Source organism: Triturus cristatus, chromosome 7, assembly GCF_964204655.1.
Source record: "Triturus cristatus chromosome 7, aTriCri1.1, whole genome shotgun sequence".
Taxonomy (NCBI): domain Eukaryota; kingdom Metazoa; phylum Chordata; class Amphibia; order Caudata; family Salamandridae; genus Triturus; species Triturus cristatus.
The window spans coordinates 1,854,839,236-1,855,415,951 of record NC_140590.1 but is presented as its reverse complement, the minus strand read 5'-3'; the positions used below and the strand labels follow the sequence as shown (position 1 = coordinate 1,855,415,951).

The 576,716-nt window shown below is 48.8% G+C and overlaps 3 protein-coding genes and 2 long non-coding RNA genes across 10 annotated transcripts in view; 3 read left to right on the top strand and 2 right to left on the bottom strand.

Moving 5' to 3' along the window:
* Positions 1 to 198,909, top strand: part of LOC146813460 (uncharacterized) — a 285,012-nt gene extending 86,103 nt beyond the window's left edge. The window contains 8 exon segments of the mRNA XM_085615431.1: positions 22,944 to 24,437; positions 25,088 to 25,431; positions 165,640 to 165,867; positions 168,895 to 168,937; positions 193,623 to 193,721; positions 195,391 to 195,489; positions 196,285 to 197,269; positions 197,271 to 198,909. Coding sequence (XP_085471557.1) covers positions 22,944 to 24,437; positions 25,088 to 25,431; positions 165,640 to 165,867; positions 168,895 to 168,937; positions 193,623 to 193,721; positions 195,391 to 195,489; positions 196,285 to 197,269; positions 197,271 to 197,412 — 3,434 coding nt within the window. The 3' untranslated portion in view covers positions 197,413 to 198,909.
* LOC146813462 (uncharacterized) lies at positions 28,018 to 42,707 on the bottom strand. The gene is made up of 2 exons (XR_014966983.1): positions 42,187 to 42,707; positions 28,018 to 34,365 (listed from the first exon to the last, which is right to left on the bottom strand). It is a non-coding gene; the product is annotated as an uncharacterized LOC146813462 (long non-coding RNA).
* Positions 42,717 to 137,448, top strand: LOC146813461 (uncharacterized). 2 transcript variants are annotated; one of them, XM_085620219.1, is made up of 7 exons: positions 42,721 to 43,010; positions 45,393 to 45,519; positions 72,217 to 72,327; positions 85,447 to 85,557; positions 101,130 to 101,252; positions 102,375 to 102,473; positions 134,498 to 137,448. In XM_085620219.1, exons 1-7 carry the CDS (start codon positions 42,804 to 42,806, stop codon positions 135,190 to 135,192), a joined length of 1,473 nt encoding a protein of 490 aa, XP_085476345.1. In that variant the 5' UTR covers positions 42,721 to 42,803; the 3' UTR covers positions 135,193 to 137,448. The 2 variants fall into 2 exon arrangements, with proteins under 2 accessions (XP_085476346.1, XP_085476345.1); XM_085620220.1 differs by lacking the exon at positions 85,447 to 85,557 and having other exon boundaries at positions 42,717 to 43,010.
* A 51,052-nt stretch (positions 198,910 to 249,961) lies between the features above and the next one.
* Positions 249,962 to 565,378, bottom strand: LOC146813458 (uncharacterized). Of its 4 annotated transcripts, none has more exons than XM_085620215.1 (15): positions 565,160 to 565,378; positions 517,107 to 517,227; positions 515,613 to 515,726; positions 501,284 to 501,403; positions 500,703 to 500,813; positions 442,254 to 442,361; positions 405,043 to 405,153; positions 404,712 to 404,822; positions 403,889 to 403,990; positions 376,486 to 376,590; positions 325,828 to 325,914; positions 325,501 to 325,599; positions 314,766 to 314,864; positions 296,262 to 296,407; positions 249,962 to 254,716 (listed from the first exon to the last, which is right to left on the bottom strand). In XM_085620215.1, exons 1-15 carry the CDS (start codon positions 565,181 to 565,183, stop codon positions 254,543 to 254,545), a joined length of 1,632 nt encoding a protein of 543 aa, XP_085476341.1. In that variant the 5' UTR covers positions 565,184 to 565,378; the 3' UTR covers positions 249,962 to 254,542. The 4 variants fall into 4 exon arrangements, with proteins under 4 accessions (XP_085476341.1, XP_085476340.1, XP_085476342.1 ...); XM_085620214.1 differs by having other exon boundaries at positions 442,254 to 442,364; positions 565,160 to 565,376; XM_085620216.1 differs by having other exon boundaries at positions 442,254 to 442,364; positions 501,284 to 501,400; positions 565,160 to 565,376.
* On the top strand, positions 353,342 to 354,553 carry LOC146813459 (uncharacterized). Of its 2 annotated transcripts, XR_014966981.1 has the most exons (5): positions 353,342 to 353,449; positions 353,544 to 353,651; positions 353,731 to 353,786; positions 353,889 to 353,970; positions 354,326 to 354,553. It is a non-coding gene; the product is annotated as an uncharacterized LOC146813459 (long non-coding RNA). The 2 variants fall into 2 exon arrangements; XR_014966982.1 differs by lacking the exon at positions 353,889 to 353,970.
* Positions 565,379 to 576,716: the final 11,338 nt, after the last annotated feature.

Sequence of the window (576,716 nt, the reverse complement as noted above, 5' to 3'; positions counted from 1 at the left end):
AGCACATTCAGGGCATGTGTTACTCGTCTCTTGAATACCTCTATTCCGTACCTTTGGCCATAAACTCTATTTCCCCCTATCCCCGCCCCAGAACCCCAACAGACCCCCCCGCCCCGTCCAAACAGTTGAGGTCACCTGCCAGCTGCCACCCTGTGGGTAGTATTGCACTCAGTTCCCACCCGCGCCCCGACACCATGCGGCGTCTCTGATATTCTACATCACCTCTAATCTGGTCGCTCGAGTGCGGATCTCATGCCTCCGCCCCTCCAGCGCTTTCTCCAGGAGCCTCCTCCGCTACGCCCTCCGAGCTGATCCCCTCCGGTCCATTTTCCGCTTCCATACCACTCCTACCAATATATTCTGCATATAGCCCCCAAAAGTTTTTGGGCCGACGGCGCGGCGGCAGCAGCTCACTGAACCTCTCTGTCTGAGTGCAACAGTAGAGTACATCACTTTTCCACAGTGCCACTGTGGGCAAGGGGCCACGCATCCAGCTTAGCGCCACTCGTCGTTTCGCAATGAGCATCCCCATATCTACCAACCGCCGCGCCGCCTTTGGCACCACCCTGGAGTGTCCCAGCAGGGCCACCGCCGGATCGGGAGCCAGCTCCACCTCTGCCACTCTAGCTACCTGCCGATAGACCGCCTCCCAGAATCTGTATATGCCCGAGCAGTGCCACGCAAGGTGTATAAAGTCTGCCATTGGGTGCTTGCATCGTTCACACGCCAAGTCCTCCGGGGTATAATAAATCCTATTTATAAATTTGAAGTGAACTAACCTATGTCTGCCGTGCAGGGAGATGCGTCGTATCCCCGTACAACAGTATGCCCACATGGCGTCGTCGACCGCAATGCCAAGGTCTCTCTGCCAGGCCAGTCGGGCCTTAGTGTACTCCTGCGATCTCCACGACAGCGCCGAGCGATATAACTTAGAGATCAACTTCTGGGGACTCTTGGTTTTGATAATAAAGGACAACTCCGGGACTTCCGGCGGTTCCGCCATGTCGTCCCCCAGCAGCTGTCTCCAAGCGTGTCTAACTCTGTGGTATTGGAAACGTTGCAACTGCGTGACACCCCCCGCCGACACGGCTACCTCCTCCCACGTCTTGACTGCCAATCCTACTTCTTTGGCTGCCGAAACAATACATCATGTCCAAACCCTTTTTAATGACCACCCTGTTTGAAGTCATGCCACTACTATCCGGCTTCCGCGCCAACCACAGCACCAAGACCACCCTGATCAAGGCCACGAACTACATTGGATTCCTCCTTAACTGCGGTGAAAGAGCACCTCTGATCATCCTCAACCTCTCAGCAGTATGCAACACCATATCCCATCACACCCTTATCAACAGACTAAACCAAATCAGCATCCAGGGGAACGCCCTCAAGTGGATTGCCTCATTTTAGAAATGCCTGCCACCATTCACCCCAAAGCCCAAGACCCTCCTATGCGGTGTACCCCAAGGATCATCTCTCAGACACACGATGCTCAACACCTACATGACACCCCTCGCGGACATCGTCAGAACCCATGGGCTCAACATCATATCCTACACAGACAACGCAACTCATCTCTTGCTCACCGAAGACCCCTCCCCTATCAGAACAAAATTCTGCAACGCCATGACCAGTGTCGCTGATTGGACGAGGACCAACTGCCTGAAGCCCAACAAGGACAAGACGGAAGTGCTGATCTTCAGAAAGAACACCTCCCTGTGGGACCACAGCTGATGGTCCTCTGAGCTTGGACCCACCCCCACACCAACGGACCACATCCATAACCTCGGCATCATCCTCCACAGCAAACTCACCATGAAGTGCCAAATCAATGCAGTCGCCTCCTCCTGCTTTCACACCCTCTATATGCTCCGAACAATCTTCAGATGGATCCTCGTCAACACAAGAAAAACCATCACCCATGCCCAACCACATAAACGTGCTCTACTCCGGTATCACCACCCAACTTCCCAAGAGACTCCAGACCATACAGAACGCAGCAGCCAGACTCATCCTCAACCTCCCAAAATGTACCTATATCACTCCCTCCTCAAGAACCTCCACTGGCTCCCCGTCCAGAAGAGATGCCAGTTCATGCTATGACACATGCCTACAGAGCCCTATACGACCAGGGACCAGCATACATCAACCACCGCGTGAACTTCCACCAACCCGCCCTCCACCTCTCTGGCCCTTGCACAAACCCATCGCATGCGCTGCAGCCACATTGGAGGTCGTGCCTTCTCCTACCTTGCCACCAAGGCCCGGGGCAGCCTGCGCTTACACCTACAAACATCGCCCTCCATGGTGGATTTCAGAAGAGGACTCAAGACCTGGGTCCTGGATACCCTCCGGGATAAAGAGCAGCACTTTATACAAACTTGATTAATTGTTCTATATACGGCAGATTGCTGAACATGTCGCGTGTGGCCTGACTTGCGTAACGTAACTTTTTTTATATACTTAATTAATCAGTTGTTCCTTTTTCTTGTTAACAATCCATCACTCTTGTGCACGATTGATATCTATTTTTGTTTGCAACGCTTTAGGAAGCCTTTTATTTAGTATGCTCACTGATCACTCAGTTATAAGGTTATGTTATAAGGGGTTTTGTTAAGCGCTCAGCTACTCAAGCAGAGTGTCCCGGCGCTGTCAGACCCGACACCACAGAACTCTAACAGGGGGAAAGAAACTTATTGGCTAAATAGCCACGTTTTGAGCTCTTTTCTAAAGGACAACAAACTCTCACTCTTTCTTAGAGATAATGGGAGGGCATTCCAAGCCCGGGGCGCGAGGTATTTGAAAGAACGTCCACCTATACGGGCGCGCCTGATAGCTGGAACCGTGGTGAGAGATAGAGATGCAGAACGCAAGGCTCTGGCTGGCCTGTGGAGAGTAATCCTCTTCCTAAGATAGCGAGGGCCCGTGCCTTGAAGGGTCTTAAAAGCCAGTGTGAGCGTCTTGAATTCAATGCGCCTCTGGATAGGCAGCCAGTGAAGAGTTTGCAGCAGGCCGGTCGCATGGGCGCGATGACCAAGACCGAAAATCGCCCGCGCGGCTGAGTTCTGTACAATCTGCAGGCGCAAGAGGAGAAACTTCGGAAGGCCCAGATACAGGACATTGGCGTAATCTAGCCTGGATCCTATCAGGGCCTGCACAGTTGTTTTCCTATGGGCGATGGGTAGAAGGGGGAGAAATTTTCTAAGCGATTTCAAAGCCCCAAAACACTGACCAACCAGACTCATAATTTGTGGTTTAAAAGTGAGAAGGGTGTCCATCTTAACCCCGAGGTTTTTTGCCGCCAGTGCCGCATTAGAAGGGGGAGACATATCCGTCGGCCACCAGGATTTCCAACAAGTATCTGGGGGACAGCCAAAAAAGAGAACCTCGGATTTGTCCGAGTTGCATTTAAGTTGATTCTCTTGAAACCAGTTAAAAACTGCCTCCAGGCAGCCTTTAATGAGATCACCATCAAAGTCCAAATCTTTCCCGCAGGAGAACAGGAGCTGGGTGTCATCAGCATATGAGACAATCTGGGCACCAAAAGACTCAGCAAGTGCCGCCAGAGGGGAGATATAGATATTAAAAAGAGTTGGGCTCAAGATTGACCCCTGAGGAACTCCCACATCCATGGGCGGCACTTCCGCGGAGTGCGGGGGAGCCCAGACTGTTTGTTGGCGGTTGGTCAGAAAAGATGAAAACCAATTGAGCACCGTTCCTCCAATACCGATCTCCTCAAGGCGCGCCAGTAGGCGGCCATGAGGGACGGTGTCAAATGCCGCCGAGAGATCAAGCAGTATCAGCATTGCCTTCCCCCCTGAGTCCAGAACTTCCTTAATGGCCTCAGTCACCTCCAACAGGGCCGTCTCCGTGCTCATATTGGTACGGAAGCCGGACTGAGTGTGGTGCAGAATACCATGGGACTCAACGAAGTGCGAGAGGACAGACTGAACATGCTTTTCTGCCACTTTTGCCAAGGCTGGGAGCAAGGAGATGGGTCGATAGTTGACATGACTAGTGTGATCCAAGGAGGGCTTCTTCAGCAGTGGAATGACCATCGCCCGTTTCCAGATGGACGGTACTATCCCCGTTTCTAAGGAGCGATTTAAGATGGGATTAACCATCGGGTTGATCACATGGGCCACTTTAGCCAAAAATTTAGCAGGGCAGGGGTCCAGAGGAGAGCCCGATCTCATTTTTAAGAGAATTTCCAGAGAGGCATAAGGTTGGATAGGAGGAAAGCTCGTCAAGCTGGGTTGACCCTGCTCAAGCACCTCAAACGGGATTTTAGGACAGAACAGTCCTCCCCGTTCAAGCGAGGGAAAAGTTGCCTGAATACTCCTGATTTTATTGGAGAAGAAGCTGGCTAATTGAGAGACCCACGTCTCCGAGAAGGAACATTTGAGGAGGGAGCTGGCAGCAGGAGAGGTGAATTCTTTCACAATTGCAAAGATTTCTTTGCTAGTATTCGCCGCTTCTTCAATCCTTTGGGTGAAGTAGGCCTTTTTGGCTACATAGATTTCTTTATGATAGGCCTTAATACAGGACCTATAAGCCTCCTTTAATGGATCTAGATAATTTACACGCCAAGCTCTCTCGGCCTTCTTACAGAGCCTCCTGCTGGCATTGAGAGCATGCGTGAACCAAGGGGCAGAAGCACGTAAAGATTTATTGAGGGACCGCTTAGGCGGGGCTAAGTCCTCCAAGCACTGCGCTAGCCATGTTTGAAAACGAGAGAGGTCCAGTTCTAAGTCCCCTGTGAGAGAACAGGGGTGAGACAGCCTGTATTGCTCAATCATTTCTGGTGTAACTAGATGGAAGGGTCGTGACAGCCGGGTCTGACAACCGACAGGTCTACTAGTTACAGCGGTCTTAGACTGAATCTTAAAAGTCAATAGAGAATGGTCCGACCATAACACAGGGAGAGGGGGCGCTACAGAGATGGGAGAGGTAGAAAAAATCTGATCCAACGTGTGCCCTCTATCATGGGTCGGTGATATCACGTAGGGTAAGAGGCCCAGAGGTGCAGTGGTATCTAGTATTTTGATTGTGTCAGCGGCATCCAAATTATCAAAATGCACGTTAAAGTCGCCCAAAAAGATAAAATGTTTAAATTGAATACTCATGGCTGATATTACAGTGTCAAGCTCCTCGCTAAAAGATCCCAACGGGCCTGGGGGTCTATATATCAGCAGACCAGCACAGGATTGAGCAGGTGAAAAAGTAAGGCAAAAACCCAAGGCTTCTACCCCGTGAATATCATTAGTGGGTATAATGGAGCATTCATACCGTCTGTCAATCAGCAGTGCCACTCCCCCACCCCTTCTATCCATCCTGTCTTTTCTTAGTACATAATAATTAGCGGGCAAAGCATTAGCAATATCAGGCCCGGATGTTTCATCAAGCCATGTTTCAGTAAGAAAGAGACAGGCTGGCTTGAAATCAGTAAGGAAGCTAAACAAATCCTGCACATGTTTACTTGCCGAACGAGTGTTCAGAAGAGCACAACTGAAAGAGCAGTCATCAATGTTATGCATCGTCGAAGTGGTTATATGCCGGCCAAGCTTGGAGGCCATTAACTCCATCCGGTCCCCTCTCAAAGACCAACCACATCCCGCGCAACGAAAGTTCTCCTCGGCACCTGGGTCACACATACCACAGCTGCTATGCTGGCCAGTTCTTAATGCAAGCAGCTGAGGGCCTGTGTACTCCACAAATCTGCATCCGTCCGCATCCGGGACGCTGACTGGCGCAGACGGGCTTTCCTTAGGCGCGGGAAAGGCGCCTCCGCAATGCGCGTCCGCTGCGCGGAGCCATCACCGTCTGATTTTATACTTCCCGCCCGTGAGGCAGCAAGCCTAGTCCGCCGACCAGCGAGCCAGCCTCACTCAAGATGGCCGCCGTCCCAGTGCGACTATCCCGCTGTACGACTGACCAGCGAGAGGGTCGCCCGGATAGCACAACAGGAAGGAGGAAAGCGTGGAGCTGCGAGGCCCCGACACTGGAGCAAGTGACTCTGCTCCGGTGCCCCAAGGTAAGAAGCGAGTCCCCAGCCCCAAACACAGAGAAAGTAGAGGAGAGATCTCCCGGCTTTGCGCCTCAGGAGAGAATAGCAGCAGCAAAAGATAAGAACAGTGCAATACGCTTTACACATAAAAACAACACAGATTTTAAAATGTTAGACAACAGTTTTAAAAACAGCGCATTGAATAGTGCAAAGTAGGCAGTGGCAACACGCCGCCAGAGAGAGCTCACACCAAAGGCAGCCGCCCTGGTAGAGTCAGTGGCAAAAGTCTAATCCGAACAGGGCAGGGAAGCTGATTTTATACTTCCTGCCCGTGAGGCAGCAAGCCTAGTCCGCCGACCAGCGAGCCAGCCTCACTCAAGATGGCCGCCGTCCCAGTGCGACTATCCCGCTGTACGACTGACCAGCGAGAGGGTCGCCCGGATAGCACAACAGGAAGGAGGAAAGCGTGGAGCTGCGAGGCCCCGACACTGGAGCAAGTGACTCTGCTCCGGTGCCCCAAGGTAAGAAGCGAGTCCCCAGCCCCAAACACAGAGAAAGTAGAGGAGAGATCTCCCGGCTTGGCGCCTCAGGAGAGAATAGCAGCAGCAAAAGATAAGAACAGTGCAATACGCTTTACACATAAAAACAACACAGATTTTAAAATGTTAGACAACAGTTTTAAAAACAGCGCATTGAATAGTGCAAAGTAGGCAGTGGCAACACGCCGCCAGAGAGAGCTCACACCAAAGGCAGCCGCCCTGGTAGAGTCAGTGGCAAAAGTCACCATCCATTTGCCTTTTTGCAGCGCTTGCTGTGGCTAGGACATGTGACTATTTACTGTGTCAATTCTGCTTCACTGGTCATTGCACTCTATTAATACCAGGGCTGTGTATTAGTTAACAATTCTCATATATGACTATACCTAGAATCATTTCAAGAATGGAAGCACCATTAAGCACAAAGCAGTGCTTTACCAATATGACAATCTTTTTTTCTCCTAAAGTTTCGAGACATTTATTTTGCAGAGTTCTCTATTAAGGCACTTGGCCCTATTTATGTCATAAATCTAATTTCAAATATTGAAAAGACATACCAGATAATCTATTTACATATCTTGCTGCATGTGTAATTCTTCAAACATCTGGGGTTTACCTTTTCCATGTTTTACTGTTTTTAGTCCAGCCTTGTTTATATTTTTGCTAATTAATTTGTCATAAAACCCTTAGATTACTTCTTTTACATCATGAGACTGTATCTGATGCTGTGTGAAGTGCTTGAAACTAGTCTCAAATATTTTGACTTTGTAATAAAGTTTCTGATTAAGTTTTATTGCAGCAGAGGGATGACGTGAAACAGCCGTCCAAAAGATATCCGGTTCTGAAAGAATCATGGGCGGCAGTATTCATTGAGGAGATGGCGTGTCAGGTCTGTTTTGAAGCCGGGGTAGGAGGGGTTGCAACAAAGGTTCCTCGAAAGGCCATCCCAGATGCTAGGCGCATTTCCTGAGAGGGAGCGAGTCTGGGTAGATTTATTTTTTAGTAACGGGGGAACGAGGAGAAGAGCCTTAGAGCTTCTCATCGGTCTGGCACTTCCCGCTCGCGTGAGTTTATTTGTTAAGTGGTCCAGGGATTGAGAGTGAAGTGCTTTGTGGGTTGATGCAGGCGGTCTTGTAGATGAATCTTCCTTCGATGGGGAGCCAGTTAAGGGACTTGAGGGCAGGCGTGATGTGATCAGACCGTCTGCAGTCTGTTATAAGCCGGGCAGCAATATTGAGCATGGAACTGAGGGGGGCGAGGTGAGCTTTAGGGGCTCCAGTGAGTATAGCGTTATCATAGTCCAGTTTAGAGAGGACTAGCGATTGAACCACCTATTTGAAGTAGTCTTGAGTGATGAAGAGTTTGATTTTTTTTTAGGTGTTTAAATGTGTAAAGGGCTTTGAGATTGATGATCCAGCCTTGGCTAGGGAGGTGGTTACTTTTGGGGGAGAGTAGAATGATTTGCGTTTTGTTGGGGTTCAAGCTTAGATGGTTGGAGTAAAACCAGGATTGAATCTTGCTCAGTGTTGTTTAGATGAAGAACGTTCCTGTGTGATTTGATTTTGTAGTAAAGTTGTGTGCTGTCAGCGTAAAGGCGATAATTGATCCCGGCTGGTTTCAAAATGATAGTAAGAGGTCCCATGAAGAGGTCAAAGAGAGGGGGGGTGAGAATTGAGCCCTGGGGGACACCCAGAGAGACAGGAGTAGAAGTGGAGAGGCAGAAATTGATTTTAATTTGTTGTGTTCGGTGTTGGAGGTAGGAAGTACACCAGGTTAGGACAGTGCCATTGAGGCCAGAACGAGTCTTGAGAGATTCCAGTAAGGATGAATGATTGACTGTATCGAAAGCAGCTGAGAGGTCCAGTAGGATAAGAAGGCAGGCCTCTCCATTCTATAAGGAACGATGAATGTCGTCAGCAATGTTAAGCATGGCGGTTTCAGTACTATAGCCTTTCCTGAAACCGGATTGGATGGAGTAAAGTAAGTTGTATTTGCCTATGTGTCTGTCGCGTTGTTGTAAGACACATTTCTCCAGGGTTTTAGCTACGAGTTGGAGGTTAGAGATGGAACAGAGGTTGTTGGAATCCTTAGGGTCTGCCTTGTGTTTTGGGAATAATTTACCAAAGTTGAAGGGAATCAGGGACGCAACCAGAGGCGAAGGAGGTGTTAATAATTGTTGTCCAACATGGGGCGATGATGTTGTTTAGGTTGTGTACTAGATTAGCCGGGAGTGGGTCTTTGGTATGAGAGGTCGGCTTTAATTTCTCAATGATATTATAGACTTCAAGCTCAGACATGGGTTTGATCTTAGTCTAAGTGGCGTCGTTTTTGAATTGTGTGTTGGAAAGGATGTCTCGAGAACCAATTGGAGTAGCTTGATTGAAGAAAGGATCAGGAGACCGGGTTGATGTGGGGAAAGGGGAGATGTAAAGAGAGATTTGGCGATCAGTAAAGACCATGATTTGAGGGAAGGATTGATCAATTTTGTCCGTGAAGAAGCTGGCAATGCCCTCACATCTTTCGTTGGAGGCTGTCAGATCGGGGGGGACAGAAGAGGTTTGTCTTCTGGGCCTATTTTTAGCACGATCAAGTTGGGAACGGAAGAAAGATGCTTTTTCACTGAAAATGTGCTTCTTATAGGTTGACCTTGCAGATCTATGGAGAGCTAAATGTGATGGCGAGGGGTGTTGTCTCCAAGTTCTTTGCGCTAGTTTAAGTTGTCTTCTTTCATTATTGAGCTCAGGATTGAACCAAGATTTAGATTGGATTGCTCTTTGTTGTTTAAGTTTAAGCGGTGCAGCTTGGTCAAGGACATCAGAAATAGCCTTGTTGAAGTGGTCAGTAAGCTCGTTTGTGTTTTGGGAGTGCAGGAGAAGTTGCAGTTGAGCTTGAATTTTTTTTATCGAGTTCAGTAGGAGGGACTTGTTTGAGGTTTCTGGTCCACATCTTAGGTTTGTTATTTAAGAGTGGGGGAGGAAAGACGCTGGTCTAGATGTTGAACAGAATGAGATGGTGGTCAGACCAGTCGATAGGGACGATGTCAGAAAGGGAGATCAGATCGGTGCTAGAGATGATGGCGTCAAGTGTAGCACCTTTGATATGGGTAGGTTTGTTGCAGAATTGCTTTAGGTCATTCATCTCAAGAAGGTTAGCGGGCGCCTGACAGTGGGATCCTCAGCATTATTCCAATGAATGTTATAATCTCCTAAAAACACATTCTTCGAGTCAGGAAGGGGGAAATGAGTAAGAAGGTCGGATAGCTCTTTGGCGAAGGGTAGGAGCTAACCAGGAGGGTGGTAGATATTATGCAGTCTGAGAGGTGGGAAGCCTTTGACATTGAGTTCCACGCCAAGTTTTTCAAAGGTCGAGTATTCAGCATTCTTAAGAAGGGAGAGTTGAATTCCAGTTTGGTGGATTATGGCTAGACCTCGACCTGTTCTGTCAGGTCTGTCCTGTCTAATGATAGAGTAGCCGGGAGGAGTGAGTAGGTCAAGGATGGTCATCGAGTGGTCATTGAGCCAGGTTTCAGTGAGGAAAGCAACGTTGATAGCCTCACTGAGGATGGTTTCAGCAATCTCCGTAGCATGTAGTGCTGTAGATCTGCAGTTAATGAATGTGCAGGAAAGAGGGTTAGGATTATCCTTCGCTGCTTGAGGGTGTGGATGGTGGTGTGTTGCGCAGGAGGTCTGGGTTAGTTGTGAGTTTTAGGGACCTTGTTTACGCCCACTATTACTGGGATATTGGAGGGGGGAGATGGTGAATGGCCTGGAACTTGGGGAGATAGGGATTTGCTAAGGGCGTTTAGTTCGAAAGTGGAAAGTGCAATGAGTGCGGTAAAGCCTGAGTCCCCGCCTGCAAAGGGGGATGGTCGGCCAAGGGGAGCATTGAGAGAAGTTGGGAGAACTAGTGGAAGAAGTATCATAAGTGTAGGGGCCGGCCCTGGTGTTCTGGTTAGAGAAATCCCCTCTAAGATATGTTAATTCTGTAGCCAGAGTTGAGTTTATGTTCCATTCTGTTCAGAATCTGTGCAAGAGATTTTGAGGGGAATCCCACAGCGAAGATGGAGGGAGACTCAGGAGGATCAGTGTAGACTGGGGAGGGAAACACCATGTTAGGAAGGTGGCCAATGACATTAGGACTAGGATTTAATAAGCTCTGGGTAATATGCTCAGGGTCTGCCATTGGATTGGGGTAAGAGTTGGAAGAGTAATAGTAAGAGGGTGTTCTCAGGGAATAAACCTCATCGTACCGATTGGAATGAACTTCGTTAGTTGCCGTGTCACTGAACATTGAGGAAAGAGCAGTAGGAGACCAAAAAGAAGGCAATTGTATAGGATGCGTGTTCGGAGGTTAAACTGGGAAGTTGGTTGGGACAGGTGGTGATCGAGCGTTGGTGAGAGTAGGTGAGTAAGCAGTCAATCTTGGGACAAGGGGGTCAGTGGGTTCTACGCTGTGAGATGAGTCCATGTCTGAGGTTGGCCCTCAACAAGGGTGGAGAAGGACTGCACTAGGAGGAGAGGCATCAACTTTAGGATTCACAGAAGTGGGTCTATGGGATGGGCCCGCGAACCTAGGCGAGGCGCGCAAGTTATCAAGGATAGCTCTAAGCTCTTTGCTTTAATGTACAATAAAACCATTTTATATTATTTGCAAGGCTACGGATTAATTACAATTTTTGATTTTCCTAATAAAGTTTAGATATTTGAGGTCTCAATAAGCTTCACATTACAACCAACTATTTGTAATTTTAGGTCTAGCCTAGGAGACGGCGCAAGCTGTTGGGTTGTGAAAGACCTAATGTGGGAGCACCAAGGACTTACAGTGGGCTTAGTGCCACCCATTGCTTACCATTGGTTGCCTTTGCTGTCACTCAATTTGCTTGCTTCGTATTTGTCATCTGACGTTGGCCTGCTTTCCTCTTGTGTTTGCCTCTTCCCTGGAGCATAGCTTCTGTACTATCCTTTTGATTGTGTCCTTCCACTGCTCACTTTTAGGCAACTACTTTTTTTTCTTTTTGGTTATACACTCCATGAGAGTGCATGTGTTTTCCAGCTCCCTTTCCTGTGTGTTTATCCTCCGCACCCATATGGTGTTGCTCTCCTCATGATATGCTTTGCCCGTCGCTCCCTCGAGTGCTTCACCTCCCCCACCCTTTAAGCAGCTGTCTCTTTCATGTGCTGCTTTTTGACTCCCCCACATGGCTTTACTTTTGTTTTATCCCTCTCCCACCTGCTCCTCCATTGCCTCCACCTGCCTCGCGGTCCTTTTTTGTTAATATTTTATTTATTTGTCGGGGGGGGGAGGTCAGACTCTCCCTTGTGTGCTTCACCACCACCCTCTATGTAGCTATCTCTTTCATGTTTTGCTTCCCCCTCTCAGCTTTATTTTTGTTTAATCCCCCTCCCACCTGATCCTTTATTGCCTCCACCTGCGGTCCTTTAAAAAAATATATATATTATTTATCTATTTCTTTTGGGAGGGCCAAGCAGCAAATTGCTGCCATCACCTCTGACTAGAAAAGTGTTTTTTGTGCTACTTCAAACAGCTATTTCTTCTTTTTTTGTCTTGGTTCATTGGATCTGTTCCAAATAAATAAATAAACTTAAAAATCGAAGAATGAAACTTGGATTATATTACTACAAAATACTATAATTGAATTATTGGGCACACCTTCCTCCAGCTATACCTACTAAATCTGATTGGAATCGCAATGGAGATGGCGAAACGTGACATTACCCAAAAGGGGAGGTCAGATGCCCAGCCCAGCCCACCCTCGGGGATGGTGCAGGGGAGTCCACTGGTTTGCACAATTGGAAAAACCCATCTAGGCAGCCTGGGGTTGTCTGTAGAAACACTCCCCAGAACGGGGGTAATGGTTCGGGTTTTATGCTTTAGAAGCTTGATCTGTCCAATGCTTATTTTTGCTGTATGACGGAAGGTCGCGTGGGGGAACTGGTGTACTCGTTTGCGTTATTGTTGTGTTTTGTTGATTGCAATCTAAAAGTCAATAAAAATTGCTTATAATAAAAAAGCCCCATAAAGGTTCAAAGGACTAAGCCTCTTTCTCAATATTTTCTGGTAGGGTCAATCTTATCTGTCCCGCCGTTGGCTTGACAATGAGCCCAGGGCCCACTGACAAGTGACTCTTCCTGGAATCAAAGAAACCTTTAATGCGCATAGAGGATACCCAGCTGGTCAGTGTGTTAGCTATCCGGAATAGCACTAATAAACATCTCCAGTCTGGGGGTTGCAGTGCTCACCTCTCCAGTCCCTGTGTTTTCAACATTGTCCTCTCATCCTCCATGTTATGTACCATACACCGGCACACACATGCAACCCAGCATGCACACACAAGTATCACATGTTGTCTGGCACTTCACATAAACTATGTAGGCCAAGGGTGTTACATAATGTAAAAATGTACTGTAATGATCCATTTATAGAGCGCAAGCTGTCACTCCGAGGAGCATCATGGCGCTAAACGTAAACCAGGGATAGGGACTTCGAAACCTGGTTGACTGCTGATGGTTTTGATAGGGACCTCAGATCAGAGTGAATCAGATGCGCTGAAAATCCAGGTTTTCAGAACTTTCCTGAACTGGGACTCGGAAGTAAACTGGCGAAGCTGTGGAGGGAGTTTGTTCCATGCCTTTGAGCCCAGCACTATGAGTGACTTTCGTCCCTTCGTTGCCAGTCTAAAAGCCGGTATTTTTTAGCAGATTGGCCTTTGATGATCTTAAACTTTGGGAAGGAACTTATCGTTTAAAACGTGTGTGAAGGTATTGAGGGTCCGAGGAGTGGAAGGCCCTAAAGGTGATGAGGAGGACCTTGAAAAGAATGTGTTTGTGAATTGGCAGCCAATGAAGTGTGTTTGGAGCCGCGGATGCAGATGATTTCCTGGGCCACCTCATTAATAGTCGCGCTGCAGCATGCGGGACGATTTGTAGCCTATGCAGGACTGACTTATTGGTACCTGCATAGAGGCTATTACAGTAATCTAGCCTCGATGTAATAAGGGCTACGGCCACTGTTTGCCTTGCTGAAAAGGGGATCAGATCAAAGAATCTCTTTAGAGTTTTAATAATATGGAAGCAAGCTCCAGCGACAGCTGTTTAAATGACAGAGTAGTGTCAAATTTGATTCCCAAATTCCTAACCACATTTACTGTATGTGGAGGAGGGGTGGTATTTGCTGGCCACCAACATTTGGGTGAGAAAAGGTGGTCTTGGCCTAGAGGTAGAATATCAGTTTTCTCAGAATTGCACGTAAGATGGTTTGCATTCATCCAACTGAAAGTTGCAGTGAGACATTGGCGGAGATTATCTTCTGCCTGTGTGGTGGTATTCTCTAATACCAGGATAAGCTGCGTATCATCTGATATGAGATAGTATCAATATTGAAGGACGATATCAGCTTAATCAATGGAGTCATATAGGCATTAAAGAGTCGTACTGAGGCTCGATCCTGGCGGGACCCCTGAGAGAGGGCCTTCGTTATTTATATTGGCCAAGTGTGATCACTTGCTTGCGATCCTGCAGGAGGTTTTTATCCATGCCAGGACGGTACCCGTGAGGCCAAAAGAAGCAAGGCGGTCTAAGAGGATGGCATGTGAGACCGTGTCGAAGGCTGCCGACAGGTCTAACAATACCAATACTGCTCTTTTGCGTTGATCTATAGCGGCTTTGAGATTTTCAGCCGGATCCAATAAAGCAGATTCTGTTGAGTGTTGGGCACTGAAGGCACATTGATTGGGATGGAGCAAATTTGATTTCTCCAGGTGAGTTGTGTGTTGCTTGTTTACAAATTTTTCTGTCAGCTTACATAGACTTGGTAAGAGAGAGATGGGGCACAAGTTTGATAGGGTAGTAGGGTCCGGAATTTGTTTCTTTTGGAGGGGCTTTACCGCTGCAAGTTTCCAATCAGCTGGGATCTTAGCAGTGGAAAGAGAGGAATTTATTATGTTGTTTATATTAAGGTTCACAGTATCAATTAAAGTGTGTAATAATACTGGAGGGCAAGGGTCACTGCTACAGATCTTTACCGAGTGGGTCAGTAGGCCCCGCATCAGTGACACAGGGGAAAAAGGCCTGTTCACACTACAGATTCTACTTAACACAAAAACGGGTGCGCTGCCACCACCATGCTCTTGTCACTTAACTCTAGGGAAGGGCTTGGTGTGGCTGTCACAGTCTAAGCAAAAGGCATTACTGTCTACCTCGCCTAGGTCATGCAGTACACGCATAATTTGGGTTCGCCCATTGCCAAAACTCAGTACCAGGGATCCAGATATCCACGCGGCTGGGGACTCAGGGCAGGGCTCCACACCCGTCACCATGGAGGGGACCTTGCTGTCCCAAAACCCTCCAATGACGAACTGACAACCAGCATTAGGAAGTCAAGCACTAGGAATCTTAATAAATCTGCAAAATGTGTCGTTTGGATGTCAAGCTCAAGTATAGAGTCAATTTCTGCCAATACACAGGGCCTTTGGCACTCTATTTGTTTTTAAACAGTTCTTTATTGAGTTTAATACATATTACCTCACCAAGTTATGGAGAGTGTGGTACACAGACATATCTTGATAAACGACAGTCTCACCGCCCAAGAGGAGGGAGCAGCAATTCTAGCCGAATTTAACGAGAAACGTATGTAAGAGCAATAAAGAGAAGAAATGGGTAAGATAAAGAAATACCCTAAAGAACCAAACGAATGAACAACCCTAGCACAGTATCCATGTCAAGCCCATGCGGCTCACTTCATACAGGGCCCCAACGGAGAGTGTGTCTCCACTTACAGGCTGTGGTCAGACCAATCAGTTCTGTTTAGGGCCCTTCACTGTCAGGGCCGCACAACAACTCTCCCACCCTACGGTAGTCTGCGTCAGCCCCTCTACGCGGACTCCATGGTGTGGATTGCTGAACTTCTGACCCAGAGATATAGACAGAACCCTCCCTTCAGCCCAGACGTCTATGCCGTGTATCTAGGGTCGGCTGTCATGCTTTAGTGACAGTTGCCATAGGCCTGTGTCCCCCGTATTAAGAGCGGAGACCCTCCCAGGCCTTCTTCTAAGGATCATAATTAGGCTTTCCTATTGTCAGTTCCTATTTTTGGTAAATTCAGTTTTTTTTTTTTTGTGATTTCAATATCTTAAAAAAACAGTGGTTATCTGCGGTTACACATTTCCTCACCATTAAAAATAACAGAAACAGTGTCTTTCCGGTGTTTATGGAACGTTTTGCTTTTATTATAGCTTTCTTTCTGCACTCAGCATGGTATATAAACAGGGTACGTACAGTTTATATGAGGCCCAAATACATTTTTACAAATCAAACTTTTTTTTCTACACCATACAATACTTTTTCAGTGAGTCTTCGGTCATGCGTGATTGCTCTTTCCTTCCCATGCAAACTTTTAACTGTGAAAAGGCCCTCTCACCATTTGTGCTTGAGACGGGCAACGCTAAAACAGCCAGTACACAATTTGCTAACTCTGGCCACCTACATAGCTTTCCATGCCCATACTGGTACACCTGAAGATTGTGAATCTCTGGGACAGGTTCTGCAACATATGCATTGAACTGGGCCCATATGCCCTCAGTTATTGAAGAGGTCAAAAATGAAGCAGTACTTTTAAAAGTCTGGAGAACATTTCCCTACACAGAATCGATCTAGAACTTGTGCAGAGTACCTCAGGGAGGCTTCATTGACCTCACATGCCATGGTTGGTGAAGGGACATTTCTATGCATCATTGCAAGCCATTTCTCATGCACTGTAAAATAAAATGTCCTAAATTGCTCCTCAACATTTCTTTGCTCACCAAGGGGCAAGCCCTCCAACATGTAACATGTTGCAGTGCCAAAATCACTAAAAGTGTCCCCCAGCCTACTCTCAAGGAGATATTTCACAACTACACCAATTACGTTGAACACTTGGTAGGCAAGGCTGTTTTTCAGACTCTAGTTTTTGTATTATGTCCACTACAGCAGTCATGTTTTCCTGTAAAAATTAAAGGATGCAGTAGAGTACTTTTTAACACATCACTATCAATATGTGATCGCAGATCCTCACATTTCTTGCCTTTGGCATCATCACTCAGCAACAATTCTGTAAACGCATTCAAGGTCTCTAGGACTAAGAACCATCCGCTAACTGACAGGGTTGGGATGACTCTTTCTTTGATGCCACACAAAGCACAAAATTAGAAATTTGCATTTTAGTTCCCGCAAATAACGAAATAGTGCACCAGAATGGACTACAAAGTAAGTAGCATGCTTCATAAACTCTGAAGATTGTAAATATGTGTTCAGCATACCATATAGTAAGTGGCAAGGATCTCCTACAGGGAAGCACTTCAGCTCAGGTATTGATTTGGACAGGTGATCACACAATTATATATATATATCCACCACAATCGTTCGGCTGTACCCAAGCCTCTTCTTACAGCGGTCAACACGGCAGGGTAGCCACCCCTAAACATCCACACAAATCCAGTGAAATAGATCCTTTTGGCAAGAAAAGCACCAGAGCCGTGGCCTCTATGAACAAAACGTGTTTATTGCAACACTAAGTCCCGACGCGTTTCAAAGTTGCGTCACTCCTTTCTCACGGGCAAGGTTTAGTGCATTTTTACTTTCTTTTAAAGAAACAAGTGCAGATTTCATGTGCATAATAGACATGGAAAACATACTTCGACTGGTCGCCATCGCGTGTGTCAATAATTATATAATACATACACACATTACGGGAAATGCATTTCATGAAGCATGATGAGTGTTATCTTAAATTATACAGAATAAAATAAAATAACGCCAACCTCTTATGTGTAATTTCGCTCAAGCGAGCCAACTTAAGTCACTCATGGCGCACTATTACCTCTTTGTAAACATGGGTAAAAAACAACTGATCCTTTGAGACGATCACAACCTCGTGAAGTGTACAACTCATAGTTTATACCACAGTGATAATGAATCAATGATCTGAAAAACAATGTATTCTTCATCATAAAGAATTAAATTCAATTCAGCCCAAGTGGGCAACTGTTAACGTGATCACCACAAGTAACAGATCAAAAAAAAAAACTTATCTGCCTGAACATGACTTTATCATTGGGAATTACTTAAATACAACACGTCCTGTTCCAGTGAGCAAGAATTACCCAGCACCAAAAGTGACAGAAATTCATCAGCTGATATGTTGATAGATATTGAAGCTCTTCTGCATCACCACATTGATATCTGCAATACACCAGCCATAATCACATTAAAAACGTTGAAAGACATGCACAAAATGCTGAAATATAAAATAGAAACAAAAAACCTTAAAAACATCTGACTAGAAGATAAGAACAGTAGTGACCGCAATTTCTATCCTAAGTGGACGGATATTTCTTCGTCCATATTTAGACCCATTGGAGACAAAGTCTTGTATTTGATAATCATTCTTGATTCAAGTTTTCTTAGTTCTGGAGTCCTATTGCCTCCTCTTTCTCTAGGGGGTATACAATCAAGGACAACGAATTTCAGTAGATTTACATTCTGATTATGACATACACTGAAATGACGAGCCAAGGGGTATTGCTTGTCATTTTTCTTTATGGCCCGAAAATGTTCAAGTACCCTATTTTTGGCCTTGTGGATTGTACTCCCTATATAAAATCTATCACAAGGGCATTTCAATGCATATACAACAAACTCTGTATTACATGACAAATGTTTCATGATTTTGAACGGTGGCATCTCCTTGCAAAGTTTTATTGATTTGCAACTGGTACTGAATTTACAAGCTTTACACTGATTACAAGTGAAAAAGCCCTAGATATCAGTACGTTGTTTGACTTGATTAACCATACTTTTACTCAGTGAATCACGTAGGGATTTGGCTTTCCTGAATGTAAGAGAAGGATATTCTCCTACATGTTCTCCAAGATCCTCATCACTTCTCAAGACATCACAAAACGTTTTTCGTTACCTCCCAAACTTGACTATTGTAGTTGGTGATAAATCTAATGAACTCTTTTTCATTGTTCTTTTTACTTTTGGGAATGAGAAGATCATTTTGTTTGAGATTTTCAACCTTAGAAGTGGCCTGATTGATGATGGTTTTGCCGTAACCTCTTGCTAGAAATCTCTGCGTCATGGTGTCTTTTTCTTTTAGATAACTCTCTTCTGTACTGCAATTCCTTTTGGCCCTGAGTAGTTCACCAAAAGGTATTCTGCGAATCAAACTCTTGGGGTGGCAACTGTTTGCATGTAACAAGCTGTTGCCAGTCGTACTTTTCCTAAATAGCTTACTTGTTATTTGGGAATTCTCATTCCCAAAAATAAAAAGAACAATGAAAAAGAGCTCATTAGATTTATCACCAACTACAATAGTCAATCTTGGGAGGTAAGGAAAAGCTTGAAAACATTTTGGGGTGTCTTGAGAAGTGATGGGGATCTTAGAGAACATGTAGGAGAATATCCTTCTCTTACATTCAGGAAGCCAAATCCCTACGTGACTCACTGAGTAAAAGTATGGTTAATCAAGTCAAAAACCGTACTGATATCCAGGACTTTTTCACTTGTAATCAGTGTAAAACTTGTAAATGCAGTAACAGTTGCAAATCAATAAAACTTTGCAAGGCGATGCCGTTCAAAATCATGAAACATTTGTCAAGTAATACAGTTTGTTGTATATGCATTGAAATGCCCTTGTGATGTTATATGGGGAGTACAATCCACAAGGGCAAAAAGAGGGTACTTGAACATTTTCGGGCCGATTTTAGTGTATGCCATAATCAGAATGTAAATTACTGAAATTCGTTGTCCTTAATTGTATACCCCCTAAAGAAAGAGGAGGCAATAGGACTGCAGAACTATGAAAACTTGAATGAAGAATAATTATCAAATACAAGACTTTGTCTCCAACGGGTCTAAATCTGGACGAAGAAATATCCGTCCACTTAGCATAGAAATTGCGGTCACTGCTGTTCTCATGTTCTAGTCAGATGTTTTTAAGGTTTTTTTTCTGTTTTAGGTTTGGGCATTTTGTGCGCGTTTTTCAATGTTTTTAATGTGATTATGGCTGGTGTATTGCAGATATCAATGTGGTGATGCAGAAGAGCTTCAATATCTATCAACATATCAGTTAATGATTTTCTGTCACTTTTGGTGCTGGGTAATTCTTGCTCACTGGAGCAGGACGTGTTGTATTTAAGTAATTCCCTATGATAAAGTCATGTTCAGGCAGATATGGTTTTTTGATCTGTTACTTGAGATGATCACGTTAACAGTTGCCCACTTGGGCTGAATTTAATTTAATTCTTTATGATGAAGAATACGTTGTATTTCTGATCATTGATTCATTAACACTGTGGTATAAACTGAGTTGTACACTTCACGAGGCTGTGATCGTCTCGAAGGATCAGTTGTTTTTTACCCATGTTTACAAAGAGGTAATAGCGCACCACGAGTGGCGTAAGTTGGCTCACTTGAGCGAAATTACGCATATGATGTTGGCGTTATTTCATTTAATACTGTATAATTTAAGATAACAATCATCATGCTGCATGATATGCATTTCCCGCAATTCAAACAATATCACTCCAATCTTTGTTGAACTCTGCAGGAACATTTTGCAGCAGCATTCCAAGTGACACTGTGTTCCATGTTTTCCAGAAGTCTGGTGCCATGTTTTCACCACTATGTCAGATGCTTAGTGACAGCACTCTTTCACATATACCTTTCACTGCACCTTGCATTGAATATATTAAGCCTGGGGTGTTTGGAAATTCACCCACTATCAATACTGGCCTGCAAGAAAAGGGGGCTGATGTATCAAAGGGTTTCACCAATTCTCTGTCAACGGAATCAATATGATGGTACATATTGGGAATATTTTTATGGAACAAGTCATTTTATCTATCAGTGAAAGACTCAAATGTAGCCAAAATATTGAATATGATTTTGATATTCCCTGATTCTCTACAGTTTATAAAACCATCAACTATGATGGAAAACATGCTTCTAAACCCTGCAACATTAGACCAAAGACCACAAAACTGAAAAAACCTAGACGGTGGGGCGGGGGAGAGCTAAAAAAGAATAGTGCACTTACCTGGCTACCGCCTCCCCTTTGTTCTTCTTCCGGTGATGATGCAGGAACAGGAAGCATTCAGGCTCACAGTCTCTCCCAGCCAATCACGCTGTTGCTGATAGCAGCATTGTGATTGGTCTGAGCACTGCGGTAAACAAAACTGGGCCAGTACCTTACAAATAACATGATAATAACGCTGTCATTTTATTTTATTGTGTGGGGCGATGCTGCTCAACCTTAGCGAAGGAGCTGCTGCTGGTCACTCACTGAGAAAACACACCAGACTCCAGGATTGCTTTTTTTTGTTTCACTGGAGTGATTTGTGCTCAATAAAACAAAATTCTAAAGGACCTACTGACATTGTTACCTTGGTTAGCATAACGTAATGTAGTAGAGGAGAGACTGCATAAGGTAAACAAGCATTAGCAAAGCCAACAAGTCTCACCTTTGGGAAATATTGGCTTTGTCAATGGCTTTTAGCTATGCTGATGCAGTGCAGCATGGCAAAAAGACAAACAAAAGCAAAAAGAAAAGGTGCAATGACACAGCTGAGGCGATGTCTTGAATACATGTGCATGCGTGATTAGCTGTGTATGCCTGCATGATGCCAGATCCTGGCATTATCTTTGCATGGAAAGGCTGTTTCCATGTCCCAACTCCAAGTACTGATTACTAGCCTCCAATTTGTAATCTGACAGCAGCCAATTGACAGAGTTTTCTAGGAACATACTTAGGTCCATGTTTGAGCTCCGGAAGAAGCAATTCCCCGCTAGATTCTTTCAAGCATTCAAAGGTGCTGATGTGTCCCGTGGCTCCAAGACCCAACAGAGGATTTTACTGGTTCACTGCACCAATAAAGAGCCAAGGACCTCCTGAGTGCAGGGCATTGGCTGTAGGATCTCCCGAGGGCAGGGCCCCGGCTGTAGGACCTCCAGAGTGCAGGCGGGCACTGGCTGTAGGACCTCCAGAGTGCAGGCGGGCACTGGCTGTAGGACCTCGCGCGTACAGGGCTGTGGTACTCTTAGTATTAGTGTGTTCTTAGTGAGCCTAGAATATAGAACTTAGAATATGGTAAGGTTGCCTAGAGATGTTTAGAACACTGAATGATGTGCAGAGGATATTCAAATAGGAGAGAAGCTGTTACTCTTGATGCTGTTGGGTGAGGTTTCTTCATTTGCTTGTACCTAATAAAACCTCAATGAACTACTTCTGATCTTCGTGTACTTGATGAAGAGGCCACACCTCCACATTTTGGCGACGATTACCTACACAAATCAAGAAGAAATCTCAACAGAGCACATCTTGAAAGCTTTGACGCTTCTGAAATGTTCCTGTAACAAGAGAGCTGGATGCTACAAACAACGGTAGGATCTTCCATGTTACCTTTTAAGACCGTCAGCTGCTAGCGTCATAGGTAATTCAAGGCCTCTATTTAATGAGACTCTGCATACGCGTCTTGCCTGACCTTAAAGGCCTGTGCCTGACGCCTTTGGCCTAGTTACTACCACGCACAAGGAAAAGGCCTGAAACCATTATGATGTAATCACGTTCCAGGAAGAGTTCACTCACCATTATGATGTAATTATATTCCTGGAAGAGTTGTCTCACATGCATTGCCTGATCTGTGGGGCTTTTGCCTGAAGCTTTGGGCCTACATAATTATTCTCGCTACTTTTTGTTAGAGATAAGTTTAACCTCATCGCGCAACAAAATTTACATTGACAAGGAAACTCTGCGTTATAACAATAGTGACTGTGGATATATATATATATTTATTTATTCATGTATTTTGAGAAATTCATCAACACAATATAAAATTTATCTAAATTACAGAATTTTGTATTTAAGATATAGAAGACCACAAGATTATTTAAAAAATATATAATCTTTAAATCCTTCGCATCCAATATGCAAAACGTCACAACTCCTCCATTTTTCTTGACGTCACCAGAAGATCCTCCAATTCCATGGCAGAAGTGGAAGAAGGTTTTCAGTCACTATGCTAGAGTTTGTGGCACTTCCTTAAGAGCAGACAGGAAAACTTCCTTACTCATGCATTGTCTAGGTTCGGAAGGACAGGAGGTTTTCGAACATCTTCCAGAACTGTCAGATCAAGAAAGTAATTCTTTAAATGAATATGAGATATGTATAAAGAAATTAGATCTTCACTATCTTCCTAAAATAAGCACTGTACTGGAGAGATACCATTTTGGTAGGCGCATGCAAAGAGTCGGTACAACAATACATTACTGTTCTTCGGAAACTAGCATCAACATGCAATTTCGGTAACACACTGGATGAACGTCTAAGGGATCAATTCATGTTAGGTTGTGTACAAGAAAAAACAAGAGATGCGTTGTGGCAAAAAGACAATCCTTCCTTGGATGAAGTCATTGTCATTGCAAAGAGCAATGAACACAGTAAAGCTTGTGTTGACGTTCTTAAAAAAAATGACTCAGGTGAAAAATCAAACTGTACTGAGGTAAAGATCGTAAAACATGATGAGAAAGTAGTCAAATCCAAAACTTCTCAAACATCTGTACCCCAAAAATCGGTCAATGAGAAAAAATTTGAAGGAAAATGTTATAGATGCGGCGACAACGGACATTTGGCTAATTATAAGGATTGTCCGGGTTGGAAAACAATTTGTAAAGTTTGTGGGAAAAGAGGACATCTTTCTAAATGCTGTAAAACCAGCAAACCTAAAAAGAAAATAAGAGAAGTAGAGGTAGATCTATTTGAAGATGATCTAGATGAACTTGTTGTTTCACAAGTACATGAAAATCACTCTGAGGGGCCGTGTGAAGAAGTTTTAGTAAATGATGCCCCAGTAAAGATGCTATTTGATTCAGGAGCGAAAATTACACTGATTCCAAAGTCCTTTTATGAAAACAAACTCAAAGATAAAGTCACTCTGTATAAACCGGATGCGAGACCCAAAGGGTATGGCGGGACTACCATTGATCTTCTAGGATATTTCGTAGGGACCATAGACTTGAAAGGAAGAATTATTCCTGGGAAGATTTATGTTTCTATGAAAGGAGACTCTCTTATCAGCTGGATACATCAAAAGGAATTAAATGTTTTTCTTGATCCAAATGAAAATCCCTCTGTGTGTTTGAAAGAATTTCCTCAGGTATCCTTAGTTAAAAACAAATCAAGTGAATGGATCAAAAAATTCCCTATTCTTTTTGGAAATGATTTAGGTTGTTTAAAAATATATGTTCATCAAATTGTTCTGAAAAAGAATGCTATTCCGAAAATAGCAAAAGTCAGAAATGTTCCTTTGCTCGTTAGAGAACAAATGAAAAATGAACTAGACAAACTGATTGTGAAGGGAATCATACAGGAGGTAGAAGCAACTGAATGGGTTTCTCTGGTGGTGATGGCCCGCAAGGCCAATGGAGAGGCCCGTCTCTGCATTGATCTAAGAGAACTAAACAACGCTGTTGTTGTCGATCACTATCCCTTACCCAATATTAGTGAAATGCTGTGTTCTCTCAATGAAGCTAAGCATTTTACTTCGCTGGACCTAACGTCTGCAAATCACCAAGTCAAACTCCATAAACTTTCTCAAGATCTTACAGCGTTTGTCACACCCTTTGGCACATTCAAGTTTGTAAGGATGCCCTTTGGATTGATATCTGCAGCTTCTGTGTTCCAAAGGGTGATGGAAAGTGTTTTGCATAATGTCAAAGGTGTTAAAATATATCAAGATGACATATTAATATATGGTAAAGATGTCTTGGAACATGATACTAGGGTAACAGATGTTTTACAGAAATTGCAATCAGCTGGTTTAACACTTCGTGGAGACAAATGTAACTTTAATGTAAAAGAAATAGAATATCTAGGACATTTGGTCTCACATGATGGTATCAAACCAAAACCTTCTCTAGTGAACTCCATCTTAAATCTAAGATCCCCTTCTAACAAAGACGAGCTGGTAAAATTCTTTGGCATGGCTGAATTTTACCATAAATTTGAACAAATTTTGCTGAAAAAACTGTCTCACTCCGTACCCTTATGAAGAAAGGTAATGAATTCTTATGGTGTAAAACATGTGAAGAAGAATTCAATTGTATAAAAAATGATTTACATAATTCTCATAGTTTAGACAGTTTTGATCCTTCTAAAATGTCGTTTCTCTTAACTGATGCCAGTGCAACCGGCATTGGAGCTGTATTGAAACAAAAGGTAGATGGAAAAGATAACACTATACTTTTCATTTCCAGACCATTAAGAGGGGCAGAATTACAGTACTCTGTAATTGAGAAAGAGGCTTTAGCAGTTTTTTGGGCTATACGGAAATTAAGGAAATGTTTGTGGGGGAAGGAGTTTAAGGTTTTCACAGATCATAAACCCCTTAAGGAAGTTTACTCCAATAAGGGTATAGATTTTGTTTCACACACAATTAGAAAATGGGTTGTGGCTCTACAAGAGTTTGAGTTTGAAATTTTCCATGTTCCAGGCTCAAACAATATCCTTGCAGACTGCCTTTCGAGACTGGGAGATAAGAACGATGAAGAGGTCAATGATACTGACCTATTTGGTGGAGAGAGTTTTGATGAAGAAATCAATGTATGTTTAGTTAGTGAGGGAATGATCACAGAAGATGAATGGAGAGAAAATCTTACTAAAGATTCCATTTTACAAAAAGTAATTCATATGGTCAACAATGGTTGGTGTCACAAAAATGTGTGTGATGAAACCGTGAGAGGTTTCTTTCATGTAAAAGATGAAATGGCTGTTTTGGATAACCTTCTCTTACGTGGCAGTAAACTAGTACCTCCTAACCCTTTAAGAGATAAACTGGTGAGTAACGCACACTCTTCACACATGGGAATTGCAAAAACAAAGGAAAGGCTAAGAGAAGCATACTGGTGGCCTGCTATGGACACGCATGTAGAAAGGGCGGTACGTGATTGTGTTGATTGTTGCAACTCTGACAAATCATTAAAATGCAGGACTCAACCTATGGTTATTAGGCAGCAGGCTGCTGGACCTTGGTCTGACATCTCCATTGATATCTTAGGACCAATAAAATTAAAAGCACAAGATCAATACATTATAGTATGCATTGACTTGTATTCTAGATGGCCAGAATTCAAAATTGTTAATTCTATTGAATCTGGTATTGTAATTAAATTTTTAAGTGAACTATTTGAACATGAAGGGTATCCAAAGACAATCCTGTCAGATAATGGAGTACAATTCATATCTAATAGCATGCAATCTTTCCTAAAAGAGAGGGGAATTACACACAAGAGAGCTGCGCTCTATCATCCACAATGTAATAGTGTTGTGGAGAGGTTCATAAAAGTAATTAAAGAAACAATTCAGCAAGCTCTGTCTTGTGGTGACTCTTGGGAACTTGCAATAAAAAAAAAAGTAAGGGAATATAGGTTTTCACCTCACTCTTCCAAAGGTGTCAGTCCCTTTCGTTTGTTTAAAGGGAGAATAGAAAATGTTTCTTTGCTTCCGTGTTGGGTTAGTGACAAAAGATTTTTGGCAGGTAACAACACTGATCCCATACCTGACTGGAAAGAAAAGGAAAAGAAGAAAATGCTTGAACGTAAATCTCACTATGATGTGAGAAAAGCGATTAAGAAAACGATTGTACATGTAGGTGATTGGGTAAAGATAAAATCTCCAAGGAAATCTAGTTGTAATTCTAAATTTAGTAAACCTTTTCAAATTATTAAATTATTTGATAACGCCGTTAAAACCAGTGATCACAAAATCTGGAATCTTAGCAGGATTGCTGTTTTGCCTTCCAACATCTCTAAAGAAGGACATATCACAAGTAAATTTGATGAAGAAATTGTGTCTAACTCTGTTTTACCGAAAGATGTTGTTTGTGATAGACCTAAATGTGTAAAAAAGATTCCTCTTCGTCTACATGATTGTGTACCTTAGTTTTTCTGTATCTTTTATTACTTTGTATTCTTTAATGTGTTTATTCGGGGGGAGGTGATGTGGTATTCTTAGTATTAGTGTGTTCTTAGTAAGCCTAGAATATAGAACTTAGAATAGGGTAAGGTTGCCTAGAGATGTTTAGAACACTGAATGATGTGCAGAGGATATTCAAATAGGAGAGAAGCTGTTACTCTTGATGCTGTTGGATGAGGTTTCTTCATTTGCTTGTACCTAATAAAACCTCAATGAACTACTTCTGATCTTCGTGTACTTGATGAAGAGGCCACACCTCCACAAGGGCACTGGCAGTAGGAGCTACTGAGTTCGCTGCACTGGCTTTAGAACCTCATGAGTGCAGGGCATTGGGTGTAGGACCTCATGAGTGGAGGGCACTGGCTGTAGGATCTCTCAAGTGCAGGGCTCTGGCTGTCAGACCTCCCAAGTGCAAGATGCTAGCTGTAGGACCTCCAGAGTGCAGGCACTCACTGGCTGTAAAACCTCCAGAGTGCTGGGCACTGGCTGTAGAACCTCATGAGTGCAGGGCACTGGCTGTAGAACCTCATGAGTGCAGGGCACTGGCTGTAGGACCTCCTGAGTGCAGGGCACTGGCTGTAGGATCTCCATAGTGCAGTGCACTGGCTGTAGGATCTCCAGAGTGCAGTGCACTGGCTGTAGGATCTCCAGAGTGCAGTGCACTGGCTGTAGGATCTGCTGAGTGCAGTGCACTGGCTGTAGGATCTCCAGAGTGCAGGGCACTGGCTGTAGGATCTCCAGAGTGCAGGGCACTGGCTGTAGGATCTCCAGAGTGCAGGGCACTGGCTGTAGGATCTCCAGAGTGCAGGGCACTGGCTGTAGGATCTCCAGAGTGCAGGGCACTGGCTGTAGGATCTCCAGAGTGCCGGCACTGGCTTTAGGACCTCCTGAGTGCAGGACACTGGCTGTAGAACCTCCTGAGTGCAGGACACTGGCTGTAGAACCTCCTGAGTGCAGGACACTGGCTGTAGGACCTCCTGAGTGCAGGACACTGGCTGTAGGACCTCCTGAGTGCAGGACACTGGCTGTAGGACCTCCTGAGTGCAGGACACTGGCTGTAGGACCTCCTGAGTGCAGGACACTGGCTGTCGGACATGCACATGAGTACAAGGCAAACAAAGTAACAGACCAATATTACCGATGTCATTTTAGTCCCTTACAGCTTAGGCCTGGTCACGTTTTGAACAGTGCACTGCACAACTAATAGCAAATGTTAACCAGGGAAACTGCAAATTCGTTTTTTATCCATGTATCAACTGCTGCAAAAGGAGATTTTAAATCCATACATATGTCTTACAGCTTCGCAGCCACTTTCGTACAGTTTCAATCTTTACATTGTTTTCAGAGAGTAGTCCCCAGCAGTGGCCATTTTTTTTTTAGCACTGTCGTCTAACAAGTTACAACAATTTCTACTTGTTTCAACCCTGGAAACCAATTACATTCTAAAGGTTTTTGAAAAAAAAATCTTTATTAATACAGAAACACATTCTACATTAATTTGCTTCTCGGTTGTTGATATATGGATTGCATCGTTTTTAAAGAGAGAAGCAGTTTATCTGATGAATGCCTAATAAATGACGTATTTGATATAAATCCCCATTGAAAAGGAAAATACTTTTGTGCATATAGAATCTAAAGGGTGCACACGGAGGAGAGGAGGTGAGGTTAAGGGAAGCAAAGATGTTATTTGGTAATATTACCTGCCCCCTGAGATCTAGAGGGCCAGCTCATCTCCTTTAGACAGTGAGTTCAATGCTCAAAGCCATGCTAAGAAGGTCACAATTCCATGGAGGCCAACAGAGCTTTCCACCCATCTGAGGTCGATAATTGGAATAATATTAAATTGGCTTATTTTAAATTGTGCTTGACACTCCTTAGAAACAAGATGTGTCCAAGGTGCTATGTAAAAACAAATGATTGTTGTTCAGAATGCAGGCATTTTTCCTTCTCTCTCAAAGCCTGGCATCATTTTGAAATCATGCTGAAATAATACGCAATACAGTTTAGACGCTGCATGGTTCCCTAGATACACTCCAGAGATTGTCTAAAGGGTAAGACATCGGTTGACCTAGTGTGTGCGCTGCTCAGTAACCAACCTCCATACCGTCTTCCTAGTAGGCCAGTCGAGTGATCTAAGGCCAGTTGAGTGATCTAACCTGCCGGTGGTTACACGTGCTAGCTACTTCAGAGGTCCTTCGACGCAAAGAGGGGGGCATGGAGAGAAAACGGTGGTTAAACTGTAAACTAGTCAACAAAAGACAGAACAGGTAACATTCACCACACCCAGGCAGCCGCAGTCCATGAGAAATAGAAGCAATGCTGTAAATTTAGTCAATATTTAAGTTGCCAATTTGATATGGCTTGGAATATCCCAGACCCGAGATCTGGCCGGTAGGGTGCTCTCAGGACCTCACACCCAACTCCTCCCCATGAGTGAGCCAACTCACTCACTGGGGTATCCTGTCTAGGTCGAACATTATTAGGAAAGGGCATCTAGAAGCTCCCCAACACCCTCTGCCTAGCCATCGACTCTCACCATACCCTCCTTGGTATACAGTACTCTTAAACCCTCAACTCTCTGGGCATATATCTGGCTTAGAGATAGTGTTGACCCATGGTACAGGACCTATGAACTGCACTCAGGACATACTACTTACTAGGAGTACCAAAATACTGGGCCCACGGTCAGCTTTACTGCTGGGGGTGCCAGGTGTGAGCTTGGCCACACGCCGGCTTGGAGATCGCTTCGCGACCCAAACCATTGACTCCTTGACGACCCCTCTCTGACCCAAAATTCAGAAGCCTTTTCCATTTAAGGCCCTTTTCCCCAGCCGGCCAGGTGTCATTTCACCACCCATCGCCTTAACACAGGTTCGAACACCATACAAGGGACAACCAAGTCTCTTAACAAGGACACCTCTTGGAAGACGCACACATCGCATTCCATATTCAGTTTTGCTTACAGAGATCCGTCGTTTGTTACACTAGCTGTAGTAACTGCTGGGGTGAAATTTGTTCCGCATTGACCTCAAAAGGCCATAAATTACAAGGCCAAAACGCATCGCCCCTTATTTCCCAGAACCCACGCCATACAAGAATATATTCTAAATAATTCAAACTTTGTTGTAAACCATTGTTAAAACTACAAGTGTATGCAACTGACTTGTGCACTATATAAGCTGGCTTACTTCCACAGCCTTATCCGGAGACAGCACTCTCTTGTCACCTGCAATAATAGTGTACTGTCTCTCTTTATGGTGCTAATGTTTACCTGCACAGAAACGTTGATTGTTAATATTTTACCTAATGTATGATGTTTACAAATTTCGTATTCTGTTTGTGAAATATGTATGTCATGTGGAACAAGTAAACATTGTGATGTAAACTGTATTTTGGTATCAGTGTTCTTCTTGTTTGTAGCACAACAAAGCCACTAATAATGATCGTATCTTTGCTCTACTGAATATACACTATTTAATCCTAATGGGTGATCTCAATCTCAGGGAGGTGACAAATAACAAGTCCTCTTCCTCGTCAAATTTTACTGCATTCATTCTGCTAGAGTTATTTTCTCTTGTTTCTTTTCTATAAAGTGTAGCCCAAGCTCTAGAGGGCTATAGGGGCTCCCCCTCCTTTTTGCTCTATGGTCGTGCTTGGAGCGACAATCTTTTTGGCGACAGCCCCCTCTAATGAACTCCTGTTTGGATTCTCTCGCTACCACCCAGAGAAAGTGCCCGCTATATCTCCATAGCCCCTCTCTCACATAACGCTGGTAAAGGCTGGATTTACTAATCCACTCAGCTATCCACGTAAAATAAAGATCTGATCTTTGCAGCAGTCCTATTAACCCACTGCGCTACTTTATGGAGAGTCAAAACTGCCACTAGACAAAACTACGATCTCTCTGCAGCAGGAACATTGATCACAAGAGTTAGCTTGACATTTTTATTGCTACCTGAAAGCTGTGCACAAGGAACTCTGCAGCAGGTGATTTTAAATCGTATCTTATTGCCAAACATTGCACCGCCTCTGAGATCAGTGACCCCCCCCAGGTCATCACCCCATGCGACTGCACCGGTCGCACCGCCCTAATGCTGGTCTAGCCCCGTGTGTAACCTAACACATTGTGCACAACAGGGCCCAGGTATGCACACTCCCTTCATTCGATCTAAGACCCTGTGTCCCTTCTTCTTTGAGGTGACATCTCTAAGCTCTGGTCACACAATCCGCAAGTCTTAACTCCTTCTGGAATGTTCCAGAATCCTTCCTTCTTACTGCTTCAAACATTTTCCATATCCATGCAGAAACAGAGAAAAGCACTGTAAAGGAAATAAACCGGCGTCTCCTCCTTAGCCGGGAGGTGCAGCTGTGCCATAGATGGAAAGAATCACAGGCGGGCAAGTAAAAGGCGAATCCAGCCTTACACAATCATTCAGCAACAGAGAAAAAAATAACATCTAACACACATATCAGTATTTAACGTAACCTCTACCCACTGCTATAAAATCTACAACTGTAGTATAATGGGTGATCTAGCTGCTTGCCAGAAATAGTCATTTGATTATCAACACAGTTGCTTTACAATACAACATTTAGAGTTAGCTCCAGGCAAATACAGAATGCAAATAACCACGTATTGACACAAATTATGCAATGCAGGACTGCATGTGCTATGTACACGCAAAGGAGTTTTTCCATAGGTGCAAATGTGCAGGCAATGTCTTGTTCCAAGGTTATCTTGAGCAACTGATTTCTATCGAACTCGCGACACTGCTGTAACTGGGTTAAAATGCGTGACAAGAAGAATCGAGGAAGACACACTTCAAGCGAGTGAAACACCTTAAAAGGCTTAAACATATCCATGTTGATCCTCACATCGATGGCAGATTGAAGGCGAGATGTAAACAGAAGCGGGGTTTATTCAAGGTGTGCTGTCTTCCTTGACATGAGTATTTAGACTGGCGAGTCACCCATGACAAGCTGCCAGGTTGCTCAGTTCTTTTTTCCTACTTGGATTGAAAGGTCCGTGCCCTGGCCATGGCTTTATATTTGCAGCTCCTTACATCTATGATCTCTTTAGGGTACCTTTATCTATATTCCTTATTAAGTCTGATACTTTGATAAGGTCCAGAAATATTGAATCAAGCTATATTTTGTATTTCATTACTACACGTACTAAAAGTGGTTAAATCCGGTGGCTTGTTGTGTATAGCATTTTCTTTTTCAGACTTTGATGGGGACCCCTAGGGCCCACGACACACCCCTGGAGAGCCGCTGTAATGAGTAGTTTGATAGCATCTTCCGCTTTGGTGATATTCACAAGTAACTGCACTGGTAAAAACACCTGGTGTACAGGTGCCATGCTAATAACATTATTTTGCGCATTTAACTGCATTTTTAATTAATTCAATGGGAATCCGTAAACCATCTGATTTGTACAAGATGGCTCAGTGAGGTAACGGTCACTGGTGAACGCTGTTGTGCTCTGTAGGTCATAAGCTCCTACTCTAACAAGGCCAGCTCAGCCTTCTTCGTTCTCAGTCTCTACACAGCAGAATCAGACAGGCTTGATCGGTTTCAGCTGTGTAGGTACTGAAACTGTATCATTCATGTGGCATGCTGTAGGCTGCATGTCCCTTCTCAAACTAGAGTTGTTCACTGGCTCTCAGATACACTTAAAAACAAAGACTCTGATTATGATCTCAGCGGACGGATTACTCCGTCACAACGGTGACGGATACCCAATCTGACAATATATAAATCCCATATTATCCTATGGGATTTATATTTCATCGGACGGGATATCGTTCACCGTTGTGACAGAATAACTTGTCTGCTGAGTTCTAAATCAGTGCTGCTTCCAGTATCCTTAAATACATAAATAAATTAGCCCAAATCCAAATACTAATAAAACGGTTCCTTTACCTGGAAATCCATCTATTGAACGAGTATGTTTTTCCCCTTTTCCTCCTTGTCTTGTCTATCACAAAATAAACCACATCCTTTTCTGAAATACCCCCACACATATTGTAGTCCCACTACCTTCCCGATCGGCTAGCACTCAATCCCAGCCCTTATGAACATACTCTGATGATCAAAGTTATAGTGCCATTAAAGGTCCTGGAGGGGATATGCCCTCCATCTTTTAAGGGAAATGGTTGGCACTCACCAAGAAACTATCTGAAATTAACTATAATTTTCACCCTTTTAAAAAAAATGTAAATGTTCTCAGTATCCCTATCTTTGCCTAAATGTAGAGTTGCTATGTAAAAGTGCTCAAATGCCCACGGCGGGCTAATCTGTCCTACAAAGTAAACATTAACTGTATATATATATAAAAAGAATTCCTCTCATGTTTTGGATCACGTGGATGTTTTAGTTCATCTGAACCCTCACCTATGGAGTGCTAAATGGGGGCAAGTAGGGAGGGAAGGCGAGGGGGAGGTGTGTGTGTGTGTGTGTGTGTGCGTGTGTGTGTGTGTGTGTGTATGAATGTGTCTCTCTCTCAGGGGTAGGGTTTTTTTTTAGTAGATCACTTATCTCCAAATGCATTTGTGATCTGAAAGTTACTGGCATTTCTATTGTGCAGGGTGAAGTACTCATTGGGGACTGACACTTCTAACAGCCTGGCTATTATCATATGCTTTTTTCGAGTTTTCTCTCCTGTGTGTTTTTTCTCTTCAATGAGATGATGTATGTTTTGAGTGAAGCTTTTCTCACACTCTGCACATTGATGTGGTTGCACTCCTTTCCAGAATCTGTGATTTCTCATGTGATTGTTGATTTGTCTCATGGTTTTCTTACAATGAGTGCAACAATCCTCTCTTTCTTGATTTGGTGCTTTCAGGAGCTCACTGAAATTACTTTGCACATGGACGCCATTCTTATGTTTGTCACAGTGATACAGGCTTCCCCTCATGGTCAATGCACTTTTTTGTTTGTATTTTCTCTGCTGACTAACAAAATAGCTCTTTTTGGTAAAACTATGCCCAAATTTAGAATATCTAAACTGCCTCCCTCGCAAACCTTTTCTTTTTGTTTTAGTACTCTTTTCTGCGTGCAGTCGCTGATGGCGAATAAGATATTCCTTACGAGTGTACGTTTTCCCACACTTATTGCAACGATATGGCCTCTCTCCGGAATGTACCCTCAGATGTCGGTTAAGATGCACTTTCTGAATAAAGCTTCTGTCGCATTCTGTGCACTGAAAAGGCCTTTCCCCGGAATGCATTCGCCAGTGCACCGTAAGATGTCCTCTTCGGTGGAACCGTTTCTCACATTCAGTACACTGAAAAGGCTCCTGAACCAAATGTGTTCTCAAATGTTCAAGAAGTTCTTTCTTTAAATTGAAGGTTTTTTCGCATTCAGTGCACGGGTGTGGTTTCAAACCCAAGTGTTTTCTTAGATGCTTTCTAAGGTTTGCCCTCAAAAGGAAGGATCTCTTGCACTCAGAGCAGGCATATTCCGTTCTATTTTGATGTGTGCTTTGATGATATTTTATGAGTTTTACACCCCTCAGCTCGAATTCTTTGCTCATTTTCAATTTAGAGGTTATTCACCACAACTGCTCTCAGCAAATCTTCATTTATATGAGTGTGCTAAATGACTGAAACAACTTTGACATTTAAAAGTGTCATTTGCTCCCGTTTCCCATTCACGTTTTGAAATCCATCTTCTAGAATCTGCCCTCATGTCATGACAATCGAGGGTGTCTGCTATTACCTTTCATGACTGACTTTCAAATAGTGCAATTTTCAAAATATCCATCTTTGGTGTCTCTGTCCGTTGTTGAACCATCTGTGGAATCGAAACAAGAATTCAGGTATTACTTTACAATTCTTTGTGCAGAATATGCATTTTTACATTTTCACACGGTACTCAGAGCCACTGTAATTATGTGATTCAGCTGCTGCTGCGTTTTCCGCACAACCATGTATCTGCCACAAAGTCTGCAGATTTAACATACAATCGCACAAACGAATCAAAAGTTACTAAAAACACAGCTGCATGTCTTGCCTCACAATGGAAGGCCCTTCTCAAAGGTTCATTGGTTACCTTTCAGTTGCTTATTGCTGTATTTTGAGTTTATTCTTGTAGTAACAATATGTAAACTCTGCCACGACAGTGTTACCTTGTAAAAATAATGAATAGTATCACAGAATGTGTTGCATAATTCGCCTTTACTTGCCAAATTAGTCACCACTGGGCCACATAAAGTGGTGCTCCCCAGCCGCATAACTCCAGTGGCCTTGAATATACTTTACATTTAGGGCCAGCCTAAAAAACAAGCTAAGTGGTCTGAATAACATTTACATTTACTGAAGGGGGTGTGGGTGTGTGTGTGTGAGAGATACATGCAGCAATAGCACTTGTGTAGTTATGGTTAGGTCTGAATTTCCACAGAAAAGGAAAAAGGCATATTTTTTTCTTCTGAATAACTTTGGCACAGGTAAGGAAAATCGGGATAAAACATTGCAAGTAAATGTACATCCACATGACAAGATTTGTGCATATCCGTTAGGCCAAGGGGCATGCAGGGTCTATTGGGCCCAACCATGGTGGTTGAGGCCTTTTACTTCTGATGTCTTTGGGCACAACCTACTATAGATCCTGAGCAGCTGGGCCAAGTCCCCCCTCTGCACTTGACTCTCAGTCATAGCTGTGGACGAGCAGTCAAAGGCTCCCTTGGGGTGGGGCGTGGGAAGTGTAGATACAGGCAAGTTAACAATACTCATTCCCAAAGTGCACACAGTACGAACAATAAATCAATGCCCAGTTCAATAAGAAAAATAAGTATTTTATTGCTAACTACACATCCAAAGGAATAATGACATTCATTAGCAATAACACAATCCCCTTGAAGTTGGGGCTCTAGTAGTTGTCAGGCACATCCCTGTCCCTCCCTCTTCCTTGTAACGTGCTCAGGGATATTCCCCACTCACTGGTGACTGCATCCAGGGAATGCTCAAAGTTAAGCCTTACTTAAGTGCTCCACTTTGACTCTTCAGGAATCAATCAAAAGTGTCTATGGTGCTGTATTATGATTTGTTTATAACTTTAGCATTCTTTAAATCATTTTGATAAAAATCATGTAGATGATTAAAATGTTTAGGTTACTCTTCATATTTCAAAATGTGTGCAGATGTCAAGGTGGGGAGGGACATATTTAATGGTAGGGTTAAAAAAAAGCGTTCGAGCTAATAACCGTGGCGTCATTTGAAAACTCTGGATGAAATTTGGCATTTAGGATGTTTAATCTCCTGTGAGGGGTACAGCACTTTTGTGCAGATCAATTGGGGGGCAAAGCTAAAATGGGGCAAACATTATTAAATTGTGTGCTAATAACTTTGGTTCTCTTTAATGAAGATGTATTTAATGTGGCAGTCTCTTAAATCCAGGGTAGAAATGTTTGGTTTCATGCAGGTCGGAAAAGTAGCGTCACAGTTAAGTCTCAAAAGGTCTAAATAATTTGCTAATGACCGGGGCTGTTTTAGAGATCTGCACCCCACTAGGTCGATATTTACCATGTCCAGCTTATTCTTGATATTGTGGATTTCATTTAAATCATAAAAGAGAGGTCACAATGGGTAGGTTAAACAAGCTTCATTTCCCATTCTAACTCCCATAGGAATCTTAGCTCCTGCTAAAGATAGAAAACCTGAGCTAACCCATCGGAAACCTAAGATTTCTGCACTGAGCCTAACTAGCAGCCTATCAAATAGCATGCTGATTCGTTAACCACTGCCAAGGTTATTAGCACATGCCAGGAAGCACCAATGATATGTACGGCTGAAATATGTGCAGCAGATGATGACAGACTGTGGCAAGTTGGCCACAAAGCCTGGCCTGAGGCTATGCCTTGCCGCAAAAACCTGTGTGCACACACATCCTTCCGTCCCACAGGCATTCTAACCCACACCTACTGCATACAGCCTTCGCCCCACAGGCGTCCCAAAGGGCCTGGCTGATCCCAGCTATCAACAGCCCCATCACCTTTGCCTGTCCTTTTAAATTTGTCCCCCTTATCAGTTCTTGTTGAAATCTAATATCCCTGCACCAGGCTTAACTTGCTTACATCCATTCAAATACCACGCGGCTTCATTAACAAGTGCATAAGTTATTAGCAAATTAACAATTTATGCCCCACCACGTAAACTGTGTCCCCCCTTGACTGTTTTGCATGCGACTCCAAATACTAAGAGTGAGCTAAACATGCCAAGTGCCTGCCAAATTTCACACATGTCCATGATACAGCACCAAAGATATTGGCAATCGAATATGTTTTTTACCCTCTTTTAAATTTGCTATCTTGGTCAGATCTGGCTGGAACCTCAGGCTGCTTCACCGTGCTCAACTTGCTAACAGCCTATCTAATATCATGTCTATTTGTTAACCAGTGCCAAAATTATTTGCAAATGAACACCTTTTTTAACCCGCTCATTTAACTCTGCCCCTCCTAAATGGATTTGCATGAACTTCAATATATCAAGAGTCAGCTAAACATAAGGATCTGTCAATGCAGACCTGTAAAGGGGAACCAAGGTTATTAGCATACCAAATATTTCTTGACTCCATCTTTTTAATTTGCTTCCGCTTGATTGAGTTGCAAAACACTTGGCATACCAACAGAAATCTTAACATGCTAAATAGTTGCCAAATGTCATGAGGATTTGTGAAACTGTATCACGATAATTAGTAAAATAATACTTTTTGACACCACCCCTGCTAACTGTGTCCTGTTGATGTATTACGTACGTGAAACTACTGAGCGAGCTGAAGATGATAAATATCTGCCAAATTTCGTGCATATTCATCCAACGGGTCTAAAGTAATAAGCAAATCAATATATATTACAAATGTGGCGATCCCCTAGTATAATTATAGCTAGTGAAGTTTCCAATGGAAAGGTATGTTTGTTTTTCTTAATAACTCTTGAAATATTCGACTAATCTTTTGTTTGACGACAAAGTTATGCCCATGTTGGGTTCCTAGTAGCACGTTTTATGCAGAGCTGCCAGGCATGGGCCAAAAAACAGAGCTCGGATCAAAAGCAGCATTTCCTATTATAATCCCCATAATAGCCTTTTCTCTTGTTAAAGATAAATGGAACTACATCAAATCTGGCATGCAGTTCGGTTGTGGGAGATGGGGGAGATCCGGTGGGGGATGACGGGGCCCCGGTTCCTTAAGCGCCCTCTGCAGGGCTTCCCCCCTCTGCTCTTGAGGTACTCTCTGTTGGGATTCCCGAGAGGCGGACTCGACGGGTGATGACTGCGATTTTGATGTACATGTACTTCTGATAGGTACTGGCGACATGCTTGGGTGGGTGGGTAGGGAGGAGGGGCTCGTTGGGGGGGATGTTGGGGGATGGGGTGGGGGGTATTTTGGCTATCTCGCACACTCATGGTGGATTACTCCTGTGGATGCACTACCTAGTAGAACGGACATTATTGGGGTGAATGCTGTACAGATGTAGCTTATGTGCTGGGATGGTTATTGCAAGATGTCCTGATTTGGCTGGGGGGCGGACTATGGGAGACGGGGATTGATTGCATTTTGTTCAATGAACTAATAAAATTTGTTTAAAAAAAAAAAAAAAAAAATCAAATCTGGCATGCAGGTAGATTTAATCAAGGACGTGCTTTTGTTTGGTTTAGTGTAAATTCCTAAAGCAACTTAAGAAATTAGCATTTAAAAAGTGTTTTATTCTGAGCAGAGATGGGTTAAATTCTAGAGATATCTGGAATGTTAATCAGGAAATATCAGTGAACCGAGGTTTATTTCCCTTCTAGGAGCCCAACATTTTGAAAAACCTGACTGGACAAATGAGCCTTTTCTCCCGATAGTCATTTGGGTTCTGTATCCTCCACAGCAAGCTTCTGATTTGAAGTTCTTTGACTGGCTGGATGAGCAACAAAACATCTGTTGCTGATGCAATACAAGACTCTGTACTTTGCCCCAGAGTCTGAACATAACAGAAAAGAGCCAAGAGGGAGAATCCTCTGTCCTCCTGGCACAAGTTGAAGGGTACCAAAATGATCCCCTAAAAAACAACATTAAAGAAAAATAGTCTGTGCCACCCACAAAGGGTTGGATAGAGGGCCTGGCTGACCTCACTGTGCCAACCTCCACTGCAACTCTGATGTGAATGGCCTACGGTCAGGCACGGTGGGGTTCGGCTGCAAATAATAGGTTAGTGCACGGAACCACTGGAGAAGGCATAGAATTAAAATACCCAAGATGCAAAATCACAGGTTAAAAAGAGGTTGGTTTGTCCTCAACGTATGTTTTAAAAAAAACTTAGAAATTTATTGTAACAACCACAGTTATAGAAAAAGGAAAAAGAAAACCTGAAATTCGCCAGTTGTGGCTGGGCAAGATAACCAATAATGTGTGTCCTTGTCCTGCATTGCTCATGACATCACATATGATATCATTCATGGCATGTTAAATGACATAATTGCTGACATCACTGATAAGACCACCTTTAACAACATCCAGTTGTGCCAAAACTTTGCACAGTTCCTTTTGTGGATTTTTTAGGTGGATTAATATTGTTTTTACTTTGTATTCATTATTAATTATTACAAATTCATAAAAAAACAGGTGGGAAAGATGTTATAGATGGATACTAAGAACACAAACTAACTCTTTTTTTTAAAATGCCATACAAAACAACAGATGACGGCATGTTGTGGTTGTGATTCATAGCCTATAACATTGACTTCACTAAAAAAGATATGCAGCCATAATGCTACCTGTGTACCTTTCACAATGTCTCAGATGATATCACAAATAGCATGCCTACATCATAAATCTCAATGATGAAGCGTGACAAATTAAATAATTTTGTCATGAAAGACCAGCACTATAACTGATAGCCAATAAGTGTCCTCGCAGACATTCTATAGCAGAACTTCTTAACCTGTGGTCCAGGAATCTCTGAGGGTCCATGAGGCCTACTTAGGTGGTCCACGACTGCTTAGAAAACTAAATAACATTAACAGATTAATAAAGTGGACATAAAAAAAGATAAGTATTTATGCGCCCTCCAAGCATCGTGGAACAAACAAACAGGCCAGCTGGTACACAAAAGACCTCTGCGACACCAAATGACACTGTAAACAGCTAGAAAGGAAATGGAGACGGCCACGTCACCACGGACAGAACTACCTACAATACTGCACTCAGACGCTATCACTAGCAAATAAGAGACACCAAGAAAAGAGTACTAGTGGATCGCATTGAGGAAAGCTCCAACAGCTGCAAGGAGATCTTCTTGATCGTTAAGAATGTCACCTCGCCCTCAGACACTGTCACTAACATCACTGCCTCCCAGCAACTCTGCAACAACCTATCCAACTTCTTCCACAACAAAATCACACACATCTACAGTTACTTCGCATACCAATCCACCCCCAGAGAACTCGTCGCAAACCTACCCACCAAGACAGCTACCTGACCGAATGGCATCTTTCGCCAGAAACGACACAGCATCAATCATGCTGACCATCCACCATGGGGCCTTAATGGACCCATGCCCTCACTACATCTACAACCTGAGAACATCACCAATCAGCCTAATCCTGACCCACATCATTACCACCTAGACCACTTTCCTTTGTCACTTTCCTGGATGAATGGAAACTTGCAAAAATCAATGCCCTCTTCAAGAAGCCCACAGACGACCCGAGTCAACTGAGCAACTTCAAACCCATCTCCCTGCTCCCCTATTCACAATCCACCTCTAATTTCACCACCTTCTAGACAACACTCAATCAGGAATAAGTAAGAACCACAGCATTAAAACAGCACTCCTCACAGCCACTGACAACATTTGAATCATCCTGATCAAAGAGAAACAGCAAAGCTCATCCTGCCCAACCTCATCAGGAAACTCCAGGAGATTGGTATAAAAGGATCCGGTCTCAAATGCATCTCTTCCTTCCTCAAAGGAAGAACCAAAGGGTCAGGCTGCCATACTTCACATCAGAAACCAAGAAACTGATATGCAGAGTCCCACTGGTTGTATCCCTCAGCCCCACCCTTTTTAACATATACATGACACTGCTTGCCAACATCATCCAATCCCAAGACATCACCGTTATCTCCTACACCGATGAAATCAAACACGTTCTCTTTCTGAGTGACAAGAAAATCAACACCAGAACTAACTTGATCAACTGTATGACCATGGCAGACTGGGTGCAAACCAACTGCCTGAAACTCAACTCCAACAAGATTGAAGCACTGATCTTTGGCTACAAACCCTCCCCACAGGACTCCACCTGATGATGTCGGAGCTAGGAGCAACACTCACACCCACAGACTACGCAAGAAATCTAGCTCAACACGATGGCTCACGTCAGCGCAATGTGCACATCTTGCTTCCACATCCTATGAATGCTGTGACAGATCCTCAAATAGTTGCCTGAGGACACCAGACGGACTATCACACAAGCACTCATCACCAGCTTGGTGGAGTACAGCAACACTCTCTATGTCAGTATCTCAAAAGAACTCCTACACAGACTACAGACCATCCAGGACACCTCAGCAAGACTCATACTAAACGTCCTATGCCACACTCGCATCAGGAAGCTTAACTGTCTCCCCATTCACAAGTGCAGGCAATTCAAACTTCTTACGCACATATACAAAGCCCTGCCCAACACAGGACTAGAATACCTGAAGAGCTGCATACATTTCCACCAACCCACCATACACCTACGCTCTGCCTCGCCCTCATTCGCACACACTCCCCGCATCCGCAAAATCTAAACTTGAGGTTGCGCATTCTCTTACATTGCACCCAAGCATGGAATGACCACGCTCAACACATCAGAGCCTCCGCCTCATTTCTGGAGTTCTGTAAGAAGCTGAAGACCTGGCTATTTCTATGAGCACCTTGGGGGCAACACACCTATGCAAGCACCTCTATACCTTCTCGGGTGATCAGTGCACTATAAAGATCAACATAACATCCAACAGAATGGAGTGCTACACCCACAATGCTCTTCCTTAGGGTATAAAGAACTATATAAATAAAATAACCATAATCACTTTCAAATGATACCATGCTGTGGGGTGAGTTTCAGCAGGACCAGGGTTACAGCTCATATGTATACATGGCCACCTGAAGTGCCAGCGTTCATTACCAAGCATTATTACCCATGGCGACTTGTTGGGCAATAGGTACGCCCCTCAGAAGCTAGAAGACCACTGCCTTCGAAGCGCTACTCACCCTTTCTCCCATGACTGCCTGTTACATACTCATTGAAGATCAGACATGCGGGTGTAAGAATGTTGGTTGTCGGGCCTTCTGGACCTTAATCAAGAGAGATTGCACTCAACGGTCCCTCTGGTCAGTGAATCTGGGACATACATGGAGTGATTACACTTCACTTGTTCATTCCTTACAATACTGCATGGTCATTGTTAACATATTGGCGACGAGGATCGGATCGCTCGCTTAAGACGAGGATTCGCCCGTGCTGGGAGGAGTAAAAGATGGGAGAGGCTGGAAGGGTTCGGGCGGAGTCACTGTCAACGCCTGGGGCTGAGAAGCGCGGAGAGAAGACCTGAAATACTACAAGGAAAAGGAAACCTGTCACCCACCGCATATCAAGCCCGCAGGGTCCGCTGACACCGAGGGGTCCGGGCCTTCCCGCCACGGCTCTGACCCCGTCCGAGCCTTCCCTCCCGGACTCGGTTCGGGCCTTCCCTCACGGATTCGGGCCTTCCCTCCCGGACTCGGGCCCTCCCTCTCGGATTCGGGCCTTCCCTCACGGACTCGGTTCGGGCCCTCCCTCTCGGATTCGGGCCTTCCCTCCCGGACTCGGTTCGGGCTTTCCCTCTCGGACGCGGTTCGGGCTTTCCCTCTCGGATTCGGTTCGGGCCTTCCCTCGCGGATTAGGGCCTTCCCTCCGGACTTGTTGCGCCCTGGAAACCACGCAATCTCAGCCGGGACCAAAGGAAGCGTTCCTGTTCATACTGCGCATGCGCAGAGCAGTCAACCTCTACAGCATTGGTGCGACCACATTAGACATACTGAGCATGTGTGCACCACAATGTCTTTAAACTGCGCATGTCACTGGGCAGTGTCTTAACAGAGCGCATGTCACTACGGTAGATACACGGACTATGTGCGCGAGAAGTGTCTCACCAGTGCGCATGCTCTTAGAGATAGGTTCAAAAGTGCTGCCCCGAAGCCTCTGTTCGAACAAAAAAAGCCTATGAGTTCTCTCTGCGCATGCCCGAGTGGAGGTGTCTGTCCTCTCGCATGCGCAGTAGAAGAGCCCAGGCTCCTGCACAGTTCACGGGGAAACAGTCCATTCCTTGCTCGCCCCTGCTTCCTCTCCTCCATCTCTTTTTTGTGCGACACGTGGAGGGTCCTCAGCACCGTCAGACGCAGAGGGATGTCTTTCAAGGCTTCTGACGAGGTACAGCCGGCGCTGGGTGTGCTTGAAGCCAGCTCTTGTTAAGAATTCTTCTGCTGGAGGTGGGCTCCCCCAGCAGGAGTGCCATGGGGTCTGCATGGCTGCCCCCACCTCTAGCACCTCTGCCCAGGCCCCTCCGTAGAGCAGCAGGTGAAGAGTGACACTGGAGCTGACCCTGCTGCATCTCCTGAGAGCTGCAATGTAGGGACGCCCAGATGCACCTTCCTGCAAATTATTCCCTTGATACTGTATTTAGCAATGCTTGCTTGTTCACTGGCACAAGACACACAATTGATGGACGGAATTCAGAACCAATCAAAACATTCACCCCCAGTCAAGAGATCTGGGTTAAATCCATCATTCTTTTGCTCACCATGCCACCCCAGTTTTGACCTGGACGTATGCAAATCAGTCTTAGACCCTGTGCCTCATGGGAACAGTCCAGCCCGAACTGCCAAGCCAGGTCCTCCCTGGACCGGAAACAAGCATCCTAGGACCGGTTTCGGGGTTTCACCCCTCCTCAGCCAGGATAGCTTGATTCCAGTGGCACAGTGATCCCAGGACCCACGTCTGGGCATACCCGGCGCACTTAGAGCGAGAAAGCAAAAGACACACAATTGATGGACAAAATGCAGAACAAATCAAAACATCTGGGTATGCCCAGACATGGGTCCCTTGCTCACTGTGCCGCTGGATTCAAGCTAGCCTAATGGGTATGTTCACTGGCACAGCCTCTCCCTCTCACAGAAAAGTGGTCAAAGTGTTGCACGTAACACTTTCAACCTGTCCTGGACTCTTAGAAAATTGTAGCAGGACCAAGTCTGATTTGCATATGGCTAGGATCTGGTACAGTGGGCAAAAAATGATGAACTGCAATTAGGGGTGCCACTTTTAGAAAAAAAATGCCGGCCATTTGTTTATGTTTTGGTATTGTGAAACAGCCGAGAATTGGTAGGTGAAAAACAATTTGTGAAAAATTGGCAACCAAACAGTGCCTACAATAAGAGAGACGATGAAATATATTTTGTCTTGAAAAAGATGGATAATTAATTGAAACCATCGAAACGCGTCGACGCAGCACTACAACACAATCTGTGGGAACAGCTTTTCTTGTAAACACTATATTTTCAGATTGTGTGTATGAAAAGCCTTTTGAAAATTATTAACGGATGTGTTACCCTAATGACAAATTATACTGTCTGTCTCTCTGTTATAAATCTGTAGGATTGTTAATTGTTAGACGTAGCGATTGTGTTCTGTAGGGTACGAAAACTGCACTTTAACAAGGGGTAATAGTTGTGCCCCTGAATTTAGAGGAACTTGTTTTAAGTATATATGACATGTGTATGTCTTAGATGCATTTGTGACAGGATCATAAATTGCTTTTGTCTGTTTTTAACTGGGTTTTAATAAAATATTTTGTTTTTACTGAATTGTATAATGGTATGATTTGCATGAATTAGTCATATCCTAGCACATGGGCTAAATACTGTGTATTTGGATACAATAATTGGGTTTGCCAACAATACTGATTTTTAGATGAAGTTGTACCACGGGAATCTCATTTCTACCAGATAGTAGTACCCTATTCCCCTGGCTGGTCAAAGGGGTCTCTCTCACTTCTATTATAACAAGATGCTTTTAAAACATAGCAATTATTTCTCTGTTTTCTAGAATAATAATTCTGAATCGATTTAGCTATCTCACTTTTTAACTAATTTCTTTATGAGTTTGCTATTTTAGGTTTATGTTTCAGGAGGGAAAAATACCAGATTTCACAGCCAATATTTTTACCAGCCAAGTCGGGGTGGCAACCCTAATTAAAAGGCAGCCCCAAATATTACTCGTGGTTGACATTAATTCTAGATTTCCACCCATCACTTTTATGATTGTTTAGTTTGTTAGGTAAACTCACGTTGGATTCTGGAACTTGTAATGTAATAAGTATGGCCCTTAATGTACACGCATGCAAAGTGCTGATGGCTAAAATGAGAATTTTCTGAAAGTGTAATACGTCATATGGTAAATTGGCAATAAAGCATGGAGCTTCTCGCCGTGATACACTGAAAGTCAAGATATATTCACAAATAGTGATTTCTGAAAAACGCACAACTTAGAGCACAATGCCATATATGTTTTAATTGATTTAATTACTTTAGCAATACAATCCAAACATTGTTTCCAGTTCCAGACATTTGAGAGGTAATACACTATGTAGTATTTAGAGCTGCTATGATATACAAACTCATGCTCTCGGGATAGTCCTACACAACCCCAAAACGCGTTTAGGTGTAAAATTGTATTTTACATGTTTTTATGATCTACATTTGTAATATTTCTCTGACTTCAGTTGCTGAGTACACCTTTATGTATTTTTTTCTAAAGGCAAAGGCTATATTTGAAGATGTTGCTACCTGTTTCTCAGAAGAGGAGTGGAAGCTTTTACAAGAATGGCAGAAGGAACTTTACAAGAATGTGATGAATGAAATTCACCAGGCTCTTGTCTCATTAGGTAATGTTACATTATTTTTCAGTTGATACAGATGTCAAATTCATCTTGTTTCACGATTCAGGAAGGAGATTTATTTTCTGTTTATGTATTGTCATGTAGTTCCTACCAATCCGTAGGACCTGCGCATTGATTGGACAACATAAACAAAGTGCTTGGTGTCAAGACTGATTCCAGACACTCCGCAGGATATGTTGGCCTATAGACCAGCTAGCTCACTGTGCCACCGTGAGCCCCCGTAACCTACCAGAGAGCAAATGGTTTCTGGCAACCACTGAACATGACAACCCTGACCCCTCAGGAATCATGGAAACATGTCAGGACCTTTCATTCAGTCGTTCATGCTTACTTATTCTCAAAGAAATATACAGAGAATACACAGTGGAACGTTCTCAATAATATTTATTGAACCAGTGTTATTCTTGCATAAAATACATGTGGTGCAATGATTAGTAGGCAGAAGCAGATAAACGTGATTACGAGCACCAAAAGCGTAAATAGTAGATATAGTTCCACCATGGTGCTAAACAATTGTTATATGCGGGCATTTAAACAAGGCAGTAATCTAGCGTACTCCTACTATGTGAACCCTACTCAAAGTGTACCTAGAGTGTGTGTAGGTGTAGAGCCAAGAATCCCTCCAAGGGACGATCAAACCCCATTACTTGATAAGCTAGAGTGAAGGATCCCGTCTTGGTCACAAACTTCTCACAAGATGTCAGAGTGCTGCATGGTGATTTCTCAGCATGCAAGGACCCTCAGTGTCCGCGTAAGTACCTCTACTAATTTATCGGGATGCTTATCGTTTATAATAGAAAGCAGCCTTGCAATGTACACCTAGATTAGTGATATGGATATGTAGTTAGCCCTGTCGACCCGTGGATGAAGATAGTGATGACATTTGTACGTATTAACCCCTTGAATGCCCCGCCCTTTCCACGCCCTGTGCCGGGCGTTTCATTAGCGGGCGGGGTTCATGACGAGATAGTCTCGTCATGGGCACAGCGCAACCGCCCTCCATGACGAGACTATCTCGTCATGGGCACTGAAGGGGTTAAGGAACACGACCATATACATGATGTTCAGGGCGTTGTGATAATGTTGTGCGAAGCTAGATGTAAAACAAGTTTAGTTTCAGAGAAACTAATCCAACATTTTCATGCATGCAAATATATGCAAAAGTCGCAGCTTGGAAGTGTTATTTGTGAGGACAATGTAAGAAATAAGCCGCTTCGCTACATGGGCCTAACCCAGGAATATAACAGTATTGTCATAATGAACTATAAAATTGGATAACCGTCTGTGATAGTTTCCCTACAGTCCCTCTATAATATTCTGACTTGTCGTGGACAGTTTTGTTTGAATTCAATGCTTTTTTTGTCAGATTAAAGGCATTTGAGTGAGCAAATTAGTGTAACTATGAGCAATCGATGTGCTTCATTTGGAATGTTATTGTCCCAAAGTAGGGGCCACCCAGATTGGCATTTCATATGAGACTGCTTCTCCTAGTTCTAATGTGGCAGTTTATAATTATGTGCTCTTGGATTTGGGGGCTTGCCAAAATAAATAAGAAGTATGATGTATATTTTTAAAAATGTGAGTGATAGTAAAGAGAGTCCCCTCTTAATCTGAGTGACCAAGTGCCTGTATTGGCTGGACTGTTCTTGGGTTCATCATATTTAGGTGTTGGTCACAGTGTCCTGATAGATTTTACTAAATGAAATACTTCCAGGTTGTAAGGAGAGGGGCCGGATGATTAGCAGGATATGCACCTTTCTGTGCTTGTTATGGTTGCTGTAATTACCACCGCAGCACCTTTTACATGTCAGGTACTTGTTCAAGGTTTGGCTCATATTACCGAAACTTCGAACCTCAACCTACTACCACCAATATCCTCAGTCATCTCAAGCCCAGAAATGAAAAACCTGACCACCTGCTCACCATCTGGGACCAGATCACCACACAAGATACCACAGCCATCCTGAACTCTGTCCACTTAGGAGCGCCCACGGACCCCCTCTCCCCACCACATTTTCAACCTTAAGAGCTAGACGATCAGCAAACAAGCTCATCGCCATTTTCAACGCATCCATTACCACAGCTACCTTCCCCGAAAAATGGAAACATGCAGAAGTCAAGAAACCATTGCTGACCCCATCAAACTCAAGAACTACCTCCCAGGTACTCTGCATGTGGCGGGCGGTTCTGGTCCCGCTAAGCAGGGAGGCAGGGAGGGGGGTATGTTTTCATGGGTTGGGGTAAGTTTTGTTTTTCTTTGTTGGGGGTGTTCGCCATGCAGCCTTATTTTCTTGATTGCGTATTTCCTATGTGGCATTAGCATGATGGTCAGTGGTTTTACTTCAAATTGGGTGTGGAGTTGAGGAGCGTTTTGAACTGCCCCTGGAGGATTGGGTATGTTCACTGTGCAGCCTCATTTTCCCGATTGCAAATATCCTAGGTAGCACTAATATGATCGTCAGTGATACTTTATCTCGAATTGTGTGCAGAGTTGGGGAGCATCTTGGGCTGCCCCTGGAGGAAGATGGCAGCGTTTGGGGGGGCAGTCTCCCGACTTATCTGGTTAATAGGGTTTTTTTTGTGTCTTGATGGCTCACAGACAAGGACTTAGAGTGTCTACCTGGAATGTGAACGGCCTGGGGAACAAAATTAAACAAGGTATAGTCATGCAATATAGTCACCGTCAGGCCGTTGACGTAGTACTGATGCAGGAGACCCACTTGATAGGCAATACGTGCATGGCGCTAAACAAGAAGGGTTATCGTATGATTGTTCATTCCGGGTTCACAACAGGTTCCAGTGGAGTGGGTATACTCCTTCGCAAGAGTTGTCCATACATTATACAACGCACCTGGACGGATGTGCAGGGCAGGTACGCAGCAGCTTCGGGACTCTGGGAAGGGAGAGTAGTCAATGTTGTCTCAGTCTATGCCCCACCCAGATTGCAGCGCCTAACCCTGCAGGAGATTAGAACTTTAGTTCTGGCCCTGCCGGAGGGCTTCTTGGTATTGGGGGGAGGGGGATTTCAACTTAACTATGGATGGCCTCCGAGATAGACTTCCTACTAGACCGGATCCGCCACAGGGCTCCTAACTCCATAGATTCGCTGACGCTCTTGGGATAGTAGATGTGTGGAGATGGTTGAACCCTCAACACGCACTATACACTCCAGTCGGGAGTGCATGGCCGTCAATCCCGGCTCGACTACTTGTTCACACATGCACAAGACATACACAATTTTGTGGAGCCTACAACTCTGGCACGTGGTATATCTGACCACTCTCCAGTGATGTCAGTCTTTGGGGCACAGCAGATCAGGCGCCCTGGTACATTTAGAATACAGCCGTGGGCATTGAAGGTTCCCCACATTAGGGAGGGTCTTCGCCAGGACACAGACTTTTACTTCACAGAAAATGTGGGGTCGGCCGAGTCGGCGGTTACACTTTGGGGGGCATATGGTGCGATAATTAAAGGGAAAGCATTGATGGTGGGCCACAAGAATGAGCGCAACAAGAGGGTGGTCGAGTTGGAAACTGACATTTTACATTTGAAGAGGGCCCTAGCCAGGGACCCGACTCCTGAGACGCAGCATAATATTGGCCTTAAGAGACTAGACTATAAACAACTTCTGATGGAGGATGCTGCTCTGCGCTCCCTGGCCACGCGACACCGTATATATGAGCAAGGTGAGCGCACGGGTAAGCTTCTCGCGTGGCTGGAGCACAAGGAACAGGCGTTGAGGTCGATTAAAGTGGTAACGGGCGCCGATGGCACGTTGATAACGGACCCCCAGAGGATTGCTGACGGGTTTGCTGCTCATTTTGAAGAGGTCTACTGGGTCCCACAGCACTCACAGGCCCAGTGGGCTCCAGACCTTCTGGCCACTATTAATGTAGCGTGTATATCGCCGCAAGATAGGGAGTCACTCGAAGCTGACCTCTCAGTGGTAAAAGTCCAAAAAGCAATTTCGGACGTCCGGTCGGGCAAAGCGATGGGTCCAAATGGTCTGCCCATTGAACGCCATGAAGTTGGCGCCCCACTTGCTGAACTTATTTACCCTGCCACTGGGTGGTTACCATTAGAGCTCAGCTGTTTAACTATATCTGCTGTCAAGATTGCTTGGTATCGTGCAAAATAATGGGGCGTACGGTGCCCTCTGTCCAGTATATCTTACCGCACTCCGCCAGTAAGTGACAGCCAATTTCAATAAGTGGGGCGTCGATGTCAACGGGGGGGCCTGTGGTAGTAAGAGTCTGTGTATGATCTCCTTATCCCTATCTCGCGCTGACATATCTAGCTCATGTAGGTTGCGACCTGCAAGCCAATATGCAAGCCATTTCAATTGGCTGGCGTAGCAATACGCCCGTAGATCCAGTACCCTCATGCCGCCCAGTCTCGTAGTAAGTTGCAGTTTCGCCATGCTAAAACGTCTACGTCCTGTGCCCCAGATGAGTTCCGTCACCAGGGAGTTCAAAACTTTAAAGGACCTCATAGGGACAAGCAGTGGCAGATTCGTGAAAAAGTAAAGGAGCCGTGGCAATAGTACAATTTTTGTGATAGCAACTCTGCCCGCCACCGACAGGGGCACTGAGACCCAGAATTGAATCTGGGATTTGAGAGCAGCAATCGCACGCCCCAGGTTGCCATCCAGGAGGTCCGAGGTAGTGCGATAGATTTATATTCCGAGATATTTAAATGTGTCGGGTACTATATGTAAGGTCCAGAGACCGAACCGAAAAATCCCATTCCCCTCCTCCCCCCCCCCCCCCCCCCAGCGCTGTCAAAGAAATACGCATATGACTTAGTAGCATTAATGGCCAGACCAGAGAGACCCTGGAACGATTCAAAAATGGAGGGCATAGGATGAGGGTCTACCCTCATATCATTGATATAAAGGATAAGGTCATCCGCATATGCCGCGACAGTGTGGGATGTACGACCACGCGTTATACCCTGACTGTGAGAAGTTGGCCTGATATTTAGTGCTCACTATTCTAGTGATCACTGTGTATCATTCCAAACAACCCTTATTGATGATTGGTTGTAAGTCAACCTTATAGACCAGCTATCCTAGTAGCGTGGATACGAGCAGTCTTAGGCTAAACTCTAGAGGGCGTGTTAAACCAGCTGTTTACCATCACATATACCCCTTGAACACCAAGTGAAAGGACACCACACAAGTTGTTATGAAAATAAAGGATATTTATTTATAACAAGACTACCCTGGCTCTTTATGAGTCAGGGAGCTAAGCACAATACAAAACTCTTAGGAAAATACTTCTGGTTGCACAATTTACACAAATGCCCGAGGGCACGAAACCATTACACTGCAAGTGGAAGGGGAGAGTTAGAACGTCTAAAGTTACTGATTCCGGAGTGATCCGATCAGTGGGACTAAACGAAAAAGGAGCTGGACACTTGTAAAGCGAACCTGCGATGGGGCACCGAAATGCTCGAGTTACCTAGCCCAGAGGCTGCGGCGGTGTAAGGTTCGGCAAGATGTCGGAAGTCCTCGTTGTAGTCTCAGGAGCCTGAAAGAAGAGTTGCTGGCAGGCGACCAGTGTCGATGTTCAGCGAGATCCAAGCCTGGATCGGTGTTGAAGGAAACCTGAAAGCAGAGGGGACTCAGTTCTCAACCGCTAGCCAGCGATCGTGTGGGCACCAGGAGGGTACCGGCTGAAGTCACCTCGACCAGGTGAGTGGATGACGTCGGACTCGGCTGTTCCTCGGACCAGGAGGCGCGGCGGCGACCAGGATGGAGGGCGAGCTGTCCCACGAAGGTATCTGCTGTCGATGATGCTGGGCCCAGGAATGGGGCAGCGGATCTTGGCAGTGGCAAACCCACGCGGTGGAGTCAAGATGGCGTCTGGAGTGGACCAGGAGGGTCCGTGGTACTCCTCTGTTGAAGGGGAGCAAGAGCCAGTCTGGAGCAACCAGACTAGTGATGAAACAATCGTGGTGCGTCGTGATGAGGGACACACGCCGGTCGGCAAGTGGTCGAACAACGCGGTGAACAGCAAGGAGCGGAAGGGCCCCCACGCAGATCTCGTGGATGCTGGGGAGGCAGACTTCGGTGCTGGAGCTGCTCAAGGTTAGGGCTTCTCAAACCCTAGGTGCACTCACTCGAGGGTCCCTCGGTGGGCGTGCTAGATAAGCGTCGTGCAGGTTCTGAAGATGACCGGTCCCGCAAGTCTCGTCACACCTACGATTCTCAGCTGGGCTGATGATGGAGGTAAAAGGTCAGAGATGGCAGGGAACTCGGGTCTCGTCGAGCTGGGCAGTCTTGATCCGTAGGAGAGACTTACAGCAAACCGCAAGCGCTTAGGTGGTGCCTGCTGGTGCAGGGTGGCTACTCCTTAGCCACAAGGGAGAGTCTTCAGAAATAGTCAAGAGTTCCTTTCGTGGAAAGTAGTTCAAGATTCAGAATTATCCAATTTGGGAAGGGGACTCGCTCCTACCTTTATTCTAAGAAAAGGGGCTGGCCCGTGACTAGGTTCTACCTATGGGTGGAGCCAGGAGGGGGGTGGTTACACCCCTCTCCTTTGTCCGGCTTCGCCCCAGCTCAGGGGCTGGTGTGCCCCCGAAACTGGTTTGAGCCGGGCTATGCACAGTGAGCACCGGGGTGCCACTGGCAATCACCTTCCTTTCAGCCCTGCCTACCTGGGATACACAAACCCTGTCTGGGATGGTGCTAACACCGCCCTCGACAGGAAACCCTTTGTCCAAGCTCCCCTCGCTGGAAGGTCTCCCAGCAGCAGGAGGTCAGACTTGTGTCTGGTGGCAGCATCCATTTTGTGATGCTGAGGCTTGAGTCAACTTTAACCGGGGTTCAAGGTTACTTCCATGTCGTGCCCCTCTAAAAGGGGGGAACGCTAACCCCGTCGCCAGAACTGGCGAGGGGTTCGTATTCCAATTCGTATGACACCTTACTCGACATGTGTAGGTGATGCGATGCCAAAGTTAGCAAATAACCGCAAGGATTATAATGCATTTAAAAGTAGTTGGCCCGCGTCACCATGGAACGGCTATTAGGACTTGGTTCCACAAGCCGTCGACGGGCTCAGCTCGCGCCAGAGCACCGTCCCACATGATTCCCTGCACTCTGCCTTCAGGATTGATAAGGCCTGCCATAGGAGTGACTGATAGGAATCCATGTGTCCATTTTAGGGTTTAGGTGTAGGAATACTACACCTACAGCAACGGGTGATTACACCACGTTGCCCCAGCTGTCGTGCAGCCAGTTGTGTCAGATTTGGGCGGCCATTCCAGGGGTGGCATAATACATGCTGCAGCCCCTGGTAGGCCCTGGGTACACCGATGCCCTGGATACCTGTGGTATGCTGAGACAGGGACTGACAAGGCGGCCCAGTTCCAATTGGTGGATGCACCTAATGTACATGTGTGTTAATTTCGAGAGAGAACAGCGAGGCTGTGGGTCTGATTGGCAGGCCCACAGCCGGGGAAAGTCGTAAACCAATGAAGCAAAAGCAAAAAATCTGGGTGATCATAGGATTGCAGACCCTACTCTCCTACATGACCCCCCCCCAAACTTTGGGACAATAAGCTAACCTTGACCAGGTGAGTCTTCTTGCTCTAAGTGGAAATACCTGGAGAGCCCATCTGCATTGCCATGATCAGTGCCAGGTCTATGCTCCACTGTGAAGTCCATCCCCTGTAGGGAAATGGACCACCTAAGTAGTTTGGGGTTTTCACCCTTCATTTGATTTAGCCACAAGAGGGGCTTATGGTCGGTCTGAATCTTGAAGTGAGTGCCAAACAAGTATGGCCTCAACTTCTTCAGGGCCCAAACCACAGCAAAGGCCTCCCTCTCAATAGCTGACCAATTCTTCTCTCTGGGGGTCAGCCTCCTGCTAATAAAAGCTATGGGCTGGTCATGACCATCAAAATTCAGTTGAGATAGAACAGCTCCCACACCCAGCTCCGAAGCGTCTGTTTGGACAATGAATGGTCTGGAGTAGTCTGGACTCTTTAGGATAGGCGCTGTGCACATGGCCTGCTTTAGGTCATCGAATGCCTTCTGACAGCTTGCTGTCCACTGAACTTTTTTTGGCAACTTTTTACTTGTCAGGTCGTTTAGCGGGGTCACAATGGATCCGTAATTTCTGACAAATTTCCGGTAATAACCAGTCAGGCCCAAGAAAGCTCGAACCTGAGTCTGGGTGGTTGGAGGAGCCCAGTCCTGGATGGCCTGTATTTTGCTCTCCAATGGTTGAACCTGGCCTCCACCTACAAGGTGGCCCAGGTATACAACCTGTGTCTGCCCTATCTGGCACTTAGTGGCCTTGATAGTGAGGCCTGCCTTTTGCAGGGCCTCCAACACTTTCCTCAGGTGGACCAGGTGATCCTCCCAGGTGGGGCTAAAGACAGCGATATCGTCCAGATACGCCGCACAGAAGTCGTCCAACCCAGTGAGAACTCGATTCACCAGCCTTTGGAAGGTGGCAGGTGCATTTTTCAAACCAAAGGGCATTACCACGAACTGATAATGCCCACCCGGGGTAGAAAATGCTGTTTTGGGCTTGGCCTCCTCAGCTAACCTGATTTGCCAATACCCAGCTGTCAGGTCAAACGTACTTAAGTAGCTGGCCGAAGCCAACCGGTCGATAAGTTCGTCTGCTCTTGGTATTGGGTGGGCGTCAGTCTTAGTGACTGCATTGAGACCTCTGTAGTCCACGCAAAACCTCATCTCTTTCTTACTGCCCTGGGTGTGAGGTTTCGGCACGAGAACTACGGGACTAGCCCAGGGGCTGTCCGAGGGTTCAATGACTCCCAGCTCCAACATTTTCTGCACCTCCGTCTTGATGCAGTCTCTGACATGATCAGGTTGCCGATAGATTTTACTCTTTACGGGCAGACTGTCCCCAGTGTCGACCTCATGGGTACACCAATTGGTCTGACTGGGCGTCAGAGAGAACATATGTCGAAAGGATTGAAGAACCTGTTTACAATCCTTTTGTTGATGTCCAGAGAGGCTGCCACAAAAGACAACACCATCTACTGACCCATCGTCAGGGTTCTGAGAGAGCAGGTCCGGGAGAGGATCACTCTCCTCCTCCTGTCCCTCATCTGTGGCCATGAGCAAGCCCATGCCCTCCCTGTCGACATATGCCTTGAGCCTGTTTACATGGAGCACCCTGTGGGGGCTCCGGGGAGTTCCCAGGTCTACCAAGTAGGTGACCTCTCCCTTTTGCTCAATGATCGTGTGGGGCCCAGACCATTTGTCTTTGAGTGCTGCTGGGGCCACTGGCTCCAGCACCCACACCTTCTGTCCAGGCTGGTACACAGTCAGGACAGCCTTTTGGTCGTGCCAAGCTGTCTGTAATTCTTGGCTCGCCTCAAGGTTTTTAGACGCCTTTTCCATGTACTCCGCCATCCGCGAGCGGAGACCGAGTACATAGTCCACAATGTTCGATGCCGGCTTTCTGAGAGGTCTCTCCCATCCTTCCTTTACCAAACAAAGGGGTCCCCTTACAGGATGTCCGAACAGAAGCTCAAAAGGGCTGTAGCCAACCCCCTTCTGCGGGACCTCTCTGTAGGCGAACAAGAGGCAGGGTATCAGGACATCCCATCTCCGCCGAAGCTTTTCAGGTAGTCCGTGAATCATCCCTTTTAGGGTCCTGTTGAATCTCTCAACAAGCCCATTGCATTGTGGGTGATAGGGTGTGGTGAACTTGTAGTTGACACCACACTCCTTCCACATTGCAGTCAGATATCCCAACATGAAGTTTGCACCTCTGTCTGAGACGACCTCCTTAGGGAAGCCCACTCTGGAGAACACTCCAAGTAGGGCCCGTGCCACCACAGGGGCTGTAGTGGGCCTAAGTGGAATAGCTTCAGGATACCTAGTGGCGTGGTCCACCACCACCAGTATAAACTTGTGCCCTGATGCTGTCTGGGGTTCCATTGGTCCGACAATGTCGATCCCCACTCGTTCAAAGGGTACCCCCACCACCGGTAGTGGTATGAGGGGGGCCTTTGTCGTGCCACCTGACTTACCACTGGCTTGGCAAGTGACACAGGAGCGGCAAAACTCCTTCGTATCTTCGGACATGTGGGGCCAGTGAAAGTGTGGAACAATTCTGTCCCAAGTCTTATTCTGGCCTAAGTGACCTGCAAGGGGAATCTCGTGGGCCAAGGTAAGAAGGAAACCTCTCAGAGACAAGGGGATGACCAGCCTCCTGGTCGCGCCAGGTTTGGGGTCTCTTGCCTCGGAGTACAGGAGTCCATCGTCCCAGTACACTTTGTGGGTACCTGTGGCGATCCCTGCAGCCTCAGCAGCAGCCTGCTGTCTGAGGGGTTCAAGTGAGGGGCAGTCTAACTGCGCCTTCCCCAGGTCTTCCCTGGAGGGTCCCCCTGAGCCCAGAAACTCAACCTGACCAGGTTCAAGCTCTTGCGGCTCAGTTTCCCTCAGTTCTTTAAGGTCAGCCTCCTCAGAGACTTGATCCACGACCTGGGGCAAGGGGGAAGGCGAAGCCTTACCCTTACTGCTCCTTTTCTTGGAAGGTGTCTGGTCCGTTCTTCCAGGATCCAGCACCTGTTCAGTGGGGCATCTTTTGGCCTGTGACCTGGTCACAGCAAGGACATGTGCTGGCAAGCCTAACATTTCCATGTGAGTCCTCTGCTCCACTTCTGACCATTGTGACGTTTCCAAATCATTGCCCAACAGACATTCTACGGGGAGGTCTGAACTAACCACAACCTTTTTCGGGCCACTTACCCCTCCCCAGGAGAAATCAACAACTGCCATACTGTGATTGGTAGTGACGTTGCTGGCATTGGTCACTAGGTAATCGGTACCTAGCATGATCTGTCCAGGGTCCACAAAGTTAGGCGTCACCATGGTGACACTGGCACAAGTGTCCCTGTAGGCCTGAGCCACTTTTCCATTGATCAAAGGGGTCTGTCTGTATTTGCCCAAAGTATTGGGACTGGCATCAGGGGACATATCGATATCCCCTGTACAGACAAGGACGGCCTGAGTGAGCATGCCAACTAAGTCGTCACTCCCCTCGGTTCCCAAGGTTAACCCAACTAATGCCTTGGGAGGCGCACTACCACTGCTGACTGTACTAGGGGGTGCAGGTGCCTTAGGGGCTGCAGCGGCAGGAGTTTGCCCTCCTTTCTTGGTGCACTCACTAAACCAGTGAGTCTTACTTTTACAGTATTGGCACCACCTTTTTGACTGGCCTTCTTGAGTCTTCTTCTTCTGTGAAGCCTGACCCCCACCCTCTTTGGTTTGTTGGGGACCTGTCGAAGACTTCTGGTCATTTTGTTCGTTCTTGTTACTACCCTTTTGGTCTGCTTTCTTCTGACCACCCTGGTTCTGGTTCTGGTTCTGCTTGACCCTTGTTCTGACCCATCGGTCTGCCTTCTTTCCCAATTCTTGGGGAGAGGTCAGATCCGAGTCGACAAGGTGCTGATGCAACAATTGGTTCTGACAGTTGTTTAAAATCTGTTCTCGCATGATAAGATTGTACAATCCTGTGTAATCAGTAACTTTGCTACCCAGCAACCAACCTTCCAAAGCCTTAGTGGCACAATCGACGAAGTCAGTCCAATCCTGAGACTGAATTTTCTGGGTGTCCCGGAACAGTACCCGGTACTGTTCCGTGGTTAAGCCGAACCCATCAATCAGTGTGTTCTTCAGGACTTGGTAGTTGTTAGCATCCTCAGCTCTAGTAGTGAGGAGCTTGTCCCTTCCTTTACCTTCGAAGGAAAGCCACAGTATAGCTGCCCACTGACTTGGGGGGACGCACTGGACAGTGCAGGCCCTCTCCAAGGCAGTTATCCACTTGTGGATGTCGTCCCCTTGTTTAAAGGGGGGCACTATTTTACTCAGGTGTCTAGTGTCTATACCCCTGTCTTTCTCTCTATTGAGAATGCTGCCACCAGTGGGATCTAACCCACTTAATTTCTGCTCTCGGGCCAGGGCAAGTCTTTCTTTGGCGAGGGCAAGTTCTTCCCGCTCGATCCTCAGATTGACTTCCCTCATCTTCGCTTCATGCTCCCTTCTCTGAGGGGACGTCATTCCTCTCTGAGAAGATGCCTGAGAGACATGTGTATGAACCGATCTGCCAGAGCCTCTGGAGAGAGACCTAGCTCGTCCGTTCCCAAGGTTAGGCCTGCTTGAGCGTGGGCCCGGGGCTCCCCCAGTTCCACTCTCATGCCTGCTTAAGTTGGTCCTTGTAAGCCTGCCGACTACCACTGGACCTTTGTCCGCCTCGTCTCCTGATAACTCCTCCTCGTCCTCCTCCTCTGTGTGGAGGTCGAGGTCTGGGTCACCGAGGGTTCCCTCTAAGGGAGGCATGTTCCCATCAGCATCGGGGGGACCTGTGTTAGAGGACCTCCTGGCATCGTACGTCTCTAAGAGACCTATCAGAAATGCGATGGTAGGGTTAGAACCCTGGTTTAGCTTCCTGGAGGCACACAGTTGTCTCATCTCCTTGAAGCTAAGAGCTGCATATCGTGACACGACCTGTGGAGGGTCACTGACCACTAAGGGAGTCTGCGAAGACTCTCCGTGGACCGACATGCTTTTCTAGTGAGGTGTAGGTGATGCACCTACCTACACTATGTGTTTACCTACTGATCCCTTGCTAAGAGTTGTAGTCAGGGTGTGCTAAGCCCTGTTACACTACAACAGCCGGTTCAGTAGAACTCGGAGTATTCTAAGTTAAGTTATATGTACCTGGGTACTTATGTGATCTTTCACTGCGATATTCTTAGGATACGTGTGTGGTAAAACAACAGCAAGCTCAAATCCCAACCGCTGCTCACCAATGTGAGAAGTTGGCCTGATATGTAGTGCTCACTATTCTAGTGATCACTGTGTATCATTCCAAACAACCCTTATTGATGATTGGTTGTAAGTCAACCTTATAGACCAGCTATCCTAGTAGCGTGGATACGAGCAGTCTTAGGCTAAACTCTAGAGGGCGTGTTAAGCCAGCTGTTTACCATCACATATACCCCTTGAACACCAAGTGAAAGGACACCACACAAGTTGTTATGAAAATAAAGGATATTTATTTATAACAAGACTACCCTGGCTCTTTATGAGTCAGGGAGCTAAGCACAATACAAAACTCTTAGGAAAATACTTCTGGTTGCACAATTTACACAAATGCCCGAGGGCACGAAACCATTACACTGCAAGTGGAAGGGGAGAGTTAGAACGTCTAAAGTTACTGATTCCGGAGTGATCCGATCAGTGGGACTAAACGAAAAAGGAGCTGGACACTTGTAAAGCGAACCTGCGATGGGGCACCGAAATGCTCGAGTTACCTAGCCCAGAGGCTGCGGCGGTGGAAGGTTCGGCAAGATGTCGGAAGTCCTCGTTGTAGTCTCAGGAGCCTGAAAGAAGAGTTGCTGGCAGGCGACCAGTGTCGATGTTCAGCGAGATCCAAGCCTGGATCGGTGTTGAAGGAAACCTGAAAGCAGAGGGGACTCAGTTCTCAACCGCTAGCCAGCGATCGTGTGGGCACCAGGAGGGTACCGGCTGAAGTCACCTCGACCAGGTGAGTGGATGACGTCGGACTCGGCTGTTCCTCGGACCAGGAGGCGCGGCGGTGACCAGGATGGAGGGCGAGCTGTCCCACGAAGGTATCTGCTGTCGATGATGCTGGGCCCAGGAATGGGGCAGCGGATCTTGGCAGTGGCAAACCCACGCGGTGGAGTCAAGATGGCGTCTGGAGTGGACCAGGAGGGTCCGTGGTACTCCTCTGTTGAAGGGAAGCAAGAGCCAGTCTGGAGCAACCAGACTAGTGATGAAACAATCGTGGTGCGCCGTGAAGAGGGCCACACGCCGGTCGGCAAGTGATCGAACAACGCGGTGAACAGCAAGGAGCGGAAGGGCCCCCACGCAGATCTCGTGGATGCTGGGGAGGCAGACTTCGGTGCTGGAGCTGCTCAAGGTTAGGGCTTCTCAAACCCTAGGTGCACTCACTCGAGGGTCCCTCGGTGGGCGTGCTAGATAAGCGTCGTGCAGGTTCTGAAGATGACCGGTCCCGCAAGTCTCGTCACACCTACGATTCTCAGCTGGGCTGATGAGGGAGGTAAAAGGTCAGAGATGGCAGGGAACTCGGGTCTCGTCGAGCTGGGCAGTCTTGATCCGTAGGAGAGACTTACAGCAAACCGCAAGCGCTTAGGTGGTGCCTGCTGGTGCAGGGTGGCTACTCCTTAGCCACAAGGGAGAGTCTTCAGAAATAGTCAAGAGTTCCTTTCGTGGAAAGTAGTTCAAGATTCAGAATTATCCAATTTGGGAAGGGGACTCGCTCCTACCTTTATTCTAAGAAAAGGGGCTGGCCCGTGACTAGGTTCTACCTATGGGTGGAGCCAGGAGGGGGGTGGTTACACCCCTCTCCTTTGTCCGGCTTCGCCCCAGCTCAGGGGCTGGTGTGCCCCCGAAACTGGTTTGAGCCGGGCTATGCACAGTGAGCACCGGGGTGCCACTGGCAATCACCTTCCTTTCAGCCCTGCCTACCTGGGATACACAAACCCTGTCTGGGATGGTGCTAACACCGCCCTCGACAGGAAACCCTTTGTCCAAGCTCCCCTCGCTGGAAGGTCTCCCAGCAGCAGGAGGTCAGACTTGTGTCTGGTGGCAGCATCCATTTTGTGATGCTGAGGCTTGAGTCAACTTTAACCGGGGTTCAAGGTTACTTCCATGTCGTGCCCCTCTAAAAGGGGGGGAACGCTAACCCCGTCGCCAGAACTGGCGAGGGGTTCGTATTCCAATTCGTATGACACCTTACTCGACATGTGTAGGTGATGCGATGCCAAAGTTAGCAAATAACCGCAAGGATTATAATGCATTTAAAAGTAGTTGGCCCGCGTCACCATGGAACGGCTATTAGGACTTGGTTCCACAAGCCGTCGACGGGCTCAGCTCGCGCCAGAGCACCGTCCCACATGATTCCCTGCACTCTGCCTTCAGGATTGATAAGGCCTGCCATAGGAGTGACTGATAGGAATCCATGTGTCCATTTTAGGGTTTAGGTGTAGGAATACTACACCTACAGCAACGGGTGATTACACCACGTTGCCCCAGCTGTCGTGCAGCCAGTTGTGTCAGATTTGGGCGGCCATTCCAGGGGTGGCATAATACATGCTGCAGCCCCTGGTAGGCCCTGGGTACACCGATGCCCTGGATACCTGTGGTATGCTGAGACAGGGACTGACAAGGCGGCCCAGTTTCAATTGGTGGATGCACCTAATGTACATGTGTGTTAATTTCGAGAGAGAACAGCGAGGCTGTGGGTCTGATTGGCAGGCCCACAGCCGGGGAAAGTCGTAAACCAATGAAGCAAAAGCAAAAAATCTGGGTGATCATAGGATTGCAGACCCTACTCTCCTACACTGACAGCCTGCAAAAGTACAAAGTCTGTGTAGAAGTGGCTCCAAGGCTAAGATAAACAACAACGGTGACAGGGGGCAACCCTGTCTTGTCCCCCGGGCCACCACGTATTGTCCTGAGACGTGCCGTCCCGTTCGTGCCCGCGCCATGGGATTCGTGTACAGTAGGCGTACCCATGCTATGTATGCATTGGGAATGCCAAAGCGTGCAAGGGCATAGAACATATAATCCCATCGTAGGGAGTCAAACGCTTGCCTCAGGTCGAGTGATATGCAGCCTTCTGCGGTTCCAGTACCATGTGTACCTAACCTAACTTGGTGTAACCGTCAGATGTTGAGTGCTGTGCTCCGACCAGGGACAAACCCACATTGATCGGTGTGTATCAACGCGGGTATAAACTGATTAAGGCTGGTGGCCAATAACTTACTCAGAATTTTATAGTCCGTGTTGAGGAGTAATAATGGTCTATAGCTTGAAATAAGCAAAGCACCTCTCCCGGGCTTAAAAAGAGAAACCACCAACGCATGTAATGTAGTCTCGGGGAGCCCATTTCCTTCTAAAGAGTCATGGTAGAGAGATTGTAAGTGAGGGGTCAGCAAGTCGGCATACATTGCGTAAGTCTTGTTATGTGGCAATGCTTTAATTGCCTGCCATATTTCCGCGTTTGTTATGGGACGTATTAGGTCGTCGCGTTGATTTTGTGTAAGCTGGGGGACGCAAATACCATCAAAGAACAGTTCAAAGTCAGCGTCAATAAGGCTGGCCAATGGACCGTACAGGAGTTCATAATAATCCTTAAACACGGTATTGATGTCAAGCTGTGTGTTCACTACCACACCGATGTTGTTTCGGATTTCTAGTATGGGTGTGGGCAAGGGGGCGTTCCGGACCAGTCGCGCCAGCAGTGGCCCGGATCTGTCAGCTTGTGTTTGCTGTTTTTGTGTGTACAATCTGTGATCCACCACACGCAGCTCTTCAAGCAGCTCCGCGTATTGAATGTTAGCCTCCCGTAATTGTGTCAATTGGTCGTTAGTCCCTGCAGCCTCCCCCTCCAGTGCGGCCACTCTACCCTCTGTTTCCGTGAGCCGTTCTATAAGAGCGTGTGTCACTCCGGACTAATCGCCACCCCTCTGATGACCGTCTCAAAGGCATCCCATTCTATCCGGCGGGAGCTAGCAGTCCCCGCATTTTCAGAAAAGTAATTAGTTATCGCCTCTGAGAGGGTAGTGCGAAAGACCTGGTCTTCCAGCATCTCAGGTTGTAGTTTCCAAGTCGGTATCGGAGTCGGGACCCTACCCCACTGCATAGTTAATTCCACAGGATTATTATCTGACAGGGTTTTCCCCAAATGTAGCACCGAAATAGTGGACTCCAACAGAACTCCGGAGCAAAGGAATCGATCTATCCGAGTGTGCAGTCCGTGTGGTGGTGAATAAAAAGATTATTCCCTGTGTCCAGCATGTTTTGCTCGCCAAGCGTCTTTTAGTTCCCATCCCTCCGCCCAGCACCTGAGTGCCTCCGTTTGTTTTTTGCTTTCAGTAGCGTGTAGTGGGGGGTGAGACCTTTTCAAATTAATATCTAACACAGCATTGAAGTCGCCCCCAATCACCCCGGGATATGCCGCCCATTCCGTCAAGGCTGTACTCAGTACCGTCAGGTATTTGTCCTGTTCAACATTCGGTGCATATATACAGCCCATGACCACATGCGTCCCATCTAGTAAGCCATGTAGCAACACATATCTGCCATTGACATCTATTTTCTGCTCCAAGAGCTTGAAAGGGACAGTATTCCGCAGCCACACCACTGCACCCCTGGAGAAAGATGAATATGTTGTAGCGAACAACTGACCCCTCCATCTTCTCTGCAATTTGGCTGCCTCCCCATTATTAAGATGGGTTTCCTGTAAATAGGCTATGGCCACCTTCCTTCTGTTATGTTGTGCCAGAACCCGATCTCTTTTATAAACTGAGCCTAGCCCCCTCACATTCCATGTGCAATAGGTGTACGTGTTATGTAAAGCCATTGTGGTGTCGAAAGTGAATGTGCAATGTGGTCTGTGGAAATCAAAACCCTGTGATGATGAACTGCTGAAAAGCCGAGCACGTCGCTACCCAGAAACTCCCCAATACTAGGTTCCCCCATAAAACTTCAGAGGACCAAACAGTGAACACAAGTCCAAAATGGACTGCAAACAAGAGGTGCAGTATCGCATTTGCCAGGGGGGTGGCAGCCAAAACCGCATCAGTACGTGAAAACAGCATGATGTGCATCCAGGTATGATCTGACACTACTGACGCAGTTGTGTTCCGGACCCACTAAACAGGCCTCAATAGCAATATATACAGTACATGCGCAACATATACATTACCACTCCCGGATATCTCAAGGCGGAACATCACATGTCCCTGGCGGTCTGGGCAGTAATTGAAGGAAACAGTGTCATGCTAGCGTCAGATTCAGAGCGCACCGTGTCAGCATCAGACGAGTGTTCCGGGGATATCATCACTTGGGCGTCATGAACCGCCAGGGCGGCCGCTGTAAGGAGTGCGTCTCTCTGGCTGGTCGAGATCTGCTCCGAGGTGGGGCCAGAGTCCACAGCACTCGTAGCACTGCCGTGGCCCGATCAGGGGTAGTCCAGTCGTTCGTATCGGGGAGGCACGACGTAGTTGATCCAATGGCAATGATGTCTGTGAGTTCTCGGGTGTAAAATTTATCTCTAGCCAGTCCGCCACTTCATCAGGATTTTCAAAAAAGTACTATTTCTGGCCGTGTACAACCTTCAGTCTAGCCGGGAAGAGCAGTGCGTATTTCAAATTGCGGTCGCGCAGAGTTTTCTTCACCCCTAGGAATGTGACCCTAGCTTTCTGGACTGCAGGGGTAAAATCCGGGTAAAGGGATATTGTCTTGTTCTCAAAGCGCACGGGGGCTCCCTCTCTGGCAGCCCGCAGGATGGTGTCGCGGTCCTTGTAGTGTCGAATGCGTGCTATCATCGGGCGACATGGTGGCCCGGTCGAGGAGGTCTGGAAGGTACCCGGTGTGCCCTTTCCACACTCTACAGAGACATGAGGCCCTCTGTCGCCACGTGGTTTCTCAGCCAGTCCTCCACAAACTGTGTGGGGTTGGATCCCTCGCTGCGTTAGCTTTTTGTGGTCTGCCTGTAGTAGGTTGAGACTGGTGGACATCGAGTCTATGCGTATCTCCAACGCTGTGCGTGAATCGCGGCTCTCCTTCAGGATCAAGTCCAACTTGGCCTCATGGGGGCCTTGACCAGTAGGAGGTATCACTTCATTGTCAGAGGGGTTAGAGGGATCACTACCAAACGTGATCCGCAGTGCATCATCTGCGGGAGAGTCTGTCTGCTTGTTTCTGGTGCGACCCATCGCGTCACGGCTGCCCTCCTCCCGTCTCCATCCTAGAATGGTTTCCTGTGCTGGTCTCATGGGATCAACACCGCACCAACTACACACTCAATGGGACACAGGTCTATGGCGTGCCTCAAGTACTCGTGGCGGCGGAGGGATCATAGGTCGTGCATCCAACTTCATTCAGTTCACACTGCACAGTCCCTGCGTATTTTATCCAGGATAGTAGGCGTCGCAACCACAGTGCGCAACAGGATGGTCGCAGCGGTGCAGGATACGCGTTGTCAGCAGTGCAGGCGCGGGCTCCTCCCTATAGTCAGAGCAAACCGCAGGCGAAGAGCGCCACAACCTCCAGGTGTTGTGTGTATGGGACCGGGTGGGCTGGGGTGTAAGCGCTCGCAGAGGCCCAGTGTAATAAAGCGGCCCTCAACACTTCAGGGGTGCAGTAGATATCTCGTGCCAGCGTATGGAAGGCGCCAACAGAGGGTGTCACGCCATCACGTGAGGTAGGGAGCAGAGACGATCATCACAGCGCCGGGAGCGGCCCTCTGCAGGTCACCATAGCACTCCTCGCAGCTCCCCAGGAGGCAGCAGCTGGCCACGCTGCAGGCGGGGGAGGGGGGGGAGAGAGAGTGGGCGAGATGCCCGTAGACTCCATTCACCGCAGTAGTCAGAGTGTCAGCACACACTTGGGAAGCGCCAACAGCCTCAGCGCTCACCCACGTCAGTTCTCGGCCGGGCTGATCGCAGCAGCCATTTTGCTTGCTGGGGGTTGCTGCTGTGGCGTAGTTAGCCCGAAAGTAGCGCCCGCTTCCAGGGATCCTCCGCTCACCCAACCTGGAGCCGCCAGCACGCCCGCACCGCGGCTCCCTATATCGGCAGCAGGAACACCGTGCAGTCCGCCAGGTCTGGTGGGCAGTCGCGCAACATGCGGGTCTGCTCCTCCTCGGCCCTCGCCGTCAGGCCCTCAGGAGTAGCGCAAATATTAGCGATGTGCTGCAGGCCCCGGGGGGTTCACAGACAGGCCGGCAGGTTCCAGAGGGGATCCGCCACCCCAGGATGCTCGACCCAGCTCTGCAGGTCCGGTATTAGGCAGGATAATCAGCTACGTGTCAGGGTAGGAGACGGAGCTCTTTCAGCTCACGTCCTCCATGCCCGGCGGTTGGCCACGCCCCCTCAAGTTGCTGCTTATTATCAATAAAATGTTATTTAAAAAAAAAAAAACTACCTCCCATCTCTCTGCTGCCCTTTCCCGCCAAAATCCTTGAAAAGGCCAGCAACCACTAACTAACTCACAGAACACTTGGAGAACAATAATCTTCTGGACAACTGTCAATCTGGATTCCCCACCAACCACAGCACCAAAACCGCCCTGATCGTTGCCACAGACGACACCAGATCACTACTTTACCAGGGAACATCAGCAGCCGTGATCCTCTTTGACCTCTCAGCAGCGTTCAGCGTATCACACCACCTCCTCATCAAAAGACTTCACCACATCGATATCCAAGCAGACGCACTCAAATGGATCGCCTCCTTCAACACCGGAAGAACCCAGAGAATCCGCCCACCTCCCTTCACCTCGTAACCCAAGAACACCATCGGCGACATCCCTCAAGGTTCGGTCCTCAGCCCTCTGTTCAACACCTACATGACTCCCTTCGTTGGCGTCATTAGAGCACATGGACTAAACATCAAATCCTACGTCAACAGCACCCGGCTCACCCTTTCGCTGACCAACTTCCGTAGGTGTAAGATGAACTTCGCCAACTGGATGAATGAGAACTGCCTAAAGCTCAACACAGACAAGACAGAAGTACTGCTCTTGGGAAACAACACCCCTGTGGAACGCCTCCTGGTGACCTCCCAAACTAGGAAGACCGACCATGCCCGCAGCCTCAGCATCAACCTGGACAATAACTCACCATGAAAAGACAGATCAACGAAGCCTCATCCTCCTGCTTCTTCACCCTTTGTCGGAAGCTGGCTCTTTATTTTATATATCGGTAAGGCGATATGCAATCTAAAGAGTCCAGGGATTCCCTTATGAGTGGAACGGGGCTTGCTATGCAATCTCAATTAAGGGGAAGTGTGGTCGAGCAGCCTTAGGCTTAACACAGATGAGTGCAAGACATTTGCAAAATACACACAATGATTAATAACGGACAACACGACTCAAGAAGGAGATCCACACCAATTTATAAAAATAGCAAGTACCTTTATATATGATTTGGCATCAGAGAAAAAGCTCTCAGGTGAGTAAGTTATTTAATATATATTCCTTTCACATAAATAATTGGACGCAGTGCAATTTCTGAGATCTGCAATGTTATCCTATGGGAGGAAGAACAAGTTCTGCAAACAGGTACCGTACATCGACTTACAGGACCAGTCTCCAGGAGTTAAGGTGAGTGGTGGGCAAGGTCCATGACAGCACCAACAGTACACCACCAGCGGCACGAGGGCGGCCTGGTTCAGGGTGCAAATCAGTGCCGGGAGTCCAATGTGTTTCAGTGGGTATTGCTGCAGGATTTGTCTAGAAAGCCAATCGGGCTGAACTAGCAAGTGGGCTCAGCCTTTGCGATGCTCTGGGACCAGGCACAAGATTGATCAGGAAGAGTTTTTTTGTTCAGACTCTTGTTTCAAAGATTGTAGGGCAAAAGGTAAAAATATACATGCCAGTTAAAGGAGAGACAGTTTTAGGTTGGTCATTCACAAGAAGTTAGGAATGATGTTCCATCCAAGAGCAGGCTCTCCAATCTATGTGAATAGTGGGGAAGATGGTGTGCATGCAAGTGAGTATTGCAATTTGGAGAAGAGTGAGTTGGGAACATTTAGGGAGTTCATAGATGAAGCTGTTATCAAACGAGGCGCAATTCCAGCTAAGCAAAGTTTGAGAAATGTACAGTTTACTTACAAAATGAAAAGATAAATTGAAGTAGATTTTAAAGGTCTTAATTGCAAAAGACATAGTTGAGCCCATTCAGAGGTTGAACTGGTTGTCTTCGGTAGTTATTTCATTAAAAAAGCTCAGGTGAGCTAAGGATTCGTGTCAGTCTATGATAAGGCTATATGAATAGACAGTTTTCCATTTCAGAGCTTGCAGGAGATAATGAATCAGTTTATGTAGCTGTAGCCTTTTCCACCATTGCCATGGCTAATGCTTACCAACATATTGTACTGGAGGAAGGTCTGAGACATATTACAGAATTTATTACTCTAGGAGGTGTGTTTCTAAAGCTAAGTTGGCCTTCTCGTCTGGCAAGTGCTGCCCCTATTTTTTTTTTTTTAGAGATTAATAAAAGAGATCTTGGAATGATTACAGGAAGTATTTGGTTCAGGATGAGTTATTGGTCTTTGGGGGGAAAAAAATGAAGAACATGAAAGTATTGGCATCTCTGTAGAAAGCTTTCACAATTAAGTGCAACTAATGCAGGTTTGGGCAAGGCAAGATGGAGTACTCTGGGCACCAAATATCTGAAGACTGTGAAACCGAGGGATGAGCACATGAAAGCGGCAGTTAAAGCATGAGTGCCCACATACAAGGACCATGGACGATGTTTTCTAGGACTCCCACAATCACGCAATTTAGTACAAATGTGTAGATTAATGACAAACAATAAAACATTTTTTATGGGGGCTGCAACAAGACAATTGTTTTGAAAACACCATGCAGGAAATAGTTTGCGGTCCTAGTTAAAGCCATTATACCAGGAAAGGAATGTGTGGTGGCCGTGGATGCTTGTTGGTAGGAGATAGATGTGGCGTTAGTGCTGAAGGATGATGTCGATGAATAGTTTGAACGTCCTGTTTGAAGCCATTATCCCAGGAAATAAATTTGTGGTGGCCGTGGATGCTTCTTGGTTAGAGATAGGTGTGGCGTTAGTGCTGAAGGATGATGTTGATGAATGGGTTGTGGCTTTATGGTTCTTATGTTTTACATCTGGCAGAGAAAAATATTCTGTCAGATAGTAAAAACATTTAGGTTGCACGTGGGCTGCGGAGCATTTTCGAATGTTTATTTTGGGGACTAAGTCCCTGGTTTGGACTGAACACGAGCACTTGCTGAATATTTTAGCACTTGTTAGTGGAAAATGTTGGACGCCATTTTGCAAGATTGACACCTATGTTGCAAGTGTCTTACTACATCATGGAGTATGCACCTGGAAGATTAGATGGACAGTCAGGTAGATCAACCCAGATTACCTTTGCACTGTCAGGGCTATCCTGGAAGAGGAGAGCAGTGTGATGTAATAGTCACTAGTTTGAGTATATTGTACAAAGATTGGAACTGCCAGCAGGCAGAGGGATACAAGAGGTGTAGAGGGATACATTTTTAACAGACTTTAGTGAAGGAATACTTAACGAAAGGAAGGCCTGTAGAAGGATATGCATGTGGAGATTGCAGAGCATATCGTAAAATTAAAAAATAATTCATGTTGGACAATGGTATAGTTGTCAGAAGAGATCAGATGATATGACCGGTAGGTTTATACAAGGACATTGTTAGGCTTTGGCATGACATTGAGTTTACCTATAAACTATATACCTGGACACATTTGTGAGCTCTACCCCAAAAACGTTGTACATTATTTTTTTATTTTAATGTATTTTGCATGCTTAATGTAAGATCATTATTTAATGTGTTGATCAACCAGTTGTTTTCCTTGTTGCGTTACTGCTTTTAAAATCCACAATTTTTGTCCTTCTTGAAAAGCCATGCTGATAATTTGTGCTGCCTATCCTTGTTGAGATCTCAAATCACCCGAGTTCTAGACCCCTGTTTCATATGGAATCACACCATCAGACAGGACAATAACGTATGTCAGACAAGGCGCCCCTTTGGGATGGTTATTCCCAGCAAAGGTCTGAATCTGTGCACATTTTCCTGTCGTTTCACTCTGTGTCCCAACTATCTCAATATTGTTCTTTGCTGCTAATTGTATACTGAAAGAGGAAACGGAAAGACACAAAGAAACATTGAGGGACACAGTAAACAGTAAGAGACACATGAAGAAATGCCTTCACGCACAAGCAAGCGCTCAGAGATAAATGCTAATTGTATACTGAAAGAGGAAACAGAAAGACACAAAGAAACATTGAGGGACACAGTAAACAGTAAGAGACACATGAAGAAATGCCTTCACGCACAAGCAAGCGCTCAGAGATAAATGCTAATTGTATACTGAAAGAGGAAACAGAAAGACACAAAGAAACATTGAGGGACACAGTAAACAGTAAGAGACACATGAAGAAATGCCTTCACGCACAAGCAAGCGCTCAGAGATGTATGCTAATTGTATACTGAAAGAGGAAACCGAAAGGCACAAAGAAACATTGAGGGACACAGTAAACAGTAAGAGACACATGAAGAAATGCCTTCATGCACAAGCAAGCGCTCAGAGATAAATGCTAATTGTATACTGAAAGAGGAAACAGAAAGACACAAAGAAACATTGAGGGACACAGTAAACAGTAAGAGACACATGAAGAAATGCCTTCACGCACAAGCAAGCGCTCAGAGATATATGGAGGTAAAGGGAAATACTTGGAGATGAAACAAGCCCAGGGACAGTGTTGGAGGCTTGAGAAAATGCTGACAGCACACCGGGAGGCCAACACCCTTATTGTAGATTTGGGAGAGCAAAATTCCACCAATTTTGCTTCTGGAAATCAGTTTTGAATTCTGGAAAATATTGACCCTCCTATGACCTTGCTTTACAAAGATGACTGCAGGGCCGTATCCTAATAAAGACCTCGCTGATCGAAACAAGTGAATAGCACTTCTTATTTTACGCTATTTAATAATCGCTATTAAATCTTAATATGCCAACTTTCATTGGCGTATAATACAATGGGGCGACTTGAAAGCCATGATATGTCTGCTATAGCTTTCATGTGTGCTTTCTTTTTCTGTTCTGACATTTTAATCAAAAAATATTCTCCCAAATGGAATGATATATGCAAAACATAAATAGATTGGGCCATGGAATGGCCAGTGTGCAGGAAATGTATCGCTTTGACATTCAGCACCTCTTTAAATACAATCCCAACAGCATGCAGGTACAGGTTGCAATCTTCTGATGACAGAACATTAAACATAGTTTTTGGCTGAACCTGGTTGGTATGAGACAAACACTCAAAATAAAGCAACAGTTACTGAGCTTGTCTGTGTCTGGAAAATGCACATAATTTATACTTGTTGATTTTTGTTTGAATATGCTTGTGCCTCAAGGCTGAGGTCAGACGGCTAAAAATGACTGTACACCAAAATATTAGGGGGCAGATTTATGTGTGGTTATAATATCTTCAAAGATTTATTACAGAAGTGGTAAATTGGTACCGCTGCATTACCTCCTCGTGGCAGCTGGAACTCTAGTTGATCGACTTTCTGCGGCTTCTTCTGTTTATTCTGTTTTTCAGTCTTTGCCAAATGAACCAACTGCCTTTTCTCAGTCACCCCCTTATGTTTAATCCAGGTATGCTCCCTTCAAGGCCTTCTAGAGGCCGCCATTTGCCGTGTTTAGGGCGGCCAGTTATCTTTGTAGGAGCCCTCTGCTGTCCGATTCCTATCACACCTGAATGGATTGGGTGGAGCCTTTTCCTGTTGCAGACGACGACGCAGCACATATTAGTGATTTGCTTCGCGTTGGGTTCTGCGGCTTGGGCTGGACCCTGGCTCCATTGATTCACAAGAGCAGCCGGCTCTCTCTGTCAATGACTGTCCCAGTTTGCCATTTTTTCTAGAGAATGGTTGAGTGTTTTTAACAGTTCTTTTTGGCACAGCTTTGTGACTTCCGAGAATTCTAAAGAAACAGATAATATTGTTACATATGTCAAAATACTCATTTGACCGACCTTAGAAAAATTAAAAACAGTGTCCGCTCCACTGGAATTCTGAACTTTGATCTACGGATTGCACACAAATTCTTGCATAGGTGCGATAACCATTTTACCCATCTTTGTCACATTTTTCTAACTCTTCATCTGCTTTCATTGGTTACTTTTAGTTTATTTGTAAATTATTGAATCTGTATCTTTCTTAAATTCCATGGCAAGGTTCTTGTTTATACTGATACTTTTGAAGGCATCTCTCCTTCTTTATTTTTATCTTTTTTTCTAGATTTTTTATTGAAAATAAAACTTACGTTGTCTACAGATCATAATAGTATACATTGTATCGTGTAAAAGAAAAAAGATGCAGTATATTAAGCAACTATACGATCAGAATTACATTCTCGTGATTTTCTTCGTGACATTTCAAGTTCTACAGTCGGTGAAATGCAGTGTCCCCCGATAGACATTCCAGTACCTTTATATACTTCTTTGTCGGCAACCATGCATTTGTCCATTTCCGCCACCCACCCAATCACCAGCGGCGTGTCAGCAGCCCCCCATTTCATAGCAATGGCTCTCGTAACCAGGGTGTATCCCAGGGTGGTGAATTGTTGTTCTATGTCTGTAAGATCATTTGCTACCCAAACATTCAGGATTCCCAGTGGGGGTGTCAGCACTAGTGATTTTCCCAGCGCTTCCTGCATCTTATTCGTGGCTCGTACCCAAATGCGTCGTATATAGGGGCAGTCCCATAATATGTGATAGAATGTAGCAATTTGGTTGCAGCTACGGTGAGATATGTCCTATGCAGGACCTTCAGTTGAATCAGTCTGAAGCGTTGATTAATCGCAGCTTCCCTAGGGGACATCAGGGCCGTTTGCCAGTCCTCATCGTCAAGCTGTCCTAAATCTGATTGCCATCTGTCTCTAAGAGCAAGGAAGGTATCTGGGAGATTGTTACACAGCTTACGGTACGTACGGGATTTTTTATCTTTTTCCAAGTGATAACATTCTTCTTTGCCTTTAATTTCAAGTTCACGTCATTGCCTATCTTTTCTGCGTGTAATGAATTCATTGCTGTTTTACTATTTTCCTACATTAACAGGTCCCATCATTGCCACCACGGTTCATTCATTGAGAGCTAAAGACCAAGTAAAACTGAGCCCAGTGGACACCCAGGACTCTAGCAAAAAATACAGGATACATCGTTCTCCCGGTAAGTATTCAATCCTACCTGTGAAGCAATCAAGGACTGCACTTTGTGTGTCAGTGGCCGATTTGTGCTCATGTACATGATTGACTGTATGAAATCTCTTCATGCTTGAGCCAGGAGTCAGGGGGATGAATTTGGAGCGTCTGAAACCCCACACAATAAACAGACTGGGAACTCTATAAGGACACAAATCTTTTGATCTATCATGGTTACACCAGTAGCATGTTAAAATACTTTTTGAATGAGTGTTAAGCAATCATGGAAAGGCAAAACATTTATATATCCACAAATATTTAGGGATGAAAAAAATAGGTAAAGTCACTCTTTTTTGTTGTTCTGTTTATTAAAGGTTTTAGTTCTTTTGTATACACGTAAACAAACACTATAACAACGTTGATAGCATTGTACAGAGCCAGTAGGTAACCATAAAGTCAGGATAAGAAATCAATAGTATAGCAGCATGATCACATTAATGAACATAAACAACAACAATACTAGCTGTCAACAGATCCCGTCAGCCATAGCATCTGCACCTTCCATCAATCAAGCTGCACTAACGCATCATGGTGCATCATAACTGCAATTATGCGCCATGCAACTAAGTACATAATCACATTTTGTGTGGCTTCACTCCACCACATCACGTGAATTTGAGTGTAAAAAAGGGAAAAATCAAACATTTTAATGAAAACACAAAACGAGGGAAAATCATTCGGGGAAAGGAGTGGAAAGGAAAGCAGGAGCCATGGCAAGGGATAGAAGGAAACCAAAGTCCCTGGCGCCTGAAGACGAAGTCCTATCAACTTCCCCATGGGTGCACAATCAGACTACTGAGAGAAATGACCATCCAGTAGAGGGGACAGGGGTCTCAATCCACATATTAATGCATCGTTCAGAACAGGGGCCTGCTCAGATCAGCCTCGCTAATCACCAGAAAGGGAAATATCCAGTGGAACATCCAGCTCCAACAGTCCCTGTAGCGCACGCAGCATAGCACTCCATTCAGTGGAGATAGGGAATTTACGTAAGCCCAGCATATCTTCTCTTATCAGGGAGTTCGCTTCAGCCTTCACCCAATTCAACATGGAGAGGAACCAGGCTTTCGTCGGAGGGGAATCCACCGACTTCCACCTGCGAGTAATTAAGCGCTTGGCCACGATAAAGCCCAGATCAAGAAACCTGGTGGATGCTTTATGCGTTTTTTTACTAGGGAACACGCCAATGATACACGTTTCCCACGTCCTGAGTACCTCCCTGCCTGTACAGGTGGCCAACGCTTCCAGCACCCCCTCCCAATAAGTCTGCAGGGCGGGACAGGACCAGAGCATGTGTAAAATGTCTGCATTCACCAACTTGCAGGGCGGACAACACTCATCCTGTATATGGAAGTAGCGATTGATTTTGTCCGGGGAGAGATAAGCCGTATGCACAATATAAAATTGGATTAATCTAAAACGGGCGTTTCTGGAACTTGTTTGGGGCTTTCAAGGACCATGGACCATTCTTTCTCTGAGTAGGACCTCCCTCGGTCTGCCTCCCACTTACCACGTAAGGACGTTAAATCAGCTAGGGTATGTTCCCTAATCGATTCCGCAAACCACTTCACCAAGTGGCTGCCTGTGCCCAGAACATGCACGTATTGCACTAGGAGATGCGTCGGAGGCTCCTGCGTTACATCTCCCCACCAATGTCTCATCGCAGCTGTCCAGGAAGCATGACTCAAAAATTGGCCCGGGGGCACTCCACCTTCGTTTGTGATATCGAGAAACGGCTGCAGTGTTCCCTCTCCATATAAGTCTCCAAGGGTGGTTACACCCGCTTCCACCCAAGGAGCAAGGTCCATGCGTCGAACCTGTCCTCTCGCAGTCGGCATACCTAGTAATGGCACACCGGGTGCGTATTGTATGACTCGTCTGGTAAGACGAAGTGCCCTGCGCAAACATTGCAATGCGATCGATATCAGTAAAGGGAGAGTTTCATTCAGTTTATTACAGGGATAGAATAGACAGAGGATCTTGTCTGTAGAAAACAGAGGGTCATGCTCTGCCGAGTCCGATATATGCAATTCTTCCACCCATTTCGCCACCCATAGGATTTGAGACGCCAGATAATAATGTTCCAAATTAGGAAGAGCCAGCCCCCCTCTAGAGCAAGGGAGGTACAATTTAGACCGTGTCAATCGGCACCGCAAGTTGTTCCAAATAAATTCACGAATAACCCTTTCCAAGGATCGAAAAAAAGACACAGGTAGGTAAAGCGGTAACGTAGCAAAATAATAAAGGCGGCGTGGCAGCATAACCATTTTGATTAACTCCACCCTACCTATGACTGAAAGGTTCAACGATTTCCAGAATTCAATTTGAGACTTAAGCGATGTAACCACCCTCGTGATATTGCCATCCATAAGATGTTATGGTAGATACGGACACCTAGATATCTGAACGCCATTGGTTGCCACTGCACAACTGTCCCGTTCACTGTCCAACCTGGGTCCCCCATAGTCGGGTTAAAAGGGTGTACCTGATGAAGCAAAAGATATCCAAGCTTCAAAAAGATATCAAGAAGTTTTCTGCTGAAAAGGTTTACCCCTATCTCCGAGCAGATTATACCTCAACTGTTACAGGGTATTCGTCAGATGAAGGTTCAGGACCCTCTAGACGGAATTCCTCAACAAACAGTGACTCTAGTACAGGGAGTTGGAACGGTAACAATAGGAAAGCTAGATCATTCCAGGCACCAAGATTTCCAGCATTTAACATACCCCCATACCAGGTACCACCTATGTGGCAATATCCCATGTACCATCAAGGCCCTCCACCACCATTTTTTCCACCTGGCATGCAACAACCTTTTCCTTCTGGTATGCAACAACCTTTTTTAGACAGAGGTTGGGGCAGAGGAAGAGGGCGCAGAAGAGGGCGACAACAACAAAAAAGAGTCCAGTGGCAGGAACTCCCTCCCAGGACAATGGAAACCAGGAGTCAAACCAGGGACATGAGAGATTGATTGTCAATCTCTCACCCCGTATAATTACTCCTGTGGAAGAATTAGTACTCCAAAAAGGTCTGGGCTATGTTCCTACACCTAAAATTGATAGGTTTCGAGATACTTGCGAGGTTCAGAACCTTTTCCGCAAAGTGAGACTTCAAGCGTTCTTCCGGGATAGCCCCCCACCAACCAATGATGATTCAGGGCTCCATAGACCATCGACATTCACACCCACTCGCAGCATGGTCCCTCCTGAAGTACTAACTTTTGAACAGGCTGTCCTCAAGGACTTGAACACTGATACCAAGTGCGTCCCCTTTAACAACTTGTCCAATACTGAGTCAGTGGCCATTAAAACCTTGGCCAACGATAAATCTATCGTTATCAAACAAGCGGACAAAGGGGGAGCCACTGTTATTTGGTCCTCAGATGAATATGACATTGAATGCCGGAGGCAACTCAACAATACTAGATACTATGTCCCTATCAAAGACGATCCTACACCCAGGTTGACAAGGACCATTTGTACTATGGTCTCGACTGCTGAACTAGAAGGGTGGATTTCGAAAAAGGAGGCCATATTTCTGACAGCAAAAGAACCAGTAACCCCCTTCTTCTACTGTCTCCCCAAAATACACAAAGGGACTACACCGGTGCCCGGCCGACCCATTGTGTCAGGCATTGGGTCCATCCTGGAACCGCTGTCACAATTTGTTGATCATTTCATTCAACCCTTAGTGACCAGGACACCTTCCTACATTCGCGACACGACCGATGTCTTGCGCCTTCTTGAAGGGTTTCAGAACCCACAGGAAATAGACCTTTTGGTGACGCTTGACGTTGAGTCGCTTTACACAAATATTCCTCAACAAGCGACTCTTGAGGTCATTGAGGATGCCCTGATGAACAGCGATCATTCATTTCACACTCCTGTGCCATTCATTATGGAGTGTGCCAGCCTTGCCCTCACTCAAAATTTCTTTGAATATAATACCCAGTTATATCATCAAATCCAGGGGACTTCCATGGGCAGTACATTCGCGCCGAGCCTAGCATGTATGTACATGTCGGCCTTCGAAGCTAGGGACATACACCACTCCTCCAACCCCTTCGCCGCGAATGTACTGCTCTGGAAAAGGTTCATTGATGATGTCCTTATCCTTTGGAAAGGAGAATACACCGAGTGCATAGCATTTTGCACCTGGATGAACACATTGAACCCTTATTTGCGATTCTCACATACCATTTCTGACTCAGAAGTTCCCTTCTTGGACCTTTGTATCCGCCTCAATGACAACAAGGTCACCACGAGTCTTTACCGTAAACCCACCGACAGGAATAGCTTACTCCTCTTTAGTAGCTTTCATCCAAAAGCATTGAGGGAAAATCTGCCATTTGGGCAATTCTTGCGCATTAGGAGAAATTGCAGTTCTGTGTTGGATTACCAGAGAGAATCAGGTATGCTCATGGAAGATCTACTTAAACGAGACTATCCACGCCATGTAGTGGCAAAGGCTCGCAAACGAGCCAGAAACAACAACAGGGAGAGCTTGTTGGAAATCAACGTCAAGGCTCCTGATAAGTGCATCACATGTGTCACGACCTTCACCCCGGACTCCAATAGGATAAAATCCATCATCAAAAAACATTGGGGTATCCTCAACACCGGCGATTTGGATTTACAGACACCCAGATTTGCATTTAAGCGCACGAGCAACCTTAAGGATCTATTGATCCACACTAGACCTAAGAAACCTATCCACAGCTCGCATCTATTGATCCACACTAGACCTAAGAAACCTATCCACAGCTCGCAAAGAATGCTATGGGATCTTCCCCCAGTCAAAGGGCACTATCCCTGTGGGTCGTGCTCCATGTGTGCCCAAACTCTCACCAGCAAGGAAGTGACATTGCCCAACGGTCTTACATGGAACATATCTAAACACACAAACTGTAACTCTTCGAACTGTGTTTACATGATGCAATGCCCATGTGGCCTTCCCTATATAGGCATGACGACTCGCCCAGTGAAGACTCGTATGTTAGAACATAAGAGTAGCTTCCGATGCGCAAAAACAAACACTAAAATGACTACCCATTATCATCTTGAACGTCATCCTCCAAATTCTTTTAAATGGATTGTCCTTGAATCACACCCTCAAATGTCAAAGAGAAGCCTCTTCAGACTTGAACAACGTTGGGTCCTGAGGTTATCCGCTGACACTACGGGCCTTAATGAGGACATTCCGTGGAGTATGCTGACCTGATTTCACCAGTTTCCTTTCCTTGAGTTACTACTTCCTCTTGGCTGTCACTCTTATATAAAAAAATAAAAAAGACCTTTTATTTTTACCAGTACTTAAGAGTTTCCTGGTGTTTGCTGGGGCACTGTTATTATGAACCCTCATAATATAAAACCCTCATTTTTGCCAGTGAATATGAGTATCCTGGTGTTTTGATGGGGTACTGCTAATATGAACTCCTCAGCTGCTTTACTCAATTCCCCAGCGGGCCTCTTTGACCCCTATGGAGTTCGTTTCGTAACTTGAGTGCCTCCTACACTTTGCCACGTCAGCCGATGTTGATATGCACCGTCTATTATCGACGGTCGTTTGCCGTCGTGCGTCGTCATATCGCCATGACAACGAGCAGGACGCACAGCCCCGTACGTTTTGCTTCTGTTAGCGGTCTAGCTAACCCGGCGTCAGCACGCTCCCATCTGACTCGTGCTTCTCGCGTGAGCGTGCCGGTGGGGGTCTTTATACGGACAAGGCGCGTTCAGACGCCACCAGTCTACTGCGGCTGGCGCGTCACTAGGTGGACGGCGGTTAACGAGTAAACAGAACTGTGAGTACTTAACCATTGACCTTGAGAGCGTCGTCTTGCACGGCCACGCTTCCACTTTTTCTTCCTATTTTGGATGGTTTCTGCGAGCGGATATACTTTACAATTAGCGCACAACGCTGTAATCCATGATCAGACCCACGTCCTCGTGTTCCCTCGGTCACTGGCTTTCTCATTCATTATAGCACGCACAAGGTTGGGAACTGACTTGTTTAATGAGAGGTTTTACTATTCCTCCTCGCTTCACACTCGTCAATTTGGCAGCCTCATCTTTATAGCTCCCCCTGATGGTGTCATAGCGGTCACCACGAAGTCAATTGCCATGTGTTATTCGAGTAGTCAAGCTTGGAGTGGCACTGGGATTTCTGCCTCACGGACTACTCCCAATGATGTTGGATACAATTGCTCTAACACCTGTAATTGTTTCTTTTGATTTTGTCTGTTTTCCCTCACCCTAGGACACTATAATTTAGTGTGTACTCCTCCCAGCCTCATATACAGCACAACCAAGGAGGGTGAGTTCCTTTGGATGAAGTATCTATCATAATCTGATTTATTTAATTTAAATATATGATGGGTTCTGGCATCAGTGATTGGATATTGTGCCTCCTTCATATACTTGCTTATAAGTCCTCCATACATTGCTCACCATCTTTGCATGCCACGGTTGGCTTGACACCACCATTTGTCTTGAGTAACCGCAGCTGCAATGCATATGTTGTTTTAACATTATTTGTTGTTTATGCTTGTTTTGTTGTTATTTTCTCTCCCTGCAGGTGTGCTTTTTAACTACGGTACCACACTTTTTTAGGGTGCTGTATGCGTGCTCACTACTCAGTCTCTTATAGACATTGGGCACCACCAAAGAGGTGTAGGTAGCCGCATTTATTCCCTGGTCCTGATGAATTGCCATTTATTATATACAAAGGCAAGAAACATGTTGACCTCTTGATTACGTCAGCACATACACTCACTTAACTATTGGTGTCACATGTGCAGACTGTATATATCTTTTAACCAGGATGGTGACCACACTGCATTAAAATTATTTAGTGGATCACCTACCCCTGTTTTAATCACTTTAACTCCATTTGCACCTACACTCACATATGTCTTAATACTGTTTCTTCAACCCCACACACACATCACTCACCGGCGTTGGAATAAAAGATCTCCGCTAGGAAGGCCCTATTAGGTGCCTGATCGGGCATTGCACTTGCCGGCCCGATAAGGAGCAAAGACCCGGTGATGAAGCAAGACACCCGCTTGTTGGGTGTGTGAGGGTCTTCTTTTCCAAATAAGGAGTAACCTTTACTCCTGCTTCTCACTATAGTTTTCTGTCACCACTGTGCGATTCACTTGTTATTCTGTCACACCTTGCGTTTATGCTAGGAACTGCATACCTTCTGTTTCCATTAAAAGGGTATAGACAAGATTTACCCCAGTGCACCCTGAGACCGGATAACGAAGCAAACTGTTGCAATGAAATGGGGATGATTTGCGGGATAGCCAGAATATTCTGCACATACAGCAAGATGTCATCAGCATAAAGCGAAATGGCATGTATGCCATCTCCTAGGCGTTCCCCCAGTCCAATGCCGAGGTGCGGAGAGACATTGCAAGTGGCTCAATCACCAAGGCAAAGATCAAGGGTGAAAGGGGACACCCTTGGCGGGTCCCCCGTTCTATCAAAATAAGCTCAGCGAAAAGAGACCCCAACCATAGCCGAACCGTAGGAGCCCCATATGACAGCGTAATAAGACTTAAAATATAGGGTCCAAATCCGTAATGATGGAGCACAGCAAACATGAAGGACCATACAACCGTGTTGAAAGCCTTCTCCAAGTCCAGCACGATACAGCCAGCCGTCTGCCAGGCCGTGGTAGCACAGCTCATTACCCTGCACAGCTGCCGTATGTTAAGCGATGTGCTACGAGCCGGCACAAAACCATTCTGGTCTTGATGGACCGTCGCCGGGATCCTCTACCACCTGCCTCTCCAGACCACATCGCAGTAGTGCTCGTAGGTCTTGGGCCAGAATACTGACCCGATGTTTTCAGCCAGCCCCAGACATCCTGAGGCGTGTCAAAAACCTGGACTTCCCATCATAGACTAGACGGAGCCTGGCCAGGAACATTAACGTATAGGAGAGATTAAGCTGCTGTCGCTGACGCTTAACCGGTAGAAAAGACCCCCGCTGGCTCGGGACTTTCATTGTGTAGTCCGGAAAGAACAATACCTTGGCGTTCTCATATTGAATGTCATCTATTTTCCTCATCTCCCATAGGATCACATCCCGATCCCGGAAGTGTAGTAGTTTAATGATGAGGGGCCGAGCCCTGGCACCGGGGACTGGTTTCCTACCCTGGACGTGATGCGCCCGTTCTATGGTAAAGAATGGGGGGAACTCGGTGTGAGGTAAAATGATTTTAAACCAGCGTTCCAGGAAGCCAATCGCATCACAGCCCGCCGCTCCTTCCGGCAGTCCAATCACCCAGATATTGTTCCGCCGTGAGTAACCCTCTGCATCCTCAATGCGATCTTCAAGATAAAGGATCCGAAACTCATGGGCATTCTGCTGTTTTTCCTGGAACTCCGTGGCTGGCTTCAATTCAACAACTTCTTGTTCTACAGCCGCAACCCGATCCTTCAAGTTCTGATGGTCAGCATGTAGCAGGTTGAGGTCCATAGCCACCTTGTCCAACTTGGCATCCATGGATTCGCTAAAGCGCTCAATGGCCTGCAGGGTGGTATCTAGGCGATCATCAGGAGCCGTCCACTCCCCGTCTGCTGTGGAGGATCAGTGTCGCCAGCACCTTCCACCTACGAGGAGGTCCTCGACCCAGTGCCCCTCGTGCGTCCCATTCTCCTGTACAAGGCCAGGCACATCTGCTGTATCTGTCCCACTGAGTCTTCCTGCAGCACCTCTCGGCTCAACAACAGCCCTCTCCTCCTTAGATCACGACCGCAGGACTTGCGCCACTTCCACGTCGCTCTCTACTAAAGCGGAACCAGGGGGTCCCCTCCTCACACTCCACCGTTACCAAAGCACCGGGGCTCAGCGCCACCACTGCGATCCGTGATGCGGCACCTCTGCCCTCCTATGCCATATGCTCGTGACCAAGTGGACCCCTCTGTCATACGTGTGCTCCTTCCTACAGCACACAAGCAATGTCACCGCTGCTCAAGATATTCCTGCCAGCTCAGCCAGTCAGGATGACCCACACCTGTGCTTCTTTACACACACTGGCTGTCCAATCGGGGGCCACTAACCCAAACTAGCTCCAACCATGCACCTTTGTCCATCTTGTGGCTCACTTCAGGCCTGCCAGGCCTTCCCACCACTGTGTCTTCCTCCAAGCAGCTCCTGAGATCACTTTACTGCCTTACTTTCTGGGGCCTCCTTTCGCCAGAGCTGGCTCCAGATTGCTTGTGGGCACCTCTAACCTTCCCCCCCCCCCCCCCCCATCAGCTACAAAAGAAGAAGCGTATCACCCAACACAGCCACAATCGAGGTGCGCCTCATACTCCCTGGTTTGTCTACAGGCCGGCCGCTGACTATCTGCTGCTACTTGGGAGCAGACCACCCAGCGCGCCACCTCACACCACCGTCCTGCGGGGGCACGACATGTGTGATGATCTGGCCCGGGAAGCGGGTCCCAAACACCAGCACTCCGCCCGGCTGATCGAAGCCGCAGTTCTGCCGCCACTCACTAGTGCTGCAGTAAACGCAGCGGGTGCGCTACTCCCGATCCTGGAGTAAATTCCACCTTTTCGGCGTCCCGCACTATCGTCTCGTGGGGGCACGGTGTGGAGCGTTGCCCGGGTCCGGACGATGAGACCCAGCTGATCAGCAACGCGGCCCTTCAGCCGCGCGTCAGCGCTCCACTGGACATCACGGGCTACTCGCCCTCCGGGTCCCGCGGCAATCACTGCTGGCCCCCGGGGGGTGCACCAGGGCAACGCCTGCGTCGCGATGACATTAGATGCCAGCAATACAGGAGAAATGTGCCCGATAAGGGGGATATACGACGGAGCGTTCTCAGAACGCGTCCGCCATGGTGCCCCTGCAGACCACGCCCCCCAAAGTCATTGAGAACTCTTATTGTTTTCAATGCACACCCTCAACATTTTCAACAAGCCACTTAACCACGCCTTTCCATCAGGCCATGGAGTAGCCAGTCGTTCCTGGGCACCATCACCTGTGGTAGTGCCAAGTATCTCCGGCCTCTCAGGGTACTGCCCTCATCCAAGTGCTCGGATGAGTACTTTTGTATGCTCAACTCTCCTACTCGCAGTTGGGTGAGCAGCAAGAGCATAGAAAAGGGTGCGGTAAAAGGTTAGAACTTGCATTAAGTCTGACACAGTAACCAATAAACATCAACGTTCTGTCAGAGGAATAGTTGTAGATATATTTATAAATATTTCTGTTATTTACAGAAGATAAATGAAAGGTAGTTTGAATAGTGAAATAGTGTAGAGTACTGATGTCCAAGGAAACCAGAAAGCGTTTATCACTGTCTGACGTTTAGGAACAACCCCAAATGTCTGTACACTGCTTAGATACAAAGAGTTTGTGGCAAAAGCTATTCAGTGACCTGATGCTCAGAAGACTTTGGAAACCTGTGGTAATCTCAGGCATGTGGATTGTTCTTTCTTCCAAAGGGAACTCCAGCCAAAGAATGCACTCCTGCAACCTATCTCTGCCTTGGTGATCTCGCCCCTAATTCACAACTGGCACGGGTATCCCTGCAAAAACCTCTGCAGATCCTGTGGACTTCTCGAATAACTAAATCCAAAAACCCATCACTCCATGGTTAAAGGATGCTGGTGGGTGGTTTTAGACAGGGATTGTCAATTAAACCTCTAGGTATTAGTTGAGCATCCATGCTGACCACAATCAATTTTCAGGGTTTTTAAAGTGTTGGGAAATGGGATAGCACCAGCAGCTGGCACTGAAGGCAGGTTGTTAATTTCAAGGGTCTGAATCTTGTTGGTCGTGGTCAAGATTGTCAGTTTTTACGGTTCATCCTTGAATCTAAAAGAACCAACGGAACAAGTTGGTACCCACTTCTGACAAGAGTTTCCTGCCTAGCGTGAATGTAACTCCAGAAACCTCTAACTGCAGTTACTTATTAATGATACGTTGCAGAGCCATGGTTCAGGCGGTCATGAGCTCAGCTTGCCCAGACCTACATGTTGGAAGGGTCGGCAGGGATCTTGGGTGCAAAGGCAGAACAGTAATGGTCCACTTGAGCTCAGAATTAGTAACTTAGTCCTAGCCACAGGCAAATGCCATGTGAGATAGGGCGAATTTGCCAGGGGAGCCCAGTGGTGTGCCAGTTCTTCAGTCAGCCCTCCACTCAGGATGCCGCTCAGCTGAGCCCTGGCTGACACTCTGGATGTCAGTACTAGCTCTCTCCATTCACAGTGGTCCATCCCTCCTTCCCGCATGTAGGCAAATCAGGGCAGCTTTGGTTCTTATGGGAGTGGTCCCAGCCTATTGCCGACAAGCAACAGAGTCCTGTTCCTGGCCTATTGTCCCTTCTGAACAAGTGTTAGAGAAATCGTTCTCCAAGTCACAGGGCACTAGTACTTATTTAATTAAAAACAGTGTCAGCTCCACTGGAATTCTGAACTTTGATCTACGAGTTGCACACAGATCCTTGCATCGGTGCGATAACCATTTTACCCATCTTTGTCGCATTTTCTACCTCTTCATGTGTTTCTATTAGTTACTTTTAGTTTACTTGTACATTATTGTATGTGTTGCTTTCTTAAATTACATAGCGAGGTTCCTGTTTATACTGATACTTCTGAAGGCATCTCTCCTTTTTAATTTTTATCTTTTTCCCAGTCATAACATTCTTGTTTGCCTTTAATTTCAAGTTTTCGTCATTGCCTGTCTTTTTCTGTGTGTAATGCGTTGCTGTTTTACTATTCAAACTGGGGTCCCTGGCGGAAAGCCAGAGGCCAACTGGACCAGGGAAGAGGGAGAATAAAAGCGGTCCAGTGGGATGTGGGTTAGATTTCCTTCGCAGGGTTGTGCTATTGCCAGGCAGCACAGGCGTCTGACATGCCCACAGCACAAGGGTGTTCCTCAGGTGCTGTTGCTGCCCTGGTTGTAGTGGATTGAATTTTGAAGCCTAGAACCTCTGAGGTCCTGGCAGGCTCTGGGGAGGAACCAAGGATGAGCGATGCTCCATCGTGTGCTTCACTCACTGTATCGTCCCAGTGGAGACCATTGACACAGCACATGTACTCTAGAATCTCTGCTCATAGGGTGAGCGGGAAGTGACCACACGGAGTGGAGAATTAAAAGATGTTCACCAATGTTATCAGGAGATCCTTTCCCAGTGGCACGAGGGAAAAGACCACCATAAGCAACCGTTGCCTTTAAACTTCAGTCCCCCCCCCCCTCGCCTGACAAGGGTGCAATGCAGCCCTTCTCTGTGCACATTTAGGTTGCATGCGAAGAGATCTGTTTTTATTGGTGGTCGAACAGTAAAAATGTAGAGCACCTCAAGTGATTTTGATGATGTCATTGGCGCTGGGTAAAAAAATGTAGAGGGCCAGAGATTTGAAAAAGGGTCGGAGTTAGAGAGATTCATGGGAAACTTCATTGTTTTAAGGACATTTGCCACAGCAGATTGAGTCACAAGCTGCAAACCGTTTGCCTCCTCTTCCACTTTCACAGGCACGTGATTCTGTGTAAGGATTTACCTAAGCATGTGCTATGAATTGTAGGCTGTCTGCTACTGCACATGTTAATATATCCCTGTTTCCAGCTTAATTCATGTGTAAGACTCTTTTTGTGTCAAACATAGTACGGTGCAGCTTTCTGTCTCTTTGTTGTTCTAAAAGCCTTATGACACTGGAGCAATGCCAAACATATATGATTAGCTAAGACAACATACTAACTGTAGAAAGATGAACACCTGTGTCACCCCACCAGCATTTGTAAGGTTTGAGCTGCAGGCTGCCTACCAATCGTTCCTTAGATAGAACACCCCGTTCAGCTTGTATTCCCTCATTTCATATCTGCTTCTGTTTTCATTGCTTACTTTTGATCAGGTCTGGTCCTGTTGTATTGGTTATTACTGTCATGAATACTATCTTCCGTGGTAATATTTCAGAACTTTTGGTTTGATCTCTGAATAATTTATTTCAGGATCTCCCAATTCACAAATTTGTGCTAGTAGCTGTTAATAACAGGGTTGTGTTAGAGTTCAGTTCTTTTATCCCAAATCAGTCCTTTGTTTTGAATCTATTGTGTTTTTGTAATAATAGGCCCCCTTATTGCCACCACTGTCCATTCATTGAGAGCTCAAGAACCAGAAGGGTTGTGTCCAGTGAAAACCCGGGAGTCTGAGGAAAAATGCAGAATAAAGCGTTCCCCATGTAAGTGAGAGGCTAGTTACTTACTTATGACGTTAATACCTTTGTCTTTCTCCCCAAAGCCATCACATATTCACACAAGTGTACTGTATGTATGATCTTAACTGCAAAGGAATCAAGCTGCGCACAGAGGGTCGCCGTGGGCAATAGACTTTGTTGTACATGAGTGAGATCAATATACAGCTTCCAAATACTCATCCGATCTGAAGCTCCTCCGATTGCCACCACCACCCAACGTCTGAGGAATGTCTTTAACTTTGTCCACATTCCAATATTTGCCAGGTCTCCCTCTGCAGTTATAATGATGCCCGCTTTTCAGGGGTGCTTTTTGTGATCATCTAAGGTTGACCACATTTCTCCTTCTTTTAATTTAATTGAAGAATGCGCTGTGCAAACATGCATTCATGTCCTCACCCAGTAATACATTACACAAAACCTTTTGAGTACCTTCCTCTACTGAAATTCCTGAGGCAATGTCCATACGTTGAACTCCAGTTCTGCCTTCTGTGCGGACTATTGCATTTTGTTTAGTTCAACATCACATTTCCCTGTACTTGTCCTTTGGGTAAGAGCAGCAGTTGTAGGTGAGAAATGGAAACACTTTTAACCAATAAAGGAAGGCCTGCTCCCACTGCCAGTGACCAGAGTGATGACAGGAAACATTGACAATAGGGCACAGTGAGGTAATCATGAGAGAAGGAAAGTTGGGAGATAAGTATATAAAGAAAAGAAAGACACTGGGGACATCAGGAAGAGAAATTTACAAGGTGAAAGACAGCGGTGTGAGAGAGACATCTACGTGCAAAAGCAAAAAGATTTCAGAGATAACAGAAAGTGAAAGACATAGCTTCGTGAGAAAAACCCTTCTAAGGTGGAGAGCAGGAAGAGAGACTTCAAAGGTGAAATGAAGGCGAGGAGACCACTGCTCAAGAGAGAATCCTCAGAGGGGAAAAATAAAAAAAAAGGATTTTGTTAAAAGCAAGTGAAAGACAAAGCTACAAGAGAGACAACCATTTCAAGGAAAAATAGTAAGAGATACCTGAGATGTGAAAGGAAGTGAGAGAATTTTACATTCTTGCAGAAGGTGATGGGGAGACAGTGGGGCAACTCAGCAACACCTATGTGTAACTGGAAGTCAGAAACACACATCTGGGTGCAACTGGTGAGATAGAAGAAGGGGATAAAAAAGGGCAGGAGATTATCAGGCATAGAATACACATTTACTGAGCTGGGATAAGTGAACACAATAATAGAAAGGTTTGCATGAATAAAGTGATGGCTAGGTTTGCTTGAATCAGTCTTAACCACTCTGAATTCCTCCGGAGCAGTATCCTATTCCTTTCTTTTATTTAGCTTGCCTATGTCATTTCAACCAACCGTACACAAATCAGTCATGGCCTTCCCAAAGAGAAGCAGTCCATCCAAACTTCTGGTTACATTCTCTGTGAATGGTAAAACAAGCACCCCCATTTGTATTTCTCCATTTTTGGTTTGAAGAGTGGCAAAACTAAGTTCAAACTATAACTTTTCTGTTGTCTGAATAAGTGTCCCCAAGTTGGTGGAGTACGCCCAGATGTGAGTCCGAAATTGTGGTTCCAAAAGGGCACACGCTACACCTCACTGAAGCCAAACATGGTTGAAAAGAAAGAAGTCTTGTATCTGATCAGTCTGGAGTCTGGCAAAGAAATGTTCAATCACCTCTGGTAATGTTCATTAAACTGACTCCTACACTTTATAATCACAGTCTTGCATCATGGGGTTGAATTATGTTTGATAAACAGACTAGTCTTCAAAACTAATTAATGTTTTAAGTCGCTTCCCCGTACCATTACGGTACACATTCTTGAAATTCACTCTCAAGTCCTCTTCGTAATACCCAAACATTTACATGGTTGAAAGAAGGAGGGGGATTGTCACTCTAACACAGTGGCACTCAAATTATGATGCATAGCACATGACCAATGTGGGGGTACTGGTTTGAAAATACCACAAAATTAAATGGCTGCGCTATAAACCATCAAGCTTCTGCCCACTAAACACTGTCAATGTAAACCCATATATTTTTTAGCATTAAATCATCCATACTTACAAGGGCCGTGTTAAACAGTAGGTGAATACACACTGACCAGAACAAAAGTTCCAAACAACAAATGCTGGCAAACAAATATACAGCCATAATATTTTTAGCCCCTGGGAGTGATGATACTTAAACTATGAGCAGAACAGTTTACCTTTCATCGAAAGGCATGCCCACCAAAAACTGTGTGATACAGAGCTAGCCATTGAAAAATAACGTCGAATGACTGAGCCCATTTTGATAAAAAGAAGATACAGCCCATGGCAACCAAAACTACAAACTGAGAGAATCTATACAACATAACAATGTGTTAAATAACAATTAAATCCATTACAATTCTGTCAGGATACCAACTTGCTGTACTCCTCTTCCCAGAACCTCTTTTTTGGTGTTGTTTTTAAGTAAACTTTTTTATGTTTTTCTGTTTTTGTTTGTGTTTTTATAGTGAACATTTTTTGTTTCTATATGAAAGTTTTTTATGTAAATGTTTTTCTTAAAACATGTTTTTCTACTGCGTGGCGGTGTTGGTCTTTTGACCACCTGGGACCACCTCAAATGCCAGGTTTCAGGGATCCCTGGCAGTGGCGCAATGGTCTTGAGGCCGTAATGTGCTTGGCGGGACTGCTTTAGGGGGATGCACAGCTGCGGGACGAGTCAGGTTGTGGCAATTGCCGGGACAGGAGCAGGCTGGCAGGGTTTGGCGGCAAAGTCCACCGGTAGTCCACAGTTCTCGCATCTTTGGCTCCTCTTCTGCTTTTGTCAGGGGAATCGGAGCTCCTGGTGTCAAGGATCCTCCTAAATACTGAATTTAGCGGCGTTAAGGGGAGTGAAGGGTAGGAGCCAATGGGCTGCTTACCCTTGGGGTCACTACGTCCCCTATATATCCACTTCCTGTGGGTAGTGGGCATAACTCTGTCCCAGAGTTCCTAATTCTACCAAAATCAAGATGGTGGAATCCTTCTTTCGTGGGGCACATCAGGCAGCCCACCTTAGGGGTGTGATTAGCCTGGTAGTGCACCACGCCTCTTTGCATAGCTAATTTCCCTCTGGTCCTGGTGCCAAATGGGCTTCTGGGCAAGGGGTGGCATCTCCCAGGTCTGGAGGAATCCAGGGTCGCATATCAAAGGCAGCAGGGGCTTTGAAGTCCCTGGCCTTGGTATGCGGATTCACTGTTTCTGGCCTTGGAGAGCGCGGGCTCTCACCTGCAGGGGGTCAGAAACATGTCTGTGGTGGCAGGCTGGACGAAACCAGCCAGCCAGCACACTAAGAGGCTGGTAGGTTTTCAGAGGGCATGGGTGCATGTTTTAATAAATCCACTACTTATGTCAGTATCAATTTATTAAGAAAAGTTGTTCAATACCAAACACTGTAGGTTTCAGTGAAGCCATCCTGTAGCTGGGGAACTCGTAATGACCAGTGCCCAGTACATATACTTAAGATGGCTTCCCTGTTCACTTGTTCTATCTAGTAATCAAACTAGACAGTACAAGGGCTTAGCTGCTCATACAGATATACCCTCACATGTAGTATGGTGCACCCTGCCCTAGTGCTCTAAGGCCTGCTGTAGGGGTGACTTACATATATTGCATGCAGTGTCTGTGGGCATGGCACAGAGGGCGTGTGCCATGTCGTGTTTTCATATTTGTTTGCAGCATTTCACGCAGCCTGCAGTGGTAGTCTGCATGTGTGCGGTGAGGGGTCCCGTAGGGTGGCACGATACATGCCGCAGTCGCAGGGCCCCTCTTTAGTACCCCAGGCTCCTAGGTACCAGGGGTACCATTCACTAACTAGGGACTTACTGGGGGTGCTAAAGATATTCCCAACAGGGGAACAATTGCACAATTTTGGGAAAGAGATCTGGCACTGGGGACCTGGTTAGCAGGAACCCAGTGCATTTCCAGTTGAAATCACATCAAATACCAGGCAAAAAGTGGGGGGTGACTGTCCTGCATCCTCTTCCGGGCTTCTTGGGGAAACCAGGGAGCAGTACCCACCCAGGCTTCCACGCTCCCTGCAGTCAATCACAAAACTGCAATGCAACGTTGTGATTGGTCTGAGCGCTGTGACACAGCGCTCAGCAATGGCTTGAGGGGTGGGCATGTTTTGAAATAAAATGAAATGAAATGAGGAATTTATATAGCGCTACAAATACCCGGAGGTGTCTAGGCTCTAAATAGACAAGCAAGCAGAGGTCGAACTGAGGAGGTATGCTAGTGTAGCAAGGTTTTTAAGCGCTTCCTGAATTGAAAGAAGTTGGGTTCTTTTTTTAATCGAAATCAGCAGGGAGTTCCAGAGTTTGGCAGTGGCGTAGGTAAAGCTTTATCCTCCCCATTTTACTTTGTGTACCTTGGGGATGGTCAGGTTGTCACTGTCTGATGATCTCCGTGATCTGGCCGGGATATATGGTTTGAAAAATTGTGACAGTTGCCAAGGCCCCAGACCATATGTAGTCTTGAACACAATACATAAAGCTTTGAACTGAATGCGTTTGCTGATGGGCAACCAGTGTAGCTCTGCGAGAGCCTTGAAGGCCAAATCATAGTGAATGAGCCCAAGCAGGACTCTAGATGCGGCGTTTTGAGTCATCTGGAGTTTATGTACACTGTTCTTGCTCGCACTAGTGAGAAGGGCGTTGCAATAGTCCAACCTAGAGACAATTAAAGCTGTGACTACTGTTTTCCTTAACTCAAATGGAATAAACCAAAGTACTTTATTCAGGATTTTAAGAATGAAAGAGCAAGCCGCTGTGGTGTGATTAATCTGGGATTCAAAGGAAAGCTTGCTGTCGAAGAGAACTCCAAGGTTCTTTACCTTGCTAGCTGGTGTTGGGAGAGAGCCCATGTGATTCGGCCACCAGCTGTCTGACCAGATGACTGGCGTGTTGCCAAAAGCATAACTTCAGTTTTTGATTTATTGAGTTTTAAACAGTTAACCTGCATCCACTTCCCTATGTGGCTCATGCAGTCTTTAAATCGAGAAGCAGTATTTGTGGATGAACTGTTAATGGACACATTTATCTGCACGTCATCCGCATAAGACATCTGCGTAAAACCGAAGCTTCTTATCGGCTTGGCCAGGGGGGTAACATACAAGTTAAAAAGGTTGGGACTCAACGATGAGCTCTGTGGGACTCCACAAGGTAGTGAGAAAGCTGGGGAAACAAATGCATCATGTGCCACTGATTGTGTCCTATTGGACAGAAAGGATCTAAGTAGAAGGAGCGCTTTATCCCTGATTCCTGGCGAGGCGCCCAACCAACACATCGTGGTTGACCGTGTCAAATGCCGCTGAGAGATCTAACAGGATAAGGGTAGCACTCTCCCCTCTGTTGAGAGTTTGCCTAAGTTCTTCCACGGAGACGATAGCGAGCAATACAACACGCTGGAAATCGTTACACTTGGAGATAAACAATCGTTAAAGAACAAATAAAGACACCGATCGTCCCGTGCTCGCCCAATCAAAAACGCCACGATTCAAGCGTACAGAATCCTCCACTTCCCGCCCGCAGCTGGGTCCATACACTACCAAGATACCACAAGTCCATATCAGAATTGATTCTGCTTCTGATTTTGACTGCAGCAGTGCAGTCACACATTGGTCCTGATGAGGATCTCTACATGAAAGGGGATCTGAAACGCGTCGACCTTTAGTCTAAGGCCAATCCTCAAGCCAAACTAAAATAGAGTTCTTTGTGAATGTTATTTACGTTGTGCTGATGGCCTCTACAATGTATTATGAAATATTGTGGTTTGTCCAGATATGATTGGTATGAATGGGTATGACTGACGTATTTAATGTGTTTTTTGTACAAAAAGTTTTTTGTTGTGTCTTTTCCAAAAAAAGTGAATTTTGTATACAAAAAATTATGTACATCACTTTAAGATGAGTCTTTTGGTTGGGGTACAATGTAGTGTTATGTGTTTTTTATAATTCAAGTCATTTAAGATTAAATCTTACAGAAAAAGAAGTCATCAGTGTGATTTTTCAATGATCACACTTTGAATGAGAATATGTGACAAATAATGGGCAGCATTGGCAGCTCTCTTGTTTTGTTGATAAGTTCTTCCATGGCCGTGATTAGCACCAATTCAGTGCTGTGATGGGCCCGGAAACCATATTGCGAGTGGTCCAAGATGTCACCTTCCACTAGAAAGGTCGGACAGTTCTTCATTTAGGAATCTTTCTATGACCTTGGATGGAAACAGCAGCCTGGCTATAGGTCTGTAGCTGGATGGGTCCTCAGGATCCAGATTTGGTTTCTTCTGGAGTGGCAAAATGGAGGCTTTTTTCCAATCTGTGGGAAATACCCCGAATAAATCATGAGATTAAAAATGGGCCAAAGTGCAGATGCAATGGTCTCGGGGACCTGGTGAAGAATTTGTGGTGGGCATGGGTCGAAAGGAGATCCAGACTTAACTAAGGAAATTAGTTTGGTAGTCCAGTCAAGCGTGATTGGCGGAAAGATAGAGAGTGTGGTGATGGAGGAGCTATCTGCTTTAGCGTGATGACCTGGACTAGCGCTCAAGTGCTTGTGGGGGAGTGCAGATAGGTTTGAATGCGGTACAAAAGCATCGAAGACTTAGTTGACTTTTTGTTGAAAGGCATCTGCTGACTTATTGCAAATTGCTGGCTACATTCTTGATCTTGTATTTCTGGAAGCTTGGAAAGTTTTTTAACCGTGTTGAATAGCCTTTCAGTGCAGCCATTGGCTGCTTCTATTTTTTGTCTTTGAAGTAGTCTGATTTTGCCTTCAGAATAATAATTTTGTATGTTTGGATGGCTAGTCTGTAGTCTGATTTAGTCTGGACATCGTTTGCTAGCCTCCATTTCCTTTCAAGTCTTCTACAAAATTTGTTTTTGTGCCTTCAATGACTCATTGAACCATGGTTCAGAGTGAGACTGCCTGACTGAACTCCACATGGTTGGGGGAGCCAACTGCTGCCCAGCGAGGACAATCCAGGAGTGATAACTTCTCACAGCCTCGTCCAAATCTGCAGGGGTAGGTTGATGAGAACATGTGAGTGTCTCGTTTAGCTCTTCTCCCTTAACCTTGTTCCAAGGTTGAAAGCTAAAAACGTTCTTAGATACATTAAAAGGCCTTTAAGATGGCAAGGTGATTTCAAACATTATTGTCTTATGGTCAGACCAGATAAGTGGCAGAACTCTGTTCCACAATAGATGAGGATGGTTAGAGAAGATCCCGTCCAAACAATGCCTGGCCGACTGTGTGGCCTCCTTGACCAGCTGATTGAGTCCTATACTAGCCATGTGGTCTATAGGAGCTTCAGTGTCTATGTCCGCAGTATTTTCAAGGTGAAATTTGAAATCACCTAAAATAGTGAAGTTGGACTGTTTTGCCTTAAGCTCCAGGAGCTGACCTATAGAATTTAAAAAGTTGGATTTGGCTGTTGGTGGATGATAGATAAGTGTGACATTGAAGGCATTCTGGCTATCGAGCCTAATTTTAAAGGTAGCTACCTCGCTGTCTGTGTAATCTGAAATTTGTTTAAACCATATATTAAAGCCATTTCTGGCTATAAGCGCTCTGCCTCCTCCCCTTTTGCCAACTCTGTATTTCCTGTAAATGTTGAAGCCCTCAAGAAGAGCCCCTAGGAGGTCTGGTTCGGAGGAGGAGTCAGCCCAGGTTTCTGTGACAAAGGCTATGTCGGTTGCATGCTCCTCCAGGCGGTCGTGAAATGGTAAGGCATTCTTCATAAGAAATCTAGTGTTAAGGAGTACGCAGCGAGTTAGAATCTGTCTTTGATCTGGGATTCTTTGCTTGAGATTCCAGCATCTCGCTGGGGGGAGGGGAAGACTGTAAGCCACAGTGGTACAGTAGGGGCAGCGTTTTTTCCTAAGATCGAGTGAGGATCAAAGGGAGCGCCCGGGCAAAGGTTGCCTGTGGGTCTGAGACGCAATAAGGTTTCCCTGGAATACTGACATAAAAAAACTATCAGAGTTTTCCACGCAGGCTGTAATAAAGCCTGCATGGAGAACACGCTATGGCCCTGATTCTGATGTCGAACGAACCGGAGTCCGCCCAACATCAGTCTGGAACTGTAACCGAACGACCTCCTGTCATTGGTTACAGCCCAGGAATTAGGATGCAACCGAACCCTGTTCGGTCACATGCCTATTCTTTACAATGGGTGCATGCATTCCGAACAGATAGCATGCTCTCATTGCAAAGAGCAGAGGTGCAGGTCATCCCTGCACCCCGTAGCAGGCATCTCAAGGTGCCTGCCACCGGGTGCAGGGATCAACGGGGGGCACCATAGGTGCCCCCTAGGCCGCCATCTGTCGGCCTTGCACCGATGGGGGCCCCAAAAGTCAGTGTCCCAATGCCTTTGGGTCGGAAAGGCTGGCACAGAAAGTTCTGTGGGAATCTGCATTTGTAATCCCACGGCCGGAAAGAGCCGGCCGAGTCATTGCTGAAGACCTTCCGAATGGCGGACGGGCTCGTAAGCCAATTGGAACTCCTATTTGTAATATTTTCCAACCGACTCCATCAAAATGGGTCGGTCCGAAATTAACCTAAACAAGAGATTACGATCCGGTAAGAATGGCTCCGACCGACGGTCGAAACCATTTCTTACCGCATCGTAGTCAGGCCCTATGTGCGCATGACTGTTTGGCTAGCCTGAGAAGACCGGCCAATCACTCATGCTCACTTAGGGAGTGTAAAACACTCTTTCCCCTGCTCTGAAAGCTGGCCCCTCCCCCACAAAGACGCCATAACGCGTAAAAATAAAATGATAATGACCTCGAGTTATTATAGTTTTATTTTTCCTTTTGGTACACTGCATAAAGCAGTGGGGCGACGCTTCTCCGCTTTAATGAGGAGCCGCCACTGACATTTATCCACCCCCAAATAATTTGAATATCTGTTATAAATCCAGAAATGATACAAGAAAATGGTACAGCGTGTTAGCTCAGTAAAATATATGTGTATTAAAAAATACATAAAATATATTTAATTTATAAATAATCTTTGCTAAGGAATAATTTTTTAAAATCCTATTCGTTGTAACATTTTTTAAAATATGTATTACGTTTTATTTAACATAATGTGCAGCAATAATTTAAATTATTTTTCTTCTTTTTAATTAAAGTTTTAATGTCTAATTTTATTTTTAAATGAAGTTTATTATTACATTTAAAGTAAATAATAATATGCTATTTTTTATCATGGGGCGGCAGTACAGTTACTACTGTTTTGTCACTTTATAGCTGTAGTAGTTTTAGAAGGGTACTTTGTGAATAGGAATGGGCTTACCCATTTGTGGGTGGCTGTTTGAGGCAGCCTGTCCCTCCCTGACCCTCTCTTCATTTTCCCCTTCAATTTGTAGTAAGTACTTCCCATTTTCCAGCCACTCTTCCTTGTCCCTCCCACGTTTCCTGCTAAAGCGTTGGCTTACGAGTGCAGAGATCTTCACATAAAAGCTAGAAGAGACATAAGCGAGGACCTCCACGTGTAGGGTAGTAAAAGGCATCCTGTGGTACTTGAATAGTGCGACTGTCGAACGCTTCACAATGTTTGGAAGTAAGCCTATTATATCTCAAAATCTACTGCCCAAAGGTGCACTAAACCATCGCTAAACCAACAAAAGCGCACGGTCTGATCATAGTTCTACTTTCATGACAAATTTCGTGTAAATCCATTTAGCAGTTTGTACTGTTGGCATGAGCAAAATTCCCTAGAGGAGCTTCAATGGAAGAACACATCTTCCCCCACTGGCCTGCTGGACCTCAGCGGACATTTCAAGCGTCTGTCATATTCAGTTCAGAGCCATCCCTGAGGTAAAAGTTATAGTCACATCAAAAAATGCGTTTAGCAACTGCCACTGTTTGATATTTAGATGATCTACATGCATGAAACATGTAAGATAAAAATAAATAAAAGGGGCTGCCTGTCCGCCTGCGCGTAGGCTGTGTGTGTGTGTGTACCCCGCGCACAACGTACCGGCAACAGGCTTGACAGGATGCGGCGGGTTGGCTGCCCGTACTTGGACAGTCAGGCCCTGCAGAAGTAGGACGTTGTATATCATTAAAAAACAGAAATTCACTAACACAATTACAGTTAAAGTGAAGTACGGATTGGATAGAACAGAACTTCTGAAATTCACTTAAAAAATGCTTAGTTGAAGTACGGATGTGGTCACAAATTTAAACTCAATACACTCTGAAATGTGCTTGTATTTGCAAGCTCTTCAATCCATATTTCCAAAACAGCCTTGTAATCGTGACTTGCTGTGGTATTTACGCCACAATAACTGTGCAAGCCGTGATGACCAATGATTTTTACAAGTTTATAAACACGAGGAAACAGCTCCACTGGATTTCACATCAAGCAGAACCTGAAAAGAGCAAATGCAAATTTTTTTTTTGAAGTGCAATGTATGCCTGTGTCTTATGCGAATGTTCACAACTACTTTATTCCAAACATGGAAACAAACACTTTCCATTTAGTATATGAATACTTGTGCATTGCCCTGCTCTGCAGTCACAGCTTTCGCAGCGCGCAAGGCATCTCATACTTCTTCTACTGGAGACAGTAAAGAACGTCTGAATCTTTTAACATACATTTAAAATTCTGTGTCTTGCTCTGGCTATCTGCAGATGAATTGGCTGGGAGTCTCTGTCATGTCTGCTCAAGAAGGTCAATGCCTTAGACATCGAAACAGGGGCCTTTGCTAAGGTAAACCATAATACCCATACATGCGAACCATGCCTCGGCGCGTCCACTGAAATCTTTCAAGAAAACTACTTTGGCCAAAGTCTAGTAAAAAGAGGCTGCATAATAAACCTGGAATGGCTGGGTGGAAGCCAATGTTGAGACAGGAGTGACCACATCAGAGTTGAAACAACAGAACGCTGTGGGTTTGACATTTTAACATACAATGAGAATTTCTTCCCCCTTTGTAGAAAAATCTGCATTTGACTTTAAAATGTAAATACGATCGAGTGAAGTGTTCATTCGTGGGTTGGTTCAGGTTCCTGTAGCCAACATGGCCACCTCTTGGCAGCACCTGCAGCTTTTCTTCAGATCTCTGTGCCAGTTATGTCTCTTCGAAGCTTCTAACTTTACAAAGCAGTTGTAATACACACATCGACATAGCAATATGTGAGGGCGCCGAACAGGAGCACACGTGTTTAACAGTAGTATTTTATAAAATAAATGCCACCACTGGCTCAAACTGCTGTAAATAGCAGGTCTATTTATGCCAATCGAAGCTGGCAGACTCAGGCAATCAACAATGTTGGTTGTTGTCAATACAACCCACAACCCCACACAGACCAGTGCTGTTGCCCAACCAGCTGATCCTGTGACTCGTTCCTGCAAGTCAGAGTATGACAAAAATAATGCAAAACAGTATGGAGAGAAAAGAACCTGTCGTTGGTCATTCAGGTTATACCTAGGGCCACTGGAATTTTATGGCAAGGGAACACCAAATTATGCCACAGAGTTGACTGAATAATGCTTCAAGAGAAGGGAAAATGTGGCACAAGGCGGCACATTTTTCTATAGTATTACTTCATTGTTTTGTAATTTTTACTCATGGTAACAGCGTCTGTGCAAAGATTTCACCCCATTAGCATCAGTTTAACAACTACATACATAAATAAAGAACTGAAAGATGACCAGTTAACCTTTGCAAAGGATCTTCCAACACGTGCAAACACATATTGCCATGTTTTTAGTAACTATTGATCCTTTAAAGCTAGAAATAATTTTTGGGGGTTCAAATCGACCGATTGTGCAGGAAGGAGATGATGGACTATGTGTCAAATCCTTAGCTATGCGTTAAAGTCTGCCACCATAGAATCACATAATTTCCGTCGCCCTGGATATACCTCACCCCAGTAAAATCAGGGTTGAAGAACAATTTACAATACAAATCGTAATCTTCTTCTCGGACAATACCCCTAACACAAGAAACAAGGCGCTGCTCCTACCTGAATGGTCTCATCTTCTTCTGCAAACCACCCAGGTGCCTCCACTGCGCAGGACTCATACTTGCACGCATCCCAGCATTCACAGAGCCAGATTAGAAGGATGTGCGTTCTTCAACAACACTCCTAAAGTATGGAACACTTCTCGCTGAAGGTCTTGCTTTTTAATTAACCAAACTGTGCTCGCCACAAACACCTGCTCAGCACCAGGATCCCCTCAAGTGAGAGTGTGCTTTGCAAATACACATAATATATTACTGAACATTAATAAAAGATTCTCGAACAGGGTTCTGAAACTACACGGCTGGTTAAGACACCCATTTGCATTAAAACTAAAATACAAATTCCTGGTCATGTATACTGTGAGAAGTTGCCCTGGTATATGCTGCCCACTAGTTCTAGTGGGCACCTTGCACCAGTCCAAACAACCCTTATTGATGATAGGTTAAAGACAAGCTTTATTGAAAGCTATCCTAGTAGTAGCTATGGAGAGCAGCCTCCAGGCTAAGTTTTGAAGGAGTGTAAAGCAGCTTGGTTTACCAGATTATAACCTCATGAAAGACTAAATGAAAGGAGAACCACACAAGGTATATATACAAAATATATGTATTTATTTCTAAACACTCTCTACTAACCTCTTTATGAGATTAGAGAGCAAGGCACACAATAATACAGTTATTAAACGACAGTAAATAGCACTATATACAATGGGCCCCAGGGGGAGACCAAACCATATATTAAGAAAGTGGTATAAGAACCACGACTTGACTAGACACACTGCCTAGAGCACGTACAATCGCTGGGACCCCAAGAAACCACCCAAGACAGTGACACATTAGACCTACGGGGGACGTGTGCAGTGTGAGAACACAGCCGTGAGCCCTGTACAATTCAATAGGAAAGTCGCGGTTGGAATTTTAAAGAATAAGGACACTTAGGAGAGGACTTTGAGCAAACCCGTTTAGACTTAGGGGGTTCTAGGGCTAGCACCCACGGGAGCACTGTAGTACTCAAGATACCTCGCCCAGGGAAGCCGGGTGCATAGGTGTCAAATGGTGTCGGGAATCGTTGTTGATTTCAATGGTGATGTGCTGCAAAGTGCTGCTGCCGTGGAAAGGAGAAGTGTCCGGTGTGATCCAAGCCTGGCTCGAAGATGTGAAGAACCTGAAAGCAGAGGGGACAGAGTCTGGGTCACTTGCCAGTGACCAGGGGCACGAATGCCCACCGATGTTGGGTGTTTCAGGTGCGAAGAGGTGAAGCTTGACTCCAGTGCCACGAGGACCAGGAGGCGTCGACGACGACCACAGTCCGCAGGCGAGCTGTCCCACAAAGGATGTCGAGTGCTGGGGGGGGGGTCGGTGTCCGGATTGGAGACCAACAAGCCTTGGCAACAGCAAGCCACACGGTGAGAGAAAAAGGCTTCGGTGTGGACCAGCAAAGTCCTGTGGACTCCCCCAAGCGATGGAAAGTCAGGGAACGTCTGGAGCAACCAGGAAAGCCCATTGAAAGTTAAAGTATCCTTCTCAGGGACCCACAAGTCGATGGACAAGGAATCGCGAAGGGACCTCGAGAGGAATCACTCAATACCAACCCATGGGCCACTCGAGGAGTGTAGGCCAGTAATCTTCGGTGGAATCACTGCTCGGGGTCTGGACTATAAGTAGCCCAAAGCACAGCCTTAGGGGTCGCCAGAAAGGATATGCTGCTTCAAATGGTCGCGGTGTCCAGTGTTCCGGGTTGCACAGTCCCCACGAGGGCTTTGGATCTCAGGTTTGCTGAGAGCACGGATCTGCCTCGGGGAAGCTTGGAAACCCACCTTCTGCATTGCAAAAACTTCATAGTCCTTCAGGAGCTGCGTAGTTGCCAACCGGACAGTTGCATTTTTGGTGCCTGCCTTGCAGGGGAGTAACTCCTTTCTCCAAGGGAGATTCTTCGGTCATCCAATGTCGTGTAGATAGTAGAAGTTCTGGGATTCAGTAGCATAGTTTCGTCCAGGTAAATCTAAAGTCCTGTAGTCAGGGGTTCCTATTTTATACCCAAGGAAGGGGTGGGACAAACTCTGGGGACCCACCTATGGGAGGGTCTGGTCAGAGGGGTGGCTACACCCATATCATTTGTCCAGTTTCACGCCAGAGCAGGGGCTGGTAGCTCCTGCAACCGGTTTGAACTGGACTATGCACAGGGACACCAACTGTACCCCCAGTGCAGACTTCAAAGCACTCTTGGAGTGCACCCACCCAGCCCCAATGCACTAAAGCCTGTCTGGGAGGTGGTCACACCTCCCTGTGACAAGAAACCTATTGTCCAGGCCTCCCCTGCCGGAGTTTCGTCCAGCAGTAGGAGGGCAGACTCGTGTCTGTGCCTGTTAGAATCCATTTTGTGATGCCAGGGCTTGCAAAGCTGGTACCGGGTATACCGGGTGCTGTCATATTTCTCCCTCTAGTAGGGTGGAATCATACCTCCCACACCAGTTACTGGTATGGAGGTATGATTCCAAGGTGTTTGACACCAAACACGACATGTTTCTGTGCAGCCATTCCACAGTTAGCATTTACCGCGAGGTTATAATGCACTTAAGAGTATATGGTGTGGCTGCATCACAAACAACCCAGGAATAAAGGTTCCGAAGGCTGCAGAGGGGCTCTGCTCATGCATGGGCACCCTCTCACATAAAACCCAGAACCCTGCCTTCAGGATTGATAAGGCCTGTCATAGGGGTGACTGATAGGTTTATATGTGCAGTGATATGGAGAGATATAGGGAACCTATATCTCAGTTAGGGGTGCATACACAACCTTACACAGGCTGCTGTAGCAGACCTGTTGTGTCATTTTAAATGGCTTCCCAGGGGTGGCACAATACATGCTGCAGACCCAGGTAGGCCTCTGGGGTACCTATGACCTGGGTACATAGTATACCATATACTAGGGACTTATAAGGGTACCCCAGAATCCAATCTGGTGTGTATCTAAAGTACATGCAATCCTTTTAGAGAGGAAGCAGCTAGGCTGGGGCCCTGGTTAGCAGGGGCCCGGCCAGACTAAAGTCGAAAAACAGTGAAACATCAGCAAAAAAGTGGGGGTAACTATAAGTAGCAGATCCTTCTCTCCTACATATACCGTAAAAAGGAAGGCTTTCAGCTCCCTTAAAGTGTACCCTCGCCACCCCCCATTGATTCAAAGTTAGCTATAATTTACTATAATGACTGTGAGAAAGATGAGATATGAAGTGGCGATTATTGTCTGAGCACCTGTGAGCAGTAAAGGTCTTGATGTATGTTCCAATAGGATTAAGTGTACTTTACAAGCACCTATCTTATCGCATCTCAAAGAGCACAGCGTTTCCTATAGAAGAAATGCCATATTCCATTGTTCTTCAAAAGGAACTTGAATTGAAGTCGATAACTTCAGTACCATTGCTGCTTAGTACAAATACTTCAGACAGTAAATGCAATGTCTCGTTAATACTGTTTGCTTCACATTAATCCATAGCAGTGTGTAAAGCTCACACATATTCCCTTTTTTACCAACTTTCCACATTTCAGCTCGTTCTGCAGGATTTCCGTTTCTCAATACCGCTACTCATTTGACGGAAGACGATCCAGGTTCAGTTTTCACTGATCAACTTGGTGCCGGAGCCAGTGAAGGCGAAATTGAGCGCCGCCCAAGTAAGCTACTAACACATCTGATTTGTCCACTTGTGTGATTGTTCAGTAAGGGATGCCTTCCCAGCAAGTTGCAAGCCACATCTTGACCTGGACTAACTGACCACAATCCCTTCTGATAATAACTGTTCCCTTTATGTCAAGGGGATTTCCTGATTGCGATTTTCTGCGAATCGTAATTCGAAAATTGATATTCCTAATGTATGAAGTTTTAAATTAAAATTAGCAATTCCCGGTAGGTCATAAACCGACCTGCCTCATGAATATTAATGACGTACTTTGCAGTTTGCAATCTTTCCGAAATGAGAGCCATCACCGGGATGGTTGCCTGCTGGGGTCAGCGACCACCATGTCTGTGATTGTTTGTACGTAAAGCAATCTTTTTTTGTTTGAAATGCAGCCCGTTTTCATTAAAAGAATAAAGGGAATGCTTTAAAAAAAACAAAAAACAATTAAACATTTGCAGTTCATTTTTTAAGAGTAGGCAGTGGTCCCAAGGACTGCTACCGTCTCTTAAAAATATTTGTTTTTACATCTCAAAGGGGTAGAGGCCCCTTTTGCACATGATTACCATTACCTTTCCGTGGTCAGTAAAAGAATAATGTTTTTTTTACTGTCATTCAGTCACAAAACATTTATATACATTACTGGGTATCGGTATTTGAAAAGGATGCCCTAAACACACCCCTTCCAAATACCTATTCAAAAACCCAAACTGCGATTCTGTTGAATAGCAGTTTGCTGTTTGTACATACCAAAAAGCATTTTTGCGTTCACAAACGACCTGATTCTGTTAATCGGCCTGTTTGTTACCTCAAAATTACTTCATACAACTGACCCCAGATCTCTTACATAAACTAGCTGACAGCCTAGAGATGTGCAAAGAGTTAATTACTTTGCGCACTTCTTAATTTCTTCATGCTCCCACTCATACCTTAAAATGGCCCTTTTGTGGCCTCGGATCATACTGTTCCAAAATCCCGCTCTTAAAATTGTAAAGACAATTACTTGTCCCTTCAGTCTCCCAATCCACAGAGAACCCCTCCATTTTCATAAGATTGTACAGTAGATTTTGAATTTCTGTTCCAGGTAATAGGATACGTAACCGTTGGTTTTATTTTGCAGAATGTGAATTTGTTTCATTCCGTATAAAAGATGAGATGGAGACCTTTGGCTCGGACCCACCAGACGAAACGCATCTAGAACGTCTCAGCAGACCTAGAGGTGAGTCTAATATTTAGCTGTATAGAATTAAAAGTCATACTGTTCATATCTTTGGAGAAGCGTCATTATGTCCTTTCTGGCACTAGTCATTTCTATTGTCTGCTCCCAGCCGTGCCATCTTTTCCGTTTTAAATCCAGTGATGGGTTGCGAGAGGCCATCCCCCCCCCCCTCACATTCTTCAAACATCAGTCTCTTCGTTCCGTGTGGTACCTTTCCACCTATAAATGCAGGGCGCACATTTTGTTTGTATCAATTCTTTTCCCCTTATTCACTAGATCAGGGTTTTCCCATCTGCAGCTTTCCTCTTGCTTCGAGTAGCATCCGCACACTGTATAGGTTACCAGAACGCGAGTAATGCTGAAGCTTCTCTTTGCCTTTTTCTTCAGCTAACCTTTCCAGTCTTCTTTTTAAATCCTTGGCTCTCAATATTTCCATCTTGCTTGCTCTGTGATTCTCTGTCAGTTAAAATGTTGAAAGTTGAAGATTCTCAAATGATGCAGGGGTTAACTGCTTTCAAGATCTTTCTCACACCTGATAGCTCCTTACAAAAGTCGCTTTCTGATAATTGTGATGTTCCGATCCCATTGAGGTGATGCAGCACGCCTATACTACTCCGTAATACTGGAGATCTCCTTATGTACATTTCATCTGAATTTGAATGCCCCGAGATACCCCTCCTGGGGTGATTTGCGCACGTTATGAGTTGAATTAACCTAGCATAACAATGTGCACTTTGCTTCCCTGGCTTGGTTAATCATTAATGATAGCCTTTAATAGTTTTTTTTAATAAACCTTATTGGTTTACAGGGATATCCAATAGACAGTACACTACAAGAATCTCACCTTAAACATCATGTCATTTTGTCTCTCTCAGTTGTCTGGGGGCCTAGGTAGACCCACCATAGTCGTACGTACAGAAATCGATATTTGTACAAGCATCGCTAGGAGACAGTGATGTTAAGAGAAACCTTATTGCCATGGATGCCTGAATCCAATATACAACAAAATGAATCGCCCCACCTACTCCCATCTGCTCTGGTACTAAGCCACTATAATGCATTTAACATAGGATCAGAACAAACAGGCTTCTTCTATCCACAGCATAATGATCCGCATCTCGGCCTTCCCCGATCCGCGTCTCTCCGCACTCCAGTACATAGGCACCATGCTACCCAGCCTCGGTACCAGATACTGCCAACCCCTGTGGCTCTCTCAAGTCAGTCAGTATAGCAGATCAAGCACGTACATCATCCTCAAGTTTATCATCTCTACAGACATGTCTCATCCATACCTCTTCTGCAACCTCCCATTCAGAAACATCTTTCAACCATGCCTCATATGTGGGAGTTGTTGGATTAAGCCATTCCATTGCTATGCTTCTCTTCGCCAGTACCAGCCCAAGAAGAACAAATCTCCTGCTTGGTTTCTTCTTTGGAGGGGAGGGGAGAAGGCCCAACAATATTTGACTGACCTCCATCTACATGTCTCATCTCAAGGTCTAATTAGGTTTTGTAGCAGTTCATACCAGTACGAGGACAGGAACTGGCAGGACCCCACCGTATAGGTCAAGTCGGCTAGTGGAACCCCACAGAGCGGACAAGAGACATATATACTAAGGAGAACTTGTGTAATAAGGTATGTATGGTGTATAAAGTGTTAGTGTATGGCTTTAGGCTCCTGCGCTCATTCCGTGTGATCTGTGGTTGCGAGGTCTACATTGACCATACATCGTTTGAGGAGTTGTCCGTTTTGTGTACGCCTGTTTGAAATCCTAAGGGCTGAGGACAACGCATGATTTATTGGACTAAGGTCCCTCTGTGTACCTTGAGGACCGTGAGATACCAATTGGGGAAAGTCAAATAGGGAGCATAAGAGAACTCCGTCTATAAAACAAAGAGATAGATCCACATACGCTATATTACAGCCCTGAAGAAGTCCTTCAAAAGGACGAAATGCGTTGGCTACTGCGGATTGTAACAAGAAAATAAAGATTGAAGAAATACAGATCAGTGTGAATCATCATTGAATGAACGGACTGTCTTTTTTTGTGTGTGCGGACCACATATATCTTTACAATTGCCTGTTGTGGAAGGTTCTTTCACAACAAAGAGAATCAAAAGGGTCTGGCTCTCTGTTGGTCGACGCACCAAATGTAGATCTATTTCCCAGTAGTCCGATAAGTGCGGTACTTTTTCCTAGATCCTTTTGTGTTAATCCCAGGTTTGAACCGTGCGTTGGAGCTTATTGTCTGCCCCCCGTCATGGAGCTTCAACCAGCATTAGATGACAATGGTTTCCCTACAATGCCTTCCCATTTGGTCTGAACTGGTAACACCTCCAATGGTAGGTCATCGCGGAGAGCTCTAAGTAAGTGGGAAATCAATCAACGCCCCTGGTCAATCTCAAGAAGTGTGGTCAATGTACTGGACCGAGGCGGTTCATCGGGAAGGACGGCCATGTCTATTAGAAGTATTGATCCAAGTCCGGAGAGAAGGAGTCTACAGCCTCCTCCCTCGTGATAAAGCTCCCTCCGGGGTAAAGATCACCTTTCACAGCCTCCCTCTCTCCACTTTCACACTGACATAGAGTCTGCAATCTGCAAGAAAGGTTTCATTGCCCACAACGGAATGTCTGGGGCATAAGGCGCCTGCCAGAAAACCCTGCGGACTGCTCCCTCCCACACACCAGCTACCAACCAAATAACCTATAGAAAGGAGGATGGTAAACCAGTGGGCTGCATGCTGTAGCTGGGCCACCATATAATAAAACTCCATATATAGACCCTCAAGTTCGCTAGCATCCCGCTAAGAATTGTCATGTCAGTATTCAGGAGCAATCTTGGTCTACACGCAGAGGCAAGCTCTGGATACCTACCTGCATTAGGAGCATGACGACCAACATGGAGGCCGGCAGAACACTGGAGCGCAAGGCCTCCCCTACACCGTCCGAAGCCGATCGGCCACCATGGCAGTAAATTTATGGTAAAAGTCCATCGGCAGCAAATCGCTGCCTTGGGTTTTTGCTGTTTTAAGATGCCTAATGGCGGCAAGGATCCCCTCCTTGGTGAGTGGGCCATCTAGGGTCTCTCTAACCTGTGGTTCAAGGCACAAAGGCGAGACATCCATCAAAAACCTCCACAAGTCATCTGGGGTGGGGGGGGGGGGAGGAGGTGCAGCTGCTCTGTATATGTGATCCCAAGGTGGGCACCAAGTACCCGATTTATCACCTGTTGTGTACAAACTAAAGCCCACTTCTCAGTGCGTAACGTTAATATGCTGGAATCTGTAGACTCCCTCTGGAAAAGTCGGGCTAGCATCGCTCCCGTCTTATCTCCCTCCATGTGCAGCCGCTGCCTATAGACCGTATACATATGCTTTTCGAGCCTGCGCCAACCCTCCAAAAGTTCTGTCTTGACTGTGCGCCAGTCCGTCAACTTGTGGGGCCTAGTAGGAAGCACAGACTTTATTTTCCACAGTTTCAATTCATGTTGATGGATATCGCGCTCCAACTGTCGACGGACCCCATTGGACATCTTAATGCAGGCTCCTCGTAAAATAACCTTCATTGCTTCCCAATCTAGGGCCCTGCTACTTGCATAACCCCAATTGTTGGCAAAGAAGTGCGTCAGTGTGTCGGCAGTTGTCGCCGCAAATGGAGGATTTGTCAGCGCCTCTGCTCGAAGGCGCCAGAGAGGGATCGCCGGGTGTCCAGATCCACCTCTGAAGCACACCAAGAGTGGAGAGTGGTCCGAGAGGTAACGGGCCAGGTGAGTGATGTCTGTAACCATAGGTGCTAGCTCATAAGAACGGAAACAGTAATCCAATCGACTAAATGTACCAGTCGCATGGGTGAAATAGGAAAATAGTCTTTTCATTGGGTGCCTTTCCCGCCAGACATCACATAGGGTAAAGCCACGTAATACATTCCAAAGCGACTTGGTGAGGTGGGGTTTAGTGTGGTCCCTCGGAGGTTCCCGTTCAAGCCTGCCATTCAAAACACAGTTACAGTCCCTGGTGAGTATCAGAGCTGCACCCAGATAGGGCGACACCGTCTTCAGGACCTCAGGGAAGAATTCCGGGGAGTCGACACTGGCGGAATACACGTTAATTAAGAGAATCTCCTGACCATCTAGGGTCCCATGCAGAAGGGTGTAGCTTTCCTTGGGGTCGACAATATTGTGCCCATGGCTAAATGGTACTCCCAGGGCCACCCAGGTGAGCACCTCATGAGCATAGCCAGAGTATGAAGTAGCATATACGTGCTCCCTCAAAGGCTTCCATAGACAAGGAATTCAGGCCCTCTCACACATGGGTTTCTTGAAGGAAGGGTATGGAAACCTTATAACATTTCAGGTAGGCAAACATTCGTCTGAGTTTCTGAAAGTGGTCTAACCCTCTGACATTCCATGTGCGAAATGTAATCACATGAGCAGCCATAACACACGGATCTCGCTCACACACGACTCCACAGCCACCTATTGCCAACGTTGTAGCTGGTACAGTTCAACCGGAAGGAACCCATCCGCAGGGCCCAATTGCACAAGAGTAGAATGAACTTCAACAAGTTAAACATTAAGACACTCCACCAACTCCCCTCTCCCCTGGCCATTATCTTCAACATCCCCCCGCCCCCCCGTCGAGACATAGGAAAGTGGAAAGTCAGCGAGCTCCACCCCATACTGCAACTTTTAAGTTAACCACAAAAAGACATAAGAAAAACAACACTCCTGTCCTCCTTCCCTAAGAGGGTGTGAGGTCAAAGCACTCATACGCCCCTCCCCCATGGCTACGGCCTCGAGGGTGTAGGCGCTCCCGCCAACCTAATTGAAAACCCAAAGTAAAGTATAAACATCAGATATCAACATGGACATCTCTGGAAACCAGATATCAGGTAGTGTATCTTAATGCTACTTTCTTATCATTAGTATCTCTATGTGAGAAAGTGCCCTCTTTCTGCATGGTTGCCCCTACTTTTTGCTGAATTGCTGATGTACTTTGACTGAGTGTGCCCTGGGCTACTGCCAATCAGGTACCCAGGGCCTATGTTCTTTCCCTAAAACTGCATTAAAGCCTAAACCCAATTGGCATCTCTGGCCACAGGTCAGTCCCTGGTAAATGGTACCACAGGTACCCAGGGCACTATGACCAGAGAAGGCCTCTAAGGGCTGCAGCACTTATTGTGCCACCCTTAGAGGCCCTGTACCCTGACACTCACACACTGCCTTTGCAGGCTGCGTGTTTTGGTGCAGAACAAAGTGAAGAGTCGACATGGCACACATCTCTGTGCGCCATACCTACAACCCACTGCCCTGGCATAGGTCAGTCACCCCTCTAGCTGGGTGCACTATACCAGTGGTGAGGATACAGGTGAATTAGCCCTGTACCCCTACAGTGTCTAAGTCCATTCTTAGACATTGTAAGTGCAGTGCTGCCATTAAGAATATATGGTGCTGGGAGTTTGTCATTACGAACTCCACAGCACCATAATGGCTACACTGAAAACTGAAAAGTATGGTATCCAACTTCTCAGCACATTAAACCCACACTGATGCCAGTGTGGGATTTAATGAAAAATGAACAGAGAGGGCATCTTAGAGATGCCCCCTGAAAACGAACCCACCTCTAGTGTCCAGGCTGAGTGGCTACCTAGGCTGCCACCACCAGACATGTTTCTGGACCCCTGAGTTGAGAGCCTGCTGCTCTCTGGGGCCTGAAACAATGTACATCCTGGGACGAGGTGCCAAGCCTCCTCCCCCAGGATGGGCAGGGTTCACAAAGGGGAAGCTTCAAAGGCTTGCCGCCTCTGTGAGCATCCCCAGGCCACTTGCTGCTTTCAGCAACTGCTCCCCACTGGTTCTGACCTCCACGTTGGGCGGGAGAACCGGCAGTAAAAACAAGTGAGGAAGAGAGGTGTGCTCACCTCTGCCAACTCCACCTCTCAGGTAGGGGAGGCGAGGTGAAGCACAACTCTCAGTCCACGCCATCTTAAAGATCAGGGGACTCAGCCAACCAGGGATAGGCTCATACCTGCCTCCCACTGGAGGGTGGCATAATAGGGGGTATACCCTCCCCAGGGAAGTTGGTCCCTGCCTTTTAACTACTTGTAACGCCCCTAAATCTGGTATTTAGGGGCACCTCTGAACCTTGCTTCCTTAGACAAGAACCTGCAACAAGAAAAGAAGAAGGACCGAGCAGCCGTGCCGAAGCTAACCAAGGGAAGACGTCCACTGACTTGGCCCCAGCCCTACTGGCCTGTCTCCACCTCGAACCTACCCCTGCGAAATCCCAGTATGCCCTGCAGGCAGCAACCGCTAAAACCCCGTAGGACCTGCCTACCTTCAAGCACAAAGACTTTGTCTCCCGTGAACACCGGATTTGTTCATCTGCAACCTCTGGCTCCAGCCGGACACCGTAAATCTGCCCCACTCTGCACCCGCCGTCCACGGCCCGAGCTAGAGTTGGCATACACCACGAGGAGGTCACCCTGGTGATCCTGACCCGAGATCCGGCGACCCCTGACCTGCCTCAAGCCTCCAGCCGACGCGACCAGGAGCTGTTATGAAGATCTGACCCCTAAAGGCACCCCTGCACCCGACACCCCACGGCCTTGTGTGCTCAAACCGACGGTGCCTAACCAACCCCTGATTTTCCAACTTGCCTGCAGTGTCTTTCCCAACCGGAGGTTCTCCATTGAAAACAACAGGGCATCCGACTTCGAAACAGCACTCTGCACCCGGCCGCCCTAGTGCCGCTGAGGGTGCACCTTTGGTGCTAATTTGTTTCCCCATTTGCCCTGAGCTAAAGTCCAGGAGCTTTGCTCCCACAGCCAAGTGGCCTGCTAGTCCGCAGCCACCAACCAGAGGCCCCCTATCCCCCATTGGATAACATTGGGCCTCAGCACTCTGCACCCAGCCGCCCTAGTGCCTCTGAGGGTGTAACTAGAGTGCATCTTTGACCCTGGGGGACCCCTGAGGCTACCCCCAGAACCTAAACTCCCACTACCAAATAATTACCTCAAAACCGATAACACTATTTTCCTCCATAGGTTAACATTGACTGTTTTTCTGCGAAAAGTTTTTAATTGTGGAGTTTGAGAAACAAAATAAATTTTTTAAGTTGCATAATCTAACAAAAATGATTTAACTTGTCTGTTTTCAGGAAATGTCCCAGAGTAGTATCTAGGTATACTACTCTGTGTAAGCCTAGTAATCGCAAAAAGTTACTTGCCTGCTATTCTACTAAAAAGCCTATTCAAGTCTATGTACTGCATTTACTAAGTATTGCATTTCTCTGTATCCATACTGTAAATCAAACCAAAGTGCATATGCAATTATCATTCAAACTGTATTCCAATTGCATTACTTCTGTAAAGTATTTATTGCTTACCTGTGCCAGACTTGCTTGGTTCTAGAAAATAAAATAACTAAAAGAATATTTTTTATACAAAGACAATTGGTCTTTGAGTGTGTGAATTCATTTGCTGCCTGAGTGTGTACAACAAATGCTAAACACTGTCCTCTGATATTGCCTTACTGCTCAGCCACACTACCACAAATGGAGAGTGAGGTACTATCTAACTTTACCGCTGCTTCCTTTGGGGATCCCCTGGACTCTGTGCGCACTATACCTCATTTTGGTATAGTATATACAGAGCCAGCTTCCTACATTATAGAAACAGAGTGACCTTCTGATAGCAAGGGGTCTCGAATGGGAGTGGTTTGCAGGATAGCGTCTCTGTCGCACAAATTGAATAGCTTGGCAATAATTGCTCTGGGTGGGGCCAGAGGCCTGTGGGCTCTTTCTGTTGTGAAGAACTTGGAGATCCTTTTTGGTATGAGGACCATAATGATCAATTCCTTTAGGAAAAGTTTGCCAAATTGCCCCTCCATCCTCTCCGGGAACCCCACAAATCATAGATTATTCCCAGAGAGGACCTTCCTTCCACGTCTTCCATCCAATCATCCTATTGAACCACTTGTGTCTGCATGTTGATGACTGTGTCCCAAAGAGTGCGAACCTCGTGCTGTTGAGTACTCCCATTCTGTTCTGTAGTGGTCACCCGCTCCGTCACCTTGCATAGGTCAACTAGCAGCTGGTTTATATCTAAAGCCACAGAGTCCATTTTGTGGACCATCTCAGCCTGGGAGTTTTGGATTGCCGCTAGCAAGTCTGCAGGGTTAAGGCTGTTTCCTCAGCCTGTCCAATTTCTCTTCGGTGTTAACTTCACCCCTTGTGGTGGTGGAATGTTCGAGGGAACAGTCTGTGTATGGTTACTGATTTTGTTCCCTTGGGTTGACTTGGTACCTGTATCCTTCACCATCGAGAGAGCTGAGCGCACAACAGCCAGTCAGGCCACAGTGCAGATAGAGCGTCAAAGAGCTCCGGGGTAAATTACTTAAGCGATCAGCACGCTCTGGGGCACCAGCAGCAACCACCCCACAATCAGCCTGTGGGACCCCCGGGTGTCAGAACCTAGGCATCGACTCCTGACTCCCGGGTAGGACAAATGACCCCCGGATGAAGGCCGGAACTCACTGCAGCCCTTCAATCTAGAGGATCCCCAAATCCTCATAGGGATCGCCACCAGGCACTTATACCGGGTCTGGGTCATCTGCAGCTGAGTCCGTGCATGTGAGTACATATGACGCAAGAAGTTACCAGGCCTTATCGTAGTCACGATATAAGGGCTACCCTGGCTCAAACAGTGTGCAAGGCCGATCACACGTGCCTGTGGTGGGGGCCCCACAGCCCAGTTCCAACATTGGGGGCCAGCAGCTAGATCTGGATCTCAACTGCTCTTGTCGGGCAACCGCAGTCATCTCAGTTGTTACAGCACACAGAGAAGGCCAGAGGCAGAAGCAGCGTAGAGCTGTGGGACCTCAGTACCTTCCTGTAGAGGGGCAACAACACCCCCGGCGGCACCGGTTTTCTCATCCACGGCCTGCTGCCACAGGAGCAGCACCGCCTCCAGACTTAAGGCACTCTCCAGGCCTCTGAGAGGGCGCACGGCCCACAGTGCAGGATCTTGGACCCCTGAATCGAACCACTCGGGGACCGTCAGTTGGGGTCTTCGCAGGGTTATGGGTCCTCACCCCCCTCCCACGCTGCCAGTGTGTGCATCAACGGTGTGAGAAGTTGGCCTGATGTATGATGTCACTAGTTCTAGTGTACACCTTATATCAGTCCAAATACCCTTATGGTGATTGGTTGTAAAGTCAACCTTATAGACCAGCTATCCTAGTGGTAGCATGGACAAGAGCAGTCTTAGGCTAAACTCTGTGAAGCCAGCTGTGATACCATATATAATCCCTTGAATACCAAATGAAAGGACACCACAACAGATATATATATAAAATAAAGTGTATTTATTCTAGTCAAACCCTCAGCACTCTTTATGAGATTAGAGGTAAGTACAACACAGTCTTATTTAAGCATACATTAAGTCACACAGGTAAGTAATACAGTTAGGCCCTAGGGGCCACGCAAACCATATACTAAGTAAGTGGTATAAGGACCACTGTCACGGAAATAGAATAGGCCTAGGCCTAGGGAATCGCTGGGGCTACACTACACTAGCGTTAGTTAGGAAGTGGGAGGCCCACGGGATTCGTGTGCAGAGTGGAAACACTCACGCGTAATGCGTAAAAGTCAATAGCAATAGTACAGTTTAGAAAACGGTAGATTTAGGACACTTCCGGAGTAGCTAGGAAGTTGAGACTTGAAAACTAGACACTAGGATAGTCACTATCCTGATGAGCACCGGAGTACCCAAGTTACCTAGCCCACAGGCTGCGGGTGCATAGGGGTGAAGATGCGTCGGTTTTCGTCGTCGACTCCTATGGATGCCTGAAGAAAGATGCTGACAGGCAGTCAGTGAAGAGTGTCCGGTGGATCCCAAGGCTGGGATCAAGAAGAGAGGAAACCTGCAAGCAGAAGGGACAGAGTCAAGGTCACTAGCCAGTGACCACGTGGAACCAGGAAGGAACCAGGCGATGTTGTGAAGATTGCAGGCGAAGGTGAAGCTTGTCGCTGCAGCCAGGAGGACCAGGAAGCGTCGAGGACGACCAGGACCAGGAGGCGAGCTGTCCCACGAAGGCTCTTGCTGTCGGCGGCGTCGAAGTTGGACTAGGACTCACCCAGCCTTGGCAAGCGGAACCCACGAAGAACGAAGGACTTGCTTCTGGTGCAGACCAGGAAGGTCTGGGGTGCTTCTTCTTTGCAGAGAAGCGGGAGCCAGTCTGGAGGAGCCAAACCAGCGCAGAAGATTTCAGGGTGCGTCGTCACAAAGGCCACTAGCCAGCGGGCAAGCAACCGGACAGACGCGGCAAGCAGGAAAATGCAGAAGGGCCCCACGCAGGACTCGTGGAGTGTGGGGGGCTGATCTTCGGTGCAGATGGTGCTTGGGGTTGGAGCTTCTCAATCCCCGGTGCACCACTTCGAGGGTACCTCAGAAGCTGCGCTTTAAGTTACTAGCCACTTTTCCCAGGTAGCCGGTCCCACGTCGCTCGTCGCCTCCACGGATCTCAGCTTTGCTGTCGATGTGGATCAGGGTCGGAGAAGTCTGGAAGTCAAGGCTCTGGTCGGGCTCTGCAGTCGGTTCCTCGTAGAACGTGGGCAAAGCAAAGGGTAGTCTCTTGATGGTGCCTGTTTGCACAGGGTAGCCACTCCTTGGCTACAAGGGAGATTCTTCAGTCTTCTTCTTTCGTCGAATGTCGAAGGTCCAGAGTTTCTGTTCAAGTTTGCAGGTTCAGGATAATCTAAAGTCTTGAGGCCCAACTCCCACTCTTATACTAATCTGGGGGGCTGGGATACCTGCTAGGTCACGCCTTATGGGTGGGACCTGGGAGGGGGTGGTTACACCCACTTCCCTTTGTCCAGTTTCGCGCCAGAGCTGGGGCTGGAGTGCCCCAGCGCCGGTTTGAACTGGACTATGCAAGGAACACCTTGTGTGCCCCAGGCATGTCTCATTCCTTTCAGCCCACCCTGCCCCAATACACTAAAGGCTGTCTGGGGAGGTGCTAGCACCTCCCCAAGCAGGAAACCTATTGTCCAGGCCTCCCTGGCTGGGATCACTCCCAGCTGCAGGAGGTCAGACTTGTGTCGTGGCAGCAGCATCCATTTTGTGATGCTGAGGCTTTGGTCAGAGGCTAACAGTTGAAGTATGATTTTAACATGTCTTTCCCTCTAGAAGGGGGGAATAATTTCCTCATGTCCAGAAATGGCATGGGGGTATTATTCCACAGTGTTAGACACCTTACACGACATGTTTCGATAAAGCCAATCCATAGTTACCATAACCGTCTAAGATTATAAGGCACTTTAAGAGTATATGGTAGGCTATATCATAGAACAGCTATAAGGACAAGGTTCCGAAAGCTGCAGACAGGCTCAGCTCATGCTAGAGCACCATCTCACATGTTACCAAGCACTCTGCCTCCAGGATTGTTAAGGCCTGCCATAGGAGTGACTGATAGGTACACATGTGTCTATATGTAAGTTAGGTATAGGAATACTACACCTAAGCAAGGGGTGATTACACGACCTTGCCCCAGCTGAGTGATCAGCCAGTTGTGTCAAAATGGAAGGCCAGGCCAGGGGTGGCATAATACATGCTGCAGCCCCTGGTAGGCCCAGGGTACACCTATGCCCTGGGTACCTAGGGTACACTGTACAGGGGCCAATAAGGTGATCCTATCCAAATGGGTTATGCACCTAAAGTACATAGTATTAATTTAGAGAGAGAACAGCAGGGCTGTGGGTCTGATTAGCAGGCCCACAGCCACATCTAAGTCGAAAACCAGTAAAGCAAAAGCAAAAAGTGGGGGTGAACATAGAAAGCAGACCCTACTCTCCTACAAACGGGATTCCCAATCTTCTGCAGCGTCAGTCCCCAAGGCCACCTAGTGGGTTGGCCTGCGCCATCATTAACCACTGGTACAGCCCATGGCCACGCAGCTCAAACCACGGGCCGTCTGATTGGCCTGGGCAGTCCAGTAACGTCAAGGGCCACCCACTACCTGGAGCCACAGAACCCACTGCTCCAGATGTTTACGATTCCACTCATCCGCCAAAGACAAGATGGCGCCAGCCTGACTCCCTGAGGCCGCTCCTGATCTCCGCTTGGAAAACTGCTCCGGCAGTAGATCTGTGGTGGGTTGCATCACAATCGTCAAGCATTGGGGGGCATTTTGGGGAGGATGTCCAGTATTTTTTATGGAGGATATTGCCAGGATTGTAATGATGCCGGCGGGAGTGCAGAGAGAAGCGGCTAACCGGTCATCTTGCTTGACCACGCTCCTCATCATTATTGATAGTTGATTAATAGTTAAAAAATAGGTAACATTTCTTCTTATATAAAAACTTTGACAGTTGCTTAGTTCTTTGATGTTTCCTAAGGTGTGCCTGGTTATTATGTTCGTGGCATGTGTAGCTGTAGATACACGTACTGTGCATACTTCTATCATCTAGTGCTGGGCTCGACATGTGCAACTTGTTTTTCTTCAAAGAAGACTTTGAGTCACAAGGTATTGTGACTCCATCCATTATTGGTAATGCGCTTTGGGCATCTGCTCGATTGTTAGATTGTTTTTTTTCTTCTGCTGTTGCGTTCAGCCGTGTTTGAACAGCCCTCTGGATCGGCACTTCTCTGTGTTCATCTCGCTGGCCTTCGAACTTCTCCATACCTGTTGGATCAAAAAGGTACAGCTGTTTCAGCTTCTTCTGTGTCTTCACGACCTCGGCGACCAGACACTTCTTGACACCCCTTCGGGGACTACGCTAAATACGCCACCAGTTCCGGCGGGCCAGAAATCATCTTCAGCACCAAAGAGGCCGACGCCCAAAGCTGCATCCTCTGTGGCTTCTCACTTGGAGGGGTAGTCCTTCCTTCCTTTAAATCCTCATGAGACCGCTTTTTACACATGAGCCTCAGGATGACCCCATGGAATGATTATAATGTTGATCCACCTGGGGACAATGACGTGGACTGCTATCCTGCCAAACCACCCTCTCCGGACAATGCTACTTCATACCACAAGGTCCTTCATTGAGCTACAGCCTTCCACAAAGTGGACATGCACAAGGATTTCCTGGTGGAAACGCACTCCTCCAAACAGCGCTTTCTCCAATGTTTACTCATGCTTAAGGGCATGTTGAACTCCTCCTGAAACACTCAAGGAGCCGGTCAGAGCCAGGGTGGCGACTTACATGGTGGACAAGAAACATAAAGCTTCCCCCTCATATTCTCCTTACATCAGAGGTGAATTCCCCCAGACTCTCTGGTAGTGCACACAGCCTTTAAGCATGCCAGCCCCCCTCCCCACCCCTGTACTAGGAGAGCAGGAAAATTGACACGACTGGTAAACTTGTTGCAGCACAATCAGCCACCCATTGGCATATCGACAATTTAATCGGTCTTCTCTCCATGTACGGCCATGGCCCACTAGTATGAAATGGAGGAGCTCCTCCTGCACACCGTCCCGGAACAGAACCGGAAAGAGGCAATGACATTATAACCGAGGGGAAGATCATACCCAGCACAACTATTCGGTGTGCCCTAAACGCCACGGACACTGCGTGCTTTGAATCAAATCAAGCGTACTCATCCAACACCACGCCTGGTTGCGTCTCTCTGGCTTCAAGCCAAATGTGCAACAGCACCTGCTCAACCTGCCCTTGGATGGGGAGTACTTCTTCGGACTGTAGGTTGACAAGTAACTAAAAAAAAAAATAAAGAAAGACTGGGAGATAACTACGAGTACGCTCAAGATGCCTTCTCTCCATGGTTCCTTTAGCAGGTCCCAGTACCATGGAAGTGCTAAGTGTATGTCCCGCAAAGCCTCTACCTTCTTCCAGAGGTAGCAGGTCCAGCAAACCCCTTCACAGGGCTATGCCGGGGGAGTTACAGGGGTAACAACTCCTAGGATAGAGGCTAAAGCATTCACCCTGCAAAACACTGACACACTCACAGTTCCCTCCCAATCACACTACACCTGTCGGGGAAGCCTACATGGTGGGCAGAATTCAGCGCAGATCAGTGGATACTCGCCCTCGTAGGGCAGGGTTACTGCTTAGGGATCACCACAACTCCACCAAACATCCCACCACGCAAACACACCCTCTGTCCGGAACACCAGTGGATCCTCCAAAAGGAAGTAGAGGCAGTCATTCAAAAGGGGGCATAGAGTCTGTACCACCACTCCAGCGTGTTAAGGGAGTGTCCTCCCCTACTTTCTCATCCCCAAGAAGGACAGGATTCTTAGGCCCATACTCTGTCTCAGGCCCCCCAGGAAGTGCATCCTGCCAAAGCGCTTCCACATAGTGAAGCTCCAAGATGTCTTCCCTCTGCCACAGCAAGGCGACTTCATGACTGCCCTTGTCTTGAAGGCCTGCTTTCACATCACGATCCACTCTGCAAATCGCCGTGACCTCTGGTTTGTGGTAAGTGGCCAGTGTTTTCAGTTCAAAGCACTGCCCTTCGCGGTCGCCACAGCACCCAAAGTGTTCACAAAGGGTCTTGCCATGGTAGCCGCTTATTTCAGGAGACCGGCACCCACGTGTTTCCTTATTTGGACGACTGACTGATCACGATCGCAACCGAATGCAATGCTTAACCGATACCCAGACCACCATAGACCCACTACACGGTCTACGGTTCCCCATCAGTACCACAAAATCCTACCTCCAGCCCCTTCATATAGGGCACTCCTCAGGGGCAGATCTCAACTCAGTAACTGGGAAAGCCTATCCCAGCCCTGCCTGGGTCCATGCTTTCCAGTCGCTGCTCCCCCCTTTATCAGCCAGATCACCACATAACGGTCGGAACTGTCATGCTCCTCCTCGGGATGATGGCCTCTTGCATTGCCATAGTTCCCTATGCTAGGTCACATATGCACCTGTCACAAGAGTGCCGAGCAGTACAGTGGTCTTGAACGAGGGTCACTGGGAAGATCTAGAGTTGAGCTAGGGCCACACCCATCGCTTGCTGCAGGGGTGGAACAGCAACAATCTGTTGCATGGCCGGCCTTTTGTCAACCCAGTTCCCCAGGTGATCATCGCAACAGACACTTCCCTCATAGGGTGGCCGGCACATTTGCAGGGGTTGACTGTTCAGGCTAAGTAGCTATCCCATATAGAGCGACTCCACATCAACTAATTGGAGCAGAAGGACTTTTGTTGACATTCAAAGCATTGGTTAGTCACATTCAACACACACTGGTCCTCATTCGCATGGACAATTGGACCGCCATGTTCTACCTATAGGAGCAGGGTGTCAGCATTAGCACAAGGCATTTGGTGGTGGGCACTCCATCACAGAGTCCATCTTCTCATGCAAAACTTACCAGGCATGGACAACGTTATTGCAGACCTTCTGAACAGGTTGCAGCAACAAGCCCACAAGTTCGACTCCCGTACTTCCGTCATTGGGGTTTTCCAGACGTAGATCTCTTTGCACCTGCAGGAAAAAGCCAAATGCTTTGGCTGCGCCTCCATGTACCCACAGTCCATGGGCAATGCAGTATGGATGAACTGGTCAGGGATATTTGCCTATGCTCTTCTGCCGCTCCCACGTCTTCCGTTTGTGGTTAGGAAGGTTCAGCAAACATCTCTCACCCCCATTCTGGTGGCTTCCACATGGGCCAGACAGCCCTGGTCCACCACCCTCCTCGGCTCTCCCGACTGCCCCACAAGAGGCTATCAGACCTTCTCACACAGAGCCAAGGCACTGTCAGACACCAGAACCCCAGACAACTCAATCTTGCGATTTGGCTCCTGGTGTCCTAGAATGTGGGTACCTGAACCTCCCTCCAGAGTGCAGGATCATCTTTAAGGAGCCACACAGACCTACAACTCAAGACTGCTATGCAGCCAAATTGAAGAGGTTTGTTCACTACGGTCGTCCTAGACACAGTTACTAACTCAAGGCAGCAGGCCAGAACATTGTTATCGGCGTCACTTGCAAAATGTGGGCCTTGCTTATGCATCCAACGTTTTTATTTTAGACTCAATTGCTGCTTACCTTCAAAAAAGAGAACACACTTCACTGTTCAGGGTTCTTGTCATTAAGCAGGGGCGTAACACAGGCCCCCACAGCCCCTGCGATGTGAGGGGGCCCCCGAGCTGCAGGGGTCCCCTCTGCGCAGTATTCAGGCCCAATAGCGCCGGAATAAATCCGGAGCGGGGGCCCCTCCGTGTACGTGGCAGGGGGGCCCCCTCAACTTTCATTACGCCACTGTCATTAAGGCCTTCATTCAAGGCCTTAAAAGAGTCATCCACCCAGGGTACCACCTGTTCCCGTGTGGTACCTCAACATTTCTCTCACTAGACTTATGGGCCATTCCTGTCCTGGAAGGTAGCCTTCTTAGTCGCCGTCACGTCCTTCAGGCCGGTGAGAGCTGGAGGCTCTAACCTTGGAGGAACCTTTCTTCCAGGTTCACCAAGATAGGGTTGTCCTTATGCAAACCCCAAATTCCTCCCTAAGGTGGTCACTACGTTCCACCTCAATCCAACCATGAGCTCCTGGTGTTCTTCCCACATCCAGATCCAATGGCAGACAGAGCTCACACTGGATGTCAAGAGAGCCCTTACATTGATAGCACACAACCCTTTTGTAAAACGCAGCAGCCCTTTGTCTCCTTTCCAAAACCACACAAAGGCCGTGCCCTCTCCAAAGCAGGAATTGCACAATGGATGGTCTGATGCATGAGTACTCACAGACATTTTCCCAGGGGCCACAAAGTACGGTCTGCCGTGTGACCGAGGGCCACACTGGTTCCAGCAGGGTGGCGGCAGTGGGTCTGGGTGGGTCAGGGATTGTGTAAGAAGGTCCACAAAATGTGAAATAAACGGGCAAGCATTTATTTAACATTTCTTTTCGAATATTAGTGCTTAGCAACTGGGCAGCAGCTGGTGCTGCTGTTCACCAGAGGGGCCTCGTGTAAAGGTCAAGATGGCCGCCAGCGGCCCCCGGGCCGTGCTTTGAGTATCACTGGTCTAATGCATACAGCCCTGTTACGCAGAAGCCAGGAGACCTTTGCCTGTTCATCCCAGACCCCACTCTACCCACAAGAAAGGGGCCTCTGTAGCTTTATAAGGTAAAATCCCTATAACTGAGAATGTCCTGGTCCACTCCACACACTTTCACCAAGCACTACTGAGTGGCTGCTCTAGCACACCCACAAGCTACCGGCGCCCAGGCGTACACTGTACACGTTTCCAGAACGACATGCCACGAACAGATGCCAACAGGGTAAGTAAGAGTTTCCTTTCATCAGTTTCACAGACCCACTGAATAACTGGACAATTGATAATAAACCGAAATTGATTAGAGCAACAGCATGTTGCCCCCTCCCTTTTGGAAAGGCATGAGTACACTGTCTGATGAGTGCCAAAAAGCATGAAATGAGAAAAAGAAGATTTATAAATACCGACTGAGCAATACTCGAGTGCTGGAGCTAGCTGCAAACTACCAGGTTATATTTGGACTCTAGAACCCACATGACAGTGTTCCAAATATAAACCCGTATTTTGTGTGTGAAGTGAATGTCTGCATCTCTCCGGGTCATTGTTGTTTGTTTGATTAATATGCTTTTGGATTATTTTAACCAGATTGAAAGTGCTCAGTTGATTTTCCACCAGGAACTGGACAAACAAAATTACTTGATGCACATGGAATGAGGGTAGAGGCCATAGAGACCGCACTTGTCAAATGAACAGTGTTTTCTTTCAATAAAGCTCTTACAGTGCAAAGAACCAAGGAACACTGCCCTCTATGTTCCTTATCAGGACAAAAGCCCTGTTACAACATTTCATTCAAAAAGGTTCAGCACCGTTCTAAAATAGTCAATAAATGTTCAATGAAATGTTCAAGACGTCAGTCATTTTCTTGAGAAGATTCTCTTTTTTTATTATTTTGCAGTCACATGGAAATGAAGAGTCACATTCACATTAGACATGAAGGATCTTAGCCGACGCGTTTCGTCTCTTACAAGGAGACTTCTTCAGGGCTTTCTTATAACATTAGTCTGGTTCAGACTGCAAATTATTTGTGAATAGAGCCTGTAATCCAGATTTTCATGCAATTCATGGAAAATCCAACAATTCAGTATCTCTTTGGTATTTGACCAGTCAGCATTTGGAAAATAATGTTGTAAAACGAATGGCATCCCGAAGTGCACAATGCGCCTGGACCAATTTGGGTGATCTAAAAATAAAGACTGTATCCCTCGAGACAGGATAACGTTTCACGGCATAATAACCGGCAGGTTATTATGCCGTGAAACGTTATCCTGTCTCGAGGGAGACAGTCTTTATTTTAAGATCACCCAAATTGCTGACTGGTCAAATACCAAAGAGATACTGAATTGTTGGATTTTCCATGAATTGCATGAAAATCTGGATTACAGGCTCTATTCACAAATAATTTGCAGTCTGAACCAGACTAATGTTATAAGAAAGCCCTGAAGAAGTCTCCTTGTAAGAGACGAAACGCGTCGGCTAAGATCCTTCATGTCTAATGTGAATGTGACTCTTCATTTCCATGTGACTGCAAAATAATAAAAAAAGAGAATCTTCTCAAGAAAATGACTGACGTCTTGAACATTTCATTGAACATTTATTGACTATTTTAGAACGGTGCTGAACCTTTTTGAATGAAACAAAATTACTTCTTGAAGGTTCCGATATATTATCATATTTTTATAGAGATTTTGGTTTATAGGCGCATGGCATTCATCAGAACGTGTAACTTAGAGCACTCGGAACAGACTTCATTAATTTAATTCATTTTATACAGATTAGCCCAGAGTGAACTCGGAACTATACCCTCCCTTGATCTTTCACCTGAACTAAAACCTGAGAGTGAACCCACCACTCTACCACCCAAACTCAGTGCCTTTAAGTGGGCACAGCACTAGTTTCCTGCCATGGATGGGGCCAGCTCAGCCAAACAGGACTGTGTGCCCGCAGCCCGCATCTCCATTATTTACATTGTTTGCAGTGTACATTTATTTGTGCTTAACGTAATGTTGTCTTTGTCCCCAGGGAGGGTAGAGGGGTTGTGTGCCTCGCACTTCATTCTGCCCTCGGTCTTCAATGGGCCTCCACACCTGGCCATTCTTAGTCAATATTTAGCCCACAATAGGGTGCTCGTAACTGGTTTCCGCAGTGGTTCTTTCTTTTCTATTTCTTGTGGGAAGTGCATCTCCCTGTCTTCTTTGTCACTGCATCTCCTTCCTGTGCATGCATAGTTCTTCATCCACGTCTGTCGAGTCAGGTCCTCTAAACCTATTCCTGGCATTCCTGTGCAATGAGCTGGGCTGCTCAGTCTGGCCTCTTGGGCACATCCATCGCTGAGTCCAGTGTGCTGTTCTTAAGGCGTTGTGACTAGGGCGGTTGAAGAATCCTGTTTGTGTGCGACTTGCTTCAACCTACAGCAGGGTCCTTCCGCAGTCCAGATCCAACCCTCCCCTGGGGTTTCAAAGAAGTGAGTTCTGGCCTAGAATGAATGAATGAATGAAAAAGGTATTTGATAGAGCGCACTGCGGCCAAGCGGCTTCCTGGCGCTAAAACCTGATCAAGACTCACATAAATCAGACCGAAGAGTTAGGGAGAGAAAGCCTGAGAGAAGAGGAAGGTTTTTAAAGCTTTACGAAAATGGGAATAAATGGGGATAGAACAAATAGAAAGAGGGAGACTGTTCCAGAGCTGAGGGGCCAAAACCGAAAGGCGAGTGCCCCCGGTTCTGGATTTACGAAAACGGGGGATGTGCAAGAGAGACAGAGAAGAAGAGCGAAGGGTGCGACAAGGGGCATAAGAAGAGATGAGAGAGGTGATGAAAAGAGGAGCAGAACGGGAATGAGCCTGAAAGGCTAAACAGGCCAGTTTAAAGAAAGATCGAAAGTGGACGGGGAGCCAGTGAAGGGATTTGAGTGCAGGAGTGATGTGAGAAGATTTAGGAAGGGAAAGAATGAGGCGGGCAGCTTGGTTTTGAATGGCCTGAAGTCGGCGAGATTGAAAAGCAGGAATGCCTACATACAGGCCATTTCCATAGTCGATGCGGGAGATGACAAGAGCCAAGACTATGGTTTTAAGGGCGTCAGTGGAAAAGAACCGTGAGATCTTCCGGATGAGACGAAGGGACAAAAAACAAGAAGATACGACGGAGCTGATCTGACTATGCATCGAAAGGTCATGGCTGACTTTGATGCCAAGAGTGCGGACAGAGGGGACAGGTGAGGGTGGGGGGCCGAAAGAGAGGGGCCAATGTGCAGGGGACCAAGGATTAGAGGGGCCACCCGTGAGGACAAGTTCCGTCTTGTCAGGATTGAGTTTCAGATGGTTGGCACTCATCCACTCAGAGATAAAGACTAAAGTGGAACAAAATTTGGGAAGGGAATCAGGAGAAGAGGATAAGTCAAAGATGAGCTGAAGGTCGTCGGCATAGTTATATACAGAGACCCCCAGCTCAAGAAGGGAAGTAATGAGGGGTTGGATGTAAAGATTGAAAAGTAGGGGGGAAAGAGAGGAGCCCTGGGGGACGCCACAGGTAACCGGGCGGGAGGGGGCCGAAAAGCCAGAGAGATGGACCGCCTGGGACCTATCCCGAAGAAAAGACGCTATCCAGGAAAAGGCCACACCCCGAATACCAGCTGATCTGACACGGTCGAGAAGGATGGAGTGGTCGACCGTGTCAAATGCAGCGGACAAATCGAGGAGGACCAGGGCTTGGGGAAGATTGAGATCAGCTTTCCCTTTGAGCTCATCCAGAACCGCAAGGACTACCACCTCCGTGGAATGACCCGGGCGGAATCCGGCCTGGTGAGATGCCAATAAGCCATTCTGCTCGACATAGGAGGAGAGGCAAGAGGTGACATGTGCTTCAAGAATTTTACCAAGATATGGGAGAAGGGAAATGGGACGAAAGTTGGAAAGAAGAGAGGAATCCAGGCCAGTTTTTTTTTAAGATGGGAAGGACGATAGCAGATTTGAAGGAGGAAGGGACAGAGCCCAAAGCCAAAGAAGAGTTGAGAAGAGCAAGAGGGGGAGCAGAGCAGCTGGTGAATAGGATTTTGAGAATACAAGCTGGCGCACAATCGGCAGGAGAGCCTGACCTGACTTTGTCCAGGAGTTTAGAAAATAATTCAAAAGAAATTGGAGGAAAGGAGACAAAAGAAGAAAGAGGAGGAGGGGGGGGGAAACAAGGCAGGGTTGGGACACTGGGGGAATGTTGGCTTTGATCTTCAAGATTTTGTCAATGAAAAAATCATTGAGTGAGGAGCAGAGGGTATGTGAAGGAACGGGACCGGGGGTGGAGCGATCGGAAGTGGCTAGGGCGTGAACCAGGGAAAATATTTCCCGAGGCTTATTGGCAGCTAAAGCCACTTTCTCAGTAAAGTAAGAGGTTTTAGCTGCAATGATCGCTTTTTTGTATTCCGTGAGAAGTGATTTGTATTTGACGCGCCGAGAAGGACTGTAGTTGCGTCTCCAAAGGCGTTCCGACCGCCTAAGATCGAGTTTGAGCACTTTAAGCTCTGGAGAGAACCACTTGTGAGCGTCATGGGGACGAACCGTTTTGTATAGTACTCTCCTCTTGGCTATATACAACAGCATGTATTAAAGTCCCAGCCCTCTTCATTGCTGTTTTATCTGGTTGTATGTTTTCCTTTACCCCAGAACCCCTCTTTTGGTATGTTACCATTACTTCAAGAATTTTACTTTGGTTTAAATTCACTTCAGTGTTTTTACATAGGAGTAAGTGTTGCTTCGGAACCTGTCACATTGCATGGTGTTTCTTAGGGAGTTGTTACTTCGCATACAGGTAGGTGTATAGTTGTGCATAGGGGTAGCTTGGATTTTTAGAGCTCAGATATTGGTTATGCATGTGGTTGCAAGGAGTTTTTTGGGCTCATTGGTGGGTAATGCGTTGGGGGTAGCTGCTTTTCGTAGGGCTCAGTGATGGGATATGCATAGGGGTTGCGAGGAGTTTTTAGGTTTCAAGAATGGGTTATGCATAAGGATTGCAAGGAGTTTTTAGGGCTCATTGGTGGGTAATGCATTGGGGTAGCTGGGTTTCCTAGGGCTCAGTGATGGGTTATGCATAGGGGTTGCAAGGAGTTTTTTGGGCTCATTGGTGAGTAATGCGTTGGGGATAGCTGGGTTTCGTAGGGCTCAGTGATGGGTTATGCATAGGGGTTGCAAGGAGTTTTTTGGGCTCATTGGTGGGTAATGCATTGGGGTAGCTGGGTTTCATAGGGCTCAGTGATGGGTTATGCATAGGGGTTGCAAGGAGTTTTTTGGGCTCATTGGTGAGTAATGCGTTGGGGATAGCTGGGTTTCGTAGGGCTCAGTGATGGGTTATGCATAGGGGTTGCAAGGAGTTTTTAGGGCTCATTGGTGGGTAATGCATTGGGGTAGCTGGGTTTCGTAGGGCTCAGTGATGGGTTATGCATAGGGGTTGCAAGGAGTTTTTTGGGCTCATTGGTGGGTAATGCGTTGGGGATAGCTGGGTTTCGTAGGGCTCAGTGACGGGTTATGCATAGGGGTTGCAAGGAGTTTTTTGGGCTCATTGGTGGGTAATGCGTTGCAGGTAGCTGGGTTTCATAGGGCTCAGTGATGGGTTATGCATAGGGGTTGCAAGGAGTTTTTTGGGCTCATTGGTGGGTAATGCATTGGGGTAGCTGGGTTTCGTAGGGCTCAGTGATGGGTTATGCATAGGGGTTGCAAGGAGTTTTTTGGGCTCATTGGTGGGTAATGCGTTGCAGGTAGCTGGGTTTCATAGGGCTCAGTGATGGGTTATGCATAGGGGTTGCAAGGAGTTTTTTGGGCTCATTTGTGGGTAATGCATTGGGGTAGCTGGGTTTCGTAGGGCTCAGTGATGGGTTATGCATAGGGGTTGCAAGGAGTTTTTTGGGCTCATTGGTGGGTAATGCGTTGGGGATAGCTGGGTTTCGTAGGGCTCAGTGATGGGTTATGCATAGGGGTTGCAAGGAGTTTTTTGGGCTCATTGGTGGGTAATGCGTTGCAGGTAGCTGGGTTTCATAGGGCTCAGTGATGGGTTATGCATAGGGTTTGCAAGGAGTTTTTAGGGCTCATTGGTGGGTAATGCATTGGGGTAGCTGGGTTTCATAGGGCTCAGTGATGGGTTATGCATAGGGGTTGCAAGGAGTTTTTTGGGCTCATTGGTGAGTAATGTGTTGGGGATAGCTGGGTTTCGTAGGGCTCAGTGATGGGTTATGCATAGGGGTTGCAAGGAGTTTTTTGGGCTCATTGGTGGGTAATGCGTTGCAGGTAGCTGGGTTTCGTAGGGCTCAGTGATGGGTTATGCATAGGGGTTGCAAGGAGTTTTTTGGGCTCATTTGTGGGTAATGCGTTGCAGGTAGCTGGGTTTCGTAGGGCTCAGTGATGGGTTATGCATAGGGGTTGCAAGGAGTTTTTTGGGCTCATTGGTGGGTAATGCGTTGCAGGTAGCTGGGTTTCATAGGGCTCAGTGATGGGTTATGCATAGGGGTTGCAAGGAGTTTTTTGGGCTCATTTGTGGGTAATGCGTTGCAGGTAGCTGGGTTTCGTAGGGCTCAGTGATGGGTTATGCATAGGAGTTGCAATGAGTTTTTAGGTTATGCATAAGGGTTGCAAGGAGTTTTTAGGGCTCATTGGTGGGTAATGCGTTGCAGGTAGCTGGGTTTCGTAGGGCTCAGTGATGGGTTATGCATAGGGGTTGCGAGGAGTTTTATGGGCTCTGGGATCAGTTATGCATATGAGTAGGAAGGCGTTTTTAGAGCTCAGGGATAGTTTATGCATACAGGTAGCATGTAGGTTTTAGGCTTCACAGATTAGTTATGTGTAGGGGTAATAAGGAGTTTATAGGGCTCTAGGATGGGTTATGCACAGGAGTTGTAAGGAGTTTTTAGGCTAAAGGGATGGGTTATGCATAGGGGTATCAAGGCGTTTTTAGTGCACAAAGATAGGTTGCACAAATGGGGTTGCACAAATGGGGTTGCAAGGAGATTTTAGGGTGTTGGGATGGGTTATGCATAGGAGTTGTAAGGAGTTTTAGAGCATTGGGCTGTGTTATGCATTGAGGTAGCAAGGGGTTGTTAGTGCACAAACATAGGTTGCACATATGGGATTACAAGGAGTTTTAGTGCTTTAGCATGAATTGTACATTATATTAGCAGGAGTTTTTAGGGTTCAGGGATGGGTTTCACACAGGGGGTGGCATGGGGTTTTATGGCACAGGAATAGTTTGTGCATTAGGTCTGTGTGTTAAATATTAGGACAGTTTTTTTTTGGTACAGTGTGTAAATTGTAAAATAAAATTAACATTTAATTTTAGGGACGTGTTGCAAAGGACGCTGGGGTTATGACAGGGAACAGTTTTAAGGATTTTTTTCAAGGTGTTAGTTAAATTCATATACTCTACACATTTCAAGTTGGCCCTTTCCCTGTAGTAAGCATACCCCCTATGGCAGTATATTATTTCTTTTGAATAGTGTATAATTTACTGGAGCCATATTTTCCATTTTATGAACGTACTCCATTTACTATGAGAATAAATACATCGAAAATTAAATACTGACTCTACAAGGCTGTGTTCTTTTGAGCAGGTTGCATATGTTTGTGTTTTATTACAATTTACATTGATTAAGTTGTACTTTCTTTGTAAGATTTTTGGCCTTCTCTTTTAATTGAGATGTTCTCTCTGACAGCCAACTGGTGTGTGTGTATTTTTCCATTTTGGTTATCAAGACTTTCCTATGGGACAGGAAATTAGGTTAAAATGATGCAGAAAAATGAATAAATATTTTCTGTTTTGTTAAAAAAAACTTTGGAAAACCTGGTTTGATTAAAACTATTACTAGTATTAATCTGTTTATCAATGAAAGAAAAATAGGTTATTACGCCAAAGAACCTCCTGTGAAGTGCAAGTAATTTTTATCAGGTAACTGTAATCATTTTAAATGTTTGAGTTTTAGATTCCCACCTCAGTATATAGTTTTCTTTTTTTAATACAATATATTTGTTGGAACTGTTAACTCGATGGTTCCTTGAGATAATCTTCTTCTCTGTTTGTGCGTTAATACCTGTGATACGGGGGCGAAGGCTCGTGAGGGTCGCGCACCGCTGATAATGCTGCTAATGCTGTATTTGCACATAATTGCACGAATTCTTGTCATTTAATTGTTTTAGAATGGTTTTTAACTTTGGTAAAATGAATTTTTAACTGCCTTCAACTTACTGACTGGCCGTAGACCTCGCGGAGCCGCCTGTTAGAGCGAGCCCGCCATCTTGGACAGTCAGCGGTCCAGTTGTTTTTTCCCTGATCCATAAATTGCACACTGGCTTGACCGCGCAGCGGGCGCGCCGATGGCACGCCGAAGGCAAGCCCGTCTGCGCCCGTCGGCACCCGGAGCACGTCCAGCGCCAGAACCCCTGGCCAAAAGTCTGCCCATAAATATAGTCAACAACAACCGTACGAAATGCAGACCGAGAAGTGCCTCGCGTGTAACTGATGGCAGGGGGGATGGTGCCTGAAACATACAAATGTACAAGCTGTAGTTTTCAGTTCACCCCACTATTGGGAAGTGAGGGGCATGACTCGGCTGTATTGTCTACAGGGAACAAGTATACCATAATAGGTGACAAATGGAAAGTTTCAGGGAAAACTCCCCCCTGCAAGTTAGATGGAAATAGTGGCCAGGTTAGGGGACATGCAACAAAAATACAAGTTCAAACCCTAACATGTATTTTACTTAAAATTAGATCTCTCGCAGAACACAAATATGAACTTGAATGCCTCCTGCAAATAGACAAACCAGACATCGTGTTTTTAACGGAGACGTGGACTGATGCTAGCTCAGATCCTGACTGGAATATAGCTCTTCCACCAGGATATGCAGTGGTGCATCAGGATAGAACAGAGGGAAGAGGAGGGGGCATAGCGTTGCTCTACCGAGATGATCTAAAATTGCATCATGAGGTGTCGACGTTACTTCCAGCCAAGGCGCTACAGTTCCTCATTCAGATTAAATGATTATTTCACATTTCAAGGTCTACTCGTCTATAGGCCCCCTGGACCTAGAACTGATTTCTCACAGGCCATATTGAATTTTTTAGAAGTCAGCTCGGAGTCAGATTTCTTTACCATCTTAGGAGATTTTAACTACCACCTTGAACTTGAGAATAACCTAGACACAATAAGGTTAGTAGATAACCTAGCAGCCTATGGGCTCTCTCAGGTGGTTCAGGAACCCACCCATCGGATAGGTCACACCCTGGATGGTATTTTCACAAATCAACCAGACATAACGGTTATAAAGACAGCAGCACTACCTTGGACTGACCACAGAGCCATTTATTTTGAGGTGTCACATACAAAACCCAGTTTATCTCTTCCAATGTGTAATATAAAAGAGAGGTTTCGTAAATGGAATCAGATAAAAAGCTAGATCTGGAACAAGCTTTAGAACCTGGGCCGCCGCTCCTACACAAGGACAATGACATAGCAGTCAATCAGTTTCATAACTGGGTGAGAGTAGCTGTGGACAGTATTGCCCCAGAAACAACCAAAATAGTTAAACAAGCATCAACAACTGCGCCTTGGTACAGTCGGGATCTAAAACATCTTAAAAATGGAATGTAGAACGTGGAGGTCAGACTACAGCACTGAACATAAGCGAGCTTATAATTGTAGCTTGGACGTCTATAAAAAAGCCATCATTGAAGCTAATCGTGTTTACTTCACGACTAAAATTGGGGAGGCGGAACACTCCTCTAAGGAACTCTTTAGAACAGTATACACCCTAGCTAAACCTCAGCATACGGACCAGTTTAAACCAGATCAAACCCTATGTCATGAAATGGCCAAATTCTTTCAGATCAAAGTTCAGTTGATGTATAATGATCTGTTAAATACAGCCATTACTATCCCAGTAAATACTACCGAAAATGTAAAAGAGTGTGCAACATCCAGGAGGCTGTCACATTTTACAATTTTGACAATGGAGGAGGTTCATAACCTCCTGTCATCCATAAAATCAGGCTCGCCATCTGACCCATGCCCACCAGGTACATTCCAGCTAGTAGCTAATATCATCAGCACACATCTTACCCCTCTTCTGAATCAAGTTATGGGCACAGGTAGATATCCCAGCGTATGGAAAACAGCCTGTATAAGGCCCATCCTAAAAAAGCCAACTCTGGACCCCCTAGAGCCGAAATATTATTTGCCAATGTCTAGGCTACCCCAGGCAGCCAAAATATTGGAAAAAGCAATGAACAAAGAGCTGATCCATTACTTAAACGCAAATGTATTGCTGGACCCCACTCAACACGGGTTCAGACCGTGTCACTCTACGGAGACAGCCCTGGTGCTAGCTACAGAGGGGATTCGGAGGATAGTAGATGGAGGGGGCGGAGCGATCCTGATCCTATTGGATCTCTCGGAGGCTTTTGATACCGTGAACCATACAGTGCTGGTACAGCGGCTGAGAGACGTAGGGGTGGAGGATACTGCTCTTGCCCTCCACTCCTACTTCCCAGAAAATAGGGAACAAAGCATTCACTGGGAGAATCTCCAGTCTGACACCTTTCAGCTTCCATGTGGTGAGCCGCAAGGATCTGCCTTGTCACCCACTCTTTTCAACACCTATGTGTCCTCATTGGCTACATTAATCAGAAAACATGGCTTTTCTTTGATTATGTATGCTGACAACTCGCAGCTTACAATCTCGGTTTCCCAACCAGCCGAAGTAGTGGCCAACAGCTTCCATGTATGTCTGAAGGACATAATGAGTTGGATGAGCTCAAATTTCCTAAAAATAACTACAGATAAAACGGAGGTACTTGAATTTGGTAAAGGACCCCCAGTATGGAACAATAACTGGTGGCCTACGGAGGCGGGAACCTGTCCTAGTTCAGGTACCAAAGTAAAGAGCTTGGGGGTGATTCTAGATGAGCAGCTAAATCTGTCAGCCCAAGTTAATCAATTAACTTCCTCCTGTTTCTTTCTCCTAAAATCATTGAGAAAAATCTTCCCTTTTATCTCACACAAACTTCAGATAACCGTAGTGGTAGCACTTTTTTTTATCTAAAATTGACTACTGCAACACGCTCTTTGTGGGCATTGATAAAGCCCAGGTAAGGAAGCTGCAATCACTTCAAAATGCTGCTGCCAGACTACTCATGAACATCCCTAAGGGACGTCTGACATCAGAGGCAATCACAGCCCTACACTGTCTGCCTGTCCAGCAAAGAGCAAATTTTAAGGCTTTGTGTATGGTACATAAGGCCTTCTATGAAGGAATATCTGGGGAGATGCGTAAGCTTTTCACAAGGTACTCCCCGGCTAGACCTCTCAGACCCTCAATGATGGGCTTTGCATGTATCCCAAAAATACGTAAGGTAAGATGGGGTGGCCGCATGCTGTCATTCTGTGCGCCCAAACTCTGGAATCAGATGCCACCTACTTTGCGACTCCAACCAAACCGGAGGATGTTTAGGAAGGAGTTGAAAACTTGGTTGTTCTCTCAAACCTGAGGCATCACAATCCTCATTCTAGTAACTCATGTATCACAGTCAGCGCCAAGACGCCACGGCATTCGTGCGCTTAACAAGTAATATTTCAAATTAGACAGAAAGGTAGTAGTGTTCCCAAACTGGGAATGGACCGCACATCAATTAGATATCAAAAAACAAAGTAAAGACGAGTATACATATATAATTAAAGATGTCAAAGGGTGCTTAGTAAACCAAAAAGCACTTACTACCTAGAAGTGCTATAGGCAAAGTGAAAACACAAATGCCGGAAAATTGTCTAAAAAACTGGCTTGGGCAGCACTCCCATATGTAATAAGCTAGGTCGTTTGCATTACATATACGTTACAGACCAGTAGCAGTATTCTAGCTGTTTTATCAAACACTAAATAATCCAGAGTTCTTGTGTAGCTTGCAGGATATTCACAGAATTTCAGAGATGATGAAATGACGATCCGACTAAGGTTCCAGTATAGTTGATGATTTTTAATGTTCTTCAATGCATGTGGTATAAGAAAGAGTAGCCAACACGTGTTTCGTCTGTACAGAGTAAGTACGACTTTTTCAAGGCAATGTACGAAGTATATATTTGGTAGTCACTAGTTGATGCTATTGAGTATAAATTCATGGAATGATGTTCTTTCTATGAGTCCTCCGTCTGAACAGAACGTGCAAGTTATGGGTCCGTAAGGCTTGTAGTATAGCCAAAACGCGATATTAAAAGCTGAATAGCAAGATACGTCCGTTTAAATGCACAAAAGTTATTCACGATTCCCCCTGGAGTAAGGATAAAACTCAATAGATCGTACATTGCTACTGGTCTGTAACGTATATGTAATGCAAACGACCTAGCTTATTACATATGGGAGTGCTGCCCAAGCCAGTTTTTAAGTAATATTTCAAATCAAATACCTTGCCTTCCTTGAAAAGATTGGCAGGGTGCTGAAATTTTACAATTATTTAAAAAATGGTCAAATATAATATCTTTCGGGCAAATCTAAGAATGTGTTGTAAACACTTTCAAACATGAATTACTGGAATTACTGATTTTTTATGTGCAGATGGTACAGTTCATTAAGAGTAGCTTTGTTTGTGGGACCCGTCTGTACAGTATAAAAGGCTCCACACGAGTGATGAAAAAAATGACGCACGCTGACATATATGTTTTTGGGAATCTTTCTGAGGTTTTTTTTACAAAAAGGATAGTTGTGATTAGTGTTTAAATGTGACTGTACATTATGTTTTTTGTACTGATACAAACATTTTTTTTAAACCATAAATACATCAGTGCCTTGAGACCCTTGCGGGTATGTAGTGCGCTTTACAAATGATTGATTGATTGATCTGGTACATGGAAGCCCCCCATTTGAGTTGAGGACAGTGTCTGCTAACTCTTCTTGTATCTATTTCCATGAAGGTATCAGTATGTTTTTGAATAGCTTCTAACTTTGCTATAGTGTATAATACATTTTTGAAACATTTATTTTAGCATTTAATAATTGTGAAAATTGAGAAGTAAATAATTGCAGTGTGGTGTAAAGGTTCTCAATGTACACATAACCTACGCAGATGTTAGTTACCTTCTGATGTAAAGACTTATCTGGTAGCAAACATGTAAGAAATAGGATTATTAATTGGGGTGGGTCACTACACACCTCAATAAAATATAGAAACCCTTGTCAGGGTGAACCCTTAAAGTCACTAAATTAATCTGAGCTCAACCCCCTGTTAGCTATGGCAATGAATTTAACTTAGGACAAATTGTTACGTATTTAAGCAGTACCAAAACAGTAATAACGTTGAAATGCAACACAATAAATATCTTAAACTGAATAAGTAAATTAGATTAAAATTTATTAAAGAAGATGACACAAAAATAACTGAAATCCAACAACTGAAACCATAGATATAAATTGTTATGGTGTCCAACAAGAATAGCACCACGGGGCATAATGTTCCAATGATAGTCAATGTTTGTAGTAGGCTGGGACCTAGACGCAATTCGTTGCTGACCATGATGGATCGCTGGCTTGGAACTCCAGCCAGGTTCATCCTAGTCAAATATTTTACCTTCTGACTTTAGTCCTTTGCCCCCGGTCCACCTTGGAAGCAAACTTCTAAAGCTCCCTCAGGACCACAGCAGAGGCACTTAGGACTCACAGGGTACCAGACAGAGGCCAAACACCAAGGTCCAGTCCAGGTCCAGTTGCGACTGGTCAGCTGAGTAGTTACAGAAAGAGGCCTCATGAAGATTGTTGTGTCCCTATAGCTTTTACTGGTCAGTCTTATGGCCCTTGGAGTCCACTTCTTTGTCCTGGGTGCAAGAGGGAGACTTGCACCCAGGAGCCAGAATCCTCCAGAGCTTCTCTCATGTCGCAGACAGCAGGTCCAGTCCATTTCTGTTCTTCCGCAGGTGCAGGAGTGGGGGTCTGGAGATGCCACATTTATGCCTGGCACAACCTAGTGGGTGGAAGTGACTCCTAGCCACACCCTACCTTCTGAGGCAAAGGTTTGTGGGGTCAACTCTATTCCCTTTGGGTATTTTCAAGATGATGGAAGTCTTCAAAAATACTAAACTTGGGCTCTGAGGGCTTTGGGTGTGAGTGGGGAGTGTACTATAGTAATCCTAGTATCCTCCCATATCTAACAATAAATTTCAGTTTGGGCAGTCACTTCACACCCTTAAACACAGAGGCAGATGTCTGGTAGAACAAATCATTATTTCCCAGCAACCAGACAGTGTATACACAAATATTACCTTGCATTCTGTTCTAGCCTGTTAAAGTTTGCACCACGTGTTATATTTAAAACCCGGCAGACCTGTAATTGGAGCCTCTCGGCTAGGCAGACAAAGGAAGGGCCCTGCCCAGGGGTCAGCTAACATTTGCCTGTGACAGGAGAGCTATCTTTGTAGTACGTCCCAAGTGTTCCATTTAAAACGCATGCAAACAGAGTTTGACACAGTATTGTGAGAAGGATGCTCACAGTCCCTTCATATTTTGTCAGGTTCAGAGGGGTCGTTTCAGCCCATTCAGATCAACCTATAATTTGCTTCTAGGAGACAGTTCACACCCATTCACTCCTGTTCAGATGCTAGTTACTGGCTGGCAGAGGAAGAGCAAATGCAAATGGGTCTTCAGAGGCTTTAGTCAGGGAATGGTTAACTTTCTCAAATTACCTTTTCCTTAATGTTTATTAAAAATTTTACATTAATTGGGTTTTTAATAACTATTAAAAATTGTTGTTTAATTATTTCTCTAATTGGTATCATAAAAATCTAGCGTGGATTGAACCCTCTTGGATTTATGTGCGATGACTCGGATTGAAACCAGACTGTTAATTTCTGCTGAACAGAAATTAAAAAACTGCTGCCCTGTATGTGATGACAAAAATCTCCTGCAGTACACTTTAGTGTTGTAGTATTTGTAAAATATGTTAAATATCCAAATTCACATGCGACTACTTTAATAAATTAATCTTTTTTTAATTAAACAGATAATAGAAGCATGAATTCTTCAGCGATTAATGATAAAACATCGTCATGCAAAGCCCTACAAGTTGAAACACACCAGAACACTGAGGAAGAAACTACTTCTAAAAGCAGAACTTGGTTGCAACGTAACCCTGATCATTGCAAAAGTGTTTTCAGTTATTCTACGCACACAAAATTACATCAGGCAACATCTCTTACCGACAGACCACCTACATACCTTGGATATGATAGCGCTGTGAAGAATGTCGCATATTTTGCTTGTCTGGGTAAACGAAAACACTGGAACCAATTTGCATATACTGAAAGTGAACTAAGTATTTATCAGAAAGACTTTCCTGCAGCACCCCTGATTCCAGACAATGACACACCGCCACACAAATTTACTGAGCATGAGCAAAGCTTTTTTTTAAAGAAAGATCTTTTCATACCGCAGAAAACGTATTCGGGAGAGACACAACACCAGTGTGTAGAATGTGGGAAAACATTCAATAAAAACACTTGTCTTGTTAGGCACAAAAGAATACACACGGGAGAGAGGCCTTTTCAATGTTCTGAATGTGGGAAACGTTTCAATAGAAAGGAAGTTCTCAGTAGACACAAGATGATACATACAGGGGAGAAGCCCTATCAGTGTGCTAAATGCGGGAAAACTTTTATTCAAAAGACAGATCTTGTAAGACACCAGAAGGTACATTAAAAGCTCCAAATGGAAGACCAGGAACAGAGGAGAAAGGGAGGCTGAAAAAGAACACAGACTCATGTGTGGGGTCAAAGCAAAGCTGTTTCTTAAGCTGAGACTCCTTGCTTACAGTGGTTCGTTTGTTGTGGAAAGACAACATTAAGAAAATTCTCAAGGTTAAAAAGTTGGCTGCAAACGTCTAGTTATGGGTCCATCTAGCAGACTGTAAACTCCCCTCTGTGGTGTTGATTTCACTTCAGTAATCAAAGAAAAGAAGCAAGTCCTATGGTTCCTAATACCAAGCGGTTGAATGTGTATATGAGTATGTGCTGTGCTCCTGCCACGGCAGCTCAGCATTGAAGCAATGGTTCATATCTGTCATTGGGTTCATGGCAGCGGAGCAAACCCAATCTGGAAGACCTTCTCCATACGAAAAGACAATCCAAATGAAGACATAATTGTTCCTGAGGCTGCAAAGCAATAGATTAGCTCCCAAGACACAAAATAGATCTGTTCTACACCTGGATCTTTTCTACACATGGCATCCAGAGTGTGTGTTTATGGAAACAAACAGAAACTGGTCTTCTACATTTGAAATGTTGTAAATTAGGTCTACCACATGGACACAACTTTCACTGGCACTGTGATACAAATAATATGTCACCAATACTGGCAGAAACACTGGTTTGTTGTAACAAACATAGGAGTGAAAAAACACAACACAAACCAGTAAGTGTTTATTGAAGTACCTTCTCTCCTATAAAGACTTCTTTCACAACAGACCCGAATCACAATTGGTGATGAAGAAAGTACCATAAAAATGTGAAACCGGAGCAGACACTTTTGCTAACTGACTTCCTCCTAATTCCATCCCATGATGGCCACTATTTTCTAATTATAATACTTGAAATGCAGCTGAATAGGTCATAAATGGCGCGATTGCATAAATTGATGCTGTATCAGTTCTATAATTTGACTTTCCATTTGTTTGTATTTGTTTTGCTCAGAAACTTCCACTGTTGCTGTTTATATTTTCAGTGTAACTTGTCATTTTGTTCGTGGTCTCCACAAGGTTTTTGGGTCTCTGCTTTCGTACCACGAGGCATGCAGAGCATTAAAAAATGCAATGGTTCACTACTGACTCATTTGATATACATATCTCTGTTTGTTGGTCACATTATTTACCACAGTCACATTCACTGTGTTGCAACAATAGAGCCCAGGCACCATACGCTGCACAAAAGTAGGTTTTATTTTCTTGAATATAGTGCATCTCCAATAATACAGTCATGAAATAACATCGAAGGGAACCCTGTATATACACAAAATACCAAGGAATCAATTAAGAGAGGTTTTGAACGTTTCAGAATATGAATAATAAATATCTAGAGAAAGTGTTGAAGGCGTTTCTACCTTATGTGGTAGTTTATAAGTTCATCATCAGGACATAGCACATTGCAAGCACAACAAAAACTGCATTTGATGTCAGAGAAAATATCCATTAATAAAAGGTGGTGGTGGGAGGTTAGGGCCACTCCTATGGACTTATATGGACACTCATGTAGATGGCATATAGAGTTACTGCGGGTTGAAGGTGTGACCTGAATAACAATCTCTGAAATTAGACGGAATAAATGATAGGAAGCTGTGGCAATCACTATAAGTTGAATTTATGTACCAATTGTCAGTGTCTTTTCCTGTGTCACTTTCCTCTTCTTAGTTCTGACTTTACTTTAAGATGATTTCACTTGCTGGTACCCTAGTTACACTTCTCTCAATTTTTGCTTGTTTATAAAATTCTTTCAGTACCTCCTTGTCTTCTTCTCCACTGACTTTATGGTTCATTCTATCATGCTGTGGTTCGCTCAAAAAGGAGCAAATTTATTGGAACATTGCGAATGGAGCAGCGTGATTCCTTAGAATTCGATCCAGAGCTACAGCGCCAGGCACCAGCGTCCGTGTTTACGTTGGATAACTGAGCGGATAGAGGGAGAGGAGAATAGGGTGACGACAGCTGGCTGATAATATCATCCGCAATACTTGAAATGCAATAATTGATGTGTTATGGATATTGAGTGTCAATGCTGCATGAATGTTTACAGCGACATATTGACAATGTTAATGCATTTTCTGTTTTTGCTGCATTGCTTTCTCTCACCCGGCACCACATTGTTTTGATTAGTTCTCAGATGTATGTCTTAATGCAAATTGTATTCCCTTTTACCATTAAACAGTATGCTGTTTATTTTACAATTAAATCAACCTGAAACAACAGAGTGGCTAGCTGGTCTTTTATTGTAGGAACTGGAACGTTGTATAAACAAGGCCAACATCCTAGCACATTGATGAAAGTCATTTTCAAGGACACTGTATCTGTGGGAACGTTCTTTTCAAATTGCCATGTCTGGTAGGAGACACAAAATAAATGTATTGTGACAGTTTTATCTCTTTACATGATAGTTATATCGCCTTGCATGCCATTTTTGACCTCCAAGTTTCCATTCAAAACTTTAAAGTTGTATATCCTAAAAAGAATCCTGTTCCTTTCGTCTAGCATGTTTACCCCCACTTGGGAGCAGAGCTGGAAAGGCTTTCTTTTCTTTTGTGGTTCTGGCCTGGTCCTAGCGGCACATAAAGTTGTGTTATCTACTGGTGATTCCAGACAACTTGGTGATTGGGATTTAACTGCAGGAATGTTTTTGGGGATCTCCACGTCTTCGCTTCACAGATAAAATGCTTTTGAGTTAAAAACACTTCCGGCAATTTCTCAAACGTGACAGGTAGGAGGAAGAAAGATACATGGATATATTCTACAGGTATAAGTCTCCGCATAGAAATAATAATAACCCGGTTATACGGTGCATGGTAGATATGTAGAAGAAGGCTAAACCTGTTGTAAGGTAAATCCACTGCTCTGTTTCTCAAAACCGGTGTGGAACAATGCAGGGCTTTATTGTAAAAAGTGGAGACAAGTGGGAATTGACAGGTTGGATCACCTCTTTGATAATGACCGAGTGAAGGCTTTGGACTCCTTGAGTAGGGAATATGGTCTGCCACAGTCACAGCAGTGGAAATATACACAATTAGCACATTGCCTGTGTATTCTGTTTAGTCTCACTCCTGTGCACAGCCCCCAGCCCCCTTTTGGACTTTACCTGGAAAACTTAAGTATGCGCAAAGGGTTAGTATCATACCTGTATGGCATGATTATAAACTGTGTTTACTTTGCCCCCTTGGACCTAGCTTCATGTGTACTTTGGTAAAATGCATTGCACCAAAAATACACCACGGAGCCTTAGTCTGACTTATTACTATTACATGATAAAGTCCTGCGTGAGGCTAGGATAAAACGTTCTTATTTTAAATTATTCCATAATTGGTATTATACCATGGAACAGCTGAATAAGATGGGTCTAGTTGGCTATTTGGATTGTTGGTGATGCTCTCAACAGAAATGTTATCTGCTGTATATATTGTGTGGATGTTCGAATGTGAGACCATATTGGACTGCCATCTGGAATATGTTGCCCACCATTGAACATATTACACTTACTCCCTCTATATATTTGGCCATCCTTATAATTTGGATGACTGTGTTGTGCAGGACAAAAATAGGTACAAACGACTTGCCACCTTGCTAGCCACCGGTGGTGCCCTAGAGTACCTACATTTGATGAAGACTGACACAGGGCCAGGATTGTAGCTCGTCAACGGGTGCTATACAAAATGAATGACCAACTGACCTACTTCGAGCTCACCTGGGAACCAATCCTACAACCCTCTGCACCTCACAAATAATATGTTGGGACTGAAGTGGCTACCCATATAGAGAATTGGCAGGGAATAAAAATATTGAGAATGCCACATTTAGTTGAAAATGTTACTTCACACAACCAGATAGCAGAGGTAAACTATTTATAAAACAGTACTGAGTAGGTTCCCTGTGGATATTTTGACAAAATATCCCCCCGAAAATATTGTGAAACAAAAATATTGTGTCAACTATATCGTATTATCAGCAGTATTGTGGACAGAAATAGCGAAGGTAAGAATATTGTTTTGAGTGTTGTTTTTAATATCGTAAAAAAATATAGTTTTATAATGTATTGTAGATTATACATTTCTATGGTTCTTTTATTATGTTTTTTGTTGTATTTAATTAGTATTGTAAGATAATTTTTGTTTCTAATTTACTTTATGTAACTTGTACATATTACGATTGTTTTTTGAAAGTATTAATTAGAGTAATTTTTATTATGTTGTAGGAGTGGGATGTTAGGTTTATGGATGTGTATAAATACATTTGTATTAATTTTTAAGTAAAATGTCTTGCTAGAGTAATATGATTTTTTTCTATTTAATTTGTAATTTTATTTTTATGAGAAATTATTTGCTGAAATGTTTAGAAAAGAAATTCTTTTTTTGTTTTGTAATAATGATCCTTTTTTATTTTTAATATATATGTAATGTTTGAATAAATTATATATATATAATTTATCACCAAATATTTTAAATATGTATTTTTTACAATTGATGTTGACAAAATTTTAAATGCTTGATTTTAATTAACATTTTTATAATGCTTTTATTGAGATTTTAAATGTATTTTGGTTGAATTTCTTTATGATTTATTTTGTTATGTAATTACTTAATTTAAAATGTTAATAGTTTTGAATTTTGTAAAAAGTTAATTATCAAGTACATTATGGTTTAGAGTTATATATCTATTGGTTGTAGAAAGATTCCACATTTGTATATTATAATAATTAGTTCATGATTTTTCATTTTCTTTTTCTGATCTGGGATGCGTGTAAGATGATAAATGTGAGATTCTGGTTTTGCTATTACTTTCGTATTCACCATTATACATTAAAGTTCATAGTATTGTTTGCTTATTGGTGTTTACATACCGATGATATGGATGTGTTTTCTTGCAAATGTTATTTGTCTTTGGCATACCTCACAAGTAATGACGGGTGAAGATGAGGTACGGAGAGGTAATGGTCCGATTACTCACTGGTAATATTCATTATGCTTAATTACCCTTTCCCAGTCCTTGCAGCCTATCGACTCCTCCTCTCTGGTCTTTTGAAAGTGGTTGAAAAATAGTAAGCCGAGTGTGCGTACGGCTTGGCTTTAGCACAGTTGTTTATTTCCAGTCGCTAGAGGGGGATTTACCTCACAGGTAATAAGTGGGACAAGGATACATAGGACTAAGGGAATGAAAGTGACCTTTAAGTGATCTGCCCTTTATTTCATGTGTGTGGCAGGTTGTTGGTATCTGTTCTTTGAGGTCTTGCACTAATGCATTGCATCATTCTCTTTCTGTGCTCTGCTGAGTTGACGCTTGTTCCAGGGTTTTCTGGTCTGTGTTTAGTAATCATTTGCTCCTTGACAAAATCCTTTAATAGACTAGCAAAGAAATCTCTCTGAAAAGGCTGCGGTGCAGAATGTCCCTTCTGCAGGCCTAGCATAGATCCAGCTATGAAAGTTCGAACACTTTTTTTATTGCTGTAACTGAAAACCAGTACAGTGCATAAGGATGGTGGCCAACATTTCATTATCAGTTTGCAGGACACTTTCTGCATCTGGGGATACTGTGTGCCTGCACACACATCAGAAGATGTTTGTTGTGGTGCGTGAGTGCGTGTGTGTGTATGGGGGAGGAGGTGGGGGGAATATAAGTCGCTAAGCATGTTTTTTGAGGCTCATGTAATAAACTTCTTCTCTGAATCAGGCCATCTTAGAATATATAACTCGGACCAATATTAAGCTTGTACAGTGTGATTCCTGTCTAAGTTCCTATCTATTTACCACCTCTTGGGTAAGCCCTTACTGTTCATTATTGTCCCATTTGAGAAACAAGTTTGCAAAATGAATAATTATGTTATACAAATAGAATGAAATTGTCTTGAACTTTGAAGCGCTAATGACAAATATAAGAATGCACCCCGGATACTGCCCAGTAACCACCTACGGCCACAGGACTCAGTGAAATAGTTTTACAACATACTATGTCTTTTTTCTCGTTCTCTGCAAACAGTTGTGAAAGTTAAATACAGAGTCAAAACAAGCACTGAGTGCTATAAAAAAATAACCTTGCCAAGACTCCTAAAAAAGTGGGCAAGTCAGTAGAGTGGGGAGGGGGGTGGAAGCAAATCTAAATGTGTATCTGTTAGCCATGAAAATAGGAGACTTGGCATGGAATCTCAGCTTTAGCACTCACTTAAAGATGCGGAAAGTAATGTATTCTAAATCTGGGCATGCCCAGCAAGACAGTGACGTTTCCCTGGAATACCCTGTTGTCGTCTAGAGTGTTTCTTGGAAAATGTGGAACCATGAGACATGGTTTTTAATCCTCTCTTCTCCTCCCTGTTTCGTCAAATTTTGTGCTTTTGGGCAATCACCCTTTGAGCTTATTTCTTTTCTATGTTTCCTGTTTTTGACAATATTGAGAGTATTTAGAATTGACCCAAAAGCTATTTTAGGGGTTTAGTTAAAACACAATGAACTAGATATTACCTGGGAGAGGGGGCAGTGGTGCCCACTCTCAGGGCATATGCACCAAAGTGCAACCTGATGGTTAATGTATAGCCTTTAGAGCAAGCAGTAATGTGTGTTACAGTCTCAGGACTCCTATTTTAACAAACCAGTTGATCTTGAGCAAATCCTACTCTCTGTGTGCCTCAGTTCAGTAATATGACAATATATTATCACTTTGAAAGAGGCATAACAGAAGAAATAAACACGAAAGTCGTATTTCGCAGCACAGGACACCAGTGTGGTTTTCATTCACACCCTCTGCAGTGTTGCGATCACATTCTGTAATTTGGATTTCTAAAGCGGAACTGTTCCTGGAGATCCTGTTGTGTCCTGGGTACCTCCCACCCACTGGCACCTCTTTTACAGCTCAAATAAGTGGAAGGGGTCTGGAAGGCTGCCCTATCAGGCCTCTGGAGATGTGCGCATGCCAGCAGCCCTCCACCTCTTCCTCATCTTGTGGGTGTTAAAAAGCGAGACGTGCTATTTTGCAGCAGCTCATTAATGGCAATGTGACTAGCACACATAAAACAGGACCATTTGCTACCTAGTTTAACAAGCTTTTTAGGTCTCTAGCTACTGTCTGGTTTGCTAATGACATCTTGTGGACAATTGGAAAGCATCCCGGGGAATGCATTCTGCCTGTTGCTTACCATTGGCTTTGTGGTTTGTTACTCACATTTTCCTGCTTTCTGTTTGCTGCCTTTATTTGTTTTAGGCTGCCCAGTTTGAGTTCGGCCCTTCCCTTGCCCAAACCTTATTTACTGTCTTCTTCCACCAGAAATGGATTTCTGTACACATGCCTTTAAATCTTGTTCTTATCTTGTCACATTTGCTGTTCAGTCAAAGACAGAGGTCAAATGTCAGGCTCTGTTTTCCAGGGAGCTTGGTGTTTACTTTTCTTTCTCTGACTACAAAGTGAGAGGATTGATGTGACTATTATGCTGGCGGCTGAGAGTGTGCTTGTCAGAAGGCTGTACAATATATTTTTTCTAGCACATAACAAAATGTAAATGTTTGTAAATGAACTATGCAGATATTTCAGAATATCATAATTATGCAAGCACAAATGAAGCACGTTTTTCGGAAATTCTAAAGTGTGGTGGAAACAAATATTTCAACACAACAAAACAAATCAATACACTTTTTGATGTCATTCCCTCACATTATCGTTTGTGCGCTATATACTTTAATCAGTAAAATTGTATTTCTGTGCCAATGTAATGGTCATTTCAATTGAAGATGTGTTGTCTGTAATGGCTGTACACTACCCCACCATGCATACTACACTTTACTCGACTGTACTCCACTCCACTCTACTCCACTCCACTCCACTCTACTTCACACCACTCCTCACCACTGCACTCTACTCTGCACCACTCCACAATATGCCGGTCCACACTTTGTCATTGCACTTTAGTCTGCTCCACTCCCCTCTAAGCCTCTCTACTCTACACCACTCGAGTCTGTGTCAATGCACTCTACCGAACAATACTCTATTATGCACTGCACTTTTTGCCACTGTACTCTCCACCACTCTCTGTGCAACTCCACTCTACGCCACTCCACTCTGCGTCACTGTACTGTGCAACACTGCACTCTAGGCCAATGCACTCTACTCTGTATCACTTCACTCTACGCCAGTCCACTCTATGCCAATCCACTCTATGCCACCCTAGTCTACTCAGAACATCTGCTCTCTTACACCACTCTACTCTATGCCACTGTTCTCTACTATGCACCACTCCACTCTTATCTGAAACAATCTACTCTATGCCACTGCCCTCGGCGTCACTGCACTGTGCGCTATGGCACTCTACTCTGCATCACTCTACTCTACGCTGCAACACTCTACGCCACTGCACTATAATCTAACTGCCTTCCAGGCCACTGCTCTATACGCGACTCTGCACCATTCTATTCCACTGCACTCCATGCCAATGTGCTCTACGCCACTCTAATAATACACCACTGAACTCCATGACAGTCTTCTCCCTAACACTGCACTCTACCACTGAACTCTACTCTTCCCCACACTATGCCAGTGCATTCTATGCCACTGTACTCTGCCACTCTACTCTGCATCACTCCACACCACTGCAATCTACCCTGCATCACTCAGTGCCACTCTACTTTGCAACACTGCACTCTGACTGCACTCTACGATGCTCTACTCTATGCCACTTCACTCTATGCACTCCACTGTATGCCTTTGCAATCTATCCTGCCCCACTCCACTCTAGTCTATGCCGCTGAACTCTGTCACTGCCCTATACGCCAATGCACTCCACCAATATACTAAAAACCAATGCACTCTCTACGCCAATGTACTCTGCATCACCTCACTGAACACCAGTATACTCTACACTGCAAACTCTATGCCTCTACTTTATGCCTCTGCACTTTACCCCACACCACTCAGCTCTACGCCACTTAACTCTACTCTGAAACAATCTACTATATGCTATTGCACTCTATGCCACTCTGAGCCACGCCACTCAATGACACTGCACTCTGCGCTGCACCACTGTACACCACTCTACTAGGCACCTGAATTTTTGCCGTGATAAACTGTGATCAATAAATCCTGTTTGATTGATTGACTCTGCACCACCATACGCTACGTCACTGCATTCTACGCCAATGGAGTCTACACCACTTTACTCAAAACCAATGTTCTCTATACCACTGCACTCCATGCCAATCTACCCTGCACCACTGTACTTTACGCCACTTCACCCGAGGGCATTCTATGACACTACACTCTGACGCTCTACTCTGCTCTGTGCAACTCCACTCTACAACACACCACTCCAGGGCTTTAAATGGGCCGGTACTCACAGGTACTGAGTACCGGCACTTCTTATTTTTTTCACTCTGAGTACCGGCACTTCTCTACTGCCGTGGAGAGTACTGGTACTCATGAAGGGGGAGGTGCATTTGCCTCTAGTGGTGGTAGCCTGTCTCTACAAAGGAGTCTGTCTTTCGCTGTCAGATGCCTTCTCTGACAGACAGCCAAAGCACTTTTGTAGCCCTGAGCTGAGCCCCCGCTGAACTATTCAGTGTGGGCTCATTTGCATGTTCTCCGGCTGTTCGCTGTCATGCTGTGTTGCAAGGAATCGAGGCAGCCCAGTGATAGCACAATGAGGAAAGCCATGGGAGGTAAGTAGGTTGAAAGGGCTGTAATCTGACCCGATTCTTTTTGGGTGTGTCTGCTTATATTTGTCTGTCTGCTTGTGTGTGCGTGTTTTTGTGGGAGAAAAACTAGAGAAATATTACAAAATAAGGAAATGTTAAAATATCACTGTTTGACTTTCGTTTTGTATAACGAATTAACCTGTTTTGTTTACAGAAACACATTTCTTGTGTTTTTGTATGTGCTGCAACTAGTATATAAGTCAATAAGCTTCGCATGTCTTGCCTTTAGCCCTGCCCACTCGCCACATTTAAATGAGTACCTGCACTAATTATTTCCCATTTAAAGCTCTGCTCCACTCTATATCACTCTACGACACTTCTCCACTCTACGACGCTCTGCACAAATTCCTCTATGCCACTTTACTTCATTCTATTCTGTTCTATGACACACTACTTAATTCGGTTCCACTCTATGCCACCCGACTCCACAACACTTTATGTGGCTCAAATCTACGGCACTCCATGCCGCTTTATTGCTCTCTACACCACTCCATACCACTACACTCTACAAGACTTTACGCCACTCCTCTGCAGGCCACTTCTATTTACCCCAATAACTTTTAGTCCTGCTGAACAGCGCATGCTGATGTACAACATGGCTAAAACTTTTTGGCAAAGCCAATAGTTCTTAAATATGTGAGATATATTGGCTTTGCCAATGCTTGTTTAATAACCTCACCAATACACTCAGCCCGGTTTCGAGTTATAGACTGGCGTGTCGTACGAGGACCACGTCTCAGACTCTGAGCATGCGCATTACAATGCACGTCTGACGCGGCGCTTCTGCGCATGCCCGAGGTACTGCTAGTGGTTTGAGGGGTGTACACATGCGGAAGATTGTGTCTCGAGTTCTACGCATGCGCGGTAGAGTGGCAGCGCTGCTGAGCTGTGTTGTGTACGGCTCCGGTCTATTGTCTGCCCTGAGGTCTCGCCCCCCGTCCCAGGGTCTCTCCCCGAGCAGAGTGCACCCGGGACCCGCGGAGAGGGAGGGGCCTCCCCTGCAGCAGGTGAGTCCTGTGGTGCTGGGACTGGGATGGGGGTGGCAGCACAGTGACACTGGGGCTGATTGTGCACCCCCCCTCCCCCCCCCCCCCGGCACAGCTTCCTCGGAGCCACCTGCTGATGCGCCCAGAGGGGCGCCTCGGGGGCCCAGCAGCGCCTTTTCGTGTGTGACTTTGGGCCGATGCTGGCGCTTCCCTCGGCATCACTGTGTGTGCTAGGGCTGAACCGTAACTACAAGTCCCAGAATGCATTCGATGGCCAGGGCAGGATGGCAGAAGTCCCTTGGTCCCTTGGCAGCTAAGTTGAAATGTTGAGCTGGGGTGCACGAGCAGACTGAGGGGATCGGTGTATTCAGACTGCACTGGGGCGACCCTTGTAGCATTCCGAATTATACTTGAGATGTATCAGTGCACACTTTCTGACAGCTCCCTGTACATCTGTGTTTATATCAAGCATTTAAAACTACAAGACAGGGTACAGGCAAAAGAATCGCACCAGAACCCTATGTGCTAGGCCCATGAGAAACCCAGAACAGTAAGGAGAAAGGATATGGGGACTCTGGGAGCTCATCGCCTTGGGACGAGGGGGATGGGAGGGCTGGGGGCAAGTGATGTGATCATAAAGTTAAAAGCAGTGATAACACCTCAGGGTAAGAGGAAAATGAGAGGCTACCGAGGTGAATCTACCCCACTAGCCCATGATGCTACCACAGCTTTCTTGCAGGCACAGCCAACGCTGCTCTCATATTTTATTGCTACGTTACTAATACTACTCAGCAGAGCTGCTCTCCTTACAATAATGAGTGGCAGCACTTCTTAGAATGAGAGCTGTGCAATAAAAGAACTGAGCCAGCACTTCTTAGAAGAAGAGCTGTGCAATAAAAGAGCTGAGCCATTACTTCTTAGAAGGAGAGCTGTGCAATAAAATAACTGAGCCAGCACTTCACAGAAGGAGAGCTGTTTAATAAAATAACTGAGCCAGCACTTCACAGAAGAGCTCTGCAACTGAGCCAGCACTTCACAGAAGGAGAGCTGTGCAATAAAATAACTGAGCCAGCACTTCACAGAAGAGCTCTGCAACTGAGCCAGCACTTCACAGAAGGAGAGCTGTGCAATAAAAGAACTGAGCCAGCACTTCACAGAAGGAGAGCTGTGCAATAAAATAACTTAGCCAGCACTTCACAGAAGGAGAGCTGTGCAATAAAAGAACTGAGCCAGCACTTCTCAGAAGCGCTCTGCGACTGAGCCAGCACTTCACAGAAGGAGAGCTGTACTATTAAACTGAGCCAGCACTTCTTAGAAGAAGAGCTGTGCAATAAAAGAGCTGAGCCATTACTTCTTAGAAGGAGAGCTGTGCAATAAAAGAACTGAGCCAGCACTTCACAGAAGGAGAGCTGTTTAATAAAATAACTGAGCCAGCACTTCACAGAAGAGCTCTGCAACTGAGCCAGCATTTCACAGAAGGAGAGCTGTGCAATAAAATAACTGAGCCAGCACTTCACAGAAGAGCTCTGCAACTGAGCCAGCACTTCTCAGAAGGAGAGCTGTGCAATAAAATAACTGAGCCAGCACTTCACAGAAGGAGAGCTGTGCAATAAAATAACTTAGCCAGCACTTCACAGAAGGAGAGCTGTGCAATAAAAGAACTGAGCCAGCACTTCACAGAAGGAGAGCTGTACTATTAAACTGAGCCAGCACTTCTCAGAAGAGCTCTGCGACTGAGCCAGCACTTCACAGAAGGAGAGCCGTGCTATTAATAAACTGAGCCAGCACTTCTCAGTAGAGATGTACAGATAATGAACTGAGGCACCACTTCTCAGAAGGAGAACTGGACAATTAATGTACTGAGCCAACACTCTCAGAAGGAGAGCTGTGCAATAAAAGAACTGAGCCAGCACTTCTCAGAAGAGCTCTGCAACTGAGCCAGCACTTCACAGAAGGAGAGCTGTGCTATTAATAAACTGAGCCAGCACTTCTCAGTAGAGATGTACAGACAATGAACTGAGGCACCACTTCTCAGAAGGAGAACTGTGCAATGAATGAACCGAGCCAGCACTTTTCAGAAGGAGAGCTGTGCAGTTAATGAACTGGGCCAGCACTCTCAGAAGGAGAACTGTGCAGTTAATGAACCGAGACAGCACTTTTCAGAAGGAGAGCTGTGCAATTAATGTACTGAGCCAGCACTCTCAGAAGGAGAGCTGTGTAATTTATGTACTGCGGAAGCACTTCTTAGAAGGAGATGATGTGCAATTAATTAACTGAGCCAGCACTTCTCAGAAGGAGAGCTGTGCAATTAATAAACTCAGCCAGCACTTCTCAGGAGAGCTGTGCAATTAATGTACTGAGCCAGCACTTCTCAGGAGAGCTGTGTAATTAATGAACTGAGCCAGCACTTCTCAGAAGGAGAGCTGTGCAATTAATGTACTGAGCCAGAACTTCTCAGAAGGAGAGCTGTGTAATTAATGTACTGAGCCAACACTCTCAGAAGGAGAGCAGTGCAATTAATGAATTGAGACAGCATTTTTCAGCGGGGCTCCTATACGTATAACAATCATGCTTGCATGTCGTCACTTCTGCAGTTTGCCCATGGAGAAGGGCGTAAAACCAAAAACGCGTCGGCAGAGAACTGATGGACTGTTGTTCTCGAAGCAGCTCTGTGTTTTGCAATAAAAACCTACCTGTGAGAACATCTCGCCTAGTAGGCACCTCTTTTATTTTATTTATTTATATATATATATATATATATATATATCACACATGCACACTCACACACACTCCCCCACCACATCATAAGAATCCAGTACTCGCTTTTCAGCCAGCATAATTATGCATTGTGGGACTTGTAGTTTTGTTTTTTCTTTCTAAGCGTGAGGATGTGGGATTAGAAATCATTGTTTTCACTGTTCTTTTTGGAAATAGCGTGCGCTACAAAAATGACAAATAATAATGTTAAAAATCCTCAGCTGGCTGGAGATGTCACAAACAAGATGAATACTCCCATGCGGCTGTGCACACCAGTCCTTCGCTGTTGCCCATGCTCCACACAGTTAGTTTGGCAGGTGTACTATTGCGGATATCAATCGCCTGTTTTGTGAGAGAGGCTTAGATAGCCAAGGGTGGGCTGGGAAGCCTCAGCGTTTCTAATGTACTTTTGGCTTATTGTCCCTTGAGTAGCCCTATACACTGAACAATTGTGCTCAGCTGCTGGCCACATTATCTCTGTTATGTGAGGGCTTACACTGTTACTCGCTTCCCTTGCTACATCTATTTTAAGTGCAGCTGTTGCTTATGCCGTCCTCTTTTGTGAGGAAACTTGTCCTCCTCCTTTGTCCTGTTCTGCGTCTCCTTTGTGATGGACAGTTCCCCTGCTCCTGCATCCCGTGCTGTGTCTCCTTTGTGATGGGCGGGTCCCCTGCTCCTGCATCCCATGCTGTGTCTCCTTTGTGATGGGCGAGTCCCCTGCTCCTGTGTCCCATGCTGCGTTTCCTTTGTGATGGACGGTTCCCCTGCTCCTGCATCCCGTGCTGTGTCTCCTTTGTGATGGGCGGGTCCCCTGCTCCTGTGTCCCATGCTGAGTTTCCTTTGTGATGGGCGGTTCCGCTGCTCCTGATTCCCGTGCTGCATCTCCTTTGTGATGGGCGGTTCCCCTGCTCCTGCATCCAGTGCTGTGTCTCCTTTGTGATGGGCGGGTCCCCTGCTCCTGCATCCCATGCTGTGTCTCCTTTGTGATGGGTGAGTCCCCTGCTCCTGTGTCCCGTGCAGCGTTTCCTTTGTGATAGGCGGTTCTGCTGCTCCTGATTCCCGTGCTGTGTCTCCTTTGTGATGGGCGGTTCCGCTGCTTCTGATTCCCGTGCTGCATCTCCTTTGTGATGGGCGGTTCCGCTGCTGCTGTGTCCCGTGCTGTGTCTCCTTTGTGATGGGTGGTTCCACTGCTCCTGCGTCCCGTGCTGTGTCTCCTTTGTGATGGGCGTTTCCGCTGCTCCTGCGTCCCTTGCTACGTCTCCTCTGTGATGGGCGGTTCCCCTGTGTCCCATGCTGCGTCTCCTTTGTGATGGGCGGTTCCGCTGCTCCTGCGTCCCTTGCTACGTCTCCTCTGTGATGGGCGGTTCCCCTGTGTCCCATGCTGCGTCTCCTTTGTGATGGGCGGTTCCCCTGTGTCCTGTGCTGTGTTTCCTTTGTGATTGGCGGGTCCCCTGTGTCCTGTGCTGTGTCTCCTTTGTGATGGGCGGTTCCCCTGCGTCCGTTGCTACGTCTCCTCTGTGATGGGCGGTTCCCCTGTGTCCCATGCTGCGTCTCCTTTGTGATGGGCGGTTCCCCTGTGTCCTGTGTTTCCTTTGTGATGGGTGGTTCCCCTGTGTCCTGTGCTCTCTCCTTTGTGATGGGCGGTTCCCCTGTGTCCTGTGCTGTGTCTCCTTTGTGATGGGCGGTTCCCCTGCTCCTGCATCCAGTGCTGTGTCTCCTTTGTGATGGGCGGGTCCCCTGCTCCTGCATCCCATGCTGTGTCTCCTTTGTGATGGGCGAGTCCCCTGCTCCTGTGTCCCGTGCAGAGTTTCCTTTGTGATGGGCGGTTCTGCTGCTCCTGATTCCCGTGCTGTGTCTCCTTTGTGATGGGCGGTTCCGCTGCTTCTGATTCCCGTGCTGCATCTCCTTTGTGATCGGCGGTTCCGCTGCTCCTGTGTCCCGTGATGTGTCTCCTTTGTGATGGGTGGTTCCACTGCTCCTGCGTCCCGTGCTGTGTCTCCTTTGTGATGGCCGGTTCCCCTGTGTCCTGTGCTGTGTTTCCTTTGTGATTGGCGGGTCCCCTGTGTCCTGTGCTGTGTCTCCTTTGTGATGGGCGGTTCCCCTGCGTCCGTTGCTACGTCTCCTCTGTGATGGGCGGTTCCCCTGTGTCCCATGCTGCGTCTCCTTTGTTATGGGCGGTTCCCCTGTGTCCTGTGTTTCCTTTGTGATGGGTGGTTCCCCTGTGTCCTGTGCTCTCTCCTTTGTGATGGGCGGTTCCCCTGTGTCCTGTGCTGTGTCTCCTTTGTGATGGGCGGTTCCCCTGCTCCTGCATCCAGTGCTGTGTCTCCTTTGTGATGGGCGGGTCTCCTGCTCCTGCATCCCATGCTGTGTCTCCTTTGTGATGGGCGAGTCCCCTGCTCCTGTGTCCCGTGCAGAGTTTCCTTTGTGATGGGCGGTTCTGCTGCTCCTGATTCCCGTGCTGTGTCTCCTTTGTGATGGGCGGTTCCGCTGCTTCTGATTCCCGTGCTGCATCTCCTTTGTGATGGGCGGTTCCGCTGCTCCTGTGTCCCGTGATGTGTCTCCTTTGTGATGGGTGGTTCCACTGCTCCTGCGTCCCGTGCTGTGTCTCCTTTGTGATGGGCGGTTCCCCTGTGTCCCATGCTGCATCTCCTTTGTGATGGGCGGTTCCCCTGTGTCCTGTGCTGTTTCCTTTGTGATTGGCGGGTCCCCTGTGTCCTGTGCTGTGTCTCCTTTGTGATGGGCGGTTCCCTTGTGTCCCATGCTGCATCTCCTTTGTGATGGGTGGTTCCGCTGCTCCTGTGTCCCATGCTGTGTGTCCTTTGTGATGGGTGGTTCCCCTGCTCCTGTGTCCTGTGCTGTGTCTCCTTTGTGATGGGCGGTTCCGCTGCTCCTGCGTCCCGTGCTGTGTCTCCTTTGTGATGGCCGGTTCCCCTGTGTCCCATGCTGCATCTCCTTTGTGATGGGCGGTTCCGCTGCTCCTGTGTCCCTTGCTACGTCTCCTTTGTGATGGGCGGTTCCCCTGTGTCCCATGCTGTGTCTCCTTTGTGATGGGCGGTTCCCCTGTGTCCTGTGCTGTTTCCTTTGTGATTGGCGGGTCCCCTGTGTCCTGTGCTGTGTCTCCTTTGTGATGGGCGGTTCCCTTGTGTCCCATGCTGCATCTCCTTTGTGATGGGTGGTTCCGCTGCTCCTGTGTCCCATGCTGTGTGTCCTTTGTGATGGGTGGTTCCCCTGCTCCTGCGTCCTGTGCTGTGTCTCCTTTGTGATGGGCGGTTCCCCTGTGTCCTGTGCTGTGTCTCCTTTGTGATGGGCGGTTCCCCTGCTCCTTGCTTGCCGTGTTGCATCTATTTTGTGACAGAGGCTTGCACTGCTCCTTCCACCCTTGGCTGTATTTTTCTGTGTTTGTGGGGAAGGCGCTTGCATGGCTCCTTTCTTCTTGTGCTCCATCTGTTTTGTAATGGAGACTTATAATTCTCTTTGCTTCCTGCACAATGTCTGTTGTGTGAGGAGGGCTTGTACAGAACAGTTATGGTCATTTACAGTGTGGCATGCTTTCTGTTTCTCCTTCTTGCATTTCTCAGTTTTCAGCCTCTTGATGTCCTGACTTCTCAGTGGGACTCTGTGCGGGGGGAGGGGGGGGCTTCTTGAAGATGATGTGGTCTTGGACGAGGGAATCATCATGGTGATCTTTGAAAGTGGTGGGGTGTAATACATGCCCTTGAACTCCAGTGAGCGAAGCAAGCTGGCCCAACTCCTCCTAGAGGGCTCAAAGTGGGGTTCTCCTACCGGGAAACATTGGAAAACAAGCATTGGCATAGCCAATAGGTCTCGCTTTTGGGACCTTATAAGTGACTAGCCATGCAACACTTGATGTTGTTTAATGAAGGATATTGTGCTGGATAACTAAACACTTATAATGTCCCAAAGGCGAGACCTATTGGCTATGCATTGGGGGGGCCTTATAAGTGTTTAGGTAGAGCTATTGACTTTGCCAGTGTTTCTAACCTGTGCTGTAGAGAAGTGTGTCTGCTGTGCAGCATGCTGAGAAGTTGTAATTAAAAAGTGTAAGAAGCACTGAGTGATGCTGTGGTGTCGTTGAGTGATGCTGTGCTGGCCCTGAGTTATGCAGCAGTGGCGTTGAGTGATGCTGTGCTGGCCCTGAGTGATGCTGTGGTGGCCCTGAGTGATGCTGTGGTGGCTCTGAGTGATGCTGTGGTGGTGCTGACTGATGCTGTGATGATGCTGATTGATGATGTGGTGCTGCAGAGTGATGCTGTGGTAGCGCATAGTGATGCTGTGGTGGTACTGAGTGATGCTGTGGTGTTCCTGAGTAATGCTGTGGTGGTGCTGAGTGATGCTGTGGTGAAGGTGAGTGATCCTGTGGTGGCCCTGATTGATGGTGCAGAGTGATGATGTGGTGGTGCTGACTGATGTTGTGCTGGCGCTGAGTGATGCTGTGGTGGTGCTGATTGATGCTGTGTTGGCCCCGAGTGATGCTGTGGTGGTGTTGAGTGATGCAGTGTTGTCCCTGAGTGATGATGTGGTGTCACGGAGTGAAGCTATGGTGGTGCAGTGTGATGCTGTGGTGGTGTTGAGTGATGCTGTGGTGGTGTGGTGATGTTGAGTGAAGCTGTGGTGGCACTGAGTGATGTTGTGGTGGTGCTGAGTGATGCTGTGGTAGCGCATAGTAATGCTGTGGTGGTACTGAGTGATGCTGTGGTGCCTTTGGGCCTCGGCATCCTCAGGTATTGAAGCAGGGCCTATAAAGCAGTGCTAAAGCCAACTAAAATAATTCATGTGACCATTTCTTAAAGGAAAGACTAGGGATGAACAAGAGCTGTCCCCTGTGTCAACCCTAAGATATGTGAAAAGCAAGTGTCAGCAGCTTTGGCTGAACATAACATTACCAGTCACAATTCAGCAGTTCTGTGGGAAAGCTCTTGTACAGTGGAAGTAAAAAGGGGGGCTGGGGAATTACATCCCTACGATCAAGGGCCAAATGAAGTGCAACATTCAAGGACATTGACAAGTTCAGGCTGCACCATAAATGGAAAGCGATTAAAACATGTGCCTGGCAACTGATACAGTAAAGTAACATCACACACATTTCAGAAAACAAACACCAACAGTGATTTTGTGATTAAAAACAAATCTCTCTCAGGGCTAATGAAAAGACAACAGGTGACAGGCGGCAAAATGACTGGACTTTAACAAGTACTGAGCTTTCCAAAATATGGAAGATATTATATTGCAAGTGGCCCGACTACCTACTACAGTCAGTCCCCAGGCTCAAAAGCCAAGGCGGTGCACGGACTGCGCTGCTTTATGTCTGAATCTAAAAACCGTGGACGTATACACTCAAAAAGCACAAACAAATGAGGGAGATTTCACTAAACTCTTTCTGCATTCTCTTTCAACAGGACTACATAAAACCCAGGCTGCAGTGCGTGGCAACATCTCACCAACAACAGTGACTTAGTTCAAACAGCATCACCAGCTCAGTTTAAGATCACATGCTTTCAAGCATGAGAAAAACATTAAGTGGGATGTACGTTATTAGAATCCAATTAAACCAGAAAGCAGTTAGCTTAGGATAATCGCCAAGGTACAGTTTGTAGGACTAGACTACACCCATTCAGGTACACCCATCCAAGCATTAAAAAAAAGATATCCCCTACTATTCACAAAAGCTGAATGTACAGACAGGATTTTCACGTGGGTTGATCTTTCTGTTTCAACAAATAAACGTCCTCAAAGAGAAAAGTCCTAAAAAGTCAGTAGTGTCTGCATAATGACACTGCAACTACTTGACTGCAGAAGGCCATGTTTTAGAAGAAAAAAAATAGATTCATAGGGTACATGTTTTCAGACGGCTTTTTTGAACAAAAGCGAAATCGTACAAAGGGTACTCTGTTTTACCAGGAATACGGTTAAAACAACTGGTAAAAAGGCACCACACAGTCGATTAACATCATCAGAAAACAGAAAAACGGGTTGAGGGTGCACTCCCTGTAGAACTCGACCAAATGTTTCTATTAGCATTCTGGTCGTAGTGGTTACCTCTATTATCAAAATCAATAATTAAAAACGCAAACTCATGGCCGGTCTGCGGGAGAGGTGAAGCGCCTGTTAAAAAATACAAAATCGGTGAAGTTCAATGCGAACAGGTTGCAGAAAAAGCTGCACTTTTCAAAGCTCTGCAACACCAAAGATTTCGACACAGAGCGATATGGGCGCACGTGATGAATGGTTTCATGTGGAACCGGCACAAGAAATTATGTGGGAGCTGGTGATGATGGGGTACTCTGCTCCTTCATGTCTGCACCGAGGCGCTATGCAGCTTTCAGGAGCACACCACCGCGTGCAAAACTAAAGAAAGGTGGCACCTCTTTCATGTCCAGGTAATACCGCCACGCATAAGCCACACCTAAGAGCCATCTCTATCACGGGCATGGAGCACGCCACGGCGTGCATAAGAAAAGAAAGGCGGCGCATGCTTTATGCCTGGTGATACCGCAAGCCCGGGAGTTGTGCGTGCGTGCGTGCAAAAAGGAAATTAAAAGCACGCGAGTGGTGCACGCTCGGCAGCGGCAAAAGTGAAAGTGATCGCGCTCCAGATGGCGCCTCGGGCGCTGAGAGCTGCCGGCTGCGCGCGTGCACGCGCGCTTAACCGCAAGCGCTAGGCCAGCAAACGCGTGTGGTAGCGCTTTTAAAAGCCCACTTACTAAATGTCTCGCAGAGCAGCGCATGCACTGGCTCAGGCGAGACCTCAAAAGCAGTTACAGTGAAAACCTGAGGTTTGTCAGTGTGTGGCCAAAGCCAATACTCTTGCCTACTACAATAATATTTGAGTTTAAAGGTAATAAAAACCATTCTGTCGCACAAGACACAATGTGTTATGACCAACTGTTACCGGTTTACTGGCTCTAACAAATGCTTTTCACAATAAATAAGCTAGACCAACTAACTTTGTCTCAGCGTTTCATAATAAGCACCCCAGACCTATGGCACTGGACATAACATTTTCCAGTGCACCAATAAAGCCTATAGTTTGTCACCATAACCAACACAGGCCTAACGTGTTGAGCCTAAAGTTTCCCACAAAGCAACCCATCAGGCACACAGTCATTCAAATGTGAAAGGAATTCAAAGGTACAGTTGGCTTAGCATAGTACTATCTCCCCTAAGAGGGCATAAGAAGGATTCTGACAAAATAACCTTCCATAGCCTTGGTGTGTCAAACAGAGTAACCAACATCAAAACCCTTGCCTACTACAGTAACGTGTGAGATTCCATGTAACAAAATACCTACCTGTAGACTATGTAGAGTGTCAAATCAAGCGGCATTTGAATTCATAGAATATACTTCTCACAGAAACTATTCCAGGACTTGTGCCCTTATCATAGCAGTTCATAATAAATAGACCAAGCCTATAGTCAAGATCCCTGGTTTGCCACCATAACCAACTCAGTCCTATGGTATCCAGTATAAACTTTGCCAAAAACCAAAAAGTGCATTACAAGCAGTCTTTAGCAGAAAAACACAAAGTCAGCCTAATCAAATCCTGTTTTAAGAGAAACCTACACGTTGGTGGAGCCTGAGCATCCATGTCTAAGTAGTACTCTGAAAGCCCTGTTTGGTGGGAAAGACAATGGTGTGACCATGTATTATATGGGATAAAGTGCCCCCTGGCCCCCATAAGGATATTACAAGTCAACTTGGAGTTCCAAACTCCTCATTATTTGCAATATTCTTTTGATGCTTGTCAGGAGGTAATGCCATGTGTCTGCCCATGAAAGCTGTGTGGAGGGGGAAGTACTTTTTCTGCGGAAGTACAACTTCTACCCAATCAAAACATGTACTCCTTCCTACAAACACGTGGGTGGAGCTAAAGCTCCCCTTTAGTGCAAGCTGTCAAAAATTATGTCTGTCGATAGCTGCACTGTGAAGCCACATCTGAAAAGGGAAAGATGCTTTAATACTTGTTCTTCGGGGCTGGTATGTATCTGGGACGCCTGGATCTTGTTATATAAACTTTGGACAGGTACAAAATAACAAGACAAAAACCTGTTTTCACTACTTTGCTGTTCACATATTGGGGAATGGAGCAAACAAATGTTGCCCAAAGCAGTTCTACAGTATAGTAAAATGAAAACATGTTTTATAACCATTCAGATAACAAACCTCGTTTGTGTTAAATTCGTTTTGTATCAGAACCTACTCCATGAACACTTAAAACAAGCGGATTCTTCTGTTTTTACTACTAATGCAATAAAAATAAAATAATCAAACTGCCAGCGACTTCAAATATAGAACAGAGTTTTACTGAAAAGTTGAGAAATGCATTTCCTCCCCTTCCCACGTAAAAGAGCAAAAACAAAGTGAAATGTTATCATGTTTGCCCTGATGCACATACAGTTTGCTCCATCCCTTAACCAGTAGAGTAGCTTAGATGCCTGGGGCAAGCAGGGAAATGCCCCCTTCGCCGTTGCAGTAGTAAAATACCGTAGTCAATCAGGAGGGTTCAATGGGCCCCTCATGGCTCTGGGCCCCGGTGCATTGCGCCAAATGTAGCTACGCCCCTGTGAACTTAACACAAAAGCCGCCAAATTAATTTTACACCAATACAAAGTTTCTGTAACTAAACCACTTTCGCCTCCGCGAATCAAAAATGATAAAAACAATGGATTGCCTAGTAACAACATTCAAAGGTATGTTCAAACACAACCCTCAATGCAGCTAAAGGTCTGTTCTACCGCTAATTCAGGTGAGAAGTCTTTCCTTTCTTTCCTACACGACACCCAGTCGACGCTGGGAAAGTCTAGCGCTGTCTACCACAGCTCGCATTCGCTGGCTAGGAGACATTCTTCCAGCGGCAAGGAACAGCCATTTTGTCATACTCTAACCTGGATGAAAATTAATAGGAACAAACAGAAGGGCAATACATACCTCAATACAACAAGACTAACGATATTGGTAACATTTTTCGCTAGGTTTCTGCTACTAAGTATAACTAGCAAAGGCAACACTGAAGAGGTGTGATTGTATGGGGGCACTTGTAGCCTCACATAAGCTGTGAGAAAGAGTAGGCCGATACGCAAAGAGAGTCAAAGGGTCGGAGCTGGAAATCTAGGGACGCATAATTAGTTCAGACCATGTGCTGGCAGTTATTTCCACTCTGTTCCACACACGCTAGGCTTGTCGGTCGGTGGCGCTTCCGAACATGTATGACGCACCTGCACTTTGACAGTTCATTATTCCTTCAAAACCGTACGCCGGCCCCTCGTGGAGGAGAAAACGATACAGACACCACCCACCTCACCTGATAAGAAAAGAGTTGCAAGTTTAGTTATCCTCTGCTGTTCTTTCTGGTCTTTTTGCGGCTCATAGTGTGCCCTGATTCGGCACTTTCGCTGTGCCCGCCGCATTTTCCATTGCTTCAAAGAGGCCGTCGGACGGGGAGCAGAGGTGAACACTCTCACTCTCCTTCCCACCGACAGAAACGAGAAGCTCTCTTCTCAGGTGACAAAGGCCGGACTTTCAAACGTACCCGTGGAAAGCAGGGCAGGAAGCGATACTTGGAGGTGAGGCACGTTCTACCGTGCAATCTGATGCAACGGGCTACCCGGCTTTTACCGCACACCGGCCCGCTGTACAATGTGTATTGTTTATTCGTCAACACAATGGCTGTTGGAGGTTGGACCCCGCCTGTCTTCACATACTCAGCAGATAAATCACCAAGCCGAATGATTAACAAGCATTGGCCCCGCGGCCGTTAAAGTGACTCGGCGCGCGGCCACGAAACTGAAAGTGATTGCGGAGTTGGTGGCGATCTTTTGAATGAAGTCGTTGAGTCCCATCCTTCTCTGTTTCATGAAAGCTGCAGGACAAAGGCGAAAAAAAGAGACAGGGTGTAAGCGAGGAGCCGCGATCCCAGGAAGTTCCAGTAGAACAGAAACAAACAACGCCAACACAATTCGAATGAAAGTAAAAGTGTTCGCGATCTGGCTCGTGGGCTGTAAGGGAGCCTGCGAGCCATGACGAGACAGGAAAGCCAGATGGCAGCTGCGCGCGTGCACGTGCGCGTAACCGCAAGCTTGAGGCCAGCAAAAGCATGTGGTAGCACTTTTAAAAGCCTACTTACTAAATGACTCGTAGAGCAGCACATACGCTGGCTCAGGCGAGACCTAAAAAATGGGGTCATATAGTTTATTTTAAAGACCCTTATAAATGTCCTCACACACCATGAGTTGTGAAACAGCAGTCATTAAATGTTGAAGTACTTTCATGGTGTGTCAAGTCAATAAAGCCCGAAGCTCCTGATGAGCTGATTCCATGTTTTTTCAAAACGTGCAGTGAGTGCCCACTTCTGTCAAAACGTATCCACGTTTTCACCGGGCAGGATTTTATCATGGATGCCCCACATATGCCACAGGTGCCCCTGTATGCGAAACAATGCATACAGTAGGCTGATCTCCAATTGACTAAATCCATATATGATGGGTGAGAAATTTGATGAAAAATTACCTCGGGTATGTCAGGCCCTGCCAGCACTTTGTCATGGATGATTCCATATGCCATGGGCAACCGTCATGCCAAGAATTACACACAAAATGCCAGTGTCAGAATGTTGCCGTTGACTTCATCCAATACCACCAGTGACCTATATGTTGAAAGTTAGCACTAATATATTAGGATAAGCATTTTAACTGGGTTTTCTGCCTCCCCATATGTCATGAAAGATCGTGGTTCTGACAATTGGGCTGTGGTTCTGAAATGTTTAGAAACCACTGATTTAGCTACTTTCAACATGTCTTTATCAGAAAACTGCATCGATCCTTCATGGATGCAACAGCCTCTGCCTGTCGCGGTGCAAAGGTTGGGAATAAAACGTACCTTTTCGTTCTATGCATGTCCCTTGCTTGGTGTGGACGGTGAGTGAGGTCTGCATAATCAAGCCAAAGGTGTGCAGTTCCTCAGGGAAGGGGAAGGAAGGGAAAGGGGAGAGACAAGGCTCTTATAGAATGCCCTCACATACCTAGCAAGATGTCATGCTTCTTCATAGGGGGTGCTCCTCGTCGGGCTGGCGCTGCAATACCCGATGGGCTCCCGCGTAGGGGCTCTTTTTCGGAGATCTTTTAAGAGACAGCCGTATGGGTGCGTGGGGATAAGTGCAACAAGTGTAGTGAGTAAAGGTGTGGTGAATTAAAATAGGTTTGGTATTACCAACAAGGAGCAATTTTATTCTGGTGGTATACCAGCCTAATTAAAATAAGTGGACCCTGTCAGGATAATAATGATCCACAGGGATGTATCAAAAGGTCGACATGTTTCTTGCCAAATGCCCATACGAGTCGGTTACAATTCTTCGACCGTTGTGAGTAGGTGCTCAAAATAATCTCTACTACAGTGAAAGGTGAAAGTAACAATTGTACGTCACCAGAGGGGGTCCATGGGGTCACAAGGGACTGGTGGACCCACAGTTGCGAGACCTAAAGGAAGAAAACACAGAACACAATACACGGAACAAAACAAGGGCATATCATTAGGGCGTAATTGATGGCAAAGGTGAAAGCCAATCCAGAGGTGTAGTGCATGCAAGAATAGCTATGCGTCAAGTGTGCATCTCTGGTGAGGTTCACAGTAAGAGGTAAAACAAACTACAAAACCGTATCGTGCCCTAAGCTGAAAGGAACTTTTTAGTAGATCCAGGAGATGTGACAAAAGGGAGACTACGGCACGTGGGATAAGTGCTTAAGTGGTAAAGGGAGCAAGCATAATATGTGTGAAGACTGCCGCCCCCAGTCATAGGGTCGTGGGAAGCCCTGGTTGCCGTTGTGAGGAATTACAGACATCAGCGTGCAGAATTCAAAAGTGCCAACGGCTACGTGTGTAAAGAGAGGGGTCAACTCACCCCCTGGGCTGGAATCATTGCTATATGGGTAAGCCTTATAAGCAGAATTATGCTCGCCCTGGCAAGAAAAATGCGAATATTAATATCCCTACAATCGCCATTATTGACATTTTACCGAGGGAACCACAGGTTGTGTACTCACGAGTGGTGGGCGTGCGATTAGACGTGCTCCTACCGTTGCTCTGGCTCCCGTAGGATGACGGCGCCAGCGTGGAGTTAATATACGGAAGTGCTGCCCAGGCAGGTAGAAAGGCTAGAACGGCAAAGGTGTCGGCCATCTTGGGAATACTATCCCCCTGAGGTCGAGACCTAGAATACAACTTTATTGAGGTCAACACGGAGTGATACAAACGATAAACCCGCAGTGGCGGCGAGAGCGTAAAAGTGCTGTAATTCCAAAAAGTGACTAGGGATGATTAAATTAGACGGGAGTAATCACTCAATTACTTATGGGCCAACCAAGGCGTTTTGTTAACATAAGATCTAAATGGTTGGACTTTAATGGAGATGTTACTGAATGCGGAATGCATGTAATTATGTGAGCTGGAGGACCAACCGTGTGAGGCCATCTGAGTTGAGGATTAATTAAAATAAAAAGCGTTGCCGTAAGAGAACATTCAGAAAGTAGAATCCATCTAATAGTGTGAGATGGACGAAGGACCAACAGCGTGAGGCCAAATGCACTTAGACCACCAATGTATCGAGCATTGTCACAAAAAGAGTTCAGAGCGAAAGCTAAAAAGGGGGGATTACGTATTGTTAAGTGTGGCCCAAGGTATATCATCGTTCAAGCCATTAATATGGCTCGAGATTTTGAAAATCCATTGTTGTTCTTTTCTGAAGAGGGCATCTTTGCTGATCAGAGAAAAGGATTGCAGTATTGTCCAACTCATATCGTTGGCCGTGTGCTTCTTATCAAGGAAATGCGTGCACATTTTTGTATTCACCTTTCTGCACCTGATGTTGCTGAGGTGTTCAGAGATTCGGATCTTGACCGGACGCGTTGTCATACCAACGTACATGAGGTTGCATGGGCATAGAGTTAGATAAATGCAATTACGTGTGTTGCAATGCGTATGGTTTTTTTTGTTCCCAAGTAAAAAATTCAGACAGTTTGATGTTTTTACTTGCTTTTGTAAGCGGACAGATGATGCATTGCCCAAATGGATAGTGGACTGTGACTGGCGGCAAGCCCCAAAGACGCTGATTGGTAGGAGGTTGATGTCTCGGTCTCGTTCTGATTAAAAAGTTTTTCAGGTTATTGGTCCTTTTAAAGGCAAATCTGGGGTGTGGTATCTGACAGTCTCCTACGGACAGCAGGTTCCAGTGTTTTTTTATGATTTTTTTAATAGAGTTAGACTCTGGCGTGAAGGTGGTCACGCAAGTTATCGGGTCGGTTTTCGTTTTCTCTTTAGATGTGAGAAGAGCCTCCCTGGTGGTGTTCCGGGCCCTTTTGCAGGCTGCTTTTGTGGCTGCCATGGGGTATTCCCTCCTTATCAAGTGGCCCGTGAGTTCCTGTGCCTGTGTTTTGAAATCCTCCACCGTGCTGCAATTGCGTCTAAGTCTTAGATATTGTCCGTATGGCAAATTATGGCGCAATGCTTTAAGATGGAAACTACTAAAAAGCAGTGGGCTGGGGCTATCAGTCGGTTTTTTGTAAGTTTTTGTGTTTAGACCAGTAGGAGCATTGAGGATGAGAAGATCCAAAAAGGGAGTTCATGGACTGGCTCCGAGAAAGCAACCCTGCTTTTAGACCTCCATTGGCACAGCTCCTAAGTGATAGCGTAGACGCACCCCTGATTTGAATCTGGACCGGTGTCCTTTCATAGAGTTGACCAATGGAGCGTAGCAATACACGGTTAATATCCCACCCAGTTTTGCCCAAAGTATGGCCCTGTCCATGCAGTTGACGGTAGAGTCTTTGCGGCCAGAGCTTTATCATTGGTAGGGATACAATCAATCTTTACAAATTGATGGACTTGGGGGCAGACTGGCATTTTGCCCAAATATGTAATTGCACCGCCAGTTGCTTTTTCAAGTAGACCCCTATTTTGTCCATTGTCCCCCATTTTGTTCTTTATTGTGGTTGTGTTGTTGTTTTTACAGTTTTTTATTATGTCCAGCAGGTATTGACCCTCTGCATGCAGCTGGACTTTCACTGTATGCCCAGATATATTCACCAACTAAGATTTGTCGTTGGATGTTACAATTGCTTTTTCTCTTTCTATCCCCCGCAGCTAGGTTCATACACCGATTGCTTCAATTTATGCAATATACTTTAATGAGCTGGGGCCAGGTACGGCTTTAGGAACTATATGTACCTCTGACTGACTGCCCCATGAGTAGTTTAGCTTTCACTTTTCGCGGCCCTGAAGAATTCCCACTATCATCTCTGGCACATGCATGGCACGAAACATGTTGACCTTCGCTCGCACTTGGAGCCAGCGTGGATCCTTACAGCCACTCTTCGGCCTGTGCCTGCTTTTAGTGTAACCGAGGGATCCATACATTCAGTTATCGTTTTGGATACCTTGGCGTTATTTTTAGATTCACAATACACCACTCTACTCACTCGCAACACTTCTACAGAGCACCTCACACTTCACCACGGCAGCAAAGCGCCCACCTGCGCGGCCCGTTGGGCATCGCGGCGCCGGCCCAACGAGGAGCGGCCCGATAATGAAGCGTGACAGCCCTCGGGTGTGTGAGGGCCATTGCTCCTGATGGGTCAGAACCCCTGGCTTAATCCATCAGGCTCCCCACCCTTGTGTCCTCTTTATCCTTATTATTTCTTTATCTTCATTTCTCTTCCAAAAGGAACTGCACAGCTCTGCTTGTACCTGCATCCCTGGGGGGGGGGGGGTGTGCTGCACCTTTATCTGCCCTTTGACCCTCCTTTTGTAGATTGATTATCGCATTAACAACATCTCTTACTCAGTCTGTCTCGTCTCCTGCATCCCGTACTCAGTCTCTCTAGTCTCCTGCATCCCATACTCAGTCTCTCTAGTCTCCTGCATCCCATACTCAGTCTCTCTCATCTCCTGCATCCCATACTCAGTCTCTCTCTTCTCCTGCCTCCCACACTGACAGTATCTCATCTCCTGCATCCTATACTCAGTCTCTCTCATCTCCTGCATCCTATACTCAGTCTCTCTCATCTCCTGCATTCCATACTCGGCCTGTCTCTTCTTCTGCATCCAAGACTGACACTATCTCATCTCCTGCAGCCTATGCTCAGTCTCTCTCATCTCCTGTGCCCCAGACTGACATCTCTTCTCCTGCATCCTATACACAGTCTCTCTCATCTCCTGCATCCTATGCTCAGTCTGTCTCGTTTCCTGCGCCCCACACTGACAGCATTTCATTTCCTGCTTCCGCTGGTCATGTCTGCCAATAGGTTTCGTGCTAAGGCCAGTTCTGGGCACACAGTGGCCACAGGTGTTAGGATGATATTAGAAAAGACACTAATGCCCCAATCTCAGGCCGCATGGATGTTATTAGTTTCTCCTCCCGGAATGGGAAGTAGCTATGCAGACCCATTTTTACTGTGCCAAAATCTGCAAAACCTTTCTCTATTCTGGTCAGGGCAGGTTGAAAGTGGGAGCGGGAGGGCCGACGGTGGTCAGGAGGCCTCAAGGCCGCAGTAGGGCACACGAGGCGTGAGCTGATCTGGAGGGGGCATCCCCTGCTCTTCCCTTGCAAGGGGAGGGGATGGGTGGGGGCCCCTTCTGTCCTGCGCTTCACGCCCTGGCCCGGGGCTTCTACCGTGGCCAAGTGCCGACCAGCAATCTCCCTTTCTGCTTGAGATGGGGACAGGGAGCCTCTTCACGGGGGTACATTGACAGCCCCTTCCTTGGTATGGTCCTGGCGGCTGAGAGCCTCCTCAGCCCCAGACTCTACCCATGGCCGTGGGCTGTTCCTGCTGAGGGCAGGTGGATCTGGTGCCGCTGGAGTGATAGATCTGTGCTTGAAGTGACCCACGGAACCATCTTCTTATGTTTTGAAAGATGAAACCCGCACAGATTGTAAATAAGAAAGGCAGCGGTATCCTTGACAGAGGAGGTCAGATTTTGAAAGCCTTCATCCAGTTGAAAGCTGTCTCTACCTCTTGAGCTCCAGAGGAACCATGATGAAGCCTTTGTGAATCTATTGGAAGAGGAGTTTGATTTCGGTTACAAAGAGGGTCTTTCCCGAAGGGATGAGCGCGGGTTGCTGCGTTCTGTTTCCTTCCAGAGATTTGTAAACAAAAGTCTCTACCACAGAAGAGTCCAGCTGTAGCTGGCACTTGACATTATCAAACCATCTTGCCCCATCCTTTGATAGCAGAACACTGAAGCATCCCTGCAGACACTCCTGTGTTCGTCACCAGGAATGTAGGAACGTGAATTTGCATTACTCTGAACAAATGTAGCCTAGTATGTGCACACATATACCCATATAATGACCCCAGGTATGTTCACACATACCCATACAATGAGCCTTGTATGTTCACACCCATATACCCATATAATGAGCCTAGTATGAACACATATACCCATATAATGAACCTTGTATGTGCACACATATACCCATACAATGAGCCTAGTATGTGCACACAAATACCCATATAATGCGCCTAGTATTATGTGCACACAAATACCCATATAATGCGCCTAGTATTATGTGCACACAAATACCGATATAATGCGCCTAGTATTATGTGCACACAAATACCCATATAATGCGCCTAGTATGTGCACACAAATACCCATATAATGCGCCTAGTATTATGTGCACACAAATACCCATATAATGCGCCTAGTATGTGCACACAAATACCCATATAATGCGCCTAGTATTATGTGCACACAAATACCCATATAATGCGCCTAGTATGTGCACACACATACCCATATAATGCGACTAGTATGTGCACACAAATACCCATATAATGCGCCTAGTATGTGCACACAAATACCCATATAATGCGCCTAGTATGTTGTGACGGGGCAGGGGACATGACTGAGGAGGACTCACCTGTTTGGCCATATTGGTCACATGACCCCTCTATATCACTTTATGTTCATACACAGGCTGGCGAGGAACGAGAGCAACCGCAGGACTGGATTTACAGCCCTCAGCCAGACTGGACTCAGAAAGAGGTACCGGGTGCCTTTAAGACGGAGATCCCATGCGACGAGACTCCTCCCCTGGATGACGCGTCCTGTAGCGGGACTTCAAAGGAGAACAGGAACAGGAAGTTGACGGACGGCGTTTCCCCGGAGTTGGAGAGTGAGCTGGAGTGGAGGAGAAGAGCGACGGTGAGCGGAGAGGAGTACGGGACATCGGAGGAGAACGAGTTGGAGTGGCGGAAGAGGAGCAGACTGGAGCGGACGGCGGAGCCGAGAGCCGAGACCGAAGAGCCTACGGGAGCCGAGAACGACAAGCCAGGAGGCCACCGATTCCGCGAGGCGCCCTGCCACGTTCCCAGGGGAGGAGCGTGGCTGGAGCAGGTACGGGGGAAAGTCGCAGGCTGGGTGGGGAAGGGAAAATCCTCTTAAAGCACTGATAACCTCGAAAAACCCGCCATCACCCCCTATTCCCAAATCCCCTCCCCTGAGCACTTAGACACCAACTAGACTCTCGCTGCACGGTGTCCCTCACTCCTGGACCCTTCATTGCTTCGCTGGGCGACATCGCCTAACACGTGATTTCCTTTTGTTTTCTTTTGGGTTATACCGGGGAAGAGAAACCTGTCCAGAACGACTAACGGGGAGAAAGGGACGACGGGAACACCTGCAGTGATTCGACCTACCCTGAACACGTCAGAGCAGCCCCGGTTCACTGGATGAGAAAGACTGTTACACTTGGCAATAAAAACCTACTTTGAAACCCCTTTACCTTCTTGTGCAGCGTGTCTGTCACCCCGAACCCACTACATATGTGCACACACATACCCATATAATGCGACTAGTATTATGTGCACACAAATACCCATATAATGCGACTAGTATTATGTGCACACATATACCCATATAATGCGCCTAGTATTATGTGCACACAAATACCCATATAACGCGCCTAGTATGTTATGTTATGTTAGTCGAACTTGTATAGCGCGCAGCTACCCTAGGGTGTCCCGGCGCTTGCTGTAGCTCTCCCAACACTCAGCAACAGGAGAATCAAAACAACCAAGTTTTGAGCGCTTTCCTAAAGGAAAGAAGATCCTTTGAGTTCCTCAAGACAAAAGGCAGTTCATTCCAGGCCCTAGCTGCACCCGCAACAAAACTTCTCCCACCCCATTTGGCTTTCCTTATACTAGGGAGGATGATGAGTTTTGCTCCCAAGGAGCGCAGAGTTCTTGCCGGAACATACCAGCGAAATTGTTGTCTCATATAGAGAGAGCCTGTGTTCTGCAAAGCGCGGAACACTAAACATAAGGCCTTGAAAAGGATTCGCTTTTTTACCGGCAGCCAGTGGAATTTTCTTATTGCGCCGGAAATCGGGGTAGATCTCGATGTGCCCGTAAGCAACCTGGCTGCTGAGTTCTGAAGCATCTGGAGTTTATGTAGATTACCCTCCTGCATGTTCAAATAAAGACCATTGCAGTAGTCCAGACGAGACATAATCAGAGCTGTAACCACTGTAAATTTACAATCCGCAGGCAGGAGCGGGAGCACTTTCCTCAAGCTCCTGAGAATGTAAGAGGTGGTAGAGACAACCGCATTCACCTGAGCTTGCATGGAGAGGCAATCATCCAACACTACCCCCAGATTTTTTACTTTCTGGGAGGGGACTGGGAGAGTGCCCATGGCCTCAGGCCACCAACTAGGAGTCCACATATTGGCATTATTGCCAAATAACATTACCTCAGTTTTACTTACATAAAGTTTAAGGCAGTTATGAGACATCCAATCTCCTAATGCCCCCATGCAATTATGTAGTCTCTCCCCTGACACCCTCTCCTGACCTGGTAACATAGATATTACTATCTGAGTATCATCGGCATAAGATGTAAGACAGAAGCCAAACGATTCAATCAACGGGGCCAGAGGGGAAACATACACGTTAAAGAGCGTGGGGCTGAGGGAAGAGCCTTGTGGGACCCCACAGAGAAGAGAGGATGAGTTTGAGACGAAGTCACCCAAAGCCACTGACTGTCGTCTGTCAGAAAGGACGGACTTTAGAAGAGACCAGGCTTTATTACGTATGCCACAAGCCGATAACCGGTCCATTAGAACACCATGATGGATCGTGTCGAAGGCCGCGGAGAGGTCCAGCAGGATCAACACTGCCTTACCACCTTGGTCCAGCCCTCTCCTAATCTCATCCGTAGATTTGAGGAGAGCGGCCTCGGTACTGTGTCCTTCTCTGAAACCAAACTGGGTGGGATCCAGGGCGTTGGTGTCACGCAAGAAGATACTTAACTTAGTGTTCAAATATCTTTCCACCAGTTTTGCCGGTAGGTGAAGGCGCGAAATAGGCCGGAAATTATTGGGATCATTCATGTCCAAGTTAGGTTTTTTCAACAAAGGGAGTACCGAAGCTACCTTCCAACATTTTGGGAACTGCCCAAGAGAGAACATAGCATTATAAAGCACCGTCAGTGTCGAAGCTATGGGTTCAGGTGCCAATTTTGCTACTGCCACAGGGCAAGGATCAACAGGTGATCCAGTATGTGCACACAAATACCCATATAATGCGCCTAGAATGTGCACACAAATACCCATATAATGCGCCTAGTATTATGTGCACACATATACCCATATAATGCGCCTAGTATTATGTGCACACAAATACCCATATAATGCGCCTAGTATTATGTGCACACAAATACCCATATAATGCGCCTAGTATGTGCACACAAATACCCATATAATGCGCCTAGTATTATGTGCACACAAATACCCATATAATGCGCCTAGTATTATGTGCACACAAATACCCATATAATGAGTCTAGTATGTGCACACTCACACCCGTATAATGAGCCCAGTATTTGTAGAGCGCGCGGCTACTCCAGGGAGTGTCCTTGTGCACTTCCTGCTACGGGTCTGTTTGCATAGTTTGTTCTCAGTGTCTTCTGTAGGGTTTGTTGTTTATGTCAAAGGCTGTATTTGTATTGCATTGGCCTGTTGTGTGATTCTGATACCCACAAACATGTTGTATGAAGGTTGTCCCTGTCACACACGTGTGTGTGGTGCACAGTGAAGGTTGTGAACATTGTAGTCCTCACACAGAGACCAGTGAGAGAGTCATGAAGGTCTGTTTTATGTTCTTCACAGGTCCTGTTGTTACCAATGCCTGTTTATTAACATCTGAAGAGACGCAAGGGCCGCCCTCTGTAGATCACCCGCAAACTGATACCGCACGACATGGATCCTTCCGAGGGTGAGTAAAGAGTGCATGTCTGCCCACAGGCAGTGCACTTTGTGCATTGGCACACACATGCACACACATAGGCAGATATAGTACCAGAGACACAGACTGACCCAGGCCCATATGAACACATGCACACATGACAGAGCACACACGCTCCTTTTTAGTGCATATCAACACTCCTACACTTGTGCATATGAATTTATGGCCAGCCTTTCTGGGTTTACGCACCAGCCAGTGCTTAATTTGTAAATAAATAAGTGTCGGGCCCTTGTCGGGAGGCCACTGCAGCTAACACCGTCCATTGCGCCTGCCAGGGCTGCTAGCGTGAATATCACAAATGAACATGTACCTCCCACTCGGCCAACTCTATCTATCCATTGGCTATGATGAGCTCTACTGGGCTATCCCTATGCCTGAATGAATCAAAACAATCAACAAAAAAAAGACATCAATTCACATTCTATTTATTATTTTCTCTTATCAATTATTTCTGTCATTTAAAAAAATATATAAATACTTTTTTTTATAAATGGTAATAAAAATCACCATAATGTTTCTCTGTGTTCATATATACAATACAAAGCATAAATAATGCAACATTGATACAATACTATTAAATGTACAAATTTGGCATAGCTTGTGCAAGCACGTGCATACTAAATAACAATAATAAATGTGTCCCCATACCATTATCACATAGATACAAACCTAACATCATATACCAAACATTCTCATACACGCCCCTAAAGTTATAAGAATGTCTTGAGTGGCAGCTATTAGTCATTGTTATTGTATATTTAATTAATAAATGTTGTGATCGTCCCTAATTAGGCAGACAGCGCCGCCATGTGGTAGACTGTCATAAGAGCTAGTGCTGACATTTAACTACTGGTGCCGACCCCCGGACACCACCGGCTCAAATTAAGCCCTGCGGCCCCAGGCAAGTGCATCCAGATGTAATTTCAGTGTCTGGTTCTTGAGGCCTTTCTATTTATCAATATTCAGATCATCTAGGTTTCATCGTCCTCCTCCTGCTTTGCATTATATTTGTACGCTACCTAGAACAATTCTCATTTTGCCTAATTCAGTTTGTCAAACCCTAGTACAGACCTTTCTCCTTTCCCAGCTTGATGGCTGCAAAACTCTTTACACGGGCATCCAAGATTACATTTGTTTGTAACATTGTTTATTAACGTACATGTTACATGTATATGATGGATACATACAAGAAGGCTCATTGTACATTGTAATGTTCCAACGAGAGTCACGACCTCAAACCTTGCCCGTAGTCTGTGCCATTATATGGTTGAAACGAGAACTCTTTAGTTAACCGCACAACACCACCCCAAGTAAATCCCCTCCCCCGCCCCCAGTGCCAAATGTCATCGCAGCTGGATGGTGTTTCCACCCCTTACAAATATAGAAATCGATGGTGGACCCGCCGGGCCTCAGGCTCCGCGCAGCCCTTGGAGAAGACCTGATCTATTGAATACCTGTGCCGACAAGGGCCCGTGGGCACACCCAAGCCACCCCGTACCCCAGAGGCCTGTGGGCACACCCGAACCACCCCGTGCCCCAGAGGCCCGTGGGCACACCCAAGCCAGCCCGTGCCCCAGAGGCCCATGGGCACATCCGAGCCACCCCGTGCCTAGAGACCTTGGGCACACCCAAGCCAACCCGTGACCCAGAGGCCCATGGGCACACCCGAGCCACCCCGTGCCCAGAGGCCCGTGGGCACACCTGAGCCACCCCATGCCCCAGAGGCCACCCCATGCCCCAGAGGCCCGTGGGCACACCTGAGCCGCCCCGTGCCCCAGAGGCCCATGGGCACACCCGAGCCACCCCGTGCCCAGAAGCAGTCTGCGGGGCCTTTAGGGCGGGTGGGTATCGTCTTTGGTAATGTTTTTGAATCGATCAAGGACCATGTCCCAGAACTCCCAGGCCTGTAAACCTGCTCCCCCCTCACGCCCCCTGTGCAGCAATGTACTCTCCGCCCGGCCCCTGTAATTTACATACGAAGCACCTGTAGTAGCCTTGAACGGTTCAACACACGGTGACGTCCCCTTTATTGTATCGTATTGTAATTGCATTTATACAGCGCTTACTACCCCTGACGAGGCGTCGGAGCGCTTTTTCGCTGAGTGGCAAGCTACTCTGGAACCCATAAAGGATTTGTGGTGAATTAGTATAGTGAAATATGAAAGTAATTTGAGTGGTATATATTAGTCAGGTATTTGGATTCAGAAGGATACCGGAGGGATAGAAGAGGGAAAAAAGGTTTGCATTTATATAGCGCTTGTTACTCCTGATGGGGTGTTGAAGTGCTTTTTTCGGCGAGTAGCACGCTACTCCGGAACCCATAAGGAATTAGTGGCCAATTAGTATAGTGAAATATGAAAGTAATTTGAGATGTGGATATGTTATTCAGTTATTTGGATAGAGAAGGGTAGCGGAGAGATAGAAGAGGAAAACAAGGTTTGCATTTATATAGTGCTTGCTACCCCTGATGAGTTTTTGAAGCTCTTTTTTCGGAGAGTAGCACGCTACTCTGGAACCCATAAAGAATTAGTGGTGAATTAGTATAGTGAATTATGAAATTTGAGAAGTGGACATGTTAATTTGGTATTTTGATTGAAAACGATAGTGGAGGGATAGAAGAGTGAAGGATTTTGATTTTTTTGGGGGGGGCGTCATAGCAGTAGGAGGAGGCTTGGGATGAGTAAAAAGGGGTGTGGAGGTGAGGAGTCAGAGGAAAGAGTTTAGAAAGGCTCATTTTGGGGGATTGGTATAGTAAAAGAGGTGTCAGATGGTGCAAGGAGGGGTAGAGTAGGGGAGAATCTAGAAAGGGCTGTTTTGGGGGTCACAGTAGTGGTATGGGGTTTGAAATGAATGAGAGAGTGGATGTAGAGGATATATTGAGAGAGGTATCGGGTCAAAAATAGGGTGGTGCATTGGATAGGCTGAATTAGAAGAAAGTAATACATATATAGATCCATAAGTACATGGAAAGTATATAGATGCATAAAGGAAATAAGTATATGTAGATTACAGATATTAATAGAGGTATAGGGTAGTACATTGAATACGCTTTTTTTTTTAGAAAAGTAATAAATATATAGATCTAAGTACATGGAAGGTATATAGCTGCATAAAGGAAGGAAGTATATGTAGATTAAAGATGTATTAGATAAACTCTGGTTTTTAAGGGTTGTACATAAAAATGTTTTTTTTTAACATAATGATTCTACATGTTTATACAAAAAAATACACATATATAGGTACATATCTAAAGTACAAATAAATGCTTATATACAGAGGGATATGCTGTATATTTCTGTTTGCGTTTGGTGCATATGTGGAACTACTAAGATCCACCAGATAGGTGACCTCCCCTTTTCTTTCAAGGACAGCGTAGGGCCCACCCCACTTGTCATGTAGGGCCCTAAGGGCTACAGGCTCCAATACCCATACCTTCTGCCCTGGTTACTCCTCATCCATGGCAGCCTTCTGGTAATACTGCTGTTTTTGAATCTCTTGGCTGGCCAGGAGGTTTTGCCTTGTTTTTCCAAGTACTCAGTCGTCCGGGAACGAAGGCCAAGCACATAATCCACTATGTCTTGTTTTGGTTCTTTATGGGGCTGTTCCCATCCTTCCTTTACAAGACTCAGAGGACCCCAAACAGGATGCCCAAACAGAATTTCAAAGGGGGACAAACCCACTCTCTTCTGTGGCACTTCCCTGTAGGCGAAAAGCAGGCATGGAAGTAAGACATCCCATCTCCTCCTGAGTTTTTTAGGGAGCCCACCAAACATGCCTTTCAGTGTTTTGTTAAACCCTTTAACCAGGCCTCTGATTTGTGGGTGGTAGGGGGTAGTGAACTTATAAGTCACTTTATACTCCTCCCACATGTGTTTTAAAATATGCAGACATGAAGTTTGTACTCTGTCTGATACAACCTCCTTAGGGAAACCAACCCTGGTAAAGATACCAAGGAGGGCCTTCGCTGCTGCTGAGGCAGTAGTTGTTCTAATTGGAATAGCTTCAGGATACCTAGTGGCATGATCCCCTACCACTAGAATATATCTGTTCCCTGAGGCTGTTTGAGGGTGTACGGGGGAAGCAATGTTGATCCCTACCCTTTCAAAGGGTACTTCAACCACTAGAAGTGAAATTAAGGGGGCCTTTAGGCCGCCTCCTGCCTTACCACTGGGCTTGGCAGGAGACACAGGACTGACACAAGTCATTCACCTTCTGAGACATCCCTGGCCAGTAGAAGTGATTGACTAATCTACTCCAAGTTTTATCCTGACCAAGGTGCCCAGCTAAGGGGATATCATGGGCCAAAGTGAGGAGGAACTCTCTAAAACTCTGAGGTACTACAAGCCTCCTGGTTGCACCAAGCTTGGGGTCTCTTTCCTCTGTGTATAAGAGTTCATCCTCCCAACAGACCCTGTGGGTGTCACTGATATTGCCCTTTTCATGTGCAGCAGCTTGCTGCCTCAGGCTCTCTAGTGGGACAGGTTTCTTGCCCTGGGCACAGATCCATCCCAGAGAATCCCCCTGGGACCAAGAGCTCTTCAGTGTTAACCCCAAGCTATTCAGGCTCGGATCCCTCTGAGGATAACAAGTCCTCATCTTGAGAAGAGGGGCCCTGACTTGGAATCTGTTTAGAAGTTGGTCCCCCAGTCTTCTTGCCTTTTCTCTTGGAGGGCTGGTCCACTCTTTCGGGATCCAGCACCTCTTTTTCACTTTGAGCTCTGCTCTGTGCTTTGGCTTTCACAAAACCCCATTCTCAGAGACCAAACATGCTTGCATGGGTCCTCAGGTCGACCTCAGCCCAAGGGGAAGTCTCCAAATCATTTCGAAAGCAGACAGTCTACAGGGATGGTTGGGGACACAACCACTTGCTTCTTTCCAACTGCTCTCCCCGGTAAAAGATACCATAGCCATGGGATGGATCTTTGTGACATTGTCAGGATTGGTGACTGGATAGGTACTTCCAATCAGGTACTAATCTGAGTGAACCAGTTGCTGGGTCGCCATGGTGACAATAGCACCAGTATCACTGTATCCATTCTAGTCCTATTAATCAAGGGGTACTGCCTGTATTTGTGCATATTAGTGGGCCAGGCAGGACAGGATAAGTCTACCCCTCTCTCAAAGACTAATGTTGCCTCAGTGAGGTCACTGACATGGTCGGCCACACCTGGGATCCCGTCTGTACATTAGCAACTGCAGCTACTGCAGGTTGCCTAGAGCATCTCTCTTGTTTTTACAGCCAGGGTCTCCAGTTCGGAGTCCAAATGCTTTACAGTTGTGACACCAAACTTTGTTGGGATCCCAGTTCTTCCCCTGGCATCCGCCCTTTGGCTGTTAAGAGTGTCTGGACCCTCCCTCCTGAGCAGATATTTGGGGGCCTGAACAAGACTGTTTTTAGGATTGCCATTGTTCCCTTGGCAGGAAGGGGGGCACTGGAGCCTTCTTCCCCAACTCTTGAGGTGAAAGTGGACCTAGGTCTACCAGGAATTGATGTACTTTCTCTTGGTGACAATTACTCAAAAGGTGCTCCTTGATGATCAAATTATAAAACCCTTCAAAGTCATGTACGTTGTTACCATCTAGCCAACCTCTTAGTGTTTTCACTGAGTAGAGTAAAATGTCTACCCAGGTCTGGCTCTTGGTTTTTCGAGCCTCTCTGGATATGATACTGAAGAGTATCGGATTAGATTCAAAGCCCTCAATCAAGGTACCCTTCATTGCTCTCATTGAGTCTCATGAGTCTATCCCTGCACTTCCCTGAGACTATTTCCCACAGGATAACTCTCTACAGCTTCCTGTCGACCTGTCTCCCAAGACAGACTCTCTCAAATGCAATGGAACACTTAGCGATATTATCATCCTCGAAGAATTTAGGGACAATCCCTTTTAATTATTTTACTACCACCAGAGATGGGTTCTAGGCCCATCTCAGCTCTTTCTTTTTCTATGGCCAAGAGTTTAGGCTCTAAGGCTATCCTCTTGGCCAGTTTCTGAAGACCTGCATATTCAGCAGCTACCTTATCTGGGAAACTACAGGGGTTACTCTCAGGGGGGTTGCTACATGAGGGGGTAGTGATGGAGTCAGTGTTCTCCTCTTGCACTACATGGGAATCATTGCAATTTTCCATGCGCTGCACAGGTCTTTGAGTTGGGTCACTCTCGGATGTGCATAGGGGGCCTGGTTGAGCTCCTGGCTGGACTCTGGAGTTTCAGTCATGGTTTTTAAAGGAGGTGGTGTCATGTGAGAGACTTAAAAAAATGCTAAGGACTACTAAGGCCTAATAACTTTACAGATTTAAAATTCTTAAACAGTGGGGGACTTAACCAAGGCCCTAACAGTAGTGAAAATAAATTAGAAAAAAATCGAAAATTGGAAGGATTATGTTACTTACCCAGTAAACATCTGTTCTTGGCACGTAGAGCTGTGGATCTACTTTAGCTAATATAAGGGCCAAATCAAGAGATGTCATTGGGGGTCTCGAACGGGATGTGTGAGGGAAGAGCCTGACGAGCGCCTTGCAGGCGTGTTGGGTACAGAGAGGCCTGTCCTGCTCGTTTGTAAAACCCTGGCCGAGTGTCGCTGGAGAGGGACTGGCCACAGCAGATGGGTGAGGGCCCCTCGGGTGAGGCACAAGGACGCCCGAGGCCACGCTCGGAAACATCCCACCGATTCTGGGTGGCGTGAAGGGAGCTCTGTTAAGGATGTTAAATAGAATATATTGGAAGTGGGCTCCACGGGCACCCTGTGAGGGTAGCCGGGTATCTTCTGCCTGTCTGAGATGGGTATCCTTTGAGCTGGGTCCTTCTCCTAGGCCACTCACAGCTGGCCCGGGTCTGGGCTATCTGCTGCAGGAAGGCTCTGTAGAGCCACCTCAAAAGCGTGCCCCGGTACCAGCCGTGTGCAGTGTTTGATAGACTCTGTGTGTTGGTGGCAATACGTTCTGTATGAGAATTGTTTTATTATAGAGATCACTTAATGCATACTTTAGGAATTGTCCGCACAGGAGATCGCAATTACCATTAAAGTAGGGAAGTGGATCCGCTCCCCGTCTTAGGCAAAGATCTCCCACCATGTATGCCAGCGCATGCCAGGCACACAGATGTCCCAATCTCTGACGGCCTGTTGATGTCGGTGGGCCTACTAGAGGAATCGCCAGGTGAAAGAAGTTTGCTTTGCCGCTCTCTTGCCCTGTCTAGCTAGACAAGCTGAAGCCATGCGGAACAAAACTGTGGGTGTGTTGTGTGGAGGAGTGCAGTGTGTAATGTAACAGCACATCCCAAAATTCACTCCTAGGGCCTGATTTAGATATGGGCAGACGGATTACTCCATCACAAGGGTGATGGAGTAACCCGTCCTCCAACATCTAAATCGGGCCCTTAGTCGGCTTTGTTCCATGAAGAGAGCCGCCAGAGAGCCAACGAGCAACCCATTGAACTGAGCCACTAAGCAATAGAATTCAAAGTTCAGGAGAGCCAGTCCCTCTGCCTCTACTGGAAGATTCAATGTGGCACGAGCTAGTCGACGGCATCCACCACCCCAGAGCAGAGTCACCCATAAGAATCAAGATGTTTAAAGAAGGAGCTGGGGATCAAAAGGGCGGGATTGACAAAGTTGTAGAGGAGGCGCGGGAGCAGCACCATCTTCACCAAGGCCACCCTCCCGATCACTGATGGAGGCAAGGACACCCAGACGAACATCTGGGAACAAAGAGCTCTCAAGGCTTTACCCAAATTACCGTCGAGAAGATCCACAGGAAAGTGGTATATAGATCATAGAGTACCGAATTGTAGTGACTTCAAATGACAATCAAGGGTTAATCCGTGTCTAAAGACGACAGTGATGTTTGTTGCAGAGCAAGAATACAGGACTTAGCTCAGTTGACCTGGAGACAGGAGACAGACGCAAGGTTCAGAGATGATCTGGGCCGTAGAGGATAAATCCATCTACTCATCTCAGACATTGAACAGAAGATTGTCGACATACAGCAAAATGATGTGTCCAGCCATGTACTGGTATCCCCCACGCGGTTCCGCATAAGCGCATGCATGCATCCAGCGGCTCATAGCCATGGCAAACAGAAGCGGAGACAGGGGTCCAGCCCTGAATATTGGCCATGAAGACGAGATACACTTACCTGTTTCCACTCGGGCAGTGTGGCTGAGTACAATATTCTAATCCATTCACGCCATCGAGGCCCAATTCCAAACTGCCGCTGCACGTTGTGCATGTGGTCCCAGCGAAGAAAGTCAAATGCTTTGAGGCAGACTCCCCCATGATATGCCACAGGCGACGGAGACTGTGCAATGTATAATGACCTGATCGTCATGTATAAAGTCAGGCAATAGAAGGGGTAACCGAGTACCTAGAATCTGGGTGAGAATTTTATAATCTGTGTTTAGAATGGAGAGTAAACAAAAGGACCCAAGACCCTTTGGATCATCATGAGGCTTCAACAGAGTGGAGAGAAGCGCGATGGTTGAGGATGGGGGAAGACTGCTCGACTCATAGATGGCCTTAAAAAGTAACTGTCAACTTAAGTGCCAAAGTTCGGGCAAATTGGGGGTAAAGTCCAGCTGGCAATCCATTGGTAACTGGAATCTTCGGATGAGACAAGATCTTTTGGTGGGAGCCAATATCCCGATCTATGATTGGCTCCTCCAAAACTACACGAGCGTTGGGAAGACGTGGGGCATAGGAACCTCAGACAGGAAGTACAGAATGGCGGTATGAGAAAATGGTGGTGGGGGAGCATAGAGTGATCCATAGTAATCATGGAAAGCTGTGTTACTAATGAGCTGAGTATGGGCAGTATATCCCCAGACGGGAGGTGAGTACGTAACAAAGTAGAATTATGATAGTGAGGTGCGATCAACCGCACTAGTAAGCGACTAGATTTGTCACCTTCATTATGAGTTCTCACAGTACCGGCAGAATAGTCATGACAGCGATGCAGTTCTAGTCCATCATGGAGGTTAGTGACCACTGCCTGCTCGGCCCTTGCAAAGATCCGCCTCCTGAAAATCTCTCGCCAGGACCCTGCGGAATCCATTTATAGTTTTAATGCCAAGTCCTCTTGTAACTACTTCAAAATCCTCCCTTTCAATCAGCGGAGAAGAGGAAGATCCGGCATTGTTATGAAAGAAGGAATCTATATGCTTGAGTAGTATCTGGTAAAAGACTGCGTCCTACGGCATCGAGTCTGAGAGTCGCCTCGTAGGAATTGGAGAGGGGGGGAACCTCCCCATGCCAACTCCATAACTAAGGAGGTTTGATCCGAATGTATTTGAAGCTGGTGATATATGGCTGATGCATCAGTATGTATGGGGGCAGACCAGACAAATCGGTCAAATCAAGAATGCAATTTATGGACCGGGGAATAGAATGAAAAGTCACGGTGCCAGGTATTTAACCCAGCAGGTATCATCAAGGGATCAGTGGGTAAGCCATTGACGGAAATAAGTAGCATTCGACAATATAGGGCAGTGGTTCTAAACCTTTTAACTTCTGTGGATCCCACATAATCATTACTGAAACCCAGGGACCCCCAGTGAATCATTATTGGAATACGGGGACCCCCATTGAGTGATTAATTAAAGCCGGAGACTCCGGCATAAGCGTTGTCAATGATTTGAAACGTAGAACAATATACAGAAAATATAAAAACAGGTGTTCATCGAACAAATTCACAAATGATTAAATGATTTATTTAATCCACCAATAAATTTGCACAGAGAATCAAAATTTTAATTTTATATTACCAACGTTGTTTTTATTGAAAGATGAGGTTAGCCAATGTACACAGCTGTGCGCCTACAACCATCCTGGCCGGCAGCGAATAGAATCAAATCCCATCAAACAGAGGCAGTAAAGCATAGCAAAACTCATGCATCTCCCCTCCAGTTCCCTGCTGTCAACGCGTCGCATCCAACGTGCCCACCACCCCACATCCTGTCTAAAGCCATGTTCGCACCAGCAGGGGGGTCAGATAGGGCAGATGCAGCTGGTGGTGTAATCTAATCTCCAACGGGGTTCCCGCGGTAGGAGGCCAACAGAACCCAAGTCCGGGGCTAGTGAGTGTCATAACCCTGCCCGGGACAGGTAGGTGCTACTCTCCACGCCTGGTCTATGCTAAGTTCGTATGCAATGCTCCGGGCAGCTCATGTAATGTTGTGCAGTGTCCCCAGATAAACTTGTAGTGTTTGAAGGGACTGGACGGAGTGGCTTAGCGCCACCTTGCTGAGTCGCCAAGGCACTATCACCTCGCTTAACCTCTATACATCCTGAAAACAGGACAAACTAAACCAACAAGGAGCGGGGGGATGTGGCGGGGGAGGGCGGCGGGGGAGGGGAAGCAGAGCGCCAAGTGCCGCAGTGGGGGAGAGTGGGGAATCCAATGAATGCAACTAGTCTCGCTTAAGCTGGGCCGGCGGCCCCCCAGCGCCCCTAATACCCCTGTGGGGATGTATGCCTGCGCAGTGGGAAGATCCGACCCCGGCGCACTCACCTGGAGCTAGGGACCCTCCAACGAAGAGGGTGTCAGCTCCACAGGCCGCGTGAGAATCTCGGAGCGCGTCAGAATAATCTCGTCGTCGAACAGTTTTAGGGCCCGCAGTCTCGGCGGTTGCAATCGTGCATGTTCTATCCTGCCCAAGTGTTCCACCAAGGGAGTCCAGAGGGTCTTGAACCTAGTTTCCCTGAACTGGAGGCGGGCTGTAAGCAGCTCCATCGCCAAGACCTGCCAGAGGCGGGCGAACCACACGTTGATGGATGGCGGCTCCGCCTTCTTCCAGTACACCGCCACTGTTTGTTTTGCTGCGCCTAGCATGTGAAGGCTCAGGTGCCAGTCTCGACCTGTCATTGCCCGCCGCGACGATGGTCGGAGGCCCAAAATAATCGTGAGGGGGTCCTCCGGCAGGGGGTAGCCTAGTACCCTTTTGGTGTGGCTGAGGACTTCCTTCCAATAGGTAGTCAAACTCGGGCATGTCCACCAAATATGGATAAAGTCCCCTGGCGCCTGGGCACAACGCCAGCACAACGAGGACACCTTAGGGAACATCTTCTGCAGTCGGACCGGGGTGTAGTACCACTGGGTCATCACCTTGTAGGCCGATTCCTGTTGGGGGATGCTACGGAAGGTTTTAGGGATATCGCTCCAGAGCCTTGCCCACTGCGCGGAGGTGATTCCGGAGCCCGAGAGGTTCTGCCACTGCACTTGGTACGGGTGTAGTCCTGGACGCTGGGAGTGCTGGAGCACTTTATAGACGCGAGAGACGAGGCCCTTATACGTGCCAAACTTGCGCGCTAAGTGCTCAAACGGGGTGAGAGGCCTCATGGCCGCCTGCACCAGCGAAGAGCCCTGCACCCAGTGTCGAAGCTGTACGTATTGGAACTTGTCCCTGTCCGTCAGCCCAAAGTCCCGTTGGCATTGCTGGAAGGATTTGAAGGTCCCTCCCACAAAAAGATCTCGGATCGTCCGACAGCCACTTTCCGTCCAGTTCTCAAAGTATGGCGAGCGGCAGGCCCGCGGAAACTGGGGGTTGCGAGCTAGAGGGGTGTGTGGCGAGGGGAAAGTGGTGAGGCCCCTGCGGACCGCCACCCCATCCCAGATCTCCAAGACCGTCCTAGTGGGGACTGCCATGTACGCGCTACGGTGGTGCGCCGCCCGGGCCAGCCAAGCGTGATCCCAGATCGGGCGACAGGTAACTGCCCTGTCCATGTGGAACCAAATTTTTTCGCTTTCCCACGCCCCCCACTCCAGAACATATCGGAGGTGCGACACCCAGTAGTAGTCCATTAGATTGGGACAAGCAAGGCCACCTCTATCCCGAGGGAGCTTTAATATTTTGTTAGAGAATCGCGGTTTCTTGCCCCCCCAAATAAAGGAGATCAAGTCCCGTTGCAACCCTTGGATGTAATGTTCCGGTATGGGAGTCGGCAGAGTCTGAAACAGGTAGAGGATCTTTGGCAGCACGGACATCTTGATTGCATTGAGGCGACCAAGCCAGGAAAGCGGCAGTGCCTTCCAGGTGCGCAAGTCAGCTAGGACCGAGCGCCTGCACTCCGGCCAATTGGCCTGCGTCCAGGTAGCTAGATCCGGTGTCAAGTTAAGGCCGAGGTATCTCACGGAGTCGCTCGCCCATTGATATGGGGTGCATGTCCGCAGCGCCGCCACCTCCGCCTCCGGAATCGTGAGATTAAGCACCCAAGACTTAGTGTGATTAATTTTTAGCCCGGAGGCACGCTCATAGGTGTGGAGCAACGATTGTGCGGCTGGGAGCGAGGTTGAGGGCGCAGACAGCGTGAGGAGGAGATCGTCTGCAAAGAGCGCAACCTTGTGGTCACGTCCCCGAAGAGAAATGCCCTTGACATCCGGCGACTGGCGAATGAGAATAGCCAGGGGTTCTGCCACCAGGGCAAAGAGCAGGGGCGATAGGGGACAACCCTGCCGCGTGCCCCTGCAGATGGGGAATGGTTGTGTAAGCTGGCCATTTACTCGCACCCGGGCTGCAGGAGCAGCGTATGGGGCCATGATGCGCGCTTCCATTTTGGGCCCAACACCTATTTTCCGTAAAACCGCTCGGAGGAACGCCCAATCTACCCGGTCGAACGCTTTTTCAGCGTCTAGGGATAGTAGGCAAGCCGGGATACCCCAGTGCCTGGCCTTACCCACAATGTGGGCGATGCGACGGACATTGTCCGCACCCTGGCGTTGGTGAATGAACCCCACCTGATCCGGGTCCACGAGGTGAGGGAGGTGTGTACTGAGCCGTTTGGCAAGAATTTTGGTATACAGTTTAAGATCTGTATTCAACAGGGCTATGGGCCGGTATGATGAGCAGAGGGTGTGGTCCTTCCCCGGCTTTGGGATGAGGGCGATCTCAGCCATCGCCATGTCCGGAGAGGGCCCACCCGAATCCGCGAATGAGTTAAAGAGCCAAAGGAGGTAGGGCTGCAGCTGCGGCAGAAAGGCACGAAAGAACGCCACCGGTAGCCCATCTGGCCCAGGTGTCTTGCCTAGCGGGAGATCTCCCAGGGCTCCCGCTATTTCCTCCAGTGTAATGGGCTCCTCTAAGAGCTCAGAGTGATGTTTACTCAACGGCTCCCATTCACACTCTCCCAGGGTCTCCGCGATCAATGCAGGGTCCGGCGGGTCTCTCTTGTATAGGGAGGAATAGTAATCATGAAACTCCTGGAGCTTCGCAGCTTCAGTGGTCGCCCAAGTGCCCCCCGCCCCCTGCAGCTTCGCGATATGGGCCCTGGCCGCCCTCGTACGCAACCGCCGCGCTAGTACTACTCCCACCTTATCCCCTTCGATGTAAAAGCACTGCCGGAGCGCAAGGAGCGCCCGTTCCGCCTTATTCGTCCTATGCGCCCGTAGCTGTCCCCGAAGGACCGCCAGACGCCGCTTATGGGTCGCCGACGGGCGGGCCTGGTCCATCTTCTCCACCGTCTTGAGTTCGCGGGTGAGTCTGGTTTCGTACAGTTGGGCTTCCCGCGTCCGGGCGGCAGCTATAGCCGTGAGGGTGCCCCGTATCGTGGCTTTGAAGGCATCCCATAAGAGGGGAAGGGGAGTCTCCGGCAACTCGTTATGTTCGAAGTATTCCAGTATAGCCGCTTTTATTTCCTCCCTGTCTACCGGGTCCCGTAGGGCGTGATCCGGGAACCGCCAGCGGCGTGGACCGAAGGTACGTGTGGGGCGCTCTTGGAGTAACACCTCCACGTGGGCATGGTCAGAGACCGAAATGCTCGAGTGTGTAGCCGACATAGTGTCTGTGAGCAGGGAGTGGGAGACAAAGAGCATGTCGATGCGAGAGTAAGAGCGGTGTGCATGTGAGTAAAAGGTGAAGTCTTTCAGCCCCGGGGAGTGGTAACGCCACACATCTACCAAGTTCAAAGCAGTAAGGGATTTTTTCACAGTGGCCGACAGGGCCCCCACGCCATGAAAGCCTCCTCCACAGCGGTCCAGCTCCGCGTCCCAAACCAGGTTAAAGTCCCCCCCCGCTATAAGGTCCGAGCTCACCGGCAAAATTTTAATTTTAATGTGAAGATTGGAGATTCTTCTAAATTCATTCAGGCCACTTATCGTCCATGTTTGATGCACTGCGCCCACGATTCAATCTCAGGATACTAAGTTCATTTTCAGCCTCTAATTTCAAATTCCTTCACGCTTACAGAACGTTTTAAAATTTACAAGATTACATTTTGCTTCTTTATTTTTATACACTAATAATTTGTTAATATTATTTAATCTTCTTAGCAGTGGCGGACTCCCTGAGTATGCTTCGTAGACCACAGGTTAAGAACCTCTGATATAGGGGATTGAGAGGGCAGTGTCATCGAATGATCAAGGGAGGCATCAAGGACCGTATTGAAATCCACCCGATGATCCTAGGTACATCCGGCCAATCAGGCATGAGAAGGTTACGCAGGACCAAAAGGACAAATGGTCCATGGTCCAACTGTGGTGCATAAACAACTCCTAGATTTGACAGATGTCCATTAACACCCCCCCCCCCCCCAAAACACAAGCCGGCCATCTGCATCAACATGTGTTCTATCCTCCCGGAGTGGTGTCTCCGCCCTGGTCCGTACCGCCACCCCTCGGGCATAGGCCAAATAGTCTGTGCCAAATACCTGACCTTTCTATCTGGACTGTAGCTTGGACACCCCGTAGCCACCAAGTGCATCTCCTGAAGGAAGGCAAAATGTACCTTCCATCGGAGCAAGGTAGCATCTTCTTTATAACGTTTATGCATGGAGGCCATACCCCGGATATTCCATATAAAGAAACTATAGGCGTAAACAGACATGGTGTAGTAAGGGATAGAGATATGCCTGCGCCTGCCAGGAGACAGACACTAGTGAGGTGCAGAAGTCCCCTGCCGTAAAGGGAACCGGCGGGTGGGGGAGTAAATGTTCAAGAAGGCGCCAACTTAACCCCAAATGGATGCAATAGGCATCCATAGGACAGCTAACTTTGCAACCGTCCACTAAGATGAGACAACACAAAGAAAGAAAGACAAACCAAAACATTTGAACAGTGAATGGGGCATCCAAGGTCAGAAGGTATCTAGGATGCAGACTCCAGAACGAGGCTCTATGTCTAAGGAACATTTCTTCATTCATATTTTCCAAGAAGAAAAAGAAGAGGATGCACTCCTTGTTATAATCGAATAGCACAGAGTAAACCAAATTCTGTGAATACCTGTAGGATAACCTGCCTACTCAGGTTTCAAGCTACCATAAAACCCACCCTGATGCCTCCTCATCGAAAGTGTACTGCGCAAGCGGAGCAATCTCCGTTTAGGAAACAGAAAAAGAATGTAAAAAAATCACAAAAAGTGAGAAAGGACAGAAGATTGTGTGAAAAGGGAGAACAAAACATATTTCTACAGTATCCCCAAAACTCTGCCACTCACAGACTGTACATGCCAAAAGGGTGGGCCCCAAACCTGTTACAAAACAAACCAAAGACGTAATGAGCCAATGTACTACATTACATCCCTCTTCACTGGGCAGTACCTATAACAGAGGGGTCCCAGATGGTTTTGAAGGTGTGCTTCTGTTCTAGTAGGTGATACAAACTCTTTTCATGGGATGCCATATTTGCCACATCATGTAACCGGTCCTCGCGGGTCCTAGGGGGACACTGTTTCCAGCGCTTAATCTGATAAACCACGTGTATACGCATTTTAAAGCACACGTGCTAAGGTGTGCTAAATATGCTTTGTGGACTGACCGTAATTTGGGTCCACTACTGTGTGTGTACCTGTAAAAGAAAGCAAGACAAAACAATACAGTACAACATGTAACACATAAATTATGCAACCTGGAATACATTGTATGCCACATCCTTAACTCACATGCATGTGACTCCACTTACTGCTTTTGAATGCATGACATGAGTATGATTGGCGATACACGTTTAATTGACACTGAGTGCTTCAGCAACCACAACTATGATATATAAAGGCACAGGGTCAAGACTGATTTGCATATGGCCAGGTCTAAACTGGGGTGGCATGGTGAGCAAAAGAATGATGTATTTAACACAGATCTCTTGACTGGGGGTGAATGTTTTGATTTGTTCTGCATTCCGCCCATGTATTGTGTGTCTTTTGCTTTCTCGTCCTAAGTTCGTCAGGTATGCCCAGACGTGGGTCCTGGGCTCACTGTGCCACTGGAATCAAGCTATCCTGGCTGAAGAAGGGTGAAACCCCGAAACCGGTCCTAGGATGCTTGTTTCTGGTCCAGGGAGGACCTGGCTTGTCAGTTGGGGCTGGACTGATCCCATGAGGCACAGGGACATGATTGATTTGCATATGACCAGGTCTAAACTGGGGTGGCATGGTGAGCAAAAGAATGATGGATTTAACCCAGATCTTTTGACTGGGGGTGAATGTTTTGGTTTGTTCTGCATTCCATCCATCAATTGTGTGTCTTTTGCTTTCTCACCCTAAGTGTGCCATGTATGCCCAGACGTGGGTCCTGGGCTCACTGTGCCACTGGAATCAAGCTTTCCTGGCTGAAGAGGGGTGAAACCCCGAAACCGGTCCTAGGATGCTTGTTTCCGGTCCAGGGAGGACCTGGCTTGGCAGTTCAGGCTGCACTGTTCTCATGAGGCACAGTGTCAAGACTGATTTGCATATGGCCAGGTCTAAACTGGGGTGGCATGGTGAGCAAAAGAATAATGGATTTAACCCAGATCTCTTGACTGGGGGTGAATGTTTTGATTTGTTCTGCGTTCCGTCCATGTATTGTATGTCTTTTGCTTTCTCGCCCTAAGTGCGTCAGGTATGCCCAGACGTGGGTCCTGGGCTCACTGTGCCACTGGAATCAAGCTATCCTGGCTGCAGAAGGGTGAAACCCCAAAACCGGTCCTAGGATGCTTGTTTCCGGTCCAGGGAGGACCTGGCTTGGCAGTTCGGGCTGGACTGTTCCCATGAGGCACAGGGACATGACTGATTTGCATATGGCCAGGTCTAAACTGGGGTGGCATGGTGAGCAAAAGAATGATGGATTTAACCCAGATCTCTTGACGGGGGGGGGTGAATGTTTTGATTTGTTCTGCATTCCGTCCATCAATTGTGTGTCTTTTGCTTTCTCACCCTTAGTGCACCAGGTATGCCCAGACGTGGGTCCTGGGCTCACTGTGCCACTGGAATCAAGCTTTCCTGGCTGAAGAGGGGTGAAACCCCGAAACCGGTCCTAGGATGCTTGTTTCCGGTCCAGGGAGGACCTGGCTTGGCAGTTCGGGCTGGACTGTTCCCATGAGGCACTGGGTCAAGGTTGATTTGCATATGATACCCACAATAAAGAAAAGGGGGGAGAAGGAAAAAGCCCTACCTCAACCTCCTAGTAATACGTAAACACACACAAGCAGGTAGAGCAACCAAAAAGTCGGCCTATGTAAGTTTGCAAATGTAATAGATTCAAGAGAGCACACACACTTTGTAAAAACTGCCCTCACCCACAGCAAGTTGTGGCATGCTTCATCATAGGGCTGCTACTAACGCCTCTGCGCAAACCCAACGCTAGAGGTGGAGCAATAGGGAGGGGTAAACAATACAACAGTGATAAAGACAAACGAAAAAGACAGGATCCTAAAGTGCAGATAAATCGTGAGTTTTAAAACTGGCTCAGGGATATCTCTATAATAATTTTATTCATGGATTCCCTAGTCAGGATTAAAAAGGTATATAAAGGAATATATACCTAATGGATAGTGGTGGAGTGAGTAAATTAAGTGCTCACCACCCCTCCATTCTGCATAGCGGTCAACATGTTTCTGCCGGTTCAAAGCTTATTCTCCGGCATTCATCAGGACAAGTTGGATCCCTATGCTACTTTTCCAAAACCCCTCTCACTGCCCACTATAATGGGCTATACTCCACCTGTGAGTCTGGAGTATTTTTGTAACTTTACTCTTCCAATAAAAACTGAAAGATAAAAGACAAAACAATAACAACAATTATTTCCACAACCAATATAAAATACAAAGGAAAATTAATAAATGTGTGCTTTTAAACAATCCCAAACATTCGCAAACCACCCAATTGGTGTGACCAAGATCTTTCGTACACGGTGCAGAATCCACCATTATAAATTTACGGGCAATCAATGGCCCTCCTAATGGTCTATATATATCACATAATCTGTGATTCATATCCATATAAATTGATAACATACTTTACAAAAAGAAGCAACGTGCTGAAGAGAGACAGTGAAGACACTGCACAAAATCCAACATAATGTAAAAGATATAGAGGCATCATGCCCCGTATCGTAAACATAGATTTTAGTTCAGGTGCAATAAATCTGGGTCTCATAATGTCCAACACTTCACACTTCTTACCAGAGTTTATTGAGTAGAAAGCTAGAAATGGCACTGGAGCAGAGGGCGACCCTCTGTAGTCACACACTGTGGGAAGGAAATCACAAGATATTCACTTCTTTGTTCGATTCCCACTCCAAAGAATATCCACCCAACTGAAAAGACGTTCTCCCTTAATATTATCGCAAAAGTTCATCAGGAAGGCACTGCACATGTTATATAGTGCCATCATCCAAGAACACAGTCTACTATCCCCATGTCCACCATCCGTTAAAATGAGGGGAACTCTATGGGGTATTACCGTAAATCAAGCAGGATACCTAGATCGCTCCCAAAAGGAACTAATTGCTTCAATCATTGGCCTTTTCTTACAATCGAAAACAACCGTGATGTAAGTATATTCTCCCCCAAGTATATGTCCACATACACCTTACTTCGTCAAGAGTGGTATGCCGCCTACGAAATCCATCTCTCCTGGTGCCGTGTAGGTACCACAGGTTTCCGTCTCACTCATCATATCTCTTCCGCTTTTCATCACGTGGTGCGCGCGTATGACGAAGCACGCACCACGTGAGAAACTAGACCGCTAACCCCACACCCCATCGAGGCTATGCGCCTACTCTCGCGGGAAACGACAACCTAGTACGCAGTTCGTCCAGATTAGAAGTACTACAAACCACTATACGATCTCTCATTTGAGCCAAAAAATTGGGGTGTATTAGTCTAAAAGATGCCAATGTTAACAAATATTCACAAGTTGATAATTTATATGTGAGATGTCAAACATATAAAATAACAACGGTAGCACCCCCAAAAAAAAACCTATATATCAGAGGGTAGTTCTTGGCTGTCTTACCGATTTTCTTGGTGCTATGTAGCTACTCAGAGGTCAAATAGAGTACTCTAATCTAAATATTCCTCAACTCTCTCATACAGTAAAAATTGGAAAGTTTAGAGCGAGACCTACGGGTTCAAATTCATTTTCTACCCAGTGCTGACCACGGTATTTCATCTTTGAGTCCATAGACATGACTCTTCGTGCGGTATACCAACTTCTGCTCCCGCACGAACAGGGCTTGTGAAAGGTCTCTCGTAGATGATGTAAAGGCAGGTTTATCCAAAACAGTCCAGTATATATAATGTATTGTGTGCCCTTTCTCAGCAAAATGTAATGTGAGGCGTGTGTTGGTCCTAGAACATCTGATATTGCTCCTATGCTCCATTATCCTCACTTTCACCTTTCTACAGGTCATCCCGACATAGATCAAATTACACGGGCACTTGATCATGTAGATCACATTGGACGAGTTACAGTTTGTATGTACTCGCTGTTGCCAAAGATATTTCAGACCCACATTTACCTCTTTTGTGTTCTTCGTCAGAGATCAAACATCACATGACCCACACCGTGTATGCCCAGTGACAGGTGTCAGGTGTCCAGCCACCCAAGGAGCCCCTTGGGCGCTGTTCTGTGGGTCCTGGGCTCACTGTGCCACTGGAATCAAGCTATCCGGGCTGAAGAGGGGTGAAACCCCGAAACCTGTCCTAGGATGCTTGTTTTCGGTCCAGGGAGGACCTGGCATGGCAGTTCGGGCTGGACTGTTTCCATGAGGCACTGGGTCAAGGCTGATTTGCATATGGCCAGGTCTAAACTGGGGTGGCATGGTGAGCAAAAGAATGATGGATTTAACCCAGATCTCTTGACTGGGGGTGAATGTTTTGATTTGTTCTGCATTCCGTCCATCCGTTGTGTGTCTTTTGCCACTGTAATCAGGTGTCGCAGCACAGCTGAGTAGCATTTGGCTACTCAGCTGGGAACCCGATGATGAAGCATGACACCAACTAGGTTGGTGTGTGAGGGTTCTTTTAACAAACCCTAGTGGTGCCAGGCACTGCAGTGTCAGACAACCTGCTAGACTGGTCCGTCCAAGTCTTTTATCCATAAGACAGGGCTGAGATTTGAAAGTGTCCAAAACATTCTGTATGCTTTTTATTTCTTTAACAATATCGGCTGTCGCTTGTCCCACGGTCGTGATAAAGAAGTTTAATGGGCGTTTGTTGAGCTAAGATGAAGTCAAGGGTGGAAGAAGCCAAGTTACTGTGACAGGTTGTGGTCTGTGATGATGTCAGGGTGTGGCTTAAAGCTGAGTGTACGTTGATGAGCATTAGTTAAAGGCAGTGTGATGTGGTTGGTGTGTGTATTCTTGTGAGAGGCGTGTGGGTGAGGTTGTTGGGGTTTCGATGTGCAAGTATAGTGAGTATGTTTGCAGGGTCTTCCATGGTGTGTGTAGTGGTGTTTGACAGAGACATGGCAGGAGGCTTACAGGGGCAGCTGGGGTTCTGACCCTAGTTCCTTCAGGTACAAACATGCAATGTGCTTATCTTGGCCACCCTGGGTTTAGGACAACAGGCCAACAGATTCCCTGGGAGGGCAGGTCTGTGAAAGATTAGGAAGGAGGGAAAATGCTGTGATGCCACTTCCCGTACGCATGGATGATGGGAAATCCCGTGTTATAACTACCTGTGGAGATGGATGCTGGGAAGACAAAGATGTCGTCTTGTTGGGGTTGATGCTGGGAAATTCATTCTGCTCACCTGTTTTTTTTCCTTTTAATGTTGGTTTTGAAAGCAGTAATGTCACTTCCTGTACAAATGGGCGCTGGCAAATGCAGTGACATCACTTACTGCTGAGATGGAGGCTGCAGAATCTAGAGATGTCTTCTTGTTGAGATTCATGGTGGGATAAAATGTGAAGTTGGCAGTTATGATTAACATGGTGGTTGAAATGAGTGATGACCCCTATTATACACCAATGTGTATAGTATTCCGTGTACAAGGAGACCTGTTATTGGACGATTTGTGCAATACCTTGCCCAATAGGCCTACGTCTAGAATGATGTGCCAGTTGAAAACATAGAATTTCGACAGTGTTTCGAAAGCACGTGCTCTGTAGGTTTTAGGGTTTATCTGAACAGTACCTAAGCATGGAAAAACCATTCTGGATAAGAGCCTTTCTGGATTGCACTGTAGAGGTACCTGCCAGTCCCCCATCAATCCTGAACATCGAACAGGTGTCAACACTGTGAGTTGTGTTTTGGTGTGGTCTGTGTCTGCCTTGTCAAATGTTCTTTATGTGATGTGATGCTGTGGAATATTTTTACCGAATGGCATTTTGTGCGGATTTATGGACATTTTGTTTCTGAAATACGCATGTTGTTGATTTTGGGTCCCCCATGTATGGAAAGGACCTTTCCAGACCCGAGAGCTCATGCACCGAGCCATAAATGTGTTTGTTCTCTATTGGTCAACAAAGTTATGACCAACGGCAACATACAGCATGAGCAAATATGACTTGGTTAAGGAGATTCTGTGCTGGTGCTCGAAGGCTTACCAAGCTTATCAGAAAGGAGACAGGCATGGACACCAAGGAACCACGCATGGACACCCAGGAACCATGCAGGGACACCCGGGAGCTACGCATGGACACCTGGGGACCACGCAGGGACACCCGGGGACCACGCAGGGACACCCGGGAGCCACGCTTGGACACCCGGGAGCCACGCATGGACACCTGGGAGCCACGCATGGACACCCGGGAGCCACGCATGGACACCCGGGAGCCACGCATGGACACCCAGGAGCCACGCATGGACACCCGTGGACCACACAGGGACACCCGGGAGCCATGCATGGACACCCGTGGACCACACAGGGACACCCGGGAGCCATGCATGGACACCCGGGGACCACGCAGAGGCCACTGTGGCATCACCAGTGGTCTCTATGTTGAGACCTAACTCAAGTGTTTTTAGTGAAGAGCTCATCATTTGCCACTAATTCTGTTGGATTAGCATTTTATTTTTAATACTTATGACAAGTGTCTCTGAAGTGGCCTCAAATGAATCAAATCACACCTGTGAAGTGTGACAACACTGCCATGTGCGGCTTACCTTAGGCTTACCCGGGCTATCGATCCACGCTTGTAATTATTATTACTCTATGCAATTGTAAATCTTTTGATTCCCCCCCCCCCATTATTGTGAGTCTGTTTCTGGATACTCGCGACAATATTACCTTGCTGCCCAGAAAAAGATGCGTAATTGGAAAGAAGTACACTGGCTGATCTATTGAGGTAATTCAAGACTCTTTTATGCACAGAAATTTGAGAATGATCACACATTTGGAAAAAGAAGCCTTGATTCAAGAAATTGGATTCAAGGAGTATTTTACTTTTATATCTGACTTTATTGACAATGTAGCGTGAATGGAGTGCACCCCCGTCTTCAGTTTTTAAATGTGAATTCTATACTGGTTCAGGATAGAGGAACCTTGGTTGTGTTCCCGGAGACGTGTTTGACCGTCGTGTCTATATATATTTACATTGGAAATGTGCTCAGGTGTGCCATGGCTTAAGCCAGCGCGGCTTCTAAATTGATTATTGTGGAACTGTTAAAGAAATAACATGAATTAACCCTTTCTGCAGGATTTCCCTCTCCAGTAATGCTCTTGATGTGAAGACCCAGGACATGCCAGAACCATCTGTCAGGGGGGGCCACATGTACTAACATATCCGTTTGAGATTTCTTAATTGCAAATATTTGCGAGTTATGTACAACATTGTTGCACTGTTTGCGATTCCCAGTGGATCACAGTTGACCTGCCTCATTAATATTTTTGAGGTAGGTCTCAATTTGCCACCCATTGGGAATCGGTGAAAACACAGGGATGGTGGCCTGCTGGGGTCAGCAGACCACCATGGCTGTGTTTGCTTTTAAATAAAGCAAACATTTTTTTTAAAGCAGCTCATTTTCCTTAAAGAAAAATTAAATGTGTTTCAAAAAGAAAAATGAAAAGTTTTCTTTTAATTTTGTAAGAGTAGGCAGTGGTCTGTGCAACCACTGACTGCTGTTTAAAAACACGTTTTTGCATACATTCACAAAGGGGAAAGCGCCCCTTGGGGACTCCTTTCTGTTTGGAAATGGGTTACCTCCAAATTAAATTTGGTGGTAAAAAGCAAATGTTTTGCGACCGCATTTTGGTCACAAAACATTCATACATAGCCGCAGTTAGGAAGGGACGCCCTTAACACGCCCCTTCCTTATACCAACTCGGTAACCTATTTTGTCATTCGATAATAGGTCACAGATTCGCAGAATAGGGTTTGGCAAATAGAAAAGGGCTTAATACCGATAGCGAATGGCTTGTTTCTGCGAATCGTGCCGTTTGCGAATTCGAAAAAGTTACGTACAAGTAGCCCTAAGTCTTTTCATTTATTTTAAGTGACTTAGCCATGGTGGTGGTGTGCAATTCCTTCTCAAGCGGTAACACTTGCTTACTCCTAAATTGGGATTTGAAGCCAGCCCAAAATATGCTCAAATGCAGGAGTTGGCCCCCAGTTCGCACACCCCGCACCGAGTGAGTTCAGTTACAATTTGCTTGCAGTTCTCCTTTTTGAGGTGTGGGACTCAAGATAATCAGCAGTTTCTGGGTTTGCGCCTTAAAATTGCAGCCACTTGTTATGAGTGCCTTTCACTGGGTTTTCCCTATAACTGTGTTACTTTGATTCTAGATAGATTGTGAATATCTCCTATTTAATTTAATTTAATTGTGGGTTTATATAGCGCTGGAATCAACTCCCGGAGGAGTATCTCCGCGCTTCGACCGCTGGGGAACCCGTCCTGGCTCACCCTGAGAGATGGTCCCTAATGGGTATCTCTAAGGTGCGACCAAGCATCCCCGGCGGTCTGGGGGGGCCATTGTGAAGATGAGGCAAGCTAATGCCCAGAGTTGCCGAGTGTGGTCCCTGACTGGAGTGGGCACCGAGGCGAGAATTATCGAGCCCGCTGACCCTCGTCCACGACCCTGCCGCGTCGGGAATCGAACCCTGGTCCCAGGCCGTCCTCTGCTTACGGGTCTGCCACCTCTAACCAGTGAGCCACACCTCTCCACCTATTCAGGGCATTCCCGCTGCATCCCGGTCTGAGGGAGAGGTGGTTCCCAAATGACATGAGGTCATGACGAGCCCTCCGTGGAGACTCTGCTGTGGCACATTTTTGTTTCAAAATCACCACATTTACTTTTACAAATCTTTTGGGAGGAATTACGCAATGGAGAAAGTGGGGAGCCTCTTCCCGACCCTAACCCTTGCTTTTAGACTGACCCTTTGCATAGCCGTAGACTTTTCTTCTAACTTTTGTAACTCAGACGCGACACCTGCTATCCTTCCCATGACCTCAGGTGTAACACTAACTCTGCCCTTCTGTTGGACGATGCATTCCTGTAGGTTGTAATTTTATACCTCATTTGTCTTTATACACCAGGGTGTGAAATTATTGCCATTACTATAAAGGAGGAGGAAGAGACGCATTCCATCAGCCATGATGACATTAGGACAGACGAGTGCACCAGTGGATCCTTGGGTAAGTAAACGTTGATTGCAGTCAGGAGAAGTGCACAGTGACATAATCCCATGACCCACCCCTGACAAGCGTGTGTAATATGTCATATTTAGTCAAGCTGGACTTTTCTTCTGTTTGCCATCCCATGTCTCTTTCGATAATCTTCGTTTCCACTTCAGGGTTTTCTACAGCTGGGAAAACTCCTTTCTTAGTGTAGATGGCCATTGCTTTTGCCCTCCAGGGTACACTTGAATATGTGCATAAAAGTGTGTTCCTCTTTACATAAAGAAGGAAAATCAAGCCCCTCCTCCCCAGCGCCGAAGTGCGACAGAAAATAGGCCTCGGCACCAAAATAAAAGTGGCCCCCATTAGTGAATTAGATTCCTTAACAAGTGGGCTATGTTTGCAAATTAGGGCAGTGTTGAACTTCTAAAGACATGTTGTATAAGTGTTTTGCAAGGTATGGGAGATTGAATAACAGTAAACACCAGCCCAGCAGACCCTAAAACAGGCCCCCAAACAGCCCAAAACAGCCTACCACTGACCTGTCAGCCCAGTCCGCCAGGCCCTGCATGATGGCCCGATACACCAGCCCTACTCTCCTATAAAGTCAAGGAGGGACGCGCATCCTGGTGCTCATGGTCTGCAGTGCCTGATGACGTAGTAAGAGCCATAAGTTTTGCTAAGCAAAGCACTTCAGTCTGTTTGCATAATGCTCCCTTGTCCCTGAAGCTAGGCAGACTGTTTACTTGGATTGGTGTTAGAAAGGATATGTGATGAAGCAGCTGTCAGGCTGAGTAAGAGACCGTCAGTCACTATGTGCACTGTCTGCAGCTTCTACAGTACTGTGTAGTGAGGTGTGAACACATACTTTACATTAGAAAGTTCTGTGGTGCTGTTCTGTCACTCTGTAATGGCAGTGAGCTGGCTGGCTCCACATTAATCTCACCTCAGCCTTGGGGTCATCCATACAATGAGTGAGTTTGCTGCGCCATTAGCTGGCCGAGGTGTCGGTGGCCATAGGTACTCACTTAGCAGGTGAAGTTGTAATTGTTCATGGGTGGGACGCTTGGGAAGATCATGTGTCCCGCACAGGCCAGGTTCCAGTCCACATATGGATTTACCAGTCTCTGTTGTTCTATGTTCCAGCAGTGCCAGAGGCCACTCCTGCTCTGCCAGCGAGCCCCGCCCCCTAAACTACAAATGCACAGTAAAATGAAAAAGTAAAAATATAAAGTGAAAAATCCCCACCAACCTGTTGGGGATCTCGTGAAATGGTGCGCACGCTATGACTGGGGCAGCCTGCCTGCCCAATATAAAATAGGATCCTATGGTGTAAAGGGATTTAGTGAACATGTTCCCACTGAATATTCAACAGACAACTGCACCACCGACCTCCCACCCTCCAGTAAGAAGATGCAGATGTCTACAGGGCCACTCAGTAGTAAGGCGCCGCCATCTGCCAGTCAGGCCTTCCGCTAGAATTAGAAGCTTTTCCCTCATTGCCCCTCACCCCATTATATAACATTATATATATATATATATATATATATATATATATATATATATATATATATATATATATATATATATATATATATATATAGTGAAGAATATGTTTGATGCCGTTGGAATTGACACTCCTAATGTCTTCAGTTTGTAACATTAAACATATGTTTCTTTGTGGCAGGGCATGAGATTATTTCATTTCGTTTCAAAGAGGAGGAAGACGTGGATGGCTTCGGCTATCACCAGACGAACGGATTCGAGAGTGCCGGCGGGGGCAAAGGTGAATAAATGGCACTTATCAGCTTGGGATCCAAGGAGATCTATGGTGGCAAGGGAGCCCCTGCGCCTGCTAATGAACATGTTCTGTGTCCTTTCTGACCTCTGTATGCATGCACACGTTACCATTTCTTAAGTGCGTTCACGGCTCATGTGTTGAAGGCGCAGCTACTGATACAGAAGGAGGTGGGCGGATTGGCAAGAGGAGGAGTTGTGCCAGCTTCCAGCCAGATGGCAGACACTGCCTTGCTGTGATGGGGGTATTATGGGGTAAGGGTGTTAATGTTTTCAGAGTTATTGGGACACCTGATGCCATGGGAGGTGGGCATGAAAGGATTGGGGTTAACATTGATCTTTCTACTACTGTGGTACTGGGTACAGCGTAACATTCTGCAAGCTATTGCGTAGAGAAAGTAAATTGGCTGAATTATACATTTCAAATCTCCTTCATCCCATCGTGTTTGGGATTGGTGCAAGGTTCAGTAAAACATTGTAAAAATAATACGTTTGGAGAAGCCATTCATGCAGACTTTCTTGGCTGCCCCTTTGGAGAAGTCCTTCACCACATTCCGAGAGCTCATTTGTGCTGGATTACCGAGGTCAAGACTGCAGGACTTTTCTGCAACAGGAAAGCCTTATTTTTTATCTGTCGCAGTACTACCTAAAGCTTGTCTGTCACTCAATTTCTTAGCGTCTGCTAATCAATAGAAACTTGATATTTGTTGTTCACTAATGTACTGTTTGCATCGCATGTGACAAATCTTCATGTATGACATTTCAACTTTCTTTCATTTTGCAGGAGACGCTGAAGATAACCCAGAGACATTAAATAAGATTAGGAAAGACTCCCGGGCATGCACTCAGTGGACGAGGCTCAGTCTTAAAGAACACCAAAAATGCAATGAAAAACAGAGACTCTTTCCCTGCAGTCAGTGTGACAAGAGCTTTTTTCAAAAGAAACATCTCAAGTGTCACCAGAGGATTCACACCGGGGAGAGGCCCTTTTCCTGCACTGAATGTGACAAGAGTTTTACTCAAAAGACGCATCTTAAGAATCACCAGATGACTCACACAGGGGAGAAGCCATTTTCTTGCACCGAATGTAACAAGAGTTTTACTCAAAATATAACGCTTCAGCAGCATTTGAGAGTCCATGGCGGAGTGCATCCCTTTGCCTGTACTGAGTGTGGGAAGAGCTTTGTTCTAAAGAGCCAGCTTCAACGGCACAACCAAGTCCACTCAGGAATCAGACCCTTTTCCTGCAGCGAGTGTGGGAAAAGCTTCCCTCGAAAGTATTATCTTGAACATCACCAGAGAAGTCACAGGGGTGAGAAGCCGTTTTCTTGCACCAAGTGCGGGAAGCGTTTTACTTTGAAATCTGCTCTTCTGATTCATGAGAATATCCACAAAGGTGAAAAGCCATTTTCCTGCCCTGAGTGTGAGAAGAGCTTTACTCAAAAGGCAACTCTTCGGCAGCATTTGAGAGTTCACGGGCAAATGCATCCTTTCGGCTGTACTGAGTGCGAGAAGAGCTTCACTCTAAAGAGCCAGCTAGCGCGTCACCTTGTTGTCCACTCAGAAGTGAGGCCCTTTGTCTGCAAAGAGTGTGGGAAAAGCTTCACTCGAAAGTTTCATTTTGAACGCCATCAGAGGTGTCACACAGGTGAGAAGCCATTTTCTTGTAGCAAGTGTGGGAAGCATTACTCTCGGAAATCTGTTCTTCAGCTTCACCAAAAAATCCACACAGATAAGAAGCTCTTCGTCTGCACAAAGTGTGAAAAAAGTGAGGAAACAACTTAATTGTCACCACAAAATCCACACTCAAGGGAATCCTTTTCCCTGCAATGAATGTGATAAAAGCTTAATTTGAAAGATGGAGCTTGAAAATCATGGGAGACTGCACGTGGTTGAGAAGGTCTTTCCCTGAGATGTGTGTAGCTGGAGCTGTACGTGAAGACAGATATTTTGAAGCATCTGAAAGTCCACAAGGATTGAGCAGATTCTCCTTTCAGGGGCCAGGCAGTAGGTTCAAAGCAACCTGGTCCTCAGGCCTGTTCATGGTCAGCAGGGGATCATCACGCTCTGGATACACTCACGTCACGTATGAACACATGCCCACAATTGTAATTTTTGGCATGCAATGCGGTACCCATGTCCTCTCCTCCTAGCCTCGTGCTGAGCACCTGCGCAAGCACTAGCTTCTTAGGCTCTGAACAACAACCTCGAGCCGGTGAAAACTCTCCCGATTCCCTCTGAATTGTGCAGGTGACTTCCTTGGTCCTGCTGCGAGCCTATTTACCCAGCTCACTGTCAGTAGTGTGCTTTGAGTCAAAGCTTAGACCATGGTGATTTTGTAGACCCGCTGTTTGTGTGTTCTCCTGTGAGTTCTGCCAGGTTCAGTCAGAGCCACAGGGTAGTAATGGGTGTAAAACGTACAGGCACCAATAACATTTGCTTTGAGCTTTTGCACCTGTTTATTACACTTGCGCAGCAAATGAGAGGAACTATGGCAAAAAGTTGTTTTACCTCTTGTTTTTATCTCAGAATTGACCCTAAGCAAGCGCCGGGAAACCCACTGCGGGTAGCTGTGCGCTATATAAGCTCACCTACATTTACATTTAGACAGTCAGTTCCGCTGGTGCTTAGTTTCCACTGCTCTCCTACTCAAGCTTAAAGTTGAAACTGGACTCAGAATGCATTTGCACATTTTACAACTATGATTTGGGTTTAGACTAGCCTATTTCTTGGTGGGCGATGGCATTTGTTAGAGCAGGATCACATGTGTTTGTGGGAGCGGTCAGGGACACCTAGGACCAAGTAGCCCTCTATGGTTTTGCTGCCCCTGCTGGTATTTGCTTCTGTGGCTGTCTGGTCATTTATCAAGTTCTCGGTCACACAGAATAGTAAGAACCCTGATAACAGCACTTTTTATTTGGCACTTCAAACCATTGTTTTTTGCTGTCATAAAGTGCTGAAAATTACTGGTGGTACTATTACCCAATTTAATGGTAGTTGGTTTACCAATCGTGGATGGATTGATGGTTTAGTAGGCTTGTGAAAGATTGAAAGTCATGACACCCAAGCCACAGCCCAGGCCAATGGCCAGTGTTTAATTCACTCAGTCCACTTGTATACAGAAGGTGATGACAAACTGGAGGGGTCGGCCGCAAGAATATAGCACTTACTGGGAGGCACTGCCCTGGGCATGAGAGTCCAGACTCTCTCAAGGGCACATCTTACAAGAGAGAAAATGTACAGTTAATAAATTGTTCAAGCACTGATCATGTGCAAGTACTAAGATGGGGGAAGTTACTTGCAGATCTACAAGAGACTGCTGTTGGCCTGCAACGTCTTAAAGAAGGGCTCAGGTTGTCTGCTGTTCTCCCCCAATTCTCTCTGAGATAAATAAAATTTTGGAAAAACATGTCAACTTAATTTTGTTGGAATTGTTAGAGGAACATGATATCCTGCACTCTACCCAGACTGGATTTCCACCCTATCACGCCACAGAGACCGCTCTTCTGGTGGTGGTTGCAGAAGCCAAAAGGCTGCTAGATCGGGGAGGCTCTGTAGCGATTACCCTCCGGGATATCAGCTCAGCATTTGACACGGTAAGTCATAACATTCTCACTGTGAGATTACAGAGTTCTGGAATCTATGGAACATCCCTTTCCTGGCTTAAGTCCTTCCTTGAAGAAAAGGACTTTTCAGGTCTTTGACGATGGCTGTACGCCAGATACCCTCCCCCCTAAAATGCAGCCACTTGCAGACATCCCGATAATCTCTTACGCAGATGATACACAATTAGTCTTCTCTCTTACTCAGAAGCAAGACACCCTGTCCCCCTCATTAGACCCATGTTTAGAGAAAGTTGCCAGCTAGATGAATATCTCCTATCTTAAATTTAATGAAGACAAAACAGAGCTTATGATCCTTGGCAACAATCCTAACTCTTCCATGAGTTTAGACTGGCTGAGCTGTCTCGTTCTCAGATCTGCCCCCAAAACAGCCATAAATTCTGCCGCTTGGCCAGTGTACAACACCCCCAGAATTCAATCCACCCAACAAGCCCTGAACTCTCTTCATTAGCTCCTGGTGGCCAGGAGGATTACATTTAAATCACTTTGTGTTGCCCAGAGGGTGCTCCTTGACAAAGGGCCTCTGATTTCCCGCTCATCGTCATCTTCCTATCTCCCTGGGAAAACTTTGTGATCCTCCAAAGCACATTTGGCCTAAGTACCTATGGCACAAGGGCAAAATATGCAGGGCATTCCTTTGTATACAATGTGGCTAAATTGTGGAATACCCACCCCCATTCTCTGCGATCTGCCAAAATGGAACTTCTTTTACAGAAACTATTAAAGATTTGGCTCTTGTAGAATCGGTCCCTTTAAACCTCCTTAATGAGTCTATGCCGCACTATCAGCGATGGGATGCCTACGGGTAGCTACGCGCTCTATAAGTGCTTTATAGAATACAACACTTGAGCAGACCCCAAGAATGCTGCCATTAACAGATAGTTGTCTCACTCAAGTTTTCAAATCAGTCTTCAAAACACGTTAACTTCTGCAAAGCAAAATCCAGCCAAACTCCACCAGGTAGAGCATGAGTGAGACGGAAGGATGATTCTGTGTAGCACAATGTGAAGTGAGCCTTATTAATGCATGACTTGAGCAGGAAGTGTGCCATCAAACAGGAAGCGTGTCCTCATAGCAGTGGCTCAATAAAGGACGTGTTGGGCACTCTCTTTTAAGGAGCTATTATGCACGGTCTCTTCTGGGACCTTCCACTACGCACCGGCTCAAAGTCCATTTTGTAACTCCAGACTTGTCTTTTGTCTGTCAGATTACTGCACAGGAGCACACTGTGAGCAGCTGTTGCATCCTCCTCACCATACTATCATCATGGTATTGGCACCTGCAGATGCGTGCATTTATTTCCTCATTTGCACTGTCTTGCGTCCACCTTGCCGCCCCACCTTGTTAACAGTAGATGGCTATTCCTCTAGTGGTAAAGTCAGCCTTGTTTACGAGATCTTGGATTCCAGACCCTGAATTCCTTGGTTTTATGAATGGATAAATGAACGAATATTAGAATTTATAGAGCGCACAGCTACGGCTAGAGTGCTCCGGCGCTAGGCCTACCGCAGAAGGGAGGGGAACATAGCTTAGTCTTTGAATAGGTGAGTTTTTTCAGTTGTTTACGAAAGGTCTTAAAGTTAGGGATGCATCTGAGAGCCACTGGAAGTTCATTCCAATATTTGGCTGCTAGTACTGAGCAGGCCGAATCGCCCCATTTCTTTCATCTGGAAAAAGGAATACATAGCAGATGAGCTGCCTGAGACCTCAAGAATGTTTTAGGACAGTATGGGGTCAGTCTATCCTGTAAGTATTTAGGTAAGAACTACACAGTCGTTCTCTGTGTATATATGAGGTCTAAGGCTCTCACCTGAGACTATATACTCTGTCACTGGATAATACCCTAATTAGGGGTTGTTCTGACTTCATGCGTATCTGGTGGCGGGTGCCATTCTCTAGTCACACTTGTGCCAAGGTACTGGCACCGCCCGTATACCTACGGATTTCATGCTGCTCAGATCGACGCTACAGAGAATGAGTGGGTAGTTTTTACGCAGGGATATGCATCTAGCCTTGAAGAAGGCCCCAGATTCGTTAGGACTCATTGCATGAGCTGAAACATGTTGGCACCCTAAAAACCGAGGTTAATTGAGCTGTAGAATCTCAACTAGAACCTTGTACTATATTTTTAACCATACCCTCAGTACCCCACCATTAAAGAATTTTACTTGGGGTACACTGCAAGGTATTTTTCAAAACCCCTCACAAACACTTTCCTTCTGGATCCCTGCATCACCCAGCTCTGTTTTATCTAAGAACTCCCAGCAAATTATTTTTTGATTGAGTCCACCCTGGTGGTACCACCCTGCCAGGGTGTGGATAGGCACTGATGATGAAGTATGTCACGATAAGTGAGTGAGGTGTCTACTCCAAAACCTTTGGATACCCTGGGAAGATAGTAGAGTAGTGGCCTGTCTTGGGACTTCCCGTCCCTCCCTCCCTTCTGTCTAGTTGCCCTTATGTGAGCAGGTTATGGACCATGTGAGCAAGCCTTGGACCATCTGCCAGAGGTGGACAACCACTTCGCAGACCTGCTCGAAGGGGCCCATCAACAAGTCCAGGAGTGGAAGAGGAATACCCAAGTGTTTCAAGATACGTTTGCCAGTGGAGTACTTCCACAGTTGGTCTGTTTGCAAAATGTCCTCTCCCGGTACCCAGACCCACAGTTAAGGAACAGTGCACTAAGAATGAACTAGTCAGGGAAATTTGCCCACTCCTTTCTACCTTTCTGAGGCAGGTCTCCGTGTCCCTCATTCTAGCAGCGCCAACTTGGGCAAGGCAGTTTAGTACTCTATGCTATTGGAAATGTTGGTACACATCCTCACAAAACGTTTCCCCTGAGGCCAAGTATACTGACTCAGCATCACAGCCAGCTTAGACATCAATGCCTCTCTCTAGGCTTCTGTGCAAGATATTAGCTGTTCTCGTTCACATCTGCAAAAAACAGGATTAAAATGCATGACCATGTTTACATTTAGCTGCAGTAGCAGCCTACACGCACAACATTCGTCTTTTTTTAAATACCTGTAGACAAGGCCTTCAGAGGGCGACTCTTGTAAGAACTCCTCCAGCACCAATGAGGCACTTGAACATAGCAGTAACAAGATTATTAGGTCTTCCTTTCGAGCCACTACATTCTTGTGATGAGCTATTGTCATACTTGGAGGCAGCCTGCCTTGTTGCTATCACCTCTCTCAGGATAATCGGTGAGTTTCAAGCATTAACAGTGGAGGAACCTTATATTCAATTACATAACGGTTGCGTGATCTTGAGAACAAACCCAAAATTTCATCCAAAAGTCGTGTCATGGAAAGCAGACAATTGAGTTGCGTATTTTCTTCCTGCACCAAGAAACTGTGGCTTTGCCCTCTCTTGATGTCAAAAGAGCACTAATCTACTACATTGTTATGTTATTAAAATTTCTAAAGCGCGACTGTTACCCTAAGGTGTCCTGGTGCTAAGTACTGCCTAATTGGTTGCCGCGAAGTGGGGCAGCTATAATGTAAATAGCCAAGTTTTCAGCTCCCGTCTGAAGGAGAGGAGCTCGGTTAAATTTCTGAGGTGAAAAGGTAAGCTGTTCCAAGCCTTTGCGGAGGAGGTAGTGAAACTCCTGCCACCCCAGGAAGCTTTTCTAACTGAAGGAACGATCACTTATTTTGCTGTTCGAGAGTGTAAAGTTCTTTTAGGGACATACCATTGAAACTGTTGTTTCAAATAGTCAAGACCATTTCCATTTAGTGCCTTGAAAACTGTGCAAAGGGCTTTAAACTGAGCCCACTGTTTCACCGGGAGCCAATGAAGCTGTCTTAGTTCCCTCTTGACTGAGGCAAACCTAGGTCTGCCCGTCAATAGCCTGGCAGCTGCGTTCTGCACTACGTGGAGTTTGTTCATGAGTCTCTTTTGGATATTCAGGTAGAGACCATTACAATAATCCAAGCGTGCCATGATAGGTGCTATAACTACAGTCCTCAGGCTGTCATCGGAAAGAAGAAACTTTATTTTCCTCAGATCTCTGAGGACAAAGAAACATGAAGAGGCAACCCCATTAATCTGATCTCCAAAAGTGAGTTTCTTGTCCACAATCACCCCTAAGTTCTTCACCTTTTCTGCTGGTTCTGGAGGCGTTCCCAGTTCTTTTGGCCACCATTCCGGTGTCCAGATATTCATATTATTCCCAAAAATGATAACTTCCGTTTTTCCAAAATTCAGTCTGAGGTCTTTGGACGCCATCCAACCCGATATGGCTTTCATGCAGTTGGACATTTCCTTCCGGTTTCAGATTCATGGCTGCGCTGAACAGACAGTACTATTTGCGTGTCATACGCATAAGACATCAGTTGGAATCCGAATGTCCTTATCAGGGCTCCCAGGCGGTGACACGTATACATTAAAAAGTGTGGGACTCGGGGACGACCCCTGAGGCACCCCACATGGCAGAGAGAAGGGCTTAGACCTAGCCTTGTCCAGGTCCACGGATTGCCATCTGTCAGTGAGAAATGATTTAAGGAGAGGTTGGCCGAACTAAATCTACATGGAGGGCCTCCCACAGGCATTCCTTTCTCCAAGAGTGGGCTCGTCGTATGGATTGCTGCGTGTATACAAATGTGCTCTTTTGAGGCTAAGCATACATGTAATACCTTCAGAACATTCCACACGAAAGAGGGCAGATCCTATGGCCATTTCATCTCCATGATAGACGTATGTAAAGCTGCTACCTGGTTAACACCACACACATTTATCAAACACTACTGTGTGGATATTTAAGCACCTCAAATGTCTTTATTGGCCAAACAGTCTTCAGAGAAATCTATTTCAAGCATGCACCGTCCGCTCGCTAGTCACCGCTGCACCCGGAAGCGAGCAGTGATCCAACATGTTTTCCACTTTCTGTCCCTTCGCAATGCACAGCACATATATTCACCGCAGTCTGCTGACATTGCTCACCAGCTGCAGCAAAGCAATGTAGGGCAGTGCATTGTGGACTAGAAGAGGATCCACAAGGTATCTTGTGACTCAAAACTTCTTTAAAAAAAAGTGCAAACGCCATGTCCACCACTAGATGGCAGGGGTATGCAGAGCATGCGAATCTTCTGCTATGAAGAGTTGGTTACAGGTTAAAGAAGATGATATTAGCACCAGTGGCTATAGAGAGATATGCTCTGCATACTTGTGACATCCGCAGTTGGGCTCAGACGTTTGCATGTCATATTCTTTTCAAAGAATCTTTGGAGTTATGAGATGTGCTATGACTCCCCCCTTAGTATGCTATGTGCCTTGAAACTGCCTCCATGTTAGATTTTTATGGTCTTGCTTGACACTGCATCTGTCGCCAGACAATCATGTGAGCTTCACTGGAGAGGGCCTTTAGCTCCGCCCACATGTCGGGAGCCAGGAGTTTTGTTTTGATTGGGCAAACGTTGTGTGCTTCCACAGCAAGAGCTGATTGCCATCCATGCAGCTGTCAACATTTTGTTTATTTATTCAGCTGCCTAAGCTTGAACTTTCAGGTGCACACACATGACATTGGAATGTTATTGAAGTGACTTAGATAACTAGATCACGTGTGTTGTTTTTCTCTGGCAGCAGCACAGATGGGAAGAAGGAGTCATCAACCTACATGGATATTTAGATGTGGCTTGATGGTGCAAATGTCACCTGACCTTTTAATCTACACCAATATTATTCTACAGTTCTTTGCTTCCACATAAATACATATCTATGCACATGCTATTTACTTGTAATTCTGTACATTACCATACAACATTCCTTTAAAGCCAGAGCTATTGACATTGCCAATTTTTTTTACACTGTTGGATTCAGCACTAGCCAGAGAAAGTTCTGAGACTATTGTGTTTTTCTCACATTTTTCAGGCCACATGGTTCTAAATTAACACAGATTAAAAGGCAAAGTCTGCGCTTTGGCAACTCTACTCAACTCCATTACTCCACTGGATGCCTTTGGAAGAATGCCGACTACCATCCGATGCCCCAGAGACCAGGGATCTCCTTACGCTCTACAGGGTTCACAAGTTCTTCCTCGATGACCGACACCGGAGAATGCAAATTGTATGGAGTAATAGAACAGACACCCTTCCAACATTATATAACTCACACTATGAGGACCCAGAAAATGGGAAGGAAATAGGGTCAGTCTCCAACTAAACTGAGACCTCTTGGTCCCAAGTATATACAGGAAAAAAAAGAAGAAAGGGAAGGAAGGAAGTGCACAGTATAAAGAACAAAACAGAAGGACGGAACCTATTGGGAAACCCAAAAGGTTCTAATTAATGCCCTCACCCACTAATTAGTGACATGCTTCATCATAGGGCTGCTACGGCACCCCGGCGCAGACCAACGTGCAAGGTGGAGCTCAAAAGAAAAACTTTTTTAGTAAAGAAAAAAGGAAGTGTTACAGAAGTAGGTATCCCTGTTGCAGACAAGAGAAAATATGAAACTGTCTAAGTAGGAACCCAACTCCTATATTGTGGGTCCTACTTGGCAGGATTAAAACGTTTTTTTTGGGGGGGGTTATGAGAGAAGCAACGTTTCCATTACCCTTTCTGCTGTATCAACATGTTTCTGCCCTGTTTGCCGCCTGGTAGGGTTGCTGGCATTCATCAGGATACAGATCCCTTAAAACATCTTCTTAGTGGCTCCTCATTGCCTTATCACTATCTGGTAGGGAACCTATCAGTGGCAATACTGTCCTTAGTAGACACACATCATCTGCATACCCGAGTTACACCAATTATGCTCCAAACTCGGGGTTAGAGTGGGCACACCGTCCTATATCACAATTTCTTCAAGGTACGGGTGTCTCCAATTTGACCACTTTAATCCCTTCTAAGGTTGCCAGAGGTCCAACTCAACATCTTTGCATCATCACAATGTCTACAATCTCTGCCTCTTCTTCAATAATAACTCTTGCGAGTTCGCCGCACTTTCTGCTCCAAGAAGACTTTGGGGTACTGCCTGCAAGCAGAGGAGCTGGGCACATAGCAAAATGCACTAACAACTGTCCTCTGAAACGTCAGATATATACGGACAAGCGTATTCTTCTGGCACCAAAGAAGGGAAAGAAGCAGCTCCATTAGGATGCTGGGCGGCCCAGCTGAGACCCAGTCTAAACACTATCACAGAGCAAGATCGAGCATGAGGAAGACAAGGACATCGAGCAGGCGCAAGGATCCGCTGGCCCTCGAATTAAGAAGACGTCTAAGCTTGTAAGTACCGAGCCTATCTCTGAGTGCCATGGAACTAAACAAGATATCTCACCGCGAGACCCAAAGGGGTCCGGCATCGAGCCTTGAGCATGGACAAAAGTAACAGCCTCCTTCAGGGTCTCTGCTGCTATCGGGCTTTGAACTCCTATAAGCCGCCACTGAAGGGTGTTAATACTTGCCGGCTGTCAAGCCCCTCACGATCCAAGTATGAGCACCCGAAATAGACGCTGAAGGCACCTTTGGAGTCCGCGCCAAAATTTCTGGTGATGCCGAAAGCTTTGTCAATAGCTGGATCCAAAGTCAAAGAAATGTGCCACCAGGCAGATGTGTCTTTTCACGCATCCCATCACCAGAAAGACCTCTGTGAAACCAACTCAGCTAGAGCCCTTCGAGACACTTTCTTGAAAGAGAAGGTTTGCCTATGGAGAAGAGCTCTCCTCGTAGACCATTGGTGACACGGTGCTGAAAAAGCACAGAGACAGGGGCACAAGCCTGCTGTCACACCTCCACCACTGCCTCCTCTTCCACCTCCTCCACAGCCACCATCACCTCTATCACCAGGCTCATACACACCACCTCCTCCACAGCCACCATCACCTCTATCACCAGGCTCATACACACCACCTCCTCTGCCTGCACAAGTGACCTGAGAGGTCCGCGCATACATACCCTCATCCTGGCAGCCCATATGACCCCACTCATCCATATGACCAGTCCTCAGGCCCACGGCCAGGTGATGACCCCATGGAGGACTACAATGATTACTCCCCAGGGGATCCTGAGTTAGAGCTCTATAAACTCAAGACACCCATACCAGATAACATCTTGGGATCACCATGAAACCATCCAGAGGGCAGGTACACACACCAAGGTTGAGTCGCATGTGCTACAAGTGGAAGAGTACTTCCGCGTATAGACTCTCTCAAAGTCAAAACGATCAATGCATTTTTTGCCCATGTAGAAGTGCATGCTCAAGTCCGTCCCAAATAATTATGGCGAGCCCGTAAATGCTAAGGCGGTGACACCAAGGCACGCTAGTGGTTCACACTACATGCCAAAGGGCTACGCTCAAGCCTCAGGCGATGGGCCTCCGCCTGATAAAGAGAACAAAATAGTAGATGCTGCGGGCAAAGAGCACCAGTAGGGACAGCTACAGCCCGGCGGCACACAGCCAAATCTGTTGGATCCTCTCCAGGTACGACAGAGACAGTGGCAGGAGATACAGGAACTCATCAAACACCTCCCAGACAAGCAAAGAACAAGTGTGTATGAGATGGTGTCTGATGGTAAAATCATCTTTGAACGCAAACATACATTGCCATCTCAGTGACGCAGGCACAGCCTCCAGTGACGTTAACACTAGCGTCCTCCTCGGAAGACATGCCCGGCTTCACATTTGTGTTCAGTATCTCCTCAGGATCCTGTTGGATGACTCCCCCCTACCCCCCAGCGCCTTGAGACACTCACGGGTGAGTAGCGCGTTTACAATCCCCCGATTGATTGATTGATGTGAAGCATTTTGTAAGTCCTCAGGTTAACAAGATGCTGGAAATTATAAAAAAATAACAGCGATCGCTTTGTGAAAAATAGCACAAGGGAGGAGTAAGGACACAATCCCAGACCAGCTGCAGTCTTTACAGCATAACTCCCACCAACAGGAGGGCAGGGAATACACCAGGGATGTATACAGGGGAAACAACAGATGAAAGGGCAGAGGTGGCTCCAGTAAAGGAGCTTCCAACTCCAAACAGTGACTCGGCCGTTCCTTCCCTCCGGTCACACACCTGTGGGGGGCGGGGGGGGGGGGGGGGGGAATATAAGATTTCTTCTCTCGCTTGGAGGAAATGACATCTATCCAATGGGTTTTAGCAGTGGTCTGCCACGACTGCTGCCTGAGCTCACAACCCCTCTCAAAACGTGTCCCTGAAGACTCATCCTGAGGCAAGATCACCATAGGCTCCTCGATGAAGGCATACAGGGTTCCTCGAAAAGTGACAATACAGAGAGTGCCTCAACGCCAACAGGAATGGAGTGAACATTCTTTACTTCCTCATCCCCAAAAAGGACAGCTCCCTCAGACCCATCTTAGACCTCAGACCCCTCAACAAATTCATCCTGTCTGAACACCTCCATAAGACAACCCTGCTGTATATCATCCCTCTGCTCCGAGAAAGCAACTACATGACGACGCTCCATCGCAAAGATGCCTTTTTCCATGTACTCATCCACCGCTGCTATCTTAGCTTTCTGGTACGTGGACATTGCTGCCAATTCAGAGTACTCCCTTTTGGGGTCAGCATGGCTCCAAGGATGTTCATAAAGTGCCTAGCAGTAATGGCTGCTCATCTGCAAAGGGGGGCCACTAGCGTCTTTCCCTGTGTTAACGATTGGCTGATGAGGAGCGGCAGCCGGCAGCAATGCCCCCCAGGCACTCAAGAGTGATCTCCCTGCTCCACAGCTTGGGAGTCACCATAAATGCTACCAAGTCCCTCCTCCAACCTCAACAGACCCAACCAATCCTGGGATGCATATTGACTGCAGTTACGGGGAAAGCCTACCCCAGCTAACGGGGTGGTAGTTTTACAGAAGCTGCTGCCTCTTTTTCAACCCAATCGTTGTCTCCTGTTGAAAACTCTAATGCGGCTTTTAAGAATGATGGCTTCTTTCATTTCCTCCCTACCACACGCCAGGGTCCACACCCATCCCCTACAGGAGTGCCTACCGAGACAGTGGTCACAAGCAAATGGTCACTAGAAAGATTCAGGGTTGGTGAAGGCCAGTACTCATCCCTCACTGCAATAATCGAACAGAAATAACTTGATGGAGGACAGGCCTTTCTCACTTTCGCAGTTGACCATCACCACTGACCCCTCTCTCACCGGGAGCACATCTTGACGTCATGACTGTACAGGGAGTGTGTGGGGCCTCAACACTTGGGCCCCCGTTCAGTTGTTCTGGCCATACACTTAGCCCCAAAGCCTTCTCTCAAGTCATTTGGGGGTAACTAGTCCTCATCAAGACGTACAATATGACCGCGTGTTACGTGCAGAAATAGGGGGCACACTCTCCTCCTAGCTCTCAGCACTATCCCCAAAGAGTTGGCATTGAGGGCTCAATGGAGCATCTTCTGAAGGTGGACAGCGACTTTGCAGACCTGCTCAGCAGCGTGCATCAACAATTCCACAAGTGCTCAATCGGCATGCAGATCCCTACACAAGTACTTCCCATGTGGGGTACCCCACAAGTATACCTTCCCACCAGCCATCAAAATGCAAAACGCCCAAATTTCACCTCCAGATACCTCACACCCACAGTCCAGAGGCAATGCACAGTGGATGACCTGGCCAGTGATCTTTGCCTATGCTTTACCTCTTCTCCCATGTCTGGCAAGAAATATGTGACAAATGTCTATGGCTCGCATCCTGGTGATCCCGACCCTGGTCCAGACAGCCATGGTACTCCATACTTCCATCAGTCCACACAAAAAGCTTCTGCTCACCCAGTGACAAGGCAGATCAGACACCCAGCCAACTCATCCTGGCACATTAGGGCCTAGAGTTTGGGTACCTGACCCCTCTCAGGAATGTATGACCATTTTGCGAGAGGCGTGCAGGCCAACCACACTGGCCTGTTAAGGGACAAAGTGGAAAAGGTTTGTGCATTGCTGCCTTTCGGAAATCCAGACCCCCGAAGATGAAGGTCAAGAACATCATCTGCTGTCTGTACATCGACAGAGATCAGGCCTTGTGTACACGTCAACACGCCCATACCATGCCGCTACGTCAACACGCCCATACCTCGCCGCTGTAGAAGTTTATATGCAGAACATTGAATATTCACCCCTCTTTGTAATGCTGATAAGCTGGGCTTCCTTAAATGGAGGGTGTTAAAGTACTTTCTGCCACTCCCATGTGGAACCTTAATGTTGTCCTCACAAGGCTTATGGGGCCACCTTTTGAACCTTTACACTCAGCCCCTACAGTTCATTTCCTGGAACGAGCCCTTCTTAATTGGCCTAACATCACTCGGGCGCATTAGCGAGCTGCGTACACTCACCACAAAAGGGTCATCCATTCAGGTCCACAAACATAGGGCTGGTCTCAGAAACAATCCCAAGTTCCTCTGAACTGTGGTTTCACCTTTTCACCTGAGTCAAACTATATAACTCTCAGGGACATATTATCAAGAACGGCGTTAAAATTATCGCCGCTTTAGCGGCAGGAAACTGCCGCTAAAGCGGCGATAATAGGCTTCTATTGGAATTCTCTAGGGCATATTATCAAGCCCATTATCGCCGCTTTAGTGGCAGTTTCCTGCCGCCAAAGCTGCGATAATTTTAACACCGTTCTTGATAATATGCCCCTCAGTCTTCTTTCAGCAACTGGATTCAGCAGCAGAAAAAATGTGCACACATTAGTTGACTAAAGAGTTCTTATGCACTACATTGAGAGAACCCTAGTCTGACCAACTCTTTGTAACGTGTGAAACCTTACAAAGCTCATTCCATATCGAAGAAAGGTCGATGATCGTGCATACCCAAACTTGCTACCAGAAAGCTAATATAGTACCCCCAGGTCTCAGTCTATTCACGAGAAGGGGGCAGCCGTGGCTTTCTTAAGATGTATTCAGCTAGCCGACACCGTGTCAACACCACACACCCTTGCCAAGCACCATTGTGTGGACACTTTAACTCGCCAGCAGGCTGTCGTTGGTTGGATAGTTCAGCAGACTATTTTCAAGCTATCTGCATCATCTACTTGCATCTTGAGGGTACTGCTTTACAGTCTATGTAGAGCATGTGTATCTACTGCCACACATTACATGCAGAACATGTTAATTACCCTGTACGCATCCGTTTGTAGCGTGTGCTGTTGTAGAGTCACACCATCCCACAATCCAGCCTGGAAGCTTGTGATGGTAGCTGATTTTTTCATTTTTACTACACAGTGCAAACTGTACAACACGCATGGTGAAGCACACAAGGCCGCTCGACACTCCATGTGTACATCCTCATCTGCAGCACAACAAGCATCCAAGGTGGAGCCGGTGCCCCCGCGCGGATTGTGGGGTAAGGGAGGCGTCGCAGCACATGGCATGACTCGTGAGCTTCTTCAAAGAGAACCGACTTGCAAAGGACCAAGCCCAACACTAGGTGGCAGGAGTGTGCAGAGCGCGTGACTCTGCAGCCCCACGCGCAGCATCGGCCGCACGGCACGTGCACAGGGCAAGCAACATGGGACTTTCTTAAGGCTGATCCTACAGTTAACTTTTCATTTCCATCACAACAACATGACGCTTGCACCCCACAGTGATTGCATCGCTGAAGCCATAAAATGATATAGCCGGCCCTTAACACGAATCAATTACCCATTAATATTGCAATATGTCAAAGTACATCATGCCTTTGTTTGCATATAACAGCGATTAATACAACTTATAATCGCCTCATTTGATTATATTTTATTTTGCTCTGGGGGTTTCACACATTTCTGGCACTGTTTTCTCATTCCAGTGCCTCCGCGGCGCTTTACAAGCAAACCATGAGGCTGGGTTTTGCTGTCGGTGTTGTGTGTTAGGAGCCGTGCGGATCAGCTAGTTCCCTCCATGTCCTCACTAGGAGACCCAGACGCCCTTTAGAGGTTTCCTTCAAGCACTTCCCCCTCTGCGTCAGGGACATGTTTGCGTCACTGATTACGCCTGTGGTTGCATTATGTGCCGGTGACTTCCTGTCAGTTGAGTGCGCACTGGAACCTGAGAACTGTCCTCCAAATTCCAGTTGTACTCCGTCCATGACTCATGGGGCTGTTGCATTTGGGTGTAATATTCATGTAAAACATGTTTTTTTACAAAGTGCCTAGATGTATTCATCCGCACCTGTGTGTATATAAAACATAATAAAAAAGGTAATCGTAGCTTGTTCTGCGTTCATGTCGTCCTTCGTTATGAATTTGGCGCTGGGGGGTAACTTTGGATGGGGCCTGCTCGAGAACACATGGATTGAACCCAACGTGGCAAGTTCTTCAGTGCGATCATTGGAGGCTGTGGAGACTTGCGCTGTACACATTCCTGCTGTGGCAATGCTTGTTTTCTTCATGCTATGATGCCACTCTGAAGGGCTCTGCTCCTGTTTTGTCTGTGGATGGAAGTGCCAGAAAGCCATGTTCTCTGATATGCAGGGGTTCAGGAGCAGGGCTGGCTTTACAGCTGGTGGCACCCAGTGCGACAGTCTTTTTGGCGCCTCCAACCCCCACGGCCTCCTTCTACAGTAATTCCGTCAACGCCACTCTCCAGCAGTGCCCCTCATCTCTGAAGAGCCCCTTCATCTCTGCAGTGCCCCCTCATCTCTGAAGAGCCCCTTCATCTCTGCAGTGCCCCCTCATCTCTGAAGAGCCCCTTCATCTCTGCAGAGCCCTTCATCTCTGCAGAGCCCCTTCATCTCTGCAGAGCCCCTCATCTCTGCAGTGCCCTTCATCTCTGCAGTGCCCCTCATCTCTGAAGAGCCCCTTCATCTCTGCAGTGCCCCCTCATCTCTGAAGAGCCCCTTCATCTCTGCAGTGCCCCCTCATCTCTGAAGAGCCCCTTCATCTCTGCAGTGCCCCCTCATCTCTGAAGAGCCCCTTCATCTCTGCAGTGCCCCTCATCTCTGAAGAGCCCCTTCATCTCTGCAATGCCCCCTCATCTCTGAAGAGCCCCTTCATCTCTGCAGTGCCCCCTCATCTCTGAAGAGCCCCTTCATCTCTGCAGTGCCCCCTGATCTCTGAAGAGCCCCTTCATCTCTGCAGAGCCCTTCATCTCTGCAGAGCCCCTTCATCTCTGCAGAGCCCCTCATCTCTGCAGAGCCCCTTCATCTCTGCAGAGCCCCTTCATCTCTGCAGTGCCCCTCATCTCTGAAGAGCCCCTTCATCTCTGCAGAGCCCCTTCATCTCTGAAGAGCCCCTTCATCTCTGCAGTGCCCCTCATCTCTGAAGAGCCCCTTCATCTCTGCAGAGCCCCTTCATCTCTGAAGAGCCCCTTCATCTCTGCAGTGCCCCTCATCTCTGAAGAGCCCCTTCATCTCTGAAGAGCCCCTTCATCTCTGAAGAGCCCCTTCATCTCTGCAGTGCCCCTCATCTCTGCAGAGCCCCTTCATCTCTGCAGAGTCCTTCATCTCTGCAGTCCCCCTCATCACTGCGGTGCCCCTCATCTCTGAAGAGCCCCCTCATCTCTGAAGAGCCCCCTCATCTCTGCAGAGCCCCTCAACTCTGCAGAGCCCCTCAACTCTGCAGAGCCCCTCTCTGGCATACATTTGATTGTTTTTATGGTGCTACTCATAGTTTACTCACACTCAGTAAGTACTGTGATCTGCATGGTAAACATTCTTTGCAGCAGGCACATTAACCCTCTGTGCTACTTTATGATGAGTCAAAACTGCCAGTAGATACAATTTCCATCTTTCAACAGCAGCAGCATTAATCACCAGCATGTTGTGTAGTTGCCTGAAAACTGCTGGACGTACCAGGAAGTTCACCTACTTCTAAACCCATAAGTTATTTTTCAACACAGCACCCCCCACCAAAGTCAGTCCCCGATGCAGCTACACCGGTTGACCCGCCCTAAAGCTGGCCCTGTTCAGCAGCTCATTTAGAGATTGTCAGGTGCCCTGACCACCAAACGCACAGTTATCCCGCTAATTTAGAGATAAATACAAATTTAGATGTCTGCCGGCTTTGCGCACCCCGGGTACTTTGGTGTTACAGAAAGTGCTGCAGATGCTTGTGCTGCCCTTTCTGTCATACAGATATCGTTGGCGCACCTATAGCGCCAGCTCTATCATCAGAGGGCGTTCCTTCATTTGCATGGGGGCCTGTGTAGGAAACTGGCTCTATATATACTGCACCAAAGTGAGGTACAGTGTGTATAGAGTCCAAGAGTCCCCAGAGGTTTGGCAGAGGTTAAAGTTAGATAGAACCTTACTCTCTAAAGCGGTAGCCTGGTCGAGCAGTAAGGCAGTATCAGAGGACAGTGTAAAGCACTTGATGTACACACTCAAGCAACAAATGGTCTCACACACTCAAGAACTGAACTCTAGGCCAATTGTTTTGTATACAAAAATATACTGTTGTTTTATTTCTAGAACCAAGCAAGCCTGGTACCGGTAAGCATATAAATACTCTTCAGTAATAAGTTACTGTATATAGAACAGTTTGAAAAAGCAATAGAAATTGTACTTTCTTTGATTTACCGGGGAGCAGTAGTATGCAACTCTTAGCAAATGCAGTCCATTGGAATGAATAGGCTTTTTCAGTAAATTACAGGTAAGTTACTTTTCACATTACTTTTCTAACTCAGTGCTGGATACCGTGATTCAAGACTGGGACATTTCCTGCAAACAGGTAAGTAAACACGTTTTGGTTATTTGTGCGATTACTTTTAGATTTCAAAACTCCACACTTGTAAACTTTTTGGAAGAGAATTGTCAATGTTATCCTTTGGAGGAAAAACAGTTTATCGGTTCACAGGTAAATAATCAACTGTGGGAGTTAAAGTTCTGGGGTTAGACTCAGGGGCCCCCCAGGGTCAGTGATGCACTGTTGTTGCACCCTCAGTGGCACTAGGGCGGTCGGGTGCAGACTGCTGTTTCGACGTCGGGCGCCCTGTTGTTTTCTATGGAGAACCTCCGGTTTGCAAAAGCACTGCAGGCAGGGAGACGACCCATATCACTTCACAAACCTCCTGTAGTACCCAGTCAAGCCAGGGAATGCCCAGACTTGGGTCTGGGTTGTTGGAGCTGCCCAGTCCAGGATGGCCTGGATCTTGGGCTGTAAGGGTTGTACCTGGCCTCCACCAACAAGGTGGCCCGAGAACACCACAGTGCCCTGCCCTATCTGGCATTTGGATGCCTTGATAGTTACGCCTGCAGTTTGCAGGGTTTTAAAACCTTCCCAAGGTGGATCAGGTGGAACTAAAGACAGCAATATCATCAAGATAAGCTGGACTAAAGGACTCCAACCCAGCAATGACTTGATTCACCAACCTCTGGAAGGTGGCAGGGGCATTCTTTAAACCAAAGGGCATCACAGTGAACTGATAATGCCCATCAGGGGTGTAGAATGCTGTTTTCTCTTTTGCTCCTGGGGCCATGCCAATCTGCCAGTACCCTGCAGTTAAGTAAAAGGTACTTAGAAATTAGGCTGCCCCCAATTTGTCTATCAACTCATCTGTTCTTGGAATAGGGTGAGCATCTGTCTTGGTGGCAGAGTTGAGCCCTCTATAGTCTACACAGAACCTCATTTCTCTCTTTCCACCCTGTGGATGAGGTTTGGGGACTAGAACCACTGGGCTGGCCCAGGGGCTCTCAGAGGGTTCAATAACCCCTAACTCCAGCATCTTGCTGACTTCAGCTTTGATGCTTTCTTTGACTTGGTCTGTCGATAGATCTTGTTCTTGACAGGTGCACCGTCACCAGTGTCCACATCATGGGTACACCAGTTTGTCAGACCAGGGGTCAGGGAAAAGAGGCTAGCATACTGTTGCAAGACTTGCTTGCAGTCAGTCTGCTGTTGGACAGAGAGGGTGTCTGAAAAGACAACTCCATCCACTGACCCATCTTTTGCGCTGTAGGAGAGGAGGTCAGGGAGAGGTTCACTTTCTGCTTCCTGTTCCTCATCAGTCACCATCAGCATGGGGATGTCAGCCCTGTCATTGGAGAGCTTGAGGCGGTTCACATGGATAACCCTTTTGGGTGCCCAGGTCAACTAAGTAGGTGACCTCACTCTTTTTCTCTAGGATAGGGTAAGGGCTACTCCATCTATCCTGGAGTGCCCTTTGTGCCACTGGCTCCAAAACCCACACCTTTTGCCCAGGTTGAAATTCAACCAGTGCAGCTTTTTGGTCATACCAGTGCTTCTGGAGCTCCTGGCTGGCCTCAAGATGTTTGGATGCCTTTTCCATGTATTCAGCCATTCTGGACCTTAGGCCAAGCACATAGTCCACAATATCTTGTTTGGGTTCTTGAAGAGGCCTCTCCCAACCCTCTTTTACAAGACAGAGTGGTCCCCTCACAGGATGGCCAAACAGAAGTTAAAAGGGGGAAAACCCTACTCCCTTCTGTGGCACTTCTCTGTAAGCGAAAATCAGGCATAGTAAGAGGACATCCCATCACCTTTTGAGTTTCTCAGGGACCTCCATAATCATACCTTTCAATGTCTTGTTGAACCTCTCAACAAGGCCATTGGTTTGTGGGTGATAGGGTGTAATAAACTTGCCCTGCACTGCACACTCCTTCCACATGTGTTTGAGGTAAGCAGACATGAAGTTGGAACCTCTGTCTGAAACCACCTCCTTAGGAAACCCTACCCTGGTGAAGATACCCAGGAGGGCCTTGGCTACTGCAGGAGATGTAGTAGTCCTAAGTGGAATTGCTTCAAGGTACCTAGTGGCATGATCCAATACCACTAGAATGAATTTGTTCCCTGAGGCTGTGGAAGGTTCAAGTGGACCCACTATGTCCACACCTACCCTTTCAAAGGGGACCCCCACCACTGGTAGTGGGATGAGGGGGGCCTTTGGGTGGCCACCTGTCTTGCCACTGGCCTGACAGGTAACACAGGAGCTGACAAACTCCTTCAACGTTTGGTGCATCTGGGGCCAGTAAAAGTGTCTAACTAGCCTCGCACAAGTCTTGGTTTGGCCCAGATGTCCAGCTAGGGGGATGTCTTGAGCTAAAGTTAGGAGGAACTCCCTGTACTTCTGTGTCACTACCACTCTCCTGGTGGCTCCAGGATTGGGGTCTCTTGCCTCAGTGTACAGTAATCCCTCTTCCCAGTGAACTCTGTGGGTACCACTGACATCTCCCCTTGCTTCTGAAACAGCTTGCTGCCTCAGGCTTTCAAGAGTGGGACAGTCCTGCTGCCCCTGGCACAGCCCTTCCCTAGAGGGTCCCCCTGGGCCTAAGAGTTAACCCTGGTAATAGTCCAGAGGCTCAGTTCCCTCTGGGGTGTCCAAGTCCTCTCCCTGAGGAGAGGGGTCCTGATCTTGTTGCAGAACAGAAGCTGGTTTCCCAGTCTTCTTACCTTTTCTCTTGGTAGGTTGGGCCATTCTTTCAGGCTCCAACACTTTTTCACCCTGCTTTTTGCTCTGTGCTCTTGTTTTTACACACACCAATTCAGGGATATCCAGCATTGCTGCATGGGTTTTTAGTTCAACCTCATCCCAGGCTGAGGTTTCCAGGTCATTGCCAAGCAGACATGCAGCTGGTAGCTTTGGAGAGACCACTACCTGTTTCAGGCCAGTAACCCCCCGCCCCCAGTCTAATGTCACCATAGCCATTGCATGATTAGTGGTAACACTGTCAGCATTGGTGACTGAGTAAGTACGCCCAATCAAATATTGCTCAGGGGAAACCAGTGTATCTTTCACCATAGTGACACTGGCACCTATATCCCCCAGAGCCTCTATCCTAGTTCCATGAATCCAAGGGTACTGCAAGTATTTCTTTAAGTTGGGTGGCCACACAGCTACAGTGGCAAACTCAACTTCCCCCTCTGAAACTAGAACTACTTCAGTTTGCAACCTGACTTGTTCTGGGCACACTATTGATCCCATATGGAGACTGGCTACACCAAGAGTAGCTGTAGATGTAGGACTAGGGGCCTTCTTGCTAGGGCGAGCCTTGTCTCCAGTTAAGTGTCTCAACTTCTTACAGATGTTACAACAGGCCTTTGAAGGATCAAAGTTCTTCCCCCTATAGGGCTGTGGAGTATAGGGAGTAGTTTGGGTCCCACCCCCTGTGCAGGTTTTTGGGGCCCTTTAGAAGACTCAGACTTTTTATCTTGGGGATTCTCACCACCTTTCCCCTGGGGAGGTTTTGTAACCCCTTTCTTTTGGTCACCCCCAGTGGTAGTCTTGACCCAGTGGTCTGCCTTCTTTCCCAATTCTTGGGGAGAAATTAGACCTAGGTCTACCAAATGCTGATGTAACTTTTCAATCGTGCACTTACTTAAAATATGTTCCTTCATAAACAAATTGTAAAGTCCAGTAAAGTCAGGCACATTGTGTCCACTTAACCAACCATCTAGTGTCTTTACTGAGTAGTCTACAAAATCAATCCAGGACTGGGTCTGGGTTTTGTGAGCCCCCCTGAATCTAATTCTATACTCCTCAGTGGGGAGTCCAAATCCCTCAATCAGAGTCTTCTTCATGAGGTCATAAGACCCAGCATCTGGCCCAGAGAGGGTCAGGAGTCTGTCTCTGCATTTACCAGAGAACAGTTCCCACAGCAGTGCCCCCCAGAGAGGTTTCTTCACCTTTCTCATGTCACAAGCCCTCTCAAAGGCTGTGAACCATTTAGTGATGTCATCACCATCCTCAAATTTAGGGACAATCCCTTTGGGGATTTTAAGATCATAAGATTGCTCTTTATCCTTGTTATTTTGATTGCTGCCACCATTGATGGGTGCTAAACCCATCTCATTTCTTTCTTTTTCTAGAGCCAGGAGTCTGTACTCTAGATCCAATCTTTTGGCCAGCTTTGCTAGAAAGCTGTCCTCCTCATTGAAGCTGCCCTCAATGTCCTCACCAGGACCTGAACCACCTGTGTGGCCTCTAGGTCCCCAGAGGTTAACTCTCGGAAGTAAGGGTACAGGGACCCTTTCATCCCTAATAAGTGATGAAGGTGGGTACCTATCTCCATCCTCCTCACCTGCTTCCTCTTCTGCTTGGTCATCACCATTCTCAGAAGGGTGAGCCTTAGCATACTCAGCCAACAGCACCTGGAGCTTTAGTTTGGTTGGATGTGGGCCCATGGCTATGTTTTTTAATTCTGCATAGGGACCTCACTTCCTGAAAGGTGAAGGTAAGGGGTGAGGTCAAGCTCCTCAACCATGTCCTCTATGCTATTATGGTTATCTTCACTAATAGCTGGGTTCTGTTTTTTGAGACATTCCAACAAAAAAGTTCTAACCCCTCTACCCTTGACTATAGTGACTTTTTATTTGCTAAAATTCTAAAGGGACTTTAGAAAGGCCCTAACAAGACTTTTAGTAGTTTGGTAAAAATTCCAATTTGAAAAAATCTAAGCAATTTAAGAGTTCTGTCGTGTGATCAGATGGTAACCAAGTAGTCCAACAAATGCAAGTTGTGTATCCCACCGCTGATCCACCAATGTAAGAAACTGGCTCTATATATACTACACCAAAATGAGGTATAGTGTGTATAGAGTCCAAGTGTCCCTAGAGGAAAGCAGAGGTAAAAGCTAGATAGAACCTTACTCTCTAATTGTGGTAGAGTGGTCGAGCAGTAAGGCAGTATCAGAGGAGAGTGTTAAGCATTTGATGTACACACACACCCAGCAAATGAATTCACACACTCAAGAACTGAACTTTAGGCCAATTGTTTTAGTATAAAAATATACTGTTGTTTATTTTTAGACTCAAGCAAGCCTGGCACAGGTAAGCAAAAAAAATACTTTACAGGAATAAGTTACTGGATATAGAACAGTTTGAAAAAGCAATAGAAATTGTACTTTGTTTGCTTTACAGGGGAGCAGTAGTACGCAACTCTCAGCAAATACAGTGCATTGAAATGAACAGGCTTTTTCAGTAAATTACAGGTAAGTTACTTTTTACGTTACTTTTCTAACGAGGATACCTAGATTCAGCACTGGGACATTTCCTGTAAACCCGTTTGGTTATTTGTACGATTTTTAAAGAATATTTTTAGATTACAAGACTCCACACTTAGGAACTTTTTGGAGAAAAAGTGTCAATGTTATCCTATGGAGGGAAAACATGTTAACGGCTCTCAGGTAAGTAATCAACTGTGGGAGTTAAGGTTCTGGGATTAGACTCAGGGGCCCCCCAGGGTCAGTGATGCACTGTTGTTGCACCCTCGGCGGCACGAGGGCGGCCGGGTGCAGAGTGTTGAGGCCCAATGTTATCCAATGGGGGATAGGGGGCCTCCGGTTGGTGGCTGCTGGCAAGTAGGCCACTGGGTTGTGGGAGCAAAGCTCCTAGGGTTAAGGTCAGGGCAAATGGGGAAACAAAGTAGCACCAAAGGTGCACCCTCAGCGGCACTGGGGCGGCCGGGTGCTGAGTGCCGTTTCGACGTTGGGTGCCCAGTTGTTTTCTACGGAGAATCTCCGGTTTGCAAAAGCACTGCAGGCAGGGAGATGAAGGACTTCTGGGTGCGACCACCACTTGGAGAGGTAAGTTGGGAAGTTAAGGATTGGTTAGGCACCATCGGTTTGGGCACAGAAGGCCGTGTGGCGTCGGGTGCAGGGGTGCCTATTGGGGTCGGATCTTCTTACCAGCTCCTGGTCGCGGTTAGGGGGGCCTTCTGGATTTAGGCTGCAGGCGTCGTCTGGAGGCTTGAGGCAGGTCAGGGGACGCTGGATCTCGGGTCAGGATCGCCGGGCTGACCTCCTTGTGGTGTTTTTCCACTCGAGCTCAGGCCAGGTTCGGCGGGTGCAGAGTGGGCTGGATTTGCGGTCTCTGGCTGGCACCAGAAGCTACAGTTTGAACAAATCTGGTGTTCACGGGAGAGGCAGTCTTTGGAAGTGAAGGCAGGCAGATCCTCAGGGTTTCTTGAGGTTGCTTGCTGCAGGACACACCGGGATTTCGCAGGAGCAGGTTCGACGGGGAGACAGGCCGGTAGGGCTGGGAACAAGTCAGTGGGCGTCATCCTCTTGTTAGCCCTGCACTGCTCTTCAGTCCTTCTTCTTTTTTTTTTTTTTTTTTTTTTTTAAAAACCTTTATTCGTGCATATTAAAAGAACAAATACGGGCCTACAACCTTCAGGCCGGCCACGATACGGTTAAGCACTGATACAAACATTACGGCCCCTGTGCTTCAACGGTCAAGGTTAGCAACGATTTATGAAACATACACTGGAGAGATCCTTGACCCCAGGGAAAGGAGAAGTGAAGGTTAATTTTAAAGTTTTCAAAATAAGTTTATCGGGGAAATAGTCAGTGAAGAATAAGAACCAAGGAGATTCGAGTCCGCACGATATCTTCACCACACGGGAGAGCAGCAGCATCATTAAAACAGCAATGGAAGTAAAATCGCAGGCAGTGAGGCAATGCAGTTATATAACAGGATAGTCACATGAGCAATTACGCACCCCTCCAGTGCCGCCCCCACTCAGTCAACCCCCCACCCGGACCCAGAATCGAAACAAGTATAGCGCAGAAACATAAAGAGAAAAAAGGCCCATAGAACTAATTAGAAACAGTAAGTTACCCCCCCACCCTACACCAATGCGGAGGCTACGGCCTTCCCCCCCCCAGCATAGTGCCTGTCGCCCAATAAACCCGAAATATAGACAAGAAAGAGAGTAAGAATAAAGTAAAGAAAGATAAGAAAACAAGACACCTATGTTAAAGGGGGTGAGAAAAGAATAGGACTATTCTAATCTAAACTCCCAAAAAGAAGAAAGTGGGGAGGAGCCTACGTATCATCAGAGCGCCCTAAACCATCGGCCATCTTTGGCTTCCACACACTGAGAACCCACTACCCCAAAAGCGGTCGTGTGAAAATGAATTGTCACAACAATTTAGATGAAGGAAGACAAATCGCGACGAATGCGCACAAAGTACACATACAGTTCCAGTCCCAGTCCAGCCCCTCCGTGAAACCATGGCGATATTAATCAGTCTAGCCCTGGCCCGATCGCGGGCTTGAGATTAAGCCAGCCCCTACATGAAGGCCCCGCATCCCGTGCAGACAAAGACAATATGGCCGTTTGGGAGAAGATGGTGAAGTAGAATCCCAAAATGGCCACCGACCATCTGTAGAGGTCCCTTTGTGCACCACATAAAGTCCAGACATGGCATGTAGAGTACAGGAGTTCCACAGAAAAGAAGCAGTAGGCCACCGTGAACGATTCCTCGAGGATGTTAGGTGTTGCTCAGCTGGATACTCTTGCAGACGCGGTGAGGCAGGCAACAATGAAGCAGGCAGCAATGAACGGGGAAACAAAGTATCCGCTGTTAAGCTGGAGAGCAATTGATCCTGGGAGCCGGGAAAGCCAGATGCAGGCACCAGTGTAGCACGATCACACACAGCCGTTGCGTCCCCGCAAGAGGACAAAAGCACTGGCAGACCCACGCCGTGTTGATGACAGACGGAGCGCTCACGGCCCGCAGCCGACAACAGGGAGTCAAACTGCTCACTTAGCGCCTGAAAGCGAGCAAACATTTGTAAACGAAAGTCCCGCAGGACGGCCAGTACGGAGCCGCATGTCAGCGGAAGCTGCACCCCCACATCGGCAGCAATCCGGGACGGCACCGTGGAGCTGGTGTCTGGTGGAGGGAGGGCGAAGCGGGCAGCGGGCAAGACCGGAGTATCACCCCCCAGCCGCGAGCAAGCAAACAACGCCATGTTTTACCGCCGGACGGTACAATGGCCAGGGGGGGGGGTCGTAGCAAGGAGTCAGTTCCCCTCAGGTCTGCGCCGCAACCGGGAAAGCCAACAGTCGCCTCCCTTCCCTCGGGTTCTCTTTGCAGCCGACTAGGCAATAGAAGAAGGGGGTCGGCAGCCTCCCACAGCGCGGTCCACAGATCGGGCAGGAGACCCGCCTCACCGGGGCTTACCTTACAGCCCCAGCCCTTCAGGCGCAGGGTGCAGGAGGTGTCTGGCCGTCCCTCCCCAGGCTCATCTGGCAACAGTCCGTGATGTTAGGTGAGGTCGGGACCGCGGGGCTCGGATTTGCGCTAGCGGGTCTGCGGAGCTTCCTGGGGGCCGGCAAAGGCCACAATGGAGCAGGGGTCCAGGGCGGAGAACAAAAGCACCAAAAACTCCGGCATCCGGGCGGGCTGAGACTTCGGGGAAGTGGCGGCGTGGACAGCGCGTCGTCGTACACGTTTCACCTCGAGAATCGGCAAGGATAGGAATCAGGATAATAGTCCGGGGCCAAGGGCCGACGGAGCCGGGCGCTCAAGCGTCTGCTCCGGTCGCCATCTTGGCTCCTCCCTCAGTCCTTCTTCTTGTCTTCTTTTTTGTCCGGATCTGAGGAAGCAAGGTTCAGGGTGCCCCCTAAATACCAATACAGGTAGGTAAAGGGCAGGGACCAATGGGTCCTTTCCCTGGGGTGGGTACACCCCCTATTCTGCCACTCTCCAGTGGGAGGGGGGCAGGAGCATGATGGCAGTAACAGGAAGCGGACCCCTGCTTTGGTGATGTGTCCACAGCAGAGAGCGGAGAGGATGTGTCCCTGGCTCAGACCCATGTCCCTGATGGCAGTAACAGGAAGCGGACCCCTGCTTTGGTGATGTGTCCACAGCAGAGAGCGGAGAGGATGTGTCCCTGGCTCAGACCCATGTCCCTGATGGCAGTAACAGGAAGCGGACCCCTGCTTTGGTGATGTGTCACACCAGCGAGCGGAGAGGATGTGTCCCTGGCTCAGACCTATGTCCCTGATGGCAGTAACAGGAAGCGGACCCCTGCTTTGGTGATGTGTCCACAGCAGAGAGCGGAGAGGATGTGTCCCTGGCTCAGACCCATGTCCCTGATGGCAGTAACAGGAAGCGGACCCCTGCTTTGGTGATGTGTCCACAGCAGAGAGCGGAGAGGATGTGTCCATGGCTCATACCCATGTCCCTGATGGCAGTAACAGGAAGTGGACCCCTGATTTGGTGATGTGTCACACCAGCGAGCGGAGAGGATGTGTCCCTGGCTCAGACCTATGTCCCTGATGGCAGTAACAGGAAGCGGACCCCTGCTTTGGTGATGTGTCCACAGCAGAGAGCGGAGAAGATGTGTCCGTGACTCAGACCCATGTCCCTGATGGCAGTAACAGGAAGCGGACCCCTGCTTTGGTGATGTGTCCACAGCAGAGAGCGGAGAGGATGTGTCCCTGGCTCAGACCCATGTCCCTGATGGCAGTAACAGGAAGCGGACCCCTGCTTTGGTGATGTGTCCACAGCAGAGAGCGGAGAGGATGTGTCCCTGGCTCATACCCATGTCCCTGATGGCAGTAACAGGAAGCGGACCCCTGCTTTGGTGATGTGTCACACCAGCGAGCAGAGCGGATGTGTCCCTGGCTCAGACCTATGTCCCTGATGGCAGTAACAGGAAGCGGACCCCTGCTTTGGTGATGTGTCCACAGCAGAGAGCGGAGAGGATGTGTTCGTGGCTCAGACCCATGTCCCTGATGGCAGTAACAGGAAGCGGACCCCTGCTTTGGCGATGTGTCCACAGCAGAGAGCGGAAAGGATGTGTCCCTGGCTCAGACCCATGTCCCTGATGGCAGTAACAGGAAGCGGACCCCTGCTTTGGTGATGTGTCCACAGCAGAGAGCGGAGAGGATGTGTCCCTGGCTCAGACCCATGTCTCTGATGGCAGCAACAGGAAGTGGACCCCTGCTTTGGTGATGTGTCCACAGCAGAGAGCGGAGAGGATGTGTCCCTGGCTCAGACCCATGTCCCTGATGGAAGTAACAGGAAGCGGACCCCTGCTTTGGTGATGTGTCCATAGCAGAGAGCGGAGAGGATGTGTCCATGGCTCATACCCATGTCCCTGATGGCAGTAACAGCAAGTGGACCCCTGCTTTGGTGATGTGTCACACCAGCGAGCGGAGAGGATGTGTCCCTGGCTCAGACCTATGTCCCTGATGGCAGTAACAGGAAGCGGACCCCTGCTTTGGTGATGTGTCCACAGCAGAGAGCGGAGAGGATGTGTCCCTGGCTCAGACCCATGTCCCTGATGGCAGTAACAGGAAGCGGACCCCTGCTTTGGTGATGTGTCCACAGCAGAGAGCGGAGAGGATGTGTCCATGGCTCATACCCATGTCCCTGATGGCAGTAACAGGAAGTGGACCCCTGATTTGGTGATGTGTCACACCAGCGAGCGGAGAGGATGTGTCCCTGGCTCAGACCTATTTCCCTGATGGCAGTAACAGGAAGCGGACCCCTGCTTTGGTGATGTGTCCACAGCAGAGAGCGGAGAGGATGTGTCCCTGGCTCAGACCCATGTCCCTGATGGCAGTAACAGGAAGCGGACCCTTGCTTTGGTGATGTGTCACACCAGCGAGCGGAGCGGATGTGTCCCTGGCTCAGACCTATGTCCCTGATGGCAGTAACAGGAAGCGGACCCCTGCTTTGGTGATGTGTCCACAGCAGAGAGCGGAAAGGATGTGTCCCTGGCTCAGACCCATGTCCCTGATGGCAGTAACAGGAGACTGACCACTGCGCATACCGCCGTGGAGACCCTTGTGGTCCTGATGAAAGCTTAGCCAACTGGGCATTATAAGCAGAAACATGTCATGTCAACCTTATCACTAATTGGTTAAGCTCTGGTTAACCTAACAAACCAGAACTTGTCCAATTCACGTTTTTATTTGGTTTTTGGTTTGCCGATATTAAATTAGTTGATGGTTAAAACCATTTACCTTTTAACTCCACTCCCTTTCACATTCAAAAACCAGCTCCGCTGTAATTCAGGCGTTGTAGCACACCAGAGGCACTCGGCCTCTCTGGTGGGAACCCGATGATGAAGCATGTCACCAACTAGGTTGGTGAGTGAGGGTTCTTTTAACAAATCTTTTTGGTTTTTGCCCGTGCTTTTTTGCTCCTTTTTCCCTTGTCACTCTTTTGTTGTTTAATTGATTTAACCTTGGGGGAACAAGAGTGATAGTCCCTCACCCTCTCTGTGTTTTTTGAGATATTTGGCAGCGCACAGCTGCGAGGGTATTTGCCCCTTCTTTAGCGACTCTCTCTACACAGCAGCATGGATAATCTTGGTCTCTCTTACTCTAACGAGGAGGTGGAAGCCTTGCTGGCAGACCCCTCACTCTTTTCCGACCCCTCGATTGCTCAAACCATTTCACAAACTACAGAATGGGATAAATTGAGTGAACAAAAAAGAGGGCGGATACGCACCATTCTCCATGGCACAATCCTCACTGAATACCTCAGAAATAATATAGCACCCAAGGGTCTACTCGTTACAAATGCCCCCCGTATTTTTCTAGATGATGCACAATTTAGAAAGGAATGGGCGCAAATCGCCTGGCACTGTACCAGAGACTGGTTGGTACTTATTATAAAGACGGCGCTGAGGCTCTCGGAGGCTATTATGGTTGAGATCCAGTTAACGGAAACTCACTTCAGGACAACTCTAACTGGCTACAAGAAACGGGTTGATGAACTTAATAAGGAAATGAATGAGTATAAAGATTCCCTCACTCAGTCTAAAGCCCAGAAATTCCAAAAGGACCTGTCAAAATGGTCTTACATAAGAGCATATCCTTATGCTAGCCCCGACTACACCCCGCCTGCAAGGAATGATTACAGTACGGATAGCTCCTTTGATGGTTCCACTGCTAGTGATTCCAGTGGTGACAGCTACAAAGCACGCCAACGGGGAAGAGGACGGAACAGACGACGATACAACAACCAGACCTGGCACCCTTTCCAACAATCACCTTTCCAACCCCCACCATTCCATCCTATGATGGGTTGGAACCCTGGCTTTTTACCACATTCCCAGTACCAACAGAACCAATACGGCCCCCCTTTTTTAGAGAGGGGCAGGAGAGGCCGTGGACGAAGAAGAGGATCCACCCAAGTCCACTGGCAACAGGACGAAACAGTGGGGGACAACACGCGGAGCAAGACACAACGACCAGGCCCCAGCAACCAACGAGTTTGATCACGAACCTTTCTTCAGTAACACTCACAGCTGACGAGACCTCAGTCCTGGAAAAGGGGTTAGGTTTTATACCTACAGCTCGTTTTGATCGCTTTAAACTTAGATGTGAACTCTCCAATTTCTTTAGGAAACTTAAGCTCAAGAGTTTCTTTGAAAAACGTCCTCCAGACAGTACTCAGCCACAATTGAGTGATACAGGGTTTAAAGTGAAGTCTACCTTCACCCCCCCTCCTCATACTATTCCACCTGAGATTACAGCGTTTGAACAGGCAGTTTCAAATGATATTGAATCTTTCATGGAACCTGACCATTTTAGAACATGAAGGCCAGTGAGTTCCAAGCTTTACACTCCCTACAAGCCAAAACGGACATCGTAATAAAATCAGCAGACAAAGGTGGCGGAGTAGTAATTCAAGACACCACGGCCTATGATAGGGAATGTAGACGCCTCCTGGACGATCCTATTAGCTACACTCCATTAGTTGCGGATCCCACCCAAGAACTCCGTAGTACCATTCATGATTTGGTCGAGAACGCTGAACTCCAGGGTTTCATCACTAAACAGGAAGCGTCCTTCCTCGCAACCAGTGAGGCTACCATCCCTTATTTCTATACACTCCCAAAAACTCATAAGAACAAGATACCTCCTCCTGGACGCCCCATAGTTTCCGGGATCGGCTCACTGCTGGAACCTTTGTCACGTTACTGTGACTTTTTCTTGAAACCACTCATCCAATCAACCAGTACCTATCTTAAGGATACGAAAAGTCTATTAGCTCTCCTCCAGGATATTACACTCCCTGATGGAAGTTTGTTCCTGGTGACCATGGACATTGAGAGCCTCTATACCTGTATTCCCCAAGATTACACCATTGATGTAATTAGGAGCACTCTAGAGGCTAACACTTGGAACTATACAACTCCACGTGAATTTGTGATTGCCTGTGCTGCCCTTGCATTAAAAAGAAACTTCTTTGAATACAAGGGAGACCTGTTTTTACAGTCAACTGGTACATCGATGGGCAGCACCTTTGCGCCTTCGGTAGCCGGGTTGTATGTGTTCGATTTCGAATGCAAATTCATCCTAGCCTCACAAAATCCTTTTTTGTCCAATATATTCTTTTGGAAAAGATATATTGATGATGTCTTGATCATCTGGCAGGGTACAGAGCAACTCCTACTGGATTTCTTCAACTGGGTGAACACATGCGACCCTCACCTAAAGTTCACACATACTCATGATAAAAATGAGATGATTTTCCTGGATGTGGTCATCACCAGGACAGGCGAGACCCTACAAACTAAAACTCACCACAAACCAACGGCTAAAAACAATCTGCTACATTTCACCAGTTATCACCCACGCCCACTGAGGGAAAACCTCCCTTTTGGCCAATATCTTCGCCTCCGTCGTAATTGCAGCGAGGTTTCCATATACAAGCAACAGGCCAGTGATCTTACAAGGAAACTGAAAGACCGTGGCTACCCTGACAAAATACTTGCAAGGAGCAACAAACGCGCACGCAACCAAAACAGGGAAGCACTCTTTGAAGTTCACGAAAAAGACGACCATGACTCAATACCTCTCACTTGCGTCACAACTTACAACGCAGCATCCAATGCAGTATGCAAGTCCATCAAGAAACATTGGAATATCCTGACAAGCAACCAACATGACTGGGAGAAACCCTTATCTTCCTACAAAAGAGCAAGGAGTCTTAAAGATTCCCTGGTACATACCCGTCCGAAAATTCAGGATAAGAACCAGGACCAGTCCATCGTCAGTGCATGGGGCCTTCCTCCCATTGTTGGCCATTACCCCTGCGGCTCATGCAGTGTCTGCCATCTGACATCCCCTTCTAAGTATTTGATACTTGAACAAGGTAAACAATGGATGCAGAAAATGCATACTAATTGCAATTCCACTGATGTGGTATACTTAATTACTTGTTCATGCGGACTGAAGTATGTTGGCATGACAAGTAGAAAAATTAAGCAACGCATCTGCGAACATCGCAGTACCATTCGATGTCGCAAGTTGAGTACAAAACTGACTGAACATTTCTTGCTGTTAAACCACACACCAAACGACATGAAGTGGACAATTATTGAGAAACTGAAGCCTGGACCAAATACCCAACAGTTATTATTCGAAAAAGAACAACGTTGGATCTATCGTTTATCGACTCATCTTCAGGGTTTGAACGATAACATCCCTTGGAGCTCCATATTAAAACACTGAATTGCAGACCCAAGCCAGCCATTCTGGTGGCATAACCTTAATAGCCTCCGTGTAGCTCTTATTCCATGAAATGCCTTTGATTTGTCACTTTTTCCTGTCACGTAATTTCCCCAACATCATGGTGACAAGACCTGTCCTGAGACAGTTATAACTTAGAAAACTTTCATTTCCCCCCCAAAAAACGGCGTATTTTCACTTTAATAACCTCAGAAAGTAATTCTGTAGAAAAAAGAACGCCAGTTTTAAAATCTCCATAACAGAGGGAAACTAATGCATGCATTCACCAACTTTCTATACATACATGACCTTGAATTTATGGGTTCCCTTCTAATCGGTGTAAATTTCACGTTTATTTTGAGCATTTTTAGCCTGGCGAATAAAGCACGCTGGTTCAATTTATCCTCCACAAAGGATGAACCAATACGAGCGCGTTTACAAATGTCTTCGCACACACCTCCGTCTTTGGAATGCATCAAGCGCACCCATACGCCAAAACAAACCACGTGACGGGAATTACGGAGTATTTACTTCCGCATTCCCCACTAACTCACTAATATCCGGGCCGAGGAGGACAAATCGAGGCTGACTACGGGAGTGTGCGAGCATGGAAGTAAGTTGGGGAACCACTTCTTGGCTAAAACCAGTTTCGTTTCAACATATCTCTCCTAACAGAACGAAACGTTTTAATTCTTTATCTTTCATTTTGGCAGAAACTATAGCTCACTACCCCCCTCCCGGACCCATGATGCTAGTAATATCGAGTATTTAAGTAAGATGTTCAACCCTTTTTATCCATGCAGCTGTTTTTTTCACTATTAATTTTAAACGCTAGACATGCTCTGGAGCAAACGGCGCCTGGCAAACACCTCAGACGCTTGTTTTTTAGCATGCCTATCACTTCACGAGTTCGCTATTCCTACGGCATACACAGTGGCAAAATAGCCACCACGATTGCACTTTGTCTGTTACCCTGACACCACATAATGTAATCGTATGCAGGCACAATTAGTGCACAGGGTCTTATGGAGACACCTCTATGAGTCCCTTCTTTGCAACGAGTAATTACTCGTGTTTGGGTGTTTTGAGCTACAATTGCTATTGGGACACCCACTCCCGCTCCACAGCACGGGATTATCATATAGTTTATTCACCAAAACGAGTAAAGACGAATCAATGTAAATCGACAAAATCATGTCTGTTTATGTCTTTGTATATGTTACGTCTGTCTTCTTTCTTTTGCAGACATTCTTAGCCCCGGAATATTAGGATGGCTTTTGGTAAAACCGTGAGTTTTACCATTTTGATCTCCACAGGTTAGGGTGTGCCTTAGCGTGCGCATACCGCCGTGGAGACCCTTGTGGTCATGATGAAAGCTTAGCCAACTGGGCATTATAAGCAGAAACATGTCATGTCGACCTTATCACTAATTGGTTAAGCTCTGGTTAACCTAACAAACCAGAACTTGTCCAATTCACGTTTTTATTTGGTTTTTGGTTTGCCGATATTAAATTATTTGATGGTTAAAACCATTTACCTTTTAACTCCACTCCCTTTCACATTCAAAAACCAGCTCCGCTGTAATTCAGGCGTTGTAGCACACCAGAGAGGCACTCGGCCTCTCTGGTGGGAACCCGACGATGAAGCATGTCACCAACTAGGTTGGTGAGTGAGGGTTCTTTTAACAAATCTTTTTGGTTTTTGCCCGTGCTTTTTTGCTCCTTTTTCCCTTGTCACTCTTTTGTTGTTTAATTGATTTAACCTTGGGGGAACAAGAGTGATAGTCCCTCACCCTCTCTGTGTTTTTTGAGACTGACCACTGCAGCCATCAATTCTAGGGGCCCCGGGAAGTAAGCAGCATCATTAAGATGCGGTCCCTGGTGGCTCTCCTGCCGATTGCACTGTGGGGCTGTATGTAGCAAGTGCCAGAGATTCAGAAGCACTACGGACAGAAAATGTACTATATGCTCGTACGTCTGTAGCCCACATCAGACATGGAGGGTTGAAGAGGCATAGAGGTGCCTCAGCTTGCAAGAGCCCAACTGGAACCGGAGCTTGTTGCACCAGAGGTGTTAAGCGCTCATTTGACCCCTGCGTATGCGCTTGTAGATCTGTTTGTCCCTCCCTCCCTCCCTACCTTCTGACTCTGGGGGAGACAGGATCTACCCAGTCTACATGACGAGGGCACCTTGAAAATCATCAAGACTGTAAACCCAGAGTCAATCAGCCTGGAACATCCATATTATCATTGACGAGGACATTCTGCAAGTGGCGGGGATGCATTCACGCTTCAGAACTCAGCATCACCCCACTGTGGCTTTACCTTTTGACCTGCCTGAACATGAAGATAACCCCAAGGACACTATCTCATTAGAAGCCTCCTGGACATCACTGTTGCAGGCAGGTTAGCACTGACCATGTGAGTGCTAGGGAACTCCAGGGCCTCTGAGTGCTGCAATACAAACAGTCCAGCTTGACATTGAAAGCTAAGCGCATGTCTAAGGTGGGTGACCCTAAACAGCAAGCGGAATGTCAGGATGCGCAGAGCTCACAGACATCAGAAGAAGTGCCAGATGGTGCAACAAACCTACCCTGTATGACCATCAAATTGATGCCCTTATAAACCGGATGGAACTTGAGTCCACAAAACGGGACAAACCACGCATCTCTGATGCGGAGGATGGCATGCACGAGAAGAAGAAAAACTATTCATTAAGGAAAAGGTTCTGTTCGCCATTAAGGCCTGGAACGAGGACATAGAGACAAGGTCCTGGCAAAACAATCTACTGATCCTTGGTGTGCGAGAGTCAGTGAACAAAGGCAAACTTGAGGACTGTATTGAGTCCATGCTGGTATCTTGGTTTAGGACAGAAAGGCTCTCCTGATTGTTCATGATAGAGCAAGACACATCGAACAGAAAGTCTTGGACTACAATGGTGTACCACCTACATTTTTCCTGGATTCAACTCTTGCTGTAGAGGTCGCCAGCTGGGATTACCGGCCACTCAAGAACCTCCAATACAGGTGGGTATTAAATATGCTATTTTATATCCAGCAAGACTTACACTTTCCCTGAAGGGGAAACATGTCCTCACCAATCTTCAGAGGATCTCTGCCTTCCTGAACAAAGAGGGCATCCTGGGTCACTGGCATCTGACTGGTTATCCGGCCGCATCAATTTCCAACCTTATAGCGATTTGGATTTACAATCTAATTCTACCACCATAGCGTACTCCCTTCTAGGACAATAATAATATGTTTCTTTAATGGGTTATAGCTGGGCCAGCTCTGAAATTGCGTCCTAATGGGTCCGCATAGCACACGATTTTCAGGCAATATGGTTAATCCACATAGTGTTGAAAGCCTCTCTGGAAATTTGAACATAATTCTCAGTCCTGGATATACACCATAAACTGGCCTCTATCTGCCCCTGTTCTTCGTGGTGGGGGCGGTGGTCCGCTGCGTTCATCAAAGCCTCCAGTGGGTACTGAGTTTTGGTTCTGAGTTCAGTACATGTCCAGTTTTGTGTTCCCTATTGTTCTTTTTCTGTATGGAGACCTAGTTGTATTGTGGCTTGGATTTTGCCAGTGGCATGATTGGGATGCTGATGTGGGTGGAAGGTGTGGTCAGCAGTGTAGGTTTTTCGGTTATTTTATGGCAGCTTATAAGGCATATACACATTCAAGCACAGGGAGTGAGATACAGCTTAAGATCCATATATTTGGGGAAAACAACTTGGATTGCATTATTCAGGTTCTTTTCCCCAGCCATGATGTTACCCAACAAACATCAGTATTAGAACAGTCCCCTTCCTGACTTGGAACTTCAGGGGCTTTATTAATCCTATAAAAGACCCACCAAAGGCTGGTATAACGCAGAGGTCGCCTTTCCCGGTGATGTTGATTCTCATCAGAAGGGGAGTCCCCTTCAAACAGCTGCACACGTGTACAGACGATCGAGGTTGATTTGTGATAGTCCAGGGTACACTTTATGGTACCCATGTAACACTTGTAAACACGATTATTTTTTTGCAATCCTTTGTTAAAGTTAGACTCTTTCTGCATGTTTCTACACATTCCAAGCTAGGGCGCTTTTTTTTTAGAAAATATACTTGGATTAAACTGATCCCAAACATCTTTTTATAACAAATACCTAACAGCTTTTTGATGTGTTTTACTTCACACTTGATAACTTATTTTTATTCTTGTTTGCAAACATACTCACTCTTTCATATGAAAGAGCTACACACCAAGTGGCATATTTCTGATTGGGGTTGCGTCACGCTTGCACCACGCAATGTGGTAGACCTGGGAATGCGCCAAAAAGATACCGCTTCTCAAGTGAGGCGTAACGAGGAGAAATATCATTATTTCTCCGTGTTACTTCCTCTTTCTATGTGTGCTGCATTCTGTATGTGTGTATATATATATATATATATATATATATATACATGAAGCGATACCAAAGGGGATGATGGAAGGAGCGTTTGAGCAAATCAAACACTCACCCCCAGTCAACTGATCTGGGTTTAATCCATCATCATTCTTTAGCTCACTCCACCACCCCAGTTCAGACATGGCCATATGCAAATCAGTCTGACCCTGTGCCTCATGGGAACAGTCCAGTCCGAACTGCCAAGCCATGTCTTCCCTGGACCGGAAACAAGCATCCTGGGACCGGTTTCGGGTTCATAACCCTCGTCAGCCAGGCTATCTTGAATCCAGTGGTAAAGTGAGCAAGGGACCCACGTCTGGGCAACAATACGGAAAAAATGTCTGAACAGAATAAACTCAAAGTTGGCAGAGGGCTAGATCTTTACTCAGAAAGTGTCCTTTTTGTGATTTGGTACAAATCTGGCAAGATGTTTTTGGTAAATTAAGGTCCAAAATATAGCAATATCTAGTGCTGCAGGACTCTTGTCAGAGTCATGTGGTATATATAAATCAAAAAAGAGGGGGGGACCAAGGAGCTAATTAAGGTCCAGTGTCCACGCTCCTTATACTACTATTGTAATCAACAGGAGGACAAAGTTCCTATGTCAGGGTGCAAAAAGTCACCCATGCATCAGGGTGCAAAAAGTCACCCGTGTAATAAAACGAGAAGGAGAGAGGAAAAGAGACGAAAAAAAGGAAAGAAGAGATCCTAGGTATGGAAGACCCAAATGTGAGAGGGAAAATGATTCTACATCCTCTGCTGCCCTCACACACCCCAAGGGGTGTCATGCTTCATCATCGGGCGTTTGCTCCTCGTAGGGCCGGCGCTGCAATTCCCTACGGGTCCCCCGAAGGGTCACTTTATCGGAGATCTTTTGGAGGATAGCCGGATGGTGCATGAGGGTGTGTGGGGAGTGGGTCATGGAGAGGGTAATGAAAATACGTGCAGTGTAAAAGTATAGGTGAAATGTAATCAAGGGTAAACATGCAGCGATATAATTAGTTAGTATACCCTTGGCAGTCCACAAAACTGCTAAAAAAAGTTATTGACCCAAAAAGGCCTATTTGCCAAGTTGTCAATATACAAGGCCAACATGTTTCGCGCCTCTATCGCCCGTAGGTCGTTAGCGCTTCTTCAGGACCAACATGATGAAAAGGTGAAGTGCACGTGAAAGGTTTGAATATAGAAATAAAAATTAATTAATTGACCCTCTTATCTCAGCCAGGGCGGGGCAGAAACCTGTATACCCTCATTGTGGTTACAGCTGCTAATTGGAGGCCGCTCCTGGATGTTGCCTAGGAAAAAGAACAAACAGATAGACCACAAATGAGCACCAGTAACGACTTGATGCTTCGCAGTGTGCCACTTCTGTGTGCACAACAATTACATAAGAAAAGAAAGAAATAAACAAGCACACAAGACAGGTCAAATGCAACTAATCTGAAAAGCCCCAGCCATGAGTGACGGCTAAATAGGCGTCATAGGAACCATTCTACTGGCATAGGACATGAAGCCCAATACATACAACACAAGGAGAATCATCCTGTCGTCGTAAATGCAACAAATAGGATTGTCAATTATAAAAAAGCATGCTCACCAAGAACTGCTTATAGAGTATCTCCAATGGTCAGAGGGATGGACGCCCGTATTTAACCGGGCTGTGGAAACAGTAAAACAGAACAGGAACAGAGAGGCACTATATCAGAACATCAATAATGCTGATCAAAATGCCCACAGTAATACAATTCCTGCCTCTATTGAATACTTACAAAAATATGCGGGTGCTGCCTCCTATACACCTACCCCTGTCCAAGCGTCTGCCGAGAGAAAATAATTCACGGCAAATCGCGGGGTTAAATGGAGTGACCGGGTCAGGTGATTGGTGGGATCCTTGACAGGAAGGTTCTGACGGGACGGAACATAGTGCGCATGTGCGAGAAAGGAGAGTGAATGCGCATGTGCATTCGTCGGGCACACTACTCGCCCGCTCCTGCGCACCGGCTTGGTAAAGGAGAGAGAAGGGATAGTCAACGGTAATGCCCTAATAGAGGCTGGCGGTTATAATGCCTAGAACTCGTGCTCAATACCCTTCACATAAAGATAAAGTCGATGAGTAGAAATACTCCTAATGTCACACCTAGACCACACCTCGCACTAAAAGAAGTATAACTCTGTATTACTGGTGCCAAATTGGGAAAAACTCCTCCTAAATGATAATTACATAAGAAACTTGTGGGGGTCTGAAAAATAATCTAAAAGGTGGTAGCCCAAAAATATGCCACTGCATACATTATTCAAATCTTAACATTAGAAGAGTAAAGCAGTGAATAAGGGCACCGCCCTGGCAAAGGAGTCCAGGCGTAATATGGAACCAGCTCACACTCATACTATGATCCGGTCTCGTGTGCTTGACAGAAAACAGAAATAGAAATAGACAGGTCCCTCGGCTGAACCGCCGTACATCATCTATAAATCAAAAAAGAGGGGGGGACCAAGGAGCTAATTAAGGTCCAGTGTCCACGCTCCTTATACTACTATTGTAATCAACAGGAGGACAAAGTTCCTATGTCAGGGTGCAAAAAGTCACCCATGCATCAGGGTGCAAAAAGTCACCCGTGTAATAAAACGAGAAGGAGAGAGGAAAAGAGACGAAAAAAAGGAAAGAAGAGATCCTAGGTATGGAAGACCCAAATGTGAGAGGGAAAATGATTCTACATCCTCTGCTGCCCTCACACACCCCAAGGGGTGTCATGCTTCATCATCGGGCGTTTGCTCCTCGTAGGGCCGGCGCTGCAATTCCCTACGGGTCCCCCGAAGGGTCACTTTATCGGAGAGTCATGTGGTGCCAGAATTCATAATAAAGCATTCTGATTGGCTGGTACAGCAGGATCCAGAGAACTAATCGGCTGGCTGCAACATGAAGAGAAATGTTGCAGCCAACAACACAGGGCTCGGTCCCTTAATTATGAAAAATAATTTACAAAACAGTACAGGAAGCAGGGTACGCATATCCTGACCCACTAGACCGAATTTTTTTTAGGTCATCGTGGGATATTGGTCTGCGGGATGTTGTCCACAGGCGGGTACTGGCTGCCCGCTGGGTGTTTTGCCTGTGGCCAATCCCACGCACTGCCAAAGGCCGTGCATAGGTGCACGGCAGGGAGGGGAGGATTGGCTGCCCGAGGGGTGTTGGGCGCAGGGCCTGCAGCCAAACCGCGCCGTGAAAACAATGATAATATAAAAGATGTTTTTGAAAAAGCAATTTTAGTAAAAGATGTTGAAAATTAATTTATTATATGCACCTTCTCTGTAAAGTTGGATTTGGAGGAATGCACAAATTACAGACGTTTGAGGCAGAATCCAGAAAGACTGTTTCTATACTGTCAGAGACCTACTTGAACCCTGTCCTGTGTACAAAGGTGATCTTTATCGTGAAACGGGATCACCAGGACTGAAAAAAAACACAAGTCCCAGGGGTCCTAGCGGCATCACGTCGACGTCAGCGGGAGAGTGGAAATTGGATAAAATCCCTTCTGTTCCCCACGACGTGGCCGATTATTCAGTGTGATCTCGTTGGAGCTGGCGGAGTTGCTGAGTCAAACTGGTTTGGGTCCAGTAAGGGTGTGGTTGCACCACCTGTTGTTCTTGTGCCGGATTGACAATATTCGTTCCGACATCAAGGAAATTTAGTTTTGCGGTTTCTCTCTCCGTTGCAGAGGCGACTTTCTAGGCATACTGCACAAGTTGGAGTTACTGTTGTTTTGGGGCATAACTCTCACCTGCAGAGCGCTGTGGCGTTCCTCCCTGTTGGCGAGACACACGTTTGTAGTCTCATGCAGGTGGTAGGAATACCGGCACCATTTGGGGACATTGCTGTTGTGGTGATATTTCTCCCTCTGGCGATTTATACTTCTCCGTGAACTTTTGCAGATGAAGTACAGACGTTGTCATTACTGTATCACTTCTCCCGTTGGCAACCTTATCTTTCCTTGAGCTCTTGCGGGAGAAGTACAGGAGTATTCTCGAATGAAAGGTCATCCTTTATCTCGCTGGCAATTATATGACGCGTATGAGATTATGTTTCATTGTTGATAACCCTCATGGTCCTATGAGTATGAGCGGTTGGCTGGTTCTCCTTGATATTAAAGGAGGAAGTGTTATGGTATGAATAACACACACATACATAGGGCTTTAATCTAATTTGTTTCTTTGTTTTCTTACCTTTTACCCTAACAGGGGTTTGTGGTAAAGCAGTTCTCGTCAGTCACTTACATTCCCTGTGATACGAGGCTCAAGGTTTTCTTGGGTAGGTAGCTATTCTACTCTGTAGTATATTTGAAATAAGATTATAGACCCCCTATAGCCCTTATCTGACTGGGGATATTTGAATAGACCACCTAAACACATTGTGTATAGCTCCTTCCCCTCTCCTTGACGTTTGTCATTCTTGTCTTTACAGCGCATCTATTTATTTAATGATACCATGGGGCAAAAGATTTACTGGTACCTCAATCCAGAAGGTTTTAAGGCGCTCCTGGTATACACAGCTCAGATGTTATTTTCCTTTACAGCTATCTTATTTCTCAAAAAGGTTAATACTAGAAAAGTATTAAAGTATTGTATGGTTTTCTCATTGCCTTTTTTCTCTTTAGGTCTCCTACCGCGCTGTCCCCACCGTTTCCTTCCCTCGCTTGATCGCTTCAATGATCTGTACAAATATAGCAAACAGACTTGATGCTATCAAGAGGTGGACCATTTTTGAGCATCGTTCCGACCCCGAGGAGTGGTAACCTTGACTTATACTCAACCTCTGCTCAAATCAATCTTCTAAGACCTGATATTTAGGATGCCAAGTCTCTGCAATGGTGGATTTAAAAATGACGCTCCTAGGTATTCTTGGTAGCTAACCAGCATTGAAAATTGTCTTCCGTGGTTGTATCACAGCTTCCACATGCACCACATTTTGGTTCTGAACTAGAGTTGCAACCTGGCTGGTTTTATACCGGCTGACAGTTATAATAATGTTCCTGCCAGTACAAGAATTAGCAGTTTTTTCCTCCTTATTAGTACATACTTTAAACAGTAAATGTAAGAAGAAAACACTTTGAAATGTGTTCTGCAGCTGCCATAATAACCACTGATAGATAATTAAAGTAAACAAAGAGAGGTAGGCCAAGTTAAAAAAAGAATACAGACAATTTTCCGAAAAAGTTGTTGTCTGGGCATATGCAGAATATTAAAACCTGAACAGCAGGCTGCCATTTTTTCTCTGGGAGAGATAGCAACCGAATGGTGAAAAAAGAGAATAATTGGTTATCGCTTCTGCGTAGACCTGTGTTATAGGCTTTGGGAAGCAAGAGTAAAAGTCATTCTGCGCATGTCTAAATCCAAATCAACGGCTTTGAAGAACAAGCATTGGAAATGCAATAGGTCTCACATTTGTTTACGTTAGAGTCTTTGGTTTTGTTCTTTGTATTGTATTTTAGTAATTTTTGAGTGTATGTTTGTGATGTGCAGTGTCTTTTTTGGGTATTATTGTGATAGTTAGTTGTGTATTAGTATGATGTATAGAGTTAGAAGGAGAAGAATGTGTGAACATTTGGGTAGGAGAGTGCAGAGAAGAACAGCTTGAGAGATAATGTATGAAAGTAAGTAAAAGTGTAGAATGAGGTAGAAGAAAGGAGAGTTTGGAGAGGAGTATGTTGTACATGGAAAAGAGTGAGGAGAATAGCAGTGTGAGGTTGAAGGAATGAGCGTGAGGAGGGGAGTATGCTGCATAAGGAGAGAGGACGAGATGAGTAGCATGAGGGATATGAAAGGACAGTGAGTATGGGAAGAGTAGTGTTAGAGAGAAGGAAGGGGGTTAGGCACTTGTATGGAGCATGGTGTAATAGAGTAGTATTAGGGACACTGAAGGAGAGAGTAGAAGAAGAGTAGCGCGAGTGAGAAGGATGGAGAGTATGAAGGGTAATAGCATGTGAGGAAGAAGGGTGGCGTATATGCATGCATATTTATATATGCATTTAGATATATGTGTGCATACATATGCTTATATTTGTATGCAATTGGAAATACCTTGCAGCTGTCTCTGTGGACAAGTGTAGGACGGTTCTAGTTTGCAAATTGGAGATATTATATGGCAGACGGGCGGACCTTGCCAATGGGGGGAGGGGGTGCTTTCGGCCGGGAATGGAAGTTCTTGCTCCTTTACACATTCATTATTTCTTAGCCACAGGGAGATTAAGTGATTTGCCCAGAATCACAGGTTCTTGAGCGTTATTGCCGAGACTTCAATCCGGTTCCCCAAGTTTTGTGCTAATCAATAAAGTCAATCCCCCAATGTTAAATGCGACATTTGCATCCCGCTAACTGCAATGCTTTGACACTGTTGTGGCCCCAACAAAACACACATAACATATGGACAAAGAAGGAAATACGCCAAACGATGCACAGTTACAAAGTAATAAATAAAAACCATCCCCAAGTGTAAAAGGCAAGATTTGCATTGAAATAACTGTAATACGTTATGTTAAATAAGCCACGGATAATTAGCGTAATGCGGGGAGATTATGGGATTTGCCCAGAATCACAGGTTCTTGAGCGTTATTGCTGAGACTTCAACCCGGTTCCCCAAGTTTTGTGCTAATCAATAAAGTCAATCCCTCAATGCAAAATGCGGCATTTGCATCCCGCTAACTACAAAGCTTTGACACTGTTGTGGCCCCAACAAATCACACATAACATATGGACAAAGAAGGAAATACGCCTAACACTGCACAGTTACAAAGTAATAAATAAAGAGAATCCCCAAGTGTAAAAGCCAAGATTTGCAATGAACTAACTGAAATGCGGTATGTTAGATAATCACCAGATATACAGCGTAATAATAAACAAAAACAATACCCCATTGTAAAAGCCGAGATTTGCCTTCTAATACCTACAATGCGGTATGTGAAACGAGCCACGGACATACAGAGTAATAATAAACAAATACAATCCGGCAGTGTAAAAGCCGACATTTTAAATCCTAATACCTGCAACGGAGCATGGTGATCTCTTGGCTTTATGGGGCCATGTGTTTAAACACATGGCCCCATAAAGAAAAGAAAGTGCTTTACGACGAACGGAAAGCAGGCGAGCCAGTCCAAGCGGGCCGTCCGAAAAAGCCAAAGGGAGGCAACATACAAAGCTCTTTTCCAATAGCTGGCCACTGTTTAACATAAACGGTGACACCAGCCATTGGAAATAAAGGGCGGGGCTTAAAGCCCCTTTCTAGAACTCCTCATCTGCATTAAATCTCGCCGAGCAAGCTGCACATGTGCGCAGCAACGCTAGGCTTGACCTAAAAACAAGATTCTGTGTTCCGAACCCAACATTAGATGGAAGGGTAGTGCACAGCATGTGATCTACAACAGATTCTGCAAACCTCCTGGTGCAGGTTGAACCAGGGTTTCAACAGAGCTTGTAATCAGGTGTTAGTTCATGCAGGGTCAAAAGACGAAACAGAGGGGGCGTGGCTAGCGGCCAATGAGAAAGGCGGCTAGTTAGTGAGGCTCCCACATCCCCGCCATAAATCCTACATTATCCTGTGTCGCAATCAGCTGGAAACGCACCTTGAGAATGGTCAGCGGCCCGGCGATCCGCTGCCGCTTTGTGCGAAACGAGTGGACTCCTCTGCGACGTGCCGACGATGAAGCTCGGCCGGACTGTGGAGCGGGACCTAACATGGTGGCTTGGGGACACTCGATCAAAGAGTAGCGATCGGCATAGCGCCAGAGCATCACGGGCACAGCATGCGACAAAGCAGCAGCGCTGGGTGCATACCTCCGTGGCTCCGATCGCGGTGTTGGAGGCAGCGAGAAGCTGAGGGCGCCAGACCGGAGAGGTACAGGAGCAACTACTGTGGGGCAGAGCTCGTAAATAGAGACCCCGGCTTTTGCGGCCTACTGGGCCTGGGCCTTATTGTTGGAGAATACCCTGCCGCCAGCGCTGCTGAGGCCAGCCGCGAACCGCTGCCACGGGGGCGGATTAGATACGGGCCTCGGACGGCGGCGCTGCTCGGTGGCGCCCCCCCGCCCTTGTGCAGCAGGGGGCGAGAACTTGTTTCTGGTGGGTGGTGGCGGACTGAGTGGAGCTCCAGAAAACTGAGGTGGGTTGGTGGTGCCCCCTTGCCCCCCCCCCCCGTCCCTCGGCTGTACATCCAGGTGCAGTCAGTCACGGCCTGGGTCGGGAGAGTGGACCTACCGGTGGGACCAGTGCTGGGGGTTTCTGGCTGGAGGACGCGCCTTGCCCGGGGGACAGGTGATACTGACGGCGCAAGCCAACCTCCCCACTGGGGAAATAGTACAGGCCTACACCCTGAAAGGGAGGGGAGGGCCCCTGCTGACAGATTGGGTCCATCTACAAAGCTCAGCTCAACTCGGCAGTAACACAGGTGCGAAGTGAGAGAGCCCTGGACCATATCAAGGCCTACGGTTGGATAGCTCTCCTGGGTGCGGTTGGCGGTGGGCCCTGGGGAAACCTGACAGGCCGACAGCGAGAGTAAGTTGCTTGCTGGGTAGGCGGCAGGGATTACCGGGGTTGCTCTTGCTCCAGGGCCCATTCCGCACTACGGCGCAAATATGGCAACGGGCAGAGGTCCGAAGACAAATGCGCAGACCAAGCTGGGCAAGTATACCTGGGGCTAGTCTGGGGAGGAACGTGAGACACAGCCCTCGGAGACGCCAGGAACGCAGGGCGATCCCAAGCAGGGGCCGTAGCCCACACTCCATGACGTCATGGAAGCTATAAGCGGTCTCCGCACATCCCTTGACTCAGTTACTGTCGAAGTGTCCCTCATAAGGGCGGATTTTCGTAAAATGGATGAAAGGGTGAAGAAACTTAAAATTGTCACTACGTCGCTCCAAACTGACACGTCCCAACTTCAGGCACAGGTGACTGAGTTACAGAACAGGCAAGAGAGGATGGCGCAACAGCTGGACGAATACGAAGGGCGGGCCCGACGCAACAACATACGGATTCTGGGAGTTCCGGAACGGGCGGAGGGGCCAGCGGCTGATCTCTATGTTGAGGACTTAATAACAAAGCACTTGCAACCCAAGAGTTTGTCGCGATACTTTTCGATAGAACGAGCGCATCGGGTGCCAGGGGGTAAACCGAAGCCCGGGATCCCCCCCCCCCAGGCCCATCATAGCCCGGATCTTTAACTATAGAGACAGAGACATCATATTACAGACAGCAAGATCTAGTCCTCCACTTAAGGTTGAAAATAGCAACGTCACTTTCTTCCCAGACTTCACGGCCAAAGTCCAGGCTCAACGGCGGAGTTTTCAGGCGGTTAAAAAAGAACTCCGAGACTGTGAATTGAAATATGCCATGCTCTTTCCGGCGAGGCTTAGAGTGGAATCGGAGGGCAAGGCGTGGTTCTTTGCGTCGCCGGAGGAGGCGTGGGACTGGTTGGAGGGATGGCGTAGGGTGGGGAGCCAGTGTCGCCACAACAATGGTGGAACCCGACCACGCAGAGAAAACATCGGGACTCTGCTTGCCACGGATCGTGGTGCCTCGATAGTGAAAGAGTCCTCGCACAAGTAGTGCATGAACCAGAGATCAAAACGCATGCTGTGTGAAGATAATGCAAGTACTGTCGTGATGGTTAGATGGTTCCAATGAACTGCTTTAAACTGTGGGTTGCCCGAGTCTTGCTTGTCTTAATGTCGGACATGAACAATCTTGAAGGGAGGTGTACATTCTAGCCACCTTATTAGCCAATTGGCCTGGGAATGGTAAAATGTTTGTGATAGACAAGACGTACAATGTAGTTAGCGGGGATGGGCACGTGCTAAGCCCGCGCCTTTCAGTATTTGTGGGAGGGAGAGAGGCACTCTGTCAGTTGGGGAGTGGGTAGTTCTAAATCCACGGGTGAGAGGGCAGGGAGGGGGCGGGAGCTGGGGGGAGGGATGGGGGTTCGTTTTTGCAAAGTGTGGTTGACTTTTGCAGTATTAATAGAGTATTGTCATGTACCAACTTTATTGCTGAATTAGGGTATGGGGGAGATGTGAAGAGCAATATAGCGTTCGGACAGCTCGTATCAAGTGTGTCTTACACACCGCTGTTGAACTGTCAGGTCATGCCTCTCTGTGTGTCAGATGATGGGGGGTGACAGAGATGTGTCGCTCTCTATCCTTACTTGGAATGTGAATGGGATAGGAGATAAAATCAAGTGGTGGATTTTTCAGCAGTACTTGAAACGCCAGTCTCCAGATGGGTGGTGCTGCTACAGGAGACGCATCTAGTGGGAAACAAGAGTAAAGCCCTCACACGGTGGGGATATAGCCTCCTAGTACATGCAGACTACACCACAGGTTCGCGGGGAACAGGTATATTAGTTAAAAAAAACTTGGCCCTGACTGCGCACCGTACATGGGCAGATCCCAGGGGACGCTTTGCTGTCCTGGAGGCCCAGTGGGAAGGAAGAGCGCTCAACATAATTTCACTATACCTGCCACCGGCACTCGGTAAAGAAGCCCTAACAGACCTTGGTAAAATACTTACTGACCTTCCCGTGGGCACACTCATCATGGGGGGTGACTATAACCTAACCATAGATGACACAATCGATAGACACCCCCAACGACTAGGGGCAAGACCAAACGTGCTAATGGCGGAATTTATAAGGGCTATGGGCCTGATAGATATAGGACGCACACTTCACCTAAACACGCCGCAATTCACATATTTCTCTAACGCGCATAAGAGTTCATCCCGTATTGATTATTTGCTGACACACACAAAATCGATAGGTCATTTTAGACACCCACGGGTTCTGCCAAGAGGGATCTCGGATCACTCCCCGGTTCATATCGAATTCACACACTGGGAACACCAGCCACGTACCACTATTGTGTTAAACCCATGGTTGCTAAAAATCCCTGATATCAAGGAGGAACTGTGCACGCAAACTGGGAACTACTTTGAAGACAATTTGGGGTCGGTTAGTTCGGCACTTACTATCTGGGAAGCATTTAAAGTGGTTTTGAAGGGGCAGGCTCTGTCTCTAAAAACTGCCTACATGCAGAACAAACGACGCATACTACTCCAGCTGGAAGACAAGCTCCAGCGGCTTGAATTAGATCACACAAATGGGCCAACAGACGACACGCAACACCGTCTCCTAATCAAACAGGAAGAATATAAACTCAAAGCTAGGGAACATATGATGGCCAAGCATCTCCATACTCAGCATAGACTATATGAATTGGGTGATAGGGCTGGGAAAACATTGGCATGGTTAGAGAAAAGGGAACAAGGGGACCGTTGGGTGCCGAAGCTCACATTACCTGGTTGCGTGACAATTACACATCCCAGAGATATAGCGGAGGCATTCGCAGATCACTTTGAGGAAATGTATTCTCCCTCCACCACCTACACTGCAGAAGACTCCCGCCAATTTCTCTCTGACAGTGTCCTACCTATACTCTCCGAATCAGAGAGAGACATTCTTGATGGTGAATTCTCTGATGATGAAATTCAGAAAGGCATTGCTCAAATTCGGTCCGGGAAGGCGATGGGGCCTAATGGCACTCCCATTGAGTTCTTGAAGGTGGTGGCCCCGCATTTACGAGCTATGTATAACGAGAGTTATGAGACCGGAAAATTGCCAAAAGACCAGCGTCTTGTCACCATAGTAGTTATCCGTAAGCCAGGGAAGCCCGCGGATAAATGTGGTTCATATAGACCGATCTCATTGATTAACGTGGAGGCTAAGATATTGGCAAAGGTGCTTGCCACTAGATTAGTCGCAGTCATCTCCTCCTTAGTGCACCCAGACCAATCGGGCTTTATGCCCGGTAGAAATACGGCACTTAACATCCGTCGTTTCCATACCATGCTCGCACGTAGAGACTATATCGAGGAGGATGCCGTGGTCCTTTCGTTGGATGCGTCCATGGCATTTAATTCTATTGAATGGCCATACCTATTCGCGGTCCTGGAGAGGTTGGGATTTGGTCAGAAATTTCTAGGCTGGGTGCGGTTGCTTTATACCACTATACAGGGTCAAATACGAGTCAATAACTATACATCCCGTGCCTTTACGTTGCGAAGGGGCACCCGACAGGGTTGCCCGCTGTCGCCACTGTTATTTTCCCTCGTGCTGGAGCCACTCGCAGCGTCGATCCGGCGGGATGCAATGGTAAGAGGGCTTAAGTGGACAATGGACCATGAAGACAGAATATCGCTATACGCTGATGATATACTGCTATATCTTGCTTCCCCCTATTCATCCATCCATGCTGTCCTGAACACATTTACAAACTTTGGGAAATACTCCGGCTATGCCATTAACTGGAGCAAATCTGTACTGTTTATGCTTCGGGGGCAGGTTCCCCGTCTTCCGGCGAATTGCACGATAGAGGTGGCTAGAGATGGTTTCCGGTACCTAGGGATCTATGTCACGACGGATCCGGCCCTGTTTCATAGTCATAACCTGGCCCCTCCGCTGGCATGGTTGCGAGCGGATGTAAAGCACTGGAGGTCCCTGCCGCTGTCCCTAGTGGGACGTGCAGCTCTCTTTAAGATGTTGGCTCTCCCACGTTTTTTATATATTCTTCAGAACTGCCCGTAGCGTGTTCCAGATGCATACTTCGCAGCGGTGGAGAGTGAGGTCCGTACACTGCTGTGGGACGGTGGGACCCCACGTGTGTCACTGAAAAAGTTAACCAGGGGGTGGTATGATGGTGGCATAGCCCTTCCAGACCTTAAACTATATTACTGGGCTTCGCAACTGGTGGTGGTGAATCACTGGAAATACCACTCTCCCAACGACCCGGCATATGTGCTGGACAGCTACCAAACTGGGCGCGCCGGCTACCTGGGTGCACTGTACTCCAAAGTCAAGAAGCAGAGGTTTATTGGGCCCACTTCTCACACGATAGATATCTGGCACCAGGCGAACTCCCGTTTGGGTTGGGCAAATACACTTACAAAAGCGACACCATTGTGGCAAGCCCAGAGACTGGGTACCCTGTGTCACCAACCGGGGTTCGACAAGTGGGACACCATCGGAATCTCAGTAGTGGGGGATTTGATCAAAAAGGGTTCCATCCTTAGCTTTGAGGAGCTTAAGGGGAGTTGCCACATGGCACAAGGGGAACTGTTCTGCTATTTGCAGATCAGACACGCCCTCCTGACGGCTTCCTCAGACCTCGAAGACATACCAGAATCGTCACCCTTAAAGGACCGGTTGTTAGATGGGCCACTGCACTCGAAGGCCATATCCCTAACATATAAAAAATTATGTAATAACTTGCCCGATACTTTTGAGAAACTTAGAGACAAGTGGCAAAGCGACTTGGGGCCCATTGAGGAGGAGGAATGGCAGGAGGCATTGATGTCCCCTAGAGAAGCGGCTATCACCCTCCGCTTCCGACTGATTCAACTCAGGATCTTACATAGGTCCTATATGACGGAGTCGTCCTGGCCAAAATAGGCGCTAGGGCGGACGCGCTCTGTCTTAGGGTGTGCAAACAAACGGCCACCTTTTTCCACATGATCTGGGAATGCACTGCTGTGAAGCCGCTATGGGAGGGAGCCACAACCAGAATTCAGACTGCATTGGGGAAAAAGTTACTCCTCACACCTCAGCTGGGTTTACTTAATATGTGGGCGGCTACGGACCTCACGGAAACTGAGCAACAGATGACAACACTAGGATATACCCTGGTTAAGCGTGAGATAGCACGAAATTGGGGGGCTGCAGACATACCATCCGTTCTGGTATGGGTGAGGGAACTTGACAGGTGTATGGTGGCGGAAAAGGAAGTATTCACAACATGTGGCTGCCCCAAAAAGCGGGATAAGAAATGGAAGGCGTGGAATAGCTACCGGGGAAATATATGCATACCGCCAGTAGTGGAATTAAAAATGCGAAGAAAAGAACTCAGGGATGTGCTGCAATTGTAACTGTAATTCATTATCCCCTACCTATATGTATTATGGTCAGCAACTGTGTTGACAAGGTATGATGTACACGACTGTTACCAAGTTCAATAGAAAGAATTCAAAACAAAAAAAAAAGACGAAACGGAAGAGGGTGCCATGGTCTTTGGAGCAAAGATGGCGGTGTACTATTAGTTCAGGCCATACAGGCCGGCTATGCAAGGCGTGTACCCACAGGAGCCAAGTGAAATGGTGTGATATGACCAAAATTCATGAAGCGCAACAAAGGCCAGTGGGCGTCTAGGTGCTGAGAGTACAGACTCTCTCAGGCTACAAGATACAGGGGGACACAAGTGGCGCCATTAGTCACCGAATCCTATTGGTTGGTTTGCTCCTTATCCCACTCTAGGCCCCTGAGGGGGGAGTGAAAAGCACAAGTGGCTTTAAGAGCTATGTGCACTTTGTGTGCCTGTCTTTTTCTCCATGATCCCTAATACGAGGGGTAGCAAGGGCAGTGCGAAGGGTGCTAGGGACACGCCAGGGGCAGCAGCTGCGACCCCTGCCTACCCCTTAAAGACACCAGTGCTCCATCATTCAAGGCTCCTATTTGCTAATCAAAAGGTCAGCAAGTGGTAACTTCCTGAGATCAGAGGGCATGGACGTGCGGTTTAACGCCCCGTGACCTCAGTAAAAGGGAGCTGTTCCTTCGCAGAGAGGGGCTGTGCAAGAGGTGCCGCTGGATTATCGTCATCCTTTGCATTATCACGAGCACCTTTGTTTCATTCTCCTAAGTGGACAGTTATGGTTTACAATTTGTGAGTAGAGGGTAAGCAGTGTGAACAGTGCCTGAGAAGAGCATCTGCACCCCACAAACCTTTGCACACCTCAACCACTGCCAATCTCAAAGGGATTGTAGGAACAAAGGGACTCATAGCTTGGGAAATCTGTGCCACCCTGCTCTGTTTGCAGTTTCTGGTCTGCCTCGTGATGTTACCTCGGTGTACCCGGCAAATTGTGCGTCCCCTCAAAAGATATTAGAAGGCAGAGCCCAGGTCATGCTTTTTTGAGGTGGCACCCACAGTGTATCTCAGGTCCATACTTGGCTGCAAAGTTGCTGGTGGGGCAGATGGAAGACTGTCGAGTCAAGGTGCTGGCGTTCTTGCTAAGATGTGAATTCTGGGTGTGTCTTTCGGCAAGTGAATGTGTGACATAGGGCCACATGTATGAAGCTTTTTTGCAGTCGCAAACGTGCAGTTCTGTGAATCGTACCATTGCGACCTGAAAAAACTACGCTTTGGTAGTATGTTACCGGACCTGATTTGCGACCAAATACCAATTCGGTGTTTGGACAGAGCATCCCTTCCAAACACTGAATCAGAATGGTATGTTTTAATGTTTTGACACCGAATTCCAGTCACAAAACATTAATTTACCAACTACAGAAGTGTAGTGGTAATACATTCGCAGCTGGGTAAGGGGTTCCCTTGGGATTTCTTTCCATATGTCAATGTAAAAAAAAAAGTTTGTTTAAGAGAAAGCAGTGGTTCATAGCACCACTGTGTCTTCTTAAACAAACAAAAGAAGAAAAAAAAATATTTTTAAATGCATCCCATTTTCCTTTAAGGAAAACGGGTTACATTTAAAAAAAACTGCTTAATGTAAACGCAATCACAGACATGGTGGTCTGCTGACCTGAACAGGCCACCTTCCCTGTGAAGACGTCCATCCCTAATGGGTCGCAAATTGCAACCTACCTTATTAATATTCATGAGCTAGGTTATTGTGCGACCCACTAGGAGTCGCTGAAAGAAAGTCCATGTGTGTGATTCGTAGAAAATCGCAATTCGGTAATCGCTACTCTTAATATTGGTACATCTGACCCTTAGTGAATTACGATTTGGTCATGTCTCGTAGTCAGTGAGAGTCAGTGAGTTATTAAGTGAGAAAGTCAGCCACTGCGGGAGCCAGTGACAACGAGTCACCGCGGCTGAACTGGTTTCAAGAGCCTAGCAGCAGCGAGTCAGTCTACATGTGAGCATCAGACCAATTCACAAAACCATTTCAAAGAAAAAGCCTAGAATGTGCTAAGTTAATTCCTAAGATTTTGGAAATCTTAAAGAATTCAAAGATTAGTCAAAGAAATCTATTTCACCTGCATGTTTCCTTGCGATCGCAAATACATAAGGTTTTCTGCTTGCGAAGCTGGAGCGGCGTGCAATTCTGCATGCTTAAATTCAACAGGAGTGCATTTCCGAATTTTACTTTATTCCCCATGGAATAACCCCTTCACTTTTGGGGGTGTTCCCTTCCCTGCTTTAGAGAAGCCGGCTATGTGGCTTTTTTGTGTGAAACCCGAGTAAAAACACTCCACAAAAGCGTAATTTAGCACATTTCTTTACTCTTTTTAGATCTGCTCTCACAGTTTTATGTCTTATGTACAAAACCTGTAATAGACGCTAGTACGGAGTTCAGGATTCCATAAACATTCCTAGACTCACTCCATGCGTTGATTTCACATCATTTTCCATATACTTTCTCTTTCTTTTAGCTTACCCTCAGTTCTCGTGTCTCCTTACATCCGCCGTCCCTCCTGTTCTACAGAGACCTTCCCTCACCCTCTCCACACTGCACCAATGATCCCTTCACACTCATCACCTCTAGAAATCATCCGTTCCTAGTTAGTTTCTGACACTTGAATCCACCACCCTGCAGATGGGCCACAAAAGCCACCCAAAGACGACACGAAAAGCTTTAGGGAATCAATTTACATTTTAAAAATAGCAACATCGCAGTTTACATTCGAACTGGATTTGGCACTATTTAAATTTTAAACTTTACTTCCGTATGCGTTTCATTTTGTATTGGCGCGCCCATTCACGTGAATATTTGCCAAATATGACGTTTGCTGAGCACCTTTCCATAAATTAGTTCCTCCCCTAGAGGACGCGTAGTTCATCGGTTGGATGGAGTCTCCCTTCCAATCCAGTCTTAGAACGTCCTCTCGGTAGAGACTCTGCAGAGATATCCAAGAGCAGTGACCTCCTCTCTCTGAGGCATCCTCCCCAATCTCTCCAATCAATAATTCATTCCTCATTGGATGGGGCTTCTTCATCAATCATGATCCAGACACAAGCTGTCGCTGAGTAGGTACCTGGAATCCCACTGGGTCCTTGACACAGGACTTGCAGTCCAGTATGCTCTGAGCACATTCGACAACCCGGTGAAGACCACAAGGCTGCTCACAACTGTCCGCCTTAGGGCTCGTAAAGGTCTACCGTTCCACAGCGGGAGAGCTGTGTCTCTGATTGCACATTCTTTGAGGCTCCAAGGTTTCACTTGGGATTTGTAGTGTTCTTAACACATGGAAATAATTGCATCACATTGTTTTACTTGTGCTTCCTCATACCTAGTGCTGGTGGAAAGCGGTCCTTCTTGCTGAGGTCTTTGAGCCTCTCCGTCTATTGGCTTTATATTGTTTCTAAGAATCTTCTCGCCATCCCGGCTCCTTGGACCCTCCACTGGTATGTAAATAATATTAAAGTTTACCCTCAGTTTGTCAAGGGAGAGAAGCTTTCTCTCCTCACTAGTGTGCGCTGGACTCATTCTTCATTTACAGTCCACGATACTCTAAGTGGAGCTTCTGAAATGACTAGAGTTGTGGCTTCCTTCAAAAGCATCGTCCCACGCACAAAGATGAGGGAGCGCAACACGTCTTGGGAAACTTGTACATATCTCTTAAAGTGTTACCATACACAGTTCATGTTGTTTTAAATCACTTTTTGAACAAGACAAGTTCTTTCAATCATTGATTTAAATTTTACATGTAAATATATTTGTTCATTTTTATAATTCTTTCACTAATAGAAGGCCACATCTGTGCGCATCAGCGTTACTTCGGGTTTCCGGACTCAATTTCTTTTCAGTTTAATTTCATAGCCTTTTGTTATCACCCAATAGACTCCTATTTTCCGGATTAGCATTTGATGTGAAATTTTGTCAATGGGGCAGAATTCCCCTGTGGTGGGTGTTTACACTGACCCTAGCAACAACCCAAGCCCCCATGTCCGGACTCCAACCGGAGTGCCTTATTCGCACTACTCTGTACTCCTCGAAGCGATAAAAGTTCACTTTGTCAAACAAATCCAAGCTGTATAGCTGATCACGTCAAACAATAAAAATATAAACGATAATTAAGTACACTATGAACACTCAAAAACAAAATTTCTGCTGCTACGTTACTTCGTTTTACCCATAGTTATTTAAATTTAATATCTGTAAGGCTTTCATATAAGATGAACTTGTTTTAAATAGTGCCTAATACCACACTGCTTCTAGGTGCTGTGCCAGGGATTACCACTGCCCACTTTAATGTTACTCAGTATTGCAGTTATTCAATTGAACGAGCTCAGAAGGACTGATAGCGGCTTAGATTTCTTTAAATATCGCCTTGTTACCAGTAGATCTCAGAGGCAAGCCTTTATCTTGCTGACCCATTGTGTCTGCGTTCATGCAGCAATGATTCAGGTTTCTTTTTGGTTTTCCACAAAGCTCTTGGGGATTTTTTTGGTCTCCCCTGAATAGTTTGTGGTGTTATTTCCCACAGCTTTGGTGAGGGCAGAATTATTGACACTCAGTTCCCAAGTCTGACATTAAGATACAAATCTTGATTTTTAAATTCTTGACTATCTTTGACACTAACTTCTGTAGAGCTCTCTAAAATATATTAACCTAACTCTAGCATTGTCCTCATGACATTAGTATTCAGTAATAAAGCGAGAAGTAAAGGAGTACAAACAGGCAGCAAAATTCTTCTTCTAAGCTGCAGCCTGTAAATATTGTAGATTCACTTGCAAGGTGGGATTCTGCCTCTACCTGGCTGGGCTTCGAACAGCACTGTGTTTTCCTTCACAGCATGTAAAGTAGTGTTGCCCTGAACTGTGTCACTACCACTTCTCTGTGATGTTGCCTCAAAGGCCGCAAAGGTCTGCATCGCAAGGATGTAACATCCTGATGCCGCTAACTCTCTGTGCAGGGGTAGCCATCTCTCCACAGCCTCTTTGAAGTATGCTCCTCCATCCGATGCACTCGCTTTTGTGAAGCGGCCAAAGAGGTCTCTTTTGGTCACTGTCGTGTTCATTCGGAAACTACAGCGCAGGGGTGGTGAGTTTTTGCTCCGTGATGGCTTGATTGGGAGTGTAGACCGCCACACTGGAGGGAGGGCGGTCACTGTCATGTTCATTCGGAAACTACAGCGCAGGGGTGGTGAGTTTTTGCTCCGTGATGGCTTGATTGGGAGTGTAGACCGCCACACTGGAGGGAGGGCGGTCACTGTCATGTTCATTCGGAAACTACAGCGCAGGGGTGGTGAGTTTTTGCTCCGTGATGGCTTGATTGGGAGTGTAGACCGCCACACTGGAGGGAGGGCGTTCACTATCTTGGCCCTTGCTTTTAACACACACTCGTTTCACTTTCCGCCACTTCTGAGAATGATTATTTGATAATCACCTTCCATAATACAGGTTTTTAAGAGGTTACTTTGAAAAATGATAAATAATATTTAGGAACTTTTTTGTTCTGCTTTTATACTTTGAAGTATTTTTTGTGTGTCTGGGATTCACTTTTTTTTTTATATCTGTCTGGGATTTTCTGTTTTGTTTATGACATTGTCAATAGGTAAACACTTCAACATGGACGAGGCTACTCTTAAACCACAGAGATAAGTACCTTTGTGACATCCAACAGAAGGGGGTGCTGACAACCAAAGCAAGGAAAGGTGACACCAAATTCAAAGAGAGAGGCTTAAGTATGCCAGGAAGGTGTTGCTTCTAATGCACACTAACTGCCTGTTTCAAAAGCAAAATACAATGAAACGCCTGGCCACACAAAAATAAAACAATAAAACAGCCATGCCTTCACATCCCAGAGGATGACAGAAATGAAACAGTTGCCATGGATTCATCTTTTACCTCTCACAGTTTGAAAAAAAAACCTTTACGCGGAGCAGACTGATGACTTAAACTGCACCTGGTTACAGGCGAATGATCCCTATACCTGATTGTGCCATCTCGCTTCTCACCAATAATCGTGCCACAAGGCCACTTTTGGGGGCTACCAACCTGCATTAGATGTCTTTTTTTCCCAGCTGGATTTCAGAAGGCTTATGTTTATAAAGATCAACGAAGAGATTATATATTTCACTTACAGACGTATCTGTGAATCCATACAGCAAACCCTGAACCCGGAGTGGACTTGTCCCCAACCCTGACCAACGATATTTCCTCGTGGTCGTCAAACGTTTCATAAAAAACTCACTCACCAAATGGATACAACAGGAAGCGAGAAGAGGGCTGACCCATCAAGTCCTGGTGAATCAGATTCAGATTGTTTTCCCAGTTCTCTCTTTGCATTTCTAGCTTTTCTAATATTCTTTTTTACATTGTTCCCTCAAATATTAGCCACTTTTAATCTCAGCTGATGTCTGCTTTGCATTTCCGCTGTACCTTTTCTTTCCCTTCAGAAATAAATGGCAATTTCTTGCAAAAACATTTGTGATTCTATCGTCTCCTATTTCACATAGATTACGAAATCTCATCTGTCCCATCTTTAAAAGTACAAAAATAAACCTCCTTCACACATTTCTAAAATATAGTTTTCCACGTCTTAAAAACACAGCAAAAATAATTAGAACAGTTGTGTTGCATTTGTCATAAACTCGGTTATCTAATATTTGTTAATAAAGAAAAATGGTCTTTCTGCAGCCGTACAGGAAGTGACATCATTCTGGTGGAAAGTGACATCACTGGCCAAAAGACCAGCTGACGCAAGTGATTGTCATTCAAGTAGGTTGCATTTGAGGTAGCTGCATTGAACGATCATCTGCCAAGTAAATGCGAACTCAGGATTTCTTGGGCACATGTGTTGACCGATGCTCATCAGCACGCATCCAGCATGGTAGAGGCGATCAGGGCACAAAATGGCTGCCGTAGACGCCAGCCATGCCCTCCCTGCTGGAGTCAACCGTTGGTGAAGTAGGCGTGGTGGAACTGGCCTGCTGGCTCTGAGGGGTCTGAGGCTGCGACGGGCCCTTGCTCGTTCTCTTCTGTTTTGCTCGTCGGTTTTGGAACCAGATTTTTATCTGCGGAATGGAAAAATCACAATTTGGATAGTGAGGTAAAAGAGCAAATAAAAGAGATGTGAAGAAAGGAACACAATCACTGCTAATTGAACCAGTGGGTGGAGGGGAGGGATGGTGAAAGGAACACAACAAATGAAGACTTTTAGGGGCATATTTACAACTAAAGTGGCAGAGCGCGGCGTTAACCCAAGAAGCCTAACCCCACGTTCCGCCACGTATGAAATGCAGGGCTGCACCATATTTACAACAATACGGTGCAGCCCTGCGTTTCCCCCTGCGCTGGAGCTAATTTCAGCTGCCTAGCGTCATCACAGGCACCCTTGCACCATAGTGCAAGGGTGCCTGGGTTGTAGAAAGGATAATGTTATTTACCCAGTAAGCATCTGTTCTTGGCATGTAGAGCTGTAGATTCACATGCTTTGCATACTCCTGCCATCACGTGTTGGGGCCGAATGTTTGCAAGTTGTTTTTCTTCGAAGAAGTCTCTTCAGTCATGAGGTAGGTGACTCCTCCTTTTGGTGAGAGTGTGCAGGGGCATCGACTCCATTGTTAGATTGTTTTCCCGCAAGAGGGTGAGAATGGAGAAGGTGAATGTAGTGCAGATATGTCCATGTGTATGCAATGTAAATAATGAGAACTACAACAACTACAGGAGCCCGGGGAGGTGGGAGGGCGCATGTGAATCTACAGCTCTACATGCCAAGAACAGATGTTTACTGGGTAAGTAACATAATCCGTTCGAGGCATGTGTGCTGTAGATACACATGCTTTGCATAGACTGTATAGCAGTATTCTCCCAAAGCGGTGGCTAACCGGTAGGTGTTGCAGTTGTTTGAAAAAGTGTTTTTAGCACTGCCTGCCCTACTTTAGCTTGTTCACGTGCTAACATATCCACACAATAGTTAAACCCAATTGGTCGCACACTGCTACACCTACCAGTCGTGTTCCCCCAATGAAAATGGTCCCTGAAGGTCAGCGTCGGCGGATACACCTATGCTCGAGTGTGAATGCAAGTATGCGTGGCGTGTGCCATCCCTGGACACGTGTTTCGAGGTAGTTGCCTCTCGTCAGCAGGGAGTAGGAAAATGAGTGTGGGGTTGCTGTGTAAGCTGCTAAAATCGTTATCAGGTCTAGTACCTCTCGTAGCGCGCAGGTGCGTAACCAGAGTCCGTCGACTCCACACGTGTCCAGGGATGGCTAACGCTATTCACACTTGCAATCACGACACGAGCATAGGTGTATCCGCCGACGCTAACTACAGGGACCACAGTTCTTTGGGGTAACACGCAGGTAGGTCAGCAGTGTGCGACCATTTTGTTGTAACTATTTAGTGGCTCTCTGAGCCGGGGAGTCGACGGACTCAGGTTACGCACCTGCGTTGCTACGAGAGGTACTAGACCTGATAATGATTTTAGCAGCTTACATTGCAACCCTACACTCTTTCCTACTCCCTGCTGACGAGAGGCAACTACCTCGAAACACGTGTCCAGGGATGGCTAACGCTATTCACACTTGCAATCACGACACGAGCATAGGTGTATCCGCCGACGCTAACTACAGGGACCACAGTTCTTTGGGGTAACACGCAGGTAGGTCAGCAGTGTGCGACCATTTTGTTGTAACTATTTAGTGGCTCTCTGAGCCGGGGAGTCGACGGACTCAGGTTACGCACCTGCGTTGCTACGAGAGGTACTAGACCTGATAATGATTTTAGCAGCTTACATTGCAACCCTACACTCTTTCCTACTCCCTGCTGACGAGAGGCAACTACCTCGAAACACGTGTCCAGGGATGGCTAACGCTATTCACACTTGCAATCACGACACGAGCATAGGTGTATCCGCCGACGCTAACTACAGGGACCACAGTTCTTTGGGGTAACACGCAGGTAGGTCAGCAGTGTGCGACCATTTTGTTGTAACTATTTAGTGGCTCTCTGAGCCGGGGAGTCGACGGACTCAGGTTACGCACCTGCGTTGCTACGAGAGGTACTAGACCTGATAATGATTTTAGCAGCTTACATTGCAACCCTACACTCTTTCCTACTCCCTGCTGACGAGAGGCAACTACCTCGAAACACGTGTCCAGGGATGGCTAACGCTATTCACACTTGCAATCACGACACGAGCATAGGTGTATCCGCCGACGCTAACTACAGGGACCACAGTTCTTTGGGGTAACACGCAGGTAGGTCAGCAGTGTGCGACCATTTTGTTGTAACTATTTAGTGGCTCTCTGAGCCGGGGAGTCGACGGACTCAGGTTACGCACCTGCGTTGCTACGAGAGGTACTAGACCTGATAATGATTTTAGCAGCTTACATTGCAACCCTACACTCTTTCCTACTCCCTGCTGACGAGAGGCAACTACCTCGAAACACGTGTCCAGGGATGGCTAACGCTATTCACACTTGCAATCACGACACGAGCATAGGTGTATCCGCCGACGCTAACTACAGGGACCACAGTTCTTTGGGGTAACACGCAGGTAGGTCAGCAGTGTGCGACCATTTTGTTGTAACTATTTAGTGGCTCTCTGAGCCGGGGAGTCGACGGACTCAGGTTACGCACCTGCGTTGCTACGAGAGGTACTAGACCTGATAATGATTTTAGCAGCTTACATTGCAACCCTACACTCTTTCCTACTCCCTGCTGACGAGAGGCAACTACCTCGAAACACGTGTCCAGGGATGGCTAACGCTATTCACACTTGCAATCACGACACGAGCATAGGTGTATCCGCCGACGCTAACAACAGGGACCACAGTTCTTTGGGGTAACACGCAGGTAGGTCAGCAGTGTGTGACCATTTTGTTGTAACTATTTAGTGGCTCTCTGAGCCGGGGAGTCGACGGACTCAGGTTACGCACCTGCGTTGCTACGAGAGGTACTAGACCTGATAATGATTTTAGCAGCTTACATTGCAACCCTACACTCTTTCCTACTCCCTGCTGACGAGAGGCAACTACCTCGAAACACGTGTCCAGGGATGGCTAACGCTATTCACACTTGCAATCACGACACGAGCATAGGTGTATCCGCCGACGCTAACTACAGGGACCACAGTTCTTTGGGGTAACACGCAGGTAGGTCAGCAGTGTGCGACCATTTTGTTGTAACTATTTAGTGGCTCTCTGAGCCGGGGAGTCGACGGACTCAGGTTACGCACCTGCGTTGCTACGAGAGGTACTAGACCTGATAATGATTTTAGCAGCTTACATTGCAACCCTACACTCTTTCCTACTCCCTGCTGACGAGAGGCAACTACCTCGAAACACGTGTCCAGGGATGGCTAACGCTATTCACACTTGCAATCACGACACGAGCATAGGTGTATCCGCCGACGCTAACTACAGGGACCACAGTTCTTTGGGGTAACACGCAGGTAGGTCAGCAGTGTGCGACCATTTTGTTGTAACTATTTAGTGGCTCTCTGAGCCGGGGAGTCGACGGACTCAGGTTACGCACCTGCGTTGCTACGAGAGGTACTAGACCTGATAATGATTTTAGCAGCTTACATTGCAACCCTACACTCTTTCCTACTCCCTGCTGACGAGAGGCAACTACCTCGAAACACGTGTCCAGGGATGGCTAACGCTATTCACACTTGCAATCACGACACGAGCATAGGTGTATCCGCCGACGCTAACTACAGGGACCACAGTTCTTTGGGGTAACACGCAGGTAGGTCAGCAGTGTGCGACCATTTTGTTGTAACTATTTAGTGGCTCTCTGAGCCGGGGAGTCGACGGACTCAGGTTACGCACCTGCGTTGCTACGAGAGGTACTAGACCTGATAATGATTTTAGCAGCTTACATTGCAACCCTACACTCTTTCCTACTCCCTGCTGACGAGAGGCAACTACCTCGAAACACGTGTCCAGGGATGGCTAACGCTATTCACACTTGCAATCACGACACGAGCATAGGTGTATCCGCCGACGCTAACTACAGGGACCACAGTTCTTTGGGGTAACACGCAGGTAGGTCAGCAGTGTGCGACCATTTTGTTGTAACTATTTAGTGGCTCTCTGAGCCGGGGAGTCGACGGACTCAGGTTACGCACCTGCGTTGCTACGAGAGGTACTAGACCTGATAATGATTTTAGCAGCTTACATTGCAACCCTACACTCTTTCCTACTCCCTGCTGACGAGAGGCAACTACCTCGAAACACGTGTCCAGGGATGGCTAACGCTATTCACACTTGCAATCACGACACGAGCATAGGTGTATCCGCCGACGCTAACTACAGGGACCACAGTTCTTTGGGGTAACACGCAGGTAGGTCAGCAGTGTGCGACCATTTTGTTGTAAATATCCACACAATAGTGTTTGGTGAATGTGTGTGGTGTGGACCATGTTGCTGCTTTACAAATGTCAGCTATAGGGAAGTTACCTAAAAAGGCCCCAGACACTCCTATTTTACCTATGGAATGTGCTCTAGGAGGTATAGATAACGTTTGTTTAGCTTTAGCACAGCAAGTTTAAATGCATTTAACAATCCACCTTGAAATACCAGATTTAGAGATAGGGCTGCCTTTGTGAGATGTAGAAAATGCAACTAACAGTTTTGTTTCACGAAAAACCTTTTGTCCTTTCAATATAGTATAACAACGCTCTTTTGACATCAACTGTGTGAAGAGCTCTTTCTGCTACTGAATCAGGTTTGCAGAAGAACACAGGTAACTCAACTGATTGGTTAATATGAAAAGCTGAAACCACTTTTGGAAGGGATTCTGGGTTGGTGCGAAGAACTATTCTATCCTTATGAAGCTGAAAGAAGGGTTCTGTTAAGGTTAATGCTTGTATCTCACCAACTCTCCTTAATGAAGTGAATGAAATGAGGAAGGCAACCTTCCATGAAAGAAACTGTAACAGACTATTGGGTAATGGCTCAAAAGGTGGAACCATGAGCCTAGTAAGCACAATGTTGAGATTCCAAACTGGTGCAGGAGGTACCCCGGGTGGTATTACTCTTTTAAGGACCTCCCTAAATGCCTTAATTATTGGAACCTTAAACAAAGATAAATGTTGTCTGTTTGGCAAATATGCGGCTACTGCCACAAGGTGCATTTGAATGAATGTGTAAGCCAGACTGGCTCGCTGCAGATGCAAAAGGTAACAAATAATATTTTGGCTAGAGGCATCTAGTGGATCAATATTTGTTACAATATACAACAAATCTTTTCCATTTTGCCACATAACAAGCTCTGGTGGTAGGCTTTCTTGCTTCCTTAAGAATAGTCATACTATCTGGTGGCAAATCTAAGTATCCAAACTCTATGACTAAATCGCTAGATTGAGCACCTTCGGGTTTGGGTGTCTGATCTCTCCATGGTTCTGAGTGAAAAGTATGGAATTGGGATGCAGCTTTTGATGTGGAACCACTGATAGTTCCAAGAGTGTGGTGAACCACGGTTGACGGGCCCATGTGGGAGCCACTAAAATCAGTGTGAGGAATGTTTGCCTGAGCTTCCAAACCAGAAATGTAAGGAGGGAGAGAGGCGGAAAAGCGTAGGCAAATTGTAGTGGAGACGGGGTTCTATGTGCACACATTGCTATGTTAGCATAAGCGCTTTAGATATACAACGCCATCTTGCCACTTTGCTGCTTTTGCACACGAAACTGCAGGTAGCTGTTATTACAAGAAAAACTGCTTGCTTGCTTTTTCATCACATGCTTTTGAATTCAGGTTGGTCGGCCCACGCTCTAGCCATAACACACACACAGCTGAAATTATCTGAAACTCGGGTGCCTTTAATATTGCATTTGCATGCATGATACAGACACTTGGAGAAAAACTTTCCAGACACAGAGAGCAAAGCTGATCCTGTGATGTGATTCACCTAAGCTGATATTTACGGTATGGGTTTCCCCATTCAAGCCTAGAGACCTTCTATTAGTTTCATAACATTAGTTTACTAGTGAAGGGAGGGTGGTTGTTTTCCACTATTATTTGTAATATGATTTCTCCTTTCATTTTCTATGTTATTGTAACAATGCTGATAGTTTTGTTTTTAATCATTTGTCTGCTTATGTTAGCCAAAGTACTGCACCTTAGAGCACGTAGTTAAAAATAAACATTTTGAACTTTACCGTGTCTCTGATTACTCTTGTTGTGGACTGTTATGAGAATAATAACAAAAAGGTGTTTCTGATTCCCACCATTCCTGAGAGTACTCTAAGTCGCTTGTTCTGGGTTGTCTAACCATTGGTAGCTTCGAGATGATACGGAGAACAAATGAGACACTGATGCTAGTTGGATAGGGGTTCTGGGTACTGAGGGGAGTTTTTGGTACACCGCAATTCACTGAGGTCCTGGTTTCCTGCGAATTGTTCTGTGCATGATGTATGAAAGTGCCATCTTTCTTGCATGGTATGCCCCCACTTTTTGCTGAATTGTTGAATGTACTTTGACTGAGTGTGCACTGGACTCCTGCCAATCAGGTGCCCAGGGCCTATGTTCCTTCCCTAAAACACAAAACCCAAATTGGCAATCCCTGGCCACATGTCAGCCCCTGGTAAATGGTACCCTAGGTACCCAGGGCCCTGTGACCAGGGAAGGCCTCTAAGGGCTGCAGCACTCATTGTGCCACCCTTAGAGGCCCTGTACCCTAACACACACACACTGCCCTTGCAGGCTGAGTGTCCTGGTACAGAACTAAACACAGAGTCGACATGGCACACATCCCTGTGTGCCATGCCCACAAACACACTGCCCTGGCATACATCAGCCACCCCTCTAGCTGGGTGCCCTATGCCAGTGGTGAGGACACAGGTGCATGAGCCCTGTGCCCCTACAGTACCCAGGGCCATACCTGTGCACTGTAAGTGCAGTGATGCCATTAAGAGTATATACTGCTGGGAGGATATCATTACGAACTCCACAGCACCATAATGGCTGCACTGAAGACTGACAAGTTTGATATCAAACTTCTCAGCACATTAAGCCCACACTGATGCCATGGGATTTAATGTAAAAAGCACTACAGAGGGCATCTTAGAGATGCCCCCTGAAACCTAACCTACAATCCACGTCTTGTCTGAGAGGCTGCCACACAGCAGACATGTTGCTGTACCCCTGAGTGAAGAGCCCCCGCTCTCCTGGCCCTGCAATAATGCACATCCTGGCCAAGGTGCTAGGTCTCCTCCCCCAGGATGGGCAGGGGGAAGCTTCAAAGGCATGCTGGCCTTTGTGAGCTTCTCCAGGCCACTTGCTGTACTCAGCAACTGGCCCCCACCGGTTCTGACCTCCACTCTGGCAGGAAGACTGGCGGGAAACCCTACGTGAGGAAAGGGCGTGTGCCAGCCTATGCCAACTCCACCCCTCAGGTGGGAGAAGCGAGGTGAAGCACAACTCCGAGCTCCGGCCATCTTGAGGATGGGGAGCCCTGCCCAGTCACAGCTAGGCTCCTGCCCCCCTCCCACCGGAGAGGAGCAGGATAGGAGGTGTATTCACCCCAGGACAGGGACCCATTGCTCCCTGCCCTCACCCTACCTGTAACGCCCCTAAATTTAGTATTTAGGGGCACCCTGAACCTTCGTTCCTCAGATCCTGATTCGAAAACAAGCAAGAAGATCAAGAAACCAGAAGACCCGCCGCGCAGCTGCTAACAAGAGGACGACACCAACTGACTTGGCCCCAGCCTTACCGGCCTGTTGATCATTGAACCTGCTCCTGTGGAACTCCGGCGCCTTCAGTGGTCAGCAACCTCAAAAACCCCGGAGGACCTGACCACCTTGAGACTCTACCAAGACTGGGACTCCCATGAGCAGTGGTTCTGCTCAAACAGCAAAACCCCTGGTGCCAGCCAGGAACCGCGAAACCAGCACACTCTGCACCCGCCGAGCCTGAGCCCAAGTGGACAAAGACCCTGAGCACGTCCCCCCGGCGATTCTGACCTGGAATCCAGTGCCCAAGGACCCTCCTCGACATCCCAGACGATGCCTGCAGCCTCAGAACCAGGGACCCTTCCAACCGCGACCAGTAGGGGGTAAGATTTTCCGACGTCAAAAGACACCCCTGCACCCGGCGCCCCACGGCCCCCTGTGCCGAACTCCTGGGTGCCTACCTATCCTCCAAGATCCCAACTTACCTCTCGAAGTGTTGGTCGCTCCTGAAGATCCTCCGTCCCTGAGCCTGCAGCCTTTGTTCACTTCCCAAGATCTCCATTGAATAACATTGAGCGCCAGACGGCTCAAAAGCACCCTGCACCCAGCCGCCCGAGTGCCCCTGGCAGTGCAACCTATGTCCTAATCTACTTCCCCATTTGCCCTGAGCAAGTGACCAGGAGCCCAGCTCCCACAGCCACGTGGCCTGCTCGCCAGCAGCGCAGCCCCAACCGAAGGCCCCCTGCCTCTCATTGGATAACATTGGGCCTAACTACCTCTGCACCCGGCTGCCCCTGTGCCGCTGAGGGTGTACCAACTGTACCTACCTGACCCTGGGAGACCCCTGAGTCTATGCCCAGAACCTTAACTCTGCCAGTCGAGTACTTATCTAAAAGCCGATAACCCACTTTCCTTCCAAAGGCTAATATTGACTGGTTTCACTAGGATGTTCTTCTAAGTGTGGAGTTTTGGAACTTTAAAATATTCATCTAAAATCAGCCGAACAACGAATTCCGTTTTACTCACTTGTTATCAGGAGAGACCTCAGTGCTGCATCTTGTAGCGCAGTACTGAGCCTGAAAAGTAATTTTAACCGTACTTACCAGTAACTTGAATTTTCTTCCATAGGAAACCATTGACTGTTTTGCTGTGAAATTTCTTCTAGTGTCGATTTTTGCAAACTACAAATATTCTTAAAAATCGTACCAGCTATGAAAACGTAATTACTTACCTGTTTTAGATAGATGTCCCAGTACTGAGCCTAGGAGCCCAGCACTGGATTACAAAAGTAACGAGAACATACTTTACCCGTAATTTGAATTTTCTTCCATAGAAAACCATTGACTGTTTTTCTGTGAAATTTCTTTTAAGTGTCGATTTTGCAAACTTATAAATATTCATTAAAAATCGCCTGTATAACTTAAACGCAGTTTCTCAACTGCTTACAGGTGGTACACTAGTGCCGGATGCAGGATCCAACACTGACCTAGAAAAAGTAACCATAACCCCACTTACCTGCTAAGTGAATTTCCTTCCATAGGATAACCTTGGTAAAGTTTCTAAGTGTCAACTTTTAAAATAGCAAAATATTGCTTAAAAATCACAACAGTAACTAAAACGTATTTACTCACTTCTTTCCAAGAACTGTCCCAGGACTGAATCTAGGATCCAGTCCTGGAGTTAGAAAAGTAATCCTGAAAGTAATCAATTGCCTATAACTTACAATTCCCATTGAGCTCAATGTATTATTGTGTTTGAAATTGTGTTGCCTATTGCAACAAACTGTAACTATTACCCACAAAAGTCAATTGCATATTGCAAAGTATTTAACTAAAGCATCTCATTCTGAGAATGTATATTTTAATACCTATTGTTGGTTCTAAAATAAAACAACTCTATATTTTTATACAAACCATTGGCCTAGAGTTCAGTTCTTGAGTGTGTGAGACCATTTGCTGACTGAGTATGTACAACAAATGCTTTACACTGTCTTCTGATACTGCCTTACTACTCGACCAAGCTACCACTTTAGAGAGTAAGGTTATATCTAACTTTAGCCTCTGCCAAACCTCTGGGGACTGTGGACTCTATACACACTGTACCTATTTGGGAACAGTATATATAGAGCCACTTTCTCACAGTGCCGAAGTTTTCAGCGCCAAACCGGACTTGTCCTTTGAAGCAGAAAATTTCGGCTCCGAACCAGACTTGTCTTTTGAAGCGGAATGTTTCGGATCCGGAGATGATCTGTCTCGACTCGATCCCAAGCCAGGCTTGACCATTTGTTTCAGTGCTGGGCGCGAGGGCGGGGCGTCGGAAACATTGTCTCTGTGCAGACCAAGGCCCGAAGGCAAAGGTGGTGCTGAAGCCTTATGTTTAGTGGTAGATAGTTTATGGATTATGGGGGTTTTAGTATTTACAGCACCCTGTCCTGCTGGAATGTCTTTGGACTGCAATTGGATCTCTAGATTCTGCGACCGAGAAGGCCTTCTCTTCTTCCACAGCTGTCGGTTCGGATTCTTCTACGAAGATATCCGGAGTATGTTGAGTGCTTTGGTGCCTCATTTCTCATCGTTGAACCCGACGATCTCGAAGCGTCTTTCTCGATCGGAACGGCTGACAGGCCTTGCAATTTTCTTCCTTGTACTCCAGTGAGGCACAAGTTGCAGACTTGGTGTAGATCGGTATGAGGGAACTTGGAGCGGCACCGAGGACAAAATTGAAACGGGGTCCGTTCCATCGGAAGAAGGCTGGATCGACGCAGCAAGTCCTGAAGGCAGCCCACAATGTTTTTGAAAGAAGATGAGAGCCTTTCCCGATCGAATGGATACGTGGAGAGAGAGAAACGTATACAATAACAATACCGTTGAGGGTACAGTGGATTGCACACTGAGCGGAACCCGAAGGACGGTTTCGATCCGGAGCGCAGCAATACACCTCCAAACCCGATGGCGGAAAGAAAACAATCTAACAATGGAGTCGATGCCCATGCGCACTATCACCGAAAGGAGGAGTCACCTTACATCGTTACTAGGAAATACTTCTTCGAAGAAAAACAACTTGCAAACATTCCAGACCCAACACTAGATGGCAGGAGTATGCAAAGCATGTGTATCTACAGCACACATGCCCCAAACATAATGTTTATGTGCAGGAAGGTGTGCCTTCCTGCACATAAACAATCAGTAATGGCGATTTGTAACTTCTATGTGTGCTGCTTGTGCAGCACACATAGAAGTTGCAACTCGTCATTTTTAAAATGATTGTTTATGTGCAGGAAGGGACACCTTCCTGTACATAAACGATCATTCATGGCGTTTTGACAGCGTTTTGATTAGCGATCTGCTTCCCCTCAGCAAAGATCTCGTAACCTCGTTTCCTGTGCTCCTCTGGAAGATGTTGGATGAGCTCCTCCATCCCATCCCAGTGGGCACAGTCATACTTAGAGAGGAAGCCGACAGAATTGGCAATCTGCCAGTGGGTAGCCGACTGTGCAGCCCCCCTTTTTTCCCTGCCTCGATGCAATTACTCTCCTTGTCTGGTGGGAGAGCATCACCAGTAGTTTGGGAGTTAGCCCTTTTTACCGGCAGTAGTAACAACCAGGGAGTTGGGCGGGAGTTGCCCCCGTATGTACAATGGATTGGTATGGGATGCCTTATATTTCTTGTCCACCCAGGGTGCAATGACCTGGTGTGGACATGGTCCTAAAAAATATCAGGGGTGTGATGAACGATGCCCCTGAGCATGGGGAGGTACTGGGTTGAGCGGTGAGAGGAGGAAAGGGTTTCAACGGCTCAGTATGAAGATCTACCTTATGGTAGGAGGCAGCCCTACCAATCAGCTTGGTATGAGGTGGAATCATCTGGGATAGAAGGACATGCAGGGTACAAATCTGGATCACTGTTCTCTGGTGGGTCACCATTGTAGGAGCCCCAAGGACCCCCCTTTGGAGGTGTATCGTAGGTATCCCCCCGCCTGTGCCTGTGAATGAGGAAATTCCTGAGGTGTGTAAGGATGGGGGTCGCCGGGGAGGTAGGTGGGAAATGTGAAGGCTGCGGAGAATGGCGAGGTGGAAGAAACAAAAGGGCAAAGGGCTTGTAGGCTTGTTTGCCTTTTTGCGCTGATTGGGATGAGGCGGTAGGTCCAAAGCTTCCTTGAAGGATAGCTGATACTTGTAGGTTGAGCGCCACACCCCAGAGGGTGGGGTAGGATGCGGCCGTATGCCGTCTATCTTCTCTTATGGAGAATCGGTTCAACATCGCCTGAGCTGAGACCGGTCTTTAAAGTTGGAACCAAGGTTCTCAGTTCCGAGGTCAAGTTTGACACCCAAGGTGTTGGCTCAGATGGTCAGGTCGGAGCCGAGGTGGATGTGCTCGGCAAAGAGTGTGGTGGACTCTGTGCTTTCTTTGGTGCCGAGTCGAAGCTGAGTGTTATGTCTGAAGTTGGTATTGGTAGTGATCAGTGCCAAGCATGGCCTGAAGGCAGTGGTGGCCAGGCAGCCAGTCTCAGAGGCTCCAGAGAGAGGTCCTCTGGGTTGAAGAGGTCCAGTATGTCATCTCTGTTCCTATGTGACATCTCGAGACGAGGAGCCTGAAGGTCACAGAGGGCCTTCTTTGAGTGACAAGCCTTGCAGGCAACCTTGTGATCGGGAGACAGACATACATTATAGACCTGATGGAGGTCGGTATAAGAATATTTTGTGTGGCAGTAAGGACAGTAAGGAAATGGTGTCCTATTCATCACCGTTGATGCATGGTGGAGAGGTGCGGTAGGGAGACGGAAGGAGGCCCCGAGGGGCGAAGGCCCACGTGAGCTGATTTCAACTCAAGAGTCACCCGAAGACGCTTGAGTTGGAGACAAGAGCAAAAAGGAAGATTGCGTTTGATAACAATACCGATGGAGGGGAGGAACTGTGGAGACCAAACAGAGCACCATGATGGTGTCGAACCAGAGCACAAGAGCATATGTCTGAACCCAACGCCGGAAAGAAAATTATCTAAGAATGGAGTTGATGACCATGTGCATCACCAGCAAGAGGAGTAGTCACACTACCTTGTAGAACAACAATTTCTTCTAAGAAAAAGAACTTGCACACATACAGGCCCAACACTAGGTGTCTGGAGTATGCACAGCATGTGCATCTACAGCCACACATGCCTCGAACAGGATATTTCCTGTAGTGGACCCATGCACAATCTAGCATAGTGGAATTAGAGCTAAGCAAGAACCCATCATTCCTAGGAGATGCATGACTGTTCTGACTTGAAGATGACGACTTGACTAAAATAGAGGCAGTAGCTGGGACTGGGGTAAGCATTGCCAGTGACGATGTATAGAATTAACCTCAGGAAAGGTTGAATTTGCAGACGTTGGAGGTGGGACTAGGTGGTGTTTATTGTGAATCCCAATCTGTGAGGAGGTGGAAGGGCGCTTGAGTGTATGCTAAGAATTGCTGTCTGTCCGCGCTCTTGGTCAGACAGTTGTCTAGGAAGGGGAAGACGTGTGTGCCTACCCTCCTGAGGCGGGCGTCTACCACCAGTAAAAACTTTGTGAACAACCTTGCAGCTGTGGTGATCCCAAAGGGCAGTACCTTGAACTGGCAGTGTTGTCCACTTTCCAGAAAGTGAAGGTAGCGCCAATGAGCCATTTGGATGGGTATGTGCAAATATGTGTCCTTCAGATCGAGAGCAGTCATGAAGTCACCTCGCAGCACGGATTGGTGCGGTGCGATCAGGGGGTGGGGAAATGTGTGCCAAGTAAGTGTTTTGTGGCATAGGCTTCGCTCTAGGAACCACGTGAGTACCCTCTGCCTGGCTGCTGGTGACAGGATTGCTGCTGGCGTTGGTATGACCGGGGATGTTCCAGGTAAGTGGTTTTTGCTGCAGCCATGAATTGTTGCCGCCTCTGAAAAGAGCCCCTGTAGAATGGTGTCTGTAGAGCCCCCATTCTCTTAGCTATTTCTGGATATTAATTTCAATCTTTGTTAACATTTCTTCTAATCATGGACCAAAAAGGTGCTCCCTATGAAAAAGCTGGCAATGTGCATGGACATCGACTCGGTGTTAGATTGTTTTCTGCACAGCGGTGCGAGCAGTATGGAGTGTTGAGTAAACCCTTCATGATGCACGTGTACAGCACAAACAGCATAATGACTTAAAAAGAAAATAAATCTGGGATCAGAGGAACACACATCCAGGGAGGAAGGTAGGTGCATGTAAATATACAGCATTACACTGTACGAACAGATGCTAACAGGGTAAATAACATTCTACGCTTGTAGCATGTGTCGCTGTAGACACACCTGTCTGCATAGACGGTAAAGCTGCACCGTCAGTGAGCGGTGCCTGGCGAGTAGATGACGCAGATGCCTGGAGTAAAGTTTCTAGAACCATGGATTGCCAGTGATGCTTAGTAAACGTGTGTGTGGTTGACCATCTAGCCGCCCTGCATATGTCGGCTAGGTGAATGTTCCCTACGAAGGCCATGGTCGCTGCCTTCTTTCTGGTGGAGCGAGCCCCACGAGTAATGGAGAGGGCTTTCTTAGCCTCGAGATAGCAAGTCTGGATAAACTTAATTATCCATCTAGCAGTCCCTGCTTTGGAAACAGGCTGCCCCTTGTGAGGCTTTGAAAAGGCCACGAACAATTGGTCTGCCTTGCGGGAAGGTTTGTTCTAAGTAACACATGAGAATACGCTTTACATCTAGGGTATGAAGCCCTCTCTCTACTACAGAGTCCTGTTGGGGAAAGATGACAGGGAGCTCGATAGCCTGGTAGGTTGGAATAGGGAAAGCACCTCAGGGAGGAACGTAGGGTTCGTTCTAAGCACTACCCTGTTCTTGTGAACGTGTATGAAGGGTTTTTGCAGTGTGAGGAACTTCAGCTCACTACTGTGGTGTAAAGCGGTTATTGCAACCAGGAAGGCTGCCTTCCAAGATAGGTACTGAAGCAGGAGGGAATGTAAGGGTTCAAATGTGGGACCCATCAGCCTGGTAAGTATAATAGTAAAGGTTCCACACTAACACCAGGGAATCCCTAGGAGGCATAACTCTTTTAAGGTCTTCCATTAATGCTTTGATTACAGGGATGCGGAAGAGGAAGGAATGCTGCCTGTTTTGCATGTATTTAACCCATAGGTGGAGGCATACTGAAATGTAGGCTGGGCCTGGCTTCTGTAGGTGTGGCAGGTAGCGGATGGTATCTTGGATCGCAGGTCTTAGCTGGTCTAGCTACTTGGCAATGCAGTAGCAGACACATCTTTTCCACTTTGTGGCATAGCATGCCCGTGTGGTAGATCTACTGGACTCACGCAGGAGTCAATGCATTCTTGGGGCTCATCCAACACACTCTAGGACCTCAGGTGCCAGAGCTCTAGATTGAGTTGCTGGGTATAATAATAATAATCCACATTTGTAAAGCGCGAACAATCACCCGTAAGGGCCTCTAGACGCTGGGGGCCGTCGGGAAGATTAAGCAAGCTATTGCCCAGAGTCACATGGGGCTTGGCTAATCTGCTGCCGGCGTCGGGGATCGAACCGTGATCCCCAGATTCCGGAGTCAGTCACCCTAATCGCGGCGCCACACCTCTTCCTATCTGATCAGGCCTTGGTAAATGGTGGGAAGGTCCAACCTGTTAGGAGGCCTCTTGTTCGCACTGATCGACATTTCTAGTAGGGCTGAATGCTAGGTCTGCCTGGCCCAGTTGAGGACCACCAAAACAAGGTCTGCGATATTGGCTGCATCTTCTGTACCAACAGTGAAAGTAGCGGGAGAGATAGAAAAGCCTAGGCAAACATCCCGGACCAGTTGATCCGTAGTGCACTGCCCGCGGATCAAGGGAGTGGGTAACTTGAGTCGAAGTTAGGACATTTTGCTTTCTCTGGAGTGGCTAACAAGTCTGCATCAGGAGTCTCCCAGCGCTGAAGGTAGTGGTGCAGGGTGGAGTTTCCACTTGTGGTCTTGTTGATGCATCCTGCTTAACAGGTCCGCTAGGTCGCTCTCCACCCCGATGATATTCTGCCTTCAGATGAAAGCAGTGCTGAAGGGAAAAATGCCACATTGTCTAAGCCAGAAGGGAGAAGGGTAGGGAGTGATTCCCCGCTGCTGGCAACGCCCCCGCCCCCTTCCTTTCGCTTCTGAAGGTAATACATGGCGGTCATAGTGCCTGTCCTAAAAAGGACAAATTTGCCTTGAATGTTATGTTACAGGTTTTTATCGCTACCCGGAGGCTTCCCAGCGCTGAGAGCGAGATGCGGTGCCTAGAGAAGTGGGATGACTGCGATCGTTTGGTGGCACTGGTAAAAGATCCGCGTCTTCAGTTTTTTTCTGAAGTTTGATTCCACTTCCAGGTATCTTAGTTCGCGAGGTACGGAGTTCCATAGCTTAGGAGCTAGATGCGCAAAAGACCTACCTCCCCTTCTAGCTCTTGATTCTGGTGGTTCTTAACAGGCGCTCAGAGTCAGAACTTAGATGTCTATTGGGAACATATAACACTACCAATTCTCTGATATTCTGGGGACCTCTATTTTAAATGGCTTTATGTGTCAGGCAAACTGCTTTGAATTTAATTCTAGCCTCAATCGGTAACGAATGGAGAGCTTTGAGATGTTTTCCGACTGGTTCCTGGATTGGCACCTTACACAGCAGTCTAGCTGCGTCATTCTGCACAATTTGAAGTAATTTAGTCACATATTTTGGGCCCCTAAGTAAAGGGAGTTTCCACAATCAAGACGTGAGGTTACCAGTGCATGTATTACTGTTTTCCTTAGCTGGATGGGAATCAGCTCCAAAACCTTCCGGAGCATTCTAAGTAGGCCAAAGCATGACCCTGCTAACTTCTTTACTTCAATCTCCATTGTTAATTCCTGTTCTATCCAAAATCCAAGGTTTTTGATCAAGGAACTCGGAACTTGCGACTTGCCCAAGCAGCCTGGCCAGCTAGACAGAGATCTAGGGACCGATTTGTTTCCCAGGACCATCAGCTCTGTCTTGTCTCCGTTCAGTTTAAGACGACTGTTTGTCACCCACTCTGCCAATCTTTCCAGGCACAGTGCTAGTTGGTCAGATTCAGTCTTCGTTTCAGAATCAAATGAGTCCACCAGCTGTGTGTCATCGGCATATGCAACCACGGGAATGCCAAATTCCTGTACTAAGCCAGCCAACAGCAGCATAAAGACTTCAAATAAAGTCGGGCTGAGCGAGAAGCCCTGTGGCATTTTGCTTGATAGGATGCTAGATTCCATGACCTGAAATCATCTGTCCTTCAAGAAGAACATCAGCCAATCCAAGGCTTTCTCCTGTACAGCGCTTAGTTTGAGACTGTTTTGTAAGATACAGTGATCACCCAAATAATGGTGTCCGTCACTCACAGTATTAGGGACTCCGCCATTAATTTTAATAATTGTATGCAGGCAGTCTCTCGCTGGATGGTGGAAAACTTCATGAAACTGAACGGGTAAAAGACAGAGATCTTGATTTTTGGTAACCAGCTGGGCATTTGGTACAACGAGTGGTGGCCGGATACGCTTGGCAGTTGCCCCTGCCCTGTATCCCATGGGAAAAATCTAGGAGTCACAGTGATGAATTCTCTTTCTTTGAGCCTGCAGGTTAGTAGGACAGTGTCCACCTGTTTTGAGATAATCAGGAAAATCTCCCAGTTCCTTTAGTTTGCCTCACGCAAACAGGCTGTTATTGCCCTAGTAATGTCCAGATTAGATTACTGTAATGCCCTCTATTTGGGCATTATTAAAGGCCTGGTGCGACATTTGCAGCTGGTGCAGAAGGCTGCTGCCAGGCTGGTGATGGATCTTCCGAAATACCACTCTGTCTCGCCTTCCCTCATCACGCTGCACTGGCTTCCCCTGGACCGCAGAATTCTTTTAAAAACCCTTTGCCTGATTCATAATGCCTTCTATGGCCTAGGCCATGACGGCATTAAAGCACTATTTCAGCGTTATGTCCCTACTAGGCAGCTCAGGTCCTCAAATAAGAATCTATTAACAGTGCCAAGGTTTAAAAAGGCAAAATGGGGAGGCACAGCTTTCTCTACTGCTGCCGTTAAGCTGTGGAACTCCCTCCCTGAAGATCTCTCTGGTCAGGGCTAACACTCTCTCTTCCATAAGGCCTTGAAGACCTGGCTTTTCACACAGACTTTAGTCTGAACTGGTCATTTTATGTCTGTACTCTGGTCCTGCTATAGCGCCTTGACACCCTTGGGCTAAGTTAGCGCTTTATAAGTTTAGTATTCATTCATTCATTCATCTATGGTGTTGAATGCCACGCTTAGATCTTAAAGTAGTATGGCGCTGAGTTCCCTTGATCTTCTGAGGCTACTAAAAAGAGCAAATTCCGTGCTGTGCTGCGGAAGCAAGCCCATCTGTGTGGGATGGAGGTAGATGTTGTTTTCCAAGTATTTAGACAATGGTCCATTTACATGTTTTTCTATCAGCTTCCCAATGAAGAGGTAGGAATGCTTTGAGGGTGAGGCAGACCACCAGAAGCTTGAGGTAATCAATGTGGGGGCTATACTGTTGTGAAACCCACACGTCCGGCACTGTTGTGGTCGAGGTGAGCTCACCACTCGGCTCGGCAACAAGTTGTTGCTATTCCACAATGGTCAAGAGGGATGGGCGCTGGCCCTCACCAACACTAGATCTTCCATCAGACTCTCTGCTAGTGAACATTGCACTGAGGGGCACTGTTGCAAGAGAGATGTGTAGTCAGGCTTGGGGTTACAATAGCGATGCACAAGGCCTTCATGCGCAGCAGGCGTATTACAGTTCTGACTGTGAGGTGGCGTTGTGGCTGAAAAAGAAGTACAAGCTGGCCAAAGGCTGCAACCCTGTAAGGTCTTGGTTTGGCTTTGCCGGTGACCAAATTCAGAAACGCTGCCTTGAAGGGTTGGATCTGGAGGGGTTAGAGGTGGGACTTGGCCATGGAAGACTTTGCGAGCAAGGCTAAACACCAGAAGCTTTTGAAGGAGTGCTTGGACCTCTTCCTCTAACATGTTGATTTTTGCTGCTGAGAGGGTGTTTGCGGTTAGGGAATGTTGAGTGGTATTGTGAGAAGTTCCAGATAACACCCGTGCTGAACTATGCCTGGTCTCATGTGATTTCGTGCCAGCAGGGAAGAAATCCTGCAGCTTTTCCGCAACAGGTGTGTGGTTGGGAGGAAGAGGGAGTTAATGTTTGGCCACAGAGGACGCTTTTCTAGAGCCTCCTTTGCTCCTACTTGTTTTTGTTATTTCTGTATGCCACGCAGGAGTATCCCGTTGGAGTCTGCTGGTGGTAGGCCTGCTGCTAGTTCTGATACGAACAAGGGGTATCTAGTGAGGTAGTCTTAGTGCCTGCCCTATACTGCTGCCTCTGAAAGGATTCTCTTGGAGTGGATGAGCCACAGTGTTGAAGGCATCTGTGGCACAGCGAATTGTGGCGCTAGAAGGAATATGCTACTTACCAGTATGCATCTATTCTTGCCATGTAGAGCTGCAGAGCTACACACTGTGCATAGATCGCCATCTGGTGTTGGGCCCGGATGTTTGCAGTTATTTTTCCTCTTGGAAAGTCTTTGGAAGTTACGAGGTATGTGACTCCTCCTTTGGATCATACTGCGCATGGGCTTCGGCTCCATCCTCAGATTGATTTTTCGCCAGCGGGGAAATGATGGAGCGTAGTAATAAGCAGTGAAGATGCCCATGTGTGCTGTATCTAAATAAGATGAACTGGAACAGATAAAGGTAGCCGGGGAGGCGGGTGGGCGTGTGTAGATCTGCAGCTCTACATGCCAAGAACAGATGCATACTGGTAAGTAGCATATTCAGTTTGAGGCATATGAGCTGCAGATTACACACTGTGCATAGATTATACAGCAGCACTCGCTCCTAGCGGCGACCACCAGTATCTGTTGCAGTTGTTTGTAACAGTGTTTTAAGGACAGCCTGGCCCACACTAGCTTGTTGTTTAGTTTGCACACCTACACAATAGTGTTTAGTGAAAGTGTGCTGTGTACCATGTAGCTGCTTTGCAGATATCATCTAAGGGGATGTTCCCTAAGAATGCCATGGAAGCCCCTATTTTACGTGTAGAGTGGGCTTTAGGGGGAACAGATAGTGTGCGTTTTGCTTTGTGGTAGCAACTCTGTATGCATTTAACAATCCACCTAGCTATCCCAGATTTGGAGATGGGGTTGCCTTAGTGTGGTGGTGAGAAAGACACGAACAGTTGTTTGGTTTTACGAAAGGGTTGTGTTCTCTCGATGTCGTAGAGTAAGGCTCTTTTGACATCTAATGTGTGTAGAGCTCTTTCTGCGATGGTCTGTGGCTGCAAGAAGAATACGGGCAGTTCCACAGATTGGTTTAGGTGAAAGGGAGAAATGACTTTAGGGAGGAATTTTGGATGAGTGCGGAGAACAACCTTGTTATGGTGCATTTGCAGAAAAGGTTCTTGAATGGCGAGTGCTTGTATCTCACTGACCCTTCTGAGGGAAGTAATGGCTACAAGAAGGAATATGCTACTTACCAGTATGCATCTGTTCTTGGCATGTAGAGCTGCAGATCTACACACTTTTGCATAGATCGCCATCTGGTGTTGGGCCCGGATGTTTGCAGTTTGTTTTTCCTCTTGGAAAGTCTTTGGAAGACACGAGGTCGGCGACTCCTCCTTTGGATCGTATTGCACATGGGCTTCGTCTCCATCCTCAGATTGTTTTTCGCCAGCAGGGAAAGATGGAGCGTAGTAACAACAGTGAAGAAACCCATGTGTGTTGTATCTAAATAAGATAGACTGGAACAGATACAGGTAGCCGGGGAGGCGGATGGGCGTGTGTAGATCTGCAGCTCTACATGCCAAGAACAGATGCATACTGGTAAGTAGCATATTCCGTTCGAGGCATATGAGCTGCAGATTACACACTTTTTCATAGACTATATAGCAGTTCCCAACCTTAGCGGCGACCACCGGTATCTGTTGAAGTGGTTTGAAATAGTGTTTTTAGTACAGCCTGGCCCACACTAGCTTGTTGCTTGGTTTGCACATCTACACAATAATGTTTAGTGAAAGTGTGCGGTGTTGACCATGTAGCTGCTTTGTAGATATCATCTAATGGGATGTTCCCTAGAAAAGCCATGGAAGCCCCTATTTTCCGTGTAGAATGGGCTTTAGGGGGAACGGAAAGCGTTTGTTTTGCTTTGTGGTAGCAAATCTGGATGCATTTTACAATCCACCTAGCTATCCCTGATTTTGAGATGGGGTTGCCCTTGTGTGGTGGGGAGAAAGAGACAAACAGTGGTTTGGTCTTTCTGAAAGGTTGTGTTCTTTGAATATAGTAAAGTAAGGCTTGTTTGACATCTAGCGTGTGCAGAGCCCTTTCTGCAACGGTCTGAGGTTGCGAGAAAAATACTGGTAATTCCACAGATTGGTTTAGGTGAAAAAGGGAAATGACTTTAGGTAAGAATTTTGGGTTGGTACGGAGAACAACCTTGTTCTGGTGCATTTGAAGAAAAGGTTCTTGTATGGTAAGTGCTTGTATCTCACTGACCCTTCTAAGGGAAGTGATGGCTACAAGGAAAGCTGTTTTCCATGTGAGGAATTGTAGTTCGCATTTATGCAAAGGTCCGAAGGGAGGCCCCATCAGCCTTTTGAGAACGATATTTAAGTTCCACACAGGTGAGGGTGGTACTCTGGGGGGAATTATTCTTTTGAGGCCTTCCATGAAGGCTTTAATGGCAGGTACTCTGAAAAGTGATAGGTGCTGCCTGTTTTGTAAGTAAGCTGCAATTGCTGCGAGGTGTAGCCGAATGGAGGTATAGGCTAGATTACACCTTTGTAGGTGGAGTAAGTAGCATATGATGTGTTGTATAGACACGTCTAGAGGATTGATTGTGTTGTTATGGCAATAAACAACAAATCTTTTCCACTTGGCAGCGTAGCAGGCTCTAGTGGTAGGGCGTCTAGCTTCTCTGATGACGTTCATACAGTCAGGGGGAAGGTTTAGGTACCCGAATTCTAGGATTTCAGGAGCCAGATTGCAAGGTTGAGCTGAGCTGGGTCCGGGTGCCTGATCTCTCCATGGTTCTGGGTTAGGAGGCATGGTGAGAGGTGTAGCTTTTGGTGTGGTACTACAGAGAGTTCCAGCAGCGTGGTGTACCACGGTTGTCTGGCCCACGTTGGAGCTACTAGGATCAGTGTGAGGGAGTGCTGTTGTAGCTTTCGCACCACTAATGGAATGAGTGGGAGAGGCGGAAAAGCGTACGCAAATTTGCCTGACCAGTTCATCCATATCGCATTTCCTTTGGACAATGGGTGTGGGTATCTGGCGGCGAAGCTTGGGCATTTTGTGTTTTCATGGGTGGCGAAGAGGTCTATCTGTGGATGCCCCTACATTTGAAAGAACGGATGAAGAACCTGTGGGTGAGGTTCCCACTCGTGGATCTGTTGTGTCTGTCTGCTGAGCAGATCTGCCATGGTGTTTTGGACTCCTGGGACATGTTGAGCTAGGAGAAAGATTCTGTGGGGAATTGCCCATCTCCATATGCTCTGTGCTAATTGAGAGAGCTGTGGATAGTGTGTGCCGCCTTGTTTTTGAATATAATACATGGCCGTCATGTTGTCTGTGCGAATGAGGACTGCCTTGCCTGAAATCCGTGGTTGAAAGGATTTCAAGGCTAGAAAGATTGCTAGTAACTCCAGATGGTTGATATGGAGTAACTTTTGTTGCGGCGTCCATGTGTCCTGCACTGTGAGGTGTAATAGATGAGCTCCCCAGCCGGAGAGCGATGCGTCCGTTGTTAGTATTATTTGGGGAACCGGGTCCAGGAACGGTCGACCTTTGGAAAGGTTTATGGTGTTCCACCACTGCAGAGAGCGATGGGTGCGACCGTCTACCAACACCAGATCTGTTAGTTGCCCCTGGGCCTGGTTCCATTGGCGTGCTAAGCACTCTTGGAGTGGACGCATCTGGAGTCTTGCGTGAGGCACTATGAAAATGCGAGAGGCCATCATCTCTATCATTTGCATAAACACTTGTGCTGGAAGGGAGTGTTGAAGTACGAATTTTTGTCGTAAAGCCTGAATGCTTGCAATCCTGGCCGGATTGGGGTAAGCTATTGATTTTGAGGTGTCTATGGTGGCACCGAGGTATTGTTTTATGTGGGATGGTGTTAGCTGAGACTTTTGGTGGTTCACCGTGAAGCCTAGTTGGTGAAGTAGTTGGATTGTGGTAGCGGTGTGGTGTACACATTGGTTGTATGAAGCGGCTTTTATCACCCAATCGTCCAAGTATGGGAAGACGTGAATGTGCTGTCTTCTGAGGTGTGCCGCCACCACCGCTAGGCACTTGGTGAATACCCGTGGTGCTGTTGTGACTCCGAACGGGAGCACTTTGAATTGGTAGTGTTGTCCGTCCACTACAAATCTGAGGTACTTTCTGTGAGCATGGTGTACTGGAATGTGGAAGTATGCGTCTTTAAAGTCCAGTGTGGTGAGAAAGTCGTTCTGGGAGAGGAGCAGAAGTACCTGCTGAAGCGTTACCATGTGAAAATGGTCTGAGTGTATGTATGTGTTTAGGGGCTGGAGATGTAGAATAGGTCGTAGAGTCTCGTCCCTTTTTGGTATTAGAAAATATAGGGAGTAAACCCCCAAATTTTGTTGATTGACAGGAACGTGTTCTATTGCCTGTTCTTGTAGGAGGGAGATTACCTCCTGCTTTAGCAATGTGGAATGTTCTTGTGACATTGGGCGTTGCCTGGGTGGAATGTTTGGGGGGGTAGATGTTAATTCCAGGCAGTATCCTGACCAAATTATTTGGGTCACCCATTTGTCTGAGGTGATGGTCTCCCAGACATGAAGGAAATTTGTGAGTCTGCCCCCGAATGGAGTGGAATGGTCTGGGGGGAGCGGGGGGAAGTCATTGGGTAGTAGGTGTGGCAGAACGGGCGTTGTTTGTTTTGCCTCTGCCCTTGTTGTTGTTACCCCTGTAGCCGACTCTTTGGTAACCTTTTGTAAAGGTGGTCTGAGTAGGCGACTTGTACGATGCGGACGCTGTGTCTGAGGAGTAGCCTCTGGATGCACTCCGAAAGGATGAGCGGCGAAAGGAGCGTCTGGGCGGGTGAGACTGTAAGGCTCCCATGGATTTTGCTGTATCCGTGTCCTTTTTCATCTTTTCTAAGGCCTCATCCACCTTTGGCCCGAAGAGATGTTCCTGGTCAAAGGGGTGGTTAAGAATGGAGGCTTGTACTTCTGGTTTAAACCCAGATACCCTTAACCAAGCATGACGACGGAGAAGGACGCTGGTGTTAATGGCCCTGGAGGCTGTGTCTGCTGCGTCTAGGGCACAACGTATAGAGGTGTTTGTGATTGTTTTACCCTCTTGAATCAACTCGTTGGCTTTACTTTTATATTTTTCAGGGAGATGTTGCATTATGCTCTCTAATTCGTCATAATGAGCCCTGTCATATCTGGCCAGCAGTGCCTGAGTGTTTGCTATACGCCATATGTTGGCGGCCTGGGATGCTGTGCGTTTGCCTGAAGCATCTAGCAGTTTTGACTCCTTGTCAGGTGGTGGTGCATCACCTGATGCTTGTGAGTTTACCCTTTTACGTGCCGTAGAGACCACTAAGGAATCTAGTGGCGCTGGTCCTCTGATGTAAGAGGGTTCTGAGGGAGCAAATTTGTACTTCTTTTCGATACGTGGGTTAAGGACCCTGGCTCTAACTGGGTCTTTAAAAACTTCTGCCGCATGCTTTACCACCCCTTTGAGCATGGGCAGTATGGAGGTGGACCTCTGTGTAGTATCGAATGTGTCTAGGAGGAAATCTTCCTCCACAGGATCATTATGCATGTCCACCCCATGATAATGTGCTGCTCTTTGCAGAAGATGGTTAAACCCTAGTGAATCTTCTGGTGGAGATGGTCTAGAAGGGTAAATATCATCTTGTGGGATGTTGGGGATATCTGGTATATGGTAATCGTCCCATGGATCTGGAGATCCTGTAGGGGTGGGGTCTTGTGGCACATCCCCTGTATCATAATATGGGTCCCCCTGATCATCATCGTCTGGAGATGGAGTAGGAGAACGATGAGGTGGGGGTGGAGGGGGTGGAGGTGGGGAAGGAGGAGGAGGTGGAGGAGGAGGAGGAGGGGAAGGTATTCTGAATGGAGAGGTAGCAGAGTCCTTCCTCTTTGGAGGTGGAGGCGGAGCAGGCTTCTCCAAATGTCTCTTCTTAGTAGAGAGCGTCAAATGTCCAGTTATTGGATCCTTGGTAAGAGTTTTCTGCAAGGGATCCGGTGTAAATAGCTCTGGTGAGGTAATTTGGTCCGTCAGCGCCGAAGGCGTCGGGCCGATGATTTTCGAGTTTTTTCCGTGCCAGTTTGATGTTTAGAACCCGGCTTGGGACCCTCCGGTCTCTTGGTCGGCGCCGAGATGGGCTTCGGCTTGGAAGTGTCGGTGCTGGTGGCCTTGTGTGGTTTGGTCGGCACCGAAGATGGCGTCGGTGCCGAAGGGCTGGGTTTCGGCCCCGAGGGCTTCGGTGCGGAGCTCGGTGTCGAGGTGGAAGCCGTCTTCTTTTTCGGTTCCGAAGTGTGTCTCTCGGCACCGCTGGCAGGCTGGCTCGAGCCCAAGCCGCCGGAAGGCTTACTTGGCTTCTTCACCGGGCCCGAAGGTGGGGTGTGTGAAGCAGTGTCTCTGGTCTTGCCTAGGCCCGGAGGCGAAGGCGTGACCGAAGCCTTTTTGGGTGTCGGCACGGGTGTGGGAGGGGGTAGATTGGTACTCACGACCCTCTGCGCTGGGGTGATGTCCTCCACATCTGACTCGTCGGCCTCGGAAGCGCGGACGAGGTCCTCTTTGGTCCGATGATGTTCCGGATCGTCGATGTCGTCTCCGACTATGTCGACTGGAATGGACGTCGAGGAGTGTGCCATGTTCCTTCTAGCTCTTCGGTCCCGAATAGTCTTTTTGGATCGGAAAGACTTACAGGCCGGACAGTCTCGAGCCTCGTGTTCTGGGGAGAGGCAAAGGTTGCATACCTCATGAAGATCGGTGCGGGGAAATTTGGACCCAAATCGAGGGCACTTTTTAAATGGAGTTCTTTCCATGAGCCTGGACCGGAGCCAGGGTAGGCCCGAAGGCCGCCGTCGACGACTGGAACCGAAGGCTTGTGTCGATGAGAAGGCTCGTTGATTGAAGAGATCGTGATCGAAACAATACAGCGATTGGGGTAAGAATTGCGCATCGATCGTCGAACTGGAAGCTGTTCGGGACCGGAGCGCGAAGATCACATCCGAGCCCGATGGCGGAAAAAAACAATCTGAGGATGGAGCCGAAGCCCATGCGCAATACGATCCAAAGGAAACATGCGGCGCCCAACACCAGATGGCGATCTTTGCAAAAGTGTGTAATCTGCAGCTCATAGGCCTCGAACATGCAGTTTTCCATGTGAGGAATTGAAGTTCACATTTGTGTAGAGGTTCAAAGGGAGGCCCCATTAGTCTTGTGAGAACGATGTTTAGGTTCCACACAGGTGAGGGTGGCACTCTGGGGGGAATGATTCGTTTGAGGCCTTCCATGAAGGCTTTTATGGCAGGTACTCGAAAGAGTGAGAGATGTTGCCTGTTTTGCAGATAAGCTGCTATGGCTGCAAGGTGCAGTCTAATAGAGGTGTAGGCTAGGTTGCATCTTTGTAGGTGTAATAAATAGCCTATGATGTGTTGAATGGACACATCTAGGGGATTGAAGTTATTGTTGTGACAATAGATCACAAAACGTTTCCACTTGGCTGCGTAGCAAGCTCTAGTGGTAGGTCGTCTAGCTTCTCTAATGACGTTCATACAGTCAGGGGGAAGATTTAGATAACCAAATTCTAGGATTTCAGGAGCCAGATCGCATGGTTGAGCTGAGCTGGGTCCGGGTGCCTGATCTCTCCATGGTTGTGGGTTAAGAGGCGTGGAGAGAGGTGTAACTTTTGGTGCGGTACTACAGATAGTTCCAGCAGTGTGGTGTACCACGGTTGTCTGGCCCAAGATGGCACTATTAGGATGAGAGTGAGGGAGTGTTGCTGTAGTTTGCGCACCACTAATGAAATGAGTGGGAGAGGCAGAAAAGCATACGCAAATCTGCCTGACCAGTTCATCCATATTGCATTGCCTTTGGACAATGGGTGTGGATACCTGGCGGCGAAGCTTGGGCATTTGGCGTTTTCGTGTGTGGCGAAGAGGTCTATCTGTGGATGGCCCCATATTTGAAAGTACGAGTGAAGAACTTGTGGATGGAGTTCCCACTTGTGGATTTGTTGTGTTTGTCTGCTGAGCAGATCGGCCATAGTGTTCTGGACTCCTGGGACATGTTGGGCTAGGAGAAAGATTTTTTGGGGTATGGCCCATCTCCATATGCTCTGTGCTAACTGACAGAGCTGTGGAGAGTATGTGCCGCCTTGTTTTTGTATATAGTACATGGCTGTCATGTTGTCCGTGCGGATTAGGACGGCCTTGTTTGAGACATGGGTTTGAAAGGCCTTTAGGGCTAAGAATATGGCTAGTAACTCTAGATGGTTGATGTGGAGTAAGTTTTGTTGAGGTGTCCACCTGCCCTGCATGGTGTGATGTAGTAGGGGAATTCCCCAGCCAGAGAGCGATGTGTCCGCTGTCAGTACTATCTGGAAAACCGGGTCCAGGAACGGTTGCCCTTTGGAAAGGTTTTTGGTGGTCCACCACTGCAGAGAGCGATGGGCACGGCCGTCTACCGTGAGCCTTGTGAACAGGAATGTGGAAATAGGCGTCCTTGAGGTCTAGGGTGGCAAGGAAGTTACCTCCTGCTTTAGAAGTGACAAATGTTCCTGTGACATTGGGCGTTGTTTGGGTGGAATGTTTGGGGGGGTAGATGTTAGTTCGAGGCAGTAGCCTGACAGAATAATCTGTGTTACCCATTTGTCTGAGGTGATAGTAGTCCAGACATGAAGGAAATTGTGGAGTCTGCCCCCGACTGGAGTGGGATGGTCTGGGGGGAGTGGAGGGAAGTCATTGGGCAGGGGTGGAGGCAGAGAGGGAGGTGTTAGTTTTGCCTCTGCTTTGTTGTTACCCCTGTAGCCGCCTCTCTGGTAACCCCTAGTGAAGGTGGATTGGGTAGGGGCTTTATAGGAAGTCGAGGCGCTGTCGAAGGAGTAGCCTCTGGAGGTGCTTCGAAAGGAAGAGCGGCGAAAGGAGCGCCTGGGAGGCTGCGACTGTAAGGCTCCCATAGACTTTGCCGTATTGGTGTCCTTTTTCATTTTTTCCAGGGCAACGTCAACGTTTGGGCCAAACAGATGTTCCTGGTCAAAGGGGTGGTTGAGGATGGAAGCCTGCACCTCGGGTTTGAAACCCGAAATTCGTATCCAGGCATGCCTACGGAGGAGAACGCTGGTGTTAATTGCCCTAGAGGCAGTGTCAGCTACATCGAGGGCGCAGCGAATGGAGGTGTTGGTGATGGTTTTACCCTCCTGGATTAGCTCGTTGGCTCTATTCTTGTATTTGTCAGGGAGGTGTTGCATTATGGCTTCTAATTCGTCATAATGTGCCCTGTCATATCTTGCCAAAAGCGCTTGGGTGTTTGCAATGCGCCATATGTTGGCCGCCTGGGATGCAGTTCGCTTGTCAGAGGTGTCTAGGAGTTTGGACTCCTTATCAGGTGGTGGTGCCTCGCCTGATGCCTGGGAGTTTGCACGCTTACTTGCAGTGGAGACTACTAGGGAGTCTAGTGGTGCGGGCCCTCTGATGTAGGTGGGGTCTGTAGGGGCGGCCTTATACTTCTTCTCGATGCGAGGGTTGATGACCCTGGCCCTGACCGGGTCTTTAAAGACCTCTGGCGCATTCTTGATAACCCCTTTAAGCATGGGCAGAATGGAAGTGGCCCTGTGTGTATGTCAAAGGTCTCTAGGAGGAAGTCCTCCTCCACGGGGTCTGTGTGGAGATCAACTCCGTGGTAGTGTGCAGCTCTATGAAGCAGTTGGTTAAACCCCATAGTGTCTTCTGGGGGGGGGACGGTCTTGAAGGGTAAAGGTCGTCCTGCGGGACGTTAGGGACGTCTGGGATGTTTAGTCATCCCATGGGTCTGGGCAGCCTGTAGGAGTGGGGTCCCCTGTGGGTTGGTCATGGGTTCCGTCCCCTGTGTCGTCGTAGACAACGTCATCATCCTCATCCGGAGAGGGTGTGGGGGAATGATGAGGTGGGGGAGGAGGAGGAGGTGGGGGAGGAGGAGGGGGCGAGGGTATTCTCAAAGGGAAGGTCGCAAAGTCTCTTCTCTTTGGAGGTGGAGCTGGGGCAGGCTTGTCCAGCGGTCTCTTTTTGGTGCTGAGCATCAAATGTCCAGTTTTAGGGTCTTTGACAAGTGTTTTTGTAGTGGATCGGGCCAAAATAGTTCCTCTGTGAGGGGCCGATCCGTCGGCGCCGAAGGTTTTTTAGTCTTGGAGTCGGCATCGATTCATTGTTTTGAACTGTGTGGCTTAGAAATGTCCGGTTGTTTCCTCGGTTCCGAGATGACTTTCGGCTTCGAGGAGTGGGTGTCGAGGGCTTTGGATTTTTTGCTCGGTTCCAGGGATGGTGTCGGTACCAAGGAGCTTGTCTTCGGCGCCGAGTGCTTCGGTGTGGAGCTCGGCGTGGAGGAGGAGGAGGCCATCCTCTTTTTCGGTGCGGAGGAGTGTTTCTCGGCACCGACGGCAGGCTAGCATGAGCCCGAGCTGCCAGAAGGCTTGATGGGCTTCTTTACCGGGCCCGAAAGCGAGGTATGGGAAGCAGTGTCTTTGGTCGTGCCTAGGCCCGACGGCGAAGGCGTGACCGAAGCCTTTTTCGATGCCGTCGAGGGTGGGGGTGGGGATCGATGTTCGTACTCGCGCTCCTCTGTGCCGGAGTGATGTCCTCGACATCTGAGTCGTCGGCTTCGGAGGCGCTGACAAGGCATTCTTCGGTGTGCTGGTCTTCGGGAACATCGACGCCTTCTCCGAAGATGTCGTCGGGTGTGCCATGGTTCTCCTCGCCCTTCGGTCCCGAATAGTCTTTTTCGGCCAGAAGGATTTGCAAGCCGGACAGTCTCGTGCCTCGTGTTCTGGGGAGAGGCAGAAGTTGCACACCTCATGGAGATCGGTGTGGGGAAACTTTGACCCACATCGAGGACACTTCTTAAATGGAGTCCTTTCCATCAGCCAGGACCGGAGCACAGGTAGGCCCGAAGGCCTTCATCAACGACCGGAATCGAAGACTTCGAACGATGAGAGTCACGTCGAGTGTGGAGATCACGATCGAAACAATACCGCGGAAAGGGAAGGATTGCGCACCGATTTGAAGAACTGAAAACGGTTCGGAACCGGAGCGCGAAGAACACATCCGAGCCTGATGGTGGAAAAAAACAATCTGAGGATGGAGCTGAAGCCCATGCGCAGTATGATCCAAAGGAGGAGTCACATACCTCGTGACTTCCAAAGACTGCAAACATCCGGACCCAACACCAGATGGCGATCTATGCACAGTGTGTAATCTGCAGCTCATATGCCTCAAACATATTTTTACCCTCTGCCACAAACTCTTCACCCCTCTCCTCAGGGAGATGCTTGAGAAGATCCTGCATTTATTCCCAAATTATGAACTGTGCTCTGTGCTGGGCTTTGGATAGCATTTCTACCAGGACGTCGCCATCTTCCTGGAGGACATGCATATCCACTTTGTTAGGTAGCTGCCCTCTGAATGACCTTGTGGTAGGAGGCAGTGTCATTTGAGGTGGTGCCTAGCTGGATACAGATCTGGATCTGTGTCCCCTGGGGATCGACATTATAATCGTCCCAGGGGTCTTCCGCAATCACTGGGTCATAGGGTGTATAACAGGGGCTGGCAAGGTGCATTGGGCTGCCTTTCCCATATGATGAATGAGGTGACTTCTTTGCTGAGTGGGAAAGAGCAGAGTGTGGAGGAGGAGGTGATGGTGGTGAAGGAGATAAGGAGGAGGTGGTGGAGGTGGACGATGGAGAAGGTTTGTGTCCTTGTCTTTGTGCTTTTTGAAATTGGGATGTGGGGGAGGTTCACAAAGCAATTTCTTCCTCAAAAGGAAATCTTCCTCTTCCATGGCAAAATCTCTGTCAACTGCAACTGAGGCTTTCTAGTGATCTTGCGTGTTTAAGGGTGTACAAACAATGTTTCTGTTGAGCATCCAACTTTTTCTGCAGGCCCTGAAAGATGAGTTGCTCTGAGTCATCTAAATAGACTTTCGAGGGTGTTTTTAGTGCAGAGTTGGTTTTCAAAGTTGCCGACAGTTTGTACATCGACATGGGTTATGATGTTGATGTGGGTTTCAGTGCCGAGGCAGGTTTAAGTGCCAGGGCTGAAGATCCTTTTGGTTTCGAGGGTCTGTGCAAGATCTTTGGACTCAAACAATGAGTTTGTTCCGTGCATTAGGGAAGGAGCATTGTCAGCTCTGAAGTCTTCGGTCCTGCTGACCGTAGCCTGAAGGTCTGACTTCTACCTCCTCTGCTTTGACGCTATGCTACCCAAAGATGTTGGGGTATCTTCCAACTCCAGCCTCTACATTCCCTGATGTGACCTCTGCATGCGTCAGTACCAATGTGTCTTTTTGGACTGGAATGTGAAGCAATCGAATGTATTAAAATGGGGTTGAAGAAAACTCATGCATGTTTGAAATGTGACCAAAATGTTGAGTTAGTCCAACTCTGACTTTGGGGTTCCCCATAATATCATGTGATTCAGAAGCCATTTTCCAAAACTGGTTGTTTCTGGCAGACTGGCTTACATTTGGAAGTCAAAAATGTAGAAATTCAATTGATAAAATGATAAAAGCTCTACTGTTCTCTGTTCACACACTTCTAATAAAAATGGTACTCTACTTGTGTAGATGGTCCTATTGCCACTGCTACAGGAAAGACCCCAAACATCAAGATTTCGACTTTCAAACTGCCCCCCTCTGGTGATGTGGGTCGCTGTGGCATTCAGTGCTGGCCGAGCACGGTACCAAATAAGTTTAGGAGTTTCCAAAATGAGTTTAGGAACAATGCCCTAACAAATCGAGATTGTTGGGACCTGAATGTGCCCTGCATGGTGTGCAGATGTGTTCCATCGCCTTGAGTGGATGACTGAGTATCTGTGCTCCGGGGTTTTGATTTTGACCTCATTCGCGCGCTAATAAAGTGTCTGTCGATGGAGGTCTCGGCCTGTCCCTTGACACAAGTGAGGTCCAGGCCCTGTTCTGACACCTGGAGGGGCGCACCAAGCATGCCATTATGTGACTGAAAGTATACTACCATTCCTATCATGGGTTTAGCATGTAGAGCGGTGGTGGCAGCTTAGTGTCCTGTGAATCAGTAGTTGTGAATCAGTAGTTGTGTCTCTTAGCCCTTTGGGGCAGGTCTGCCACACCCTGTTTGTATATTCATAATACTTGCTTTACAGTGTTTCAGAGACAATCAGCGCCACTGATTTCTAGGGTACAATTATCTCCAGGTCCAGGAGTTATTCCCTTGGGAGGGTTAAGACTAGCTGAGACCCTGAACTTGCAGTTGGCTCTCCAGAAAGCTAAGCCTAAGGGAGAGCAGGAGGCCTGGAGCGTGAGAGGGAGGAGCCGAGATTAGCCACCAGGAACAAGGAAAAGGGAGGTGGGAGAGACAGGAAGAATGGCCCATGAGCAGAGAAGTAGGGAGCATGAGGAACTGGAATGGTAGAAAAAGGAGAGACAGCTGGAGTGAGAGCGGATAGCTTCAGAGAAAGAAGTTCAGGATAGCAGCAGAAAGCTATGTTTCAGAAGAAGATTCCACTTCCCATTCCACAGGAGCTGCAGCCAAGGCTCCAAAAAAGCATGTGCAAACAAACGCCTGTGGAGGGACAGGAAGCTTTGGAATGGTTTGCGAGAGGTGAGATCGCTGGGACAGCTCCAGCTTTGAATGAATGAGGAGTCTAAGGCTGCTACTCTCAAGAGTCCCCTGCCCACTGCAGCTGCGACAGACATCAGACCTTTGCCTGTGGCTGACAAATGAATCATGAGCGGGAGAAGGAAGCTCGAATTAGACGGTTTGGGCTGAAGCCAGCTCATGCTTTGCAAAGGTTCAAGGAAAGACGACAACTGAGGGAGTTCCATCTGAGAGCTCAGTTCACAGTGAGTTGCATGAGTGGAATGAATGAATGAATGGGTGCGAGAGATGGACGCCAAAGATGTTCCCTCCCTTAACCTGTTCATGGCAGGAGTGCTCTACCCGGCTCAGGCGACACATGTCAGATCCGGCAGAGAGTGACCCAGGGCAGCTCGCAGTTCTGGCTGATCTATGGTCGGTTGGAAAGTTTAAGAAAGGGCAGGAGCAGCCTGGCTCTAAGCACAGAAGGGAGAGAGGACCAATGAACAGTCTGTTTCCAAACCGGAGGAAGGGGTCAGGTAACTCCCAGGCTACAGATGAAGAGAGGGGACTCAGCTCCAAGTCAGCAACAGCACCAGGAGAAGGGAGGACGCAAAGGTTCTTTTGAGCCTGCGGTGATTACATTTACATTTTAAGTGTCACAAGGAGCGGCATTACAAAAGAGGCTCTACCAGCTACACCCGTGGCAGTGACTGTTGACTGTGGGAAAGGGGTCCGAGGGGCCCTACTGCAGTCAAGATAGGGGCCATGGGTATTTGGGAAAGGGACCCAGAGACCTTGAAGCAGCACTTTAACCTCAACCCCATGGGGTTTGTGTTAGAAGCTAGTATCAGTGAAAGGAAGCTTCCTACCCGGAGAGATACAGGGACTTCCAGAACTATGGCTGAGAGGAAGTATTTCAAAGCAGAGGAGATTCACCCTGGCGCTCATGGCAGAAGCTTAGTAGCCAGTGGAGAGGACATGGCATATCTGATTACCCGAACTGAAGTGGAAATCAAAGGCAAGGCGGCCAAGGTTGATGTAGGAGGAGGAGAGAAGCATGTACTGTGTGTCTGTAGGGAAATGATTTGATTGCCAGGGTTTGGTACCCAAGCCTACTTGGCTTGAACGATGGCAGCTGTGCTCACCAACACACGGGCTGCCTATGAATTTGAGGAGGAGACTGAGACCGTTCCAGACGCACCTAGACCAGAGCAAGGCACTAAGCGGATCAGGCCAGACTCTGAGCAGGCACGGGTCCTGGTATCCATCGCCCCTGCCCCAGATGGAGAGGGCAGGGAGATCCCTACTGGTCCTGGTATCCATTGCCCCTGCCCCAGATGGAGAGGGCAGGGAGATCTCTACTGGTCCTGGTATCCATCGCCCCTGCCCCAGATGGAGAGGGCAGGGAGATCCCTACTGGTCCTGGTATCCATCGCCCCTGCCCCAGATGGAGAGGGCAGGGAGATCCCTACTGGTCCTGGTATCCATCGCCCCTGCCCCAGATGGAGAGGGCAGGGAGATCCCTAATGGTCCGGGTATCCATCGCCCCTGCCCCAGATGGAGAGGGCAGGGAGAGCCCTACTGGTCCTGGTATCCATCGCCCCTGCCCCAGATGGAGAGGGCAGGGAGATCCCTACTGGTCCTGGTATCCATCGCCCCTGCCCCAGATGGAGAGGGCAGGGAGATCCCTACTGGTCCTGGTATCCATCGCCCCTGCCCCAGATGGAGAGGGCAGGGAGAGCCCTACTGGTCCTGGTATCCATCGCCCCTGCCCCAGATGGAGAGGGCAGGGAGATCCCTACTGGTCCTGGTATCCATCGCCCCTGCCCCAGATGGAGAGGGCAGGGAGATCTCTACTGGTCCTGGTATCCATCGCCCCTGCCCCAGATGGAGAGGGCAGGGAGATCCCTACAGGTCCTGGTATCCATCGCCCTTGCCCCAGATGGAGAGGGCAGGGAGATCCCTACTGGTCCTGGTATCCATCGCCCCTGCCCCAGATGGAGAGGGCAGGGAGATCCCTACTGGTCCTGGTATCCATCGCCCCTGCCCCAGATGGAGAGGGCAGGGAGATCCCTAATGGTCCGGGTATCCATCGCCCCTGCCCCAGATGGAGAGGGCAGGGAGAGCCCTACTGGTCCTGGTATCCATCGCCCCTGCCCCAGATGGAGAGGGCAGGGAGATCCCTACTGGTCCTGGTATCCATCGCCCCTGCCCCAGATGGAGAGGGCAGGGAGATCCCTACTGGTCCTGGTATCCATTGCCCCTGCCCCAGATGGAGAGGGCAGGGAGATTCCTACTGGTCCTGGGATCCATTGCCCCTGGCCCATATGGAGAGGGCAGGGAGATCCCTGAAATAGACCAGAGCAAGGCCCTAAGCGGATCAGATCCCTGAAATAGATGAGGTTTTGGCACCTGAGTCACTGTCAGAGCTGAAGGGGTCGGCAGCTGCTGGGGGACCGACCCAGGAGAAATTCCACAAGACACAAGCAGTTTGCCCTTTGCTTGTGGAACTTGATAAGGATGAAAAGAAGCAGGTGAGCAAAGGAATGGTGGGGAGACATGTTGGCTGGGAAGAAGCATTGCTGTATTGTGAGCCGCTGAAACATGATCCAGGTACTAGCAGGAGGCTATTAGTTGCACTAGTGCTGTGTCATTCCCTGTTGAGCTCCTAAGGCTGTGACAGACGCTTGCTCTGGAGCCGGGTCTGGTGGCTTAGTGGACTAATACGTTCACTGTAGAGGCCTGTGTTTGATGTCATGGTCACAGGTTCAAATACCAGCGGGTTCACTCAGCCTTTCATCCTTCTGAGGTCTATAAGGAATATGCTACTTACCAGTATGCATCTGTTCTTGGCATGTAGAGCTGCAGATCTATACACTGTGCATAGCTCGCCATCTGGTGTTGGGCCCGGATGTTTGCAGTTTGTTTTTCCTCTTGGAAGGTCTTTGGAAGTCACGAGTTCGGTGACTCCTCTCTTGGTTCGTATTGCGCATGGGCTTCGGCTCCATCCTCGGATTGTTTTTTGCCAGCAGGGAAAGATGGAGTGTAGTGGTAACAGTAAAGAAACCCATGTGTGTTGTATCTAAATATGATAAGACTGGAACGGATACAGGTAGCCGGGGAGGCGGATGGGCGTGTATAGATCTGCAGCTCTACATGCCAAGAACAGATGCATACTGGTAAGTAGCATATTCCGTTCGAGGCATATGAGCTGCAGATTATACACTGTGCATAGATTATATAGCAGTACCCAACCCTAGCGGCGACCACCGGTATCCATTGCAGTAGTTTGGAACAGTGTTTTGAGTACAGCCTGGCCCACAGTAGCTTGTTGCTTGGTTTGCACATCTACACAGTAATGTTTTGTGAAAGTGTGCGGTGTTGACCATGTGGCTGCTTTGCATATGTCATCTAGTGGTAGGTTTCCTAGAAAAGCCATAGAAGCCCCTATCTTTCTTGTAGAGTGGGCTTTAGGGGGAACCGATAGCGTTCGTTTTGCTTTGTGGTAGCAAATCTGTATGCATTTTACAATCCACCTAGCTATCCCTGATTTAGAAATAGGGTTGCCTTTATGTGGTGGAGAGAAGGAGACAAATAGCTGTTTAGTTTTCCTGAAAGGTTGTGTGCGTTGGATGTAGTAAAGTAAAGCCCTTTTTACATCCAGTGTGTGTAACGCTCTTTCCGCAACAGTTTGAGGTTGTGAGAAAAAGACTGGTAATTCTACCGACTGGTTTAAATGGAATGGAGAAATGACTTTAGGTAGAAACTTTGGGTTGGTGCGGAGTACAACCTTGTTCTGATGCATTTGGAGAAAAGATTCCTGTATAGTGAGTGCTTGTATTTCACTAACCCTTCTGAGGGAAGTGATGGCCACTAGAAAAGCTGTTTTCCATGTGAGAAATTGGAGCTCACATTTATGTAATGGTCCAAAAGGCGGTCCCATTAACCGTGTGAGAACTATATTCAAATTCCAGACCGGTGAGGGTGGTACTCTGGGTGGAATTACTCTTTTGAGGCCTTCCATGAAGGCCTTGATGGCAGGCACTCTGAAGAGTGATAGATGCTGCCTGTTCTGTAAGTAAGCAGCGATGGCAGCGAGGTGTAAACTAATGGAAGTATATGCTAGGTTACACCTTTGTAGGTGGAGTAAATAAAATATGATGTGCTGTATGGACACATTTAAAGGATTGATTGTGTTGTTGTGGCAGCAAACAACAAATCTTTTCCACTTTGCAGCATAGCATGCCCTAGTAGTAGGGCGTCTAGCTTCCCTGATAATGTTCATGCAATCAGGGGGAAGGTTAAGGTATCCAAATTCTAGGACCTCAGGAGCCAGATCGCAAGGTTGAGCTGAGCTGGGTCCGGATGCCTGATCTCTCCATGGTTCTGGGTTAGGAGGCATGGTGAGAGGTGTAACTTTTGGTGTGGTACTACCGAGAGTTCCAGCAGTATGGTGTACCACGGTTGTCTGGCCCATGTTGGAGCTACTAGGATCAGTGTTAGGGAATGCTGTTGTAGCTTTCGCACCACTAATGGAATTAGTGGGAGAGGTGGAAAAGCGTATGCAAATTTGTTTGACCAGTTCATCCATATCGCATTGCCTTTGGACAATGGGTGTGGATATCTGGCGGCGAAGCTTGGGCATTTTTTGTTTTTGTGGGTGGCGAATAGGTCTATGTGTGGATGTCCCCACTTCTGAAAGAACGAGTGAAGAACTTGTGGGTGAAGTTCCCACTCGTGGATCTGCTGTGTCTGTCTGCTGAGCAGATCTGCCACGGTGTTTTGGACTCCTGTGACGTGTTGGGCCAGGAGAAAGATTTTTTGTGGAATTGCCCATCTCCACATGCTCTGTGCTAGCTGAGAGAGCTGTGGAGAGTGTGTGCCCCCCTGCTTTTGAATGTAGTACATGGCAGTCATGTTGTCTGTGCGAATGAGGACTGCCTTGCCTGAAATCTGCGTCTGGAAGGATTTTAGGGCGAGGAAGATTGCCAGTAACTCCAGATGGTTGATGTGGAGTAACTTCTGTTGCGGCGTCCACGTGCCCTGTGCTGTGAGATGTAACAGATGAGCTCCCCAGCCGGAGAGCGATGCGTCTGTTGTGAGGATTATCTGTGGGACCGAGTCCACGAACGGTCGACCTCTGGAAAGGTTTGTGGTGTTCCACCACTGCAGAGAGCGATGGGTGCGACCGTCTACCAACACCAGATCTGCCAGTTGTCCCTGGGCCTGGTTCCACTGGCGCGCTAAGCACTCTTGGAGTGGACGCATCTGGAGTCTTGCATGGGGCACTATGAAGATGCAAGAGGCCATCATCCCTATCAGTTGCATAAACACTCTTGCTGGGAGAGAGTGTTGAGATATGAATTTTTGACGCAGAGCCTGTATCTTTGCAATCCTGGCAGGATTGGGATAGGCTAGGGCTTTTGAGGTGTCTATAGTGGCACCGAGGTATTGTTTTGTGTGTGATGGTACCAGGTGGTATTTTTGATGGTTCACCGTGAACCCTAGCTGGTGGAGTAGTTGGACTGTAGCGGCGGTATGTTGCACACATTGTTCGTAGGACGTGGCTTTTATTAGCCAATCGTCCAGATACGGGAAGACGTGAATGTGCTGTCTTCTGAGGTGTGAAGCCACTACTGCTAGGCACTTGGTGAATACCCTTGGTGCTGTTGTTACCCCGAATGGGAGCACCTTGAACTGGTAGTGTTGCCCGTCCACCACAAATCTGAGGTACTTTCTGTGAGACTGGTGTACTGGAATATGAAAGTATGCGTCTTTCAAGTCCAGAGTGGTGAGAAAATCGTTCTGGGATAGAAGTGGGAGAACCTGTTGAAGGGTTACCATGTGAAAATGGTCTGAATGTATGTAAGTGTTTAGCGGTCTGAGATCTAGGATAGGTCGTAGAGTCTCGTCTGTCTTTGGAATCAGAAAGTACAGGGAGTAGACCCCTAAATTTTGCTGATTTATGGGGACCTGCTCTATGGCTCCTTTTTGCAGGAGGGAAGTCACCTCCTGTTTTAGCAGTGCAGTATGTTCTTGAGACATAGGGCGGTGCCTGGGTGGAATGTTTGGGCAGGCAGATGTTAGTTCTAAGCAATACCCTGACTGAATAATTTGTGTCACCCATCTGTCTGAGGTGATTGTCTCCCAGACGTGAAGGAAATGTTGTATTCTGCCCCCGACCGGAGTGGAATGATCTGGAGGGAGCGCTGGAAAGTCATTGGGTAGCAGGTGTGGCAGAGCGGGCGGTATTTGTTTTGCCTCTGCCCTTATTATTATTGCCTCTGTATCCGCCTCTTTGATAACCCTTTGTGAAGGTAGATTGAGGAGGGGATTTGTAGGACGTGGATGCACTATCCGAGGAGTAGCCTCTGCCCGTGCCTCGAAAGGAAGAGCGGTGAAAGGAGCGCCTAGGAGTGTGTGACTGTAGGGCTCCCATGGATTTCGCCGTGTCAGTATCTTTTTTCATCTTTTCGAGGGCTTCATCAACTTTTGGGTCAAATAGATGATCTTGGTCGAATGGGTGATTTAGTATAGAGGCTTGTACCTCAGGTTTAAAACCTGAAACTCTGAGCCAGGCATGACGACGTAGAAGGACACTGGTGTTTATGGCCCTGGAGGCTGTATCTGCTGCATCTAGGGCACAGCGAATAGAGGTATTAGTTATAAGTTTTCCCTCTTGGATCAATTCATTGGCCCTGTTCTTATATTTTTCAGGGAGATGGTGCATGATGGTCTCTAACTCACCGTAATGTGCCATCGTATCTGGCCAATAGCGCTTGCGTGTTGGCGATACGCCATATGTTGGTGGCTTGTGACGCAGTGCGCTTCCCTGACGCGTCTAGGAGCTTGGACTCTTTGTCAGGTGGTGGTGCTTCGCCTGACGCCTGAGAATTGGAGCGTTTCCTAGCTGTAGATACCACTAGGGAATCTAATGGTGCAGGGCCTTTAATATATGAAGGGTCTGTGGGGGCGGCTTTGTATTTCTTCTCTATACGGGGGTTTAGGACCCTGGCCCTGACTGGGTCTTTAAAGACCTCCGGTGCATGTTTAATCACCCCTTTTAACATAGGTAGGATGGCAGTAGACCTATGTGCGTCGTCAAAGGTGTCTAGGAGAAAATCCTCCTCCACCGGGTCAGTGTGTAACTCCACCCCGTGGTAGTGTGCCGCCCTTTGTAATAGGTGGTGAAAACCCAAGGAATCTTCAGGTGGGGATGGCCTAGATGGGTAAAGGTCATCCTGTGGGACATCCGGGATGTCCGGATTATTATAGTCGTCCCATGGGTCTGGAGATCCAGTAGGGGTGGGATCCTGTGGCACATCTGCTGGATCATAAAATGGGTCTCCTAAGTCGTCTGGGACAGGAGACAAGGTTGGGGAACGATGAAGCGGGGGTGGAGAGGGGAGGAGGGTGGAGGAGGTGGAGGAGGAGGGGAAGGCACTCTGAAAGGGGAGGTAGCAGTGTCTTTCCTCTTTGGAGGTGGAGGTGGAGCTGGTTTGTCCAAGTGTCTCTTTTTTGTATACAATGTCAAATGTCCAGTTTTTGGATCCTTGGTGAGTGTCTTTTGGAAAGGATCCGGTGTAAAAAGTTCTTGCCACACGGGTTGTTCGGTCGGCGCCGAAGTTTTCGGCCCGACGGCTTTTTAGGCTTGTCCAAGCCGTGCTTCTTTGGGACCTCCGATTTTTTGGTCGGCGCCGAAGAAGGCTTCGGCACGGGAGTGTCGGTGCCGAGGGCCTTTGATGTTTGGTCGGCACCGGCAGGGCAGGCTTCGACACCGAAGGCTTTGGTACTGGGTTCGGTGTGGAGATGGAGGCCGATCTTTTCTTCGGTGCCGAAGGGTGTTTTTCGGTACCGATGGTAGGCTGGCTCGAGCCCGAGCTGCCGGAAGGCTTAATAGGCTTCTTTACCGGACCCGAAGGTGGGGTGTGAGAAGCAGTATCCTTGGTCTTGCCTAGGCCCGAAGGCGTAGGTGTGACCGAAGCCTTTTTGGGTGTCGGCATGGGTGTGGGAGGAGGTATTGTACTCACGACCCTCTGCGCCGGGGTGATATCCTCCACATCTGAGTCGTCGGCCTCGGAAGCTCTGACGAGGTCGTCGTCCTCCTCTTCGATGTTCTGCTGTCCCGGAGCTTCGACGTCGTCCCCAAAGATGTCGACTGGAGCGGAGGTACAGGAGTGCGCCATGTTGCGTCTAGCCCGTCGATCTCGAATAGTCTTTTTGGAGCGAAAAGACTTGCAGGCGGGACAGTCTCGAGCCTCGTGTTCAGGGGAGAGGCAGAGGTTGCACACCTCGTGGAGATCGGTGTGGGGAAACTTGGACCCACATCGAGGGCACTTCTTGAAAGGAGTTCTTTCCATTAGCCGAGACTGGAGCCAGAATAGGCCCGAAGGCCGCCGTCGATGACCGGAATCGAAGAAGTGCCGAAGAGAAGGTGATTAAGATGATTGAATATCTGAAGGATCTCCATGAGCAAGGATTTTGCGTCGATCGGTGAACTGGAAAGTTCGGAACCGGAGCGCGAAGTATTACATCCGAGCCCGATGGTGGAAAAAAACAATCTGAGGATGGAGCCGAAGCCCATGCGCAATACGAACCAAGGGAGGAGTCACCGAACTCGTGAGTTCCAAAGACTTTCCAAGAGGAAAAACAAACTGCAAACATCCGGGCCCAACACCAGATGACGAGCTATGCACAGTGTATAATCGGTAGCTCATATGCCTCGAACAATAAGTACCATTGATTTGGGTAACAATAAACATTTGTTATCCAGTGGCAAGATACCCTTCTGGGTGAACCTGCGGTTTGCATATATACATGTTATGGAGTGATCCCATTTCAAATCCTGCGTTGTCAACATAGCAGCAGGCGTTAATGTACAGCGCTGAGTGTCCAGATCTGCACACCGATTGTAAGGAGGCAGCAGCAGGGTGGTTATGCCACAAGTGAACCCAGCTGCTGTGGAAGGGGATGGGACACTTGATGCCAAAGACTACATTTGTTTTGCAAGTACCCAGAGAGCTTTGTAAGTTGTGCGGTGGGGGTACCTGGAGACTCTAAGAAGGTTACAGATCCCCTTGCTTTACTGACCTGTCGTGATGTGAGGCCCAGAGTGTTGACCAACTCTTCCTTCCGCTGGGCTGTGATGTAATGATTGTAATAGAATTCCTTCTCCAGTTCCTCGAGCTGATGACTCGTATATGGCATGCGATATCTCTGATGTGTTCTCGTCTTACCTAAAAATATAGGGAGAAAAAAAAGGTAATCACTGACAGCAAAGGAGAGGTGTCTATTTCAATAGGAGGAGAGGACACGACGCCCCTGCCATAGTGTTGGCTTATTGCTTGAACATATCTGAACGACAGTGGAAAGAGAGCATCTTCCAGTGCAGTGTGATGCTACGGTAGTGCAAGGCAAGTGCACGGATTAATGCAGTACAATTGTGTTCTGCATGATTGGACTCCTACATCTTCTAGGATGGTGAAGAACTAAGGTATCAATTGTGCATGTGAAGGTAAAATTGTTCAAGTTAGGAAGGGAAAATGCTACTTTCCCCTCTAAGCCCCTGTTCATAGCTCGTAATGCTGTAGATTCACATCGTTAGCATAGTCCTGCCATCTAATGTTAGGCTTGGACGTTTGCAAGTTGGTTTTCTTCAAAGAATCCTCTCGGGTCACCAGATGTGGTGGGGCTCCTCCTCTTATTGTACATCACACACAGGCGTGTTAGATTGTTTTTGAAGAGCTAGTGAGAGTATATATGGAATTTAAACGTACGTATGGTGTGTCAAGCGTAATGTGCAGTGACATTTAGTATGTTAACGATCTACAAAAGACACATGTCTGGGGAGGATGGCAAACACGCGAATCTACAGCACTACATGCTACAAACAGATGCTTACAGGGCAAGTAGCATTTTCAGTCTGTGTATGTGCAGTATGTGTGTCTGTAGATACACATGTTTAACATAGACGGTAAAGCAGTGTCCTCTGGGAACGGGGGACCGGAAGACATACATACATACATCACCAGTCGCCACTGCTACTGTTGTCATGCCACTTTGGTGTGTATGTTGTAGTGATGTTGAATGACATTTTCTGTTTTGCGTTTTTGTATGGGATGAAGAGATCAGTCTGGTTCGTTGGTCGGCTGGCTGTTCTTGTTTTGATGTTTGTTTGAAATGTGTTCTGGTAGGGATTATAGGGCCCACAGATATAGACTCAAGATCTTCATGTTAAAAAAGACACTTTGCAAAGGTTCTTCCTTTAGATATTGTTGTGTAATCCCCGAACCCACAAAGAGGGATAGAGTCATCCTAGGAGTAAAATATGCTTTTGCATCCAAAGAGGATTATGTTACTTACCCTGTATGCATCTGTTCTTGGCATGTAGAGCTGTAGATTCCCATGCTTTGCATACTCCTGCCATCTATTATTGGGTCTGGATGTTTGCAAGTTGTTTTTCTTCGAATAAGTCTTTCCCAGTTACGAGGTAAGGTGACTCCTCCTTTCGGTGAGAGTGCGCAGGGGCATCGACTCCATTGTTAAGATTGTTTTTCCGCAAGAGGGTAAGGAAGTGTAGTACAGAGATGTCCATGCGTATGTAATGTGAATAATAAGAACTGCAACAACCACAGGTGTCTGGGAAGGAGGGAGGGCGCATGTGAATCTACAGCTCTACATGCCAAGAACAGATGCTCACAGGGTACATAACATAATCCGTTCGAGGTATGTGTGTGAGAAAGTGCCATCTTTCTTGCATGGTATGCCCCCACTTTTTGCTAAATTACTGAATGTACTTTGATTAAGTGTACCCTGGACTCCTGCCAATCAGGTGCCCAGGGCCTATGTTCCTTCCTTAAAACACACAAACTCCAAATTGGCAAACCCTAGCCACATGTCAGCCCCTGGTAAATGGTACCCTAGGTACCCAGGGCCTTGTGGCCAGGGAAGGCCTCTAGGGGCTGCAGCACTCGTTGTGCCACCCTTAGAGGCCCTGTATCCTTACACACACACACACTGCCTTTGCAGGCTGAGTGTCTGGGTGCAGGACAAAACAAAGAGTCGACATGGCACCCATCTCTGTGTGCCATGCCCATCACCTACACTGCCAAGGCGTATATCAGTCACCCCTCTAGCTGGGTGCCTTACGCCTATGGTGTGGGCACAGGAGCAGGAGCCCTGTGCCCCTACAGTACCCGGGTCCATTCCTGGGCACTGTAAGTGCAGTGCTGCCATTTAAGAGTACATGGTGCTGAGGGCTCGTCAAACACGAGCTCCACAGCACCATAATGGCAACACTGAAGACTGGGAAGTTTGGTATCAAACTTCTCAGCACATTAAACCCACACTGATGCCAGTGTGGGATTTAATGTACTAAGCACCCCAGAGGGCATCTTAGAGATGCCCCCTTACAGCTGACCTACAATCCACGTCTGCTCTGAGGCTGCCCAGGCTGCCACACAGCAGACACGTTGCTGGACCCCTGGGTGGGAGAGCCCCTGCTCTCCCGGGCCTGCAACAATGCACATCCTGGGTGAGGTGAGAAATCTCCTCCCCCAGGATGAGCAAAGGGAAGCTTCAAAGGCATGCCGCCATTTGGAGTTTCCCCAGGCCACTGCAACCCCCCACTCTGGCGGGAAGCTTGGCCGGAAACCCCATACAAGGACAGGGGATGTGCCAGCCTGCCCACCCCACCCCTCAGGTGGGGGAGGCGAGGTGAAACACATCTCCGGGCTCTCGCCATCTTGAAGATGGGAGGCCCTACCCTATCAGAATTAGGCTACTGCCCCCCTCCCACAGGAGAGAGGCAGGATAGGGGGTGTACCCACCCCAGGACAAGGACCTATTGGTCCCTGGCCTTCACCTACCTATAACGCCCCTAAATCTAGTATTTAGGGGCACCCTGAACCTTCCTTCCCCAGATTCCAGATTCGAAAAACTACAAGAAGAGCAAGAAGAACAAAGACCTGCCCTGCAGCTGCTAAAAAGGGAAGAAGACACCAACTGCTTTGTCCCCAGCCCTACAGGCCTGTCGACTCCCGGACCTGCACCAGCGCGGCATCTCTCGTGGCCAGCAACCTCACCAAACCCCGGAGGACCTGGCTACCTTTTGGCTCTAAGCCCCTGGGACTCCTATGAGTAGAGGCTCTACTAAGAAACCTATTTCTAACCCCTGGCAGCAGCCCGGAACCGCGAACCCAACACACTCTGCACCAGCCAAGCCTGGCCAGTGTCGGAGTGGACAAAGACCCTGAGGACGACCCCACGGCGACTGTGACCCCGAGTCCGGCACCCAAGGACCCCCCTCGACATTCCGGAAAAAGCCTGCAGCCTCAGAACAGAGTGCCACCCCAACCGCGATCAACAAGAGGGTAAGATTTCCGACATCAAAAGGCACCCCTGCACCCGGCGCCCTGCGGCCCCCTGTGCCCAATCCCGGGGTATCCACCTAACCTACAACTACCCAACTTACCTCTCGAAGTGGTGGTGGCACCTGAAGCATCCTCGTCCCCGAGCTTGCAGCCTTTTTCCTAACCGGAACATTCCCATTGATTTCCATTGAGCGCCCGACGGCTCAAAAGCACCCTGCACCCAGCCGCCCGAGTGGCCCTGGCAGTGCAATCTCTACACTAGCCTACTTCCCCACTTGCCCTGAGTGAGTGACCAGGAGCCCAGCTCCCACAGCCGCGTGGCCTGCTAGTCAGCAGCCACCAAACCAGGCCCCCCTATTCCTCATAGGCTAACATTGGGCCTAACTCTCTCTGCACCCGGCCGTCCTGAAACCGCTGAGGGTGAACTGACTGTACCTACCTGACACTGGGAGACCCCTGAGTCTATGCCCAGAACTTCAACTCTGCCAGTCGAGAACTTACCCTTAAACCGCAATCTTCATTTTCCTCATAGGGTAACATTGGCTGGCTTTTTCTTGGAAATTCTTCGAAGTGTGAACTTTTCAAAACTCAAAATATTCACCAAAAATCAGCCGAGTACCAAAAACGAATTTACTCACCTGCTCTTAGGTGAGCTCCCAGTGCTGGATCTTGGTGCCCAGCACTGACTCTGAAAAGTACCCACAACTACCCTTACCTTTAACTCCTTTTTCTTCCATAGGAAACCATTGACTGCTTTTCTGTGAAATTTCTTCTAAGTGTTGATTTCTGCAATCTTGAAATATTCTTTTAAAATCGTACAATTTCTGCAAACGTAATTACTTACCTGTTTCTGATAAAGACCCCAGTGCTGAGTCTAGGTACCCAGACCTGGATTACAAAAGTAACGATAAAGTACTCTACCTGCAACGTGAATTTCTTGCCATAGAGATCCATTGAATGTTTTCTTTGAAATATTTCTAAGTGTCAACTTTTGAAATAGCTAAATATTATTTAAAAATCAGTACAGTAATTAAGTCGACTTTCACCACTTGATTCTGAATATTGTCCCAGGGCTGGATCTAGGATCCCGACCTGGAATTCCAAAAGTAATCTGAAAAGTAATTTATTACAAATAACCTGAATTTACCATTGAGCTCAATGCATTGTTATGTTTAGGAAATAGGATTGTTTATTGCAACCAACTGTGACTATTTACAAAAATCCATTGCTTATTACAAAAGTATTTATAGTCAACCTCTCATTCTGAGAAAGTATATTTTTATTCCCTTTGTGGTTCTAAAAATAAAACAAGCATATATTTTATATATATAAACCATTGGCCTAGAGTTCAGTTATTGAGTGTGTGAGACCATTTGCTGACTGAGTGTGTACCTAACTTTAACCTCTATCAGCCCCTGGGGGACTGTGGGCTCTGTACACCCTGTACCTATTAGGGAACAGTATATACAGAGCCACTTTCTCACAATGTGTGAAGTACACATGCTTTGCATAGATCGTATAGCAGTATTCTCCCAAGCGGTAGCTAACCAGTGGGTGTTGCAGTTGTTTGAAAACATGTTTTTAGCACTGCTTGTTCTACATTAGCTTGCTGACGTGCTAATATATCCACACAATAATGTTTGGTAAATGTGTGTGGTGTGGACCATGTAGCTGCCTACATATGTCTGCTAGGGAATGTTACCTAAAAAGGCCGTAGACGCTCCTATTTTGCGAGTAGAATGTGCTGTAGGAGGTATAGTAAAGTTCTTTCAGCTTTAACATAGCAAGTTTGAATAAATTGGACAAACCATCTAGAAATGCCGGATTTAGAGATAGGATTTCCTTTATGAGGTGGAGCAAATGCAACAAAAAGTTGTTTTGTGAAAATATTTTGTCCTATCAATATAGTATAATAGTGCGCTTTTGACATCAAATGTGTGTAGAGCCCTTTCTGCTACCGAATCAGGTTGAGGGAAGAATGCAGGTAACTCATCTCATCGGTTAATATGAAAAACAGAAACTACTTTTCAAGGGAATTTTGGGTTTATACGAAGAATATATGGTTGCAATTGTGAGGAATGAAGATGGGACTTTTGTGCATTGACTGTAAATCTCAATTGATGGGGAAGGTATACGGTAGCTTGAGTGAGTTGTAAACACTTTTGCTGTGTGTTGGCTTTGATGAGCCAATCGTCCAGATATGGGAACACATGAATTTGTTGTCTTCTTAGATGAGCTGCTACTACTGCTACGCATTTTGTGAATACCCTGGGTGCAGTAGTAACCCTGAATGGGAGCACTTTGAATTGATAGTGATTTCCTGCTATCACAAATCTTAGATATTTGCAATGTGCTGGGTAAACAGGAATGTGGAAGTATGCATCCTTCAAGTCCAGTGTTGACATAAAGTCACCTTGTTGTAAAAGCGGAAGTACTTGCTGAAGCGTGACCATATGGAAGTGTTCTGATAGTATGTATAGGTTTAGCGTTCTGAGATCTAATTTAGGTCGTAGAGAACCAACCTTTTTGGGAATTAGGAAGTAAAGTAAGTGAAGTAAGTGAACTCCTGCTCCTTGTTGTTGTATTGGAACTGGTTCTATAGCTCCTTTTGTTAGAAGAGCTTGTACTTCTTATTTGAGGACTGTTGGTGTTGTAATGAAAGTTTGTGATTGCGAGGTGGAATACTGGAAGGATTGCTGGTGAGTTCCAGGCAAAAACCATGTTGAATAATGTCTAATATCCATTTGTCTGATGTTATTGATTGCCAAATGGGAAGACATTGTTGTAGCCTTCCCCCGACTGGTGTAAGGTGGTAGGAGGGAATTACAGGGAAGTCACTGTTTATTGGGAGATGGAGAGGTACGTGTTGGTGTGCCTTTACCTCAGTCTTGAAAAATCATTCCCTCTGTAACCTCCTTTATAGAAACCCCTAGATGGGGAGGGTTGTGTGTTTGATCTATTTGAGGATACATTTGGATCTCAGGGAATACTTGTCGATCCTCCTCAATAAAATGAGCGGCGAAAGGAGCCTCTATTAGATGGTGAAAGTAGCGCTTTCATTGATTTTGCCACCTCTGTGTCTTTCCTCATTTGATCAAGTGACTCATCTACTAGAGGTCCAAAAAGGTGTTGTTTGTCAAAGGAAGCATTGAGAATAGTTTGTTGAACCTCTGGTTTAAACCCATGCATGCCTTCTAAGGGAATGCTGGTGTTAATTCCGCTTGTGCAGTATCAGCAGCGTCCAGTGCACATCTAATGGAGGAATTCAATATTCATTTTGCCTCTTGCACTAATCCTTGTCCTCTTTTCTTATGCTCCGCTGGGAGGTGTTGGAGTAGCTCCTCCATTTCATCCCAGGGGGCCCCATCATATCTGGCTAATAGGCATTGTGTGTTGGCAATGCGCCAATGGTTGGCGGACTGTGCAGCCACTCTTTCGATTGACCCGACAGGAGGCAGTGCATCTGCTGAAGTCTGAGCACTGTTTACCACTAAGGAATCGAAATGCAACTAAATCAAAATTGGGTCAGATGGTGGGGGTTTGTATATTCTGTCAACCCTAGGGCCCGTACGGGGTCTTTAAAAAAGTAATCGGCATGTTGCCTTTTAACATAGATAAACTTTGAGTTGTTCTATGTGTAGAACCTAGTTTTTCAAATAAAAAATCCCATTCTAAAGATTCCTTGTGTGGTGTAACTCCACGGTATGATGCGGCCCTTGAAATTAACTCCTGGTATGCTGTGTTCAGGAGATGATGGTTATGCAGGGTATAAACCAGGATCATTATCCATTGGTGGATCAATATTATAGTCATTCCATGGATCTATTGGTGGTGGACTAATGTCATCCCCATCGCCTATATCAGGCTGTTTGTGCGGAGAACCCTGTGGTGTGATGTCTCAAGGGTTTAAGCATGATAGTGGTGAAGATGATGGAGGAGATTGAGGGTTAGCATAGAAAGAACTTGTAGCCATGTCCTTTTTCTTCTTTAGAGGAATTTTGTAGCTTGTATCTTTTTAAAGAATCTTCCTTTTGGAAGGTGTTACATCCTGTGCCAATATATGGCCAGTGAATGGATTAATGTAAATTTTCTTTTGCTTAGGATCCAGTTTCTCCTTCAAAATTTCCAGGATAGGTTACGGAGGTTTTTGAAAGGCATCCTTTAGTTTCGGTGCCGAGCTGGACCTGTCTTTTTTTATCCTTTGGAGTCAAAGGTTTTGGTTCCGAGGGTGTCTTTTCTCTGCTCGAGCCCGAGACGGAAAACTTGGTGTGTTGTTTCGGTGCCGAGCCTGAAGGCGGGGCAATAGAAGCAATCTCTCGGTGCCGACCATGGCTCTGAAGGCAGTGGTGGCCCAGAAGCCTTTTGTTTGGTGGGCAAAGGGGCTTTGAAAGTTGTGGCACCCTGTCCAGCTGGAAGTTATCCGGACTCTAGGTCCATCTCCAGTTCTGAGTTCAACTCCTGGATAGAGAAGGACTTCTCCTCCTCTTCTGCTGCTGACACTTCTATTTCCTCCTGCACGGTATCTCCTCCGAAGATATCCGGGATGTTTTCGATGTTCTGCCGCTGCATGTCACTTCGTCAAGCCCGACGGTCCCGCAAAGTCTTTTTTGATCGGAACGATTGTCAAGCGTCGCAATCTTCTTCTTCGTGCTCTGGTGAGAGACACAAGTTACAGACTTTATGCAGGTCGGTGCGCGGATACTTGGAGTGGCACCGTGGACAGAACTGAAACAGAGTCCGTTCCATCAGCAGAAGACTCAATGATATGTAACGGAGTGGAAGTCAACCGACACGGCTAGGCCCTGAGGCCACCAACAAAGTCTTCTCGATTAAAGATGGGGAGTTTTGTATTTTTTCGACAAGTGGAGAATGATGAAATGAGTACGAAACAATACCGACAAGGGTACAGTGGATTGCGCACGGAGGGGATCCCGAAGAACAGTTTCGAACCGGAGCGCGGCAAACCACGTTCAAACCAGAGGTCGAACAAAAAAACAATCTAACAATGGAGTCGATGCCCCTGCGCACTCTCACCAAAAGGAGGAGTTACCTTACCTCGTGACTGGGAAAGACTTCTTCGAAGAAAAACAACTTGCAAACATCCAGACCCAACACTAGATGGCAGAAGTATGCAAAGCATGTGTATCTACAGCACACATGCTTCTGGTTGGCACAGGTAGGTATTTGTACCAAGCAGGAGACCTTTCCTCCAGTCAGGGTAAGGGGTTACACTCTATCAATAACCCCTGCTCACCCTCTAGGTAGCTTGGCACGAGCAGACAAGGCGTTATCTCAGGCGTAATGGTTAAGCATTTGTGACTACATACAACAATTCAATGACACCCCCACAAATGAACTCCACACTGGGTTAACAAAAATATACCTCTTTATGTAAGCAGACTTATCACAAGACCCAATAACGTGTAAAACGGGCCCACAATACTATTTAGATAAAGCGTTCTTGGTTAAAGGTTGGTTCAGGAGGTCTGAGCGCTTCGTGCGCGTCGGCCAGTTCGTGTGGTGATAAGAGGCTGCGAGCGGGGCTCACAAGCGTCGGCAGACACTCCGGGTGACGCGTGCACCTTACGGTGTGAAGGGGGCACAGTACCTTGGTCTTTGTAGAAGTTCGTCAGGGACGGCGCAGTAAATCCTCAGCGCGCGTGTACGGCGCGATATCCTTTCAATCGCGGGGCAAGCTCCGGCTCGAAGGGGGCCTCAGTCGCGGTGCTCAGGGGGACGGTGCAGACGTACGGTGCGCTGGCTCTTAGTTGCGGCGTTCGAGCCGGACCTTTGAGGACGGCGCCTTTGTTCTCGGCGTGATGCAAAGCCAGTAACATGCTCCGGTGGGGAGACACAAACCAACCACTCTATGAGCCACAGCCTGCCCTCAGCAAGGGTAGGGGGCCCGCAAAGTGGCACGATGCAGAGAGGCAAATCAGGTGTCACAAAGTCCTTCATTTGCGTTGCGAGCTACGGCTCAGGTGCCTTAGTCACGGTGCTTGGGAAGGGCAGGGGGCACAGGCTTGCGAAAGTACGCGCCGGGTTGGGAGGCGAACACTTCTCTCGGTGTCAGCTTCACGGGGAGAACGGCGGTTCTCAAAGGAGGTGAAGTCCACTGGTCCTGGGACTTCGTTCAGGGGGCAAGCTCAGCACAAGCCCTTGGAGACCTTAAACAGCACAAGTTGAAGCAAAGTTTATCAGCAATCTTTCTCCTCTCCTTCAGCAGCAAGGCAACCACTGCAGGCCAATTCCCCAGGTCAGGGACAGTACTCCTCCTACAGCTTTCCCGGTTCCTTCTCCTCAGGCAGAGGTTCGTCTTGTAGCAGGATCTGATTTCTTAGGAGCAGGGCTCCTTCATTTATACCACATTTCTTTTGTTCTCCCAGGCCAGGGGGGCCCTTGCCTAATTCAGTCCAGTTCTGGAGCACTTTGTTTACGCGATGCAGGCTTCTTCATTCAAGGTGCAGGGCAGAGTCATCGGACGCTCCACAGGGGGCGGAGCCGGCATTGTGGTGGCAGAGCACAGTCCTATTCAGAGTTCAGGTGCACTCCTCCCACCCATCTACCTGTCAATCGTCCTATTCACCACCAGGCTACCTAGCCCTGCCCATCTGGGTTTCCCCAGCCCTGTCACTCACGCAAGCCAGACAGCAGATACACATCACGCAGAGGCGGGCTGAAATGGTTTAGGCAAGCAAAGGCCAGCTTTCTAAAAGCGCCATTTGCAAACGCGGAATATTAAAAGAAACCTTACTAAAAGGTGTACCTTATTATTCTGAGTTCAGGCATACTAAACTCGATCTTCTACCATGTTCCCTGTGCCTGTTAGGATCATAGGATGTAACAATCTTAACAGCCCATTCTGGCCTATGAGAACAGGGTAGCCTTACAATAGTGAAAAACTAAAATGGCTGTAATTCACTATTAGGACATGCCACACACATCAGGGCTTGTCCTACCTTATGCTTACAATGCACCCTGCCCTGGGGCCTACCATAGGGGTGACTAATATGAAGTTAAGGGAAGGTTTTAGGGACTGGCAAGTGTGTGCACTTGCGCAGTCTGCGCAACAGTACCAGACTGCACGCAGGTTCTGCAATGGCAGACCTTAGCTACATTTTACAAGCCCGCTTCTGTGGGTGGCACAACCAGTGCTGCGGGCCCACCAGCGGTATTTGCATTTACACGCCCTGGCACTCCTGGTGCACTTTACTGGGGTCTGATAGTAAACCAAATAAGCCAATCATGGGATCCAACCAACATATACATTTTACATAGGGAGCACTTGCACTGCGGCACTGGTTGGCAGTGACACGGTGCTCTGAGCGGCCAACACCATAAAAACACATGAGGCACAGCGACAAAAAGTGGAAGGGAGAGGTGCCAGGTCTAACACGTGTCCCCTCCAGCTGAAAAGTGGGGAGAACTACCCTACCCCAGGGAGTTCCTCATCACTAAGGCGGAAAAATCTGGACAGACCGTCTGCATTGGCGTGATCTGTACCAGGGCGATGTTCCACCGTGAAATCCATACCCTGTAGGGAAATGGACCACCTCAACAGCTTTGGATTCTCACCCCTCATATGCATCAACCATCTGAGGGGCCTGTGGTCTGTCTGAACCCAGAAGTGAGACCCAAACAGGTATGGTCTTAGCTTCTTCAGCGCCCAGACCACAGCAAATGCCTCGCGCTCAATAGCACTCCATCCCTGTTCCCGTGGAAGTAACCTCCTCCTAAGAAAGGCTACAGGTTGATCTAGGCCCTCTTCATTAATCTGTGAAAGAACAGCCCCCACACCATGCTCTGAAGCGTCTGTCTGAACGATAAACTCTTTGGAGAAGTTGGGAGCCAAGAGCACGGGCGCCGTGCACATAGCAGCTTTCAGGGCCTCAAAAGCTTTCTGACAGGTGTCAGTCCAAATCACTTTCCTGGGCTGCTTCCTAGAAGTCAGCGCTGTCAAGGGGGCAACAATGTTGCCATACCCCTTGATAAACCTCCTGTAGTACCCGGTGAGACCTAGGAAGGCTCTCACGTCTGTCTGGGTTGAAGGGGCGCCACCTGGCCGCTCCCAACCTGGTGCCCCAAGTACACCACGGAATCCTGCCCGATCTGGCACTTACTCGCCTTGATCGTGAGGCCTGCCTTGCGCAGCGCCATCAACGCTTCCCAGAGGTGGCGCAGGTGTTCTTCCCAAGTGGAGCTGAACAGTGCGATGTCATCCAGGTAGGCTGCGCTGAACGAATCCAGTCCAACCAGAGGGCCATGGACAGGGTCAGGAGCTGCACCAGGGAGAGACACTGCAGCCACCACCACCATCTAGATGCCAATTTGGATCAAAATAATCTTTGGAATCTCCCATTGCAGGACGATAAATGGGAAGGGGGCGAGAGGTAGCCTAGGCTGAGGGATGTCAGCAGAAGCAGGTGAGGTAATAACAGTGGCAGCTGTGTCATGCCTGGGTCACTAACAGACACCTTTTTGTGTGGCGGCAATTACTCCTTGCTCACTAGGAGGAAACTGACAGGATCTCAGGATACAGTCATAGAGTACATCAAAGCACTTTCACCACCATGTGGAGGAGCCTGAAGTCCACTCACTTCCAAGGTGGGCTCCTACAACTGATGTAAGTACCCACCCCTGACGCCTATAATGCCCTATGCGCACGCCCCCCATCTGAGCCAGCAGTATCATGGCAGACAGGGGGAGCCTGGGACGATGAATGGCAAGTGATAGTTGAAAAGCTCGTAAATGGGAATTGAATATGCTACTTACCAGTATGCATCTGTTCTTGGCATGTAGGGCTGCTGACATTCATATCTGTGCATAGATCGCCGCCTAGTGTTGGGTCCGGATGTTTGCACGTTGTTGTCCTGGAAGAGTCTTCAAAGTATCCTGGGATAGGTGACTCCTCCCCTGAACTACAGTGCGCATGGGCATCCTCTCCATCCTCAGATTGTTTTTCGCCATTGTGGCAGTGATGGAGTAGATATAGAAAGTGATGACCATGCTTACAGTCATTCTGAGAGCTGCAGCTGCTACAGGCGCCGGGGAGGTGGGAGGGCGATATGAATGTCAGCAGCCCTACATGCCAAGAACAGATGCATACTGGTAAGTAGCATATTCAGTTCGAGGCATGTGGGCTGCTGAATTCATATCTGTGCATAGAATATATAGCAGTGCCCTCTTATTAGCGGCGGCTACCAGTGCCCGCTGCAGCGGTCTGAAAAAGAGTTTTGAGAACAGCCTGTCCTACAGCTGCCTGCTGTTTTGATTGCACATCTACACAATAGTGTTTGGTAAATGTATGTGTAGTGGACCAGGTGGCTGCTCTACATATGTCATGCAGGGGAATGTTTCCTAGGAAAGCCATTGAGGCCCCTAACTTACGTGTTGAGTGGGCTCGTGGGGGAATCGTTAAAGTGCGTTTAGCCTTTTGATAGCAAATTTGAATACATTTAACGATCCATCTGGCTATTCCTGCTTTGGAGATAGTGTTACCTTTGTGGTGTGGGGCAAAGGCAACGAAAAGTTGTTGTGTTTTCCTAAAGGGTTTGGTCCTGTCGATATAATACATGAGGGCCCTTTTGACATCTAGTGTATGGAGTGCCCTTTCTGCGACAGTTTGTGGGTTTTGGAAGAAAACGGGCAGTTCAATGGTTTGATTCATGTGGAACTGCGATACCACCTTTGGCATGAATTTGGGGTTGGTACGTAGTACGACCCTGTTGGCGTGAACCTGTATAAATGGCTCTTGAACGGTTAGTGCCTGGAGTTCACTAACTCTTCTCAAAGAAGTGATCGCTACTAGGAAAGCTACTTTCCAGGTAAGGAATTGAATCTCGCATGAGTGTAGAGGTTCAAAGGGTGGACCCATCAGGCGTGTGAGGACCAAGTTGAGGTTCCACATCGGAGCCGGTGGGTGGCTTGGTGGAATGACTCGTTTGAGTCCTTCCAAGAATGCTTTGATGGCAGGCACTCTGAATAGAGAGAGGTGCTGCCTGGTTTGTAGATAGGCTGATATCGCGGTCAAATGGACACGTATAGAGGTGTACGCCAGATTGCATCGGTATAGGTGTAATAGGTAACAAATAATGTTTTGGATGGATGCGTCTAGCGGGTTAATGTCATTATTATTACAATAAATGACTAACCTTTTCCATTTTGCTGCATAGCAAGCTCTGGTAGTGGGTCTCCTGGCCTCCTTAATGATGTCCATACAGTCAGGTGGCAGGTTTAGGTAGCCAAACTCTAGGACTTCAGGAGCCAGATTGCCAGGTTCAGCTGTTGCGGATCTGGGTGCTGAATCTCTCCATGGTTCTGCGTCAAATGCTCGGGTTTGACCCGCAGCCTTTGATGCGGCACCACGGAAAGTTCGAGAAAGGTGGTGTACCATGGCTGGCGTGCCCACGTTGGAGCAACCAGGACGAGCGTCAGTGAGTGTTGACGCAGTTTGCGTGCCACCAGCGGTATCAGTGGTGCTGGGGGAAAAGCGTACGCAAATCTGCCGGACCAGTTCATCCATATCGCATTGCCCTGCGACTGTGGAGGTGGGAACCTGGCGGCAAAGCTTTGGCATTTTGCGTTTTCGCTTGTCGCGAATAGGTCTATCTCTGGATGACCCCACTGCTGGAAGTACGGTTGGAGTACTGATGGGTGTAACTCCCACTCGTGCATCTGGTGGCTGTGTCTGCTGAGCAGATCCGCCATCTGGTTGTCCTTGCCGGGGAGGTGTTCTGCCATGAGGAACATGTTCCTTTGAATGGCCCACTTCCACATGCTCTGAGCCAGATGAGACAACTGTGGAGAGTGTGTTCCTCCCTGCTTCTGTATGTAGTACATGGCAGTCATGTTGTCCGTCCGGATCAACACGACTTTGTTGCACAAGTGTACTTTGAATGCTTTCATAGCGAGGAAGATTGCCATCAGCTCTAGAAGGTTGATGTGCATGTTCTTTTGTTGTTGTGTCCATAGTCCCTGCACTGTGTAATGGAGTACATGAGCTCCCCATCCCTGGAGAGACGCGTCCGCCGTCAGTATTATCTGTGGGACAGGCTCTTGGAACGGTCGGCCCTTGCAAAGGTTTTGTGGATTCCACCAATGCAGAGAGTTGTATGCCCGACCGCTCACCAACACTAGGTCTTTCAACTGTCCTTGAGCCTGATTCCACTGACGTGCTAAGCACTCCTGAAGCGGGCGCATATGTAGTCTCGCGTGGGGGACTATGAAGATGCAGGAGGCTATCATGCCTATCAACTGCATGAACACTCGCGCGGGAAGGGAGTGTTGTGGTTTGAACTTGGAAATCAGCATTTGCATGCTGTTGATTCTCACCAAATTTGGCTGAGCTGTGGCCGCCAGAGTGTCTATAGTCGCACCTAGGTACTGTTGTACGTGTGCGGGCTGTAGATGGGATTTTGGGTAATTCAGTGAGAACCCCAGACTGTGAAGGAGGTGAATGGTGCGGGACATGTGGCTGGCACATTGCTGGGCTGACTTCGCTTGAACGAGCCAGTCGTCCAGGTAAGGGTAGACGTGTATGTGCTGCCTCCGTAGATGTGCCGCCACAGTAGCTAGGCACTTTGTAAACACCCTTGGTGCCGTTGTCACGCCGAAGGGAAGGACTTTGAATTGGTAGTGCTGCCCTTGAACAGTGAACCTGAGGTATTTTTTGTGTGAGGGGTGAATGGGTATGTGGAAATACGCATCCTTGAGGTCCAGTGTGGCTAGAAAGTCTCCCTGCTTGAGCAGCGGGAGGACTTGCTGTAGAGTGAGCATGTGAAAATGCTCGGAAAGAATGTATCTGTTTAGGGGTCTCAGGTCTAATATAGGTCTGAGTGACCCGTCCTTCTTCGGTATTAAAAAGTACAGGGAGTACACCCCCGTACCTTGCTCGTGGACGGGTACGACCTCTATTGCGCCTTTTAGAAGCATACTTTGCACCTCCTGCTGTAAGAGCGTTGAGTGCTCTGAGGACATAGGACGGTTTTTTGGAGGTATTGTGGGTGGAGTGGAGGTTAGTTCTAGACAGTAACCGTATTTGACAATATCTTTGACCCACCTGTCCGTGGTGATGGAGTTCCACGTGGACAGGAACCTTTGTAGCCTTCCCCGACAGGTGTTATGTGGTCGGGAGGAAGGGAGAGGGCGTCACTGCTTGTTCTTGGGGGAGGACCTGGTGTTGCCGTAGCCGCGTCCTCTGCCCTTTGTACTGGAGCCACGATATCCACCCCGGGTGTTTTTATCGTAGGTGGTTTGTGTATTGCCCTTGTTGTATGTTTGCTGTGACCCCTGTCCTCTACCTGCTCCTCTATTTCCGGGGCGACGAAAGGAGCCGCTCCGAAAGGACTGAGTCTGGAGAGCCCCCATGGACTTTGCAGTGTCCGTGTCCTTTTTTATTTTCTCTAGGGTGGTGTCAACCTCCGGGCCGAATAAATAGTCGGGGTTGACAGGCTGGTTGAGTATGTTGTTTTGCACCTCAGGTTTGAATCCGGAGATTCGTAACCAGGCATGTCGTCGCAGCATGACGCTAGTGTTTATGGCCCTGGCAGCTGTGTCTGCGGCATCCAGCGCACACTTGATGGATGCGTTTGTGAGGAGCTGTCCCTCCCTGAAGAGGATCTCTGCACCTTCTCTGTATTGGTCAGGGAGATGTTGGAGTAGTTGCTCTAATGTGTCGTAGTGCGCTCTATCGTAGCGAGCGAGGAGTGCTTGAGTATTGGCAATGCGCCATATGTTGGCTGCCTGGGCGGCAACCCGTTTGCCAGAGGTCTCTAACACCTTGGACTCTTTGTCCGGGGGAGGAGCGTCACCTGTTGTTTGCGAGTGTGCCCTCTTGCGAGCATTCGCAACGACAATAGAATCCAGAGGTAATTGGCCTCTGATGTAAGTAGGGTCCCCAGGCGCTGATCTGTATTTCTTGTCGATCCTGGGGTTTATCACTCTTGCCCTGGTGGGTTCCTTGAAGATGTCCTTTGCTGGTTTGAGGACACCCTTCAACATGGGTAGAGTTTTTATATTCCTTTCTGAGGATGCAAAAGTATCCATAAGAAAGTCGTCCTCGACGGTGTCCGAGTGAAGTTGCACCCCATGATTGGCCGCAGCACGTTCAATTAGAGCGTTGAACGCTGCAGTGTCCTCTGTGGGAGATGTTTTTGCTCCATAGAGTTGTGGGTCTTGTGCATCCATAGGTGCACCTGGGTCCACAGGGTCATCCCAAGTTTGATCAGGGTCCTGTTGGCCGTCAGGGTCCATGTCTCCGGGGTAGGGGACTTGGTCACCCATGTAGTCCACCAACGCATCCGTGTCGGAGTGTGTGGGAGAGAAGGATTGTGGATCCTGGTAGGGTGAGTGGAAAGGTTCGTAAAGAACTGGTTCTGAAGCCACAGGCAGCTTTCTTTTAAGTGGAATCCTGAAGGAGTCCAAAGCCGGCTCCAAAGTTATTTTCCTTTTGTGGATAATCATCCTGCCGGTGTCGGCGTCGATTAGATGCGATGGAGACGTCTCCGCAGAGCGTTCGGCAGGCGTGATCGTGGTATGGGTCACCCGTGTCCTGATTTGGAACAGTTTCGGGGCCGTGGATGGTGGCAGGCCAAAAGTAATGTTGGCTGGTGCCGAAGAGGCTGCTGGAGCTTTAATTGGTTCGGAGCCCGACGTGTCCTGGAGAACCATTTTCTTTTTGGTGCTTTGCGCAGCAATGGGTCGCGTCTGGAGCGCTCTCGATTCTTTTGCACCGACCGGTTCTGTCGAGGCGGTCGTGGATTTTTTCGGCGCCGGTGGGTCATCGAGTCGAGGGGCGGGAATGGCCGTCGACTTCTTCGATGAGTGTGGCTTTGGTGTTGCCGTGGAAGCGGTGTGAGACGCAGCAGGCTGTTTGACCTTTGGGGTCGGAGTCGATTGCGTCGGTGCCGGTAGCCGAGCAGGTTTGGTGGTACCGAAGGCCTTCTTCTTTATGTCGACTCCGACGTCGGCCGCTTCGAGTTCGGCACCGAAGTCTCGTTTGGTGCGCTCGGTGCCGATGTGTTTTGCTGGCGTCGAAGGTGTGGAGGGCCTCGATCCGACCAGCGCCACTTTCGGTTTCGGTTTCAATTGAACCAATACAGCTTTCGGTTTCGAAGAAGGGAAACCAGCCGTTTTGGGCATTAATGGCTGCCGCTGAATGTCCGAGGCCGGGCCCGAGGGCGGGGCCGAAGAACTGCGGGATAGGTCTTGGGTAAGGCCCGAAGGCGATCCCTCGACCGGAGCCATAGACTGTTGCACTGGGCTTTCTTCAGTCTGAACGGGTAGGCCTTGCTCGTCACCGGAGCTACTCTCTTCGGCCCCTAAGGCCTCATTGTAGTCTCCTACCTCGGTGTCGTCTTCATCTCTATGAAAGAGTGTTTCGTCGACGTCTTCCGATCCGGAGTCATGTTCGGAAACGGGACTGGAGGGTAGGTTCTCCACTTCTTCGACATCTTCGGTCTCGGCGTTGAAGATGTCGGCCGGGGCCGGTGCCGCTTGCTGCGCCTCGAGTCTCGCCGCTCGTCGATTCCGTAGAGTCTTCTTGGATCGAAATCTGGCACAGGCCATGCATGTAGATTCGTCGTGATCCGGTGAAAGGCATTTGTTGCACACCGGATGGACGTCGACGTGGGGATATTTCGCATTGCATACCGGACACCTCTTGAATGGTGTCCTCGATTCCATCGTTGATGTCGAATCGACGGTCGGGTAAGATGCGAAAGTTTGTTCTGGAAGTTAGTAAACTAACAAAGATACTATCGATACCGATCGAGAACAGTACCGACGCGAACTAAAGGCCTTTTGGCCTGAAAAAAGATTTTCCTAACTTGAGTCAAGATAGCACATCCGAACCCAATGGCGGAAAAAAACAATCTGAGGATGGAGAGGATGCCCATGTGCACTGTAGTCCAGGGAAGGAGTCACCTATCCCAGGATACTTCGAAGACTCTTCCAGGACAACAACGTGCAAACATCCGGACCCAACACTAGGCGGCGATCTATGCACAGATATGAATTCAGCAGCCCACATGCCTCGAACACTGTATTAAGAGCGGCCTGTGCACAGGTTTAGGGAATGCAAAGATCCTTGGAGAATCTGGGCCCCGTCTACGCAAACTTAAGATCCGGATGCAAGAGAACTTTTACCACTATCTGAATTTAACAGTGTAGCGCCTGCAGACATCTGCGATGCAGCTTGAAGGCAATCGCAGTACTCTTAACTTACCCCCTGTGCCGTCGCCTCTTTCTGCATCAGGATGATCACTGAAGCTAGCATTTGAATTCTCATGATCGAAAATGACGTCGTCATCAGGAGACGGGGATCCTGTAAACACAACATACATTTTTATTTATTTAAATCCATATTGTTGCACAAACCACTATTATTTCTACACAGTGACAATTGTGCGACACTTTCTGCAGATCGTATTGCTCCCTCCAAACTATCAACCTAAGAAAGTGTCTCTTTTTTTATATTTCTTGATTTTCTACACATTAATGCTGATTAATTCATCTATCCAACATTTATTACACCGATAGAGGAATTCTTGCTACTTTGTTTGTAATGTTTAACTGAAATAGCCTGCTTTACACCCACAGATTCTCATCTCTGCTCAAGTTGTGCTTGACAAGCCACTAAGTCAAGTATTGCATTATTGATAGACTGAGGGTCAGGTTTAGGTTTGGTGGACGAAATTCCATCCATCAGGGCGGCAGAGACATTACTTCCGCCACCCTTACAGACAAACTATACATCACATTTAGAGACTACAGCTGGCTCAGCCGTCTTCTCTGTACCTTGAAAGGAAGGTACAAAAAGTATCCTTCAAATTACAAAACGTTTGGTGGATGGCTGCCGTCGGTATTGACGGTATCCAGTAAACCTATGAACATTTTTTGTTTTTCAGAGATACATTTCCAATGTGAGAGTTTGCTTCTAAAAAAACAAGAAAACTAATGACCACCACACCCTGGGAGGTCGTTTTTGATTCGTCTGACCCTCACCACCAGGTTTTACCTGGAGGGACAAAAAAATTGACATTACACCATCCAACCCCAAATAAAGCAGGTGGTGTCATTACTATTCCCACTCCAGTGAGAGCAACAGTATAGAAAGTGTTGGATAGCGGAGGGGTAAAAATTACTATTCCAACTCCAGTGAGTGCAACACTAGGGAAAGTGTTGGCTAGCGGAGGGGCAAAAATTACTATTCCCACTCCAGTGAGTGCAACAGTAGGGAAAGTGTTGGATAGCTGAGGGGTAAACAAATGTATTCCCACTACGATGACTGCAACAGTAGGGAAAGTGTTGGATAGCAGAGGGGTAAAAATTACTATTCTAACTCCAGTGAGTGCAACAGTAGGGAAAGTGTTGGATAGCGGAGGGGTAAAAATTACTATTCCAACTCCAGTGAGAGCAACAGTAGGGAAAGTGTTGGATAGCGGAGGGGTAAAAATTACTATTCAAACTCCAGTGAGAGCAACAGTAGGGAAAGTGTTGGCTAGCGGAGGGGTAAAAAAATGTATTCTCACTACGATGACTGAAACAGTAGGGAAAGTGTTAGATATCGGATGGGTAAAAATTACTATTCCCACTACAGTGAGTGCAACAGTAGAGAAATGTTGGATAGCGGAGGGATACAAAATACTATTCCAAATCCAGTGAGTGCAACAGTAGGGAAAGTGTTGGATAGTGGAGGGGTAAAATTTACTATTCCCCTCCGGTGAGTGCAACAGTAGGTAAAGTGTTGCTAGCGGAGGGGCAAAAATTACTATTACCACTCCAGTGAGTGCAACAGTAGGGAAAGTGTTGAATAGCGGAGGGATAAAATGTACTATTCCCACTCCAGTAAGTGCAACAGTAGGGGAAGTGTTGGATACCTGAGGGCCAAAATATACTATTCCTACTCCAACAGTTAAAAACTATATATACATCTTAACTTTTTTTTAAAATAAATACATATTTTAAAATTTGAAAACAATATAGATAAAAATGAAACATCTTATAATATTAATTACATATAACAAATACATGCACATATTATATAAAATTAAATAATAAATACATTAAAAAAATCATTTTAAACTAGAAAATATTAACAAACAAAAACATTAATTAATACATAAATGTATTTATTTTACTTCCTACCCTATAACACCACATCAATAAGACACTTTAACTTTTTTAATGAACTTTCCTTCCTTAATTAACATAATTAATAATCAATTCAAAAAATATAATTAAAACAAATTAATAATAAACATGAATTAACTACAAACACTTTAACACTATAATGTCTGCAACACACACCTAAATTAAACTATAAAATAAGAAAACACTATTAAAACTTAAATTAAAAACTATTACTATTAACAACTAATTATAAAGTATTTACAATTTATGTATTACCTCTTTAAAAGTAAAAAATCACAAAAAATAAACAATTACCCAAAATAAATATCAAATAATTAACATTAACAATAAACACAAATTACTTCCCATACTTGACCCCTATAAACACCACAATACACACCTAAAATGAATTACACAACTGCCATAATGAATGCTTAATTAATTTAATTAATATCAATTAACAAATAATTATTAATACAAATTATATAAACTACTTAACACCCTTTACCTCTATAAGCCCCAAAACACACACCTAAAATAAATTACGCAATTACCATAATTAATTACTGTAGGAAAGTTGGTTTCTGTTGCAGTAACCCCCCCACTTTTTGCCACACTACTGATGCACTTTTTCTAGGTGTGCCCTGGGTCCCTGCCAATCAGTTTCCCAGGGACTGTGTTCTTTCACCAAAACTAACCCAATTGGCATCTCTGGCCACAGCTCAGCCCCGGTAAATGGTACCACAGATACCCAGGGCCTTGTGACCAGGGAAGACCTCTAAGGGCTGCAGCACTTATTGTGCCACCCTTAGAGGCCCTGTACCTTTACACACGCATACTGCCTTTGCAGGCTGCGTGTTTTGGTGCAGAACAAAGTAAAGAGTCGACATGGCTGGCACACATCCCTGTGTGCCATGCGTACAACGTACTGCCCTGGCATAGATCAGTCACTCCTCTAGCTGGGTGGCCTATGCCAGTGGTGAGGGTACAGGTGCATGAGCCCTGTACTCCTACAGTGTCTAAGCCCATTCTTAGGCATTGTAAGTGCAGTGCTGTCATAAAGAGTATATGGTGCTGGGAGCTTGTCATTACGAACACCACAGCACCATAATGGCTACACTGAAAACTGAGAAGTTTGGTATCAAACCTCTCAGCCCAATAAACCCACACAGATGCCAGTGTGGAATTTAATGAAAAATGCACACAGAGGGCATCTCAGAGATGCCCCCTGAAAAATGACCAGCCTCTGGTGGGTTCCCTGACTGGTACTCATCAGCCTGCCACAACGAGACATGTTTCTGGACCCCTAGGGTGGGAGTCTACGCTCCCTGAGCCCAGAAACAAAGCCTTTCCTGGGCGGTGGTGTTCACACCTCCCCCAGGCCAGGAAGAGCCATCTGTGGCAGGGGAGCTTCAAAGGCCTGGCAGCCTTTGTAATGCGACCCCCAGCCTCTCCTGCTATCAAGAGCAGGCCCCCTTCCTGTCTCCCCTCCCTTTCGGCGGGAAGACGGGTGGGAAAAACTAGCCAGCCCAGGAGGTGTGCCCACCTATGGCCACCCCACCCCTCAGGTGGGGGAGGCGAGGTGAAGCCCACTCTCCATTGCTCACCATCTTGCAGATGGCAGGCACTCCCCAATCAGGACTAGGGATTGTGCCCACTCCCCCACGTGGGGTGAGCACACCAAGGGTGTAGTCACCCTAAGGTCAGTAGCCCATTGGCTACTGACCTCAAGACCCTAAAACGCCCCCTAAATACAGTATTTAGGGGGCAGCCCTGAACCAAGAAGGCAGATTCCCGCAACCTAAGAAGAAAAAGGACGAATGAAGACGCCCAGCAGAGGAGACTGCAGAAAACAACTGACTTGGCCCCAGCCCTAACGGCCCGTCTGCAGTTTCCAGAGATCCTGCGCCAAAAATCATCTTGTCCTGCAGCTAGCGACCTCCAGAACCCCTGGGAGGACTGACTGCCTTCAATAAAGACCGGATCTCCTGTGAACAGCAGCCCTGTTCAAAAGAAACTCCGAAAACAGACTCTGAGCCTGCTGAGGACAAAGAAACCCGACGCCTGGAACTACCATTGCACCTGTCACCTACGGCCCGAGTTCGAGTGGCCCACCGGTTCCAGCGAGGTCCCCCAGCGCTCCAGAGTCCACGTTCACCGTGGGTTGACCCCTCCAGGACTCCCCGACGTCACCTGCAGCCTCTGCACAGAGACCCCCCCTAACCACGAGTGGCCCGGTAAGGTGAAATACGACCTCAAAAGACACCTCTGCATCCAGCCGCCCTGCGCCCTGGAGAAAAGAACCCGAGGTGCACCTACGTCCCTGAGCCCTCCAACTTATCTGCCCAGCTGTTGGTTCCTCCCGGAAGTTTTCCTGGACCGAGCCTGTAGCTGAAAACCAAAATCCCCATTGAAAACAACAGGTCACCCGACCTCAAAACAGCACCCTGCACCCAGCCGCCCTAGTGCCGCTGAGGGTGCCCCTTTGGTGCTAACTTGGTCCCCAACTCGCCTTGAGCTTAACCCTAGGAGCTTTGCTCCCACAAACCCCGTGGCCTGCTTACCAGCAGCCACCAACCAGAGGCCCCCTTTCCTCCATAAGATAACATTGGGCCTCAACACTCTGCACCCGGCCGCCCTAGTGCCACTGGGGGTGCAACAACAGTGCATCACTGACCCTGGGATACCCCTGAGTCTTGCCCCAGAACCCTAACTTCAAAGACCGAATACTTACCTCGAAAACAATAACCTGTTTTTCCTCATAGGATAACATCGACACCTTTTCTCCCAAAACGTTTCTAAGTGTCGACTTTTGAAAACTAAGAATATTCTTTAAGAACCTCTTGTATCCTCTTTTCACCCCTTTCATTCCTGTTTCTCTCTTTCTATCATCCTTTGCCTAATTTCCCAGCATGTCAATGTAGATGGGATTAGCTACACATATATCTCAAAGTACCTGTAATTACTGCTACACAAACTAAGTTTGGCTAACCTCGTAATAGAAATGCTAATGTACTTGTTTATAAAAATTAATAAAATACTTTGAAATCAAAAAATATATAATAATAAAAATAAAAATCGCACTAATAACCTAACCAAATTTTCTCAACTGTTTGCAGGAAAGGTCCCAGGGCAGAACCCAGGTGTCCAGCACTGAGTAAGAAAAGTAACTAAAAAGTAACTTACCTGTGAATTGAATTTCCTTCCGTAGGATAACATTGGGGGTTCTTTGTGAAAAAGTTTCTGTCAACTTTTGAAATACAAGAATATTCTTTAAAAATCGTACAAACTGCAAAAACGTAATTAGTAACCTGTTTTAAGTAAATGTCCCAGTGCTGAATCTAGGAGTCCAGCACTGGATTACAAAGTAATGCAAAAGTAACGTAGCTGCTAAGTGAATTTCCTCCCGTAGGATAACATTGGTGATTCTATGTGAAAAAGTTTCGAAGTGTTTTGAAATGCAATAATATTCTTTAAAAATCGAACCTCTAACTAAAACAAATTTACTCACCTGTTTTCAGGAAATGTCCCAGGGCTGAATCTAGGATCCAACCCTGTGTTAGCAAAAGTAATCTGAAAAGTAATTATCTGCCTTTTACTTAATTTGCTGACTGAGTGTGTACATCAAATGCTTTACACTGTCCTCTGATACTCCCTTACTGCTCGACCAAGCTACCGCTTTAAAGAGTAAGGTTCTATCTAACTTTTAACCTCTGCCAAACCCCTGGAGACCCTTGGACTCTATACACACTGTACCTCACTTTGGTGCAGTATATATAGAGCCAGTTTCTTACAATTACCAATTAATTATTATAATTAACAACCAACTATTAATTCATCAACTAAAAATAAAGTATTCCCAACTTTTACTCCTATAAACACCAAAACACACACCTAAAATTAATTACACAATTACCATAATTAATTACCAATTAATTCAAATTAATTAACAAGCAATTAATAATTCATCAATAAAAAATAAATCAGTTCCCACCCTTTACACAAATCAAATCAATCCAGCTTTATTCGATTTTTTGTACAATTAATCCCCACCCTATTCCCCTATAAACCCACAACCCACTACGGAACTAAAAATACAAAATTCAAATACATTTTTTTTTCTAACTACAAAAAATTGAACACATATATTAAAAATACAAACAATTCTTGTACAAACAAAACATACACTTAAAACGGGTACTAAAATACATAACACTAATTTAAAAAAAATCGATATTTTTAACAACTATATTTTTGCAAACGATATTAAACACTTCGATATTTTTAAAATCGATATTACTTACCTTGGGTCGATATTCTTGACCACGATATTCTTGCTGTCGATATTTCTGAACCACAATATTTGTGCAACTCAATATTTTAAACTCAATATACTGTCCAGTACGGGTGACAGCGCTGCTGCCCTGTAGTCAGTACGGGTGATAGCACTGCTGCTCTGTACCCAGTATGGGTGACACTGCTGCCGCCCTGTAGTCACTACGGGTAATAGCGCTGCTGCTCCATAATCAGTATGGGTGATAGCGCTGCTGCTCTGAAGTCAGTATGGATGATAGCGCTGCTGCTCTGTACCCAGTATGGGTGACACTGCTGCCGCCCTGTAGTCAGTACGGGTGTTATAGTCAATATGGGTGATGGTGCTGCCACTCTGTAGTCAGTACAGGTGATAGCGCTGCCGCTCTGCCATCAGTACAGGTGATAACACTGCCACTCTGCCATCAATACAGGTGAAAGCACTGCCACTCTGCCATCAGTACAGGTGATAGCGCTGCCGCTCTGCCATCAGTACAGGTGATGGCGCTACTGCTCTGTTGCCAGTACGGGTGATAGTTGTAGTCAGTACGGGTGCTGCTCTTAGTCGTACAGGTGACAGCGCTGCTGCTCTGTAGTCAGTACGGGTGATAGCGCTGCTGCTCTGTAGTCAGTACGGGAGACGGAGATGCTGCTCTGTAGTCAGTACGGGTGATTGCACTGCTGCTCTGTAGTCAGTACAGGTGATGGCGCTGAAGCTCTGTAGTCAGTACAAGTGACAGCGCTGACGCTCTGTAGTCAGTAGGCGAGTGCACTGCCGCTCTCCCATCAGTACAGGTGACAGCACTGTCGCTCTGCCGTCAGTACAGGTGATAGCACTGCCGCTCTGCCGTAAGTACAGGTGACAGCACTGCCGCTCTGCCGTAAGTACAGGTGACAGCACTGCCGCTCTGCCGTCAGTATAGGTGATAGTAATGCCGCTCTGTCACCAGTACGGTGATAGCGCTACCGCTCTGTAGTCAGCATGGGTGATAGCGCTGCTGCTCTGTAGTCAGTATGGGTGACAGCGCTAGTGCTCTGTAGTCAGTATAGGTGATAGCGCTGCCGCTCTGTAGTCAGTATGGGTGAAAGCGCTGCTGCTCTTAGTCGTACAGGTGACAGCGCTGCTGCTCTGTAGTCAGTATAGGTGATAGCACTGCTGCTCTGTAGTCAGTATGGGTGAAAGCACTGCTGCTCTTAGTCGTACAGGTGACAGCGCTGCTGCTCTGTAGTCAGTATAGGTGATAGCACTGCTGCTCTGTAGTCAGTATGGGTGAAAGCACTGCTGCTCTTAGTCGTACAGGTGACAGCGCTGCTGCTCTGTAGTCAGTATAGGTGATAGCGCTGCTGCTCTTAGTTGTACGGGTGATGGCGCTGCTGCTCTGTAGTCAGTATAGGTGATAGCGCTGCTGCTCTTAGTTGTATGGGTGATAGCGCTGCTGCTCTGTAGTCAGCATGGGTGATAGCGCTGCTGCTCTGTAGTCAGTGCGGGTGATAGCGCTGCTGCTCTTAGTTGTACGGGTGATGGCGCTGCTGCTCTTAGTTGTACGGGTGATAGCGCTGCTGATCTTAGTTGTACGGGTGATAGCGCTGCCGCTCTGTAGTCAGTATAGTTGATAGCACTGCCACTCTGCCGTAAGTACAGGTGACAGCACTGCCGCTCTGCCGTCAGTATAGGTGATAGTAATGCCGCTCTGTCACCAGTACGGTGATAGCGCTACCGCTCTGTAGTCAGTTTGGGTGATAGCGCTGCCGCTCTGTAGTCAGCATGGGTGATAGCGCTGCTGCTCTGTAGTCAGCATGGGTGATAGCGCTGCCGCTCTGTAGTCAGTATGGGTGATAGCGCTGCTGTTCTGTAGTCAGCATGGGTGATAGCGCTGCTGCTCTGTAGTCAGTGCGGGTGATAGCGCTGCTGCTCTTAGTTGTACGGGTGATGGCGCTGCTGCTCTTAGTTGTACGGGTGATAGCGCTGCTGATCTTAGTTGTACGGGTGATAGCGCTGCCGCTCTGTAGTCAGTATAGGTGATAGCACTGCCGCTCTGTAGTCAGTATGGGTGATAGCGCTGCCGCTCTGTAGTCAGTATGGGTGATAGCGCTGCCGCTCTGTAGTCAGTACGGGTGACAGCGCTGCCGCTCTCTAGTCAGTATGGGTGATTGCACTGCCGCTTTGTAGTCAGCATGGGTGATAGCGCTGCCGCTCTTAGTTGTACGGGTGATAGCGCTGCTGATCTTAGTTGTACGGGTGATAGCGCTGCCGCTCTGTAGTCAGTATGGGTGATAGCGCTGCCGCTCTGTAGTTAGTATGAGTGATAGCGCTGCCGCTCTGTAGTCAGTACGGGTGACAGCGCTGCCGCTCTCTAGTCAGTATGGGGTATTGCACTGCCGCTTTGTAGTCAGTATGGGTGATAGCGCTGCTGCTCTTAGTTGTGCGGGTGATAGCGCTGCTGCTCTTAGTTGTACGGGTGATAGCGCTGCCGCTCTGTAGTCAGTATAGGTGATAGCGCTGCCGCTCTGTAGTCAGTACGGGTGACAGCGCTGCCGCTCTCTAGTCAGTATGGGTGATTGCACTGCCGCTCTGTAGTCAGTATGGGTGACGGGCTAGTGCTCTGTAGTCAGTATGGGTGATAGCGCTGCTGCTCTGTAGTCAGCATAGGTGATAGCGCTGCCGCTCTGTAGTCAGTGCGGGTGATAGCGCTGCTGCTCTTAGTTGTACGGGTGATGGCGCTGCTGCTCTTAGTTGTACGGGTGATAGCGCTGCTGATCTTAGTTGTACGGGGGATAGCGCTGCCGCTCTGTAGTCAGTATAGGTGATAGCGCTGCCACTCTGTAGTCAGTACGGGTGACAGCGCTGCCGCCCTCTAGTCAGTATGGGTGATAGCGCTGCCGCTCTGTAGTCAGTATGGGTGATAGCGCTGCCACTCTGTAGTCAGTACGGGTGACAGCGCTGCCGCTCTCTAGTCAGTATGGGTGATTGCACTGCCGCTTTGTACTCAGCATGGGTGATAGTGCTGCTGCTCTTAGTTGTGCGGGTGATAGCGCAGCTGCTCTTAGTTGTACGGGTGATAGCGCTGCTGATCTTAGTTGTACGGGTGATAGCGCTGCCGCTCTGTAGTCAGTATAGGTGATAGCACTGCCGCTCTGTAGTCAGTATGGGTGATAGCGCTGCCGCTCTGTAGTCAGTATGGGTGATAGCGCTGCCGCTCTCTAGTCAGTATGGGTGATTGCACTGCCGCTCTGTAGTCAGTATGGGTGACGGGCTAGTGCTCTGTAGTCAGTACAGGTGACTGTGCTGCTGCTCTTAGTCGTACGGGTGACAGCGCTGCCGCTCTGTAGTCGTATGGGTGATAGCGCAAACACTCCATAGTCAGTTTGGATTACAGCTCTGTTGCCATTCGGACTAAGTAAAAAAAAACATTACAAAAAGTTTGCAATTTCACTGTTAATGTATCATTTGTGCAAAGAGTGAAGAATTCAGTCCTATTTTTCCAAAATATTTAGGATTTTTTTTCTAGGAGCAAAGGTTCAGTTTAAATCTGGGCAGAGATGACAGACCACCCAGCCCTAATCCTTGGCACCCACTTCAGGCTCCACCATGTCCACCAGCTGTGCTCTCCTTCAGTTAAAGGTGGAGTTGGCCAAGATGGGAAACCGGAGGGCGGTGAGCATGAAAGAAAGAACCCATCAGTGAAGGCTTGGCACTGGTGATCCAGGGAGCTCCCCCAGCCCCTCCACACATGCCAGACAAGCCGTATCAGCAAGCACATACGAGATATTCAACTTTTACCAGAAGGGTGTTTAGGCATTGAAGGGAAGCTAATCCTAGTGATTAATATATTCCTCATTGTCCATAGGTGATGGGAACTGTCTACCCACTCCGGGGGGCCTGAGGTCCCCCCAGGGTACTCACCTCAAGCATACAGAAGACTGGGGGAAATCTCCATGGACTCTCCGAGCTCAGGAAATAGTGGAGGCTACCGCCATCTCAGAGCTGTCAGGCCCAATTCCACAATCCCCTCGCCTGACCTCCGCAACCCTTACTCGGCCCACCATGTTAAAATCAGGCTGAGTTCCACCACCTCAGTTTCACATAAAAGGTGTGTAGAGGACAAATGGAGGAGCCACTTGACTAGAGGTGTCCTCATCTAAGACCACGTCCTACCAACTCAGACCTGTAAGGCCCACTCCAACACTCCCCCTCGCCTGACCTCCACACTCCCTTCCTCACCCGCCATGTTAAAATCAGGCAGAGAGTTCCACCACCCCAGTTTACCTCAGCAGGTGTGGAGAGGACAACAGGAGGAGCCCATTGACTAGAGGTATCCTCATCTAAGACCACTCCTGGAATCAGTGATTTGGAAATGGTGGCAAGACCAAAGCAAAGGTCCTGCCTCCTTCCACCAAAGTCTTAACCGAGGTCCGAGCGCATCTTATTCCTTGTAGTTCAGAGGCCAATCTTAATTTAGGACAAATACACAACAAATGAAGCTCCTAGTCCACAGTGTGTGCAAGCACTCACTCACTTGGCGAATGATCGACGTCTCTTTCCAGGAGGTCCTTGCGGTGCAGCCCTTCCGGTTCCTTTACTCTTAAAGTATAAACAGACGTGATGATCGGCTCTTCTGTGTTTTTTAAAAGAACATATATCAGTTACACATAGTACTACAGTACTGGGAGTTTGATCAAAGTACATTAAATAACGTAACTCTTACAATCTCTTGAAGAAAGTTCTAGATTTGCAAACCCAGCCCAAGAGGGTGGTCTCTCAAGATGCTGGGCTGTGTATTGGCTGTCATAAATCTTGCAAAACTTACAAATGTTGCTCTGCCAGCTCCATGCATGACGCTTACCCGTTTCATCTCCACTATTTGCGTCACTGTAACTATGAACACCTCTGTGTTTTAATAATACATCTGGATTCACAGGTGGGCCGCGGTCTGTAAAGAGAATTGGTGGTGTTACACAGGGCGAATGTAGATTCACTGCATATAGAGAACAATTTGAGAATTTAGGCATAAAAAACAAAATCACATTGTTATACTACATACAGCATATAAATGAAGCTGAAGTAATCGTAAATGTCAAGATTGATACCAGCTGATTGGACATGCATATCTCATGTTAATGCGTTCAAATACCAATATGTAACAACTGTAATAATTAATGCCAATAAAAAGAGTTTAAAAAAAAAAAAAATCACATAAAAGGTAAACCTCCTTGCCTCCTTATGGTGGTAGGTGGCAATCTGAGGAGCAAAGGCAAAGTCTTGCCATAAATATCTCTTCAGTAGCCTTATCACCAGCACAGCAACAAGTCCTCAATAAAGGCACTTCTTTTGTACCAGTTCACCACACCAATCCCCTTGAGCTGGAAATCTCAGTGTTTAAATTCATGAGAAACATTTTTTTTCCAATGTCATGCCTACCCAAGAATCTACTGTTTTTCAAATGGATGATACTCAGTTAGAAATGCGAGCATTCAAACCTAAAAGCACATTCATGCCCTCGGTTTCTCATAAAATTCTTGACTCTTTTGAAACATTGATTCGTAACGATCTGACTAAATTGAAATTTCACACGTCTTCTAAAACCAACTTGAAGAAACACGAAGTGGCCATTATCAATCAATTAGCCAAGGATGACAGACTTACTTTCCAACTCGCAGACAAGGGAGGAGCTCTTGTCATCATGGATCGAGCTTTTTACGAACATAAAGTATCTCTGCACCTTCGAGATGCAACTACCTACATTAAACTTGATCAAGATCCGACTTCAATGATTCAAGAGACTCTCTCACAAATATTAGATCACGCGGAAGAGATGTCATTGATTACCCCCAAAATTCTGAGATTTCTGTTTGTGTCTTATCCCAGAAGACCCAAACTTTATATGCTCCCTAAAATCCATAAATGTTTACATGATCCTCCATTCAGACCCATAGTGTTCGGGTGTGATTCCATTTTCATGCCAGCCGGTCAATTTGTTAATCCTTATCTCCAAAAATTTGTACAAACGTGGAAGAGCTTTGTCAAGGACACCACTCATTTTCTTAATCTTCTCAATGATGCCAACAAACAATTCTCAGAATCATGGTTAGTCTGCACCATTGACGTGACATCTTTGTTCACATCAATTCCATTAACAGAAGGTATTGAGGCCAGTGAATGGGCCTTACTTCAATTACCAGAAATTGGTGTTAATAAAGTTTTTGTGCTGGAACTTCTTACATTTTGCCTACAACACAGTTACCTCCAACGGAAAGATGACTTTTATCTCCAAACCAGTGGAACTTCGAAGGGCTTTTCTGGTGCTCCTGCCTATGCCAATACATTCATGGCAAAGTTCGAACAAGACTATATTTTTTCAAACTACTCATGGAGCTCTAATCTGGCATTCTATGTCAGATTCATTGACGATATTTTTTTAATCTGGAAAAGCTCCAAGAACTTATTGGAAAGACAAATTGAGGAATTAAATCTGAAAAATGCCCGCATCAAGTTCACACACATCAGTGCAGATAATCTATCGTTCTTGGATGTGCTCATCACTAAAAACAACAATATTTTATCCACTTCAGTGTATTCTAAACCCACTGATAGGAACAATTTGTTGCTGTTCTCTAGTTTTCATTCTCCGTCTTTGATTCGCAACCTGCCCTACTCACAATTGATTAGGATTAAAAGAATTGTATCAGATAGTAACCAGTTAGAAACAGCCTTGCGAGTTCAATGTGACAAATTTAAACAATGTGGATATCCTGACAACTTGCTGGAATCAGCTATCACAAAAACGCGTGCCAAGGAACGCACAGAGTTGCTATCCGCTACACCTAAAAGTAGCCAAAACCATCATGTCTTTATATCTACATACTCGACCAATTCAAAAAATTATCAAAGCCAGATGGGAATAATTGAAGCATGAATCTGATTTCAATTACCTGTTCGTTAATGAACCTTTATTTGCGTATACAAGCAGCAGAAACATCAAAGACATGTTGTCACACAGTAGCATAGCGAATAAGGAACAGTTCAAGGGTATGCATAAATGCTACAATTGTGTAAATTGTCACAATGTCATAATTGGCAACACCATCCACCAAATAATAACAACAAAGGACCTGCTCATGAATGTATCGAGTGAAAAGCTTTCATCAGTACCCCTTCCAAATTCAAAACAACTTTGTTTCAAATAATCATGAGGCGGCCATCTTTTATGCCGTCCATAAATAGGTTCCGGGATCACTCAAATCTTTATAAAACAATTTGTGTCTGTATTTGTGTCTGTATGAAGTGCCTCCCCCACTTTCTCTCTACCTATTGTGTATGAGAAAGAAAGACCGTGTGCAAACAATATGTAATGAAAAAGGATGGCAGTGCCTCACGGGAGTAACACCATGGAGGTTCAGCAGACAGGTACTCGCCTGCTACCTCAAGTTCTCATCATTAGCAACTGCCACCCGGAAAACAATGTCAAAAAATACGTAAAGTAGGAACAACGTGTAGTGCTATGTGTGAACACTAAGCTACGGTGTGTATATCCGAGCTCAAAACAATGTCAACCCTCAAAGGAGAGAAGGGGTCTGATCAGAACCCTCGCCAATCCACGTTAAAACCGAGCTAAACAACACTAGCTATCTAATATTTATTTCATGCTGTGTGTTTGCTCACTTAAAAACCAACATGTGGGGCGTGGTCTCGCCGGGCAATGGCGTGAGACGTGCGCTGCTTCTGCTCCGGGCCGCCGCTGGGGTCATTTGCATTCTTTAAGCGGTTCCCCTGCAGCGATCAGGTCCGAACTAACGCCTAAGTGCGGCTGCCCCTGCAGCGATCAGGTCCGAACTAACGCCTAAGTGCGGCTGAAGGCGAGGGGCTTCTAACGAGGGGCTTGGACGCGACCCGAGACGGCGGAGAGCTCGAGGCGCTGAGACGGCGGGGTGCTGGAGATCGCAGTCCCGCCCGCCCGCCATCTTGCATTTCACCTGCTGCCCGCTCCCGGCAACCAGCGCCGGCTATCTGCGGCGGGGGAGAGAGTGGAGGCCCAGCGGACCCGGCGGAGTTCGTCGGGGTTGACCCCCGTTGCTCCGGAGCTGCCCTGAGGGGTCGTGGGCCCTGGACTGGCTGGGACATCGGTCCTGGGGTTCCTGCGGACGGCGTTGAGGAGTAGCGGCCGCCATCTTCCCCCGGCCTGGCCTTCCCGCCGGCCGGCCTGCTGAGGGCGCGGAGTGGAGAGGCGGCGGATGGTGACGCGCCAGCTGGGCCCGCGACGACAACGGCGACTACAGAGGTGAGGTGAGGCGGGACCCGAGGCCCGTGAGGAGACCCGGGCTGTGAGACACGGCGCTGCTTCACCGGAGCAACGGGGCGCTGCGAGGGAGAACCTGCCCGCCATTTACTGTGTCAGGAGCGGCCGAGGCTGGGCGGCAGGGTAGGCCCCTGCGGAGACCTCGGCGGAGGGGCGGGCCTGGATCGCTGGGGGCCCCCGCAGGACTACCGGTGGTGGTGGGGGCCTCTGGGGCCTTACCCGGAGGTCGGTTGCCTTGCTTGCCTTGCCCCTGGTGATTGGCGGTGTGGGGCAGGACGGAGCGGAGTGAAAAACCCAGGGAGCCGCGGCGCCCCTGGCCCCCCTGAGACGGCCGAGTTGGTTGAGACCAGTGCCCTGGAGCTCCGACCTGCGGCTCCTGCGGTTGAACACGGGGCGGCCCCGGGGGTCACTGGAGGCCTGCTACGCTTTTGCTGGGACCATTGGTTGACACCGGAGATCGGAGGAGCGCCCTGCGGCCGACTACTCTACTACGCTGGCCCTCGTGGACTGCACCGCGACGGGGACCCGCAGTGACACCAGCTTGTGCGCAGTGAGTTGTTCCTTGGGGGGGTTGCGGGCCCTCATCCTTTTGCTCACCTTGCTTACACTGGGGCCTTGCGCAGGGGCTTTGAGCCCGCAGGCGAGAAGACTGGGGACTGTGGAACACTGTGGGGCCCTGGACTGGACTGAACTGGGAGTAGGGGCATAGGTTGGTCCTGTGACTGCTCAGACGCGGGGTACTGTGGAGACCCTGCCGACTCAAGGGCGCACGGTGGTGGTCCGTGGAAGGGTCCCTGAAGGAGAGAAGTCGCCGGGCCAGTGCGTCTAGACCTCGGCCTCCTCGAAAACGACTGGCAGACCTGCAGCATGACGCGCACGAAGGCCGGGAAGGAGCCCCCGGCGACCTCCAAGGATGCCTCGGTTGCTGACCTGTGGGGAAAGTCCGGAGCGGCCTCGTCGGGAGGGGGTGCTGCCGCGGAGCCGGTCACCCAGTCATTCATGGCGCTCTTCATGCAAGAACTCAAGTCGGAGATTGGGTCCCTTCGCACTGAAGTCCAGGCCTGCGTCAAGGACCTCCGGAAAGAAGTGGGAGACCTGGGAGACCGCGTGGACGACATGGAGAAGACCCTGGACGCCCGCACGGAGGACCAGGAGCACCTCTGGCAGCGACTGGCGACCCTGGAGGAACAGCACGTTGAGCTCCAGATCAAACAGGAGGATTTGGAAAATAGAGGGCGCCGCAACAACATTCGCATCAGGGGTGTCCCGATTGGGGCTGAGGGGGACGATATAATGACATTTGTGGCGGACATGCTCCAGGAGATCCGCGGGGATGATGACGTTTCGCCGCCAGCCTTGGATCGGGCGCCTAGGGTCTCGGGGCCGCCTGGGAGACCCGGACTCATCCCTGACATCCTGACGAGGGTCCACTTCTTTGTAGAGAAGGAAGCGATCCTCAAAGCTGCCAGAGACAAACCTGACATCCTGTATAAAGGCATGCATGTTCAGCTGTTTCAGGACCTGGCCTCCACAACCCTCCGGCGCCGCAGGGACTTTCGGCCCGTCACGGACAAACTGCGGGAGCTCCACATCCGCTACCAGTGGGGCCACCCCTTCGCTCTCATCTTCCAGTGGGAGTCCAAACGCCGAGTGCTCCGATCCTACCGGGAGGCGGCCCAGCTGCTCCAGATCCCGGACTCCCCATCAGCTAGTCCGACGCGGCGCTCTGCGAAGGCTCGTGGGGCTCCTTTGAAACCGCAGTGGTCCATGGTGCGCCATTCACGACATCCTTCTTCCCCGGATGGCAGCAGATCGTCACGAGATAAGCAAGACATTATCAAACATATTAAATCTCTAGAGGGCGGCTCGCCGCTGGTGGGCTCTCAGGTCCCGCCCCATGAGTGAGACCCCCTGGGGTGGCCGCCACACCGGGCTGCAGGCGCTCTTCCTGGGAGTGCTCACGATCTTCTGGGCCAGTGGCTGCTTTGGTGGATACACTTTACCTGCTTCTGGCGCCCCGCCGGGGCGATGCGATTGGACCTGCCTCTTGCTATGCCTTGCATACCTACCGGAGAGGCGGTGGCCCGGAGCGGGCTCTTGATGCTGTGATTTTGTGGCTGAGCGATGACAAACCCCCACGCCTATCCATGGGAGAGTGACATCTCTGGGACAGCCTGTGCCACGCGGCCTGGCTACTCCCTAGACTGGAATAGGACATGTTGGCCATGTTGGCCGGTTCAGGACACATGTGGTTTTCCTTTGTTTTTCCCTTTTCTTCTCCTTCCCCACCTTTGGCATCCTTCTGATGGGGGGGGGAGTACTGGCATGTGTGGGTGTGGGAGGGTCAATGCACGCGGAGGGGATCTGGGACTATGGCTAGTGAGCCGTGCTGGAAGGTCCTTTCCCTTAATGTGAAGGGGCTCAACTCGCCCAACAAGCGTCGCCAAGTGTGGCGGTACCTCCTGCTTCAAGACCCTGACATAATTTTCCTCCAGGAGACCCACCTTCTCAAGGTTGATGTCACCCGCATGGCACACCCTCGATATCCTAGGCAGTTCTGGGCCTCGGCGACCACTAAAACGGCGGGGGTGGCTATACTCTGCCGGGCAGGAATTGAACCGGGGGCGTCCAAGGTGCTTAGAGACAGCGAGGGTAGGTTCTTGAGGGTTGAGGTCAAGAGGGGTCATCGCATGCTCACCTTATGTAATCTCTACGCTCCCAATCAGGGTCAGGACCTTTTTCTACGCCGGCTGATCAGGGACCATCTAGACCAGGTCACTACGGACCTCATAGTTGGGGGTGATTTCAACCTGGTGTGGGACGCGGAGCTAGATCGCTGTGGGGGGGCCTTCCACGGGGTGGGGGCCATGTCTGCGGCAGTGAAGAGCTCCCTTAGCGCCCTCAACTTAGTAGACGTCTGGCGCTACCACTCCCCAGGCCTGCGCGATTACACATACTATTCACATGCGCACCGTTCTTACTCCCGGATAGACCTGATACTTGTCTCTCACTCCCTGCTCAAAGACACTATTTCGGCGACGCACTCTAGCATCTCCATTTCGGATCACGCCCATGTGGAGCTGCGTTTTCACAAACGTGGTACTGGCTCCCCGCATTCGTGTCGCTGGAGGTTCCCGGAACACATACTCAGGGACCCGGTGGACAGGGAGGAGATACAGGAGGCTATTTTAGCCTACTTTGCTTCCAATGATCTCCCGGGGACCCCCCTCCCCCTCCTGTGGGACGCCTTCAAGGCTACTATTCGGGGTACCCTCACTGCTATTGCAGCCGCGAGAGCACGAGAGGCTCGCCTCTACGAGCACAAACTCGACCGGGAGGTCAGACTGCTCGAGAGAATGGACCACGAACGTCCGTTGATGGTACACAAGCGCAGGTTGGCTATCCTTCGAGGCCAGCTGCGAGCCCACAGAACGAACAAGGCGGAGCGGGCCTTACTGGCACTTAAGCAGCGGTACTATACAGGGGGAGACAAGGTGGGTGCCGTGCTGGCGCGACGCCTGCGCACGCGGGCGGCCAAGGCCCACATCGCGAAACTGCAAAGGGCGGATGGATCCTGGGTCACTTCGGAGTCGTCTAAGCTCCAGATGTTTCACGACTTCTACCCTACTCTCTATGCTGCTGACCCCCCCGCGTCGGACTTGATTGCCTCCACCATGAAGGCCTGTGCCTGGGAACCGCTAAGTGAGCGCCAGTCGGGACTTCTTGAGGCCCCCATCACTTCAGAGGAAATGGTGAGCGTTCTGCGTGATCTCCCACTGGGGAAAGCGCCCGGACCAGATGGGCTACCGGTATCCTTCTATCGGGCCTTCTGGCCACAACTGCAACCATACCTTCTGCGTCTCTTCAACTCGTTCGACGAGTTGACGGGCCGTCGACCGATATGGCAATGGCGGAAATCGCTCTTATCCCGAAACCTGGGAAGGATCATACCCTTTGCTCCTCTTACCGGCCCATCGCGTTGCTAAACACAGATCTTAAGCTGTATACTAAACTTCTGGCTAAACGGCTTAGTGTCCACATGCCCAACCTTATCGAGCCGGACCAGGTGGGGTTCATCCAGCATCGTCAAGGGGCAGACAACGTGCGCCGAATAGCACACATCGTCGGGAAAGCCAAACACTGGGGGATACCGGCGTGCCTGCTCTCGCTCGACGCGGAGAAAGCGTTCGACCGGGTGGACTGGCGGTTCCTCCGCGCGGTGCTCCAGAAGGTGGGTCTTGGCCCGAAGATGGTGGCGCGCATTATGGCTCCCTATCTTTCGCCGGTAGCTAGGGTGCGCGTGAACGGTCAGCTCACGCCGGCCTTCTCCATCTGTAGAGGTACCCGACAGGGCTGCCCCCTATCCCCACTATTGTTCGCTCTTGTGGTGGAGCCCCTCGCCATCATGGTACGCCGGTCCCCCGACATAAGGGGCATCTCCCTCCGGGGGGTGGAGCATAAAATCGCCCTTTTCGCGGACGACCTCCTCCTTACCCTATCGGACCCGCTGCACTCCCTGCCGGCGACCCGCTCGCTGCTCCAGGACTTTGAACAGGCGTCCGGGCTCAAAATCAACCATGCGAAATCATGGGCCCTCAACATCTCGATCCCGGATGGAGATCTGCTGGCGCTTCAGACCTCCACTCCCTATCAGTGGGCGGCCCACTCGGTGCGTTACCTCGGCCTCAACCTGACTCCAGACCTGGCCACCTGGACGCAGGCCAATTGGCAAGAGTATAAGTGCTCGGTCCAGACGGACCTGCGCGCGTGGAGAGCCTTGCCGCTCTCTTGGCTCGGCAGACTCAACACGGTGAAAATGTCTATCTTGCCAAAGATCCTGTACCTCTTCCAAACCCTGCCGACGCCGATCCCAGAACACCAGATCCAGGGACTCCAACGGGAGCTAGGGGCGTTTATCTGGGGTGGGAAGAAACCGCGCTTCTCCAACACGATCTTGATGCTCCCCCGGAACAGGGGTGGCCTAGCGTGCCCGAATCTCCTTGAGTATTACTGGGCGTCTGTTAGACCTGTCAGCCCTTTGGCAGTTCCCTCCTCATTTTATTATTTTTGTCCCTTTCCCCCCTTCTCATTTTTTTTTCCTGTCTACCTAACTTTTTGGTGCTGATGTAGAGGTTCTGGGTGTCTTTTCCACTCACATGAGGGAAAGACACAAGGTGCTCCTCTGAGGAGAATAGATGAGGAAGGTGAGATGCGCAAAATGGTGGTTCCAACTGTCACTTTGACACCTGGGCCATGACTTGCCATGAGAGGTTCCAGAACCTTCTGGGCCCTTCTGGCAAGTCGGGCCCAAGGTGATAAATAGAGGTGGCAGGAGGGCAGCCATTTTAGATTGGAGAGAACTGTATGGCATCAGGAGTAAGGCGCCTGTGTGAGGAGGTGGTCGTGCCTAAAAGGGAAGAGACAGGTTCTAGGGCCTGCACAAACTTCTAAACCAGGTGACGTCACCCCTAACCTTGTGACCGGGCCCTGAGCGCAGTCGAAGATCTGGTGGACAGCGCTATCTTGGAATTTACCTGTGGCCACTTCCAGGAGCAAGGAAGCTTGGGGATTCCAACCCAGCCGCACCAAAGAATTACTGGCACCCTTGATTTGGCCCCCCACTGCCCCTAGCCCCCCCCCAAAGACCATACCAGAACTGGACACCGTCATCCTTCAGAGATCGTGAGGGACTTCTGGTGACCTCCGGAGGCGGTTCCTGGCTTGTGGGAGCTTGTGGTGGGGTTTCCTGTGAGGAACGGGTGCGCAGCTGCCCAGGTGAGGAGAATTGCCTGAGGGAGGAGCGAGACGCGACCGGCTTCGAGGCCGGCACCCTCATGTCACGTGAGAGGGGCCGTAGCGCCGCCCCTCTCTGCTGCCAGTAACCCCGGAAGGCCGCGCCCCATCTGAGACGCTGTCGCTTGAAGTATCCGAGCGGACCGGAACGGAGTCTGCACCGACCCTCCAGGTAGCGTGGCCCTAGCGGACGGTAGCATAGAGGGAAGGCCAGCGTCAACGGAGCACACCCTCGCTACCAGTCAGAATTGGGTAAGGCATTTCGGTGAGGTGCCTAGTGGGACGCCCTCCGACTCTTCGGTCAGAAACCCGGAAACAAGGTCCCTCAGTTCCGGGGTGAGCTGTGCGCAGGACGACCAGTACGAACACAGTAAGCGGGGCCCTAGCAGGAGAAAGGGGAGGAGTGACAAGGGAGTCCCCAGAGGGCCCGGGGGAATACATCGTAGTGATCAGGAAGTGTCCTGGTATCCCTTGAGGTCCGTTACGGAGAAACACCAGTCCTTGGCGAGTAGAAAAGGGAGAGTGACTGGATTAGACACGAGACTGACTAGTGGGGAATACAGTCCTGACGCTCAGTGTGGGAAAAGACAATCTCCCAGTCAGTGACAGCTGGAGATCGGAATCCTTGTTAATAAAAATGTGATCGGTTGTTTGCCAAGAAATAAGCAGAGCTTGGCAGACTGATTAGAATGGTTCACTGAGTTGCCAGCCAGTAAAGGTCCAACGTAGCGCCTAGAAGGCGGAGTCCCGGAGTATAGCTGGAAGGGGGGAACCCTCAGTTCGAATATTCAGGAGGGGCTCAATGTTCTTTTGAAATGTGATTTGAAGCTCTGAGGGTATTTCTGTAATCACTTTTATAAGGTGTAACGTTGAAAAGTATTGTCATTTTAAATGCAAATGTAATGATTTACCCTGTCATGGGAAACTAAATACCACTGTAAAAAAAAGAAGAGATTATCTAGTACAGAAAAGTCCAGGTTTGGCCTTAGACTATAGAGAGAAGTCCCAATGCAAATGAAAAGAACTGGTTCCGATTGTAATGTTAAACTAAGAGCCGGATTTTTATCAGAAGAGAAATGATATAAAGTTTACAGTAACTCTTTACAAAGAAAATCGGTGTAGTGTTCTTTTTGAGTGATGTGGCGCAGGATTGCGAGCTGAGTGAGATGCAGGCCTGAAAAGCCAAACGGAGTGGTGAGCCAAGCGACCTGAGCCAAGCTACCCCCTTAGACGTAGGTCTAACAAATTGGTGCTCAGCGGTGGGATTAGTTATTCAGGGCTTGCATCCGCTTGGTAGCAGTTTTGCGCGCATCACCACCTACACTGGATTGTTTTGACTGGAGTTTTCTCCAGATTATTTTCTTATTGGAGGATTTTTTTTTTAAATTGTCCTGTGTATATTCCCTTTCTTGAGAAAAGTTCTTGCTAACTGTGTGGGGGTCCCATCTGGCAGGATGGAATTCGAATTGGGTAGGCTGGAGGAATACACAGCGGCCCAATTGAAGGAGTTCTGCCAGGAACGGGGGGTATTCTTTAAGCAAGGGGTGAAGAAGACAGAGCTCCAGGCAAGCTTAAGAGCCTGGGTTATGGCCCACCCTAGCGGGAAACAGGAAGAAGAACCAGAACTAGATCTCCTAGAAGAACCGGAAGTCCTTCTACCCCCTGGGAGCGGTAATATGGACGTGGGGTCCAGGGCCCCATCAAGAGTGGGAAGTAGCGCCTCGGGGGGAGCCTGTCCTCTGCTGACCTAGTTGATCGGAGGGAAGAGAGACAGCTTAGAATGGATCTGGCCCGGTTGGAAAAGGAGAGGGAGGAGAGGAAGTTCCTCCACGAGCTTCAGTTAAAAGAGTTAGAGCTCAAAGTCCTTCAACTTGGAACCCCCAGTAGTCCTAATGGTGGCAGCATACCGAGAGAAGTCTCGAGAGAGTCCAGGCCCTACCTGCCCAAAGACGTGGTTGCTAGCTATGGCGTAGGGGATGATATTGTAAAATGGCTGGCTGCCTATGAGGTTTCTCTAAGAGCCCATGGGGTCCCTGAAGCCCAGTGGGGGGGTGGCCTGTATAGGTATATGCCTCCGGTGGGGAGGGATGCCTTGTTAGCGCTAGAACAGCCAGACCAGACCAGGTACCCCGTCATGAAGGTAGCCCTAGTAAGAAAATTCGGACTGACCCCTGAAAAATTCAGGCAGAGGTTCCGGGGTAGTCAGAAGTTGTCCACTCAGAATTGGGTGGACTTCTTGGACTATGCCCGGAAAGCCTTAGAGGGCTGGGTGCAAGGTAGTGAAGTCAAGGACTATGAGGGACTGTACAATTTAATCTTAAAGGAGCATCTCCTCGAGAAAAGTTTTCCAGAGCTGCGTCAGCACCTAGTAGACAGCAAGCTCACTAATCCCAGGAAGCTTGCAGAGGAGGCGGATATCTGGGCGAGTACCCGGGTATCTTCAAAAGGGACTGGAGGGAATTTCCAAGGGGCTGGACAGGGCGCCCCCCAGAAGAAAGGGGGGGAAGACAAAAAGAGGGAGTTCTCTAAAGGCCCCCAAAAGAGTTCACCAGGGAAGGGAGTAGGATTCCCTCCTAAGGTTGTTCCCCACAAACCCCCTTATCCTGACCGTGGTCAGCAGCCTAGGGTTGTCCGATGTTACGAGTGTGGTGAGGTTGGGCACTATAAGGGGGATGCCAAGTGTCCCAAGAGACCACACCCTCCCATTGGAGGAAAGACCCCTGGGGTGGCGAGTGTAGTGCTCGGGGAGGAGTTGCCCCTAGATAAGGGAGGTGAGTGGGCAGGGCTAACCTTAGTGTCCTTAGGGGATTGTGAGATGGTTCCTAAGACCCAGATGCCTTCGAATACTACTAAGTACAGGCAATGGGTCACCATCAATGCCCAGAGGGTGGAGGCTCTGAGGGACACAGGAACCAGCATGACTATGGTAAGGAGTCAGCTGGTGTCCCCAGAGCAGGTGGTCCCCAATGTAGTCCACCCGGTTGTGATGGCTGACAACCGAGAGGGTCACTATCCGGTGGCCCAGGTTCCCTTTGAGTGGGGAGGGGTGGCGGGTCCTCTACGAGTTGCGATCAGCCCTGCCATGCCGGTCGACTGCCTGTTGGGAAACGACCTTGAACACTCGGCGTGGAAGGAGGTTGAGTTCAGGGCCCACATGGAAATGTTGGGGACCCCTGAGTGGACGTGTGCCCACACTCGGTCCGTGACCACCCGAAAAGGGGACACACTGAGGTTGGAGCCTGGGACAAAGGCCCAACCAGCTGCCGGAAAGGGTAGACGGGGACGGGGAAAGCCTGCCCCGGCATCTGACCCTCCAAAGGTGGATGGGGCAACTAAGGTGGTCCCGGAGTCTACGGAGGGGGATGTAACGTCCCTGGAGGGCTTGCCTACCCCTGCAGACTGGCAGGTGGAGGGAGGACCTACTAGGGAAGAGTTTTGTCGGGCCCAGAAGGAGTGCCCTACCCTTGAGGGTTTACGGCGGCAGGCCGAAGCCCAGGCAGCGGGTAACGATTCGGGGAACTTCCACATATATTGGGAAGATGGACTCCTGTATAGCGAACCCAAGGCTCCGGTGCATGGTTCATCCCGGGCCTTGGTAGTTCCCCAGCGTTACCGGGCCTTCCTATTAGGACTGGCTCACGAAATACCCTTGGCAGGACACTTGGGACAAGACAAGACCTTTGCTCGACTTGTCCCTCATTTTTACTGGCCTCAGATGAGGATTACGTCCGATACTTTTTGTAGGACGTGTGTAACCTGCCAAGCTAGTGGGAAGACAGGGGTGAAGCTGAAAGCTCCCCTGGAACCACTGCCTGTCGTTGGTACCCCCTTTGAAAGGGTGGGCATCGACATTGTCGGGCCATTGGATCCACCAACATCGGCCGGTCACAGGTTTATCCTGGTCCTGGTGGATCATGCCACACGGTACCCAGAGGCTATCCCTCTGAGGACCATTACTGCACCTGCGGTGGCACGGGCCCTTATGGGAATTTTTACCCGGATGGGATTCCCCAAAGAAGTGGTGTCGGACAGAGGTACCAACTTCATGTCGGCATACATGCGGGCTATGTGGAAAGAGTGTGGAGTTACCTACCGGTTCTCCACTCCTTATCACCCCCAGACTAATGGTCTGGTGGAAAGGTTTAACAAAACCTTGAAGGGCATGATCCGGAGTCTGCCCGAGAGCCTGCGGAGGAGATGGGACGTCCTCCTACCTTGTTTGCTGTTTTCGTACAGGGAGGTACCACAGAAGGGAGTGGGCTTCAGCCCCTTCGAATTGTTGTACGGGCACCCTGTGCGTGGACCCCTCAGCCTGGTGAAGGAAGGATGGGAAAAGTCTCCCAGAAAACTTCCCACGGATGTGGTGAGCTACATGCTGGCCTTTCGTAGCCAAATGGCTAGGTTGTGGAAGCAAGCTTCTGAAAACCTAGAAGCCAGCCAAACGGTCATGAAGGAATGGTATGACCGAAACGCTCACCCGGTGGAGCTGGAGCCTGGCCAGAAGGTGTGGGTGATGGAACCTGGAGAGCTTAGTGCCCTCCAGGATCGCTGGTCAGGTCCCTTTGAGGTGGTTGAGAAAAAGGGCAAGGTCACCTACGTGGTAGATCTTAAGACCCCCAGGCAGCCCCATCGGGTGCTCCATGTCAACCGCCTCAAGCCTCACCAAGAGAGACCTGAGGTCACGTTAATGATGGTGACTGATGGGTCAGAGGAAGAGGACAGTGAACCTCTTCCCGATCTGTTTGCATCCCGAGAGAAGGATGGATCGGTGGAGGGAGTGATCCTTTCACCGTCACTTACTCCTGAACAACGGAAGGACTGTCGCCAGGTACTGGAGCAGTTTGCTTCCTTGTTCTCCCTTATTCCGGGAAGGACTCATCTGTGTACCCATGATGTGGACACAGGGGACAGCCCACCTGTGAAGTCCAAGTCCTACCGACTGTCGGATAAGGTGAAGGCTAGCATCCATGAGGAAGTTACCAAGATGCTAGAGCTAGGAGTAATTGAGCCTTCAGGAAGTCCTTGGTCCAGTCCGGTGGTACTGGTACCCAAAGCTGCCCCCCCGGGCACTACCCCAGAACTCCGGTTCTGTGTGGATTACAGAGGACTGAATTCAGTGACAAAGACAGATGCTCATCCTATCCCGAGAGCGGATGAGCTCATTGACCGGTTGGGAGCTGCCCAATATCTCAGTACCTTCGACCTCACATCTGGGTACTGGCAGATTTCCCTAACGGATGGAGCCAAGGAAAGGTCAGCCTTCTCCACCCCCGAGGGTCACTACCAGTTCTGTGTGATGCCCTTCGGGCTCAAGAACGCCCCTGCTACGTTCCAGCGATTGGTGAACCAGGTCCTCTCTGGTATGGAAACCTTTTCAGTGGCGTACCTGGATGACATCGCTGTCTTCAGCCGCAGCTGGGAGGACCATCTGAGTCACCTTCAGGCCGTTCTTCAGGCTTTGCAGCAGGCAGGTCTGACGATCAAGGCCAGTAAGTGCCAGATCGGGCAGGGGTCGGTAGTGTACCTCGGTCACTTGGTGGGTCGGGGCAAGGTGCAACCCCTCCAGGCCAAGATCGAAACCATCATGGCCTGGGAACCCCCCAAGACACAGACAGAGGTTCGGGCCTTCTTGGGCCTCACTGGTTACTACCGACGCTTTGTCAAGGGATACGGAACCATCGTGGCCCCCTTGACTGAGCTCACTTCCAAAAAGCACCCCCGACGGGTGATCTGGACCGAGGGATGTCAACAAGCTTTTGACACCTTGAAAAAGGCCATGTGTGCGGCACCTGTTCTCAGGGCCCCTGACTTCGCTAAGGAGTTCATTGTCCAGACGGACGCGTCGGAGCACGGTATTGGAGCAGTGCTGTCGCAACTTAATGATGAGGGTCTAGACCAACCGGTGGTTTTCCTATCTAGGAGACTACTCCCCCGGGAACAGAGGTGGAGTGCAATTGAGAGGGAAGCTTTTGCGGTGGTGTGGGCTCTGAAGAAGCTGCGGCCATACCTGTTTGGCTCGCACTTCCTGGTTCAGACCGACCACCGGCCCCTCAGGTGGCTGATGCAAATGAGGGGCGAAAATCCCAAGCTGTTGAGGTGGTCCATTTCCCTACAGGGGATGGACTTTAGGGTGGAACATCGCCCAGGAGTGGACCACGCCAATGCTGACGGTCTCTCCAGGTATTTCCGCCTTAGTGAAGAGGACTCCCAAGGGGTTGGGTAGCTCTCCCCACTTTCAGCTGGGGGGGACGCGTGTTAGACCTGTCAGCCCTTTGGCAGTTCCCTCCTCATTTTATTATTTTTGTCCCTTTCCCCCCTTCTCATTTTTTTTCCTGTCTACCTAACTTTTTGGTGCTGATGTAGAGGTTCTGGGTGTCTTTTCCACTCACATGAGGGAAAGACACAAGGTGCTCCTCTGAGGAGAATAGATGAGGAAGGTGAGATGCGCAAAATGGTGGTTCCAACTGTCACTTTGACACCTGGGCCATGACTTGCCATGAGAGGTTCCAGAACCTTCTGGGCCCTTCTGGCAAGTCGGGCCCAAGGTGATAAATAGAGGTGGCAGGAGGGCAGCCATTTTAGATTGGAGAGAACTGTATGGCATCAGGAGTAAGGCGCCTGTGTGAGGAGGTGGTCGTGCCTAAAAGGGAAGAGACAGGTTCTAGGGCCTGCACAAACTTCTAAACCAGGTGACGTCACCCCTAACCTTGTGACCGGGCCCTGAGCGCAGTCGAAGATCTGGTGGACAGCGCTATCTTGGAATTTACCTGTGGCCACTTCCAGGAGCAAGGAAGCTTGGGGATTCCAACCCAGCCGCACCAAAGAATTACTGGCACCCTTGATTTGGCCCCCCACTGCCCCTAGCCCCCCCCCAAAGACCATACCAGAACTGGACACCGTCATCCTTCAGAGATCGTGAGGGACTTCTGGTGACCTCCGGAGGCGGTTCCTGGCTTGTGGGAGCTTGTGGTGGGGTTTCCTGTGAGGAACGGGTGCGCAGCTGCCCAGGTGAGGAGAATTGCCTGAGGGAGGAGCGAGACGCGACCGGCTTCGAGGCCGGCACCCTCATGTCACGTGAGAGGGGCCGTAGCGCCGCCCCTCTCTGCTGCCAGTAACCCCGGAAGGCCGCGCCCCATCTGAGACGCTGTCGCTTGAAGTATCCGAGCGGACCGGAACGGAGTCTGCACCGACCCTCCAGGTAGCGTGGCCCTAGCGGACGGTAGCATAGAGGGAAGGCCAGCGTCAACGGAGCACACCCTCGCTACCAGTCAGAATTGGGTAAGGCATTTCGGTGAGGTGCCTAGTGGGACGCCCTCCGACTCTTCGGTCAGAAACCCGGAAACAAGGTCCCTCAGTTCCGGGGTGAGCTGTGCGCAGGACGACCAGTACGAACACAGTAAGCGGGGCCCTAGCAGGAGAAAGGGGAGGAGTGACAAGGGAGTCCCCAGAGGGCCCGGGGGAATACATCGTAGTGATCAGGAAGTGTCCTGGTATCCCTTGAGGTCCGTTACGGAGAAACACCAGTCCTTGGCGAGTAGAAAAGGGAGAGTGACTGGATTAGACACGAGACTGACTAGTGGGGAATACAGTCCTGACGCTCAGTGTGGGAAAAGACAATCTCCCAGTCAGTGACAGCTGGAGATCGGAATCCTTGTTAATAAAAATGTGATCGGTTGTTTGCCAAGAAATAAGCAGAGCTTGGCAGACTGATTAGAATGGTTCACTGAGTTGCCAGCCAGTAAAGGTCCAACGTAGCGCCTAGAAGGCGGAGTCCCGGAGTATAGCTGGAAGGGGGGAACCCTCAGTTCGAATATTCAGGAGGGGCTCAATGTTCTTTTGAAATGTGATTTGAAGCTCTGAGGGTATTTCTGTAATCACTTTTATAAGGTGTAACGTTGAAAAGTATTGTCATTTTAAATGCAAATGTAATGATTTACCCTGTCATGGGAAACTAAATACCACTGTAAAAAAAAGAAGAGATTATCTAGTACAGAAAAGTCCAGGTTTGGCCTTAGACTATAGAGAGAAGTCCCAATGCAAATGAAAAGAACTGGTTCCGATTGTAATGTTAAACTAAGAGCCGGATTTTTATCAGAAGAGAAATGATATAAAGTTTACAGTAACTCTTTACAAAGAAAATCGGTGTAGTGTTCTTTTTGAGTGATGTGGCGCAGGATTGCGAGCTGAGTGAGATGCAGGCCTGAAAAGCCAAACGGAGTGGTGAGCCAAGCGACCTGAGCCAAGCTACCCCCTTAGACGTAGGTCTAACAAATTGGTGCTCAGCGGTGGGATTAGTTATTCAGGGCTTGCATCCGCTTGGTAGCAGTTTTGCGCGCATCACCACCTACACTGGATTGTTTTGACTGGAGTTTTCTCCAGATTATTTTCTTATTGGAGGATTTTTTTTTTAAATTGTCCTGTGTATATTCCCTTTCTTGAGAAAAGTTCTTGCTAACTGTGTGGGGGTCCCATCTGGCAGGATGGAATTCGAATTGGGTAGGCTGGAGGAATACACAGCGGCCCAATTGAAGGAGTTCTGCCAGGAACGGGGGGTATTCTTTAAGCAAGGGGTGAAGAAGACAGAGCTCCAGGCAAGCTTAAGAGCCTGGGTTATGGCCCACCCTAGCGGGAAACAGGAAGAAGAACCAGAACTAGATCTCCTAGAAGAACCGGAAGTCCTTCTACCCCCTGGGAGCGGTAATATGGACGTGGGGTCCAGGGCCCCATCAAGAGTGGGAAGTAGCGCCTCGGGGGGAGCCTGTCCTCTGCTGACCTAGTTGATCGGAGGGAAGAGAGACAGCTTAGAATGGATCTGGCCCGGTTGGAAAAGGAGAGGGAGGAGAGGAAGTTCCTCCACGAGCTTCAGTTAAAAGAGTTAGAGCTCAAAGTCCTTCAACTTGGAACCCCCAGTAGTCCTAATGGTGGCAGCATACCGAGAGAAGTCTCGAGAGAGTCCAGGCCCTACCTGCCCAAAGACGTGGTTGCTAGCTATGGCGTAGGGGATGATATTGTAAAATGGCTGGCTGCCTATGAGGTTTCTCTAAGAGCCCATGGGGTCCCTGAAGCCCAGTGGGGGGGTGGCCTGTATAGGTATATGCCTCCGGTGGGGAGGGATGCCTTGTTAGCGCTAGAACAGCCAGACCAGACCAGGTACCCCGTCATGAAGGTAGCCCTAGTAAGAAAATTCGGACTGACCCCTGAAAAATTCAGGCAGAGGTTCCGGGGTAGTCAGAAGTTGTCCACTCAGAATTGGGTGGACTTCTTGGACTATGCCCGGAAAGCCTTAGAGGGCTGGGTGCAAGGTAGTGAAGTCAAGGACTATGAGGGACTGTACAATTTAATCTTAAAGGAGCATCTCCTCGAGAAAAGTTTTCCAGAGCTGCGTCAGCACCTAGTAGACAGCAAGCTCACTAATCCCAGGAAGCTTGCAGAGGAGGCGGATATCTGGGCGAGTACCCGGGTATCTTCAAAAGGGACTGGAGGGAATTTCCAAGGGGCTGGACAGGGCGCCCCCCAGAAGAAAGGGGGGGAAGACAAAAAGAGGGAGTTCTCTAAAGGCCCCCAAAAGAGTTCACCAGGGAAGGGAGTAGGATTCCCTCCTAAGGTTGTTCCCCACAAACCCCCTTATCCTGACCGTGGTCAGCAGCCTAGGGTTGTCCGATGTTACGAGTGTGGTGAGGTTGGGCACTATAAGGGGGATGCCAAGTGTCCCAAGAGACCACACCCTCCCATTGGAGGAAAGACCCCTGGGGTGGCGAGTGTAGTGCTCGGGGAGGAGTTGCCCCTAGATAAGGGAGGTGAGTGGGCAGGGCTAACCTTAGTGTCCTTAGGGGATTGTGAGATGGTTCCTAAGACCCAGATGCCTTCGAATACTACTAAGTACAGGCAATGGGTCACCATCAATGCCCAGAGGGTGGAGGCTCTGAGGGACACAGGAACCAGCATGACTATGGTAAGGAGTCAGCTGGTGTCCCCAGAGCAGGTGGTCCCCAATGTAGTCCACCCGGTTGTGATGGCTGACAACCGAGAGGGTCACTATCCGGTGGCCCAGGTTCCCTTTGAGTGGGGAGGGGTGGCGGGTCCTCTACGAGTTGCGATCAGCCCTGCCATGCCGGTCGACTGCCTGTTGGGAAACGACCTTGAACACTCGGCGTGGAAGGAGGTTGAGTTCAGGGCCCACATGGAAATGTTGGGGACCCCTGAGTGGACGTGTGCCCACACTCGGTCCGTGACCACCCGAAAAGGGGACACACTGAGGTTGGAGCCTGGGACAAAGGCCCAACCAGCTGCCGGAAAGGGTAGACGGGGACGGGGAAAGCCTGCCCCGGCATCTGACCCTCCAAAGGTGGATGGGGCAACTAAGGTGGTCCCGGAGTCTACGGAGGGGGATGTAACGTCCCTGGAGGGCTTGCCTACCCCTGCAGACTGGCAGGTGGAGGGAGGACCTACTAGGGAAGAGTTTTGTCGGGCCCAGAAGGAGTGCCCTACCCTTGAGGGTTTACGGCGGCAGGCCGAAGCCCAGGCAGCGGGTAACGATTCGGGGAACTTCCACATATATTGGGAAGATGGACTCCTGTATAGCGAACCCAAGGCTCCGGTGCATGGTTCATCCCGGGCCTTGGTAGTTCCCCAGCGTTACCGGGCCTTCCTATTAGGACTGGCTCACGAAATACCCTTGGCAGGACACTTGGGACAAGACAAGACCTTTGCTCGACTTGTCCCTCATTTTTACTGGCCTCAGATGAGGATTACGTCCGATACTTTTTGTAGGACGTGTGTAACCTGCCAAGCTAGTGGGAAGACAGGGGTGAAGCTGAAAGCTCCCCTGGAACCACTGCCTGTCGTTGGTACCCCCTTTGAAAGGGTGGGCATCGACATTGTCGGGCCATTGGATCCACCAACATCGGCCGGTCACAGGTTTATCCTGGTCCTGGTGGATCATGCCACACGGTACCCAGAGGCTATCCCTCTGAGGACCATTACTGCACCTGCGGTGGCACGGGCCCTTATGGGAATTTTTACCCGGATGGGATTCCCCAAAGAAGTGGTGTCGGACAGAGGTACCAACTTCATGTCGGCATACATGCGGGCTATGTGGAAAGAGTGTGGAGTTACCTACCGGTTCTCCACTCCTTATCACCCCCAGACTAATGGTCTGGTGGAAAGGTTTAACAAAACCTTGAAGGGCATGATCCGGAGTCTGCCCGAGAGCCTGCGGAGGAGATGGGACGTCCTCCTACCTTGTTTGCTGTTTTCGTACAGGGAGGTACCACAGAAGGGAGTGGGCTTCAGCCCCTTCGAATTGTTGTACGGGCACCCTGTGCGTGGACCCCTCAGCCTGGTGAAGGAAGGATGGGAAAAGTCTCCCAGAAAACTTCCCACGGATGTGGTGAGCTACATGCTGGCCTTTCGTAGCCAAATGGCTAGGTTGTGGAAGCAAGCTTCTGAAAACCTAGAAGCCAGCCAAACGGTCATGAAGGAATGGTATGACCGAAACGCTCACCCGGTGGAGCTGGAGCCTGGCCAGAAGGTGTGGGTGATGGAACCTGGAGAGCTTAGTGCCCTCCAGGATCGCTGGTCAGGTCCCTTTGAGGTGGTTGAGAAAAAGGGCAAGGTCACCTACGTGGTAGATCTTAAGACCCCCAGGCAGCCCCATCGGGTGCTCCATGTCAACCGCCTCAAGCCTCACCAAGAGAGACCTGAGGTCACGTTAATGATGGTGACTGATGGGTCAGAGGAAGAGGACAGTGAACCTCTTCCCGATCTGTTTGCATCCCGAGAGAAGGATGGATCGGTGGAGGGAGTGATCCTTTCACCGTCACTTACTCCTGAACAACGGAAGGACTGTCGCCAGGTACTGGAGCAGTTTGCTTCCTTGTTCTCCCTTATTCCGGGAAGGACTCATCTGTGTACCCATGATGTGGACACAGGGGACAGCCCACCTGTGAAGTCCAAGTCCTACCGACTGTCGGATAAGGTGAAGGCTAGCATCCATGAGGAAGTTACCAAGATGCTAGAGCTAGGAGTAATTGAGCCTTCAGGAAGTCCTTGGTCCAGTCCGGTGGTACTGGTACCCAAAGCTGCCCCCCCGGGCACTACCCCAGAACTCCGGTTCTGTGTGGATTACAGAGGACTGAATTCAGTGACAAAGACAGATGCTCATCCTATCCCGAGAGCGGATGAGCTCATTGACCGGTTGGGAGCTGCCCAATATCTCAGTACCTTCGACCTCACATCTGGGTACTGGCAGATTTCCCTAACGGATGGAGCCAAGGAAAGGTCAGCCTTCTCCACCCCCGAGGGTCACTACCAGTTCTGTGTGATGCCCTTCGGGCTCAAGAACGCCCCTGCTACGTTCCAGCGATTGGTGAACCAGGTCCTCTCTGGTATGGAAACCTTTTCAGTGGCGTACCTGGATGACATCGCTGTCTTCAGCCGCAGCTGGGAGGACCATCTGAGTCACCTTCAGGCCGTTCTTCAGGCTTTGCAGCAGGCAGGTCTGACGATCAAGGCCAGTAAGTGCCAGATCGGGCAGGGGTCGGTAGTGTACCTCGGTCACTTGGTGGGTCGGGGCAAGGTGCAACCCCTCCAGGCCAAGATCGAAACCATCATGGCCTGGGAACCCCCCAAGACACAGACAGAGGTTCGGGCCTTCTTGGGCCTCACTGGTTACTACCGACGCTTTGTCAAGGGATACGGAACCATCGTGGCCCCCTTGACTGAGCTCACTTCCAAAAAGCACCCCCGACGGGTGATCTGGACCGAGGGATGTCAACAAGCTTTTGACACCTTGAAAAAGGCCATGTGTGCGGCACCTGTTCTCAGGGCCCCTGACTTCGCTAAGGAGTTCATTGTCCAGACGGACGCGTCGGAGCACGGTATTGGAGCAGTGCTGTCGCAACTTAATGATGAGGGTCTAGACCAACCGGTGGTTTTCCTATCTAGGAGACTACTCCCCCGGGAACAGAGGTGGAGTGCAATTGAGAGGGAAGCTTTTGCGGTGGTGTGGGCTCTGAAGAAGCTGCGGCCATACCTGTTTGGCTCGCACTTCCTGGTTCAGACCGACCACCGGCCCCTCAGGTGGCTGATGCAAATGAGGGGCGAAAATCCCAAGCTGTTGAGGTGGTCCATTTCCCTACAGGGGATGGACTTTAGGGTGGAACATCGCCCAGGAGTGGACCACGCCAATGCTGACGGTCTCTCCAGGTATTTCCGCCTTAGTGAAGAGGACTCCCAAGGGGTTGGGTAGCTCTCCCCACTTTCAGCTGGGGGGGACGCGTGTTAGACCTGTCAGCCCTTTGGCAGTTCCCTCCTCATTTTATTATTTTTGTCCCTTTCCCCCCTTCTCATTTTTTTTCCTGTCTACCTAACTTTTTGGTGCTGATGTAGAGGTTCTGGGTGTCTTTTCCACTCACATGAGGGAAAGACACAAGGTGCTCCTCTGAGGAGAATAGATGAGGAAGGTGAGATGCGCAAAATGGTGGTTCCAACTGTCACTTTGACACCTGGGCCATGACTTGCCATGAGAGGTTCCAGAACCTTCTGGGCCCTTCTGGCAAGTCGGGCCCAAGGTGATAAATAGAGGTGGCAGGAGGGCAGCCATTTTAGATTGGAGAGAACTGTATGGCATCAGGAGTAAGGCGCCTGTGTGAGGAGGTGGTCGTGCCTAAAAGGGAAGAGACAGGTTCTAGGGCCTGCACAAACTTCTAAACCAGGTGACGTCACCCCTAACCTTGTGACCGGGCCCTGAGCGCAGTCGAAGATCTGGTGGACAGCGCTATCTTGGAATTTACCTGTGGCCACTTCCAGGAGCAAGGAAGCTTGGGGATTCCAACCCAGCCGCACCAAAGAATTACTGGCACCCTTGATTTGGCCCCCCACTGCCCCTAGCCCCCCCCCAAAGACCATACCAGAACTGGACACCGTCATCCTTCAGAGATCGTGAGGGACTTCTGGTGACCTCCGGAGGCGGTTCCTGGCTTGTGGGAGCTTGTGGTGGGGTTTCCTGTGAGGAACGGGTGCGCAGCTGCCCAGGTGAGGAGAATTGCCTGAGGGAGGAGCGAGACGCGACCGGCTTCGAGGCCGGCACCCTCATGTCACGTGAGAGGGGCCGTAGCGCCGCCCCTCTCTGCTGCCAGTAACCCCGGAAGGCCGCGCCCCATCTGAGACGCTGTCGCTTGAAGTATCCGAGCGGACCGGAACGGAGTCTGCACCGACCCTCCAGGTAGCGTGGCCCTAGCGGACGGTAGCATAGAGGGAAGGCCAGCGTCAACGGAGCACACCCTCGCTACCAGTCAGAATTGGGTAAGGCATTTCGGTGAGGTGCCTAGTGGGACGCCCTCCGACTCTTCGGTCAGAAACCCGGAAACAAGGTCCCTCAGTTCCGGGGTGAGCTGTGCGCAGGACGACCAGTACGAACACAGTAAGCGGGGCCCTAGCAGGAGAAAGGGGAGGAGTGACAAGGGAGTCCCCAGAGGGCCCGGGGGAATACATCGTAGTGATCAGGAAGTGTCCTGGTATCCCTTGAGGTCCGTTACGGAGAAACACCAGTCCTTGGCGAGTAGAAAAGGGAGAGTGACTGGATTAGACACGAGACTGACTAGTGGGGAATACAGTCCTGACGCTCAGTGTGGGAAAAGACAATCTCCCAGTCAGTGACAGCTGGAGATCGGAATCCTTGTTAATAAAAATGTGATCGGTTGTTTGCCAAGAAATAAGCAGAGCTTGGCAGACTGATTAGAATGGTTCACTGAGTTGCCAGCCAGTAAAGGTCCAACGTAGCGCCTAGAAGGCGGAGTCCCGGAGTATAGCTGGAAGGGGGGAACCCTCAGTTCGAATATTCAGGAGGGGCTCAATGTTCTTTTGAAATGTGATTTGAAGCTCTGAGGGTATTTCTGTAATCACTTTTATAAGGTGTAACGTTGAAAAGTATTGTCATTTTAAATGCAAATGTAATGATTTACCCTGTCATGGGAAACTAAATACCACTGTAAAAAAAAGAAGAGATTATCTAGTACAGAAAAGTCCAGGTTTGGCCTTAGACTATAGAGAGAAGTCCCAATGCAAATGAAAAGAACTGGTTCCGATTGTAATGTTAAACTAAGAGCCGGATTTTTATCAGAAGAGAAATGATATAAAGTTTACAGTAACTCTTTACAAAGAAAATCGGTGTAGTGTTCTTTTTGAGTGATGTGGCGCAGGATTGCGAGCTGAGTGAGATGCAGGCCTGAAAAGCCAAACGGAGTGGTGAGCCAAGCGACCTGAGCCAAGCTACCCCCTTAGAACAGGGGTGGCCTAGCGTGCCCGAATCTCCTTGAGTATTACTGGGCGTCCCACCTGCGTTTTGTCTTGGAGTGGGGGGCGTGGGAGAGTGAGAAGGTGTGGTTCCACATGGATCGGGCTGTCACCTGCCGCCCTCTGTGGGATCATGCTTGGCTGCCTCGAGGGGCGCGCCATCGCAGCGCGTATATGGCTGTCCCCACCAGAACAGTCCTTGAGATTTGGGACAAGGTGGCGGTTCGGAGAGGTCTCACTTCCTTCCCGTCCCTGCATACCCCCATCACGCACAATCCGCTGTTTCCGCCAGCCAGTCATCCACCCTTCTTTGCCAATTGGACGGAGACTGGCTGCAGAACGATAGGGAACCTCTTCACGGGGGGTAGTTTTAAATCCTTTGTGCAATGCCAGCAAGAATTTGGGATCTCAGAGAATGACAAACTCCAATACATCCAGCTTCGCCACTGGATCCAGGGCTCCTCCCTGACACAGGCAGCCGTGCGTCCTTTCACACCGTTCGAACAGCTAGCGCGCACATTCGGCGCATACAAGGGACTGATCTCACGTATATACGGGGTGTTGCAGCACGCGCAGCGGCCTGTCCCACATCTATACCAATCGAAATGGCAATCCGTCTCTAGCTCGGGGGTCGCCCCTTCTCAATGGGCGAGGCTGTGGAGAGATATCCCTAAAATTCTGCGTAGCATTCCGCAACAAGAGTCAGCCTATAAGGTGATGACTCAATGGTATTACACCCCGGTTCGGCTTCAGAGGATGTTCCCTGAGACGTCTCCCCTTTGCTGGCGCTGTACTCAGGCGCCGGGAGACTTCATTCACATTTGGTGGACCTGCCCCCTGATCTCTACTTTCTGGAAAGAGATCCTAAGCCATATCAAACGGGTCCTGGGGTACCCCCTGCCTGCGGATCCGCTGGTTGCGGTCCTGGGCCTCCGGCCGGAGAATACGAGAGCCATGACGGGGCGTGACCGACACCTTAGCCTACACATGCTATGCGCCGCCAAACAGACGGTGGCACTATATTGGAAAAAGGCGGAGACGCCCTCCATCAACGTATGGTTTACTCGCCTGTGGCATGTGGTGGCGATGGAGCTGCTCACGGCCCGGCTTCAGTTCCGGGATACTCAATTTAGGAAACTCTGGGCGCCCCTGGTGGACCACCTGGGGCGGTTGGAGCATGCCCGAATGAAGCCGCCACGGCTGTGGGCCCTGAGGTTCTTCGAAGATGTTATATGCCCGGCGGATCCGGGAGATCATTGGGGGCTGTCGGGTGGTGGACGGGGAGAGCCGGCCACCGCCCTTCCACCCACTGGCGAGGAGACTTCGCCTCTACTAAGCCGGGACGCCGCGGTTCCCGCTGTCTAGGGGGTAGGGCAGCGGATGCTTTTGGCTTTCCCCGCGCCTAGGACGCTTTCCCCCCCCCTCCCCTCACCCTCCCTGGCACCCTCCCTGTTTCCCCATTTTGTCCCAGGTTCTCCCCCGGTTAGTTGATTGTATTGTGGGTTCTCCTGATCTTAGGGACGGCCCCGGGGGCCTGGCGCACCACTCTAGCGCGGTCAAATCTGAACTGCCTTATGGCCGGCTTCTTGCGGGTGGGCCTCGTCTAATGGCAGCTGTGCCGCCCCTCACCGGATAGGGCCCACTTGACAGATACGGTGCTCCTATCGCCCTAGGCCCCCCGCTACTGCATGCTGGAGGTGTGACCATGAGCGGCTGGAAGGGAAGTGGGAAGGGTGGGACCCCCGTCTGGTGACCACTTGTTCCTCTCTTCCGGGGCGGGGGTGGCAGCGCACTTACAGTAATTACCTGCCAGGCACAGGAGGCACTGAGGGGTTTGCACTCTCGGTATCCTGCAACAGGCCGATCCTACCACGGGGCATGTAGTCATTTTCTGAGCCTGCTGCTGACCTACGGCAACCCTGCGATTGTTCGTCTCTGCTGGTATACCCTGGAGAGGCCCCTGGGTAGGGGGATTTGGGGCCAAGGGACCTTGAGCATGATAGACCTGTACCTCCAGCTGTACCTGGGTCGTGGCATATCCTTTTGATTGGTCGGGCCCTCGCCCATTGTTGCTTGAATGTGGTAGCTGCCGGCCCCTGTGGTTGTAGGCGAATCAGCTGTGTAATGCTACAGGAGTGTTCCTTTAAATTCAATAAAAAGTTGTATGTAAAAAAAAAACCAACATGTTTCATTGCCTCAGAGAACTTGCAGCAATTTCATCAGGGCTAGGGTCGATTGGCCACACTGCACCTTTTATTAAGCCAGTTTGCTTTGTATTAGCACCACGTGGTCGCTCTCCTTTTGCGTACCTTTACCCCTCTAACTGGTGGATATCTGTTGTGTCAGAGTGTACCCGTCCACTCTGTCACTTGCCGCCCGGTAGCTGCGAGTGTATAGATCTCGTCAGCCTGTAACTGTGGTTTTCATTCAGCCTCGAGCCATTCGATAAATTAGAAATGCAATGCTTTTTGTAATTTTCTAATAGATTGTGAAATGGCTTCTTCCCTAGCAATCGTCTCACTACTTTTATTTTTCTTGTCAAGTTGCAAATCTCTCACTTTAAACGCCACAAATTCACTCATTCACTAGCACCATTTCTGTTTTCAATCTTTTTTGTTCCTTGTTTTCGGCACATACTTCCCTGCATTTTCACTTTACAGGTTTATTTTTTCATCATAGCCACACCACACTTTTTCACTTCGTCAACTATTATTGTCCACCTGTTGCTGCAGTCCAGTTTTATCACATCTTTTTCAGACAATTTTCACACTCTTGATATTCGGTTTTCCAGTTTTTCTCGAATTTGAATACATCTCTTACATGGATATTCTGTCATTTGGTGTTTCTTGGCCATATTATTTAGTGGGCACAGCGTTTTGGCTTTGGACACTTCCCCTTCCTAAGATGGCGCTCCCATCAGATCACGCACAGTCCGTTTTCTAACGTCTCTGCTCGTCCCACGTGATATCACGTTACTCACGTGATCACGCTCCTATTTCTTGCCCTGCACTGCTACAAGCTTTTCCTCATTTCTTCAACACGCGTGCATTGAACACGGGTGAATGGTTCTCCTTGTCAGCTACCGGTAAGCGGATCCCGCATTTACAGTTTGCATTACCTTGCGATTATTCGCTAACTATTCCGGCAACATATGTTTTCCCTTTTTTTCTTTTGGGCAGAAGTTTGTGCCGTGTCTATCCACACGCCACCCGTTCCGACTACGACTACATTCAGGGTTAATTTGCATTTCCAGTCGCATTCACACCACCGTGTCTAAAACTTTAAAGGTACTTTTTGTCCCCTGGCTTCTCAGCACCATTTCGTTGAATTTGGGGTTTCACTTACACATTTCCTTTTTCCCTGCAGCGCTTTCATATTGCTCCTGGTTACGGTGTGTTCTTTCTTCAGCCCATTCTCCTGCAGTAAGTGTTTCTCACAACAGATATATCTATCACGCTCATGTTCATCTTTTTTGTCTTTCACACATCAATCCCCTACATATCATCCACCTCTTCATTTTCCAGAGATCGCGCCTGCGTTCACGTTTTCCCAGTTAAATATAAAGTCCGCCAGCTAGCAGGATCTTTACAAAGCGTCCTTCCATTAGTAAGCATCCTTTGCTAGTTACTATCGCTTTCCATTTCCACAGTGTCTTACACTGAGCACCTTCTTAAGCATGAAGTCTATTTATTACACACACTGGGTATTTCGTATCACGTAGTTTTCATTACAATCCTTAACCTCTGTTTTGAGTTGGTCACTAGTTTTCTTCTTTTCTATTATCACGGCTACCTTCATCCACTTTTCGTTGATCATTGCTATGGGTTTGAAGATCACAGGAATTCCCGCACTTTTGGCTCTGGCCCTTGCATCTTGTACATTGTTCCTGTACATTTGCTTTGATGAAATGTATCAATGATGATTTGCTCCTAAAGTGTATTTTTTCAATTATCTTTTACAGCGACCCCTGAAGAAGGGATGATTTCAAATTCCGCAATGCATTGGGCATATGTTCACCAATTGACGTATATTTTTGCTGATAGCTTCAATGTTGGATGCGTTGATGGACTCTAATTTACAATCATGACAGATTTCTTCTTGTTTTCTTTGTACTATGTTTGTACAATTTGAACTCCGTTGCTGATTAATGATCATAAAAGATTTTTTGCTCAGTTTTTGGGCCAATCATTGGGAGATTAATGTTGTGTTAATCACTAATTGCTTCACTTTTTACTCTTGTGAAAAATTGGTTACAAATTGTTTTCATTTTTTTCCATTTCATTTAGCTGTGCACTCAGTATACTGGTGGCAGTCCACCCGATGTTCAGTTGGTAGGTGGCAATGGACATAATTAACAATACTGTTCAGATGAATATTTTCTACACCAACAGGAAACGCTGTGCTACCTTGTCTGTAGTTTTCCCCTTCTATTTTTAGGTCTGGGTTAACGTCAAAACTTTAAATAGACCTTTTGCTACTAATATACCAGGATATGGCTTTGGGTCAGCCCCTTTCGACAACTATTCTATTGTACGAGAACTTGTATAGCGCCTAGCTACTTGCAGGCATCCCAGCACTATAAGTGCCGCACACAAAGGAAGTAAAGAGACATATGCTAGTTTTTAGAGATCTGTGGTTATAACGACTTCTTTTTATTAGACTTGTCATCTGGACCTCTCCTGTGTGCCCCCCTTCCCCAGCTGCCACCATCACATTCCTCCCTCCCGCCCCACGCCTCTTTCCTCTGACTGTCACTCCCTCCTACATCCCCGAGCTGCCACCATCTCATACCTCTCTCCCCTCACTACTGCCCCACGCCTCTCTCCTCTGACTGTCACTCCCTCCTACTTTCCACAGCTGCCACCATCCCATATCTCCCTCCTGCCCCTCACTACTGCCCCACGCCTCTTTCCTCTGACTGTCACTCCAGCCTACTCTTTCCCACAGCTGCCACCATCTCATATCTCCCCTGCCCCTCACTACTGCCCCACGTCTCCTTCCTCTGTCACTCCCTCCTACATCCGCAGCTGCAACCATCTCATACCTCCGTCCCTTCACTATTCAATCAATCAGGGGTTTATAAAGCGTGCTACTCACTCGCGAGGGTCTCAAGGGCTGGGGGGGTGCAGCTCCAGGTCAGTCGAAGAGCCAGGTCTTGAGGCTCTTCCTGAAGCTGTGCAAAGTGGGGGACCGTCTGATGGTGACTGGGAGCTCGTTCCAGGTCTTGGCTGCGATGTAGGAGAAGGCCCTTCCGCCTGCTCTGTTTCTGCAGATGCGTGGGGTCTCTGCCAAGCCGAGGTCGGCGGAGCGGAGGTTCCTTTTGGGTATGTGGAAGGAGACTCTTTCGTTGAGGTATTTGGGTCCGATGTTGTGGAGGGATTTGTAGGCGTGGGTGAGTAGTTTGAAGGTCACTCTCTTCTCGACGGGGAGCCAATGGAGGTCTGGCAGGTGTTGGGTCATGTGTTCGTGACGAGGGGTTCCGAGGACGAGTCTGGCAGCGGTGTTCTTGATGGTTTGGAGCTTGTGTAGGAGACTTCTGTTGATTCCGGCGTAGAGGGCGTTGCCGTAGTCCAGTCTGCTGGTTATGAGTGCGTGGGTGAGGTCTTTCTGCATTCGGGGGATCAATTTGAAGGTCTTGCGGAGGATGTGGATGCAGTTGAGGTTGGTGGAGGCGACGGAGTCGAGCTGGCGGGTCATGGTGAGGGAGGAGTCAAGCATGATGCCGAGGTTCCGTACGTGGTATGATGGGGTGGGTGGGCTCACGAGGGTGGGGGGCCCCCAGTGTGAGAAAGTGGCTCTGTATATACTGTTCCCTAATAGGTACAGGGTGTACAGAGTCCACAGTCCCCCAGAGGCTGATAGAGGTCAAAGTTAGGTATGACCTTACTCTCAAAAGTGGTAGCTTGGTCGAGCAGTAAGGCAGTACCAGAGGACAGTGTAAAGCATTTATTGTACACACTCAGTCAGCAAATGGTTCCACACACTCAATAACTGAACTCTAGGCCAATGATTTGTATATATAAAATATATGCTTGTTTTATTTTTAGAACCACAAGGGGGTAAAAATATACTTTCTCAGAATGAGAGGTTGAATATAAATACTTTTGTTTCAAGCAATAAATTTGTGTAAACAGTCACAGTTGGTTGCAATAAACAATCCTATTTCCTAAACATAACAATGCATTGAGCTCAATGGTAAATTCAGGTTATTTGTAATAAATTACTTTTCAGATTACTTTTGGAATTCCAGGTCTGGATCCTAGAACCAGCCTGGGGTCAGTATTCAGAATCAAGTGAAGAAAGTCGACTTAATAACTGTAATGATTTTTAGATAATATTTAGCTATTTCAAAAGTTAGCACTTAGAAAATATTTCACAGAAAACATTCAATGGATCTCTATGGCAAGAAATTCAAATTGCAGGTAGAGTACTTTATCGTTACTTTAGTAATCCAGGACTGGGTGCCTAGACCCAGGACTGGGGTCCTTATCAAAAGCAGGTAAGTAATTTCGTTTGCAGAAATGGTACGATTTTAAAAGAATATTTCAAATTTGCAAAAGTAGACACTTAGAAGAAATTTCACAGAAAAGCAGGCAATGGTTTCCTATGGGAGAAAAATGAGTTAGAAGTAAGTATAGTTGTGAACACTTTTCAGAGTCAGGGCTGGGCACCAAGATCCAGCACTGGGAGCTCACCTAGGAGCAGGTGAGTAAATTCGTTTTTGTCACTTGGCTGATTTTTGGTGAATTTTTGCAGTTTTGAAAAGTTCACACTTAGAAGATTTTTGAAGAAAAAGCCAGTCAATGTTACCCTATGAGGAAAATGAAGTTAGCGGTTTAAGGGTAAGTACTCGACTGGTAGTGTTGAAATTCCGGGCATGGACTCAGGGGTCCCCCAGTGTCAGGTAGGTACAGTTGGTTCACCCTCAGCGGTTTCAGGACGGCCGGGTGCAGAGAGAGTTGGGCCCAATGTTATCCTATGAGGGATAGGGGGGCCTTGGTTGGTGGCTGCTGTCTGGCAAGCCACGCGGCTGTGGGAGCTGGGCTCCTGGTCACTTACTCAGGGCAAGTGGGGAAGTAGGTTAGAGTAGAGAGGGCACTGCCAGGGCCACTCGGGCGGCTGGGTGCAGGGTGCTTTTGAGCCTTAGGGCGCTCAATGGAAATCAATGGGAATGTTCCGGTTTGGAAAGAGGCTGCAGGCTCGGGGACGAGGAGGTTTCAGGTGCCACCACCACTTCGAGAGGTAAGTTGGGTAGTTGTAGGTTAGGTGGGTACCCCAGGATTGGGCACAGGGGGTCGCAGGGCGCCGGGTGCAGGGGTGCCTTTTGACGTCGGGAATCTTACCCTCTGGTTGATCGCGGCTGGGGTGGCACTTGGTTCTGAGGCTGCAGGCTTCTTCCGGGATGTCGAGGGGGGTCCTTGGGTGCCGGACTCTGGGTCACAGTCGCCGTGGGGTCGTCCTCTGGGTCTTTGTCCACTCCGGCACTGGCCAGGCTTGGCTGGTGCAGAGTGTGTTGGGTCCGCGGTCCCGGGCTGGTGCCAGGGATAGCAAGTAGGTTTCTTGAGTAGAGCCTCTACTCGTGGGAGTCCCAGGGGCTTAGAGCTAAAAGGTAGCCAGGTCCTCCGGGGTTGGTGAGGTTGCTGGCCACGTGGGAGGCCGCGCTGGTGCAGGTTCGAGAGTCGACAGGCCGGTAGGGCTGGGGCCAAAGCAGTTGGTGTCTTCTTCTCTTTTTAGCAGCTGCAGGGCAGGTCTTTGTTCTTCTTGCTCTTCTTGTCGTTTTTCTATCTGGAATCTGAGGAAGGAAGGTTCAGGGGGCCCCTAAATACTAGATTTAGGGGCGTTACAGGTAGGTGAAGGCCAGGGACCAATGGGTCCTTGTCCTGGGGTGGGTACACCCCCTATCCTGCCTCTCTCCTGTGGGAGGGGGGCAGTAGCCTAATCCTGATAGGGTAGGGCCTCCCATCTTCAAGATGGCGAGAGCCCGGAGATGTGCTTCACCTCGCCTCCCCCACCTGAGGGGTGGGGTGGGCAGGCTGGCACATCCCCTGTCCTTGTATGGGGTTTCCGGCCAAGCTTCCCGCCAGAGTGGGGGGTTGCAGTGGCCTGGGGAAACTCCAACTGGCGGCATGCCTTTGAAGCTTCCCTTTGCTCATCCTGGGGGAGGAGATTTCTCACCTCACCCAGGATGTGCATTGTTGCAGGCCCGGGAGAGCAGGGGCTCTCCCACCCAGGGGTCCAGCAACGTGTCTGCTGTGTGGCAGCCTGGGCAGCCTCAGAGCAGACGTGGATTGCAAGTTAGCTGAAAGGGGGCATCTTCTAAGATGCCCTCTGGGGTGCTTAGTACATTAAATCCTACACTGGCATCAGTGTGGGTTCAATGTGCTGAGAAGTTTGATACCAAACTTCCCAGGCTTCAGTGTTGCCAATATGGTGCTGTGGAGCTCGTGTTTGACAAGCTCTCAGCACCATGTATTCTTAAATGACAGCACTGCACTTACAGTGCCCAGGAATGGACCCGGGTACTGTAGGGGCACAGGGCTCCTGCTCCTGTGCCCACACCATAGGCGTAATGCACCCAGCTAGAGGGGTGGCTGACATATGCCTTGGCAGTGTAGGTGATGGGCATGGTACACAGTGATGTGTGCCATGTCGACTCTTTGTTTTGTCCTGCACCCAGACACTCAGCCTGCAAGGGCAGTGTGTGTGTGTAAGGGTACAGGGCCTCTGAGGGTGGCACAATGAGTGCTGCAGCCCTTAGAGGCCTTCCCTGGTCACAAGGCCCTGGGTACCTAGGGTACCATTTACTAGGGGCTGACATGTGGCTAGGGTTTGCCAATTTGGAGTTTGTGTGGTTTAAGGAAGGAACATAGGCCCTGGGCACCTGATTGGCAGGAACCCAGGGTACACTCAATCGAAGTACATTCAGCAATTTAGCAAAAAGTGGGGGCATACCATGCAAGAAAGATGGCACTTTCTCACACAACCCCCCCCCAAACGAAAGGTGATGAGACTAACCTTGTCCTATGGAGTCTTCATTGTCTAAGTGGAAGAACCTGGAAAGTCCATCTGCATTGGCATGGGCAGTCCCTGGTCTGTGTTCCACTTCAAAGTCCATTCCCTGTAGGGAGATGGACCACCTCAGTAGTTTTGGATTTTCCCCTTTCATCTGCATTAGCCATCTGAGAGGTCTGTGGTCAGTTTGAACTAGGAAGTGAGTGCCAAACAAGTATGGCCTCAGCTTCTTCAGGGACCAAACCACAGCAAAGGCCTCCCTCTCAATGGCACTCCAACGCTGCTCTCTAGGGAGTAGTCTTCTGCTTATAAAAGCAACAGGTTGGTCTTGGCCTTCATCATTGGTCTGGGATAGGACCGCTCCTATCCCTAGCTCAGAGGCATCCGTCTGCACTATGAACTGCTTGGCATAATCTGGAGCTTTTAGAATTGGTGCTGAGCACATTGCTTCTTTTAGGGTGTCAAAAGCCTTTTGACAACTAACTGTCCAGTTAACTTTCTTGGGCATTTTCTTGGAGGTGAGTTCTGTGAGGGGGGTCACAATGGACCCATACCCCTTCACAAACCTCCTGTAGTACCCAGTCAAGCCAAGGAATGCCCTGACTTGGGTCTGGGTTGTTGGAGCTATCCAGTCCATGATGGCCTGGATTTTGGGTTGTAAGGGCTGTACCTGGCCTCCACCTACAAGGTGGCCCAAGTACACCACAGTGCCCTGCCCTATCTGGCATTTGGATGCTTTGATAGTGAGACCTGCACTCTGCAGAGCCTCTAAAACCTTCCCAAGGTGGATCAGGTGATCCTGCCAGGTGGAGCTAAAGACAGCAATATCATCAAGATAAGCTGCACTAAAGGACTCCAACCCAGCCAGGACATGGTTCACCAACCTCTGGAAGGTGGCAGGGGCATTCTTTAACCCAAAGGGCATCACAGTAAACTGATAATGCCCATCAGGGGTGGAGAATGCTGTCTTTTCTTTTGCTCCTGGGGCCATGCCAATCTGCCAGTACCCTGCAGTTAAGTCAAAGGTACTGAGAAATTTGGCAGCCCCCAATTTGTCTATCAGTTCATCTGCTCTTGGGATAGGGTGAGCATCTGTCTTGGTGACAGAGTTGAGCCCTCTATAGTCCACACAGAACCTCATCTCTCTCTTTTCACCCTGTTGATGAGGTTTGGGGACCAGAACTACTGGGCTAGCCCAGGGGCTCTCTGAAGGCTCAATGACCCCTAACTCCAGCATCTTGCTGACCTCAGCTTTGATGCTTTCCTTGACTTGATCTGACTGTCGATAGATTTTGTTCTTGACAGGTGCACTGTCACCAGTGTCCACATCATGGGTACACCAGCTTGTCAGACCAGGGGTCAGGGAAAAGAGGCTAGCATATTGTTGCAAGACTTGCTTGCAGTCAGTCTGTTGTTGGGCAGAGAGGGTGTCTGAGAAAATCACACCATCTACTGACCCATCTTTTGGGCTGTAGGATAGGAGGTCAGGGAGTGGCTCACTCTCTGCTTCCTGTTCTTCATCAGTCACCATCAGCATGGTGATGTCAGCCCTATCATTGTAGAGTTTAAGGCGGTTCACATGGATGACCCTTTTGGGTGTCCTGCTAGTGCCCAGGTCAACTAGATAGGTGACCTCACTCTTTCTCTCTAGGATAGGGTAAGGGCCACTCCATTTGTCTTGGAGAGCCCTTGGTGCCACTGGCTCCAAAACCCACACCTGTTGCCCTGGTTGAAATTCAACCAGTGCAGCTTTTTGGTCATACCAGTGCTTCTGGAGCTCCTGGCTGGCCTCAAGGTTCTTGGATGCTTTTTCCATATACTCAGCCATTCTGGACCTTAGGCCAAGCACATAGTCCACTATGTCCTGTTTGGGTTCTTGAAGAGGCCTCTCCCAGCCCTCCTTTACAAGACACAGTGGTCCCCTTACAGGATGACCAAACAGAAGTTCAAAGGGTGAGAAACCTACTCCCTTCTGTGGCACTTCCCTGTAGGCGAAAAGCAAGCATGGTAATAGGACATCCCACCTCCTCTTGAGTTTCTCAGGGAGTCCCATGATCATACCTTTCAATGTCTTGTTGAACCTCTCAACAAGGCCATTGGTTTGTGGGTGGTAGGGTGTAGTAAACTTGTACTGCACTCCACACTCTTTCCACATGTGTGTTAGGTAAGCAGACATGAAGTTGGAACCTCTGTCTGAAACCACCTCCTTAGGAAAACCCACCCTGGTGAAGACACCCAGGAGGGCCTTGGCTACTGCAGGAGCTGTAGTAGTCCTAAGTGGAATTGCTTCAGGGTACCTAGTAGCATGATCCACTACTACTAGAATGAATTTGTTCCCTGAGGCTGTGGGAGGTTCGAGTGGACCCACAATGTCCACACCTACCCTTTCAAAGGGGACCCCCACCACTGGTAGTGGAATGAGGGGGGCCTTTGGGTGGCCACCTGTCTTGCCACTGGCCTGACAGGTAACACAGGAGCTGACAAACTCCTTCACCTTTTGGTGCATCTGGGGCCAGTAAAAGTGACTCACTAACCTTTCCCAAGTTTTGGATTGCCCCAGATGTCCAGCTAGGGGGATGTCATGAGCCAAAGTTAGGAGGAACTCCCTGTACTTCTGTGGCACTACCACCCTCCTGGTGGCTCCAGGAGTGGGGTCTCTTGCCTCAGCATACAGTAATCCCTCTTCCCAATAAGCTCTATGGGTACCACTGACATCTCCCCTGGCTTCTGAAGCAGCTTGTTGTCTCAGGCTTTCAAGAGTGGGACAGTCTTGCTGACCCTGGCACAGCTCTTCCCTAGAGGGTCCCCCTGGGCCCAAGAGTTCAACCTGGTAAGGGTCAAGCTCCATGGACTCAGTTCCCTCAGAGGTATCTACATCCTCTCCAGGGGGAGAGGGGTTCTGAGTGTTTGGCTGTACAGAAGCTGGTCCCCCAGTCTTCTTGCCCTTCCTCTTGGTTGGTTGGGCCATTATTCCAGGCTCCAAACCTACTTTTTCACCCTTCCTCTTGCTCTGTGCTCTGGTTTGCACACACACCAATTCAGGGATGCCCAGCATGGCTGCATGGGCCTTTAACTCAACCTCAGCCCAGGCTGAGGTTTCCAGATCATTTCCAAGCAGACATGCAGCTGGCAACTTTGGAGAGACCACTACCTGTTTCAGGCCAGTAACCCCCCCCCAGCCTAATGTTACCATGGCCATGGGATGACTAGTGGTGACACTGTCAGCGTTGGTGACTGGGTAAGACTTCCCAATCAAGTATTGCTCAGGGGAAACCAGTGTGTCTTTCACCATAGTGACACTGGCACCTGTATCCCTCAGAGCTTCTACCCTAGTTCCATTCACCCAGGGGTACTGTAAGTATTTCTTCAAGTTGGGGGGCCACACAGCCACAGTGGCAAACTCCACTTCTCCCAAGGAGACTAAACTTGCTTCAGTGTGTTCCCAGATTTGCTCAGGGTACACCTCTGATCCCATTTGTATACTTGCTGTCCCAGGAGTGGCTGTACTGGGTGCCTTAGGGGCTTTGTTTTGGGGGCAAGATACAGTTAGGTGTCCCTGCTTCTTACAGGTATTACAAAAGGCCTTTAAGGGATCAAAGTTCTTCCCCCTATATGGTTGGGGCACATAGGGAGTAGTTTGGGTCCCACCCACCTGAACAGGTTTTTGGGGCCCTTTGGAAGACTCAGACTTTTTATCTTGGGGATTCTCACCACCTTTCCCCTGGGGAGGTTTTGTGACCACCTTCTTTTGGTCACCCCCAGTGGTTGTCTTGGTCACCCTAGTCTTGACCCAGTGGTCCGCCTTCTTTCCCAATTCTTGGGGAGAAATTAGACCTAGGTCTACCAAATGCTGATGCAACTTTTCATTTGTGCAGTTACTCAAAATATGTTCCTTCATGAATAAATTGTACAATCCAGTAAAATCCTGCACACCATGTCCAGCTAACCAACCATCCAGTGTCTTCACTGAGAAATCTACAAAATCAATCCAGGACTGGGTCTGGGTTTTGTGAGCCCCCCTGAATCTAATTCTATACTCCTCAGTGGTGAATCCAAATCCCTCAATCAGAGCTTTCTTCATGAGGTCATAGGATCCTGCTTCTGGCCCAGAGAGAGTCAGAAGCCTGTCCCTGCAGTTACCAGAGAACAGTTCCCACAGGAGTGCCCCCCAGAGAGGTTTCTTTACTTTCCTGATATCACAAGCCCTCTCAAAGGCTGTGAACCATTTGGTGATATCATCACCTTCCTCAAATTTAGGGACAATCCCTTTGGGGATTTTAAGGTCAGAAGTTTCCTCCCTATCCTTGTTTTTATTATTGCTGCCACCATTGATGGGTGCTAAACCCATCTCTCTCCTTTCCTTTTCTAGAGCCAGGAGCCTGGACTCTAGATCTATTCTTTTGGCCAGCCTCACAAGGCTGTCCTCTTCACTGGGGGGTCCCCCAGTGTTGTCTCTGGGACCAGAGCCACCTGTGTGGTCTCTAGGTGCCCAGATGCTATGTCTTGAGTTGGAGGGTATGGGTGCCATCTCCTCCCTAGGGAATAGTATGGGGAGGTTGCTGTCCTCCTCCCCTGTTTCCCTTTCCTCATCTGACTGGCCATCACCATGTTCAGATGGGTGGTCTTTAGCATACTCAGCCAGGAGCTCCTGGAGCCCTTGTTTGGATGGATGCTGACCCATTTGTAAATTTTTGAGTTTACATAAGGACCTCAATTCCTTGAAAGACAAGTGTAAGTAAGGTGTGAGGTCGAGCTCCTCCACCAGGTCCATGTTATTATTATCACTAATAGCTGGGTTTGTTTGAGACATTCTAACCTGACAGTTCTAACCCTCTACCCTGACTATAGTGACTTTTATTTTTCTAAAATTCTAATGGGACTTAAGCAAGGCCCTAGCAAGACTTTTAGTAATTTTGGAAAAACCAATCAGAATTCTAAAGGCAATTTTTAAGAGTTCTGTCGTGTGATCAGATGGTAACCAAGTAGTCCAACAAATGCAAGTTTGTATCCCACCGCTGATCCACCAATGTGAGAAAGTGGCTCTGTATATACTGTTCCCTAATAGGTACAGGGTGTACAGAGTCCACAGTCCCCCAGAGGCTGATAGAGGTCAAAGTTAGGTATGACCTTACTCTCAAAAGTGGTAGCTTGGTCGAGCAGTAAGGCAGTACCAGAGGACAGTGTAAAGCATTTATTGTACACACTCAGTCAGCAAATGGTTTCACACACTCAATAACTGAACTCTAGGCCAATGATTTGTATATATAAAATATATGCTTGTTTTATTTTTAGAACCACAAGGGGGTAAAAATATACTTTCTCAGAATGAGAGGTTGAATATAAATACTTTTGTTTCAAGCAATAAATTTGTGTAAACAGTCACAGTTGGTTGCAATAAACAATCCTATTTCCTAAACATAACAATGCATTGAGCTCAATGGTAAATTCAGGTTATTTGTAATAAATTACTTTTCAGATTACTTTTGGAATTCCAGGTCTGGATCCTAGAACCAGCCTGGGGTCAGTATTCAGAATCAAGTGAAGAAAGTCGACTTAATAACTGTAATGATTTTTAGATAATATTTAGCTATTTCAAAAGTTAGCACTTAGAAAATATTTCACAGAAAACATTCAATGGATCTCTATGGCAAGAAATTCAAATTGCAGGTAGAGTACTTTATCGTTACTTTAGTAATCCAGGACTGGGTGCCTAGACCCAGGACTGGGGTCCTTATCAAAAGCAGGTAAGTAATTTCGTTTGCAGAAATGGTACGATTTTAAAAGAATATTTCAAATTTGCAAAAGTAGACACTTAGAAGAAATTTCACAGAAAAGCAGGCAATGGTTTCCTATGGGAGAAAAATGAGTTAGAAGTAAGTATAGTTGTGAACACTTTTCAGAGTCAGGGCTGGGCACCAAGATCCAGCACTGGGAGCTCACCTAGGAGCAGGTGAGTAAATTCGTTTTTGTCACTTGGCTGATTTTTGGTGAATTTTTGCAGTTTTGAAAAGTTCACACTTAGAAGATTTTTGAAGAAAAAGCCAGTCAATGTTACCCTATGAGGAAAATGAAGTTAGCGGTTTAAGGGTAAGTACTCGACTGGTAGTGTTGAAATTCCGGGCATGGACTCAGGGGTCCCCCAGTGTCAGGTAGGTACAGTTGGTTCACCCTCAGCGGTTTCAGGACGGCCGGGTGCAGAGAGAGTTGGGCCCAATGTTATCCTATGAGGGATAGGGGGGCCTTGGTTGGTGGCTGCTGTCTGGCAAGCCACGCGGCTGTGGGAGCTGGGCTCCTGGTCACTTACTCAGGGCAAGTGGGGAAGTAGGTTAGAGTAGAGAGGGCACTGCCAGGGCCACTCGGGCGGCTGGGTGCAGGGTGCTTTTGAGCCTTAGGGCGCTCAATGGAAATCAATGGGAATGTTCCGGTTTGGAAAGAGGCTGCAGGCTCGGGGACGAGGAGGTTTCAGGTGCCACCACCACTTCGAGAGGTAAGTTGGGTAGTTGTAGGTTAGGTGGGTACCCCAGGATTGGGCACAGGGGGTCGCAGGGCGCCGGGTGCAGGGGTGCCTTTTGACGTCGGGAATCTTACCCTCTGGTTGATCGCGGCTGGGGTGGCACTTGGTTCTGAGGCTGCAGGCTTCTTCCGGGATGTCGAGGGGGGTCCTTGGGTGCCGGACTCTGGGTCACAGTCGCCGTGGGGTCGTCCTCTGGGTCTTTGTCCACTCCGGCACTGGCCAGGCTTGGCTGGTGCAGAGTGTGTTGGGTCCGCGGTCCCGGGCTGGTGCCAGGGATAGCAAGTAGGTTTCTTGAGTAGAGCCTCTACTCGTGGGAGTCCCAGGGGCTTAGAGCTAAAAGGTAGCCAGGTCCTCCGGGGTTGGTGAGGTTGCTGGCCACGTGGGAGGCCGCGCTGGTGCAGGTTCGAGAGTCGACAGGCCGGTAGGGCTGGGGCCAAAGCAGTTGGTGTCTTCTTCTCTTTTTAGCAGCTGCAGGGCAGGTCTTTGTTCTTCTTGCTCTTCTTGTCGTTTTTCTATCTGGAATCTGAGGAAGGAAGGTTCAGGGGGCCCCTAAATACTAGATTTAGGGGCGTTACAGGTAGGTGAAGGCCAGGGACCAATGGGTCCTTGTCCTGGGGTGGGTACACCCCCTATCCTGCCTCTCTCCTGTGGGAGGGGGGCAGTAGCCTAATCCTGATAGGGTAGGGCCTCCCATCTTCAAGATGGCGAGAGCCCGGAGATGTGCTTCACCTCGCCTCCCCCACCTGAGGGGTGGGGTGGGCAGGCTGGCACATCCCCTGTCCTTGTATGGGGTTTCCGGCCAAGCTTCCCGCCAGAGTGGGGGGTTGCAGTGGCCTGGGGAAACTCCAACTGGCGGCATGCCTTTGAAGCTTCCCTTTGCTCATCCTGGGGGAGGAGATTTCTCACCTCACCCAGGATGTGCATTGTTGCAGGCCCGGGAGAGCAGGGGCTCTCCCACCCAGGGGTCCAGCAACGTGTCTGCTGTGTGGCAGCCTGGGCAGCCTCAGAGCAGACGTGGATTGCAAGTTAGCTGAAAGGGGGCATCTTCTAAGATGCCCTCTGGGGTGCTTAGTACATTAAATCCTACACTGGCATCAGTGTGGGTTCAATGTGCTGAGAAGTTTGATACCAAACTTCCCAGGCTTCAGTGTTGCCAATATGGTGCTGTGGAGCTCGTGTTTGACAAGCTCTCAGCACCATGTATTCTTAAATGACAGCACTGCACTTACAGTGCCCAGGAATGGACCCGGGTACTGTAGGGGCACAGGGCTCCTGCTCCTGTGCCCACACCATAGGCGTAATGCACCCAGCTAGAGGGGTGGCTGACATATGCCTTGGCAGTGTAGGTGATGGGCATGGTACACAGTGATGTGTGCCATGTCGACTCTTTGTTTTGTCCTGCACCCAGACACTCAGCCTGCAAGGGCAGTGTGTGTGTGTAAGGGTACAGGGCCTCTGAGGGTGGCACAATGAGTGCTGCAGCCCTTAGAGGCCTTCCCTGGTCACAAGGCCCTGGGTACCTAGGGTACCATTTACTAGGGGCTGACATGTGGCTAGGGTTTGCCAATTTGGAGTTTGTGTGGTTTAAGGAAGGAACATAGGCCCTGGGCACCTGATTGGCAGGAACCCAGGGTACACTCAATCGAAGTACATTCAGCAATTTAGCAAAAAGTGGGGGCATACCATGCAAGAAAGATGGCACTTTCTCACACCCAGGTTTTGTCTCAAACGGTGGTGGAGGGTCCGAGGAAGAGGACGTCTGCCTCACACCTCTTTCCTCTGACTGCCGCTCTCTCCTACTCTTCCTTGCCCCAGCAGCCACCATCTCATACCTCCCTCCCCTCACTACATCCCCATGCCTCTTTCCTCTCACTGTCACTCTCGCCTACATCCCCCAGCTGCCATCATCTCATATCTCCCTCCTCTCACTACTGCCCCATCCCTCTCACTGTCACTCTCTCCTACATCCCCCAGCTGCCACCATCCCATATCTCCCTCCCGCCCCTCACTTTTGTCCCACGCCTCTTTCTTCTGTCACTCCAGCCTACCCTTCCCCCAGCTGCCACCATCTCATACCACCTGCCCTTCACCACTGCCCGACGACTCTTTCCTCTGACTGTCCCTCTTTCCTACTCTTTCCCCAGCTGCCACCATCTCATACCTCCCTCCCCCTCACCACTGCCCCACGCCTCTTTCCTCTGACTGTCCCTCTTTCCTACATCCCCCAGCTGCCACCATCTCATACCTCCCGCTCTTCACCACTGCCCCACGCCTCTTTCCTCTGACTGTCCCTCTCTCCTACATCCCCCAGCTGCCACCATCTCATACCTCCCTCCCCTCACTACTCCCACACGCCTCGCTCCACTGCCTGTCCCTTCCTCCTACATCCCCCAGCTGCCACCACCTCATACCTCTCTCCCATCACACCTCTTTCCTCTGACTGCCGCTCTCTCCTACTCTTCCTTTCCCCAGCTGCCACCATCTCATATCTCCCTTTCTCCCCTCACTACTGCCCCACGCCTCGCTCCACTGCCTGTCCCTCCCTCCTACTCCTCCCCCCAGCTGCCACCACCTCATACCTCCCTCCCCTCACTACTGCCCCACGCCTCTTTCCTCTGGCTGTCCCTCTCTCCTACTCCTCCTTGCCCTGTGCGCTCCGTGTTCTACCCCTACAACTGCCCCTGCTGGCGGCTTCCCATAATTGCTCCTGGGCCGGGTAGTTCAGGCCCCTTTCTTGGCAATGAAGGCCGGCTGCACATATGTTTCTATGCCATATGAACTAATAGGGAGTGTAATGAAAGCTCCTCGCCATCCAATCCTCACCTCACATAGAAACAAAGATGGGACTGTAATGAAGGCAAGCGAGGATTCAATGCACACCGCCTGCCTGTTTGGGCTTATGCTGCATATGTAGCATGTTAAAACCATATTTGTTGTCTTTGCCACTGGAGGCTCCTCCAGTGAGAGTGAAAGTGATGCAAGTCCCTGGAGGTGCTCCATCCAGGGAGTCACCATGCGGGCAGGTGATGCTTATCCCGACTGAAGGAGACCAAGGCCCATCAACCCACCCTAAACCCAGGGGCTCAGTGACAGGTGGAGATGGCGGGTGATTGACAGTCTATTGACACAGGCTTTTTTACCAGCACTCCCAGTACTCCTGGGGAGGCGGGGGAGCGGGTGGAGTCTGGATTATCTCCAGCCTACGTTTTCCCCCAGTGTAAAGTCAGGCTGGTCCCATCCTTGGCGCCTCTTGCCTTCCTCAGGGGTGGGTTACATCTGGAGGGAGGGTCTGCGTCATCTGTTCTGGTTTACTGGCACCAGGTGAAAGGCGGGGTCCATTTGGACGCCATGTTCATTATGCACAGGATAGGGGTCGCCGCTTACACGGGCCCAGGACATGAGGACAAGAAAGGAAAGATGCCTTCTCCAGGATTGGAGGGTTGTCTGAACTTAAGAAAAAGGGTGCATGGTGCTTTCTGCATTGGTCCCCAGAGTGGACAATTGTGGCTCCAGAACATGTACACATTTGGGCACCTCAAAACCTCTGCACGAGTGTGCGAGTTGTCTTACTAACTGGAGTGCAACCACTGTATCCAGAAGTGACCACGTTTGGCATTCTGTGCCAAGCCTTCCTGGTTTGCCCTGCAGTGAGACGGAGTGTGCACCAATGACCACAGCTGAATGACCTCATTTTCCTGTATGAGAATCCTGGACCCCGTCCACTCTTTGTTTAGATACCGGCTGATCGTGTTGGTAGTCTAAGACTTCAGTTAAAGAGGAACTGCTGACTCCAATTTGTAATACTTCTTCTCCAAGGGGGGACCTCTAGGTAGCTCTCCAGTCATCCAGAGATGCATCTGTCTCCAGTGTCTTGGAAGAACCAGCAGGTGACCTGCACTCTGGTCAGAAGACACTTCTTTCAGAACCACCACTGGACTGTATGACCTTGGAAGATATTCAAAACTTTTCAACTCAATTCCCTGAGGCAACTGGCCAATAAGGCACTTTTGCAGAGCTCGTGTGTGAAGCTTGCATCCCAGACCAGAGCGACGCTGGACGCGCGGACACTCAGGAGGGAAGACACTATTCTGAGTGCAGCAGGCTGAGCAAGATGAATTTGAAGAGATTTCTGATGAGTGGAACAAACCATCTCTTGCAGCAGAGACAATACCCCTCTTTCTGCAGTCAACTTTGCCCGCAGAATTGAACACACTGGATGGGGGTGGAATTGGTTTCTTGGGGTGATGAGCAGCTCACCAAGGGGGTCTATTATCAACTGAAGTTCTTCAGGACGCCTTCCGCAACTTGCAGCCTTGATCAGTCAATCATCTCAACACGGGTGTGTGAACATTCCTTCCCTGTGAAACTGCTATCATTGTCAGAGGTACACAGGACTAACCGGCTCTGCCCAGTTACAGCACCAGGGAAGAGTATGGAATCAGAAAACAGATTCTGTGGGTCTCACTAGACACATTATTTCCTGTGTGAGTAAGCTCCAGAAACAATGGGAGTAGATACAATCTACCTGGACACAGAATTATCACAGTCTTTCTGATTACAAACATTTAAGTAGTCTTCAGTGGTACTGTGCTGTACAATAGCACAGACAGCGCAGCGCTCGGAAGTGCAAAATGAAATCAGTGATATTATGAAGCACATAACTGCAATGTATCTTGAAAGGATGCCCCAAAGTTAGGTAGTTCCCAGTCCAATGTAATCTTGAATCCTTGTGCCAAAAATTAAATCTAGTGTGGACACCACCTTCTCTGGTGTCGACGTTTCGATCCACTCCGTAATTTATGTGGGTCTGCTCAGGACAGCCAGAGCCGTCTCCCACAACACCTTCTTGCCGTGTTACTCAAAATGTCCTGGGGTACGCAGGTAGTGTTGTCACATCAATGGCTCTTGCCTGTGTAAACCAATAAATGGACACAAATTACAGCCCCTTAGCCCTGGCTCACACAGTCTTGCCAGATCCTAATGTTGAGTGGTGCAACCCATCCTGCCCCTCTTGCATCCCGTCTCAGGAATCATTCATTCGTCAATCATCATCACCAATAGAGATTCTTGGCAGGATGGAATCCAGCGCCACAGGAGACAAGGTCCTTCAGTCCATCTAAGAATCCGAATAGTCTCCATACATCAGTCACAGCAAGAATGTGTGTGTTGAAACCTCACTTGACATCTTGCAGGGTCTTACTTGGGGACTCGTGTGTTTAACAATCTCAGGAGAAAATTGCTTCTGTGGAGTTGAGACCTTCAGCGTTGGTACCTATAGATGACCAGCAAGCTGTGAAAGTGATGAGTGACTCGAATCTCAGCTGGGACTTCAGAAGGAGGTTATGTGGAGTTTGGACAGATGCGGACGTGGAGGATGAAATAGTCTTCGTCCCAGACTTGCGAGACGTGGGCAGTGCCCTTCTAGTCGAGAAGGGAGAACTCGTGAAGGACAGGGAGCCCCTGGTACAGAACACATTTCCTCTGTGGAAGCCTTCTTTTTGACATCTTTGTGCAAATGTAGCAGTGCTTGATGGAGTGAGGTAAAGATGGTGGACCACACGTCACGGCCATCTGTCCTTGATGTTTGGCAACCACTGGCCCTGTGAATAAAACTGACATGAATGAGTTTGAGCCGGGCGTTTTTAGACACTGTGTAGGGTGTGCAAGGGCCTTGTTCTGTTGAGCTTCATGGAACTCCCTGTGGGAGTCCGATTCCACCTGGTGCCCAGCGCTTCTAGGGGAGTCCAGAGTTGTTAGTGCCCTATCAATCAATCAGGGAATTGTAAGTGTGCTACTCACCCGTGAGGGTCACAAGGCGCTGTGGGGGTCTCAAGGTGCCCTTGGGATCCATCAGAGCACGTGTTGCCCTCTGCCAACGGTGTGCAGGCATTGCAGCATTTCGTGCAGAGAGGGTGCATCTGTCGTTATTTGCCACTTGCTTAGAAGTGCATGTGTCCATGTGTTTTAAGTCAGAAAGTGCTCCCGGGGAAGCTCATGTGACTCAATATGGGTCTCAAAGGAAAGTAATGACCCATTGTGCCAGTAGTCGCCCTGGGTCTCCAACCCCGGCGTGCGCCACTGTGGAAGAAGAGCCAATGCTTGCGTGTGGTGAACCTGGAACAAGCCTTGCAACAGGAGAGCACGGGCAGAGCGGATAACCTTCACTGTGATGCACAAGGCTCTAGGAAAACACGGGTGAGCTACTCATGAAAGTCGCGAGGAGGGATGCGTCCCTCGTTCTATTGGGTTATACGTTTCATCGCCACCCATGGCATGCCAAGCATAGCGGTATCCTCTAGCCAGAGGCCTCAAACCAATGGCTGAGCCCTTACCAGCCAGTGGGAGGATGTAGGAGTGTTCAAAGTTAGGGGCTCGTAGGTCTCCCGGATCGGTTCGGCACCGTGGTTTCGCTAGTGCTACCCACCTCCAGCTTTGGTTCCAAATCAGTTCGATGAGTAGACGTTCACGGTGGCGGAAGAAGTGCGCGGGTACATAAAGTGGCATGTTAGTGAAGTAATAGAGGAACCGGAGAAGTATTACCATTCTAGCGAGGGCCATACTGCCCATGCCCGTCAATCGCAAGAGGCTCCGAAGGCATCTGCCCCTACAATCCTGTGACAGCGCACTCAACATTCCCATCCAAAAGGTCTTGTTCTGACTGGTATACACGTGTGCCCAGGTATCGGAGTTTACGGCGTTGCCAGCACAGTGCAGCTCTTCCCATAGTCAGGCGTGATTCCGGAGCTGATGGACTTAAGAGCGACTTGAAACACCATCCAGATATCGCGCAAACATTCTGGAGGGCAGTCTGGCTGTCTCAGATGCCGCCTTCAAAGCCACGGAGGAACTAAAGCGTAACATCCGCATATAGTGAGATGGGTGTTCAGACTTTCACCCACGTTAATTCTGCAGAGGGTCATTTCACCGTCTGCACTTCAGTGTTTAATTAAACAGCGCTGCAGTTGTAGGTGACGAAGTGCATGTGGGCAGAGTGGGCAGGGCACCCGTGGGAGAAAGTGGCTTTCTGTTGCAGTAAACCCCCCCCCCCCTCCTTTTTTCTCTTTCTGTTGCCAAACTACTGATGCTCTTTGGCTTGGTGTGCCCTGGGCTCCTGCCAATCAGGTGCCCAGGGCCTGTGTTTCTTCCCTAAAACTGCCTAACAGCCTAAACCCAATTGGCATCTCTGGCCACAGGTTAGCCCCTGGTAAATGGTATGATAGGTACCCAGGGCACCGTGACCAGAGAAGGCCCCTAAGGGCTGCAGCACTTATTGTGCCACCCTTAGGGGCCCTGTACCCTGACACACACACATTGCCTTTTCAGGCTGAGTGTCTTCGTGCAGAACAAAACAGAGAGTCGACATGGCACACGTCCCTGAGTGCCATGCCCACAACACACACTGCCCTGGCATACCTCAGTCACCCCACTAGCTGGGTGCCCTATGCCAGTGGTGTGGGCACAGGTGCATGAGCCCTGTGCCCCTACAGTACCCACGTCCATTCCTGGGCACTGTAATTGCAGTGCTGCTATTAAGAGTATATGATGCTGGGAGATCGTCAACATGAACTCCACAGCACCATGATGGCAACACTGATGATTGAGAAGTTTGGTATCAAACTTCTCAGCACATTAGACGCGGACTGATGCCAGTGTGGGATTTATTGTACAATGCACGACAGAGGGCATCTTAGAGTTGCCCCCTGAACCTAACCGACAATCCACGTCTTGTCTGAGGGGCTGCCTAGGCTGCCACACAGCAGACATGTTGCTGGACCCCTGGGTAGAGAGCCATCTGCTCTCCTGGGCCTGCAACAATGCACATCCTGGGCGAGGTGCTAGGTCTCCTCCCCCAGAATGGGCAGGGGAAGCTTCAAAGGCATGCTGCCTTTGTGAGCTTCTCCAGGCCACTTGCTGTACTCAGCAACTGGCCCCCACTGGTTCTGACCCCCACCCTGGCGGGAAGACTGGCGGGAAACCCCAAGGAAGGAAAGGGGATGTGCCAACCTCTGCCAACCCCACCCTTCAGGTGGGGGAGGCGAGGTGAAGCACATCTCCAGGCTCTCGCCATCTTGAAGATGGGAAGCCCTGCCCAATCAGGACTAGGCTCCTGCCCCCCTCCCACTGGAGAGGGGCAGGCTAGGGGGTGTATCCACCCCAGGGAAGGGACCCATTGGTCCCTGCCCTTTACCTACCTGTAACACCCCTAAATTTAGTATTTAGGGGCACCCGGAACCTTCCTTCCTCAGATCCAGATTCCGAAACAAGAAAGAAGATCAAGAAACAAGAAGACCTGCTGTGCAGCTGCTAACAAGAGGAAGACACCAACTGATTTGGCACCAGCCCTACAGGCCTGTCGACCCTCGAACATGCTCCTGCTAAACCCCGGCATCTACAGTGGTCAGCAACCTCAAAAACCCCGGAGGACCTGACTGCCTTGTGACTCTATCTAACTGGGACTCCCACGAGCAGTGGTACTGCTCAATGCAAGTAACAAGCCCTTGGCATTAGCCAGGAACCGCGAATCCTGCACACACTGCACCCACCAAGCCGGCCTGTGCTGGAGTGGACAAAGACCACGAGGACGTCCCCCCAGCGACTGTGACCCCGAATCCAGCACCCAAGGACCCACCTCAATGCTCCTGACGACCCCTGCAGCCTCAGAACCAGGGACCCCTCCAACCGCGACCAGCCGAGGGTAAGATTTCCCGATGCCAAAAGGCACCCCTGCACCCGGCGCCCTGCGGCCCCCTGTGTCCAACTCCTGGGTGCCTACCTATCTTCCAACTGCCCAACTTACCTCTCAAAGTGGTGGTCGCACCTGAAGAATCTTCGTCCCCGAGCTTCCAGCCTCTTTGTTCATCCATGAGCTTCTCCATTGAAATCCATTGAGCGCCCGACGGCTCAAAAGCACCCTGCACCCAGCAGCCCGAGTGCCCCTGGGAGTGCAACCTCTGTCCTAATCTACTTCCCCATTTGCCCTGATCAAGTGACCAGGAGCCCAGCTCCCACAGCAGCCAGCAGCCACCAACCAAGGCCCCCCTGCCTCCCATAGGATAACATTGGGCCAAACTCTCTCTGCACCCGGATGCCCCTGTGCCGCTGAGGGTGTAACAACTGTACCTACCTGACCCTGGGAGACCCCTGAGTCTATGCCCAGAACCTTAACTCTGCCAGTCGAGTACTTACCCAAAAGCCGATAACTCACTTTTCTTCCATAGGGTAACATTGACTGGTTTCACTTGGAAATTCTTCTGTCGAGTTTTGAAACTTTAAAATATTCATCTAAAATCAGCCGGATAACGAAAACGAATGTACTCACCTGCTATCAGGAGAGATCCCAGTGCTGGATCTTGGTGCCCAGCACTGACCCTGCAAAGTAATTACAACCGTACTTACCGCTAACTTGATTTTCCTCCATAGGATAACATTGCCTGGTTTTTGCCAGAAATTCTTCTAAGTGTCGATTTTGCAAACTTACAAATATTCGTTAAAAATCGCCTGTATAACAAAAACGCATTCTTTCAACTGTTTACAGGAGATGCACCAGTGCTGGATCCAGGATCCAACACTGAGTAAGAAAAAGTAACGATAACACTACTTACCTGCTAAGTGAATTTCCTCCCATAGGATAACATTGGTGATTCTATGTGAAAATGTTTCTAAGTGTCAACTTTTAAAATACATTAATATTCCTTAAAAATCACAACTGTAACCAAAACGTTTTTACTCAACTGTTTACAGGAGATGTCCCAGGACTGAATATAGGATCCAGTCCTGTGGTAAGGAAAGTAATCCAAAAAGTAATCAATTGCATTTAACTAGAAATTCCCATTGAGCTCAATGTATAATTGTGTTTGAAATTGTGTTGCCTATTGCAACCACTGTAACTATTATATTCAAAAGCCTATTGCCTGTTGAAAAGTATTTATCTAAAGCATCTCATTCTGAGAAAGTATATTTTGATACCTATTGTTGGTTTTAAAATAAAACAACTATATCTTTTGATACAAAACCATTGGCCTAGAGTTCAGTTCTTGGGTGTATGAGACCATTTGCTGACTGAGTGTGTACAACAAACGCTTTACACTGTCCTCTGATACTGCCTTACTGCTCGACCAAGCTACCACTTTAGAGAGTAAGGTTATATCTAACTTTAGCGTCTGCCAAACCTCTGGTGACTGTGGACTCTGTGCACACTGTACCTATTTAGGAACAGTATATACAGAGCCACTTTCTTACAACCCGTAAAAAATAAAAGGCAATCGCAGCAGGGTTAAACACCATTGGTGTTTGTCCCGCTGTGAAATGTCCACAAATCACTGAGACGGCGTGCATACTATGGTGAGAGCTCTACTACTCAGTCAAGTGACATGAACGACATCCTGACCAGTCTTCAGTGCTGTGTCAAGGTATTGTTCATAAAGACAGACTGAAAAGGTCTGTCCTTCTTTTCTGAGTGCATGGGCCTCATTACCAAGCTTTTTGTCTCTAAGTAGGTCTTGCTTCATGCGATTCACGATTAAGTCAGGCGTAAGACATAACTCCAAACACACAAAGCTTTGAATCGTGGCCTTATTCCACAAGTCATCACTTACTTGGCGAGCAAACCATAGGTTCTCTTCTCTCCGGCTCCAGGCGGGTCTTACGGTGAAGCGCTTCATTATCGCTTATCGTATAGACAGATGTGATGATAGGATCTTCTGTTTAAAAAAAACATATTGTTAAACTAGAATTCTGTGACATTTATCAATGTGGTTTCCAGCCACAATCATCTAAACACAAGCATTGGCAGTGCCAATAGATCTGGCTTATGAATGAAAGGGCCTTTTGTGCCATGAATGGGTTTAGGCACTCAATAAGTCATCATACATGCACTCCGTCACTCATCTTTGCGCTCATGCATCCATCACCTGTCCACTGACTCGCATTCACGCGCTGACACAATCACAATAAAACACACAAAACTCAACAACATATGCAAGATAAATTAAAAGAACGCACGCAGAACAAAGAAAACCTGCTGCAATCTAAACAGAGTGTGGTGGATGCTTAAAATAACAAACCTAAACATAGCAGTGGGTGTCTGTCTTGCAGTGGTGTTGTCCAAAGTTTATCAAGGTGTTAAGGTTCCAACATGGCCGCCACATTTACAATCGGTGCTTTGGCCATCTTCCAATTGCACTTTTTCTTTTGCTTCTTTACTGTGAGTTTTTTTTATCAATGTATGTAATGATTTTAAAACAATCACACATTAAATGTATTCATTCATTCACTCTTCCGATGGTAAAACAATGATGCAATGTGGTCAGCAGCATTTCTTCGGGTCACCTCATTTTGAGGAAGTGACTATGAGGGATGTGGCACACTGCAATAGAACATAAACCAGCGGCCTGTTGGCACTGCCTGGGGAACTGTGGTACTCTCTTAAGGAAAATAAAAATAAAAAGAGGAAAAGCAAGGAAACAAAAGGGGAATCATAAAAGGAGAATACTGAAACAGCAGCCAACCAGCCCCGACACTGAAGCACACTCATTTCCCTGCGGATGTGCACGTGTCATCAAAAAAAGCCATAATTCACAGGGCAACAGAGACAATGACTGGTGTGAACTGAACCCCTCCCCGAACAGTAAGCTGTCACGGATGGGAGCAGTGTGTAAACGACACTCAGGCAGACCAATGGCAGAAGAGAGCTGACCCAAAGACACCGCCAGTATCAATATGTATATATATTTATACAATTGGTGCAAAGCGTTATTTAATATTGTTTATTACAAGATCCTGGCAGACAGTTGAGCCTGTCAAGCCTTCTGAAAAGATTCTAGCAAGAATTACTACAGTGCAAGTCTTCCACCCCTAGGGTTTATCCAAGAGGGTAAGCAAAACCAAATACCTCCTGTTGGAAACCGGGCAACCGGGTTAGCGGTCACCAGGTTCCCAGCACAATGGTAGCTTGGCTCGAGCGGTTAGGGATCAGGCACCGTGTTAAGCGTACGTCACACCCTCACAATAACCATGCGTTCATCCGTTCCAAAAACGACACTACACCGTAAAAATTATGGGAGACAAGTTGAAAATATATATGTCTTTATCTTATTTTCTCTTAGTTGCAGGTTTCATAACATAAATACAATACAATAGGGTTTTCCTTAAAAAGAGCAGGTCAAATAAATAATGCTACTTTGGAATTTCAATAAATAGGTTCAGGTCCTCATTAAGCAAAGAATAAATAGATGTGCAATAAATACAGACGGCAAATAAATACAGTCAGACAATAAATACAGTGCAAGAATAAATTAGTGGAAGACAATAAATAAAGCACCCTCAATAAATAAAGTAAAGCAATCAATGACAGTTACAGATCAGATCACTTTCATGAGGTAACTTGGTCTTACTTTGCCCATACACAGCTCGTGGTCATTTGGATGGCATGGGGGTGTCCCACCTAGATTGGTCAAGGCTGGGGCCTAAGCTGAGGCAGAACAAGGGTAACCTAAAGATCTGGCCCTCCAAACTACACAGCCCCTCACAGATGTCACTGCACCAGTCTTAGTTCACCCCTGGCACTCCCAGGCTGGTTCTAACACCCCTCTAGCCCCTAGAATGGTCTTTTAGGGCTCCACGGGGCCTCAGACGCCCCCTCTACCACTTACTGCCCTTTTCACGATGATCGGCTCCGCTCGGCACCGTGTTGACGCCGTGAGGCGGCTCCGGATCGATGTCGCTGGGCGGCCTCGACTCGATGTCACCTTCCGGCGTCGCAGGGACACGGTCTCCCCGCTTCCGGGTGTCTCCGGAGTGCAATCTCCACTCCCGACCTCCGGCGCGCTTCACCTCAGTTTCCGGCGACTCCGGTGGGCGGACTTCACTCCCCCGTCGACGCCTCACCTCGACCTCGGGTGAATCTCCACTCGACCTCCGGCGCCTCTCCACGACCTCCGTCGGCGTCCTCACCTCGACCTCTGGTGAATCTCCACTCGACCTCCGGCGCCTCTCCACGACCTCCGTCGGCGCCCTCACCTCGACCTCGGGTGAATCTCCACTCGACCTCCGGCGCCTCTCCACGACCTCCGTCGGCGCCCTCACTCGACCTCTGGCGGCTCCGGGTACGACGTCTGCTTTCTGTCAGCGCCGCTTCTCTACCTCAGACCCCAGGTCTCCAGGCTTCTCGACGTCAGGACTCCAGGAGGACACCACTGAACAGGTCAGGAACTTGCTGTTCTTCCTCTTTAAGGCCTGTTTCAAATGTTCAGTTCCTAAAGATGGTTCTTCTGGTCTTGGTCCCACACAGGGCTTTAGGCTGGGCTTGGTCAGTAGGGACTAGCATCCAGGGTGGGTTTCTGGACCCCACTCCAAGCACTGGTTTCCACCCCTGCTGCCTTACTCCGACCTCCTTCTATCTCTGTCCTCTCTCCTCTCTAGTCAGATGCCAACTGCCTCTAAGATGGCCTCCCAACATTCTAAAACTGCCTCCCACTATCCCAGGATTCTAGAATGTTGCAGAAGGTTCTAGAAACCTCCAGTGAGTTCTGGTTATGTCACAGGTGACAATGGGTGGCCACCATTTTGTGTCTCAGGTCCTCAGACAGAAGTTCCAGGGGTAGGGAAAATGGCTCCCCGACCCTGCATCAACACTAACAAGTCTGGTGGTTCCCAAAAAGGAAAAATTATAACAGGGCTTGAGGCAGAAGTGGGACAAAATAAATAATGATGAGGAGGGACCACCCAAAGGGCTGACAGGTCTAACACGCGTCCCCCCCAGCTGAAAGTGGGGAGAGCTACCCAACCCCTTGGGAGTTCTCATCACTAAGGCGGAAATACCTTGAGAGACCGTCTGCATTGGCGTGGTCCACTCCAGGCCGATGTTCCACCTGAAAGTCCATTCCCTGTAGGGAGATAGACCACCTTAGCAACTTGGGATTCTCCCCCTTCATCTGCATCACCCACCGAAGGGGTCTGTGGTCGGTCTGAACTAGGAAGTGCGAGCCAAACAGGTATGGCCGCAACTTCTTCAGAGCCCATACCACTGCAAAGGCTTCACGCTCTATTGCACTCCACTTCTGTTCCCTGGGAAGTAGTCTCCGGGATAGGAAGACCACGGGTTGATCCAGACCCTCTTCATTGAGCTGCGATAACACTGCCCCAATGCCATGTTCCGATGCATCCGTCCGGACAATGAACTCCTTGGAAAAGTCTGGGGCCCTTAAGACCGGGGCCTCGCACATGGCTTGCTTCAGTCTCACAAAGGCCTGCTGACAAGCCTCCGTCCAGACTACCCGTCGAGGTTGCTTCTTGGACGTAAGCTCCATGAGGGGGGGCCACAATGGTACCATACCCCTTCACGAAGCGGCGGTAATATCCGGTGAGGCCCAGAAAAGCTCGGACCTCAGTCTGAGTCTTGGGGGGTTCCCAGGCCATGATGGCCTCGATTTTCGCCTGGAGGGGTTGCACCGCTCCCCTACCCACCAAGTGTCCAAGGTACACTACCGACCCCTGCCCGATCTGGCACTTACTTGCCTTAATCGTTAATCCAGCTTGCTTCAGGGCCTGGAGAACAGCTTGCAGGTGACGCAAGTGATCCTCCCAGCTGTTACTGAAGACGGCAATGTCGTCCAGATAAGCAGCAGAGAAACTCTCCATTCCAGTGAGGATCTGGTTCACCAGACGCTGAAACGTGGCAGGTGCGTTCTTGAGCCCAAAGGGCATCACACAGAACTGGTAGTGGCCCTTGGGCGTGGAGAAGGCTGACCTTTCCTTAGCTCCATCAGTCAGAGAGATTTGCCAGTACCCGGAAGTAAGGTCAAAGGTACTCAGATATTGGGCAGCTCCCAGCCGGTCAATCAGTTCATCCGCCCTCGGAATCGGATGAGCATCAGTCTTAGTTACTGAGTTCAGTCCCCGGTAGTCCACACAGAACCTCAGTTCCGGTTGGGCACCCGGTGGTGCAGATTTTGGTACTAATACCACCGGACTGGACCAGGGGCTGCTGGAAGGTTCAATCACTCCTAGCTCCAACATCTTAGTGACTTCACTGTGAATGCTGGCCTTCACCTTGTCTGACATCCGGTAGATCTTTGACTTCACAGGTGGGCTGTCTCCTGTATCCACGTCATGGATGCACAGGTGAGTCCTACCCGGAACAAGGGAGAACAACGAAGAGTACTGCCCCAGGACCTGGCGGCAGTCCTCCTGCTGTTCAGGAGTTAGGGATGGGGAGAGAATCACTCCCTCCACCGACCCATCCTTCTCTTGAGACGCAAATAAGTCGGGGAGAGGCTCGCTTTCCACGTCCTCTGCTCCATCAGTCACCATCATCAATATGACTTCGGGCCTCTCATGGTGGGGTTTGAGGCGGTTGGCATGCAGCACCCGTAGGGGCTGGCGAGGGGTCTTAAGATCCACCAAATAGGTAGCCTTACCCTTCTTCTCCAACACCTCAAAGGGTCCTGACCAGCGATCCTGGAGGGCGCTAAGCTCTCCTGGTTCGATCACCCACACCTTCTGGCCAGGCTCCAACTCCACCGGGTGAGCATTGTGGTCATACCACGCCTTCATCACTGCTTGGCTGGCTTCCAAGTTGTCAGAAGCTTGCTTCCACAACTTAGCCATTTGGCTCCGGAAGGCCAGCATGTAGCTCACCACGTCCTGGGGAAGCTTTCTGGGAGTTCTTTCCCATCCGTCTCTCACCAGGCTGAGAGGTCCACGCACAGGGTGCCCATACAAAAGCTCGAAGGGGCTGAAGCCCACTCCCTTCTGTGGCACTTCCCTGTAAGAAAACAATAGACAGGGTAGGAGGACGTCCCATTTCCTCCGCAGACTTCTGATCATGCCTTTCAAGGTTTTATTGAACCTCTCCACCAGACCATTGGTCTGGGGGTGGTAAGGAGTGGTGAACCGGTAGGTCACTCCACACTCCTTCCACATGGCCCGCATGTATGCTGACATGAAGTTGGTCCCCCTGTCAGACACAACTTCCTTGGGAAAACCCACTCGGGTAAAGATTCCCATCAGGGCCCTAGCCACAACAGGTGCAGTAATGGTCCTCAGAGGTATAGCCTCTGGGTACCGTGTGGCATGATCCACCAAAACCAGGATAAACCTGTGACCAGCTGTAGTAGGCGGATCTAACGGACCCACAATGTCGATGCCCACCCTTTCAAAATGGGTGCTAACGACAGGAAGTGGTTCCAGGGGAGCTTTCAGCTTCACCCCTGTTTTCCCCCTGGCTTGACAAGACACGCACGTCCGGCAGTAGGTGTCGGACGACACTTTCATTTGAGGCCAATAAAAGTGTGGGACAAGCCGGGCAAAGGTCTTGTCTTGCCCCAGGTGTCCTGCCAAGGGGATCTCATGAGCCAATTCCAGGAGAAAGGCTCGATAACGTTGAGGGACAACCAAGGCCCGTGACGATCCGTGCATGGGTGCCTTGGGTTCACTGTAGAGGAGGCCATCCTCCCAGTAAATGTGGTAGTTCCCCTCAACGTTCCCTGCTGCCTGGGCTTCGGCCTGTCGCCTCAGTCCCTCAAGGGTAGGACACTCCTTCTGGCCCTTGCAGAATTCCTCCCTGGTCGGCCCTCCCTCCACGTGCCACTCGGCCGGGATGGGTAGGTTCTCCAGTTCGGTAACATCCCCCTCCGTGGACTCCTGGTCCACCACCTCTGGTGGCCTATCCGTCACACGGGGCGCAGATGCCGAGGCAGGCTCCTCCTGTCCTCGGTTCTTCCCTTGATCGGCAGCCGGCTGTGCCTTTGTTCCAGGCTCCAGCCTAAATGAACTCCCTCTCCGGGTAGTCGCAGACCCTGTGCTGACACAGGCCCAGTCAGGTGTACCCAGCATCTCAGCATGAGTCCGGTATTCCACCTCCTTCCAAGCATTATGCTCCATGTCATTCCCCAGCAGACAATCGACTGGCACGGCAGGGCTTACGGCAACTCGAAGCAAACCTGCAACCCCTTCCCATTCAAATGGAACCTCGGCCACCGGATAGTGGCCCATTCTGCCGTCAGCCATCGCGGCAGGGTGGAGCACATCGGGAATCACCTGCTCTGGAGACACCAGTTGGCTACGTACCATAGTCATACTGGCTCCTGTGTCTCTCAGAGCCTCCCCTCTTTGGCCGTTGATGGTGACCCACTGCCCATACTTTGTGGTATTTGCGGGCACCTGGATCTTAGGAACCATCTCCCGTTCTCCCAGGGACACTAAAGTGACACCCGCCCACTCCCTTCCCTTATCTAAAGGCATCTCCTACCCGAGCACTACACTAGCTACTCCGGGGGCCTTTCCTCCGATGGGAGGGGGTGGTCTTTTCTGGCACTTCACATCTCCCTTATAGTGTCCGACACCACCGCACTCGTAGCAATGGACAACCCTTGGCTGCTGACTCTGGCCAGGATTAGGGTTTCTGGGTGGGTTAGCCCTAGGGGTGAATCCCGTTCCCTTCCCTTGGAAACTATTTTGGGGGCCTTTAGAGAACTCCGTTTTCTTTTCCCCTCCCTCTTTCTTCTGGGGGGCGCCCTGTCCGGTCCTTTGAGAGTCCCCTCCAGTCCCCCTTGTGGACACCCGGGTACTAGCCCAAATGTCCGCCTCCTCAGCAAGCTTCCGGGGTTTGGTCAGCTTGCTATCCACCAGGTGTTGACGCAGTTCGGGGAAACATTTTTCGAGCAGGTGTTCCTTCAACATCAAATCAAACAATCCCTCGTAGTCCCTCACCTCGCTGCCCTGTATCCAACCCTCTAATGCCTTCTTTGCATAGTCCAGGAAATCCACCCAATTCTGTGTGCCCAGTTTGTGGCTACCCCGGAACTTCTGTCTGTACTTCTCGGGTGTTAGTCCAAACTTCCTCACGAGCGCCACTTTCATGGTGGGGTAGTGGGTCTGCTCATCCTGCTCCAGGGCCAATAATGTATCCCTGCCAGCTGGAGGCATGTATTTATACAATCCCCCTCCCCAATATTTCTCTGGAACCCCATGGGCTCTTAAAGAGACCTCATAGGCCGCTAGCCACTTGGCGATGTCATCTCCCGCACTATAGCTGGCTACTATGTCTTTTGGCAGATAGGGTTTGGGTTCCCTGGTGATTTCTCGGTCTTCGCTGCCACCATTAGGAACAGTGTGTGCCCCGACCCGTAGGATCTGGAGATCTATCTCCTTGAGCCTCAACTCGTGAGCCATCCTCTGTCCCTCCTTTTCTTTCTCCAGCTTCGCCAACTCCCATGTGAGCTGTCTTTTCTCCCTCCGGTCAGTTAATTCTGCTTCTGATAAGCCGCCACTAGAGACACTGCTGCCCTTCCTTGAAAGTGTTCTGGGCCCCGCTAATAGGTTCCCCACCTCAGGTTGGTACAAACCAGCCCCCTCGCGGTCAGTCTCTCCATCCCTGTCCTCCTGTTCAGCCTTACTTTCTCGTCGTGCCTCCCCCCAAGCCCTCAAGCTGGTTTGGAGCTCACCCTTTGCACCTGGGGGACAATACACCCCCTCTCGCTGACAAAACTCTCTGAGTTGGGCCACAGTGTAAGTTTCCACATCCTCCAACACAAACTCCATTTTGCCCACTCAGGATAGAAGACAGTTGCTTACAGAAGCTATGCAGGAGGGTACCTTTTGTAATACCTCCTCCCACCACCAGAAGTAAATTTGGAAAAAACAAAACTCAAAATTAGGAAGTCCGCTTGGAGAAAACTCCCGGTGTAGGCCTATGGACTACCCAAAGTTATTGTCGAGTAGACGTAAGCACAGCTCTATCCCACCGCTGAACACCAATTTTATGTTGGAAACCGGGCAACCGGGTTAGCGGTCACCAGGTTCCCAGCACAATGGTAGCTTGGCTCGAGCGGTTAGGGATCAGGCACCGTGTTAAGCGTACGTCACACCCTCACAATAACCATGCGTTCATCCGTTCCAAAAACGACACTACACCGTAAAAATTATGGGAGACAAGTTGAAAATATATATGTCTTTATCTTATTTTCTCTTAGTTGCAGGTTTCATAACATAAATACAATACAATAGGGTTTTCCTTAAAAAGAGCAGGTCAAATAAATAATGCTACTTTGGAATTTCAATAAATAGGTTCAGGTCCTCATTAAGCAAAGAATAAATAGATGTGCAATAAATACAGACGGCAAATAAATACAGTCAGACAAATACAGTGCAAGAATAAATTAGTGGAAGACAATAAATAAAGCACCCTCAATAAATAAAGTAAAGCAATCAATGACAGTTACAGATCAGATCACTTTCATGAGGTAACTTGGTCTTACTTTGCCCATACACAGCTCGTGGTCATTTGGATGGCATGGGGGTGTCCCACCTAGATTGGTCAAGGCTGGGGCCTAAGCTGAGGCAGAACAAGGGTAACCTAAAGATCTGGCCCTCCAAACTACACAGCCCCTCACAGATGTCACTGCACCAGTCTTAGTTCACCCCTGGCACTCCCAGGCTGGTTCTAACACCCCTCTAGCCCCTAGAATGGTCTTTTAGGGCTCCACGGGGCCTCAGACGCCCCCTCTACCACTTACTGCCCTTTTCACGATGATCGGCTCCGCTCGGCACCGTGTCGACGCCGTGAGGCGGCTCCGGATCGATGTCGCTGGGCGGCCTCGACTCGCTGTCGCTGGGCGGTCTCGACTCGATGTCTCCTTCCGGCGTCGCAGGGACACGGTCTCCCCGCTTCCGGGTGTCTCCGGAGTGCAATCTCCACTCCCGACCTCCGGCGCGCTTCACCTCAGTTTCCGGCGACTCCGGTGGGCGGACTTCACTCCCCCGTCGACGCCTCACCTCGACCTCGGGTGAATCTCCACTCGACCTCCGGCGCCTCTCCACGACCTCCGTCGGCGTCCTCACCTCGACCTCGGGTGAATCTCCACTCGACCTCCGGCGCCTCTCCACGACCTCCGTCGGCGCCCTCACCTCGACCTCGGGTGAATCTCCACTCGACCTCCGGCGCCTCTCCACGACCTCCGTCGGCGCCCTCACTCGACCTCTGGCGGCTCCGGGTACGACGTCTGCTTTCTGTCAGCGCCACTTCTCTACCTCAGGCCCCAGGTCTCCAGGCTTCTCGACGTCAGGACTCCAGGAGGACACCACTGAACAGGTCAGGAACTTGCTGTTCTTCCTCTTTAAGGCCTGTTTCAAATGTTCAGTTCCTAAAGATGGTTCTTCTGGTCTTGGTCCCACACAGGGCTTTAGGCTGGGCTTGGTCAGTAGGGACTAGCATCAAGGGTGGGTTTCTGGACCCCACTCCAAGCACTGGTTTCCACCCCTGCTGCCTTACTCCGACCTCCTTCTATCTCTGTCCTCTCTCCTCTCTAGTCAGATGCCAACTGCCTCTAAGATGGCCTCCCAACATTCTAAAACTGCCTCCCACTATCCCAGGATTCTAGAATGTTGCAGAAGGTTCTAGAAACCTCCAGTGAGTTCTGGTTATGTCACAGGTGACAATGGGTGGCCACCATTTTGTGTCTCAGGCCCTCAGACAGAAGTTCCAGGGGTAGGGAAAATGGCTCCCCGACCCTGCATCAACACTAACAAGTCTGGTGGTTCCCAAAAAGGAAAAATTATAACAGGGCTTGAGGCAGAAGTGGGACAAAATAAATAATGATGAGGAGGGACCACCCAAAGGGCTGACAGGTCTAACACGCGTCCCCCCCAGCTGAAAGTGGGGAGAGCTACCCAACCCCTTGGGAGTTCTCATCACTAAGGCGGAAATACCTTTAGAGACCGTCTGCATTGGCGTGGTCCACTCCAGGCCGATGTTCCACCTGAAAGTCCATTCCCTGTAGGGAGATAGACCACCTTAGCAACTTGGGATTCTCCCCCTTCATCTGCATCAGCCACCGAAGGGGTCTGTGGTCGGTCTGAACTAGGAAGTGCGAGCCAAACAGGTATGGCCGCAACTTCTTCAGAGCCCATACCACTGCAAAGGCTTCACGCTCTATTGCACTCGCTGACCTGATAGGACCCTGAGGCGGAAGCCGGGGTTTTCTTCTGTCTAAACTGCTTTTATTCCTTGTGACTGCACACTCGTTTTCTGTGTTTTTTTTTTTAAACTGCACATTGTTTAGAGAGCGAGCGCCTGAAAGGGAAGATCAATATCCCTTTTCAGCGTTCAGCTCCCACGTGACTTGGGGCCACGCCCATCGCTTTTAGCCTCGCCCACCCAGGAAGTACAAATTGCCGGGCTGAGCAAGCAGCCGGTGCTGACCTGATAGGACCTTGAGGCGGAAGCCGGGGTTTTCTTCTGTCTAAACTGCTTTTATTCCTTGTGACTGCACACTCGTTTTCTGTGTTTTTTTTTTTAAACTGCACATTGTTTAGAGAGCGAGCGCCTGAAAGGGAAGATCAATATCCCTTTTCAGCGTCCAGCTCCCACGTGACTTGGGGCCACGCCCATCGCTTTTAGCCACGCCCACTCCTCCTCCACCTCATTACCATGCACACAACTCGACAGCGCAGCGGTCGAGTGCAGCGGGCACACCTTCAGCACGCCGAAGACACGCCAAAGACTAGCCCGTCTGTGCCCGTCCGGGCCCAGACGGGCTTAGGGCATACCACTCTGCTTAACTCTTCTAGCCCTCGGACCCCCTTTCACAGGTATTCGCGGGACACACTGCTTGCTCTACGCACGGCCAGACACCCCAGCTGTTGCTATTATTGGATTGAGGGTTCCGCATTTAAACATTGTCTTGCCTGTCGCCCGCATAACACTTGCAAGGACCCTGACTCACTGACTATGGCTCTGCTTAATTGCAGATCACTGCCTTGTCATGCCACGGAGGTTCACTCCATCCTTTTGGACCATAGTCTGGATGTCTTATTCCTGACGGAAACGTGGCTGACTACAGGTTCCGACCCCGACATTGTCAACGCTCTCCCCCCGGGATACCTCATGTTCCATCTTGATAGGCCGGATGGGAGAGGGGGTGGAGTGGCCATTGTCTACAGAGACACATTCTTATGCAAAGCAGTAGACTGCGGCATCAACAACGCCGAAAGTTGTCAGTTTACCCTTCGCGTCTCCTCTACTGTCTCTATTGCTGGCCTCCTTGTGTATCGGCCTCCCGCTACGCTAGGGAACTTTGTGGATTCTTTCATGGAGGCTGTTATCCCACTGGCTGCTGCCTCGTCCAACTTTGTCATTCTTGGGGACTTCAACTTTCATTTTGACGACCCCAATGACGTAGTAGCAAGGGATTTTCTAAGTTCGCTCGGGGCACTGGACCTACATCTCGTTAATATGGGAGCTACTCATATTAGAGGTCATCAGCTTGATGCGGTTTTTGCTAATTCTGCGAACCTACAGGCTCTCCAGATGTTGGCTCTCCCCTGGACCGATCACCATCTCATTCCGTTTAGCTGGTTGCTGGGGAACCGGACAGACCCCGCACCAAGACAACATATTGTGGAACGACTCTGGTCGAAGCTCCCGGTGGACAGTTGGGCGGAAGAACTAGCTAGAACCTGTCCTCACCCCGTAGATGACCCCAACACCGCTGATCAGCTCTTGGGCGAATGGCTGACTAACTCTCTGGACTTACTGATCCCGAATAAAAGGAGGCTTGTCAGGGAGAGAAGAATTGGCTCTGCCCCCTGGTATACCCCCGAACTTAGGTGTATCAGAACCTCTTGTAAAAGGCTTGAACGTGCTTGGAGGAGAGAGCAGACGGAAGAAAGCCGGGCCAATTACAAAAGGGAGTTGAGGAAATATAAAAGCGCACTGAAGGACGCTAAAAAGATTTTCTTTAGCGACAGGATTGAGAGAGCAAGCAATTCTTCTGGAGAATCGTTTAAAATCTTCAAGGAACTTCTGAAAGCCCCGGTCCCTCCAGTGTTGCATGATAATCCCAAAGAAAAATGTGAGGAACTGGCCAGCTTCTTCCATTCAAAAATAGAGAAAATCTTATCCTCCTTACCCACTATTCCTCAAAGCCATGAACCGGTTACTAGCCTCACAAGTCGCTCGATTGAGCTAGCATCTTTAGGCCCCTTCTCGGAAGAGGAGGTGATAAAAGTCCTGTTGGAGATGAAGAGTGGCTCCCCGAGTGACCCAGTTCCCATAAAACATCTTAAGCTCGTGGCTAAGACCTTGTCAACTCCTCTGACTGATCTCTTGAACCTTTCACTCGCTCAGGGCACAGTGCCCCAGAGATGGAAAAAGGCTGTGGTGAAAGCCCTATTGAAAAAACCAGGACTGGATTCATCCAATTTGACCAACTTCAGGCCAATTTCACTTCTGCCTGGATTTTCTAAAATTGCAGAGAAGTTGGTCAACCGTCAGCTCTCTCACCATCTTGAGTCTAACCACCTGCTAGGAGATTCCTAGACTGGTTTCCGCACCGGCCATGGAACAGACACTGCCTTGCTGGCAGTAGTGGAGGAGGCAAGGAGCACTCTAGATACAGGAGGGTCAGTGGCAGTGATCCTCCTGGACTTGAGTGCTGCCTTTGACACCGTGAGTCATCAGGTGCTCCTCCAACGTCTGTCAGAGGTAGGTGTCTCAGGGACGGCCCTGAAATGGTTGGGATCTTTTCTTTCTGACCGTTTCTACCAAGTCTGGGAAGGGTCAGAGCATTCTGCCCTAATCCCTCTTCAATGTGGAGTCCCGCAGGGCTCATCGCTGAGCCCTACCCTATTTAATATATATATGACTCCACTTGAAAGAGTGGTCGCCCCTTCGGGGGTGAAGATCGTCAGTTACGCTGATGATACTCAGCTGGTGGTGGGCCTCACTCAGCTGGCGGAACAACCTGAGGTGTTACACGACTGCCTTGCCAATGTTTATCGTTGGATGTCTATCTCCGCCCTAAAGCTTAATGGAGGTAAAACCGAGCTGATGCTCCTGGGCAATTCCAGCCCCTCCATTATTGCGAGCTGCTGGCCCCGGTCTCTTGGTGACCCACCATCCCCCAAGAAGGAGATCAAGTCCTTGGGAGTATGGTTGGAAGAAGACCTGTCCTTCAGGACTCATGCCAGGAAGACCGCAGGGGTTTGCTTTGGTTTACTGAGATCAGCCTGAAAGGTGCTACCTCTGCTTCCTGATCCAGCAAGGAAGCTGTTGATACGTGGCCTGATTCTATCGAGGCTCGATTATGGGAATGCGCTGTTTCTCGGTGCTCCTGAAGCGACCTTCAAAACCCTCCAACAGGTGCAAAACGCAGCTGCGAGAGTCCTTATGGATGTTCCCAGAAGGCAGTCTGCTGCTCCGGCCCTCAAAGCGCTTCACTGGCTCCCCGTGAAGGAGCGGGTGAAATTTAAAGCGCTATGTACAGCCCACAAAATTTTACGTGGCAAAGGCCCCCCCATCCTTGTTAACATGGCCCGTCCTTACAAACCCCCACGTCTGCTGCGCTCGGACCAAAAACACCTTTTGCAGTTAGCGAGAGTAAGAAGAGCTCGTTCTGGGGGCAGGCGTTTCTCTGTGCAAGTGGCCTCTCTTTGGAACTCTCTGCCCCTCAAGATTCGCTCAGAGCCCAAGATCCTACCATTCAGGAAACTTCTTAAGACTCACTTGTTTCCATAGTAGTGATTAGCTGAGTCTCTCCTTCTGGTCTGTTGCGCCGGGATGCCCCCGGGTAAGCTGAGCGCATTATAAATTTCATATTATTATTATTATTCACTCCACTTCTGTTCCCTGGGAAGTAGTCTCCGGGATAGGAGACCACGGGTTGATCCAGACCCTCTTCATTGAGTTGCGATAACACTGCCCCAATGCCATGTTCCGATGCATCTGTCCGGACAATGAACTCCTTGGAAAAGTCTGGGGCCCTTAAGACCGGGGCCTCGCACATGGCTTGCTTCAGTCTCACAAAGGCCTGCTGACAAGCCTCCGTCCAGACTACCCGTCGAGGTTGCTTCTTGGACGTAAGCTCCGTGAGGGGGGCCACAATGGTACCATACCCCTTCACGAAGCGGCGGTAATATCCGGTGAGGCCCAGAAAAGCTCGGACCTCAGTCTGAGTCTTGGGGGGTTCCCAGGCCATGATGGCCTCGATTTTCGCCTGGAGGGGTTGCACCGCTCCCCTACCCACCAAGTGTCCAAGGTACACTACCGACCCCTGCCCGATCTGGCACTTACTGGCCTTAATCGTTAATCCAGCTTGCTTCAGGGCCTGGAGAACAGCTTGCAGGTGACGCAAGTGATCCTCCCAGCTGTTACTGAAGACGGCAATGTCGTCCAGATAAGCAGCAGAGAAACTCTCCATTCCAGTGAGGATCTGGTTCACCAGACGCTGAAACGTGGCAGGTGCGTTCTTGAGCCCAAAGGGCATCACACAGAACTGGTAGTGGTCCTTGGGCGTGGAGAAGGCTGACCTTTCCTTAGCTCCATCAGTCAGAGAGATTTGCCAGTACCCGGAAGTAAGGTCAAAGGTACTCAGATATTGGGCAGCTCCCAGCCGGTCAATCAGTTCATCCGCCCTCGGAATCGGATGAGCATCAGTCTTAGTTACTGAGTTCAGTCCCCGGTAGTCCACACAGAACCTCAGTTCCGGTTGGGCACCCGGTGGTGCAGCTTTTGGTACTAATACCACCGGACTGGACCAGGGGCTGCTGGAAGGTTCAATCACTCCTAGCTCCAACATCTTAGTGACTTCAGTGTGAATGCTGGCCTTCACCTTGTCTGACATCCGGTAGATCTTTGACTTCACAGGTGGGCTGTCTCCTGTATCCACGTCATGGATGCACAGGTGAGTCCTACCCGGAACAAGGGAGAACAACGAAGAGTACTGCCCCAGGATCTGGCGGCAGTCCTCCTGCTGTTCAGGAGTTAGGGATGGGGAGAGAATCACTCCCTCCACCGACCCATCCTTCTCTTGAGACGCAAATAAGTCGGGGAGAGGCTCGCTTTCCACGTCCTCTGCTCCATCAGTCACCATCATCAATATGACTTCGGGCCTCTCATGGTGGGGTTTGAGGCGGTTGGCATGCAGCACCCGTAGGGGCTGGCGAGGGGTCTTAAGATCCACCAAATAGGTAGCCTTACCCTTCTTCTCCAACACCTCAAAGGGTCCTGACCAGCGATCCTGGAGGGCGCTAAGCTCTCCTGGTTCGATCACCCACACCTTCTGGCCAGGCTCCAACTCCACCGGGTGAGCATTGTGGTCATACCACGCCTTCATCACTGCTTGGCTGGCTTCCAAGTTGTCAGAAGCTTGCTTCCACAACTTAGCCATTTGGCTCCGGAAGGCCAGCATGTAGCTCACCACGTCCTGGGGAAGCTTTCTGGGAGTTCTTTCCCATCCGTCTCTCACCAGGCTGAGAGGTCCACGCACAGGGTGCCCATACAAAAGCTCGAAGGGGCTGAAGCCCACTCCCTTCTGTGGCACTTCCCTGTAAGAAAACAATAGACAGGGTAGGAGGACGTCCCATTTCCTCCGCAGGCTTTCAGGCAGACTTCTGATCATGCCTTTCAAGGTTTTATTGAACCTCTCCACCAGACCATTGGTCTGGGGGTGGTAAGGAGTGGTGAACCGGTAGGTCACTCCACACTCCTTCCACATGGCCCGCATGTATGCTGACATGAAGTTGGTCCCCCTGTCAGACACAACTTCCTTGGGAAAACCCACTCGGGTAAAGATTCCCATCAGGGCCCTAGCCACAACAGGTGCAGTAATGGTCCTCAGAGGTATAGCCTCTGGGTACCGTGTGGCATGATCCACCAAAACCAGGATAAACCTGTGACCAGCTGTAGTAGGCGGATCTAACGGACCCACAATGTCGATGCCCACCCTTTCAAAGGGGGTGCTAACGACAGGAAGTGGTTCCAGGGGAGCTTTCAGCTTCACCCCTGTTTTCCCCCTGGCTTGACAAGACACGCATGTCCGGCAGTAGGTGTCGGACGACACTTTGATTTGAGGCCAATAAAAGTGTGGGACAAGCCGGACAAAGGTCTTGTCTTGCCCCAGGTGTCCTGCCAAGGGGATCTCATGAGCCAATTCCAGGAGAAAGGCTCGATAACGTTGAGGGACAACCAAGGCCCGTGACGATCTGTGCATGGGTGCCTTGGGTTCACTGTAGAGGAGGCCATCCTCCCAGTAAATGTGGTAGTTCCCCTCAACGTTCCCTGCTGCCTGGGCTTCGGCCTGTCGCCTCAGTCCCTCAAGGGTAGGACACTCCTTCTGGCCCTTGCAGAATTCCTCCCTGGTCGGCCCTCCCTCCACGTGCCACTCGGCCGGGATGGGTAGGTTCTCCAGTTCGGTAACATCCCCCTCCGTGGACTCCTGGTCCACCACCTCCGGTGGCCTATCTGTCACACGGGGGCAGATGCCGAGGCAGGCTCCTCCTGTCCTCGGTTCTTCCCTTGATCGGCAGCCGGCTGTGCCTTTGTTCCAGGCTCCAGCCTAAATGAACTCCCTCTCCGGGTAGTCGCAGACCCTGTGCTGACACAGGCCCAGTCAGGTGTACCCAGCATCTCAGCATGAGTCCGGTATTCCACCTCCTTCCAAGCATTATGCTCCATGTCATTCCCCAGCAGACAATCGACTGGCACGGCAGGGCTTACGGCAACTCGAAGCAAACCTGCAACCCCTTCCCATTCAAATGGAACCTCGGCCACCGGATAGTGGCCCATTCTGCCGTCAGCCATCGCGGCTGGGTGGAGTACATCGGGAAGGACTTGCTCTGGAGACACCAGTTGGCTACGTACCATAGTCATACTGGCTCCTGTGTCTCTCAGAGCTTCCCCTCTTTGGCCGTTGATGGTGATCCACTGCCCATACTTTGCAGTATTTGCGGGCACCTGGATCTTAGGAACCATCTCCCGTTCTCCCAGGGACACTAAAGTGACACCCGCCCACTCCCTTCCCTTATCTAAAGGCATCTCCTCCCCGAGCACTACACTAGCTACTCCGGGGGCCTTTCCTCCGATGGGAGGGGGTGGTCTTTTCTGGCACTTCACATCTCCCTTATAGTGTCCGACACCACCGCACTCGTAGCAATGGACAACCCTTGGCTGCTGACTCTGGCCAGGATTAGGGTTTCTGGGTGGGTTAGCCCTAGGGGTGAATCCCGTTCCCTTCCCTTGGAAACTATTTTGGGGGCCTTTAGAGAACTCCGTTTTCTTTTCCCCTCCCTCTTTCTTCTGGGGGGCGCCCTGTCCGGTCCTTTGAGAGTCCCCTCCAGTCCCCCTTGTGGACACCCGGGTACTAGCCCAAATGTCCGCCTCCTCAGCAAGCTTCCGGGGTTTGGTCAGCTTGCTATCCACCAGGTGTTGACGCAGTTCGGGGAAACATTTTTCGAGCAGGTGTTCCTTCAACATCAAATCAAACAATCCCTCGTAGTCCCTCACCTCGCTGCCCTGTATCCAACCCTCTAATGCCTTCTTTGCATAGTCCAGGAAATCCACCCAATTCTGTGTGCCCAGTTTGTGGCTACCCCGGAACTTCTGTCTGTACTTCTCGGGTGTTAGTCCAAACTTCCTCACGAGCGCCACTTTCATGGTGAGGTAGTGGGTCTGCTCATCCTGCTCCAGGGCCAATAATGTATCCCTGCCAGCTGGAGGCATGTATTTATACAATCCCCCTCCCCAATATTTCTCTGGAACCCCATGGGCTCTTAAAGAGACCTCATAGGCCGCTAGCCACTTGGCGATGTCATCTCCCGCACTATAGCTGGCTACTATGTCTTTTGGCAGATAGGGTTTGGGTTCCCTGGTAATTTCTCGGTCTTCGCTGCCACCATTAGGAACAGTGTGTGCCCCGACCCGTAGGATCTGGAGATCTATCTCCTTGAGCCTCAACTCGTGAGCCATCCTCTGTCCCTCCTTTTCTTTCTCCAGCTTCGCCAACTCCCATGTGAGCTGTCTTTTCTCCCTCCGGTCAGTTAATTCTGCTTCTGATAAGCCGCCACTAGAGACACTGCTGCCCTTCCTTGAAAGTGTTCTGGGCCCCGCTAATAGGTTCCCCACCTCAGGTTGGTACAAACCAGCCCCCTCGCGGTCAGTCTCTCCATCCCTGTCCTCCTGTTCAGCCTTACTTTCTCGTCGTGCCTCCCCCCAAGCCCTCAAGCTGGTTTGGAGCTCACCCTTTGCACCTGGGGGACAATACACCCCCTCTCGCTGACAAAACTCTCTGAGTTGGGCCACAGTGTAAGTTTCCACATCCTCCAACACAAACTCCATTTTGCCCACTCAGGATAGAAGACAGTTGCTTACAGAAGCTATGCAGGAGGGTACCTTTTGTAATACCTCCTCCCACCACCAGAAGTAAATTTGGAAAAAACAAAACTCAAAATTAGGAAGTCCGCTTGGAGAAAACTCCCGGTGTAGGCCTATGGACTACCCAAAGTTATTGTCGAGTAGACGTAAGCACAGCTCTATCCCACCGCTGAACACCAATTTTATGTTGGAAACCGGGCAACCGGGTTAGCGGTCACCAGGTTCCCAGCACAATGGTAGCTTGGCTCGAGCGGTTGGGGGTCAGGCACCGTGTTAAGCGTACGTCACACCCTCACAATAACCATGCGTTCATCCGTTCCAAAAACGACACTACACCATAAAAATTATGGGAGACAAGTTGAAAATATATATGTCTTTATCTTATTTTCTCTTAGTTGCAGGTTTCATAACATAAATACAATACAATAGGGTTTTCCTTAAAAAGAGCAGGTCAAATAAATAATGCTACTTTGGAATTTCAATAAATAGGTTCAGGTCCTCATTAAGCAAAGAATAAATAGATGTGCAATAAATACAGACGGCAAATAAATACAGTCAGACAATAAATACAGTGCAAGAATAAATTAGTGGAAGACAATAAATAAAGCACCCTCAATAAATAAAGTAAAGCAATCAATGACAGTTACAGATCAGATCACTTTCATGAGGTAACTTGGTCTTACTTTGCCCATACACAGCTCGTGGTCATTTGGATGGCATGGGGGTGTCCCACCTAGATTGGTCAAGGCTGGGGCCTAAGCTGAGGCAGAACAAGGGTAACCTAAAGATCTGGCCCTCCAAACTACACAGCCCCTCACAGATGTCACTGCACCAGTCTTAGTTCACCCCTGGCACTCCCAGGCTGGTTCTAACACCCCTCTAGCCCCTAGAATGGTCTTTTAGGGCTCCACGGGGCCTCAGACGCCCCCTCTACCACTTACTGCCCTTTTCACGATGATCGGCTCCGCTCGGCACCGTGTCAACGCCGTGAGGCGGCTCCGGATCGATGTCGCTGGGCGGCCTCGACTCGATGTCGCTGGGCGGTCTCGACTCGATGTCGCCTTCCGGCGTCGCAGGGACACGGTCTCCCCGCTTCCGGGTGTCTCCGGAGTGCGATCTCCACTCCCGACCTCCGGCGCGCTTCACCTCAGTTTCCGGCGACTCCGGTGGGCGGACTTCACTCCCCCGTCGACGCCTCACCTCGACCTCGGGTGAATCTCCACTCGACCTCCGGCGCCTCTCCACGACCTCCGTCGGCGCCCTCACCTCGACCTCGGGTGAATCTCCACTCGACCTCCGGCGCCTCTCCACGACCTCCGTCGGCGCCCTCACCTCGACCTCGGGTGAATCTCCACTCTACCTCCGGCGCCTCTCCACGACCTCCGTCGGCGCCCTCACTCGACCTCTGGCGGCTCCGGGTACGACGTCTGCTTTCTGTCAGCGCCACTTCTCTACCTCAGGCCCCAGGTCTCCAGGCTTCTCGACGTCAGGACTCCAGGAGGACACCACTGAACAGGTCAGGAACTTGCTGTTCTTCCTCTTTAAGGCCTGTTTCAAATGTTCAGTTCCTAAAGATGGTTCTTCTGGTCTTGGTCCCACACAGGGCTTTAGGCTGGGCTTGGTCAGTAGGGACTAGCATCAAGGGTGGGTTTCTGGACCCCACTCCAAGCACTGGTTTCCACCCCTGCTGCCTTACTCCGACCTCCTTCTATCGCTGTCCTCTCTCCTCTCTAGTCAGATGCCAACTGCCTCTAAGATGGCCTCCCAACATTCTAAAACTGCCTCCCACTATCCCAGGATTCTAGAATGTTGCAGAAGGTTCTAGAAACCTCCAGTGAGTTCTGGTTATGTCACAGGTGACAATGGGTGGCCTCCATTTTGTGTCTCAGGCCCTCAGACAGAAGTTCCAGGGGTAGGGAAAATGGCTCCCCGACCCTGCATCAACACTAACAAGTCTGGTGGTTCCCAAAAAGGAAAAATTATAACAGGGCTTGAGGCAGAAGTGGGACAAAATAAATAATGATGAGGAGGGACCACCCAAAGGGCTGACAGGTCTAACACCTGCCTATTAAGGTATTCTGGAAGATTTCATGTTACAGGATATCTGACTGCAGGCTTTAACACCTCCTCTAACGGCCTATCAGCTTTAAGATATGTGGGGCATAGCAATAAAACCGCCTACTGCCTCTGTTGTAGCTTTTCATGTTAAACAGATCAGACCATGGCATCTGAAAGCCCTTTTCCTAGTGAAACAATCAGGCCTACACCTGGCATCATTAGGTTGTCACCATAAAAACGTCAAACCTGCGGTGCGGAGCTTAAGCTTTCCTACAAAAGCAACAACCAGGCACACAGTCATAAAATTACAAAAGTGTACAAAATTATAGTTGGAAAAAAATATTATCTCTCCTTAGTGGGTCTTCAAGGATTCTTACAGTGGAAATCTTCTTTACTCACGGTTTGTAACAAGCACCAAAACCCTTGTCTATTACGGTAATCTGTGAGTATACATTTAACAAAATGCTCATCGGTAGGGTGTAATAACAATCCACCCGTAAATGCCTGTCAGTAGGGTGTAATGGCAATCCACCCGTAAATGCCTGTCGGTAGGCTGTAATAACAATCCACCCGTAAATGCCTATCGGTAGGGTGTAATAACAATCCACCTGTAAATGCCTATCGGTAGGGTGTAATAACAATCCACCAGTAAATGCCTGTCGGTAGGGTGTAATAACAATCCCCTCGTAAATGCCTGTCGGTAGAGTGTAATAACAATCCACCCGTAAATGCCTATCGGTTGGGAGTAATAACAATCCACCTGTAAAAGCCTATCAGTAGGGTGTAATAACAATCCACCCGTAAATGCCGGTCAGTAGGGTGAAATAACAATCCACCCGTAAATGCCCGTCAGTAGGGTGAAATAACAATCCACCCCTAAATGCCTGTCAGTAGGGTGTAATAACAATCCACCCGTAAATGCCTACTGGCTCCTACATATGCTTTTCACAACGAATATGTCAGGCCTACTACCTTTATCATAACTTTTCAGAATAAACTATCAGGCCTATGAACTTTACCCCCGTCAGCAACTCGGACCTACTATGTTAGGAATAAGCTTTGCACCAAGGTAACCATCAGCTACACCCTAATAAAATTACAAATATGTTCAACATAACAGTTGTCCAAACAACGTAAACCCCCGCCTCGTAGATCCTTATAAGGATTATCACAGTGCGAATCTTCTATCCCGATGGTTTGTTCGGGGGACTCACCAGCACCAAAGCCATTCCCGACTACGGTAATCTGCAAGTGACAAAACACCTGCAGATTTCCTTACTTCAGGCAATTCTTCAGAGCATCCCACAGCCCAGGCGTTTCCAGCCAAAAGCCGACAAGGGTCTCTCCTATTTGGACCTGTTATGGTTACGAATGGCTTTGGCCCACAATTCCTGATCAACTGCAATCTCAGAAAGCACCTAAAATCTAAGACTTTCTATTCTTGGTCCAGCACCCATCATTACCTTTCCTTACAATGACAACTAAACATTCAAGCACTCAGACAACATTCTCACAACACAGAGATCCAATCTAATATCCAACATGATACACATCCCCCACACCTTCAAAACTAGAGAACACACCCTCGGACCCGAGCTCATCAATGCATGCTCTGCAGGGCTTCACAAATTAGAGACCTCATCACCATACACAGCCCTGATATGATGTTCATCACAGTAGCACTGCTCACTTTCACATCCTCACACATCCTAGTTCTTCCTGCTGATAGCCAGTGTGTGGACCAGACTCGTAAGAAAAGAAGCCCTGAAATATATTTTCCTGATCCCACACCCTAGGCAAGCAAGTAACATTAAACTCAATAGAATTCCTGATGTGCCAAGCAGAACCCTCCGATGACCATGTGCGAATAATTTCCGAGAGACAACATGCAAACAACTCACCACATCTGACTAAACAAGTGGCTATACATCCCACAATGGCCATCCTTGTACCCCATTTCACTCACAGATATGCCAAACTCCTCAGCTCCCTCAAAGCTATTTGTAATGTAGAGGATGTCTCACCCTTCGTCAAAGAGCTCTACCGTGAAGCTTTCTTACCCCTACTTACCACTGTCAACACCTCCTTCACATAAAGCATCTGCCCAGAATCTGTGAAAAACAAGGCCAGACCCTCCCACTCCTAAAGAACCCCATACTAGACCCTTGATGACCTCACCAACTACCAGCCCATAACTCACCCTCACGTAAGATCTTTGAAAACGCTGTCTACACAGAACTTCAAGATAACATCTGTGCCAAGCTTCTCCGGCATGACCATCAATCCAGATTGAGAACACACAGCAGGCTGGAGACATGTACCTTACAAATTATAGACAACAGAAGCAGATGACCCCTGCCTTCTATTACAGATGAACCTATCTGCTCCTTCAATCTAGTCGACTCTCCCTGACAAAGCCAGACCCTGAGGTCTCCAATGGAATTCTCTAGTGATGTCTTCCTACACCTCCAGCTGCAGACACTTCATCACATAGGCTACTCCAGGCCCCAGAAGCTCCCCATCACTTGCGGAGACCTCACATGCATCCATCTCGTCCCCCAGTCAACTTCAAACTCTACATGGCACTTCTTGGAACACGGCTCACCAATAACACCATCGAAACCTTTCAATATGCTGATGGCACACAACTATACATGAATGTTTCTTCAGCTCCAGATATCCTGTGCCTCAAGCACCTATCTGAAAAAGAGCTCCATCAAAACCCAATTCCTCCGATTCACAACGAACAACAAGCAATACATAGTTCAAACCTGGATCCGGACAAATTCAAATCCCAACTTTCAACCAAGGCCAAGTCACTCGGATTTACCTTTGACACCATCCTCACTGTAAGGAACGCATCACCAAGAAAACAAAGACAGCTTGACTCCTGCTCTCTCTAACAATGGAAGTCCAAGCCATGAAATGGACTACCTCATGTTTTGCCATGTTGAGTAATCTTCGAACAATTCTGGATCTATTTTCCCCACAATCTAGGAGAATTCTGGTTCAGGCACTCATTCTTTCTCGCCTAGACTAAGGAAGCTCTTTGTATTTGGGATCTCCTAAATCGGTCATCAGGAGACTACAGGGGGCTCAAAATGCAGCGGCTAGGACTATTTACAAGCTACCATACTATGTAAAAACTTCTTTGTCCTCCCTGCACTGGCTTCCAGTGGAGTAAAGGACAAAGTTTAACGCCCTCTGTTTGAACCAACAGGAGTATGAACGGAGGGGGCCTCCCTTGATTAGGGACCTTTTATCAGCGTATACCCCCAATAGAATCTACGATCTTCTAATGTAGGGCTCCTGAAAGTTCCAAGTGCTCGTAGATCCAGATGGGGAGGGAGATTATTCTCTTATCTGTCCTCCAAACTATGGAACTCTATGACAAAAGAATTAAGATTAGAACCCAATGAGATAAAATTCAGAAAAATTCTCAAAACTTGGCTCTACCCTTATTAATAAGGCGTCAGCTCTTGTTTATTAAGGATGCCCTTTTTGATTCACTCAGCCCTGTATAGCACAGCACAGCGTTGGTCTCTTACTAAAGAAAGATAAATGATTCCTTCCAGAATGCAACTTTATAAATGCATTTCAAACTCTACTACTCATGCATCTGGATGGTGGCAACCCTGCTGCGTGACCTCCCAGACTCTACACTGTCCCTTCTTAAGGGTATTCATTATAACCCATCACATCACATTAAGTGCCAGAGAACTATGGTCACATCACTCCCACCGTCATGCAGCTCCACAGACTCCCTTTGTCTGTCTGTACAATGTTCAAGGTCAGCTGTATCATCCAGAAGGCTGTCACGTCTGCTACCCGTGCCTACCTAGCTAACAAACGCACCTTCTCCTCTCCTCCAAGGACAGCATCAGACTGGAGATAAAGAAGTGCAAGAAAGAAAAAAGTAGGCATTTGGCTTCCTTGTCATCCCACCCTGTGTAGGAAGCTGGCTCTGTATGTGATACATTAAGAATCTGATGTAAGGATGTAAAGAGTCCAGGGATTCACTTATGAGTGGACAGCGGCTTGCTAAGCAATCCCAAAGTGCTCTATTAGGGGGTAGTGTGGTCGAGCAGCCTTAGGCTTAACACAGAGGAGTGTAAGACACTTGCAAATACACACAATGATAAAAATGGCAACACGACTCAAGAAGGAGATCCACACCAATTTATAAAAATACCAAATACCTTTATATATGTTTAGGCAGCAGAGAATTTTTTTTCAGGTAAGTGAGTTTTTAAAAATACATTCTTTTCACTTTAAAAAGTAGACAGTACAATTTTTTAGTTCTGCAATGTTATCTTAAGGACGGAAGAACAAGTTCTGCAAACAGATACAGTACAGTGACTTACAAGACCAATCTCCAGGAGTTAAGGTGAGTGGTGGACAAGATCTTATGCAGCACCAGCTGTACGTACACCACCAGCAGCATGAGGGTGGCCGACTGCAGAGTGCAAAACATTGTCGGGAGCCCAATGTATTTCAATGGAGATCGGTCGCTGCAGAAAAAGGCTGCAGACTCTGGTTAGGAGGCCAGTTAGGCTGAACCAGCAAGTGGACTCAGGCCTTGCGATGCTCAGGCTGGGGGACACCTTTTGGTCCTCTTCACCAAGAACCAGGGGGAACAGGTGCAAGGGTGTCCTTAAGCATTGGGGTTTTCCTTACCAGAGCAGTCACAGTTGGGGGGGGGGGGGTCCAGGGGGGGCGAAAACACAATGAACTCACTCTCTGGAGTGCTGGGGGACCTTGTTGACACCAGTGGCCCACTTCCACTCGGGCTGGAGGCGATGGGTGCAGTGGTGACTTTGGGTATCAGGTTTTGACAGTTCCAGCGACCTCAGAGTCTTCTCTTTTGGAGTTTCTTCAGAAAAGGTCTGCTGCTCAAGGGAGGTCTTAAGTCTTTATCGAAGGCAGGCTGTCCTCTCAACAGCTGCAGAACAAGTGTACTTTGGCGCAGTTTTTGAGAGATGCAGACAGGCCAGCAGGGTTGGTAGCAGGACAGCTGCTTCTACTCTCTGCTTTCTTGTCTCTTCAGTGTCCTCTCTCTTCTTAGGTCGTAAGGATCTGCTTCTCTGATGCCAGGGGCTCCCCTAAATGCAGAAGTTATGTGCATTAGGGGAGTGTATGGTAGTAGCCAATGGGTTACTGACCCTTGAGGTACTACACACCCTATATGACCACTTCCTATGGGAAGTGGGCATAACCCTGTCTCAGAATTCCTATGTATGCCATCACAAAGATGGCTACTTTTGAAAAATGGTGACCAGCTCACAGTAGCCCACCTTAGGGGTGATACTACCCTGGGGGTGGCACGCCTACCTGACTAGCAAATACTCCCACCTGTCCAGGTGCTAAGGGGTCCCTGGACAATGTGGGGCGGCTTCCTCTCTTGTGAGAGGGGGCTAGATTTGCATTTCAAAGGCGGCAGCCCTTTGAAGTTTGCCTGTCTAGGAAGGCTAATCAGCAGTTCATCCTGTGGGAGGGGGTGCGACGCCCTCTTCTCCAACAGACTTTTGGTCTGGGTCTCCTGAAAGCAGAGGCTCTCACTCTAGGAGGTCAGAACAGTGTCTTGGGTAGCATGCTGGCAGAAACCAGTCCGGGAGCACACCAGAGGCTGGTAGGTTTTGAGGGGGCACCTCTAAGGTGCCCTCTGGGAGCATGTATTGGTAAATCAATCTCTTGAATCAGTGTGGGTATATCTATACAAGATGTCTGCTACCAAACATCCCTACTGTCAGTGAAGCCATCATGTGGTTGGGGAACTTGTTTTCACAAGTGCCCAGTAAATGTCTTAAATTGGCTTCCCTGGTCACTTGCACTGGCAGTAATAGGACTGACCAGCACAGGGGCATATCTGCTCATGCGGGTATGCCCTCACACGTAATATTCAGCACCCTGCCTTAGGGCTGTCAGGCCTGCTGTATGCATGACTTACAAATACGACATGCTGTGTTAGGGCGCATGGCACACAGGGATGTGTGACATGCCATGTTTTCAATTTTGCCTGCACCAGGACTCGCAGCCTGCAATGGTAGTCTTATATGTGCTTCTTTAGTGACTCAGGCCCTAGTACCAGGGGTACAATTTACTAGGTTGCTAAAGGCTTTGCTAATGGGGGAATAATTGTACAGTTTTGGGAAAGAGCTCTGATACTGGGGCCCTAGTTAGCAGGAACTGAGTGCACTTTCAATCAAAGTTGCATCACATACCAGGCAGAAACTCCAGCAAGATCCCAGTTTCCTAGCACAAGGATCTGGAACAACATGAGTGTATCCATCAGGATCACCCTATCCTTTTTCAATGAAGGAAACAGCAGGAGACAAACCTTTCGAAAGAACACTACATCCCAACTAAGGGCCTGATTTAGATCTTGGCGGACAGGTTATCCTGTCCGCCAAAACATCAATCCCAGGTGGACGGGTATCCGTCACCATTGTGACGGAGTAACCAGTCTGCCAAGATCTAAATAAGGCCCTAAGTAAATGCTCCACCTGCCCTCTCGGACCTCCGCAGCGAGACCCAGCTTGTCTCTCTTTGCCACTGGCACTGTACAGTGGGTCACTGCCTTTCAGCTAGGGTAGGAGTTTACAAATACTGCACACACACATACACACTTAGAAAGTGCATGATGACAGAACTAAGTCCATTACAAACAACCCCCTGAAGAAGGATTCTGATTTACAACCAACACCGAAACATCAGACTGTGTAGTGTGCTGTTGTTAAAAAAGTCTGCTATGTTTTCTAAAACAGCTCCGAATTTGGGTACCACGCGAACCTTACCTGTGCTTGGACTCTTGCCCGTTTCTGGTTCGGCTCTGCTTATTATTCTACCAGAACGATCATCTTTTAATAATACTCCTGGATTTCCAGCCGGGCCTTGCTCTGCAGAGAGAAGTATGCAGTGGGACACAGGATGAATGTTGATTCAAGGTTAATGGCGTAATACAAGAGACAAGTGACAGTATTTAGACGAAAATAACAGATTAAGTCCTGACCTTGTGACACAATGAAGGCTGGGTCCTTTGGCCTGAAATCAACATTGTTCCGTATTACAAAATGCCCGCGGGGCTCTGAATATTGTGGAATATGGTTGAGACAAAACTGCTCTGCAAGGCTTGGAAACATTGCAGCTTCCTGGCCTGACCATCTTTTTATTTAGCCCTGTGTTTCAACTCCAGTGCACTTGACAATCATGCAGGTCTGCGGAATTGTCCCATCCATTTCTGTATTGTCATCAACGGTGTGTTCTGATGGCTTGACCCTTTCTGAGTGAGGGAAGATACTGCCCCTTCAATCCTGCACATGCAGTGACAGTAGAGGTTACAGGGGATCATGTGCAGTGACACTAGATAAACACTAGTGATAGTAAGGTCGCTCTGTCATCAGTACAGGTTATATCACCAGAACAGGTGATAGTACCGTTGCTCTGAAGTTAGCACAGTTTTTCTCAATACTTAGAATCGGATTCACAAAGCTTTTTAGCTGTAACTGGGTCTTACTCTGTGACATTCATGAGTAAGTCACTCCCAAGGCAGGGGTAACGCCAAACTACTCAGAGATGTCTTGTGACTGAGGCCCTTGGCTCTGCCTGACATTCACTCACTTGGGGAACAATGCACATCGTCTCTTCTCGCAGGCTCCTGGCGGGCACTCCGTTGCAGTGCGGGCTGGTCTTTATCTCGTATTGTGTAGACAGATGTGATGATTGGGTCTTCTGTTTGAAAAGAAAACAAATATGAGATCACAACCCTAAAGTGCTATTAGTTTAAAGTGCATGGGCAAGGAGCTGAACTCCCTTTAACCCCTGGAAGAAATCCTGGGTTTGGAAACCCAAGTCAGGGCTATGACGCCTCGGATAGTGGACAGCTTATGGGGGGATGGGAGCAACTTTACGCTACAAACTCTGCATCCTCGTGAAGAACCTCAACGCTCACCTGTGCTTGGTGTCTTACAGGTCTCTGCTCTGCCTGCGCTGTTTGTTGTGCTGTAGGGACGGTCGTCCTTCTGTTTTAATAGTACATTTGGGCTCGCAGCTGGGCCACGCTCTGTAGAAAGAAGCAGAAGGTAGAACACATGATGACTCAAGATGCATTAATGAACACAAGAGAGAAACGAGCTCTGATCTGGGCGATCGTAGCCTTGGCAGCCACATCCTTTGAGCTGGATATCACATGAAAGGTGGCCCTGAGTGGTGCCCACCTGAAAGGTGACCCAGAGTGGTGCCCACATGAAAGGTGGCCCAGAGTGGTGCCCACATGAAAGGTGGCCCAGACTGGTGCCCACATGAAAGGTGACCCAGACTGGTGCCCACATGAAAGGTGGCCCGAGTGATGCCCACCTGAAAGGTGGCCCTAAGTGGTGACCACCTGAAAGGTGACCCAGAGTGGTGCCCACATGAAAGGTGGCCCTGAGTGGTGCCCACATGAAAGGTGGCCCTGAGTGGTGCCCACATGAAAGGTGACCCAAAGTGTTGCCCACATTAAAGGTGACCCAAAGTGGTGCCCACATGAAAGGTGGCCCTGAGTGGTGCCCACATGAAAGGTGGCCCAGAGTGGTGCCTAATCTGAAAGGTGACCCTGAGTGGTGTCCACATGAAAGGTGGCTCAAAATTGTGCCCACATGAAAGGTGGCCCAGTCTCGTGCCATACGGCCACGGGTCTGTAGCCCTATGTACGGGGATCACATGACCCCATCTACAGGGCACGGGACCAGGGACTGTAGGACGTACTGATTAAAGTGTACTAGGGGGACAGGCATCTCCCTGAAGTAGTGCAGAGAACTGCCTTTGCCGGGTGGGAAACATTCTGCATCTCAAAGAAAGGGTTTTTGGGCTGGGGTCAAGCTAGGCCCTAATGGGTGTGGGAAACCCTTCCCCTTCTAAGAGGAGAGGGTATTTGTTCAATAACTGGATTCATGGACACGTCTGACTGGCTGTGCAGTCGTGTGATTCTGGCCTTTGAGCAGTGACCCAACAGGGAGGGCACGGTGGCATATCACTTACGGCAATTCTGCTGGTGTTGAGTGCGCCATGTGGACAAGAAATGAGGAAAATGCTACTTACCCCGTATGCATCTGTTCTTGGCATATAGAGCTGTAGAGTCATATGCTTAAGCATAGATCGCCATCTGGCGGTGGGTCTGGATGTTTGCACTTTGTTTTTGGTCGAAGAAGTCTTGTAGTCACGAGGTAGGTGACTCCTCCTTTCGTTGATAGTGCACAAGGGCATCAACTCCATCCTTAGATTGTTTTGCCATGAAGGGTGATGATGGAGTTAGTAAAGTAATTAAGGGAGATGTCCATGTAAATTGTATCTAAGTAAGATATCACTGCAACAGGTAAAGGTACCCGGGGAGGCGGGTAGGTGCATATGACTCTACAGCTCTATATGCCAAGAACAGATGCATACTGGGTAAGTAGCATTTTCTGTTCGAGGCATACGAGCTGTAGATCATATGCTTTAGCATATACTGTTTTTTTTTTTGGTTTTTTTTTAAAACTTTTATTACAGAATTCAAAAGATATACAAAGATGGGCCTACAACCTTCGGGCCGGCCGCTAGCAAACAGTATGAGCATAGAATACAGTCAGTAAACAATTTCTGCAGCGTGAGAGAGGTCACAGGAGTTGAAAGAAGCGTTGGCGGCCACACCGTCCGGACCCTCCACATGGCGGTTCCATTTTTATATAAGAAACGACAAACAAATCCACAAGGCAGCCAAAATTCAAAGCAACAGTATGAGCTCCCCTGGGGAGGACCCTACCGATCCACAGGAATAGCGGGGGGGATAGGAGACAAAGTGGACTCAAAGCACAGATAGCATATACTGTTAAGCAGTTATTTCTGAAGCGGTGGCTAATCTGTAGCTGTTGCAGTAGTTTGAAGGAATATGCTACTTACCAGTATGCATCTGTTCTTGGCATGTAGAGCTGCAGATCTACACACTATGCATAGATCGCCATCTGGTGTTGGGCCCGGATGTTTGCACTTGTTTTTGTATTGGAAAGTCTTTGGAAGTCACGAGGTATGTGACTCCTCCTTTGGATCATAGTGCGCATGGGCATCGGCTCCATCCTCAGATTGTTTTTCGCCAGCAGGGAAATGATGGAGCTTTGTAAGAAACAGGAAGGATGCCCATGTGTGGTGTATCTAAGTAAGATAATACTAGAACAGATGAAGGTAGCCGGGGAGGTGGGTGGGCGTGTGTAGATCTGCAGCTCTACATGCCAAGAACAGATGCATACTGGTAAGTAGCATAGTCCGTTCGTGGCACATGAGCTGCAGATTACACACTATGCATAGATTGTATAGCAGTATCCCCTCCTAGCGGCGACCACCAGTATCTGCTGCAGTGGTTTGAAATAGTGTTTTGAGTACAGCCTGGCCCACACTAGCTTGTTGTTTAGTTTGCACATCAACACAATAGTGTTTTGTGAATGTGTGCGGTGTAGACCATGTAGCTGCTCTGCAGATATCGTCTAAGGGAATGTTCCCTAAAAATGCCATTGAAGCCCCTATCTTTGACAATCCACCTAGCTATCCCAGATTTGGAGATGGGGTTGCCTTTGTGTGGTGGTGAGAAAGACACAAATAGTTGTTTGGTCTTACGAAAAGGTTGTGTTCTCTCTATGTAGTACAGCAGTGCTCTTTTGACATCTAAGGTGTGAAGAGCTCTTTCTGCGTCTGTTTGTGGCTGCGAGAAGAATACAGGCAGCTCCACAAATTGATTGAGGTGGAAGGGAGAAATTACTTTAGGGAGGAATTTAGGATTAGTCCGGAGAACAACTTTATTAAGATGCATTTGCAGAAAGGGTTCTTGAATCGTTAGTGCTTGTAGTTCGCTAACTCTTCGTAGAGAAGGGATGGCTACTAGGAAAGCTGTTTTCCATGTTAAGAATTGTAGCTCACATTTATGTAGAGGTTCAAATGGAGGCCCCATTAGTCTTGTGAGAACGATGTTTAAATTCCACACAGGTGAAGGCGGTACTCTGGGGGGAATTATTCTTTTGAGTCCTTCCATAAAGGCCTTTATGGCAGGTACTCTGAAAAGTGATAGATGTTGTCTATTTTGTAGATATGCTGCAATGGCAGCAAGATGCAGTCTAATAGAGGTATAGGCTAGGTTGCATCTTTGGAGGTGTAGTAAGTAGCCTATGATGTGTTGGATAGACACATTTAGGGGATCAGTGTTGTTGTTATGACAGTATACTACAAATCGATTCCACTTGGCTGCATAGCAAGCTCTAGTGGTAGGCCGTCTAGCTTCTTTGATGACGTTCATACAGTCAAGAGGAAGGTTGAGGTAACCGAATTCTAGGACTTCAGGAGCCAGATCGCCAGGTTGAGCTGAGCTGGGTCCGGGTGTTGGATCTCTCCATGGTTCTGGGTTAAGAGGCGTGGAGAGAGTTGTAATATTTGGTGCAGAACTACGGAGAGTTCCAGCAGTGTGGTGTACCATGGTTGTCTGGCCCAAGCTGGAGCAACTAGGATGAGCGTTAAGGAGTGTTGCTGTGGTTTGCGCACCACTAGTGGAATGAGTGGGAGAGGCGGAAAAGCGTACGCAAATCTGTCTGACCAGTTCATCCATATCGCATTGCCTTTGGACAATGGGTGAGGATATCTGGCGGTGAAGTTTGGGCATTTGGCGTTTTCGTGGGTGGCGAAGAGGTCTATTGTGGTTGCCCCCACATCTGAAAAAACGGTTGAAGAACTTGTGGATGAAGTTCCCACTCGTGGATCTGTTGTGCTTGACGGCTCAACAAATCGGCTATTGTGTTTTGGACTCCTGGGACATGTTGGGCTAGGAGAAAAATGTTCTGAGGTAAAGCCCACCTCCATATGCTCTGTGCGAGCTGAGAGAGCTGCAGAGAGTGTGTCCCGCCTTGTTTTTGGATATAATACATGGCTGTCATGTTGTCGGTGCGGACTAAGACGGCTTTGCCTGAAATGTGTTTTTGGAATGCTTTCAGGGCTAGGAATATGGCTAGAAGCTTCAGGTGGTTGATGTGGAGTAACTTTTGCTGAGGCGTCCACCTGCCCTGCATGGTGTGATGTAGTAGGTGAGCTCCCCAGCTGGAGAGCGATGCGTCCGCTGTCATGACTATTTGAGGAACCTGCTCGAGGAACGGTCACCCTTTGGAAAGGTTCTTGGTGTTCCACCACTGCAGAGAGCGATGGGTACAACCGTCTACCAACACCAGATCTGTTAGCTTACCTTGAGCCTGGTTCCATTGGCATGCTAAGCACTCTTGGAGAGGACGCATCTGGAGTCTTGCATGAGGCACTATGACTATGCAAGAGGCCATCATCCCTATGAGTTGCATGAACACTCGAGCTGGAAGAGAGTGTTGCGGTTGGAATTTGGTGAGAAGAGCCTGCATGCTTGCTATCCTGGCGGGACTGGGATAGGCTAGTGCCCTTGAGGTGTCTATTGTGGCACCGAGGTATTGTTGCATGTGGGACGGTTGCAGGTGGGACTTGGCGTGGTTTATTGTGAACACCAGGTCATGAAGTTGTTGAATAGTGGCGCCAGTGTGTTGTACACACTGATTGTATGGACTGGCTTTTATGAGCCAGTCGTCTAGGTATGGGAAGACGTGGATGTGCTGTCTTCTTAGGTGTGCTGCCACCACCGCTAGGCACTCTTGGTGCTGTGGTGACCCCGAATGGGAGTACTTTGAATTGATAGTGCTGACCGTCCACTACGAATCTGAGATATTTTCTGTGAGTGCTGTGAATGGGAATGTGGAAATAGGCGTCCTTGAGGTCTAGAGTAGCAAGGAAGTCGCCCTGGGAAAGCAGAGGGAGGACCTGCTGAAGTGTGACCATGTGGAAGTGGTCTCAGTGTATGTATAGGTTTAGGGGTCTGAGGTCTAAAATAGGCCTTAGAGAGCCGGCCTTCTTTGGTATGAGAAAATAGAGGGAGTAAACTCCCTTGTTTTGTTGGTGATGGGGAACTGGTTCTATTGCACTTTTTTCTTGTGACATTGGACGGTGTTTGGGTGGTATGGTTGGGGGGGTAGATGTTAGTTCGAGACAGTAGCCTGATTGAATTATTTGGTGCACCCACCTGTCTGAAGTGATGTTTGCCCAGGCAGGGAGAAATTGGTGGAGTCTTCCCCCGACTGGAGTGGAATGGTCTGGGGGAAGTGGAGGGAAGTCATGGGGTGGGGGTGGAGGCAGAGCGGGATTTGTTGCCTCTGACTTTGCTGTTGTTCCCCCTGTAACCACCCCTTTGGTAACCTCTAGTAAAGGTGGATTGGGTGGGAGCCTTGTAAGAGGTGGAGGGGCTATCAGAGGAGTAGCCTCTATGGGTGCTTCTGAAGGATGAGCGACGAAAGGACCGTCTGGGAGCTTGCAACTGCAAGGCTCCCATAGAGTTGGCCGTGTCTGTATCCTTTTTCATTTTCTCAAGGGATACGTCCACATTGGGGCCAAATAGGTGGTGCTCATCAAAAGGCTGATTGAGTATAGAACTCTGGACTTCGGGTTTAAAACCTGATATGCGTAACCAGGCATGTCTGCGCAAAAGGACACTGGTGTTTATTGCCCTTGAGGCGGTATCTGCTTCATCTAGGGCACAACGGATGGAGGTGTTGGTGATGGTTTTACCCTCTTGGATGAGTTCATGGGCCCTGTTTTTATATCTGTCAGGAAGGTGCTGCATTATGGACTCAAGTTCATCATAATGTGCCCTGTCATACCTGGCTAACAGCGCTTGTGTATTGGCAATGCGCAAAATGTTTGCTGCCTGTGACGCTGTGCGTTTGCCAGAGGCGTCTAGGAGTTTTGATTCCTTATCTGGTGGTGGTGCGTCACCTGATGTTTGGGCATTTGCTCTCTTCCTTGCATTAGAGACTACTAAGGAGTCTAGTGGTGCGGGGCCTTTAATGCATACTGGGTCAGTAGGAGCAGCTTTATACTTCTTTTCTATTCTCGGGTTGATTACTCGAGCTCTAACTGGGTCTTTAAAGATCTCTGGTTCGTGCTTAATGACCCCTTTAAGCATGGGCAGAGTTGAGGTGGACCTTTGTGTGGTATCAAAGGTGTCCATAAGAAAATCCTCCTCTACTGGGTCTATATGAAGGGCAACCCCGTGGTATTGGGCAGCTCTGTGAAGGAGCTGGTTGAAGCCGATATTGTCCTCTGGAGGGGAAGGCCTGGAGGGATAAATATCATCCTGTGGGGTGTAAGGGACGTCTGGGACACTGTAATCATCCCAGGGGAGCCAGTAGGGGTAGGGTCCCCAAGGGGTTGATCGTCCGCACCTCCCCCTGCATCATCTGAGGTTTTGTCATCATCATCTACTGGGGTAGCTGATGGTGTAGGAGAGCGGTGTGGTGGGGAGGAGGAGAAGGAGGAGGAAGAGTAGATGGGATACTTAATGAAGAGGTAGCAAAGTCTCTCTTCTTTGGTGGTGGTGCGGGCGTAGGCGTTTCCAGGGGTCTTTTCTTGATGCTAAGCATTAAATGACCAGTCTTAGGATCCTTCACAAGAGTCTTTTGGGTAGGATCTGGACGACACAGTTCATCTGTGGGAGACAGATCCTTCGGAGTCGAGAGCTTCGGTGCCGTAAGTTTTTTCGGCGTCGACTCGGTAGTGGTTCTAGGTTTAGAACTGTGTAGTTTTGAAGTGTTTATTAGATGGAACCGGTTGCTGTTTTCTCGGTTCTGAGGTCTTTGACTTCGAAGAATCGGGGCCTGTTGGTGGGTGTTTTTTAGTTGGCTCCGAGGGTGTTGTCGGTGCCGAGGAACCAGTGCTAGCCTTCGACGCCGAGTGCTTTGATGTCGAAGCAGCAGTCGGCGTGGATGAGGACGTCTTCTTCTTCGGTGCCAGAATTTGCTTGTCGGCACCGAGGATAGGCTGACTCGAGCCCGAGTCGCCTAAAGGCTTAATAGGCTTCTTTACTGGGCCCGAAGGCGGGGCATAGGAAGCAGTGTCTCGGTGTGCACCTGGGCCCGAACGTGAAGGTGGTACCGAAGCCTTTTTTGATAGTGTCGAGGGGGTTGTGGGTCGGGGTCGACATCTGTACTCACGGCCCTTTGAGCTGGAGTGATGTCTTCGATGTCGGAATCATCTGCTTCGGAGGCGCTGATGATGGCTTCTTCGACCCGACCCAGCTCCGGAAAATCGACGCCCTCTTGAAAGATGTCATCGGGGATCGAAGATGACGAGCGAGCCATTGTTCTTTGCTCTCGTCAGTCCCGGATCGTCTTCTTGGAGTGGAAAGAGGCGCAAGCTGGACAGTCTCTGGCCTCGTGCTCCGGTGAGAGGCAGAGGTTGCACACCTCATGTAGCTCGGTGTGGGGAAACTTCGACCCACATCGAGGACACTTTTTGAATGGCGTCCTTTCCATGAGCCAGAGATGAAGCTCAGGTAGGCCCGAAGGCCTTTGTTGACGACCGGAATCGAAGACTTCGAAGGTGAAGGGTCGCGTGTCATTGGAAAACGCGATTGAAACGATACCGTCGAGAAGGGAAGGATTGCGCGGCGAAAGCGAAAACCGTTAACGGTTCCGAACTGGAACGCGAGAACACATCCGAGCCCGATGGCAGAAAAAAACAATCTGAGGATGGAGCCGATGCTCATGCGTACTATGATCCAAAGGAGGAGTCACATACCTCGTGACTTCCAAAGACTTTCCAAGACAAAAACAAGTGCAAACATCCGGGCCCAACACCAGATGGCGATCTATGCATAGTGTGTAATCTGCAGCTCATATGCCTCGAACATAGTGTTCGTATAACTGCCTGGCCCACACTAGCTTGTTGTTTTGCTCAACACATCCACACAATAATGTTTTGTGAATGTGTGTGGTGTAGACCATGTTGCAGCTTTGCAGATGTCATCTATGCGTATGTTTCCTAAGAATGCCATAGAAGCTCCTAGTTTGCGTGTAGTGTGTGCTCTAGGGGGAAATGTTAATGGGTGTTTAGCTTTGATGTAGCATATTTGAATGCACTTAACTATCCACCTTGCAATGCCTGATTTTATGTTTAAAACGTTTTTATTGAGACAAAACAAACCATGGGGGAGGGGGACAGGAGGCAGGATACGTGGAATACAGTCAAAGAAGAAGGGATGCATCTCCAGAGGGTTGGCAATAGGTGAAGCGTTGGCTCAGAGGGAAGAACACAGTAAATGAACGCTAGAATTACAAGCTGTGGAATCCCACGCGCGTATCCGACACCCAAAAGCAGAGCAATAAAACCCCCCCCCAATCAACCCCTCAACAGAACACAGTCCCCCCCCTCCCATCCCCCATCCTCCCAGTACAAAAACAACAACACTCCCCCCTCCCCCCGTCCTATGGTCCCGCAGCAAAGTAGCCCTAACCAGGAAGCCCCGCACAGCCCCCCCCCCCCCCGCCGGGGGTCCCCATCTCACATGTAAGCTAGTCCGCCGGGGTCACCGGCGGCCGCAGCCTGAGAAGCCTAAGATACCTCGGGCAGGTGAGCTCCCGGAATTCAGTGGACAGCAGCGCTAGAAAGGGTTGCCATAGCTCCTCAAATTGGTCTATCTCCCCCGCAACCGTAAGCGACAGCTTCTCCATCCCCAGCACATGCCAGAGTCTGTGCAACCAACCGGTGATGGAGGGGGCGGTGGATGTGCGCCAGTGGATCAGAATGTTCTGAACCGCAGACCCCAGCGCTATCGCAATCTGCCTACCCCTGCGGGACTTCAGTGGGTACATTAGGTCATTGGGGAGGCCCAGCAGGACATACGCCGGGAGGCGCGGCAGCTCTATGCCAAAGTGCTCATCCACCTCGTCCAGAACTTCCTTCCAGTAGGCGGTCAGCACTGGGCAATCCCATAGGATGTGTGTAAGGGTACCTTCCTGCCCGCAGCTCCGCCAGCACCCCTTGTCAGTGTGTCTATGCATTTCATACAGTCTCTCCGGGGTGTAGTACCAGTATGTGGACACTTTAGTGAAGGTTTCCGTAAGGCCCGTGTGGTATGCAGAGTGCCGCGCCCGATACGCAATTTTGTCCCATTCCTTGTGGCTGAGTGTCCTACCCAATTCCCTGTGCCAACGCTCCCTCCCCGGATTGTAGTAGTGAAACGGCGGGGGTTGTAGGTGTTTGTACAGATCAGTGATCAGTTTAGCGTCGGAGGTCCGAGTAGCCAACCACCGCTCATACGGTGTAATTGGACGGGCAGCGGCGGCACGCACCTGAGGCTGGAGGGCCCAATGCCGAACTTGCATGTAGCGCAATCTGTCCAGCTCCGTCAGGCCGAACTCCTGGCGGAGTTGCTGAAAAGGAACCACTCCTTCCGGGCCATAGATCTGGAAGAGTGCCCTGCAGCCCGCCTGCACCCAGTGGGAGAAAACCCCCGGCTCCATCCCAGGGGAGAAGTCCGGGTTGCCCGCAATGGGCGTGAGCGGCGAAGGGAAGGTGGTAAGGCCCCGGGCCTCACAGACCGCGTCCCACACACGCAGGGGGACCCGCGTAACAAAGGAAGCGTAAAGATTAGCGGGGCGGTGCGCGCGGTGCAGGAATGGAACCTCTTGTAAGGTGCGGCCCGCCACTGCCTGGTCTTGGAAGAGCCAATGTTTGTCGGACTCCCACCTGCTCCACTCCACCAGATAGCGGAGCTGTGCCGCCTGAAAGTACTTACGGAGGTCCGGAATGCCGAGACCCCCCGCTTCCGGAGCAAGCGTGGAGAGGACCCTCTTCATGCGTGGCCTGCGGCCCTGCCAGACAAAGCGGGAGATGTCAGCCTGCATTTGTCGTATCCAGCCCACCGGGGGTTGGAGTGGAAGGGCCCGGAAAAGATATAGTATCTGGGGCAGCACCGTCATTTTGACCGCCGCGATTCGCCCCAGCCAGGACAGCAGGCCCTTGTTCCAGCGGCCAAGCTCGTCCTTGATCTTCCTGCTGAGGGAGGCATAATTGGCCGTAACCATCTCCGACAGTGTAGGCGCCAGCAGAATCCCCAGATACGGCACCGTGGACGAGGACCACTGCATGGGGAAGAGCCGTTGAAGATCCCTCCTGGTTTCCGCAGCCAGGGACACGTCCAGTGCCATCGACTTGCTCATATTCATTTTGAAGCCGGCCACCCCCGCGAAGGCGTCCAACTCTCGGAGGCAAGTAGGCAGCGACCTCCTAGGGTCGTCCAAAGTCAGCAGGACATCGTCCGCATAGAGACTGACGGTGTGGACGTACTGGCCCATCCGGACCCCGACAGCATCCGGATTGTCACGAATCCTCTGAGCAAACGGCTCCATGTAGAGGGCAAACAGGAGCGGCGAGAGAGGGCAGCCCTGCCGCGTGCCGCGCTCGATGGCAAAGCTACCAGAGCTACACCCGTTTACCCGCACCGACGCTGAAGGATGCTTATAGCAATTAAATACCATGGTGCGGAACTTATCGCCGATTCCCAGTTTCTTAAGGACCCGCTCAAGATACGGCCAGTGAACTCTGTCGAAGGCCTTCTCTGCATCAACGGACAACAACATCCGCTCCCCCGAGATCCTTGAGGCCTTCTCCAGAACATGTGTCACCCTCTTGGTGTTGTCAACCGTCTGTCTACCGGGCACAAAACCAGCCTGGTCCGCCTCCACCAGGTCGGGGAGGTGTGGACCCAGCCTGGCTGCGAGAATCCCCGTGTACAACTTGAGGTCGACATTTAGGAGAGAGATGGGCCGGTATGAGCCGCAAAGGGCCCGGTCCTTCCCAGGCTTCGGGATTACCGCGACCGTCGCCCTCAGGAGATCCGGAGGGATGGCTCCCGGTGCGGAGAAAGAGTTAAACAGCCGCGTAAGGACAGGGGCCACGGCCGTGCAAAAAGTCTTGTAGAATAGCGACGTGAACCCGTCCGGGCCCGGGGCCTTGCCATGTTTCAGCCGCGCAATAGCTGAAATCACTTCCTCCACATGGATGTCCCGCTCCAGGTGGTCAGCCTGAGCCGGGTCCAGTACCGGGAGGGTCACCGACTCCAAATAGCTATCGGTCTCCCGTGGCGGGGAGGGCTCCTCAGCATACAGCGCCTCGTAGAAGCCGCGGAAAGACTCCGCTACTTCCGCGTCCCCGGAGACAACCCCCCCGTCCGCGCCCACCAATTCTTTCACGACGCTGCGCTGTTGCGCGACCCGGAGCCGGTGTGCTAGGAGCTTGCCACATCTGTCCCCCCCAGTGTAGTAGGCATGTTTCAAACGTAAGGCGGCGTACTCCGCCCTATCAAGATCCAGAGCCGAGAGGAGCTTCCTCGCTGCCTTCAACTGCCTCCAGACCCTCGGCGCTCCCGTACGGCGGTGGACCTGCTCAAGCTCCCGAACTTGAGCCGTCAACTCATCCCTCTTCAGTTGTCGCTCCTTATTCTCGGCTGCAGAGATAGAGATGAATTCCCCCCGTAGGACGGCCTTCAATGCCGCCCACTGTGTCGCCTGCGAGGTGTCAGTGTTGCTATTGTGAGTGAGATAGTCCTGTATGACCTCCCCGATGCGTTGCACCACCGATTTTTTTGTGTAGAAGTGTGTCCCGGAGGCGCCACACCCCCCGAGAGGGGGAGGCCGCCGGCCACTGGAAAACGCCGATAACTGGAGAGTGGTCAGACAGGGTCAGGACCCCGATGTCCGCCGCCGTGGCAGCGGCACGCATCGGTCCACTCACCAGGAGGTAGTCCAGCCGTGAGTAAGTGCGGTGTGCGTGCGAGAAGAAAGAGTAGTCCCTATCCGTGGGGTGCAGGGAGCGCCAGAGATCATGCAAGTCCATGTCCGCAATTCGGGCCTTCCCAGCCTGGGACAGTTCCCCCGTCTGCGGGAAGCGCTGCGCCGATCTGTCCATCCCAGAGTCAAAGACAATGTTGAGGTCTCCGCCCAAGATAACGTGTCGGTCCGGGGAAGCAGTGACATCCACCAGCGCGGAGTCTAGGAAGCGCTCCTGGTGCTCGTTTGGGCTATAAACGGAGCCAACCGTAAATGCTATGCCTCCCAGGCTCATGCGATACGCAAGGAGCCTCCCCTTCTGTTCAGCACACTTATGCAACACCTCCCCCCGAAAGGAGCTCGCTAGGAGAATGGCTACCCCTGCCGTCTTGTTCGCTGCCGAGGAAAAGAACTGGGTGGGGAACTTAGCAGAGCGCATCCTGTGGCAGTCTCGGGGCAATAAGTGTGTCTCCTGCAAAAGGCAAATGTCCGCCTGCGTCCCCTCCAGCAACGACAGGATCGCCCTGCGCTTCACCGGGTTATTCAGACCCTGAACATTAAGGGTCACTACCTTTAGGCCCGGCATTCCTCGCAGGGATCGGGAGCGCCATGCAATGGGTAGGGAATCAGCGGGTGGGGCGCGCGGGGCCGCAGCGCGGGACAAGCCAAGACAAAGCGGGCAAAGACAACATCGGACGGGACCTTCCCAACCCCAAAACAACCCCCTCCCCCACCCAAAACACAACCTTGGCAACTAGCCATCCCCAAACTCAAACACCCCATAGTCTCAGTCAAGCCCCAAAACGGGCAAGTCCGTAGAAAATAGCAAAGTGGACGTCCAGCCACTCACCTCCGCCCGCTCCCCCCCAACCCCCCCGCCCCGTGCCAAGCATGTTAAGAAGCTAAAGACATCTCCCCCCGGAGTGTATGTTAGGCCGTCAAGGCCACGCTAGAGGAGCCGATCGAGTCCCCGGCCGCCGCCCTCAGGGCGTCTGCCATGTCCGCCCTAATGGTAGGGGAGTCCGGGCGCCCCGCACTGGTCGCTGAGCGCCGCCTCGATGACCTCCGCCGATTCCGTCCCTCCGAGGACCTCCACAACGGCGTAGCTCCCTCTTCCTCCGCTGCCGTGAGCCCCAGGACACCACAAATGTCTTGCAAGGAGCGTAGCTGATGCAATACCCCGTTCCACCGGAAAATCAAGCGGAAGGGGTGACCCCAAGAGTACAGCGTCTCATGCTCGCGCAAAAAGTCAGTGGCAATCCTAAAGGACCTGCGTTTCTGTAGAGTGATGGCAGAGAGGTCCTGGTACAGCGCCACCGGCCGATCCCGAAAGGTCAGGGGCTGTTTCCTGCGGGCTTCAGCCATGATACGCTCCTTTAGTGGAAAGTCGGGCAGGAAGGCCAGAATGTCCGGTGGGGGTGCCAATGGCTGGCGCTGGCGGCCAACCCTATGCGCCCTGTCGATGCTGATGGGAAAGTCCGCGGCCTCCCCCAGGATTTCTCGGAACAGGGCCCGCAGATAGCCCCCCAGATCGGACCCCTCATCCGCAGTCGGCACGCCACGCACTCGGATGTTGTTCCTCCGAGATCTGTTCTCGAGGTCCTCAGAGTGGGCCTGGAGCTCCACACACTGTTCCCGGAGGCGAAGAACGTCCTGCTGGAGGTGGACTATCTCCTCCGCTCGCTGTTGGCCCTCCGTCTCCACCGCCTCCACACGCTCACCTAGGCCCTCCACCTCTCTGCGCACTTCTCGGACCTCGCTGGCCACCTCCCGCTTCAGTGTCTGGAAGTCCTCCCTGAGGGAGCTAAACAGTTCCTCCATGAAGGCCCTCGTGACGGGTGGCTCCCCTCCAGTCACATCCGCCGGAGCCCGGGAGGGCCCCGGCGAGGGCTGAGTCCTGTCCCGCAAGTGCTGGGCCCTGCCAAGCATGTCCGGCAGAGTACGGTCCCCTTTCTTCGGGCCTCCTTTCCCAGCCATCGTCAGCTCCGCAGTCGGGCCCCGATCCAGGCGCCTCAGAGATGCTCAGCCGCCGGCAAGCACTCGGGCCGGGGGATCCCCCACAAGTGAGGTCGCTGCGTCACAGGTGACAAAATGGCGGCCGAGCCCGGTCACCGTCAGCCGCAAGAGCTAGCGTGAGACAACCAAGGGGGCCGCAGCGAGGGGGTCCCAACAGCTCATCCCTCCGGTAGTCAAGACAGCAATATCGGGAGGTCGTGTGCAGCCAGCATCCAGGGCTCAGCGGAGGTCGCCACCACTGCTCCTTCGGGGACAAAATGGCGGCCGGGCGGAGCAAGCCACACCGACTAGGCCCGGCGACACCCCCGGGGCCTCCGAGGTGCCCCGCCGTGAAATAAGTTCCACCACCGGCCCCCGTTAGTCACGCACAGGGGGCCAGATGATCCGGCCCCAACAAGGAGTCCGCCGTACCTCGGCTAGGGGTCAGGGCCTCCGCAGTGCCAGGTGTCGCCGTCACCAGTCCGAGTGCCGGGGCACCCGTCCCAAGCCCTCCACACCGTCGGGCCCCTTCCCGCCAGGCTCCTTCAGTCACCGTCGAGCGGCGGGCCAGATCCCCTCCAGACCGCAGCTTTCAGCACCAGGCCCAACCGAGGCGCCCGGACAGCTCTCCAATACGCTCCGCCCCTCGGGCTCACCGCCGTCGTCCCTTGATCTCAGACGAACTTTTGGGGGGGTTCCCCCGGGGCGATCCGGACCAAAACAGCACCAATGTGTGCCCCTGATGTTCCGCCACGCTCCTCTCCCGCGCTGAGCCTCAGCGGGGGGAGAAAAGCATAACAAAAAGGCTTTAGCTTGGCCGGGCCGGAGGAGCTACGGGAGGAAGCGTCCGCTCACCCCGCCATCTTGGCCACGCCCCGCAATGCCTGATTTTGATATGGGATTGCCTATATGTGGTGGAGCAAAAGCAACAAAGAGTTGTTTGGTTTTCCTAAAAGCTTTTGTTCTTTCTATGTAGTAAAGTAACGCTCTCTTAACATCTAAAGTATGAAGGGCACATTTTGCCACTGAATCTGGTTGAGGTAAGAACACCGGAAACTCAACAGATTGGTTGATATGAAAGGCAGAGATGACTTTAGGTAAGAATTTGGGGTTAGTCCTAAGAACCACTTTGCTTTGATGTACTTGCAGAAATGGTTCCTCTATGGTTAGTTCCTAAAGCTCACAGATTCTTCTTAGAGAAGGGATGGCTATAAGGAAGGCTACCTTCCAGGTGAGAAATTGTATCTCACATTTGTGCAATGGCTCAAATGGTGGACCCATGAGTCTTCTAAGGACTATGTTGAGATTCCACACTGGAGAAGGTGGAAGTCTAAGAGGAATGACTCTTTTAAGTCCATTCATAAAAGCTTTAATAGCAGGCACTCTAAAAAGAGACAAGTGCTGTCTATTTTGCAGATACGCAGCTATTGCAGCGAGATGCAAGCGTATGGATGCGTACACTAACTTAGAACGTTGTAGGTATAATAGATAACAAATGATGTCTTGTATTGAAGCATCTAGTGGATCGATCTGATTGTTGTTACAATAAGCGGCTAACCTTTTCCACTTTGCTGCATAGCATGCTCTTGTGGTAGGGTGTCTAGCCTCTTGGATAACATTCATACAGTTCGGCGGAAGGTTAAGGTAAAATCCAAAGGAAATGATGGACGGAGTGTTGAACATTGCAAGCACTCACCCCCAGTCAACTGATCTGGGTTTAATCCATCACTGTTCTTTAGCCCACCCTGCCACCCCAGTTCAGACATGGCCATATGCAAATCAGTCTGACCCTGTGCCTCATGGGAACAGTCCAGCCCGAACTGCCAAGCCACGTCTTCCCTGGACCGGAAACAAGCTTCCTAGGACCGGTTTCTGGCATTTCAGCCGTCTTCAGCCAGGCTTGCTTGAATCCAGTGGCAAAGTGAGCAAGGGACTCCCGTCTGAGCATACCCTGCCAACTTATGGCGAACAAAGCAAAAAATGCCAGAAACTGGTCCTAGGAAGCTTGTTTCCGGTCCAGGGAAGACATGGCTTGGCAGTTCGGGCTGGACTGTTCCCATGAGGCACAGGGTCAGACTGATTTGCATATGGCCATGTCTGAACTGGGGTGGCAGAGTGGGCTAAAGAACGGTGATGGATTTAACCCAGATCAGTTCACTGGGGGTGAGTGCTTGCAATGTTCAACACTCCGTCCATCATTTCCTTTGGTTTTTGGAAGGTTAAGGTAGCCAAACTCTAGGATTTTAGGTGCCAAATTGCAAGGTTGAGCTGATTGGGATCTGGATGTCTTATCTCTCTATGGTTCTGAGTAAGACACTTGTGGGAGAGGTGTAGTTTTTGGTGGGGAACTACTGAAAGCTCCAACAGAATTGTGAACCATAGTGCATTGCATTTGGACAATGGGTGTGGATGCCTGGACGTGAAGTTTCGGCATTTGGCGTTTAGGTGGGTGGCGAATAGATCTATCTCTGGAAAGCCCCACATTTGGAAGAATGGGAGGAGAACTTGAGGGTGAAGTTCCCATTTGTGGATCTGCTGTTGTTGACGACTGAGCAGATCTGCAACTTGGTTGTGTACTCCTGGAAGATGTTATACAAGGAGATATATTTTTTGAGGTATGGCCCATCTCTAGATGCTCTGTGCTAGCTGTGATAGCTGGAGAGAGTGCGTCCCCCCTTGCTTTTGTATGTAGTACATTGCTGTCATGTTGTCTGTGCGAACCAGGACAGCTTTGCCTACTAGATGAAGTTGGAAAGCTTTCAATGCCAGAAAAATTGCTAGCAGTTCGAGATGGTTTATGTGGAATTGATTTTGTTGCAGAGTCCACATGCCCTGAATGGTATGTTTTCCCAGATGTGCTCCTCAACCAGTGAGGGATGCATCTGCTGTTAGCACTATCTGTGGAACTGGATTGAGAAATGGGCGCCCCTTGGAAAGGTTTTGTATGTTCCACCACAGCAGAGAGCGATGAGTATGACCATCTATCAACACCAGATCTGATAACTGACCTTGAGCCTGGTTCCACTGTCGTGCTAAGCATTTCTGTAGGGGACGCATTTGAAGTCTTGCATAGGGAACGATTAAAATGCAAGAAGCCATCATTCCGATCAATTGCATGAACACTTGGGCTGGTAATGAGTGTTGAGGCTGAAACTGTGATATTAGAGCTTGCTTGTTGCGAATCCTGACTGGGCTGGGGTACGCTAGAGCTTTGCGAGTGTCTATTGTGGCTCCCAGATACACTTGTGTGTTGGATGGTTGGAGGTGAGACTTGGTGAGGTTTACAGTAAACCCCAAGTCGTGAAGCAGTTGGACTGTCCTTTGAGTGTGATGTAGGCAGCTTTGTTCTGATCTGGCTTTTATCAGCCAGTCGTCTAGGTAAGGAAAGACGTGAACGTGCTGTATTCTTAGATGAGCTGCGACTACTGCCAGGCACTTAGTGAAAACTCTGGGTGCTGTAGTTACTCCGAATGGGAGAACTCTGAACTGGTAATGTTGTCGTCCACCACAAACCTGAGATATTTTCTGTGAGCAGGGTGAATGGGAATATGGAAATAGGGGTCCTTTAAGTCTAGAGTGGATAGAAAGTTGCCTTGCTGAAGTAGTGGGAGCACCTGTTGGAGTGTGACCACATGTAAGTGGTCCGACGGTATGTACGGTTTGAGCTGTCTGAGGCCTGAGAGTATAGGCCTGAGAGAGTCGTCCTTTTTGGGAATTAATAATGAATATGCTACTTACCAGTATGCATCTGTTCTTGGCATGTAGGTCTGCTGACATTCATATCTGTGCATAGATCGCCGCCTAGTGTTGGGTCCGGATGATTGCACATTGTTGTCCTGGAAGAGTCTTCGAAGTATCCTGAGATGGGTGACTCCTCCCCTGGACCACAGTGCGCATGGGCATCCTCTCCATCCCCAGATTGTTTTTCGCCATTGTGGCAGTGATGGAGTAGATACAGAAAGTGATGACCATGCTATACAGTAATTCTGAGAGCTGCAGCTGCGACAGGCGCCGGGGAGGAGGGTGGGCGATATGAATGTCAGCAGCCCTACATGCCAAGAACAGATGCATACTGGTAAGTAGCATATTCAGTTCGAGGCATGTGGGCTGCTGAATTCATATCTGTGCATAGAATACACAGCAGTACCTCCTATTAGCGGCGGCTACCCGTGCCAGCTGCAGCAGTCTGAAAAAGAGTTTTGAGAACAGCCTGTCCTACAGCTGCCTGCTGTTTTGAGTGTACATCTACACAGTAGTGTTTTGTAAATGTATGTATAGTGGACCATGTGGCTGCTCTACATATTTCTTGTAAAGGAATGTTTCCCAGGAAAGCCATGGAGGCCCCTAACTTCCGTGTTGAGTGGGCTTGTGGTGGAATCGTTAATGTGCGTTTAGCTTTTTGATAACAAATTTGGATACATTTAACGATCCATCTGGCTATACCTGCTTTGGAAATGGCGTTGCCTTTGTGTTGTGGAGAGAAGGCAACAAAGAGTTGTTTAGTCTTCCTAAAGTTTTTAGTTCTGTCAATATAGTATATGAGTGCCCTCTTTACATCTAGTGTGTGGAGCATCCTCTCAGTGACATTTTGTGGGTTTTGAAAGAAAACAGGCAGTTCGATGGTTTGGTTCATGTGGAACTGCGATATTACTTTAGGCATGAATTTGGGGTTGGTACGCAGTACGACCCGGTTTGCGTGAACTTGTATAAATGGCTCTTGAATGGTTAGTGCCTGGAGTTCGCTAACTCTTCTTAAGGAAGTGATGGCAACCAGGAAAGCCACTTTCCAGGTAAGGAATTGAATCTCACAAGAATGGAGAGGTTCAAAGGGTGGACCCATTAGTCTGGTGAGGACCAAGTTGAGGTTCCACACTGGGGGGTGCCTTGGGGGAATCACCCGTTTAAGTCCTTCCAAGAAGGCTGTGATGGCAGGCACTCTGAATAAAGAGAGGTGCTGCCTGTTTTGGAGATAGGCTGCTATTGCGGTTAAATGGACGCGTATTGAGGTGTATGCTAGATTGCATCGGTATAGGTGTAAGAGATAGCAGATTATGTTCTGAATAGATGCGTCTAGCGGGTTAATGTCATTGTTGTTGCAATAAATGACAAACCTCTTCCATTTGGCTGCATAGCAAGCTCTGGTAGTGGGTCTCCTAGCTTCCTTAATGATTTCCATACAGTCAGGTGGCAGGTTTAGGTAGCCAAACTCTAAGACTTCAGGAGCCAGATTGCCAGGTTCAGCTGTTGCGGATCTGGGTGTTGAATTTCTCCATGGTTCTGCGTCAAAAGCGCGGGTTTGATCCGCAGCCTTTGATGTGGCACCACGGAAAGTTCCAGAAAGGTGGTGTACCATGGCTGGCGTGCCCATGTTGGAGCAACCAGGATGAGTGTCAGTGAGTGCTGTCGCAGTTTGCGTGCCACCAGCGGTATCAACGGCGCTGGGGGAAAAGCGTACGCAAATCTGCCGGACCAGTTCATCCATATCGCATTGCCCTGTGACTGTGGATGTGGGAACCTGGCGGCAAAGCTTTGGCATTTTGCGTTTTCCCTTGTGGCGAATAGGTCTATCTCTGGATGACCCCACTGCTGGAAGTACGGTTGGAGTACTGATGGGTGTAACTCCCACTCGTGCATCTGGTGGCTGTGTCTGCTGAGCAGATCCGCCATCTGGTTGTCCTTGCCGGGGAGGTGTTCCGCCATGAGGAATATGTTCCTCTGAATGGCCCACTTCCACATGCTCTGAGCCAGATGAGACAACTGTGGAGAGTGTGTTCCTCCCTGCTTCTGTATGTAGTACATGGCAGTCATGTTGTCCGTCCGGATCAACACGACCTTGTTGCACAGGTGTACTTTGAATGCTTTCATTGCCAGGAAGATTGCCATCAGTTCCAGAAGGTTGATGTGCATCTTCTTTTGTTGTGTAGTCCATAGTCCCTGCACTGTGTAATTGAGTACATGAGCTCCCCATCCCTGGAGAGACGCGTCCGCTGTCAGTATTATTTGTGGGACAGGCTCTTGGAACGGTCGGCCCTTGCAAAGGTTTTGTGGATTCCACCAATGCAGAGAGTTGTATGCCCGACCGCTCACCAACACTAGGTCTTTCAACTGTCCTTGAGCCTGATTCCACTGACGTGCTAAGCACTCCTGAAGCGGGCGCATATGTAGTCTCGCGTGTGGGACTATGAAGATGCAGGAGGCCATCATGCCTATCAACTGCATGAACACTCGCGCCGGAAGGGAGTGTTGAGGCTTGAATTTTGAGATCAGCAGTTGCATGCTGTTGATTCTCACTAAAGTTGGCTGAGCTGTGGCAGCCAGAGTGTTGATTGTCGCGCCTAGGTACTGTTGTACGTGCGCAGGTTGGAGACTTGATTTTGGGTAATTTAGTGAGAATCCCAGATCGTGAAGAAGGTGAATGGTGTGGGACATGTGGGTGGCACATTGTTGTGCTGATTTGGCCTGAACTAGCCAGTCGTCCAAATAAGGGAAGACGTGAATATTTTGTCTTCGTAGATGCGCGGCCACTGTTGCCAGGCACTTGGTAAAGACCCTGGGTGCTGTTGTCACTCCGAAGGGGAGAACTTTGAACTGATAGTGATTCCCCTGAATGGTGAATCTGAGGTATTTCCTGTGTGAAGGGTGTATTGGTATGTGGAAGTATGCATCCTTCAGGTCTAGTGTAGCTAGGAAATCCCCCTGAGTGAGTAGTGGGAGAACCTGTTGGAGGGTGAGCATATGGAAATGCTCCGACAGTATATATAGGTTTAGGGGTCGCAGGTCTAGGATAGGTCGGAGCGAGCCGTCCTTTTTTGGGATCAAGAAGTACAGAGAGTACACTCCTGTGCCCTGCTGGGTGGTGGGCACTACTTCTATGGCCCCTTTTGCGAGCATAGCAAGCACTTCTTGCTGGAGTAAATCTAAGTGTTCGGCTGACATAGGACGGTGCTTTGGTGGTATATTGGGTGGAGTGGAAGTTAGTTCCAGACAGTACCCATGTTGAATGATGTCCCTGACCCACCTGTCCGTGGTGATGTTCTTCCATGCGGGCAGGAACAGCTGGAGTCGTCCCCCGACAGGTGTTAAGTGGTCGGGGGGTAGGGAGAGGGCGTCACTGTTTGTTTTTTGGGGAGGACCTGGTGTTGCCATATCCACGTCCCCTGCCCTTGGCGCTGGATCCACGATATCCACCCCTGTTGTTTTTGACGTAGGTGGTTTGTGTGCCACCTTTGGCATACTGTTGTTGTGACCCCTGGCCCCTTGACGTTCCCCTATTTCCAGTGCGACGAAAGGAGCCACTACGAAATTGTTGGGTTTTTAGCGCCCCCATAGATTTGGCAGTATCTGTGTCTTTCTTTATTTTCTCTAGGGTAGTGTCAACGTCTGGGCCAAATAAAAATTCCGTGTTAACCGGTAAGTTGAGGATATTGTTTTGGATCTCGGGTTTGAAGCCTGAGATGCGTAACCAGGCATGGCGTCATAACATGACACTAGTGTTTATTGCCCTGGCCGCTGTGTCAGCTGCGTCTAGGGCGCATTTTATGGACGCATTAGTGAGGAGTTGTCCTTCTCTAATGAGGAGCTCTGCTGACTCTTTATACTACTCTGGTAGGTATTGGAGCAGTGACTCTAGCGTGTCATAATGTGACCTGTCATAACGTGCCAGGAGTGCTTGTGTATTGGCAATGCGCAGGATATTGGCTGCTTGCGCTGCCACACGTTTGCCAGATGTTTCAAGGACCTTTGACTCTTTGTCTGGGGGAGGAGCATCACCAGTTGTCTGTGAGTGGGCTCTTTTGCGAGCGTTGGCAACCACCATAGAGTCTAATGGCAACTGACCCCTAATGTATTTAGGGTCACCAGGTGCAGGCTTATATTTCTTTTCAATCCTGGGGTTTAACACTCGGGCTCTTGTGGTGTCCTTGAAAATGTCTTTGGCAGGGTTCAGAACCCCTTTAAGCATGGGCAGAGTCTTGACAGTTCTTTCCGAAGATGCGAAAAGTGTCAAGCAGGAAGTCCTCCTCAATGGCGTCAGAGTGCATTTCCACCCCATGATGAGCAGCAGCCCGTTCGATAAGGGCATTAAATGCGGCTGTGTCCTCTGTAGGAGAAGTTTTAATACTGTAGAGTTGCGCATCCTGAGCACGTGGCGTGACACTTGGGTCTGTGGGGTCATCCCATGCCTGATCAGGATCCTGTGTTTCATCGGGATCTGCGTCCCCGGGGTAGATGGTATCGTCCCCACCATATTCCTGCATTGGGTCCGATTCAGAAGGGGTAGGAGAAAAGGACTGCAGAGCTAGTTGGAGGGGATGGAAGTGTTCTTGTAGCACTGGTTCCTGCTCCGCCGGTAGCTTGCGTTTAAGAGGAATTTTGTATGGCAACTCTTCCCTGACTGGCGTGATCTTGCGCTTGTGGAGCATGAGCCTGCCAGTGTCGGCGTCGATAAACTGTGGCCCTGAAGGGTCGTGTTCGGTTAGGCCAGAGGTGGTGGACTGTGTGTGGAGGACACGTGTCCGAATTTGAAAGAGTTTCAGTGCCGATGTCGGTGGCAGCCCAAAGGTAATGTTGGTGGGCTCCGAGTGCACTGTACCGGGTGAGGTAGTGTGGGGACCCGAGGTAGAGTGGAGGGCTACCAGGTCCCGGATACGTTTGAGAGATGCAGAGACCTGCTGCACAGCAAACTGAGATGGTGGTTTGGTGGGCATCTTGGTAATAGGTGTGGAGGCCGACCCCGACTTTTTTGTCGGAAGGGGGTCACTGGCTTGAAGGGATGCATCGATAGTCGACGTAGTCGAGGACTTCTTCGGCATCGGTGCTTTAGGCGTTGACGTTGCCGAGGCGGCCATTTTGACTGCGGAGGCGACGGGCTTCGGTGTAGGCGCCGAAGGTGTCGGTGCCTTGTGGTGCACGAGGGCGCGCTTCTTCTGTGCGTCGACCGCGTCTGCTGCGGTGAGCTCGGCGCCGAAATCTTTCTGTACGCATTCGGAGCCGACGACTTTTTTCGGCGTCGGCGCCGGGGCAGTGGACTGTTTCGACGCCTTTGATCCGACCACCACCAGTTTCGCTTTCGATTTTGAAGGGACTGGAGCGATGGATGTTTTTGGGTTTAACAACCCGGTCGTCTTGGGTAATATTGGCTCTTGCATAGTGTTCAGTGCCGGGCCAGAAGGCGGGGCCGAGGAACCATGGATTAGGTCTTGGGTAAGGCCCGAAGGCGATCCCTCGACCGGAGCCTGACGACTAATTTTGGCCTCCGTTTCGACGGATTGGCCTAACTCCTCGGGAGAGCTGTCTTCTTCAGCCCCATAGGCTTCGTCGATGTCCCCTACCTCGTTGACGGCTTCTTCACGTCGAAAGAGCTGTTCGTCATCGTCGTCCGATCGGGAATCATGCTCCGAAGCGGGGCTAGATAGTATTTCTTCCACGCTCTCGGCGTCCTCGGTGCTGAATATGTTGGTGGGTGCGGGCGCTGCCTGCTGCGCCTCGAGCCTCACTGCCCGTCGGTTCCGTAGAGTTTTCTTGGATCGGAACCGCGCGCAGGCCATGCATTTCGATTCGTCGTGATCCGGCGAGAGACATTTGTTACAGACCGGGTGGACGTCGATGTGAGGGTACTTGGCGTGGCACAACGGACACCTCTTGAACGGAGTTCTCGATTCCATCGTGGATGGAGCGTCGAAGTTTGGACCAATTCGATTCGAAATTCTGAAAAGGGTGTGGAGCACTAGAACTAGTAGTCGACACCGAACGGTAACTGTACCGACGAAAACTATAGGCCTTTTGGCCTAAAACTAAGTATTCCGAAGTTGAGCTAAGATAGTTGCATCCAAACCCAATGGCGGAAAAAAACAATCTGGGGATGGAGAGGATGCCCATGCGCACTGTGGTCCAGGGGACGAGTCACCCATCTCAGGATACTTCGAAGACTCTTCCAGGACAACAATGTGCAATCATCCGGACCCAACACTAGGCGGCGATCTATGCACAGATATGAATTCAGCAGCCCACATGCCTCGAACATACAGGGAGTGCACCCCGATCCCTTGATATATTAATGTGACTGGCTCTAGAAGCCTGATTTTCTAACGGAGATAGAACCTCTTGCTTTAAGAGGGTGAGATGTTCCGGCGACATTGCATGTGCTCTCGGAAGAAGATTGGAGGGAGTGCTTGTAAGCTCCAGGCAGTAACCATATTGGATAATTTGTAGCACCCACTTGTCTGTAGTGATTGAATTCCAGACGTCCCCCGACAGAAGTGGAATGCTCGGGGGTAGCGGAGGGAAGTCACTGTTTGTTTGCGGGGGAAGTGCATGTGGAATTACCTCTACCTCTTCCCCTACCATTGTTTCCTCTAAAACCTCCTCTAGAATAGCCTCTGGACAAGGGGGATTGGTTGTTGCCCTTGTAAGAGGAGGAGGCATTGTCATTGGACACAGTTTTTGAGCCACCCCTGTAAAATGAGCGGGGAAAAGAACCTTTAATGGCAGGTAACTGTAAAGCCCCCATGGACTTTGCGACCTCAGTGTCTTTTTTCATCTTTTCCAGCAAGGTATCAACAGCTGGTGACGAAAAGATGCTCTTTGTCAAAGGGTTGGTTAAGTATGGAGGTTTGCACCTCTGGCTTAAATCCAGAAATTCTGAGCCAGGCGTGTCTGCGTAATAGAATACTGGCCCACTGGGCTAAGTTGCGCGGTATAAGTCTGTATTCATTCATTCATTCATGGTGCTAATTGCACGAGATGCTGTGTCTGCTGCGGATAGTGCACATTTAATGGAGGTGTTGGTAATGAGTTTACCTTCCTGAATAAGGTCATTAGCCGTAGATTTGTATTGGCCAGGCAAGTGTTGCATGAGTTTTTCTAGCTCATCGTAATGAGCCTTGTCGTAACGAGCTAGCAGCCTGGGCGTTAGCAATGCGCCCGCTGTTTGCTGCCTGCGAAGCGACTCTTTTGCCTGAGGCATCAATAAGCTTGGACTCCTTGTCAGAAGGAGGAGTCTCTCCTGTTGCTTGCGAGTTAGCTCTCTTGCGTGCGTTGGAGACTACAAGAGAGTCTGAGGCCAGCTATCCTTTAATATAAATAGGATCGGTAGGAGCTGCTTTGTATTTTTTATCCACTCTAGGTGTGATTATACCTCGTCTGTGTGTTTTAACATGCCTTTTAGCATTGGCAAGGTATGAGTAGCTCTTTGCGAGGAAGTAAGTGTCTCAAAGAGGAAGTCCTCTTCTCATTCTCATGCCCTTCATCCTGTGGGTCAGGTGTAATAGACCTTGGTGGTGAATTTACTGGTGTAAAAGCAAGCTAGGATTAGGAGGAGGAGAAGAAGGTGGAATATAAGGAGGAGAAGGGTTAGTGCCCACATTCTTCTTCTTAAGAGGGATACGATAGTCCTCTGGCAATTCAGCTTTCCGTTTTTTTGGGAATGGTTGCCTGGATATGTCCTGTCTTAGGTTTTATAACCAGCTTTTTCTATTTCGGGTCGAAAGTTGGTTCATGAGATGGAGGCTCTTGGGGAGGTGGGAGGGATAAGAGGCGGGGGGTTTAGTTTTGTTTTCTTCTGTCTGATGGCTATGGTATTGCTCTCATGCCTTTCATTGATCATTGATTAGTGCTGCAATGCTTCTTCCTCATTCATCTGATTATCGCATGGTGCTCTTCCCTTGGGGATTGCCACATAAACCTGTCAGCTGTGAATATGTCATTTGCATTTGGATGTGATCAGAGACTGTTATCGCCCAATGGGCTCCTGTTCAGTGCCATAACGAAAGTTCAAGGGGGCCCCCTGCAATATGCACGCAGGGGCCCCCGCTCCGGATTTATTCCTGAGTGCACAGGCATAAGTACTGTGCCGAGGGGGACCCCTGCAGCTCGGGGGCCCCCCCGCACCGCGGGGGATGCGGGGTCCTGTGTTACGCCTCTGCTCCTGTTAGCCTTTGTATCCTGTCCACGTTTGGATGCGTTTGTTTGGAAACTAATGAAATATATTTAAAAAAATAAATAAATAGATGGAGGCTCTTTGGGGATAGTGTCTTTCTCTTTCCGTGGAGATTTCGGCTCCAAGCCTTTGGGCATGTATGGTTTTGGCTCCCAGTGTTTGGACTTGGAGGGTTTCGGCTCTGAGTCTTTGGCCTTTGAGGATTTTGGCTCTGAGGCTTTGGCCTTGGAGGATTTCAGCTCCGAGACTTTGGTCTTGGAGGATTTCAGCTCCGAGGCTTTGGTCTTGCAAAGTTTCGGCTCCGAATCTTTGGGCTTGGAGGGTTTCGGCTCCGAATCTTTGGGCTTGGAGGGTTTCGGCTCCGAGCCTTTTGGCTTCGAAGGTGGAATCTTCGGTCCCAAAGTTATGTTGACCGATAGATGCTTGCTGTTGGAAAACCACACTCCCACTCCGCAGGGTGGGGGTGGACTCCCCGAACACACTGTGGTAGCTTGGCTCGAGTGGTCAGGAAACGGGCGCAGTGCTAAGCATACAATATACCCATACAAGAACCATGCGTGCATCCGTTCCAAAAACGACTCTACACCGTAAAAATTATGAAAATATTCTCTCTTTATCTTTTTCTCTTAGTTGCTGATTGGAAAAATAAATAAGACAATCACAATATACAAGTTTCAATTAGTGCAGGTCAAATAAATATTGGCTGTTTGATGAAATAAATAGGGGTGATCATAAATAACAGGGCATAAATACAAGTGCAATATATACAGACAATTAAATACTTTGAGGCAATAAATACTGTACCCATAAATATTGTACACCAACAAGTCCTGTGGACCTATAAATATAGTGCAGCAATAAATAGATAAAAATTCAATAAATACAGTATCCCCAATAAATAATTAAAAGTATACAGCAACCCTCATATAATCAGATGACACTTCAATTCTTAAGGGCTGATTTGGCCCAGGCACAGCTTGTAGGGTTGTGGAAGGCTTGAGGGGGGGCTACTCCCTGGCTGGGACAAGGCTGAGGCCTAAGCTGAGGTAGATCAAAGGGGGGAATACCAATGCCCTGGCTTTCCTCTCCACACAACCTCTCTAGGTTAGTCCCAGTTCACCCCAGGCACAGTCAGGTGGGTTTCAGCACCTCCCTAGCCCCTTAGAGCAGTCTCTCAGGTCTCCACAGGGCCTTAGGCGCCCTCTACTCCACTTACTGCCCTTTTTCTGATGTTCCGACGCCGCTGGAGTCGTGTCGACGCCGGGAGGCGGTTCCGGTTCGGTCTCGGCGGCCTCGGCACAATGTCAGTTCTTTGACGACGCCGGCAGGCGGTTCCGGTCCGATGTCGGTGGCCTCGGTTCGATCTCGACCTCCGATTCGACGGCGTCGGGCAGTCTCTTCACGATGTCGACTTCGGGCGGCTCCGGTCCGATGGCGCTCTCGGCTCCGATGACGTCGGCCGGCCTGGCCTCGATGTCGACTTCCGGCGACTCCGGGGTGCGATCCTCACCCCCGACCTCCGGTGCTCCTCCTCACAGGCTCCGGGCGACTCCGGAGTGCGATCCTCACTCCCGACCTCCGGTGCTCCTCTACCTCGGTCTCCGACGACTCCGGAGGGCGGACTTCACTCCTCCGATGACGCCGCTCGCTCGACCTCGGTTCACTTCCTCCTCGACCTCTGGTATTCCTCACGACCTCCGTCGGCGCCCTCTCACGACCTCAGGCGGCTCCGGGTACGACGTCTGCTACTTCAGTCAGCGCCGCTTCTCCACCTCGGGCTCCAGGTCTTCAGGCTACTCGACGCCGGACTCCAGGGAAACCAGTTTCCAGGTCAGGATCTTGCTGCTTTCTGCTTCTAAGGCCTGTTCCTGCTGTTCAGGTCCTTAGGATGAGTTTTTCTGTCTTCTTCCCACACAGGGCTATAGGCTGGGATCCATCAGTAGGGACAAGTATCAAGGGTGGGTTTATGGACCCCACTCCAGGCACAAGTTTCCACCCCTGCTGCTTCACTCCTTCCTCCTTCACTGTTGTGCTCCTCTCCCTTCACCAGTCAGGTGCCAACTGCCAGCTCCAACTGCCAACTGCCTCTCTTATCCTCCCAACATTCTAAACGGTCTCCAACTGTCACAGAGTTCTGGAATCTCCTGGAATGTTCTGGAAGGTGCTGGTAGGTTCCAGTGGATGCTGGTGATGTCACAGGTGGCCACCATTTTGTGCTCCAGGCCCTCAGACAGAAGTTTCAGGGGTAGCTAAAATGGCTCCCTGAATCTGCAGCAACACGAAAAAGTCTGGTGGTTCCCAAAAAGGAAAAATTCAAACAGGGTTTGAGGCAAAAGTGGGACAAAATAAATAATGATGAGGAGGGACCACCCAAAGGGCTGACAGGTCTAACACTTGCTCTTATGTTTTGTTGCAGAAAGTGTTGGTTCGGCATCAGAGCGGGGCTGGCTCGAGCCCAAGCCAGAAGGCTTCTCTTTTTGTTTTGGAGCCGGCCGGAGGGCGGGGCATCGGAAATGTTTTGTCAGTGCCGACCTGAACCTGAGGGCGAAGGAGGGACCGGAGCCTTTGTCTTATGTGGAATGAACACAGGAAGATCTTTACTCACGGTACGCTGACCCGCAGTGATGCCTTCCTCTTTTTCCATGTCAGAGTTGGCCTCGGACACGGAGATCTGCTCTTCTTCCTCTGGCTCTTGAGCTGGATGCCAGAATCTTCTCCGAAGATGTCCGGAGTAGAGTCACTCTAATTTTGCATTTCATGGCGCCGAGCCCAACAATCACGAAGTGTCTTTTTCGATCGGAACGATTGTAGGAAACTGGCTCTATATACACTACACCAAAATGAGGTATAGTGTGTATAGCGTCCAGGTGACCCCAGAGGTAGGCAGAGATTAAAGTTAGATAGAACCTTACTCTCTATTTGTGGTAGAGTGGTCGAGCAGTAAGGCAGTATCAGAGGACAGTGTTAAGCATTTGATGTACACACTCAGTCAGCAAATGAATTCACACACTCAAGAACTGAACTCTAGGCCAATTGTTTTTGTATAAAATAATATACTGTTTTATTTTTAGAACCAAGCAAGCCTGGCACAGGTAAGCATTAAACACTTTTCAGTAAAAAGTTACTGGATATAGAACAGTTTGAAAATGCAATAGAATTTGTACTTTGTTTGATGTATAGGGGATGCAGTAGGTTGCAACACTTAGCAAATACAGTACATTGGAATCAATAGGCTTTTTCAGTAAATTGCAGGTAAGTTACTTTTCTCGTTACTTTGCTAACTCAGTACTGGATACCTGGATTCAGGACTGGGACATTTCCTGAGAACAGGTAAGTGAATAACTTTTGGTTATTCGCATGATTTTTAAAGAATATCTTTAGATTTCAAAACTCCACACTTAGTCTTTTTTTTGGAAGAAAAACAGTGCTTTGAAATGAATGGGCTTTTTCAGTAAATTACAGGTAAGTAACTTTGTACGTTACTTTTCTTACTCAGTGCTGGATACCTGGATTCAGCACTGGGACATTTCCTTTAAACAGGTAAGTAAATACGTTTTGGTTATTTGTGCGATTATTTTTAGATTTCAAAACTCCACACTTAAAAACTTTTTGGAAGAAAATTGTCAATGTTATGCTATGAAGGAAAAACAGATTATGGGTTCACAGGTAAGTAATCGAGTGTGGGAGTTAAGGTTCTGGGGTTAGACTCAGGGGTCTCCCAGGGTCAGTGATGCACTGTTGTTGCACCCTCAGCGGCACTAGGGCTGCCGAGTGCAGAGTGTTGAGGCCCAATGTTATCCAATGGGGGATAGGGGGCCTCTGGTTGGTGGCTACTGGCGAGCAGGCCACTGGGTTGTGGGAGCAAAGTTCCTAGGGTTAAGGTCAGAGCAAATGGGGAAACAAAGTAGCACAAAAGGTGCACCCTCAGCGGCACTGGGGCAACCGGCTGCAGAGTGCTGTTTCAACATGGGGTGCCCTGTTGTTTTCTATGGAGAACCTCCAGTTTGAAAAAGCACTGCAGGCAGGGGAATGAAGGACTTCAGGGTGCGACCACCACTTGGAGAGGTAAGTTGGGAAGTTAAGGGTTGGTTAGGCACCTTCTGTTTGGGCACACAAGGCCGTGGGGCGTCGGGTGCAGGGGTGCCTTTTGGGGTCGGATCTTCTTACCAGCTCCTGGTCGCGGTTAGGGGGGGCTTTCTAGATTTAGACTGCAGGTGTCGGCTGGAGGCTTGAGGCAGGTCAGGGGTTGCCGGATCTCGGGTCAGGATCGCCGGGAGGACCTCCTCGTGGTGTTTTTCCACTCAAGCTCGGGCCGGGTTCGGCGGGTGCAGAGTGGGCTGGATTTGTGGTCTCTGGCAGCTGCCAGGGATTGCTGTTGAACAAATCCTGTGTTCACGGGAGAAGCAGTCTTTGGAAGTGAAGGCAGGCAGGTCCTCCGGGGTTTTTGAAGTTGCTGGCTGCAGGACACACTGGGATTTCGCAGGAGCAGGTTCGAGGGGAGACAGGCCGGTAGGGCTGGGGCCAAGTCAGTGGCCGTCTTCCTCTTGTTAGCTGCCGCACAGCTGTTCGGTCCTCCTTCTTCTTTTCTTCTTCTTTCTTGGCTGGATCTGAGTAAGCAAGGTTCAGGGTGCCCCTAAATACTAAATGTAGGGGTGTTACAGGTAGGTAAAGGGCAGGGACCAATGGGTCCCTTCCCTGGGGTGGGTACACCCCCTATTCTGCCACTCTCCAGTGGGAGGGGGGCAAGAGCCTGTCCCTGGTTGGCTGGGTCCCCCCATCCTCAAGATGGCGGGGACTCGAGGTTGTGCTTCACCTCGCCTCCCCCACCTGAGGGGCGGAGTTGCCAGAGGTGGGCACACCTCTTTCCCTCACTTGTTTTTCCTGCCGGTTCTCCCGCCCAAAGTGGGGGGTAGAACCAGTGGGGACCAGTTGCTGAAAGCAGCAAATGGTCTGGAAGGCTCACAAATGCGGCCTGCCTTTGAAGCTTCTCCTTCGTGAACCCTGCCCATCCTGGGGAGGAGACTTGGCACCTCGTCCCAGGATGTGCATTGTTTCTGGCCCCCGAGAGCAGCAGGCTCTCGACCCAGGGGTCCAGAAACATGTCTGTTGATGGCAGCCTGCGCAGCCGCTCTGTTGGGACACTAGAGGTTTTCAGGGGGCATCTCTGAGATGCCCTCTGTGGTGCATTTTACATTAAATCCCACACTGGCATCAGTGTGGGTTTAATGTGCTGAGAAGTTTGATACCAAACTTTCCAGTCTTCAGTGTAGCCATAATGGTGCTGTGGAGTTCGTAATGACAACCTCCCAGCACCATATACTCTTAATGGCAGCACTGCACTTACAAAGCCCAAGAATGGACTTGGGCACTGTAGGGGCACAGGGCTCATGCCCTTGTGCCCTCACCACTGGCATAGTGCACCCAGCTGGAGGGGTGGCTGACCTAGGCCAGGGCAGTGCTTTGTAGGCATGGCACACAGGGGTGTGTGCCATGTCGACTTTTCACTTTGTTCTGCACCAAAACACGCAGCCTGCAAAGGCAGTGTGTGAGTGTAGTGGTTCAGGAGCTCTAAGCGTGGCACAATAAGTGCTGCAGCCCTTAGAGGCCTTCTCTGGTCACAGTGCCCTGGGTACCTGTGGTACCAGTTACCAGGGGCTGACCTGTGGCAAGAGATGGCAATTGGGATTGTTTTGGGGAAAGAACACAGGCCCTGGGAACCTGATTGGCAGGGACCCAGGGCACACCAAGTAAAAGTGCATCAGTATTCTGGCAAAAAGGGGGGGTTACTGCAACAGAAACCCACTTTCCTACAACGATTGACACACGTCGCAGTCCTTCTCGTCGTGCTCCGGGGACAAGCAGAGGTTGCAAACTTCGTGCAAGTCAGTGCGTGGAAATTTAGCACGACACCGGGACATAACTTGAATGGAGTCCGTTCCATTGACTGGTAGCGGGGTCGGCACGGGTAGGCCAGAGGGCCTGCTTCGAGTTTTCCGATGGAAAGTTTTTCGAAGTGAGACAATGCGTGTCGAATGAGGAATCTTGATCGATAACAATACCATTGAGGGTAGTCGATTGCGCGTCGAAGGGGCCCGAAAACGGTCCCAAACCGGAGCGCATCAATACACATCCGAACCCAATGGCGGAAAAAACAATCTAAGGATGGAGTCGATGCCCATGCGCACTATCACCGAAAGGAGGAGTCAACTACCTCGTGACTACAAGACTTCTTTGAACAAAAACAAAGTGCACTCATCTGGACCCAACACCAGATGGCGATCTATGCTAAAGCATATGATCTACAACTCATATGCCTTGAACACAACATCATTTCAAAAGAACCAGAACACAAGAGGCTAAGCCCAGGCCAGGACATATGATTTATCATCATATGTAAAGTGCGTGTAACATAGAATTTCTGAGGGGGAGGAATGACCTCTTAAGTGAGTTGTTTGTACCATGGTAATAACTACCAGTAAAGAAAGTAATTCGGTTTAAAGGCACGCTCACATACAACTCCATCATTGGGGTCACGTGAGATCTTATATGATGCTTACAGTCAGCTCAATGATGAAACAGAGTGTGATGTCATATATGAAATTAAGTGAGAGGTCATGGGCTCCGCGTGGCGGGGAAGAAAGATATGGTAAAGTTGCTTGCAATATCTGTCAGATTTCAGTGGTTTTAGATTTTGTAGCATATCCATAAAAAATATTTTATTAAAATGTAGTTTTTCATAACACTTTATTCTATCAAGTAAGAAAAGTACTATACCATTCCTGCGACAGAGGTTTTCAGGGACCTTAGATGCTTTTGTTACTTTGCCCCAGCTGGAAGTATACACTAAGTATGGCCTTCAAGGTTCAAGGCATATGGCCAGTACCCTGGCCACAGACCTTGAGATGAGGCATCCTCGAAGGGCTAGGGGGGGCCTGGGGCAGTCCCTGTGCCCACTGCCTATGTCCTCCAAGCCTGCAGTACACGCAGGGCATGGCTTGTACCTACTACTTGCACATATTTCCTCGACCCTCAGTGCAAGGCCTGTACGTCCTTTGTCCCTTCCCAGCAGGCTCTGGGCACAGTGTGTGGACTTGAAGAGGCCATGCTGCCAGCCTCCATATCTACAGCGCATGAGGGCATGGCCTGGGCCATCTATGGAGAGTGCGATGTTTGGCAAAGATCTCTGCCCCATACGTCCAGCCCCTCAGCATGAACTCCAGCTGTGGTCTGCGAGCTCTGGGTGCCGGATGTGGCACTAAACATCCCCAGTATGGCTTTGAGTGGTACCTTGCAGGAGTCTGTGCTGCTTCACCCCTCCCAGCATGCCCTCTGCTTGCCTCACATTCTATTATTGTTCACCTTTGCACTCAGGTCTTCCTTAGGGACGGGAAAGGTCATTAACCACTGGGGAACTGAACCCAGGATTGGAGTAACTGAGACAAGCTCCTTGAATGCTTCTGGACAAGCTGTGCTGAGGAACTCACATGTATGTCACTTGTTTTTACACTGCAGGAATGAGGCATCGTGTTACGCTGAAATGAAGTTATGGAATATACAAGGCACCTGGACTCCCTTGCTGTTCCTTTAATGATGCGGGTCACAGATGGATGTGGAATCCATATGTGAGCAGCATTCTGTCTGAGAATCTACGGCGTTCCTCTCACCCTTCCCTCTGGCTCTTCATGTGACTTCTTATCATGGGTTTTTAAGGGACAGAATATGACGCTGGACAATAGAACTCGAGTACCATATCTATAGACCTGATCAATGCAGATGAGGAGACCTGATCAATGCAGATGAGGACACCTGATTAATGCAGGCGAGGAGACCTGATCAGTGCAGGTGAGGAGACCTGATCAGTGCAGGTGAGGAGGCCTGATCAGTGCAGGTGAGGAGGCCTGACCAATCCAGGTGAGGAGACCTGATCAATGCAGGTGAGGAGGCCTGATCAATGCCGGTGAGGAGGCCTGATCAATGCAGGTGAGGAGACCTGATCAGTGCGGGCGAGGAGGCCTGATCAGTGCGGGCGAGGAGCCTGACCAATGCTGGTGAGGAGCCTGACCAATGCTGGTGAGGAGCCTGATCAATACAGGTGAGGAGCCTGATCAATGCTGGTGAGGAGCCTGATCAATGCTGGTGAGGAGCCTGATCAATACAGGTGAGGAGCCTGATCAATGCAGGTGAGGAGACCTGATAAATGCAGGTGAGGAGGCCTGATCAATGCAGGTGAGGAGGCCTGATCAATGCAGGTGAGGAGGCCTGATCAATGCAGGTGAGGAGGCCTGATCAATGCAGGTGAGGAGGCCTGATCAATGCAGGTGAGGAGGCCTGATCAATGCAGGTGAGGAGGCCTGATCAATGCAGGTGAGGAGGCCTGATCAATGCAGGTGAGGAGGCCTGATCAATGCGGGTGAGGAGGCCTGATCAATGCGGGTGAGGAGGCCTGATCAGTGCGGGTGAGGAGGCCTGATCAGTGCGGGTGAGGAGCCTGACCAATGCTGGTGAGGATCCTGATCAATGCAGGTGAGGAGCCTGACCAGTGCAGGTGAGGAGACCTGATCAATTCAGGTGAGGAGCCTGACCAATGCAGGTGAGGAGACCTGATCAATGCAGGTGAGGAGACCTGATCAATGCAGGTGAGGAGACCTGATCAATGCAGGTGAGGAGACCTGATCAATGCAGGTGAGAAGACCTGATCAGTGCAGGTGAGGAGACCTGATCAATGCCGGTGAGGAGGCCTGACCAGTGCTGGCGAGGAAGCCTGACCAATGCAGGTGAGGAGGCCTGATCAGTGCAGGCGAGGAGGCCTGACCAGTGGAGGCGAGGAGGCCTGACCAATGCAGGCGAGGAGGCCTGATCAGTGCAGGTGAGGAGGCCTGACCAGTGCAGGCGAGGAGGCCTGATCAGTGCAGACGAGGAGACCTGATCAATGCAGGCGAGGAGACCTGATCAGTGCAGACGAGGAGACCTGATCAGTGCAGGCGAGGAGACCTGATCAATGCAGGCGAGGAGACCTGATCAATGCAGGTGAGGAGACCTGATCAATGCAGGTGAGGAGGCCTGATCAGTGCAGGTGAGGAGGCCTGATCAGTGCAAGTGAGGAGGCCTGACCAATGCAAGTGTGGAGGCCTGGTCAATGCAGGTGAGGAGGCCTGATCAATGCAGGTGAGGAGGCCTGATCAATGAAGGTGAGGAGGCCTGATCAATGCAGGTGAGGAGGCCTGATCAGTTCAGGTGAGGAGGCCTGATCAGTTCAGGTGAGGAGGCCTGATCAATGCAGGTGAGGAGGCCTGATCAATGCAGGTGAGGAGGCCTGATCAATGCAGGTGTGGAGCCTGATCAATGCAGGTGAGGATACCCGATCAATGCAGGTGAGGAGACCTGATCAATGCAGGTGAGGAGACCTGATCAATGCAGGTGAGAAGACCTGATCAGTGCAGGTGAGGAGACCTGATCAATGCCGGTGAGGAGGCCTGACCAGTGCTGGCGAGGAAGCCTGACCAATGCAGGTGAGGAGGCCTGATCAGTGCAGACGAGGAGGCCTGATCAGTGCAGACGAGGAGGCCTGATCAGTGCAGACGAGGAGGCCTGATCAGTGCAGACGAGGAGGCCTGATCAGTGCAGACGAGGAGGCCTGATCAGTGCAGACGAGGAGACCTGATCAATGCCGGTGAGGAGGCCTGATCAGTGCAGGCGAGGAGGCCTGATCAGTGCAGGCGAGGAGGCCTGATCAGTGCAGGCGAGGAGGCCTGATCAGTGCAGGCGAGGAGGCCTGATCAGTGCAGGCGAGGAGGCCTGATCAGTGCAGGCGAGGAGGCCTGATCAGTGCAGGCGAGGAGACCTGATCAATGCAGGCGAGGAGACCTGATCAATGCAGGTGAGGAGACCTGATCAATGCAGGTGAGGAGACCTGATCAATGCAGGCGAGGAGACCTGATCAATGCAGGTGAGGAGGCCTGATCAGTGCAGGTGAGGAGGCCTGATCAGTGCAAGTGAGGAGGCCTGGTCAATGCAGGTGAGGGAGGAGGCCTGATCAATGCAGGTGAGGAGGCCTGATCAATGCAGGTGAGGAGACCTCATCAATGCGGGTGAAGAGACCTGATCAATTCAGGCGAGGAGCCTGACCAATGCAGGTGAGGAGACCTGATCAATGCAGGTGAGGAGACCTGATCAATGCAGGTGAGGAGACCTGATCAATGCAGGTGAGGAGACCTGATCAATGCAGGTGAGGAGGCCTGATCAATGCAGGTGAGGAGGCCTGATCAATGCAGGCGTGGAGACCTGATCAATGCAGGCGTGGAGACCTGATCAATGCAGGCGAGGAGACCTGATCAATGCAGGCGAGGAGACCTGATCAATGCAGGCGATGAGACCTGATCAATTCAGGTGAGGAGACCTGATCAATTCAGGTGAGGAGACCTGATCAATGCAGATGAGGAGACCTGATCAATGCAGGTGAGGAGGACTGATCAATGCAGGTGAGGAGACCTGTAACCCTGATGCAATCTGTAAGGAAGTGCCCGGGTCCACTGATCTCACACTGACCACTATCAGTGAGCGTCTGTTGTTTTCTGGTGATTACTCCGTATCCACAGGAATCGTTCAGAGGACAATAAAGTGTCTATGAGTGACCATGAGCGATCATGCAGCTTTCTTTTCGAACCTATGAAAAATCTGGCTAAAGTGCATCGTTGGACCCTGTTCTTTTTACCTGATGCCTGTAAATGGATGAGAGACTTGCTCCACCCGGCATCCGGCCGAAGAGTTTGGTCTCATCTACACGTTAAAGGTCCTCTTGATCTTGGACAATCCCCATGACTTCAGTGAAATGACGCTGATGGCCACCACCAGCTCCACTGCTGAGGCTTGAGATCATCGGACCCACGTGCGCCCCATCCCTTGAGGGCCCCACATCCCTCATCAACTGATGGTCTCGTACATAAAGCTATTTGAGAACATTATCTTGACTTAGACACACAAACGGTGTGTTTTACAAGTGCACATTTCCATTTTTAAAACACAAAACAAGAATCTGCACCTGCAAATCGACTTTTTCAAATGTCATTTTACACTGTGATGGTGTAACATGACATGGGAGTAAATCTGCTCCTAAGAGTGAGGAATGGGCATTCCAAAGCTGAAATGCCACACCAGGTTGGTGAAAAACCACAAACTCCCAAGTTGACCAGTACGCCCAAACTTTTTCACAGTCCACTCTCTTCCCAAACACAGCTTGAGATTTAGGGATTCATTTAAAGTTGGTAGAGCTATTGTTTTTCAAACTCACTCCTCAGTTTTCCAGTAATAACAAGAACCTTTTAGCACTGGCCTTTGCTGCGTTTCCTTTCCTTCTGTCATGGCAGCAGCAGAGGATGAACATGGAGTTGTTCTGTTAAGCCGGGATCGCTCCTCATTATGAGCGACAGAGCTGCCTTCCTGCCCCCCAGACACGGACACGGTAGCACTTGTGTGTCCCACACACTCATGAACCTCTTTGAAAGTTTACTGAATTCAAATCAGGCTTCTAAGTGGTAAACTCAGAAATCTTTCCCACCACTGACTTACTTGGGGAGGAAGTGATATGATCCGGTCTCTCGGGTTCTGGGAGGTTCTTGCGCTTCAGCTGCTCTCCTTTCCCTCTTAACGTAAAAACGGATGTGATGAAGGGATCTCCTGCTTTTAAAAGGAAACAAATGAGAGTTTCTAGTTCCTCATAAAAAATTCAAGTACTATCACTTTGGATAAAAGTATGTGATTACAAAACAGAACTCTTACAAGCAAATGTTACTACATGTTGGCAAGAAACCATGTGGACAACCTCAACGCATCACACACTGGGTCCCTGCCCATGGCGACACGAGCTGATGCTACAGGAATGGATGCATCAACCAGCAGGAGTGCTGCACGGCTTCATGCACTACCATCCTTGGCTCCAGAGCCAAAGCTCGCCAACACAGTCACCACTGCCCCACCACTGCTGCTGCCCATCATGTGTTGGGCAACAGATTTAAGGCCACATGCCTCAATCTTTTTTCCGGTCGCTAACGGGCCGATTCGCAGAATCGGCTCGTTCGCAACCGGAAAGGGCCTTTTCCTATGCATGTACCTTTTTACATTCACAATATTAGGTAATCGCAATTTATCGCAATTACCTACATTTTGAATGCATTTAGGGAAAGGCAAATCGCGATTCCTAAACGCGACTTTGCATCACGCCTTTCCTAAATGCGACTTTGCATCACGCCTTTCCTAAACGCGACTTTGCATCACGCCTTTCCTAAACGCGACGTTGCATTTAGGAAACACTAATTACCATCAACTTCAAGTTGATGGTCAATTGCAAATTCTTTGAAAAATTCACAAAAGTTCAATTTTCAATATGACATGTGGCGTACACACATGCCCTTAGGGCATGTCTGTGAGCCACACGTGCGCACTTAACTTTTGGGGGGGTATCAGGGGGGCCTTAAGCACCCTTGGAATTGCATTTGCAATTTGCGATTACCAATTTGGTACCCGCAATTTGGGAAAGCATTCCCATTCGTTCCTAAGGGCCTACAGGCCCATAGCAATGAATGGAGTCACATTACCTAATAGCGATTCTCAATTTGTGAATCTCTATTAGGTAATGTGTAGGACCCGCAATTTATTTTTCGATTTCTACATGCATGAGGAATTGCGTTTCCTAAATAGCGATTCCTTAAAAATCGCTATTAAGGAATCGCAATTCCATATGATGATGGATGTGGCCCTTAGTAAAGAGTGAGGCGCACATGGCTGTTAACACAGTCCCCAGGCAACCACTGTTTAGAGAGTCTTCTTTAGTAGCAGTAGTAAATGAGATTTTATTGTATTAATCAAAAGATTACAATAAAAAAATAAAAATTATCACAATCAGCGCAAATAACAGATGATTGTTAGGAAGTTCTAGATGCATATTAGTTAAAATCGATGTTTAAAAACAGTTTGCTTAGCTGAAGAAATTAATACTTTATAGCCTTGGTCTTAAGAATTTCATTGGCTGTAATATTACACTATTGTCTCTGTCACTAAAACAGTATCTTTAAGCCTCCACAGTACATCTTATTTTTGCCTTATTATCAATCGATCGTAAATACATTTCTATTAAAAACAAGAGCTTGGGTAAATACATAAAATGTGCAGAAGGGTTTCTACTGTTAGTCCACAGACTCAACAAGAAAATTTTCCTTTGAGAACTGGTTCCATTTCCCCTCGAATTCCTAAATGGGGATATAAAGCGGACTATATCTTAGAAATTTCATTTTAACATGCCTGGCAGGTTAGACCCTAGATATTCTTGGCTCTGTGAGGCAAATGTGAAAAAAAAGCGAATTCCGAATGATTATATTGTTTTGACTTTTCCAAGCCCGTGTCCCTCTGTCTGCGAGTTAAAATCCTGCAGAGTAGACTTTTCTGTGTAAGTCGAATTAACTGTGCCAGCGACTCTAGATCGGGTCTTTAGATGTTCCTAGAGCCATGTTTGAGGATAAAGCATTCTGCTCCAAGGCTTTACACGCTGTTTCCTTAGTTCCTGATGGATTAAGGATCTTAGAGTTGATGGATCCGCTCTTGCGCAATCACAGGGATAATTCAGAGTGCTTCTGTGTGAAGTGATGTTTAAGATTTTTGGTTTTGTTTGAGCCTGACTACATAATGTGGAGTCGCTGTTCGGAGATGGAAGCGATTGCACACACATTGCATATGTGTATTATCAAGACTGGTTATGACCTTATGGTTTAACATAGGAGATACAGAGAGCAGGTATGGAATAAGATCCATGTTTAGTGCTTTTAATGATGGCTTGACTGCTCTGCCACCGAACAGGTTGGCAAATCTTACATTAGCCCCAAGAGAATCATATTGATTGACTGTTTTGATCAAAGCATCTCTTAAGAGCCACAAAACAGGCTTAGGTTAATTTCCAAAGATCATAAGTTTTGTTCTTGACTGAGTTCATTCTCCAAGTTGAATTTATTTAAATGATTTAATAGATATTGTAGACATTTTAAGGGTTTGCGACAATGTCTCCAAATTGTCGGCGTAGAGTAGACCAAATGTGATATTCTTGAACCTCCCAGCTTAGGTGGAATGCCAAGATCGGAGTCCAGAGACACGGTCAAATCAGCGATATACAAGGAAAATAATATGGGGGCCAGAATACACCCTTGTTCGAGGCCATTCTCAGGGCTAAATTTGGTTGTCAAAACATTGTCGGTGAATAACTTTACCTGGAACCAAGTGTCAGTGTGTAATTCAACCAGGAAATGCAAACAGCAAGGGTTGCTATTCCACGTCTTGAGCTTTGCCCATAGTGTATGCTGGTTCACTTTATCAAACGCAGGCATACAACGTTGGTTTGTTTTTTCATGTTTTTTTGCAAGAAGAGTCAGGGCCATAAAGTTGTCAACAATCACACTTACATACAAGAACTGAACACTAGCGGTCTGAACACTGGCTATTCTTGGAACCCGGGAACGAGCAAAGTATGCAAACTTTCTGTACACTTTACATGTCATTTTCCCTGAAATGTCGTCCTCAGTACATCATTTTTTCTTTGTTTGTGTTGGAAACAGGCAGGTCTGACGACAGCAAGACCACCATGAGATGGAGGGGATGCATGAAAAAAGAAAGCGAGTGGTGGGAAGGTACAGGCACCCCTACACTTTATGTGCTGGACATAGGGTCCTTGGATCATTGCCAGGCATCTGGCTGCACTTTTGTGTCCTTCCTTTGGTGTGTTCATTACATCTCCATCCCTCGCCAACTCTCTATAAGGTAGACCTCTGCACTAACTGCACATGGTAGGCCTCCACATGGGTGTCAGTGTGGACCTAGGTGGTGCCTTGTTGCACCCACTCAAGGGTTCTTAGTGACAAGCAAGTAAGTTCCCCCTTTGTGAATGGTGTCATCTGGAGCCTTTTCACTTGAGGCCAAGGACACGACTGATGGGGTGTGACGGGCATCCTTGCTCAGGGATGTTATTGCAACATTGTGATTTGTGTAACTCTCTGAACCGTGCCGCGTTGAGTGTTTGTTCTCAAGTGTTTATCCCTTACATGCTTCAGATTCTGGTTCACAGATAGATTGTCAGGGCAAGATTTGTTTCCTGTATTTTTTATGGAAAAATTCCAATCACACATGGGTTCATTTTGTAGCGAATTTACAATAGTGTTGTCACTCTATCTGCGATAATGAGTGAAGGAACAGCCAACACGTGTTTCACCCCTTTACATGGCCATCCGGCCTGGGGCTTCTTCAGGGCTGTACATACATTCATAATTTATATTTTAAAAAAAAGGGGGGGGGGGAGTGGTATTTATCACCGTGAGAAAGAAGAAGGGATGGTAACAAGATTAGTGGGAAGCGAGAAAGAAAGAGAGGGAAAGTAAATGTATTTGTTTTGGATAGGAATGCAGGGCAATAATAGAGAGTGGGGAAGGAAAAGAGAAAGTGGGAGCACAACGAAAGAGACGTATAGTTTTTGGACATTGACGTACGAAAGTTAATCATAAGATTAGAGGAAATGGTCAAACGGAGATATGGAAGATCCAAAGGAATGGAAGGAATGGGTAAATAGAAGGATAGGTGGACAGCAGAAACAGGATTGGAAAACACAACCGGGGAGGAATGAGGTATGGAGAATCAGGTGAAAGTAAAGAGAAAAAGAAACGGGGAAGAAGAAGAATAGAAGGACAGTGGAAACAGGTGGCAGGCGGCATGTGGAGGACATTACAAATGTATCATATGATTACATATCCAAGCGAATCAATTATAAGCAAAGGAATTGAAAATACAAGGTGATATAACAAATTGTATGTACATTCAAAAAGCAAAAATATCACAGATATTAATATTAAGTGAAGAGGCATAGCAAATATAAGAATGTGGGAGAAAAAGACCAATCATGACAAGGAAAAAGGGGTCAATTGTACCAGGGTGGTACGTTCTGTCGTACTTTAATATTCGGGACCGCGTAGGGGACAGGGCCCTACCCCTGTCTATCTTGGTATTAGCGAACCGCAAATGGTAAATGCGGCATGTACGAGTGTTTTATATATCGTTCTAGCTATGAATGCACTGTGTACACGTTATTCAGCTTCACTACGCGGGTTCCATTTTGGAAGCAGTGGCCATCTTGTCATTGCCCTCACATAGGCTATGATGGAGTTAATACGGGCCTCACAGTACATGGGCTTTCCCTCTGACTTCTCTGTGACCTGGGCAGCTGGCTCTGCTGCCCCGGGTCAAACCGGTCTCACGAGCTCCCCTTCCTCTGTCCACCTGTGATTAGCATCAGGGCTTGACCCGTCATAAAACCCTTTCATTCTATACAATCCCCCGGCTAATCTCTTCTACACCTGCTTGTTCCTGCTTTATGACTTGTTTCCCAAAACAGGAGATGCTCATGTTTATTGGGGGGTCTCTTTACATCAAACGTGGGATCTGAACCTTACTGTGTAAATCATTGTGGGCTGGCCGAACTGGAATGTGGGATGGTCATCATGACTCTGCTTTTTCGTTTGTAATGTATACTTATAATGGCCATATCGTAAACCAAGGAATGTGTGCCTGGAGCATGATATTTTGTACTTAAGGAGAAGTCCGTTCCTATGATTTTCAGCAGTCTCCTGAGAACATACACGCTGTTGTACTTCTAGGATACCTGTCATTGGTCTGCAGCCAATAAACGAATCTTTGACTTCACCCAGAAGACTCTGTGTTTCTGTAGGTCCGGAACAGGGTGAACCCAGAAGTCATAGGGTGTGTGCCCCTGCACCGCTGGGTCTAAAATACCCAGTACTTCAGTTTGGCGCCCAACTCGGGACGATTTCAGCGGTACCAGTCCAAGCCAGAGGTTCGTGAGGAGCTTCGTGTAGAAATTCCGGAGGAAGGCCGCCACTTCATCGACCCCTGCATGTCGACGTGGTCCGAAAGTCTTTTCTGCGAGGTTCTCCGAGTCCCGACGGCTACGAAGGACTGCTGCCCTGATTAATCGACCTGTTTTGGACCCTTGACGAGTTTGAGAGAGCGAAACAATCGAGAGAGTCTTCTGGTGACGCCATCGATCAGCAATATTCAGTTAAGTATAAGTGGAGCGTCTCCCATTTGTTTTGGTATCCTTCGGGATCATTTGAATTGGTACTTTGGAGTTTGCAAACGCCAAAACCAGAGGACTCGTGTATTCACGAGAATATCGTAATCGATAATCCTTTGACGTTTGGATCTAGACTAGTGAGCAAAGATGCCTGGTTCTGGACTATTTGGTAGATTATTCTGTTTGGGTTGTGGAAAAGATTTCCAGCTAGAGGAATCATGTCCGGTTCCTCCGGTTGGAACTCCAACTTATGAGCTCTATGTGAAACATGGCGTAGGCCCCATTGCATATAACGAAGTGTGGATCCACTACACCAGGAAAGATGGTGTTTTAAAATGGCCCCAAAATGGTAGTTTTGATACCGATATTTTAGATAATTTGGAAATTAAATTGTTTAAGAAGAAAGCCCGGCCGGCGATGTTTGACTCTTTCCGCTTATGGCGAAAGGAAGCCAAACAGAAGGAAATCAAGTTAGCGAAAAAGAATAAGAGAGAGAGAGGTATGTCAGTAATGCAAGCAGCTGTACAATTTAAAGACAATGAGGAGGAGCAAATGAATGAGCAATTGCACAGGCAGCGTAAGTTAGGGATTGACAAATGTTACCCAGCTTTGCCACATTCTAAGCAGAATGAGTCAGAAGAAAAGGAGAAAGATCCCCTGATGTCACATTTGTTGAGTTCGCCACCCCCGTATGCTCAAACTGCCACGGCACCTCCCCAGCTTGTAAATATGCCGCCTCCAGTGCATGTACTGCAAGCCTTGCCGCAACCGCCAGTTGCTTTGCAGCCAGTTCCTATTCCTGTAGCGCAGTCCTCTCAAGCGCCTCCAGTTGTGCTTCCAACTGCCCCCGCACTTCTTGCGACTTTGCCTAATCCAGTAACTGCCTCCCCTAACACTCTTCCTTCCACCACTCCAGTACCTGTCTCTACATCCTCTTTTCTTCCCTCTGTTTTTCCCCCTGTTCTCGCCTCAGCTTCCCCTTCAGCGCGACAGCGCTTAGCTAATGTGGTTACTACATTAATGTCTCCTCTCTTTGGGTCATCTGGTGCAACTCCTGGTGTACAGCGTAAGCGGTTGCGCAGCCAATTGCCTAACCCCGATGAGAAAAAGGTAATAGATCACATGGCGCGTAGATGGATCGTTTTTCCTTCACTGTATGATGTGGAATCAGTTGTCAACATTTTCCATCAATGGGATGCCACCAAACAGAGATATGTGTTTGAGAAAATGTGCGAAATTCTCTGTGAAGAATTGGAGGATAGTGGTAGAAATCCAAACCCGCAGGAATTGTGTAGAGTGAGGTTCGATTTTGGAACTGGTATAATTGTGGACCGCGAAGTAGATAAAGCAGTTGCGGTTGTATTGTCCTTAAGGAATGACGATTGCCAACAGTCATTGTTTGAACAAGAGGTCCTTGTGGGGAAAGAGGCAAAAGCGCGACAATACCCTATGAGAGAAGTTCCCCCGGTATGGAAGGAAGCGGTTGCAGCTGCCGGTGGTAACCCCGCTGTGGCAGCGCATTTCCAGCGTGTTTGGGTGCATGTTCCATGGAAGCGCTCTGAGGTGTTAGCGCTTAAGCAGTCCTTGCCTGATCCCCGTAAAAACCCAGCAGGTTATTATAAAGAGTTGTCACAGACGGCAGGGTCATGCATTATGAATCTGGCCGACATAGACATGTTGTTTGGTAATGTTGTTCCACAGCCTCTATGGGGATCAATTCGTAATGTAGATCACAATGCAGAACTAGGGGATACATGGACTAACATTGTTGCTGCTGACGCTAGACAAACTGGTGGTGCGAAACCAGAACCTTTAGTAGCTGAATTGCCTGGTAGAATCATCACGTATATGAAGACGATAATGCCTGCGATGCGCGTAAATTGGGACAAGTTATCTGCATGCAAGCAGAAGAAAGATGAGACAGTGTCAGACTTCTTTACTAGGTTTGAAGAAACGTTTATTGATCACAGTGGGCAAGATATGAGTACTGAGGGTGGCCAACGGCTGTTTGTGGATAAGTTTGTGCAGAATTTACTTCCTGACCTGTGTAAAAAGTTAAAAGATTCAGAAAGTTCTTGGGCTGTTTCTTCTTCAGCGCAAATACTGGCTACTGTACAGTATTATGAGAACAGAGATAAAGACAAAGGTCCTTTTACAGCAGGCCTATCCGCCACGTGGAGGTCAGAATAATTATAGACAACCCCAAGGTGTCTATCACCAACCCCAACAGTTTCAGACAAACCAGCAAATGAACGGGTATTACCAACCACGTGTCCCTATAGGTCCCAACCAATGTTCATACTGTAAAGAGGAAGGTCATTATAAATATAGTTGCCCTAAATTAATGGAGCGGAACGGTAATGCGTATGGCGCAAGAGGAAGGGGTGGTCAGCAAGCTCCTAGAGGCCGAGGGCGTGGAAGTGTTCCCCAGAACGCGCGTCCTCTGCCGCCTCAAAGTACCATCAATAGCTTTGATCAGCAAGCTAACGCGATTAGCAATACGGCTCAGTATTATAATAATGATTATTATGCAGAGGACGGTGATGCAGAGAATAATGATTACTAGGAATGCCATAGACAAAGAGAGGGAGTTGTTTCAGTGCCAGTGGATCAGAGTGGACCGTATGTTGAGGTGACTACAGCAAATGTAACGGAGCCTTTTCTGTTAGACACTGGTGCCGCAAAGAGTTCAATCATGCATTCAAAACTCCCTGGCGCACCTTTGTCTGGCGATATAAATGTTTCAGTAGGTTTTTCTGGCGCCCCGGTTAGGAACCCGATTTCCAGTCCTATGTCACTTTCTGTTGGACCTTGCGAGCTGAAAGCACCTCTGATCCTGACAACAGCTTGTGGTGAGAATTTGCTAGGATTAGATTTGTTGAAAAGATTGCACGCTACACTGTATTGTTCTCCTTCAGGAGTACAACTTACATTAGGCAAGAAAGTGATTTCCCCAATGTATTTGTCTAAAAACACGATGCCACCTGAATTGTCGTCCCTTCCGGATGCCCTTTGGGCTACTGGTCCCAATGATGTGGGCCTCTTGGAGATACCGCCATATGTGGTGACTCTAAAGGCTAATGTCAGACTGCCACGTATTCCCCAGTACAAGATCTCTAATGAAGGGCAGAAAGCATTGTTAGACATCGTCAGCGACTTGATTAATAAGGGTGTGATTGAAGAGACAAGAGGCAACGTTTGCAATAGTCCGATTTTACCTGTCTTAAAACGAACGGACCCTTCACAGCCACCTGTTTACAGATTTGTGATTGATCTCAGAGAGGTTAATAAGATTGTTGTGCCACAGTTTCCGGTTGTTCCTGATATAACTGCCTTGTTAACAATGATTCCAGCCTCTGCTGCATGGTTTTCAGTGATTGATTTAAAGAATGCTTTCTTTAGCATCCCAATTGCAGAAGAGAGCAGAGATATTTTTGGTTTTAGTCTGGGAGGCCGAAGCTTCCGTTTCAAACGCGCTCCCCAGGGCTACTGTGAGAGTCCATCCATATACAGTCAGGCTCTGAAAGCGCAGCTTGATGCACTTGTTTTACCTAGTGGCGCTATCCTGATTCAGTAAGTGGACGATTTACTGATCGCTGCGGATACTGAGAAGATTTGTAAAGAAGCCACATTATCACTGTTGCGCCATTTATCTGCTTTCCATCACAAAGTGTCTCTCTCTAAGCTGCAATATTGTCGACAAGAAGTGACCTACTTAGGTCATCTCTTATCGAAGGAGGGAAGGAAACTGACCCCAGAAAGAATTCAAGCTATTGCACAGTTAAGTGTGCCGAAAACACAGAGAGAAGTGCGTGCTTTCTTGGGCATCACTTCATACTGTAGGCATTGGATCCCTAGTTTTTCCTTATTGGCAAAACCTTTGTTAGCCTTAACATGCAAAGACACACCGAATCCTATCCCATGGTCTGAAGAGTGCCAGAAAAGTTTTGTGGAATTGCGTAATGCGTTATGTTCAGCACCTGTGTTGGGTACCCCTGACTACAGTAAGCCTTTTACATTGTATGTTCACGAGAAAGATGGATGTGCGTTGTCAGTGTTAACACAGCCTTTTGGCGACAGACCGCGCCCATGCGCATATTTTTCATCCACCTTGGACCCTGTAGCAAGGGCATTGCCAAGCTGTCTGAGAGCGACAGCTGCTGCAGCGATGTCTATCCGACAATCGGCTGGTTTGGTAATGGACAACACATTGATTGTCATGGTTCCACACGCTGTAGACACATTATTAAATAGAACCAAGACACAACACTTGACCAGTGCACGATTATCGGGCTACGAACTTACACTGTTAGCTAATCACATACACATAAAAAGATGCAATACGCTGAATCCAGCTACATTGTTGCCAATTCCAACAGACTCAGATGAGATTGAGCAACATGACTGTCTGTTCAGAACAGAAGAAGAGACGAAAGGGAGAGTAGATCTGAAAGATACTCCCCTGATTGAGTGTGATGGCACTTTATGGGTAGATGGTTCATGTTTCAAACTCCCTAATGGTGACACGACTGCTGCATATGCTATCACGACTTTACACACAGTCGTGGAAACTGCACGAGTGCCACATAATTCGGCCCAAGCAGCAGAATTAATCGCCCTCACGAGAGCATGTGTGTTGTCTGAAGGAATGAGAGTGAACATATACACAGATAGCCAGTACGCCTTTGGCGTGGCTCATAATTTTGGGCGTTTGTGGAAGGAGCGTGGGTTCCTGACGTCGCATGGAGCTAAAATTCAGAATGGCAAGTTAGTGAATGATCTCCTTGAGTCACTGACCCTACCGTTGCAAGTTGCGATCATGAAATGCAGTGCGCACAGGAAAATCACAGATGATGAAGGACGTGGGAATGCGTTTGCTGATGAGACCGCGAGAGAAACAGCACAGAATGTGAAGACTAGAATGTATGTTGCAGGTCCCGCAAGATGGGTTAATGATGTGGGAATGTGTGAGAACACAATAGAGAGTGTGAAGTCGCTTCAAGCTGAAGCCACAGAGGAAGAGTTAAGCAAGTGGAGAGAAAGTATGGGTAAGTTGGATGAGAATGGTTGTTGGGTTGATCTGACAGAACATAGGCGATGGTTGTTGCCTGATGCATATGTGCTTCCAGTGGTTACTATGGCACATGGAATGGCACATATCAGTACGAAAGGTATATGCAAGTTGTTGGCTCCAGTATGGCAGAATGCTGGGATTCCCAAGTGTGCAGAGAACGTGGTCAAGAATTGTATAGTATGCTTGAAGTACAACCCTGGTAGGGGAACCCCAACTCCGGCTGGTCGCTTTGCACCCCCATCATGTCCATTTGAAGTTTTGCAGCTGGACTTTATTCACATGGAAAGATGCAACAACCTGAAATATGTACTGGTGGTTGTTTGTGCTTTCTCAAAATGGATAGAGGCTTATCCTCTGAAAGATAACACTGCCCTATCCACAGCCAAAGCCCTTGTGAAGGAGTTTTTCCCTAGGTTTGGGATGCCAAGAATGGTGTGGTGTGATAACGGAAGTGAGTTTGTGGGTAAAGTGATGAAGAATGTATGTGAAGGGCTAGGGATAAAGCAGAAGTTCCACGCTGCAAATCACCCCCAATCAGCTGGATTAGTAGAACGCTACAACGGAGCCTTAAAGCTCAAGCTGGCTAAAATTCAGGCGAGCACCGGTCTTAAATGGCCTGACGCTTTGCCTTTAGCACTCCTGTCCACCAGAATGACCATACACTCACGAGTGGGACTTAGCCCTTACGAGGTCGTCTTTGGCCGCCCGGCTAATGTATGGGGCGTGCCAAGACCGGCGAAATTTCGCGAAATAGAACATCCAGTACTGCTCGATTACCTGTATGATTTGACTGTTAAACTGCGTGTTTTGCACCAACAGGTACATGATACCCTGCCCAAGCCTCTGAACCTCCTGGACACCCTATCAACCCTGGTACGTGGGTGCTAGTCCGAAACTTCCAGCGCAAGAACAACGACGAGCCTCGCTGGATCGGCCCTCATCTTGTTCTTCTTTCAACAAGATCAGCAGTACGAGTGAAAGGGAAGAAGCACTGGATTCATGGTACTCACTGCAAAGTAGTCCCCTTGCCTCTGCCATATGACCAGTGGGTCAAGGAGGGTATCGCGGACTCAGAGACAGACATTGTACCTCGCTTCGTACCATTCAGTGACGCACGCATAAGAGACACAGTTTCAGATCAAGAGAGTGACAATATTCTGCAGAAAGCTGTGCCACCATCAAGTCGACTGGACACCACTGAGCCTGAACTTTTGTTTCAAGACCAAACAGCACCTGGCCGTCTCCGCTATAATTTGAGACCAAGGCCCATGGACAAATAGAGATTTCCTCATTATTTCCCTTTTGACATTTTTGCTCTCCCATCTGAAGGACTTTCTTGATTTTTGTTTTTCGAACCACCATCCGGGTTCTGCCGCAGGGTCGCGGTGCCAAGACTTTGGGGTACAGGCCGAAGACGCTAGGTCAACGGTTCTGGTTAGTCTAGGGCGTTTCCCTGGACTGACAGGCGTGCCCCTTAGCAGAAGAAACTCATCCACCGCGAGCGGCCCGAGTAGAGGATGGAGTTTTTTAAGATGGAGAGACCGATTGAGGAAATGAACTTTAACGCAAGGATGTGCAGAATTGTAAAAAGTAAATGTTTTGTCTTTTTGTCCCTTTTTACACTGTGTAGTATCATAATGTTTACTGTAGGATTTGTGTTCTTCTCCGCTCAAAAGCCCATTGCACCCACTCAACAGCCTATATCTCTTTCTACTGCCTCCTCTCACTCTTTTCACCCTTTGCCTGAGCACGAACAGACCAGACGATCAGAGTTTGTAAATAACTCGTTTATCCAGCTCTTGCACCAGCACCAACTGGTAATGAATACGACCAATTGCTGGGTGTGTGGGTTAATGCCCCATACCATTAACAAAGGTATTCCCTACCTGGTGCTACCGTACAGTTACAATGGATCGTCATGGGCATTCCAAACCATGTTTCTCTATGCTCTAGATACATACTCCCCTCGCCAACCGCGTTCCATCAGACCCATCACCAATAATAAGGCTTTGATGAAAGGAGTTGCCGATATGAGTAGGGATATTAATGCATACTCATCTATTCCCAAAGAAGAGTTGAGACCTTATGTAGGATGGAACGCGACGGGGTATAGTATTAGTCTGGGTGAAAGACAGCGAAAAATCTCATCTCCAATCTGGGTCGTACCCCACATGGGTCGGTTCTGCTTACAGGGTAATGGTCAGAATCCTAGAGCTCAACTGGGAAGGAGTGACTGTACTGAAACGTACACCTTCCCGTCGCAGTTTTCCCCTGCGTTTCTAGCTGCTAAGGGCACATATTTCATCTGTCATGACCGAGCATATACATGGCTGCCCCCTGATTTCTCGGGCACATGTTATATTGCGAACTTGCTACCGCCGACATTTACTGCCGCCCCTGACTATCACAAGACCAGAGTTGTGAGAGGTGTGATTAGTAAGGAGGACACTGCCGGTCAGGAAGCAGGAGACTTCTTCTTGGGTTTCCTGCCGTTTTGGGGACCTATGGTCAATAGTAGGAACCTGAGACAGCTGACTCGTGTGGTTGAATCCACTGTCAATGTAACGGCTGGTGCCCTTAGTAATCTGACAGCTGAGCTACAAGCGGATCGCCTTATGACTCTGCAGAACCGCATGGTTCTAGACGTTATTCTTGCAGACCGCGGTGGGGTATGCAAGGTCATCCAATCCAGTTGCTGCATTTTCATACCAGATAATGCTCCAACAGTGTATCAAGCCATCTCCAAACTCCATAAAATATCTGAAGCCATACACGTGGATAAGGGAGATTGGTCACTGGTGGGGTGGTTCTGGGAATTGATATCTGCCTGGGGTTGGAAAGTTCTGATGGTCGTTGGAATGATCTTAGCCATCCTTTTCCTGTTCTGTCTGTGTATACAGTGTGCTCCCGCGCTATGTGGTCTCTGTACTACCTTATGTGTAAGGAAGCCTGTATCGAGGGACGAGCTAAGTAATAGGATGATGCTACAGCAGCATCTCCATGACTTTGTGAACATTGACCTAGACTCGGATTAAGATGAGTATAGTGATTGCCTATGTAAGGGCAAAAGGAGGGTCTGTCGTACTTTAATATTCGGGACCGCGTAGGGGACAGGGCCCTACCCCTGTCTATCTTGGTATTAGCGAACCGCAAATGGTAAATGCGGCATGTACGAGTGTTTTATATATCGTTCTAGCTATGAATGCACTGTGTACACGTTATTCAGCTTCACTACGCGGGTTCCATTTTGGAAGCAGTGGCCATCTTGTCATTGCCCTCACATAGGCTATGATGGAGTTAATACGGGCCTCACAGTACATGGGCTTTCCCTCTGACTTCTCTGTGACCTGGGCAGCTGGCTCTGCTGCCCCGGGTCAAACCGGTCTCACGAGCTCCCCTTCCTCTGTCCACCTGTGATTAGCATCAGGGCTTGACCCGTCATAAAACCCTTTCATTCTATACAATCCCCCGGCTAATCTCTTCTACACCTGCTTGTTCCTGCTTTATGACTTGTTTCCCAAAACAGGAGATGCTCATGTTTATTGGGGGGTCTCTTTACATCAAACGTGGGATCTGAACCTTACTGTGTAAATCATTGTGGGCTGGCCGAACTGGAATGTGGGATGGTCATCATGACTGTGCTTTTTCGTTTGTAATGTATACTTATAATGGCCATATCGTAAACCAAGGAATGTGTGCCTGGAGCATGATATTTTGTACTTAAGGAGAAGTCCGTTCCTATGATTTTCAGCAGTCTCCTGAGAACATACACGCTGTTGTACTTCTAGGATACCTGTCATTGGTCTGCAGCCAATAAACGAATCTTTGACTTCACCCAGAAGACTCTGTGTTTCTGTAGGTCCGGAACAGGGTGAACCCAGAAGTCATAGGGTGTGTGCCCCTGCACCGCTGGGTCTAAAATACCCAGTACTTCAGTTCATCAAATGAAATTTGGGATTACGCATACGAGGTCCCCGAATTCGGGTTGCGAGTAGTTGAAAAATACATTTGAAGAATCCAGTAGTGTAACACATATCATATGAATAGATCGACAATTAAATAATTTTGCGAATTGGAGGTAGGCGTTTTGAACGACAATGGTAACAATAAACATATTGAGGCAGTGACGAAAGATTGATATATCAAGCGTGAAAACACGCGTGAGATGGACATTTGCGAAAATAAGACACACAACATATGTTATCAATAGGTCAGTGTTATGAGTATGGTAACGAAAACGTGTGTTTTAGAGAGAAAAAGACCGTGTGAGCGAATTATCACATGAGACATTATAGTAAATCAAAGAATAAAAATAAGTATAAATATAAATAAATAAATTAAAGGTTGGCAGCGATATATTTACAATTGTTGTTTTCATGATGTCGGGTCCAATAGGAAGCAGGGTATGTATCGAGATAAGAAAGGGCGAGATTTGTTTAGACAAACCAAGGCCAGGGAGAAGTTATATGTACAGAGGAGGAAATAATTCCGCTAACGGAGTGTGCGCAGTGACAAGTGATCGGACAGAGCTAGTCTGACTAAATATATTCGTAGAAGATGTATGCTACCTCATGCGAGAATATCGTAACAAGCTATTTGAGTAACGTTGTGTTGTGAACAGATTTTCAGGTGCGGCGGCACAATAGTGGCCCGCGGTAGCGACACGGGGTCTAGAGTAAATTAAGGATTTTGAATAGTACTATGATATCTTTAAAGACCATCGAGCGAAGACAGGAAGACAAGGTATTGGGACAGTGTGGTCATGTGCAAAGATTGTGGGTGCGTCGGTGCCTAGAGTAACTAATAAAGTTCTATAGTGACAGTGATCATGCGTTGGGTGAGGTTATTTTGATAAGATATCGGGCAGTGATGATATACATCCGAAAATGGGTTTCTCAAAGATTACCGGTTTGAAAGGTTAAGTTAGTAGATCAGGTCGTCTCGTTCAGAAGGATTTCCTAAGAGTTCTAAATGGAAAAACGTGAGATGGGTGACTGTCTGGAGCTGGAAAGGATCGGGGTATGGGGGGGGGGTCATTTGGAGGGCAGTAAGTCTCCTAGGTTGCGGCTTACCTCTAAAATGTAGGGCATAATCCCACTTTCCATGGTAACAGTCAGTTGATGAGGATCGTCTATGTGAAAATGTGGTGGCCATTTAAAGTGGAGAACTGTATTACATCATCATCATAAGCTTTTATTCGATATGCAAGATATCTTATAAGCACAATTAAAATACAATCATTACAGTGTACAAAAAAGCATTGCTACAAGAAGCCAGTATAAAATTCATTAGAAAAGATAAAAGGACATGAATTGCCCGTTACTAAATTAGCTAAAAAAAGAATTAAACAGCTACTGACAATCTCTTACAACGAATAAGCCAAAACTGCTTTAAAAATGTTGCTGTTCCACACACTATAGGGGGGGAAGTGTCCGTGGTTAGGATACGCAAGGCTACTAGGTGGCTACGTGTGCCCATATTTCGACAAAGAGGTTTCAACCAGAAACTCCTAGGCCTTGCATAATCTGGGCATTCAAATAGGACATGCGCAATGGACTCAACCCTACTCAGGCAACATGCACAGTTTGGAGAAGTACGGGCCGCTGATGTCCAATTCGATACCACAGCACCTAGGGGAAGGGATCCAACTCTAAATTTAAAATAAAGGGCTCGGTCAAAGGGGAGGGTGATCAGGTCCAGGTAGGGTTCAAAAGCCACAATGTCTTTGATTTGTAAAAAGGCGACAGTGGACTTGCAGTGGTTAGGGTTTGTAATTAGACGCTCCGCAGTCCATTTCCAGTAAAGCGCCTTGACAACTTCTTTTGGAGGGGCTGAACGTGATGACCAACAGTCTCCTAGACCGATCTTCTCCAGAAGCTTTTTAGTTTCTCTTAACCATCTTATCTTAGCCCAACCCCCCAGACTCATTATTTCCCCCAGGGCATCAGCATAGGATTTTAGTTCTTCACCCCTCCAGATTCGTGTCCATAGCAGGAGCGGGCGAAGCTGGGCCTGATCTTTGATGTTTTTACAATCCGTGTCCAACCACACTGGTACAGATGGTGTGCTCAGTGGAATGGAGATAATGGATTTCAGTAGCTTGCTCTCCGCTGTCACTAGGGCGTCCAATCGGCAGTGGCCCCACAGTTCTGCCCCATACAAGGCTGATGTCACTACTTTGGCCTTGTAGATATCGATTACTGGGGTAAGTGATCTCCTAGGTGAGGCCCTGAACTCCCTCATGAGAGCTCCTCCTACTCTCCTATGGTTGAGGACCATTTTGTCAATATGATTTGCCCAAGACATCCTATCCGTAATCCGAATACCGAGGTAATCGAATTCGGCTACTTTCTCTAAGGGAATCGAGTTAAGTGTAGGTGGACGGCCCAGTTTCTTAGGAGGATTTAGGACTAGGTATTTTGTTTTGTCCACATTTATTATTAAGCCTTTTGCAGCACAGAACTCCTGGAATCGCGTTAGCAATTTCTGGAGGCCTTGTGGGGTCTTCGAGATCAGGAGCGTGTCATCCGCAAAAAGCAGGGTGGGGATACGGACTCCTCCGAGACAGGGGGCGTCGGCTGGTTCTTGTTGAAGATGTTTTACCACCCCATTCACATATAGTGAAAATAGGGTGGGTGTCAAGACACAGCCCTGTCTTACGCCCCTGGACACTGGTATCTTCTCAGTGAGCTCTCCATTTTTACCCCAACGGACCTGTGCAAAGGTATGGGCATGAAGGCTAATGAGAAGGGACAAGATGTAAGGGGGTAATCCCAACTCATAAAGCACCCTCCAGAGCTCTTCCCGGGGGACTAGGTCAAAGGCAGTCTTCAGGTCTATAAAGGCCAAATAAAGACTACCCTTGCCCAGTTCCACCACCTTCCACCCCAATAGTGCCAGCCTAAACACCTGCTCTATTGTCCCCATACCAGCCCGAAAACCTGCCTGAAAGTCTGATAGGATTTTATTCTCCTCCACCCAATGGAGAATCCTTCCAAGGATAGCTTTACCAGCTATCTTTTGGGTGGAGTCTATCAGACTTATAGGGCGATAGTTCCCCGGTGTTTCCCTGCACCCTTTTTTATAAATCGGGACCACCACCGCCCCTTTCCAGGATTCTGGCACAGCCCCTCCCATCATGAAATCGTTTAGGAGAGCTGCTATGACCCTTGCCCATTCCGCTGGGTATGCCCTCATAAGGTCCCCCGGAAGGCCGTCTCGGCCCGCTGCCTTGCGAGGCGCTACCCACCCTATAACCCCCTCAATCTCTAAAGGAGTGAAGAGATCATAGACATGAGGTTCAATTGCTCGTGTAAGGTCCATCCCCACGTTCAGTTCCCCATCTGGGGGGAGGTATAGGGTCCCAAAGTGTTTTACCCAGCTTTGAGGCGGGATGTTGCAGGGTCTCACAGATGCATCGGGTTTATTCCGTGTGCTTATGAGATTCCAAAAGGCCCTTGAATCCCTGATTTTACTAGCCTGGAGCAGGTCTTCCCAGAATTTGTCTTCCCACTCCCTCCTGGCAAATTTAAGGGACTTATTATAGGTCTTCCTTGCTTCCTGTATCTCACTACGGGACTTGAGTTTAACCGCCTCAACTAACTTGGCCTTGTGAACCCTACATGTTTGGGTATACCAACCATCAACTGGTTTTTTTAATTCTTTGTTGCCCGACTTGTTAGGGTATAAGGTAAACACGTTAGTTAAGGCTTCTACCAGGGAGACAAAAAGCCCACTCGCTCTACCCACCCCTTCTAAGGAGGTTCCGAGGGTTGTTACCGCATGGTTTAAATGGGATTGAATTTCCCCTACCTTTGCCTCGGATAAAACCAATTTCGCCCATTTTATTCGTCTACCACAAGGGGAGACTTCAGACTCATCCGGGGGTGCGGCTACCAGGTTAATGTTGTCCTTCCTTAAGGGGCGCCACCACTGGACCATACTTAAGGAGAGTGAATTGTGGTCACTTTCAGTCGAGGGGACCACCTGCATGTCCCTTACATAACTGTATTACATGTGTACATAATAATGACAGAGACTTGTCCAAGTTATTCTACACACGTCTGTCTAAGTATCTGAACGGTGAGCAAGAATGGGCAGAGAAGTTCAAAGGAGGCCAGGGGAGAGAGACATGTGAGATGCAGGAGGCAGGCACAGCACAAAAACCCCCATCAAAGCCCTGTAATTGTCCTTGATGTTGTGAGTTAGTCTTCTCCCAGCCACACATGCATTTCTGCATCTTTATTTAGCCCCAGGGTAACTGTTTTGTATTTTAAGATGAGTTCACTTTCACGTCTCCTTAGTTTCCGTTCACGGTCTCCCCCTCTTCTGGCAGGATGGACAATTTCCAGGCCGAAAAAGAGGAAGTCTTTTTTGTGTGGATGTTTGTTGTGGAAATGTTCTGTAATCGGATGACCGGTTGTAAGAAAGTGGCTCGGCATATACTGCACCAAAGTAAGGTTCAGTGTGCACAGAGTCCACAGTCCCCAGAGGTTTGGCAGAGGCTAAAGTTAGATATAACCTTACTCTCCAAAGTGGTAGCTTGGTCGAGCAGTAAGGCAGTATCAGAGGACAGTGTAAAGCATTTGTTGTACACACTCAGTCAGCAAATGGTCTCACACACTCAAGAACTGAACTCTAGGCCAATGGTTTTGTATCAAAATATATAGTTGTTTTATTTTAGAACCAACAATAGGTATCAAAATATACTTTCTCAGAATGAGATGCTTTAGATAAATACTTTCAATAGGCAATAGATACAGTGGTTGCAATAGGCAACACAATTTCAAACACAATTCTACATTGAGCCCAATGGGAATTTCTAGTTAAATGTAATTGATTACTTTTTGGATTACTTTTCTTACCACAGGACTGGATCCTATATTCAGTCCTGGGACATCTCCTGTAAACAGTTGAGTAAAAACGTTTTGGTTACAGTAGTGATTTTTAAGGAATATTATTGTATTTTAAAAGTTGACACTGAAACATTTTCACATAGAATCACCAATGTTATCCTATGGGAGGAAATTCCCTTTGCAGGTAAGTGGGGTTATCGTTACTTTTTCTTACTCCGGGCTGGATCCTGGATCCAGCACTAGTGCATTTCCTGTAAACAGTTGAAAGAATGCGTTTTTGTTATACAGGCGATTTTTAAGGAATATTTGTTTGTTTCAAAAATCGACACTTAGAAGAATTTCTGGTGAAAACCAGGCAATGTTATCCTACGGAAGAAAATCAAGCTATCGGTAAGTACGGTTGTAATTACTTTCCCTGGGCACCAAGATCCAGCACTGGGATCTCTCCTGATAACAGGTGAGTAATTTCGTTTTCGTTGATCGGCTGATTTGCAGTGAATATTTTAAAGTTTCAAAACTCAACACTTAAAAGAATTTCCAAGTGAAACCAGTCAAAGTTACCCTATGGAGAAAATGTAGGTTACCGGCTTTCAGGCAAGTACTCGACTGGCAGAGTTAAGGTTCTGGGCATAGACCTAGGGGTCAGGTAGGTACAGTTGTTACACCCTCAGCGGCACAGGGGCAGCCGGGTGCAGAGAGAGTTAGGCCCAATGTTAGCCTATGGCGGGCAGGGGGCCTTTGGTTGGTGGCTGCTAGCAAGCAGGACACAGGGCTGTGGGAGCTGGGCTCCTGGTCACTTACTCAGGGCAAGTGGGGAAGTAGGATAGGATAGATGTTGCACTCCCAGGGGCACTCGGGCGGCTGGGTGCAGGGTGTTTTTGAGCCGTCGGGCGCTCAATGGATTTCAATGGAGAAGCTACAAGACGAACAAAGGCTGCAAGCTCGAGGACGAAGATTCTTCAGGTGCGACCACCACTTCGAGAGGTAAGTTGCGAAGCTGTAGGTTAGGTAGGCACCCAGGAGCTGGGCACAAGGGGCCGCAGAGCGCCGGGTGCAGGGGTGTCTTTTCGCATCGGGAAATCTTACCCTCGGCTGGTCGCAGTTGGGGGGGGTCTCTGGTGTTGAGGCTGCAGGTGTCGTCAGGAGCGTCATGGAGGGTCCTTGGGTGCTGGATTCTTGGTCACAGTCGCCGGGGGAACGTCCTCGTGGTCTTTGTTCACTCAGGCACAGGCCGGGCTCGGTGGGTGCAGAGTGTGTTGGAGTCGCGGTTCCTGGCTGGTGCTAGGGGTTGTTGCTTGATGTGCAGAACCACTGCTCGTGGGAGTCCCAGTCTTGGTAGATGAACAAGGCAGTCAGGTCCTCCGGGGTTTTCGAGGTTGCTGACCACTGGAGACGCCGGGTTTTAGCAGGAGCAAGTTCGAGGGTCGACAGGCCTGTAGGGCTGAGGCCAAGTCAGTTGGTGTCGTTAGCAGCTGCAAGGCAGGTCTTCTTTCTTCTCGTTCTTGTTTCGGATTCGGGATCTGAGGAAGGAAGGTTCAGGGAGCCCCTAAATACTAAATTTAGGAGCGTTACAGGTAGGTAGAGGACAGGGACCAATGGGTCCCTTCCCTGGGGTGGGTACACCCCCTAGCCTGCCACTCTCCAGTGGGAGTGGGGCAGAAGCCTAGTCCTGATTGGGTAGGGCTCCCCATCCTCAAGATGGCGAGAGCCTGAAGTTGTGCTTCACCTCGCCTCCCCCACCTGAGGGGTGGGGTTGGCAGAGGCTGGCACTCCCCCTTTCCTCACTTAGGTTTTCCCGCCAGAGTGGGGGTCAGAACCGGTAGGGGCCATTGCTGAGTACAGCAAGTGGCCTGGAGAAGCTCACAAAGGCCGCATGCCTTTGAAGCTTCCCCTGCCCATCCTGGGGGAGGAGACCTAGCACCTCGCCCAGGATGTGCATTGTTGCAGACCCATGAGAGCAGATGGCTCTCTACCCAGGGGTCCAGCAACATGTCTGCTGGGTGGCAGCCTATTTTTAAGGGAATAACGAATACACTAGGCTACAGTGATACAAATAAAAAACTTGTGAAGAAGGAGTGACATGTAGTGGTAAATACAGATGATACACATAGTATATGACAGATAGAGAAATCAAAAAAATGGGAGGGTGCAATCTTTGACTTTGTCCATGTGATTGTTCACATACGCTTCATGATCCTGTGTAAGTTAATTTGTGAACAGAAACGTTGTGTAGACATATAGTATGCGTCGACGTTTCGACCCAGTGTAAAGCGCAATTTTTAATAAGCGTCACAGCGGGTCTTCCTCAGGACAGTGGGGTAGGTATGTAGCTCTGCGCAGAATGTCAGGAATCACTGCGGGTGCGTGGGGCGTCTTAGTCCAGTAGAAATAAGAAGATTGTACCCTCCCAAAACATACCTACCACGTGCAGGGGAGCACAGAAGTGCCCCAATGAGCCCTCTGTTCAGCCCATCATGTCTGCTCCTATGTGTCACATCATACCTGTCACGTGCACAGGGGAGCACAGAAGTCCCCGGTGAGCCCACTGTTCAGCCTATCATGTCTGCTCCTATGTGCCACAACATACCTACCACGTGCACAGGGGAGCACAGAAGTCCCCCGGTGAGCCCTCTGTTCAACCCATCATGTCTGCTCCTATGTGTCAAAACATACCTACCACGTGCAGGGGAGCACAGAAGTGCCCCAATGAGCCCTCTGTTCAGCCCATCATGTCTGCTTCTATGTGTCACATCATACCTACCACGTGCACAGGGGAGCACAGAAGTGCCCCAATGAGCCCTCTGTTCAGCCCATCATGTCTGGTCCTATGTGTCACAACATACCTACCACTGGTCCCTGCTCCTCTGCCTGTCTGTGCCTCTTCCTGCACCCTGGTCCCTGCTCGCCTGCCTGCCTATGTATCTTCCTACACCCTGGTCCCGCTCCTCTGCCTGCCCGTGTATCTTCCTACACCCTGGTCCCTGCTCCTCTGCCTGCCTGTGTGTCTTCCTACACCCTGGTCCCCGCTCCTCTGCCGGCCCGTGTGTCTTCCTACACCCTGGACCCTGCTCCTCTGCCTGTCTGTGTCTCTTCCTACACCCTGGTCCCTGCTCCTCTGCCTGCCTGTGTGTGTGTTTTCCCACACCCTGGTCCCTGCTCTTCTGCCTGCCTGTGTGATTGTCTTCCTACACTCTGGTGCATGCTCCTCTGCATTCCCGTGTGTCTTCCTACACCCTGGTCCCTGATCCCCTGCCTGTTTGTGTGTCTTCCTACACTCTGGTCCCTGATCCCCTGGCTGCCTGTGTCTTCCTACACTCTGGTCCATGCTCCTCTGCCTGCCTGTGTGTCTTCCTGCACCCTGGTTCCCTTTCCTCTACCTGCCTGTGTGTCTTCCTGCACTCTGGTCCCCGCTCCTCTGCCTGCCTGTGTGTCTTCCTGCACTCTGGTCCCCGCTCCTCTGCCTGCCTGTGTGTCTTCCTACACCCTGTTCTCTGCCTGCCTGTGTGTCTTCCTACACCCTGGTCACTGTTCCTCTGCCTGCCTGTGTGTCTTCCTACACCCTGGTCACTGCTCTTCTGCCTGCCTGTGTGTCTTCCTATACCCTGGTCCCTGTTCCTCTGCCTGCCCGTATATCTTCCTACACCCTGGTTCCTGCTCCCATGCCTGCCCGTGTGTCTTCCTGCACCCTGGTCCCTGCTCCTCTGCCTGCCTGTATCTCTTCCTACACTCTGGTCCCTGCTCACCTGTCTGCCTGTGTGTCTTCCTACACCCTGGTCCCTCTGCTCCTGTGCCTGCCTGTTTGTCTTCCTACACACTGGTCCCTGATCCCCTGCCTGTCTGTGTGTCTTCCTACACCCTGGTCCCTGATCCTCTGCCTACCTGAGTGTCTTCCTACACCCTGGTCCCCTCTCCTCTGCCTGCCTGAGTGTCTTCCTACACCCTGGCCCATGCTCCTCTGCCTGCCTGTGTGTCTTCCTGCACCCTGGTTCCTGCTCCTCTGCCTGCCTGTGTGTCTTCCTGCACTCTGGTCCCTGCTCCTCTGCCTGCCTGTGTGTCTTCCTGCACCCTGGTAGCCGCTCCTCTGCCTGCTTGTGTGTCTTCCTACACTCTGGTCCCTAATCTCCTGGCTGCCTGTGTGTCTTCCTACACTCTGGTCCATGCTCCTCTGCCTGCCCGTGTGTCTTCCTACACCCTGGTCACTGCTCCTCTGCCTGCCCGTGTCTTCCTACACCCTGGTCCCTGCTGCTCTGCCTGCCCGTGTGTCTTCCTACACCCTGGTCACTGCTCCTCTGCCTGCCCGTGTGTCTTCCTACACCCTGGTCCCTGCTGCTCTGCCTGTCTGTGTCTCTTCCTACACCCTCGTCCCTGCTCCTCTGCCTGCCTGTGTGTCTTCCTACACCCTGGTCCCTGTTCCTCTGCCTGCCTGTGTGTCTTCCTGCACTCTAGTCCATGCTCCTCTGCCTGCCTGTGTGTCTTCCTACACCCTGGTCCCTACTCCTCTGCCTGCCTGTGTGTCTTCCTTGACCCTGGTCCCTGCTCCTCTGCCTGCCTGTGTGTCTTCCTTGACCCTGGTCCCTGCTCCTCTGCCTGCCTGTGTCTCTTCCTACACCCTGGTCCCCGCTCCTCTGCCTGCCCCTGTGTTTCTTCCTACACCCTGGTCCTCGCTCCTCTGCCTGCCCGTGTGTTTTCCTACACTCTGGTCCCTAATCTCCTGGCTGCCTGTGTGTCTTCCTACACCCTGGTCACTGCTCCTCTGCCTGCCCGTGTGTCTTCCTACACCCTGGTCCCTGCTCCTCTGCCTGCCCGTGTGTCTTCCTGCACTCTGGTCCCCGCTCCTCTGCCTGCCTGTGTGTCTTCCTACACCCTGGTCCCTGCTCCTCTGCCTGCCTGTGTGTCTTCCTACACCCTGTTCTCTGCCTGCCTGTGTGTCTTCCTACACCCTGGTCACTGTTCCTCTGCCTGCCTGTGTGTCTTCCTACACCCTGGTCCCCGCTCCTCTGCCTGCCTGTGTGTCTTCCTACACCCTGGTCACTGCTCTTCTGCCTGCCTGTGTGTCTTCCTATACCCTGGTCCCTGCTCCTCTGCCTGCCCGTATATCTTCCTACACCCTGGTTCCTGCTCCCCTGCCTGCCCGTGTGTCTTCCTACACCCTGATCACTGCTCCTCTGCCTGCCTGTGTGTCCTCCTACAACCTGGTCCCTGCTCCTCTGCCTGCCTGTGTGTCTTCCTACACCCTGGTCACTGCTCCTCTGCTTGCCCATGTGTCTTTCTACACCCTGGTTCCAGCTCCTCTGCCTGCCCTTGTGCCTTCCTACACCCTTGTCCCTGCTCCTCTGCCTGCCTGTGTGTCTTCCTACACCCTGGTGCCTGCTCCTCTGCCTGCCCGTGTATCTTCCTACACCCAGGTCCCTGCTCCTCTGTCTGCCGGTGTTTCTTCCTACACTCTGGTCCCCGCTCCTCTGCCTGCCTGTGTGTCTTCCTGCACTCTGGTCCCTGCTCCTCTGCCAGCCCATGTGTCTTCGTGCACCCTGCTCCTCTGTCTGCCTGTGTGTCTTCCTGCACTCTGATCCCCGCTCCTCTGCCTGCCTGTGTGTCTTCCTGCACCCTGGTCCCTGCTCCTCTGCCTGCCTGTATCTCTTCCTACACTCTGGTCCCTGCTCCTCTGTCTGCCTGTGTGTCTTCCTACACCCTGGTCCCTCTGCTCCTGTGCCTGCCTGTGTGTCTTCCTACACACTGGTCCCTGATCCTCTGCCTACCTGAGTGTCTTCCTACACCCTGGCCCATGCTCCTCTGCCTGCCTGTGTGTCTTCCTGCACCCTGGTTCCTGCTCCTCTGCCTGCCTGTGTGTCTTCCTGCACTCTGGCCCCTGCTCCTCTGCCTGCCTGTGTGTCTTCCTGCACCCTGGTAGCCCCTCCTCTGCCTGCTTGTGTGTCTTCCTACACTCTGGTCCCTAATCTCCTGGCTGCCTGTGTGTCTTCCTACACCCTGGTCCCTGCTCTTCTGCCTGCCTGTGTGTCTTCCTACACCCTGGTCCCTGCTCTTCTGCCTGCCTGTGTGTCTTCCTACACCCTGGTCCCCGCTCCTCTGCCTGCCCGTGTATCTTCCTACACCCTGGTCCCTGCTCCTCTGCCTGCCCGTGTATCTTCCTACACCCTGGCCCCCGCTCTCCTGCCTGCCTGTGTGTCTTCCTACACTCTGGTCCCTGCTCCTCTGTCTGCCAGTGTGTGTTCATACACCCTGGTCCCTGCTCCTCTGGCTGCCTGTGTGTCTTCCTACACCCTGGCCCCTGCTCCTCTGTCTGCCTGTGTGTCTTCCTGCACTCTGGTCCCTGATCCCCTGGCTGCCTGTGTGTCTTACTGCACCCTGGTCCCTGCTCCTCTGTCTGCCTGTGTGTCTTCATATACCCTGGTCCCTGCTCGTCTGACTGCCTGTGTGTCTTCCTACCCTCTGGTCCCTGCTCCTGTGCCTGCCTGTGTGTCTTCCTAAACCCTGGTCCCTGCTCCTCTGTCTGCCTGTGTGTCTTCCTGCACCCTGGTCCCTGCTCCTCTGCCCGCCCGTGTATCTTCGTACACCCTGATCACTGCTCCTCTGCCTGCCCGTGTGTCCTCCTACAACCTGGTCCCTGCTCCTCTGCCTACCCGTGTGTCTTCCTACACCCTGGTCACTGCTCCTCTGCCTGCCCGTGTGTCTTCTTACAACCTGGTCCCTGCCCCTCTGCGTGCCTGTGTGTCTTCCTACATCCTGATCATTGCTCCTCTGCCTGACCGTGTGTCTTTCTACACCCTGGTCCCCGCTCCTCTGCCTGCCTGTGTGTCTTCCTGCATTCTGGTCCCCGCTCCTCTGCCTGCCTGTGTGTCTTCCTGCACCCTGGTCCCTGCTCCTCTGCCTGCCTGTGTGTCTTCCTACACCCTGGTCCCTGCTCCTCTGCCTGCCTTTGTGTCTTCCTATACCCTGGTCCATGCTCCTGTCTGCCTGTGTGTCTTCCTACACTCTGGTCCCTGCTCCGGTGCCTGCCTGTGTCTTCCTACACCCTGGTCCCTGCTCCTCTGCCTGCCTGTGTGTCTTCCTGCACCCTGGTTCCTGCCCCTCTGCCGGCCTGTGTGTCTTCCTGCACCCTGGTAGCCGCTCCTCTGCCTGCTTGTGTGTCTTCCTACACCCTGGTCCCTGATCCTCTGCCTGCCTGTGTATCTTCCTACACTCTGGTCCCTGATCCCCTGGCTGCCTGTGTGTCTTCCTACACTCTGGTCCCTGCTCCTCTGCCTGCCCGTGTGTCTTCCTACACTCTGGTCCATGCTCCTCTGCCTGCCCGTGTGTCTTCCTACACTCTGGTCCATGCTCCTCTGCCTGCCCGTGTGTCTTCCTACACTCTGGTCCCTGATCCCCTGGCTGCCCGTGTGCCTTCCTACACCCTGGTCCCTGCTCCTCTGCCTACCTGTGTGTCTTCCTACACCCTGGTCCCTGCTCCTCTGCCTGCCTGTGTGTCTTCCTGCACTCTGGTTCCTGCTCCTCTGCCGGCCTGTGTGTCTTCCTGCACCCTGGTCCCCGCTCCTCTGCCTGCCTGCTTGTCATCCTGCACTCTGGTCCCTGCTCCTCTGCTTGCCTGTGTGTCTTCCTGCACCCTGGTAGCCGCTCCTCTGCCTGCTTGTGTGTCTTCCTACACCCTGGTCCCTGATCCTCTGCCTGCCTGTGTATCTTCCTACACTCTGGTCCCTGATCCCCTGGCTGGTTGTGTGTCTTCCTACACTCTGGTCCCTGCTCCTCTGCCTGCCCGTGTGTCTTCCTACACTCTGGTCCATGCTCCTCTGCCTGCCCGTGTGTCTTCCTACACTCTGGTCCATGCTCCTCTGCCTGCCCGTGTGTCTTCCTACACTCTGGTCCCTGATCCCCTGGCTGCCCGTGTGCCTTCCTACACCCTGGTCCCTGCTCCTCTGCCTGCCTGTGTGTCTTCCTACACCCTGGTCCATGTTCCTCTGCCTGCATGTGTGTCTTCATACACCCTGCTCCATGCTCTCCTGCCTGCCTGTGTGTCTTCCTATACCCTGGTCCCTGCTCCCCTGCCTGCCTGTGGATCTTCCTACACCCTGGTCACTGCTCCTCTGCCTGCCCGTGTATCTTCCTACACCCTGGTCCCCGCTCCTCTGCCTGCCCGCGTATCTTCCTACACCCTGGTCCCTGTTCCTCTGCCTGCCTGTGTGTCTTCCTGCACTCTGGTTCCTGCTCCTCTGCCTGCCTGTGAGTCTTCCTACACCCTGGTCCCTGCTCCTCTGCCTGCCTGTGTGTCTTCCTACACCCTGGTCCCTGATCCCCTGCCTGTCCGTGTGTCTTCCTACACTCTGGTCCCTGATCCCCTGGCTGCCTGTGTGTCTTCCTGCACTCTGGTCCATGCTCCTCTGCCTGCCTGTGTATCTTCCTACACCCTGGTCCCTGCTCCTCTGTCTGCCTGTGTGTCTTCCTGCACTCTGGTCCCCGCTCCTCTGTCTGCCTGTGTGTCTTCCTGCACTCTGGTCCCCGCTCCTCTGCCTGCCTGTGTGTCTTCCTGCACCCTGGTTCCTGCTCCTCTGCCTGCCTGTGTCTCTACCTACACCCTGGTCCCTGCTCCTCTGCCTGCCTGTCTTCCTACACCCTGGTCCGCGCTCCTCTGCCTGCCTGAGTGTGATCCTACACCCTGGCCCATGCTCCTCTGCCTGCCTGTGTGTCTTCCTGCACCCTGGTCCCCGCTCCTCTGCCTGCCTGCTTGTCATCCTGCACTCTGGTCCCTGCTCCTCTGCTTGCCTGTGTGTCTTCCTGCACCCTGGTAGCCGCTCCTCTGCCTGCTTGTGTGTCTTCCTACACCCTGGTCCCTGATCCTCTGCCTGCCCGTGTGTCTTCCTACACTCTGGTCCCTGATCCCCTGGCTGCCTGTGTGTCTTCCTACTCTCTGGTCCCTGCTCCTCTGCCTGCCTGTGTGTCTTCCTACACTCTGGTCCATGCTCCTCTGCCTGCCCGTGTGTCTTCCTACACTCTGGTCCATGCTCCTCTGCCTGCCCGTGTGCGTGTGTCTTCCTACACTCTGGTCCCTGATCCCCTGGCTGCCTGTGTGTCTTCCTAAACCCTGGTCACTGCTCCTCTGCCTGCCCGTGTGTCTTCCTACACCCTGGTCCCCGCTCCTCTGCCTGCCCGTGTGTCATCATACACCCTGGTCCATTCTCCTCTGCCTGCCTGTGTGTCTTCCTACACCCTGGTCCATGCTCCTCTGCCTGCCTGTGTGTCTTCATACACCCTGGTCCATGCTCCCCTGCCTGCCTGTGTGTCTTCCTACACCCTGGTCCCTGCTCCTCTGCCTGCCTGAGTGTCTTCCTACACCCTGGTCCCTGCTCCTCTGCCTGCCCATGTATCTTCCTACACCCTGGTCCCCGCTCCTCTGCCTGCCCGTGTATCTTCCTACACCCTGGTCCCTGCTCCTCTGCCTGCCTGTGTGTCTTCCTGCACTCTGGTCCCTGCTCCTCTGCCTGCCTGTGTGTGTGTCTTCCTACACCCTGGTCCCTGCTCTTCTGCCTGCCTGTGTGATTGTCTTCCTACACCCTGGTCCCTGCCTGTGTGTCTTCCTGCACCCTGGTTCCCTTTCCTCTACCTGCCTGTGTGTCTTCCTGCACTCTGGTCCCCGCTCCTCTGCCTGCCTGTGTGTCTTCCTACACCCTGGTCCCTGCTCCTCTGCCTGCCTGTTTATCTTCCTACACTCTGGTCCCTGCTCCTCTGCCTGCCTGCCTGTGTGTCTTCCTACACCCTGTTCTCTGCCTGCCTGTGTGTCTTCCTACACCCTGGTCACTGTTCCTCTGCCTGCCTGTGTGTCTTCCTACACCCTGGTCCCCGCTCCTCTGCCTGCCTGTGTGTCTTCCTACACCCTGGTCACTGCTCTTCTGCCTGCCTGTGTGTCTTCCTATACCCTGGTCCCTGCTCCTCTGCCTGCCCGTATATCTTCCTACACCCTGGTTCCTGCTCCTCTGCCTGCCTGTTTATCTTCCTACACTCTGGTCCCTGCTCCTCTGCCTGCCTGCCTGTGTGTCTTCCTACACCCTGTTCTCTGCCTGCCTGTGTGTCTTCCTACACCCTGATCACTGCTCCTCTGCCTGCCTGTGTGTCCTCCTACAACCTGGTCCCTGCTCCTCTGCCTGCCTGTGTGTCTTCCTACACCCTGGTCACTGCTCCTCTGCCTGCCCATGTGTCTTTCTACACCCTGATTCCAGCTCCTCTGCCTGCCCTTGTGCCTTCCTACACCCTTGTCCCTGCTCCTCTGCCTGCCTGTGTGTCTTCCTACACCCTGGTCCCTGCTCCTCTGTCTGCCGGTGTTTCTTCCTACACTCTGGTCCCCGCTCCTCTGCCTGCCTGTGTGTCTTCCTGCACTCTGGTCCCTGCTCCTCTGCCTGCCCATGTGTCTTCGTGCACCCTGGTCCCTGCTCCTCTGTCTGCCTGTGTGTCTTCCTGCACTCTGGTCCCCGCTCCTCTGCCTGCCTGTGTGTCTTCCTGCACCCTGGTCCCTGCTCCTCTGCCTGCCTGTGTGTCTTCCTACACCCTGGTCCCTCTGCTCCTGTGCCTGCCTGTGTGTCTTCCTACACACTGGTCCCTGATCCTCTGCCTACCTGTGTGTCTTCCTACACCCTGGTCCCTGATCCTCTGCCTACCTGAGTGTCTTCCTGCACCCTGGTTCCTGCTCCTCTGCCTGCCTGTGTGTCTTCCTGCACTCTGGTCCCTGCTCCTCTGCCTGCCTGTGTGTCTTCCTACACTCTGGTCCCTAGTCTCCTGGCTGCCTGTGTGTCTTCCTACACTCTGGTCCATGCCCCTCTGCCTGCCCGTGTGTCTTCCTACACCCTGGTCACTGCTCCTCTGCCTGCCTGTGTGTCTTCCTACAACCTGGTCCCTGCCCCTCTGCGTGCCTGTGTGTCTTCCTACATCCTGATCATTGCTCCTCTGCCTGACCGTGTGTCTTTCTACACCCTGGTCCCCGCTCCTCTGCCTGCCTGTGTGTCTTCCTGCATTCTGGTCCCCGCTCCTCTGCCTGCCTGTGTGTCTTCCTGCACCCTGGTCCCTGCTCCTCTGCCTGCCTGTGTGTCTTCCTACACCCTGGTCCCTGCTCCTCTGCCTGCCTTTGTGTCTTCCTATACCCTGGTCCCTGCTCCTATCTGCCTGTGTGTCTTCCTACACTCTGGTCCCTGCTCCGGTGCCTGCCTGTGTATCTTCCTACACCCTGGTCCCTGATCCTCTGCCTACCTGTGTCTTCCTACACCCTGGTCCCTGCTCCTCTGCCTGCCTGTGTGTCTTCCTGCACCCTGGTTCCTGCCCCTCTGCCGGCCTGTGTGTCTTCCTGCACCCTGGTCCCCGCTCCTCTGCCTGCCTGCTTGACATCCTGCACTCTGGTCCCTGCTCCTCTGCTTGCCTGTGTGTCTTCCTGCACCCTGGTAGCCGCTCCTCTGCCTGCTTGTGTGTCTTCCTACACCCTGGTCCCTGATCCTCTGCCTGCCTGTGTATCTTCCTACACTCTGGTCCCTGATCCCCTGGCTGCCTGTGTGTCTTCCTACACTCTGGTCCCTGCTCCTCTGCCTGCCCGTGTGTCTTCCTACACTCTGGTCCATGCTCCTCTGCCTGCCTGTGTGTCTTCCTACACTCTGGTCCATGCTCCTCTGCCTGCCCGTGTGTCTTCCTACACTCTGGTCCCTGATCCCCTGGCTGCCCGTGTGCCTTCCTACACCCTGGTCCCTGCTCCTCTGCCTACCTGTGTGTCTTCCTACACCCTGGTCCCTGCTCCTCTGCCTGCCTGTGTGTCTTCCTGCACCCTGGTTCCTGCTCCTCTGCCGGCCTGTGTGTCTTCCTGCACCCTGGTCCCCGCTCCTCTGCCTGCCTGCTTGTCATCCTGCACTCTGGTCCCTGCTCCTCTGCTTGCCTGTGTGTCTTCCTGCACCCTGGTAGCCGCTCCTCTGCCTGCTTGTGTGTCTTCCTACACCCTGGTCCCTGATCCTCTGCCTGCCTGTGTATCTTCCTACACTCTGGTCCCTGATCCCCTGGCTGGCTGTGTGTCTTCCTACACTCTGGTCCCTGCTCCTCTGCCTGCCCGTGTGTATTCCTACACTCTGGTCCATGCTCCTCTGCCTGCCCGTGTGTCTTCCTACACTCTGGTCCATGCTCCTCTGCCTGCCCGTGTGTCTTCCTACACTCTGGTCCCTGATCCCCTGGCTGCCCGTGTGCCTTTCTACACCCTGGTCCCTGCTCCTCTGCCTGCCTGTGTGTCTTCCTACACCCTGGTCCATGTTCCTCTGCCTGCATGTGTGTCTTCATACACCCTGCTCCATGCTCTCCTGCCTGCCTGTGTGTCTTCCTATACCCTGGTCCCTGCTCCTCTGCCTGCCTGTGGATCTTCCTACACCCTGGTCACTGCTCCTCTGCCTGCCCGTGTATCTTCCTACACCCTGGTCCCCGCTCCTCTGCCTGCCCGTGTATCTTCCTACACCCTGGTCCCTGTTCCTCTGCCTGCCTGTGTGTCTTCCTGCACTCTGGTCCCTGCTCCTCTGCCTGCCTGTGAGTCTTCCTACACCCTGGTCCCTGCTCCTCTGCCTGCCTGTGTGTCTTCCTACACCCTGGTCCCTGATCCCCTGCCTGTCCGTGTGTCTTCCTACACTCTGGTCCCTGATCCCCTGGCTGCCTGTGTGTCTTCCTGCACTCTGGTCCATGCTCCTCTGCCTGCCTGTGTATCTTCCTACACCCTGGTCCCTGCTCCTCTCTCTGCCTGTGTGTCTTCCTGCACTCTGGTCCCCGCTCCTCTGTCTGCCTGTGTGTCTTCCTGCACTCTGGTCCCCGCTCCTCTGCCTGCCTGTGTGTCTTCCTGCACCCTGGTTCCTGCTCCTCTGCCTGCCTGTGTCTCTACCTACACCCTGGTCCCTGCTCCTCTGCCTGCCTGTCTTCCTACACCCTGGTCCGCGCTCCTCTGCCTGCCTGAGTGTGATCCTACACCCTGGCCCATGCTCCTCTGCCTGCCTTTGTGTCTTCCTGCACCCTGGTTCCTGCTCCTCTGCCTGCCTGTTTGTCATCCTGCACTCTGTTCCCTGCTCCTCTGCCTGCCTGTGTGTCTTCCTGCACCCTGGTAGCCGCTCCTCTGCCTGCTTGTGTGTCTTCCTACACCCTGGTCCCTGATCCTCTGCCTGCCCGTGTGTCTTCCTACACTCTGGTCCCTGATCCCCTGGCTGCCTGTGTGTCTTCCTACTTTCTGGTCCCTGCTCCTCTGCCTGCCTGTGTGTCTTCCTACACTCTGGTCCATGCTCCTCTGCCTGCCTGTGTGTCTTCCTACACTCTAGTGCATGCTCCTCTGCCTGCCCGTGTGTCTTCCTACACTCTGGTCCATGCTCCTCTGCCTGCCCGTGTGTCTTCCTACACTCTGATCCCTGATCCCCTGGCTGCCTGTGTGTCTTCCTATACCCTGGTCACTGCTCCTCTGCCTGCCCATGTGTCTTTCTACACCCTGATTCCAGCTCCTCTGCCTGCCCTTGTGCCTTCCTACACCCTTGTCCCTGCTCCTCTGCCTGCCTGTGTGTCTTCCTACACTCTGGTCCCCGCTCCTCTGCCTGCCTGTGTGTCTTCCTGCACTCTGGTCCCTGCTCCTCTGCCTGCCCATGTGTCTTTGTGCACCCTGGTCCCTGCTCCTCAGTCTGCCTGTGTGTCTTCCTGCACTCTGGTCCCCGCTCCTCTGCCTGCCTGTGTGTCTTCCTGCACCCTGGTCCCTGCTCCTCTGCCTGCCTGTGTGTCTTCCTACACCCTGGTCCCTCTGCTCCTGTGCCTGCCTGTGTGTCTTCCTACACACTGGTCCCTGATCCTCTGCCTACCTGTGTGTCTTCCTGCACCCTGGTTCCTGCTCCTCTGCCTGCCTGTGTGTCTTCCTGCACTCTGGTCCCTGGTCCCTGCTCCTCTGCCTGCCTGTGTGTCTTCCTACACTCTGGTCCCTAATCTCCTGGCTGCCTGTGTGTCTTCCTACACTCTGGTCCATGCCCCTCTGCCTGCCCGTGTGTCTTCCTACACCCTGGTCATTGCTCCTCTGCCTGCCTGTCTTCCTACACCCTGGTCCGCGCTCCTCTGCCTGCCTGAGTGTGATCCTACACCCTGGCCCATGCTCCTCTGCCTGCCTTTGTGTCTTCCTGCACCCTGGTTCCTGCTCCTCTGCCTGCCTGTTTGTCATCCTGCACTCTGTTCCCTGCTCCTCTGCCTGCCTGTGTGTCTTCCTGCACCCTGGTAGCCGCTCCTCTGCCTGCTTGTGTGTCTTCCTACACCCTGGTCCCTGATCCTCTGCCTGCCCGTGTGTCTTCCTACACTCTGGTCCCTGATCCCCTGGCTGCCTGTGTGTCTTCCTACTTTCTGGTCCCTGCTCCTCTGCCTGCCTGTGTGTCTTCCTACACTCTGGTCCATGCTCCTCTGCCTGCCTGTGTGTCTTCCTACACTCTAGTGCATGCTCCTCTGCCTGCCCGTGTGTCTTCCTACACTCTGGTCCATGCTCCTCTGCCTGCCCGTGTGTCTTCCTACACTCTGATCCCTGATCCCCTGGCTGCCTGTGTGTCTTCCTATACCCTGGTCACTGCTCCTCTGCCTGCCCATGTGTCTTTCTACACCCTGATTCCAGCTCCTCTGCCTGCCCTTGTGCCTTCCTACACCCTTGTCCCTGCTCCTCTGCCTGCCTGTGTGTCTTCCTACACTCTGGTCCCCGCTCCTCTGCCTGCCTGTGTGTCTTCCTGCACTCTGGTCCCTGCTCCTCTGCCTGCCCATGTGTCTTTGTGCACCCTGGTCCCTGCTCCTCAGTCTGCCTGTGTGTCTTCCTGCACTCTGGTCCCCGCTCCTCTGCCTGCCTGTGTGTCTTCCTGCACCCTGGTCCCTGCTCCTCTGCCTGCCTGTGTGTCTTCCTACACCCTGGTCCCTCTGCTCCTGTGCCTGCCTGTGTGTCTTCCTACACACTGGTCCCTGATCCTCTGCCTACCTGTGTGTCTTCCTGCACCCTGGTTCCTGCTCCTCTGCCTGCCTGTGTGTCTTCCTGCACTCTGGTCCCTGGTCCCTGCTCCTCTGCCTGCCTGTGTGTCTTCCTACACTCTGGTCCCTAATCTCCTGGCTGCCTGTGTGTCTTCCTACACTCTGGTCCATGCCCCTCTGCCTGCCCGTGTGTCTTCCTACACCCTGGTCATTGCTCCTCTGCCTGCCCGTGTGTCTTCCTACACCCTGGTCCCTGCTCCTCTGCCTGCCCGTGTGTCTTCCTACACTCTGGTCCCTGCACCTCTGCCTGTCTGTGTCTCTTCCTACACCCTGGTCCCCGCTCCTCTGCCTGCCCGTGTATCTTCCTACACCCTGGTCCCTGCTCCTCTGCCTGCCCGTGTATCTTCCTACACCCTGGCCCCCGCTCTCCTGCCTGCCTGTGTGTCTTCCTACACTCTGGTCCCTGCTCCTCTGTCTGCCAGTGTGTCTTCATACACCCTGGTCCCTGCTCCTCTGCCTGCCTGTGTGTCTTCCTACACCCTGGCCCCTGCTCCTCTGTCTGCCTGTGTGTCTTCCTGCACTCTGGTCCCTGATCCCCTGGCTACCTGTGTGTCTTACTGCACCCTGGTCCCTGCTCCTCTGTCTGCCTGTGTGTCTTCATATACCCTGGTCCCTGCTCCTCTGTCTGCCTGTGTGTCTTCCTGCACCCTGGTCCCTGCTCCTCTGCCCGCCCGTGTATCTTCCTACACCCTGATCACTGCTCCTCTGCCTGCCCGTGTATCCTCCTACAACCTGGTCCCTGCTCCTCTGCCTACCTGTGTGTCTTCCTACACCCTGGTCACTGCTCCTCTGCCTGCCCGTGTGTCTTCCTACAACCTGGTCCCTGCCCCTCTGCCTGCCTGTGTGTCTTCCTACATCCTGATCATTGCTCCTCTGCCTGACCGTGTGTCTTTCTACACCCTGGTCCCCGCTCCTCTGCCTGCCTGTGTGTCTTCCTGCACCCTGGTCCCTGCTCCTCTGCCTGCCTGTGTCTCTTCCTACACCCTGGTCCCTGCTCCTCTGCCTGCCTGTGTGTCTTCCTACACCCTGGTCCCTGCTCCTCTGCCTGCCTTTGTGTCTTCCTATACCCTGGTCCCTGCACCTGTCTGCCTGTGTGTCTTCCTACACTCTGGTCCCTGCTCCGGTGCCTGCCTGTGTATCTTCCTACACCCTGGTCCCTGATCCTCTGCCTACCTGTGTCTTCCTACACCCTGGTCCCTGCTCCTCTGCCTGCCTGTGTGTCTTCCTGCACCCTGGTTCCTGCTCCTCTGCCGGCCTGTGTGTCTTCCTGCACCCTGGTCCCCGCTCCTCTGCCTGCCTGCTTGTCATCCTGCACTCTGGTCCCTGCTCCTCTGCTTGCCTGTGTGTCTTCTTGCACCCTGGTAGCCGCTCCTCTGCCTGCTTGTGTGTCTTCCTACACCCTGGTCCCTGATCCTCTGCCTGCCTGTGTATCTTCCTACACTCTGGTCCCTGATCCCCTGGCTGCCTGTGTGTCTTCCTACACTCTGGTCCCTGCTTCTCTGCCTGCCCGTGTGTCTTCCTACACTCTGGTCCATGCTCCTCTGCCTGCCCGTGTGTCTTCCTACACTCTGGTCCATGCTCCTCTGCCTGCCCGTGTGTCTTCCTACACTCTGGTCCCTGATCCCCTGGCTGCCCGTGTGCCTTCCTACACCCTGGTCCCTGCTCCTCTGCCTACCTGTGTGTCTTCCTACACCATGGTCCCTGCTCCTCTGCCTGCCTGTGTGTCTTCCTGCACCCTGGTTCCTGCTCCTCTGCCGGCCTGTGTGTCTTCCTGCACCCTGGTCCCCGCTCCTCTGCCTGCCTGCTTGTCATCCTGCACTCTGGTCCCTGCTCCTCTGCTTGCCTGTGTGTCTTCCTGCACCCTGGTAGCCGCTCCTCTGCCTGCTTGTGTGTCTTCCTACACCCTGGTCCCTGATCCTCTGCCTGCCTGTGTATCTTCCTACACTCTGGTCCCTGATCCCCTGGCTGCCTGTGTGTCTTCCTACACTCTGGTCCCTGCTCCTCTGCCTGCCCGTGTGTCTTCCTACACTCTGGTCCATGCTCCTCTGTCTGCCCGTGTGTCTTCCTACACTCTGGTCCATGCTCCTCTGCCTGCCCGTGTGTCTTCCTACACTCTGGTCCCTGATCCCCTGGCTGCCCGTGTGCCTTCCTACACCCTGGTCCCTGCTCCTCTGCCTGCCTGTGTGTCTTCCTATACCCTGGTCTCTGCTCCTCTGCCTGCCTGTGTATCTTCCTACACCCTGGTCACTGCTCCTCTGCCTGCCCGTGTATCTTCCTACACCCTGGTCCCCGCTCCTCTGCCTGCCCGTGTATCTTCCTACACCCTGGTCCCTGTTCCTCTGCCTGCCTGTGTGTCTTCCTGTTAGAAATGAGGGGGCTCTGGTTGACGCAGGTGTGTACCCACAACAAGCAGGGACCCTTTACTTCTTGTCAGGGCGAAGGATGACTCCCCAGAATAACCCCTGCTCACCCTCTAGGTGCGTGGCGCGAGCAGTCTAGGCTAAGTCTCAGGCGTACACGGTTAAGCAAATGCAATTACGCATACAGTAAACCCCTTGCATGCACCACAAACGGACACCAATCAGGAAGTATATAAAAATAAGCTTTTATGTAGTTTCAGCAGATTCAGATACAAGGCCCAGTAACGTTAAACTGATGGGGCCACAATTCTTAGGAATACGGTAAAGTTCTCTTTGTTACGGAAAGTTCTTTAGGCGGGCACAAGGTAACTGTAGGCCTCAGCGCACTTCGGGCTAAGGCAGCGCCCAGGAAGCACGCGGCAGATGACAGGGAAATCAGAACGTTGCGGACCCTGGATCCGATGCGAGCTCGCGGTCGAGTTCGTAAGTACAGTACCTTGTTTCTTGACGCAAAGGCGGGTGCGGGATTTCAGCGGCTCTTCGACAGAAGAGCCAGGCGGCGTCCGGGGCTCCCACACTTCACGATGGGGGTCTGATCTTCAGGCTCACGACAAGAGCGGGGTGTTGCAGGTGGCGGGTGAACAAAGCGGGGCAGCCGGGCGCGCAGATACGTCCGGGCCGTCCGAGGCTTGGAGATGCTCACAAACGCCGATTCCGGCGGGAGGGTGAAGGTGCACAGCGAGCCTCCAACGAGCGAGGTGACAGGGGCAGCCCAGCACAGCGTAGGGGGAGCGGCTCCGATCGAGCGAGGCTCTTCCCAAGGCGGGGGCGGCTAAGCAGACCTGGTCACGGCTCAGGGAGGGACTGGGGCACGAGGGTCACAGCTCCGGCGAGGGAAAGGACACCACAGTCCAGCGGCAGGCGAGTGAAGATCAGGTAGAGCTCAATGGTCCTGGGGCTCAGTTCAGGGGGCAAGCTCAGTTCCAAGCCCTTGGAGATCGTTTTGGAAAAGCACAAGTCTTTAAAGTAAAAATAAAGCAAAGTTTTCAGCAACAGTTTCTCTTCTCCCCTTTGGCAGCAAGGTCACCACTGCAGGCCAATCCCCCAGGATAGGGACAGTCTTCCTCCTACAGCTTTCCCGGTGCCTCCTCCTCAGGCAGAGATTCTTCTTGGTCAAAAGCGGATCTAGTTTCTCAGGAGCAGGGCTCCTCCATTTATACAGCAAATCTTTTGTTCTCCCAGGCCAGGGGGGCCCTTGCCTAGTTCAGTCCGGTTTCTGAGTACTTTGTTTACGCGATGCAGGCTTCTCCTTTCAGAGTGCAGGGCAGAGTCCTCAGACGCTCCACAGGGGGCGGAGCCGGCATTGAGGTGGCAGAGTACTGTCCTATTCAGAGCCTAGGAGCACTCCTCCCACCCATCTACCTGTCGATCGTCCTATTCACCACCAGGCTACCTAGCCCTGCCCATCTGGGTTCCCCCAGCCCTCTCACTCACACCAGCCAGACATCAGATACACATCACGCAGAGGCGGCTGAAATGTTTAGGCAAGCAAAGGCCAGCTTTCTAAAAGCGGCATTTGCAAACCCGGAATATTAAAATAAACCTTGCGAAAAGATGTACCTTATTATTCCGAGTTCAGGCATACTAAACTCGATCTTCTACCATGTTCCCTGGGTCGGTTAGGATCATAGGGTGTAATAATCCAGGCCGCCCATACTGGCCTATGAGAACAGGGTAGCCTTGCAGTAGTGAACAACAAGATGGCGGTCATTCACTACTAGGACATGCCACGCATCCAGGCTTGTCCTACCTTAGGCTTACAACGCACCCTGCCCGTGGGCCTACCAGAGGGGTGACTAACATGCAGCAAAGGGAAGGTTTTAGGGACCGGCAAGTGTGGGCACCTGCCAGTCAGCATGTCAGTACCAGACTGCACGCAGGTTCTGCGATGGCAGATCTTAGACATATTTTACCAGCCGCTTCTGTGGGTGGCACAACCAGTGCTGCAAGCCCACCAGCGGTGTTTGCATTTACTTGCCCTGGCGCTCCTGGCGCACTTTACTGGGGTCTGATAGTAAATCAAACAATCCAATCATGGAATCCAACCAACATATACAATTTACAAGGGAGCACTCGCGCCGCGACACTGGTTGGCAGTGGCACAGCGCGCTGAGCGGCCAACACCATAAAATCACATGAGGCACAGCAACAAAAAGAGGAAGGGAGACTCACGCCAAGGTGCCAGGTCTAACACGTGTCCCCTCCAGCTGAAAAGTGGGGAGAACTACCCTACCCCAGGGAGTTCCTCATCACTAAGGCGGAAAAATCTGGACAGACCGTCAGCATTGGCGTGATCTGTACCAGGGCGATGTTCCACCGTGAAATCCATACCCTGTAGGGAAATGGACCACCTCAACAGCTTTGGATTCTCACCCCTCATATGCATCAACCATCTGAGGGGCCTGTGGTCCGTCTGAACCCGGAAGTGAGACCCAAACAAGTAGGGTCTTAGCTTCTTCAGCGCCCAGACCACAGCAAATGCCTCACGCTCAATAGCACTCCACCTCTGTTCCCGTGGAAGTAACCTCCTGCTAAGAAAGGCTACGGGTTGATCTAGGCCCTCCTCATTAATCTGTGAAAGAACAGCCCCCACACCATGCTCTGAGGCGTCTGTCTGAACGATAAACTCTTTGGAGAAGTTGGGAGCCAAGAGCACGGGCGCCATGCACATAGCAGTTTTCAAGGCCTCAAAAGCTTTTTGACAGGTGTCAGTCCAAATCACTTTCCTGGGCTGCTTCTTCGAAGTCAGCGCTGTCAAGGGGGCAACCATGTTGCCATACCCCTTGACAAACCTCCTGTAGTACCCGGTGAGACCTAGGAAGGCTCTCACCTCCGTTTGGGTTTTGGGCGCCTCCCAATTCAGGATGGTTTCTATCTTGGGCTGAAGGGGTGCCACCTGGCCACTCCCAACTTGGTGTCCCAAGTACACCACGGAACCCTGCCCGATCTGGCACTTACTCGCCTTGATCGTGAGGCCTGCCTTGCGCAGCGCCATCAACACTTCCCAGAGGTGTCGCAGGTGCTCTTCCCAAGTGGAGCTGAACACCGCGATGTCATCCAGGTAGGCTGCACTGAACGAATCCAGCCCAGCCAACACCTGGTTGACCAATCTCTGGAAGGTGGCAGGGGCATTCTTCATCCCAAAGGGCATAGCCCGGAACTGGTAGTGCCCATCTGGGGTGGAAAATGCTGACCTCTCTTTGGCCCCCTCGGTCAAGGCGATCTGCCAATACCCAGACGTTAAATCAAACGTGCTGAGGTAGTTGGCAGCCCCTAGCCGATCGATGAGCTCATCAGCTCTGGGGATGGGGTGTGCGTCGGTCCTAGTGACCGAATTGAGTCCTCTGTAGTCCACACAGAACCGGAGTTCGGGAGTGGCTCCCGGCGCTGCAGCCTTTGGGACCAAGACCACAGGGCTGGCCCAAGGACTGCTAGAAGACTCAATTACCCCGAGTGCAAACATCTTGGAGACCTCCTCCTTGATGCATGTCCTCACCCTGTCAGTCACCCTGTAGGCCTTGTGCCGCACAGGTGGACTATCCCCAGTGTCCACATCATGGACGCACCAATCCGTGACACCAGGGACCAGGGAAAACAGGTCAGAAAATTGTCCCAGCAACTGGCGACAATCATTCTGTTGCTCAGGGGTCAGGGTGGAAGAGAGGATGACACCATCCACTGACCCATCTTGCTCCTTGGCTGACAGGAGGTCCGGAAGAGGTTCTGTCTCCTCTTCCATCCCAGCATCTGTTGCCAAGAGCATGCCCACTTGGGACCTCTCCAAGTGGGGCTTGAGGCGGTTGACATGTAGGACCCTTAAGGGGTTCCTAGGAGACTTCAGGTACACCACGTAGGTAACAGGACTCTTGCGCTCCACCACCTCAAAGGGACCGGTCCACTTATCCTGGAGCGCACATGGCTCCACGGGGGCCAAGACCCATACCTTCTGTCCAGGCTGAAGCTCTACCAGAGTGGCATTCTGGTCGTACCACCGCTTCATCTCCTCCTGGCTGGCTTCCAGATTTGCCTCAGCAAGTTGCCTGAATCGCCTAGTCTGATTCCTGAAGGCCAGCATGTAACTATATACATTCTGGGGAGGTTTCCTGGGAGATTGCTCCCAGCCTTCCTTGACCAGACTTAGAGGTCCTCTGACTGGGTGACCATACAGAAGCTCAAAGGGACTGAACCCCAGAGACTTCTGTGGCACCTCACGGTAAGCGAAGAGAAGGCATGGTAAGAGGACGTCCCACTTACGCCTCATGGGTCCTTCCAGGCCCATTATCATGCCTTTGAGGGTTCGGTTGAATCTCTCAACCAACCCGTTTCATTGGGGGTGGTAAGGGGTGGTGAACTTGTAGGTTACACCACACTCTTGCCAAAGAGATTTCATGTACTTGGACATGAAATTGGTACCTCGGTCAGACACCACCTCTAGAGGGAATCCCACTCGGGAGAAAATTCCCATCAGTGCACGTCCCACCACGGGGGCCGTCACTGTCCTCAGAGGAATGGCTTCCGGGTACCGGGTGGCATGGTCCACCAGGACCAGGATGAACCTATTGCCCATCGCTGTCCTGGGGTCCAGTGGCCCTACAATGTCAATCCCCACTCGCTGGAAGGGGGTACCGACCACAGGGAATGGTTGGAGTGGAGCCTTCTGCTTCCTTCCACTCTTTCCACTTGCCTGGCAAGTCTGGCATGTCCTGCAGTGAGTATCCGAACTCCTGCGCATTTGAGGCCAATAAAAGTGGGTGACAAGCCTTTCAAAGGTCTTGTCCTGCCCCAAATGCCTTGCCAATGGCACATCGTGAGCCAGCCCCAGTAGGAAGGCTCTGAAGTCCTGGGGTACCACCAGCGCACGGGCTGACCCAGGCTCAGCAACCTTAGGCTCTGTATATAGGAGGTCGTTCTCCCAGTAAACGAAATGTGATCCTGACTGATCACCCGCGGCCTGGTCTGCAGCCTGCTGCCGCATACCCACGAGAGAAGGGCACTCCTTCTGTGCCTTGCAAAAGTCCTCCCTGGTGGGACCCCCTTCCTGCTGCCAATGGGTCAGCTCCGGCAGGTCTCCCAGTTCAGCTATCTGTTCCCCTGTAGGCTCCAGGGCATCCCCCTCAAGGTCTGCTTCCTCCTGGACCGTGGGAACTTCAGGGGCCGGCTTCCCGCGCCCCTTGCTCCTTCTCTCTGAGGCCGGTTCCTGGGCCTCCCTCTCAGGCTCCAGGACCTCTTGAGTCGCTCTACTGGCTGCCATGGACCGTGTGGTGACACACGCCCAATCCGGCATACCCAACATCTCCAGGTGAGCACTCCGCTCCACCTTAGCCCAAGGTGAGCTCTCCAAATCGTTCCCTAACAAACAGTCTACAGGCATGGCGGGCCTCACAGCTACCTGAAGTGTACCAGAGACCCCCCCCCACTCAAAGGGAACCTGAGCCACCTTGTAGTGTCTTTCTGTGTTGTCAGCGGCAACAACGGGGTAGAATGCATTGGGGACCACCTGCTCTTGAGACACCAGGTGACACCTGACAGCTGTCACACTGGCTCCTGTATCTCTAAGAGCTTCCACCCTATGGCCATTAATGGTCGCCCACTGCCTGTACTTCTTAGTGTTCTCAGGCAGCTGGGTTGGAGGGACCACTTCACGGTCTCCTAGCGAGACCAGGGACATCTCTGCGGGACCCCACCCACCTTGGACATCCCTCTCCTCCCCCAAGGCTACACTAGTCACCTGCCGGGGTGGAGCACCAGTGGGTGCTGGTTTACCAAACAATGGACACTTCACATCAGAGGCAAAATGCCCCAAATTGTTACACCTGTAACATCTGACGGGCCCCTTCTGAACAGGAGGACCTGTCGGGGCCCCGGTCGGTTTCTGGGGTGGGGGAGGCTGAGAACCCTTCCCTTGGTTCCCTTGGGGACTATTTTGGGGCCCTTTTTGGAACTGCTTCTGTTTACCCCTGTCCCCCCCACTCTTCTGCTGGGGACACTGCCCACCTTTGGCAGAATCTCCCACGGTACCCTTGTGGACCCTGGTACTGACCCAGCGGTCCGCCTCCTCAGCAAGCTTCCTCGGGTTAGTCAGCCTACTATCTATCAGGTGCTGGCGTAGCTCAGGAAAACAATTACTGGACAAGTGCTCCCATGCCATTAAATCAAGAAGCCCTTGATAATCATTTACCTTACTACCCTTTACCCAACCATCCAGCGCTCTGCAAAAGAAAGTCACATACTCCACATACGTACTATTGGGAATCTTAGTGCAACCCCTGAACCTCTGTCTATATAACTCAGGGGTCAGCCCATACCTAGTCATCAATGCTTCCTTCATATGGGCGTAAGAATTATGAACATCAGCAGGTAAATCTAACAGTGTGTCCCGCCCTTCACTCAGGAACCGTCCCCACAACCCCGCTCCCCAATCTCTCTCAGGGACCCGGTGGGAAGACATGGCTACCTCGTAGGCTCTGAACCACTGCCCGATGTCGTCATTCTTGAAGAACTCCTTCACTACATCCTTGGGAATATAAACTCTTGGTTCCGCCGGTACTGGCGGTGTGCTGCCACCAGAGGGATTAAGCTCCAAACTTTTTGCTTTCAGCTCCAGCTCCCTCAGCTTCATGTCATGCTCTAATTGTAGTTTCTTTTCTTCCATAGCTAGTCTTTGTTTTTCCATATCCATTTGCCCATGAAGTTTTGCCATCTCCACCTCGTGTGCCCGGGTTGCTGCCCTGTCTGCCAACTCTTCTGGCGACAGGCCTCTGCCAAACTCATGGACACTTTCTGGTGGAACCATTTCCACCTGATTCTCTGGTGCCTTTGACTCATACCAGGCCCTCAGCGCCTTTACGAGTTGGGTCTTGTTTTTCAATCCAGTTTGGGCAATCCTGAACTTGGAGCAAAAACCTTTCAATTCTTCATTGGTATGATTCTGAAGTGCGTCTTCTTCCCAATCTATGTCCTCAAATCCAGAGATTATAGAAGCTGCCCTTCCGGCGGGAAGTGAACCAGGCATGGCTTTAACAACGGAGATTCTTGGCAAAACAAAAACAAATGCTAGTCTTGTGGCTGTGTTACTGGTCTGCTCTCACTACGTGGTGATCAGTGATTCACTATACGCAAATACGTAGGAATACGGTAAAGTTCTCTTTGTTACGGAAAGTTCTTTAGGCGGGCACAAGGTAACTGTAGGCCTCAGCGCACTTCGGGCTGAGGCAGCGCCCAGGAAGCACGCGGCAGATGACAGGGAAATCAGAACGTTACGGACCCTGGATCCGATGCGAGCTCGCGGTCGAGTTCGTAAGTACAGTACCTTGTTTCTTGACGCAAAGGCGGGTGCGGGATTTCAGCGGCTCTTCGACAGAAGAGCGAGGCGGCGTCCGGGGCTCCCACACTTCACGATGGGGGTCTGATCTTCAGGCTCACGACAAGAGCGGGGTGTTGCAGGTGGCGGGTGAACCAAGCGGGGCAGCCGGGCACGCAGATACGTCCGGGCCGTCCGAGGCTTGGAGATGCTCACAAACGCCGATTCCGGCGGGAGGGTGAAGGTGCACAGCGAGCCTCCAACGAGCGAGGTGACAGGGGCAGCCCAGCACAGCGTAGGGGGAGCGGCTCCGATCGAGCGAGGCTCTTCCCAAGGCGGGGGCGGCTAAGCAGACCTGGTCACGGCTCAGGGAGGGACTGGGGCACGAGGGTCACAGCTCCGGCGAGGGAAAGGACACCACAGTCCAGCGGCAGGCGAGTGAAGATCAGGTAGAGCCCAATGGTCCTGGGGCTCAGTTCAGGGGGCAAGCTCAGTTCCAAGCCCTTGGAGATCGTTTTGGAAAAGCATAAGTCTTGAAAGTAAAAATAAAGCAAAGTTTTCAGCAACAGTTTCTCTTCTCCCCTTTGGCAGCAAGGTCACCACTGCAGGCCAATCCCCCAGGATAGGGACAGTCTTCCTCCTACAGCTTTCCCGGTGCCTCCTCCTCAGGCAGAGATTCTGCTTGGTCAAAAGCGGATCTAGTTTCTCAGGAGCAGGGCTCCTCCATTTATACAGCAAATCTTTTGTTCTCCCAGGCCAGGGGGGCCCTTGCCTAGTTCAGTCCGGTTTCTGAGTACTTTGTTTACGCGATGCAGGCTTCTCCTTTCAGACGCTGACCACAGGGGGCGGAGCCGGCATTGAGGTGGCAGAGTACTGTCCTATTCAGAGCCTAGGAGCACTCCTCCCACCCATCTACCTGTCGATCGTCCTATTCACCACCAGGCTACCTAGCCCTGCCCATCTGGGTTCCCCCAGCCCTGTCACTCACACCAGCCAGACATCAGATACACATCACGCAGAGGCGGCTGAAATGTTTAGGCAAGCAAAGGCCAGCTTTCTAAAAGCGGCATTTGCAAACCCGGAATATTAAAATAAACCTTGCGAAAAGATGTACCTTATTATTCCGAGTTCAGGCATACTAAACTCGATCTTCTACCATGTTCCCTGGGTCGGTTAGGATCATAGGGTGTAATAATCCAGGCCGCCCATACTGGCCTATGAGAACAGGGTAGCCTTGCAGTAGTGAACAACAAGATGGCGGTCATTCACTACTAGGACATGCCACGCATCCAGGCTTGTCCTACCTTAGGCTTACAACGCACCCTGCCCGTGGGCCTACCAGAGGGGTGACTAACATGCAGCTAAGGGAAGGTTTTAGGGACCGGCAAGTGTGGGCACCTGCCAGTCAGCATGTCAGTACCAGACTGCACGCAGGTTCTGCGATGGCAGACCTTAGACATATTTTACCGGCCGCTTCTGTGGGTGGCACAACCAGTGCTGCAAGCCCACCAGCGGTGTTTGCATTTACATGCCCTGGCGCTCCTGGCGCACTTTACTGGGGTCTGATAGTAAATCAAACAATCCAATCATGGAATCCAACCAACATATACAATTTACAAGGGAGCACTCGCGCCGCGACACTGGTTGGCAGTGGCACAGCGCGCTGAGCGGCCAACACCATAAAATCACATGAGGCACAGCAACAAAAAGAGGAAGGGAGACTCACGCCAAGGTGCCAGGTCTAACACTTCCTGCACTCTGGTCCCTGCTCCTCTGCCTGCCTGTGTGTGTGTCTTCCTACACCCTGGTCCGTGCTACTCTGTCTGCCTGTGTGTCTTCCTACACCCTGGTCCCTGCTCCTCTGCCTGCCTGTGAGTCTTCCTACACCCTGGTCCCTGCTCCTCTGCCTGCCTGTGTGTCTTCCTACACCCTGGTACCTGATCCCCTGCCTGTCCGTGTGTCTTCCTACACTCTGGTCCCTGATCCCCTGGCTGCCTGTGTGTCTTCCTGCACTCTGGTCCATGCTCCTCTGCCTGCCTGTGTATCTTCCTACACCCTGGTCCCTGCTCCTCTGTCTGCCTGTGTGTCTTCCTGCACTCTGGTCCCCGCTCCTCTGTCTGCCTGTGGGTCTTCCTGCACTCTGGTCCCCGCTCCTCTGCCTGCCTGTGTGTCTTCCTGCACCCTGGTCCCTGCTCCTCTGCCTGCCTGTGTCTCTACCTACACCCTGGTCCCTGCTCCTCTGCCTGCCTGTCTTCCTACACCCTGGTCCGCGCTCCTCTGCCTGCCTGAGTGTGATCCTACACCCTGGCCCATGCTCCTCTGCCTGCCTGTGTGTCATCCTGCACTCTGTTCCCTGCTCCTCTGCCTGCCTGTGTGTCTTCCTGCACCCTGGTAGCCGTTCCTCGGCCTGCTTGTGTGTCTTCCTACACCCTGGTCCCTGATCCCCTGGCTGCCTGTGTGTCTTCCTACTCTCTGGTCCCTGCTCCTCTGCCTGCCTGTGTGTCTTCCTACACTCTGGTCCATGCTCCTCTGTCTGCCCGTGTGTCTTCCTACACTCTAGTGCATGCTCCTCTGCCTGCCCGTGTGTCTTCCTACACTCTGGGCCATGCTCCTCTGCCTGCCCGTGTCTTCCTACACTCTGGTCCCTGATCCCCTGGATGCCTGTGTGTCTTCCTACACCCTGGTCACTGCTCCTCTGCCTGCCCGTGTGTCTTCCTACACCCTGGTCCCCGCTCCTCTGCCTGCCCGTGTGTCATCATACACCCTGGTCCATTCTCCTCTGCCTGCCTGTGTGTCTTCCTACACCCTGGTCCATGCTCCTCTGCCTGCCTGTGTGTCTTCATACACCCTGGTCCATGCTCCCCTGCCTGCCTGTGTGTCTTCCTATACCCTGGTCCCTGCTCCTCTGCCTGCCTGTGTGTCTTCCTACAGCCTTGTCCCTGCTCCTCTGCCTGCCCATGTATCTTCCTACACCCTGGTCCCCGCTCCTCTGCCTGCCCGTGTATCTTCCTACACCCTGGTCCCTGCTCCTCTGCCTGCCTGTGTGTCTTCCTGCACTCTGGTCCCTGCTCCTCTGCCTGCCTGTGTGTGTGTCTTCCTACACCCTGGTCCCTGCTCTTCTGCCTGCCTGTGTGATTGTCTTCCTACACCCTGGTCCCTGCTCCTCTGCCTGCCTGTGTGTCTTCCTACACCCTGGTCCCTGATCCCCTGGCTGCCTGTGTCTTCCTACACTCTGCTCCATGCTCCTCTGCCTGCCTGTGTGTCTTCCTGCACCCTGGTTCCCTTTCCTCTACCTGCCTGTGTGTCTTCCTACACCCTGGTACCTGATCCCCTGCCTGTCCGTGTGTCTTCCTACACTCTGGTCACTGATCCCCTGGCTGCCTGTGTGTCTTCCTGCACTCTGGTCCATGCTCCTCTGCCTGCCTGTGTATCTTCCTACACCCTGGTCCCTGCTCCTCTGTCTGCCTGTGTGTCTTCCTGCACTCTGGTCCCCGCTCCTCTGTCTGCCTGTGTGTCTTCCTGCACTCTGGTCCCCGCTCCTCTGCCTGCCTGTGTGTCTTCCTGCACCCTGGTCCCTGCTCCTCTGCCTGCCTGTGTCTCTACCTACACCCTGGTCCCTGCTCCTCTGCCTGCCTGTCTTCCTACACCCTGGTCCGCGCTCCTCTGCCTGCCTGAGTGTGATCCTACACCCTGGCCCATGCTCCTCTGCCTGCCTGTGTGTCATCCTGCACTCTGTTCCCTGCTCCTCTGCCTGCCTGTGTGTCTTCCTGCACCCTGGTAGCCGTTCCTCGGCCTGCTTGTGTGTCTTCCTACACCCTGGTCCCTGATCCCCTGGCTGCCTGTGTGTCTTCCTACTCTCTGGTCCCTGCTCCTCTGCCTGCCTGTGTGTCTTCCTACACTCTGGTCCATGCTCCTCTGTCTGCCCGTGTGTCTTCCTACACTCTAGTGCATGCTCCTCTGCCTGCCCGTGTGTCTTCCTACACTCTGGTCCATGCTCCTCTGCCTGCCCGTGTGTCTTCCTACACTCTGGTCCCTGATCCCCTGGATGCCTGTGTGTCTTCCTACACCCTGGTCACTGCTCCTCTGCCTGCCCGTGTGTCTTCCTACACCCTGGTCCCCGCTCCTCTGCCTGCCCGTGTGTCATCATACACCCTGGTCCATTCTCCTCTGCCTGCCTGTGTGTCTTCCTACACCCTGGTCCATGCTCCTCTGCCTGCCTGTGTGTCTTCATACACCCTGGTCCATGCTCCCCTGCCTGCCTGTGTGTCTTCCTATACCCTGGTCCCTGCTCCTCTGCCTGCCCGTATATCTTCCTACACCCTGGTTCCTGCTCCCCTGCCTGCCCCTGTGTGTCTTCCTACACCCTGGTCCCCGCTCCTCTGCCTGCCCCTGTGTGTCATCATACACCCTGGTCCATTCTCCTCTGCCTGCCTGTGTGTCTTCCTACACCCTGGTCCATGCTCCTCTGCCTGCCTGTGTGTCTTCATACACCCTGGTCCATGCTCCCCTGCCTGCCTGTGTGTCTTCCTACACCCTGGTCCCTGCTCCTCTGCCTGCCCGTATATCTTCCTACACCCTGGTTCCTGCTCCCCTGCCTGCCCCTGTGTGTCTTCCTACACCCTGGTCCTCGCTCCTTTGCCTGCCCCTGTGTGTCTTCCTACACCCTGGTCCCCGCTCCTCTGCCTGCCCCTGTATGTCTTTATACACCCTGGTCATTGCCTCTGAATTACCTCCCAGGTTCCACGGCCGAACGGTCAGTGGTCATGTTAAGCTTATCTCCTAAAACCCATTTCTGTTTTTTAAAGTTCCTGCCTTGGGCCACTGCCCACATTCTACACTGCAACCTCTCCTGTACCCAGCCCCTTTCTTAGAGATGAGCCCTTAATGCCACACTGATCCCCCCCACCCTGTGTGTGTCGAAATAACCTCTCACTCAGATTGTGCAGGCTCCAACTCTACCTTCCCAAACACTTTAAAGCCAACCATGTGAGGCCTCTCATGGCTTACACCCTCTTCCCCTGAAGGCTGCCTTCTAGGACTGAACTCATCGCACAGCTCTTCCTGCTTGTGACTTTTATTTACCAAGATCAAAAGAGGACTGGAAATGGAAAGGATGCTTCCAGCCTTGCTCTCTCTGCCTTCAGTGACTAGAGATTTTAAGATTATCTTGCTACCGTTTTTAAACTCGTTGCATTGCATTATTTTTACTGTTTCCCTGCTCAGCTGTATCAGCACAGTTCGTATTCCTTCTGGGTCATACGCCGGCACCCCGGTCCACCACGGGGTTCCCCGATGGATGCAGAGGGTGCCGGCGCCTCTGATCTTCCTTCTAGGCGGCTGGGGGTTGCTAGGGGCGGAGCCGCTGGTTAGCGCTCTAGCTCTCCCCGCGCTATATAATTGGCCTGCCTTTCCTCACGCGCCGCCGGCGCTCCAAAGGCAAACCCGTCTGCGCCCGTCCGCGGCCGGCCGGGGCTAGGGGCCAGCAAGGATGCCCATTTTATCTCCTACACGGCAACCGAGTTGAGATACCTACGAGTCAAATGGCCTATTAGCTCCTGTACCAAGACTCATGTGCACTTTACAGGGATCCTCAACCCCAGGAATTCCTTTCCTGAACTCTCGGCCCTACCGTCTGAACATAGCTCCCCCACCAGTTCTGATGACTGACCTGTACCTAGCTCCCCCTGCCCCAGGAAAAAAGAACCCTGGTAATTAGCTATTTAAATACTCGCTCGTTGGTTAAACACCAACTTGAAATATTCCCGCTACTTGATTCCGACAAACCAGACATACTTCTATTGTCGGAAACATGGCTCACTACCGAATCTGTACCTGACATCCTTGCAGCAGTGCCCTCCGGCTACTACATGCTTCAGGCCAACAGGCCCTTGGGGTTGCAGCTATCTTTCACCATAAACTTAGGTTTACCGCTCTATCGATCGCCGGTATTCGCTCAGTTGATAGCCTTATTTTAAAATTTGAATCACCCAAATCCCCTTTTATCTGCGCTCTTTTTTACCGACCCCCCCCCCCCCCCTCCACATGCCCTGTTTCCCCCAACTGCTTGGGGAAATGCTGTCCCAACTAGTTATTAACAACGCTAAAATCATTATCATTGGAGACTTTAACTACTGGCCCACGGATGTTCAGGAGAGTACCAGCTCCTTAGAATTCACGGATCTCCTATCCGGTATGAACTGCACTCAGCATATACAGGTCGCCACTCATATTAAGGGACATATCCTAGACCCAGTCTGGACCTCCAACATGGAAATTACCCAACCTCTAATCTCTCCGTGCCCATGGTCAGACCATCATATTATTACATTCTCCTTGGACTGTACCACTCTCACAAAACCGCCTCTCGCAGTCAACCACCTGGCGAGAAACTGGAGTTGGGCCAATATCGATGAGTTCTGTACCATACTAAAAGCCTCATCCCTTAGTGAACAGGACTCTCTATGCGATCAGGCCACTTGCATCAAGCACTGGCTTGAATCAGCCAGCAACATCGTCTCCCCTTTTAAGAGAACCAAACTCAAACGTCCCCATGATGCTCCGCGCTGGTTCTCCGACGAGCTGAAAATAAAGAAACTAGCACTCGGGCAAGCCGAGCGTAGTTGGAGGCGAGAGTATGCCCCAGAAAAAAAGCCACTTATATCACTCTGCTAAAAGACTACAAAAGCTCCATTCTCCAGACTAAGACAATGTATTTCTCCTTGAAAATCACAAACTTAGCTACTAAGACCAAAGACATATTTTCCATAGTCGATGAATTATCACAACCGGACAGAGTAATAGCTAAACCTGTCCCTTCACAAATATTATGTGACTCCCTAAATTCGTACTTCACTGAGAAAATTGTCACCATCAAAAGCAGTATTCCCCCTCCTACACCCTCAACAACTATTCCCATCTCATTAAAAAATCCCCAGGTGTCCGACCAAATACCCCTGATCTCTAGGGAGGAGTTTCTCGCTCTACTAAAAAAAGTTGGATCAGGCTCCCCCCCAGATTGCTGCCCCCCACACATTTTACGAGAAGCCTTTTCTGCCTGCCCAGACCCCCCACTTGCGCTCCTCAACAATTCTCTTAGATAAGGCACTGTCCCCGATATCTTCAAACTCGCCGAAATTGTCCCCATCCTAAAGAAACCCAACGCCGATCCCTCAATGCTGTGAAAACTTTCGCCCTATCTCGTTTCTCCCTTACCTTAGCAAACTTCTAGAAGCCCATGTCACTAACTGCTTCAGCTCTTTTATCGAACACTCACAGTTCCTTGACCCCCAGCAAGCAGGATTTAGACCAGCACACTCTACGGAGATAGTCATCGTAGCAGTCATGGACGAGCTTAGGAAGGGGGCTGACCATAACATCAGCCAGGCCTTAGTTCTCCTGGATCTGTCAGACGCCTTTGACACGGTCGAACATGACATCCTGATCGACCATGTCAGGAATGCTGGCATCCAGGGACTGGCTCGGAGGTGGATCTCCTCCATCCTTAGCAACCAATACCAGGCAGTCCGTCTCAACAACTTCTCAGTGGAGAAAGTTAGGCTGACCTGCGGGGTACCCCAGGGGTCCTCTCTTTCACCCCTTCTTTTTAACCTATATTTGTCTCCCCTGATCCGGTCCCTTACGCAACAGCAAAGTTGCTGCTTTCAACTATGCAGACGACATCCAGTTGGTGTTTGAGATTGACTCTTCCACCATCTCAGTCGCTAACTTTCAGTCCACCATGAACCTTATCAGCGACTGGATGTACGCCAACCAACTATAGCTCAACCCCGACAAGACTGAGTTAATTTTGACCAGAGGCACTTCCAATCCCTGGAACTCTAACTTTTGTCCTCCCCTCCTAGGCAATCCTCCTCGCCCAGCAGAATCCGTAAAAAGCCTAGGGGTCATAATCAGCAAAGATCTGTCTATGAAATCTCAGATTGGCACGGTGGTATCGTCTTGCTTCTTCCATCTTCGAAGAATCCGGAAAATTTCAAGATTCCTAACCACTGAGGCCCTAACTCTTGTTCTTTTGGCCTTGGTTATCTCCTGCATCGACTATGCCAAGTCACTCTATATTGGCATCCCAGCCTATCAGCTCCATCGCCTGCAACTGGTTCAAAACCAAGCAGCTAGGCTCATCTTCCATCAACCTAGACACCAACACGTCCGTCCCCTGATGAAGAGCCTCCACTGGCTCCCGGTGGCTAAACGCTGTGCATTTAAATTGGGCTGTACCATCTTCAAAGCCTGGCTGGTCATGGCCCGGCTTTCATCTCTTCCATGATCCGTTGCTATACCCCCTCTCGTGAACTTCGCTCCTCTCACCTGAACCTGCTCACCATCCCCACTTTCAAACGGAAACAAGCATTTGCAATGCAATAGGTCTCACATTTACGCGAGTTTGACCTTTTGGCATTGTAAATGACAATGGCTTTTATTTATGTTTCAAAAACCAAAACATAAAAAAAAGGCAATGTCATTTACAATAAAAAATAGCTCAAACTCTCGCAAATGTGAGACCTATTGCATTGCAAATCCTTCTTACCTCCCTCCTTTTAGGGTGGTAGAAGCTGGGGTCATCTACGGCGTGCCGCAGGGCTTTTCTCCATCACCGATCTTATTTAACATCTAGGTTCACTCTATCCAGCCGCATGAGGTCCTCCGGCTGTAGGGCTCAGTCTAAGACAACGATAACCAGCTCGCTAGAGGCGGGATTAGCAGGCTCCGCGCTCCATACTGAAGGATTATTTGGAATGTGCCTTCACTTCTTGGAGCACAGGACGCATGGAGCTGCTGGTCCTGGGCTATTCCAGCGCTCGCTCAACAATGAGGGCAGCATACTCTGGCCACAGAACATTGCCGCTCAGTCCTCAGTCCTCAGATATTCCATTGGTGGGTCCTCCATTCCGCGGCAAGCATTATCCCCGGCTCATATGCTAGCTGTATACCAGCCCTCACCAGCCTTTTCCATTCCACCCAGATCCAATAATGTAAAAGCAGAAAAAAATGAAATAATTCAACTCCAGCGACTGCACCCTACATGCCAAGAAATTCATCGGGCCCAGCAGCCGAGAAGCCACTGACCATCACACTGACGACCTCAACTTCCTTTAATTCAGTCCACAGCGGCTCCGTCAGAAGGTGCCAATGTGGACATGCTATCCATGTATTAATGGGAAATATTTGGATTTACACACGTTCCCTCTTTTCATATTAATGATGTTTTTATTATAGGAAAGTCATTTGCTTTTATTTGCAAATCAAGCCCTCTCATTTTCAAGTTGATAATAATTCCAAAGTACAATTAGCCACTGACGCCTCAGTCAACTTTCTGGTGAAAGTTGCCCTCTTCTTCCGTAACTTTATCCGCCTCAAGCACCTACGTTGTCAACCGCCCATAGTCCTATCTTTTGATGAGTAAAAAAGCTGTTTTGCAGACGAGCAGAGCCGGTTTGTGAATTCTGGGGGGCTAGACAAGGTCTCAAATAATTAGTTCCTAAAACATTAACACACAGTGCTAGGCCTAACTTTACCACACACTGAACGCAGGTTTCCACTACAGCCACCAGACCCAGCTGTATGTCAGATGACTGCTCCAAACATAAATGTCTCTTAGTGAGGTAGCTTCTGTGTGAACGAGTCTCTTGTGTGTAAAGATTGTGCAAAATTGCATAATGCAACATTTCATGGAATTTCAATTAACACAAAATTGAGGATTGCCAGGAATTTTGCTAGAATAATTAAATTTTCTGTTAGCCTTAATATTTAGAAAGGCAGGCTTCCTAACCTCAGGCACACTCGCCCTCTTCTCTCTCCTCTCCTTTGCACCAGTAACACCATCTCCCTGTGGTCACTTAATTTGCCCCCTTTGCTTCTGGAAACATGATGCCCTCTCTCCTCACGTGCTAAACAGCCCAACTTAGGCAGGACACTAAGAATTTAGGAAACTTTCCACTGAAACCTTTAGTACAAAAAAGTTCTACGATTTTTTCCCCTTGGTTAAGTATAGGGAACATTTTAAATATTTATTAAACTCGAAAATAATTTGTACAACTATTTTAATGTTGATAATGTATATTTTTATATTTTTTTATTCCACATGTAGAACAAAAATAAATAATTCTACAGCACTATTATTTTAATTTAAGTATACTAAAAAGAAATTCACATTATTTCTAAAATATTAAAAATAAAGTAAAATGTTTTTATCTATTTATTATGTATTAAAAAATGCAAAAAGTGATTTATAGAGTTCATTTACATTAATTGTATTTCGTTTTTTATAAATGAGCTTTCTGAATGGAACCAGTAGTAATTACGTCTCAGGGACCCAGGCTACTACGACAGTCCCCGCTTCCTGAACCCCTGAGTCCTGTTTTAAACCTCTCTCCAAAAACCCCGGCTCAACACATAGCCCTGACTTCTGCATACGCACATGGGTTGTGGTAAGTTGCAAGGCTGCCCTGGTGCTTAATTTGTAAAATAAAGAGAATCAATCAATAAAACGGAGAGAGGCTGAAAGTCATCCCTAGGAGCATGCCACCGGTGCCACCCACTGCCAGGGTTGGCAAATGCCAGGCTGCATAATTTTGATTCCGCCTCAGGCCTCCATCTTCCGCCATCCTGCACTCCTTCGCTTTATCTCACTCTTGCAGGTTGTTTTTCATCCCTGCTTTCTTCCTTTTTTTTCTTTTTCGAATTCTTTCTGCCTTTCCGCTCTGGGTCAAAGTGTAATAGTGAAAAATAAGTGTCTGCCCTCAATAAATCAGTGTTTGGCCCACCAGCCGGACAAATTACGCACTACTGGCCCACAGGGAGCCCTCTCGGGTGATAACCAATCCTCACCTTTAGAAGATTGCATTTGAGAGGGGAGGTGCGGGATGGGGTGGTGGGGAGGCACGGTCAAGGAGAACTGGACCATACCACCACCTAAGAGGCATCAACCAACAAGAGCAAAAATATCCACTATACTAACAGGAGAAACACTCTCAGAATCTGACACCACAATTGAACAAGCATTGTCAAAGCCAATAGGTCTGTGTTTGCCGCCAGCCTTTTTGCTTCGTGAAGGCTCGTTTTGTTTAGTCATTGTTTTTGAAAAATGTTATTGTTGGGGGCTGTAGGGCCCTCGTCAATCAAAAAACACTGGCTAAAAGCAACAGTATTTTTAGGTCTCAAAATCGTGCATTTTCATAATTGTCAATAACTCTTCTGGGAGCTACTTTGTGTTCGGTTGTGGTCCTTAAGAAAGGGCAGAATGCCGTCAGTCACAGAGAAGTTCATTGGCTGAAGGGGGTTGACCTATTCCGCCATACTCAATGCTGTAATGGGCACAACACATGTGATTGACTCAATCATAGACCAATTGATGAAGAGTCCTGGCTGAAAGCCGCTGGAAGTATGTATTGTATACATATATTTGTAGTAATATAAACAGCTCTTTGCTAACGTTACACCCCAAAATAGGGGACCGAAACTGACACGTTGAGGCCGAGGGTACTAATCCACCGAAGGGGCACCGTCCCATCATTTCGGCCAAACTCATCACCGGGCTTTGGACTCCGGACAGAGCCACGGTGCCCTTGTAAATGGTGCACGTGGCAGCGCGTTATTACTCTGCAACCTCACGGTGGCGCGCAGCACCGGTGCTGCACAAACCACTCTGGACAGCTCTGGCCGGAACGCCATATCCTCTCCCAACCCAAGATGGTCCCCAATGAGACGAAATTAAGAGTTTCACCCTGGCAGGTACTGAACATCGAATTACACAAACGTGCACGCTAAATTCGTTCCATCAGCATTCGGCATTCAACGTTCACTGTGCAGGTGTCAAGCGCTTGGTGAGGGAGGGCACAGCTCTAAGAGCATCGGTTTAATGTCCGTAGCAGCTGGCTGCCCTTCCCGCGACGGACAGTAGATGGCAGCAAACACAGCCGCACAGAACAGCACCGGTGCGCGGGGCTGGAGGCTGGTCTGCAGGGGCCGTGGAAGCTTTAAAAGCCGCCTGTCTGTGCACCGAAAGGCGCGGGACTTACACTGTGGGAGCATGTGCTCAGCGTGCTCCTGGACGCCCGCCGAAAACAAAAATAAAAACAGCTGCATCATCTTTTCAAAAGTTCCTTTACCGTCGTGATGAATGGGTCCCTCCTCCGTGGGGCTCAATGTAAGTAGAATACAAGCAGACGTTATACAGAAAACCGCCTCGAAGCGCTTGTGCATTGTTCTCCGAAGGACATGCGTCGAAGTGAGTGGGGATTGAGTTATGTTACTTTTCTTTACATTGAGTAATAATTCCACTATATTTCCTGCCGGTTTCACCCCGTCTGCAGGTAAGCCTGGATCCTCATGTTTTACAATTCATACTGAAGCCAGTTGCGTCACTGTGCACCGGAGAAGCCTGGAGACATTTACACTGTGGTCAGTTTCAATCAGCTCCCCTCACCCAGCGCTGCTGGACACGACTTTGTTACACTGAGTTCGCCCTGTTGGTATTCAGACGTGTGACCGTCGGCACACTGGGTGGGCGCTCTACCCAATGAGTTGTATTGTGTATTAAGGCAGCATCAAATCCAAGGTCTTTCCGTTGAGACACTGATGTTGGATGTGTTCACAATGTGTTACCAGGGTGGGTCTGAATGTGAAACTGTTCTCACCCACCTTGCCCCCACCCCTTTTGTAAAATCGAAGCTTTCCAATCTGTGGAAGAAAACAGAAACTGCTTCGCTTAGGGAGAAGCTCCCCTTCTGAGTCGGGCAGCTCCAACAAGGATCTGTTCCGAAATAGTAACACTAGCGCGTTTTCTTGTGGAGTGCTTTCTGTGTCAATTTGCACTTTTTCAGAACTGTATAAACACAGAGGAGGGGGGGGCGAGGGAGCCTGTCGTCTGTGCCGCGCGCTGATGCGCGTCCTAGACATGGACGGGAATGGGCGGAGCAAAGGCGGGACATGCGCCGCCTTTGCCCAATCGCGTGCCTTTTAAAAAAAAAAAAACACGCGAATGCCAATGCTTGCCGGCGAAAGCCTGATCACACGCACAAGCGTGTCAATTTGCACTTTTTCAGAACTGTATAAACACAGAGGAGGGGGGGCGAGGGAGCCTGTCGTCTGTGCCGCGCGCTGATGCGCGTCCTAGACATGGATGGGAATGGGCGGAGCAAAGGTGGGACATGCGCCGCCTTTGCCCAATCGCGTGCCTTTTTTAAAAAAAAAAAACACGCCAATGCCATTGCCTGCCGGCGAAAGCCTGATCACACGCACAAGCGTGTGGTCAGCTTTCAAAACCCCATATAAAAGGGCTCTCACTGCGCGAGCAGTGCTACGCACTACAACGCAGGCGCAAGCCCTAAAAACACAGTGGTCTTAGATTTTCTCTCCTGGCCCCTCAATTCTGGAACTCCCTCCCCTCGGAATTCAGATCTGTAACTTCTTATACCCACTTTAGATCACTCCTTAAGACTCTTCTGTTTTTTCAAGCATACGAGTAAGCGCCTGCTCACTATATTTCTGCTGCCCCCCGTTTACAGCGCCATGAAACCGCCTGGTGTAAGTGCGCTCTACAAATGATTTTAACATAACATAACAGAGACCTCATACATTATAACTAGGGCTCCCGGTTTTATGGTATTTATATTTTTTACATATCCATCTGTATTTCTCTATTTTTATTTTTGGGCTGTTTTATTGGTAGTTATCTATATTTGTTTTAGCTTTTGAGAATAAATTGAATCATAAAATGGTATATTACCATATTTATTTAACTGATAAACATCCACTCATACTTTCATGCCTGTGGCGTTTTAGCAAATTAACCAGGCAAATATAACCAATCACTACTCCAACAACTAAATATTAGCATTATATACAAATATATGTGAACATACGCCTGTATTTAAGGCAATCTCATCCTGTTTATAAATCCCCATGGTGCCCATATGCTTAGCAGTTGGTCTGGAATTCATGAACAAGGGGAGTCACTCACAAGAAGCACAATTTTCTTTTTTTTTCGCTTTTAAAAATAAATAACAGATAGGAAATAGATTGTTTTCTGTCTGCATTTATCTGTAAAAATAAGTAAAAACAGAAAACTGGAAGCCTTAATTATAACCCTGCTCAGTCCCAGCCTCTTTGGATCTCCTACTGCAAGAGCCTGATGAATTCAACGCATTATTCGAGATCCTCGGATCCCACGTTTCTGAACCCACCCACCCACTCACTTGGGGAACAAGCGACATGTTCTCGCCTCTCAGGTTCTGGCCGGTTCTTGCGACGGAGCAGGCCCTCCTCTTTATCACTCAGTGTAAAGACCGACGTGATGATCGGATCTCCTGTATGTAAAAACATGCAAGGTCATGGTCTCTCATGGAAAAAAACGACAGTAGTTTGGTGTGATGGGAGAAATGACATCTATTACATGCGGTAGTTTGGTGAGATGGGAGAAATTACATCTATTACATGCAGCAGTTTGGCGTGATTGGAAAAATTACATCTACCACAAGCCCCTTTCACAACAGCTAGTGCCCTTCATGGGTATCACGCTGCAAACTTCTGTTTGGGCTTAAAACAGGATTACAAGTTAAGTGCAATCAAGAGTTTCTCCCAGTAATTTAAAGTAGGGAAAACCTTCTGCAAATTATACAAAATGCCATTTTGCCCACCCGCTTATGGGTGGAAATACTGCACTGCTACTTTGCGATTTAGCAGACCCATGAAAGTGTATGATGCCTCCAACAGTGGTAGAGCGATTGAATTCTGCATAACCAGCTGGACATCTTAAGGTCACCTACATACAGCTCACCTGTGCTTGGACTGCTTCGGATTTCAGTTTCATCTCGACCACGAGTATCGCTGGAACAGGGATATTCCTTCTGTTTAACCCGACATAATATATCAGCTTTCACTGTCGTATCACAGGCTGCTGAGAGAAAAGATGGTGTTACACATGCCCACTGCTGGTGTACTGCCTACGGAGCAAAGGACAGGTGAGTCACAGTCATTGGATGAGATAAAGAGCAGCTTTAGCCCAGATCCTTGTGGCCACCACATCAGGACCATTTCAAAGTAATTCACGCTAGTTCCCTAAGATGGCAACTCCAGGGAGCTATGTCTACGGGTGACAGGGTAGGGGCTCTGAGTCAGGGACCACAGGACAGAAAGTAAGAGCATCAATTAGGAGGAAGATTTACTGAGGCAAGAAGGGAGAAGCCATTGCTTGTGTTTACATAAGAGACAGACAAGAAGGTTTTCACAGAAGCATTTTGTTAAATGGTGGATTTAAACCAGCCTCAGATAAAGCTCTTCTCGTATACATGATCATTGTTATTATCATCATAGGAGTAAGGTTGAGATGTATATTGAATTAGTCCTGAAGTTAAACAAATAAACTATGTTGAAGGCACAAAATAACATTTAAAACTTCGGAAATTAGCCAGGCAAGTTAAAGTTTATTTTTCCATTTAATTCTACGTATGTTTTCGCAACAACCTTGATTGTATCAGACCACAAAATGCAATTCCTCCCCAGGTATCAAAAATAAATACAAGGAAGAAAGCCGGGGAAAGCTTAAGGGTGACATGAAGAAAACAGACAGTGAAAGGTTTGGGAAAGGTTTATTACAAGAATAGGGACCTCTCTGAGGTGTTGATGGCGTTTTCACTAGAGAAGAAAATCACTGTTGCACGCTTTGGTCTCTGCATGGTCTCTGGCGCACATACTATTGTGAATGAAACTAGTTGCCCGAGGCAGGATTTGATGGGCACTGGAGAACCGATTTAGGATTAGAAGGGAAAACAAAAACATCAGATTTCTAGAGAAAGAGATAAAGCTAAAGGCGATTCTACTGGAGGAACTACCTGCCCTGTGCTGTCCTCCCTCCAGGATGCACACTTCCTCTCGAAATCTGAGAATTTTTCTTTAAAACAAACTCTAAAGCAGACGCTAGGGGCCTAGTCATAACTTTAATTTAATTTAATGGTACTTGACCAGTACTACACAGGAAGTACCAAATGCTATCCACCACCCTGTAGGCAGAGACCTCCTCCTCCCCCGTCTGCTCTGTGCAGAGATACCTGCACGCGTATGTCCATGTTTTAGTAGTGAATGTGTGGGAGTCAAGGAGTGGCTGGGAAATGGGGAATAATTCCTGAAGGGAAGGAGTTTAGGGAAAAATATGGAGGGGCCTATGGAGGGTCCGGCAACGACAAACACCCACCCCCAAAGGTGTAAGCCCCCTACTTTTCACAAACTAAATTTCTCAAGTTACTACAGCCCTAAAGGTAACAACACAGTAGTAAATGCACTCCAGCCTGGCCTTGGACTAAATAAATCACCATGCATGGCCTCTCAAAAGTACTCCAATACCCACGGGGTTAAAATGACACCCAATAGCAAATAATGTAAAAAAAAGTATTATCTTAACTTTTAGATATATTCAGTTTCATGTTAAAAATTATATATAAATGTTAAATAATTATTTTACAATGTAATAATAAAGAATAAAAAAAATTCAATTAAAATTGTCAAAAATGTTCATATATTTTTCATTAATTCTATGCACACTTTCAACAAAATATATCACATATCACAGAAAAGTAAAAAGGATACTGTGGCTGGGCTTTGAAAAAAATACTCTTTGAGAACTATTATTTATAAATGAAATTGATATATGTTAATCAATTAATACTTATTTAATGTAATAATTTGATGTGCTGTTATATTTAATTTTATTAGTTCTATGTTTATAGCAAATATTTTGTATTATTTGACAGTTATATTAAATATGAAAGTATTTTTCAAATGTTCTTAAAGAATACTACACTTTGATAATTTCCCTATAGTTTTCCATACGGAGATCTCTCCCACAGTGTGAAAAACTACTAGTAGTAACTTTACGCTTGTAAATACTGTGGTATGAGGCTCTACAAGGTGATGGAAGCATGCAAGACTACAATAAGGTGTAAATCTACTCGCAGGTGCAATAGTAGATTTACACAGGAGTAAATGTACACATGTAAGCTTAGCTTTGTGAATATTTCCCTGGGAGATGATACGCATGCGCCAGTCTGACAGGTCCTCCATTAGAATTGTAGGGTTTCGCCCAACCACCTGTTGCTCCATCTTTGTCACGTTCTGTAATGTGTGGCAGTGCAGCGCGACTGGCAGTTTGGGGAGCTTTTTTCTGCTGGTTTATTTGCCTGATCTGTAGTGTGGGAGGGTCTCTTTCACTCACCACGAAGCAGCCACTGGACGTCGAACGCGCCTAGAACTGTATTTGCTGCATTGTTTAAAGTCCGAGGAGCTTATCAGACATGAGCTCATTCTGCCATGAAGCTCTGCAAGAAATGTAGTTTTTGGGCATCTCCACATTAGTGGTGGCAGGCTTTGTCTAGGCATTGATGATTCCATGTCACTGATCTCAACGGGCAAATTTGTTTTTGTATTTTCAATTTGGAGCATTACCTGCGGTTCTGGTTTTACTTTTTGTTGGCCCTGCCCCAAACCTTGTAACATTTAGATATAAGCTCCCAGAAGGTAGAAGGAGGGTTGTGTGATGGAACCACGTATGTCTTTATCATGCATGCCAGTTCCACGCTGTCTCAACAACGCAAGTCTTAACCACGAATATGCCTTGACTACGCACGCTGTTACAACGAGTTATGCGTTAAGGCATGTATGATAAAGACATATCCGTGGTTAAGATTTGACAGATAAGTCTTAACCTCCCAACGCCTGCCCCTGCCCGACTCCTAAAACTACCCCTTCCCTCCTGAAAAACCAAGCCCCCCCCCGAATCCAAAAAACATCTCTGCCCCCAGTCCTAAAAACTACCCTGTCTTTCCCTAAGCCCTAAAAACAATCCGACCCCTGCCTGAGCCCTAAAAACTACAGTGGCCCCATACGCCCGAAAAAGTATTACGATCCTGCTCCCCAACCTGAGCCCTAAAACGACAAACCCAAGTCCCTGCCCTGACATCTAAAAATACCCCCTCACTCCTAAAAAAAAGAAAAACCTCCCCAATCCTGAAAACTACCCTCAGCCTTGAAAAAGTATGCTTATGTTTTATTTCTAGATCCAAGCAGGACATGGCCCAGGTGAGTAAAATATGCTTTCAAGTGCAAGACTTTAGAAGAAAATGTAATTGTAGTTTAAATTGGAATCGTTACAGGTTTGTATTTACTTTTAAAACAGTTCAGAACCCATACAAAGTACTTTGGATTACTTTTAGATTACTTTTCAGTTACTTTGACTACTTGGGTTGATATGCTTACATATCATGCAATAGGTCTTACAAAATACAGGTAACGACAACAGTTTTGGTTTTAAAGCACAGTTACTTTGGTTTCAATGCAAAAGTCAGTTCACACAGAACATTTCAGAGGAAAAACCACAACATGGGTTGCTATGGCGAAAAAGAATGTTATCGGTTTGCAGGTAAGTAAACAACCTATAAGAATAGCTTTTTGGGGTTAGACCCATGGTTCCCCAAGGGTCAGGCCGGATGTTGAGTGCCAAGAAGACGTAGTGAGCCCTGTGGTTTTCAATGGAGATCTCCAGTTTGGAAGAAATGCAGTAGGCTCAGGCAAGGAGGTTTCCTGAAGGTGACCACCGGCAGAAGAGGTAAGTTGAGTTCTTGGGGGATGCCTGGACACCATCGGTTGCGCCACCCAAGGCTGTGGGGTGTCGGGCGCAGGGCTGTCTTTAGGCATCGGATCTTCTTACCAGCTCCGATCGGGGGCGGGGAGCCCTCAGGTTGAGGCTGCAGGCATCAGTGTACCATCTTGGCTGAATTGAGCTCGCCAGTTATTGAATTATTGGTTTTTAAATTTTATTATTCTCCTAAAAACATTCAGATGGGGGCTTTGGTGTATCGCCCCCCAGGACCATGCACTAATTTTTCTAATACACTAATTGAGGTTCTTGCCCCTCATATTAGCATTGACAAGGACTTTTTACTGGTGGGGGATTTTAACATACAGTGATCTGAAAGACTGCAAAGAGGCACAGTCTGTGTTAAATGATCTTTCTCTACTTGGGCTAACCCAAAGGAACTTTGGGCCAACGCACCGGGCAGGACACACATTAGACCTGATTCTATCCAAATTTCCTGCAGTCACATGTTCTCCTCCCACTCAAGTAAGTTGGACTGACCATTATATTATTGAATTTTATTCTTCCTACCCTAATAACACTTTGCACAGACCTATCTCTCTTCCTTGTCTTCGACGGCAGTGGCACAAAGTTAACAAAGAAGTCTTTACCAGTAACTTTATAGAGCCCTCTGTTACTATGTCAGAAAATGTGGAAAGTGCTCTAAAAAAGCTGGAAATGGCCTCTAGAGCAGCCATAGATAAGATAGCCCCCATAAAGAGTTTTAAATCTCGGCCTGCTAATAAACAGGAAATCTGGTTCTCCAAAGACCTTAAAACATTAAAACAAGCAGCCAGGAAGTTGGAGAAAATATGGAGGTCCTCCCATTTGGAGACTGATAGAAAGCGCTATTGGGACTCATTATCCAGCTATCATAAAGCAATCCGGAGTGCGAGGAAAATTCACATAACCTCTCAAATCACGGCAGCAGGGAATTCTCCCAGGGTCCTTTACCAGGTGCTCAGCTCGTTTGTTAAACCAGTAGCATGTGAAAGCACCGAACTTGCGTCTCAACAGCTCTGTAATGGTATATCATCTTTCTTCTCTAATAAAATTGACACCATTTATGAGAAAATTGTGGAATCTAATAATGCCATGACCACAGACACAGTTTCTGCCTTTCAAAACACAGAATTCGATCATGGCATAAACACTCTGGACACCTTTCCCTCCATTACCTATGAGGATCTATCTGTATTGGTCAAACAGATTAAAAGTGGTAGTCCAGACGATATTATTCCAGCCAGATTAATGCCCACTCTATTTGACACACTATGTCCCACGATCATTAAACTCATTAATCTGTCCCTGAGCACGGGATCTGTCCCCAAAGAATGGAAACGTGCATTGGTCAGGCCTATCAGGAAAAATACCACCACTGCTTGGACCGAATTATCCAACCTAAGGCCTATCTCACTGTTACCTTTTTTGGGGAAACTTACAGAAAAGTATGTTAATAGACCCCTTTCCAACTATATCGAAACTGTGGGCGGCCTTGACCACTCTCAATCTGGCTTCAGGCCTAAACACAGTACAGAGTCTACATTACTGTCTGTTATGGACGACTTGCACATGCTCCAAGATAAAGGCTATTCTGTGATCTTAGTCTTATTAGATCTATCAGCAGCGTTCGACACCGTGTCTCATAACATTCTTATAGACCGGTTGTCGAACGTGGGGGTTAAGAACAAAGCCCTGGCATGGCTGAGAAGCTTCCTTTCTGAGCGTACCCAGACTGTCACCATGGGTACGTATCGCTCAGCAGAGGTAAAAGTCTTGAAAGGGGTACCACAGGGCTCTTGTTTAAGCCCAACGCTTTTCAACATCTACGTGGCTCCCCTGGCAAGAGTGATGCGTAAATTTGGCTTCATCCCCGTGTCATATGCTGACGACACGCAGCTCCTCTTCCCTTTTAAGACTCTTACCTCGGAATTGAGGAGATCTTTCTCTGCAGGCATGGAAGCTGTAGCAAGTTGGATGTCCACCAACTACTTACAGTGTAACGTTAGTAAAACGGAGGTCATGCTGTTCGGTGAAGCGAAAATACTCTGGACTCCAGACTGGTGGCCTCCTGGTCTAGGCGTAGCTCCTGAGCCCAAACAGATAGTTAAAAACTTGGGGATTCGCCTTGACCAGGATTTGTCACTAAAACAACATACGAATTATGTCGCAGGCGTATGTTTCCATACTATTAGCCTGCTACGTAAAGTCTTTCCATTGCTGCCTGACCAATTCAGGAAGACGCTGGTGCAAGCCCTTGTTATGAGTCGGATCGACTACTGCAATGGTCTCCTGCTCTCGGCAAATGAGGGAGTATTGAATAGACTTCAGGTAATACAAAATACTGCGGCTCGCCTTGTTCTCAATGCTCCTCCTAGAACAGCATCAAAGCCACTTTTAGAAGAACTGCACTGGCTCTCTATCCGTCAAAGGATAACATTTAAAACTTGCTGCCTAATACACAAGAGCCTAAATAGACAAGGTCCACTATATCTGGAAAAGAAATTTATTCCATATATTCCAGCCAGAATGCTCAGATCCAGTAATGGGCACTTACTGGTAGTGCCGCGTGCCAAGAAGGCCAGGCACGGAAGTAAGGCACTATCAGTGTTGGGACCTAAATTGTGGAATTGTCTCCCTGTAGCTATTCGTTCCTGCTCCGAACTCCTGATGTTTAGGAAACAACTTAAAACCTTGTTGTTCACAAATGCAATCTAGTGACTTCTGCATCTTCCACTCTTGATAAAGGACTATCCCGTCAGCAGCGCAGAGATACTCCAGCTGGAGTCGATTCTAGCGCTATAAAAAACCTGCAAATAAATAAAATAAATAAATCAGTGTGAAGCTCGATGTAGGTCACGGATCACCAGATCCCTGGTCACGTTTGCTAGGGCAACCTCCTCGTGGTGTTAGGCTACTCAAACTCGGGCCGTGGGCGTCGGGTGAAGAGTGGTGCAGCACCGCGGAGTCGCCTGGATTCGGGTTCTGTGTTGGAGTCTTGGGTTGAGAGTATCCGCTGCTTACGCAAGACAGTCAGTTTGGTGATGACACAGCAGGTCCTCCAGTTTCTGAATGGCTGATGGCTGCAAGACCCGCTGGGATTTTGCTGGGAGCAGGTCGAAGACGGGACAGTCTGGTACGTCTGGGGCCAAAGCATCTGTCGTCCTCTTCTTCCTCCTTCAGCATGGCTCTTTGGTCCTTCTTCTTTCTTCTTCTTCAGTCTGAGGAGGCATGGTTCAGGGTCGCCCCTGAATACTAAATTTAGGGGCGTTACAGGGGTGTGCAGTCAGGAATAATAGCTATCTTCCTTGGGGTGAGTACACCTCCTATGATGCCACCCTCCAGAGGGAGGGGGGCATGAGTCTCTCTCTAATTGGCTGTGTCCCCTCATCTTCAAGATGGAGGGGACTGAGATCTGTGCTTCACCTCGCCTCCCTCACCTGAGGGGTGGGGTTGGCACGGTGAGCACACCTCTCTCCCTAACTTGGTTTTCTCGCCCAAAGTGGGGTCAGAATCGGTCGGAGCCAGTTGCTGGGGGCAGCAATAGGCAGGGTCTGCTCACAAAGGTGCAGAAGCAGCCGGGTGGAGAGGTCAAATTCAGGTTGGGCACCCAATGTTAACCAATTGGGACTGGGGGTGATCGAAGTTGAGCTGCACACAGGTAAGTAAAGCAGAATCAGGGGTCAATCTCCGGGAGGTAAGCACAGGGTGGGCCACAAGTCAGCACCAAACATACACCCTCAGTGGCACGGAGGGGCGGCTGCAGAGTGCCAACACAGTAGGTGCCCAATGCACATCAATGGGGGAGATCAGTTTTGGAGAAAGGCTGCAGGCTCGGACCAGGAGGCTGCATGAATAAAAAACACAGCTGTCCAGGTAAGTTCTGATGCCAGGAGACGTAGGGACACCATTGGTCAAGTTCCCCAAAGCAGGGATATTCCCACCCCCACGTGGAGTAAGCATATAGAGGGTGTGGTCAGCCAGCAGGTAAGCAGTCCATTTGCTACCACTTGGCTCCCCCTCAACACCCCCTAAATTTAGTATTTAGGTGGCTCCCCGAAACCTTGACTTCAGATTCCACTGACCTAAAGAAGACAAAGGAAAAAGTCGTGCTGCTGATCCAGTAACTGAGCCCTGCTGCAGAAGAAACTGGTGCCAAACCCTGCCAACCGCGTAAGGACTCGACAATTGTGGTCTGCTGTCCCTACCTGAAACCTGGTCACACTCCAAGAATCCTGCCAGTCTTCGCCAAGTGCCTGGGCCTCCCTTTGGACTAGTGGTACTAGTTCCCGGCACGCCGCAGGGAAAGACAGCCACGAGGTGAAGACTGGCACTGACCGTTTCGACACGATTCACCTCGACTACCAAAAGTTGCAGCAGCCAAGGCTTGTTGGTCCCCAGTCCGGTAAACGACCCCTTCAACGCATCCACCAGCGAGAGGGATCCTCACAGTACCTGCGACCAACTCTGAAAACAGCCCCACTTCTGTGAACCTCTACCCGCTTTTTGGTGGTGTTGACTGCTTGAAAGCAACTACTTGGGCTCAAACGCCCGACCGCGATGGACTGCCCTCATCGCACCGGTTGCTGAACGCTGCCAGTAAAGAATACATTCTGCATCCCAAGACCTCTGGCATCTCTGATCCAGGTAACCCAAAACTGCCTGCCGTGCCCAAGCCCTGGGACATCCAAAACTCTGACTTCCCTGGAGTAGAACTTCCTCTGAACTCTGGGCAACCGTTGTTCCCTAAAACTCCGTGGCACAGTGTTGCTCCAATCAGCCGCAAATCTAAATGCGTGGGCGGTCCTCCGCTATCTAACCCTATGCTTTTCTTCCCCTTGACTGCGATTGTCTCTGCCTGACGGTAGTGACTGCTGTTGCTTAAAACCAGTGAGCATTTGTGTCTTGAAATGCATTTGGTTAAAAATTGACATACAAAGCATTTATTAACAGATGAAGGAAGTTCTTGGTTTCTAAAAATATACATGAAGATACGACTCTATCCTTTTACACATTGGTCTTGGATTTATTCTTGAGTGTGCGTCTCATTTATTGTCTCTGTGTGTGACAGCAGATGCTTTGCACTACCCTCGGATAAGCCTAACTGCTCGCCCGCACTACCACAAAAAGAGCATTATATGCTTTTCCATCTGCACACCTACTGGGAATCCCCTGCACTCTCTGCACAGTGTACTTCATTTTAGTGCACTCTATGGAGAGCCGATGTCCCACATGCAGCAGTAGTGTTCAGAGGGCCCCATGTTAGGCAGATCTGTAGAGGGCACAGGTCAGACATCGCGTGTGAGTGCTGACAGACAGGTAGTTCGAAAGCAAGCAGCAGGCCGCAAAGGGATGAGGGACTGGCCTGATAACAAGAGAGGCAGGGCTACTGCAGGCATGAAGCGGTGCATCCAGTACCCGCTATGAGGAAGTAAAGGGGCAATGATAAAGAACAAGAAGCATTGGCAACATGTCGGGCATTAATGTGTCAACAAATGTTAGAGCATGTAATTGCACGTAAACACTGGCATTCTGAAATGCCGTTTACACGCACTGCATTCTCAAATGCACTAACGCTATTTATCGCTTTATTGCCTATCCTGTCGGCATGTCAGTGCTGGGAAACCGTGGCAAAAAAAGATTCCTTCTATGTGACAAATAGTTTCTTGATTGAGTGTACTTTTCACAATGTGAAATAGTCCCTAATGCATTTTAATAGAAGCACTTCCTAGAAGGAGGAATGATACACCAAATACCCACCACCATCTGTGCCTCCTTTACAACCTCCCGAAAGCTTTGTATGCATCATCAACCTGCCACTGTTCGTATCCCACCTTCAACTACCCCTGCAGACTGAGGGCCGTGCAGTATCATGATGACGACCACAACCGCCCAACCGGCGCCACCTGCACTGCGCAGGCGCTCTCCCAAGCTACCACCTGCACTGCGCCAAAGGCACTCCCAAGCTACCACCTGCACTGCGTAAGCGCTCTCCCAAGCTAACACCTGCACTGCACAAGCGCACTCCCAAGCTAACACCTGCACTGCGCAAGCGCACTCCCAAGCTACCACCTGCACTGCGCCAAAGGCACTCCCAAGCTAACACCTGCACTGCGCCAAAGGCACTCCCAAGCTAACACCTGCACTGCGCAAGCGCATTCCCAAGCTTACACCTGCACTGCGCAAGCGCACTCCCAAGCTAACACCTGCACTGCGCAAGCGATCTCCCAAGCTAACACCTGCACTGCGCAAAAAGTTCTCCCAAGCTAACACCTGCACTGCGCAAAAAGTTCTCCCAAACTAACACCTGCACTGCGCAAGCGCACTCCCAAGCTAACACCTGTACTGCGCAGGCGCTCTCCCAAGCTAACTCCTGCACTGCACAAGCATTCTCCCAAACTAACACCTGCACTGCGGAAGAGCATATCCAAGAAAAACATCTGCACTGCGCAAGCGCAATCCCAAGCTAACACCTGCACTGTGCAAGTGCTCTCCCAAGCTAACACCTGCACCAAGCGAACAGATTTCTATAGCATGACTGCGATAATCTGCGACACACTAACAGACTGATCACACACTAACAGATAGCTCCACATACTAACAAACAGCTCCACACACTGACAGACTGATCCATCACACACTAATAGACTGATTACACACCAAGAGACTGATTGCACACTAACAGACTGATCCATCTTACACTAACAGACTGTTCACACATTAACAGACTCCTCCATCACACACTGACTGATTACACATCAAAAGACTGATCGCACACTAACAGACTGATCCATCACACACTAACAGACTGATTACACACCAAGAGACTGATTGCAAACTAACAGACTGTTCCATCACACACTAACAGACTGATCCACACTTACAGACTGCTCTATCACACACGAACAGACTGATCACACACTAACAGACAGCTCCATCACACACTGACAGACTGCTTCATTTCACACCAACAGGCTGATCACACACTAACAGACTGCTTCATTTCACACTGACATGCTGATCACACACTAACCGACTGTTCCATCACACACTAACAGACTGTTCACCCACTAACAGACCTGGCTGCTCCATCTCACACTAACAGACTGATCACACACCAATATACTGCTCCATCACACACTAACAGACTGATTACAAACAAAAAGACTGATCACACACTGACAAACTGCTCCATCTCACCATAACAAACTGATCACACACTAATAGACTGCTCCATCACACACTAACGGACTGCTGTTCCATCACACACTAACAGACTGATTACAAACAAAAAGACTGATCTCACACTAACAGACTGATCATACACTAACAGACTGATCACACCCTAACAGACTGATCACACACTAACAAACTGCTCCATCAAACACGAACAGACTGATCACACACTAACAAACTGCTCCATCACACACTAACAGCCTGATCACACAATAACCGACGGCTCCATCACACACTAACAGACCGCTCCATCAATCACTAACAGACAGAGCACACACTCACACTGACCCATCACATACTAACAGACCGATTCATCACACACTAACAGACTGATCCATCACACACTAACAGACTCACAACACAAAAACAGACTGATCACACACTAACAGACGGCTCCATCACACACGAACAGACCGCTCCATCACTCACTAACAGACAGAGCACACACTGACCCATCACATACTAACAGACTGATTCATCACACACTAACAGACTGATTCATCACACACTAACAGACTGATTCATCACGCACTAACAGACTCATCACACACTAACAACCAGTTCCACACACTAACAAACTCATCACTTAATAACAGAGTGATCACACACTAACAGACCGCTCCATCACTCACTTACAGACTGGTCACACACCAACAGACTGATCACACACTAACAGACTGATCACACACTGACAGACTGATCCATCATACACTAACAGACTGTTCACTCATTAACAGACTCCTCCATCACACACTGACTGATTACACACCAAAAGACTGATCGCACACTAACAGACTGATCCATCACACACCAACAGACTGATTACACACCAAGACACTGATTGCACACTAACCGACTGCTTCATCCCACACTAACAGACTGATCCACACTTACAGACTGCTCTATCACACACTAACGGACCGATCACACACTAACAGACTGCTTCATCACACACTGACAGACTGATCACACACTAACTGACTGTTCCATCACACACTAACAGACTGATTACAAACAAAAAGACTGATCACACACTGAGAGACCGCTCATCACACACCAACAGACTGTTCACCCACTAACAGACCTGACTGCTCCATCTCACACTAACAGACTGATCACACACTAACAGACTGATCACACACTAATATACTGCTCCATCACACACTAACAGACTGATCACACATGAACAGACTGCTCCATCACACACTAACGGACTGCTGTTCCATCACACACTAACAGACTGATTACAAACAAAAAGACTGATCACACACTGACATACCGCTCCATCTCACACTAACAGACTGATCACACACTAACAGACTGCTCCATCACACCCTAACAGACTGATCACACACTAACAGACTAATCACACACTAACGAACTGCTCCATCAAACACGAACAGACTGATCACACACTAACAAACTGCTCCATCACACACTAACAGACTGATCACACACTAACAGACGGCTCCATCACACACTAACAGACCACTCCATCACTCACTAACAGACTGAGCACACACTCTCACTGACCCATCACATACTACCAGACTGATTCATCACACACTAACAGACTGATCCATCACACACTAACAGACTCGCAACACAAAAACATACTGATCACACACTAACAGACTGATCACACACTAACAGACTACTCATCACTCTCTAACAGATTGATCACACACTAAAAGATTGCTCCATCACACACTAACAGACTGATCACACACTAACAGACAGCTCCATCACGCACTAACAGACTCATCACACAATAACAGACTCATCACACACTAACAAACAGTTCCACACACTAACAGACTGATCACTCAATAACAGAGTGATCACACACTAACAGACCGCTCCATCACTCACTAACAGACTGATCCCACACTCACAGACTGATTCATCCCACACTAACAGACTGGTCACACAATAACAGACTGGTCACACACTAACTGACGGGTCACACACTAACAGACCGTTCCATCACACACTAAAAGACTGATCACACAGTACACATGCTAACAGACTGATCATACGCTAACAGACTGTTCCATCACACACTAACGGACTGATCACACACTAACAGAGTGTTCCATCACACACTAAAAGACTGATCACACAGTACACATGCTAACAGACTGATCACATACTAACAGACTGTTCCATCACACACTAATAGACTGATTACAAACTAAAAGACTGATTGCACACTGACAGAATGCTCCATTACACACTAACAGACTGATCAAACACCAACAGACTGATCAAACACCAACAGACTGATCACACACAAACAGACTGATCAAACACCAACAGACTGATCACATACAAAAAGACTGATCGAACACTAACAGACAGCTCCATCACACACTAGCGGATTGATTACAAACTAACAGATGGCTCCATCACACACTAACAGACTGCTCCATCACGCAATAACAGACTGCTCCATCACGCAATAACACAGACCCATCACACAGTAACAGACTGATTCATCACACAGTAACAGACTGATTCATCACACAGTAACAGACTGATTCATCACACAGTAACAGACTGATCACACACTAATCAAACACTAACAGACTGATCACACATTAACAGACAGCTCCACACACAAACAGACTGATCAAACACCAACAGACTGTTCCATCACACACTGACAGACTGATTACAAACTAATAGACTGATCGCACACTAACAGACTGCTCCATCACACACTAACAGACTGATCACACACTAACAGACTGCTCAAACACCAACAGACTGCTCAAACACCAACAGACTGCTCAAACACCAACAGACTGCTCAAACACCAACAGACTGCTCAAACACCAACAGACTGCTCAAACACCAACAGACTGCCCAAACACCAACAGACTGCCCAAACACCAACAGACTGATCACACACCAACAGACTGATCATACACCAACAGACTGATCACACACCAACAGACTGATCACACACCAACAGACTGATCACACACCAACAGACTGATCACACACCAACAGACTGATCACACGCAACAGACTGATCACACACCAACAGACTGATCACACACTAACAGGCTGATCACACACCAACAGACTGATCACACACCAACAGACTGATCACACACCAACAGACTGATCACACACTAACAGGCTGATTGCATACTAACAGACCACACAGTATCAGACGGGTCACACACTGGCAGACTGCTTCATCACACATATAAGCGCTACAAAATGTTCTACTTACATGTGGCAGAATCACCAACTACAGCTCTTTTTTCTAGACCAATTGAGCGTCGAATCGCTATCTCTTCACCTTTATAAACTCGGATTAAAGTGTCAGCATTGATAATTTGATAGCCTGGATATATAAACAGATACAAAGGTATCATTAATTAGATTTAATGTCAACGTAACTCAAGATAAAGTGAGGTGTATCTAAGAAAATGCTGATTAAGTTTAAAAAAAGAAAATGTAAAGATAGAAAAGAAAGGGAGGTGAAGGAGGGTTCTGCTAGACTTAGAAAAATAACAATTTTCTTCTTTACAAAACAGAAGTACCACATACAATTCTGAATGAATATTATAATTTTAGGCTAAAGCCTATCGCAGATCAAGGACATTAGATTACTAGGTACTCAGTTTTAATAAGTGTGGACCTCAGTACTAAATGTGTATCAAAGTGCGCCAACCATCTGCAGCTAGGATTCTCTCCAGCTTATACGCACTTAAAACAATTCCTGCCTGGTTGGGCACACCTTATTATGCAGAATTCTTTAGCTGAGAAACGGGGTTGTTGAAATACATTGCTCCTCTATAGGGTCTTTGTTGATTCAATTATTTTATAATGTATGGCCTTCACTTTAGTGCCACTGCTCCCTACTATAAACGGAGGTTCCATTTAAGTCCTAATAAATTCTTGGTTTGCTTATTAATCTTCCCATGTATTTCACTGTTGCCCGAAACCCGACTTCTAGGCTTCATGCCGCGGAGCTCTATAAATCTTTTTTTACATAATATTACACTCCGATCTACATACATCAGATACTGGTACCTGTATGAGTTGTATACTCGCATTACCGCAAAGTAATATCCCATATCCAAGTCTTTCCTCGTCTATGTCTCCTTATTCCCTGTTCATACTTAGATTGTGTCTTGCATTGTTGGTTTTCGACTAGTCAGTAGACCGACTCCCATGAGTCCTTCACCCTTCAACCTTCATTGTTCAAGTATGCTTCATACTTCAATGATGGACTGAGGCTACTGACGAACAGAAAACCAATCTTGGAATCCAATGTTGTGCTGCATTTTCTAATATTCAAATCCAATTCTCTCCTTGCTGCCGCAAGCACTAGACCAGCCACATCATCTGCACTACACTGACCACTACTGTCCACTCCTCAAGGAGTTTAAACAAATGCACCAGCCTCACTTGCCCATGTTGGCTCACCAGGACTGTATCAATGACACATTTTTGGGATATTAACGTGGATACATTAGAGCAAACATGAAGTCTTTTGTAAAGAGACAGAGATCTCTTTTACAACATTTGATTTCTATCTTGAAACTGTACTCTATCAATGCCCAGTAGAATGTGTGTCCATGGAATGGCTTGCGTAAAAGAAGAAAGACTATTACTTCTAATTATTGAACGAAACAGAATACAAAAGTGAAGTTAAGAGTTGAAACCAAGTGTCAAAGACGGCACAACTCGCAGAAAAAGAGAGGCATTGCGTATTTACCTAGAAAAATCATGGCATTGTGAATTTCTACCATTACGTTCTTGTAAAGTTCCTTCTGTCGTTCAGATAAACTGGTCCACTCCTCCTCCGACAAGTACGCAGCAACATCATGGAATGTAACCTGTTCCAAAAACGACAACATTAAAATTATACATTCAGCAACTTCCCACCGCTGCCTACTCTGTGTTAAGCTATGTCTCCTAGGTTTTATAAAGTACACACATTCAATCAAGGTATCATGTCGCTTTCTTTGGGAGTTCAACAAACAATGCTTACACAAGCACACAGAATAGAGTTCTGTTGTGCTTTTACTCATGTTTTCTTCCTCCCTTTCCATCTCAACAGTCCAGAAATGAAAAAGAAGATTCTGATTCATAACACTATTACCATACCCAAGTCACAATATTGAGGATTCAACTTTGTGATTCACAAAACATAAATTTACACTTGTAAACTGATTTACTCACATATAAAATTATATCAGTAAGGCGCATTTCCCTTGTTAATAAATCTCGTCATGGGATGTGGGCGTCCCAGGTGGGAACACCTGCAAAAGGAAACAAACACACCCAAACTCCATAGTGTGTGGGTCTTCACAAACTTTTTGTAGGTGTAGTGCACCTTGAATGCCTTAAGCTCTAAGAAAAATTATTACTCACACATAAAATTTGGTAATTTACTAGAGAAGCAATAGTAAATACGTTTTAGATGGACAAGAGGAGAGAACATTCCCAAAATTATTAGGGTGTAGCGGAAAGAGTTTCTTTACAGAGAAAATTGTTCTCTACATACAGGAAATTTATAAATTAGCTTCCTTTTCAATTGTGTTGATGTGTGTATGCAGGCCAATATTCCAGAGAAGTTGAGGAAGATAAAAACACCTCGGACTACACCTGTCATTTGCTGCTAGTTGTAAGAAAATCAGAAATATGTTCCTATGAGATCCCATTTCCAAATTTCATCGGGAACCACCTGGAAATGGCCAAGGGCTTTATTCACAAACACATGCTCCTTAGGGCAGAGTGCAAGGTGAGACCAGTGGCTTTTACTAAATGCCTGAAACCTGTTAGAATGCAAACGTTGGCCGTCAGCCATGTTACAACAGTAAATTAGAAAAAAAGAGTGGTTGTTGTGCATCACACAAGGTGGCCATCTTGGGCGAGTAAAAACATTCCAAAACTGTCGCCGTGGGAGCACATGGATGGACATGTATCACACTGCATGCACATGCAGGCGTGCGTCATGGTGCTGTGAAATTCCATGGGCTGACAATACGCCAATGGACAACCCTGTTATCCAATGCACAAAGCCAGCTGAACAAGAGTAGTCAATGACTGGAAGGTTCTGTCCAAATGGGGCTGTGTTACATCAGGCTGAGAACAGTGGAAAGAACATATCGAATATTGAGCGCTTTCTAGAGGAAGAACTGCTGGCCAGCGTGCTGCTGGATGTTGTACTCCGGGTGTAGCATCCATGTCGCTCGCACTGCTCTGCCATCTATGCACTCGCACTGCACCCCACTGGATCTTGAATTCCGAATGAATGTGTCAAGGCTTTCCATGGATTCGTAGAAAGTCTCAGCTATTTTGGATCCGTCGTCACCTAGTAATGTCTAGGACACTCAGCGGACAACTGAACACTCTAATATTCAAGATTAGGTTATTGCATGTCCTAATTATGCTCAACATATAGCCTTACATTTTAAGACTTTTGGAACTCTACAGCCATTACCACCACCTTCTAAATCTTGGCTTGTTTTTATAACAGATTTTCCACATTCAAAAGGATATTTTACGATAGTGGTTGCTGTAGACAGTCTTTTAAAGGAGCCACGTTTATCCTTTGGTATATTATTTGCCTTCCTGGTTTCCCTCATATTATGTTTTCTGACAGAGGTACTCAATATTGTTCACGCTGTTGGAGTTCTTTGTGGAAGGCACTGGGAGCTGAACAAGCTCTACCATCTGATTATTATCCTCAGTGAAATGGGGAAACAAGTCAAAGTTTCAAGCAATAGCTGCAGAGCTAGTGTAATTTCATTCAAGAAAATTGATGTCACTCTTTATCAACTTTGGAATTTTCTGATAATGCACCTATTAGTGCCTCCAGGGTTTCACTTTCGTTTTGAATGCAAGGTTATCATCCACAATTTTTTTCTCCTTCTCCTCACTTTGACCCTTTGGTTCAGGTAACAACTATTTTACTTGAATCAGTTACAGAAGCACAGGCTTCTTTCTGAGAGCTTATGTTTCAGCTATTTCTGAGATCCTATACCATTTTACGGTTAGAATGAAGGAAAATGCAAATAAACCAAGCTCAAGTTTTTCCCTTGGTTAAAAGGTGTGTTTAACTTCTTTTTCTTCCTGTCTACACAGTGCAGGTGAAATTTCACGCACAATGTTTTTAGTCATCTGTGATAACTCAACAATCCATCCAATGGCTTTTTGATTGAAATTGCTCCGTAATTGCAAGATTCAGTCTGTTTTTCATTAATCGGAACTAAAGCAAAATGTTCCTGACCCTGGGGTGGCGTGGCTAGCCAGCCAACATGGCGGACGCAAGCTGCTAGAGCTCCATCAGTAAACCCTTGTTTATCCTGCCAAAACCTTACAATCCCATGCCATCCTAATGCATCCAAGTAGCAAATGTGCAGCTGAGCAGTGGCAGCCGCCATACCGCCAAAAAGGTGGTTTAACGGTCTAGTGTGCGCCCCAGGGGCCTGGTAACGGTGCGATTACAGACGGCGCAGCACCAGAGGCCGTGAGCGCACCGCTACGTGTATGAAGGTGAGTGGCGTCCCCTCATCCCCGTGGTGAGGTGGAGAGGCAGTGCGGACCCGCCCCACACCAGGCTCGGGGGTCGGATCGGGCCCAAACAGCAGCTGCGGGGAGTGAGAAGCGTGATCCTCCCCTCCCGCCCTTCAGTTTATGCGATTTGCCTGACCTGGGCGTGGAGGCCTGGGGAAACCGAACACGAAGGCAACCCAAAATAGTGCGGAGGTGAAGCAGAGAGTCTCGGGGGTCGGATAAGGACCAGGCCGAGGCAGCAGGGAGTGGAGAATAAAACCGGAGTCGTAGCGAACGCGCACAGAGGGTGCAATCCACCTAGCAGGTCCTAACACAACACGGCCACTCCCGCATAGTGCCTGGGCTGCATTGCCCTGTGTAGTGTTAGGTTCCGAGGGGCAATCCGGGCCCAGGCCACAGCACGTAGCGGAGGCGACAGGCTCCGCCACGTCATGGCCATAAAACACCACCCAAGCCACAAAAGGAGACACTGAAACAGAGGCAAGCGGCGCCCCCTCATTCCCTTACCCCTTCTCAAAGACAGGCGGCAAGTGCCCCAAAGTGAAGCAGCGAGGCAGTGCAGGCCTGCCCCGCACCAGTCTCGTGGGCCAGATCGGGCCCAGACTGTGACCACGAGGAGTGGGGGACTCGGCAGTAGACATCGCGGGAGCGCACAGAAGACGCAGTCCCTCCTGGAAGTCCAAGCGCAACACACGCACCAACGCGCGACTCCCAGGCCGTAGTGCCCTAGAGAGCATCGTGTCCAGGGGCCGGAGCGGGCCCAGTCCATGACCACGAGACGCGGTAGACCAAATCTTGGAACATCACAGCAGTGTACAACAGACACAGCTTCCCCAAGGCAACCCCGGGCACGGTGCACCCCTCCCACACACGACGCCCAAGCTACTCATCTCCTGGAGAGGAAAAGGCAGGCCTTGCTGAGAAGATCTGCGGACCTCACACCCCGTGGTCAAGCACATCTATACTAAGGCCACAAAGTGAGGGCTACCAGTGACTGCAAGCCCGTGGACACGGTGAGACGACAGCAAGCAAGGTGTCACCGCAAATCCAGTTGAAACTACACACCCCGCAGCAAGGAGCTCACAACGAGGGTCAAACAAGTGGCACTCACGCTCGTCCACACTGTTAACCACCTACCACAGCTGACGCACAGCAATCCCGCAGATCGATATGGCACCGACCAAGGGGTTGCGTCCCACGTGGCCCACACGTTTCTCCAACGAATGCTGACAGCACAACAGCTAGTAATGGGCCGCTTACGCACAAACACGAAACAACCCAATGCACGCAATGGCAACTTGGAGCTGGCACCTGCGGAAGGCAGGGACACAGCAGACGCACCACACACAACACTCGCCGCCAAGCTGGACTCGGTGCTGGCGGCGATGGAGAAGATAATAATAATAATAATCCACATTTGTAAAGCGCGAACAATCACCCGTAAGGGTTTCTAGGCGCTGGGGGCCGTCGGGAAGATTAAGCAAGCTATTGCCCAGAGTCACATGGTGCTGGGCTAATCTGCCGCCGGCGCCGGGGTTCGAACCGTGATCCCCAGATTCCGGCGTCAGTCGCCCTGGCCGCGGTGCCACACCTCTTCCTAGGTGTCCCGGGAGTTTGGTCCCGGGTAGCTCTTAAATAGGAGCTACCCGGGACCAAAGTCGCTCCTCACTGGAGTCCAAGATTGACAAAGTCACCTCTGACTTCACCCTACTATGCGTCGATCATCACAAATTAAGGGGAAAAGTGCGTCTGCAAGAGCAATCACTTGCGGAGCTGAACCGCATCACACAAAGCCACACTGCAGCCCTGCAGGACCTCAAAGACCGCATGCACTAGAGGACAAAGTAGAGGACGTAGAAGGGCATTCACGCTGTAAATACATCCAGAGGGGGAAGAAGGACGCAAACTGGAGGAATATACCGAGTGCTGGCTCAGAGAGCTACTACCTACTGGAGTGTTATTGCCCAATTTGTGGTCGAGAGGGCGCACCGAGTGCCAGCACAGAAACCTCCCCCGGGAGCCTGCCCGTGCCCATTCCTATTCAAAGTCCTCAACTACAGAGACAGGGATGTGATCCTGCATGAGACCCGAAAGCTGACGGGCATCAAAATATGCAACAGCCACATCATGGTATTTCCTGACTATACAGCACAAGTACAGCGGCGCAGAGGCGCATATGCCGCAGTGAAACGTCGACTCCACGACCTCAACCTCAGTTACTCTTGATTGTTCCCCGCCAGGCTATGAGTGGTGACAAAACGTGTGGTGCGCTTCTTTGACTTGCCCCCAAAAGTCTGGGACTGGCTGGAGGTATCAGGGCTTTGGATAGGGCTAAGACCACGCATGGAAGACACACCAAGGAAACCTGGTAGAAGATGCCAGGGCGGTGGAAGCAGAAGGTTCCGTGTAGACACAGCCACAACTTCCACGGCTCCCGACCCTGAATAGAGAAGAATGGAGAGGCAGGAGGCGATACAAGTAGCTGCAACACTCGGAACTGCCACACAACACCCTGACCGGAACTTGAGCCCTGCCAGATCTACAGCCACCGAAGATTACCAGCTGCCAGATGTTACGGCGCAGATGGCATCATATGACTCTCTATGAACCTGCTGAACTGTATAGAAACCAGTACACGCAAGTAACTACCTGCCTGGCAAACTGTCTTATCATAACTAATAAATGGTTTGCATGCCTATTACAAAGCAGTGCCTCCCTACACACCGTCACAAGCAGCACTTACATGGTGCCGCGATCGAAGGCGCATGCAACATACACACTCACACTCTCCACACAATGGATTGGCTGGGAAGACATACAGCTGGATCACAACACCGAGGAACCAAACAACCCCACCTAGTCACATTCCACACATACTCATACTAAACGTCGCACTGACACAGTCGTTGCCATAATTGGGCACCCCAGTTTGACAAGCTTCCTATTGGAACTCGTCTTTGACAGTTATGCACGGTTTTGTTCACACTTGTGCCTTGTTCTTAACTTTATTATCTTACAGCACACCCACGCACACCATGATCTACCACGCCTCACTCGCCTTAAGTTGCCCTGGCCAACACAATGACTGGACATGGCACAAGTTAATCTAGTTACGTGGAACGTACGCGGCATGCAAACGCCAGCGTGCAGATACTCAGTCTACGCTTACTTGCAGCGCAGGTCCAATAGCATCGTGTTACTTGAAGAAACGCATATGTCCCAGAGTTAGAGCGCTTGCGTAGGAGATGGAGAGGCCAAGTCTATGGCACAACCTACTCGGCCCACACGCGAGGGGTCCATATATGGGTAAGAGCTGGTATCCCATTTATAAGTGAAGAAGTACTGATTGATCCCGAAGGCAGATACGCATTGGTGAGGGGGCGACTCAATGGCCAAATTATGTTGATCAGTTCCATCTATGCCCCAAGCGTAAATAAACCCTCTTTCTTAGATAGCCTAACCAGAGTATTAGCTAAATGGAACGGCACTCCGTGGCTCCTTGGAGGGGAGTTCAATTCAGTGCTCAGCGTGGATTTAGATAGGTCGTTCACGCCCCTGACTAGGACCACAGTAGCATGCAATGCGCAGGCCCTCGCGGACTGGTTCGCTCACTGGGCACTGCTAGACATATGGCGCACCCTCAGCCCCGGCACGCGGGTCTACTTATACTACTCCATGGTACATGGACTTGGGGGCGTGACTTAGCTGGAGCGGATGGCAGACGCGTGAGCAAAGAGCTCTGCATCAGCCCCGCTGTAATTCTGCGATAATCGGCGCCCTGGCCCCGGTATCGCCCTGCTGGCGATCCTGGTGAGGCCAAAGGGATTGAGTAGCGCTTCTGGGTGTTGGTGGCTCAATCGGGGCCGCGCCGGTGAACACAGACAAAAGAATCGTCCCGGGAAGTTGGAAAGTCGCAAGATGGCGGCCATCAGGATGTCGAGGAGCGATTGCAAAACGCCGCGATAGTGGCTTCTTACAGTGCCGAAGACGACTGTGCAGGACTGCGGAGACGATCGGAGCCCTGCGGAACTGCTTGGTGCGGGAGTGCGGGACTGCGGGTGAGGGAGTTCTGCCCTGCACGACAATCGTTACGCCCGGCGGGGCACCATCGGAGCCGGTAGCGACGCTGCGGGGAGCCCGGACTGACTGTGGCTCTTGCTGGCGGCACGAGACGGATCGCCTGGGGCGCAGAAAAGGACTTAAGAAGCCTTAACAAGGTAATTTGGGTTGATTCCCATCCTTTGCCCAGAATTGATGACATTATAAGTACGTTCTCAGGTGCTAGGCTATTTTCAAAAATTGACCTAGCATCTGCATATCATCAGATTGTGCTTGAAGAATCATCACGACATTTGACTGCTTTTGTTTCTCCAATGGGTTCTTACCAATTTAAACGAATGCCTTTCAGCCTCGCATCGGCCGCAGCCATTTTTCAACGTGTGTTGGAGAATGTGCTGGAAGGAATTGATGGGGTGGTAACCTTCCAAGACGACATTCTAATAGCTGGCGAAAATCAAAATGTTCATGACAAACGGATGTGTGCTGTCTTAGAAAGATTAAAAAAATTTGGTGTTGTGGCTAATCGGGGGGAAATGTGAATTTTGTAAGAATGCAATAGAGTATTTAGGTCATGTAATTTCGGAAAAAGGAGTAGAACCCAGACCTGGTTTGGTTGATGCCATCACCAAAGCACCTACCCCCAAGTCTAAAGAGAACGTAGCTTCATTTTTAGGACTTTGCGAATTTTACTCAAAGTTTATTCAGAATTTCTCGGCCAAAACTGTCATGCTAAGGGAATTATTGAAAAAAGACAAAAAATTCACATGGGAAGGAAGTTGTCAAGCTGAGTTTGATGGTTTGAAAGAAGAAATTGTTTCAGCTGGAGTTCTTGCACCGTTTGATCCGTCACAAGAATGTATCATTACGGTTGATGCAAGCAACGACGGTCTGGGTGCTACCATCGCACAGATGAAAGGGAAAATTGAAGTGACAATTGGGTTCGCTTCAAGATCTTTAAGGTCTAACGAGAACATTTTCTCAGTCATTGAAAAAGAGCTTTTGAGTTGTTGCTGAGCGGTTGAAAGATTTAAATGTTTTATTTGGGGAAGGAAATTTGTCCTTAAGACTGACCACAAACCTTTAGTTAGTATTTTAAGTGGAACAACTATCAAAGATCACACCCCCAGAATAGCAAGATTGAGCTCTAAACTCTTACAGTACAATTTCACCATTGAATACATCCCAGGTGGTAAAAACATAAGAGCAGACTATTTATCTCGCCCACCTCTAAGTTTTACAGTTTATCCTGAAAACTGTGAGGAAAATGATGAAGAATGCTTAATTGCTAGTATCGATATTTGCCATGACACCACATTTAATGAACAGGAATGGTTGGATGAATCCTTGAAAGACTTGGAATTGGATAGTGTCAGGGAGTATGTCATGAGCGGGTGGCCTAAAGAAAAAAATCTGCCCCAAAATTTACAACCATACTTAAAAGTTGCAGATGAATTATCTATTGAAGAAAAAGGGATGCTTGTACGGGGAGATAAATTCATTCCACCTGTTTCATTGAGGGAAAGGATCATTCTTTATGGGCATGAGGGACATCTGGGACAAACTATAACCAAAAGGAAAATTAGAGATGGCTATTGTTGGCCCGGAATGGACTCTGCCATTGTGGCCAGTGTTCGGGGACGTGTTGTATGTTCTTCTAGCGACAAAAGTCTTAAAACAAAGGCGGTTCCCTTACAGCCCGTTGAATTACCCAACATAGTTTGGTCCAAGCTTGCCATAGATTTTATAGGTCCTTTTGGTACCCTTCCCCGGAAGTTAAGATTTGCAATCGTAGTTGTAGATTACTACAGCATATGGTGGGAGGTGAAGTTTGTAGAAGAACCCAATACTATTAGTGTAATCAAGTTTTTGAAAAATCTGTTTTTGAGAGAAGGCTTTCCCAAAGAAATTGTATCGGACAATGGCGTACAATTTGTATCTAAAGAAATGAAGAGCTTTCTTGGTAGCAATGCTATCAAACACAAGTGTGTCGCTTTATACCACCCACAGGCAAATGGTCTTGTGGAAAAAATGAATCGCACATTAGTTGAGTGCATTCAATGGGCCATTCAGAATAAGTTTGATATCTGTAAATCTGTTGAGGATCTTCTGTCCTGTATGCTGTACCTGCAATCGATAATTATGCAAACTCTGTTCTTCTGCAACTTAACTATGACACTTATATCCCTGCTGTTTAACATATATTGATATGACAATGTATACATAATTCTGTATTTTCAAATGAATTGCTGATTTGATCTCTTGTCCTGACTTCAATATAAAAAAAAAAAAGTAAATCTGTTGAGGAAATGCTGTGGTCACATAGATGTTGTCCAAATGCTGTTTCAGGTTTTACACCATTTGAAATGGTAAGAGGATGCCCACCTGCTTCTAGATTGTGTCCCACATGGTTGAGAGAGTGTCAACATAAAAATGATCATATGTTAAAAATGGACCAAACTGTGAGGCCAAAGGTTGAACATTTTCAGAGTAAAATGAAAAGTCATTATGACACTACTCATAAAGTTAAACCTGTAGAAAACAAACTGCGGATTGGAGACTGGATTCGTGTCAAGGATCCCAGTCACGTTCCCAAGGGAATGTCGAAATTTAGACCTCCTGTCAGAATTGAGGTTGTGACCAGGAATGCAGTGAGGACTAGCAAGAATGAATGGTGGAATAAGGGAAGAGTGGTGAAAGTGCATAATCATGATGTTTTTCCCAATGATTCTTCTTTTCCATCCAAACCTTTCTTGCATTCCTGTGTTTCTCCTTCATCTTCTTTTTCTGATATTGATGTTTTAGGACCAAGGTGCTCTTTCCATCATGAACCCGTACGTAGGAGTAATAGACGAAATATTATCAAACCTTTAAGATATCGCAATTGATGTTCATCTTTATTAGTTATCTACTGTATGTTTATGATTTGATGTATTTATACTATGACATTTTATTTCCTGTTTTATCTGTTTTCATTTGTTGTAAAGAAGGGAGATATTGTTGTAATCTTGCATTCATTCCATCATGGTGACATGTCATTGGAATGTAGAATGTACTGTGTGGGCTTGTAGCTCAGAGATTCCAGATGTTACTGTTACTCTGACTGCAGCAGCTGTGGCTAATAAACACACGTCTTGAAGTATCCTTGTTTGATGTCCTACATACCATCATACTTCACTACAGTGCCCAATCTAAATTGTATGTAAAGTGTTCTGTCTCTTGGTTTCTGAACAAAATCGAGGTAGGGCTCAAGACTGACAACTTGCTTATGTAGGAAAAAGTCTTCTGTTAGCCTGCCTAGATTGGGATTACCAGTCTCTTGATTGTCGATCCATGCCCAGTAAGCTCTTTTGAGGTCAGTCTTGCTTATTAATTTACCGGATTCCCAGACTTCTCTAAATCCCAACAGGGAAAAAAACTTCTTAATGTTGCAGAGCCAACCAACTTTACATGAGCCCGGGGTATTTATCACTTCTCTAAGGCCCTCTGCATACTTTGATAGTTCAGGGGTACGCCATAAACGTGCCCAGAAAAGCAGGGGGCGCAATCTCGCTAGGTCCTTGATTGTTCGCCTACCCATATCGCTAAATAGGGGTTTGAGGGGAGTGCCCCTTGGGACTGAGACCAGTGCCCTCAAAAATGTATTCTCTGACCTGGAGATTTCTTCAACGTTGTCGAAGCCCCATAGATCAGCACCATACAGGGCTGAGCTAACAGCTTTTGCTTGATAAATCACTAGGGCGGGTGCAATGGGCCTGCTCTGCGAGGAGCGATGTTCTTTCATAATAGCCCCTGCAACCCGCCTGTGATTGAGGAGCATCTTATCCAGATGGGGTCTCCAGCTAACGTTATCTGAAATTCTAATGCCAAGATAATCAAAGACTTTTACAAGTTCGAGAGGAGTTCCATTTAACATGGGAATAATTTTGCATGGTCTACGTAAATTAAACGAGAGAAGTTTGGTCTTCGCGGTATTTATAGAGAGGCCTCTTAAGTTACAAAACAAATAAAATCTATCCAAGAGCTTCTGCAGCCCTGCTGGGGTCTTGGAAATTAGCAGGTTGTCGTCTGCAAAAAGGAGGGCGGGGACCCTGTCGCCCGCCAGGGCTGGGGCGTCTGCTGGAATATCTTGTAAACATTTTACCACCCCATTCACAAATATAGAGAAGAGGGTTGGTGCCAAGACACAGCCCTGGCGGACTCCCCTATTTACAGGGATTTTTGCAGTTTTTTGATTCTGGTTTCCGCATCTAACCTGGGCATAGTTGCCCTCATGCAAACGAATCAGAAGGTCAAGGATTGGTAAGGGCACACCTGTTTCCCTCATAACTGACCATAGGCGATCTCGAGGTACCAGGTCAAAGGCAGTCTTCAGATCTATAAACGCCAAGTGAAGACTGCTCTTGCCGATCGAGACCACCTTCCAGTATAGAAGAAGGAGTCTGAAGACCTGGTCGATTGTGCCTGTATTTGATCTAAATCCTGCCTGATAATGAGACAAGATGTTATTCTCATTAACCCACAGCAGGATTCTCTCCAGTAAGACCCTGCCAACCACCTTCTGGCCAGCATCAATGAGGCTGATCGGTCGATAGTTGGCAGGGTCCTCCCTGGAACCCTTTTTGAATACTGGGACCACCTCGGCACCCTTCCACGAATCAGGGACAGAAGATCCATTTATGAGAGCGTTGAGCAGAATAGTAAAATACTTTGCCCAATTTTGGGCGTCCGCTCGAAACAAGTCACCGGGGAGACCATCTAGGCCAGGGGCCTTAGCTGGGACTATTTTGTTAATGGCAATAAGGACCTCAGACTCCACAAAGGGATCACATACCTCAGGAGTAGAGGTAGTTGCTGTTAAGTGGCACAGGGATCGAGGGCTTTGTACTTCCTCCCCGGAATAAAGTTTTTTAAAATGGGCAAACCACTCCTGCATGTGAGGGATTGGCAGTGCAGAGGCCGGAGGAAACTGTTGGGATAGCCTTGCCTCAACGACCTGGAGAGGGAAGAGGAGCGATGGGACCGGCTGGGGCCTGCTGTACTGGGGCTTGTGAGTGGACGCCTGCGCAGGCTCAGACTGGGAGATCTGGAGCAGAGCAGCGCTGTTAATAGGTGTAATAGTTTGCATTCACCATCAGGGAGCCCTTGGGGTCTGCGACGAACGGCGCCAGGAGAGGGTGAAGCATCTGGATCGCAGCATGGGCAAACCTAGAGGTCGTGGGCCAGGTGCCCCCTCAGAACAGGATGATGATGCTGCATCACAGGCCCGACCGCCACCAGATGAGCAGCTGCAGGCGCAGTTCGAACAGATTCTTGCGGCAATAGCGGACACGAAGGCAACGCTCCACCAGGACATTAGCACAGTGGCAGTGAGGCTTGGACTTCTGCAGCATGAACACAGGAAGTTGTCGGAAAAGGTCAAGAAGAATCAGGCCGCTATTGCAGAACTGGAACCGGCTCAGCTTGATGTGACTCGGCAACTGAAGACCCTCACTGACAGGGTGAATGTGCTTGAACGAAGGGCTGAGGATGCGGAAGGGCAAAGTCGCCGCAACAATGTCTGAGTGGTGGGACTGCCCGAGGGAACGGAAGGAGGAGATCTGGTGACCTATCTGGAGAGTTGGTTCCGATCGGTTGTAGCCCAGGAGGGTCTCTCGAACCTTTACACACTCGAAAGAGCTCACCGAGTACCGGCGAAGCCACTGGCTCCAGGCAGGCCACTGGACCAGGGTAGCTCGCCTGCTGCACTTTCGAGACAGGGACTTGCTCCTACAGAAAGCAAGACTGGGGGGGCCCTTTGTTGTGGGTAATGCAAAGGTCACGTTATTTCCAGACTACATGTTGGAGGTGCAGTGCAAGCGGGCTTCATATCTGGCAGTAAAGAGGGCCCTTAGAGATGAGGGCCTTCAGTACTCTTTGATATTTCCATCGCGACTGCGCATAATCCTGGATGGCACCACGCACTACATGGACTCCCCTAGTGAAGCATGGGACTGGTTAGAGACCTACAGGAAAGAGAAGCCAAGAGGTGAGAGTCCGGAGAGAGCGCGAGAGCAGGCCATGGGGCTCGTGGAGGAGCCCCCTTACTAGAACCCAGAAGAAACCCACAGATTCTCAGACTGCGCGGGAAAGAGCGGACGCCTTGCAGGCGGTGGTGGCTTTGGCGCAGGATCGAACTGTTGTGTCAACTGAGGAAGCGGGTACAACAGGGGATTCAGCGAGTGCTGAGTCGGACACTTCAATGGGTAGAGTGGGGTCGGGTCCAGAGGTGACACCACAGACGGCGGATGGCCTCATAGACTGAGTGGTTGGGCAATCAAGACTGAACAGAGTGGCCTTGTTGGATTGTTTAATGTGCGGGGATGTGGCCATTGGACCGGGGATGCTTTTACTGCAAAGGGGCAGATGCGCAAAGAGGTCAGGGATTTCAGCCAGCCGTGTGCACCAGCTCCTCTGTTGCTGACAGAGGAATTTGTGTGTGTGGTTTTTTTTTCAGGTTTGGATGGATACCAGTTTTAGAGTAGCTGTCCTTGGGTGGGGGAGTTGGGGATGTTGTTTAGTTTCAGGGAAGGTTGGGACCAGGCATGTCGTGGTATCTGCTTTCAGTGTTACTACTCTTGTATGGCTGGATTGGGAACTGCTAGTAGCTTGAAGTGTATATCATGGAATGTGCAGGGAATGCACTCTATGTGGCGCCGTCAGAAGTTGCATGCCTATTTGGTACGAAGGGGGGGTGCAAATAGCGCTTTTACAGGAAACACATTTGCAGGCGCAGGAAGGAGCGGCATTACAGCACAGGTGGCTTGGCCAATTGTTCTACACCACTTACTCTGCTTTCGCTCCAGGTGTGTTAGTATGGATCAGAGCGGGAGTACCCTTTTTGTGTAGGGAAAAACTCATAGACCCCGAAGGGAGGTATGTGGTGGTCCTTGGTAAACTAGATGGGCGGGATGTAGCATTGGGAAGCATTTACGCCCCCAACACGGAACAACCAGCATTCTTGTCGAATCTATCTGGGAAACTGTCTCCTTACCTTACGGGCTCCATGCTTTTGGGTGGGGACTTTAATTGTGTATCAGATGTGTTCTTAGACCGCTTGCATCCTCCGCTTCTAGCAGCTCCCACGCGCAAGATTGAAGAGGCGAGGCGTGGTTGGCAGCAGCAGTGGGGCCTGGTAGACACCTGGAGGGCCCAGCAACCGGGGGAACAGGATTACTCCTATTTTTCAGCACTACATGACCTGCATGTGAGGCTGGATGCAATACTATACCCCGGATGTGCATGCAGGAGTGCAGGGGAGCGAGTATCTGGCTAGGACGCTTTTTGACCATAACCCTGTTTTGATCTGGATGCAGTGGTCGCGCATCCGGACCCGGGTGCCGACCTGGCGCCTGCGCCCAGAGGCCTTGGGAGATCAAGTATATAGAGAGGCTGTGGGGGAGGCGATCACGCAGTATTTCGAGGTTAACGGAGGGACTGCATCCACGCCACTGGTGGAATGGGATGCCTTTAAGGTGGTGGTTAGGGGTCGCTGTATCGCTGGCACAGTTGGGGTTCGGAAGACACTGCTGACGGAAGTGGCAGATGTGGGACGGACACTGAGAGAGGTGGAAAGGGATCGACCTGGGAGACCTGACAAACAAGCTGAGCTGCTGGAGGCAAAAGAAATGGTAGCGGGCCACGTGGAGTGCTTGCGCTGCTTTGATTATAAGGCTTATCTCGCCCGGACACATGTAGAGGGGGATAAATCGGGAGCGTTGTTGGCCTGGTTAGCTAGCCCATCGAGAAGCGGGATGCCGATATTGAAGATCAGGGATGGAAGGGGGGAAGCGTGCTTTACCCAAGTGGGAATTAATGGGTTGTTCTATGAGTTTTACAGGGAGCTCTACAGGAGCTGGATATCCACCGTGGGTGATGTGATGGGCGAATTCATGCGTGGACTCCAGTTCCCTCGCTTAGAAGAGGAACAGGCGGTAGCATTGGGTGGAGACATTGAATTAAGCGAGGTACAGGCGGCGATTAAACACATGACATGGAACAAGACACCGGGTTCAGATGGCCTCCCGATTGAATTTTATTTAACCTACTCTGAATTCCTGGCTCCACGCTTAGTGCTGTTGTATAATGAGGGCAGACGCTTGGGCCACCTCCCGACCTCCACGAGAGAGGCGGTTATTATTCCGTTACTTAAGCCTGGGAAGCCAGTGTGGGCTAGGGCAGCGTATCGTCCACTTTCCATGCTGAACACGGACTATAAGATATTAAGTCGTATTTTGGCCACTAGGCTATTGTCACATATGCCTTCCTTAATCCATCGAGATCAGGCTGGCTTTATTCTTGCCCAGAACACGGCCTTGAATATCCGTTGATTGTTGCAGGTGCTTGAGTCGGATACTTATCCAAAGGACACTGCTGAGGTATTTGCCATTGATATAGAAAAGGCATTTGATAGCCTAGAGTGGTCATATCTGTTTCATGTCATGGCTTGTTTCGGGTTGGGAGAGGCGTTTGCAGCATGGACGATGCTGTTGTATCATCTTCTACGGCACGGGTTAGGACGAACGGGGTGATATCAGAGGCCTGTGCAGTGAATCGGGGTACAAGACAGGGATGTCTGCTGTCCCCGCTCCTGTTCGCATTGGCTATGGAACCTTTGGCGATGAAGGCTAGAACCAGGCGTTATTATAGGGGCCTTCAAGTACGGAACCATATTCATTATATTGCCTTGTACGCAGATGATCTACTCATGTTTTTGATGGATACGGGGCAGGCTCTGGAGGGGGCAAAGGTGCTGTTGCATGATCTAGGAGAAATATCTGGTCTCAGAGTTAACTGGTCCAAATCTTGTTTATTTCCGACAGATGATACTAGAGGGGACTTGCAGAAAATGGCAGGGGTGGGGTGGGAAGCCAGGTGTCTACGATATTTGGGGGTCCAGATTTATCGTGACGGGTTGGAATTATTAGAAGGGAATGTGCTCAGAGCGGTGAGAGGCCTGATGGGCAGTTTCGAGTACGTTACCACTGTCGATGGCGGGGCGAGTGGCATTACTTAAAATGGTTGCTCTTGCCAGATTGCTTTATTATTTTACGACCTTGCCGGTTTGGATACCGGCACCGGTGTTTAAACAACTCACATCTATGGTCACTGGTCTTCTATGGGGCACCGGGAGGCGCCGGGTATTCCTGATGATATTACAGCGTCCGCACTCAGAAGGTGGATGGGCAGTTCCAGATTTTGAGACTTTATTACTTGGCTGCGCAGTTACAGTGGTTGACACGGATGGTAGCGGCGAGGTTGAGGGGCCCTGAGCAGGAGAGAGAGGGAGTACCTGAACTGAAGATGATATCGCGGCTCCTTTTGGACCTCCCTGTTCGGCAGAGTGACTTATTAGAGGACCTTCGGACTGCGAGGCAGTGCTGGAGGAGGAATATTAGACGAGCGGGAATGAGGCTGCCATATGCTCCTGATATACCTCTTGTGGTGTGTGAGGCGCTCCCTCACAGAGGATCGTGGCGTGATTTGAGTGAATGGGAGAAAAAAGGGTTGGTTACTATCGGAGACCTGTATGAAGACGGATCTATGCTGCCCTTCTAGGTATTGCAGGAGCGATTTGAATTGTGGGGAGGAGATTTTTTATTACAGGCGGCCCTCACAACGGCTATTCGAGTGCACTGGAAAGAGGGTCCTAGGCTCTTTGGGCTGTCAGTATGTTGTGACTGCTGCTGGGAGGTATAAGGCAGTTACGTGCCTCTATAAACGATTGACCCTGGAGAGGTTAGCCCCTCTGGAGGGTCTTAAGTATAAATGGGAATTGGATGTGGGAGCTGAGATACCTGATAGGGCTTGGGTTGACATAGTAGCGCGAACATGGAAGAGCACTAGGAATGCTAGATTCAATTGGTCCATTTCTTCATTCTGCACAGGGCTCATCTTCCCCCGTCCAAGATCAAAACATATTTTAATACAGATACGCATGAATGCCCGTATTGTCAAGGGGAGGGTGCGGACTTCCCTCACATGATGTGGGGATGCCCGCTATTAACAGACTATTGGAGGGAGGTGATTGAGTTGCTGAATGATGTAACGGACAGGGAGTTGGAGCTGACCCTGGGAACATGCATCCCACACTGGTTTCCTCACACGGCTAACACTAAAATTATCAGTAAATTCATAGACATGGGTTTGGTACTGGCCAAAAGGGAGATTACAATGCACTGGAAGGCGAGATTATCCCCGGGAGCGGTTAGATGGAAGAAAGAGTTTCTTAAATGGGCGGAATGCGATGGAGTAGTGCGGCTGCAATTAGCAAAGAGATCCGGAAGCGAGAGGGCACTGGAGATGGCAAGAGCGTGGGAGCACCTGGTGGGGTTGCTAAAAGACCCAGGCTCTGATAGTGAGGATGAAGATGATATTGCGTTGAATGCACAGGACTTAGAGGGCCATCCGGAAGGGTCACACAATTAATGAGAAGAATACATTGGCAACTGCCATGGTTTGCAACTAGGGATGGGATCGTGTATATGCGCATGTCCATATTGTTTGAATGTGAGAATTTTTCAACCTATGTGGTGTTCCATAACAGTGGAAATAAGATGCCGGTCCTGAAGTGACATGCCTGGGGGGTGGGGAGGGATGAGGGTGGTAGATTAGTGAGTTGATGGGTCACTGTGGTTCAGCATATTAGGAATATGCGCGCACAATGCTGATATAACAAGATATGGTTGACGAGTTGTAATGGGTTGTTTAGTGCTTATATCATTGATTTGTGTTAGAGGCCCGAGGGGAATGGGTGGGTGGTACGAGCAGAGTGCCCCATAGAGTAGGATTAAGAATAAATGAGTCGTGATTTAAGCAAATGTCATCGATTTTTGAATATGCCAAATGGATGTACATTGAAAACTCGATAAAGTTTGTTTAAAAAAAAAAGAATGGTACATGGACTTCACGTACGCTTGAGCTCTCCTGATCTACTCCCCCTAGTTTGACAGACAGAATATCTTGGCCGGACACACTCCGATCACAACCCCAAAACACTGAAACTTGCTTGGGAGGCTGAGCGCCCGCCAGCCCCCACATGGCGACTCCAAACCGCAGCACTGGAAGACCAGGCGTTCCGCTCAATTCTAGGAAACAGTGATCCTCGAATATTTTGAGATCAAGGGAACAGTAGGAGACACGTTAGCGGAACGGGAATAAGTGATCAGTGCTGTGGTACTGTGCATTAGTGGTCAGTGCTGTGGATCAGTGGTCAGTGTTGTGGTACTGTGCATCAGTGGTCAGTGCTGTGGTACAGTGCATAAGTGATCAGTGCGGTGGTACTGTGCATCAGTGGTCAATGCTGTGGTACTGTGTATCAGTGGTCAGTGCTGTGGTACTGTGCATCAGTGGCCAGAGATGTGGTACTGTGCATCAGTGGCCAGAGATGTGGTACTGTGCATCAGTGGTCAGTGCTGTGGTAAAGTGTATCAGTGGTGAATACTGTGGTACCGTGCATCTGTAGTCAGTGCTGTGGTACTGTGCATCAGTGGTCAGTGCTTTGGTACTGTGCATCAGTGCTGTTGTACTGTGCATCAGTGGTCAGTGCTGTGGTACTGTGCATCTGTGGTCAGTGCTCTGGTACTGTGCATCAGTGGTCAGTGCTCTGGTACTGTGCATCAGTGGTCAGTGCTCTGGTACTGTGCATCAGTGGTCAGTGCTGTGGTTCTGTGCAGCAGTGGTCAGTGCTGTTGTACTGTGCAGCAGTGGTCAGTGCTGTGGTACTGTACAGAAGGTGGCAATGTTCTGGATCTTTTAAAAAAACATTTGTTAATCTGTGACGTTTAAAGGTCGCCTTAAAATTGTAATCCGCTGGAAAGATTATTCTTCTAAGGAACTTTCTTGGAAAGTTGATTTTTCAGTTCATGCACCATGATAAGCTCAACACCTCAGAAGAGGGCATAATGTTACATTTGTGTCAAGACAAGTGTCAAGAACTTACAAAAAACGTTGTGCATTCAAAGAGAGAAGAAGTGCTCCTTATGCTGCCAGTGCTGTGCTACAGTTCATCAGTGGAACATGCTGTGGTACTGTGCATCAGTGGTCAGTGCTGTGGTACTGTGCATCAGTGGTCAGTGCTGTGGTACTATGCATCAGTGGTCAGTGCTGTGGTACTGTGCATCCGTGGTCAGTGCTGTGGTACTGTGCATCCGTGGTCAGTGCTGTGGTACTGTGCATCCGTGGTCAGTGCTGTGGTACTGTGCATCCGTGGTCAGTGCTCTGGTACTATGCATCAGTGGTCAGTGCTCTGGTACTGTGCATCCGTGGTCAGTGCTGTGCTACAGTTCATCAGTGGTACGTGCTGTGGTACTGTGCATCAGTGGTCAGTGCTGTGGTACTTTGCATCAGTGGTCAGTGCTCTGGTACTGGGCATCAGTGATCAGTCAATCAATCAATCAATCAAGAAATTTGTAAAGCGCACTACTCACCCGTGAGGGTCTCAAGGCGCTGGGGGGGAGGGGCGCTGCTACTGCTCAAATAGCCAGGTCTTGAGTAGCCTCCTGAAGGTTAGCATGTCCTGGGTCTGCCGTAGGAGGATGGGTAGGGTGTTCCAGGCTTTGGCGGCGAGATGGGAGAACGATCTGCCGCTGGTGGTCGCTCTTCGGATGCGGGGAACAGTGGCGAGGGCGAGGTCGGCAGAGCGGAGCTGGCGGTTCGGGGTGTAAAAGGTGAGTCATCTGTTGAGGTATGCTGGTCCGGTGTTGTGGAGTGCCTTGTGTGCGTGGGTGAGGACCTTGAAGGTGATCCTCTTGTTGACGGGAAGCCAGTGCATGTCTCTCAGGTGGGGTGTGATGTGGCTGTGGTGGGGGATGTCGAGGATCAGGCGTGCCGAGGCTTTCTGTATGCGTTGTAGATGTTTCAGGAGTTTGGCCGAGGCTCCTGCGTAGAGGGCATTTCCGTAGTCCAGCCTGCTGCTGACGAGGGCCTGGGTAACCGTTCTTCTTGTTTGGTGGGGATCAACCTGTAGATCTTGCGGAGCATGCGGAGAGTGTTGAAGCAGGAGGATGAGACGGCGTTGACTTGCTTGGTCATGGAGAGTGTTGAGTCGAGAATAAACCCCAGATTGCGTGCTTGGTCGGTGGGTGTTGGTGCTGCTCCCAGTGCGGTCGGCCACCAGGAGTCGTCCCAGGTTGAGGGGGTAGGGCCGAGGATGAGGACCTCCGTATTGTCAGAGTTCAGCTTCAGACGGCTGTTCTTCACCCACTCGGCGACGGCTTTTATTCCTACGTGGAGGTTGATTTTGGCGGTGAGGGGGTCCTTGATGAGGGAGAGGATCAGCTGGGTGTCGTCGGCGTAAGAGATGATGTTGAGGTCATGCAATCGGGCGACGTGGGCGAACGGAGCCATGGAGACGTTGAACAATGTTGGGCTGAGGGATGATCCTTGGGGTACGCCGCAGATGATCTCGGAGGCTTTGGAACGGAAAGGAGGGAGGCGGACGCTCTGGGTTCTGCCGGAGAGGAAGGAGGTGGTCCATTCCAGAGCCTCGTCTCGGATCCCTGCGTTGTGGTGGCGTGTGCGTAGGGTGCGTGGCAGACAGTGTCGAAGGCGGCTGATAGGTCCAGGAGGATGAGGGCCCTGGTTTTGCCATTGTCCAGCAGGGCCCTGATGTCATTGGTGGCGGCTATGAGGGCAGTTTCGGTGCTGTGGTTGCTGCGGAATCCGGACTGGGACGGGTCCAGGATGTTGTTCTCCTCGAGGTAGTGGTCAGCTATCTGTTGACGGTTTTCTCGATGACCTTCGCCGGGAACGGGAGCAGGGAGATGGGTCGGCAGTTCTTGAGGTCCCTCGGATCCGCCTTGGGTTTCTTGAGTAAGGCGTTGATCTCAGCGTGCTTCCAGCTCTCCGGGAAGGTTGCGGTCTCGAAGGAGATGTTGATGGCCTTGCGAAGATGGGGTGTGATGGTTGCGCTTGCTTTGTTGAAGATGTGGTGCGGGCATGGGTCGGACAGAGAGCCGAAGTGGATGGTGTTCATGATTTTTATGGTGTCGTCCTCGTTTATGTTGGTCCAGGTGAGCAGGGGGTTGATGTGGGTGGTGGCCCTGGGTTCTGAAGTGTCAGTGGCTGTCGGGCGGTGTGGTTGTTGAAGCTGTTGTGGATGTCTGCGATCTTGCGATGGAAGAAGGTGGCAAGGGAGTCGCACAGGTCTTGCGATGGTGGGATGTCGTTGGTGTTGGAGCTGGGGTTGGAGAGTTCCTTCACGATGTTGAAAAGCTCTTAGCTGTTGTGTGAGTTTTTGTCGAGGCGGTCCTTGAAGTAGACCCTTTTGGCGGATCTGATGAGGAGATGGTGTCTGCGGATGGCATTCTTGTGGGCTGCGTAGCTGTCCGTTGTCTGTTTGCAGTGTCATTTCTTCTCTAGTTTTCGGCAGGTTTGCTTGGAGGCTGGAGGTCCTCGGTGAACCAGCTGGCTGTCTTGTTAGTGCGTCTGTTGGAGGGTTTCTTGATCGGGGCGAGAGTGTTGGCGCAGTCGTCGATCCAGCGCCTGAGGTTGCTGCCAGTGGTGTCGGTGGGGTCAGTGGGTGGGCTTCGGGCGAGGGTGGTGTTTAGCTGGTCTTCAGTGATCTTGCTCCAGCTGTGGCGGGGGATCTGTTGAGTGTGGTGGTGCGTGGTGGGTTTCCGGAAGGTTAAGTGGATGCATCGATGGTCGGTCCAGTGGAGTTCGGTGGTGTGGCTGAAAGAGACGTGGGGGCTTGCGAAGAAGATGGGGTCAAGCGTGTGGCTAGCGGAGTGGGTGGACGTTGTGACAAGCTGTCTGACAACCTCGCCAACCTCGGTATCAATCAGGGTGGTGGAGTTGGTGTCTTTTTTGTTCTCGAGGTGGAAGTTCAGGTCTCCGAGGAGGATGTAGTCTGCGGAGGCAAGGGCGTGCCTGCTGACGAAGTCAGCGATGGAGTCGCTGAACTGAGGCCGGGGCCAGGGGGTCTGTAGACGAGAGTTCCTCTGAGGGTGGTGTTGGGATCAGTGTGGATCTGGAAGTGCAGGTGTTTGGCGGTGCTGAGGGTGTTGTTGGTGCTGGTCGAGACCCCAAGGGTTTTCTTGTGGATGATGGCAATTCCACCTCCTACTCCGTTGGTGCAGTCCCTGCGGGTGATCTTGTAGCCATCCGGGATGGCTATGGCGATGTCGGGTGCCTAGGAGGCGTTCATCCAGGTCTCTGTCAGGAAGGCGACGTCCGTGGAGGATGTGTCGAGCAGGTCCCAGAGTTCGACGGCGTGTTTGCGTGCGGAGCGGGTGTTCAGTAGTTTGCATCTGAGGTGGTGGCGTCCTGTCACAGTGGGCGGTTTGGCGGCTCGGAGGTTGGTGAAGCTGCAGCTCCGGCAGGAGAAGGGTCCTCTGGTGTGCTGTCGTCCGGTGTTTAGTTCGTGGAGGGTGCTGGCGGTGTAGTGGCGGCGTTCGATGTTGTGGCTGCGGGGACCAGGGGGTCTGGCACTGGGTGCGGTCCAGGCGCAGACAGGCACAGAATGGTTTGCCTTCGGCATGCCAGCGGCACGCCCGCTGCGCGCGGCCACGCTGCGGCTGCCATATAAGGGAAGGTGGGAGGGAGGAGCAGCTGGGAGGCGGGAGCGTGGCGGCGAATGGGCGAACAGGGGGCATGCCGCATGGGACGCAGCAGTGGGAAAACGAGAGGGTGGTGCGGGCGGAGGATAAAGAAGGCAAAAACGGGCACAATAACACTACAACAGTACAAACAAGCATTTGCAATGTAATAGGTCTCGCATTTACGCAAGTTTCAGCTATTGGCATTGTAAATGACATTGCATTTTATTTATCTGTTTTGATAATTAACACATACATAAAAGGCATTGTTATTTACAATGCCAATAGCTCAAACTCTTGTAAATGCCAGACCTATTTCACTTCCAAGAAGTGATCGCCATTGTCCCGGGCTGCTTAAAGTGAAAGTGCGCATGGCGCGCGGAATGTTGCAGGAAAGCATGTCCTGCCTGCAGGAAGAGAAACTCATGAAAGAAAATAGTGCTTACAGACTAAATAAGACATACCGCGTAACAACAGAAGTAAAAGGGCCAGTCCTCTTGGGAGGTTACAAATGAAGACAAGGTGGTACAAAGAATGGACTGACAAGCCTATTAACGAATTGGAAGCCAGCACTTACAAAGGACAATGACACAAGCCAATGAAAAATATGTACGGAGCTTCAAAGCCATACTGGAATACAATACAGCATACCTCTCTGAGCTCAGGCTCGACCTACAGAGGGCATTATCAGCCATAATCCAGTACTAGAAGAGGGAATTTAAAGAAACTTCATACATTTATTTTTTCCAGTAATGCCAGTACACTGAGCTGACTTTGACGGAGCTATGCATTAAAACTTGGCATATATTAAAAAGGCACCTTTTACCAGAAGGGGGAGATCACCAGGCTGGAGTAACACCATACAAGGGCGTTTTCGCCAGATGAGGGAGACAGCGTCAGGCAAGGGAACGTCTGCAAGGCTAAACAGACTGTGCCAAGTCAGAGCCGGTGCCCTACAACAGACGAGAGAAGCAACGGACCAGGGACACTGCGAGTTAAACAAGTAACTCTTGCCTGTTTTAGGGATAGCCCTACATCAGAAAGGGACAGCCCTTAGGGGGCCCACTACCATTGCTGAAAACAAAAAATACTACTTTATGTTCTAAATGGTAGTCTCCTGTCTCCTCCCCTTGTCCACATAAAGGTAATGCATCACCAAAGGGTAAGTATGTAGCTTTGTATTTGGAGTTTTGTGCACCCGCAGTATTCATATTGTTCTGTGTTAAGGTCAAACCTGCCCTTTTTCCCCACATGGGTGCATACATTCATCAGTTCCTGTCCGGCAAGGGGAATAGGAACCAGCTTCTTGAACGAGCGAATGGATAATGAAGAAGCATAAAGCTATCTATTACTCTAAATGGGACGATTTGGCCCCATGAGATTCAGGAACAAGATGCTCGCTTAGCAAATAACCATGTTTTACGATTTTTTTTCAGAAGGAGAGCTACTCCTTTTCAGCGCAGATAAACAAAGGTCCAATTTTTTTAACAAAAGGACCGGCCACACATGTGTTTTTGTGATAGTCGGAATTTACAGAAAGTACGCTGAGTGAGTGGACGCAGTACCACATGCCATTCAATAAGCCGGTAATTATGTCATTCATTGTCCACTCAATTGCCAGTAACTAACGCTCTGCAGTAGTTGCTGGAGCTGTGATCCGTGGGTCGACTGCTGGCTACCGGGACTCTGCACAGATGCGCATTCAGGAGGCGAGGCCTGCAATAGACCCTATGCTGCAACCCGATCACCGGTAATCGCCTGACTGGTGGAGGTGAGAGACCCGGTGGCGCAGGACTGATCCTGAACAGTGCTGCGGTGGCTGTCTGGCTCTCGAGCCCGGATCCTGTGGGGCGACCTGCGAGAGCTTCCAACCAGTCAGAGCTGCGTCACAGTGCCACGGTGAGCCTCGAGGGAGGGCCCCCATGGATTGCCAGCTCCCATCGCGGCGGCCCGTGTCGGAGGGAGCAGCTGCGCACTGAAGGTAATTTCCCTTTCCACCTCCCTCTCCGGTTCATCCCAGCGGCTCGGAAGTGGAGGTTGAGAGCATCCATGGGAGCAGCCCGGACCGAACCCCCCCAGCGCAGTTTGACATGAGAGCGGCACACCAACATCTCATCTTGGGGACATTTAGGGACTGATTGGGACCTGCCGTGATTTTTTTAGCAAAAGGATCGGCCACACGCATGTTTTTGTGATAGTCGGAATTTCCAGAAAGTAAGCTGAGTGAGTGGACGCAGTACCACTTGCCATTCAATAAGCCGGTAATTATGTCATTCATTGTCCACTCAATTGCCAGTAACTAACGCTCTGCAGTAGTTTCAGCATTCTCACTGAGAGGAAACACCTGGAAGAACAAGCATCGCGGCACCGACACTTTACTTTTAATGTTAAAAGTAAAGCGCGGGTGCCACGATCATACCAAAAGTAAAGAAATTGATTTTTTTTCTATTTCTTTACTTTTGGTATAATCGCGGCACCCGCACTTTACTTAACATTGAAAGTAAAGCGCGGGTGCCGCGATCACACCAAAAGGAAAGAAATAGATAAACAATATCTATTTCTTTACTTTTGGTATAATCGCGGCACCTGCGCTTTACTTAACATCAAAAGTAAAGCGCGGGTGCCGCGTTTATAGCAAAAGTAAAGGGAAAAAGAACGCCACTCAAAGCGATCGCGTCGCAATCACTATTGTCAACAACTAGTGGTGCGCACGCACCACAGAGGAGGTGGGGGGAGGGAGCGAGGCAAACGCGCGCAGCTGCGCGTGCTGGCCACCGTCGGGAATGGGCGTTTCAAAGGTGGGACATTGCCCCGCCGTCGCCCAATCGCGTGCTGTTTTTCTTTAAAAAAGCACGCACAAGCCAATGTCAGACGGGGAAAGCAAACCCACATGCACGAGCGTGTGGGTAGCTTTCTAAACCCCGTACAAGAGGTCTTGCACTGCGCGAGCAGTGCAGCGTACTGCAACGCTAGGCGCGAGACCTAAAAAGGAATAAAGCGAAATACAAATAATTACACTAGGGAAGCAGAAGCACAATCACAGCAGGGCTGACAAGGAAAAAAGGGCAGAGCGAGCGCAAGAGCTTATGGCCTACCACTGGCCACCAGGGATGAGGCGCAGGTGGTAGCCTGTGGGTGGAGGAGGGCCTCGAACTTCAGCACTTCAGCAGGCTGCAGCAGCGGGGGGCACGGACACACAGGTGGCGCTGTGCGGCGTGGGGAGCGACCTGCCTAAAACAGGGTCAAGGGTCGCTCTCCTCACCGCGCAGCGGCCGCCATATGAGGGGAGGTGGGAGGGAGGAGCAGCTGGGAGGCGGGAGGCATGCGACGAATGGATGAGAAGGGGGCGGGGACGCAGGGCACGCAGCGGTGGGAAAACGAGAGGGTAGAGCGGACGGAGGATACAGAAGGCAAAAACAGGCATAATAACACTACAACAGTACAAAAAGGGAATAAGGCAAAATACAATTATTTACACTAGGGGAGCAGAAGCACAATCACAGCAGGGCTGACAAGGAAAAAAGGGCAGAGCGAGCGCAAGAGCTTACGGCCTACCACTGGCCACCAGGGATGAGGCGCAGGTGGTAGCCTGTGGGTGGAGGAGGGCCTCGAACTTCAGCACTTCAGCAGGCTGCAGCAGCGGGGGACACGGACACACAGGTGTCGCTGTGCGGCGTGGGGAGCGACCTGCCTAAAACAGGGTCAAGGGTTGCTGTTGTTACTGTGCATCAGTGGTCAGTGCTGTGGTACTTTGCATGAGTGGTCAGTGCTGTGGTATTGTGCATCTGTGGTCAGTGCTGTGGTACTGTGCATCACTGTTCAGTGCTGTTGTACTGTGCATCAGTGGGCAGTGCTCTGGTACTGTGCATCAGTGGTCAGTGCTCTGGTAATGTGCATCAGTGGTCAGTGTAGTAGTATGGTGCATCATTGGTCAGTGCTCTGGTACTGTGCATCAGTGGTCAGTGCTCTGTTACTGAGCATCAGTGGTCAGTGTTGTGGTACTTTGCATCAGTGGTCAGTGCTGTGGTACTGTGCATCAGCGGTCAGTGCTCTGGTACTGTGCATCAGCGGTCAGTGCTCTGGTACTGTGCATCAGCGGTCAGTGCTCTGGTACTGCGCATCAGTGGTAAGTGCTGTGGTACTATGCATCAGTGGTAAGTGCTGGGTACTGTGCATCAGTTGTCAGTGATGTGGTACTGTGCATCAGTGGTCAGTGCGGTGGTACTGTGTATCAGTGGTCAGTGGTCTGGTACTGTGCATTAGTTGTCAGTGCTCTAGTACTGTGCATCAGTGGTCAGTGCTCTGGTACTGCGCATCAGTAGTCAGTGCTCTGGTACTGTGCATTAGTGGTCAGTGCTGTAGTACTTTGCATCAGTGGTCAGTGCTGTGGTACTGCGCATCAGTGGTCAGTGCTCTGGTACTGCGCATCCGTGGTCAGTGCTCTGGTACTGCGCATCTGAGGTCAGTGCTCTGGTACTGCGCATTAGTGTTCAGTTCTCTGCTACTGTGCATGAGTGGTCAGTGCTGTGGTACTGTGCATCAGTGGTCAGTGCTCTGGTACTGCGCATCAGTAGTCAGTGCTCTGGTACTGTGCATCAGTGCTGTGGTACTGTGCATGAGTAGTCAGTGCTCTGGTACTGCGCATCAGTGGGCAGTGCTGTGGTACTGTGCATCAGTGGTCTGTGCATCAGTGGTCAGTACTGTGGTACAGTGCATCAGTTGTCAGTGCTGTGGTACTCTGCATCAGAGGGCAGTGCTCTGGTACTGTGCATACGTGGTCAGTGCTCTGGTACTGCGCATCAGTTGGCAGTGCTGTGGTACTGTGCATCCGTGGTCAGTACTGTGGTACAGTGCATCAGTTGTCAGTGCTGTGGTACTGTGCATCCGTGGTCAGTGCTCTGGTACTGTGCATCAGTGGTCAGTGCTCTGGTAAAGTGCATCAGTGGTCAGTGATGTGGTATTGTGCATCTGAGGTCAGTGCTCTGGTACTGTGCATCAGTTGTCAGTGCTGTCGTACCGTGCATCAGTTGTCAGTGCTCTGGTACTGTGAATCAGTGGTCAGTGTTGTGTATCAGTGGTCAGTGCTCTGGAACTGTGCATCAGTGGTCAGTGCTGTGGTACTGTGCATCAGTAGTCAGTGCTGTGGTACTGAGCATCCGTGGTCAGTGCTGTGGTACTGAGCATCCGTGGTCAGTGCTGTGGTACTGCACATCAGTGGTCAGTGCTCTGATACTGCGCATCAGAGGGCAGTGCTGTGGTACTGTGCATCAGTGGTCTGTGCTGTGGTACTGTGCATCAGTTGTCAGTGCTGTGGCACTGTGCACCAGTGGTCAGTGCTGTGGTACTGTGCATCTGTGGTCTGTGCTCTGGTCTGTGCTCTGGTACTGTGCATCTGTGGTCAGTGCTCTGGTACTGTGCATCTGTGGTCAGTGCTCTGGTACTGTGCATCAGTGGTCAGTGCTCTGGTACTGTGCATCAGTGGTCAGTGCTCTGGTACTGTGCATCAGTGGTCAGTGCTCTGGTACTGTGCATCTGAGGTCAGTGCTCTGGTACTGTGCAGCAGTGGTCAGTGCTGTGGTACTGTACAGCAGGTGGCAATGCTCTGGTACAGGGCATCCGTGGTCAGTGCTGTGGTACTGTGCAGCAGAGGTCAGTGCTGTGGTAATGTGCATCCCTGGTCAGTGCTGTGCATCCGTGGTCAGTGCTCTGGTACTGTGCATAAGTGGTCAGTGCTGTGGTACTGCGCATAAGTGGTCAGTGCTCTGGTACTGTGCATCAGTGGTAAGTGCTGTGGTACTATGCATCAGTGGTAAGTGCTGTGGTACTGTGCATCAGTGGTCAGTGCTGTGGTACTCTGTATCAGTGGTCAGTGCTCTGATACTGTGCATTAGTTGTCAGTGCTCTAGTACTGTGCATCAGTGGTCAGTGCTCTGGTACTGCGCATCAGTAGTCAGTGCTCTGGTACTGTGCATCAGTGCTGTGGTACTGTGCATTAGTGGTCAGTGCTGTAGAACTTTGCATCAGTGGTCAGTGCTGTGGTACTGCGCATCAGTGGTCAGTGCTCTGGTACTGCGCATCCGTGGTCAGTGCTCTGGTACTGCGCATCCGTGGTCAGTGCTCTGGTACTGCGCATCTGAGGTCAGTGCTCTGCTACTGTGCACAAGTGGTCAGTTCTCTGCTACTGTGCATGAGTGGTCAGTGCTGTGGTACTGTGCATCAGTGGTCAGTGCTCTGGTACTGCGCATCAGTAGTCAGTGCTCTGGTACTGTGCATCAGTGCTGTGATACCGTGCATGAGTAGTCAGTGCTGTGGTACTGTGCATCAGTGGTCAGTGCTGTGGTACTGTGCATCTGAGGTCAGTGCTCTGGTACTGTGCATCAGTTGTCAGTGCTGTGGTACCGTGCATCAGTTGTCAGTGCTCTGGTACTGTGAATCAGTGGTCAGTGTTGTGTATCAGTGGTCAGTGCTCTGGAACTGTGCATCAGTGGTCAGTGCTGTGGTACTGTGCATCAGTAGTCAGTGCTGTGGTACTGAGCATCCGTGGTCAGTGCTGTGGTACTGAGCATCCGTGGTCAGTGCTGTGGTACTGAGCATCCGTGGTCAGTGCTGTGGTACTGCACATCAGTGGTCAGTGCTCTGATACTGCGCATCAGAGGGCAGTGCTGTGGTACTGTGCATCAGTGGTCTGTGCTGTGGTACTGTGCATCAGTGGTCAGTGCTGTGGCACTGTGTACCAGTGGTCAGTGCTGTGGTACTGTGCATCTGTGGTCTGTGCTCTGGTCTGTGCTCTGGTACTGTGCATCTGTGGTCAGTGCTCTGGTACTGTGCATCAGTGGTCAGTGCTCTGGTACTGTGAATCAGTGGTCAGTGTTGTGTATCAGTGGTCAGTGCTCTGGAACTGTGCATCAGTGGTCAGTGCTGTGGTACTGTGCATCAGTGGTCAGTGCTTTGGTACTGTGCATCAGTTGTCAGTGCTGTGGTACTGTGCATCAGTTGTCAGTGCTGTGGTACTGTGCATCTGTGGTCAGTGCTCTGGTACTGTGCAGCAGTGGTCAGTGCTGTGGTACTGTACAGCAGGTGGCAATGCTCTGGTACAGGGCATCCGTGGTCAGTGCTGTGGTACTGTGCAGCAGAGGTCAGTGCTGTGGTAATGTGCATCCCTGGTCAGTGCTGTGCATCCGTGGTCAGTGCTCTGGTACTGTGCATAAGTGGTCAGTGATGTGGTACTGCGCATAAGTGGTCAGTGCTGTGGTACTGTGCATCAGTGGTAAGTGCTGTTGTACTATGCATCAGTGGTAAGTGCTGTGGTACTGTGCATCAGTGGTCAGTGCTGTGGTACTCTGTATCAGTGGTCAGTGCTCTGGTACTGCGCATCAGTAGTCAGTGCTCTGGTACTGTGCATCAGTGCTGTGATACCGTGCATGAGTAGTCTGTGCAGTGGTACTGTGCATCAGTGGGCAGTACTCTGGTACTGTGCATCAGTGGTCAGTGCTGTGGTACTGTGCATCATTGGTCAGTGCGCTGATACTGTGCATCATTGGTCAGTGCTCTGGTACTGTGCATTAGTGGGCAGTACTATGGTACTTTGCATCAGTGGTCAGTGCTGTGGTACTGAGCATCAGTGGTCAGTCCTCTGGTACTGCATATCAGTGGACAGTCCTCTGGTACTGCGCATCCGTGGTCAGTGCTCTTGTACTGTGCATCTGAGGTCAGTGCTCTAGTACTGTGCATCTGAGGTCAGTGCTCTGGTACTGTGCATCAATGGGCAGTGCTCTGGTACTGTGCATCAGTAGTCAGTGCCCTGGTACTGTGCATCAGTGGGCAGTGCTGTGGTCCTGTGCATCATTGAACAGTGATCTGGTACTGTGCATCATTGGTCAGTGCTGTGGTATTGCGCATCAGCGGGCAGTATTGTGGTACTATGCATCTGTGGTCAGTGCTCTGGTACTGTGCATCAGTGGTCAGTGCTCTGGTACTGTGCATCAGTGGTCAGTGCTCTGGTACTGTGCATCAGTGGTCAGTGCTCTGGTACTGTGCATCTGAGGTCAGTGCTCTGGTACTGTGCATCAGTGGTCAGTGCTGTGGTACTGTGCATCAGTGGTCAGTGCTGTGGTACTGTGCATCAGTGGTCAGTGCTTTGGTACTGTGCATCAGTTGTCAGTGCTGTGGTACTGTGCATCAGTTGTCAGTGCTGTGGTACTGTGCATCTGTGGTCAGTGCTCTGGTACTGTGCAGCAGTGGTCAGTGCTGTGGTACTGTACAGCAGGTGGCAATGCTCTGGTACAGGGCATCCGTGGTCAGTGCTGTGGTTCTGTGCAGCAGAGGTCAGTGCTGTGGTACTGCGCATAAGTGGTCAGTGCTGTGGTACTGTGCATCAGTGGTCAGTGCTGTGGTACTCTGTATCAGTGGTCAGTGCTCTGATACTGTGCATTAGTTGTCAGTGCTCTAGTACTGTGCATCAGTGGTCAGTGCTCTGGTACTGCGCATCAGTAGTCAGTGCTCTGGTACTGTGCATCAGTGCTGTGGTACTGTGCATTAGTGGTCAGTGCTGTAGAACTTTGCATCAGTGGTCAGTGCTGTGGTACTGCGCATCAGTGGTCAGTGCTCTGGTACTGCGCATCTGAGGTCAGTGCTCTGGTACTGCGCATTAGTGTTCAGTTCTCTGCTACTGTGCATGAGTGGTCAGTGCTGTGGTACTGTGCATCAGTGGTCAGTGCTCTGGTACTGCGCATCAGTAGTCAGTGCTCTGGTACTGTGCATCAGTGCTGTGGTACTGTGCATGAGTAGTCAGTGCTCTGGTACTGCGCATCAGTGGGCAGTGCTGTGGTACTGTGCATCAGTGGTCAGTACTGTGGTACAGTGCATCAGTTGTCAGTGCTGTGGTACTCTGCATCAGAGGGCAGTGCTCTGGTACTGTGCATACGTGGTCAGTGCTCTGGTACTGCGCATCAGTTGGCAGTGCTGTGGTACTGTGCATCCGTGGTCAGTACTGTGGTACAGTGCATCAGTTGTCAGTGCTGTGGTACTGTGCATCAGTTGTCAGTGCTCTGGTACTGTGCATCAGTGGTCAGTGCTCTGGTAAAGTGCATCAGTGGTCAGTGATGTGGTATTGTGCATCTGAGGTCAGTGCTCTGGTACTGTGCATCAGTTGTCAGTGCTGTCGTACCGTGCATCAGTTGTCAGTGCTCTGGTACTGTGAATCAGTGGTCAGTGTTGTGTATCAGTGGTCAGTGCTCTGGAACTGTGCATCAGTGGTCAGTGCTGTGGTACTGTGCATCAGTAGTCAGTGCTGTGGTACTGTGCATCCGTGGTCAGTGCTGTGGTACTGAGCATCCGTGGTCAGTGCTGTGGTACTGCACATCAGTGGTCAGTGCTCTGATACTGCGCATCAGAGGGCAGTGCTGTGGTACTGTGCATCAGTGGTCTGTGCTGTGGTACTGTGCATCAGTGGTCAGTGCTGTGGCACTGTGTACCAGTGGTCAGTGCTGTGGTACTGTGCATCTGTGGTCTGTGCTCTGGTCTGTGCTCTGGTACTGTGCATCTGTGGTCAGTGCTCTGGTACTGTGCATCAGTGGTCAGTGCTCTGGTACTGTGCATCAGTGGTCAGTGCTCTGGTACTGTGCATCAGTGGTCAGTGCTCTGGTACTGTGCATCTGAGGTCAGTGCTCTGGTACTGTGCATCAGTGGTCAGTGCTCTGGTACTGTGCATCAGTGGTTAGTGCTGTGGTACTGTGCATCAGTGGTCAGTGCTTTGGTACTGTGCATCAGTTGTCAGTGCTGTGGTACTGTGCATCAGTTGTCAGTGATGTGGTACTGTGCATCTGTGGTCAGTGCTCTGGTACTGTGCAGCAGTGGTCAGTGCTCTGGTACTGTACAGCAGGTGGCAATGCTCTGGTACAGGGCATCCGTGGTCAGTGCTGTGGTACTGTGCAGCAGAGGTCAGTGCTGTGGTAATGTGCATCCCTGGTCAGTGCTGTGCATCCGTGGTCAGTGCTCTGGTACTGTGCATAAGTGGTCAGTGCTGTGGTACTGCGCATAAGTGGTCAGTGCTCTGGTACTGTGCATCAGTGGTAAGTGCTGTGGTACTATGCATCAGTGGTAAGTGCTGTGGTACTGTGCATCAGTGGTCAGTGCTGTGGTACTCTGTATCAGTGGTCAGTGCTCTGATACTGTGCATTAGTTGTCAGTGCTCTAGTACTGTGCATCAGTGGTCAGTGCTCTGGTACTGCGCATCAGTAGTCAGTGCTCTGGTACTGTGCATCAGTGCTGTGGTACTGTGCATTAGTGGTCAGTGCTGTAGAACTTTGCATCAGTGGTCAGTGCTGTGGTACTGCGCATCAGTGGTCAGTGCTCTGGTACTGCGCATCCGTGGTCAGTGCTCTGGTACTGCGCATCTGAGGTCAGTGCTCTGCTACTGTGCACAAGTGGTCAGTTCTCTGCTACTGTGCATGAGTGGTCAGTGCTGTGGTACTGTGCATCAGTGGTCAGTGCTCTGGTACTGCGCATCAGTAGTCAGTGCTCTGGTACTGTGCATCAGTGCTGTGATACCGTGCATGAGTAGTCAGTGCTGTGGTACTGTGCATCAGTGGTCAGTGCTGTGGTACTGTGCATCTGAGGTCAGTGCTCTGGTACTGTGCATCAGTTGTCAGTGCTGTGGTACCGTGCATCAGTTGTCAGTGCTCTGGTACTGTGAATCAGTGGTCAGTGTTGTGTATCAGTGGTCAGTGCTCTGGAACTGTGCATCAGTGGTCAGTGCTGTGGTACTGTGCATCAGTAGTCAGTGCTGTGGTACTGAGCATCCGTGGTCAGTGCTGTGGTACTGAGCATCCGTGGTCAGTGCTGTGGTACTGCACATCAGTGGTCAGTGCTCTGATACTGCGCATCAGAGGGCAGTGCTGTGGTACTGTGCATCAGTGGTCTGTGCTGTGGTACTGTGCATCAGTTGTCAGTGCTGTGGCACTGTGCATCAGTGGTCAGTGCTGTGGTACTGTGCACCAGTGGTCAGTGCTGTGGTACTGTGCATCTGTGGTCTGTGCTCTGGTCTGTGCTCTGGTACTGTGCATCTGTGGTCAGTGCTCTGGTACTGTGCATCAGTGGTCAGTGCTCTGGTACTGTGCATCAGTGGTCAGTGCTCTGGTACTGTGCATCTGAGGTCAGTGCTCTGGTACTGTGCATCAGTGGTCAGTGCTGTGGTACTGTGCATCAGTGGTCAGTGCTTTGGTACTGTGCATCAGTTGTCAGTGCTGTGGTACTGTGCATCAGTTGTCAGTGCTGTGGTACTGTGCATCTGTGGTCAGTGCTCTGGTACTGTGCAGCAGTGGTCAGTGCTGTGGTACTGTACAGCAGGTGGCAATGCTCTGGTACAGGGCATCCGTGGTCAGTGCTGTGGTACTGTGCAGCAGAGGTCAGTGCTGTGGTAATGTGCATCCCTGGTCAGTGCTGTGCATCCGTGGTCAGTGCTCTGGTACTGTGCATAAGTGGTCAGTGATGTGGTACTGCGCATAAGTGGTCAGTGCTGTGGTACTGTGCATCAGTGGTAAGTGCTGTGGTACTATGCATCAGTGGTAAGTGCTGTGGTACTGTGCATCAGTGGTCAGTGCTGTGGTACTCTGTATCAGTGGTCAGTGCTCTGGTACTGCGCATCAGTAGTCAGTGCTCTGGTACTGTGCATCAGTGCTGTGATACCGTGCATGAGTAGTCAGTGCAGTGGTACTGTGCATCAGTGGGCAGTACTCTGGTACTGTGCATCAGTGGTCAGTGCTGTGGTACTGTGCATCATTGGTCAGTGCGCTGGTACTGTGCATCATTGGTCAGTGCTCTGGTACTGTGCATTAGTGGGCAGTACTATGGTACTTTGCATCAGTGGTCAGTGCTGTGGTACTGAGCATCAGTGGTCAGTCCTCTGGTACTGCATATCAGTGGACAGTCCTCTGGTACTGCGCATCCGTGGTCAGTGCTCTTGTACTGTGCATCTGAGGTCAGTGCTCTAGTACTGTGCATCTGAGGTCAGTGCTCTGGTACTGTGCATCAATGGGCAGTGCTCTGGTACTGTGCATCAGTAGTCAGTGCCCTGGTACTGTGCATCAGTGGGCAGTGCTGTGGTCCTGTGCATCATTGAACAGTGATCTGGTACTGTGCATCATTGGTCAGTGCTGTGGTATTGCGCATCAGCGGGCAGTATTGTGGTACTATGCATCAGTGGTCTGTGCTGTGGTACTGTGCATCAGTGGTCAGTACTGTGGTACAGTGCATCAGCTGTCAGTGCTGTTGCACTGCGCATCAGTGGTCAGTGCTGTGGTACTGCGCATCAGTGGTCAGTGCTGTGGTACTGCGCATCAGTGGTCGGTGCTGTGGTACTGCGCATCAGTGGTCAGTGCTGTGGTGCTGTGCATCAGTGGTCAGTACTGTGGTACAGAACATCAGTTGTCAGTGCTGTGGTACTGTGCATCAGTGGGCAGTGCTCTGGTACTGTGCATCAGTGGTCTGTGCTGTTGTACTGTGCACCAGTGGTCAGTACTGTGGTACAGTACATCAGTTGTCGGTGCTGTGGTACTGTGCATCAGTGGTCAGTGCTCTGGTACTGCGCATCAGTAGTCAGTGCTCTGGTACTGTGCATCAGTGCTGTGGTACTGTGCATTAGTGGTCAGTGCTGTAGTACTTTGCATCAGTGGTCAGTGCTGTGGTACTGCGCATCAGAGGGCAGTGCTGTGGTACTGTGCATCAGTGGTCTGTGCTGTTGTACTGCGCATCAAAGGGCAGTGCTGTGGTACTATGCATCAGTGGTCTGTGCTGTGGTACAGTGCATCAGTTGTCAGTGCTGTTGCACTGCGCATCAGTGGTCAGTGCTGTGGTACTGCGCATCAGTGGTCAGTGCTCTTGTACTGCGCATCAGTGGTCAGTGCTGTGGTACTGCGCATCAGTGGTCAGTGCTCTGGTACTGCTTATCAGTGGTCAGTGCTCTGGTACTGCTTATCAGTGGACAGTACTGTGGTACAGTACATCAGTTGTCAGTGCTGTGGTACTGTGCATCAGTGGTCAGTGCTCTGGTACTGTGCATCAGTGGTCAGTGCTCTGGTACTGCGCATCAGTGGTCAGTGCTCTGGTACTGCGCATCAGTGGTCAGTGCTTTGGTACTTTGCATCATTGGTCAGTGCTGTGGTACTGTGCATCCGTGGTCAGTGCTCTGGTACTATGAACCAGTAGTTAGTGCTGTGGTACTGTGCAGCAGGTGACAATGCTCTGGTACTGTGCATCAGTGGTAAGTGCTGTGGTACTGTGCATCAGTGGTCAGTGCTGTGGTACTGTGTATCAGTGGTCAGTGCTCTAGTACTGTGCATTAATTCTCAGTGCTGTAGTACTGAGCATCAGTGGTCAGTCCTCTGGTACTGCGCATCCGTGGTCAGTGCATCTGAGGTCAGTGCTCTGGTACTGCGCATCAGTGGGCAGTGCTCTGGTACTACGCATCAGTGGTCTGTGCTGTTGTACTGTGCGTCAGTGGTCAGTACTGTGGTACAGTGCATCATTGGTCAGTGCTCTGTTACTCTGCATCAGTGGTCACTGCTCTGGTACTGCGCATCAATGGTCTGTGCTGTGGTACTGTGCATCAGTGGTCAGTACTGTGGTATAGTGCATCAGTGGTCAGTGCTGTTGCACTGCGCATCAGTGGTCAGTGCTGTGGTACTGCGCATCAGTGGTCAGTGCTGTGGTACTGCGCATCAGTGGTCAGTGCTGTGGTACTGCGCATCAGTGGTCAGTACTCTGATACTGCGCATCAGTGGTCTGTGCTGTGGTACTGTGCATCAATGGCCAGTACTGTGGTACAGTACATCAGTTGTCAGTGCTGTGGTACTGTGCATCAGTGGTCAGTGCTCTGGTACTGCACATCAGTGGTCAGTGCTGTGGTACTTTGCATCCGTGGTCAGTGCTGTGGTACTGTGCATCCGTGGTCAGTGCTCTGGTACTATGCATCAGTGGTCAGTGCTGTGGTACTGTGCATCCGTGGTCAATGGTCTGGTTCTCTGCATCAGTGGTAAGTGCTGTGGTACTGTGTATCAGTGGTCAGTGCTCTGGTACTGTGCATTAGTTGTTAGGTTGTTAGTGCTGTAGTACTGTGTATCAGTGGTCTGTGCTATTGTACTGCGCATCAGTTGTCAGTGCTCTGGTACTGCGCATCAGAAGTCAGTGCTCTGTTACTCTGCATCAGTGGTCAGTGCTCTGGTACTGCGCATCAGCGGGCGGTGTTGTGGTACTGTGCAGCAGGTGGCCATGCTCTGGTACAGGGTATCAGTGGTCAGTGCTGTGGTACTGTGCATAAGTGGTCAGTGCTGTGGTACTGTGCATCCGTGGTCAATGCTCTGGTTCTGTGCTTCAGTGGTAAGTGCTGTGGTACTGTGCGTCAGTGGTCAGGTCTCTGGTACTGTGCATTAGTTGTTAGTGCTGTGGTACTGTGTATCAGTGGTCAGTGCTATTGTACTGCGCATCAGTAGTCAGTGCTCTGGTACTGCGCATCAGTAGTCAGTGCTCTGTTACTCTGCATCAGTGGTCAGTGCTCTGGTACTGCGCATCAGCGGGCAGTGTTGTGGTACTGTGCATCAATGGTCTGTGCTGTGGTACTGTGCATCAGTGGTCAGTACTGTGGTATAGTGCATCAGTGGTCAGTGCTGTGGTACTGCGCATCAGTGGTAAGTGCTGTGGTACTGTGCGTCAGTGGTCAGGTCTCTGGTACTGTGCATTAGTTGTTAGTGCTGTGGTACTGTGTATCAGTGGTCAGTGCTATTGTACTGCGCATCAGTAGTCAGTGCTCTGGTACTGCGCATCAGTAGTCAGTGCTCTGTTACTCTGCATCAGTGGTCAGTGCTCTGGTACTGCGCATCAGCGGGCGGTGTTGTGGTACTGTGCATCAATGGTCTGTGCTGTGGTACTGTGCATCAGTGGTCAGTACTGTGGTATAGTGCGTCAGTGTTGTTGCACTGCGCATCAGTGGTCAGTGCTGTGGTACTGCGCATCAGTGGTCAGTGCTCAGACTGCGCATCAGTGGTCTGTGCTGTGGTACTGTGCATCAGTGGCTAGTACTGTGGTACAATACATCAGTTGTCAGTGCTGTGGTACTGTGCATCAGTGGTCAGTGCTCTGATACTGCACATCAGTTGTCAGTGCTGTCGTACTTTGCATCCGTGGTCAGTGCTGTGGTACTGTGCATCCGTGGTCAGTGCTCTGGTACTATGCATCAGTAGTCAGTGCCGTGGTACTGTGCAGCAGGTGGCAATGCTCTGGTACAGGGTATCAGTGGTCAGTGCTGTGGTACTGTGCATCCGTGGCCAATGCTCTGGTTCTGTGCATCAATGGTAAGTGCTGTGGTACTGTGCATCAGTGGTCAGTGCTGTGGTACTGCGAATCAGTGGTCAGTGCTCTGATACTGCGCATCAGCGGTATGTGCTGTGGTACTGTGCATCAGTGGCCAGTACTGTTGTACAGTACATCAGTTGTCAGTGCTGTGGTACTGTGCATCAGTGGTCAGTGCTCTGGTACTGCACATCAGTGGTCAGTGCTGTGGTACTTTGCATCGGTGGTCAGTGCTGTGGTACTGTGCATGTGTGGTCAGTGCTCTTGTACTATGCATCAGTAGTCAGTGCTGTGGTACTGTGCAGCAGGTGGCCATGCTCTGGTACAGGGTATCAGTGGTCAGTGCTGTGGTACTGTGCATAAGTGGTCAGTGCTGTGGTACTGTGCATCCGTGGTCAATGCTCTGGTTCTGTGCTTCAGTGGTAAGTGCTGTGGTACTGTGCGTCAGTGGTCAGGTCTCTGGTACTGTGCATTAGTTGTTAGTGCTGTGGTACTGTGTATCAGTGGTCAGTGCTATTGTACTGCGCATCAGTAGTCAGTGCTCTGGTACTGCGCATCAGTAGTCAGTGCTCTGTTACTCTGCATCAGTGGTCAGTGCTCTGGTACTGCGCATCAGCGGGCAGTGTTGTGGTACTGTGCATCAATGGTCTGTGCTGTGGTACTGTGCATCAGTGGTCAGTACTGTGGTATAGTGCATCAGTGGTCAGTGCTGTGGTACTGCGCATCAGTGGTCAGTGCTGTGGTACTGCGCATCAGTGGTCAGTGCTCTGAGACTGCGAATCAGTGGTCTGTGCTGTGGTACTGTGCATCAGTGGCTAGTACTGTGGTACAGTACATCAGTTGTCAGTGCTGTGGTACAGTACATCAGTGGTCAGTGCTCTGGTACTGCACATCAGTGGTCAGTGCTGTGGTACATTGCATCCGTGGTCAGTGCTGTGGTACTGTGCATCCGTGGTCAGTGCTCTGGTACTATGCGTCAGTAGTTAGTGCTGTGGTACTGTGCAGCAGGTGGCAATGCTCTGGTACAGGGTATTAGTGGTCAGTGCTGTGGTACTGTGCTTCAGTGGTCAGTGCTGTGGTACTGTGCATTAGTTGTCAGTGCTGTGGTACTGTGTATCAGTGGTCAGTGCTATTGTACTGCGCATCAGTAGTCAGTGCTCTGGTACTGCGCATCAGTAGTCAGTGCTCTGGTACTGTGCATCAGTGGTTAGAGCTGTGGTACTATGCATCAGTGGTCAGTGCTGTGGTACTGCGCATCAGTAGTCAGCACTCTGGTACTGCGCACCAGTGGTCAGTGCTCTGGTACTGCGCGTCAGTGCTCTGGTACTGCGCATCAGTGGTCTGTGCTGTTGTACTGTGCATCAGTGGCTAGTACTGTGGTACAGTACATCAGTTGTCAGTGCTGTGCATCAGTGGTCAGTGCTCTGGTTCTGCACATCAGTGGTCAGTGCTGTGGTACTTTGCATCCGTGGTCAGTGCTGTGGTACTGTGTATCCGTGGTCAGTGCTCTGGTACTATGCATCAGTAGTTAGTGCTGTGGTACTGTGCAGCAGGTGGCAATGCTCTGGTACCGGGTATCAGTGGTCAGTGCTGTGGTACTGTGCATCAGTGGTCAGTGCTGTGGTACTGTGCATTAGTTGTCAGTGCTGTGGTACTGTGCATTAGTTGTCAGTGCTGTGGTACTGTGTATCAGTGGTCAGTGCTGTGGTACTGCGCATCAGTAGTCAGTGCTCTGGTACTGTGCATCAGTGGTTAGAGCTGTGGTACTATGCATCAGTGGTCAGTGCAGTGGTACTGCGCATCAGTAGTCAGCGCTCTGGTACTGCGCACCAGTGGTCAGTGCTGTGGTACTGCGCATCAGTGGTCAGTGCTCTGGTACTGTGCATCAGTGGTCAGTGCTCTGGTACTGTGCATCAGTGGTCAGTGCTCTGGTACTGTGGTACTGTGCATCCGTGGGCAGTACTCTGGTACTGTGCATCAGTGGTCAGTGCTGTGGTACTGTGCATCATTGGTCAATGCTCTGGTACTATGCTTCATTGGTCAGTGCTCTGGTACTGTGCATCAGTGGTCAGTGCTCTGGTACTGTGCATTGGTGGTCAGTGCTGTGGTACTGAGCATCAGTGGTCAGTGCTGTGGTACTGCGCATCCGTGGTCAGTGCTGTGGTACTGCGCATCCGTGGGCAGTGCTCTGGTACTGCGCATCTGAGGTCAGTGCTCTGGTACTGCGCATCAGTGGTCAGTGCTGTGGTACTGTGCATCCATGGGCAGTGCTCTGGTACTGTGCATCAGTGGTCAGTACTGTGGTACAGTGCATCAGTGGTCAGTACTGTGGTACAGTGCATCAGTGGTCAGTGCTCGGGTAGAGTGCATCAGTGGTCAGTGCTGTGATACTGTGCATCTGAGGTCAGTGCTCTGGTACTGTGCATCAGTTGTCAGTTCTGTGGTACTGTGCATCAGTGGTCAGTGCTGTGGTACTGTGCATCCATGGGCAGTGCTCTGGTACTGTGCATCAGTGGTGTGTGCTGTGGTACAGTGCATCAGTGGTCAGTACTGTGGTACAGTGCATCAGTGGTCAGTGCTGTGGTACTGTGCATCTGAGGTCAGTGCTGTGGTACTGTGCATCTGAGGTCAGTGCTGTGGTACTGTGCATCTGATGTCAGTGCTCTGGTACTGTGCATCAGTTGTCAGTTCTGTGGTACTGTGCATCAGTGGTTAGTGCTGTGGTACTGCGCATCAGTAGTCAGTGCTGTGGTACTGCGCATCCGTGGTCAGAGCTGTGGTACTGTGCATCAGTGGTTAGAGCTGTGGTACTATGCATCAGTGGTCAATGCTCTGTTACTGTGCATTAGTGGTTAGTGCTGTAGTACTTTGCATCCGTGGTCAGTACTGTGGTACTGTGCATCAGTGGTCAGTGCTGTGGTACTGCGCATCAGTGGTCAGTGCTGTGGTACTGCGCATCCGTGGTCAGTGCAGTGGTACTGTGCATCCGTCGTCAGTGCAGTGGTACTGTGCATCCGTTGTCAGTGCAGTGGTACTGTGCATCAGTGGGCAGTGCTCTGGTACTGTGCATCAGTGGTCAGTGCTGTGGTACTGCGCATCAGTGGTCAGCGCTGTGGTACTGTGCATCAGTGGTCTGTGCTGTGGTACTGTACATCTGAGGTTAGTGCTCTGGTACTGTGCATCAGTAGTCAGTGCTGTGGTACTGTACATCAGTGGGCAGTGCTGTGGTACTGTGCATCTGATGTTAGTGCTCTGGTACTGTGCATCAGTAGTCAGTGCTGTGGTACTGTACATCAGTGGTACTGTGCAGCAGTGGTCAGTGATGTGGTACTGTACATCAATGGTTAGTGTTGTGGTACTGTGCAGCAGTGGTCAGTGCTGTGGTACTGTGCATCAGTGACCAGTGCTGTGGTACTGTGCCTCACTGGTTAGTGCTCTGGTACGGTGCATCACTGGTCAGTTCTCTGGTACTGCACATCAGTGGCCAGTGCTCTGGTAAAGTGCATTAGTGGTCTGTGCTCTGGTACTGTGCATCAGTAGTCGGTGCTGTGGTACTGTACATCAGTGGTCAGTGCTGTGGTACTGTACATCAGTGGTCAGTGTTGGGGTACTGTGCAGTAGTTGTTGCACAGCCAGAGCCAGACTGGGAACCCTGGTAAATGTTGTCAGGCCAGGCCCCGTATGGTGCGCAGCGAGCGAGCCTGACCGCTACAAACGGGAGCTTTGGGAGTGTTGTTCGCCCAAGAAAATCTGGGGAAAATAGTGCATTCTACAACACATTTGTCATTATATATTGAATTGTATTAGCTTTTAAAGCATAGCATGTGATGATCTTACTGTGCAACAGGATAGGGCAATCTATATTGGGGCTCTTCATTGATCCCCTCACTCTCCAACAGTACCTCTCATCTCTCCATAGCCCCTCTCTCACATGTATGTCATTGGTTTATAGCACCTCTCTTAAAGCGTAGGGTGTCAGAGCACTTTAGATCATGCAGAGACAATGAATCATATCTGTGTGATCAATGTATAGAAAACGTTACATAAGACAAAGAGGACTACATGGTGTAGGATTCACGTCACCCATACTGGGAGGCATTTTGTAAGAGAACTTGGTCTGGGGAAGCACTCAGGATTCAGAACATAACACAGTGGTTGGGTTGGCTTTCCCAATAAGAATTTATTTTCACCAAATATAAACATTTCAGCAACATTAGGATAATGGAAGACTGGGGAAAAAGCATCAATTTCTAACCTGTACCGTGCAGCTCTTTGATGGCAGTTCATAGCTCACTCAACTAGATTACGATTGTAAGTTATGAACTGCACAGTAACAAAAGAATCTCTCAGACAAGAGCATTAACCCACTGAGCCACACACATAAAATGCTGTTCTTTGCTATGCATGCTACACGTTCTTTGGAGCAGTCGTATAAACCCTCTCCGCTACCTTAGATGGGTCAAAACTGTCAGTAGGCAAAACTCCCATCTCTCTCCAACTGGTACATTGATCACAAGAGTTATCTTGAAACTTTAATTGTTGCCTGAAAACTGCTGAACATACAAGAACTTTGCAGTGCTTTTAAAACGGCTGCACTGCTACAAAACTGGCCCCCACTAACAAAATCGACCCCCACCTTTCTGGCCTCACGGGGATACACCCAATACCCGGTACGGTCAGTCCGGCCATGGGCACAGTGCAGAAGGGGGCAACGCTCTAGTACTGTGCAGCAGAGGGCAATGTAGTAAAGAAGTTGGCAGTTTTTGCAGCAGTGCAACAGTGGTCAGTGAAGTGGGTCCTCGTACTAAAGAAGTGGTCAGTGCTCTGGTAATGTGCATCAGTGGTCAGTGCTGTGGTACTGTGCAGCAGTGGTCAGTGCTGTGGTACTGTGCAGCAGTGGTCAGTGCTGTGGTACAGTGCATCAGTGGTCAGTGCATCAGTGGTCAGTGCTGTGGTACACTGCATCAGTGGTCAGTGCTGTGGTACTGTGCAGCAGTGGTCAGTGCTGTGGTACTGTGCAGCAGTGGTCAGTGCTGTGGTACTGTGCAGCTGTAGTCAGTGCTGTGGTACTGTGCAGCAGTGGTCAGTGCTGTGGTACTGTGCAGCAGTGGTCAGTGCTGTGGTACTGTGCAGCAGTGGTCAGTGCTGTGGTACTGTGCAGCAGTGGTCAGTGTTGTGGTACTGTGCAGCAGTGGGCCATGTAGTTAAGAGGTGGGCAGTGTGTGTGGCACAGTGCAGAATTCAGCATTGCTCTAGTACTGTGCAGCAGTGGGCAGTACTGCGCTACTATGCAGAAGTGGGCAGTACAGTAAAAAACTGGGCAGTTTTGTGGTACAGTGTAACAATAGCCAGAACTGTGGGTCCGTGTATTAAAGAAGTAGTCACTGCAGTGGGAGAATTCAGCAGTGGACAACGCTGTGGTAGAGTACAGCAGGGGCAATAACGTGACACAGTGTAGGAGCGGTCAGTGCAGCAGTGCTGAGCTCTGTGGTAAAGTACAGCAGGGGCAGTAACGTAACAGTGTAGGAGCGGTCAGTGCTGCGGGACAGTGGTGAGTTCTGTGCTATAATGCAACAGTGGCAGTAACGTATCAGTGTAGGAGCGGGGAGTGCTGCGGTACAGTGGTGAGTTCTGTGCTATAATGCAACAGTGGCAGTAACGTGATAGTGTAGGAGCGGTGAGTGCTGCAGTCATGTGGCGAGTTCTGTGCTATAATGCAACAGTGGCAGTAACGTGATAGTGTAGGAGCGGTCAGTGCTGCGGTACAGTGGCGAGTTCTGTGCTATAATGCAACAGTGGCAGTAACGTGATAGTGTAGGAGCGGTGAGTGCTGCGGTACAGTGGTGAGTTCTGTGCTATAATGCAACAGTGGCAGTAACGTGATAGTGTAGGAGCGGGGAGTGCTGCAGGACAGTGGTGAGTTCTGTGCTATAATGCAACAGTGGCAGTAACGTATCCGTGTAGGAGCGGGGAGTGCTGCGGTACAGTGGTGAGTTCTGTGCTATAATGCAACAGTGGCAGTAACGTGAAAATGTAGGAGCGGTGAGTGCTGCGGTACAGTGGTGAGTTCTGTGCTATAATGCAACAGTGGCAGTAACGTGATAGTGTAGGAGCGGGGAGTGCTGCGGTACAGTGGTGAGTTCTGTGCTACAGTGCAACAGTGGCAGTAACGTGATAGTTTAGGAGCGGGGAGTGCTGCGGTACAGTGGTGAGTTCTGTGCTATAGTGCAACAGTGGCAGTAACGTGATAGTGTAGGAGCGGTGAGTGCTGCGTTATAGTGGTGTGTTCTGTGCTATAATGCAACAGTGGCAGTAACGTGATAGTGTAGGAGCGGTGAGTGCTGCGGTACAGAGGCGAGTTCTGTGCTATAATGCAACAGTGGCAGTAACGTGATAGTGTAGGAGCGGTGAGTGCTGCGGTAAAGTGGTGAGTTCTGTGCTATAATGCAACAGTGGCAGTAACGTGATAGTGTAGGAGCGGGGAGTGCTGCGGTACAGTGGTGAGTTCTGTGCTACAGTGCAACAGTGTCAGTAACGTGATAGTGTAGGAGCGGTGAGTGCTGCGGTACAGTGGCGAGTTCTGTGCTATAATGCAACAGTGGCAGTAACGTTATAGTGTAGGAGCGGGGAGTGCTGCGGTACAGTGGCGAGTTCTGTGCTATAATGCAACAGTGGCAGTAACGTGATAGTGTAGGAACGGTGAGTGCTGCGGTACAGTGGCGAGTTCTGTGCTATAATGGAACAGTGGCAGTAAAGTGATAGTGTAGGAGCGGTAAGTGCTGCGGTACAGTGGTGAGTTTTGTGCTATAATACAACAGTGGCAGTAACGTGATAGTGTAGGAGAGGTGAGTGCTGCGGTACAGTGGTGAGTTTTGTGCTATAATGGAACAGTGGCAGTAAAGTGATAGTGTAGGAGCGGTAAGTGCTGCGGTACAGTGGTGAGTTCTCTGGTAGAGGGCAGCAGCGGCAGTGCAGTTGCATGGTGCAGGAGCGGTCGTTGCTGTGGTACCGGGCAGCAGGGGTGAGTTCTGTGGTTCAGTGCAACAGTGGCAGTGCTGTGGCACGGTGCAGGAGCTGTCAGTGCTGTGGCACAGTGCAGCAGCGGTCATTCCTGTGGTGCCGGGCAGCATGGGTGAGTTCAGTGCTTCAGTGCAGCAGTGGCAGTATTGTGGCAGTGTAGGAGCTTTAAGTGCTGTGGTACTGTGCAGCAGTGGTCAATGCTGTGGGACAGTACAGCAGTGGCAGTAACGTGACAGTGCAGGAACGGTCGTCGCTGTGGACCAGTGCAGCAGTAGTGAGTTCTGTGGTATAGTGCAGCAGTGGCAGTGCAGTTGCATGGTGCAGGAGCGGTCATTGCTGTGGTGCCGGGCAGCAGGGTGAGTTCTGTGGTTCAGTGCAGCAGTGGCAGTGCTGTGGCACGGTGCAGGAGCTGTCAGTGCTGTGGCACAGTGCAGCAGTGGTTAGTTCTGTGGTACAGTGCAGCAGTGGCAGTAATGTGGCAGTGTAGGAGCTTTAAGTGCTGTGGTACTGTGCAGCAGTGGTCAATGCTGTGGGACAGTACAGCAGTGGCAGTAACGTGACAGTGCAGGAACGGTCAGCGCTGTTGACCAGTGCAGCAGTGGTGAGTTATGTGCTATAATGCAACAGTGGCAGTAAAGTGATAGTGTAGGAGCGGTGAGTGCTGCGGTACAGTGGTGAGTTTTGTGCTATAATACAACAGTCAGCACTCTGGAGCAGTGCAGTAGTGGTGAGTTCTGTGGTACAGTGCAGCAGTGGCAGTAATGTGACAGTGTAGGAGTGGGCAGCGCTGTGGTGCAGGGCAGCAGTGGTGAGTTCTCTGATCGAGGGCAGCAGCGGCAGTGCAGTTGCATGGTGCAGGAGCGGTCATTGCTGTGGTGCCGGGCAGCAGGGTGAGTTCTGTGGTTCAGTGCAGCAGTGGCAGTGCTGTGGCACGGTGCAGGAGCTGTCAGTGCTGTGGCACAGTGCAGCAGTGGTTAGTTCTGTGGTACAGTGCAGCAGTGGCAGTAATGTGGCAGTGTAGGAGCTTTAAGTGCTGTGGTACTGTGCAGCAGTGGTCAATGCTGTGGGACAGTACAGCAGTGGCAGTAACGTGACAGTGCAGGAACGGTCAGCGCTGTTGACCAGTGCAGCAGTGGTGAGTTATGTGCTATAATGCAACAGTGGCAGTAAAGTGATAGTGTAGGAGCGGTGAGTGCTGCGTTACAGTGGTGAGTTCTGTGCTATAATGGAACAGTGGCAGTAAAGTGATAGTGTAGGAGCGGTGAGTGCTGCGGTACAGTGGTGAGTTTTGTGCTATAATACAACAGTCAGCACTCTGGAGCAGTGCAGTAGTGGTGAGTTCTGTGGTACAGTGCAGCAGTGGCAGTAATGTGACAGTGTAGGAGTGGGCAGCGCTGTGGTGCAGGGCAGCAGTGGTGAGTTCTCTGATCGAGGGCAGCGGCGGCGGCAGTGCAGTTGCATGGTGCAGGAGCGGTCGTTGCTGTGGTGCCGGGCAGCAGGGGTGAGTTCTGTGGTTCAGTGCGGCAGTGCTGTGTCGCGGTGCAGGAGCTGTCAGTGCTGTGGTACTGTGCAGCAGCGGTTAATTCTCTGGTACAGTGCAGCAGTGGCAGTAACGTGACAGTGCAGGAACCGTCAGCGCTGTGGACCAGTGCAGCAGTGGTGAGTTCTTTGGTATAGTGCAGCAGTGGCAGTGCTGTGGCACGGTGCAGGAGCTGTCAGTGCTGGGGTGCCGGGCAGCAGGGGTGAGTTCTGTGGTTCAGTGTGGCAGTGCTGTGGCACGGTGCAGCAGTGGCAGTGCTGTGGCACAGTTTAGGAGCGGTCATTGCTGTGGTGCCGGGCAGCAGGGTGAGTTCTGTGGTTCAGTGCAGCAGTGGCATTGCTGTGGCACGGTGCAGGAGCTGTCAGTGCTGTGGCACAGTGCAGCAGTGGTTAGTTCTGTGGTACAGTGCAGCAGTGGCAGTAATGTGGCAGTGTAGGAGCTTTAAGTGCTGTGGTACTGTGCAGCAGTGGTCAATGCTGTGGGACAGTACAGCAGTGGCAGTAACGTGACAGTGCAGGAACGGTCAGCGCTGTTGACCAGTGCAGCAGTGGTGAGTTATGTGCTATAATGCAACAGTGGCAGTAAAGTGATAGTGTAGGAGCGGTGAGTGATGCGTTACAGTGGTGAGTTCTGTGCTATAATGGAACAGTGGCAGTAAAGTGATAGTGTAGGAGCGGTGAGTGCTGCGGTACAGTGGTGAGTTTTGTGCTATAATACAACAGTCAGCACTCTGGAGCAGTGCAGTAGTGGTGAGTTCTGTGGTACAGTGCAGCAGTGGCAGTAATGTGACAGTGTAGGAGTGGGCAGCGCTGTGGTGCAGGGCAGCAGTGGTGAGTTCTCTGATCGAGGGCAGCGGCGGCGGCAGTGCAGTTGCATGGTGCAGGAGCGGTCGTTGCTGTGGTGCCGGGCAGCAGGGGTGAGTTCTGTGGTTCAGTGCGGCAGTGCTGTGTCGCGGTGCAGGAGCTGTCAGTGCTGTGGTACTGTGCAGCAGCGGTTAATTCTCTGGTACAGTGCAGCAGTGGCAGTAACGTGACAGTGCAGGAACCGTCAGCGCTGTGGACCAGTGCAGCAGTGGTGAGTTCTTTGGTATAGTGCAGCAGTGGCAGTGCTGTGGCACGGTGCAGGAGCTGTCAGTGCTGGGGTGCCGGGCAGCAGGGGTGAGTTCTGTGGTTCAGTGTGGCAGTGCTGTGGCACGGTGCAGCAGTGGCAGTGCTGTGGCACAGTGCAGGAGCGGTCATTCCTGTGGTGCCGGGCAGCAGGGGTGAGTTCTGTGGTTCAGTGTGGCAGTGCTGTGGCACGGTGCAGCAGTGGCAGTGCTGTGGCACAGTGCAGGAGCGGTCATTCCTGTGGTGCCGGGCAGCAGGGGTGAGTTCTCTGGTTCAGCGCGGCAGTGGCAGTAACGTGAGAGTGCAGGAACCGTCAGCGCTGTGGCACGGTGCCTCAGTGAACTGTGCCCTCTGGGCCCCCGCAGCATTAAGGTCCTGTCCCCTCTCACAACAATTGTGAGTTTGGGAACTGAACTCCAACTCACTACAATGTACAAACTTGATTTGCCCCCAGGTCTCACTGAGGACGTGACTGACGCCCCACAGCGTCAGCAGGGGGGCCTGAGGGCAGCCCCGCAGCCCCCCTGGCTGTGAAGGGGGGCGTGGGGCCGGGGAGGGCCAGTGCTGACACCCAATGCTCCCCGCCCACCCCGCACCCTCCTACCTTGTCCGCCCGGCTCCAGGACATGTCCTCCGCGGCTCCGCACCCCCCGTGAGAAAAGAGAGTCCGGGTTCAACCGCACCGAGGCCCGGCGCCGTTCATGGGCCCAGGCCGCGCCGCTGCCGCCTCCTGGCCGGAAACAAAGACAAATAAACTTAGGAGCGCGGCCCTCTGACCATGCCCAGAGCGCGAGAGGCTGCGAGCGGGGCATGCTCGGAGGGCGCGGCGCACGGAGCATGCGCGAAGAGGAGACGCCCTCTGCGCAGAGGCGTCCCGGACTGCGCACAGAGGAGACGCGCTCTGCGCAGAGGCACCCGGACTGCGCACGGAGCATGCGCGCAGAGGAGACGGCCTTTGCGCAGAGGCTCCTAACCTGCGCACAGAGCATGCGCGCAGAGGCTGCCCGACTGTGTACAGAGCATGCGCGAAGAGGAGACGCACTCTGCGTAGGGGCACCCGGACTGCGCAAAGAGCATCCGCAGAGAGGAGACGCTCCCTGCTGCTCACAGAGCATGCGCAGAGAGGAGACGTGCTTTGCGCAGAGGCATCTAGGGCTGCGCACGGAGCATGTGCGGAGAGGAGACGCCCTCTGCGCAGAGGCATCCGGACGAGAGGCATTCCGCACTGCGCGCCGAGCATGCGCGGAGAGGAGACGTACTCTGCGCAAAGGCAGTGGGACTGCGCACGGAGATCAGACTCCATTTGCGCAGAGGCATGGAAGAGGCGCAGCGGTGTCTGCGTATGGAGCATGCCCGGAGAGGAGATGGCACTCTGCGCAGAACGATAGGTAGCCCAGAAAGATGCGCATCGGTGTCTCTGCCCGGAGAGGAGAAGATGGCACTCTGCGCAGAGACCATGCCATCCCATAAAGATGCGCAGCGGTGTCTGCGCACGGAGCATGCCTGGAGTGGAGAAGCGACACTATGTGCGCAGGAGCGCAGTGACATCTCAGACGCCCCTGGTCCTGATGAGGGAGAATAAAGTCCAGATGCTGCGGAGTTGGGCACTCTGCGCACAAAGTACGTCGGGAACGGACCTGTGCGCAGGGATGGTGTGACGCCTCATAGAGAGACACCTGCTCAGAGGTGTCTGCGCCCGGAGCATGCCGCAGAGCAGATACGCACGCTGAACAGGGATGCTAAGACATGACAGAGAGACAGATACTCGGAGGTGTTTGAGCACCCAGCATGGCCGGAACGGAGAGATTTCTTAGAGATTGTGCTTTTACTAAACGGGTCATCGAAATATTCGGGGTGACCAAGATCCGCCATACAATGTTTAACATATTTGATCCAGGGAATATAAAGCATCCTTTGTAATTAAGACAGACATGTAGCACGTCCGGATTTAAAACCAGCAGAGTTGGTTGACCACATCTTATGTCATAAGCAGAATCGGTTGAATCTTAATTAGGTCTCATATGTATGGCAACCCAAGTTCCACACGACAGATATAAGTAGCAGTACTGTTTGGGACCACTAATAAATATCTCAGGAAAACGTTCCTGATTCACTGTAAAGGTTGAGGGGCGGCGTAGCCCCAAATGCCGGCTCCATACATGGCAGTTGAGACACATTTTGCTTTATAGATCTTTATTAGTTGCGCAATTGGTCGTTTGCCTAATTTTCTAGCAAAATACAACAATGCTGCCGTTGCTTTGGCAAATACCAATTTTCTGGATAAGATAGCATGTGACCAGGAGCCCTTTTTTTCAAAGAGAATCCCCAAATATGAAAAGCAATTGATGAATTCAACCTTCTTATTATTGATGAAGATATCTTGACATTTTACACTATTTCCACATTTCATGAAGTATGTTTTAGTAGTGTTTACATGGAACATAAAGGCTGAGAAACTGGAAATGACTCTTTGCAACCCTAGTTGTGTAAGGGACATTAAAACAGCATTATCCGCGTACAACAATGCTGGAATTGGACGATTACCAATATATGGGAAATCCTGTCATTCACTGGTTTGAACTGTGACATGTCAAAGAGAGAAAGATGCTCAGAGCCGCCGAGAAGAGATGGCCGCTCTGTGCGAAGGGGACACTGTGACATGTCAAAGAGAGAAAGATGCTCAGAGCCGCCGAGAAGAGATGGCCGCTCTGTGCGCAGGGGACGCTGTGACATTTCAGAGGGGGAAAGATGCTAATAGCTGCAGAGAAGAGATGCACGCTGTGACGTGTCAGAGAGAGAAGGATGCTCATAGCCGCCGAGAAGAGATGCGCGCTCTGTGCGCAGGGGACGCTGTGACGTGTCAGAGAGAGAAAGATGCTCATAGCCGCCAAGAAGAGATGCGCGCTCAGTGCGCAGGGCACGTGCCAGAGAAAGATGCTCAGAGCCGCCCAAGAAGAGATGTGTGCTCTGTTTGCAGGGGACGCTGTGACGTATTAGAGAGAGAAAGATGGTCATAGCCGCCCGAGTAGAGGTGCGCGCTCTGTGCACATGGGACGCTGTGATGTGTCAGAGAGAGAAAGATGCTCATAGCCGCTTGAGTAGCAATGCGCGCTCTGTGCGCAGGGGGCACTGTGACATGTCAGAGAGAAAAAGATGCTCAGAGCCGCCTAAGGGGAGAAACCCACTCTGTGCGCAGAGATGCTGCTGAGACATCTCTGAGAATAAAAAAAAATGGATAACTTTGCAACAAGAATTTTCAATTCTATTAGGGACACAGAGGCGAGGATTATGCTCCCAACCAGCAGCCAATAAAAACATCAGAAAAGTTATATGGAACTGGATAAAAACAGAAATTGTCCAGAAGAAGCATGACATTCCGTCCGGAATGGCAGAAACTCCGATAGTCATCAAGGTAGATGTGACCAAACTGTTTGAACATAGAATCAGCAGACCAATCAGCAACACAAAGAATATCCTCCAATCTGAAGCCTAATACAAAAGCTAAGGAAGCCATACCCCCCTGGTTGAATGAGCACCATACATTGAAATATCGATACCAGCTTCCAATACGACCCATCTGACCCAACGGGCCAAAGTCATAGCAGACACTAATTTAAAAGGGTTTCGAAGAGATAACAGTTTATCAAAAGGATTTGTATGACAACTGAGAGTGCGATACTCATAAGTTTTTAAACATTTCACCACATAGTTTTTGATTATGAGGTAACGCTGGATAGTCAATCCATCGGACATGGTTTTAGTCCTGTTGAAGAATAATGAATGATACAACTTCAGAAGAAAATAACCTACCAGCTAAATCCAATGCTCGCACATCGGGACCTCTCCTATACGGAACGAGACATAGTAACATAGTCAACTCCACTGGAGCGTATCCAGCCGATAAGCTGATTGAAAGCTGTTTACCGACTAGCACTACCTACGGTATAGGTAAGTCACTCCTCTAGCAGGCCTTACAAACTCTAAGGCAGGGAGCGCTATATCTCAGGTGTGGGCTAAAGCTGTATGAGCAGATATGCCCTTAAAATATCCAGGTCTATTCCCTAATATTGTAAGTGCCAGGGAAGCCATAGAGTACATGGGTTGGAAACTAGACAACTCTAGTTCCACAGCACCATGATGGCTTCTCTGAACACAGGAGTGTTTGGTACCAAACAACTCCTCTCAATAAACCCACACTGATGCCAGTGTGAGATTTATTGAAATGTCCTCAGAGGTGCCCCTTGTGGTCACAAACTTGCTTTAGGCAGCCTGCCACCACCAGACATGTTTCTGGAACCCTGAGTCAAGAGCCCCCGCTCTCTGAGACCGGAAACAAGGACATCCTGGGCAAAGGTGTCACACCTCCTCACCCAGGAGGGGCACAGTTCTCGGAAGAAGAGGAGAGCTTCGAAGGCCTGCCACCTTTGTAACGTGACCCCCGGCCTCTGCTGCTAGCAGCAGAAGGCAGCCCCTGGTTCAAAACCCCACTGGGTGGGAGAACCGGTGGGAAAACTTAGTCAGAATAGGAGGTGCTCACAATCTTGAAGATGGTGGGACTTTTCCAATCAGGGCTAGGGCTATCCCCCCTCCCACAGGTGGGTGACATAATAGTGGGTGTAGACACCCCAGGTAAGAAACCCGTTGCTCGCTACCTGCTAATCCCCTGTAACACTCCTAAATCTAGTATTTAGGGGGCTCCCTATACCCTGAAACCAGTTTCTGCAAACCGAGGAAGTAGAAGAACATAGAAGACGCCATGCACAGAGGGCTATCACGTTCTGGCATAGGTAGGGTGGGAAAACACTGTAGCACACACTGTTGAATGTAAGGAGGAATGAAGTGTGCATGATATGGAACTACATCTCCCATAATGCAAGGGAGTACTTCGTAGTCCTACCTTTTTGTCTCACTACTTAATCACCACTCACACATAGCCCGGTGCTTGTCACCTGATATCCGTCGTCTTCCTCAGAAGGCTGCTGTACTTGCTGCTACAGCTTCTGCCTGGAGAAAAAAGCCCATGTCTTTTCTTTGCCTCAGCCGTTAATTCCTGGAAACAGAGAGAGACTGCCTCAAGCCTGTTTCTGTTCACCCGCGCTGGAGCGCATTTACACTCTCCCCTGTCTGCTGGCTTCAGTTTTGAACTCCTTGCTGGAGCGCATTTACGATCTATGATTAGGCTAAAAAAAATTCTGAAGTGTCTGGGTTAAATCATCGCGTTCCCCTGGGGCCAAGCCACATATTTGGAAACTCGCCTGGAGCACGATTACGAGCCGAGGTAGGCTCTGGAAGTCCTTCAAGAGCCGTTGAGAGGCTCTGAGCGTTTTGATTTTTATTTTATTTTCTTTCGGGTATGGTTTGCCACACACGCGCTGAACTGCGTGGAAACACTGGAAGCCTTCTCGTGAACCCTTGTGAAACGGATTGATCCAGAGGATTGCATGGTATAGCTAAGTACCTTAAGTGTTGCACTTTGAAAGATATTATGTATTGTCTTTTGCTACCCAAGGTACATTACGCTTGGAACCTGTCTCGAAGTCATGCATTAATTACTTTTCTTTATTTTTACATTTTTGTGGCTTTTTGTATGAGGACAAGTGCAGCGGTATTTACTGTAAGTCCATCACATATTATATAGATATATATCTTGTCGTTTCTTTGGGTGGTGACTTCATGTGTATTGTGTTGTGTCTCACTTACAGGGAACACTAAGCTATCGTAGGAGTGAAGGCTACAACTCCAGAATATTTCCCCATTGAGTGCAGCTGCACCTTTAGTGTTTTGTTTATCCCTTTTTTCCCTTTCCCCTACTGTGGTGTTGCCTATGGAATGGTTCTATAATACTTGCAGGTGATTCCATACAAGGGGAAAAGGTTAACTGGCATCTTCCATCGCTCCCGCTGTATCCGGCTTCCAAGGTTAGTGGACACCCATCTTATGCTGTAACAAGGACTGATGATGCCCCCTGACTTGGTTCCAGCCCTAATAGCCTGTCTGCAGCTTCAAAGACCCTGCGAACAGAACAGCGCCTGTCCTGCAGCCAGCAGCCTCCACAACCCCTAGGAGGACTGCCTGCCTTTGAAAAAGACCAGAACATCCGAAGACAGCAGCTCTGTCTACGAAAAATCAATACAAAAAACTTTGGTGACCCGCGATTCCTGACCACTCTGCACCCGACGTCTCCGGCCTGTGTCTAGGTGGCTGTAATGAATATGGCTGCTCACCATCAAGCCACACCCAAAACCCCAACACTCCCTTAAGACAGTGGTTAGACACAACACTCAATTAAGGCGAGGTAAATAAACCAATCCAAATGTATGGAATATAACACACATACATTTATTAATACAATGCTCAAAAAAGGTAAGCCAAATATATCAGTAAATGCAGATTCATTAGTATCAAACACTTTTAAATGAACAAGTAAAATAAAATGCAGGGACTCTCTTTTAGAATAAGGCTTGGGGTTTATTTCATAATGCTCTCTAAACAAAGGCTGTCTCAGATACCAAATGCACAAGATTCAAATATATGTAGCAAACTATAATCTAAATGCATGAATAATACTGATTAATGAACAAGCAGCAAATAACATGAGATATACTGGACGTCCTGCAAAAGATCAGAAAGATATATATATATATATATATATATATATATATATATATATATTATCTACTGGCGGTCGCCAGTAGATAGTTATAGTTAGGACCGTGTTTCCATAGGAAATCCGCAACATTCTATTTGGAATAACTTTGGCGCCGGTTGCCGAATCCTCGCAAAATTTTCAAAATAGGTGGGGCGCTCCGCTCCGCTCCTACCCTGAAAGTCTCGGGGTGATTCGTCAAGCGGGGGCCGAGAAAAAAGGGGGGTCCCAAAACGCGTTTTCCCCATGCATTTTTCCATAGGACCTTTAGTCGAAGGTACAGCCCGAACGGCTGAACAGAATTACTTGAAATTTGGCAGAGAGGTAGTCCTCAGGTCAGGGAAGTGCCTTTAGCAGGTCTGGTGTCAATCTGTTCAGTAGTTCCTGAGAAAATCAAAAGTAAAATCATATATATATGTGGGCGGAGCCTAACCACACATCTCATCCTGAGATCTGATTGGCTGTCAGCACTTCATCCAAGAAGTGTTGGCAGCTATCTTGGGACCAATATACATGATAGCACCTCATTAAAAAGCATTGCAGTTAATAGAAGGTTTTAAGACTTTAGTTACATTATAAATCATTTGTTGATGGTACCATACTCATTTTAGGAATTGTGGTATGTTCTAAGGTGATTTCACCATGTGAAAAAGCCTTCTGCTGGGATATCATGATTGAGAGAAAAATATTTTCTCATGCTTTTCCCACAGAGGTTTGGAAGGTGATCTATAAGCTAAACTGAGAGTTTATTTTCTGTAAATTCACATTATTTTTCTCAGTCATGTGAGAATGAAGTCTGTCATTCTCAGTAAAACATGGTAATCCAACAAGGGCAGAGACTGTCAGTTGATTCCTTTGTGTTCTACTGCAGCTTCCCAGAGTGTTCCAAAGAACAACTAGAGCGCTAACAGTCCTACTTATGATAAACGTATGGCACACCTGAAGCCATCTTGCTTGGATTAAAGTGGTAACTCTTAAAACATTTAATTTAAAAAGGAGCAAAATGAGGGGGTTCATTTTTCCATGAAAAGTATGATTAGTGCTGCAGAAAGAAAAATTAGAGTACATTTTGAGTGACTTCTCAAATCCTCTTCTATTTCATTAAAAAATTCTGACATGCAGACTGAAACATGCACTTTCAATACCAGCAGCAGTTTTCCCTGGTGAGCAGTAGCTTTACTACAGTGATCTAATGAGCAAAAAGAGTGCTAACATTCTGAATTTATTGCAAATGTGTGACACATCTGAATGCCTTCTTGATGGAATCAAAGTAAAAAACTGAAAGTATTTCCTACTGAGGAGACTGCAGTAAATGAGGAAATTAGGAAACTTCATAACAAATAAGTCTCCCAAGATGGCCACCAGAGACAAAAGAGCCCAAATGTAGCCCAAATATCACCCAGATGTAGCCCAAGTATAGCCCAATGACAGAATGTCCCAGAGTGTTCTTAAAAACAACTAGAGCGCTTACTGTCTTCATTATGACAAAAGTATGGCACACCTGAAGCCATCTTGATAGGAATAAACTGGTAACACTTAAAACATTTAATTTAAAAAGGAACACAATGAGGGGGTTCATTTTGCCATAGAAATTATGATTAATGCTGAAGAAAGAAAATGAGGGCACATTTTGAGTGACTTCTCAAATCCTCTTCTATTTCATTAAAAAATTCTGACATGCAGACTGAAACATGCACTTTTAATACCAGGAGCAGACTTCCATGGTGAACAGTAGTTTTACTACAGTGATCTAATGAGCAACTAGAGTGCTAACATTCAGCATTTATGGCAAATGTGTGACATATCTGAATACCTTCATGATGGAATCAAAGTAAAAAACTGAAAGCATTTCCTACTGAGGAGACTGCAGTACATGAGGAAATTAGGAAACTTCATAACAAATAAATCTCCCAAGATGGCCACCGGAGACAAAAGAGCCCAAATGTAGCCCAAAATCACCCAGATGTAGCCCAAATATAGCCCAATGACAGAAGTGTGCAAAACACTTATTATTTTGTGTTTTTGCAGTGTTATATAGTGCAGACTTGTCATGTATCGGAGTGCTTTACATGAGCATTGGTTACATCACACAAGAACAAATTCATTTTGGTTGTAGACATGGGGAGACTCAGTGATTTGACCAGAATCACAGAATGTCGAGCTGAAGCAGAAACTCCAACCTGGTTCCCCAGTTGCAAAGTCTGCAGTTCTGGAAGTAACACCACATCCTCTCCCCTAAGTGCAGCATTTAATCAAGTGGTCAACTGGATAAAAAAACATAAAGATAACAAATAATTTAAAAGTGCTTTGTCGCTATTTGAAAACTCAGAAAATATGTTCTTATTTTAGTCTTTTAGAGCACTAACCATAATTTTGATGCCTATAAGACCCTCTCATATATGTCATTTCTAAAGGAAATGCTCTAGGTATTACAGTTTTGATTACATCAAGATGATGTCAGGCGTTCCACACTTTTGTAATAAATATAGAATGTTAGCAATCTAGTTGTTCATTAGGATACTGTTGAGAGGCAGAGGCCAGGGGCACGGACTCTGAAAATTGAAGGCAGGTAGGAGGGTGCAAAGGCAACAATTTAACCACACTGAGCAGGCAGGGAGGGCCGTGGCAGCACAACAGACTATGGAGGGCAGTGGAAAGGGGGGCAGGGGCAACAAACCAACAATACAGGACTTGCAAGAGAGGCTGTGGCAATGTAATAGACCATTGTGGGCAGAAGGAAGAGGCAATGGTAGTACAACCATACATGCCAACAGACCCGATTCAGCCAGGAAACGTCCAATGTTGTGAAGCTCAAATGGGCTTTATTTGATCTGTCTCCTGTCTACAATCTCCTCTTTTTCAATGTAACTCAAAGGGGAAAATCAATACCCCAGTTTTTTTTCAAAATCTCCCTCTTACCAAGTTCAAAATGTTCGCAAGTATGGTACATTGGATCATGGAAGGAAATGGGATAGGGACATGGACTTGGATAACAGAGGACAGGAGGGACATGGAGAGGTGCACCAAACTGACCCTGCAGGGCAGGCATCAGGGTTTGCAGCAGCACAATACACCACACAGGGCATGCGGGACGGGAGTGCAGCACAACAATCCATAGAAAGCAAGAGGGAGGGGACAGGACCATGCACATGGACAACAGAGAACAGAGGGACAAGAGGCAATGGTAGCTAGCTGACCATAATGGACAGACAGGAGAGAAAGCTGCAGCATAACAGACCATAAACGGCAGGAGGGACGGATCAGGGGCATTACAATGGAACAGACAAGCCAGGAGGGAGGGAGTAGGGGTCTGCACATGTAAACAGAGGGCTGGGGGCAAGGGGGCAGGGCAGGAGCAGCAAGATAGCCATGGAGGTCAGGCAGGATGGGCACTAGAAGCAAGACACACCATGAAGAGCAATAGTGAGACTGTGATGGCATACACACAGGCCATGGAGGGAAGGTGGGAGGGGGTCGGGAGCAGCTAGCTGACCACACAGGGAAGGTGGGAGGGGCCATGGCAGCACAGAAGACCATGCATGGCAAGTGGGAGGGTTAGTGGCAGCACAATGGCTATGATGGGCAAGAAGGAGGGTGCAGGGGCATGCACAAAGGACGATGGAGGATAGAAGGGAGGGTCAGGACCTGTGCACAGACAAGAAAGTTCAGGGGAAGGGGCCTCACAACAGACCGCACGGGGCAGGCAGGAGGAGCAGTTGCAGCACAACAGACCAGGGAGGGCAGAAGGGTGTGGCAGTACAATGGACCATGTAGGACAGGAGGAAGAGGATAGGGGCAGGCATGTGGACAGGCAGGGTGGAGGTGGCAGGGACAGGTTACAGTCATCTGACAATGCTAGGCAGGTGGGAGGGGAGTGGCAGCTCAACAGAACACTCAGAGTAGATAGGAGTGGCAGGTCCATGGAACATGGTGGGCAAAAAGGATGGAGCAGGGGCATGCACAAAGACATCGGAGGGCAGAGGGAAGGAGAATAGGGGCAGCAAGCTAAGCACAGAGTTTAAGCAGGAGGTCAATGATGGGGCATAGAATTGGGCAATGGAGGGCAGGAGGAGTGGACTGGTACATCATACTAAATTGAGGGCAGTGGCAGCACATCAGACCATGCATGGCAGGAGGGAGGAGGCTAGTCCATGGATTCAGACAACAGAGGATAGGGAGGAGGTGGATGGGGCAGCAAGCTAACTGTTCAGAGAAGGTGGGTATTAGGAACTTTATTGTTTTTAAAACGTGTGTCTGTGCGAACTACTTAAAATATGAACAAGTATGCAGCATAATCTCACTTTTATTCAGGAAGAAGAGGACGTTTGTGACTGTGACTCCGGGCTCACTTGGCAGAAACACCCCCTGAGCCTCCACCCCCTATCGCAAAATGTAATGCCCGTGAAAAGGGTAGGTGAACACAGTGTTATATAGAACATAGTCCTGAGAGCACGATTGAAAATGAAAACTAGATATAGTGTATGGTATAAACTATGCACCAAAAAGTGTGATATAAGATGAACCGGGCGTGAAATATAATATGCAATACATTGTGCGCAATGACAGATTCATTGGAGAGCGCGAGATAGCACAGGCACTAGCGCGTGCTATGCGATATGCACCTTGGAGTGTAATATGCACAGGGCAGTGTTGTGTAACCTAACTAGTCTCTAAAGTTGTAATATAAAATATGTGCTGGGGAGTGTAACGTTGCATATGCACTGTGACAAAGATATGGATCCCAGATTGTAATATGTATGGCATAGCACTGTGCGTTATAACATAGGCATCGAGGAAGGCACGTTAGATGGGGCAATATAACCCGTGCGAAGACAAGTGTGGCATGACATATTCACGGTGTGGTGTTACAGTGCACATGGGCTAGAGAGTGTCATAGCATATGCATTAGCTAGTGGAATACAACACAGAGGTGTGTGGCGCTCAGCAGGCAATGGTGGGTGTAACACAGCATTGGGCTCTGCCAGGAGCGCGCTGTGACTCTCAAGTGATGTTCGTCCCCTTTCCAGAGAGTAAAATAAAAAGTATTACACATCCGGCAGTGGATGTGTGTTTTATTAACCGTAAGGGGGGTTTCTTGCATAGTTTTGGTCGAATTTTTGTCGAATCCACTTTGAATGGCTTGGTGTGCATGTGTATTAAATGTGCCCGTCAATAGCTACCCATGTTTGTATAAATAAACGACAAGGGTGTCTACCGGGATTAGGCACGGTAGGGCATCAGACATGTCAGAGCTTCACTAGTGGTGTAAATACATTCCACGTGGATTCATTGTATGCATAGTCGCCTTTTAATGAATATCACGCAAATCGTCATGGTGATAGGTACGTACGGTTTGTCCAGCATGTCCTAGGTGTGTCTATAAATATATATTTTTTAAAAATAATAAAAAACAGTGGCCGGCCCTGGGGATTGGGGTCAAAAAAATATAATTAGGAGACAGGCCCTGGGGGATGGGGTCATCAGAGCCAATACATTAGAATAAGAAGGGGAACCA

Coding starts and splice junctions, on each gene's coding strand:
- LOC146813461 (XM_085620219.1), top strand. CDS start 42,804: ATGAGTTCTCTCTGCGCATGCCCGAGTGGAGGTGTCTGTCCTCTCGCA. Junction 43,011..45,392: donor CTTTCAAGGCTTCTGACGAG/GTACAGCCGGCG, acceptor TTTTTTCTAAAG/GCAAAGGCTATATTTGAAGA. Junction 102,474..134,497: donor ACGTCTCAGCAGACCTAGAG/GTGAGTCTAATA, acceptor TTAATTAAACAG/ATAATAGAAGCATGAATTCT.
- LOC146813458 (XM_085620214.1), bottom strand. CDS start 565,183: ATGTCCTGGAGCCGGGCGGACAAG. Junction 500,814..501,283: donor CCGAAGCAGTCCAAGCACAG/GTGAGCTGTATG, acceptor TTTTACATACAG/GAGATCCGATCATCACGTCG. Junction 403,991..404,711: donor CGATGTGCATTGTTCCCCAA/GTGAGTGAATGT, acceptor TTCTCTCTGCAG/AGCAAGGCCCGGCTGGAAAT.